Source organism: Aspergillus fischeri, genomic scaffold, assembly GCF_000149645.3.
Source record: "Aspergillus fischeri NRRL 181 1099437636265 genomic scaffold, whole genome shotgun sequence".
NCBI classification, from domain to species: domain Eukaryota; kingdom Fungi; phylum Ascomycota; class Eurotiomycetes; order Eurotiales; family Aspergillaceae; genus Aspergillus; species Aspergillus fischeri.
This window is the reverse complement of record NW_001509761.1, coordinates 12,516-499,941: the sequence shown is the minus strand read 5'-3', so window position 1 is coordinate 499,941 and position 487,426 is coordinate 12,516. Positions and strand designations below refer to the sequence as shown.

Sequence of the window (487,426 nt, the reverse complement as noted above, 5' to 3'; positions counted from 1 at the left end):
ATGCCGAAAAGAGCAAGTGACGCTGAGGATCAACATGGACTATCGATAGGTCAAGTTGCGCCACAGAAGCAAGCAGTGACTGCCCCATTGCAGCTTGATCGACAAATAGTTGATTCGGATCACGGACCCCCCATCGCCTATTCAGGGGAGAACCATACAGTGCCTTGCTTGAGAGCTCTGCTTCCGTCTATAGTTGAAAAATGTATACCACAAGAGACAAGAGGCCATTATGAGGCCCTACGCCTCTTCCGAGGTCAGAGAGCCAGGATCAAGACCCCCCACAAACCCAGGATTTCCTCATCAGCGCATCATAAGTACATGTGGTTTTGAAATGAGACACAGCTCTCTGTGCAGGCCACTTTGATTGTCAGCTTGAAACTTGACTGGCGAGGGATCACATGACCGACGCGGTACGCGTCGCACAATAACAAGTGTCAAGAATGATGATTTTGTCGGTTTTCATCAATGCTATCACCGTCAAAGCCGTGTCCTCATAACATTTTTCCTATTAATCGAGCCATGTCGATCGCATCAAGAACAGGCCAGACCATGGAAGAAGTCAATGAAAATTCGTGGTCTCTGAGAAAGACACTGGATACGTATAACAGTGGGACGGGGATTCAGTTACTCGTAGTTAGACACAATAACCCCACTTAGGTCGATCAGTGTCGCTGTTAGGTATTATTGGCCTCCTTCGAACCGCATTCTTTCTAGCCCAATTTGCATTTCAATGATCCAGTCAGATTTGTGGTCACTGCCGCCTCTTCCTCGCCCAAATTCATCGTGTTCTGATTCGCTGTTGCTTGGTGTTCATGCCGATGATGGTCAGTAGGGGATTAAGTGCTGCACCTCAGCGCCCAAAGCGCGCCATCCCCGTCGCTCGGACATTGTAAGCCTTCTTCCAGGTGTAACTCCTCGAAATGTATCTTTAGGGACCATGGATTTATCCTCGCTCCAGAACATCAAGACGGATTCCAACGCACCCATGGTTCTGGAAAAGCAGAATGGGTCTTCCCGACCGTCTTCGCCTATCCCAGGTCGGCGGAACAAGGCACGTCCCATTGCGCTGGCGTTGATGGGATTGGCAGCATTTTTGTGGTTGATGCTGCCTGACGGAGTTCCTCAGTCAACAGCAAAGGGAGAGACTAACGCACGACCGCCGGCGTTCAGTTGGGACCAGGTACGACAGGAGATCTATCTCGATTAGCATCCATCTAACAGCGTACGCAGATTACACCTTCCCAATCTCTGGAATACCATGACTGCTTCGATGGCTTCCAGTGCGCCCGACTCCAGGTGCCCATGGACTATCATCGGGAGAACGGTCAGGGCCGCCAGATGGCTATTGCCATTGCGCGCTTACCTGCAAAGGTCCCGGTGACGGACTCCCGGTATGGTGGTGCAATTCTAATCAATCCCGGTATTCTCGACTTTCCCTTTCTCTCCATATCAGACTCTGATGAACGCAGGGGGCCCTGGTGGTTCCGGAGTCGGACAGGCTCTGTTGTTCGGTCGGGACATGCAGATGATTGTTGATGGAGAAACTAATCCTGCATCGCCGACGAAAACTGCGAACTTGTTGGCTCGATACTTTGATATCATCGGCTTTGATCCACGTGGCGTTAACAACACAACTCCCGGGTTCAGCTGTTTCCCCGATTCATTTTCGCAGAGGAACTGGGAGCTCCAGGTGGAGGCGGATGGCATGCTGGGTAGCTCTAACGATTCCCTCATGCGCAATTGGCAGCGTGCCCTTGCTCTTGGTGGTGCTTGTTCCAAGGCACTACAGTACGCACCGGAGGGAACTGATGAAGCTCTTGGAGAGCATCTTAATACACCGCCAGTCGCGAGGGATATGCTCGAAATCATTGAGCGACACGGTGAATGGCGGGAAAGGCAAGGTCAGACCGAACAAAGGATGTACGATCGCATGTACGGCTATGACCAGCAACAGAGCATCGTGACACGAACCAAGTGGAAGAGAGGGCATGAAAAGCTCCTGTACTGGGGCCGTTCGTACGGAACTGTGCTCGGAAGCACCTTTGCGACGATGTTTCCTGATCGGGTCGAGCGTGTTTTACTGGACGCCGTTGTTGATGTCGACAAGTACTACACTGGGGAAGGACCTGACGTGATTGCTGATGCTGACGCGATCTTCGACCGTTTTGCATTCTACTGCGACACGGCTGGGTTAGATGGATGCCCCTTTTATAGGCACGGTGGCCCTGCAGCCATCAAAGCCGCATATCTGGAACTAGAAGCGGTCCTATACAACGCATCGGTGCCAGTAGCACCGTCAGCCACAAGGGGACCTGAAGTCGTCACATGGACCGATCTTAAATCTGTTCTTCGCTACTCGGTCTACCAACCTCTATTTGTCTTTCCTCTGCTAGCACACTACGCAAAGTCACTGACCGAGGGCGATGGGTCTCCGATGGCCGACTTCAAGCAACGATCTCGCTCGCCTTCGTGTCCCTCTGACCAATGCCTGCAAACAGGGCCGTGGTCTGGCGAGTGTCTTGAGAAGGGGTCGAATGAACTCTATGCTATGTCGGCAATATTATGCTCCGATGCCCCATATCTACGTGACATGGACCAAGCACGTTTCCAAGAAGCATGGGCGTCTCAGAAAGCCCAGAGTTTTACCTTGGGGGATTACTGGGCTGCTGTCACTGCACTAGGGTGTGTTGGACACAAGTCGAGGCCGAAATGGCAGTTGACAGGTATGCTGACCAACCCTCCAATACGCTCCGTTCTCACCAAAACTTGATAGGGCCGTACACAGGCAAAACATCTCATCCAATTCTTCTTGTGAGCAATACTCTGGATCCAGTCACTCCGTTGAGAAGGCAGGTCTCCAATCTCGTGTCCTCTCCGCAATTCCACCACAATGCTGACTGTGTCGATCATTTGCAGTGCGAAGAGGATGTCTGAAAATTTTCCTGGTTCAGTCGTACTACAACAAGACTCAGAAGGAGTAAGCATTATCCCTCCTACCATTCTATCACCTTACATTGTCAGCAAGAATATCGTCAATTCCGGGTCTAACCTCCAGTAGCACACCACCTTAGCCGCACCATCGCTGTGCGTAAGCAAGGCTATTCGCACTTACTTCCAGAGCGGCGTGTTGCCTGATCCGGAAACGGTCTGCGGTGCGGACTTGAAGCCCCTCTTGGGAGAGTCAGGCTCCGTTCACGCAATGAACGCTGCAGATAGAGCCATGTACGACTCGTTGATGAACATGGTTGCCCAAGCCAACAGTCTGAGCCGAAGGCTGCCGTTCGCCTAAACATCTTTGTCTGCAGGAGACAGCATTACTTTTTCTGAGATTGTTTGTCATCTACTCTCCTCTTGGTAGGTTGTATTCGGAATTTAGTGTTCGGAGTTTCAGCTACGTAGGTATACTTCGCCAGATCACCTTTTACGTACGTCATGTTCCTTGCAGCTATAGAAGAGATACTAAGGATTCCATCTCCTGAGGTATAGTCGCCTGCTGGCATATATTCTACGTTCAATCACTGGACGGATAGTCTCCACTACCTGTCGCTGAGGCACCATAAAAGGACACGACATCGCCACATGAATTGACTATCAACAACTATTTCGGAAGCAATCAAATCTTTTCAACCGAAAGATCGAGAGTTCCCATTCTCCTTATCCATTTTCTACAGCTCTATAAAAGATGAAGCTATCTTATCTGTCCATCTTCCTATCAGCCACTGCCATCGCGTCCGCAAGACCTGCAGTAGAAGCGCCGCAGGCTTATGCCTCTCGAGAGGCAGATGTTGCAGAGCCTAATGCTGTTCACCTTCGCGGTGACAAGAGCGATGCCAGCGATCCGAGTTATTATTTTGGTGTAAGTTGCAACCAAAGCGATCATCATAGAAGCATTCTAACTCACAGTATGGAGGTTAGTTTTGCTCCACTATCTATCAGGATTGCTCCATATGTGTAAACGGAGTATTACACCGTACCAACTGTTACCCACAGAACCAGGTATGTATATTCTATAATTGAGTCTTCTTCAGTGATTCCTCAATGGAAATTGACTTTGCTCTCATTAGTGCACACATATGAATAATGCTTGCAACTACTCACTCCGCACTGGCATTACCGTTTGTTCCTAGATTTGGGCCAGAAATGGTCGTCTATTGTGGGGTTTAATAAGGGACATGGATATTTTTTATTACATCATATAGTCCTCTAAATATAACTTTGCGAAAGCTAAGTGGTCATACTCCGTATGGTACAAATACTACCAGTAAATTACCGTAAGCGTTGTGCTAGTGCAAGGGTATCTAGCGGATAAATAAAGCAACCCCACCACCTCCATTCTCATACTATATCATTCCTTGTGTGGCACTTGATTACCGCTCATTATTTCGCCAGCCTATCCAACCCTGAGCCTAGTTCAGTCCAGTCTTCACAAGTTACAAAGAGGCCAAAATATGTCAGTTGACGCAGATGAGGAGACTCCTCTGGCTGGTACTAGTCTCCCAAACCCAAGCCAAACTCCCTCCGCTGCTCTCAACGCAATATCGATTCCAGATGAGCCTTATGTCGTCGACCCGTCGAGCCTGACTACCTCCGAGAAGAGGTTTTACGACTTCTTATGCTCCCAAGAATGGACTGATACACAGTGTTCTTTTTTTGTCACTCATATCAAGACAATGAAAGAAGCCATCTCACGCTATTTCTACTCGCACGGTTGGAACACTGTTCAAGTGCAGAGTCTCCATGAGCGTTGTGATATGGAATTTCCAGAGCATTTCCCAGCTCCAAGAGGCAATGCCGAGCAACAAGATCTGCAGATGCAGCTGAGACTAGTGGAAGAAATGAATCGTCGAAGGGCGATTGGCGAGCGCATGTACCCTTCAATAGGCACTATGGACAGGGGGATTGTTGAGGAGAGAAGGGCTTGAGTGGTCCACTTAGGGCGTTGTGATCCGTATGTCCATCTATCTTTGCTCGGTCCCCACGTATGTGGTTCTTTTGCTGACTTCGTCAAGCCAGAAATGCAGAGTACTTGAGGCACAATATGCCACAGTTCTCGCCCCATTTGAAGCTGAGGGTTTTGTCATGGCAGGGCATTTTCCAGAGATACGTCGCTCGGTCGAACTTTGGAGCTGGGTGGGCTTTATCCAAGGCCAAGTACAGGAAAGAACTACTCGCTTTGTTTGGAAGAGCTTTGGGGTGGTCCTTTGTCTTGAATAATCACTGGTAAGATTGTCTTTAAAGTCCATAAAAGCACTGCATTATCCCTGCCATCTGTATCACCTTAGATACTACCAAAGTATTTCATTACACTCCTCATTTTCATATATGCTTGTCTTCCACCAGATTGGACGTAAGGCTTCTACAGCACCGTTGATGTTGTAATAAAAATATAGTAGTGCCGCGACAGATTCAAGGAAGATGTGAAATGTAATTCTTGCCCAGACATTGGTACCCCTGCATGCTCTGGTGTCGCCAGGAAAATCCTCTTGGAGTAGTTAGATCCCCAGTCAGGTTTGGAGCAAGAACCAGCACAGGCACTTATGAAAGACACTGAGGGTCCTAGGAGCTTGGGATGTCCAGAGACTGGGCTGGCGACGCACAAGAGCCCATGTTTGCTTTGAAAATTGCTATCTATCACTTCATATGACATGTATTTTCTCTCAAAAATCTATAATATGTCTTCGTTCTCTGCCGGCGTAGACTAAACCTTTTTTTCTAAACAGCTGTTAGGTATCTACCCATGTGTGAGTTTCTTCACTCCATCCTCTCCATTCTCTTCATCTTCTCCACGCTCAACCCAGATTGTTCGACCACGCCACCTCTATTTACCGCTGTGGAAAAATGGCAGGATTATGGTTTTGGATGATACTCTCATACAAAGAATATTAAGGGGTTGCCACCATTAACCTGAACTGCTTCAAGTTCAGTGAGGGCCAGATTCGATTTTAGCCGTTCAGTTATGCAACTCTACAGAGTAGGTGTTGGGGCCTTGGTTATGTCTGCCTTAATTTTAGGCCATGTATGCTTAGTATTGACCAGTGAGCTCTGGAAAGGGCTGGGGCTTCAGAGTAGCTCAGTTGACCTGTGTACTCACGGTCCTTTTGCGCCCTTTTGTCATTTCTGCTTACATAACACTCTACCCCTCTTCTCTTTTGAAGCAGCTCTTTGCTTCTGACACACCCAATATTTATTCAGCCTTCGCATTGGGTGAATAGTTTCCAAAATATTAATTGGACGGAAACCGAAACGATTGGAATCTATATCTCGTCAACATGTCTCAGAAGTCTTATACAGGCACCTGCCTTTGCAATGCCGTGACCTACCGGATCGATCTCCCCGACTCCACAACGCCCAAGGTCCTTATACACCCTGCAGTCTTCAAGCTCTCACCAATCATTTACTGACTCGCAACTCGTCTCATAGGTTATTCTCTGCCATTGCATTAACTGCAAACGCTACACTGGCTCCGGCTTCTCCGCCAACATTGCCGTGCCGAAGACGAGCCTCCACTGGACCAAGGGCCAGCCGAAACTTTACGTCGATAAGAGCGAGCGCGGCGCTGGTGTTCCCCGGATGTTCTGCGCGGACTGCGGGACGCCCTTCACGTCCGAGCCGAGTGGTCAGGATGAAGTCATTATCATCAAAACGGGGACACTGGATGATCCGTACAGGGATGAATGTGGGGAGCTGGCGATGGAGATCTGGTGTGTTCGCAAGGATAAGTGGGTTGACCAGATGAAGGATGAGAGCATCACGCGACTGGACAAATCTATGGGCTAGTCGACGGTCATTTCCTGAGTGATTTTTGTGATAAACTTGTAGACCTGTTGACCGACAGATATATATATTGCGACCTTGCAGTTCCAGGATTGAGCTCCTGAGAAGCGTAAAAGAATGAAAAATACACGGTCGCCCCTGGGATCAAAGCTATATCATAGCCACGAGTAGAAATCACGGCGTCGTAATGATAACCATGGCCCGATGATTCGGTTGACGGGTACTGGACCTCGGATGCTGATCGGCAACGCAGGAGTTCGGACCCAGCGAATTTACCCCGCTTGCAACGATGAACTCCGCATAATCTGGGGTCGATGTCATGGTGTCACCACCTGATTACGAACCTACTTCTCACCTTTCGCCGATATATAATATAATACAATACAAGGACGACTAACACTCGCAAATCCAAAAGACATATATTGATATACTGATATATAAAATAGCACCGTCGAAATGGCCCCTCCAACCGCCACAGAAACCGTCTCCTCCAATGTCACCCTCCAATCTCCAGAGTCTTCCCAGGCGGCCGGTGCCGAAAAAGCCAAGGTCAAGATGACAATGCCAAAGCAACCAGTATTCGAGAACAAAATGGAGGAGCGCGAGTACCTCAAGGGGCGTCTAGCAGCCGCGTTTCGCATTTTTGGCAAATATGGATACGACGAGGGTACGATTATCATGATCCCCGGACTTGATCCTCTGCTGACATTGATAGGGGTGGCCGGCCACATCACGCTGCGCGACCCCGTCGAACCGGACACTTTCTGGGTTAATCCATTCGGCGTAGCATTCTCACAGATCAAGGCGTCTGATTTGATTCGTGTCAATCACGAAGGAAAAGTCATCGACGGAGGCGAGGTTCGCTTGCTCAACGCCGCGGCGTACATGATTCATTCCGCGATCCACGCTGCTAGACCTGATGTCGTATGTGCGGCGCACAGCCATAGCCTCCACGGCCGAGCCTTCTGCACGCTAGGACGACCGCTAGATATTATTACTCAGGATTCGTGCGCGTTCTACAATGTACGCTTATCCTCATGGGCTATGTATAAAAGCTAACGGCTACAGGACCACATTGTCTACAAGCAATTCAACGGCGTCGTTCTCGCCGAGGAGGAAGGCAAGAATATTGCCCAAGCGCTTGGGAATAAGAAAGCGGCGTTGTTGCAGAACCATGGTCTTCTGACTGTTGGTCGGACGGTTGAGGAGACTGTCTTTTGGTTTGTGTCGCTGGAAAAGTGCTGCTATGCACAACTTTTAGCGGACGCTGCGGCTGCTGGACGGGGCGGGGAGACTATTAAGATTGATGATGCGGATGCTGCGTTTACTTACAAGACGGTTGGAACTCCGATGGCTGGGTGGTTCAGCGCGAAGCCCATGTTCGATGTGATTCATCAGGAGACGAATGGTGATTATTTGAAGTAGATAGGTATCCCGTTCTGCTGACGCGGGGGCGGAGTCCTCGATTTTCAATATGATGCCTGATCTGGTCAGACTATGTACATTCCAGTAGAGTAAGCTATATGCAATCCGTGCGACGGTCGACCCAAGAACTATTTGATGCACCGCTTAGCGATAGCCTCAAGGTGCTCTTCATCGGTACCGCAACAACCCCCAATAACCTTGACATTAGGAACCAACGGCAACACGCCCTCGAATCCATCCGTAAAGGCCGAAATATCCCCCCGATCAAGAGTCCCACTATTATCCAGCTCATCATGACTCTTCAGACTCGCATTCCCCTTGATCAACCCAATCCTCCCGCGCACATCCTCCGGAACATCGCGCAACGCCGCAGAAATCCGCACCGGATGCGCACAGTTAACACCATAGTACACCACATAACCCCCCGTCTTCTCATCCACCGTCCGAATAGCACTCTCCAAACTCCTCCCACCAAGCAACCGCCCATCAGACTCAATACTAAACGACACCACGACCGGCAACCGCACCTCTTTCGCCAACTCCACCACAGCAATCGCCTCGTTCAAATTCGTCACCGTCATAATCGCCAGCATATCCACCCCCGCATCCGCAAGCACCTCCACCTGCTCCCTGTATCCCTCCCGCGCATCCTCCAGCGTGATCGACTCACTCGTATCCTCGTACGCGTCCCGCAGAGGACCCATCGTCCCGCTAATCACGACGGGGATATTGTTCTCCCCGCCCACGGCTTTATTCCTGGCTTCCTTGGCTAGTCGTACCGCAGCATGATTAAGCTCGAGGAGCTTGTCGGCGGAGAGACCCATGGGTTGCGCCCAGGGTGTGGCGCCGCGCCAGGTGCGGGTGTCTAAGACGATACCGGTGCCGTTGGTGGCAGCGACGGAGATGTATGAGTCGTAGTAGTGGGAGATGAGTTTGCGGCTGGAGTCGGAGTCGACTAGAGGCAAGGAGGAGAAGCATGGGAGGTGGACTTTGTCTTTGTAGACGAGGCATGTTTCCATGCCGCATTCTGTGAGGAAGGGTTTGGGGGAGAGGAGTTGTGGGAGAGCCATGTTGAGTGAGGTGGTTTAGATTGAGTTACCTGGGATGATAGAGGTACATGTAAGAGCAGGGACGTGGAATGCTTGAACGAAAAGGATGGAATGAGTGTGGTGGAAATAAAGCCTCGACTGTCTGGCCCGCCTGGCGGATATTGATGGATCCCCGCAAAGTGGGGATTGCCTCAAGTGTGGAGACTGAGATCTTGAACACAAATTACGAGACGCCGAAAATCCACACTGTACAGAGTATACACCACATAAACCGCGTCCTCTCGTCAACTATCCGAAATTAACTCTCTAAACCCCCTCACCAAGCAACCTCCCACTAACTCAATACTAACGCAACCGGCAACCGCACCTGTTGAAGGTGGAAAGGGCAGAGGGAGAAGATGGTTTAGCTCGCCATCTCCTCAGCAGCTGACAGAAATGCCACTGGTGCCAGGCAGAGGCCTTGGAGGTGCGTCTCATTGTCAATCAGCCAAGGTCCAAACGTGTCCATGTTCAGAAATTCCTCAGGGTCGACAGTGGTTGTCGGCTTTGTCCTCTCCAGGTACTCAACGTAACGAGTACCTGGAGACATGAGTGTAAGATACACCTCTCTGTACCCCTGATAGATGATAAGGCGGCTGATCCGTTAGCTATGTATTTATAAAAATCACGTTAATAGTGAGGTATATGTACCTTTTTGCCCGGAGCTACTGGGCCTGGGCCGCCTCCTCAGCTGCCAACAGAAAGGAAATCAATGTCAGGCATAGGTCCTCGAGGTCAGGCCGCTGGTTGATATCCCAGGGCCCAAAAGTCTTCATCTTCATGAACGTTTCCGGCTCTGGGGTCGTCGGGATGGTGGTCTCCAGGTACTCAACGTAACGGGTCCCTGGTGTCATGAGAGTAAGGAATACCTCGTGGCGGCCTTGATAAATTATGAGCCGACTGATTGGTTAGCCACGGAGACGAAGAAAATCGTGCTTGTAGTGATTTGTAAATACCTCTCATCCTTGAGCTGCGGAAGACCCCCGGTCTGCTGCTTGAGCCATCCAATGGCCTCAGCAGTTTCCTGCATCTGGACAGCTGCCGGTTTAGCGTAGCGAACCATTGGCTTCACTTCCAAAATGGATAAAACCTTTTTTGTTCTTTGTGACTGCACCACCCCGTCAACAACGGCCGTGAACGAGTTGGTCCCAAATTTGGGGTTAAATCGCACACGGGTGATGATCGAACACCTTGACAGCATTTACAGGAAGGCTTATGACTTGGGCAAACCCTTCTTTGATCCAAGAATTTATGACAAGCTGAAGATTCGCTGTGAAACTCTGGACCTCAAGGACGACGGGGAGTATGCCAATGGAATTCCCGCTCCGAGCTTTTTTGACCCACTTCCTCTTGAGACCCTCAAAAATCATCGAATTATCACACCAGATGAGGAAGCCAAAAGGGACTATCTATCCTATGAAAATATATTCGATAGGACTGAGGACGGGGACACCTCGCAGGTGGTGTCCTACCGTATTATGCGGCACTTTGACTGGTATCGCAGGAACGGGATCTCTAGTCTCCGAGCACGATTGATGGACATCACAGTATGGAGAGAAGCGTACGTGCCTCACTTCGTCTCGGTTACCAAGAATGTTCTTGCTGATGTATCTCATTTCTCGCAGCGAATTTTATGATTTTATACAGGAATATTTCATGCCTGGCGTCAACGGTCAGCGCGGTTACGCGCCCGCCGGTTGGTGGGAGGAAAAATCCCTCTCTCTTCCTCATATTATGTGTATGCTTGAATTTTACTCCTTCAGAGGTACAGAGGAACTCCTCAGGGGTGAGATCCTCGGCATCCTTGCCACTACGATTACTCGTCTTGAACTCGAGTGTTTTCAGGATGAGGTAGTCATACCGGTAAGTACAATTTGATCCAGCGTGATTCTGTTTGGAGAGCGTCAGTCGCTGATTCACAATTTCTCTTGGTGTCAGGTTCTCATGTTCTCGGTCATGTCAGACTTCAAAGCAAGGATCATACAAGCGTATTTTAATGGCGACAAACTGGTGATTCGCAAGTCAAGGCTGTACGACTTCTCTACGCCTGAGACCTTGAGCTCCTCGACGATTCTCTTCATACAGTGGATGGCTAGCAAGCCAGTAGGCAACACTAGTGGCTTTGCTCTGGAGGACTTTGAGCCATTTGAGGAGGAGGATGATACCGAATCATCTATCAAGAAGGAGGCCGAAATTGAAAAGATCTCTGATGCGCCTTGAACATGTTCTTTTTGATCTTTCGGGGTTTTGTCCACTGTATGTTTTGGGTAACAAATGGTTCCAACATGGCTTCTGATCTTATGGCTATCCAGTGATTGTACTTCTCATCTTTCTTTACAAAATGGCTATTTACGGTTGATGCCTGTCCAACAGGCATGTGCATCTGTAACCTTCTAAATATCTCTTCTTACTATGTAATGCTCAGCGACCCAGTACGTTCCATCGACATTGATTAGCTTAAAAAGAATGCAAGTCTACAACAAGGACTGGAAACCCAAGCGAAGGGCTGTCACCTTCGTCACAAACGGAAGGGTGTTCCCGTACGTATCTGGTCTGCTCCTCATGTGGTTGTCTTTGGGCCCTCCTGGCGTCGGGCCATCGCGTGAGATTTTGATTTTAGCAGAATTTTGCAATGTTTGACATAGGTGCCTGCTAGCCATGTCCTCTCAGGTCAATTCTGGGGTTTGGTGTAAGGGAGACAAGAGCGGCATAGGAATAATAGACTTGCTGGCGACTGAGGCCAAGCTGCAGGGCGATGCCACGAACGGCATACACCAGTGCTGTATATTCGCCATAATAGAAGGGCATGACGACCTCGCCGGCGGAGATGTTCATTGTCTTAGATGTTTGCTGAAATGGTAACGTCTAGTTTTCCGATTACTACGTGAAATTGGGCTTAACTTCCAGAATTGCCCGAAACTGCTTTTTGGACCTGGACCTTACGACCCCCTCGGTTATAGCGGTGTATGAGGCCTCGCTGCAGGTAGGCGTGAACCGGAGACGTTCGATGATGCACACAGTCAAGGACGATGCACCCACCACAGAAATGAGCTCCTGTATCAAGAGGGCGAGATAGACGTTCACTGTCATCTCGTACCATGGCCTGTGATACAATTTTGTGTGGATGGAAGTGGCAAGCGTGTCCGACCCACTAAAGTCGGAGGTGGATCCTTTGGCGTGTCTGTACGCCTCTCTGTCAAGTCAAGGAACCTAGGTAAGACAAGGTAGCTACCAAACCTGGTCTGCCTTGCCAAGTCCACTACAGGGTGCCTTACAGCCCATCGGCACCAACAATTTCCGCTCCCAGGCCGGTCCAGGCACTCGAACTTGCGCGTCATTCTGAGCACTACACTAATTCTTACTCCTGCTTGATTTCCTCCTTTACTACGCTGATCTTGTCAGCTACCAACAAAGGGCGGTCTCGTGGTTCTGTCTTCAACCTACTCAGTCACGGAGACAGGATGAAGGAAGGGAGCAGTTGATACGCAGTCTTACGCCTGTCAGTACCCAAGCATTGTTAGAAATATTGACATACATAGGCACCAACATTGTCACTGTGAGATTATGTGACGCTATTGAGTTGGATTGGAGTTGGTGGTATGTATTTTTTGCATATCAGCTTGATGAGCCATGCTCAAGTTAAATGGGAAGGTTCAGTACCAATGATTGCAACCCCGGTCTCCAGCATGGCTGTTCTATATACTTTGTGTTAACAATGGCTATTTGAGTATGGAGAAGTTTACTGGGCCTAGTTATTCACCTGATAACCACTAATCTATATCAAAGCAAAGAACGCCTAATTCTCGAGCAATGGAATCTTGAGTCATCAAACTTCCAGGGGAATATCAAACTGCTCTTTGAAGGGACATCGGATTCGGTTACAGATAGATGAATCAGCAGCATGAGGCTAAAGTCAACCAGCCTGGCATTAACTTGCCCCAATGAACGAAGGCGCCTTGGGGACGAAAAAGTCCTTTCCCTTGATCGCCTTAACCATGAAACTCCACGGCGTCATACCGAATAGCTGCCCCGTTCCACCCGACGCCCCAACGGGGACCATCATCATGATGCTATCTCCTTGATCATACACCCGCCTCTTGTACTTTGAGCCAAGGATGTCGTTCTTTATGTTTGCACCAACAACCGCAGCCTGCTCAGTAGCCTTGAACGAGAGGCGCATCGAATTGTTGGTTATATCGCCTGCCGCATAGACGGGTAAGGGCGCATTCTGTCCGCCTTGTACGCGAAGCTCTTGGTTCACTTTCACCCAGCCGTCAGTGTCCAGCCATTGCTGAGGAACAAAGCTGCTGTTGGGTAGGACACCCGTTGTGGGGATGTACAAATCGGCGCTGAGCTGCTTTCCGTTACTGAGAGATATGTTCCACGTTCCGTTGGTGGACAGAACCGCATCTGTGACTGCGTGCGGCGAGATGATCGTCACATTTTTCTGGGTAAGTAGGATTTCCGCAGCTTTACTGCCTGACGTCTTGAGCATCGGTAATACGCGATCCGAAGCAGAGACGAGAGTAATCTTGACTGATTTTCCCTGTTCTTGCGCGGCTTCGGCGATTTCCCCGGCGAGTTCGACACCGATGGGACCTGCACCAGCTATGACAATCTGCGAGGCGGCTGAGATAGCCTGTTGCGCGTTCTTGATGAGTGTTGCCATATTATCGGCGTTGGATTGCTTGAAGGGGAATGGGATGTCACTGCGGGTCGTTGACGATGTGGTACTCCCCGCGGCAATGACCAAGTAGTCGAATTGGATGGTCGTTTGACCGTCAACCATGACGGATTTATCTTCCGGATTAATGGCCGTTACGCGTCCCTGAATGAACTCGAAAGATTCTGAGGGATACTTTTTGAATGCTGACTCAATTGGGATCAAGTATTGCTCTGGTCGGAAGGCTGTGGGTTTGGCCATGATTCGGGGGCCGGCAATGCAAAAGTAAAATGTCCGAGAGGGGTTGATCAGAATAACCCTGACTGTTTTGACATCCTTGAGGAGAGAATGCGCAATTGGTGCCCCGGCAAAAGAAGCACCAATTATCACAACAGTTGTTTTGGTTGATGTCATGGCGGTCAAGTCTTCTCTTCGATATTCTTGGTGGTTCACTGATTTCTGGTCGGTGATCTCACCTTGTATTAATACCCCCTATGTTGTTCTGAGTAATCGCAAAGGATGTTCGCCAAGTGTTCTATTATTAATTACTAATGCTTAGAAACCGAACAAGGATCTTAGCTGATCCTTCAAGGCTGCCTAACCTTATCTCGCAAGAGGTGCAGCTCACCCATTGGCTGGTTCATGAACCCTTCAGGTCAGCGCGTATTCAAGCACAACCGGCAGGCATATCTTGTTTTGACTCAACACCAGAGAGCGAAGGAATTATTGAGCACCACCCAAAACCACTAGTTGTCTACCTGGCGGATTATTGGGATGATATAAGAAGGTAATGTACTTTCAAGGAGTCGCTTAGTATTTGGTTCCGGGACCGACTTTACAATCATTCATTGCCGGTCTGAGATGGACAAGGGATCCATGTAAATGTCGTCAGCTGAGGTGAGGTATCTGTGTGACAATCACCTATCCATTTTATCGTGTAACCAAACTATGTTTAGACAAGTTGATGCATAGAATGGCCTGAAGGTTTACTGTATCATAAATGGTCTTACAGATTCATCTCATAAAGGCGGAATATATATTCCCTTGGTCACATGATGGAAAAGATGGCCAAATAAGACATCTCATTGCTCTCCCATCCATGGATAGTTCCGATAAAGGGCCCTGATATAATGCTGACCACCAATAACTCTGTTTATGCGTGATCCTTGTCCAAGTGGAAATGTGGGGTTGTGCCTTGAGGGCTACATTTACCCCCAAGCCGCCCAAAATGATGACCCAAATCTTGCTGTCAGATAATAACGTCTTAAAGAGAACAGTGCCTTCACCAAAGGCCACTACACTAGTTCTACTCAACTGCATAGTAATATTGATCAAATCAAAGCCCGGTACGCATGGAAGCTTGAGGTAGAGATTTTAATTGAGTCAGATGGTTCTTGTATTGATCGACACGACGAGTTTAAAGATAGGGATATCAGAGCCTGTGAAGACCTTCAGTAGGTCTGCAATGTTCTATCGGTACTACGCAGCATTCCACAAGACCGAGTGCAAGATTTAGGAGGCCGTGGAACTAGTAGCCAAGGAATGATTATCCTGTGCTTGCTCGGTTTCATCGCAATAGGTATACATACCTAACACTGGTAATTCGTAGAGACTGTTTCTAAGTTTTAGGGGAGAATGTTGCAAGTAAGCGGAGATATGCAGTCACGTACTTAGATCAAAACCGACATCAGGTCGGTTCAAGAATGTAATGTCCCGCCGAGTATATGACAGCGCAGATTGTGAAAATTAATTTTTAGTTTGGTAGACTACAAGAAAATTTGTTCCTGTCTTCAGCATATGCTTTCCCAGGGGCAAGGGGGTCACCGGAAGGCCAATCAACATTGGTGGTTCAGGTCACAAACGATAGGTACAGACGTACAGTGCGTGGTACATCAGATTCCATCCCTCTCCCAGATGGGCGCGGAACGCATGGGAAATAGGGTGCATTCCTGTACAGTTCAACTAATGAACCCTTGCTCATGGAGAATGTCAACTAGGGTTCTTGATACTCAGTTGAAGGTGTTTGGCTTCAGTATAAGAGCGCAGTATACTACTCTGCTGATGAGCAGACGCAGCAGAGGCTCGAGTCTAAATACTTGAAGTTCCAAAGGATACACGCTTTGTGGGATATCTATCCAAATGCTTTTACCATTATACTGCATATTTGCCCAATGTGGACTTGCTACAACAATACTGGCTGGCACCAGAGCCAGATACTCACTTTATCAAGGCTTTGGTGTGCTTTTCTTGTGCCTCCTGTTGTACATTGAAATAACCAGCCTGCCGAGCCTGTACAGCAGTCCAGTCCTACGCATGCCGCACACGTTCTTCTCCGCAATCAGAACCGCCCATCTGATGAACCTGTTATGCTTCGTCGGCCTCGAAGATAATTCTTTGACAACCAAGCACGAACCTGGGAAACGCCCCGGTAAGCCCTCTCGGCTTCGCCTCGCTCTCAGACTTGCTACAAGTACCCGCGGAGTGGGAACCAAATGGCAAGTAAAGAATATCCCGCCATTTCCAGCGTGGGTCACTTCGGCGGACGGTAGTGTTGATCGGATGAGGTTTCTGATCCGCCAGACTGCTATCTTGATGTGGCAATATTTAGCTCTGGATCTCCTCTACTTTGGCTACTTTGCGCGATTTTACCAGTTGCAATCCTTCACACATGCTCCAGGCACAGAGTTCTTGGGCTATTACAACCCGACAGCAATACAACAAGGCGCGCGTCTTGCTATTGCCATCGTGTTTATGGTGGCTCTAAGACTATTATTAGATTGGGCTTATCGATGCTTTTCTGTCATATCCGTGGGTATCAAGTTGACGCCTCCCGAGGATTGGCCGCCGCTCTTTGGGAGTATAGCAAATGCATACACGCTTCGAAATTTCTGGGGGTAAGTTATCACTATTATAAAGAATTAGTGCAACCAATTGAGGCTTTGTTAGACAACTCTGGCATCAATTTCTGCGCTGGCCGCTGTGCAGTATCTGCCGAGGGATATCTATGAATCTCCTCGGGCTTCCTGCGAATAGTGCAGGAAAGCGCTACACTGAGCTAATCCTCATGTTCACTCTCTCCGCAGGGTTCCATTATATGAGCGCCATATGGTGCGACTTTCCTGGCCACACAGGATTCCTGCTCATCATGACTCTCCATCCGTTTATTATCATGCTTGAAGACGGGATACAGTCTTACGTAAGACGGTATGTTCGTGAAGGAAATGGGCTGTTACGTTATGTGTTGGGGAAAGAGGCATTTCGCAGGTTGATCGGGTACGGCTGGGTCGCATTCGCAGGTTTATATGTGACTGTTCCCTGGTGTGCGTTCCCGATTATGCGGTTGCCTGTCTACAAGACAGTTCTGGTGCCCCATAGTTTGGTTGAGAGGCTGGGATTGACTATGGGAACGTTGACTGTGGGGAGTTTAGGAGTGGCTTTGCACTACATTTTCAAGATGGAGGTTTGAGTAAGAATGGTCGATGTTTATTAAGGAACTGGTACCCCTCTAGTACCTCAGTGTATATCTCCCTGCACCTCTGTATTGCTCGTCATAGCTCACTTACACCAACAGGCTGTGTTATCTATTTCCGTTTCCGTATCAGAGGACCGAAGGCCGGTGGAGAGACTGGACTCTTGCAGCCTAAGCTTCAATAGACCTACGAACTTGAGCTAGATGTAGGTACGATCTGAAACCTGGCGGTTAGGAGGTGGAGCTCTTTCGCCTGTGGAGAGTCAATGACGTTATGAATGCACTGACGAAAGGGAGATTCAAGCCGAATAGTTCGAGGGTTTTGATCGATTTCTTCATACGCCACAGAATTTTGACCGCAGAAAACGCGCCGCGCTATGTAGATTCTCTCTCGACTAAATCGCCTGCTGGAATTTCCAACGGCGGTGTTCTCTTAGAAGCAAGATAAACGACATGGAGGGTGCGCTGCACCACATGGTGATGAAAGTGGTTCAAAGATCGGCTCCTCTCTCCTGGGTGGGAGGCTGCTATCCGTACTAGCCATAGTTTACTTACTAAGCCTTCTTCATATGTTAACTAGTTATAGGATGATGTCGCAAACCAGCGAAGGAGTTGAGCCCGAATTTCAATTAGCAAATATAAGTCAAGTAATATTTTTAGGTCGGTCAGAACTTCCCAACCATATCCCTAGCTCAAGCTTCACCGGTGCATTGCTGGTGATGTGAAGCCAAAGTTTGCACGAAAAGTGCTGTCAAAATTGAAAACTACATTATGCTGGTGTAGTCAAGCTGGGCAAACGACTAGGGATCCTACGATCCACCGTGGTAAGCCGGAAGACATGGAACACAAACATTCATTTCAGTTTTGAGGAATGCTTGGTAGGCATTGACAATGGCATTCCTGTCATAAGCCAAGAAACACAAGACCGTTTTACCACAGGAAATCAGGCAAGGAGATAACAATCGCATTCCAGAAGGCGCCAAGTACGTATCCAAGGGAAATAGCCGGCCACGCATCGAACGACAGTCCATGGACAGTTTGAATTTAGCAAGACTAAAGGAGCCTTTGAGTCCCAAAAGGAACATATAAGAACGAAGACCCCCTCGAACAAGGACAACGCCGTGTCAGGACTGGTTCGTTAGCTGTTTCCCATCCATCGCCCTCTCTGCCATGATGTGGGTCAAGCACGCGACTCTCATCATTTTGGAGGGGCTTCGGTAAAGGCAAAAATGCATATGCTGCACGGGTCGACGGAGACGGACATAGGGTGACGCGCGTAGTTTTATGGGTTCCTGCTGTACCTCTTTGGCAGTTGATGCATCCTTTTGTTCCAGAACCTGTGGTGGGCCTTTCCATATACCACAAAGTCAGAGAGACGAGTCCTCAGTATGAGTAGATCCTGAGTGTTCTATCAGCTTGGTAATCAGCGGCTGGGCACACGCCAAGTCGACACCACTCAGTCAAGCTGCAATCAATATAGGAAGCCGGGATCCCTCCGAAGGACACAAGAAATCAAAGATTTTGCTGCTCCTGATAGGACTATGTAAAGAGAGGTCGCCTAAAAGCAGGCAATAATGCGTTCCGGCAACGATGCATAAGATCAAAGAGCAGATTCTATCGTCTGACCTAGAACCTGCTCTCTTACCCATCGAATCTCGTCCGCAACAACTTCCGGTCGAATCAAATGCACATTATGCCCACAGTCCGGCAAATGAACCATGCGACTCCGTCTAGACAATCTCAACTGCTCTTCCTGCATCTCACGATCCATCCCAGCCCACTTTTCCAGCAGCTCATGGAACGCCGCTCGCTGTGCGTCCGTCCCATTCCCAGCCTCGACAGCCTTCTCATAGAGTCTCCGGTAGTCCATCAACCCATTACACCGAATCACGCTCAACGGCCGATCCCCCAGCGCCTGCTTCTTAAACTGCTCTTTCTCAGCAAGCCCACGACAAACCTCCTTCCGCGCCATCGCTTCTGCCTGAGAAGTAGCCACTCCCCGCGCAGTGTCCATCGCTCTCACCCTCCATTCTTCCCTTGAGAGCTGAGCTGCAGCACGCAGACCCGTGACCTCGGCGAACTTCAGATTACCAACCAGGGCATTAAGATTCAAATCTGGGTTCTGGAATAACTCGATATTTCGTTCGGTCGAGGCATCCATGAGGACCATGCCCGCAACATCGCTCGAGTAGGAATGGAGGTATTCTCGGGCGATGATGGCTCCATAAGAATGAGCGGCTAGAATAAGTGGTGGAGTGATGTTTGCAGTTTTGAGTAGGGTGTGTAACTCTGCGGCTGCTGACGTCGCCGTTGGGCTGGGGGCGTTGGGATTACTTTCGCTGCGACCGAGGCCGGAGCGGTCGTAAAGAACAAGCGGGGAGAAAGGCGCGACAAGGCGTTGAACAGCGCAGTACGACGATGCGACGTCGCCTGCGCCGGCGATGAAAACTACGATAGGATCTGGGGGGTTGCGGCGGGGTGGGCCGCTGATGGAGAGGTAGAGGCGATGGGTGCCGATGGAGATCATCGTATCCGTACTCTTAGAGGATGAAAACTGGGTTCATTCGAAATTGCAAGTCGGCCTGATGGATAATACACCACTGGACAAGTGACTTGTAAGCTTACCAGTATCTAGACCCGATCTGTTTAGCCGATAATGTCACTGTGATATTGGCTCGGTCTCAGCCTCAGCCAAGGCGCCGGGTGTGCACTCTTTATGCAGGAACTCGATAGGTCATAATTTTTAGATGTTTCGTCTCACGCCCCCTATCCATCGTGTCAGCAATATGAGATCCGATTGGTAGTACAGGTACCAGACTAGCAGATAGTCGCATCATTTGGTGCATATTAATGGCTGTGGAGAATCTAACAACGGATTCATTCTTTGCGTCGCCTTGTTGGCCACGTTCATGTCACGTACACCTGCCTCTATATCTCCATGGCCATCAACAAGAGAGTGCATTATCAATGAACACAGCTGAATATCATGAACATGGGATGCCGGCTGAACAGGAGGTACAGTCTCAGCGCTGGTCGACTTAATTATTACTTCTCGAGGTATATGTCCCAAATTACCCTAAGCTCGCCGCGGCCAGAGATCTATAGTTATATGCTCATGCTTGTTTCTTGTCTGATCCATTTCCCGCGAAGACCGACTGAGCGGCCCACGGAGCAGGCCAGGCCAGGGATCCGGGGATATCTCTGTGATCGTCCCCTGATACAAGATGATCAATCACCGCGATGAAGATATAGGCGCCAATTCCCGTGCATATGTGCCACCTGCCGATTCGGTGTGAGTATTGTTATTCAAGAAAGGCAATGGGGACTGAAATAGCTATTGAACTGGTACATACCACCCATGAAGCTCCAACAAAAACGCCCAGGGAAGACCCACTGTCTGCCTGATGCTTTTCAAGTAGGAGCACATCCACCCATCAACCAGCCAGAGCCAGTAACCCAGATTGAATATACCTTCGCAATGAAATTAGCAAATTTCACTATCGGAATAAGGTGAGTATATTACCAGCGCCAAACCGTACCATCCCCCAGATCTGCCTTCGAGCCTTTGAGCCCGCCCGTGTGCGAGCGTTTATCATTCGCATGGTAGAGATTCCGATAGCGGTTACGGAGCCAACGAAGAACAGAGAGTGCAGGAGCAGTTCATCCGTCTTTACGTGGTAAATTACTAGGGCGAGAAGGGTTGCCCCTAGGACCATGCCCACGATGATCGTGACCCTTGGGCTGGCATTGGCGGTCATGACGCGGTGGAGCACGGGTGTTGTTGTGAACATCATGGAGAGGTCGTCCACTGATGAATAGAGTAAGCCAGGGAAAATCATCAGAGGTAGCAAAAAGACATGATAATGGAGACATACACATCTGGGTGTGGTACTTGAGGCTGATGTGAAACAGAGCGGAACAGATTCCCACTGCCATTAAACCCAAGTAGGGTACGGTGCGAAGGAAACCAGCATTTGGTTTATGCCGCAGGTGGTAGAGTCCATAGATGGCGTAGATTACTGGACATGTTTTTCAGTAGAATTCTCATCTCAACCAACACAGAAGAAAGCGCTTACTGTATACTACGTTAGTCAAGGTGTTGATGAATTCCGCAGCGTATCTGGTAACCATGTAGTCCTAAGTCATCAAGAAAACAATCAGCTGTGAGATAGAATTTGATGTATAAGTGCTGTGATCCATAGCTACCTCTTCACAAAAGCTGTATGATACTAGTTAGCTGACAATATCTGCAAGGAAGCCGTCGGCACAGGAGGTTGAGTGCTAACTTGGAGTTTGCAGTAATCGGACCCCAGAAAGGGGTCTCTGAGCCACCCGAAGTCATCTCGGCCGCTGATAGGGTTTAGCGTAGTTGTTGTACAGGAAGATAGAAGAAACAAATGTCATGAAGGCGAGAGACAAACACAAGAAGAGCGGAGGGGCGGTGGACAGGCAACCACAATAATCCACTAGGGCTTACAGGGGACGAAGCGGGTCAGACACCAGAACCAAATGATGACCACAGTTGATGTAGAATTAGTAGGCAAGGGTATCGAAATAAATGAACCGTCATGTCTCACAAAACGATCTGATGCAGTCTCCCTTTCCTCTCAATCTCCGCCTGCGCCATCTCAGTCGCGTTGACAGACAAGCATCTTCCGGTCGCTTTTGCGGTAGGAATGGTGTATAATAATATCGTTATTGCTCTAATACAAATTGAATAGAAATAAATTGAAGGTTGCAAGAATCAGATGCGCCTATAGCTGGCAAGCTTCCATAGGTATCGTCCATATTAGGACTTGGCCAAACATGATCCAGCGATAATGACGCTTTGCGCTCGGCAGGGAGCCGATCTTGTTCGTGGCAACTTGTAATGTTCAGAAGTTGCCATGCATTTACTCCAAGCAGTTGGCCGGTGGTATAAACATACGCCCCTTCGACCGGTTGAACGACCTCGGTCTTGCTTAAGTATGGCCCATGTTTTGACCATCGGGGCTCGATTCGCACTCTATTGCATTCCTTTCCAGTCTAATATCATCCCGACTGTCTGTTGTCCACCCAATGCCACTTCCTCGTTGGACTCCTGAAACCCGCATCTTTCGTAGAGTTTCCTTGCAGGTTCGTTGTCTGCTTCGACCAGTAGGACCAGTAGGGTTCGCTCTGTAGCTGGAGAAGCGCCTCGGGTATATCTGGCCGCCTCTTCAACAAGTCGACGACCATTGCCCCTTCCTCTTGACGCTGGAAGCACAAACATGCCGGCAATCATATACACGGCGACGACGTTTCTGTCATCCGCTTGTGGCGTCGTATACCGATCGCCTTCCGTAAATACCCTCCACGGCGCGTTGAGATCAATTTCACTGCTGAACGCAAGTCTCGGTCCTACGATAGTCACAGTTCCCAGCCATTCCCTCGACAAAAGGGCCGTCAACGCATCGCCCGATAAAGGGGCGGCTTCACCCTCGTCCAGGGCGATAAAGGTTCGTGCCTGCGGGTTCTGAATCCGGGCCAGCCACTTTTCGTAGGGAAACTCTGCTTCTGTCTCGTACGTCGCTGAAAAGGCCTTTGGATCTTGTTTGAGGCCTGCTAAGCGGAGATGTTTGTACAGGTCGACGATTTTGTCCCTTTCTTTTAGTGTGGGAAATGCCTGGGGGATAAGGACGATGTTACTCATTGCTGCGGTGGGCTCCAAATAGCAGGATTTTCGCATCGTCTGCTGAGGAGTTGTGTATGACTTATATACTTCGTATGAGTCATAAGGTCGGAATGAGGTTGCATTAGACACAGGCTATACGAGGACCGATTATCCTAGCTGGCGATCGGACATTATTACTGGTGGCGCCATCGGCATGACATGGACACAACCCATCCTTCACGAGTCTCATAAGTTCAAAGAAGCAAATTGGAGACTTGGTAGATGGTTAGTTGTAGCCATGTCGCCGAGGCTACACAGCACTCGACGCAACAAGTTAGCCATACCTATCCTCACTCCGGTTTCCTCGGAGGCAGCGTCAATTTAAGACAAGCCCTGTGACTCTCTGGACGACAAGACACATGAAATTTCAGGAGTCGTGCGTAAGGTTAAAGGACACGCCTCTGGTGATTAGCTCCGTTAACTCCGACAGCTCAATCTCACCAGGACAGAAAATCACCAAATCATCATTCGATCTCTTACCACTCCTTCTTCGTTGCTCAAAGTACGCTGTATTGCTATATTGTATCCTAGACGATCGGGATGTCCTTTCAGTTTATTGACAACAAACTCAGCATCGATCAAGCCGCTCGAAAGCAGATCCGTCGCCATGCGGCCACGGGAAAGAATACAGGCAAAACAATCGTGCGATCATCGAGAAAACACGCGTCAACAACGACTATATCTTCATTTGGCCTCCCTGGCATAATAAGGAAGGGGCCTGGTCCGGTGAAAGAAAGTCCCCAGATTGAACGGCCGATAGACGATGGACTGGTCTTTCCAGTGCAGCTGTCTGGGAAATCGAAGGCGCTTGTCAAAAGAGGTATGGTCATCTCCTTCACTCAATATTGCCATAGCCTCTGCTGCTGACCTGTTTTTTCACATGCAGTCGTTGGATTCCTATGCGCCACACGATACGCGCCTCAACTGAGCAAAGCAATTGACTCTACGAGTCTGGCCTCGTCGATGTTTGTGCGGTATATATTTATCGATCAAGCTTGTGAGTTCAGAAGGTCGAATGACACCACATAGTAAGAACTCAAGCTCACTGCTCCTCGGCAGGCTTTCATTGCGCCGTGGCAACCTCCATACTCTGCCTTAACGACCTCGTCACCAGGCAAGAGGGTATCCTGCAAGCCATGAGTCACATATCCCACACGTTTCGTTTGATTAATCAACGACTATCCTGCCAGGAAGCGATCAGCGATACGACCATGGCAGTTATAGTAAGCATGGCTCAATACGAGCGCCATCAGAGCGAATATCAACGAGGAGTTGTACATGTTCAAGCTTTACGCAGAATGGTCCAGCTACAAGGCGGGCTGTTGCAGATTTCGAAGAGCCATCATATACTTGTTCAAAAAATACTGCGGTATGCCCTTCAGCGGCACTGCACATCTGCCGACCATGCTGACTATTGTAGTGTTGATCTTGAGTATGCTCTGCAGCTGGGCTCATCGACGCTATTTAGCCTGGAGGACGCCATCAAGGAAAACAGGATAATAAATGAAATCTACGGGGACAAGCGACAGAATCATGCGGGTTCCAGCAAATCCTACCGGTCTCCTTTGCTAGGAAGTCTGCGCCGCGATATTCAAGATATCTTCATTGAAGTGGCATCCCTTGCTTCAATGCTCAATGACGCAACTAATGGAGTGGGTCCCAAGCTGAAGTCCTGCGTTTTCCACAGCGACCTGCTCGTCCTTGGCTATCGCTTGGGGAATATGTACACCCTCGGTGGGTGTCGTCCCAAATGCCCAATTGAGAACGCAATCCATCTAGGTCTCACTGCGTTTCTGGTTACATTCTTGCCGGGACTAGATTATCGTACTGCTCATAACGCTCTTCTTTCTAACTTACTGCTCAATGTCGCTCAAGATCTTGCAGATGACGGACTAGATGTCCGGGAAATATTACTCTGGACGCTTTACATTGGAGCAGCGTCATCCTCCCAGCTGGGGACTCATCCTACGTGGATTTCGAAATCAAAGGAGACTATCGATACTCTGAAATTGAGAACATGGGAACAAGTCCAGAACATGCTTGCGAAATACCCGTGGGTCAACGCAGTTCACGATACTGCTGGGAAGACCCTCTGGCATCAATCTCACACAAACTAATCACCGACAAACTGACTTTCAAATTTCAGGCACAGCCACCTTGCAGACGGGTTCCTCAATTTAAGATCCTTTCTACACATCCAGGCTCAATGGACTCCAACACTTCGGCAATACTTTCCCAGCTATGTTGTTGCCATTTCTTTCCTTCGTCGTCTGTTACCCAACTTGGCACTACATTCCTGAACACAGATCTTTATCAGCACCGGCCATCCCAGGTCATGAGGGAATACTCGACTTACTCGACTTACTCTCCAATTTCACAGGAATGGAGCAAGCACCCATGACTCTCCTTTCCTACCACAGCCCCGTGAAGAAGCGTGCGACTGCCGTCCTCAGCAGACCGTCCATATTCTGCGTGACGCTTGGCGAGGTCATCCCGAAATTGTGCTGGTGCGTTGCGGCTCAGGTCAGTCTTGCAAAGTCCCGGACAGACCAGATTCAACACAACTCCGGTGCGATCCACCGGTAACAGAGTTGCAAGATGACGTAGTGCCATGGTTGTCAAGACCTTGGAAAGTGGATATCTGATTCATGACTTCAGCACCAGCTAAAGAAGTTTATACGCGTCTGCTGAAGACTTACGTGCGCATCGGTGGAATGTCATCTCCATCCGTCTTGTTCACCGGATCATCTTTGATCTTATCCCAGAGGTCCTTAGCATCGAATCCAACCCGACTGGTCACGAGGGTCAGATGGGGTACAATTCCATATCGCTCCGCAGTTTCCCTCATCTTGGGCAAGATAAGCACCGCAAGAAGGAACGTACTGAGCACATTGACAGTGACAGACAGGCTGTGACCTTCAGCGAGGACGCGCACTGAGACTGCAACAGCCGCATTTTCGATCACAGCATCAATCCTATTGAGCTCTGCAGTCGCCTTCCGTGCAAATGCCTTGACAGAGTCATAGCTTGCCAGATCGAGCGGCCAGACGTCGGCGACACCAATCCTTCCTGTTAACTCTTCGATATCCTTCTTAGCCTTCTCACCTGCGCTGATGTTACGTACGGCGAGGATGACCTTTGCAGCTTCGAGCCTGACCAGGTGCTTGGCTGCCTCGAAGCCTAGGCCCGTGTTGGCGCCAGTAACGATGTAGGTACCACCGGAGCAGATTTCCGTGGTAGCTAGAAGAGGGAGATTCCGGCGTTGAGTTTGAGCTGCAGAAGCCATGATGTGTAGGCCTGGTAGTGATAAGTGATGATGGTCAGTATATAAATGAAGTTGTTGTTTGCTCTCATCTCTGCACAAGGAAACGGCTGGATTATATGTCTCTGTCCCTGAGTTATCTGCACCCATACCATCGGGGTTTACGGACTCAACGACGATGCTACGAGCGGAGTTTCGATCTAAATCCGAGTCAATTGTCATGTTGAATTGACATGACCTACCTCAGTATCCTCAAATTGGCAATCCAACCAATAGGAGACTGGCTTCCTAATCGGGAAGGCCTTGGCGCCATGCCCATTTCTGGCGCCTTTTGCACATGCGGAGGCTTGCGTCTGTGAAGATCGAATAACTGTATAGACTATTACCTGCGAAAGAGCAGAGATATATAATCATGGTCGTGAATCGGAGCGGCATGAGACTATCTCTCCTCATTAGCATGGTCCCCTCCGCCTGGTGTGGCGTGTGTTGAATCGTCAATATCACCGAATAGGCCTCGTCCCCTATTGTGATCGAGATTCATGGTACGGCTTTGAACAGGAAGACGCGTTATGTCGGTCATATCCTGCTGAGATGTATAGAGTGGTCTGTACGGGACGCTGCGGAGGTGCGTCCCATCAAGTGACAATGTCACCTACTTATCCCGATCCTCGTATTCCTTTCTGACTCACGCAGTTCAATCTGCATATAAACACACGACAAACTCGCTCAGCACCTCCGATGACCATCTTGCATAGATAACCTGATAATTGTGGCTGTTTTTACAACCATCATCTCAATGTTCACTTTCCGCCCAGTCAACCTCCCACCCCACGTGCTACTTACAAGCACCACCGTCCTCGGCCTGGGCCTCTACGTCTCGCTGTTTCGGACCTCGCCCTTTAAACACCTCACTGGACGCGAAGTCTTCGTATCAGCCCCTTCTACCGGTCGAATCGCAGACACCAATGCCCTCTTCGGTGTTGTAGCATGTGCCTTGCAGCTACCGTATTTCCTGAGCTCGTACATGCCCATTGAAGAAAATCAGTGGCTGCACGTCACTGTGCCGATTCGACTGTTTGTCACCACTGCTTTAGGTGTGAATGTCCTCTTGCGCGGGCGCCGCATGAGTGAGGAGGGATTTTGGGAATTCTTGGCGCTGGGGGTTACGGATTTTGTGGGTGCTGTGATGCTTGGGTGGGAGTTGGGCAGGTTTGATGGGATGGTGTCGGGATTTGAGTAAAAGGATTTAGAGCAGGCTTATTAGCGGGCTATTTAATGATTGTATTCCCAACGTCAATGCTTGTAAACTAGAGGTTCAACCAGTTCAAAACATGTTCATCGTCCAAACAACTTCCAAGGAGCATTATCAATCACCTGCGTACGATAGCTGAGATCTCAGTAAATCGCACAACTAACATGACGCATGCTCTCAGCAGACCGCTGGAGTTATTCCGACTACCACACAGTATTGTACTCCGTTGGATATGGAATTCAGGCTGAAGTGAGATCCGGATCTGTCACTTCACCTTCCGGATCCGGCAACACCAGGGTGATCTCCGGCGGGGAACCTGGAGAAGGGAATTCTGGGGTTCCCCGCATGTCGGGCTTATTCCGAAGGACAGAAACTGGATATTCCCTTGATGGAGATGTTGTCTACGAGTAATAATATCGGGTTAGCTCACGGTATTTGAGTTATAGTTAATGGCAACCACAGGGTGGTTGAATCCTTCTCAAAAGGTTTGATCAGCGCCGGTAGTGTCACCTCGGCAAGTCATATCAAACTGTTACGCAATCCGGGTAGAGGCAAGAAGCTCTATAGTTAGTATATTTCGACCTTTCACTATGGACGACCTGAGATTGGTGTACGCATTATGGCTACTTATAGTCCCCTGTAAACTGTAATTGTGCCGCAGTATTGTCTTGTGAAGGGTTAGACCATTTCAAAGCAGTCCTCCTAATGAGAGATATTTACCATGACCATGTTCGGCTAAGATGCTGACACAGGATGTTACCCCAACCCACACTGCGAAACCTGCCCTGTGGGTCTCGGTCGTGCAGATCGCCTGTCTTTGTCCTTTCTGTGGTAGTATATAAGAGTGCCATATCCATCAGCCAACATGATCATCGAGGTTATCAAGCGTACTCTCCCGCAGTTCAACGCAGCGAAATATGTTAACTCCGAAGCACGACAAGAAGCCCTACTTTGGGCTCACTGGGGGATGGCTGACCCTCTGGATCACAGTAAGTACCGAGAATTTGAAATCAATTCAATAATAAGACTTGAGCAGATTGCCTGTGCTACGGACATGACATTGTTCGGCTATGACCAGGGAGTGTTTAGTATGTACACAGGCCCGTTCATACTATCACTGGGCTAATAAGTCTCTTAGGCGGGGTTGTCGTCACAGAGGACTTCCTAGTCGTTCATGACCTCGTCGGGCCAACCAAGACGAAAACACTATCGACCGTCACAGCCATCTACGACGTCGGCTGCTTTCTCGGCTCGATTCTAGCTTTCATCGTCTCCGAAAGGCTCGGTCGGAAGAAGTCTATTCTCCTGGGAACAACCATAATGGCAGTCGGGACCATCCTTCAAGCCAGCTCCTACAGCTTGGCGCAGATGTTCGTCGGCCGGGTTATTCTGGGGTGAGTAGACTATTCTCGACCTACATACAATCGCAAAGCGCTGACATGCGTAGTATTGGCAACGGAATCAACACATCCACGGCCCCCGTATGGCAAACCGAGACTGCCACCCTCAAATGGCGAGGAAAGCTGGTCATTCTGGAAATGGCACTGAATGTCTCTGGCTTTGCGCTGGTCAATTGGATCAACTACGGGCTTTCTTTCAAAGGTGGTGCGCTCGCATGGAGGCTGCCCATCGCACTGCAATTTTTCTTCATCTTCATCCTCTACGCGACTGTACCATGGCTTCCTGAGTCCCCAAGGTTGGCTGTTCCCAATTCACCCCACGGCCCACGGCTAATGCATTTTAGATGGCTTCTCTCGCACGGTCACAATGAGCAAGCTCTAGATGTAATCTCCCGCATCGAGGCCAAGCCAGTCGATGATCCGTACATCATCACCCAGTACAACGAAATCGAATACAGTATCAACTACGAGCGCGAAAATGCCGTCTCCTGGACAGATCTATTACTACGCCGCCAAAAGACAAATGACACCAAGACATTGCGGCGGATACTTCTTGGTGCGGGAACGCAGGCTCTCCAGCAATTCCAAGGTATGTCTCCCTACAACTAGATAAACACAGGCTAACAATGCACAGGAATCAATATCATGTCCTACTACCTTCCTCTGGTGCTGATCAACTCTGTCGGCCTGTCAAACAGCATGTCACGACTCCTCAGTGCCTGCAACGCGACATCCTACTTCGTGTTCGCCTGTGTAGCAGTCATCATGGTGGAGCGGTTCGGTCGAAGGGGCCTAATGCTGATGTCGACCTTTGGCCAGTTTGCTTGTTTCCTGATCATCACTATCCTCCTTCGATTTGCGGAGAACGACCCAAAGTATGGTACCGCTTCAGTGGCATTCTTCTTTCTGTATTACATTGCGTTTGGAATCGGCATGCTGGGTGTTCCTTGGCTGTATCCGACAGAGATCAATTCTCTTCCTATGCGGACGAAGGGTGCGGCTGTCTCGTCTGCGACGAACTGGTATGTTACTATCCTCTTTCTGGTCCATATGTTTATATATTCACGGTGCACAGGATTACAAATTTTGTCATTGTCGAAATCACACCTATTGGGATACAGAACATCGGCTGGAAATTCTGGATCGTGTGGACAATCACCAACGCGGCTTCTCTTCCGATTATATACTATCTGTACCCGGAGACCGGTGAGTGGAATTCAAAGTAGCCTATTCGAAAGAAGCTGACAATCGCTAGCAAATCGAAGTCTGGAGGACCTCGACGCATACTACCGTTCCAACCCGCCGCTGATCGTAACGGGAGACCCGGATGCAATCTCAACAGGTCGGCCATTGAAGTATATTCAGCATGAGGATGAGGAACTACAGCGACAGATCAAGCAGAGGCAATCGACGGGCGAGGAGATTAAAATTGGCTCGGCTACCGTGCAGCATGTGGGATGAGATCCATATATCTCTGTTCGTGCCAGACCGATTGAAGCGATAGGTATAAGGGAAGCCTCATCAGGCCATTACATGAGGCGTTGTTGAACAATATATCACACTAAGCAGATTATAAACAGTCTATATCTATAATTATATATGCACTTCTTCCAAGATTATGCACTCGCCGCAAACCGCATTTCTGCAGCCCCGACATCGAACACTGCCACCACATTTCTCAAAAACGTTCCCCCCAGGACAAATATACCCTGACCGACATCTCCCCCAGCATTGACCCCGCTAATGCAGGTTTTGTTTCCCGAATTATCCGTTCCGCCTGGCAATATCATATCCGTTGAATTGATGTAGAATGTCGAGCCCCCAATCGTGACACCATGAACTGGCGCTGTCGCGTTACAATCCACCACATATGCCCCATCGTAATCATTGTACACCGCTGGGGGAATGAAAGCCGCGTTGATAGCGTCCGCCACGGAGTTCGGGTAGTAATTGAGCGTCGTGCCTGAGTCGATCTGTGATTATTAGCCTCGCCCATCCAGGAACTACCCGGTACATCCTTACAAGATACTGAATGCCGCCGCCAGCCTCTGGCAAGCTCCTGTTGCCTAGCGCCACTCCATCAATATTGACAGTGTAAAAATCATAATCCTTCGGATAACCCTTGATATTCGTGATCAGGATAGGCGTGGTACTGAAATTTCCGTTGATGTCGATAGGCGGCAATCCACCCAGAGTCAGGTACCCGGCTGCTGTGCCATTGGAAGCATTGCGGTTCATTACCATGCTGAAGACGGGATCGATGAGGCCCTGCTCGTACATGGTTGCGAAAATGGGGTTGTAGAGGCTTGGTTGCTTGTAATCCGTCGTGTAGGCGTTCGCGCTGTACACACCATCAGTAGACAATTATAACGATAGGACCGATAAACCCACAGAGAAGAATACGCGAGACCCATCAAGCCCGACGTGACACCGTCGCCATACCAACCCGCGTAATCCATTACCCCGATCGTCTGGTTGACCGTGATGCCGGCTAATGTTACGTTCTCGGTACCGATGACGCCGGAGAGGATCTCCCCGTCTGCGTACTTAATATCCAGGAACTCGCCGACGATTTCGTGGAATGTGGTATTAGGTGCGTATGCCGGCCCGAATTCGCACTCTGACTGTGCGACCTCCCTCCTGCTCTCAGGGTCGATGCATATGAACCCGTCTCGCACGACCCATAAGTCGCTGGAACCTGTGTCAATGACCACCTCGAATGTCTGGTTGCCGATTGTGATTGATGTTGCGAACCCGACTCCTTCAGCGAAGGAGACTAGATTTGCAGACCCAGTTCTAACTTGGCTGTTGAGCTCGACTGCGCTGCGGGCGTTGCCCTTGTTGTTGATCTTGGTAAGTTCAAGGACATGTGGTGTTGTGGCCTTGTCGGTAGGTGGATCTGTGAATGCTGACGGTTTCCAAGTGCTTGTGGTGAGGGGTGTTCTTCGGGAACGCTGAATATATAGAGGAGACGCTGCTGTGCATGATGCCGAAGCGATCAGGCATAGAAACAAGCTGCCTATCGAGAAATGCATTGTGACTTTCTTCGATACCAAACTCCGTCTTCAAGAAATCGAATAGCAGGTTGCATGTTTTCTCTTCTCTCTCAACAACAGGAAAATCCATGTTTAAATGTACTTTAAGAGTTCGATATTGAAGTGGTTGAGTGCGATATCTGCATGACCTGCCAAGTGAACAGCAGCATTCTTCCGCATTCGTTCCCGTCCGTCAGCCTAGAACAGAAATATACAGCCTTCATGATTGAAACCAGAGACAGCATATCTTCAAATTGTAAGTCATTAATTTTACCTAAAGATAGCAGCTAATTCAATAATTATATGACGTCTAGGTCATGCAGCACCGATCTACGATGTAAAAGACACTGCTGTAACGCCAAAAGAGGAAACATGTTTGGCGTCCGAAAATGGCTTATCGTTAAGCAGATGATACGATAATATATGGATAAGATAAGGAGTGACCAAAATGGAAACAGGGATGGCCACGTTCCGATGCATGTCTGCTTCCAAGATATTCAAAGCCACATTCCGATGCATGTCTGCTCCCAAGATATTCAAAGCTAGGGGCTATCACGGTTTCGGCATTGAATTGAAACACTCAGCCCCCGACCGGGACGTACACGTGCACACACTCAATGAACACTAAGCATCTTCAAAAACTGATCCCCTAACGCATTCGCCGCCAGAGGATTGCCCCCCGTCACCAACTCACGGTCAACAGTGATACTCCCAACCTTCTCCCGGGGCCCTTCGACCATCTCAGCACCTTCATTGCGCAGAGATGACTCCACCTTCTTGACCTCCCCACCCAACATAGTCTCCATGACCTTCTCCTCCGCATCGCTCCAGCACGTGATCTTATACCCCTTGTAGATAAACGACCCATCCCCCGCCTGCTTCGTACTCAGAAACGCAATCGGACCATGACAAATCGACGCGGTGGGCTTTTTCTTCGCGTGGAAATGCCGCAGCACCCGACCCACCTCCTTATCGCCACCTAAATCCGACAGCGGCGCATGGCCCCCGGGGATGAACACCCCCGCGAAGGAATCCAGCTCCGCGTCGCTAATGGTGCCGAGCGGTCTGGGGCGACTAAACCCGTTCTCGCGCTTCATGCGGTCGATGAGGTCGTTCTCGCGCCGGCGTTCGTAGAAGTTGCCTGCGAAGGCGGGGAGGGATTCGCTGAGCGGGTCCGGAGCGGGTTCGAGGCCCTTGGGTGAGGCGAAGGTTACTTCGTAGCCGGCGGCGAGGATTTTCTCGAGAGGTTTGGCGAGCTCCATGAGGAAGAAGCCGGATGGTTGTTCGACTGTTTTGCCGGCGTCGGGGCCGGAGGTTTTCTTCAGGGGGAAGGATTTGGCGTCGGTGAGGATGATGAGGATCTTTTTTCCGGTCATGGTGATTCGATTCTGGGTTTGTTTTACTTGCAATATTGATAGAGATGGAGGAAGGTCAAAATTGCTGTTGTCCTCTGGCATATATAGGACGATATAGGAAGGGCCGGAGGTGACATCGGGATGACGTAGGCCTTGGAACATGGATAGGACTGATATGCATGTTTTCATGAGTAGGTCATAATATGACGAAGGGTGATAGAGCTATATCAGCACAACTCATTCAAGCAAAAAGTAGAGGGGGGGATTCTCGGGTACTGTTTAAAGTGCTTGTTTGGAGTTGATATTGGCATGCCGGGTATCCTGCCGTGGGCCACCCACCCTTCGAATTGATAAGCATTCCTTTGTTTTTATGTGTATAATATTTGAAATTCAACTGTATTTATCAAACAGCCACTTGGTATAGTTTGTACATGATGATTGGGAAAGTATATATCAATGAAGAGAAGGGGAGTGAACGAAAGGCGAGTATGGCTTTTCTCGGCAATGAAATAAACCGTGATGGAAAGACGAAAATGGACAAAGACAGGAACACTAAAGACTATGCTTTAGTGCATTCAGTGTGATGACTGTACTGAGTCTGCGTGGCATAAGCGTAAAGAGTGGTGGATTCGGACAGCCCGTGGGATCTTCTGGATTTCTCCTCCTTGGACGGCGATCCGATCCGAGACCAGAATTGACGGTGGGCAACTTTGAATAGAGGCTTCAGGTTGGGAAGACACGCCGCTGTGATGCCTACTGCCGCTTCAATGCACGTCCAGACAACAACAGGAATTTGGTTGTCTGCGGAACGAATGGTTAGATGTAAGAGCAAGACAGCGGGCAGATTACTACTCACAGGTGATATCGGGCCCAGCTTTCGTGAACTCGATCATAGCGACCAATCGTACAATATCGAAAATCAATGTCCTGGTGTGCGGTTAGTGACCGCGGCACAATATGGCTGGACACGCCACTTACAGTCCGCCAACCATGAACACTCCGGAAAGCAAAAGTCTCTGCGTCTTTGAGATTGGTAGAGCCCAAACAACCTTCAATGGCATAATGAGAATGATCAGGTCCGTCAAAATATTTGGAATCTGCTGTCCGTAATAGAAACTGTTCGAGTCGATGCACGATCCCTCGATCGAAGGCTTCCAGAACTTCTCGACCGGCAAGCACATCAAGGCACCGACCAGAAATATACCTAGAGCCCAGAGGATGACAAAAGCCGCGATAGCATTGGCGAAGATTATCATGCGAGGAACGGAGAAGAGCCGTTTGTATAAGGCGAGAATCGAGAGCTTGATGAAGAGGATACATCCGGTGTACACGAAGGAGTTGGACCATCCGATCTGCCCGGTCATGTCAGCACTTGTCCTTGTTCAAATTCGACTCGCGTACTTACCTGATAGTACACTTCCAGGTTCTTCTCAGGAATCATGTCTATATGCGAGCCTAAGCCATTGAACAGGACTGCAATTGTCAGTAGTTGAGCTCGCAGAAGAGCGCGGACAACTCACGAATGGTCACCCCTATTGAGCATCCATATTTGAACAACTTGGCGATAATCAGCATGTGGTGACAATTTCTAGGATAAACGATAATACCAAGGCCACGAGAATCAGATAATCATCGAGGTACAATCTCGTCCCATTGATCTTTCTCGCCACTAGGCGCAAGACAACAGCAGCCGTGGACAAGATGAAGGCAAAGTACAGCGCAATGATAATAGACCGACGCAGATTCTGGTTTGGATGTTGAAAGTCGCCTGGAGTGCCATTGCCGGACACCTGATCGAGTGACATGGCGGGCAGTCTGTCCGAAGGTTCTGCAAAAACGTCAAGAAACGAGGGTCAGACTGAATCAACCGTTGAAGAACGAGCAAGGTGGCTGCAATTATTTGAAATCACCAGAGCCATCTCGACGATGGCAACGGTGCTGCATATTAAATGTTTCCCAGGACCGATAGATACTCGGCAGTCATCGCTGCCAGATCGGTCACATTCTTCCTCTTTCTCTATCAAGCTTTGCAGGGCCCGAAAGTTTCAATATTCGGTCGCTCACACATCACATTATTGACACGCTAGCATCATCTTTGTCCCATAGACCTGTCCGCCGAGTTTGCGGGTGGCCGATCTGGCACCAGAATTGCGCCGTTTTCACAATCTGGAGGGGTTAGAAACTCTGGCAATAACTTGGGGGAATGATCTGATGCTGATCACTACGAGAATCGAACGACTGAGCGCAAAGCATAAATAGTAAGCGGTTCTTTATCGATGCGTGTCATGGTTGACAGGTACTAAATGATGCAAGTGTTGGTGTGTTTGCCCGAAAGTGGATCGAAATCCCTGTCAATCTGCAATTTACTTCTTTCTACCGGCTTGCCCTTGCTGGACCTCACAGCCTTGTCTGAACAAATCAAGGAGGCCTGAGCCTTCTCCGATAAGGTTGAAGCAAGGTTCAAATGCCGTGGGTGGATCAATCATTTGTCGAATGTGATACATCATACTTCCCATCCTATTCCGTCCACGTATCTATCCGGATACAACGCCATATTGCTCAGTCAATGTTTGCTAAGCTTACATGAAATTTCTTTGTCTGTTCAGTTAATCGACGAATCTCGCAGTTTCCAAAAGCTGAATGTCCAAGCAAGTCCTTTTCTTGCAAAACTGTCAGAAGTTAAGGCTTACATGCTAATGAAGTTAAGCTTGACATGTCATACACGATTTCTTAACGGACGATCAAGCCGACCAATCTCCCTTGCTTGTCAATAATTTCCTATTATTCTAGAAAACCTATCCCTGCGTTCCTTTCTCTTACCCATTGCGATGAAATACCCCCCAGTTCTTTGTTGGTGCTGCTAGTTTTGATTCTATGGCCTGCCACCATATCAAGTAATGCCTGTAGGTTGATTGTCCCCAGAATAGTTATCAAAATAAGTAGTAAATAGGTCGGAGGTTGTCCGAAATGGTAGAATGCTCAACATTTCTGCAATCAGCTTTGGCTGAATCTTCTGGACGCGTTTGTAGAAGACTGAACCACACGGCGACGGGATTCGGCTGCCTGCACATGTGACACATGGCTGTTCCTCAGCAGTCTACATGTAGATGACGCTGAAGCCAGATCAAGGTATCAATGAGCTAATGTCAATTGATTAATTCCTGACGAGATGAATGTGTCTTCTGAATGTTGATTTGTCGACTCGATGCTGGGTGGACTGACCTTTCAACAACAAGTAGATAGGTGGAGGCTATTGATATCTAGGCCCAGCAAAAGGCTGGCTGCATGTAGAATAACCTAGGTTCATAATCTGTTGTCCCAAACTCAAACTCAACATTACAATTTCTATCCACACAGCCTACAATGCGGCCATTTCTCCTCCGCTTCAATGCAGGTGTACAAGAGGTGTGTGATCCGAAGTGCGTCTCTGTCGAGGTCACATGCTGTTCTGAAGAGACAGAGCTCATTAACTAACTATTGGTTGTAAACTACGGACAAATTCGTGCTGCAAAATGGTGATATATGCGGTCCAGTTTTGAATACGGCTGGTCGACGTAAGGCTGCACCACCTCATGTCCAGGACCTTAGAACCAGTATTTGATCCAGGCTTGATTTACATGGATACTTCATTGAGGCATGCAGGGATGATCGTGGTTGTTCACTTGGCAAACTTTTCCCATGCATTAGCGCAAAGATTAATGAATACTTGGACCCTTTTCCGTAAGTTACATTCATGAATATGAAGCAATGTGACGACATTGACGTCTTGCGTATCCCATTCCTAATCAAACAGAAAGGCAATTGTGGTATTCTATCTATATGTTTATGGTGCAGTTGAGATGTTAACAATGTCCTAACTTGCCTACCTGGAGAGAAAATGATCGTCGCTGGAGACGCTTGGATTGAACTGGGGTTTGCTTTCTTCAGCTGCGTCCTATCACAGCGTCGCATAGCATAAGCAAGTAAGTTCGAGTCCGAATAATACGAAGCGGTTGAAAGATGAAATTGCCCAAATCCTTGCTCAACATTGTTCGGGGTCTTCAGCTTTGCGGATCCTTATGTGATGAAGACTTTCAGGACAATTGCCTCATCTAGGAAGTCAAGATTCAATCGGCCCTCATCTATGCAGCTCATTTTCCCACGATATGAGCGTAAGTGTTCTAGAGAACGATATCCGAAAGATGACAAGTTAGTGCTCGATGGTTGACTTTTTTGGATAACCTAGCTGCCCTCGAAGGGCCGTGTTGTAGCGATTGATGGTTTCGTCAAGTTCTAATATCAATGCTCCGTCAACCTGTTTAAAGTCATAACTGATCAGAAGGTCTCCTAACCCTTATAATATCAAAGCAAAGAGGATACCTTCCGGGTCGGAATTCTTTGCATAAACTTGAAGGAGTTTCGGAAATATATCAATGAGCTTTGGGGTGCATTATTGCTTGTCAGGGATATATATATATCTTTAAGGCGCGGTCAATATACGATAGAATGGCATCCTTCCCTAAATCCAGACACCGCACGTTTTGGTGATTAGGAAGGCCTTAAATCAAACACTGTCTCCCTATGAGCCGGAGAATCCAATAATTAAACATCTCAAAAAAACAAAACTATGGGCATTTCCGTTCTCTGACATGGCAGGCGCCGAGTACCTACAGTGGGGGTTCAAAAGTATTTGGACACCGCTTTCCATTTTGGTCTATTCTGCCCCTATAGAAACTTGTATTTCGTTGGCTCTCCCTTTTAATATCATGCCGCTCATAGATCTGAGCATTAATAGTAGGTATATGCTCCTTAGATTACGCATCTGGATGGATGTTGGATTACATTCAAATTGTGTTGTGTATGCACCCATGGGTGGGCAGGATAGTTAGAAATGGAAAGCGGTGATTACAGCGGGAAAATGGGGGGTCCGAATACTTTTGAACCCCCACTGTACTGAAGACGCTCCGGTTGACCAATCATAGACCTTCAGCTGTCGGATCCGACAGATACGAACCATCTCCGGGCTCCACCATCTTGAAGGCTTTCACAACATCCCTGGCCGTCACAGGTAGTTATTCTGGAACTAACAGAGCGGGCAGTAAATACAATGAGCATATTTACACCGTTTAAACAGGTGAGGAGCGTGGTCGATGTTACGTTCTTTGAAAACAAGTCCAAGAACCAAAGGACAAAATAGTTAGCAGCCTGTTTACCACGAGTAACTCTCAAGTAGAGCCACGAAAAATGTCGGCCTGCTTTTTCGCCTCGGATAAGTACTAACCGTCGGGCTGTGGCAGGCATCCTCAAAGCCACCAAATTTACCCACAAACAGTGGGGACAGGACATCCACACGTGAAAGGGGCGGACCCGGATGTCCCATTGACCCGGATTATAAAGACACTGCCTTCCTCTTCCTATTCATCGACCCATACCTACCATTATGAAGCTTATCGGTTTATGTGACCTCGTCCTCGTGTAAGTATCTCACATATGCCAGATATCCTCCCATCTGTTCGACTCAAGTCTGATCACCAGTTAGCAAAACATGATCATCACACGCGGAATCTCCCTTGTCAACTTCGCAGTCGCCTCCTCGGCGCTCGCGTTCCAGGTCTTCGTTCTCTATCCGTGGCATAATCAGTTAGATGCCGAGTTCAAGGCGCTGAAGGAGGAACATATTCGAGTGCTGAACCGCATGAGTCAGAGGACAATGTCTCAGTGACGAAGCGTGGAGATGGTCAATTGATGGCCAGGGCCCAATCCAGACACGACGGCGGTACGATAGACGGAGGATAAAAACGGTATAGACCTGGTATTCTTCAATTCAGGTTGGCGTTACGAAAGTGGGGAAGAGGGATGATACAAAGAATTCGAAGGTGGTGTCTGCGAGGTGAGGTCGCTCTGAGAGTACCGATGTCCAGTCTACCTCTTGACAGTATGGCTCTGGAATGAGACTATGCTATTGGAGTATTGTGGCACTAGGATTGTTCAAGCACGCTAGTGTATCGGCTTTGATCAGTATCGATACCTCTGGAAGAACGTCCCAAACATAGCAGCTGAAGCCAAACATATCTTCAAACTCAATCATATTTGGCTCTATAGGCTGTAGTGTGGGCTGTGGTTTCGGGCAGGGTGGTTGGTTCAAGGCTAGCGGTGCTCGTCCCGATGCAAACGGCGCGGGTTGCGCTCTCCTCTAGATTGGCATAAAGCGCTGTACCACAATTCCCCATAAGCCAAGAGTTCCATGCAAGGAGCTCAGATATAGTAATCTCGTAGGCTGAGGCAAAATCATCACATCCAAATTCTGTCCAGAAGGTATGAGCAACGAAGTCCAATGTACTAACCATACACTTTGGCAGGTCAACAAGATTGGGTAGTGCGCGGACGGCCTACCTTATAAGCGTCATCTAACATGACATAGCTGAAACAGTTGCAGTTCGAGGCTGTTCCGGCGTTCATTCCCGGATAACAGTAGGTCGTGATATCGTCCGAGGGTGCTATATCTATTAGACATGGTGTCTCATGGTCCAAGCTCCTTTGTTCAAAGCTCACCTGTACTATTTTCGTACTGCAGAACGCAGTAACTGTTGCGATGACAAAGTACAAGTGCTGATGTTTCTATCGCGGCTCGGGTTGCAGGCGAATAGTTGGTCGGTTGAGATCCTGTATTGGTTGGCAAAATGACGGCAGAGCTCGGTATACTTGCCGGGGTTTTTGTACAGGTAGCATCCCAGAATCGTGCCCGGGGCAGTTGGTAGCAGCGGCGGAGCGGTGTATATGTAGCCAGGGTCACGAGTCCTTGTGGGATTCAGAAGCTAGTATTCATAAATTCTTAGTACGTAGCACGAAAGGAGATTATGTCGAGACTTACCACAGACCATGGGGTACAGTTGGGACTGCCTGCTTTCATCCGTAACATTAGTCCCAGCAGGCATGACACCTGTGTCTCCAGTTCCTGCTTTGACGGAAGCGGTGCCGGTTGGGGTGTCTAGGAAATCACCAAGAGGGCTGACAACAAAGAGTCAGCATTCCAGCATGGAATTTCTGCTCCAGATCGTAAATGAGATAGCAAATTACTCAATTGAGGATTGGCTTACTTTGAAGACACAATGGGTAGAACAGGCGGACAAGTGACATTGGTGGCAACTAAGAGCAACACTTGCGAGAATGGGGTTATTATATCCGGCCCCAACTTCTCAGGCAGCAAAAATCGAGAACGAAAATTCGGACGATTAACCGTCCAACTCTAGGCGCGAATTAACTATTTCAGATTCACAGTCTTCATAGGGACAGATTTTTGACCAATCCCGATGGCAGAGTCAAGATACTTGCGGCGCAGTACCAGGTTTGGATATCTGGTTTTGAGACTAGGGCTGGGTAGATGAACTTAAGCATGCATTCTCGAACTGTCTTCATCTGCCTTCATTAAATGCAAGTATTCTGGCACAAACTTTGCTCACACAAGGGAGGACGAAGTCTAGCTGTTGATTACCATGATGTGTCTGATTCTGGCCCTCATTACGCATGGCAAAAGAAAAAGGAGAACGTTAAGCATAGGTGTGTATCATTTAGAACCTTTTCCAGGCACAGAGGCTATTTGTACTTCAACAATAAGATAATGAGCACGCACAACTGTGCAATAACTGCCATCAGATAAGCATATGAAAACCAGCTGCCCTAGCGCACAACTATGTTATTATGTATGGGTAGTGCTTGGATTCAGTTGCGTCAGTGTGAAATATAATCCTTCGATTGAGGCCCAAGTCATGTTCTGGTGGCCGCTCGGTGTCGGGTACATAATTTGATTTGCTGCTAATCGAGTTACTTCAACTCCATCGATGATTGAAAGATTGCCTGAGAACAATAGGCTAGTTCCGCAGACGGTAAATACAAGACGACGATCTCCACATGCAGCGTCAAGAAGGACTCAGTACTCATATTCTATATGAGGTCGCCAGAGTCCCACTGCTGCCTACCTTGGGACAGAATACGCGTATAAGCGGGCATATCACGGAGCTAGTACAAGATGGATGAAATCATCTCTCACGGCAGAACGACTTACTCTTCAGTATAAAACCTAGTTAAGCTCTTTGCCAGCCATATTTATGAAGTTACACCCTTCTTGACTGCATTGTCTTCGATCACCCATACAATTCACTGGCGTATAGCCTCCGAAGGAGCAGTACTCAACCTATCAAGAACCCAGTTCAGAGAGATACAATGACTGAACTGCAATCATATAAAGGCTACTACCTTTGGCATTACGTTCCCTCTAAGGCCGCTGCAGTAATATTTGCCCTTCTCTTCTTGGCCGCTACTCTCTACCACGTCTGGAAGATATGGAGAATGAAGACCTACTTCTGCATTTGTTTCGCCCTCGGAGGTTTCTGTAAGTATTATCAGTTATGCTTATGTTATCCTAGTCGCTCGATCCTAATCTAACTCTCTCAGTTGAATTCGTTGGTTACTGCGCGCGAGCATCCGCCCACGACAAGACCGGCCGAATGATGCCGTACTGCATCCAAAGCGTATTCATCTTACTGGGACCTGCGCTTTTTGCCGCAACAATCTACATGGTCCTGGGTCGTATCATTCGCGCAGTCAGAGGAGAGCAATACTCGCTTATCCGCATCAACTGGCTCACAAAGGTGTTTGTTACCGGAGATGTGTTGTCTTTCGTGGTGCAAGGAGGAGCTTCTGGGATGATGGTGCAAAGCTCTCTGGCCGATCTAGGGAACAAGATTGTCGTCGGTGGTCTTCTCATTCAGGTTATCATGTTCGGCTTTTTCCTTATCACAGCGATCGTCTTCCAGACTCGGATGCGGCGACACCCAAGAGGCCTGTCCACCTCTGTTGATATCCCCTGGAAGTCTCACTTGCGTACCCTGCACGTTGTGGGTCTCCTCATCATGATTCGGTCAGTGTTCCGCGTGGCTGAATTCGTTATGGGAAACGATGGTTACCTATTGAAACACGAGTGGACGTTGTATGTGTTTGATGCAGCCTTGATGTGGATTGTAATGGTCGTGTTCGGGTACAACTATCCCGGAGATATTAGCGCTTTCCTACAATCTCTGGAAAGCGTCGGTCTTTGCGATATAGATCCGAAGCCCTAATTTTCTCTATCATTTTCTTGTCTTTTCTTCGAAGTTTATCTCCTCAACCGGTGCAGGCTGGCCCTAGTCTGTGGGGTCTCAGATAGTCATAGATAACAAATTTGTAGAATTGTTCAGGCGTTGCTGCCTTGATCAACATCTGCTTACTGCGTCAATCGCCATAACTAGGCTTGCACGCTGATCTGCGAAGATGAAGATATAGAGGTACATTAGAGGGACGAAATCCCTGAAAGGCAGCAAAGATTTCAGAAACTGACAGCTTAATGTAATGTATGAAATTGGCCGTAAGGTAGGTGGATATGCAGTCATTCATAATAGAAACAGATTCTCTTGGGCGGGAGTGGAATACATCTTGCCCATCTCCATCAGGCTAGGCTGTGCAATAACCCACACTTGGTCAGTGCATACGCGGGTCCAGTCTGGGTCATCCGGGTAGTATACTGTATACTATACATAGGAGCCTGAACTTGAGGACTAGATATGAGCGGACAGGATGGCCCAGAGAATGGACGATGTTCTCTATCACTGCCGTGCATAGGTGCCCTGGGAATTTAGCCTTGCAGCGAAATCGCCCATGGTAAGTCCGCATTGGCAATGATCGCCATCCGCTAACTGACTGGCTTCTGTCTGATCTCGTTAGGTCCGATCGTAACTTGCAGGAATCAGTTTTAGGCCACCTGCATGGGATTAGTTGTCGAAAAGTATAGCCATCAATACAGAGTCGAATTTAGCGCCTGAAAGCACATCATACGCTTGTCATCCTGCTAGAGAGAATGATCTGTGCATAATTGGAACCGCCCTCTATGTGCCGGCGTAGCAATCCACAGTGGTTTGGGAAATACATCCAATCTTACCTTTTGCCAAACCTATCTCTGGCCGACTGTATGGATAGTTATGGATGATTGCTCAATCAAGTGCATCTCAGCGAGTCAGCAGGTGGCCGCATAGGCTTGTTGTCTCACATCCCAAAGGCTTGACAGGGCTATGCTATAGCGCCACAAACCTTATGTAGACTATTTATAACCAGTAATGGCCGCGCTATTTGCTAGCCCCTGACTGCAGTTGCAGTAAGACTGCCTAATTTTCTGGGATACTACCCTGCAATTTCCCTCATTGCCGAGGTCCTTTATTGACTCACGTAACGTTGCAAGGCTTCTTGAATGGATATAGGTTGTGGAGCGTCTCTAACTCCCCTTGCGTAGTTTTGGGCAGCCCAGGGAGGGTATGCATCTACCCTCATCAGCCTACTGGACGCAGGGGTTGATCTTTATGCACCCTCGAGATGATGTCCAGAGCAAAAACACACACTTACTCACCATCCGCTCATAACTGCCATATGGTACGGTCACTTACACATTGTCGAGCTCCTTTTGGACCTAGGTGGCATGAGTGAGAGGATAAAGGAGGAAGATTACGAGTTGCCGCTGAATCGGGCCATATGGCACGGTCATATCGCGATATTACAATTTTTTCTGCAGAGAGGGGTGAACCCTGGAAGACCCGTAGAATGGACCCAGCTCTGGTTGCCGCGGTGCGTCGTGGCTATCCAGACGTTATTAAGCTCCTGCTGAGGGATGCTGAACGTCGACAACTTCTCGACGCTGCTCAGCGGCTTCAGGAGCTCGGGAACGCACTCTGGGTCGCTGCCCACCATGGCAACGACGAGCTAATTCACTTGCTGTTGGCGGAAGGTGCTGATGTGAATTTCCGGTGGGATGGCACAACCTCGCTAGATAGCGCAGTGATCAATGATCATTACTCCATGGCCAAGATTCTCCTTCAAGCTGGCGCCGATCCGAAGATGGCAGATTGCAATGGCATAGGACCCCTCTCGCGGGCTGCGAAGCCAAGTGAAGCCATCTGGTTGGGACAGAGCACTGGGCGGTACCCAAGCCCTCGGAACCCCAGCCACCTAGTGGTTCCATATCCGCAAGTTGTTAGAGATAAATTGGTGGCTATGACTCGTCTTCTTCTTGATTATGGTGCAGATGCTGCTGGGCTTGATGGTGCTACAGCACTGAAATTCTCAAGCACTATCCAAAACTAGGATAGACAATATATTTTGATGGTTGCCTGTGTGCAGAGCACTGTTAGCTTCGCTTAGTCCGGTGATACATTTCTTACATCACCTGTTGGCAGGATAACACCATTTAAATATGTTGCAAACTTTTCCTATTATCTCTTTCTTTTTTATACAGAGCCTATATGGACGAACATCGGGTGAGACTTATATAATTAGCTAGCTTATGTAGCAAAGAACGCCAATCGTATTTCAACAACTGGGCTTGTGGTTTAGTGGTATAATACCCCCTTAGCATGGGGGTGGTCCGGGGTTCGATTCCCCGCGAGTCCATTTTTTGAAATTTTTTCTCTACTACAACACCACGATATCCCCGCTCGGGTTAGGATGTTCCTAAGTCCTGTTCCCCTCCCTATCTTTCCGACTTTTGGTCTTCCTTATTTCAGTGCGACAAGCACTTTCCAAAGCAGACATGACAGAGGAGCGAAGACACATATCGTGATTCAAGGAGAAGTAGGACCAGTGGAGGGACACGGAGTTGAAGAGATTTGGTTCACGGCTTGTAGATCTGAGTGTTTATCAACACTTTAGGAAGATCAGGCTGATAGTCTTGTTTCAGGCGCCCGGGATCATAGGTACCCTTGTCATGCATTTTGCGGTAAGGGCAATGATGACTTTCATACTCATTACATTTCAAGTTGAGAAGAGAAATCCAGGATACTGGACAATTTTATTGACTCTGGCTCATAGACATTATGAGACAGAGTATCTACTGGCTTTCCATGACGTAGTTTGTAGTAACTGCGCCACTCCAGCTGCACGATATTAATGTGTTCAGTGGGCCAAGGAGATAAGTATCGAGTCAGATCATTGATTGGTCTTGTCTAACGTCTGCGCGACATGTAGATTGCTGTTCCTTAGGCCAGATGCACACGGCAACCTTTGTTGGCACTGATGATTCATCAGATAGAAAGCCTTGAGAAAATCATCCGGTGGAACATTGTCCAAGGCAATTCTATCCGCATCCCCGCAACAACACTCGTCTGGCCTTTGGCCCTGACGTATCTATGCCTCCGTGGATGTCGTGGCCGTGGGTTGAAGCAGGTGTCTAATGGGCCAAGCAATGCATTGCCCCAAATCGCATTATGACCTGCATAAGGGTCTAGATCGGAAAATGGGGCTCTTATTATCAGGCCGAAGAGCGCTCTACTTTATGTATCTGGCATGTGTAAGAGTTTTTTTGGCCATAGCGGGTGAGGCGGTTCTTGAATGGTAACATGGCCGCGTGAGCGAGACAGTGCCATCAACAGCGACTGTCTCGCAAGTACAATAATAAGTATGAAACTAAGAAGAACGAGGCAAATAGCACAGGAACAATCAATAAATACCGTTTCGGTGCACAAATACTAATGTAACAGTACATCGAATGCATAAGCTAGCGGCAAGACCCTACATAAGCTGACGTCCCCGTCGTAGACAGATGAGCAGCTATAGGAGTTCCAAGCTTCTAAAGGAGCTGAATATGTAGTCGCAGTCACGGTTACTACCTAACTAATCTCACATGATTATGCACTGCCTCGGAACATATGGCTTCATGCTTTCCCGATACGCTTCTGGTGATGTCATGCTTTCAAAGACTGGAAAGAAAAGTTAGCCAAGCCAAAAGACAGGGCCCTAGTAACTGCCGCGAAGATTCGATATAACTCACATTGCCTTTTCGCTTGTTTACTCTCAGCCGTGTCGTGCCACAGTCTCAATAGCCATGCAGCAACCAATGCATCCCTCAACTCCTGCGGCATACTCCTCGTAATGGATAATTTATATCTGTCATTCTCTTTTTCTTCAATAGCGACCTGTCTGCCATTGGAGTCGCTCCACTTATAGCAATTGCGACCGACCTTCCAATCTGAGTAGATATCAAACAATAGGACTTGTTGGGTGCCCTCGTCGAACAATGGCTTATCCGAAGCGGTTTTGTGGGGGCTTAACATCGCTTTGAAGGATGTCCTTTGCAACCGTGCTTCGGATGTCTCGAGGCGAATATTGCCCACCATCTCGGGTGCTGCAGAAGTGATGTAATACTTAGCAGGTATGTCGGACCGGTATTGCGCATTCACAGGGTGTGCGAGGTAGAAAAGATGCCGCTTTTGCCGCGTGCCAGCAGTGACGCCATCGATCTCAGATACATCGTGCTCGACTCTTTCGAGTGTCACGGACGAGTCCTTATTTGAGATTGACGTGATGTCACTGTTCAGTTGGTAAAGCGGGGTTGGAGTTGCAGCCTCAGTGAGGACAGATTGACCTGATAAGAAGAGGACGGCGGGCTCAACGAGTTTTCCGCCAGGTTTCTCGTATGAGTCAGAGTCCGAATCCATTGTTAACAACCCGGTATGTGATTGTTCGACGATAAATGTGCAATGTATGTCCAGCAATAGATATGGAGAGTTGTAAGTGGTAGGTATGGTCTGTAGTTTCAAGTTCTCTTAGACTCATTGAGTGGACGGGGGATAGACCGCTCGTGGTCAAGAATGGGGCCCTGGGGCTCAGGGCCCCACCAGGCTGCCTCGATAACTTTAGTTACATCAGCGGTTGTTTTGGCCCCGCCCGTACCTGTTCCGTTATCGTCGCATCCTGCATAATGGCAGGCCACCTGTGACCTGCCTTAACAGTCTATAGGTATAAAGTAAATTGTATGAGGCATTTTCCCTTTTCCTTTTTCTTTTTCTTGTTTTTATCGCTCCTCGTATGAGGATTTACTGAGACACTGAAACAGGGAGACTGCGAAACATGAGTAGATTAGGCCAAGCTGGCAATACCTAATCTCATTCTTCAGTGGAGCTGTTCGGCGGGTGTGGCTGTGAGCCCCGGGGCCCGGGCGCTCGCCAAGTAGATGCAAATCAAGGTTCTGCCGCCCCCAGGACGCCCCAATCCTTGGCTCGGACGTCCCCAGCCGCCAGGCCCATAGAATCGGATTATCATTAGGATGTAATTCCAAATAGCCGGAAGTCTAATATCGCCATTTAGCTAATACGTATCCTTCCTATCTTACGATTCAACAGGATCTATTCCCAAGCGTCATCAAGCCATCAATACCAATGTAGATACAATTAGCGCATTGATAAAGCCCATAGCTAGAATTCAGACAGTGGAGCAACAGGATGAATTGTTACATCATTAGTACTGGACAGACCAATAATTTGCATGCTAGGAGGAAGCTAGACCGTTCCATACTGGATGTTCCAGAGCTGGCCGTCTCTCGCTACTATAGAGATGTTTGCCACGTCGCAATACCCCGCTGGGTCACAACGTAGGATATGACCAAATGTGGTTCCCCTTCATTAGGATTTTGATTAACTTCTTTAGGTTAAAGGGGTCTGGTCCTTTAGAGAGGTAGGCTGACCCGTAATACATCCTCTTCTGCATTGCCACCCTATAGTATATTAGATTGCCCATGCTGTTTGCAGGAAGCATTCAGCCTAGTGTCAAACCCTAGGATCCGCCTAAGCTGCGCGACCTGCTAGTTGTTACGACACCAACACAGCCGCATTAGTGTAAGGCAGATGTGACGGGCACAATTGAGAGAATCATCGACTACCAATCGATCCTGAAGGGTTCACTGAGCGATCCCGGGAAGCGCTTATCTCGAACGGACCTTTTACAGAAAAACCACACAGTAGGCGTTATCATAACAGTATTGTTCTATGGATCAATTATGCGTCTTTCAGCTTCCCGAGCCGCTTTTCCCACAGGAGCTCATTCCAACACGCTCGCCTGCTGCGATTAGCGTATCACTCCGCAGTTTAAGACATCCTGCGTTCCTTGAGCTAGGGTATGGGGCTGTTAATCCATATATGTCTATCCCCCTTTGCAATGATTAAAGTATATGCACGTCTGGGCATCCCGCAGGAGGAACGTGTTGGATCATGGCGCGATTCAGCAGTAGAGTTAGTTTAGTTATATCGGGGACGCTGTAAGACAGTAGACCTACGCTAACAAAGAGCGAGCAAGAACCAACACCATTTCCGATCTAGACCTTTACATAGGATCATACAGCAACCTCTTTAGGGCAATGCCTTACTTGGCTCCTATCGAGTACCTGCTTCAGAATCTGTCAGCTCATGCTTCAGCTGCTATACTCATGAGCACCAACATTGACACTATCAGCTTCATGCTCTGGTTGGACTATGAGCATTCCTTGATCAGAAGACTATGCGGTATATAAAACGTATGGCCCTGTTGTAGGTTTCTCTGAAATGGATATCAAAGCACCTGTCTACCCTCACCTCTGTCTGCTTCTTCTCCTCTCGTCATCACAACAAGACGCAAAACTCACAACGAATTCCCAAACTAAATCTCAAGCTCTTCCATTCAAACTTATGTCTCCCTTGTCCCTCAAGGCCATCGGCGGCGCCGCAGCCATCTACCTGGTGGGCCGGCAGGTCCAGTGCCCGTTCGTTGCCATTCCTCTTATGGTGACGCAATTGCCATGACCGTCGCCCAAGTCGGTTCCGCTGCAACCAGTTTTACTGGTGCCAAACTTGCCAGGCATTTCGGCAACAGGTTCGACGAGTGTGACGCCATCGTTGCCGCCCCAGCACCCCCCTGGAGTGCCTCAGTACAACTTCGACATGTGCGTTGGGGCCTTGATGAACCCAGCCGTCACGATTACGATTACCGGTCCTGTTGAGAACAATGGTGAGCGGATAGCAATAACAATAACACCAACTTTGAATCTAGTTGACCCTTCTCAGGTGCTCGAATTCACGGCCTGCCTTCTGTCTACATGGTTCTTGGAACCGTCATCGACGGCGAACCGGCCGGTGGTCCAGTGCCGACTCCCTGTGGCTCTGCGTGCCTTCTGTACAACAACCTCAACGCGGGTGATTATGGAAAGATGCAGGATATTCTCACCAGAGTGAAGAATCTGTAGAGATTCAAGGCACCTTTTGCGGAGGTTGTGCTCGTCAAGCTGAGATGTTGGGGTCTTTTGTCATTTTTAAGCTTGATTTTGTGTTGTTAATGGTTTCACTGGAGGAGGTTGAGGGCTTGGAGGCTGAATCAAGGTTTCTCTGATTACAAACAGAATAAAAACTGGCCCTCCACACAGACACATGACCTGCTGGTCCCCATTAGGATAGGATATGTCTCTTTACTTGCCGAAGAGAATGCTCGGGGTTACTACTGTTGCGTATACATGCCTAAGGATGAAACCGTAAGATTGCTAGTGATTGGTCGCGATCAACCCAGTTGTCCATTTAGTAACGTACAGGGCGCTCTGAAGTGGATTCATCATTGATGCATAACATTTCCTGAGGCTTAGTGCCAAAAATGATCAGTCCATAAGTTATATAAGCCTAATTCTTTCCTGAGCGAACCATACAGCTGAGCTTTCAGCCCCAGGCTAACAAGCCAGGCGGGATTCAACAATGTAAGCAATAGGCCTTCAAAATTATTTGTCTGAAACAATGGAATGCAATATCGAGCTCCAGCGTAGCTGATTCCTCCCTCAACCAAGCGATAGCATGATAATCAGTAATTACTCAGGTATTCCTTCAAAGCTTTCCGTTTCGAGTAGCGCTTTTCGGAATGCCCCACTGCGAAATATCCTCATCCGTCCGGCCATCGACTGCCAGCTCCGCTAGCACACGACCAAAAGCAGGGGCGAACTTGAATGCATGGGCAGCACCCAAGCCAACAATGATATCGGGGTAATTTTCCAACGGGCTGATGATGAAACGTCGATCAGGCGTGATCGTATACTGACAAGTAATCGTGCGCAGCGGTTGGCGATCCTTGTCGGGGATGAAGCCATTCATAAAGGAGGTCAGCTGCTCAAGCAGTTGCGGCGAGTGGACAAACGTGCGTTGCTCCGGCGTCATGAGATTGTTGGAATAATCTCGGCCAGCCTTGATCGTCGGCTCGCCGTAGCACGGGAATCCGTAGAAGCAGCTGGCCCCGTGCCAGATCCAGACGGGGAATCGGTTTGGCTCGAATGTACCTGCGTCGGTGGGCTTGAAGTATGTTACTTGTTCCTGCATCACGGAAACGGGGATGTGTACGCAAAGCGGAGCGAGGAGTTTATTGATCCATGCGTCTGTTGCAAGGATCACCTTGCCTGCGTGGAATCGTCCCTTGGGGGTCTCGATTATGACACCGCCGGAGGCCTGGGGAGTAAGGCGTTCCACTGGGGTGTTGTCCTTCAGAATGGCGCCGTGGGAACGCGCCAGAGACTGCAGGGTGCTGACGGTCTTCGCAGCATGGGCGATACCCGAGTCGGCTGTGTACACTGTAGACACGCTGTGGGGAATATTGAACTGAGGCCATCGCCTCTTCACCTCCTGGGCGTCGAGCAGCTCATACGGAACGTTGTGAGTATCCAGACTTCTTGCAAAGTCGCTCGCTGATGTCGGTGAATCCGGAGCGAAGAAGACCACACCGCCGGTGGTCGTCAACATCTCGTAGCCGGTAATCTTCTCAAGCTCGGCCCAGTCCTTGTAGGCTGATTTGGCCAGGGCCACATATTCGGGTGCAAAATTCGAGGTGCGTACAATACGCGAAGTATCATGGGAAGCGCCGCGCACATGGCCCAGCTCGAACTGCTCGAATGCAATCACTTTGGCGCCTTTTTTGGCAGCATAGTACGCCGCTCCGCTTCCAAGGACGCCGAGTCCGACAACTGCGACGTCAAAATGTTCCATTTTTTGTGTCTCTGTTACGAAGATAAGTAATGACACCTGTGCATCGTGACTTGCCGTGACTTTATGGGCTACATGATCCCCTCTTTACCACAAATGCCTGCATATCGGCCCGTCCACGTGACTCAGCTACTGCAGAGATGGATTAAATCCTCTTTGATTATTAGATGAAGTAACCGATGATAGGAATAAACGAATTAGATGCACAGCGGAAGTGAATGGGTACAGATCTTGGTTACTTGCAGTGGGCGTTGAACCCGTTCCCCGTCATAGATACGATCAGATGATCGGGCAGTTCTCCGCTACCCGCTCTCCCCCCGATCACTTGATCGGATATCAAAATGACTTCCAATGCGAGCCAAAGGGCTATGGTGTTGAGTTAACTGCTCTTTAGTCCTGGAAGTCTGAAGTAAATAGTACGGAGATCTTAAGAACCGAGTGGCTATCTATTTGTCTGGCTTGTCTCTCAGCTACATAGTTCGTATAACAGCAACCAAATCGATTCAGATGAATAGAGATAATCTATCTTAGGGAAAGTCCCGCAATAGCGACTGCAGTCCTTGCAGAAAATCAGCCTTTAAATCATCAAACTCTTCAATCCCGCAACTGATCCGTAACAATCTGTGGTCGCAGCGCGCATCACTCATCGCCCGCCACTCCATCAGACTTTCAACCCCTCCAAGACTAGTTGCGTGCTGAAAGATGAACATTCTGCTGGGCAGTCGGCGCGCATGCTCCGGGTTCTTCGTCCAAACAGCAAAAACAGGCCCAAACCCTCCCGGCATCTGCTTCTGCAGCCAGCCGTTCTTCAAGTCATCTTCCTGGAGCGAAACGTGTTGGACATGGCTCAGAACCTTTGCAATAGGAGACGTTTCGTCCTGCAGCTGCTCATGTAACCACCTAGCCAGCCTTTCTGCCGTTTGAGCTTGTCTCGTCACGCGGAGCTGCATGGTGCGAGCAGACCGGATCCCCAACCAGCCCTCGAAGCTCCCCATGACACTACCATGTATTGGTGATCCGTACGGAGCGTTTTCAACCATCCCTCCTTAACTCGGTTGGGGTGGATAACCAAGATCCCGCAAAGCATATCGGAATGGCCGCCCACGTACTTCGTTCCACTGTGCATCACAATGTCAGTTCCAAACTCCAAGGGGTTCTGCAGCGGGGGCGGAGCAAAGGTCGAGTCCACAGTCAAGTAGGCCCCCTTCTCGCTCGCTTTGGCACGGTAGTAGGCTAGATTGCGCGCCTCGCCGGTAGGGTTGAGTGGCATTTCGACGTGGATGATATCCCCCGGGCCGGCTTGATCGATCTGCGTCAGATCCAGTTTTTGGATGCCTGTCAGTCTGTGGATAATGTCCACAACACTATGGCATCCATGGTATCCGTCTCCAATGAAGATCCGCTTTGGGTTGAGGAGGATGAGCATGGCGTGAAAAGCTGAGAGTTCCGTCGAGTACGTGATTACTTCACCGCCTATGAGGCTGCGCAGCAAGACCTCCAGGCGATTGGAATTGGGTGCTGTGTAGCGGGAATATATGTGGGAATCAAAAGGCGCATTTGGCTGCCGGTCTCGTTAGGGTGGAAAAACAGATGAAAATAGACAAAGCTCTTACATCCTTATTCTCCTCGGGCACCAGCTCATCTGGATCGCGTGCATAGCGGAAGTTCACCGCGGTATGCATGCCAGGGGCAATGGCACGGTGAGGACTGACGAAGTCATCGGCATGAATGGCTCTTGTGGCCATGTGAAAACCGGGCAGTGCATTGTTCAGAGCCTCTGCTGTCAGAATAAATTTTGAGGGATTCTCGGACACGTTGATGGATCCCATGGTGTAGTGGGCTGTGAACAGGACACGGCAGTAGGGTCTTTGTTGAAGGAAAGTCTGCCGTGTGGGTTTCAAGTAATTTAACTGCTTAAGTGACACACTAACTTTTAGGTACACCTGATCGGAGGGCTCCGTGTTATACGGTCATTAGCAAGCTCAATCGCTGAAGGCTCGAGCCGTAGCAAGTCCCGAGCAGAGAGCTCTCCGCAGGGTTACTGTCCAAAATAGTATCCACTAGCTGTACATATAGATCCAGCACTGCACGACCCCGTAGCTCCAAACATCTTTGGACTTTGCACCAGCCAAGGGGAGGGTCGGCAGCTGACGAACACGCACAGGCCTTTTGGGAGATCAAGAGCTAATTACGCAGCTCGATTGGAGCTCAAAAGCAGGCTGGAGCCTATCGTGTATTGTCGTAGAGAAGTGTACTCCAGGAATCTAAACGATCTGCAACCGAGATGTCCCCCTTATCTCAGGAAGCATTCTTTGAAGGCCAACGGGTACTGCAGGATGGTTTCAATGCATCATACCGTTTATACACACTAACTCTTAACCTTCTCTCCTAGAAGATATGCAGGGAAGCCTAACTCCTAGCCCCGATCCCGTGACCGGAGTCAACGCCGACGGATGAGCTGAACCCATGACCACTATCAGTCTGTAGTCCCATCGAATGCAATGCCTTGTTGACGGATAGTCTGATTTGCGAACACGGCGCACTCTCCGTTGGTTCAATGCCGAGTCAGAGCTACCATTCCGTTTCCATTATTTGGCCGCGTGACCGGGGACCTTGACTGGATTCACGGCACGACATGTGGAAGACATATATATTATGTCATGACTGAGTATGAGAGACCATTTAGTATTGAATTGCCTGCAAAACGTCAGACTATCACCATGGCTGCTACAGTTGCGTCTTGGTTTGGGTATACACCCTCCGTTGCAAGAGACAAAAAGCTCCCAGATGAGCCACCCAAAGCCCTCCCAGCTTCGTGGTACTACTCCCCAGAGATATATCAGTTGGAGCGAAGAGCTATTTTTTCCAAGAAATGGATCTTAGTTACCCACAAGTTGCGCTTCACAAAACCCGGTGACTTCCTTCGGTTTGAGGAAGCTGGATTCTCCTTTGTGTTATGCCTTGACCGAGAAGGTAACTTGAACGGCTTTCACAATATCTGCCGCCATCGTGCATATCCCCTCATCTCCGAACACGAGGGCAACGTCAAGATTCTGTCGTGCAAATATCATGGGTGGTCGTACAGCCTCAATGGAAAGCTAGCCAAAGCTCCCAAGTTTGATGTCGTCCCGGGATTCCAGAAAGAGAATCAGAGCTTGTTCCCCGTGCATGTCCATACTGATGCACTGGGCTTCATTTGGGTCAATCTTGACTCTTCACCGAATCCAGTCCCCTGGGAAGAAGATTTCGACGGTGTCGACCGGCAAGAACGATTCCAGAGGTTCGATTTCACCCAGTACAAGTTTGACCATACATGGCAGATGGCCGGCGACTATAACTGGAAAACACTGGCGGATAACTATAATGAATGCTATCATTGCACTGTTGCGCATCCTGACGTGGCGAAGCTGGCCGATCTTTCATATTACTATACCGTTTCCACACCCGGGCATATTCAGCATTTCTCCCGACCGAAGCCGGATAAGGTGGATGAAGACATACAGAATGCCAGCACTTACTACTTTCCCAATGCCTGCATGACAGTCTCGTGAGTTGCTTCTTTCTTTTACTTTTGGATTCTCAGCAACCTCCTTCGTTGACATCAACTCACCCTAGGCCTCATTTCTTCTACATGATGCGATGCGTCCCGACATCTGCAACATCTTGCTCCATGGAGTACGAGGTCTACCGACACATAGAAGCTTCGGATGAGGACTTTGAATACATTGACTCCTTCTTCAAGAGAGTCCTGGACGAGGACAAACACCTTTGTAACGCTGCACAGAGGAACCTGAATGCTGGTGTGTTTGTAAATGGTCAACTCCACCCTGACCTGGAGAGTGCGCCACTGTTCTTCCAGAATACTGTCAGAACCTTGCTCAGAAGTCACCGAGACGAGGAGGGAAAGATAAACAGGGAGATCTGGCCGGCGCGGCAGCATTCAGCCGGCCAGGCGACCGCAGAAGATGTCGCTTTTTGCTTAGGGGTAGCGTGCTCGGTGGCAGGATCTGCTGATTTGGAATGGTAGCTTCGATTTGTCTAATGTGATCTGATTCGATAGTCTTGGATAACTTGCCTTTGATGGAATGCTTCCAGTGGTGTAAGTCCTATATCCACAGCTCCTTTTGACTATATAGCGACTATATAGCGACCGAGTATATTTCAGAAGCATGCCGTATTTATCTCAGGTGATGCTGCTCTGAAGGATAACCCTCTTCTTTCTTGTACATTACTTTGATCTAAAAAGAGACAACAAATAAGATAATATATATTAAGGCGACCGTATAACATCTACAGAATAGGGGCAGGTCTCACTGTGCTAATAAAATTACGGGGGTCAACTGGAGTACATAGTAGACCTGTTCCACTAATTGGGAGTGCACAAATCATGATGTATCCATACTAGGCCAAACATTGGACATTTCAGTTGTCTACGAAGTTATCCTCCGCGAAGATTTGTCAGAACCAACAAGGACTTCCAACTAGCGAAACACAATCGAGCTTCACCATTTCTCACGGTTCTTAGCGACAAAGTCCTTCCACTGAGTAGGTTTCTCATCAAGTAGAGCGATGGACAGTTCTAAGGATTGACCACTATAGTAGCCTAGATCTTTGGTCCTTACTAATGCTATTTCATCACGGCCATGCCTATAGAGACTTTAGATATCTTCTGGATGCTTTATAGTAATAGCAGCAGCACTATTAGTATTATTATCTTATTAACCATCAGGGCATTCCCTAAGCTACTAATAATAATGATAACCTTTAATTTCACTATTAAAGACGCTCCTAATGCTGATATAGATGGATATCCTGCATATATTACCTCTGATTTAGGCTCCTATATAAGTAAGGAAGACTTACTCAAGCTAAACTTGCAGTAGGTGTTCTATAGCTCTAACTACAACCACCTCTATAGCCTTAAGCAGTGATATAATTCATAGGGATTGTTTCTTGCGCTGACAGCTATTGGCATGGAGGATTGGGAGGTCCAGTGCCTTACTCGTGGAATAATAGTGGGCAGTTGTGTCCTGTTTCTTAGATTGCTTCTATAGATACAATTTTAGTCGTAGAGTGAAAATGTACATTAGAGACAGACCACTGTTTCAGATTGCGTCTTCCCTACAGTGATCCGTCCCAGGCCCACTTGGATGTGAGAAGTAGATTAGCCCTCTCTCCGTAAGGGGCAAAATGCATGGTTTATAAGATTTTGACACCTTTCAAACAATTCACTCTGCTGGTTTAAAACATTACAACTTCAACATGATTCCCTTCAGACAGTGTCTTGCCATAGCGGCCCTGCCGTTGGCTCATACGGCATTGGCACTGAACGATATATCCTCTCGGGCTCAGTCCGCGACCGATCTCTGCGGAGACAATGATTACATCATTCTCGAGAATTCACCATGGATTGTGTACAATATGTTGTACAATGCCGCTCAGATGGTTGGCACGCAATGTACGAATTACGACGGGATGACCACCAGCGACAGCGGCACCAAGGAGGTTCTATGGAGCAGCGTGACAGACATCGACTACGTCGCGAGCACGTAAGGATTTGAACTCCGTGTTGATACAGCGATTAACAAGGCCATGTTATAGGAATAATGTCCCCAAAGGGTACTCCTTTGTCGGTCTGACCCAGAATCTTGAGACGAAACTGTCCGCCATCAGCTCCATCCCCGCCGTCTACAACTGGACGCGTACCAACACCACTGAGTTCAAGGGTGCGATAACATCACTACGGCGTAAATGCGTCTCAGCTGATCATCTGTAGGAAACATTTGCTTCGACTTCATGACCAACGATGTCAAAGGTGACTCGACTTCATCTTCGTCGCGTGAGCTCATGCTATGGCTGCAGTATGAAGGCGGCCAACTGCCCATCGGCTGGACCAATGGGCCAGCTGCCACTATTGACAACCTCTTCGGGACCTCGTGGACGCTGTACGAAGATATCAATACCGACACGGGGATAACAGTCAGCACCCTGATGCCTACTAAGCAATTTGAAGGCTCTTTCTCTGGCGATCTGAAGGACTGGCTGCTCGCTATGGCCGATCTGGGAAGGTTTACCGAGTCGACATATGTCAACGTCGGCAATGCTGGGTATTTATGGCTGTCCTTGTTGTCGCTATATTCACTGACAGATCTTAGGACGGAGTTCTTCTACGGAAATGCCGTGATGAACGCGACCCTCGGGTTGCAGATTAACCTTGCATGAAACATCGGGGCAGGTAGCATTGATACTCCATTTCTGCACTCTGGCCTCGATCTATTGCTATAGTATCCGATCTCTGATACGGATGAGGTAGCAAGAATGACAGCCAAGCCATATCTGGTGACTACAGCTCCTCCTTCACATAGATAAATGCAACAAGATGGCGATAAGGATTCACAAGGTACTGTTCACATATAGAACTTTTAATTGATAAAAAGGTTTCCATTATGCCATGGTCTGCTAGTCATAATGGGCAGGTCCCGGGGTATTTGACATAGAAAAAGACATCCATGGCCAAACACCGCACCATCCAAGCCGAAGTGATTTAATCTTTTCAAATAAGAAGAACAAGTAAGAATAGAAATTCACATCCTTGGCTTACCGCCGGAGAGGGGGTCTATTTCCACTTCTCACAACCTCTTTGTGTTGGCATACCCGATCGTATTATATTCTTGAAGTGATAAAGAGGAGTACACTGCACTACTTTTGGGAAAAGGATTAGCTGCACAGTGATTCCTTCTGTTCCCGGACATTTGACAACAGATCCGACGCTTTCTGTCCTTCCCATATCTTGGCCTCTGCACTAGACAGGACGTCTACCAATTGCCGCGAAAACAGCAAATGGACACGTTAGCGCGACTGCTGACAGGGTGTTTCACTCCGGCGTCATCATATGCAGATGATCGCACATCCAGCCGTGTCAGAGTGCTGGGGTGCTCGGGTCCTAGGACTTTTTTCGACCTTTCAGAGCTCGCCAATGCATGGCTTCAGGCTCTCTATACTTGCCCTGACGTGTAAGTACTGAGTCAAGATAGCTGACACTCGTGAGAGGTCTGGATGCTCTAGTTCTAGTACCTTCTCCCTGCCTACTAGAGCTCGCCGATACATGGCTTCACCCTCTTCATACTTGCCTTGATCCTCAAGCACTGAACTAAGGTTGCGCCTGAGGTCATCCTTGGGGTGAGTTGGACGTGGAAAGTTGACATTTAGATTGTTAGAAACTTGATACATGAAGAACAATCATTCCTTTTTACTGCTCTGTATGCCGTGAGATAACTACTAACAACTAATAGATTTGGGACCTGTTTAAACATCATCATTTGTTCGATGGTGGAGGACCCAACAGGGACCATTCGGACGCACATCTTCCACAACGTTACCCACTAGTCGGTGGGTCGCCACATTAGATAATCTGTCGCCATACGCACCGAAGCCTTTGGTGCGTGATGAGTCGGACAAGTCTGATGGCTAGTTGGTGAGGGCTTTTCGCGCTATCACTTGTATTCGTCTCCCTTGTTGCCCCGGGTGCAGGGAATACGCTAGATAACGAGTCATCCTAGTTCTAAAGTAGATAAGTTAATCCAGAGCCAATTTTATAGCTTAGCCATTGTAGCGCACGGTACTATACTAAGCAGTAGGTATACTACCTAGGGAAGCACAAAGTGGAGACCAGCTAAGGGAGATTGCGTGGTATTTCGCGCAACTACATACCCTCAGGAGGGACGCGCGGCTAAGGTGAACTAAGTAGTCTGATTATTCTAAGATTCATGACAAGTAAATAGGTCTCTTTAGTATTAAAGTTGGGTTGGGAGCCTAGAAAAGGAATATAGCTAGATATATTTTGCATAATGTTGGCCTCTATATATACTTAGGATCAACAGATTTGCCCTAGTTATTATTACCAAGATAACCATAGAGAAAGACTGCTGAAGAACTCAAGATGCTCTCAGATAACGAAGATAATGATAATTAAAGGTGATTATTAAACCCTAAACAGCTGGAATCTGCAAGCAAAGATTCTCTAAGGACTGGCGTAAGAAGCAGATTTCCAACACTATTTTACAATACCCACAGAGAGCTTAGACTCTGTAAGGCTCTTAAAAGCATTCCTTAATGATTATGCTGATGCAGATGATGCTACTGCTCAAGAAATATTCTCAACATCTTTCCTTAGCCATGTTCGTGCACACCTCTATGATGATGATGATGATGATGATGATGATTCATCCCTTCCGGAGGAGGTCAGTGTGGATCAGGCCTTGTCAGACCTTGAGTCCCTGCCCAGTTAGAGCATATCAAAAATCTAAAGGCTTAAGGATGTGTTACAGAGTTTTATTAAGAGTATTACAGGCGGAGTTGCACCATTATTGTATGTGGCAGAGTATGGTTTAGAGACTATTATTTAGCTGATCCTTGTAACAGAAACCAGTAATACTAATAAGACCACTGCTAAAATATATAATCTGGAAGAGATATAGCCACTCGATGTGACGCAAAAGGAATGCTTCAAGCCGCAGCATATCTTTCTACTTAGCTGCAATAGCACGAAATATAAAAGAAGGAAAGCATCCTACCTTCTGCAGCATGCAAAGAGGGAAGTTTTACCCTCATTCTACCTGCATCCTAGATAGAGCCACAACATGATGAGTGCTGCTGGAACAAGACGACGTTCAAAACCAGGTAGACCAAGAAAAGTCGACCAAAGACAATCAACCAGATTATCTCCGTCATTAAGGGCGCGAATCTGTGCTCAGGAAGGGAATTTGCCATCAGCTCCGCTGCGAGTCAAGTACATCCTCAAACAATACAGAACCAGTTAGTGAAGGAAGGGTATTGCAAGAGTGCCAGGTGCCACAAGGTGTGGCTCATAAAGGAGGCACAACGCTCACGTCTAGCATTTTCTACGCATCTCACAAACTTCAAATTAGACTGGCGCTCCGTTATTTTTGTCTATGATATACGATTCTCATTATATGCCGACCGGGAGGTCAAGGCTGCGGTCCAAAGAGACCAACGTTATTGTAGTGAATGCCATAGAAAGAGAGAGCAAATTGTGAACGTATGATATTATGCTAGGCACCTGTTAGATACAACCATGAAAAGCTACTCATTTGCTTTCAACGGAAAGAGGATCTGCTTGACTTTACAAAACCAGATGTGCTTGCATTCTGCCGGCCTTTGGAGGCGACAGGTGCTGCTCCCAGCTCGCAGGCCCTCCTTGAAGATGAGAATCGGTCAAAAAACCTTTGCTAGAAGAGGCTCACTGAGCATCTGCAGAGGACTGGATTTTCCTTGATTCTGTGCCCGCCACCCGCTTCCGATTACAACCTGGCTGAGGACGTCTTGTCCTATATGAGCAAAAGTATCCGGAGGCGAACCTATAACAGTTTGGATGATTTGAAAAGCCGTATTGAAGTCGAGTGGGCGAGTATTTCTGTGGGAAAAATAAACAAATTGGTCCTTTCAATGCCTTCGAGGATATGTGATATAATTGTTAGGGGAGGGAGGCCTATGTGAGCTTATTGAACACTAACGGCTGTATCACTGAACATAACGCTCTAGAATGGACGGATCTGGGGAGAGGGCGACGCTATACGCTCAGGCCAGTCGAAATGATAACGAGACAACAGTGATCCGACTGGGGTTCTTGTCAGATACAGTCGTGTTCAACCCGGTCAGGGTAACCCACGCTCGGAGTTGACGATAATAACTGCGTAGCTCATATTCACAATATCTGGTGTGTCACACGCATTGGCTGGATGGTCAATGGGAGATGCGGCACTATTGCGAGACGTCTTACTCTTTGAGCTGTGTTTCCTTGCTGCCGCGGGGGAGACTGCAATATCCAAATGAAAATCTCGAGCGTCTTGAGAGGAATCTTTTCATCGCTAGCGAGAAAGCGTGTGGTCTATCGTCTTTCCTGTCCAGACCATGGTGCTTTTACCCAAGTATTAAATAGTAACCAGTAAATTCCGGGTGCGACCATCGCTGGGGCCAGGATGGGTGATGATAGAACGAGTCGCCATCAATTTCGTCCACTAGTTCCTTTATTGAAGCTGGGTCTAGAGATGGCGCGGAAGAAGAAGAAGATGGGATAGAAGTTATATATTTAAAAAGTAAAAGACCATAAAATATCCGAAGAGCAGCAGGAGAAAGAGATAGTAGATGATGATCAAGTAGGAATCTAACTACCGTGGTGCCAAGGATGACCCTACTTAGTACGAAGGACTCAGTGGTCCCGATCTCAAAACACGCCGCGATTGTATGTATCCTAGGTAGGTAGTAATATCGTGCAAAATTCTATGAGGGCACTTTTCCTTTCCTCTTTCAGCCATTGCCGCTTTAAGAGGGTGAGCCGGGTGAGTCAGGTAATTCACTCACCTCCAAAGGTGATTCGCTCACGCCTTCAAGGTGATTCCCTCACCCATCCATGGTGATTCACTCACCAGATCAACCACTAACACTCACCCTTGACCCCTTATCCTCCATGCCAGTTTTCTAGCTGCTTCACTTAGGCATTAATGATGCATTAACTAGGACACAGGGAGCATGGGGCTCTTGAGAAATCAGGGTCCCTGTGGGCCCCCTAATAAAAGGCGCGAAGTAGTCCTGCCATGCCCTCCTAGACCTTCTCTGTTACTCTTTCATCCTAAGTGACATCTCACACTGCTTTGAAATCTGCTACCTACTCCTTCTCTTAGTTCTGCTGTGAATACTGTATACCCCCATTGTGTTATACTGTATCTCTCTGCTGCAGAAAATGCCTAAAGGAAGATAAAAGGTTAATAGACTGGCTGTTGCCCAAGCCAATAGCTATATTTAAGGAGTAAATTAAGAAAAGGACTAATAATATTATAAGACTTTCTATTCAGATAGATCTAAGGTTCTCTAGGAATGAGTTCTATTAGATTATATTAAGTTAGTGCTGTCTATACTCCTTAAATATATACTTATTCATCTTTCTAAATCTTTATCTCTTAAACACGTAGATGGGCGTCCTAAGAGGATGAAAAGTCCTAAGAAGAGGGCCTTCATGAAGGACAGCCTGTCCTAGATCTAGTGATGATCAAGGATTTTATATAATTTTATATTTTCTTCTTATATGGAATTATCTCTCTGCACCCTATAAAGTCATCTATACTAAATTCTGCTGAGTGGTTCTTTACAGGGTTTATATATCTTACTAAGTCTAGTTTTAATAAGAAGGATACTCAGAATGTTTATAGGGTCTGTGGATTTGCTATTGAAGGACTTCTGTAGATACTGTGATATTGACCAGTATGTATATGACTTCGAAGAAGTCTATTAGGGATGCAGCAACATTCAGTAGTTGTCAGTATTTATACATAGTTAGTTAAGACCTTACATTCCTTCTTAGCTTAGGTTGAAATATAAAAGGAGACTGGAACCTCGAAGTTGGTGGGACATGTATGGGGCGGCCGCTGGCCTACCCCTACCCTCGCATGATTCGAAGGCTCCACGTCCACCGCGAATACGAATATCCCAATACTAACTGTAAAAAAATGGATTTAAAATTACTTATTAAAGAGGACATTATTGAGGATATCAGAAGAGTAAAATATATGTTTATGTACTGTAATCTTATAAATATTCTTATCTTTATATAGACTGATAATAATCCTGTTTTCATCCATCCAAGATACAGGGTTTAGTTAATATTTATGATCCTGATCTACTGCTACTCTGGAGCTTAGATTAATATATTTATACCTAATATATTAAAGAAAGATAAGTGTGGGCTCCAATATAAAGTACTCTAAGAGACCTAAAAGCTAAGTTTTGTCTGTTCTAATATACCATAGGACATTGAACTTTATATATATTGTAGAATGGATGGTGAGATTGAACTCTTCTTCTATCTGTCACACCCTGGGATCCGTCTCTGCTGTTCTCTGCTAGTCAACTACTTTGGGAACAGGGTGATATAGTCCCTGGACTATATCTAATACTTGCCTGAGGCCTATCAACCAGATAGCCTGATGATGTAATGATACAATGATCCAACTGAGGAAAGTGAGGATCAAAGACAACCAAAGGTAACACAAGAATAATAATAGTAGAGATAGAAGCAAGGCCTATTAAGTATATATACTTAATAGTAGAGAGTAACTAATAAATTAGACTAGTGAACTTATACTTAAGTAAGATATCTTTATTAAACATGAGGAACTAAAAGTAAGTATGCTAGATATATAGTAATAAGTATCCTTATATATCTATAGTTCCTCTAGGTAATAGTGGTGATATATGGTATAATAGTAGAATAGTAGATGATTATAATACCCTCCTATCATTAATCCTATATACCTATCTACCACATCACATGATAATGGTTTGTAGGAAAATATGTTCAGTCATGCCCTACTATATGGTTTTTCTATGAAAGTCTGTCTAGATTAAGCATTTATCTAGATTACTCAGTGATTATTTTAGGATTGATTAGTGACTGATAATGTTAGACGCGAAGAACATGTACGTAGCAAACTGCAGGTGGTCACGTGGGTAGCACGTGACCCACGGAGATATCATCTCTGCTGAGGTGCGAGAGATGCTCGCACCTCAGCGATTAGTTCAACTACAAAGGCATTGCTACTACCACGCTATCTACCACTCAATAGAGAGCATCTCATAGATGCTCTCACAGATAATCCCTGTCAATTCTGCCTGTCACATCCACCTTGCACTAGCACGGCTGTGTTGGTGTTGTAACACTATCTTAGTGAGAGATGGGTTAAAAATAATGATAATCCTAAGAATACAGTATATATTACTAGTAACTATTATGACACCAACACAGCCGCGCTAGTGCAAGGCAGATGTGACAGGTAGAATTAACAGGGATCATTAGTCACTAATTAATCCCTGGGAGAAGCATCAATCGCTTCAAGATATCACGTGGAACGCCCTGGTATGTTGAGATCCATTGTGTCCGCTCCAGCCATGGGCGAGTTCCTTCATAGATGTCTCGCCCCGTATACGTGGCGCTGTCCTGCTGTTGCTGGACTTTATGAAACTGTGCCTCTCGTTGTCGGAGATTGTGTAAAAATGTAACATTAGCGGCGCATGGTGGTTCTTTCAGAGGCCCATTTACAGTATCTCTGTCTAGGCCACTTGAGTCGCCAACGACTATCCAATATGATTGGGTCACAGTTGACTGGGTCCAGGACTGTATGGAGACGGGCCTGTACAGCAGATCCAGATCTAGGCGTGCAGAGGGTCTATCCAGTGTATGAGATCCCCTCAGGTGCCGGCCCATGAGATCCAGACTGGTACTTATATAGGGGCATCGTACACACTGAAATCCAGCACAGACCTGAAGGGCAGGATGAGATGGGGACCCGTTCGGCCGTGGTTTGGCTAAGCTGCCGCTTTTAAAACGGTGATTATGAAGATATTGATCTAGACCATTTCGTTGAGTCTTTGGGATTTGATGTTTCTTCCGGAAATGACTGCTGGCCTGCACGCCTTCAGTAGAGAGATCGCGTACTGGCAAAGGGTGCAAATTGCAACATCTTCACCCCAGTCTAAGTATAAGGGAAGAGAAGGCCATTCCCGCGTGAACACTGGATAGGCTGGAGAAGACTGCATGATAAGACAAAGGCTTGAAATACGTTAACTGAATCAGAATACTGAGATTGAAAGTGTTTTCGCATCTCTCTACTTGCGTTGTGAGCATCTCTACGCGTCGCGTCTAAAGACACGCATTGCTTTTTCTTCGCGACTTCGAATCATAATCTCAATTAGATTTGGCGACTTCCGCTGGCGCAGGCTATGGTCTTAAGGTAGTTAACTTCTCTGCAAGATCTATATCTGAAGCATACAGGAAACATGCTCTCCTAATTACAAAGATTAAAACAGAAAGAGGGGGAGACGGGGAGAGTCGTACATGCGCAAGAGCCGTGGAATGGCGGGACAGGTTGCTGTGGTCCAGCGCATTTTTTACTAAGGGCGCACGGTCAAAAAGCGTGGAATGGGGCCCACTCCCGCGCAACCTTAGACATTAGTTAAGTATTGCAAGAGAAACAGAGCGTACAACGCGATCATATTTACTTTTTATTTTTATTTTTTTTTTTCTTCTCAATAATAGACAATAATATGGCGACGCACCGGGGCCGGGGGACACGGACGAATGAAGGAGGGCAAAAAGCGAATGCGGGTCGGTTCGCGGACGGCCTATTAGGTCCAGGGCAGCCGATGCGACTCTGGTGGCGTCTTCGGGGGGGCGGATCAGGGCCGTGCACAGTGGCAGGTGGCGGAAGCGGTATATCCTTGTAACCGCTGACCTAGTTCTAACATCTGCTGCAGAAGGTCCGCCTGGGCTTCGGTCAGGATATGGGCTAGCCGGATGGGCTGATTTGGCTGGGCCGTGCGATACACAAAGCAGAGAAGGCGTTTCCAGATCCGCCGATATCGCTGGTTGGTGGAGGGCTGGAGATGATAGAAGATCGGCCGATGACTTGGTCGTCGGTAGGCATCGTCAATAAAGCTATTAATACGGGCGAGGTCAAACGCATTGACCCGGTGGTCGGACACCGACCGAATAGCCTGGTCGACAACGGCGTCTAGGCTCTCTGTCCATAGCTGTAATACGGGTTCTTGCACGGGATCGGGCATATATGCGAGTGCGGCTAATTCCGTGAAGGTGTAGCCCTGGGTATAGTCACGCCATCGAGTCTTGTCTAACCAAGGGTTGGCCTCACTATAGTCATGAAGGGTGGTGATGACCTGGCTCGACCAAAGGGAGCTCCCTTAGCTCCTTTTCCAGAGCGGATATAGCTCCGGCGCTGTTGAGGCCGGGGATTTGGTTTTGGTGGCCTTTCAAATGTGTGCGTAGATAGGTGGGTGGGACCGCATAAGTGCATAGCTTGCAGATCAATACCCTGTGTTCTGGAAGATATATAAATCGATCCATCTTGGAAACTAATAATGGGACTAAACGTGGTATGTGAGATTCCCTGGCTAGTCAAACTAGTTAGAAGAATGAAGGGCGCGTCTGGGGCTCGCGTGTTTACCCCCCCCCCCTCTAATGGCAGGGTGCGTGGTTGTAAGAAAGTGGAGACGCTGCGGGCCAATAGGGCCGCTAAAAATTCAAGAAGGCCCCCAACTTTTCCGAGGCATTATTGATCAGGGTTCGAGGATTATGAATTTATCAAACCATAGTCACATAGCCTAATAGAAGACTTGCAAGTAGTATCTCCTTTTCTGCAATTTGTCCTATAGTCTTTACTGCGACTCTATACCTTGATACTTGGATTTCGAAAGGTGACTTTTCTATACACCCCTAGAATGATAAATTACAAACAAAACATGCATAAATTATGTAGTAATGGATTTAGCCATGTTTATATTGTTTGCCTATCCGCAAAATATCCAAATCCACATTGCGGATACCATTTACTATCCATATCGTATCGTTGCGGATATGTAGATATCAGATTACATCCATGTCCACGGATATGCGGATTTGGATACGTCGCGGATGTTGCCGCAGCCTAGGTACATGGTACAGAGAAACGAAGTCAATATATCTGTCACACTGAAATCGACCTTTTTATTGAAAAGTACCAGCTAGTCATCGCAGACGCGTGGCTGAGACAACAGGCATGTACTATATATCTCAATGGACGCTTCTCGCACGTAATTTGTCCAGGCAGGAAAACGGGCCATCGGAATGATTGAAACCCTGTCACCGGCTTGGAGTCTTGCTATCCAGCCAACGTTTTGTCTAGATCCTGCACGGCCATATATTTTCGAATGGCGCTGGAACTCCATGCATGCGTGTAAATTTGTCGCCAAGCAATCCTCCTGGCTGTCAAGGACTAGTTTCTTTGGTGGCCTTTCAATCTCAAGTTCAAACCATGTCCAAGAGTTTTCAAAGGTGCCGTGATTCTCGGGATAGGAACTGAATCCTTGGTCGTGGCTCCAAATGATGAATTTGATCTCACGAACGGGGGAATCATGACCCCGGATAGGCTCAGAGGTTAAATATGGTGTCCTTTCTTGACAGTCCTCTTCGGCAAGACTTACAAGGTCCTTCCTGCAAACTCTGGAAAGCAGCCAATATCTGGCAAAATCCAGAATCTGCAAGATAATAGGGCGGGGTAATTCCCCACGCCCACAGCGTTGAAGAATACTGAAAACCTCGAAGATATCTCGTGGCTGCCCTGGTTGATAAAGCTGGTTGTATCGCTGCTCTGCGGTGCCCCAATTCCTATCGGTGGCGCTTCGAGGAGGTAAGGCTTCCTTCTCTAGGAGCAACTGCACTATCTTCTCATGGCCTCGATTGGAAGCAGCCTGGAGAGCATTGCCATATTCACCACCTTGGGCATTGATGTCAGCTCCCTTCTCCAGGAGCAACTGCACTATCTTCTCATCACCATGATAGGAAGCAGCCTGGAGAGCATTACCATAGTAGCCACCTTGGGCATTGACATCGGCTCCCTTGTCCAGGAGCACCTGCACTATCTTCTCATCGCCGTGATAGGAAGCAGCCTGGAGAGGATTGCCATAGTAGCCACCTTGGGCATTGACATCAGCTTCCTTCTCTAGGAGGAACTTCACTATCTTCTCATAGCCTTGAGAGGAAGCAGCATAGAGAGCATTGCCATCTCTACCACCTTGGGCATTGACATTGGCTCCCTTCTCCAGGAGCATCTGCACTATCTTCTCATGCCGTCGATAGGAAGCAGCCTGGAGAGCATTGCCAAAGTAGCCACCTTGGGTATTGACATCAGCTCCCTTCTCCAGTAGCATCTGCACTATCCTCTCATCGCCCTGAAAGGAAGCAGCCTGGAGAGCATTGCCAAAGTAGCCACCTTGGGCATTGACATCGGCTCCCTTCTCCAGTAGCATCTGCACTATCTTCCCATGGCCTCCCCAGGAAGCAGCCTGGAGAGCATTGCCACGGTAGCCACCTTGTGCATTGACATCAGCCCCCTTCTCCAGGAGCATCTGCACTATCTTCTCATGGCCTCGATTGGAAGCAGCCTGGAGAGCATTGCCATATTCACCACCTTGGGCATTGATGTCAGCTCCCTTCTCCAGGAGCAACTGCACTATCTTCTCATCACCATGATAGGAAGCAGCCTGGAGAGCATTACCATAGTAGCCACCTTGGGCATTGACATCGGCTCCCTTGTCCAGGAGCACCTGCACTATCTTCTCATCGCCGTGATAGGAAGCAGCCTGGAGAGGATTGCCATAGTAGCCACCTTGGGCATTGACATCAGCTCCCTTCTCCTGGAGCAACTGCACTATCTTCCCATGGCCTCCCCAGGAAGCAGCATAGAGAGCATTGCCATAGTAGCCACCTTGGGCATTGACAACAGCTCCCTTCTCCAGGAGCAACTGCACTATCTTCTCATTGCCTATCCGGGAAGCAGCCTGGAGAGCATTGCCATAGAACCCACCTTGGGCATTGACATCAGCTTCCTTCTCCAGCAATAACCGTACTGTATATGTGAGACCTCCTGATGACGCGTAGTACAATGGACTTGCCATGTGAAAACGTCGTGGATCTTGGGCCTGTGGTTTATCTGGGTCAAAGAGGTAGCCCCAGGCTGCGTACGCCTCACTTTCATTCAGCAGGAACTGTAAGATGCTTTCCTGAACGTCCTTTCTAGATTCAGCATGTCTTGCATGATCTATCCAATATCGTGCAGAGTATTGCGCCAGAGGAAATCGTACTCTGATTTCCTCCGCAGGGCATTTCCCTCCAAAGTAGAACATATACGCCAGGCAGACTCTTGTAATACATGCCCGTGCACTTATTTCGGTCATGCTGGCTTGAAATACCTTTTCCACGCGCCCGGACGAGAGATATTCTTTGACGGAGAAATGGGCTAATTGAAGCAGCATCACGGCCTCTTCCCTATTGTCATCGTTTTCTCTAGTTGTCAGAGACACCAGACTGGAACAAATCCTAACGATCTCTCCAGGAACAGGCAGTCTTTCCTCGGGGTTGAACTGACAATCCGCGGTAAGGTCGACCACTATTGCATCTACGGCTTCTCCAACCGTCAAGGGTCGTTCCGAGAAAGTTAAAAACTGCAAGATTTTGATCGCGTCTTTTCTGTGTTCCTTCTTTATATTGGTCATGATTCGAGCATATGTTTCGTCTAGTGTCTCAGGAAGTGAAGCGAGCGCTTCGCGAACCTCTCGAAGATGCAGACACTTTTCTAAAACGTCGAGCTGGCATGCAGCCCACCTAAACCTGCAAACGGTGAGCTTTTATCATCCCGATTACGCCAGGACCATGATGCAGTGATTTATCTTACATTCCGTCCGCCTTCTTCCTCAGTTCTGTCTCGATCTCTTCTAGCACGGCAGGCTTCGACCGCCATCTTCGGAATTCGTTATCAGCACGAAGAGTGCCATGTATGTATGCCCCAATATCAGCATCCACAGGACCTTGTTGAATGGGAATGAAGCTTTCTTCGGAAAGCCAGGATTTGAGCTCCGATTCTAGTTCGTCTTCCCTCCGACTTGTGGCAAGGAGATAAATGTTTCTGTGATCGGAAGTCGCCAGCTCTCGCATCCAAGACAGCAAGTCTTTTCTTGTTTGACACTCATCCAGGGCATCTATAACAATTTGAACATTCTGGACATGCTGCACCATTGCCTCCAGTGTTGCACGGAGGGAGTCAGTTGTTGGCTGTTGATCGCCTCCTTCACAGTTTGTGAACAAGGCGTCGAGCTCCCCTCGCGAATCTTTGCACCTGGAGTAAAGCTGCGCAACTAGTGAGCGAACCAGTTGATCAAGTGACTGCTTACGAGTATCACTGAAATCGAAGAAGAAATCCAGGACAAGAGTTGAAGAACAACTTTGGTTCTGGCGGAGGTGATCGATGATTGTCGAGGTGAGAACAGTCTTTCCACAGCCTGGAATTCCGTAGAGCCAGAGGTGCTGACGTGATCCAGACTTCCACTGCTGAAAGAGTTCACTCTCAAGAAACCATAAACCCGTTCCTTCATAATGCATTTTCAGTGCTTTCACGAAGTTCGTTGATGGATCCGGCGGGGACAGCCAGTCTTTGATCTTTCTGAATTGGCTGTCAAGATGTATGCTTTCCACCACAGTCCTCGTGGCTGCTGCTATAGATCGGATTTCGGCCACATTCTCTGCAACTCGTCACTCTTTTGATACCTATTGATGGACCAACACTACTCACCCTTTATGGGTTCCAAGTTGTCCATGACAGCTTGCGGAGTGACTATAAGCAGAAGTTTCTTAGCAAATGCCGCAGCGACAGCAGCTGCATAAGGCTGCCACTTCTTATTCTTGTGCGAGTCCGCATAGTCACAGACGCCCCGGATGACCAGACATGGGAAATCATCCATCAAACCAGCAGCTTCCATCTCGAAGCAAATGACATTATCCCTCTCTGCAAGACGATCACGTTCAAGACCGTCCTTCATCACTGCATTGCCGGAAGCGATGTTGCCGTAATGGATTTTAGGATTTGTGCTCCGCCGTGGAGGCCGGTCAACAATGTCGTCCTTCTTCGCGGCGACAACACACCCCTCACAGGTGCGGTTCTTGTCGATGTGTTTGTAATTTGCACTGAACAAGATGTCCTTGGCCGTCATGGGATAACTCCATTCTTCGTCCGACTCTTCGTCTGACTCTTGATCACGTTGATCACGTTGATCACCTTTGAACGCTTCATTGACTAGCCTGGATATTTCTCGCCCCAGATTGCGTGTTGCTCGTAGGGTAGTTATGGCAGTCCTCAACAATACTGGAGGCTTGTTTAAAGTTCCAAGACGACGAAACCCGTCAATTTCCATCCTGCCCAGGTCGTATTGTATCACGCCCCCCCCTTGTGCAGATGGTAGAGACACAACAAGGTCACCAAGTCGAATGTCGTTCTCTGAACTGGGAACACCGCCTCCGACACCCACCAACACACCGAATCGGAGACTGGGAAACGTAGATTGCATTGATTTAGCAGCAATCGCTGCTCGGTTGGTACCATATTCTGGTAGGCAGGCAATGGTGACGTTATGCCCTCCAATACATCCCAAAATATAGCTGTTTTCATCATGTTTGGGCTGGGTTTTCAGCTGCGCATGTTCATCATCGAGCATTGCACGCGCAGCTATCAGCTCAGAGGGGACTGCACAGATCCAGCCGACTGTGTACTTTTCTGGAGGCAGGCTTACAGCTTCGCTTCGCTTGCTAGCCTTACTCTGCACTTGGGAAGCAGTGTCTGGCTTTGTCGAGGCCATTGCAGTATCTGAAAAATTCTTTGCGAAGGACCGGTGCTGATCTTCGTGCGAGTCGAGTCTCGTCGTAGGAAATGCTGCGAACAATGCTGGAGGCTGGACAACAGCTGGAAAATGTCAGGATTATTTAATTCACATCTTTTGAGTCAGCCTTGCGCTAGCAGTGGGGATAGAGGGCAAAGGCGTTTGTACGGGAATTGTTAGTGGCTGCGAATTGCGGGGATCCCCTGACATGTTGATATTTATTTGCCTGATGTTGCCTAAGAAATGGTCTATCTCCATCCCTCTCTGTATATGATTTTGATTAATTACCTTTACTTTATACTGATCCAAGCATATCGCCGGGAATTCAATGATGTAGGCTGACCGTGGGATGGGATAAGGATGGGATAAGGATGGGATTTCCCTATTCCCTAAAAATCATATATCTTAGTCCCTAATTTAACGCACTTTATATATTCCTGCCCTTATTTCCCGTTCATGTTCTTGCCTCACTAACTGTAACTTCCAGAAATTATAGATGATAACCTATTGAAATAAGATACGGCTAGTAAGATTCTCCGGGAATCTGAAACTAGTTCCAGCGCGAAGGATCAATGGCGCCTTGGCTCACCAATCGCGCGTGAAAAGGTGAGCATCGCGCGAGGGTCACCCCTGCTTGCTCACCTCGCTCAGCCCCCACCACGCACCCACTCACCCAAGTCGCGCGACCTCAGGGCGGCACTGCTCACCTACTAAAACAAGAAGGGCAATGGCCTTGGCGACCGTAGTTTTTTGCTCGGTAGGTACGGAGTACCGCGAGTATGTCTTTTCCACTTCTGGGTATCGTTTCCTGGGTGGGTCACAAGGGTGCCAACTGGCGATCGGCTAGTCCGCGTGTTATCATGCAGAAGCCAATACCCCGCGCCCCCTCGGCTTTAAAGCACCTTTACGCCATAACATACCTTATCAGCGTGTTTATATCCTCCGTCTCTTTGCCCTTCTGCAGGTACTCCTGATGAATAATCGTGTTAGCAAGAGATCACATCAAGCCTGTGAGAACTGTAGGTGAGTACGAGTCAGAAGCAAATGGTATTTGTAAGAAGCTTTGATTGCCGACTGTCGGTAGGCGGAAGAAGACAAGATGTCCGGGCGAGAGACCGGCATGTTCGAGCTGCACGCGACTTCAACAAACATGCCAGTATAGCAGGAGCTATGACTCGTCGCAGAGATCCCCAGGCAGCGACCGGGTCTTGGTATGGCTGGCTGGCTGGCCTGCAGAGCGGAGAGTGAGCAGACTAATTCGAAGCAGGAGAGCCGATTGCAGCAGCTTGAAGAGAAGATGGAATCAATATTGGAAGGATCAATGTGCGGATAGCTGTCATTCCTCCCTGTATAAGAGTGAGTGCTGATCGATGCAGACCCAGTCGCCATGCCGAAACCCCCAAGGCGTATTCTCGCGGCCTCCATAGTCACGGGAATACATCGGAATCAAGCAGGACGCGGGAAATGTCTCTGACATCAGGGAATCCTAGTGATGAGACAGCCCTCGACAGTGCAGATACGTTGCCCTTTGCGATGCCGCCAAAAGAGGTCGTTGCGGAGGGTATTGCTCTTTATTTCCAATACTGCCACAAGCAACCTCTATGGCTCTTCCTTCCAGATAGTCTTTCCATTCCAGAACAATGTCGCAGCGAGGTGTTATTTGGCATACTCAGTCTCGCGTTGCGCTACTCGAACGATCCGTTTCTGGACGGACGAACAGACCAGATGTGTCGGCAATACGCCGAGGCCGCTCGCAGCTATGTCATGTTCCGAATAGTCCAGGGGACCGTGGACCTCTCAACCTTACAATGTCTCTGTTTGATTGCATTAGCTGAATACATTGGTGAGATCCATCCTGGACTGACAAAGTCACACGTCATTAATGTGCCCTTAGCTAATGACACCCATCTCGCTTGGCTACACATTGGTCTTGCCACAAACCTCGCCAAATGTGCAGGTCTCGACATTGAGCAGCACGAAGGCGAATCCACGCCTGCATTGGAGGAGCGGCGAAGGGTGTTCTGGAGCATCCATCTTCTTAATCAGCAATACGCTCCCCACAGCATGCAGTTGAATATGCTGCGGGACATTCACAACCCGAAGTACATGGCTGTCAACATCGACTCTCCACGGGAGATGGGGATGAAGCCACCTCAGAATCCTCAGAAAAACGATGCCTTAGGAGGAATCTGGGTGTACATGGTGCAGTTATCCACTCTTTGGAGCGAAGTGCAGCATTACGTTTCGCACTGTGCCAGCGGAGACCCCATGCCACCTTGGTCTGTGGACTCTGGTTACTGTATCATCGGGGCTCACCTGATGGACATTGAAACAAAGTTTCCCACCTCCCATCGATACGATTCTGTACGGTTTCAGGAGCGTTCGCCAGAAGAATTAAATCGTGCCCGTGAGTACTGGAGTCCCTGGCTGTACCTCCAGTTCACCTACCATGCAGTGCACAGCGTCTTGAATCACCCTTTCCTCTACTCGTGGCGACCTCAGCAGTCTGCTCAGCTTGCAGTACCAAACACCTTCTGGAAGACATCATCGGAGCTGGCACTCATCCACACAACGTGGACGGCTCGCCTCATTGACATGATCACCGAGAAGGAATACCAACTGTCTGACCCTTTCCTTGGCCATGTCGTGGCGATCGCCGCCACGATCCTTATTTACTACTGTCGTGCCGCGGATCCCACTGTGAGGGACTCTGCTCAAAGGAAGCTGGAGACGTGCACGAGATTCTTGAGTGACTTGGCCACCAAATGGCCCCGAGTCCAGGCAATTGTGAGTCCTCATCCCTCCCCTGGGCCGATCTTCTAACATAAACATAGCATCAAAAAATCCAGGGCCTCATACAATCAGCATTTGCCGTCAGTCCACATTCGGGCGATCATCGTCAACCACGCAGGACACTTTCAATAGATACGGCACTGATGTGGGACATTCTCTGCTATAATTCTACCAAGACTCCATTCGCCTCTCCAGGTGGCGGTCTCTTCGATGCGTCCTTCTTACAGCCTCCCGGGCAGAAGCATCCAGACCAGACGACAGTCGAGACCGAGATCTTCCATCATTCCGCAAGGACGGTAGATACTTCTGATGGAGGTCAAGCGTTGCCGCCGTGCTCGAGTACAGTGCACCATCGGGCGGCTTCTGAGAACGCGCAGTCCGAGTCTTGGAGCAGTACGAACTCGATTGCAGCTGACAATGGCCCAAGTCAAGGACAATTACCACGGGAAGCATTGTCGTGGTCGGGCTTGGGGTTTCCAGGCGATGTTTCCTTTATGGACGTTACGCGTGATCCTTTTTTCCAATTTCAGGACCATGAAAATCCCTACCAAGGGATTTGGGAAATTGGAAATCTCTGATATTGATTACTACTATCCCGGAGCATCTATTACTATTAATAACACCAAGCATAAAGTCGAGTCTCTGAAATTGTACCTATAGAATAATCACCCACGTACTATTCGAAAAACAGTATCTCTAGCCTAGTTATTCGCATCATAATCCTTAATATGCAACATAGCCTTTTGTGAACTTCCAGTACGCGCTTCTTTCCATCCAAGGGGGACCGACATGATAATGATGCAGGCTCTGTAATTGAGCTTCGAGGAAATGTTGTTAAAACCTGTGGATTACAGGAGGCTGATATGGATGCTTAACCTTCTAGATAAGGGGGGAGGCTATGCTTAGCATTTTGGTGGCTGTGCTTAGATGCCTCGCAAGGCGGACTGTTTCTACAAAATGGATTTTGGATTATTTCACTATGTTATTGACCGCATATACTACATATTGCTATGAAATTCGAATCCATATAGTCAGGATATCGAAACACAAAATCCTCATTTAGTACCACAGGGGGTAGTAAACTCCCCTGTGCTCAGCCAGACTTAAGCCTTATAGCGAACTCAGTCAATTCTTGAAGAGTGACTTTGCCTCCAAAGGAATCTTGTAATGTTTTGAGCATGAGTGTCAGTGATGTAGCTGAGATCCTGACGATGAGCTCTCTAGGGGGCGGTATCGGGGGTGAAGAACTCAGTAGCCCGCAATGAAAGTAAATAATGGTCTATCTGTTATAGGTTTAAGCGCCGTCCTTCCGGATCGCTTATACTTGAATGGGTTCGATCATCTAAGATTCTAAAAGGTTGTGTTATTCTGATCCCCCTACTCCGCGGTATTCTGATTCGGCCATGCTATATGTAATCACTACAAATCACACATAATCGTTTTCATACCTCTATATCTGACTTCCAGATGGAGATTGAAGTTTCTTTAGATCTGTGAGATGCCTTTCTGAAGAGCAGTTTTGTTACGACTGTGAACATTCATGGGAGGGGGGTAAGGCTCTTACTCTTAAACTGGCCAAATCAGTCGATCTTTGTCTGAGTTCCACGGAGGTCCTATGACAAGACTGGCAGACCGTTGGAATAAGATAGCCCTCACTATGGTCACGCTAATGCATACAAGTGTCTCCAGCCCTGCAGTAATAACGCATGGTTAACCGCCCACACAGACGTCTAGCAAGGCTGAGGTACCTACTTGGGAGGCATGCTGCATAAACGGATTAATTGGCGTCCAATAAAGGAGCGCTAGACTCCGAAAATCCTTGAAAGTACACCCTCCATCTCAAATGTAAACTAGACAGGTGTGGTTTAGTTGGCAGGGCGTGGTCCACTTGGCCAGACGTATATATTGACACCGTTCCCTAAACTTGAACCCTTCCTCCCGTCAGATACCAGACGTCCTTCTCTGAGTCGAGCAAAATGGCTAGTATCCATCCCCCACCACGGGCTTTGCTGGGGCCTAGGCGTGTTGACGCGGATGAACAAAACACTTCAAGAGATCGCTCCAACGGACATAGACGTGTTGAACGTTGGCAACATAATTACCTTGATAGATTGTGGATGAGTAGACTGTTATCAGTCTTCTTCGCACCAGAATTACCTACATTACCCGTCTCCAACGCGAATTACATACAAAGTTCTTCATTTGCAGGGATTGAGCTGAATCTTCTGACCCCATCAGGAGCGGGCACTTATTGCAGTGGTCGCAATATATCAACAACATCAGCGGGTAACAGAAATAGGGGACGTATTGATCGTGAAAGCGCCGAGCGAATGAGTGCAGGTTCTCAGCCATCCATCATTACCAAAGGATCACACGAGTGTCGCAAAAGTGACCTCGGAGAAGCCTTGGAGCCGATGCTCGGAGATGGCATAAGTGCTGCGGTCCTTCTCTGCTGGGGTGAAAAGCACCATTGCCACATTATCCCAGTGAATATTGTAAATTCAACTGATGAGGTGGCCGTTTGGCGAGAAATCCACCGGGCATGGTACTCTTATAGAGGGCACTGGAGAAGATATTTGCCTTTCTTTGGCGTTAGGCAGGTGGATATTGTCAAGGTTTGTCAGGTCACAGTACAGCGTGCAGTTTATCTGCTAGTGATACTGACGGATCTTTCAAGATGTCAATCGCCGGCCTGAAGTCAGGAGGCAAAATGAAGCCGATCTATACGGCAATGTATACAACAGAGGATTTGGATGGCGAAAGAAGACGATTGGAAGAAATCATTACAAATTACCGGCCACAGGAACCCCCTTGCCAATACAATCTATCGACAGGCAGAGTAGAATGTTTCCTGGACTGTGTCTCATACATAATCGACGACGCAGAATGCCCTGAGCAGAAGTATCATGACGCGCAACGGGAACTCTCGCGTCTCGATACGCGGTCCTTATTGACAATGTTCTTTTCAGACCCTCGTCTTGCTGCATTAAACGGTTTCCTTAACAGAGAAGGGCTAGTATATAGCCACCTGTAAGTGTTGACCTGTGCTCTACAATTACCAGAAGACTCATTCAGAAAACGCAGTGATATCTTGAGGAGATTTGACGAATGGCATTGCCCTGAATTAAGCGAGCTACGGTTCCACGGTGTGAGAATCCGAGAAGATTGGGAATTTGGCTCGCAGCACATCGTATTACCTTTAGCCGTGACTTTGCTTTTTGTTCTGGTCGTCGCGGCTAAGCTCACTTTCGGAGACTGGGCAACGGCATGGAACGTTGGCTGCTTCTTTGTCGCGTTGGCAACGCTGGTATGGATGTGGGCTGACTATTCTGTCAGATAGTCTGCTTAAGGCTATTTCATCTAACCACAAGGCTCCTGAGTCCTCGGCATAGAAGCTCCCCGAGAGGGCCACCGTATGGGGTATGAATACTACTACTACTACTACTACTACTACTACTACTACTACTACTACTACTACTACTACTAGGCTCCTGAACATAAGAAAGGACAGGAGTAGAATACGATGAAATATGTTGCCATTATAAAGATGGCGCTAAGAACTTTACTAAGGTGCTTTTGACTGGACACTATCAGCATAACGACTTACCGACAGAGCGTGCGGAAGTTCAGAGGCAAAGCAACCAAAATGTACTCCAGAGTGTATGTAGTTTAACCCCTTGAAGCAGCTACCAAAACCTAATTGCAGCGGCAGCGACAGCCACAACAGCAGCCTGACCGAGCCCCATATTCCCCGGCGCAGCATTTACAGCAACAGAACCATCATTTCCAGCCGTCTGCGTTGCTGTAGACCCTGTCTGCGTTGTTTCAGACACTGTCTGCGTCGCTCGAGAAGCCGTCAACTTCTCCGCGCCAGCGGTCACCAAAACAGGCGTATACCAGATATCGCCAGAGTGAAAGGTAACCGTCGCCGAGGACGAGGTGACGGTCTTTCTTCCGAGTGCCGAGACTTCCACTTTGGCGGACAGTGTGCATGTGGCCGACTCAGTGGATGAGGTGATGTCGCAGTCTTGTACTACAGTGTGCGTTTCCTCGACTCCACCCGCCGAGGCTGAGTAGACTGCGCTGACGCTGTAGGTGGACGGGCCCTGGGTGATGGTGAAAGGGCTGCAGAGGGCGCAGTGATCACCGGGGGGGCATATGTTTCCCTCGCACTTGATGGCGAGAGTGGTGGCGGCAGCATTGGCATCGACGACGCTAGCCTCAACGGCGTGCAAAGGAAGGGTCGTGGGGCCTGGTTGGAACACTTGGACATCGGCTCCCTCCACGGAAACGGTGGCAGCCAGAGCCGCGAGGAGGATAAAAGCGGAGTGCATCTTTTGGAGATCGATTGAGTAGATGGTCGCTGAATTTCTGGGGCAGGCAGGAATGAATGCCGAACTCTGCTGCCCGATGCTCTCATCTTATATGTGAGATGTGAGATATCAGAAATTGTTCTGCCTTGCAATGACAGGGGCAATCCCTGAAGACAGCACATTGTGTAACATTGCGGTCCGCCGCGATCCCCCATATCGATTGGACTTTTCCCTCACTTGTCACGTCTGGCTTCGATATCTAGCATGCTATGATCCACAGATTCTATGTCGCTTAGCTTTTTTTTATCCCCGTCAAGAACTAACTGCGCCACTGCGAGGCTCGCACGATAGAGTACGCCGTCAGTGGCCGATTGGTGGGCGTTGGTCCGATCTGCAGACGCTGAGAATATCGTCTGTCTGTGGTACAGGGATGACGAGACTCTGGAGGCAAAATCCAGATGAGGGGCTTGAAGGACAATGATGGTAAATAAATACGAAACAATCAATCATTAGGGTCAGTCATTCTACCAACCAAGTTGTACATATCGACAGCACACTGTAATCCTTGTCGTTGAGTGGCATTCCGGGTCGAAACTAACGTGCTCGTATTTCAGCGCGCCACCTCGGAGTCCGCAATTTTGTATATTTTGTTCGCAACCGTGATACGCAAGCTGGGACGTCAGATCCCTACTATGTTGTTCCCATATATAATTTCCAAATTAGTGACCATGCTGGCCTGCACTGACGTCACCGTGGGTTCTTCAATGCTTGGCATTGGTGCCAGGGTATTGCCTATGTAATTGATAGTCTTGAGTCCACAGCTGTCCGGAATTTCTCAGGTAGGAACCGGATGAATGAGTAGGGTTTTTGCTGGAAGTAGGTACGCAGCCCATACATCAACATGTGGTGGACTGGAGGGAATAGGGAGCTTACCATGGTGCCAACACCACCATGTCTAAGTCTCAGAGGTAAGGGTTATCATGTGAGCCACACTCGGTTAGCAGGCTAGCAGGCTGGCAATCGGCACTGTCAGACACCCCAGGAAGTTTATTAGTGCGGCGTTGACCGCTGCTGCCTTTGTCCTCGGGGAGTTTTTGAGCCTTTGTATTCTGGAATCTGCCCTTCTGTGTCAGACGCCTGATGACAACCGCGGCCCTTGTGCTGAGCTATTTTTTCTCTTAATTAAACGGGCTTTTTGCTGTCGAGAGCCAGTTGCTAAACATCAATTGGACGAGTAGCGAATGGAAGCCTTAGGGGGACGTCTCGAAGAGAGCCTCGCTGCTTGTCCAGTGGTTAATGAAACGAACAATTGCGCTTTGCCGCGAGCTTGTCTTCGGGGAGCAATCGATATCTGCTATCCTACTGTAACATAAATCTCACTTATTGCTCCAACCGAATCGCGCTGATCACCCCGGAGATGAATGTTGAGGCCTAATCTGTGGACGAGGAAATCCACAAGCTGGTCCTTGGCGCAGCCATGAAGGGTAGAATGCAAGATGGGATGTATCGTGTAGTAGAGAATATAAAATGAAGCTGTCAGTACTCTGAGAGTATACAGGATGTGTCAGTTGTCTTTATTATAATGCTTCTAAACTCCCTTGCTGATCCGAACATAATGAAAGAATCTGGTAGAAGGCGTTGAATGCTTTGCTGTATGCCACCAGTTGCTTTATTCTCCACCACCAGGCTGATGCTTCCTTTGGCCATCTTAAGTACGAATAACGCTGCCTGCTTGATGACCATAACTGAGCGGTGCGAATGGTACCGTTGCATATTGATGACCAGGTTGTAGCGTAGGGCTCAGGGTCAAATTGGCCCCTCGAACCGAGGTCTCCTAGTTCGACGGGAGTAAGCGGAAGTCCGAGTTTCACGAATTGTTCTAAACCCTAAACCCCAAGGACGCAATCGAAGTTGCTCATCTGGCGAGGGCACGGCCGCACGGTTGCTTGGACTGCGACCCTTGAACAATGCAATGCATATCCACCTCATGTTCTTCTCCCATATGGATGCTGTCTTACCCTCTCTTTTCTTTCATTCTCCAATTTGGGTTTCCCCACCTAGAGAGCAATCCGGGCCGCCGTTACAGTCCCCAGGCCCCTCCCGTCCATGCCAAGTAAGAATGTCTCACTCCAGTGCACCACACATTTTGGTACAGATTAAATTGCCGTCGAGGACAGATTTAGAATTCAGTCTGCTTCAAGTGGATAAATGCGCGCAATAGTCCATACCAGGACTGCCTTTAAGTAATTCATAATGCGCGGAGTTTCAGCGGACTGCGTGTTCGTAAGGGCTTAATGGCACCAAACACAACAAGGCGTGTCTGTCTCACTCTCACTGCGATGAGAAAACATTTCTCAGGGTGCATAGCTCGAGCCGAACAAGGGCGCCTTTGTCCCACGGTGTCGCAATTGGCACCGGGGACTTTCCCATTGCATCGAATAATGCATGAAGGCACATGCCAAGCCAGACTCAATTACATTCGGTCAAGGCTGATGCCGGTGACCCGCTGCGATATATTGCTGAGCCAACCAACACCCATGTATAGTGTGGATTAGAGTGGCAATGCCTCTAATCAGTAAATGCGCAATCCAATCGCAGATTAATCTTCCGAGTAGAAGCAAACTGGTATTTGCCAAATTGCCAGTGCGCAATCGTGCATCGTGCCGCGGGAATCGCAATTCACGTGTCTCTATATGCAAAGATAAGGCACTGGAAGTATACTGACTAGCCAAAGTCAACTCTTGCCCGTCATACCGCTGGCGGAGGATGGAATCTCTTACCTCATCACCCATGTCAGTTATGTCCTCAAACATAGTGCCAGGGCCTTGTGCTTGGGGCTTATATTCTGTGCTCACATCAGCAAGGTCTAGTGCCATGCATAAAGGGAAGAAGGCTCTAGATCTCACGTATAGCAATAGCCCATGTGTCGCCTCGTTTGCGTAGCATCTCGTCGTTACAGTTCTCTCAGCCTGCAGTAATTTCCAGGAATGTGGATTCAAGCAGCAAGGCCAACCGGTCCCGCTGTTGAAGCTCAGGTATCTCGAACAATCGGGCGTTCCGAGCCGCCAGTGGGAGAAGGCACGACAGCGAAAGAGGGGATGTTTTAGCGTGGCCTGATCATGGATATTTATAACTGGCTTGACCATTCAAAGGGTCCATATTCATATTAGTATACAGTGTAAATATTCACGCTTTGTAGAGAGAGCGGGTGGAAGGGGAGTCTTGATAATTAGGTCCTGCTTAACTATACGGTCATGGCCAGGCTGTCATCTAGGGAGTGACGGTTTACTTTAATCCGGAGTATTGCGTGAATATCATAAGTGATCCACTATCTTTTTGTCTTGATATTAAGGTCATAAAAATGCCACGAATTATCTTACTCCACCGTCCAGGAATATTCCACGCATATCATGGATCCACTATTGACATTATCACCTCATCTTTGATTTCCCATATTCACCTTTCTCTCTAAGCGAGCATTTAGCCTCATCTGCCTCACATGCATAAGATATAAATACTCCCTTTTCACCTCACCTTCTCTGTCCTCCTCCTCTATCCATCCACCTGCATTCTCCTCACTGTCAAGCTTCTCTAAGCCAATCTACATCCTTCGCTTCCCAAACAACAAACCTGGTCTACAACAACAACCAAGATGGTTGCTATCAAGAGTCTCTTCAGCGCCCTCGTGGCCACCACCCTCATAAGCAGCACCAGTGCCCTTCCAGTCCCTAACACTGTCAAAGACGTTGTGCACAATCTCAACGCCGCCGCAAACAAGTACACCAACCTGGACAACGCAATCAAGGCCTTCGATGGACACCCTGCCCAGTACACCGCCATCACCAAGAAGGAGGCTGCCGTTGAAGTATCTCTTCATCGCGCCATCGACGCCGCTCATGCCACCGCTCCTCTTTCCGACGAAGACAGCAAGTTTGTGATGCAGGCTCTTGCGAAGCCTTACCCCACTTTCATGGGTGATCTGCTTGCTGATATCGTCGCCAAGGTGAGTCATCCTTTTGCGCTAGATAATATACATGACGGGAGAGACTAATGTTTGAGTAGGAATCTCAGGTCAAAGAGATTGGCAAGAGCGACGATATGCTGCGTATTCTCAACAATCTGAGTGTTCTCTCTTCCGAGCTTCCTAATGCTCTTGAGAAGATCGTGGATGCTAAGGATGCGGAGGAGATTGACGGTGGAGAGAAGTGGGTTCAGGGATTGTTTGCTGATGCTATCAAGGCTTACTCTCAGTGAGGGGTTTACCGGACATGCTTTGATGTGACATGATAATTTACTCTGGACTTTGAATGATTGGAGATACGGCCATGATTGTTATGACCAGCTGCAGTTTAGATCGAGACTGCGCTGAACGAAATACATTTGTGTATGACAATTGAATCCCGTTGATAATGCATATTCCTTGAATACACTAGTCCCGCACTCCATAAATAAAAGCTAAAAAGTCACTTTGAATATCGGATACGTTCGAATCCTCTTCCCATAGTAGTAAAACACCACAGGGAGCGGCAGCATCGCCAACGAAATGAACCCCAGCATCGAATTCCCCCATCCCAGCCCTAGCCTCGCATACATGGCGGGCCCTGCCAGCGGCAAAAACGCCCCTATCAACGATCGAACCACCGTCATCGAAGCCGTCACAGACGCAGCATGCTCACTGAATGCATCGACCAGGTATGTCTGGATAGGCAGGAAGGACGCTAGCATGCCGAATCCCACCAATCCGGTCCCCACGATAGGCATCATCCAGTGTAGTTGTTTCTCGGCGGACCAGCCGTACCAGAACAGTCCGATCGGGATAAAAAGGCTTCCTGGGATGAGCGGGGGCATGCGAAATTCAGGCTCGCGTACGCCGTTGTTTCGTTTCGTCAGGTAGATGAGGATTTTGTCGGAGATGGTGCCGAAGATGAGGAGCCCGATGAGGGAGCCGACGCCGATCCCGAGATAAGTCAGGCCGGCGGCACCCTGGGAAAATTGGTAGGTGGTTTGGTAGACGGAGGTGATTGTCGTGAAGAGGAGGTAGAGATAGCCGTAGACGATTCCTGGTTCGGTCAGTGAGCGAGTGTGGCAGTGATCGTGTGTACGTACCGAGGTAGACAGAGAAGATCGCCACTATGGGAGAGAGAAAAAGCATTTTTGTGGGTCGGACAATTGACCGGATGAAATTGTCTCTGGCGCTGATGTTCGGGGCGAGTTTAGATCGCAGGATCATGTCACCCGTCTCTTTTCTGAGCTGGTCAGCGCGTCGTTGTAGAAGGACCGGTTCGTAGGTTTCTGTTTGAAAGAGGAGCGAAAATGCAAATACCGCACCGCCCTTGACAAGGTTAGAGGATCGTTTCTTCTATATCAGAAAGGATACTGACTGCCATGGAAATGACCCAGAATATCCACCTCCACCCGGCGGCTTCGGCCAGATATCCTCCAGCAATAGGACCAACCACCGGTCCCATCAACGGACCCATCGAATAGATCGACATGGCTGCACCTCGTTCCTCTGGCACAAATAGGTCTGCAATTGAGCCAGCACCCAGTGTAAGCGGACAACTTCCCGCTATTCCAGCGAAAAGCCGGAAGGCTAGTAAGGAACCGATGTTTGGTGAAACCGCACAAGCTATATTCCAAACAATGAAGACGGCATTGCAAGCTTGATAGACCCGAAGACGACCATAGATCTCGGATAAGGGTCCAAGTACCAGAGGCCCAACAGCGAACCCCACGAGGTAGATCGATACAACAAAACTGGCCAGCGACTCACTGGTGATGTTGAAGCTCTCGATTACCAATCCCCCGGCGGGTGCTACCATTGAGGAAGCCAACGGGGTAAGGAAAGTGAGGAAAGCAACGCTGGTCACATTCAGCCATTTCCGCTTCTTGTGCCAGTTGACTGGCCTGGCAAGGTCATCGGGCCCGTCCCAATCGACTACATGCGAGGCTACATAGTCTGTTACAAAGCAATCTGATGTTGGATTCTCGAGTTGCACAACCAAATTCTTTTCCAGGTCCGAAGGACTGATTGACTTTTCACAGCTCATTGCCACAGCTCCTGATGATCGTGACGTTCTGCGGTCGGCCAGCGCATTGCGCACTGTATTTATTTGTATACACAGCCGAGGTCTTTTCGGATAAGTGACAAGATGAGGGAGCGTCAATCTGCGGGAAATAGCACAAAAGGTCCACAATAAAGAGAATTCCGGAATGTCATACAAGGGTGTTCTTTAGATTGTAGCGAACAAATAAGTCAAGACGAACAGCTCATCGATCCCATGACGACGACTGCGAATCTTCCCATTGTTGACAATCCCCTCCCCCGCCTTTTCCCCAGTGCGGAATCAACCGACACTCAGCTCGATCAGAGGCACTACTGGCCTTAGTATCCCATCTAGACAAGGCCATTGGTCCAAGGTCAAATCTTGTGCAGGATTAAAATGCGCACACTTTATTACCAGGCTTGTGCACACTTTCCCCCAATAATATGGGCGGGGGTTGTCCGATGCATCAATGCCGGTTATCCGGTCGGCGTCGGCAGTCAATGCAAGATCATTGCCGAATAGCAAATAAAAGAGAAATGTCTAAGGGCTAGATAGAGTAGTCCATTGGAGGTTATATCCAAATACGTTGGTCTGACGAGGTGGAATTCTCACCCTTCGCATCTCCCCTGCTACGAAGAATACCTTTCATCAATATGTATACGCCCTATGAAACCACCTTCACAGGGTGAGGTTCTAGTGGAAACACCATTGGCATCCCATATCTCCGGATAGGTGGTGATTTGGCTTCAGTTCAGCACCGATATGGGTTTGAAGCCGTCACGCTAAACACATGTTTGGAGTCCGATCGGACCCCGCAGACGACAGACCATGTGTTAGAACTTAGAACGCTCTGCTGAAGTTGATGATTGTGCAGTGTCCTAGAGAGACAGATAAGTAGGTCGTCTGTATGCATGGGATGTCCTTGGCTCACAGTTCCACTAGTTGATGTATCTTGGATGACCCATACAAGTGATGAATTGGGACTCTGGTTAAGAAAAGCGTGTCCTCCGTAAGTACTCTATAAATGACAAGAGAAAAGTGACATCTGAGCTATACTATTTAAGGTTAGGGCGGGTTTGCTTATCTGAGGATGATGATTGGTTCATGACTGATAACCCAAAATAGAAGAATTTTCTGCCGAATATTGCTCAACCCCGCGTGTTTCACCGCCCCGCATAGAGAAAAATTTCCCCTCGAGTCACCGCGTTGCAACCTTCTCGCTGCTGGGTACCAGCAGTCATCGGCTGTGCTCCAGGCAATTGATCTAAGAGACTAGTCATTACAACTTTCCCTTGCATCTGACATCTCATCATCGTTCACTGTTGACAGTCTCATTCTGTCAAACCCTGTCACAATGGCTGAAGAACAGATTCCGTCGGCTACGTTCGACACGATCCTTACTCTGGATTTCGGATCGCAATATGTGAGTTAAGACTTGCGGCATACATGACGGCCTGTGCTGACTGATTAGACCCATCTCATTACCAGAAGACTGCGTGAGATCGGAGTGTACAGTGAGATGCTGCCATGCACTCAGAAGCTGGCCGACCTTCCATTCAAGCCCAAGGGAATTGTGAGTCATATCTCGGTCCGCTGCGCTAGACAGACGATCACTAACAAGGCTTTTCAAGATCCTTTCTGGCGGCCCCTACAGTGTATACGAGGACGGTATGCGACACCCTGCGAACTACATGACGAATTTAACCTAACGACCATCAGGTGCCCCCCACGCTGACCCTGCGGTCTTCGAACTCGGTGTTCCCGTTCTCGGAATCTGCTACGGTCTTCAGGAAATTGCCTACCGACTCGGAAAGGACAACGTTGTCGCCGGTACTGCTCGCGAATACGGCCATGCCGACCTGAACGCCAAGAGACTCGACAACCAGGGACATGTCGACAAGCTGTTCGCTGGTCTGGAGGAGCACGTCAAGGTATGGATGAGTCACGGTGACAAGCTTGTCAAACTGCCCGATGGCTTCCACACCATTGCGACTACCGCAAACTCCGAGTATGCCGGTATCGCACACGAGACCAAGCCTGTTTATGGTAATTCCCCTATCGGCGCGCAACCCTTCAACAAGATATTAATGAAGTCATAGGCATTCAGTTCCACCCCGAAGTTACAGTATGATCCTTTCGCTCGATAGTCGCCAAGGTGAATGAATGTCTAACAAAGCGCAGCACACCCCCGATGGAGCCAAGCTCCTCCGCAATTTCGCCGTCGACATCTGTGGTGCCAACCCCAACTGGACCATGTCGAAGTTCGTTGACCAGGAAATCCTTCGCATTCGGAAGCTGGTTGGTGAGACCGATCACGTTCTCGGTGCCGTGAGTGGTGGTGTGGACTCCACCGTTGCCGCCAAGCTCATGAAGGAGGCTATCGGTGACCGTTTCCACGCCGTTCTTGTCAACAACGGATGCATGCGTTTGAACGAGTGCGAGACCGTGGCTGAGACCCTGAACAAGCACCTTGGTATCAACCTGACTGTCGTTGATGCCTGCAAGCGCTTTTTGGATGGCCTCAAGGGTGTCACTGATCCTGAGAAGAAGCGCATGTTCATCGGTGCCACCTTCATTGACGTCTTTGAGGAGGAGGCGGAGAAGATTGAGGCCTTGGCCGAGCACTCTGGTGCTAAGGTCAAGTGGTTCCTCCAGGGTACTCTGTACCCCGATGTGATTGAGAGTATCTCGTTCAAGGGTCCTTCCGCCACCATCAAGGTTTGCTTCCCCCGTTTATTTTGGGGAGTCTGTTACTCATACATTTCTTTAGACACATCACAATGTCGGTGCACTGCCTAGTAAGTTCTACTACCATTTTAATCGTTACGACACCAGTTACTAATTTGTTACAGAGCGTATGATTGAGGGACAAGGAATGAAGCTCATTGAGCCACTCCGCGAGCTCTTCAAGGACGAGGTTCGCCAGCTTGGAAGAGAGCTGGGCATTGCCCACGAGCTTGTTATGAGAGTGAGTACTCCACCGTGGGCATGGTCTTCGAGTTGCTGACGACGTCAAAGCATCCTTTCCCGGGCCCTGGTATTGCCATTCGGTAGGTTTCCCCGTTGGTTCAGTAGCCAACAAAGTTTCTCCGGGTCTAATGCAACGGCAGGGTCCTCGGTGAAGTCACCCCCGAGCGTGTCGACATCGCCAGAAAGGCCGATCACATTTTCATCTCCATGATCCGCGAGGCCGGTCTGTATGACAAGATCTCTCAGGCTTACGCTGCCCTGGATCCCAGCAAGGCCGTCGGTGTGATGGTGCGTTTAGTTGCGTTCTTAAATCGTTTCCAGTCTAACCCGTCTTACAGGGTGACAAGCGCGTCTACGCTGAGATCATCATTCTTCGTGCTGTTGAGACCACCGACTGTAAGTTGACATTGGAAATCGATGAAGACTTTGTACTAAGCCATATCAGTCATGACCGCTCGTGCCTTCCCCTTCGACAACGAGTTCTTGAGCAAGTGCGCTACCCGCATCATCAACGAGGTCCACGGTGGTAAGTTCCAGTCTTGATCAAATTGCCGGATGAGTGCTGACGCGTTGTAGTCTCCCGTGTCCTCTACGACATTTCTAGCAAGCCTCCTGCCACCATTGAAATGGAGTAATTTTTTCATGATATATAGAGCGATACAATCGGATTGGAGTTAGATGGGTTACAAAATTACAAGATTCTCAGACACAATGGATTATCTAGACCACGAGAGAACGAAACGCGATTACAGCGACTAAGCTGCTTTACTACCTCATCTTTAGCCACTGTTCAGAAGGGCTGAGTATTGCCTGGTTCTGAGTATGACATTGAAACTGCGTCTTCAATCTTCAATGCACCGAATCACCACAATTCCGACTCCTTGGATAAATATTCCAGTTTATCCCACTTTTCCCAACCCTCTTTGTGCCCGCTGCGCATGATCCAGTTAAACACCCAGTACAAAGTAAAGCGATCCTACTCACCAAGAGACCGGAATCCTCGCCATAGTGCCCAATCCCAGGTAAAATTGCGCCATCATATGCCCACCTTCACCCAGTGAACTCATAACCATTGCTCAGCGCCTGTGGAGAATCTAATACGCGATGATCTGTGAGCCCCACGATCCCGAGGATCTGGAACTGCTGTAGAGAATCGCTGGAGAGCGAATACTGCATCTCATGCATTGCCAGCGGGAAGGCCGAATGGAGCGGTACACCCATTTGTGTCGTCGCGTAGCTCACGGGAAGGTCATGCTGCATGGAGAACGCCGGTTCCAAGATCCCGCTCGTCGCCAGCGGCAATATACTCTGATACAGGGACGGCGATTCCGTAAAAGCTGCGTCTTCACAGGTATGCGTATGCGTATGCGATTGCGGATGCGCCAGGCCCATGATGGCCGGATGATGGCGGTGGAGATGGTTCGCTAGCGTTTCTCTGCGGGTGAAGCTAAACGCACATCCAAGTGGGTATCATTTAGTCTTCTGTCTTGCATCCTGCCGTACGGGAGGTGAGTCGTACCTCTTGTGACATGTTCTCTCTGGGCAATTGTACAGCTTTGTGCCGGTGTGGGTGCGCCGGTGGCGGGCTAGACTTGAGGACTGCGAGGTAGCCGTTAGTACGTGGGCGTGGGTGTGGTGTGGTTGAGTAGGAACTAGGACCTACGTCCGAGAAGGCCTTCTCGCAGCCGGCAATGTCGCAGACGTGTGGGCGTTCGCCGGTATGCGTGCGGAAGTGGACGGTTAGCGCGCTGCGCTGGACGAAGCTCTTGTTGCAGCCTTTGACGGTGCAGTGGTATGGTCGTTCCTTGGTGTGGATGCGGTGATGTCGGCAAAGGTCGGACTTGCGATTGAAGGACTGTGACACTTTTATGAGTTTTGATATGTGCGGTCAAAGAGAGGGTGATGTTGACCTTTTCACAGTGCGCCCAGGGGCACTTGAACTTCCGTAAGCTAGGCAGGAGCATCACCGGGGTCATTTCCATGGTCGTATTTTGATTTATCGGAAAAGAAATCCTGAGGGGGAGGGGAGAATCAATGGTTATTAAGGATTCGAGCACAGAGGACATCTGCCAGTGGGACGCCCTTGGTACTTTTGCGTGCCAACGGGACGATCGGCGGAAGGATCTGGTCAACAGCCACCACTACTCCGTATCTGGAGCATGCACGATCACGCCAAGGTATTTTGCAGTGTGCAAGGCAAGGCTACAGGAATATAGGTGTATTCCCGAAATTCCCTCTGAAGCGTGCCGGTATCTTATGTCAAGAATGGTCTGGCTGGAGTCACACCGGTATGGTGGCGACTGAAACAGGGGCCAATGGACGCCAATGCAATTGCAGCCGAAAACAGTATCTCGTTGATCCTTCTACAGGTGCAGGTGCTTTATCCAATGGCGGCTGTAGACGCGTCATTGCCTATGTGTTTACAAGAGATTGCGCTTGAGCGAGAGCAATGGACCATGTATACGGGGTCTTTGGTGAGACATAAGGAACCATGTCTATATCCTGTTAATTCGGCCCCTGATAATTCACGGGACAGACAAACCTGGAGAACGACACTCTAATGCATCTCTACTCTATCATGGATCTCCTTTGGGTCTGTCCACCAAGCCGGACAAAGAACAATACTCAATCTTGAACAGGTAGTCAAATCGACTCATGCAAGGTCATGCGTCTCGACCTATCTGGGTATCCGGAGACATTAAGCGGCCGAGCTGTCGGACTGGTTCATAATGAGGCGGAAGACGATGCATTATGACTGGGGGCCCTGGATGAACTTGCGAATGTCGATCTTGGAATCTGTCAGGTCTAGCCCAATCCTCTTCCCCATCATGGTATTCGTATGTTCGACCCAATATACCTGACGAAGCTTGATGGATCCTTCAAAGCAAGAGGATCTCCCGATATTAAGTTATCGAGAGGGGTGTCTCAGTCCGACTGTTCCTCCCTCGGTAGTAAGTTCTCGAAGTTGTTTGGATTTGTGGACTTGCAGTTTGACATTCTCGTTATTTGTGGACTTGAGGGAATCACTACTATTCGTCATCAGAGAGTATCGACGGGGATACCTATCCATGTTTCGGGATGTTACCACGTCCTTTACCCCAAGCAGGAATCAGTTATTCATTCAAAGAATTGGCCACTGTCGTCATTGCAGCGCTGTCGACTTCAGGAAAGGATTGCGAGACTAATGCATTGTAGGTAGTCGTATCTGGAGAATGAGATACATACAACAGAGCCCGGACTGGCCACTGGACAGATACATGATCATAGAATCTGAGATTACCTCCAGCAAGCTCATCGAGGGAGATCCACAAATAGTCCACCAATGGAACCGTGGACTAACACTAGGTATACTTTTCGAATGGCTGTAGATCCCAAGTTCGCAGCCCTATCTCACATTAGCCAGATATGAAGCAACACCATTACTTGTAGGGAAGCAGGTCGGCTAAAGGACTTGCTTAGTGTCTGGCAGTTCATCCAAATCAGACTTTCTAATCCACCTAAAGCTTACTGCCGTGTGAAACATACATGTCTCATGCATCCCCTTTTACCTTTCTGTTCTGGCGCTAAATCTATGGAGTAGCCGCGAACCTTTACCTGTCTAGCCTTCAAATTGGGTTAGAAACCTACGATCCCGTGTCCTTCTGCCCAGTAGTACCTTAAGTTTAGGGTGCCAAGTACCTATTCAAGTAGGGGTCCTCACCTCATCATTTGCACCTCAAGCAGTAGGGGGGCCCTAGGGTTAGTTGACGCTGGCGAGTATTATTGCCAGCCATTATCTAGTGCCACCAGCCACAATTTGTCCAGGATTGCACGACGGAGTACGTCGGAACAAAGCAACAGATCAGATTGACAGTCGATCACTCCTTGCATATTTGGAATTCCACAAAGAGTGTGGCTGAGCAGCATATTGTGGCTAATTCCCCAAGCCACAAAACACAATCATGGCTGCAAGGCTGCAAAGCCGACGACCCGGATACGGCTTCTAGCAGTTGAAAGGCAAGAAATACGATGAGACTATTGAACCTAACCGAGTCATCAGAAGGGCAGGAATGAGCGACTATCTTTATGGTTCTACCAGTTTCCATGCGTGAGATCTGCTCGGCCGAGTCGGATCCGACGTGGATAACGCGTTCGTTTCGCTAACCAAGATGCAGATTCTCGATACACTATAGGCTACAGCATTCTCGGACAGACGGAAATCGATGTGCCGTAGGTTCGGCCCCGTATAAGATTAGGTTGGATCTACGATCGCTTGCGCCAATTGCAAGGTCTTTGCTCTTGTCAGCTGCGTTTCTTTCCTGGAAATGACTGTGGGGTCGATGTGAGGAATGTGGACCAGACAATGCTGGTAGCTAGGAGTCTAGGACTAGTCATTTCAAGTCTACGCCTAGGAACTAGGAGGTGTGCCCCGAGCCAAGAGGGAGTCATTTCCCATGCTTGCTGTGGGACTCTCTTAGACGAGGCAGAAGGAAGAAGTAAAGATTACTTGTTGGATTGATATCTTTGGACTCAGCTGACGCATGACAGGCTGTGGAGGACGGATGTCGACGGTGAGCCTTATGATCCTGGCTCCTGAGACAACATCCTTCTTGTTGACTCGCATGGCTCGTCTGGCATAGTTGCCTGCTCTAGGCATTCAGTAAATCGGTGATTATCCCTCAACGCCCTCATAACATGCAACGAGGGATAATTCACAGCAATAGTAGCTTGTCCACTCATAGATCACTTGACAACTCCTTGCATGATACACTCTAGTCACTCCACATGCCTTCATCTTGGAGTTCGGCGTCTTCGTCTACCTCCTCCATCGCTCTTTGATGCGCCTCAAGCAGAAACCAAGTCTTCTCAGCCGGTGTATCCAGCGCTATATTCGCGTCCTCCAATTCCGCAACACTCACACACACCGCTGCAGTAAATGGAGGCGCCGGCTGGTGGAAATCTCGCGGTAGCTCGACCGTCGGACACGGCGTGGGTAACGGCGCCTCCGCTAATTCAGGGGATACCTTCCATACGACCGTGACAACATAATAATCCAATTGACCCGGTCGAACCTCATCCCTCATCCATCTCTCTCCCTTTAAAATAGAACTCCCCGTCCACTGCGACACCGACATATCAGCCTTATCAGCCGTCAGGAACTTCCCGTCCTTCCGCCGGAAGAACCACTTCTCAGCCGCCTCGTTGGCAATATACTCGACCTCGTCCCTGCGACGCTCAATACTCTCAAAATCCATGCTGAAGCGCGTCACACTTTCCGGGAAACAGATCCTATTCACCCACTCCGCATTAATATAGAGAGGCTGGTTGTCCTCCCACATCCAGAAATCCGTGTACCGGATCGTCAGCGTGATGCTCCGGGGATAGAAATGCGTCATGTCCAGCAACGCCTTCATCGCATGTCCTTTTTCGAGCATGAAAAGCTGCGCGAAGATCCTGATCCTGCCAGCCTCGACCTTGCCGTGCATCTGATAGATTAAGTCCAGGCACTGCTGGAATGCCGTTGGCAAGAGCTGTTCCGGTGCTCGGTCGTGCCATGTTAGGTAGAAGGCGTGCTCGGCGTATGTGAACGGCATGAACCAGGCTTCCTGGTAGACGCGTTTACAGCTCCGGAGGAGCTCTGTGTGGGTGCGGTGCGGGGCGTCATAGCCCGGTCGTGTCCAGTATGTGTCTTTGCTGTATGGATTGTTGGTGTCCTCAAATGCGGCAAGAGCGTAGGCGAAGATTTCCCGGCGGACTTCTGGGGGTATTATCGAGAAGAGTGGGCTTTGGGTTTGGTCCAAGCACGATGTGAAATTGGGAGGGTGGATATCTGGTTCTGTCATATTGATGGTAGTAATCTATGGCTAGGTGAAGAAATCCAAGGATTAAACAACGTTTTCAAGCTTCGGGGTAATGTGGGGAACAGCATGGCAGCCTGGTGGCGACGTGCGGGTGCCTAATCTCACTCACCTGGCATCATTGACGGGATAAAACCATTCATTATATAGGGAATCGCGTCAAGTACAGGCTAATGACTCTCCCAAAACTGCGCATCAATAGCAATCAACCGATTAAAAAACTGATCTCTCGCTTTCATCCCAGTCAAATGATACGCCTGCTCGCTTTCGCTCCCGGAGATAACCAATCCATCCGCAGCCTCTTTGCTCCCCGCGGTCAACTCAACAATCAACTTGCCCTTCCATCCCAGCCCTTCCGTCTTTTTGAGCTCCGTAATATCACTAACAGGAATCTGAAACAAAACTGATCCCTTCTTCTGGCTCTCCAGCTTCAAATCACCAATCGATGCAGACTGCGTAGTCGTGAAGTACATCACCGGCGGTTCCTGAGCTGAGTCTATCACGGCCGTCCCACGCTTCCGCTGAAACTTTGCTTCAAATTTGAGGGGCCCCGACGACGCCGCAAACCAATCCTTCTTGGCTAGGAGTTCCAGCAGGGTTCGCGTGTGTGCTGAGTTGGCGATGCGCATGGCGCGGTCGAATGCGCCGTGGCTTTTGATTGCGGTCGCGATTGTACGACGGACGAATCGGAGGACTTTGAGAAACCACTTCTTTCGCTGTTTTGGCGCTGGGTCGGTCTGGTGGTCTGTAGATGAGTCTGTCGAGTCGGTGGCTTCTTGGGCAGTTGGGGTTGCGTTGGGAGCGATGAGGGCGCGTGCTTTGCTGCGGATGAGCGACGAGGATTCCTTGTCTTCGGTGTCCGGTGGGGGAGGAAGAGGAGAGGAGTTGATCTCGCCAATGCGTAGCAGAGTTAGTGTCAATTGTGCATTGGTCGGGATGCCTTTGAGGAGCGTCCTATGCTTTGTTAGTACGGGGTCGTCTCTAGGAACATTGATTATACTTTTGCAGGTCGAGGTGTTCCCTCCAGTTGGGAATCTTGCGATTGAGGTAATCTGTGCTGTAATTGATGATTGGATCTCCGAAGAAGCCCAGACCAAGTGTAAAGGCAGTAGCCTTGATGATGAAACTGCTCGACACAGCGAGCGATAGCAGGCATACGGTGGCCATGATTCCCACGAGACGTAGACGAGGGGTGTATGTGATAAATGGAGGTGTCGGTGAAAGGAGACTGCTCACTTCTGTCAGTACTGTTCTATACTATCCATCAAGAAAACATACTTGCAGAACTTCTCATAAGTATCCGTAAGGTCATTTATCATCCGCAGTATCTCGTCGGTAGCCTTGGCTACCTTTCTCTTCATCGGCTTCTGCGTCTCCGCTGTAACGCTCTCATCCAGTCCTTCTGCCGCATCAACAACATCTTCCAGACTCTCCGGCTCGGCAACCTTTTCAGCATCTTCAGACACAGCCTGTCCGTATTTACCAGTAGCACTCTTCATGGCAATGGTCGCAACATTGTTGACTAGGTTGTGAGCCTCCCGCTCGGCAGCCTCCCCTTTGTGCCTTTCCGAGGTCCCAGTAACACTAACCTGCTTCCGAGGATCTCCAGGTGCCAAATTCTCCAAGTCAGTGGACGCTGGAGATGCGCCAGGGAAAAGCGCCCGACGGAGTGGCGGACACAGAATCAAGGCAATCAACAGCCCCGACAGTGTAAAAATAACCACATCAAATAACCAGGCAATAAAGTAACCCTGCACGCATTAGATTCGATTTCATCAATGAGGAACTCTGTATCATAGCTTACTGCACAGAAAATCGCCGTCCGCCGTGGCTCTTTCCACGACCGTAGCCGGGCGATATGTCTGCAGAAGCCCACCACCCCAATCACGACCGACGTATAGAAACGCTCGATCGTGATCCGAAGCTTCTCTGGTGGAAACTGCTCATCCTGCGCCCTGTTCAGATCGAGATCCTCCGAGGCGGTATTGGCTGCTGCCTTGACATGGTATATTTGCTTTCGGGGTCAACACATCGCGACCGAACAGACTGTCAGTAATCACTTACTTTGTTAAATCGCCGGATGAGCATCCACAGGTCTTCATCTGAAAGCCCTTGTGTTAAAGTTTCTGTGGTAGCTTTAGGCGCTGGTTTGGTGCGATTTCTGCCAGCATCGAGCCTCAGGACTGGGCCTGCTGGGCCTGGATCGGAAGGTGGGGTATCGTCATGTTTATCTTCGTCTCTTACTTCATCTTTGAAATTGCCTGGAATATCTATCTGGGACATACTGGGATGTGGTTGTGTGAAGCAGGGATATGTCTGTGTAACCGTCAACGTTCAGATAAGATCTGGGGCGAGCCTTGACCCAGACAATCACGGAGCCTGAAGGGCGGGGCATCCACACGTCATTGGCCTGATATCAGGGATCGATCACTTATAAAAAGTGTTGAGTTTATGGTACTTTAATCGTTTTCCATTAGAACGTTACTCAATCGATGCTATTGCTTTTCTGTCTAAGAGGTGAAGTTCAGTACTCGACTCTGTTCTGCATTGTTCCCCCCTCTGTGTGTATATATATATATAACCGCGGTGGTTGTCGGTATGCGGAACCAAGGAGGTACACAACACTACTAATTATGGCCCAAAGAAATATACTGTGAAGGGACTTCCAAAGTCGCTACTCTGCAGGATATTTATGTTTCATTCTTTCTTCTTCCAGATGATCGGAAAATCTTCAAGCGGTCCCCGCTATCAGCAACACCAGTACATGCATATCTTTCTGCATTACAATATCTGATATATTATATAAACGGTATATAGCTCGCTTATTACAATAAGTTTTCTTCTCTAATTCTCACCCCAAGATTAATCACAGATAAACATAGCAGAATGGCCCACCAGTCGTATCCAACAGCTGCCGGATAGTCTGCGGCGGAGCCAGCGCACTGCTCATATCGACGATATCATCCAGAGTAGCATTGGGCGCGTCCGGCACCAGAGTGGGAAGGATAGTCTGTCCTGCCACGACATACGTCCGCGACTTGGGGTCCTGATTCTGCCACGTCCAGAAGACACGGTCGATGGCGGCATGGTGGAGGTAGAAAGCAGGGTCACCGGGGGAAACGAAGAAATCCTATTGCATACGCCTATTAGCTTGTGTTGTACCTCGACAAAAGAATGATGAGTACGTACACCACCCGGATCACCGCCAATGGTATAGTGGCCGCCGCTGTGGATACCCAGGTAGCCATTAGGGTAATCACCCTGCATCCTATTCTGGAAGTCAAGGATGTTGTTCTGCTTATCGATCAGATCAACCACGTGCTTGGTTGTTGTCCAGCTCGCTGCGTCCTCGGAGATATCACGGCGGAGACAGCGGGGGTTGTAGTTCAGTCCGGAGCCGTTCTGAGCGACGATCCCTGGGACCTTGAGACTGGGGAAGACAGGGCCGAGGTTGACGGTGAAGCTGCAACCCCTGTTAGCTAGTCAATCGTCACTAGATATCTGCACGACTTACTTCTTGAACGGGCCTGAGAAGACACAGCCACCTCCGTTTCCAGGAGTTAGAACGATACCGGGAGCAGCCTCGGAACCATTGTGCGGGATGTATGATCCGTCTCCGGACATACTGTAGTCAGAGCCATCGAACATGGGAGAGTTGCGCGGGTCATCGGTGTATTTGTTCCAGGCCCAGTATGGCTGGTAGCCAGTGTAACCGCATTCGTTGCGGAGGGCTTGTTCGTAGGCCCAGGTGAAGTAACGGTGCCATGTCAGAAAGTTGCCCTGGACGTCGACATTAGACTCAAGCATTTTCTCTAGACAACGGAAACATACAGTGCCGTGGATAAACCATGTCTGGTTGATATGGACAGCAACAAAGTCATCGTAGCGAGAGCGCGCGCCAGGAGCAAATGTCGGATCCAGTTTCGAAGGCTTAGAAGCGAGACACAGCACTGCGTCAGTGTACTCTTTGCGCTCGTGTTTCGAGAGGGAGCCCCTGCGAATCCAGCGTCAGTGGGTCCTCTCCTACTGCTGCGACACGGGGCTGATTCACCATTCTCGGCGAACCGTTGCGGTAAGAGGGGTGCATGACTTGCTGGCATCCGGGTTGGAGAAGTGGTAGAGGACCTGATTGATAAGAGCCTTCCCAGCAAGGACATCCCACTGGTCAATGCTAAAAGCTGCAGTGGGCGCAACTGCAGCCAAAGCAGTAACTGTTGAGAGGATTGTGAACCGCATACCGAAAGCTTCTCTGATCGACAAGGACAATTTGAAAAAGTAAAAGAGGATGATCAGGAACGAGTGAAAAAAAAAAGAAAAGCTTCGCTTGATTTCAGGCTATTTAAACATATCGCTGGGAGAAAACAATGCCTGAACAACGTGGATTATTCGGCACCGAAGCATATGAATAACTGTCCGCTTAGATGCAAGCTAAGGGCAAATTAGTATAATATTAGTTGAACGGGCCCAAGACTAGACAGAGCTCTTGAACTATTGGCAAGCACACATGTTTAGCTTATGGTAATTCAGTGAACTTGGGAAACTGAACTGGTATATCCTGTGGAGCGAGATATGCATGGAAGGCTTGATAGTCTGCCTTGATTATTACCTGTCTATATTACTGGGTCTAAAGTCCGACCATTTTTTGACCATACAATGCCGGAAGATCATATGCAGTGACAGCAGTCAAGGCAGATAATTTGCGACTCCTGAGGTCGAAGAGAACGGACTCCCCTGTTCCGTTAGGGTTACGGCCAGCCTGCCACTGTCAGCAACAGATTGAATTGAGTCAAGGGAATCCACAATTTACGGGGGTCCATCTTCCAATTCCGGACTTTTACTAAAATGTTTCGGACAATCGTAATGTTTAATTGCACTGACTCGTTCTCGAGCCTAGACCCGGCCAATGACGGGAAGAGAGAGCTCAAGGATAGGACACTATCCCACAGTGGCACAATATCTGCAGGACAAGTCATTATTGCAGAGAGACAAATTGAGCTAAACTCCTGCGCCGCACAAGGTAATTACCAGGTAAACCAGGGAAATTCTTTTCACTTTCTCCGGTGAAGGCAAGGGACGGCACACTAGCGTCCGGGACTACTGTAGTGGCATTGCGTGGCACATTTCCATAATACCCATTTGACTAGGACATATTTAGCCCTCGCCTATGGATCAACGGACCCTGATTGACAGAACGCTATATTGGCACTAAGTGGGGATATCTCGACGCCATTCATGACTTTCCAATCTCTGACCGACGCTATTCTCCTCTTAGGTGAATCGCCCGCTGCTGGTGGAGAATACCCCGTACTACTATCTCCAGATCGAGTACTTAGACCACATCTTGTTGACAGGGTTTGTGAAACCTGTCCTATAATAATCATTGACTTTAAATGAAGTGAAACCGACATCGGCTCATCCAATTCTGTATTGGAGAATGGAGACACTTCTTGTTAAAGATTCTTTGGCATTTTCCCGAACCGGTCAACGGCGCTGTCGACTGCTCTAGCTGAGTTAAGGAAAAGCGAGGGCTCCCGGGTCCCCGGCTTAGCGTTGGTATTATCTAGTATAACCCGGATAAAATCGGCCTGGCTGGGTTTGATTGTATTCAGCCTATGCTTCTATCTCAAACCGGGCTACTGCAACTAGTCGGCTAGGGGCAAATGAGTACGGACACAATGCCGTTACTATTATTACTATGGGTTCGAGCCAGCTGGTTGCAGCGGAGGAGATTACTCTCTTAATCACCTTGTCCCGTGCGACCTGATCTGCCTTTGACTCCACCGGAAAAAGCGACATTTCTCGGTCATATAAGTGGTAAAAGCGCCTTTCCATCTGCCAATTCACTCTTGTGGTGACAATTGGCGTTCCTTGATACAGTGGCACGAGTTATGCCGGGATCCAGGAAATACTTTCGCACTCCAAGGGGTACCACTTGTTTCTCGCTCAGCTGTCCTCCCGCTGGGGGTGGCAAGTAAGTCACAAGCAAGAATTTTCCTGTCTGGTCGAGGGAAGCTAGAGCACGGCTGGCACTTGGTCCCCTGTCTAGTCTGCATCTCACGTACGCACTATATTGGCCATAACACTAGTCTGATTATGCCAACATGCCGAGAAGCAGTGTATTCATCTGAGTCGGGATTCCGACGACCCCTGCTCTTCTTGTTTCCTCAGTAGTAGAATTTCCAAGGAAAGGGAAGATGAAGGACCGAACTCCGCTGCTATCTGAGCGAGATTGGAAGCACCGCGTTCTCGAGAGAGTAGGCCGACTATTCTGAATATCCATTAGTGAAGTGTATCCTTGCCCCTGTCCGGGACCATGCCGTGTCTCTGTGGCAATACGGGGCAGCATCTGTATTCCACTAGAAAGCTAGCAGAAGAACCCCTTGTGTTCTCAAACGCTGGGATGCTGTGTTGGTCTTACAGAACTGCAAAACTTTAATTATGATACCTCTTGTGCGCTTTGCAGCTGCCGAGGCTTTAGTGCCGGGGGGAAGCCATGTATTTGTCGATTGTTCCTGCATATCGACTAGAGCAACCGAAATCTCATTTTCTCCATAAGAGGGCAGAAGTGTCCCAGACTCTTATGTCCCGAGACGCATCGTACTGTCTTGCACGGTTGCACAGATCTTCACACGATTGCCTTCCCGACGCGGCATATAGGTGGATCTCGACCCCCGTTGCCATGAACGGCTCCCGATAAAGATCGACAAGACCCAAGAACTGAAAGGAGGGCGATCGTGAACGGACGGACTCGAGATGACGAGTCCAATTCACCAGACGTTCGAGGCCTTGGTTCCCCGGCAATCGACGCCTACATTCGAATTCCCCCTCCACACAAGAGGCCCAACCAATGCGCCTCGAATTCTCGCCATTGTGGGCTTTTTGACGGGTTTATCGGCCTTGTTGGTTGTGCTGCGCTACTACGTGCGATTATTCATTCTGCGAAGATTTGACATTGAGGATGGGATCATCCTTATAGCCCAGGTAGGTTGTGGTCTCCAGACAGTCTTTGACGGGCGGTACTAATTGTATCCGTTGCTGACAGGCATGCGCTTTTGGTGTCCTTGCATGTTTCATTGGAGAGACACACCGTGGACTGGGTCATTACAACCGCGATATTGGCTTGGAGGATTTGGGCCCCCTGTCCAAGTGGACATTTTTCCATGCTATTGTCATTGTGTTGGGGATAAGCTCGGTCAAGATATCGCTTGCTTTCTTTTTGCTGCGATTCGCGTCGCAGAATAAGTTTATCAAAAGGTTTATCATCGGGGCGCTGGGTAAGTTCGGAATGGCATGCTGAAGATACTTGACTGACTGCTGACTATCCAAAGTCTTTCTCATACTCTTCACGATCGCCTGCATTCTAACACTGATATTCCAATGTATACCTGTCAGTGCAGCGTGGGATTATACCCAAAAGGCTACAGCAACGTGTTATTCAAGCAAAACCTACCTAGCTATTGGCGAATTCAACAGTGGTAAGTTCCTCTTTCTGTTCTAAAAAAACAGTTTACTGACAGTGCCTCCAATAGCTATCAATATCGCCACTGACTTTGTTTTCGCAACTCTGCCGGTTTTCATGTTCTATAATATCCAGGTCAATAAGCGCACTAGAGCCTCCTTAATGGGAATTCTCAGTCTTGGGTACTTGTGAGTTGTTTCGTCCCAAAGTGCTAGTTGGAAGCTCATGTAATGCCAGTGCCTGTGCCGCAGCTATCGCCAAAACAGTTTACCAAAGCCGAGTGTTCGAGGAGCAAGACGCATGGCGGTAGGTGCACTATCCAGTTCAGTTTCAGTCCCTTGCAGAGCTAACTCAGGTTCCGTGGCCCAGAGACCCTAAATTCCTCATATGGAACTGGTATGTTGACCTCTTTTCTTCGACACCCAGCACGGAATTGACATGTTCTACAGTGTTGAGCTCAACGTTGGCATCGTCGCCGCCTGTTTCCCCACAATCAAGCCACTTGTCAAGTCTGTCATCGGAAGCACTTGGAGTTTAGCCAGCAACTCCCGCTCACGAAAGCGAACGAACAACGCTTACTACGGACAGTCATCGAGCCATGCATTGGGCTCCATAAGACGCAGCCGGTTAGAGCATGAAGCTCAGAAGTACAATGTGCATATCGACGCTGTCCGAACATCCTTGTCAGCGTCTGAGGGGGGGAGTGAGGAGAACTTGGCGTCTCATCCGCGTCTTCAGCGTCTGTCATCCTCGAGAATACTGCGCACGACAGAAGTGATCGTGCACACTGACGGGGGAAGCGATGCGATTGGGCCGGGTCTAGGGCCCAAACGGTCAGTGGATGATCGAGTATAGCCACGATGTACGACTGAGCTCCCAGGCATGAGCATGACTTTGTTTCCAAATTATATCTAAAAATAATATGCTAGTCTTCTTTCATGAGTCATTTGGCGATAGGCTCGTACCTTGCCCTGTACTTTGGGTGCTGAAACTGATTGTAGTCTTTTCAGCTGAGGGTTTTTCCAGGCTCATATTGATGTTGACGCAAGTCGCAAGGAGCTATCATTATCCCCATGGGCCCTTCAAGTCGTATCTCCTCCAGGTTTATATTACAGCCTTAGGCATACAATGAGCGACGTGACCCTACCTCTCCGTCGTCTTCATCGCTTCCTTCCAGTTTCCACTGTTCCAACCTCAAGTAGCTCTGCACCTTCTGGTCATCCTTAGATTTGTTCCTGAACTCTCCAGACTTCAGTCCAGGTTGAATGACATCCTGTCTCCATCGGAATGTAAATCCGAGTCTGAGTTGTCTCGCGAATCACAACAAGGGATTTTCTCACTTTTTAAAAGCCGCGCGAACAGCGGTGCCTTGGCGTTACTAAGCGAGCCAATGGTAGTGTGCGCTAAAAAAGCACGTGCCTTCGGCTCGCTTGGCAACAACTTTGATCTCTCCATCTCGAGTTCGATCCAAATTGCTTCATATCGAAAGTTCTTGCAACCACCTCACGCCACTTGGACGCACATCAAGATCTTCGCACCAGACGCACTGGGTCAGATGGAGACAATACGCGCGGAGTTGCTTTGTCCCTATCTGATGTCTTCATACTTGGCACCCAACTGCTCATATCACGCCGCCTTCAGTGCAGCACCGGCGCCATGGGAGACGAAGCAAGGTTGCCGGTGCTCGCTCCAGCTTTCGCTGGCACGCCGCGCGCTGCGAAGGTGTCGAATATCGAACGTCGCCGTCACATCGCTGTGACTGCTTGCGCGGAGTGTCGTGCCAAGAAACGTAAAGTAGGTTGTGACACGATGTACCCAACCCCCTAGCGGTGTTGACTTTCTTTCCGCCATCAGTGTAGCGGAAAAAGTCCGTGCACGGCATGTGCGTCGCTGGGCATAGAATGCCTGCTTGACGCGGAGAGCAGTCACCGCCGCCTAGTCGGTACCAAGCGCCGAGGCGCTGAAATGGAGAGTAAGAACTCGACTTTGAAGAAAAAGGTGCAACCGCTGGAGAAAGAGGCCCAGTTGTCAAGTCGGCATCCACCGGATGTGTCAAGGGTGCATGTCAAAGCCCGCAAGATGGCCATGATTAGGTCCAAATCTAGCGAGACACGCGCGTGTGATGTTCAAGGCACGGCCTCGACAGAAGACTGGAACAGCATCTGGGCTATATATGAGAGAGTTCGCAACTGTGCACCGGCAGACCTCTCCAAGGTAGTCAATGCCATCCGCAGTAGCTCGGATCCGACATTAGCAGCGCAATATCTGCACCAAGTCTCCCTGGGTCGACTCGCTGACGCCCACGTCGGCTTGTCGAACTTAGCAGCAGAGTATAAGTTGATTAGCTCACCGAGGCTGCAGGCCCTGTGCGAAGAGCCCATCCTTTTCGCTCCTGCAAAGCCATGGACGACCATCACAGACAGTGACCGACTGGTGTCACATCTGCTCTCTCTATATTTCACCTGGGATTATCCCTGCTACACCTGGTTTGATCAGCATTTGTTCTTAGCTGATATGATAGCTGGGCAGTCGAGGTTCTGTTCACCACTTCTTGTAAACGCTGTATTAGCTCATGCCTGTGTAAGATGAGCCTTTCTGTCCCTCGATCTTTGATTTCCTGACGGACTTCGCAGCTATACTCCTATAGTCTCCGAAGACCGTGGGATCGTTTTAAGGAGATGGATATGTGTATCCGCTTCCTGTCGGAAGCCCGGCAGCTCTGGATATCACAATCACGGCCCACCTTGACCTCAATCCAGGCACTGCTTGTCATGAACCTGACCTATAACTGCCTGGGTAAGGACAAGATCGGCTGGTCCTGCCTGGCGGCAGCGATCCACATGGCAAATGAGCTCAGATTGTATGAGCCGTTGTCTGGTGTCCGCAGCGCAGGGCTGGTTGAACCCGCCTGGAATAGAGCGCATGCAGTCACGGCCTGGGGCCTTTTTGAGTGGCAAGCGTAATAACAGCCCCTGTTGAACTTCGTTTCGACCATATCTGACCTCGTTACAGACTCGCTGCAAGTGTAGTTGATGATGCTCCCCGTCTGGAGCACCCGCCCTTTTACGAAATCCCATATTCAGACGCCGAGTTTCTCGACCATAGTCAACGCTGGCACCCCTATCCTTTTAGTGGTCCCCTTTACCCGTCACGTCTCTTCTCAACGGTCAGAGCTAGGTTTGAGTTGAGCGTAGTTATCAATGACGTGACCGAATTCATTTTGGATTCCCATCATGTCGCCCCTACTGTCGAGGCCTTTATGTTAATCCATGAAAGACTGGCAAACTGGTTTGTCGAACTAAGTCCCGCGCTCCATCCTTCAAAAGACGCACCGCCACACATCTTCATCATGCAGTAAGTCATATTAACCCCTGCCATATTCCTCACACTGTCGCTCACAACCATAGCCTCCACTTCCACCTTGGCGTAATCGCCCTCTGCAAACCCATCCTCACCTCAGGAGGAGACCCCAGCCCCTCCGTCCTCAGAATCTGCAGCAAAGCCAAGCTCGCCACGCGCGAGATCATCTTCCTTTTCAAACAAACCTTTGGCTGGAAATCCGCCTCCAACTTCCTCAACCATGCCCTCACCTACGGCGCCTTCAACGCCATGCCCTTCGCCAAGGACGGCGATCCCCGCTGGCGCCAGTCCCTCGAGACATGCATCAGCGGCCTCTGGTACATTTCCTTTTCCTTTCCCGTGTGCAGGTACCTGCTGCGCGCGATCCAACATGCGCTTGATGCGGCGGGGTTCGCGGATACGGATCTTTGTCCCGAGGTTACACGTATCCTACGATATTTTGCGCGTAATGTGTGGAAGAAGTCTCTGCTTGATACGTTGCAGAGTCGGTATCCGGCCTTTGATCCGCAGAATAGCTTACGGACGGTGGAGGATTTGCTTCTGTCGGTTGAGAGTTTGGCTTTGAGTGATGAACATGGCTGATTACGTGATTGTGTCTGGTGAATCCTCATAGGCTTATGTATTCTATTTTCATTGATCCCGAATGAATGCCGTTATTTTACGTGAGATGACTTATTGCGATCTGCGTTATTCTGAATTGTCTCCTGTTTCCTTGCCAGACGGACACGTGACCCTTGCGGGGTGCTCAGCCACTCCCAGGCATCAACAACCCTTGCAGAGCTCGAAATAATCAAACGGTCTGACTCTAACTGGAAAGCATATAAAAGCACCAAAGTATATGAGAGCTATACTATGTAACTGCAGCAAAACCATCAAACATTATGCCTACCATAGAGCCGGGCGATGTCCCGCCAACCTACAGGATCGACCTCTCCCGCCCCCCAGCAGAGCGATACGTTGAAGTTGCCAAGAAGTATCGCAACGAGCTCAGATCTCTCACCGCTCTCTTCGATAGCCTGGTTGAGAGCGTCGCACCCAATCTCTCGCTGCAATGGGTCAAACGCCTCGCGCGCTTATTCTTGCGCCGGGTAAATTCCGACGAGGAAACGGAGGAGATCCGCGGTATCAGCCAGGCAACCGGGATCGAGATGTATCTGATCGTCTCGCTGAATGTGCTCCTCGATGTGCTGATGGGCTGCACGAGCGGCGCGGCCCGGGCACAGGACCAAGAAACGTCGCCCCGCATGCTCCATTTCCGGACCCTGGATTGGGGGATGGATGCGTTGCGGCGCGTGCTTGTGCAGTTTGAGTATGTCCGCGGGCCGGACTATGAGGCCGTGCTGGCGACGAATATCACCTACATTGGGTTTGTGGGTGTGCTGACCGGTGTCCGGAAGGGGCTGAGCGTGTCGTTGAATTTTCGACCGAACCATGATTTGGGTGGGTGGTTGGGTGATTTGCGGTTCTATGGGAGTCATCTTCTTGTTATTCTGGGCTTGAGGAGATCGATTTCGTCGATGCTGAGGCAGTATATCATTGTGGCGGAGGACCCACGGGGGACTTGGTTTGGTCGCATGCTGGGCGTATTGGTCAGGAGACGTCGGAGGGTTGAGAGACCGACGCTGCGCAGTATCTGTCAGAACGTAATGCGCACGCCATCTACAGCGGCGTATCTGGTTCTATGTGACGGCGCTGAAGCCGCTGTGATCGAAAAGGATCATCGGACTGCAAGGATGGACTCCAGTTCGTCGTTCATCGTTGCGACGAATAACGATTTCCTGGGCTCAGAGCTTCCGTCGAAGGACAGGGACACCGATATAACTTTTGGCGCAGCGCTGACCAGTGGAGAGCCCATCTCGATGACCGACTTCATCCAAGATAGTAAAGAGCGAAGAGCATGTATGCAAGCACACTGGGACAAAAAGGTCGCTCAAGCTGGAAGGTCGGCCCACAATGTGAAACCACGTCATGATCCTTTGCGTCGCACACGCTCCTCTAGAAGTCGAATGGCAGATCCCCCGGCCGGTTCGGCATCTGCCGCTGTGGGCAAAGAGAGTGCAGAAACTTCTGAGAACCATGAGGTCGCTGCAACACCTGCAGAAATAATCCAGTGGACGGCGGCATATCCCACAACCAACGACATGACGCATTTCTCGGCGGTCATGGATCCAACAAGTGGAAGGGTCATCTGGATTCGGAGGTTCCGTGATCCTCTCGATTTCGAGATATGGTAATCTCCTGGAGAGATACCATAAATTTGATAGCATGAGCAAGAATGTGAGAAGGCATAGTTCCGCTCCAGTAGACAGCCAGGCCGTTGCCGTCACCTGAATTCCTGTAGCAACGGCTCGATAGGACTATCCAGAGCTTTGATCGGCCATTCCAACCAATCAGTCCAATCCGGACCCAGGAAATCACGAATAGACTCGATAAGGAATCGGCCCCCATCGCCAAACATCCACGAATCCCGGCACGAATGAAGTAAAATGGCATAATGAGCCAGGATCACAAGCGCCTCTGGCCGCCGCTGCAGTAATAGGTCAATGTACTCCGGGGGAACAAGTACAGGCCATCCAGTGCTGCCATGACTTCTTCCGGCAAAAGATCCAGCAGCTATCAACGCATTCGTCGAGGTCTGTAGGTCCTCTATGGCTTGTTTGTAGATGTCTGTCAAGGTAGCTCCGAGTTTTGCCGCTTGAACAAGGTGAAGGAGTTTCTCGCACCCCGCCCCCAGCCGACCATCGAATTGATAAAGGGACTGACCGTCCGTTATCAGCGGCTTGAGGACTGACTGGTGTAGCAAAGCCCAGGCTTTTCCACAGATTGCTCTGACACCCCGTTGGAGTCGAAAACAGTGCACGAACTTGTCCACAAACTGGTCGAAATCGTTGTCCCTGTATACGAGCACATCGCAGAGGGTATGAAGCCCAAGAATAGCCGAGAAGAAGAACAATGGCACACACGTTTCTTGATTCACTTCCAAGTCTGTTTCCTTGAAGATTGCCAGAGCATGCGTCTGGAGCTGGGCGGCATGAGTCCGGTAGTACCCTTGTCGCTCCGGATGCTTGGTGCTGAGGTGTAAGGCGCTGAAGGCGAGCAGCTCATTCACCACATAGGGTGCTTTTAAGAGGTGCGGCATAATACTGTGGAAATGATCGGCATATTTCCTGCGGTCCAACTCCGGCAACGTCTCTGTATATAAATGGTGAAAAAGCTCCATGTGAAGCATGTTCACTGGTGCATCTTGGGGAGTCCCCGGATTCGGGCTGAGACTGGAGCGGCCCGACGGGAGATTGGTCGCTGGTGAGAGAGACGCCGAAGCCGCAGAGTGATATGGCGAGTCTACAGGCCGTGTGACCTTGAACACATTGATCCCATACTCACACACCCGCTCTGAGACGGTGCAATTGGAACATATGGGACGGTTTTCATTGCACTGTAAGAGGATTAGCCATGCTCGGTTCGCGACACGTGGGGAGTCGGGACGGAATACTTTGATATGGCGGCGCTTGCACTCCAGACAACCATTCCGGGACTTCTTATGAGCCCTGCGTGGCATTGCGAATGACAAGTCAAGTACTGTGCTTCAAGCCTATCAAGACCCAATAAGATGACGAAATCTCATTCGAGAGACGACTGTCGTGTTCGGTTCGGCTCTGGCTCGCAGGAAGGCGGACAAAGCCCTCCAAATACGCGGAAGCCCAAAAGCGACACTCAGGGGTCAGGAAGACACATTCCGCAGTACCGCTGCAGTTCAGAAGAAAAAGTGCGCTGTCCCTGGCCCGAAAAGTCAAACGACGGATACGCCGATACGAAACCGCAGACACTGCTCGAAATAGGCGACGCGCGACGAATCGGAAGAACGCAAATCCGCGTATGCACAGACCATGTGCAGTTTTTTACCCACCCTTCGGCTCTATACGTGTATAGCTTCGGCTCTGCAGCAACAGAACTTATATAGAAGAGTATGATTGTGGGTTCTATTCTATTCTTGAAATGGAGGATGCCTAGTTGACTTGACTGCAATTGTATCCACTGTGTTCAATTTATAAACGATTCATATCCACCATCGCCATGTCTTTCTACTCATCATCCCAAGTCCTATCGAGCCGCTGTGCCGAAACCGTATTCCTGCAATGGCAAAGTTAGAGCCATACAGGGGCGACTACTACCTTTGGAAATATGTCCCATCGATTCCAGCAGCTGTCATCTTCCTCCTGTTGTTCGTATGCATGACAGCCTTTCATTCCTGGAAGATATGGAAGACGCGGGCGCGGTTCTGCATCCCTTTTGCCATTGGAGGATTGTGTAAGTGATGTGTATCCCTTTGCTGTGCGTCTGCCGATTGACACTAACTGACCCCCGATCTCAGTCGAAATCATCGGCTATATAGGTCGAATCGACTCGCACGGGAAGACCGGACAGCTTGGCCCTTATATCATTCAGAGCGTCTTTATTCTGCTTGGGCCAGTCCTCTTCGCGGCTTCCGTATACATGGTCCTCGGACGCCTTATCCGCAGCATTCAAGCCGAGAAGCACTCGGTGATTCGCGTCAACTGGCTCACAAAGATATTTGTCGCGAGCGACATCCTCTCTTTCCTCGTCCAGGGCTCAGGAGCGGGTCTTATGGCGAACGGGTCGAGTGCGGACATGGGCAACAACATCATCATCGCGGGGCTTGTGCTTCAAGTGCTCATGTTCGGACTGTTCATGGTCACGTCGTTTGAATTCGAGCGGCGAATGAACCGCGCTCCGAGCGGCCATATCTTTGATGCCGACGTGCCGTGGAAGACTCACTTGCATGTTTTGGATGCCATCAGTGCTTTGATATTGATACGGTCGGTATTTAGGGTAATCGAGTACGCTGCGGGTCAGGACGGGTATTTACTTGGTCATGAGTGGACCATGTACATATTTGACTCGGTGCCAATGATCACTGCAATGGCGTTGTGGGCAGTGTGGCATCCAAGTGTTATTCAGAGCTCTGCCTCGCGTACGCACAGCCAGGCATTGGAGATGAGGATGGGTTGATCGAATCATATCGGTTGAGGGAACGTTTCTAACGGATCTGCTGTTCATGAATGATATGAAGATTAGTGTACATGTCTCCAATTATTAGCCGTCGAAGAAATAGACAGGTCATTTGAGCAAATAGTAATGAACTCGATTGATAGTATATCTTTGGTGAGCCATTTATTTGCGACCATGGTGTATCAGAGTCTTAGGATTGGGGACATTGGTCATATCGATTAGGAGCAACATTGTCGTTGCTACTGCAGAATCTGGGATTCAAAAGGGAACCATATCCATCCCTTGTTGCTCAAGGCGTGGTTGATCATGTAATCACATCCATAGCCCTCATCGCCGGTTAGGTCGTAGGTCTCTCAGTGGCAGCTCCAAGTGGAACTGAGTGGGTCAAAGAAAGAATGCGACTACTTTAGTACTGTGTGGGGAGCAATGGCAAAGTGGACCGGACAACCAGCAAGGCTTGGAATCGCTTCCTCTTATCCTCGAATGCCCACCATAAAGGCAGAAATACTGGTCGTAACGAATGCGGAAGACACAGCCATCAAGGTTTCTGGCAAGGTTTCAGAATCGACAGAATGGGGGGGGGGCAAGTGGATCTGACTGGTTAGCGTAGTGCGGGGTTAGTCGACCAAGGATCTGGGGAATGCTACAGAGGTGCATTATTGGCTGGCTGTCGGGCGGGGTTGCATCGAACCGGCCAATAGCCATGGTCCACCATATTTGGGCACAGAATTAACACATGATGAGATTGAGTGGACTCAAGAGGTACATGTCACTACTCACTAAGTCCGGGAGATCCGGTAGAAGCTATGGTGGATCTGGGGTGGTGGCCCGCCTCGACCGCTGGAGACTGAGAGCTGATAGGGGCTCACTAGTAGATAGCGAGACCGTCGAGAATTCTACATAACTCTACGATTATTGCAGGACAACCAAAATCCTCCGGCTTGTACCTTGTATGTACTGGCCGTGTGGTGTGATGATTATGTGGCTTGCTGTAAGTTGCACCTCCTTGCCCAAAATTACTAGTGCTGCCCCTTTCTTCCCCTCCCTCAGGAATCCTAAAACGCATTGTACTTTTACCAGTTGACGACCATGCAACTTGCGATGTCAGACCAACCAAGGCAACAGCTGGTCATTCAACCCCTCATGGCGGGCGAATAATATTTGTTATGTAGATAATGTAAGACGACAAGTCACATACATGAAACTCCATCCCTGCCAACTGGTGGCGCAATAATCAGGCCATCCAGACCATGCTACCCAAACAAAGGAAAGTGATCGTAAGTAGAAGCAAGACACTGTCTAGCTGCAGGTCGTAATAGGTAATGTCGAATGCAATAATTCCATCTCTCCAGGAGTACGGATCATCACGAAGGAACGCTCGATCATCTAAGTCGGCTCATGTAACGCAGTGTGAGGTAGACGGCGCCCATGGTTGTGTACATGGCGCCCCCGCCTGCTACCCAGACCGGCCTGTGCAGTGCAAAGGATGTCTGCGCGAGGCCTGCTGTTGTCTTGGATCTCTCTGTAAAGTTCACCTTTTAGTCGTCTGCCCACAGACCTCGGTCTCACCTCTGGTTGAAAATGAAAGGTCAATACATACCTTTCTGGAAGAGTCTGTTTCGTAGAGTACCAAGTTGCTGTCTGGAATAGTTCGCGACGGAGGAGCTCAGGGCGGACAGATTCTGGATGATTGGAGCTGACATTTTGGATGATAGGTTGGGATAAATGGGATCACTTTGCAGGTATGTATTGGTGTATTGGTAGAAGGATGTCACAAGTTTAGCAAACACGGGATACCTTGTACTTGAGAGGAGTACGAGCATCCTCCAGCCTATATATACTCTTTTCTCGCCATCCTGATGCGGGGTAGTCACACGACAGGGGCTTTCAGGTAATACAAGAATCGACGTCGACGATTCTGGCTGGTGGCGTTGGCTCGTAGGCATCGACCATGGTTATCAGCATATCCCTGGCCTCTCACGACGGCTACGCCTCGCTTGTGCTGGCAATGATTGGGCATCGCTCTTGATCGCTGGTGGCAATCTGGGGTAGGTCGAAGGGTGTGTGATGCAGAGACGCCCATCCGTAAACCTAATGTACGTATGAGACACTAACATGCCAATAGGATAACGGTGACTAGGGCATGGTATCTTATTGCCACCGTTTAAGCACTGCCCTGACCACAGCCTCCCAATGGAATCGAGTGAGCCTGGTGTTGAGAAGAGCTATGGTCAAGTCATTAAGTGGTGATCTTCAACGCATCATTACACCATAATAGGACATGAGAGTGGCGTGGCCCTATCTTCTATCTCATTGCCAAAAGAAGCGAAGGTGTACAGCCACGGGGTAGAGCCATAATCAGTCTTCCGTTGATAATGAGTGGCTATATGACCACTGTCACCTGAGGTTAAGAGCACGATTTACAGTCCCAGAATATGCCAAATCATGGACGCAGTGCAGGTCTTGTTAGTGGAAATAATGAACGTATGCTGTGTGTCTTCGGAATGAATGCTGCAAGAGCACCAGGCTCGACAATTGCTTAACACCTTATGTTCGGAGATGCAGCGACAGCTCTGCCCAGAGGTTTTGCATAAATCTAGCATCAATAGGTGAGAGCATCTCCACCTTCGTGCCCCAGAAAAGGCGCTCAGGCTCGATATGAACTCTTGTGGAATGTCACTATTGCCTACATTCCAGTCAAGATGTCATCGATTAGTCAAGCAGATTTCAGTGGTCTACCAGCCCTTCGGACTGACCAGCTTCAGGAAAATACCCACTAGGTTAAGCTCTGTTAGTAGTGAAAAGTATCGGCATTATTTGGTCGTACCGTTTGGGTGAGCCCACCCTTGCATGGCCTAGTACAATAATAAGGTCCGTAATATCATAACGATGGAATGGATATACCTTCGCAAGCACCCTATCAATCTCCTGCCGACTGGGTAATCTATCAAGAACTCGTAGATCATCGTCCAACAGACTCAAGCCTACTGTAGCTTTAGGCGCGACGGGAACGGTACCTGTCTTCTCCAGGAGCAGCTGCAGGTCTCAGAACACGTCTGACTAGTCGCCCGTCTCGGAGTAAATTGTCCTTGACGACTCTCTCAAGCTCATAGAGAGTAGAGAGCAAAGTCAGAAGATATGGAGAGACATCTATCGAGATAGCCTCTCAAACAGAGAGGGCCATCTCTTTGGAGAAGCGTTCTAGCTCGTTATGAAGTCATGGCGAATGCTTTGATCTGCGCGATCCATCGGTAATCATAACATAAAGGTTCAAGGTTGCTTTGAATAAGTCACCAGCTAGACGAAGCAGTAAAATATCGGACAGTTCACCCAGCCTAGTTTGATCGTCCATAGCGACCTGGCCAACGTTGGATAGGACGGCCTGTAATCATGAACCTATTGGTGCTCAGAAATATATCTCCCTCGGAGAAAGCTCAGTACTTCTACAGCATTTTTTCAATTCAGATGTGGAAAGAGAGCAAGGTTTTAGGAAAACGTTCAAATATGGATTAAAATGAATCCACATAGATCCAAGTCCTCTTGAAGTCATTGGCTTTTTCTGGAGCAGCATTATGAACTGAAAGTTTCGGCTTTGGGAGCCTGGGGACACTGATAGTCACGTGACCGGTTCCTCTTGGCAACATCTTTTTCAGCAACGCACACGCGACTGTGTTTCTTGTTCCCGTCAGAGAATGACGACGCTGTCGACACGAAGAGAGCACCCGAAAGTTAAAGGCGCTCCCGACTATGACGATCCCACATACTGGGACGTCAAATTTGCGACTGGAAAAGATGTCGGGGAATGGCTGAATTCGGGTGAAATCCTGATCGAGACTACCCTGTCCGAATTGGACCATCGTCCTCAATCCGATGTTATCCCGCGTGCTTTGCACCTCGGTCCAGGAATCTCCAGACTGGGGGTCAAACTATCTGAGGCCTTTCGTAAGCAGAATTGGCCGGGAAGCTGCATTGTGGTGCGTCCTCTTGTCTACAGACTTTTGGAGCTTATTCTAATAGTCCATCGTCTCTGAATAGAATGTGGATTTCTCAGCAGAAGCCGTCCGCATCGGCCGGGAGCTCGAGAGTGGCAAGGACGCAAACCAGGCAATGCATTGGCTTCAGATTGACCTGAGATCGTGGAGCGACGTTGCCAAGTTGGCACGCTATGCGCCGTTTGATGTGGTCGTCGATAAAAGCACGAGCGATGCCATTGCTACGTCGCCATCCGTCACCCTCTCAACTGAATTCGATACATCATCGATTTGTCCGATCATAAGCGAGGCGTTGGAAGAAACTGGAGAACTCATGCTGTCTCCAGTGGAGCTGTTGGCATTGCACCTTGTCCCGCTGACGCAGAAGGGCAGCACCTGGGTTGCGCTGTCATATTCAACCATTCGCTTTGACAACCTTGGATACGCTGGGAAGTATTGGACCGTCGTGTCACGCACCTCTATAAAAGCACCACAAGGCCAGACGTCCACTTTTGCACACACTCCTGAAGTCTTTCATTGGGCCTATGTCCTCCGGCGGGAATAAGTCATGAAACCGCCTGTGCTGACTGTGTCCAACGACAGACGGTTCTGACCACCCAGTACACGCAACTAGCATTTGCTACGGCTACGCAAAATCAACACAGACAGAACGCTCAGTAGGACTCAATAAATTCACGCGCAAGGTGATTTACATCAGCTACAGTGGGTTCAGCCTCAAATGTTTCGAGGCGTCGCAACCGCAAGAGGCGTCAGAAATTCGTATAAGCATTGAAGTAAGTTTTGCTGCGCTACTGTCTGGCCAACTGATTGGCCAATTCTTCGATCTCGTCCGGTCCCAGAAGACCCAACTTCTCTCGTCTTGTTGGTGCCTTTGGATCAAAGAAAGGCTTCTCTGCCAGGGCGGTCACCCTTGTGCCATGCCGCGGCTCGATTCCCTCGTAATCCCAGCTGGCGTTGTGGATGGTGATCCTTGTACAATCAGTTATCGAACGCAGTACATGGCAGGAAGCATATTCGTAACTTACCTGTTATCCCACAAAGCGCTTGTCCTTGGTGTCCACTTGAAGCGAACTTGAATGTCAATGTTCTTCTCATAGACATCGCACAGATATCCAAGGATGACATCACTCTCTGCTTTGTCGAGGCCTACAATACGATCTGTCATGGCTCGGTTCACCCAAAGAGTCTTCCACCCTGTTGCAGGGTGAACTCGGACAAGAGGATGCTCTCGCTCAACATATATGGGCCCCTTTTCCGGATGCTTGCGGTCCAAATAAGCATGGGCCGAGCGATAAATGGCTGTCTTGCCGTCGATAAATTGACGGAACGATGGTGATAACTTCTCGTAAGCAGCGTAACCGCTTGCCCATAGTGTGTCCCCTCCAGTGCTGGGCACCGTATCATTGTGAAGATGGGTGACACCCGCTGGCTGTCGCTCATGTACAAGATCTGTATGCCAGCGGGAAGCGCCTCCAGGCCGGCGGAACGCAGCCGGGGTTTCTGCTGCCTGCAGGGCCGGCCACAATACAGTAACACCGGGGACTCCAGGAACCTGTGGTACTTGCGGCTGAGCAAGGATTAGTCCAGTGTCCTAGCAACTTGGCAGAGATGATGCAACGACGTACATGGATCTCGACCTCACCAAACCATTCACCTAGCTCCTTCTGCTGCTGTGGGGAGATGTCTTGGTCTCGGAAGAAGACAACGCTCCTTTCCGCAATCAAGAGCCCCAACTCGTCTTTTTGCTTGTCGTTAAGATCCTTGAGTTGCAACCCCACGATCTCGGTCCCGATGTGCTTGGTGAGGTGGATGACCTCCTTCGCTGCTGACAGCAAAGCCTTCTTCTCGGGATCGGCGCGGGATCCCGGGTCGATGTGAGGGCGATCATAGTTCCGGATGTTGTAGACATCATCCACGTAGAGAGGACGTGCAGGCCGGTATGGATACCCGGCTGAGAGATCGATGCCGGCCTTTTCGAGTCTTTCCCGAGCGTTGGGAGGGAGAGGAAGAGTCTCTTTTCTAGGCTCTGCGACGTCGACAATGCGGGGATCAATGGCAGCAGGAGCCATGGTGCTAGTCTTTGATGAGCGTAACAACCTTGAGAATGGACAGTTTTTGGTGCAAGACAGTGCCGATTCTAGTTTAATTATACGGCACGGAATCATCCCCGCTTGAGTTGGTTAGCAAGTACATGTTTGGGAAATTCTGTGTATGCGATCACATCATCGCCATCACCCATTACGCCTTCTGCACCATGTATCATATGGGGTCAACTGCGATATTTGACACGCTCCTGGCCCTGTCTTCCCCTCACTTGTCTTATCATCCTGCTTTATCTTCCCCGAGCCCCTCAGATTGCATGAGTCTTGACCGTCATGCGGACAAAATCTGAATATCCTCATTCAGGGATATGATTGCGTTGAGATGAGTGGATTTCAAAGCAACACGACTATCAGCCATGGATCGAATAGGCTTGACTTGCATGGAATATGCTTTCCGGAGTAGGAATTGCGCGTTTCTGTGGAGTCTTACGCACGATCGTTATTCGTATCCCCAATGGTGCAATTTGGGAAAGAATAACCTGCCATGGCTTCGAGGGCACTCATAAGGAATTCCTGTCGAGACCTGGCCGTCGGAGCAATATCGAAGCACGATCGCTACAATGACTCGTCAAATCCATCACGTGGCCGTGATTGGCGCAGGAATCAGCGGTGTTGTCTCAGCCGGGCATCTGCTCGTTGCTGGAATTGAGGTTACGGTGTTTGAGAGGAATCATGCTGCAGGGGGAGTCTGGTACGCCTTGTTGTAAACTTCCTGTTCCTGCCTTTCTGATAGGAGACTACAGGTTGTACGACGAGCGCAAGCCCCTTGAACCCGTCTATCCGTCCGTTCAACCATCCCGCGCTGAACAATATGCGGAAGCATTAGATGTTAGGGATAAGCATGTCCTGGAACATGCACCTCCTGGGTAGGCTTAACTCATATTATCAGAGAATATTGGCTAACATGAGTAGTCCATGCTACGAAGGGCTCAGGAACAATGTCCCGACACCCTTGATGCGCACAAAGCTTAATGCCTGGCCAAGTGACACACCTGACTTTGTGAGTCACGTTGTCATGAAGGAATACATTCAAGATACATCCAGGAAGGCCGGCGTTGACGGTGTTACTATCTATGGCGCGAGGGTGAAGAAGCTGCGCAAGCAGGACGGCGGATGGAAGGTTACTTGGTCCACTCTTCGTGAAGATGAGCGAAGTGGAGTCGTGCAAGAGGAGGGGCACAGCGAAGTAAGAGCTATCATGTCAGACCGCAGTGTAGACTTGACTGACTGTTGTAGACATTTGACGCAGTCGTCGTCGCCTCTGGCCACTACCACGCGCCACGAATTCCCGACATTCCTGGCTTACCGGAAGCGAAGGCACTCTGGCCGTCTCGAATCCTTCACTCAAAGGGATACAGAAGGCCCGACGGATTTGAAAACAAGGTGAGTCAGTCGGGTTGCGGTTATGTGGAAATCCCCAAGATACTAAGATTTTATAGAACATCCTCCTTATTGGCGGGGGTGTATCCTCGACAGACATTGCTCGCGAGATAGGCCCAATCGCCAAAGCCGTATACCAAAGCACCCGCAACGGTGAATTTGACCTGACTGCTTCAGTACTTCCTGAAAACGGAGTAAGAATCAGCGAAATTGCCAGATTTGAGTTGCAAAGCGACAAGACATTACCGGACGATGCGCATTTGCCGTTGATTGTCCACCTTAAGTCAGGTCAGAAGCTATGCGGTATTGATGGCATAATTATCTGCACGGGATACCACATTACTCTGCCCTTTCTTCCAGACTATCACGACGACGTGGCCTCTCCCGCGGATGCGAATGAAACAGTTCTTGTGACGGACGGTACGCAGGTGCATAACCTTCACAAGGACATCTTCTACATTCCCGACCCGACATTGGTGTTCGTAGGCGTCCCGTACTACACAGCAACATTCACGTTGTTTGAGTTTCAAGCCGTCGCTGTGGCAGCCTTCTTCTCTGGGATTGCCCAGCTGCCTCCCACCGAAGAGATGAGGGCAGAATATCTTGCTCGCATCAAGGCGAAGGGGAGCGGACGGGGATTCCACTCACTCAGGAATGTGGAGGAGCACTACGTAGCGGATATCTTGGAGTGGGTGAATAAGGCTCGGGCTTCTCACGGATTACCAGCCGTTGAAGGACATACTAAGACATGGTTGGAGGCGAAGGAAGCTCAGAAGGAGCGACTGAAAGAGCTTTTTGGCAGCGGAGCGAGGAGGGATAGTGGGGTGGGTGAGTTCCCGGTGTTGGAGACGTGTAGCTGAGTCGCGAGATGGTATGATTTTAGACTGTATCTAGACAATTGACGCCGGCCGCTTCCCTGAGACTGGGGCTTTCTCGGAAGTCTGCCGTAAACTATCTATTGGCGGAGGACATACATCAAGAGCGATATAAACCAAACCCCCACCTTGTGCCTCCTTTCCTGTACCCCACATGTACCTAGTTCGACTTAAGGAGCGCTTTGCATTTGTGGTTGGCACATCATCCAACAATCCTATGGCGAGCTTTGAACCGGTTACTCGCCATTACCACGAGTCAGTCAGCGGCAGCCGCGGGGACTTCTCCTTGACATGGCCACTCTTGACGTATCTATCCTTATCGCAACTCAAATGGCGCAAGCCTTACCGGCAATGAGGAATCCCCCTAGCTACAAAGTCCCACCATGGTGACCCAGTAATATCAAGATAGAAACAAGCTCAGCGGCAGCCGACTCGGTTTAAGGAAACGTTGATCCTCAACAAGTGCCAGAGCCTGTTTAGTGTCAGAGCCCGTTAAAATGCGCTGATTCCTTAAAGGCAGATAGAAGAACCATATCTCCTCCTAGCAGGAGTCACACAGACTGCTCTACAGGCATTTACATTATGGCCCCCTCACCGGTCGTCATCGACGAAAGAGCCATTGTCGACAACCTACAGAAAACCCCCAAGCGGAAATGGCTCAGTTACATCTGGGACACATTGGACAAGTCCCCCGAAGAGCGCAAGCTGCTGTTCAAGCTGGACACGGCGATATTAACTTTTGCCTCCCTTGGTAATACATCAACCGTGAATATTGTAGCCAAGCTGACAGTGATGCAAGGGTATTTTATCAAGTACCTCGATCAGGTCAACATCAATAATGCGTTTGTCTCCGGGATGTACGTCTGCCTTACCGACATTAATATCGATCCGCTGACCGGGTACAGGAAAGAAGACCTCAGTCTCTATGGCAACCAGCTCAATTACATGCAGACATGCTGGACGGTGGGCTATGTAATTGGCGAGATACCAAGCAACCTGCTCCTGACGCGCATCCGGCCGCGGTATTGGATTCCGGCGATGGAGGTATCAGCAATTTTCTTCTAGACTTGGACTGCTAGATGCTAACGTTGGCAGCTGCTATGGACCGTTCTGACGTTCGCAATGGCGCGCTGCAATACCCCGGCTCAGTTCTATGTCCTGCGCTTTTTTGTCGGTACGTGATCTCCCGTGGTTGGCAGGGGTGGGTAGTAACAGCCACAGGCCTCGCAGAAAGCACTTTCTACCCCGGCATGCAGTACATCATCGGCTCATGGTACCGCAAGGACGAGCTGGCAAAGCGGTCATGTATCTTCCATACGAGTAGTGGGATCGCGAGTATGTTTTCTGGGTACTTGATGGCGGGCGTATATCATCTTGGTGGAAGGGGTGGGTTCAAGGGGTGGCAGTGGTATGTTACGACTGCAACTCATTTTGCAGAGCTAAAGCTAACGATCTAGGTTGTTTATAATCGACGGTGTTATATCGCTTCCGGTTGCGCTGAGCGGGTTCTTCATTCTGCCTGATGTGCCGGAGATTTCGAACCCGTGGTACCTGACCAAGGAGGTAGGTCGAGTTTCTGTCGCAGGAGCTGAACATGCTGATGTGTGCAGGAAATCGCGCTGTCACAGAAACGGATGCAGCTTGAAGGACGGAAGAATAGAGGGCCGCTGACGAGGAGGAAGTTGAAGAAGATATTCTCGTCGTGGCATATCTATTTGCTGACTCTGCTGTATTTGTACGTTTAATCTTCACTGAGTCCGATAACACTGAGAGCTGATACGGCCAGGTGTTTCAACAATGGTTCTGCAGGGTCGCAGCCTGTATTTCAACAGTGAGTGCTGTATATATCAGTTATCCCCCTCATTGTATACATGCTGATCAAACAGATACCTCAAACACTCAAACGACCCCAAGTACTCCGTCGGCCAGATCAACGCCTACCCGACTACCACTGGGGCAGTTCAAGTAGTGACCACTCTGATCTACGCTTGTAAGCAGTTTCCTCTCCGTTTTTGATACCTTCTGACAAGATAGGGACATCCGACTCCATCCTCGGCGGCAAACGCTGGCCACCCGTCATCTTCGGCGCTGTAAGCCCCGCTCACCCACCCCAACTCCCCTCAATCTAACGATCCAGATTATCAACATTATCTCATACACCTCCCTGGCTATCTGGAATATACCCACCGGGTGGAAATGGACCTGCTACATCATCGCCGGAGCAGGACACGGCCTAAGCGGGCTTCTAATGGCGTATGTCGTCCCCTTTTTGATAGACGCATCACAAACTGAAGACAATAACAGATGGGCCCATGAGATCTGTTCCGAGGATAACGAGGAACGTGCACTGGTGGTAGGTAGCATGAATGAAATGGCGTATGTGTTTCAGGCGTGGTTGCCGCAGGTTGTTTGGCGGCAGGTTGAGGCGCCGGGGTATAGGAAAGGGTTCGTTACGGTGACGGTTTTGTCCGGGCTACTCATTCTAGCGACGTTTGTGACGGTCGGGTTGGAGAAGAGGGAGAGGTAAGTGGTTCTTGGGATAGGGAGGAATTGGCTAATCGTTGTAGGGCTGGGAAGTTATCTGGGACTACGGAGGGAGAGAGTGAGGACAGTTTACCGGGGGTAGATTCGGATGGAGGTGTGGGGAAGGTGTAGCGGATGTGCGCACAGCATCTGGAGCGGATTCGGAGTATGGCCAAGTATATAGAATGAATGATGGCTATCACTGTCGTATAATATTCATGCTAAAGGAAACATTTTACAGATGCCAGTAGATGCAGAGTGCGGATAGCCCACCACGAGTAGAGTCAATATTTTACAACACCATCTGCCAGGTGACCCTCTTCCCCTTGACCATCGCCAACGCTCCAACAGGCAAGAACCGCTTGTCCACCAGACTCAAACCCCCAAGCAGTCTCAGCGGCTCTTGAGCATACAGTTGCAGAATCCATTTAAGTTCGTTATCCTCCACGGGATAATCGATCCGAGACTCCACCTTTTCCAGAGCATTAGAGACCTCTTCCGTAAGTTTGATATCAGTTTCACCTCCATCAACTTCGTGGTCCCAGTTCTTCAAGTCTGCGTATCGCATATTCAGGACATCTGCAATCTCGGTCATAGCGACCTCGTTGTCCAGGAAGTCTTTGAGCATGGCTCGCTTCCCGTCACTCAGCAGCTCCTGAGTCAGCAGGCCATTAATGAAATTGGACAATGAAATCCGGTTGAATGGTTCCTCAGCTGTCCAAATTGTTTTGCATCTGTCCTTAACAGAGCTACGTAGTTTGCTCAGCGCACGCTTCCCCTCATCCTCAAGGAAGAGATCTTCAAGAAAGGCATGGATCTCCTGTTCGTTAGTCTCACGTGGCTCAAAGACGACCGCTTCGGACTGGTCGCATAATTGCTGAAGACGTTGCTTTTGGCGTTCTTCCACAACCAGAAAATCTTCGTCGTCAGAATCATCCTTGGCTTTGGGGGTTGCTTGTACCGTTTGAAGGATTCATCCACTCGGTTAGTACGCGCGCATAGAGATCGGCAAGACTCAATTTGCGACTGTGGGCGTCCAATTTTGAGATCAATGTCTTTTCAAACCCTCTATCATCTTCGATGGAATTGACGAGTCGTATCTAGCTTTATCAAGCCATCGTTCGATATGACCGACGGTGACATCCTTAGAGGCGCCGGGATGCAGCTCCTTGGTGCCAGCCAGGAGATATGTCAATCTGTCAAACCAATCGTCACAGGCTGCAATTGACCTGAGGATCACAGATTTACGCGACTGACAAGTGTTGCGCAGATTCTCCAACTCGCGGATCTTGCTGAGAGTCAGCGATTGAATTGTCTGCGAGAGGGCGGAGTTGGACGCCATGATGGTGAGCGAGGAGATGATGATAAAGCTGAAACCATTGTGAACAGAGATTTCAGTGGCCTTAGATAGAGTCTAGAGAGAGCTTAGAGAGATTCTAAATAGCGGCTGACAAGTGACAGTCTGGGACAAGGTACTCCACCTGGCAAGGCGTCCGTCATGTGACTCACCGACATGTATCAAAAATCAAAACAACTGAACTGACACAACTAACATGTTGAAAACAATAATACTGTAACGATTTATGTGGCACTAGCAATTTCTATGGCCAATCGAAAATCAATGAAGGTCTGATTCTTCTAAACAAATGACTATCTAGCTCCTATTTATGCCTTTAATTTGACGCTGTAATTAGAGTGAATATTCGCCAATTATTGAGCAAAGAAACGGCTCAGGGAAACGGCTTTGACGGCTCGGCGAAATCACATCACTTCCAAATCGGGCAAGCGGTCATATAATTCAATATAACACAACTGACACGACTGTCACTTTGACGTCTCAGCCTCAATTAGCGCTCTGTCATGCTCAGCCTCCCTCAACTGCCGAGGGGCACACTAACCAATTGACTTACTGATACTGATAGGTCAAGGTGGCCCGTTGCTGCATCCAATCAATTGATCGCTGCATTGTCAGTGACGGCATCTTTGTCGATCACTGTGACACTCGCCACCTCCACGGTTCATCATCATCGACAATAACTGATAATCGCCTCTGCTGCTTTTATCAGGCTATTAAACACATACAGTCTCCTTGCGTCGACTTCGTCATTGATTGGTGTCACGAAGTGTGCACTTCTTGTGTATAAAACCTGGCCGTTGTTTAGAAAGAGGACAAGGCCAAGAATGATGTCAGGCAGAAAAGCAAAAAACTACGATCGAGCGATGAAAGGACCAACAAGGAAGACTTGTTGAGAAGATGACCGCCGTCAAATCAACGAAGCGCATATATAGTGCGCCGCGCTCATAGTGACCAGGGCGGCACACCACCATACATACCTGGATGATGATGGTGGCTGTTATGCGATCATCGTTTGACGTCACATCCCATGCAGATTGTCTATATAGTTATCGCAGAATCTGTCATCGCGAAATGAAGTTCTCATTCTTGCCTATCACCAAGTCATCAAAAACAATCATATCCGATCAAGCCCCCTATCTCATCCAGTAAGAACAATATGCCTCTCTTCCACCGCAACTCAGTATCCAGCTCCTCCTCGGCTCGTAGCATCGAGGAGCCCAACCAACGCAGCCACGGGTTATTCGGTGGTCGTAACTCACATTCCAGCCACTCCTCTCGCCGTTCCTCGGGTAGCTACTCGAGCGGACACACCCAACGTCGCAGTTTGCTCGGCCGACACCATGAAGACCCGTCCATCGCAGCAGCCAAGGAGCAGGTCCTCCGCGCCGAGTCGGCAGAGAAAGCGGCCGATCACGCTCTGAGGGAATCCCGGATGGCGGTGCGCGAAGCCAGGGACCATGTGAAACGACTGGAGCACGAGGCGGCTGAAGAGTAAGTTCTGCTGGCTTGTGTATTCCGTACGCGAGCACTGATTGGCTTGGTAGGGCGCGACTGGCCAAGCATAAGCAGCATCAGGCCAAGTCCATCTCCAAGAGAGCTAAGCCTCTTGGACGTAAGTCTGACTCTGACCTGTCGTCCATGTCAGTGCCACTAACGATGATAGGCCATGTTTGACCAAAGCCGGTCATCTACGATGGGAGGATATAGTGGTCATTTTATTCTGTTCAAGCAATGTACCATACCATATTTGTCTCATAATCTGTATTTGTAGCATAATGTATAACGACTCATGATTCGTCTTGCCTATTCCACTCGCTCACTTGCAAACACCAGGAGATCAAGCATTAAAATACTTGAGATAATCAAGCTTCCCAAGAGGCACCCCCTTACTTCTCAAGATCGCATACGCAATGTTCAAATGAAAGAAGAAATTCGGCAGCCCGAACCGATTCACGTACGACTCGCCGGTAAAGGTCGACTCATACGAGCCCAACTTCACATGGAACTCCGTGTGCTCTTTGCCCTCGAAGAGCTTGGGATCAACGGCCTTGATCACCTCGACGGTCCGGTTGATGCGATCGTAGAATTCCTCAAAAGTTTTCTCGTTGTCTTCCATAGACACGTTTTCGGTGCCGGCGAGTCGGGCGACGGAGTTCTTGGATGTGTTGCTGACGGTTTGCACTTGGAAGCTCAAAGGGAGCATGTCTGGGTAGAGACGGGCCTCGGCGAACTCGGAGAGGGGGATGTTGTTTTCTTTGGCGTATTCTTCGGCCTTTTTGAGGATGAGAGTAAGGGTTTCCAGGCCCTTGAGGTAGGTGGGGACGGTGTAGGTGTAGAGAGTGGAGGTCATTTTGATTGAGTCTTTAATGGAAGAAGTGGTAATTGTTGTTTTTATGATCTTGGTTGCTGTTGTTCTTTCGCTATCTAAATGATGGACTTCCTGCTCATTTATACTTATCCTGGATGCTCACCAAACTGATTAACTCCAAAGCCCCGCCTCGATACGAGTCGAATGTTCTCAATCCATCTGAATTACAAAGCAATAGAATTTCCACTGCAGCCTAAAATAAGATGATTTGTAATAGTAATTGCCAGATGTAGAAATGCGTAGACGTCTCAACGGCCGTATTGCTGACCAAAACAACCTACACGTGTCTTGTTCAGCTGGATCGGCGAAAAGGACACGTTGAAGAAAGGACGGCCCCGTGCTTGCCGAAGGTCAAGTTTATAGTTGTAAGCTTCATATCTAATGCATATATTATGGTCATTTCCTGTCTGAAACGTTATTATGACATTGTGAGTATCAGATATGCTTTTATTTGGACATTTCACCGGCTCCACCATGTTGGATAGCAGATTCCAGTACCCCAGGAGCCCCTGACTATCAAGGATCAGCCAGGGTCCCCTGGCATGCAAAGACACTAGCGGCCGCTAACTATATAGCTTACGGCCTTGCCATATTCCTTGATGCCCTTCGAGGTGACAGAAACCTAGGACGTTCATAAATCATCGTACTTCTAGCCTGTTCAGCCCAAAACCAAGCCAGATATACTACTAGTTTTAAAAGTTGTAAACTTGGGATACTCGCTCGTCAACCACAGACGCGAGAGTCACTACTAAGTAGGTAGATGATAGCCCAATAACCAATGCTTAGCCAGAGCATAATAGATTAATGTGGTTCAAGCCTCACAGCCATCAGATCACTAGGACAAAAAGTCCAGGCGACCATTTCCAGCATAGTAGGAATGATAGTGCATATTCTGCTTGACAAGCCCCCTACTACGACATCAGAGAGGCTGACAGCTGAGGCCCTCTCCCCGGAAGATGTACATGAGCCTATCACCCTCCGAAGTGTTTGCTTGTCTCCCGCACCACTGTCAACTTTTAGTTGAAAACCGGGCCACCACGAGAAGTAACTGATCGGTTTAGCCAGGCCACACCCTAGTCAGGCAGAGTACTGCACGCTGTCCATGCTTATATGAAATAGCGCTCATGTAGTTGCCTGAGGCCCCGAGTATCTGATATAGGGTAAATGATATCACATGACGGTGTCATCAATCTGTCACCATTATACGTCACTGTGAGTCGCACATCCCCAGGAAGAGAGGACTGAGAACGTCCCCCGTCGTTCTCTTCTCTCTTTTCTCTTCTCAATATTCTCAACTGCTCGTTCGCCATCATACGCCCCATCAACCAGGTGATAACCCAACGCAATATCCATCGCAAAGACCTTCTCAAACAATCACCATGCAGTCCAGATTCAAGGAAAGACTCTCCTACCAAACCAACCCACAAGAGCTTGAGAAGTTTATGAAGCAGAAGCTCGACCGCAGCACCAGCGCTCAGGAGTCCTCAAAGCCCGAGGACCCTGAGAAGCAGATTGGCCAAGAGCGAACTGCTCTCCACGACGCAGCAGAGTTCGGATATCCCAACTTTGCTCTGACATTCATCGAACACGGCGATGATATCAACGCTGTAGATGCAAAAGGACGCACTCCCCTCCATGTTGCTGTACAAGCAGGACAAGAGGAGATGGTCCGCCTCCTCATAGAGAGAGGTGCAGATGTGAACATCAAAGACAACGATGGACTGACTCCCCTCCATTTTGCTGTGGTGCTGCGCTCAGTGGCTTTGGCTCGCCTGCTTGTGCAGGCTGGAGCAAACCCACGCGCTGAGAATGCGCATGGGCACACCCCGTTCCTCTTTGCTTACTTGTTTGAGGAAAATGAGATTTTCGAGTGCTTCGCCGAGACGAGCCGTCCGAAAGTCGAAGTAGTGCCCTCGAGCACGCTTCGTGGATATCTGGTCAACATGCGGCCTTGGGCTAAGATGAGATCTGTGTTGTGATGAGAGAACATGAGGAGCTGCAGTTATCGTTAGACGAAGGCTCCGACGAGTTGAAACATGTGTTGATTATGGAGTTATTGTATAGATTTTGTGTTGATGATTTGAAGATGTTTGTTGCTTCTTAACTCGATTTGATACCCTTGGTCCTGTCTGTTATCTTTGTGAATGTCTGGCTCAGTTGCCCCTCTGTGAAGAATATTATGGATATGGAGCTTGATCAATTGCTTAAGAGACATGGCTCATTTGTGTTGTGATACCCTTTGAAGAGCTGATTGATTGTGACCTATGTCAGATGTGTTCTATTGTCTCGATTATGAGAATGACTTACATCAATGCCGAAGATTTTACAAGAATTTGAAGACAAATTGCAACCTTCATGGTTCTAACCCGCAGTTCAATTATCGCTTCAAATTAGTAACCTCAGAAAGGCGATGATACGGGTAGGGCATATAGACTCAATGATCATCCAACACAGCTTCCAGAATCACTAATTCGTTCTGGAGGAAGCCGGGATGGTCACGCAGGAGATTCTCTATCGGGGAAATCAGCTGCTGCTTCATCTGCTCATGCTTTTCCTCGCCAGGAAACCAAACATCGCACAACATCTCGGCGAGTTCGTTGCTCCGATCGGATGGACTATTCTCGTCGAAGGAATACGAAGTACTGAGAGGATGGAAGGAAGTCCTTCCGAATCCGATATCGGCCAGTATCTTCATGGCAGAGTAGAGCAGCATGCCCTGATGGGCTGGTCCCATGTTCTTGCCGCTCAATGGAGTACAAACGGTGTTCACTAATCTCTGGACTTCATTATATGGTGCACCCTGGATCAGAATGACCCGCGCATTCGAGGAGGACTTGTCAACCACGCGGACGACTTCTAGCAAGAAACCGCGGAGATCGTCAATATAGTCGAGAATCATGGTTGCAACGACGCAATCAAACTGGGCATCTGCGTATGGGAGATTGTTGAAAAGGGTAGCCAAAGTCTCCACCGACTTGTTTCTTGTTGATGCCGTGTCAAGGATGTCTGCGAGGGTCAGAATGTGGCATACATGGAGGAAGAATGCGTCCATGGCTCACCTTCCAGCCCACCCCCAATATCCAGTATCGTTTGATGGCCCTCCAGCACAGAGGACATCTTCTCGTCATCTTTCAAGAATAGGTGGCCCTGCAGCCGTCTCCAAGCTGGCTCGTTACGCATTGACTTTCCGGGAAGGCCTTCAGGCAAAGGATACGGTCCCAGCAACGGGTGTGGCTTCAATTTCCTCCCAACGATCAAATAATGAGTTTCGGTCCGCTTATGCTTGGGGTCCTTAGGTATGTAGTCGAACATCTTCTCAACCTCAATTGCGAAACCAGCTTCGCGCAGTAAATTCAACCAAGCTGTCTGGGAAAAGTACAGCTCAGACACCGGCCTCTCCATCCACGTCCTTTTCAACCTCATGCAATCCCAGACGGGGTCATGTACGCCCTTTCCTCCCACAATGGCCGAGGAAGGCGTCACACCAAGCACCAAGATCCCATCCTCCTTCAACCACTCAGCGAACCGATACACCACTTTATTAATATCGCTTGGTTGGATCTGAAAGAGCGAGTAGACTGCAAACACGGCGTCCATTTTGACCGGAGGAGTGTAGGTTCGCATATCCGCCGTCGAGAATGTCCCTGGAACTTGGCTGGCTGCAATTCTCACCATATTCTCGGCAACATCAATGCCGTAGACGGTATGACCGGCGGCTGCGAGCGCTGCAGCGACCGGTTTGCCGGTTCCGCAACCCACGTCGAGGACATGGCTGCTGTGTGGAAGCTTGCTCACCACATATTCGGTGACTTGGAGCAGCCCGGGACTGTCGGCATAGGCGTCTTCATAACGCTCTCCAAGTGCGTTGAAAAGGGTTGCAGCGTCGACTTCCATGGCGGGATTAATATTGCGCGGTTGGTAATTTAATTGCTATGACCGAGGGATATGTCGATATTTAGTACTGGCAGTGTGTTGACGTGGCATCTGCAGGGTGATGGCATACGGTGAGGTGGCAATGAGAAATACGAAAGCTCAAAGGATCGATAATCCTAGTGTCGACTCTGGCAATGGCTGGGCAACCTTGAAATGGCCTCCTGCATGCTTGTTCTTATACATTATTCATGGTCCAACCCCACATCCTGATTTGCTTGTGTGAGTGTGCTTTCGGATGACCAGTCTTGATATATCACAAAACACCTTGCATTTCACATAACAACCCCACTTCCACAACCTGCAATGCCTCTGTTCAGAGCATATGGTATCATATTCGAACCTTTCCAGTGACCAAAGTTTGAAGCATAAAAAATTAGAAACTATTCCTGTCTAAGCGAAGGAAACAGTTAGCAGTCTTGTCCTCCGAACTCACAGATCCACCATCTGTAAGCCTTCAACGGTGAGGAATCCCGAGATAAGGGCGGCTGTGACTCTAATGCAATTCGCTCAACCGACAGATAGGGAGGATTATGGCGCTTTCTGGTTCGAAGTGACGAAGGCGTTGGGTACCGTGGCAGGCCATGCTTGCAGGCATCCTCTACACCCTATCGGTAAACGTCCCGGTGGCCGCGACAACGTGTATCAAATGTGTTGGAAGGAAGCCTGTAGCGGCCAGTGTTGACATGTGGCAGAGGCCTTGTGTTCCCCCCCCCCCGTCAAATGAACCAATCGTGCCCTGCCTTTCATTGAGGGTGTCACCGTGTTGCCCCTAAAGACAACGCCAACGTCTCTGCCTCCTGTCAAGTACCATACGTCCGCCAGACTGATTTTTTGCAGGCCCGGCCCGAATATGTCTCAGAGGCCCGAGATGGAGACTTCAGACTCGTCGTCGAACGTCTGGGCTATGGAGCACCCCAGGCGTGAAAACGGGACACATCTATGGGTGAGGCACAATTCCGCGGACACGGTGCGGCCAGCACCTCGTCAGTAGTGCTATTGCTGGTAGTATCACCCGGACTGCTGCTGTCGCCGTGCTGCGTTGGCGGCGGGCCACTTGGTCAATGTCTATATGGTACATAATTGAAGCAATGCGCCGGCAAGGAAGTAATAGGCGTGATAGATTGCATAGTTCCGTAGACTGTCCTCTTTTGACCATTGCATATCGGATATCCTGGATGCAATTGTGTGGACTTACAAAGAGCAAGGAGCAGACTGACGGCGCAAAAGACTTGATACGCTTATATCGCAATAGCTTTGTCAATGCTAGCTACTCGCTTTGCAATCAACAAAGCCATGAATTAAGTGGGTTTTTGGCGAATGGATTGATAGGATGCTCCCTCAGATATCCATTCTTCGCCAGACTGAACCATACATAGGCGATGGCCACATTAGATCTCTCATCCGTCCCCCCAACATATTCTCCTTCAGGAGTGAGGACTCTACGTAACTGTTGGAACAGCTCCATTTGATACAATCGCCACTCATCCCAAAAAATAATACCGAGGCGCCTAAAAGCCCGGGTATCGCATCGCCAAAGAGGACTTCTCGGATTATTATAGGAACCGCCAAATCGACCATAAAACATCATTCCGACACCATGGTTTCGCCCACGCCCTATCGTGTTTCCCCAGGTGTGCGTTTCTGGAGAAATTATTCTTCGGTCCTGGGGGACACGAGGCAAAGCCCAGCATGACTTTACAGCCAGATTTTCCGGAGAGGGTAGTCGAGACAGTGCCGGAAATTTGGCGTGGACTGGTGATAAGGGGGTCGGAGATAAATCGTTCAAGCACTCGGTAATTGCCGGAACTTCGTCCTCGCGCAGAGGAACTGAAAGGGCTGTTGTTACATCCTCGTCGAATAGTCGATCTATATCATCTTGCGACCAGGACCAGCGCGTCTCTGCTGCGGCACAAAGTTCACTGTAGATTTGGATTGCCCACAAGACACGATGTACCCTGTATTGCTCCACCCAGCGTGGGTGATGGGTGCCTTTGGATTGGAATGGCTCAGCTGGAGGGTCCGGCGCTTGCTCCCATAGCCAACTGTAAAGTTTTCCGTCAGACACAGTTGCGCGGGATGGCGTCGTTGTCTTGATGTGGTGGATAAATGTGTCAAGACAGGCACAAGCTAGACGGTGGATCTTAGCCGCTGTTGACACGGTTTGCCTGAGTGCTGCATCTGAGCCTAGTGATCGGAATGATTGGAACGCCTTCAATGCAGGAGGAAACGGATCTCCTGGCGTACGGTGAAGAAAGTCGAGAATTGTCGAGGGTGTAAAGCTCGTTGTTGAGTATATAGCGACTAGGAGCTTGAAATCCTCCTCAATCCCATTCCCGGTCATTGGACAAGACAGCAAGACTGCCTCTGTGATCTCCGCATAGAAATAGGTGAACACGTCATCGACCACAGGGGACATTTGCAGGAGACCGTCGAGGCTGGTGAAATCACAGCATGACTTTAGGATCTGAATGATGATCTCGGTTGGGAGTTTCTGAAATGGATCCATATCTTGTATGTTGAGTAGGCAGGATGGTAAAGGTGACGGATGTCATTGAAACAGCCTTTTGAAGCCTTTTGAAAGATGCACGTAGCGGATTGCCAAGATAGACCGTCGATTTGTCCCACTTTTGGTCCCTCAGGCCTACAGTCCTAACGGCATCGCTGCCATGATGGCTGCGAATAAAACACAAATACATATCCTATACCTCCATTGTGCTCTTAGACTTCATCAGCCAGTACCTGAGCCCGGCTATGTACTGAGATACCACCAAGGGCAAGCTCGCGGTCAATACTCAGCCTGCCGTGGGTCTCGTCATCATCTTCGAGCCGACGGGTATACGACAGGAACCCTCCGATTCTATTATGGTCGCTTCCGAGATGCGTCCATCACAGAAGCAAACGAGTTCACAGCCCGTTGTCTGGATAATACCGAGCCACCGATGAAGGTCGAGGGAGCGGCTTCGATGGTCAGGATAGGGACCGCATGGCAGGAGAATCTCAAGGAAATTCAATTTAACCAACAGGGGCAACAAATTTAGTGGATAGATCAGACCGAATTTGGTTAGAGCTGGACCGAGTGAGCAAGCTGTCTTCACCGTGGCATCGGAAAAGCCAAAAAAGACGGCCCCGATGAGTCAAAAGGAGTGAAAGCTGCTTATTCATTGTTATCCATTAACTTAAGTTAATATTGGTGGGAGGCCGAGGAAGCTCGTATTCACCCAATTCGGTTGCTGCCTGGATTACGTCAACGATCTTCTTCAACAAATAGTTATGCTTATCTGGACGCTTCCATCAATATTCCATCGGTATCATCTTCTTCACTTCAGCAAAAGACTTTGCTTTGATCCTAGTATACGCTCAACGGATATGCAAGTGCAAGCGAGGTCCAGAACTTCGCCCTTGGCTCCCGACCTTGAGGCTTCAAATAACGCCGAGTTGCAAGATCGGCAGAAGTTACAATCGGGGGAACAAGCAAAAACCATGACTAATCAGAGACAGAAACGACCGCATACTAAGTCCCGCTGGGGTTGCTACAACTGCAGAGCAAGGAGGGTAAAGGTACGTTTGATCCACTATGTCGGGAACGACGTTGACGACTGCAGTGTCAAGAAACCAAGCCGGCATGCGAGAACTGCATGTACCGAGACATGGAATGTGTCTATCCTTCCAAAGTCCGGGATTGGGTTGGTGCAGGGAAGCAGACAGCGTCGCGAGGCGATACTTTGGTAGCATCATCATCGCCGAGTGGCAAGCAGGTCTCACCGTCACAAGGACTTGCTGTCAGTCCGTTCAGTCGCGATGACTTGCGATTCTTCCATCATTTCCTCATCGCTGCGCGTCCGCATCTGCCCTTTGGGAGCGAGGAGACATGGGCGACCGAAGTACCCAGATATGCACATGAGGTGATTATCTTGCCGAAATCCCATGGGCTATAGCTGATGCTTCCACCGTAGTATCCCCATCTGATGCACGCAATCCTCGCGCTAGGAGCTACTCACTACTCCCTCGTCTCGCCTAATGGATCAGAATACTCCTCCACGGCGATTATCCACAGAGGCAAGGCACTGAAAGCGTTATCGGCAGCGATAGGAAAAGGCCCAGAATGCACAACAACCGACATGGACATCATCCTGGCCACATGCTATGCTCTTGTGTTCCAGGCATACCACATGCACGATGGCCTCGTCGATTTCGCAGTCATGGTCCGCGGCTGCGGAGTCATCACCAACTGCATCATGGACAAATACAAAACAAGCCAGCTATTCGACCTGCGGACAGAGGAAGAGGCGGCCGAGATAGCCTTGGCACTTGCCGACGAACCCGTCAGCAGTCCTCTCCTAATCGACAGTCTTCTCGCGGCAATAGATAGATTACAGCCGCTCTTTCAAAGCACCATACATCACCGCTTCTTTCGAGCGCTACGGGAGACACTCGCCGCCCTCGCAATCTCCCAGCGCGCAGCGTTTGTCAGGCTCACCAGGATCTATGCCGTGTGGTACGAAGCCGAGAATCGAGAGTTTCTCATGTTCATCGCGCCGGCGAACCACGTTTCGCGCGCTTTGTTCATGTATTTCCTTGTCATCGAGCTCGTTATGCTGCCGGTTTATATCAGGCTGCGCGAGCTAAGTGGCACTACGTTCGTAACAACAGATTTAATCGTACATCAGTGGGCGGATGCCATATACCGCGAGCTACCATCTTCGATACGGGAGTTGATAGAGTTACCGATGCAAATCATAGCTGCAGACGAGATTACTACGAGAAGCACTGGCGGTACGCGGTCTGACGGTGTATTCCCCAATCTGCATGCTCAGTTCTTTGACATGGAGACGACAGCGTGGTTAGGGTGCGCGGAGCCTGGAGGGGTTCAAGTATTAGAATAAACTTGGTGATGCAATAGTATAAAACCAGACGTGCATGTCATCTAGTACAGCTTTGTGAGACAATAACGCAATAATCAAGTCACATTCATAGACATCATCCCGTAGAAATGTTTGCATTGCCAGGTCCCTCCGTATAACCCAAGCAAGGACATCCGCAATTCCCTATCCGGTCAGAATTCGGTCCCATATATTCAAGCTAGAGACTGCTCTTCGGTGTTTCCTCGTCCGGACGACTTGCGCAGAGAATAGACCTGCTCTCCCTCCAGCCCAGACATCGCCAACCACCGCGCCGGATGAAACCAGCCGAGCACCAACAAGGCAACAAGCATGGGAACAGCCTCCAGCACATACAACGGCCATTCATGCGTAAACGTGTACGAATCAATGCCGAACGCAAATTCAAACACACGATAGATAGAGCGGAGCTTTACGGTCAGCAGTAGCCTTCTCCCCAAGGTTCACACCCAGACTCACCATGATAAAGAACCCAGCAATATAAACCCCCCTCATGACCATCCGAACCCCATGCGGCAACTGGTGACCCTCCACCCTCGCCCTCCAATGAAACCAAACCATAATGACCAGGTACGTCGCAAACGTAACAACCTGCAAGACCAAACCCCCAATCAACACCCCAATCCCCGCGTCCTTGGTCGACCCCTCCCAGTTCCCCGAGGACGCAATCCCGCTCCCAGACCCCTGCGTCAGCACCGCCAGAATATCCAACGTCACAAATACCCACGGCAGCCATCGACCCGAACCCCCACGCAGAAAAGCTGCGGGTTTTCTTGCACCCCCGTCGGAGCTAGTCTCCAACTTCCCTAGAAGCATGTAGAGACTCGCGCAGACGAAGACCGGGGCGATGACGATGATTGTGCTGGAGACGGCGTACAGGGCGATATCCGCTGGTTTCTGGACGCTGGCGCAGCGGATTGCGTAGCCAGCTACTTCGAGGGCGGCGCCAATCACCGTCGGGATGAAGTAGTTGGTTCGAGGGGTTTGGGCTTTCCGGAGGAAGATGAAGGTCACGTAGGACTGGTAGATGAGGGGGATGATGTAGATGATGGTGAAGAGGATGGAGGCCCCGAGGGAGGGGTTGTAGAAGTAGATGCTGTCATCTTTGTCTGAGGTCATGGTGTATGAGTCGAGGACTGAGAAGAGAGGCAAGAAAAGTTTGAATATTGGCAATTGTAGGAGCCTGCACTGAGTGTTGATGTTCTTCCTAGGAGCGTCAAGGGCACCTGGATAGGGAGCTATATAGTCGACGTCTGGCACATTTTCCCTGAACAAACGCCATAGTAAATGCTGCTGCCTTGAAACCTCCAATTCAGTGGTTCAATACCCGTACTCGCACTCGCATTCAGTCTCATTCATCTCCATCCAGATGATTCCGCTCCCTGGGCGCTGGATTTGATGCTGGACCACCAGGAAATACGAGAGATGCGAGAAACTGTAATATACCAGCCAAGTTTGGCCTAGCTGTATTAAGTAGCCATTGTTGATTGGCCACTAAGTAATAAGCTCGTCCAGCTATCCTAAATCGAGTTTGCGGTATCTCTTGGCATACTGTCAGGGTTCTCCTTATTTTTACCTCCTCTTGGCACAAGTCCACTGACTGACAGTACTTAGTGATTTGGGCTGGGTCGTGTTAGGCAGTAGGAATTCTTGCCTACCGAGCAGAAAACTACGGTCACCAAGGCCATTGCCCTTCTTGTTTTAGTAGGTGAGCAGTGCCGCCCTGAGCTCGCGCGACTTGGGTGAGCGGGTCCCTGTTGGGGCTGAGTGAGGTGAGCATGCAGGGATGACCCTCGCGCCATGCTCACCTGCTCAACCGCGATTGGTGAGTGGCCAACGCGCCATCCATCCTTCGCGCTGGAACTAGTTTCAGATTCCCAAAGGCATGCCGAACATAGCCATTTTTATTGGATTGAGCCAAGACAGTATCTTATTGGCCAGTAATGAGGTGAGCTTTTCTTGCTCGCTGTTTTAATGCCAGGTATCACGTGAGCATTAAGTGTTCTGAAAACCAGGCTGAGGATCGCTAGAAGCCATTACAACGATTAGATATGAAAGTATCTTTCCTTTTATTGCCCTGATGACAGCACAGGCGACATCACGTTCGATTTGACCCAGAGGGATATTTCGGTGATCCTGCACAGAAATCCTCCGCGCAAAGCCAATCGGTGACGGCTTGACCTGGATTCGCGATGCTTGGACTCGGCATACTTCAAGTCACATTGTCTCTTTGGTTAGAAGGGTGAACAACAATACACCGAATGCAAGTCCTCGTTTGGCCTCGCTAATGGCAAGCAACGTTGAAGGATATAACCTTTGGCTTTGTTGCAGTGTTGCAGCTCTTTTGCCTCCTGTACCTTCGTTAGCGTCAGTAGGACCGTCTTACATACGACCCCCTCCGTCTCGGAGCTCCACACACTGGGCGATTCATACAATGATCGGGCCAACACTTCGTCGCCGACACTTCAGTTGGGAGAGATACCGCGAGTTTATGTACTTGAACTGCAGAAGGTCGTGATGGAATCTACACCTGCCGGTCCTGTGCATGAATTAAAACTCTTCCCGGGTCAAACGGCCAGCCCTTCCGACGCCATCGTTAAAGAAACCCTCCACTGGAACCCCACCTCATCACATTCCGAAACGAGCTTCAATATCACCCTCCCTGTGCAATAGTATCCACAAGTTACGCCGAGTCACTATCCCTTTGTCGATTATTCGAAATGTGGAGCGGAAACTCCGCTTTCTTCCTGAACAGGATGGAATGGGAGCAGAAGGCGGAACGAAAGGAGCGACAGGATAACGGTAGCGAAAGGATGATTCTGTAGGGTGTTGGAAAAGATTTCGCTTATACCGGCGCCGTTACTCAATTTCGAAATGATCATACTGGATAAGGAACCCGTCCTATACGATACGGTGTATAACTCTTTGGCATTCCACTACATCCATGACTTTGCAAGAGTGCTCCAGCAGATCCGGTCTTGTATCAAGAAGGGCGGGAAACTGGTCTTTTCTATTGGACATCCCGTCTCGACTGCACCAGTGGATCCACGACCTGCGTTCCGTCGTTTGCCTGGGAATGAAAGGGATGGCGCATAGGGCATGTTTGGCCTCTCAGTTCGTACGAGGAGGAGGGACCTCGGTATATCTAAGACTGTTGCGTGAGCATGGCTTTGCATTGGTTGACTTGAGAGAGTGGACAACTTCAAGGGAGGATGCGGTCAAGCAGCCAGAATATGGCGCGGGGAGACAAAACCGTACTTACTGTTGGTTTCTTCCGAAGCCATTTAAGTGGAATCTTTCACAAAGCCAAAAGCAGTCCTTCAAAGAGCAGGCGCAAGCGATACTACGGCAGCTGCATACAATTAAACCTCATAATGGACGCGGTTGATCTCATTGTCGAATTTGGTACATGACAGCTGTCCTAGAATGTATGCCTCTCGATGAGTAGTTTCTTACTCATCGAATACCTCTTGTGTGACTCTCCCTTATAATGGGAATCTCACGTGGGTTCGCCTCGGTGCGAGAGTGTCCGCTTTTGCTTGAGCTTTTGATCCTCTACTTACCATGGACACCATAACCTTTCCTATTGGATTTGTGTATGTCAGCAAACCACTGTGAATTCCGAAGACACTTTCCTATTGGATACTGCATATATGTGGCACATACTCCTTAGACATACGTATGGCGGCAAGCCACTACTTAAGTACTTGTGCAGCCCACTTGTAAACAAGTGGATACTCACTCAATTGCCAAGCAGGCTTCTTGATTCTTCTGTGGCTTGCAACTGTTGAGGCTTACATCATTAGATTCTATACTTAAGCACAATCGTACATCGTCGCAGCTAAAGTTAGCACATTGCTGAGCCTGAGGGAAAAGTGGTTCGCGGCATAACGGGATTAGATTTGCAGAGAACGACCAGAAGATGAACATTCTAGCAAATTGTAAAGCTTCCATGTGTGAGAAAACATTAAGAGCAGGAATTGGAAATAGGAGACACGGTTCCCCATAGAGATGTAACTTTGGGAGGTTAAACTGTTGCTGTCATCCTGAACGTGTGTCGCATCAAAAGCCTCGACTGGCGTCGACACTCAGCGCCCTTAGGTGCTTCTCCAGTAAGATCTATCGGAAACATGTGAGGGGGTGCACCCTATCGCAGTGGTGCTCGAGTTCGAGTAGGTTACCCCCTTGCCATTCTACAACTAAGCAACTGCAACACGAGCATCGAATCTCTCAGTGCGTTTCCAGTGACAATGTCCTCTTCTAGAATGCCCATTGATTCCCTCTTGAATCCTACTAGGGGTCATTGCAAGCGTTCCTCTTGTGACTGCCCTTGCTACCACGCTTCAGGAATTGGGGCTTTCCATTCGAAGTACAAATCATTTGGATCTGACGCTCCTCCGAAAAACCAACCAGACTGCGTTGACGGTCTACGCGTCGCTGGGAAATGTCTCATCTGGCCCATGGTCAGGACTGACAGGACCATAGACAACCCCCTCAAGGAAATCGTATTACTGTACTCCGTATACCCGCCATCATGGCTTTATTGCGCCTCATCCACTCATCTTCCAACAAGTCTGAAGTTGGCTGAGTAAAAATGGGCTTCACAAGGCGGATCTGCTCTGGTGGTATGGTAAACTCCTTTCGTAACACCTCTCGGGCAGGCTCGTGAGTAACGCCACCGCCTGTCAATTGCCTCGCAATATCAATGACTGCTTGTTTCCGGCTAAAATCCTGGCGGATCTCTTTCCGCCGCTTCTCCTGTAGACCGCGATGCGTACTGTCAATATTGTGCTTCTGTTGTTCCAACAAGGCCCACAACGTTGGATCGTTGGATTGAGCACAACGGTCCTCTAGCTCAACTTGCCATTGTATGGCGGATTGCAACTTAGGATCCTTCTCCACCGATGCTTTTTCAGCGTCGGTCAGGCCGTCTCCTGCAAACCAGCATGCCGTCACGGTCGATAGTGCGCGGTGGAAATGGAACAGTTGGCAATCAGTGGATTGGGAGAATGGTAATATAATTGAAATATCAGGAGCGCGCAGCTTCAATTGAAGGGCGACTGTTCGTGGGTCGGAATAGGGATAAGTTATCAGCTTGGAGAGGCGCGAAATAGCAATTCACAAATCCAGTTGGGATCTATCCATAGACATCTTCGGGCCGGCTCCCGTTGGATGCGGCGAGAGGATTTCACAAGGAGCGTCTCCCCAACGACGCCCGACTTTCCTCTAATTGATGCATTGGGGAAAAGGAGTCAGTCTTCTGAGCCCCGGACCAAATCGACCACGAACGAGAGCGAGTAAAGTACGACGTCGTTATAGAGTGGTGTTGATCGCCCGCGCGCTTCGTAACTACACCGCGAAGCTGCCCCTTAGGGGTAGGAGAGACTGGAACCCCCTGCACACGGTCTTCTTTCTTGACGAAGGTCCAAACTGCCGATTGAGACATGCAACATTGAGGCATTTTGTCAAACAGCGTCGGCAGGGCTCTACAGATCGTGGTAACAACCATATAATGCTGAGCTCATCCTTTTACCTCCACATAGTGTCCACGTCAGCACAGTTCGAATCGGTAATTGTGGTAACTCACGTACTAGCAAGCGAGAGGCCTTGCATTCACATTATGATGGGGAAAAACTGACGATACAGGAAACCTATGGCAAGACACCATATATTCCCCAGATTGAATTTCCACACCTTCAAAATCACTAAAAACAGACCGCAAGATGATGTCGAAATGATTGCGGTGATTGGTCTGGCAAATGCGGGGGTTGCTAGCTTGGACTTGGTCGAGCTCATCTAACATTACTCCCTCATCTGATCAGGGCTCTAAACTTCTTTCACATAACTGCCAGCATTATGGGTCTCGCAGAGAGTCGAATTATTATGATGAAACTGAACACTGCTTGCTATGAGGCAGATTCTCAGGGTCGTGGTGAAGTCAAGGATCTCCTCTCCGACGGTGAAGTAAGGCGAGAACCCCTTGCAGTTGAAGATAACTAACATGAACAGTTTATGACTCAGTTAAGCGCTGTCTGGAAACAAATACCTTTGGCATCGAGGAAAGAGATACAGAAAGCGGAGAAAAGAAGATCGCGAAAGGCTCCATTACAGTCCACGTCGCCAACGGTTTCGAACGCGCTACTGGGTTCCATTCCAGAATGGAGAGCTGACATCAAGGGCTTTTTCGATGCGGAGAATAGTCTTCAACTTGACCAACGTCATCCGATAGCGGGATCCTATGAGTTTCTTTTGCAGTTGGAAAATCGTGGGGAGAGAGACACTTGGCGAATCCGGTTACTGAAGGTTGTGTTTTATCGTCTCATAAAAAGGTTTTGCATTCATTATAAGCGATCAAATCACGTCGAAAGAGCCATAGCGATTACGAGGAAGTCAGGGATTGTCCAGGACGACCCTGCGCTAGTTGGTACACGTATTACCACCTGGAGCGATATTGGGCGGAGGCTTGATCTCCTCTGTCGAGAAATCAGTGATGCAGGGGAGTCAGGCACCGATGACTTTAGACATCTCGGCTTGTTATTCTGCCTGCCTGAGTATTTGACGGACAACTAGTAAGTTCTCTCGTTAGACTCTTCACTTCCTATGTCTGATGCCAAAGTAAAGCTTGCGGAAGCTCCCTTTACAGGGTCCGAAACGAGCTCAGGAGATCACGTGCCTGAAAGAAAGGTGCCTGGCAACAAATCCCCATTCTGCTGCCATTGGCGATTTTGCCTGTGAAGCGTTCAACTACCTGTGGAGACCGATTGAATTGTGCATAGTGCAAGAAGACTTCATACTGCAAGACGGACGAACGAACAACCGTCAACCATCACCCGAACCTGCCAATCAAAGTGGTACAAGCGAGAGGCTTGGAAGTCTCGGTGGATTATCAACTTCTACAAGGGAGGCCGAAACGGTAATCACACTCCCTAGCGACGGATCGGCGCTGGATATACATCCACAAACTGTTACGCGAGCTTCTGAGAATCTCGCCTCATGCCAAGTTTTGGGCTCTACCATAGAACAGGAAAGTACCGGCGAGAGTCAAACTTTCGAGCAGATACCACCAACTCAGGATGCACTTGACCAACAACCTTATATTGCACAATCACTCCGAGTACAGGCAAGTCAATTTCAGAATCTTGTCGATCTGCGACATTGTGGCCAGCGAGCAGGTCAGACTGAACCAACTTCGCAGATTGAAGGAGAGCAGATGGACACCAGTCCGGACATTTTTAACCCCGGACCTTACATGCTACCGCAGTCCAACCTAGAGACGAGTCAGGGTATCGCATGCAACCAGTTTTCAGGACAAAACCCGGAGCTTCATCACATGGACATCTTCAATCAAATTCCCTATATGTTGCCGCCTTCTTACTTAGGTGGAACTCAAAACATCCCCAACCAAGAATGCCACGCTCAACGTACAGTACGACTTGGTCCAGATACATTCGACGCAGAGCGCTATGTGACACAATCATGCAGCGCGGACACCAACATGAACGCTAATCGAGAAACACGTGACCTCTGCAACATGCCAGAACACCGAGAGATCCTGCTTGATCAGGCACGCGTGGCTGGAATACAACCTGCCGGATTTCATTATGAAAGCGCTGAGGAAGTCGACCCTCAGGCGCGGATAAATGATTTTTACAGGCAATATCAGGGTTCACAACTATTGTCTCCGCCAGTAAATTGCTAGACGTTCTCGAAAACTTAACATCGAGGTTTGGTGACGTGCTGACGTCAACTGAAGACAATATGTAAATATTATTGACTTGGACCGAGGCAAGACCAGCTAATAGACGCATGTGTGATTCTAGGATGTTCTTTCTCCGAAAATGATGACCGTTGATCCCGGACTAAGCATAGGCTCTGCCTCAGTGATATGTATAAGAAAGCCTTCGGTCAAGGGTCCGCCTGGCGATGCGGTAGAGTTTTCCGATAACGAAATGAGCTGCATATCTTTGTGCTCGTTAAGAATGCATCTCGCCACAGGAAAATGCCAAAGGGTCCATCCCCAGCCCTATCCGTATATTAGATCCACCATGAAGCAATTAAAGTGAGGAAGCAGACCGATTTAATTTTCAGAATTTGCATTAGAGCGCTAATCTTGCGTCCGAGCAAATCTCCCATATATACCACCCTTCCATCCCGAGCCTCGAGGCGATCCACGCCGTATATGTTGTCCCCTTTTTCCGCGCTCGCAATCAGCTGTTTGATTTCTTGTCGAAGCGTTTCGGCGTCTTTTGTCAGTGCACGACTCATGGCGATATTGCTGGCTCAATTTGTGCAGACTAAGCGTGAGTCTTCGGATTAATGGAGAACATAGGATTTCAAAAAAGCTGGTTTACGCTGAGCGCGTTAACAATGTTTAAGCTGTGTCATGGAGGGGCTGAAGAAAATGAGGGGGAGAATGTTAGGCAGAAAGTCACGTGCGGATGGTGACTCCAGTCGGTCATGACTCCTGAAGGAGGCGTAAAGCTCCACGCCAAGACATGGCCCTCCCTAATGATAATGTCAACCCTGCAAAAGCCGGTCATACCATCTAGGGAGTATGGTAGCCTAAAACTGTTCACAGTGATGCTTCTGAACCTTGGGCGGCAGAAGAAGTGGGAAATAGCTGTATTTTCGAGCTTCTAATTGGTGAGAAACGGTCAAGGCGGCGAATGCTGCCACTACGTGGATAAGACGAGCTAGGTTTGGGTAAGCATCCCTTGTTGGGTGCTATACCCGAGCGGGAAAACCAGATACTCCCAACCTTCGAGATATTGCTTCGCGTTCATCTTTCGACACCGCGCTTACACGATTTGTAGATCTTCCCACGGTGTTGGACAACGTCCCTATGGTTATAAATTCTTGGCCCAGAGAGAATAAGCCAGCCAGTTTCTGGCAGTCTGTAGCATCCGATCTTGGGATTATCAACCATGACCATCCAGCAATCTACGCAGACAAAAGAATGGAGCTGCGAGCGATCTACCAGATCACTCTGGACTTGATTATTGCCCTTAAAAACGTACGGTACTATTTCCAGGTAAATACAGGGCCCATACACCAACTGGAAATGTTAGAGGAATCTCAAAAGCGGAGCGGCTTCCACCTGCTGGTACTGTTTGAAGAAACATGTGGAACCACATTCGCATTGCATAGGCATACGAGCTTCTTATTCACCGGACGTAATTGCGCGATGCATCGCCTGTCAGCCAAGGGTCCTGCAAGAGTTCTTTGGCTGTTGCTCTTTCCCCAGGAGTCCAAGTTAGAGCCCTTCTGATAAATCGAAGGAAGCTGAATTTATTTTCCAGGCGAGATTCCAATGCTTCCATGGTCCTACCATGTGGAATGGGCGCAAGGCCCAGCCAATTCCCTATAAGTATGGTCAATAAATAGTCTCCAGACACTAATAATGTCCAGAACGCTCCTTCCACGCGCATACTTCGTTCGGATGTCGACATACCATGTTCATCCCAAAAGTCAGCTCTCCTTTCTGGATTCTTAGCTAGATAATCGGGAGGGGGAGGGCCCAATGCCGCAATTAGTTGAGCGAGGTGCGCAGCATCATACAGGTCGCCGTCATCATCGCGTGCTGTAAAAAGTTTTCTAGGTTCCATGAGATCCCACGCCTTTACCGATCAAGTTAGAAGCTCGCCAGAAACTGTTGGGTACTTCAGGGACATACCGTAAGGCCAACACTCCAGATATCAACTGGGTAGCTCCAACCTATATAAAGCAATGTTTCCGGGGCTCGATATTCCAAGGGCATTATATCCCCCCCGTGTGGGCCGGGGCCAATCCTGGCCTCACCGAAATCAGATAGTAGCATTGGGCCTTCTTGGGGGTGCATCAAGCGGGAGAGATAGATTGTTCGAGCAGATGAAATCGGCTTGCGGGCAACTGGTGATGCGAATTCCTTTTCCTCAAACTTTGAGAAGGCTTGGTTATTGTAGGTACCCAGGAGCATATTGCCAGGGTGGATATCTGCAGTATATTAGCCGTGGAATTCACACCGATGTTCCAAGAGAGAACAGGAAGACAAAGGCAGTACCAGTGTGGACGACATTCCCATGCGTATGCAGAAAGTCCAAAGCCTCAAGAAGCTCAGTTATAGCACCCCGAACAAAGTCTTCTTCAAATCCCTCCTGACGGAACACCATCTTCATGTCGCGCAGACTCATTTGAGCAGCATCAAAGACAAGCACAAGGTGTCTGCCATATGCGCCAGCAATTTCAAACGAATCCAACAGTCTCCGAATATTTCCTTGTCCACGGTGTGAGGTACCTACCATACAGCTGGCAATATGACGATAAAACGGAAGCTCCCGGTGGACCAACGAGGTATGAACATACACCTTCAGGGTGACATATTGATGGCCTCTACACCTTTTTAGCACAGCATAATAAACCCTCGAGCACACTCACCTAAGATCGCGGGCTAGCCATGATGTTGATGAAGTACCAAAACCGAGCTTGGCTACCGTTTGGTAACGATCCTGGAACACCTCACCAAGTCGAACAGGGTAGAATCGATCAGCTTGATAATCTGGCAACTCCTCCTCTTCGATTAACCGATCAGCTTCGATTATTTCGAATCCACTGCTAGGGAACGACCTGGCGTTCTCTAAAGTTTCTGGTACTCGTATTCCTCCCAGCACCCTTGTCGAAAACGATTTGAACGAAGAGGTGATTGCTGTCCATGGTGGCATCCTTACTCTGTAGCGTGAGCAGAGAACACCTTCCGTCCGCGCGTTGATAATGATGGTGCCAATAAACAGGCGAGGCGGCCAATTTCTTCTGAGATGGAATATCATCTTGAATGCTCTTAAGAGACTGGACGCGCCTTTGATATAAGTACCCGTGTAGAGTTAGAAACACGGTGACCGCCTAATGTTGCGTCATTCATGGTCGCCGAAAGGATAGCCCGCTGCACGACGCGGACCAATCAGATCGTGAAATCCGTCGTTGATTTGCGGCAACCCCAATTCCCGAAACCAGGAAATTGAATGCAAATAGAGCCTCAGGAAGGCTTTGCGATCTTTCGGCCACTAATGAGATCCTCATACAGCTTACCGCGCTAGATTGAAAGCATGATTGCTGATTCTTACCCAGGATAGTGCCCAATTCCAGTAGCATATATTCTCGTTATTCCAGAAGTCTACTGCGATTTTTATCGAATGCGAGAGTCTAGCAAACTAGAGACCAAGTGGAGAACCTTCAAAGAGGTGTCGAAATCAAGCTTATAGCTACACATTGAGCAAAGCCTGGAATAAAGGCTATCGATAAGTACGTAAACCTAGTCCAGAAAACACTTATTTCCCTTCTTGCTTTTTCCCTTTGCCCTTTCCTGCGCGACTCTCGGCAAGTTTATATGTGCCGTCAGCATGCACGTGTCCGCTAAGCAGTCGGGTGCCGTTCTGGCTATAAAAACCAATGGTAATCACATCATCTGTGTCTGTTGGATCCTTGGAAGATGTATGGGCCTTAGCGCCCCTGAGATCATCTATTAGCTCTAGCATGTTAAAGTCGGCGTAGTAAGAGAGAGAGAAAAACGCACTGAATTTCAAATCCGGTCACATCGCGGTACTAGTCAATATTAGACTTCCCAGTTTAGAGATGGGGGAAAGTCTATGTCACCTGAGTCTCCACATCGTCTCTTATCTTCTGCACTGATTTGACCCATTGCTCCCCATTAGGGTCATTCTCTTTGCGGACATCATCAATGGTCACCTTGCCAAGCAAACTGAGGATGTTGCGTTGGCAGTGGAGGAGATGTTGCGAATTGACTGCAGAGACATTATGGGACAAAGGATTTATTGAGGCGAGTTTTACGACAAGGACACACTTGAGGTATGAAGGCTGAGTGTGTTCAGGAGCTCAGAGATCTTGCCATGTATGGCTATGGAACAGCCTTATATGCTCTCCTAATTCTGGTTCGAGGAAAACAGATAACTGTGTACACTGATTAGAGGGTGTAGGTAAATACCTAAAACTCTTTCTTCTGCAAGGTCCATCATTAATGCCTGCCATTTGCAATCGTGTCAGGAATCTCATTTGCAATAACAAATGTTCCTTCAGTTGGCATCAACGACCGGCCTAGAACGTAGCGGGGCGGCTAAGGTCATCTGTGGCGTCTAACGCCTTTCCTAATACGGCCGAAACTTGTACGGCCGTTCAGCTTTGAACCATTTCAAGAAATTCGAGCATTGCACAAACGTACCTGTTCTACTCCCTTGAACTGATATTTGCTATTATTAGTAGTATAGAACGATGAAGTATGACTACGTTCTTGAGTACGCATGCTCGATTGGCGATCGAAGTTATTCACCAGAATCAGACCTCCGGCTTGAATACAACCGTATCAGACTCACCTACTGGTCAAAATCTCGTACTAGGTCAGCCAACTTCTGCTGTAATCAGAAGCAACCCTTAATCCAGTTTGTAATGGGTGGCACCTGTACTTTGTTTAGACGCGTTTATCTCGGCACTAGGTTCATTGATCTATGTACGTCAAGTCCTTTTTAAGCCATCGCGATGAGGGAAGGCTTGTTAGCTATTAACATGCTATGGTTATCGTAACGCTCCCAATCCATATATGAAGCCTTACAAGGCAAGCAAAGACTTGGAACCGTCCATGACCTCTCAATTCGCTGCATACCTGCACGGCAAGTAATCTTCAACTTCGCATTACTACCTCACTGTCTTGATGCCCGGGTCAGAATCGAGATGGCGCGAGGATATGACACGACAGGGGCTAAAAGCCCTGGAGCACCACTTTCACCACCCTCTGACTCATTAAAGACGCATCCGTTCGCTTGGCTAAGATGCAAGCGAGATGAATGCCGTTAGCTGGGCAGGAATGGGACAGGAGGGCGAGGAAAAAACAATACGTTTATTGGTCGTCTTCTAAAGAGCGAAAATGTATCGGTGGTTGAATTTTGATTGTGGTCCATACGGCGAAACTGATTTATTGTTGCAAAGACTAAACAGAGAAGAAAAGAGGGAAGGGGTTGAACAGTATCTCAAGGGAAAAATGCCTGAGATGTGACATAAATGACCTGATCCCTCTGTGGTTATACTGAAGGCTCTGTATACTTCCAAGGATCATTTTAGTCATAGCTCCTATTACCTAAGCTGAAGCTCCAGGTAGCCCCACCGCGGCGATGGACGCCCCGTTGTTTTCAGAGCTGCTTAAAGAAGAATCGGTAACGGATATGATAAATATGGAAGAATACGGATATTGTCTTTATACCGCTGCCCAAAGTCCCGAAGAGTCCCTTCTTCGGGATGTCGAAGATTCAGTGGGATCTCACGTTCAACCTAGAACAACACCAACCACGTACTTTGACTCCGCTGACCGTCCAAAGAATGTGAAAGAACTGTGGAAAAGGTTTATCAACTACGGCATTAATGTAAGCAACTCTTTTGGAAGTAAACCTTGACTCTGCAGTTCGGACTAATAAGCGAAGTTGCCTGTCATTCTCTTGTCTCTGTTCGAAGACACCTCCGCTTTGCAACATCAGGGGCCAATCATTGTGTCCGAGATAGTTTCGCCTCTAAGAACGACAACAGCACTGCGGCGATCCCACCCCTGTCGTGACGGTGTCTCCGTGTGGCGGCCCATTCGAAAGGGTGTTGGCCCAGAGGACGGGCTGTTCAAAGTTTATCCCAAGTCCCATAGGATTGAATCTGAGCAAAAGTTAAGGGAGAGCGGTATCTGTGCGGATGTCATCCGCATCCGCGCCGACCAGGTACTTATTACACATGGAGGTCTTTTGATAGAAGAGCGAAGTGGGGCTGGCCTACTGATGTGGATGGGGTTTTCAGAGGAGAGCATTGGCTTGCATATCGATATGCACAGTTTGCGTTTTATTGCACTGGCCTGTGGCGCCTCCCATTTCCTGTCACGACACCGAGCACTCAGCAAAATGGAATGGGAAACTGCGGAGTTCGCCCAAGTGGATTTCTCGTTTACTCCACAAGAGAGACATACAGGGTTAGGCCACAGTCGCACCCGCACCGAAACCGCCGAAGGCGTCCTTATCCGTGCCCAGGAAGGTTTGGAAGAGCTTCAGAGGTTCATTACAGAACTTGGCGATCCAACTAGGTTAATTCTTTCCGCTGATTATAGTTCTGTTGAGGATCCCAGGACTGCATTCCTTAACGTGGGAAGAGATATAGATCCACGGAAATGGTATCTCCGTGCTGTGAGCATACGATACCTCGCCAAGCGCTCCTGGGGGGCGCAAAGGTCAATTTCTGATTTCATCCACGAAGAGGGATTACCAAACACCACACAAGTGCGTGACGCCATTAAATGCGGCCATAAAGTTTATTTGGGGGAACTGGCTCTCAAAATGCCAGGGATCTGGCTTGTTCTCATGAGCTTGCTTTCTAGATTCCCCCACATGCCTTTGTCAGAGGTGTATCTAATCCCTTCCCTGTTACAAAACGGATACCCAGAAATCATAAATGCTGCGTTGCGATGGTCTAGGCTCATGGCCAACTCGGGGCGGTTGTACATCGGTAAATACGATCCTTCTAGCCCTTGTGCTTGTCGCTAACTGGAGAATTAGATCAGGTCTCGGCGGGACTAAGACACGCATAGTATTGTTACGGGTGACCCATGCGTTCCGATGATCAAAAGAGAGTTCAGCCGCGTTGGGGAGGTTACTGGGCTGGCCCCACTTGTAAACAAGTGGACAATTAGTAACCACGGTTTTTGGACATGATATTTTTTTACTTCCCCCTGGAGCAATGTATGGCTAGCGTAGATCCAGAGGACTAATAGTTCTATTGTTTGACCTAGCAATGTCTACCCGTTCGTATTGCGTAGTCAATGCAGCCCCCTTTCGGCGGCGTCAGGGTTCTCAGCCCCTTGGACTTGGAAGTATCCATCCAGCAAGCAGTGTCTTCTTAATCAATGAAGATAGGACCATTCCATTGAGCGGACGAGGGCCGTCGCATGACGGCCCTCCGCGAACGCAATTGTTACCTTGATAGGAATAATTAGTGTGGCTTCTTCCCGACAATGCTTGATGACGCTACTGGCAGTGCAGGCCTGGTGCTCCATGAGACAATGTGACGTTGACCCCATGCACGAAGGCAAGCGCGGATCTTGAGATAAACCTGCTGAAATGAAGCCAACCAAAAATCCGAAGCATGTGATATAATTGACATATAAGGAGGCCATGTTGCGCCCTTAGATCCGGACACTTCTCTACCGTGAGACTCGCCAAAGACGTGACTGCTATGGTCTTCTCCAGCTGGTCGAGTTCCGTCCCTTTTCTGAAGTGGCCAGCTGAGCTGTTTTCAAACGTGCTGCAGTGCTTTCCTACGACACGGACTTCACGCCGCGAGTCCGGTTGGTTTGGGGCAGACTTGGGTGATGCTAAGCGAGAGAATAGCATTATGGATGACCTGGAAGTATGTATACAACCAATTCTTTTCTGGAAATTGCTAATGGTACAGTTTGTCCGAGTTTGGTTCACTGATACCAAGTTATCCCCAGAGGCTGCCGTTTGGCACCACGCCTTAGACGATGTCGTCAAACTCATCGTGCCTCTCCCGTGCCAAGGTGGATACATAAAATACAAAAAGCTAGCAGACATTGCTGTGGACAAGGATGGTGTCGAAAGGGTTCGCCGTCGATACGAAGCTGTGAGGTCTCTGCCGCTAGGCAGCGAAGACCCAATGGTGGTCGCTCAGAAACCAAGAGACTTAACTCTCAAAAGAGTCGAGGCTTGCAAGCAGCTACTTGACGCCTACCATGGTCGTCTAGCGGAAAACGACTTCGACGACCAAGGCCGCACCTGGCTTGAACGACGGCTCCAGTGGATAGTCAAAGAACTGGATACCCTTCAAAATAGCGTCCAGGTATGTCACTTCTCCTGCCCATGCGCAGAGTACTAATATTAAAGACCGTGCGAATATGGTATCCCATTTGCCGGCGACCCCTGATGCGAGATGCCGAAATCAAGGGCATAGGAGACGTGATCCTAGCAGAGGTTCACCTGGAAGATCCTAGCAACGTGTATGCTCCAGTGTATTCAAATCGTCGCCCAGCTGGGGCTATGTTAGTCGACTTGGCCGTTCTGCCGGAACACGCTGCGACTGTTCGCTCCAAATATTTGCCAGTGAAAAACTTTGCTCCCTTTAGCGGCGACGATCCTTTGGTCTACTTAGATCCAGGTGACGATACCGACCTGAAGAGAGCTCTAGCTTTCAGAAAAATCATTTCACGATATGATAGAGCACGGAGAATCCGACAGTCCCGTGGTCAAATACCGGGACCTGAGAATGAGCTTATCAGCAACTGGTTCAGTAAGTGCATGACGGAGCTTGAAGGCCGTATTAAAGCAATCCATGGTTACGAGGTAAGGTTGTGTTAACCTCTATTCAAATAAACACTAACGATACAGACCATACGTGTATGGTGTTCCAGTCACCAAAAGCATCCCATGGCCAGTGTTCGATCGAAAGGCCTTCACGATGTGGTCAGAGCAGCAGTGCCTCTTCAAGATCCCAACTACCGACGGGTCGCCGATGATAAGACAGTCCATCCAGAAGGCGCCATCCTCGTAGAACTAGCTGTCCATGAGGAAGGTGTCCGCAGGGTTGTCCGCCAGTACGGACCTCCCGGCTTTTTCCCCATGAGCGATGATGATCCTGTGGTTCTCTCCCAACCCGGCAAAACAATGGAAGACAAGCGGATTGCCGCCTATGCGGATTTATTGGGGAGGTATTCTCGTTATCTTCGTGAAGAACGCCTTGGCCCTATGGCCAAAGTCTGGGTTGCTGAAAGGCTAGCTGGAATTGAGAATGAACTGTCGGTCATTCATCCGAATCGCCTAGAGGTGGGTAGCCTCCCTGTTTCTCATATATATGCTTACTCTGCAGACCATACGAATTCGCTGTCCGAGATACCAAAGCCACCCTTGGGAGATTATTCAAAAGCTAGACCTTGGAGATGTTGTCAGAGAAGTAGTCCCTCTCGAAGACCGATTAATCTCTCAAGAGTCGATTCAAGTCGACCTTGCCGTTGAGCCCAGCGGTATCTCAAGGGTTGGCCAGCTCTGTGAGTTGGTTAAATTCCAGAGATTGAGTGAAGACGACCCGATAATCCAGATGCAACCGGATGGTGACCCCCACATGAGAAAATTCAACGGATACAATCACGTTCTTCGGCAGTTTAAAGAGGCACGTGCATTGAGACAGATTGACGGGGCTTTGATGTTTTGGTATGAGAAAGAAATTATGGACCTTGAGAGTCGCATCAGAAGACTTGGGTATGTCTAGTTTCTAGGGGTTCAGACATAGTATCTCGCTTCGTATGCGGTAGGAATTGTGCTAATTTGAGCTTTGTCGATAAATCATTCTTGGCCTCTGCGAGCTGTGTTTAGGTTCAGCTAATCTGTGTCTGTATGTCCCTGTCAGCAACGGCCTCCAGGGTCTGCGTCGTAGAAGTGAGATAGTATGAGCGAGAGTGGCGAGCCTTGTGGGATTCTGACGGCCACCACGTACGTCTCGGACCCTATGTCCCCAATCTGTATAGTCGTTGTTCTTCCGTGGAGTTTGACCATTCTTCTCTGGTGCTCTTCGGTGTGTCCGCCTCTGCCGTGGTGCAGTATTAAGTACTACGTCGCCTTTTTTTCAACTGCACTGCTCGTAGGGATTTCCAAAATGAATATGGTGGAGATCGCAGCTTTGCTAGCTTAGAAGGGTGGCAGAAGGGTCGGGAGAAGCAACTACAATGCTACCCCTGGCCGACAACTGAGAGAATGTCAATACTTGAGGCAGTTCACCAGCTCACCAATCCGTGCGAGCACACCAGATCCTACAGAGTACCGCGCTAATATCGGTAGACGTTGGGTAAGGCGAAGGCTCATTGCGGCCGACTGGATGTCAAAAAGAATCAAAGTGTAAAAGATCATTGAGAGTCCGAATAGTTGCTTTCTACTTGCCCATCGTGCGTAACGTGCTATGTATGCTGCCTGGAGATCAACAATTGAGCAAGGATATCAGAGAACCCGTGGGAGAAACGCAAACTTTCGGAAATAATGCCCTCTCCGCCAACATGGATTGTCTGCAACCAAGAGTATAGGGGCAGGTTTACCAGCGTCAAGGGAGCAGAATCCTTGTCACAATGGGGAAAAGGTTCAGAAAACGGAAAAAAAGTAAACATAAAAAGAAAAATCGGGGGATAAGGCTGAGCAACAATGGAGTTTTGGGCTAGGCAAGTATAAATATACCCATCCTGGTCCCAAAGTCCTTGATAAATTTCATTTCCACCTTGGGTTGAGGATTCTGAATCACTTTTATTACAGCTTCACTTCGCTACGCTCTCTTCGCAAATGCAGGAACAAGCCCAAACCTTCCCACATCGCGTCGACGGGTCACAAAGCAACAGCTCAAGCATGCCGTGCGAAGCAAAGGTACTTACCTCAGGTTAGCCATAAATCAAACTAACTATTCTGAACACCATCACTACAGTCCATGATTAATTCATATTCTGCCTCTCCTCCACGCACCCCGTATTATACTCAGGAGCATGAAAAACCTAATACCGAGAACAATTTACGTCCACTCCCTCAGATGCCAAGCGAGTCTACTACTGCAGTCCGGTACGGCGAGTTCGCTTCTTCTACGTTCATAGACTGAGGGGCCGTACTTAGACACGTTGCCTTTGATCATGCCGGTCACGAACATGGTCAAACAGGGACTTTCCGGGAGTCCCCAGCTGTCAATCAGTCGAGATGGCCTACGCTCGATCTTCTTTTAAATCCTACTGACGACCAGCCGAGCAACACATGCGACGTACCGAACAAGAGCCATCTATGAACGATAGTATTACCTATCTAGCATACTATTTGTTGATTAGTAGTTGTTTGAACCAAGACTCGGCCAGGCCTTGGTTTACTGCCATGTCTTACGATCTGCAAGAATGGTAAACATGGAAAACACTGGGGGAGAACAGAATCAACAAGTCATTTACATTGACTTAGAGAGTACAAGGAGGTAATGAGGCTAGGACAAAGCAAACCATAGAGGGCCTACGGCATACTACTGCATCTGGAAAAACGCAATTAAGTATTATGTAACTTTCTATAAACACATGGTCATACCCTCGTTGAACTCCGGACATCAAGCCACAGCGGAAAGACCCAGCGAGGTAGTCATGACACATCTATATATGCAAAATGTCGTATCTATACAGGAAGTATGTATATGCAAAATATGCCAATAACAAGGAAATCAAATCGTTAAGGAGCGATGGTAGTGCCTGTGCCTTAGGGCTTGGAGAGCTGTTCTCTGCGGAAGAAGAGAAGGAACCCAGCACTGCAATGTATTAGCTATGTTCGATGTAGATAGATAGAGGGCAAAAGAACTTACCAGATGAGCAGCTGGAAGATCAAGGCGATCCAGAACCACGCGTTCGCCACGGCACTCGCACCAAAGGTGGGATCGGGAGAGATAGGGCCCGGGCCGACGTTGTTGGGCGCAAAGGCTCGGGCGCAGATCGTGGCGATGGATCCCAGCACTTGGCACACGATGAGGGTGAAGCACATGTGCATGCGGGTCAGGGTCTGCAGCAGGATCATACCGAAGCCCAGGCCCTGGATTGCGTCGAGAACGCCCAGCCACAGCCAGACGCTGCGGGATGCCAGGGCGCCGCCCGTGAGCCCGCCTGCGACCCAGGGCATGTAGTACCCGATTCCGGAGACACCCCACCAGATCTGGGCCCAGCGGGGGGCGCCGAGACCGCAGGCGAACACGGGGAGGATCCAGCTGTGTTTTTTGGAGAGGTGGCTGAGGATGAAGAGGAAGCCGGCCCAGACGAAACCGAAGAAGACAACGCAGAGAATGACGATTTGCCAGGTTGTTGCGTGGACCGAACTCCAGAGGACTGTAACAGGGGTCAGTATCTCGATTCACTTGACAGATTGAAGTTGACTTACAATTCCAGTTGCGGCCGTAAGGAGCACTGAGGAAGAAATTTTGGATGATGACGACGGCAAAGTTCCAGATGACGATCTTGCGGCGGAACACCGAGCGATAGAAGGACGGAACCTTACCAGGGCTCTGGCGGTAGTAGGTGGGAAGGCCAAAGAACATGAGAAGACCGACACCCCACAGGAGTACGGTAATCGGAACACAGATGGCGGTCATCTTCCAGGTATTGGCGATGTTGGTCTCGCTGGTCAGGAGGCCCTGGCTCGAGGCCTTGGTGAGTGTCGAACCCCAGTACCACAGCGCAATGACATAGGCCTGCTGCGTGCCCTGGATGACACAGGCACGGAAGACCCATTCTTTAACCGGCGCACCGCTTTCGTCACCAAAGTTGAGGGCGAAGAAAATCGACCCGCTGGAGGAAGCGGTCGCGTAGAAGCCACTGGCGACGTTCTGGATCCATCCTCGGGTGAACTCGTTGTGCTCGAAATGGGCGAGACCAATGAGAAGGAACGCCAGACCGTAGAAGAACCAGGGGACGGAAAGACAGACAATTGACTTGAAGTAACGGAAGACAAACCACCACAGGATCGAGGTAATCAGGTACGTGGTCGCGATTCCGTACAGCTTCTCCGCGGTTTGACCAACCTCGCCGGTCAGCAAGGTGATCTGGTATGAATTGGCAGCGATGATCTGGCCCAAGCCCAGCAAGAGGGAATATACTGGCCAGTCTCCGATGCGCAGCTGCATCCACTTGCGCAGACCGGTCGGAGGGACATAGTCCTTGCCTAGGAGAAATTCGTCATCTTCCTGGGACTGCTCATCATCCGGGCTCATACGCGACGAGGCGTCATCCCCGTAGTAGGAATCCACAGGCGAAGGACCACGCTTACCACGGAAGACAGATGGAGCGGGCGAATTCAGACGACCCAGCTTGGCATCGCGGAACTTGTCGAACCATTCTTTTTCACTCTTGACGAGGAACTCTTCAATGCAGAGCTGTGACTCCGAGTTGGCCGCGTTCAGGCTCTCCAGACTCTTTTCGAACAAGCGAGCGTAGTCACCATGGCTATCCGTGAAGAAAGGATCCACCTTTTGCAGCTTGAAGTCCTTCTTGTCACCAACGACGGAATCGACGGACAGCACCGAGGCACTGCTCAGACGATTGCCAGGTTCCAGGAATGGCCGGGTGGGGGGAGCAAGACCCATATCAGAATGAACGGACGGGCTCGAGGGGAACTGGGCGGAGCGGGTAAGTTCTCTCGGGGTGGCACGTCCACTTTGGGACTGGGGGTTGTTCTGGAGTCGTCGACCTTCCTCGGCCTGCTCGGGCGTGAGGGTATATTCCTCGTCGCCATAGTAGTGATCAATGAAGTCATCGTCACTCTCCTCCTCGATATCGGAAACATCACCGCCATCTCTGCGATCGGGCAGAGCCAGGTCCTGCTGTCCCTGTCCACGCCGACCAGGACGGTTAATATGACCAGGGCCGGAACGGACACCAAGCGACAGTTTACGGCTCAATCCCGGAGCAGGCTTCTCCGTCATCTCCCGGCCAGCGTTGTTGTTGCTGTAGGAAATGATGGTGTCGCGCTGCTGCGGGCCAATTTCAGACAATTGCCTCAGGTTCACGTAGCTGGCTTCGCGAGAGTGCGCGCCAACAGGGGTCTGGGTTCCGCTAGCGGGGAAAGTTGGGCTCATAGCACCCAGTCCGCGGGGTGTCATGGGGCCGGTAGGGGTCACGGGACGATTGTTGGACTTGGAGGATTCCTTGTTGTGGATTCGGATGGATGTAGACTGCAAGATCTCGAGATCCTCGATCCATTGAGCGACGGGGAACCGCTGCTTGGCTGAACGAGCACGCATCTTAGCACGGACCTCGGGCTTCGAGTTCAAAGCACCGTCAATCGCCAGCTTGAACTGATGGAGCAGATGGGCAGTGGTCATTGACTCGACGTTATACCACCAACCAGGCATCTGACCGAGACCACCGACGCGAGCACCGATACCGAGAGCACCCTTACGACCGAATTCTACGGCCACCAGACCGAACGGCTCGTCACGAGAGGGAATGAGCGCGAATTCAGCACCAGAGAAGATGTAGGGGGGCAGAGCAGTGAACTGAGGACGAGAGAAGACACGGCCAGGATAGACCTTCATCATACGGTCCAGCTTCAGGGCAGCGAACTTGCCGTACAGATCGATGACAGGGCCGACACAGATCAGCTGGACATTAGGACGCGCCTCAAGAACAGCAGGCATGACATCCGCAATCAGATCCACACCCTTTTGCATGGACCACCGACCAACGAACACGAGGAGATCAGCGTCCGGGTTCTGCTCCAGGCCAGCCCATTCTTGAGCCTGGCGTTTGAGCTCCGCGCGACCAGCTTCGAATTCCTGATCGACAGGCGGGTCCTCACCCTTGGCGAGGGCTTTTTCCTTGTTCCACTCGCCAACATCCGATGGATCGGGGTTGGGCAGATTGCCGACCTTCTTGAGACCCCAGAAGATGGGATACCGAGCGTACGACCGTTTACCGTATTTCTTGGACACACCGACAGCACCAAATCCTTGTTGGTGGACACGCAAATAACTGGCACCGGCATGCAGCAGATTGAAAACCTCACCGAACTGAACGTAGCGGCGGGTGATTTCCTTATCCAGGTTGAAGACGGAGCAAACCTCTTCCTTTTCCTTCTCTGTCCGCATGGGCCAGAGACCCTGGAACTCGGCGTTGTGGAGAGACAGACAGGCGGGGATTGTTTGCGGCAGGAGGTAGAGGGGTGCCAGGGATCCGTGGTAATCGTTGATATGGTAAAGGTCAATGGGGAACCGCTTGATAGTCTGCGCAATGCACTGATTCCACGCGGAATAGTAAATGGCACTGTCGAGGTCATCCATACGCGGTGGGTAGGGTTCTGACTTGGACTGTTGACGGAAAACCGGCGCATCCAGCAAGACGTAGGTGATATTCTGCAAGGTGTGGTACTGCACCTGGACCTCATACGGCTTGCCCAGAATGGTGACAATCATGGGTTCCGCTGGCCGGTCAACAGGGTAGTCCACTCCGCCGACGCACGGAACGACCCAAATGAGATCCTGATGGCCGAGAGTCTTGCCCATCAGTTGAGCCATGACACCGAGACCACCGATCTTGATCTTGATAGCCCAGTCCTCAATATCATATTCCATGGTGGCAATGAGCACCATGCGGCGTTTGGAAGCCGCAGGGGCGGCCGTGAGATCCGTCGCGCTCTGGAGGAAACCGGACTTGTTGGCCAGACGCATCAGGGGGTTCATCGCCTCACCCTCGCCATTGCGAGCACGCCTCAGCTTCCGCCGAAGGGCCAGGGGAATGAGCGTACGCTTTTCGCTGACACCGACCTGGTTGAACTTGACCTGGTAGAAGGATTTCATGAAGACGTAGACGCACACCGTGCCTGTGAGCAAGGGCACAATCCAGAAGAGGATGTACATGGCCATCTGCGTGGTTTGATCTCCGGTAGGTTCTAGTGTATACCGCATGGTCCCGTCGTTGATCGAGATAATCCACGCGAGGTGAGGTGACGGCGGAAGGTCAGTGATATTGATCATGGTCGCCGACAGAGACGACGGGGGCATCCGGTCCAAGACGTGGTCACCGTCGATGTCGCCCAGAACCCAACTCTGGTCCGGCCGGCCATCGGGGTTCATGCCCCAGACGTTGATCTGTGCTTGTGCGGGCCACTCGGAGGTGAAGTGGTACTTCCATCGCCCACTGGTGGTGTCTAGCTTGAGCTTGTTGGGGAGACCGCCATCGTAACCAAACTGGTTGTAAGGACCGTTGAAATGGATATGAGGGAATCGACGGGGCACTTTGTGGGGCCAGCCCACATCGCCTTCTTGGTAGTAGTCGCTGCTACCGGTCAAGCCGCTCCAATATTCCACGCGGACGTGTTTGCCTTCCCACTGCTGTTCTTTGGTGCCGTGCCACGGCAGCTCCTCAATGGTGTCGTTACCGCCATGGTACTTGGTCCAGCTCGACCAGGTCGTTCCCCAGTTGGTCGAGTAGCGGTATTTATCCGCGCCTGCAGCGTGGTGCTGGATGAACAGAGTCCCGTTGTCATACTCATGAAGCAAACTAGTCGAGTAGTTGGCTTTGGTGAAGACCATCGGATTATCGATCTGGCCAATGCGGAAAAGGAAGTGATCGGTGGCGTTGGTGGAGGCGTTGCCACTGCTAGTCTTAGGTTCTTTCACAGTGATTTGGTGGATACCGTTGTAGACATTGGTCAAAGTAGCCTGCCACTTCCACATGCTAGGAATCTGAGCAGTCCACGAGGTGTTGAAGTTGGTAATGGGTTCGCAATGTACAGAGCCAGCGTCGATGGACGGGATTTGGAGTGACTCGGTGGAGGAGGTCAGGGAAATAGACTTGGTGACCCCATCGCAATCCATCTCCTCGGAGAAATGCAGCTCAATGGGCACATTCTCAGAAGCATCAGGCGCAACAGTGGAAGCAATGGGAACGTCGTGGCCAGGGCTGAATTTGGTGATCATCGGGCGAGGCTTCCGATGTAACTTCTTCGGCACGTAGGCCCGGAACTCGAACGCATTGAGGGTCAGATTGCCATGACAGCCAACAGGCAATGTCGCATTTCCAAAGGTCCGTTCGGACGGGCCGGCGGTCAAGGTGAACTCATCCCAGGGGTAAAACAAGTTCTTGACGACGGTGTCGGCAGGGTAGGGAGCGATCAAAGCCTTGTCAGCGTCGCTGCAATTGAACTTGTAATCGACCGTATGGTTGTCATTCTGGTAGACCATCCAGACAGGCGAGTTCAGGTCTTCGGAACCGAACTCCTGCACTTCAAGATCGAGCTCGCGACTGACAGACCACATTCCCGTCTCGGTGGAGGTTCCGTTGGAACCCGGGTAGTCCACGGGAGTGGTCGACTTGGACAAGTTGTTGAGGGTGTAACCGTCATTAAGAACGGGAAATTGCTCACGCAACTGGTACATGTGCTTGAGGATGTTGCGCACCGGGTGGGAAGGATCCCGATGATCATAGGCGACCGTATCATCATGGCAACCTTCCCGGCCAGCTTGGATCGGCCATTTGTAGTACTGTGAGGAGTCCAGACTGAAGCAGCCATGGTCTCTCCAGGCGGTTGCAGGCGACATGGCCTGACGACCGTAAATATAATTGGTAGCAGTGGCATCAAGCACATAGAAGGCCTGCTCCTCACCCCAGAGCAATAGAGGGATACCGGGTAGGAGCAATGTTGTGATATAACTACCCAACAATTGCCGTTCAACGCCCCATTGCACAGTTGGCCACCGGAAGACATCCTGGTTGGTCGCACCGTACATGTGCCGGGGGTCGAACTTGCCCGTGTTCGCATTGACAAGGTCGTTCGACCGGAGCATCTGTCGCCACATGTCGACCCAATCCAGAGGGACATCGTAACCGGCAGCGAGATTACCGTCCATCCCCAGGAAACGGGTCAAGGTTCGGTAAACGGAATAGTGAAACGCAGCACTATCGAGGGCTTCATGACCCGCCTCACGCAGGAAATACTGGGCGCTGGACTCATTCGTCATCTTGGGGCCCTGGGAAGGGTCAGGAAGCCACTGGTTCTGCTGCCTGCCCCGTCCGAGGTAGATCGAACCGAAGTAATCACCACCGGTAATTTCTCCAGATATGAAGAAGTTGTTCTTGCCCACGGCGCGGGCACACTCCCGGTATGCCATGGACATTTCGCCGAGAGCGTCAACCGTCGCCTGGGTGGCTTTATCGTACCGGAAACCATCAATATCCAAGGAGGCGATGATTATGCAAGAGTGACGGATCAGTCGCTCTCGCACGCTCGGAACCCATTCTCGCAGACGATCCTGCACGGACGCGAACTTGGCCAACTGACGCTTCCAATCGGGGAACACACCGAACGCTTCAATGTCACCGTACTGATCGAAATCGCTGTTGTAGCAGCCCACCAGCTGATCGGCCTGGTCCGGGGGAAGCGGGAGACCGTCTTCATACCAGAAACGGGGGTAATCGCACGTTGAGTTGTAGTCATTGCCGATGTCAAAGTCCACGTAGCGACGATCGGTTTTCCACAGCGCCTTGTGCTCCCCGACCGAGAAGGGGGTTGTGGTGTTGAGATAGCCTTCGAAGCCAATGAGATCACCCATGCTTGTATTGCGTCAGTCCGCACGCAGAGAATGGGGTCTGGGAAGACTTACGTAGCAATAGTATTATCAAATATCACATACATCCCCCGCTTGTGGATCTCCGTGATCGCGTTGCGCCAGGTGTCAAGGTTACCAAAATGCTGATCCAAAAGCGTTGTATCCAATGCAGAGTAACCGTCTGCGCCCCAGGGCTGGTTCATGAGGACCGTTCCGGCCAGATAAATGCCCTGTCAGAGTCAGCATCTCATTTCCGCCAGATATCAGTCAGGTCAGAAAAACTTACTTTGATCCCCATTCCCTGTAAATAGTCCAAAGTAGCGACCAAACCCGCGACATCACCACCATGACGCATCTGGTTGGAGCTGATATCATGCTCGAACTGCGTCCCGTTGATATTATCATTCTCCGGGTCTCCGTTCACGAATCGATCCAAAAACAGGGTATAGAACGGAAACCGCCAGTTCTCCGGGGAGGGGAAGTATTTGCCCTTATGGTCCGGCCATTCTCCCCAGTACTCCGCCGGGTTTGTGGCCTCTTTATTCTCGTTGAGGTTGTACCCGACCAGGCTCTCGTCATACGGCCAGCATGATGCGGTTGTCGCATACCAGGCCAGCAACGCCCCGGTCCATCCCCACTTCATCGTGGGTGGTGGATTTCTGTTCGCTGCTTCTGAGCAATGCGGTGGATAAGAATATGTGGGAATCGACCCATGCACTGGAGGGGGGGGTTATCACAATATGAATCTCGTTATGTGTGTAATGTGCCTTTTTTTTCTATTAGCGACTTTCAGTCCTGATTATGCCGAATTTCTCCTGCGATTTTTCTCTTCGTTTTTCCGTTTCGAATCGTAAGGTGTCCGATGAGCTGCTTGTTTGTACTGATAACGAGCGATCGACAAAGGCGATAACGGCGGGTTGAGAAAATATAGGGAAAATTGCACAACCGACGAAACGAAAGGCTGGAGGGGAAGCGAATGAGTATTCCTCTCCAAAAAAGCTGAAACGACAGAAACGACAGACAACGAGAGACAGAAAGGGGATGAGGACGAGGAGGAGAGGAGAGGAGTTGAAGAGGATTGGGGATCGGAATAAGAGAGGAAACGAGGAGGATCAAAGTTTCTAAAAAAGAAAAGAGATCAAACAAATAATCGGGGTTTCAATGGGGAAATAATAATAATACTCAGACAAGACCGACAAGACAAGACAGACTGGCACACTGACCAAGCGAAATTGCTATCAATAGACTATTAATATCATGACGAGCTAAGATGGTGATGGGATTAGTGCAGGCAGAAGTAGTATCTCGTCGTTCTGCTCTGCTCCTACACGATCCTCTCTCCTATTATTATTATGCGGATCCTCCCAGAGGTTACGACTTTGTCTCTGCGGCGGACTGGATATTGGAGCCGTTATCAAATTGGAAGCAGAAGTACGGAGTAGCAAAGAAGGATTCAGGCAGAAGAGGGGATTATTATTTCAGCACATGGTGATGATGTTTGTCGTATCTTACTTGTAACTTAAGAGCTGTTCTACTTCCATGGACCTCCTCTTTGCCTCTGCAGTCTTCATCTCTTGAGCTTTCAGCCTCGTTCGGTCCCTCTTTTTCCCATTCCCACGTTTTTTTTTTTTTTTTTTTTTTTTTTACTTCTTTCCCTTTTTTCTTCTTTACTTTCTTTTTTTACTCGATGGGATCCTGTAGCGTGGAAGTAAGCGGCTCGAACCGTGTATCGGTCTAACTACAAAGTTGCTAACCAGTCGTGGACCATCAAAGCCACAAGGCAGAGCCCCAGCTGACAACCAATCCGACTGCTCCGACTTGTGGACAGTATCTTACAAGAGGAGATAGTGGCTGAGAGCTGAATGCTCACTCCGAAGAAACAGAGTTGCCAAGAAATAAACCCAAGCAGAAAAACAAATCCGGTGAGCTCGGCATATATCAGCCAATACAGAGGCCATTCCATCTCGTAAAGCTTACTCTGTAATCAGCGTGAAAAAACCCATCCACAGACCCTTCGATGGAGTGTTCCATGGGCCAGAGTGGGTATGAAGTGGAGCCTAACGGTGATTTCCTCGAGTCTGGTCCGAGATTTGGACTAGGGCTCTGCCTTGTGCCCAATGAGCTCAAGCCACTTATAAGGCGTTGAATCGCTTCTCAATACTGGATCGGGACCACAATACGGATACTATAAATACTTTTTTTTTTTTCAGCTAAGATAGGTACTAAATGGGTAGTCGACCGTGCTGTCTGTCCTCCGTCTCCATTTCCTTTTGTGATGGGAATGAGTGATCGCTAAATCTTCGGTAATGGCTATTCCGGGCGATCCGTTTTGTGTAACTTTTTCCGCCAAGAATGAGAGAAGTTTTTTGCTTTAGCTGAGGGTCTATATTCTAGATACCCAGTCATTATTGATTCTATCCAGCAACTGTGGGTTTTTTCCTCGGTTCGTTGAAGTTGATGGGTTGAGAGTTGAGACGGTAGGAAATAGTGTCTCTACTATGTCCACTACCATGGATAAAAGAGGATCAAAAATTGAAACAAATGTCTTACTGTAATGTCCCGGAAGGGAAATAGGCTTTCCTATTGGACTTGAGGGTACAAATCTGCAATGACAGCGCACATATCTTGGAGGATGGATGTCCGCTTGTCTCATTATCATGTCAACAACAACGAATCGCGACGAGCGACGGGGTCGAACAGCATCCTCGGGTTTCAATCAGGGGTATTCCTGGTCGGGCAGTCCAATGAGAATGGTGAGAACAGGTCTGCCAAGGCTGTTATCTTGCTATGGTTGCATCCTTCGACGTATCGGGCCAGACGTCCGTATCATATTCCTGTGTCTACTCAGAAGATGCCTCCAAGGGTACCTCAGTTTTGCAAGAGATGAGTTTTAAGTCGAAATTTTTCCTGGGAATACCATGGGAAAGACCTCCATTTGTAGAGGCATGGCTTCATGAACCATCTGGAGAAAAATTGATTAACAACCGGATCTCCCAGACTGTCAATCTACAGGGTACAATATAATTGTTGTCAGGGGCCCCAGTGACTAATTCACTAGTGCGTCGTGGCGTGACGGTGGCGTCGCAGTCGGTCAAAGTGTCAACTCCAGACCCTGGTCTTTACACTAGCAGCTCTCAGTCTGTTCGTATCTTGACTTCGAGGATAGGTGCCACAGACTCAATTCTCACCAATACTCTATAAGAATTCCCAGCTGAAAGCAATCTTTTCAGTACTTAATTTCCCATCATTCTCGACAGGTACAATCTTACAAACTTACAGCGGACGTACCATGGATATCACAGATAGAAATACGAGATCTTTGTTAAGAACCGAAGAAGCCGAGCATCGGTCCGAAGCGGATCTAGTAAATCCATCTCTCAGACATTTGCTAATAATTGCCCAGAATTTTTCCCTTAGACTCGGTTAGACTATCAGGAGCTAAGGGTCTGGAACCGAATCTCTTAGAACAGAAGTGGAAAAGGGGCAGCTGTAAGTTACCATACAACTACTGAGAGGGTTACAGACGGTACGTTACCCCATGATTACCTGTAGGAGCGGAGTGGACGAATCATCAGTGTCATATTTTTAGTATTGTATTGTATTGGAGTTCCAACTTAGTATTCATACAGTATCTATCAGGAACAACAGGATTAACTGTCTTGACTGAGCTTAGCCTGGTAATTTAGTCTTGTGAAGTTTATCCTGGGGACAAATTTCTGAACTTGGCAGTCATTGTGCGAGTCCTTTGATGACAGGTGATAGAAATGATGCATCATCATGTCAAGTACTCTAGATATGAATAAATTATGAACCTTCATACGGAGTAGTTAACTGCATTCATTTCAATTAGCTCATAAGAACTATGCCTGATCAAGAGTGCGTATGACTGATCATCTGAGACATACTCCGAGTATTTCTTGCCTTAATGTGTGATGGTGAGATCACATCCAAGTACTCAACGGTCTCCTTCCAAGTTATTATTACTCCTTATTAATACTCCTCTTTCCTCCTTTCCAGCCAATATTTTCGTGCGCGAACGTCGCAGCCCACAAATGTGACGATGTGATGACTTATGTGACACAAATGTAAAGCTTCTCCCTGGTTGACTGCCATAGATGGTCAGACGTTAAGGCTCCGACGCAGCTAAACACTCAGGTCAATTCAGGTACCAAGTCCTTCCTTGCCACTGTGGACATCAACTACCTCCAGCCAGTGAGAAGCTCTATATAGGGATGTAGTATCAACGTAGTAGACTATAATTTGACGGCTGTGTGAGAATAATGACTTGGATGTGTCGAATAAGGCGGCGTCGCGGGATTGCTAGCTAGAAGAGGAAATGTGGGCGCGGGACTTGAGCCGGACCGACGACTGAGAACTTGCCTTGAATTCAGACTTGGAAGGTCACTATGATCTCCTGATGTGGATAGGATCTGCCATGGGACCATCACTGGTTCATGAACACTGCAAGGGACTCAAGACGGAGGAACCCCTCACGAGGACAATCAACAAGAATCATCAGGTCATCCTATATTGTTAAATACTTTCTGTCCATTGTTTCTATCATGAATTTAAAGATTCATGCCAATGCTGCGGAGGTGGTCCGAGGCAATATAGCTTAAGACTATATTAAGAAATCAGAGGACTGGTCGAGTGGTCATTCATGGTCTGGTCCGGCTATGTGCGGGTTGCACCCGGAAGACCCAAGACATGTCTTCACAAACGCAGGTACCAGGCACCGCAGTGTGCTTTTGGTTGTCTTGTCTTGTCTAGGGAGTAAATTCGGTAGAGATCAATTTGAACACACCCGAGTACTATGTTATATGTAAAAGAACGACTGAAGAGGCAATACATCAACAACCCCAAGTCTAACAAACTGATCACATGTCCATCATCGGCCATTTACCAAGGAAAATCCTGGAGAAAAATGGATAGACTAGAATCACTAGAGAGATGGTTCTGATGGTTTCCCCCACAATTCCACTCTTTTAATCTAAAGTTTCTGCAGCAAAGCAGGAAATCCTTACCCGCCTGACTTCTCCTTTCTGTTTGCTCCCCCTCTCTTTCGCTAACTCCCTTCAATCTTGAGTTCGAGGCCCTTTCTTGCTGCTTCTCTCGTTGGCCCTGTTTAATCTCTGTCTCTTCCTTCTCCTACCTTCAGTCATTCGTTCCATATCCTGCCTGCCATCAGGCCCGTCGTTCTTTACCCTGTCGTCCCTCGTTAATTTTGAGTTTATTTCTACAAACTTCCTTCTTTCGTCGTTTTCTCTCCAATATTCTAGCCGTCATCGCCAATTCCCGCCGGCTCCGGTGGTTCTGGGGATATTCGACGAAAATTATTCCCTATCTTGTCAACACATTGCATCAACGTATCTGGAACTTGCCAAATCGCCGATCATTTAACTCTGTTGTGGGACTCTAGAATTCCAATCGAAACGAGACAACCGTTGTGCCAAGGATCAGCACATCGCTCATTTGTTGCATCATACCCCATTCACTGAGTTCCGACCTTCAGATCAATGTTCCGACCATGAGTTCGCTTTCGATATCACGGCGATGCTTGCACATCGTCTCTCTTTCCCTCCTGGTCGCCTCGTCGCTCGCAGCAAACACAGCACAATGGAAACCCAGAGCCATATATCAGACCATGACCGATCGGTTCGGCCGCACCGACGGGTCGACCACAGCGCGATGCGTTTCGTCCGAGAACATTCGTTGCGGAGGGACATGGCGAGGAACGATTGACCATCTGGATTACATCCAGGGGATGGGGTTCGACGCGGTCATGATCTCCCCGGTCGTGAAGAACGTGGAGGGCCGGGTGAAGTACGGCGAAGCTTACCATGGATATTGGCCCGAAGACATCTACAGCCTCAACCCGCATTTCGGCACGAAACAGGATCTGCTGGATCTGAGTGCAGAAGTGCATAAGCGGGGCATGTTCCTCATGATGGACACGGTCATCAACAACATGGCCTACGTCACCAACGGCAGCGACCCGGCCACGCATATCGAATACTCGACGCTCAAGCCCTTCGACAGTTCTAGCTACTACCACCCCTACTGTGATATCGAAAACTGGGATAATTTCACCGAAGCGCAACGGTGTCAAACTGGTGATGACGTGGTGGCACTACCCGATCTTTTCACCGAACATCCCGACGTCCAGAGCACGCTGGAGAAATGGGCGCAAGACATGATCTCAACCTACTCGATTGACGGGCTGCGTATCGATGCGGCCAAGCACGTCGACACGGGCTTCCTGGCCAACTTCGGCAAGGCGCTCAGCGACACCTTCATGACCGGGGAGGTGTACCAGCGCGAAGTTGACATCATCTGCGACTACAAGAACAACTATATCACCAGTGTTCCCAACTTCCCCGTCTACTTTTCCGTCATCGAAGCCTTCACCAAGGGCAACACGAGTTCCCTGTCAAACATTGTAGAAGTGATGAAGAACAACTGTCACGACGTCACATCCATGACCATCTTCACGGAGAGCCACGACGTGAACCGTTTTGGCAACATGACCTCAGACATGGCGGTAGGGACCCGACCCCTTCCCCCCAAGGCTAACCCCCGCTCCCAGCTGATGAATTGAACCCCTGTTTAGCTCGCAAAGAATGTACTCACATTCAACATCCTCTTCGACGGCATCCCGATCATGTACCAGGGGCAGGAGCAGCACTTTAGCGGGGCATATACCGCCAACAACAGTAACCGAGAAGCCGTCTGGCTGTCCGGCTACAACACCGACGCCGAGCTGTACAAGCTGGTTGCCAAGCTCAACCGCCTCCGCAAACACGTATACAGCCTCGACAACAACTATCTCGACATCGAGACATACCCGGTCTACCAGGGCTCCAGCGAGCTCGCCTTCCGCAAAGGCGTCGAGGGCCGCCAGACCATCATGCTCCTCTCGACGCAGGGCACCAACCAGAAAGAGCCGTACGACCTGTACATGCCCGTAAGCTTTAACCCCGGTGTAGTGGCGATGGACGTCCTCAACTGCGTCAACTATACCGTCAACCGGGCCGGTCAGCTCATCGTCCCCATGGACAAGGGCGAGCCCCGCGTTTTCTTCCCCGCGAACCTCATGCCTGGCAGTGGGCTGTGCGGCTTTAGCGACACAGACATCAGCTATGTCGAGCTGAAGACAGGGAAGCCGGCATCGTCAGGGTCTGCGGGGGTGTTGTCGATGACGCCGGCGGGGATACCGCTGACGATTCTGTTCTCTGTTTTGGTGTCAATCGTCTCCGGGTTGGGGTTTGGGTTGGGGTGTTGATTTAAGCATTTTCCTTGTGCATACCCTATTTATTTATACCTTTTTTTCTCACGTCAGTTCCATGCGATGGCGATATCTCGGTAATGTTCTGTAAATGCATGTTTATATATTTTTTTATCCGAATGTACATACATATACATAAGTTGAGAGATGCGACCTTTCAGCCGCACTGTCGTTGCCCAGGCACCTAAGGTATTTATTGGACCAGATCCTCACCGAGGCTCGTATAGATCCTTTCACTCGCTTAAAGAACCCGTATTCGAATCTCACCACCCGCAGCCTCGTGTTGCCCATCACTGTGATGAGAATCCAATCCTGCTCCCACCAGCCGATTTGACTTCCGCTAGTTTCCCGATCAGGCCGTCGAATCACAGCAGAGTGATACAGTCCTGCATATCAGCCAATCAAATTTACGAATTGCCTGTCAGGATCGGTGTCTGAGTTTGGTACCTGATACCATACCTATTCCGTCACGTAATATACTCTGGCAACTCTCGTGTTCTGCCATGAAAATATCCGACCTAACCGCACAAATTCCATTCTATTGGTTCTATGGACAGGTTTCAAATAATTACGTAGACTGAATCTGGTGACAGACGAGCTAAGGTACCTACATCCCTGCAAAGGTAACGCCTTGCATAAGCCTCGAAACAAGTCGTACCTAAGGTACGGAGTACCTACCTACAGTATGTGCCGTAAGGTACAGCTTACAAATACATATAATACAAACACCAAAATGATTGTCAATGTGATCTATCAGCTAAGTTGCATAATGAAACACGCAAGGCAAAAGCAAAAGCAAAGGATTGCATTAATTATGTGGATAGGATAGATAGTGATAAGGACAGACAGTCTAATAATGCGAATGGCAGATCCTCATATACATAAAAGCAGTACGGAGTACACGTCCAGTACACGGTGGGTTGTTATCTATCTACCTACCTGAGTAGATTTCCGGGTGCGCGAACCGGATCATTCGTTTCTGAGATGACGAAGGTTCACGTTTACAGAGCCAGGGCGACCAGACCGAGCAGGAGGGAGCCGGCAGGAATGGCGAGCGAGCCGGCACCGTTGGGGGAGGTGGTGGGGGAGGTGGTGCTGGAAGCGGAGGCGCTGGTGCCGCTGCCGGTGGGGGAGGAGGTGCTGGAAGCTGCAGAGGGAGAAATATTAGCACAAATCTTGAAGACGCCAGGACAGGCGACTAACCAGTGCCGGAGGCGGAGGTGCTCAAGGTGGAAGCAGAGGCAGAGGCCTTGGTAGAGGCAGATGCAGAGGCAGAGGCAGAGGCAGTGCTAGAGACCGTACCGGTGCTAGAAGAGGAGGTGGACGCGGATCCAGTAGCAGAGGCGCTAGAAGCAGAGCCGGAGGTGGTCGAGGAGCCGGAGGACTCGACCTTGAACTGCTGCGACTGGGCGAGGATGCCGCTGTTCTGGGGATCCTTGGAGACAAAGTTGACCTGGTAGCCGGATCTAATACAGATCAGTATATGAAGAGTCTGCTGCGAAGTGAATAGGCGTACCCGCTGTCGGCGGAGAGACCATCAATGGTGTAGGAGCCGTCGCTGGTCTTGACGTTCTCGGCGACAAGCTTGTTGACGGGAGGGTAGGAGTTCATCTTGACGAGGTAGATGTCGAAGGAGGAGGGGTCAGAGCTATGCTTGTCAGTATGCAACACATGATGACGGTATACAAGTTGAGTACCTGACAGAGCTCCATTCGACGGTGGTCTTCTCGCTGAGGTCGACATCCTGGTCCTTCTTGGGAGAGGTGATGGACAGAGCGGCGACAGAGCCGACGAAGGCAGTGAGAGTGAGAGCGAAACGCATTTTGATAGTGAGTGATCGAAAGTAAAAGTCTATCCGAATGTATTAAAATTAAATATGGCTGTGGAAGTCAGACAAACGAGTGACTGGTAGTGAAGTGATTGATGAATGAAGATGAAACAGAGATGCGCCGAGGACAAAGGGAATTGATATTTTATATCTACCTTAGTATCAAGTCTTACGTGTAGCAGTATCCAAATTTATAAATAGCAGAGACACCCATGTCTTACTCTTGCAGAGCCCTATCACAGCATCAGGAACCAAGGGTGAGTCAACTATGAACCACTTCTCCTATCGGTCAGGTATCCATCCGCCGTGTTTGTTGAGATACAATGGATGGATCTAATCGAAATCAACCAGATCAATGCCAGTCTGTTCTCAGTACATTTAATTTGATTTACATAGTAGCCTTACTCGGGTTAATGCAGCTTGAGCTTCTATTCCAGAATGCGCTCATGCACTACAGGACCTCCATCGGACCCTGATCGTATCCACAAGGCCAAGATCCTTGTTTGATGCCCCTCGGCCCCTTCAATCTCCTTCAATTGCATCATAATCGCAAGCAATCAAACTCTTTGCGCGCGTACAAAACCCCCCTGTTGAAGCCGGACAAATTTCCGACCCTTCGCCGCCAAGTAGCAAAGCTGCAGGATTTCGTGTAGCTGTAGCAAAGGGTCGGGCCACTGCGCCTTGACCTCTCCAATCAAGTGCAGTGACAACAAAACATGTCTTAGGGTGACTACCTTACTATCAACAAGGGAAAGTAATCGATGCTCCACAGTATCCTGCGCCCTGTTTGTGTCCACCTGGATCCTGATTGAAGGATTTGCCTCTGGTTAAGTCCCAGGCGGATTACCGGATTGGTGTACTGCACTAGGGCTCCAGGATCTGTGGGATTTGCAACAATAATACAGGGCAAGAATAAAGCAATAATCATTTTGGTTGGTTTTTCCGGAGACCATTAAAAGATCCTTTGACCAGTGAGACAATACCAATCAGGTTCTGTCTCCTGCTCGGTTTTTGAGCTGCCAAGTGTCCGCTATTGCCCGACCCAGACTTTCTTGTTGCAGAGATTTCTTCGACCATACGCGGTATTGTACCATACCAACTCTTTCAGAATACTTACGCTGTACTCTGTATCGTTTCTTGTCCATAATCATAAGTAGTCCTAACTTAACAGGAAGCAGTCTTGTCATGCGTATGCAGAGTAAAAATCTGTTGGCCTATGATTGTGTCGTAGTTAACTCAGTCACTGGGCTATTGAAGCCTATTATTCCGTAGTGACTAATGGTTTATGATTCTTACGTTGAGATACCTCTTAGCAGTCGGGTGGATATACAGAAATCAATGTAATGGTCTCGCATAGGGCACAACGGACATAACGTGGTCTAACTATTTATGGAGTAGATCTTCTGGTTTCCCAGAATCGAAGCCCTTCAGACCCAAGGCACGCCGCACATCAAGTGGCTCAGTACTATTAATGGGTCCCCGGATCTGATGTGCTGTTCGGTGCTCTCCGAACCTGAACTCCCAGGTACATCCACAGTTCTTCGGGCCAACCGGGTGGCAACTGCAAATGGTGGATTTTAACCATTTTCTGTGCTGGTTCCGTCGGCTTATGCCGCCTTTCAGTGGTAGTCCGTACTCATCTCTTCGCAGTAGACTCGGCAGCGTATTTGCTTAGAAATGGTACCAAAATAGCTCAACAAGCAACTAGAGGAGCATTATTATTCCCCAGCCACACTGGTGATACTGGTGAACTGAAGGACCCTCCGAGTATGCAAGTTGAGACACACGCAGGGAGTTGACGGATTGAGGACTACCAAGCATGGCCAAGCCTGTCATGGAACTGCAGAAAAAGTCTTCTAGAAACTGATATCTGCGTGTTTGACTATGCTTTGACGCCATCTCGAAGCTCACTTCATCAGGCCAGTTGCATTGGATGTCAGTATAGTATTAGATTATGCTAGGTGCTGTAAAAACAAAAGAAATCAAGAACGAAGACATTGCAACTTATTCCAGAAGCAAAATCGTGCCTATGTTGAGCAGTGTTCTGCTATGTGAAGCCAATGGCGAGAAATATATTTTGATGCATTGTCCAGGACGCTATCTAGGCATCCTGAAAGTTTTTGCATCCACAACCCCTGGAGAGAACGCTGACATGATAAATTAAATGCCTATACTGGTAACCATGTCTGTATACAACGGATAATGTAATTCTTCATGTATCTGACGCACTTGAGGTATTCCAGGTGTTGATGTTAACGGTCCATAATGAGACTGTCTTGGCACTGATTGGCGGCATCGTTGCCTACTGTTGCCTGCTGCCGTCGCAGTATTAATATTCAAGCAACACTCATGAACAATACAGAGTATATGATTCAGACCAATCCATTCTGATATAGGAATCAAATTTAAATATGTCTTCCTCCATTTCACCACTCCCTCCCAACTACCGTCTTCATGATGGCTACCCCGCAGTGTCAGATTATCTCCACCTCCGCGCCGCTTCAGGTCTCACCCCCAAGACCAAGGCACAGGCAACTGCCGTGGCCCAGGGCAGCTGGTACGGCTGCTACGTGACATTCGAAGACGAATCATCAGGAACATCGACTCCCGTGGGGATGGGCCGCATTATCGGCGATGGGGGTTGGTATTTCCATATCGCCGACATGGCCGTCCTGCCTGATCATCAGCGGAAAGGATTGGGAGATATCATTCTCAAGACGCTTCTGGCGAAGATTCGCAGTGAAGCACCAGAGGGGAAGCCGTATGTGAATCTGCTTGCTGATCCACCCGGGAGAAAGCTGTATGCGAAGAATGGGTTTGTGGAATCGGCACCGAAGGAGCTTGGGATGATGATGGTGATGGACAGGGGTGAACCGTCGAAGTGATTCAGAGTTCTTGATGTGGGTATGCCTATGGATGAGAAAAGTGATGTTGCTCGGCCCCAAAGGCTTCTTTGATGGCTATCCACTCGAGCTTCAAGGTCCGCGTGGAGAGTGGCAATATCACTATTCTCGGTATGTCCGGGTGTGAATGTGCCTTGTTTCTAAATCGTTAGATTAAGGCAATGGAGTGTCAGTACTAAGCTGATATATCATTATCCTCTATCCCGGTTCTGGGGAAATATGGATGGCTTGCTGTCAAATTGGCCAGTGATGAATGATACGAGAATCCACAATCGGCACCGTCAACACCAAAGGGAAATAACAAGACTCTGACATTGATATGACCAATCAAATTGCTCAGTTTGAGCCAGTTTTTACTTGTGTATATAACCTCAAAACAAGAGCATCGGGATAAAAATCGATGCTCACCATTCTTGTTCAATTCCTCCAACAGCCATTCAATTGCTCGTTTGACTGCCTGCACAACATTATGGGACATTCGGTCATCTCGCCTGCCATCTTCTACTGGGGCACCCCGGTCGTTCTTGTGACCACGGTCAACGAAGACGGAACGCCGAACATCGCGCCTATATCATCCGCCTGGTGGTTGGGAAATCGTGCCGTCCTAGGGCTGGGACGGAGTTCACAGACAATCGCCAACATCATCCGCACGCGACAGTGCGTGCTCAATCTTCCGGGCGATGATATGGTCCAATGTGTTAATGCTCTGGCGCGAATAACTGGCACCAAAGACGTGCCGGCAAGCAAGGCCCAGCGAGGCTATCGATACGAGAAAGACAAGTTCGGCATCGCGGGATTGACACCAGAATCTTCGCATCTTGTACAGCCTCCGCGGATCCAGGAGTGTCCCGTTCAAATGGAAGCTGAGGTCGTTGATATCCATGAGCTTTTCCAAGACGGACCGGTCGAGTTGCAGGGGTGCGTCATGGCCATTGAGGTTAAGATCGTAAGGACCTATGTTATGGACGAACTGCGACTTGCTGGATATGCGAACAGAATCGATCCCGATAAATGGAAACCGATGATCATGTCGTTTCAGAATCTCTACGGATTGAAGGATGGGAAGCTGGCTGAGTCGACACTTGCAAAGATTGACGAGGAGAGTTACCGTGTATAGATTAGAACCTCTGAATGTTGTGTATTCCAGTTGTCCGTCTCATAGAACCATGCTGTCCACTTCATCTGTTTCTATAATCAAATCTCTTTACCTCATGCTACATAGCGTATCCCCTTTTCATCCTATGAGGATCCGGCTGACTGTTGGGCGTCCTCGTCGGCACTCCACCCCCTTTCCAATCATTGTGCCAACCACTACGTCGTCCCGGCGGCAGCGAGTGCCAATTACCCAAACATCAAGCATTCTATTCAATTTACGGAGGGCTGGATTGCAGTTTCTGAGACGAGTAGTTCTCAGTAACATACTCAGACATAATGAGAGGCTTCTCGCAAGGGTACCACGTCCGGCAATAAAGGGGTGCATGGCCAAGAACCGAAAGGAGGAAGGAAGTGTCACAGCATGAGATAGAACAGACGGTGGAGGAATCACTGCTTGAGACAACGGGGCCATCGGATGCGGCAAGAACTTTCTTCACTGCTGGTTCTATAAAGACTGCGAACTAGATATTCATAAAGACTGATTGGTAGACAGACCTGATTTCTGAATGAAGTATACCTATAGAAGGTCAAGTGTTGCTCCACAACAGATGGCATTTCGACAGATGGGGCTGGCTGAAACATGAGCCTTTGATCAGATGCGTGGTTACGAATGAATCCTCGGCTGCAACTCATCAAGCTCGTCTACAATTGTGTTTGATGCGCTTCCGTCTTGAACAGTCTACAATCCGTGAGACCCCGAGGCAACCATTTGGTTATTGGCCGGGATTGACACATAGACACTCTGGTTCACCGATCCAAGAGGAATCCAGCTCCTATATCCTGGAAGCTGAAGTTACATAGGCTCCCAAGGCACGCCAAGTGACGGGCGTAGTATCTCTTGGGGATGCCCTGTGAATTCTCATGCACTCAATCATGAGCAGCCTGGAGCCAACCTGCCACACCATGATCATTGGTCCTAGCTGGCTTGTGCTGCGGGCTACATTGGGAAAGAGAAGCAGTAAAGGCAACTACTACTATCACATACCGCCAAACTGCAGATGAATCAGTGCAAGATGCTGTCCAAGCAGGCGAGACTTCTCAACTGGGAAACTGCACTATAGCTACCTCCAGTCTGTTTTGAACCATTGTATATCGCACTCTTAATCAGACTTGGTACTTGCAAACTCTCTAACAGAGACTTCTCCAATACTCTCTTATTTCCTCGCAGCAGTCGACTCTGATCCACTGCAATTCCGACGAGTTACTAGTTCACTAAGGACTGATTCATCACAACTTAGAGCTCCTCGCATCATCAAACGAAGCCCAGGCAGCATTCATGGCATCAACAGCATCGAAATCGTCTCTCCCGATGCCTGGCTCCCACGCCTTCCATATCTTGTGCGACCGATATTTTTTCCCGATTCTCCTACACAGTGCTATCGCTCTCACAGCCATCCAGTACTACGTTTTTCAAGAAGACTGTGCTCCGAGTAACCTGCTTCGTACCAATGTCGACGTCTGCGTCATGCTTGCCCTAGACTGGCATCAAAGGCGAGCTCCTGACAAGCGCACCCTTATCAATGTGTGTCACGGCATACTCGTCGTACTACTCTTCGTGCTATTATGTCTGGGCATTTTGGATATTCTCGGCTATTTCCTGGGACTTCCAACCCTGATCAGGGGCCTTTCGGACCAACAGAGTTGTCGACATTTGACTGGTACTTTCGATAATGTCAACTGGTCGTTCTATGCTACTGGCCAGCAGTGTGATGCGACGGTGCAGGAATCTACTATTCAAGGTGCTATCGCCGAGTACATCCGCAACGCGGCGCATGGGAAAATCTGCGGCACCCAGTGCTTGCGTCTGGATCATGGCGGCACCTGGAATGGGTGGTTGAAGTTGGGCTTGGTCAGCAGCTTTAACGAGGATGCTTACTGTGGTGTCGGCCTGCCGTTTGATATATGTATCTCGGATGGAAACGACAATATCTAATCTGTCGCGAAGAATGTATTGCTGCTGAGGTGTTGAAGTCGCCGGCGGGCTCTATGTGTCTCAGGTGATGCTCCTTTGGTGACTGGTGGAAGAGTAAACAATGCCAGCACGGTTGATATCTATACTTACACCTGTGTTGGCTTTGAGGCATGAAGATTGCCCGGGATGGGTGGTAAAGTAATTGTTAAATCGTTAAACAAATGGAACTGCTATGACTTCGATCATCCGGCTTTTCCATTGTATGAGTATAAACCTTTAGACTATCACGCATGTGCTCTTTTCCTTTGCAGTAGTCATTGGCACTTGTGAAACACAGATTGCCTGATCTCAGGAAAATGTCATCAGTTCATGAATGTCTTCGGTACTTTTGAAAGAGTCACAAGTTCAAGATCCGCCACCTCTTGAAAGACCTCCTCCAACATTGAATTGATTCCGAGCAGAGCACTCAGTATATCTAGCAGCGTCCGGTTTTCTAGCCATTCCCTCATTCTCTCGACCTGGTACAGGTCCTATACAGTCTTTGTTGATATGTAGGCCAGTATTGCTGTTCCTTGTGTCGATCTGGGGTCACAACTAGCAGCCATGGCACCCCAGAACAGCAACTCCGTAGTTCATCGCACCAATAGTATTCCACGCTGGAGAAGAATTTGTCGGTTGATAACAGAGAAGCAAATGAGAAGATGTCCGTATCGGGATAGGAAAGTCGGCGAATCCAGTTCCTTTCTTCATCGTTCCAGGTGTCCCCAAGTGTCAGGCTGTAGGCCGGCCATTAACACTAAATGGATCAGCGAAGGCAACGATTGATATCCCAGATGCTTCCTACCTGACGTCCACTGCGCAATTGTCAGATGCATGGGAGTTGGGAGTACAGAATTGATCGGTTATGTATTGCATCCAAATTGTTGTCTTGCGACCCGTTGTCACTAGAAGCGCGCATCTGTCTATCATTAGTTACGTGCAGCGTGTTAGATACGGCTATTTGAGATTCAATATTATTGCACTTCACGTCTTGGCAGCTCCTGACATTCTCTTCTGGTGTGCCCCTTGGGAAACGTCCTCATCCCGATGCGGACCTTCGGAGGTCGAAGGACACTGTCGCTCAGATTCTGACGATAAGCCTAATACGATCTCTGGGTCTTCCACTGCCAGTTACAACTGTCAATTCGAGATTGAGACTACGTTGAATAAAATTGCATGGTTGTAGAATATATCGTTTCATGACTGTTGGTCTATTAATCTCACTTCTATATTTGATCACCAATTCCCCCCACGAGGCTGATCACTCCCACCAAGATGGCTGTTTCTATTCTCATGGGTGATCTCAATTTGATTAGACACTACAATGCCACCGGGAGGATGGTCACGACCAGTGCCGGGTGTACCAAGCGCCTCCAAGTTATTCATCTTCACATCGTCAACTATCCGCTCCTCACTCTCGCTGAAGGTCAAGTTGGCGCTGATAGGATGAACCGTGGGCGGACCCCGACGATTCCGGCTAAAGGACTCACCAGCACCGCCACCGATAGTCTGAAACCCGCTGGGAAATTTGTATGTCTTCTGGGAGCTGCCGAACGCGGTGCCAAAGAGTCGCGAGAGCCAGGATCGAAAGAGATGGAAGATCATGGGAAGATTGGTAGTAACCACTGCGACAAAGGCCTCCCTGTTTCCCCATTCGCCGGCCAGCTGTGCGCCATCTACGGGGTCCTGCGGGTATGCGTGTTAGCTTTCGGCTGGGGGTGGCAAATGTGACATCACGACTTACCACCAAGACAAACACGCTCTTTAGGATAGCGCACACGAGCACGAACAGTCCAGCGCCGAAGACAACGGTCGCGGCGATCTTTTTCATGAGTTTTAGGCGGGATCTCCAGAGCATGGGGATGGGGATTAAGATGAGGTAGATATCGGTGGACACGTTGGATGCAAAGGAGGCCCAGATGATCGGTCTGGATATGGCGGCCTGGCAGGCATCTAGGAGAGGAGTTGTCAGCGAACAATTGATCGAATGAGGTCGCAATCAAAGTGAACTTACTCCCAGGATCTGGGTTGATCTGCCAGTACTTGTGGAATGGCCGGCAAGCCGCGAAGATGGTGATCACGCTGACGAGGAATGTTCCGATGACAAGACCGAACCCAACATAGATGGGATTGCGATACCGCTGACCAAGACCATCCTGTCGAGCGCATGAGTACCAATTGCAATTAAAAAAAAGTCCTGGAAGACTTACTGTAAGTCGAAGGTAGAATGCCAGCATGGACAACTTGAGCGACCACATCAACACCGAATATGTAGTCCACCCAGCGACTTGAATTTTCGAGCCAATTACCCTGTATACGTGTGAGCTCGGTCGCATCCTCTGTACTCTTCGAGACTAGACATACGCCGCTCGGTATTCTGGATCATCAGGGGACAGTGCAGCCCGTTGAGCGTCGGTCAAGCCATTATTCGCGAGGCCATGTGCGACATGGCCCACGCTGTACGCAAGCGCTGTCTGTGCCGTGTAGAATACCTGCTCAGAATAGGCATTAGCAAATGATTGACATATATCGAAGAGCGTATCACGAACAATTCCAACCCACACAAGCAAGTCTTCGGCTTGTAAGTGTCTGAATCCCACGGCTCTCACCCGGGCGTACGTCCGGAGTAGGGTCACCGTAACCCCAATTGCATACAGCGTCCAGTGCTCAACCGTGGACTTGTACAAGGCTGCCTGAGCAGCTTCGTCTGCGGCAGAATCGGTCGACATTTAGAGAAACGAAGCGTCCGGCCCAGCATGGCCAACTGGCGGGTTGACGAGAACGTAGAGTAACAACATCGGACTTAGCTTTCCTATGTACGACAAGAATAAAAATAAGCGAAAGAATATTATCGAACAAGAAGACCAGAAAATTAGAAAAAGTATATTTTTGGCCCCTTCGTATGCCGGTCGTGGTCATTGCCGAGTTCATCTAATGCTGGCAGGGCGTCGGAGCTATGCGGATCAGTGTCCAGGATTCGGTCTATGACGATACCCGATCTCGTTAGGTTCTCCAGCGCCTAGAAGCAGCCTAGCAGGGATGCGACAGGGTTTAGGATGGATTCACCAATCCCTTGCGCCCATTAAATGAACTCTGATTAATTGGTACCTGCACCCTCATGCCACCTGCAATAGCCAAGGATGTACTCTATCCCGAACGAGGGGTTAAAATGCGACATGCCCCTGTACTTAATGTAACCCTAGGCGCTCGGTCGAGACCAATCAATCGTGCATTTCTCTTTATCTGAAATCCTTCTCATTTTTCCTCCCTCTGTTTCGAGTCAAACTTTCTTCTTGCTGCCCGTCCAATGCGTTGGCTTAGAATTGAGGCTGTTGCAGCCCTCGCTGCCTCGGCTGTACCCGCATCCTGCTTATCAGTGCCCGTCGCCTGTGATCTCGGAGGCATCTGTCCACGCGGAGATGCTGACTTGAAGGAGCTGGGAGAGAAGCTGTCGAGTACTGGCAAGATCTATTTCCCAGGGTCGACTGAGTTCGAGCAGGCGTCCACACGGTGGTCTGTTCTGGATGCCCCCAAAGTGAATGTTGTCGTGGTTCCGGGGACGGAGAACGATGTTGTTGAGACGGTGTGTTGTCCTTGCCTCTACTATTCTCTCTCATTTTTCTCCATTGATAATGGGTATGGATCGCTAACTGGTGATAGGTGAAATACGCCAACAAAAAAAACTTGCCCTTCCTGGCGTACAATGGCGTGCATGGAGCCATTACCACCCTTGGCAAGATGGACCATGGCATCGAGATCTACCTCAACCAGTTGAGCAGCGTGGAAATCTCCAAGGATGGGAAAACCGCCAAGATCGGGGGAGGTACCATCTCCAAAACCGTCACCGACCAGCTTTGGTCGGCGGGAAAGCAAACTGTGACAGGTACATGCGAATGCGTCAGCTACCTGGGACCTGCCCTTGGAGGTGGACATGGATGGCTTCAGGGACACCATGGGCTGGTCGCAGATCAGTTCGTCTCAGCCAATATCGTCCTGGCCAACGGCAGCTTGAAGACGGTTGACGCACGGTCCGACCTCTGGTGGGCTCTGAACGGAGCAGGTCACAACTTTGGCATTGTGACCTCTGTGACCACCAAGATCTACGATATCCAGCACGCCGACTGGGCAATCGACACGCTCATCTTCAGCGGTGATAAAGTTGAGGCCGTCTACCAGGCCGCCAACGAGCACCTCCTTAAGAACGGCACTCAGCCCGTGGATCTCATCAACTGGTCATACTGGCTCAACATCCCCACCGCTGACCCGAACAATGTAAGTATTATAGACCCTATCCACGAGTTGTCGCTTGTTTCTGACAGCCCTAGCCCGTCATCCTATTCTACATCATCCAGGAAGGCGTCAAGACAGTCGACCCAGCCTACACTAAGCCCTTCCACGACATCGGCCCGCTATCCGCTGAATCCATCGGAGGAAGCTACACTGACCTCGCCGGATGGACCGGCATCGCCACGACCTCGCCCCCATGCCAAAAGGCCGGGCTGGTCAACCCTCGCTTCCCCATCTATCTCGAAGGGTACAACGTCCCCGCCCAGAAGAAGGCATACGACATCTTCGCCGCCGCCACCCGCGGGTCCTCGGCGTTCAACAACTCCATCTTCATGTTCGAGGGCTACTCCATGCAAGGTGTCCGGGCTGTCAACAGCAAGTCCAGTGCCTTTGCCTTCCGAAATGAGAACCTCCTTGCCGCGCCGCTGATCACCTACGCGCCTGCCGGCCCGGAGCGCGACAATGACGCTGCGCAGCTGGGAAATCAGCTTCGTCAGGTCCTTTTCCAGGCTAGTGGGCTCAAGGAGATTGGCGCGTATGTCAACTATGCCTATGGCGATGAGACGCCGCGGCAGTGGTACGGCAGTGAGCAGTGGCGCCAGGACCGTCTGCGGGCTTTGAAGAAGAAGTATGACCCCGCAGGCAAGTTTAGCTTTTTTGGCCCGATTGCTTAGGGAGGTCATGGGGAGGTTGTCAGGAATCATTGTACAGAGTTTATTGCGGACGCTTTAGTATAATAATAGATGAAGTGTTGCTTCAGTGGATAGGTACGAACAATGCAAGTAGAGTATCCCAATTCTCCTCGAGATCGTACATCGTAACTAACTGTAAAAGACAGGTACATATTGCCTTTCCATGACCAACTCAGACATAATTAGATTCTTCAGCACCGAATAGAGTAAGTGCAATTCCTTGGCGATGCCGACTTCATATTTTCTGTCGCTTAACCAACCGGTTTGTTTCATCCGAGCATGCTGTGCCACTAATTCTGCACTCTTTGCAGATGTCAGATTCATCACCATCTTCGGAAGAATCACAGGCGAGATTGTCCCCATGGTCTTGTGATAGAAGCTTTGCCGTGTGAGGTTCATTTCTTGCAGTGGCTTTCATTTTTGCATCCCAATGCAAAACCATGGACGATACTTGTGAAGTCGCAGTTGATGGATCGACTAAGTCGTCGAGCAACAGCTCGGCGACAAGTGTGTTTCCGGATTCAACAGCTTCTATGAAAATATCTGTGCGACTCTTGTCTTGGATCTCTATGCTCACTCCAGCCCTGAGAAGCCTCGTAACTAGGTCAATGTGGCGTCCCCTTACAGCCCAAAGGAACGGGGTTGCTTTCCCTTTTCTCCATAAATTTTGGAAATGTGTGCTGCCTTGGTATATCAGACGCTCCAGAAAGATAAGGATTTGCTCATCATCATATTCCTGAACACGAGACTTCCATATGTGGCGCGCAGCCTCGCAACAGGCATTCTGCAAACGAGGTGGCATGCGAAGACGATGAATTGGAGAAGACCATAGAACCTCCCACGACTCAAATTGTGACTTTGATTGGAAAGTTGGGTTGTATCGAGGATTGGGATCAGCTCCGTTTCGAGGAGAAGGGTCACCACAGAACTGTAATCCAGTGTTCTTTTGCTGGGGCAGGAAGGGATATGGAGAAGGCAGCCGGCTACGTATATCAAAGGTGACTCCATGATGAGGTTTCTCGGATCTGGGGTGGCACCGGCCTCTATTAAAAGGTTGGCAACTGCTGTCCGCCCATATCGGGCTGCGAAGAAAAGCGCTGTCTCCTGCAATGCATTTCGATGATCAATTTGTGCGCCCTTCTCCAGCAGCAATCTTACGACCTCTTCACTCCCACTTGACGCAGCATAGAAAAGCGGAGTGTTCCCAGCAATATCTTGAGCGTGGACATCCGATCCCGCATCAAGTAGAAGATTGACAACAGAGACATGTCCTTTTCTCACAGCACAAAACAATGCAGTCTGAAAGGCCTCGTTGCAGATATGCGGATCTGCTTTACTGTGCAGAAGAGTGTTGATTAGGTCTCCATGCCCCTCTTCTGCTGCCCCGAATAATGCTGTCTCCCCACGCTTACCTCGGATATTTGGGTCGGCTCCCTTATCAAATAAGAGTTTCACCACACCCAGAGATCCATGTTTAGTGGATATTGAGAGAGGGGTCTCCAAAGAACTGTCCTGCATGTTTGGATTGGCGCCATGGTGAAGTAACTCATGGATGATTTCCTCATTGCTTTCTGCCGACTCGCATGCCACCATAAGCACGCTCTGTCCGTGATGATTTTGCATGTTGACATCAGCACCAGCCTTGATAAGCTTCTCTGTTATTCCAAGAAACCCCTTTTCTACAGCGTATGCAAGGGGTGTGGCGCCAAAATGGTCTTTGGGGTCAACCTGGACTCCCATTTCAAGAAGTAGCTTTACTACCTCTTCATCATTATTGCGTGATACTTCTGATAGAATCGTGACCCCGCCACCATTATGGAAGTCGAGATCTGCTCCCCTTTCCAGGAGAAATATAACAGCATCCGTATTTCCCGAACGCCAGGCGTTCATTAGAGGAGTACCGTCATATTCATGATAATATGGATACCGCTGATTGATTTGAGCGCCGTGATCAAGTAGAAGCCGCATTGTCTCAATATCCCCAGACGCAGCAGCAGCACCTAATGCATTGTAACCAAATCTATCCTTATGATTTGGGCATGCCCCGTATTGGATGAGAACGTGGACTACCTCTTTATATTCCCCAGAAGCTGCAAGTAATAGAGGTGTCCGGCCGTCCTTATCCTTCGAGTCAGGATCGACACGCTTTGATTCGAGAAGAACTCTGGTAATGTCAAGATGGCCGGCTTTAGCAGCATAGGCAAGCGGCTTTCTGCCATCGGGGTCTCGAATGTCCACCTCCTCATTTCGACGTATATACTCGGTAATGATGCTTGTTAAACCGCCACTAGCTGCGATATGTACCTTTGTCAATGGATGCGGAATAAACTGTAGCCAATCGCCAGCCAAATCCAGTCCATTACCTAGGACAGAACGGACCAGCATAACTTGCCCAGCCGCATGCAAATTTGATCCTTTCTCCAAAAATGTAACGATATGCGTCATTAATTCTTTCGATGTACCTAGAGCCGCTGAGGCATGTACTGCCCAATACTTTGCACAGTAATGATGAAGAGGATAGAGCTGTTGCCGGCGCTTATAATCAATACGGCTTGTAGAGCATCCGCTGGAGAAAGACGCGAAGGAAAGATATGTGATGGATGTCTGGGCAATGTCTGCTTCTGAATTGCATAAAGCAGGATGCCCCAAGAGATACTCCTTCGTTGTGTAGTGAACCAAGCGAATTAGTCCGGTGTTTTGATCGAGAACAACCAAGCCCGCGCACACTGAATCAATAATGTCAATATCCGGCAAGAGGTTCCGGTCCAAATCGCTCTTGCCAGACCGAGTCCCAAGCGCATGTTGAAGCTCTTTGGCAAAGAGCGCTCGCTTGCAGTACGTCAACCAATACAGAACTTTGACTGCCATTTGATAACACGGTTCAGATTGGGATTTAATTCTGTCAATTGCGTGATCATGGCTTTCCCCAGTCCGGCCCTCCCACGGGGCAAGTGACCGAGAGCTTCTTGGAGGTCACCCACAGTAAGATACCCCTTCAAATGGTCCATGTGTAATGTGGCGAGTAAGAACCTTGATCAAAGTTCGGTTGCGGTCAGATAAATAATCTATGGGGCAGGGCTTTAGTAGCTTACATTCCATCTGCGCTCTTCACCACCTCACGACGAACCTCGTCTTGAACACTGGGATACCGCGAGATCTTTGACCGGAGTAAGGTAGGTAGCGTTGTGTTTACATATCTTAAGATATCGTCGTCTTGCGCGCGGATTTCCCTTTGGATGCATCCCTCGAACTGTGACATAATCTCCGAGTTAGGACGAGAGGTTGCGAAGATATTTACCGGCCCGTCTTTCTGAAAGGTGAATAAGGCCGAGAGTAAGTCCTGCAGCTCGTTTGGGTTTGAAGAACAGTATTCATCCAAGGCATCGATCACAATGAAAATTCTCCGAAATGACCGCGCGGTTCGTGATAGCTCGGGCAGAATATCCTTGACACTCGGGCGTGTTTTATTGCCTGTGTGGCTTTTGTACATCTGTTTCGGGAGGACGGTTGAGCCTTTGATCGCAAGTTGTCTGAGAAGACTCAGTAAGAAATCTAGTGTAGCTTGTTGGAAGCTTGGTTGATAACTGCAAAACAAGCACGCAATGCGTACTTTGGATCATCCAGAAACTTTGTTCTTAGGTGTTCCACTACAATTGAGGACAGGATCGTCTTTCCAGCTCCTGGGATTCCGGGGCAGAACAGTGTTTGTTGAGGTCGGCTGATCCACTGTTTGAATTCCTCCGACTGTAGGAGCCAGAGACCTGTCCCTTCAAGCCTTGATTTTAAGTTGTCGTTATGCTGACGGTCAAAGTCTAACTCGGTGATCCAATCGAGAATACGTCGAGAATGTTCGGTCATGACAAGTTCTCTGATTTCGGCCACATCGTCATGGACTAGATTTATCGTCATCTTACAGGTCAGATATAAGGACTCATCCGTGCAATTCATGCTTTACCTTGATACAGGATATCTTTAGCTGCAGGCTCGGCCTCAATAGCCTTGGGCTGTACATGTTCCAGAAACTCCTTTGCGCAAGCAGCGGCTGTAGCAGCGGCAAATGGCTGCCAGCGGTCATTCTTATGGGAATCGGCGTAATCTGAGATGCCACGGATGACGATACAAGGGAAATTATTCATTAACCCTGCTGCCTCCATCTCTAGGCATATCGCACCATGTCTGTCTCGAATCGAGTCTCGTGTAAGTGCGTCTTTGACGACCGTATTACCGGATGCGATGGTTCCATAATGGATCACAGGGCTATCGTCTAGTCGTGGTTCGCGGCTAATCTCCGCTGAGGAATCACATTTGGCGCAGGATTTGCCAGTAGCATGCAGATAGCTGGGTTGAAACAAGCGATCAGCCGAATGGCCAGGGTGAGAGTATCCCTTGCTGCGCATAAGCGGAAATCTCTCCAGCATTTGCTCGATATAGTACGCTATCTTGTTCTCTTGCATCAGGTGCTCTGTTTGGAGCTTTCCAAAGGCAGAGCCCAAGGACCTTGGAGGGCGTATTGCAGGACTTTTGTATCTAGTTTATGAGACTTTAAAACATTCATTGTGGGATTAAGACTTAGCTTAAAGCTATGTTAAAAACACAGGAATATGCCTCACTCCCTAGAGAAGCCTGTTGCCAGTGCCGGAAATCAAATCAAGAATATCTGTCAGAAGTTGCGTCTTAAGTTCTTCCCGCCTAAGTGAAATGAAGGGACCAAGGTCAAGATTACAATCCAATACTATAATTGGCGCCCTGACAACATCCCTATGTTCATCACTTCATGGGATGTCCTGTGAAATCCAGAGAGTGAGTTTAGGGTGACCTTTGTCCAGAGACCTTAGCTGATAATTAGAATTTGCATGTTAATATTAAACCCAATTATCAAAGTCTTCATCGATGGTACACAGGAAACGATGACGGATACATAGAATGTATATCTCAGGCCTCAATATTATAGAAGCTATGCCACAATAGACCATATTCATAGCACTATTACTATTCTTATTCTCTGTTTCAACGGCTACACCTTACAAGCTCTCCTAGTCACTCTTCATTCCAGGTTTCTTCCCTGCCCGACCCCTTGGGACCAAGAGACTGCTTCTATGCCGCTCAGTGGTGGTAGCAGGGGAAAATATCCATCCCCATCTCCGCTTGGCAGCCTAATAATCATCATTCTCTCGCAGTCGCATGAGGAACTGCAAGGACTAGTGAGCAGAGCCGCGTCAAAGGCCATCTGAAGGGATCGAATCAACTCCCCATAATGCCAATCAGACAACAGAAGACTCCTGATTAATTCTTCCTGCCTCTGGAGGTCAGAGCATATCTAAGGAAGTTTTTGACATATCATCTCCATGGCCATGGTGCCAAATGTTGTCTTCAACAAGGCCTCATTAAGGAATCCATTCAGCATATGCTCAACAATGGCTGGCCGCAAAGCACTTACTCAGTTTCTTGCCTACGCCCCACATCATGATCAAGGGGGCTATCTCATCTTGTCAGAGCAGGACTGCTTTTGTGTAAGTAGTTAGGCTTACATAGACGCCATTATCTCTTCTCTCTGCACAGGCTCAAGTCATGACACATTTCCCCTGTTTTGCATGGAGGAAGCCAACTGTGGTCTAACCTGGGCTCCATGGGATGTAGTGTTGTCTCTGTCCGAGATAACATTAGGCTGGTCAAGGGACAGCTCATCAGAAGCAAAATTAGTATTAAAGGCAACAGAGTCACTGTCAGAACCCTGGAGTTAGTATAAATCATGGAAGTTAGTTAACCAGCTGAACATGTTGTGGGAAAAAGAAAGTCAATTTTTATTTTTCGAGGCAATCGATGTTGTTTCTGTCTATTTATAGCACGGGTCGTCCACGCATCATTTTGCGACCCTACACATGGCACTCTCAATTGTGCATGCAGGGATTAACATTGCATCTATGCGGTGCAGCTGTCAGTTACATAAGTTAGCCATAAATAATAGACACTTAATGAAGCAAAAGTACGATACAGACACTGTCAAAGCCTAGTCGCGAGGTATTTGTCATGGTTATGATCAAAGGGTTCCGCTAAGTTTATCCAAAATAAGATAAGGCTTGCTGGACTTTGAATGGTCAGAGTCACTACAACTTAGTCTTATTCCATATCAATAATGTGAGGAACACGGTCCAGACCGAACAAAGGAAAAATACTAAAGAAAACCAATCACTAGTCATTATAAACTAGATAGGGTGAAACTCCTGCTCTGTTATTAGGGATGAAGCAAATAATATGGTGAGTGACTATAAAATTAAATGGTTGTGCTCGAGGAAGGATACATCCTAACAAAAAGGACTTATCCATGAGAGACAGAGCAGAAGTCTGGAGAATGTCCCGGAAGATTAATAGTAGCTGGCTGGAGATCCATGCTGGCCAGAAAGGTGTGTTCATGCGGGATCATGGATGCCTGGCCAGGTTGATCTCAGAGCTCCCCTAGCCGGAGCAGCAATATCCAGCCCTCTCCATTTTTCTTGGAGGTAAAATGAAAGACAATGCCCTTCAAGCCATCTTCCCCCACAATAACATCTGAAGAACGGCTTCTCGTGCTAGTATTGGTTTGCATTGTGAGACGCTTTCTGCTGAGACCAATGAGCTGTTATTGTTTGCTGATGGAGATGTTGGTGAACCCACCTTAGGCCAGCCACTGCACGTCCTGCCTGGTGATCACCTCGTTCCTGGCAGTCCTATGTCCACACTATCCACTGTACAAACAGTCTATTCTCATCTTGTTGTTCCGTTTGCTGATCTCATCTATATCTTTGTCATTAATTTCCAGGATCTAGCCGCAGTGGCACAATATTTGGTGGGTGTCATGAGAACAGGATCGCCGACCGGCGTTCCCCTAGCGGTTCGGCCCAAGGTCATTGTGGTATTGGAGGAGGCCAGTCCCGACACAACAGTATCTAATAAAATCACGCAGTTTTACCAACAACTGAACAGAATGGATCGACGACAGCTGCATGAGTCCTTTTCCTCCCTAAATATTATTCACTTAGATGGCAAACTGCCCGAAACAATCCAGTATAAGAGGCTCTGTCTTTTCATTAAGGACCAGCAGAGCTCCATGCAAGCTCTTCATTGTATGAACTAGTGTCAATTCACCACCCAGCATCTGGGGGCACTATTTCAGGCAGCCCTCAGGGCATTTGCAATGGAATCGCATTTTGACCTGGTTAAGGTGATGAGACTAGCCTTCCCTGTGGCGCCTGGACTGCATCACCATCTCGCACATTTCTAGGAAATCGGCCTTCAGGGAGGATGCTCATTCAATACACTAGCCCAGGTTGTAGCATCCGCCCTCCTTATGGACCATTATGTTCCTGGAATGATGTGTATGTTGCCCATTCTCTTCTAATCGCGTTGAATGAAAAAAAAGAAAAAAAGGAAAACCAATAATAAAAACTCTTCCCTCCTGCCAATTACTTGCTAGTGCTGGAGCCACGGGTTGTGTTTAGAACCCTATATCGCGCCCCTCTTATGAAAAGTTGCCAGGCCTATAAGAGGGTAGCCACAGGTGGTGAGCAAAAGTCCTTTAACAAAGAGACCGGCATTTCCGGAAACTTCCAGCTCCCTGGCCTGCCAATCAAAGGCCTAATAGGTCTAGTGGAGCGAGAATTTATCTAGGGGTTCCATGTCATATCTACCTTAACTAAAGCTTCTCTGGATCTCAGACAGGAAACGCTTATGTCATTGTGTCACGAGCTCAGGCAGATCAAGTCTCAATGGATCTGTCTCTATTGCCTTGTCTGGTGTGCACAGCACTGCCAGCGATGCCATCATGCAATTTGTGATACCTACGCGCAGTTATTTGGTAACCTGGCTGCGGACATGGAATATCAGTTTACTCTATCCATGTGCTTGCTGTGCCTCTCACAAGAGGAACTAGTGGTCGATGTATTGCCTCCGACTATGTACCCGACCATCTTGGCGGTTGATGGTGGTGGCGTGCGTGGGGTTATTCCTCTGGAGTATCTAATTCTGATTCAGGAGAGACTGGGTCGAGAATGCAAGTTGTGTGACCTTATGGACTTAGTAGTTGGCCCCAGCTCGGGTATATTGGCCTGTCTCTTTTAAAACCATTCTGGGCGAACCACCACCTGTCTACACCTGTCTAGCGCCTGAAGTGGCGAGGCGCTCCACTTTTGATTCTTTGTTATGGTAGATGATCATAAACTAACCTGGTCTAGGTGGATTGATCACCCTTAGCATGATAGGAATGGAGTGGGACATCGCCATTTGCTCCCAGATGTTCGATCGTCTCGCCCGCCGGATTTTCTATGAATGTAGATGATCTGCACTCTCCTGGCTGCCCCGATTACTCTTTGGACCGGATTCCATGCTAGGAGTGATCACCCAGTGGCTATCGTGGTTCTTTCATGATGGGTGCTACGATGCTCGTATTTTTGACGAGGATCATCGCATTTTTGGGGCAGTGGGGCTCCATTCCCGAACACATTCTAGGTTGAAATTTGGGGTAGTTGCAACCAGCATTGCGGAGGAGACGAGATCCTATTAGGGGAAAGGCAGGGTAAGCGTAAACCTTCATCCACAGGGTTGCCTCCAAGCAAACAAGTGTGTATTCTAGGACAGGTTCGGGCCGAGACCGGCCCACGGACCTAAAGATCGTACTTTATGACTCCTACTGGATGTATACTAGCGAGGTCCTTGTAGGAAATTGAAATATCAAGATGTTATTGGATAATGTATAGAAAAAGAAATTTAAGTCTAGTGGAACATAAACCACTGTTCCTACCAGTAATAGAATATCCATCCAAGGTCTTGACGTCCTCTTGCCACCCAGGGCTGCATAAAAGGGCCTGCGTCGAGCCCTATTGAGATCTCCTTGCAAGGAACAAACATATCTGAAAATGGCCGGCTACAATCGTCACCAACCTTCTTCCCTAGAGGAGAAGATTGACTGTCTTATCAATGACGCCTTCAACTTGTCTCTCTTCCACACGTGCAAGGTCTACATTCTCATGGAACACGAGAATACTGTCTGTATGTTCAAATCCTGCGAACAACGCTCCTGGCTGCCGCCCAATCAACGCCTGGTGAGTCTAGAATCACATTATCTCCTTTTTTCTAAGCTAAATGGAAAGCAGGAAGGACTCTACCCCTGTCTTGAGTATCTGTATGCGTACCATGTAATTCGTACTCGAATGACGGAGGACGAACGCAAGGATCTGATTCAGCTGTTACTTTATTTCCTCCACTTGCTTGAGTGTTTGCAAAACCCGGCGCGACTAGGCCTCCTAGAACTCGATGAGGAAGTCTGGACCGACATAGGACAGATGGGCGAAGATAATGGTGCTCCTCAGGGTACGGGTGCCAGTGCGATGGATGGCGGCAATGATGATGGCAGTGACCATACTCTGGTGGAATAGTGGTCATATTCTGTATGGATCTCGTCTGAAACGAGCCAACCCCTGGTGTATCTTAAATACCTACTAATAGCCTTTGCACGCTGTCCACAGCAATCACTATAAATACACCCTACTTCCCAGTCCTGCTGCTGGTACTGAACTTCATCAGACCTGTATTGTCACCTGTAAGGGACTATGGGAGCTGTGGAAACCATCTATTTCTTAGCCCTTGGGGCTGCCCTGGCAAGCCTGGTTCTTCATTGTCTAGTCTGTGTCTGTATTGTCCCTTCGTGCATGACCAACATGATTTCTTGCTTGGGCAATCGCAGCATCCATCACATACTCCTGAGTTACTTTATCTACCCTAGGCTTCCAGTGAGGCTCCTGGGAATCGACTCCCTCTCTCCACTGCAGATTATTTTCTTGATCCTATTTCTGGCTGGTACCACTTTCTGTAACTTATTCTAAATTGATACTCTCTCACAAGCTTCTAATTGTGCTGCACAGATCTCCTTGAGCCTCCTCTTTCCCCTCTTTCTCTCTGGGGTTCATGAGTATCCAGCAAGACTGCTGGGTGTAATGCTTAAGACATATAGATTTGTCCACTGAATCACCAGTCTGCTGTCTGTGGTTGAGGCTACTGTATATGTCGCGATTGCCAGCCAGAGTATCAGATTTAATACTTCCAACCATACTCACTTTAGTGGCCTCGTGGTGTGTCAAGCTTGCCAGAAGTTTACTCCCTTCCATTCCGTCCAGTTTGCTGATCCAACCTAGGGAGGTTGCATGCTATTGTCCCTATTGTTTATACTGATGGTGAAGCGCCGGATCTACAAGGCATTCCTATACACTCATCTTGTCTTTGCCCTCGTTGGCCTCTACGCTATTTGGAAACACCTCCCACTGAATTCCACGAAGCTGCAGTGGTTCGTAGCCACATGCCTCACCGCCTTTTCCACCACCACACTTTTTCAGGTGGTTCGCATTATATATCGCAATTTTGTGATGAGATGGAAATCAGTACGGATGACAATGAGTCCGCATGCAGAGGACATCATGCACATCACACTTACTCTGCTGAGGGCGTGGAGGGTAAGTACTGGAGAGCAGATCTGTCTTACAGTTCCATCTGTTGGTCTGTTCTATTTCTTTCAGACTCATCCTTTCACCATCACCTAGTGGGAAGAGGGCGAGGATGAAAACGCTACTTCTATTTCCCTCATATTTTAAGCACAGACGGGCTTCACTAGGAAGCTTTAAGACCGCCTGAAGGCGAATCAAGAGTACTGGGCCCTGATCGATGGGCCATACAGTCCCTTCCTTGGCGGAAAATATGGGATTTCGCAAGACGTGGGGGAGTATGGTCACATTTTAATGATGATGAGTGGAATCAGTATCACTGCTTAGCTTCCCTATGCAAAGGAACTGCTACAGAGGCGCCGCGCAGCCGAGGTGCAGACGCAGAGGATCTCCCTGGTCTGGAGACTGGATCAAGTTAGGGACTGGGAAAGCACCTGCAAATGATTACAGCAACTGGTTTTACAAGACAATGGCTACGTTAGTATTCTAAGGGCGGGACTGCCTGTTCATCTAGTGGACACTAACTACACATACAGATACTAAATGTTACTGTCTACGATCCACTTAGAGATGATTCCCAGCAAATAACTCACAAGGTTAGTGAGCATGAGTTAATCACCATCACTAGCAGCGAGGTGGACTGGGCCCATGTACTTTCGTCCAAGATGGAAAAGCAGAGGGGAAAGCTCCTTATCACAGGTTCTATCCCTTCCACTTCCTCCTGAAGGGTAGGTAATCTAACAGAGAAGATAGTTTCTACTCAACACCAGTACCACAGGACCATGCAACAGCTGGTAAGTAAAAATGTGCAGCATAATATGGAGTTGTTTAAACTGGAGTTCCAGCCTTAGCGCAAGAGTAGGGACTATTGGTCGTTCTTTACACCATGAAATAGTTCTATGTTCCTCCATCCAGATTATTAGTCCGTGAGAGTCATTTACCATCTTTGGCCAGAGAGATTCTTGGAAAGTCACCAAACCCTCAACAATGGGGTCCCACACCCTCGTAAGCTCCCACACCCTCGTAAGCATCGAGCATGTGCTCAGCCTTAATAATATTATATTTTATTTCTGGCAGATAACGGGTACTGCAATTCCTTGCCAATGAAAAATTTTTCTATTCTTAGATGTTCTTTCTCCATTAGAGGAAATAGACATAGGATATTCCTAGTGAAGAGACTACTGCATCATTGGCCAGGATAGTCTCTATAGAACACCTAACGTAATCGGACACCGAGCGAGACACCCTTCAACCCCTGAAACACTGCAACCACCAAATCACCATCGGATCCAGGTTTCCATCCAATATGGCATTAAAACAAACTGATTCAACAGTCAAATTAGAAGATCGCATATTACTTGCTGTCAAAGCATATCAAAATGGCCAGTTTAAAAGTATACGAGCAGCAGCAGCAGCATATGATGTTCTACATTCCACTCTAGCCCATCGAATCAAGGGTCGAAAAGCAAGGACCGACATACCAGCAAACTGCCAGAAGCTTAGCAGTCTAGAAGAAGCTTCCCTAAAGAAATGGATTCTGGATATGGATGAGCGAGGACTACCACCAACACATGCTGCAGTTCGCAAAATGGCAGATTTACTACTCCATGAGCGAAAGGGGGAAGCAGTCAGTGAGAGATGGATCACTAGATTCATCAAACGGCATGATGAACTTATATCCAAATACACTCGCAAATATGATTACCAGCGTGCAAAATGCGAAGATCCGGAAGTCATCAACCAATGGTTTAATCTTGTTCAGAATACTATAGTAAAATATGGTATTCTTGAACAGGATATCTACAACTTTGATGAAACTGGCTTTCAAATGGGTGTGGCCTCTACAGCAAAGGTTATTACTGCATCTCGTCACCGAACAAGCCGTGTACGAGCAGTACAGCCAGGGAATCGCGAATGGGTGACTGTCATTGAATCTATCAATGCTTCTGGATGGTCTCTCCCCCCTATGATCATCTTCTCTGGCAAGGTCCATCAATCTCAATGGTATCAAGACATCAACCCTGATTGGGTGATTGGTCTAAGTGATAATGGATGGACCAATAATGAGCTTGGTTTATTCTGGTTAGAAAAGATCTTTGAGAAGCATACTGCAACACGCACCCTAGGAAGATATCGGCTTCTGATTCTTGATGGCCATGCTAGCCATGAATCTGCGGAGTTTGATCTTTTCTGCAAGAACCATCAAATTGTCCCTCTTTATATGCCTTCTCATTCATCTGATAAACTGCAGCCTCTTGATGTTGCCTGCTTTGCACCACTAAAAGAGGCATATGGTGCCGCGGTGATGAGCAGCATCCAGAATGGCATTCATCACATTGATAAGGAAAACTTCCTTAATCTTTATAAAGAATCACGGAAGGCCTTATCATCCAAGAATATCCGCAGTGGATTTGAAGCTTCTGGTTTAGTTCCTTTGAATCCCCAAAGGGTGCTGGATAAGCTTACTATCAAGAATATCACCCCCCCAAATACTGCTTATGGACCTCCAGAGGGTGAATGGATTGCAAAGACCCCTTATACCTCTACTAAGGTGCAAAAGCAGATGGAGCTTATCAAGCAGCTTGTGAATCGCAACTCCCAAAGTCCCCCAACTAAGGCTATCCGTCAGCTAGCGAAAGCAGCTGAAACTACCATGCATGAAGTTGTTCTATTACGGCACCAGGTAATTAAGCTTCGTGCAGCAAACAAAAGGCAAAAGCGAAAGCGCGCGGCCCCTAGATCTTATATTGCTACTGGGGGTGTCTTGACAGGGTCTGAAGGTCAGCAACTTGCTCAAGAAGCTCTACAGGCTATGGACTTGGTGGAACCAGTTTGTAAAAAGCGTGCGCCACCACGATGCAGTAACTGTCATCACATTGGTCATATTAGAACAAGCTGTCCCAGTAGAACTAGGTAATTCGAAAACTTTTGCTTTAATTTGACTGCGTGGTAGTAAGATATCTCATGGTTTTCGGCCTCGGTTAAAATCACGTTCAGGTGTCTCGCTCGGTGTCCGATTACGTTATGGTGGATCTAGTGGAGAAGTAATAAAAATAAGCTTCAAGATGAGACCAGCTTAAGCCTAGTGTCTAGAAAAGGTTAGGGCGTAAGCAAGGTCAAAGCATCACATGTAAATTTTACAGACAGCTAGTATGTAAAGAAGAAAAGCCAAATACAATAGAACATCCATTCCAAACAGAACATTACTACCACATGTGACCAGTTCTCTTGATTACCACTGTCTGGTAATATCAGTGCCTTAGCATCTTTGTAAGTTATAGCCAGACCCTGGCTCTCAGCACGAAAGTTACTACCTAAGATACCGGTATCTGATTTCTGTGGTATTTATTACCAGGGGCATATGGTTACTAGCATGTCTCAACAGTGGCGCGCCCACTTAGTAAGTGTCGGATTCTTGGTAATCTGGTAATACGATTACGCTTGGAATCAGAGCATGTTCTTGTCAAATTGGACGATGTTTTTTCATCTATCGGTTGTCGTCTGTTGTTCTATGTCCTTCCCCCTATAATGAGCGACACGACCAGAAAACTCTGAGAGCTGGTCGGAATAGTCTAACCGAAAAGGGTAATCTGAGTGAGTGTAAAATATACCATCTGATACCAAAGATACAGTGCTTCGACAATTAATTAGTATGATGTCGTCTGACTGATTGCTAGTGTCTGGTTTAGATCGTGACTTCGTAGAGTCACGTATATTGGCCAGAGCCAAAAGTGCCTGAGGCAGGCCGCGAGGGCCAAATGTACGACGTTATCTGTAAAGCTCCTGAGGCAACCTGACTGGAATATACCTGGTTCGTTGCCTTTTGGTGGGCTGATATAGACTCCGAGCTCACTGGAAAGACTTAGGAGTTGAGGAGTATATATGGACTCACCACTGATGCACCGCGGCGCAATCTCGTCTCTGCACGGCCCTATCGCCTTATATATACATACTGTTATCCCAGTGTAACAAGAAAACAAAGCATTTACTTGCGCTCCACACTGCATTTGACTTTGCTTTTTGATGTGGTCACTTCTCCTATGGCTCCCCAAGCTCCCTGTCAGGTGCCGGCCGCTGTCCATTTTTTTTTTTTTTTTTTTTTTTTTTTTTTTTTTTTTTCACCAACTTCTTGTTATACCTATCAGATATGAGCTTGATATCCAACAACCCCTAGGTAATGGGTTCTTGGAACAAGAGTGGGTGGAGATGGCAGAATATCTAGTGAGCAGACAAGGGCTTACCTTAAGACGAGATGCAAGACTGGTGGCTGGATTACAGCAGTAAACTAAGCGCAGGTGAAGCAGTGTCTACTAAATGTATTTGCTGTAATTGCTGGCCGCCTTGGCGGCAGTATATCACATCCATCCGTACATAATGATGTCCGTCTTGAGCTAGGCATCATCCCTAGCTAGAAAATAATGCCTGAAGTGCCATAGCCCTGTTGTACCTCTGGGTATAACCTGCCTCATCCATAGTATATTGATCACGAGCGCTGTGCGCTAGCTCAACAAGTAAGCTAACTGCATCGCAAGTACCACGCCCAGTTCTAGATGAGAACTTGAAAAAGTAACAGTTCCGCTGGGTTGCAAATACCTCAGCTTCTGCGTGTGATATGGCGGCTTCACCTTCACCTTTATCCATGGCGGCGATCATTGTGGCAAGAAAGGGAAGGACCCCCTCTTTGCAGCGGTTGCGCATCCTCTCGCAGGCGGTGACTACTTCATCCCACGATTCCCTTGATGAAGCGTCATATGTGAAGATGAGGCAGACATGCTGCATAATGCAGGAGAGAGCTACACTAGACTGTGGGGTGCTAGGCGTGAAAAAGCGGATAGTGTAGATGTAACCATCGCAATAGTAATCTGTCTCAAAGTCGTCTGTAGGGTCAAACTCGCTGCAATCCTTCTTCTCTCTTTGGAGTAGCTAATGAAACCGCGCGGGGTGAGCTCAGCCCAGGGGTACTCAGAGCTAGGAATGTTACACGAGGTACATACCCTGTAAAACTTCAAGTAGTCCGTGGCGCCTTTAGCATTCATGACAATAATTGACACGGACTGTGCATCGGCACCAGGCTTGCGGGGTAGCTTAGTGGGTGACCGCCTCACATCACTCATATGGATGGCGCGAGGGGATGGGTCAGTAATTCTGGTCTCTGCTGTTGTCGCCAGTGCTGATGGCGCGGGCTCGCTGCCACGACTGCGACTACCACAGAGCTTACGGACGATGATCCTGGCTTGAGACAACATGGGTGACAGGTGGATGAGGTGGGCGAGTTGAGTGGATATGGGTAATGCTTAGAAGATACCTGGAACTGAGGCACTCCTGGCTATGAATTGTGTAGAAATAGACTTGCTGTGTTTCTGCGGGGGGGAAAATATCAGAATTGAATGACTGAGATGCTCTGTGATAGTTAATGGATGAAGGAGTCAGACAATGCTTTGGAGGTCATAGGGGAACGGCGGACCAGACCGGCGACTCCGCCACATCAATTTGAACGACTGCTTGCTAGTTTAATTACTTTAAGCGTGCATAAGAAGCTTAGTGTGTGTATAGAAGACTCATGTGCTTATAAGCTAATAGAGAGTGCGTAATATACATATCCCTCTATTACCACACAATCGTTTTACGGCACACGACCCCCCCCGCACTCCAGGCTGGTCGTTCCGCCAACCACTTCCACTTTAATTGCTCTACTTTAATATCACTTTGATCACACCACTTTAATATCGCTTTGGTTTGTGGGCATTAGGCGCTTTGCGGGGAGCGTAGCATCGCTTGTCCCTAGCGGCTCAGGGCTGGCCGTCGGGGCGTTCAGATATAGGCCTGAGTACTAGTATGTAAAGCCAGGGGACTGGTGCTTCTACGTAGACTTGCTTATAATTATTTATAATCTAAAGCTACTTTATTTTGTATGGTAAGTAAAATAACTCTAGAATATTTTAAGAATAACTGGCCCAACCAATAAATTAAACGGTTTGGCTGCAGCCTGTAACCATAACCTTCCAAAGTTAGGGCTGTACGTAAGAGGAAGGAGACTCTATTAGCCCAATATAAAGCAATTAAAGCGGTTAAAGTAGATTAAATTAAAGTAATATTAAAGCAGAGCGCAATCATTAACATGTGCCTTGCGGGGCATCCCCTGAAGCAGCTCAACGAAGGGCTCCGGCGGATGCTTCCGCACGAGCCCGACTGAGTATGGTCTTTGGTGGCGCTAGTTAGCACTAAGGGAGCTTAGCGTTGAATGACTGTTAACAAGGGAGCGAGCCGAGGGGAGGATCCGGCTTAGCCTGCCTCAATCCAAAAAGTCTCGAAGACCAGGACTACGGAGTAAAGGCGCCCCCAACACAAGGGTATGATTCTAATTCGCCCTTTCGTGTAGGCTAAACTCCCGCCGCACCTGGTGCCTGATCAGCTGAGCCTCTCGGGGTTCTTGATTTCAGGGCTCACTTGCGCTAACCATCTTGAAGCTAAATCATGCATTGTTTAATGTCAAGTGCCGCTGCTCATTGGCCCGCTGAGCCTCCCAGGAACATCGCAGTTTAGAGGGTTCCAACTAATGAGCCTGAAACTACCGCGCAGCGTCCAGGCCGTACAATGTTGCACCAGGGACGACTTTTGCAGTAGCCTCGTAGGCACTAGCGCGCACTGGTCCGAAGACCCAGCCGCCCTTGTCGCTAACGCGTCCGGAGTGTGCATCAGGTTGCATCCACAGCGATAAGCGAAGTTTGATGAATTTCTAAGTGTCCTTGCCGCCGACAGTGTGGAGCGTGGTGCCCACGAGTTCCCAATCTCGACATAGCAATGAGGCTAGGGCATACGAGCCGGACGCGAAGCAGATCAGGTTGTACCTGGTCTGGTCAGTCGGAAAACAACCGGAATCGATAACGTGGGATCATGGGATGGAAGGCAAGTCATGCGTGAACTAGGGGTGGAAGACCCACCACAATAGAACATGGAAAGTTGGAAAGATTCATCGGTAAAATGGCTCGAGGCCACTCGTGTGTGGAATGAACCGTATGATGCACGAGCATTAGATTAGGACAGGGGTCCAAAGAAGACTGCTCGGTGCCCCTGCCATGGGGACTTATCCTTGGGTCTAGAGGATTCGCTTGCTCCGCTGCCCACCCCTGCGCCGTGGGCTTTCGGGCGTTTGTCAGGTAGCTTGCAGGTATAAGAGGCCGTTCGTTCCCGCTGGCTTGGTTCATGTCCTCACACATCCTTCCAGCTTCCTTCAGTCAGACCAAATCGCCATGAAGTTGCTGGCTGCCCTCGCTTCGGCGTTGGCATGGGGCGTGAGCCTTGCCGAAGCCAAGGCCGTGTTTGCTCACTTCATGGTAAGTCATATCTCACTCCCAGTCCGGCCCCAGGGTTGACTAACAACACCGGACGCTGCGCAGGTGGGTAATACCAAGTCCCTTGGCTTGGTCGACTGGAGACATGAGATCATGACCGCACAAGCTGCAGGCATAGATGCCTTTGTGCTGAACATGGCCAGCAAGGACCCCACCAACAACATTGCCCTGCCCATGGCCTTCACCGCGGCCGATGACATGGGCTTTCAGCTCCTCTTTTCATTCGACTACGCCGGCAATGGTCCCTGGGACAAGTCTGTCGTCATCGACATGATCAAGGAATACGGCGCCAAAGACACCTACTTCAAGACGGCCGGGAAGCCATTCGTCTCAACCTTCGAGGGCCCCAATAATGCTGACGACTGGAAGGATATCAAGAAGGAGACTAACTGTTTCTTCATGCCCGACTGGTCATCTGTCGGTGCTCAGCCTGCCGTCCACCTGGGCGACGGCATTGCCGACGGTCTCTTCAGCTGGGACGCCTGGCCGAAGGGGCCGGCCAACATGACAACCTATCCCGACGCCTCGTACTACGACTTTTTGGGCTCGAAGCCGTACATGATGCCTATCTCTCCGTGGTTCTACACCAACCTGCCCGGCTACGAGAAGAATTGGCTGTGGCGCGGCGACGACATGTGGTTCTAGCGCTGGCAGCAGGCCATCTCTCTTGACCGCCAGCCTGACTTCATTGAGATCATTTCGTGGAATGACTACGGCGAGTCGCACTATATCGGCCCCCTGGACGACCGCTAGTATGAGGCTTTCGACATCGGTCGTGCTCCTTTCAACTACGTCAAGGACATGCCCCACGACGGCTGGCGCGAGATGCTCCCGTACTACATCTCCATGTACAAGTCCGGAACTGCCACCGTCACGGAAGAGCGCCTCGTGGCATGGTACCGAGTCAACAAGAATGGGGCCTGTTCTGACGGCGGCACCACTGGCAACACGGCAAATCAGCTGCAGTTCGAGTACTCGCCCAACGTCATGATGGAGGACAGGGTCTTTTACGACGTGCTTCTCACGAGCAACGCCCAGGTCCAAGTCAGCATCGGTGGCGTGACTCAGGCTGGCAGATGGGACCAGGAACCCCACGGGGGCGTTGGTGTATACCACGGCAGCGTTCCGATTGGGACGGCAAGCGGTCAAGTCGTGGTGACGGTGAAGAGAGGGGGCACGACCATTGCCACCATCGCGGGGGCATCCATCACCAGCAGCTGCAATGGAGGCCTCAATAACTACAACCCTTGGGTGGGGAGTGCCAGGGGTCCCTCCATCACCCCCGTGAAGACCACTGGCGACCTTTCCAAGTTGGATTGCGTCAAGGGCTTCGGTGTGTTTGACTTCATTGGCGTCTGCGACTTCGCCTGTGCGAATGGCTAGTAAGTACATTCCCGGCCCGTTTGTGTATCAATCAATATCACTGACATTGTGACCCTACCCACCCTATCTAGCTGCCCCAGCGCCGCCTGTACTTGCCTCAAGAAGGGCGTCGCCAATGCCCCCAATGACACGGGACTGGCGGGCTATCCGCTCCCTGGGAAGAGCGGCTCCTTCGCGGGGCTCTGTAGTTTCGACTGCAACCACGGCTACTGCCCGGACTCGGTTTGCGGCCAGACTCCCAACGATGGCGTCGTCCTGGGCTACTCGCCTTTCCTGCCGCCCGCATGCACAGGGGGCACCGGCGCCGGCGACTTCCAGGGCCTCTGCGACTTTGGATGCCATCTTGGCTTCTGCCCCATCCACGCTTGCACCTGTACCTCGACTGGCATCTTGGTTCAGACACCGCCCAAGATGAACGTCACAGGATACTACCTCAACTCATCCAAGAACGACTACGGCCTCTGCAAGTTTGCCTGCGAACACAGCTACTGCCCCGATGTCTGTGGCAGCCGACCCATTAACGACGACGGGCATCAGAGCAAGTATCCCACCGTCACCCTGGATCCCGCCGTCTGGACCGCGCCGACGGCCCAGTGTGCGCCCCCTTATGTCCTTGTCCTCCCCCCCTCTTCCCTTGCCACTCCAACCACCATCTCCTTCAACCCCTGGCCAACATCTCTCGAGTTCGGGTGGATAGCAACGGACACGGTTGACAGCACCAGGACGACCCGCTACACTGCTGTCACCATCACCACTGAGATTTCCATCCCGCCGGTGACCACAGACCTCATCAGCTTCTCAGAGGTGGTCCTAACCACGACAGTCGACGGTGGCGTCCCATCCATCATCATCCCAACGGCGAGTATCAGCCCGCCCCCCTTTGTCATCACGCTGATTACTATCCCCGACATCACAGCGACGCCCGTACCCCGGACCATCCGTCCACCTCCATGGCCATGGAGTGGCGCTAGTGCGATGCCAGATCCAAGCAGAACTTCCGCGACAACCTCTACTAGTGGCCCTATCGTCGTTGTTCCCATTGTTACCGGGCCGTTCCCTACCACAGTTTTCCCCACGGAAACTGTAAGTTGGGTCAGGGACTGGGTCCCAGAGCCCACTGCAACTTAAGTGGATGGTGGCGATCCTGTTCCTGTCGTTCCCTGCTGGGCCTGGTTCGTATGGTCATGCCCCCCCAATGTTGGTGGTATCGTCTTGTCCGGCTTCAGGAATCCGGGCATCTACCCCGAGTATGTCAACCCCCCCCCACCCCCCGGCACAAGTTAATACTTTCCTTCTCTCGGCCGCCGCCGTGCTAAAATAAACTCTTTCATATAGGGGAGGCCCGCCGCCCATCGGCCCCAACCCGCCTCCGGGTCTGACACTGAAAATCCCCTGGCCCCAAATCACGTAAGTCGGCCGGCAACATCCCCGAGCCATGCATGGTCTTGGACTCACCTCCACCGCCGCTCCGCTGAGTTGTTGCTGACGCTTTTGTTTGATCTTCCCTCTAGCATCGGCCCCGACCGCAAGCCTACGTATCCGGACAAGCCAGACCCGGAGGAGGACATCTGCGAGACGGCGACAGCCAGCGTGTGCACCACGACCCTCTCATATGGCATTGTGGCCAAGCGGGCCGCCGAAGGGGCCGCCCCGACAGTGGCGCCTCGGATCCCCTCTGAAGGGTTCCAGAAGCTCAACGAGCGTGCCGTCACCACGACGACATCCACCATCTCCTTCTGCACCTAGGTGACGGGGTGCGGCGCCAGCGACATCACGTCGACGACCAGCATCCAAGGCACCGCCACGACCAACCCTCGCGTGGTTATTCCTCGCGACCCGGGGAGCGTCAATGGCATCAGGACCACTCTACAGCAGCAGCTTGGGGGCTCTGCGTTGGATCTCTTTGAGTCCAGGACGGACCAGCTGGGCACCATGTTCTTCTTTGTCCCAGCTTTCACTGACGACCAGACCGCCGCCATCTGGGGCCACGCGCAGGTCGCGGACGCCTATATCCCCTGGGGCCCCCTGACGGCCGCCTATTGGGGCTTGGCTAGTGACCCGACCTCGGGTGGAGGACCACCTGCTGGAGATGATGATTGGTTTATGGAGACGCAGAACAGTACCAAAAGTGAATTACAAGAGCGGTCCATTCTTGCTAAGCGCAGTGAGATTGTCCAGTCGAATATGCCCAACGTCATGGCCCTGCTTTCCTGGCCTCCTGGGATGAGTCCCGTGCCATACGAGGGAGATTACAGGTGTGCGGTTTTTCTTATTTTCTCCCGCTGTGTTCCTCTCCTCTAGTGTGACTGTGTGTATATGTGTATGTGTGTGTATGACTGTGACTAATACAGACTGTGACAGGTTCGACTCGTCAGCGGGCGAGGGCACTTATGTGTACGACCTCAACTATGGCGCCCAGCCTTCGCACCCAGAATTTAGTGACGTGTTGTTCCACCTCCCATTGCTCCCGGGGCCGTACCCTGTGAGCGGCTGGATGGAAAACGACCCCAAGCGGCACAGAACCATGTGTCTCTCCAAAGTGGTGGGGAAGACGGTTGGTATCGCGCGCAAGGCGACCGTGGTGGCAACCGTGTGGGACTTTAAAAAGTCCATTTTCGACCACTGGCTCGACGGGCTCACCAAGGTGCACGCCGACATCTCCAACGGGGCAAGGGGCGCCAAGAGCGTCATCAATATCTCTGTCTCGATGCCCCAAAACCGGGTGTCGGCGGCGTTTGTGGACAAGATGGGTACGTCTCTTTTTGTCCCTCCTCAAGTAGGACGCCGTGCTTCTTTGACTGACCATTCTTACCTCTTTGCCTAGCCTTGCTGATTCGAGAGATCATCAAACTCGGCGCCGCGGTTATCACAGGCTCCGGAAATTCCGAAGGCAATCCAAATGGCTATCCGGCGCTTTTCGGAGACCCCGCCAACCGCAACTATATCCCAGAGCTCGTCGTCGTCGGGGCGGTTCTCGGATCAGGCATATTAAGCGACTACTCTAATGCGCCCTGGGTTACCTGCTACGCGCCTGGTATCAGCGTGGAGATGGCCACCTCTGAACCCAGTTTGTACCGCACTGCCCACGGGACCTCGTACGCCTCCGCAGCGGTCGCCGGTCTGGCAGCGTATTTCCGCGGTCTCGATCCCACCTTGACCACCGCGGCCAGGGTGAAGCAGAGAATTGTGGACCTTGCATACCGCCGGCCGGCGATCCCCAACTATCCCAACGAGAGGTATCCCGACAAGGTGGTCTGGAACGGACAGATGAACGGCCGATCCGTTGCCGGCGACTGCAGCGGCAGCTCCAAAACAAAGCGGCAGAGCAGAGGCGGGTCCTGCCCCGTCGCGTTCCCGCCCCAGGCGTCGCCCCTGACCTTCCGCACCGGCCCGGCCCAGCCAACTTGCGCAGGCACCGGCTGCGGCAGCAGCTGCGCAGGCTTCTTCTGCCCCGGCGCCCTGCTCAAGCAGAATCCGGACTTCCTGGACCCGCGCAACCCGGACAGCGTGCAGAACCCGGACAGCCCCTACTACAAGGACTGGGAAGGCACCATCACTCGCACCACCACCACGACCAGCACCACCAAAACCACCCCCACCCCCACCCCCACCCCCACTCCAACGCCTACCGAAATTCCGGGCGTCCCAATCGGAGGCACATGCACGTCTAATGCCGTCTGTGAGGGTGACTGCCCCAAGGGCCGGCTCCTTGGGTGCCTAAATGGGGTGTGCAATTGCTACATTGACCAGAATATCCCGCCATATGGGACGCTCTGCTTTGAGGTCCAGGGTTGCTTGAATGTTTATTACTGTGCACTTGGGGACACGATGGTGTGCGAGGAACGGGACTATTCCAACGGGGAAAAGGTCTGTCTTTGTATAAAAGGGAGTAGCAGTTGAGATAGGCAACGCCGTATGGCAGAGTGCCCACACTCCGCGAAGCATTCAAAGACATTGAGTATGTTTCGCTAACACTAATGGGCTTGCTATAGGAGAGAAGGCTGGGATATTGGGGCATTCGCCTGTATGAGATTTGTTGAGAATTTGGCGTTACGCATTTTATTTATGCAAGTCTTGAGTATGGTTGGAAAAACTTTGACCCTAAATACTGGTGTGGTTTTCCGGATGGAGAAGCCAAAGTTGCGGCCTATATCTCTGCACATCTAAAAACTCCAATGACGTGGTCCATTTTGACCTCTTCCCAGTATATTGAAACACTATCAGAAAACTACGACCTCTCCCTGATCCTAAAAACCTAGATATCCTCATCTTTACAGCTCCACTTGGAGAAGGGAAATGTCCTCTTCTTAATCTATCTTGAGGACTATGAAGCTTATGCCTGATGGATGCTTGATACTCCAGCTCGGAGCAGTCGTCTGGAAGTGCATGTTGCTACTGAGGATATTGCTTGGAGAGATCTTGCTTCTGCATTTATGGAGTTTACTGGCGAAATGGCAGTATACAAGGACGTCACATTGGATGAATATTTTCGATCTGGGATTTTTCCAAATTCTGATGCCAAAGTTGGCTATTCAGGTAACCCTGATGATAGGACCCTGTTGACCTACTGTGAGGACTTCTCGGGCTTCTGGAATGTTTGGAAACAGAATTTGACGAAGAGGATAGATTTAGTTCAGTTTGGTTTTGATTTTACGAGTTGATAACATAAATCTATGCATAAATAGCGCCTTGACAGTAGGCTTTGGAAATAAGCTTTGCTTTTTGGGGGCGAATGAGGTTTCGAACTTGACTGTAAGATCCGAGCCCTTGAGGCTGAGATATGCATAGATGTGACTCAGGTCATTCGGCCGTAGACCAGGTCCAAGCGCATCCAACCAGATACCGTAGGACGAGCAGTCGTGCCGTTCGCAGAGGCATTGTAGATAGGTACTCTGCGGTGAAAGCTCAGCTCTTCTCAAACCAGGATGTGATATACTCCAGGTGCCGTAACAGAAGGCCAGAAGGTGTAGATAGACAATATGAGGCTCGCCGATTAGGAAAACAAGTCACAGTGGAATTACCGCTGTGGGGCCTCCATAAGCATGGAACTGTTGGTGGCTGTGACATCGGGCTCGGTTCTCGGCCTCGGGGTCGGACTTGCTCAGTAACACCGAAGCTAGCATAGATATATTGCTCACTCTCCTCTTCTCACTACTCCTGCACTCCTCTACTCGAGAAAAATCCTTTCCAACAACATCTCAAGAAGATTTCAAATGCATTCCCCTTACACCTACTACGACCCAGCCCCATCTTTCGCCGGTCGAGGCCGTCGGTTTTATCGCCAGAACTACATGCGCGGCCTCAACCCTCGCGTTGGTGGCATAGGAGGTCTGGTCAAAGTCGCCCTTGTCGGAACGGCCACTTACTTTGTCTGCAAAAAGATCTACCAGTAAGCCACCACTTGCTTTCCTCAGTGACGACCATCTTGTTGAACTTGGCTCTGACTGCTGTTTGCTTTAAAATAGTGCCGGCGCCCAAAGCAAGAATAATGGACAGACTTCGCAATAACCGCCAACCAATCCAATTACCGGGCAGGAGGGTGTGAACTTGTGAATCCAAATGATGCATTTGCAGAGATAAGGTGTCTGAATGTTTGCGGGCTTTGTTTTCTTCAACGGCGTTGCGTATGTTAATAATAATCTATGGGGGGCTCATTGATAGTCTCTCGCTATCATGGGGCTTAGAAACTCATTGTGGATACTAAGACAAAATTACATTCTTACCCCTCAAAGTGCTTTAGGCTCGCAGTAGTAAGATTGCATTGAAATGGACGGACTACCCAGAGAACTATACAGAATTCTCGAACTAAGAGCCTTGACATCTATGACGGTCAGGCCTCACGCATATTTCATTCCTTCTGATTCATATATCTCAGTTCAATTTCTGGCCCATCCTGCCCCGAATGGAGACTATACCGTTCAAGGACAGCCATCAAGGTCAACTTGAACACCGTATCCGCCAAATGCTTCCCGAGACATCGTCCACTCGCCGCCCCGACACCAAATCGCATAAACCCGTATCGCACTTCGAGGACGGAATATCCCGGAATCGTTCGGGGCGATACGTATCCCCGTCTTTGCCCCAGGTGGCTGGGTCCGCGTTCAGGCGTTTGGCGTCTATCACGACAGGACATCGTGCGGGAACTCGATACCCCCCAATCTCTTTAGGGACAGCCGTGCATTCGGGGAGAGAGAATGCTGCGACAAGAGGATTAGATTAGAGAGCTGGAGTTATTGACAGTGAAAGGAAAGGAAATAGACTGACCAAAGGCCGGCGACAAGCGCATAGCCTCCATCACGGCGTAGTTTAAAAGTGTATCTTGTTTTGATAGATATTTTCCGGTGTGGGTATTAGTATCCGTTTCAGTATCGGTGTCCGGGGTGTGGGTGCGACTCTGAATATGCGCTTCAACCTCCCCTCGAAGCTTCTGTTGAAAAGCCGCGTTCGCAGCTAGATGCTCAAATAGAGTGTTGAGGACCGCGGAGCTGACGTCGACGTTGGCGAAGAGAATCTCGTCTAGGGTGTGCAGGAACTGGATACATCAGCGCCACCGTATATCCTGAGGGTGGACCGTACGTACCTCCTCAAGTTTCAAATCGCCCTCTTCGACACCGCGATATATCCTCTCGGCAGGGCACACCTGCGATGCCTCCCGAGCAGACTGAATGATCCTAAGATTGAACTCCCTCCACTTAGCACGGAATTCTTCCATCCGTTTGGCGGCTTTATGGTCCAACCAACAGCCTAGCCTTGTCGCCAGCCGTTTGTTGGCGATCACGTCATGCAGGATGACTTCGTGGAGCACATTTAGTTCCAATAAGGCAGAGAAACGCTATTGGCAGCCAAGCCAGCCATCAGCCAATGGCCCATAGAATGTAAAGATGACAATAAAGCAAAAGAGAGGGAGGATGTAGGGTTAGCTACGCTACCTCATCATCAAAAACCTCCCCATACACAAACTCCGCCGCAAGCCGGAGCGGCGAAAACCGACAGGGCTTCTTGATCTCCAGTGCAAACTCTTTCTCCGTTCCTGCTCCTTGCAGTGGCAGATCATCAAGCCATCGGTTGATGCTCGCGGTGAGTTGCGGGATCGCTTGTCGAGCGGATTGGAACGAGAACTCGGGGTCGAAGTAGCGACGGATCATCGACCATCTTTCTCCCGCTATTGCTCCGACTGCATGGCCAAGAATGCTGGAGACTTGCGTTAAGATTTCGCCCGGACTGATAAGCGTAAGGTGCGAAGGAGACTGACTGACCCGCTAAAGTACTTTCCCATGTTCAGATATGGTGGCTTAGGATGATCTGCGGGTCCTGTATCAGTACCCTACGGAGCCGTTTATGGTTTCAAGGTGCCAGGAGGCGTACGCTTAGTATCGCCCTTGTAGAAGTCATAGATGTGTTCTGGCTTGGTCACCACCAGCTCTCTTGCCCGGCCATTGCGGATGATGAACGGCTTCCCTCCGGCGAGAGCCTTGCCCTGATCGGAGAGCTGCTGGCTAATGAACATTCATTAGCTGGTTCCTCCCGCTTGTTGGGCGAGGTCGACCGCCAGATCGGAGACGTTCGTACCTGAAAGCGAACTTGGACACGCGGGCATCTCCAGGAAGCTCGCAGATTTTCCTGCCATGTTGGTTCGTGATTCTGTCTGCTCGGTGCCTGGCGCGGATTTTGAGTACGAGCACGGCAAATAATATCAGGGCAAACAACTTGAGGACTTGAGGACTGGTCCTCAGCCTCTGCTTGTCTAGATCGGATGCCTGTGTCAGAGTATCGACGAAACCCATTTTTTGCAAATGACTGCGCAAAGATAGGTACGTGTCATCGATTGGAGCTCCACGCCGGAATGCTTATACCCAAAGGTGCTCAGACAGCAGGCTTGATCTTGAATGCCATTGCGAATCCCCGCAATAAACCGAATCGTCGACCATTTTTCCGGTCATGGTGGATATGTACAGGGAATGGTGAGAGGGACTCGGAAAATTGAAATCCTGGTGTTGGGGGCGATGGGCAATTCTCCGAGATTCCCGTCACGAGAAGCACAGAGACCGACTAGGTGTTGGTATACTAAGGCAAGCTGGAGGCAGCTCATCAACCTCCTGTACACTTGTAACTTTTGCTTACCTTTAGTCCAGATTTGGGCCACAATGATTCCTCCAAAGCAACAAACCGCCCTAAAAATCACACCGGAAGGACGCATCGCCGCAGTCCCATGCTCACTCCCGTCCCCCCAGAATGACGAACTGCTCGTCCGCGTCAGGAGCATCGCGTTGAACCCCTTCGACGCCAAGTCAGCCGAAATGTCACCTACCGTCGGCGCAACTCTGGGCTGCGATTTCGCAGGGGACGTCGTCGCAACAGGCTCCGATACCAACAATCTGGAGTTCAGCATTGGCGACAGAGTCTGTGGCTGCGTCTTCGGCAATAATCCAAATAGGCTGGACAATGGCGCATTCGCAGAGTACGTTGCTGTCCCCGCGGATCTACTGTTTAGGATTCCGGAGAATATGGACTACAATGAGGCTGCGAAGTTGGGTGTGGGGTTGGCGACTGTAGGGATGTCGCTATATCACTGTTTAAAACTGCCCATGGAGCCTGAGCCGGCTGGCAAGTCGCCATATGTTCTAGTTTACGGCGGTTCAACGGCGACTGGGACGCTTGCGATCCAGATCCTTAGGCGGTAGGCAACCCCATATAATAATCGTGATATCGGCAGGCAAGTCGAACGTTACTAACCCATCTCCATTGCAGCTCTGGCTACACCCCGATAACAACCTGTTCGCCCCATAATTTCAACCTGGTCAAATCCCTCGGCGCCATCGCGGCGTTCGATTACCACTCCCCTACATGCGGGCGTCAAATCCGAGATTACTATTCCGGCACCCTCTGCTACGCCCTCGACTGCATCACGGACACACGGTCGATGGCCATCTGCTACGAGGCCATCGGGCCATCCGGCGGTCAGTACCTCAGTCTCGACCCGTTCCCCATCCGGGGGCATACGCGGCGAAGCGTCAAGCCGAACTGGGTGCTTAGCCTGACGATGTACGACCAGCCGATTCCGTGGAAGAGGCCGTTTAAGAGGGATGCGCGTCCACAGGACTGGGAGTTTGCGAAGAGCTGGTTCCAGATCGCTCAGAAAATCATTGATGCGGGTGAGATTAGGCCGCCTATGTCGGAGGTGAGGGCTTGCGGATGGGATGGTATACCGGAGGGTCTGGGCCTGCTACAGAGGGGAGAGGTTTCGGGAAGAAAGCTTGTGTATGAGGTGGCGAGACATTAGCTTCTTTGATGATTTATGCTCTTCATGGATGTGTGAATGTTTAGGTGGATATTCTACGAGATCAACTTTACGAGCGGAGGTATACCATCGTGTACGTCTCGGTACACATGATATGCAGTATCTACGAAGAAGAACAACATCTAGGATCAGCCATAATGTACCTGAAGTCCAATAAGTGTATTTTCCGAGCATAGTGGATCGATCTCAAAACCCGAGGGTAAACGGGGCAGTGCGCGTGAATATTCCGAGGCGGAAAATAGCAGACAGACACCAGCCGTCCTCTAGGCACTCAATCGACAAGAAGAATGCACAGAACCATTTAAGTCAGTCATAGCAGGGTAGGTTCTCTAATACAGCATTTCCCCAGTACCCACTCCATCCACCGGAAAGAAACATGCCTACCGAAACCCTCGATCCAGGAACCGTCCTCATCGTGGGCGGCGGCCCCGTCGGCCTCATCACGGCCACGACACTAGCCAAGTACGGCGTGCGCAGTGTGATTCTCGAGCGCAACCTGACGACAACCAAGTGGCCGAAGATTGGACCTCACGAATGCACGCTCGATGGAAATATATCAGAGTCTAGGGATTGCAGAGGCACTCCGAAAGGTCGCCGTGCCCTCGCACTATCCGTTTACATGTCTCTTTTCGAGCGGGCTACATGCCGAGAAAGCAATCACCGCATGGGACCTGCCGAGTCCGGACGAGTACCAGAGACGGATTAAGGAGCAGAACGATGGGAGTATGCCGTCGGAACCGTGGTTGCGTGTTTCCCAGGAGATCTTTGTGGCGTGGCTTAAAGGGCTTGGGATGGAGAATCCGCTTATTGACTTCCGTGCTGGGTGGAAGGTTACCGAGGCGAGTGAACTTGACAATGGAGCGCAAGTGGACGCCATCCATCCGGAGACAGGTGAAGACTGGAAATTCAGTGCTGACTTTGTAGTCGGATGCGATGGCGCCCACAGTGCTATACGCAAGAGTCTGGATATTCCCTTGGACGGGGGCCCGATGTAAGTACTGACCTGGCTACCAGGTTGACACGCAAGTTTGCAAGACAGATCATTGACAACATGTTAGCCACGGGTACGCGGTCCTCGTGCATTTCAAATCAAGAGATCTCTCACGCATCCAAAAGCAAGGCCAATTCTGGCACTTGTTTTTCCCCAATGCTGCGAGTGATGGCGGGTCCATCAAGGGGGCCGTCATCGCACAGGACGAAATCGACACCAGGACCGTTCATCGTTTCATGCGGCCCGACGTGGATCATACACAGCTCTCGTCGGAGGAGATCGTCTATGACCTTCTGGGTGGGATGAGTGGCCGACCGTTCCCGATCAAGATTGACGAGGTCCTTGTTCGCTCGACGTGGACACCTAGCGTCGCACTGGCGCGTTCTTACGCAGGGCCTAAGCATCATATATTCATCGCGGGAGACGCATGCCACCAGACTGTGCCGACGGGCGGCTACGGAATGAACACTGGTATTGCAGATGGTTACGATATCGGCTGGAAGCTGGCGGCCGTGATACAAGGGTGGGCTGGTCCCGCGACACTGCTCTCCTATGAGCAAGAGCGCCGGCCTGTGGGAGAACTGGCACTGCAATGGTCAAAGGTCCACATGGGCAACTTGATGAAGATGTCGGCCGAACTGGGTCTCGACGCCGACGTGATCGAGTCCAACAGTGAGGCGGGCGCTCAAATGCGATCAGCCATGCATTCCTATCTCCAAACATACGACGGCCATAACCAGAGTATCGGGGTGGAGATGGGATACCGCTATGTGTCTGGTCTTTGTGTTCCTAGTCCTCTTGACGTCGAGCTTTCTCCGCCAGAGTTTCATCCCAGAAAGTACACACCAAGCACCATGCCGGGTTACCGACCTCCTCATGTGTATCTGACGACCGGGACGCCTGTGTCCCATCTTTTCGGTGACGGCTTCACGCTTGTTGCGTTCCCAGAGAGGGAAGAATTGGCCACGTCCATTGGGCTGCTGAGAGAGTCGGCGCGGAAGAGAGCCGTGCCCCTTGACACTGTTGAGTTACCAGGGGAAGTGCATGCTCATGTGGTTTGGGGGGCTTCTCTAGTTCTCGTTCGACCAGACGGATTCGTTTCATGGCACGGTGACAACATTCGCAGCCGCGAAGAAGCTGATCGCATTATAGCCCAGGCCAGTGGTTTTGATCCTGGTTCCTTTGGGTGGCCATGAACAGGTACTAGAGAGGAGCACCTTGTAGCTCAGTTATTGAGTCTAATTCTCTTAGTACGTAATTATATATATGAAAGGCATTCACATTCATTGCCACGAACCAAGCATAAGACCTCATTTAGAAGTCCAAGATCAATTTGCAGCCCCAATAAACGCACAGATTACTGTCCCACCCTCGGCTTATGCCAGGTAGGGAAAACATTATCTGCTTTTCTAGCTACGAAGAATAAGTTGTTGCCCCTGGGGTATTGTAAGTAAACAGCAGGGCAAATACCTGTGTGAACGATATTCTGATTATGCAGCACAACAAGCCCAGTAAGGGTGCTCTTGAAGATTATCTTGACACCACAAGAGGCAAGTCATTCTGGGCAGGACTCGAAAAGCATACACTCGTTAGGGATAATGTCCACGACAAGGCGGACATGGCCTGCATTGCCCCGTAGGCGATTCTCGATTTGGTGAAAATCGTCAAAGTTGAACTTATAAATAATTTAGTGGCCCTCAGAATAACAGGAGGTTCTGTGGATTCAAACCTCGTTACTTAGTCAAGGTCCATCCAGCCAGGCCATCACTGGTGACCCAGTTATCGTAGGTACTTCTGCTCTTCGTATATTTTCATGAACATCAACTCGTTAAAGGCATCGTGTTGCTGCAAGGTTTCGACTACTTAGAACCTATCTACAACACAGGATCTTGAGATCTTCGCTTCTCTCAGTCCTTGAACAGCGCGATTTGCACGCCAGTCTTGTTTGAAGGTCCGACGCGCATCACTCCGACATAGGGATTTGAGTCTCTGGCTTCAATCCGCTTATAGACGCGCATCAGTCGGGCCAGGAAGTAGCTGGCTTCTGCTGTCACCAGCATCTGAGCCGGACAACGACGGGGCCCTCCACCAAAGGGAACAAAGTTCCAGTAGGGCCGCAGATTCTCCCATCGTTCGGGCCGGAATTCCTCTGCATCGGGGCCCCAGATATCGCGATCTCGTGGATGACATTTTTGTTGACCTGGACGACATCGCCCTTACGGACAAAAATCGGTTGCTTGCCATCAGGGCCCCCGCCCACGGGCAATGTCGTATCTCGGATGCATTTCCGCACCTGGGTCACCCCGTTGGGGAAGAGGCGGTGCGCTTTCCTGTATGTCAGTCCCTGGGTCACGAATACAGAAAAAAAAAGGAAGGGAAATCAGCTACGCACTCTCATTGAGGATGGCGATGAGATATTTCATATTTCGCAGTACCGAGAATGTCAACTCCGCGTCGCCCACCGCGAGTACCTCCTGGCGACATTTCTCGTATATCTCTGGATGACGAGCAAGATTCCATAAGATATGGCTAATGAAGATGGAGGTCGTGTCGTTATTAGGCACGAAGATCAAGCAGAGCTGGGATCGGAGGGCATCCTTGTCCTGCAGATTGCTCGCTATATACCATAGCAGGTCCTTGCGATCAGCCGTCTCCGGGTCTTTTCCTTGGCGTTTATATTCGTCAAGCTCTTTGTACGTTCGGTCAATATGCGCATTCAGGTATTTATGGACCACATCCACGGCATCGAGCCATGCCTGGTGGCGGAAGAGCCAGATGTACTTGTACCATTGAAGCCGCAGTCGAAGACCTCGGAGAACGTCCACCATGGCCCAGCATATTGGGGCTCTCTCAGGATACACCAGAGACTCGATTGACTCACCAAAAAGAGACTCGGTGGTCACGTCAAGGAACTTTAGATCCCGAGGTCAGACGGAGGTCCTCGCAGCAGCAGAGAGGAAGGGGCTTACCCAACGTTGAATGAGTGGCTGAATATTGACTGTTTCACCGTCCGCTGGCAGTAGTCCAAAAATTCGATCAACATGGATGGCCAGACGAGTGGTATCTGTGAAGGTTTCGCGCTTGAAGAATGGTTTAATCAGAAATCGGCTGAATTCCCACTCATGGCCGTCAACAGTGTTGACGCCTTTGTCCGCAAATGGTGCAGTCGCCTTGTTATTGCGCCGCATTGGACCGACAGCAAAGTCCTGCCAGTTGATGGCGGACATACTCTTCATATTCTCAGGTTCGATAGTGTAGATGAACCGGGTGCCAACAAAGTTCACCAAGAAGGTCTTTGGCAAATTCTCATGGACTTTGTTGAGCCAGACAAGGAAGTAGTCATTGCGCAGTGCCTTGGCCATACCAAGCACAACATCGAAGCCGAAGAACGGATCGCGATGAGGGTACCGAGGGATCTTGCCACACCCATGTGCCTTGCGTTTCCACTCATAGACGATCCAGTCTACTGCAATGATGCAGCAGGAATAAATCACGAATGCAGAGAAAACAAACTTTATTCCATCCAGAAAGGTGGCGTGCTGGAGGAGAGTTTGCAAACTCTCCTTCGAAAGCGTGGTGGCGAGACTCATCATTGCGGGAGATAATGGTGACAGGCAAGGGGATACGGAAAGCTACTACCAAGCGAGCTGCTCGTTTCTCTGCACTCAAGGGCAGCCCGGTTCTTTTCCATTTCAAAATCACTTGATGGCTCTCTGAGCATCTCGGAGTATCGTTGTGGAAATCCCGTGGATTTCCCGTAATCCCGCTGAATATCCCGCTGTCCCGCGATTTCGCGATATCCATCGCAGCAATTAGGGCTTCAATAGAGGACCCACTATATTCCTTAGCAATACATGGCTTATGTATACCTTGGTGATTTAGATAGATACATACCAGCCCTATGTATAACCTCTCAAGAAACATACACTAGGGGACTACGGGGCAGAGCAATACTTGTCCGCCTTCTTCTTTTTTACTCTTCACAATCACACATCACTCTCTCAGCATGCAAGACTTGATTGCCATTGTTGGATCTGCTTGTCGATTTCCTGGGCAATCAGATAGCCCTTCAAAGCTATGGACCCGGTTAAAAGAGCCCGTCGACCTTCGCAAGACCTTTCCTCCCGAAAGACTGAACCTCGCTCGGTTCTATCATCCAGACGGAGAACACCACGGCAGCACAGATGTACGTGGGATGTCATACCTGTTATCAGAGGATCCTCGTCAGTTTGATGCCTCTTTCTTCAATATCAACCCTCGCGAGGCAGAAGGGATGGATCCTCAACAGAGGCTGCTGTTGGAGACTACCTATGAGGCCCTTGAGGCGGCCGGCTACTCACTGGAGGCCATGAATGGTTCAAAAACATCTGTTCACGTCGGTGTGATGAACACAGATTTTAGCAACATTCAGCTGCGAGATTCAGAAGTGCTACCTACATACAATGCCACCGGCACCTCCATTAGCATTCTTTCAAATCGACTGTCATACTTTTTCAATCTAAAGGGCCCGTCAGTGACTGTTGACACGGCCTGCTCTAGCTCACTGGTAGCCCTGCATCAGGCCGTCCAGGGCCTTCGCGCTGGTGATGCAACCTCCGCCATTGTTGCCGGTGCAAACTTGATTTTTGATCCCGCTATGTACATCGCTGAATCGAGCCTGCATATGCTGTCCCCTGACTCATGCTCGAGGATGTGGGATAAGGCTGCCAATGGATATGCTCGGGGAGAAGGGTTCGGTGTATTGCTCCTCAAGCCGCTGAGTCGAGCCATTATGGATGGCGACCACATCGAGGCAGTCATCCGCAGCACGGGTGTCAACTCCGATGGCCGTACCAAGGGTATCACCATGCCTAACGCAGCGTCCCAAACGGAGCTTATTCGGCAAACATACCGGGATGCAGGCCTTGACCCTGTCCGGGATCGATGCCAGTACTTCGAGTGCCACGGAACAGGCACTGCTGCTGGAGACCCCATAGAAGCGCGGGCTGTGCACGATGCATTTTTCCCCACTGAAACAGGCACAGCCTCGAACCTGCTTATCCCCGACGGCAAGCTGTACGTCGGATCCGTGAAGACAATCATTGGCCATCTAGAAGGTTGTGCGGGCATTGCTGGAGTTCTCAAGGCTGTTCTCGCCATCAAGAACCGCACCATCCCTCCAAACATGCACTTCCACGAGCCAAATCCTGAGGTTATCCCCTTTTGCGACCGTCTTCAAATCCCAACAGCCCCGATACCTTGGCCGGATACTGGCCGATCTCCCATGCGTGCCAGTGTCAACAGCTTTGGGTTCGGCGGGACAAACGCCCATGCTATCATTGAAGGATACGACGCGCTGAGCAGTCCAGTACAGGAGAAGACCGTAACACCCGAAGATCTCTTCATCGGACCTCTGTTATTCTCCGCCAGCTCTAGCACGTCCCTGGTTGCCAATGTCAAAAACATGGCGGAGCGGATCAGGTCCGACGCCTCCATCGATCTTGAAAGTCTGGTGTGGACATTACATGCTCGGCGGAGCGTCTTGCCGATCAAAGCCTTCTTCACAGGTGGTACCGTGCAGCGATTGCTCAACTTCATGGATCGGTTCGTTGCGGAGTCCGAGGAAACCACGAGCTCGACAGCCGGGATCAAATACCAGCCGCTGAATCCCGCCGAAGCCCCCGGAGTCCTTGGTATCTTCACTGGCCAAGGTGCGCAATGGGCTTCAATGGGTTCCGCGCTCCTCCAGCAGAATCTTGTCTTTCGTGCAGCTATTGAGCGGTGCCAGGCTGCTTTGGCCGCACTGCACGACGGCCCTGCATGGTCTTTGGTGGACGAGCTCGTGAGAGGAGCGACCGAGTCTCGCATCGGGGAAGCAGCCTTATCACAGCCGCTCTGTACCGCTCTACAGATAGGGCTAGTGGACATGGTGCGGTCCGCGGGCATCAAACTGGATGCGGTAGTGGGCCATTCCTCCGGCGAGATTGCTGCTGTATACGCTGCTGGGATTATCGATGCAGAGGACGCGATCAAGATTGCATACTACCGTGGCTACTACGCCAAATTAGCTTCTGGGACACGAGGTCAAGCCGGACGCATGCTGGCCACCGCCATGTCCTTTGACGAAGCGGAGGAATTCTGTGCCCGGCCGCAATGGCACTGTCGTCTTGTGGCTGCCGCAAGCAACTCCCCACAGAGCGTTACCCTTTCCGGCGACATCGACGCCATCGAGGAAGCAATGCAGATTTTCGAGTCCGAGAAGAAATTTGCACGGATCTTGCGGACCGATACTGCTTACCATTCGCATCATATGCAGCCATGCGCGGAGCCATACCTAAGGTCATTGCGAGCCTGCCAGATTAAGGTGAATCCGCCCCGGAAGGACTGCGTGTTGATATCCAGCGTCCGTGGCGATACCCAATTGCTAGAGGCGGGCCTATCGACCCTGGCCGACCAGTACTGGGTGGACAACATGTGCAACCCGGTTTTGTTCTCGCAAGCAGTTGAGACCTCGATCTGGAACGGAGGCCCCTTTGATGTGGCTGTCGAACTGGGCCCACATCCTGCCCTAAAAGGCCCCGTGGAGCAAACAATCAAGGCAGTCTATGGGCCTATCCCGGCCTACGCCGGACTCATGCGGCGCGGCGACAATGAGATCGAGGCCTTCTCTGGCGGCGGTCGGTTTCGTTTGGTCGCGACTCGGACCGGACTTCGTCGACATGAGTGGATACCGCAAGGGTTTCAAGGGAGCCGATCGTTTGCGGCCACAGGTGCTGAAAGACCTGCCACCCTACTCTTGGGATCACAGCAAGCAGTACTGGAGGGAATCTCGTATCTCCCGTCAATATCGGCTGCGGCAGGATACTCCGCACGAATTACTAGGCCGTCGAGTTCCCGATGACACTGATGACAGCCGGAGATGGCGAAACGTACTGCGACTCAGCGAATTGCCTTGGATCAAGGGCCACGTCTTTCAAGGACAGGTTCTGTTTCCCGGAGCTGGCTATGTGGCTATGGCTCTGGAGGCAGCAAGGGCGCTGACAGATGGCCGCCCGGCCACTTTGTTCGAGATTGAGGATGTTTCTCTGCGCCGCGCATTGGTTATTCCAGAGCAAGGAAGTGTCGAAACCGTCTTCACTGCCCGGGTCATCGACGCGGAAGATGGGAGAAAAGCCACCGATCGACTGGAAGCAGAGTTTGCGTGTTATTTCTGCTCCACCGAGGGCACCGAGCCCTTGGCCAAAGCATGCACAGGCCGTCTCATCATCAACTATGGCGATCCGGCACCAGATGCCCTGCCACAAAGAACCCGGCTACCAGCAAACAATGTACCAGTAGACATGGGGAGGTTCTACGACGCCATGAACAACGTTGGTCTGGATTATCAGGGAATTTTCCGTGGTCTAGTTTCTGGCAAGCGATCTCTCGGCTGTTCATCCGTCAAGGCTGCTTGGGCGCCAGATATGCAGATTGGACGACTATGTTGTCAACCCTGGCTTCTTGGATGTTGCATTCCAGTCACTCTATACAGCTTTTTCATCCCCCGCCAGTGGAGAGATCTGGGCCCCTTATCTGCCGATTCACATTGAGAGACTTGCCGTGAACCCCAATGTGACTTACCGAATCGGAAAAGACGAGACTCAAATGGAGGCGGACGCGTTCGTTACCGCAGCGGACTCTACACTTCTTAAAGGTGATATCCAGCTTTACCAATGCGAATCTCAGCATGCTACCCTCCAGGTCGAAGGGATCTCCATGAAATCCATGTCCGAACCTCAGCCGGAGAACGATAGATGCTTATTCTCTGAGACCGTCTGGGGCCCTGATGTCTCGTTAGGCGTCACCGAAGTGGCCAGCTGTGCAGCCAAGGACGACAATCATCTAGTAGAGGCTTTGGACCGAGTATCCCTGTTCTACTGGCAAAAGCTTCTTGAAGAGGTCGGTGCGGAGACCGCCCAATTCCAATGGTACCACCAACGAATGTTTGACGCCGTCAATTTCCAGGTCGCCTCCGTGCGCAGCGGGCAACATCCCATTGCGAAGTCAGCATGGCTTGAAGATGATTGGAATACCATCCTTGCTGTAAGCGAGCCATATGCGTCTCGTGTGGATATGCGACTCATCCACGCGGTTGGAGAGAATCTGGCCTCCGTTGTGCGTGGTGACACCCAGCTACTAGAAGTCATGGTTCAGGATGACATGCTCAACCGCTTTTACATGGAAGGATATGGCTTCTCTGCCATTAATAACGCGGTCTCGGACGCTCTGGAGCAGATCACGTTCAAGTATCCCCACGCAAACACCCTGGAAATCGGCGCCGGCACTGGTGGAACGACCCGGAGTATCCTTGACCGGATTGGCAGCCGGTATGGATCTTACACATACACCGATATTTCCCCCGCCTTCTTCAAAGCCGCGGCTGAAAAGTTCGAGGACGCACGAGGAAAAATACAGTTCAGGGTCTTGGATGTGGAAAAGGAGGTTGGCGCTCAGGGCTTCAACGAGTGCAGTTACGACGTCATCGTCGCCGCGAATGTCCTCCATGCCACGCACAAGCTGGAAGAGACCATGAACCATGTTCGGGCTCTGCTCAAACCCGGTGGGTATCTTGTTCTGATGGAGATTACTGGCCCACATGTCTTGCGGACGCAGTTCATCATGGGTGGCCTTCCAGGGTGGTGGTACGGTGTGGATGACGGACGTGTCCTGTCGCCCGCCATATCGGTTGAGCAGTGGAGTCGGCTGCTTCTCGATACTGGCTTCTCCGGCTTGGACTGTTTGAGGCCGGACATGTTGGATGAAGACAAGCACTCTTTCTCACTCATGGTGAGCCAGGCCATTGATGAGAAGATACAAATGCTCAGGTATCCGGCATTGTCGACGAGCCTTGTCCCAGCGGGGGATATTCTGATCATCGGAGGCCGAACCAATCCAACTGTGCAGGTAGTTCAGGATATTCGTCACTACCTCGCCTCCTGGACGAGCCGTGTTCAGGTTTGGAACAGTATCCAAACCAAGCAGCTGGATCAGCTGGCTCAATTCGAAAACATCATTTGCCTCGAAGAGCTGGATCAGCCTTTGTTCTCCACTGCCATGACCGGCGAGACGCTGGTGGCTCTGCAAAGGGTTTTGAGTGGGACAAGGAATGTTGTCTGGGCCATCAACAGCGCCAATGGTGAGAACGCCCATGTGAACATGACAGTCGGTATTGGGCGAGCATTGCGAACAGAGGTCCCTGGTTTGAACCTCCTTTTCGTCGACGTCGATGCTATTGATAATGCCCCTGCATGTGCACAACAGCTCTCGCAGATGTTACTGCAGCTGGTGATTGGATCTCTGTGCTCGGCTGAGAACATGCTGTGGGCAATGGAGCCGGAAATCCGAGTCCGAGACGGGCGACGCCTTGTTCCTCGGGTTCTTCCCATAACACCAATGAACGAGACGTACAATGCCAGTCGGCGAGTCATTACCAAGGCAGTCGATATCGAGACCACGTGCGTGACTTTAGAAGACTCTGGAGGTTTACTGCGCCTGGTGCAGGGAGCGTCCATGGTAGATAGCCCCGTCCAGCGCGGCCATGATCGGCTCCGAGTCCATTTTTCTCTCCTTCTCGCGGTCTCTGGGGGCTCTCCATGCTACTTGTGCAGTGGTGTTCTGAGAGAGAGCGGACACCCGGCCCTGGCACTCTCCACCTCGAACGCGAACTTTGTGGACGTCCCCAACCACATGGTCTTGACCGTGGATCACGATCAGCCTTGTGATGCCGCGGTACTTGAAGCGACAGCCCGCCATCTCCTGGCGAGAAACATCTGCAGCCGCCTTCCGGCCTCGAATATAACACTTGTCTATCAACCCAGCCACGACTTTGCTCAAGCACTGCTGTCAACGGGACGCCACTTTTCATTCGCCGCTACCGACAAGGCCAGCTGCTTCAGAGACTGGATCTACTTCCACCCTAGAGCCTCGCGCCGCGCTATTCAGTCTCATCTACCCGAGAACTTGGACGCCCTCATCGACTGTACTGGTGAGGTACCCGAAAACCTCACAGCCTGTCTCCCGACACACTGCAAAATATTCAACATGACGCTCCATCAGCTCGACGCCAGCCTCCTGGGTCCCGCATATTCTGCCGCTCTCACATATGCCAGCTCCTCGCGTAACAGACCGAGCATCCAAATCAGAGACCTTCCCCTGGCCACGCCCTCCAAACTGCAGACGGTTGATTGGACCGGTGTCGAACCTGTGGAATTGATGCTTCAACCACTTAGCACGAGCAACCTATTTTCGCCAAACGCCACTTACCTCCTTGCTGGAATGACAGGCGACCTTGGTCTTTCACTCTGCCGCTGGATGATTAACAATGGCGCCCGAATTATTGCTCTGACGAGCCGGAATCCAAATGTCGACGAGGAATTGTTGCAAGACATGCGCCGGGGTGCTGTCGATATCCGAGTCTTCCGGACCGACATCACCGACCGAGACGCTGTTTGTCGGCTGGTTGAAGAGATCAGAAAGTCAATGCCGCGCATTGCTGGTGTTTTCAACGCATGCATGGTCCTCCAAGATGGACTCTTCTCCGAGATGGATGCTGACACCCTCAATAATACCCTCGCGCCCAAGGTTGACGGGTCCAAGATCCTAGATGAAATCTTCCAAAATGACTCTCTCGACTTTTTCGTCCTCTTCTCGTCCCTGGCGAGTATCATTGGGAATGCTGGCCAATCCAACTACCACGCTGCAAACATGTTTCTCTCCGGTCTTGCCGCCAACCGTCGCAAGAAGGGGCTTGCAGCGTCCGTCTTGCACATTGGTCTGGTCACCGATGTAGGATATGTTGCTCGCAAGGGTCAAGCAATGGAGGAACGACTCCGTAGACTTTTTTTCCTGCCGTTGTCGGAATCGGACATCCACCATGCGATGGCGCAAACCATTCTAACCAGTCCGCCTCACAGCACGCGTCAGCACGAGATTATTTTGGGGCTAGAGCCTTTCGTTGATTCACTCAACGCAACTAAACGGCCCCCCTGGGAACACAATCCAAAGTTCTCGCATTACGTTTCGCGGCCATTGGTAGACGGAAGCCCGGCGGCCACGACATCGGAAGCTGCAGCAGACGTGAAACAACTGTTGAGGTCGGCGGTTTCCGCAGAGACAGTCACCCCTATTGTCCAAGAGGCATTCGCTAGGAAGCTCGAATCGATGATGCAGCTCCCTGCCAATAGTGTCAACCTGAATGTTCCCCTGATTGACTTGGGATGTGACTCCTTGCTGGCCATTGAAATACGACGCTGGTTCATCAAAGAGGTTGGCATTGACGTTCCGGTCCTCAAGGTGTTGTCCGGCGATACCACGGCTCAGATCTGCGAGGATGCGGTCTCGCAATTTCTGGCTTTACAGCTGGAGAAGAAAGACGCAGTGCCATCCAACGCCACGGAAAAGCCCAAGACAGAGCCTCAAGGACCCAGTGATGCTCTTGAAAAAGTCGATAGTGCCAATGGGGACTCCGAAACAAGTAGCCAAGGCGATGATTCGCGAGGAAATTTCTCGTCGTCGAGCAGCCACACCAGTCCAAGTCTCCAAGCTACTACTCCTGGCGTCAAACCGAGTACACCAGCGCCACTGGATGATGACGCGGGACCTCTCGATGGTGCTTTTAAGCGAGTCATGATTCGCGCCGAACGTGCCTCCTTTGCCCAGTCAAGACTGTGGTTCTTGACGCAGTATCTTCATGACCCAACAACGTACAATGTCACCGTCCGTTACGATGTTAGAGGGAAGCTGCCAGCTTCACGAATCGTCAATGCGCTGGACACAACCATCCGCCATCATCAGTCTCTGCAAACGTGCTTTTTCATGGACTCGGACAAGGGAACACTGATGCAAGGAGCCCTGTCGCCGCCGAGCAGTTCCATCAAAACTATTCTTCCTGGAAACGAGCAGACAGTCATAGAGGAATACGAGCGTTTGCGCCGTCGAGTTTGGGATCTCGAGAAGGCGGAAACCTTCGCGGTCTCTGTCGTTTCTTTGTCGCCGGAACAGCATACGATTATCTTCGGGTACCATCATATCGTCATGGACGGGGTGAGCTGGCACCTTTTCTTGCGAGACCTGGACCTCGCATATCGCCTGAGACTGCTCCCTTCAATTGAAAGGGAATACATCGATTGGACGGAGAAGCAATTTCAGTCCGCTCAGCGAGGAGATTTCACCAGACAACTCGATTACTGGCGCAAGCAGTACTCGCCTCCACTCTCCGTCATGCCACTGCTGCCAATGGCTCGGACGACTTCTCGCAAGCCGCTCACCACGTATGACAGCCATGTCGTCAGTGCCGAAATTGATCGGGAGCTCGTGTCGCACATCCGGAAAGTCAGCCAGTCCTTGCGCGTCACTTCCTTTCACTTCCATCTAGCCGTGATCCAAAGCATCCTCTGCCGCTTGTTAAAGATAGAGGATCTTTGCATTGGCGTGGCGGATGCGAACCGAACTAGTGAAGCTCACTCGGGGACTGTAGGATTCTTCCTGAATCTTCTTCCGGTCCGCTTCAATGCGAAGGAGCACAGCACATTCCAAGATCTGGTTTCATCAACCAAACGCACGATTCTTGAAGCCCTGTCCAACTCGGAGACCCCGTTCGATCTCATTCTCGACGATCTGAAAGTCGTGCGAAGTGCAGAACACAGCCCCTTGTTTCAGGTCGCTGTCAATTATCGCATGGGCGCAATGCTTCAGGTTCCCCTTGGAGACGGCACAATGGAGATGGCGTCTGCCGACGACGCAAAGAACCCGTACGACCTCAGTTTCGGGATCACAGAGACTGCGACGGGGGCTTGCTTGCTGGAACTGACTAGCCAAAAACAACTGTACACGGAGCACGTTACGGAGCTCTTGCTACAGATGTACGTGGACGTCCTTCGCGCTGCGTCCGACAATCCTTCACTTCCTGTCAATCAGCTACCAGTCACGTTGGAATCGCGAAGCGGGAAAACACTTGCCGTCGCCAAAGGCCCCAGAGTTGAGTATTCCTGGCCCAGCACACTATGGGAACGATTCGACGCGATCCAGAAGTCGTTCCCGGAGGAAACTGCCATCAAAGACGGGAATTCAGACATGAGCTACTCGCAGCTGGCCAGAAGGGTTGAGCAACTCGCCGCGACGCTAATCAGCCAAGGTGTTGCTGCGGGAGATACCGTCGGTGTTCTTCTTCATCCGTCCATCGACGCCATTGCTTGTATGCTGGCCTCGCTGCGCGTGGGATGCATCTATACACCCCTTGACACGCGACTGCCCCGGGCCCGATTGAGTACCATCGTCGATGGCTGCAAAGCCTCCTTGGTCTTGTACCACGCTGCGACCCATGACGTTGCTCTGGAACTTGGAAAGTTCGCCAGACTGGCCAATGTCGACGATATACGGGGGACGGTTCAAGCTCACGTAGCGGCAATTGCGCCTCCATCAAATCCGACGTCTTTCCTGTTCTACACCAGCGGCAGTACCGGGGCGCCCAAAGGCATTCTGCTTACCCAGCAAAATTTTGTGAATCATCTGGCTGCGAAGACCGACAAACTGGCTCTCGGCAGGGAGGTTGTTTTACAACAGAGCTCATTGGGTTTCGACATGTCCGTCGTGCAGACTTTCTGCGCTTTGGGCAACGGTGGAACTTTGGTTATCGCACCGGAGGAAGCGCGGGGAGACCCCGTTGCACTGTCCACACTCATGGCAAAGGAACGAGTGACGCTGACGATTACCACGCCCTCGGAATACTCCTTGTTGCTGCGCTTCGGTCTTGAGCAACTCCAGAAGCCCTACGTATGGAGGCATGCCTGCATGGGCGGCGAAGTCGTGTCGCGGCAGTTGGTTCAGCAGTTTTGCCAGCTGGATCATCCTGATCTGCAGCTGACCAACTGCTATGGTCCGACGGAAATCACTGCTGCTGCGACGTTCCAAGACATCCCTCTCCAATTGGAAGGCCAGAGCACCACCGATGGATCTCTGGTGGGAAAGCCCTTGCCCAACTACTCGGTCTACATCATGGACGCTTCCGGATCTCCGGTGCCCATCGGTATCGCAGGCGAGATCTGCATCGGAGGCGCTGGTGTTTCACTAGGCTATTTGAATTTTCCGGAGCAGACTGACGTGAAATTCGTCCAGGACCCCTTCGCTAGCCCAGAGGACATTGCCAGCGGTTGGACGAAGATGTACAGAACCGGAGATATGGGGCGGCTCCTCGAGGATGGCACTTTAGTTTTTATGGGCCGCATGGACGGCGATAATCAGGTCAAATTGAATGGTGTGCGGATTGAGCTCGATGGAATTGCCAACAGCATTCTCGCCAGTGGACATGATCTGGTGTCCGAAGCCGTTGTAACCGTTCGTGCTGGCTTGGGTTCCGGTTCGCCATTCCTCGTGGCTCATGTTGTCCCTCTCGGAGATCATGTCGACGACTCCAGACTTCAGCAGCTCGCCAGAGATCTTCCACTGCCACCGTACATGCTTCCGTCCGTGGTCATTGCCCTGGACCGCCTGCCTACCCACGCCAACGGGAAGGTTGACAGGAAGGCCGTCATGGCACTGCCTCTGCCAACTCACTGCGCTGAGAGCGCGGCGGGTACCGGCATCGGTAACGCAAGACATCTCAGCCTCGCAGAAGGCGAGCTATGCCTGTTGTGGGAGAAGGTCCTTCCGGTCTCCAGTGGCCCGTCACGACTAGATGCCAATTCCGATTTCTTCATGTGAGGAGGAACCTCCATGCTGCTTGTCGGACTCCAGGGAGCTATCAAGCAGTCGATTGGGGTTTCGATCCCCATCGCGGAACTGTACCAGTTTCCGACTCTCGGTCAAATGGCGCGGCGAATCAGTCGCCGTAAGGAAGAACATCAAGCATCCCACACATCAGTAATCGACTGGGATTCCGAGACCTCACTGACCCAAGACCTCATCTCTGCGGCTCAAAGCCAATACTCGACACATCAAGCAAAATCCCATGACCGTCAGGAGATCTTGCTTACCGGTTCCACCACTTTCCTCGGCAAAACAATCCTGCAGTCCCTCCTCCACAACCCGCTCGTTGAACGAGTGCACTGCGTCGCCGTTACCCCGGAGGATGCCTCACTCCTCCCGTCGTCAGACAAGATCATCATCTACACCGGCAACCTCCTCACACCCAATCTGGGGCTGTCCCAAACCGAGATGGCGGTCCTTCAATCCTCCCTAGACGTAATCATTCACGCCGGTAGCACGGGGCACTGCCTGAACAACTACTCTTCCCTACGCACTGCGAACCTCGGCTCAACGAGGTTCTTGGCGGGCCTTGCTCTTTCACACAGAATCCCCATCCATTTCATCTCGTCCAACCGCGTCACCTTGCTCACCGGCAACACCATTCTCCCCCCGGTCTCGGTTTCATCCTCCCTACCCAACCCGGATGGCTCTGAGGGCTTCACCGCCAGCAAATGGGCCTGTGAACGGTTCCTTGAATCAGCTGCCGCACTCGAAGCCGGACTCCCTGTTACAATCCATCGTCCGTGCGCGGTCATCGGAGACGAGGCGCCCAACGAGGATGCTCTGAATGCCCTTCTGAAACACTCCAAGCTCACGCGCTGTGTTCCGCGTTTCGAAAACTTCGAAGGCTATCTTGATTTCGACGACGTACACAGGGTAGCTGGGGCGATCGCTGCGGACGCTCTGTCTACTGCTGAATCGAAGGAGAGCAAGCCTGCCACACGATTCGTGCACCACTCCAGCGGGCACAAAGTGTCCATGAAGGACTTTAGGGGCCGAATGGAGACATTGTTCGCGTGTCCGTTTGAGGAGGTTTCTATGGCTGAGTGGATCGAGCGCGCATTGCAGGCTGGCATCGATCCATTGATCACGGGGTACTTGGAGGCGATGACGATGAAGGGGGAGACGATTCGGTTTCCTTTTATGGGAGAGGCGGGGTCGCCTTGAGGATTTGTGCTTTTGTATCAATTGATTTCTGTTTCGTCTATCTCGGTTCATTTTTGATACATCTTGCTTGTATACTCAGTGTCCCGAATACAATCAGATGAATACCCAATCTGATCTACATAGGCATCTCTCTCTGAATACAAGTACAGAATGGCTACTCTCTTCCATGAAACACGAGTCTATGGAGTGGACATTCCCACGAATGACATCTCCCTTAAAAATAAGCCACCAAGCCGACGGCAGCCAAAGCCGATGAGCCGATGACCGCCCATGCGATCTTGATAAACTGAGACCTGCTATTCAGCGTGTATCCAGTGGAGGAGACAACATATCGGATGCCATTAAAGAGATGGAAGGTGAAGGGCCAGGCGACGGACAACTTTAGGAGGAACTTGGCGGCCACCGGCAAAGAGCCAAAGGCCGCGACGAGGGCGGCCGATGACAGATCCCAGCCGAGCCAGGGAGCCACCAGGTAGGAGGTGCCGAAGAGATACAGGCTGCCGGCGAGGAGAAGTCCCGTGTTTCGTTCTAGGGCGGAGCTGACCGAGTGAACCTGCCATTTGTAGATGGACAAATGGGGCGCCACGGGCCGCCGGAGACGTTGGCGAGCGAGTTCTTCCTGGGCGGTTTCCGGCTTGATCACTCTCAGTGGTGTCGCGACGGGCTTCGTGGTCTGCATCCTGGAGGGAGAATTAGGTTGATTAATACATATCTCCGCTAAATCTACCGCATGTCATACCGAACGTGTTGTTGCCGCGCAAGACCCATGATAGGCGTAAATGTAATGGATGGGAATGCTACTGCGACGCGGCGTACAGCGGACATAGGCGACGCTGGGGACTGTTACATAATGAAGAAGGGAGCGAACGATACAACGGAAGGCTCACTCTTCTGCATCAACATCATATTTTTTCGGATGGAACCTGCCATGGCGAATGGAATGTGAAATCTTTACAAGGAACCCAGAGAGAGAGAGAGAGAGAGAGAGAGAGAGAGTTGGGAAAGGAAGAAAGGAAAGGGGAAAAAAAGAAAGAGAGAGAGCATTGCAGGGATAGGCAGCCTAGCGTTGCGCCATTGTTTGACCAAGCCAACATGAGTTGTCTGGTCTTGTCATAGTCTAACGAAGACCTTACATTACAGTTAGGCTGGTGTGGACTGGATATGGACTGATCCGCACTATATTTAATCCCACCTATGCAGATTATGGGATGATCCATGGCCTATTAACTCACCCCCATATCTATGCGGATTAGATTGTGGATAATACAAACATATATCCATACTACCTAGTTAGGTGATATCTCACTATCTAAGCATTATATATAACTAGGTTTGATTATTTCCGATCTATAGATATAAAATATACCCCTTATACGTAGATAAGCCCATTCTTTCTAACAGGCCTTAGATCGCATGTACCTAATGGGTTAACCCATATCTACATGGGTTGGATCTAGGTCAGCCTGATCCCATCCAAAGTGCAGATTAGGTGGATTGGATATGGACTTGCCAATTGGGCCAACCAGTCTAATTACAAGCATGTAGCTACTAGGTAATGTATATATGCCTAAATGTGATACACAAGTTTAACCCCAGTCACTTTGCCTTTAACTTGATTAGACAAGAAACAATCATTAATTAATTAATCCAGCCTATCCTTATCCTTTAGCCAAAGCCTCCTTCCCACCCACCATCTTCGCCACAAAGGCCAGAACACCCCCAAACATCATCACAGTCGCACTAAAGATCTGGACCTGGAGAAAGCCACCGTAGTCATTAAGCAGCGCGCCGTTGATAGGTGGGCCGATAAGAGTGGCAACCGACATAACAGCCATCCCCATTCCAATGTAAGTGCCGATTTCCTGAGGATGCCCGGCACAGTTGGCAATCGCGGCGGGGGTGATACCGATGATACCGCCGGAAAAGAAGCCGTAGAGCACAGAAAAGACGATGATGCTCGCGTTGGTGGTCATGCGGATCCAGCAGAAGGTGATGATGGCGGTGATAATGCTCACCGTTGAGAGCATGTTATACGGCCCGATTTTGTCTGCGATGACGCCCGGAACTAAGCGCCCGAAGAAGGAGGATGCGTTTTGGATCGCGATGAGGTAGAAGGCTAGGCTGGTGCTCATGCCATGGGACTCGCCGTATAACGGGAGGTAAAAGAAGGGGGTGAAGATGCCGACGTTGAGGAAGAAGACCGCGGTCAGAGTCGCGACGTACTTGGGTTTTTTGAAGGCCTCGAGCTTGAGGAATCTTTGTCTCTTTGGTGGGAGGCGCGCGCGGATCCCCAAGACTGCCAAGGACATGACGCCGAGGATGACGAAGCCGACGATGCGGACGGCCCATGCAAAGCCTAATGAGGAGTAGAGCATGTGGTCTAGGGCGATGGGGAAGATCACGCCGCCGAGGGATGAGCCGGCGATGGTGATGCCCATTGCAGCGGCGCGCTTTTTCTGAAAATACTGCGCTGTGGAGGAGAGTGCGGGGGCGAGCGACATGCCCATGCTAATACCACCGAGGATTCCTTGCGCTAGGAAGAATTCGTAGTATTTCGTACAGAGGCTGGTCATCATGACGCTGAAGATGACCAGCACGGCGGGGGCCCAGATGACCTGTCGTCGGTTAGCAGGAGCCAACTGGATCATGTATCTCGTAGATGGCTCACTTTGGCTCCATAGCGATCAAATAGCGGACCGCCGACAAGGCCGGATCCGAAGAGGAAAAAGGTCTGAACAGACCCAATCCAGGCGATGTCTGAAGCACTGTAGTTGCTCAGTTGATGGGTGATGTAGTAATCCTGATAAACGCTATACTCGTCGTTAGCATATCAAATACACGCTCCAGGGAGAACGAACCCGAAAGCATTGACATATCCAAATGTACAAAAGAGAACACCTCCAGCTCCCAGAGCCACCATCCAAGCTCGTGCTCCGCCGTCCGGAAAGGGCGCGGGCTCGGGGGCCTTTGGAGGCTGAACGATGGACCCTTCCTTGGAACTCTCACGTACAGAGGACATGATGTTGGCTTAGGCTCTGTGTATGGATAGAGTGCCAATATAAGTCTCCTGTTACTCATTTCAATCTCCTCTCAAAGGTCTGGGATTTATACCAAGCCTACCCATGGGGTGCAAACCCGAGCCAAACTCGGCTTCGGCCTCGGCCCCGAGGATGGAGACCGAGATAGAGCTCCGGCTCGGTCAGGCAAAGACCTTGCCCCCATGGCCCCTCAATTTTCCGAAGCCCTAGGCAAATTGAGGGGCCATGGGGTGTCGATCCCGCCCCCAGGCTAAAAGCGCTAAGGCTCCACTAAGCACCCAGGCGGGCAGAGGCGTCACCTCGTTACGAATCCGAAGTGGGTTGTGCTCATGGAGGTCGATGATTCGTCCAGCAGCCTAGTTGAACTCTAGGAATGCGTAAGGCTGCATATCTGCCTTTTCATTAGTTATTTGTAGCTTCGTTGAGTAGGCTGGCAACCTGTATGTATCGCCAAGTGCGGTCAGCCGGTCACGAAATATGTTGGTGGCCGGGAGGTGTGTAGTAAGATGCGCATGTTGTGCCGTGGGCAAATGTTAAGGAGTAGTTTTTTTAATATAGCTTGCCCTAATGAGCTGACGACCAGGAGCATGTAATTACTGGTATTCCAAGCTTGAGGAAGCACAGCTATTCAGACTCCGGTCCGTGAGTAGAGTATATATGTGGCAAACTTCCTGGATAGCCTGACTCCAGTTCCTGAGGGGACGACAATATCTGCTCATAGAGAGGTAGTTTCGACGTTGGCATACAACAGGGGGAGAGGTCAGATGGGTCGTCTGACTGGTCAACCAAGAGATCTTCTGATTGAAGGCGCATTTTGAGGGAAAAGTAGGGTGGAAAAATTGTAATCAGGTAATTTCAAGATCTTACCAGTAGGGGTCCAATCGCATGAGGATTTCTCTTATTCACATTCGAAACCACTCAGGAGCATTGAGACAAGTTATAGTAAAGTTGATTCTTGTTAGTTAACTAAAGGTTATCGTTACAGGGGCGGGATGCCTCGTATGTATATCTATTCCCAGTTTGCCTGGGATACATAGCCAATGAAGTGTCACTCAGTACCAAGCGCTCTCTGAATCCTTAAAGCCTTTCTCGCTCAAGAGGTTTGGTGACCCCATCAGCAATTTGCTCTGTAGTTGGGATATACTCCTCCACTGTTCCAGGGTCTCAGCCGTCTCCTTACCACTTGCATTGGATTTCTGTATGCTTTGTGTGGGAATGGTATTGCGGGTTTGCGGACAGAGTAATGGCTCCTTGGTTGTCACCACAAATGATCGTTGCTGCTTCTCCTTGGCTCATGTTAACTCATTAAGAAGGGTTCTCAACCAGATTGCTTCTGTGGTTGCTTGTGCCTGGCCTAGACATTCAGCTCCACAAGTCGAGAGGGCAATGACGCTTTTGTGATTTAATCACCAGCTGATTGCTCCTGCGGATGTTGAAGAGATATCTGGCTGTTAATCATCTTGTGTCGTAACATCCAGCCCAGTCTGCGTCTCTGAAGCCTTTCAGCATCTGGGGCTGGCCCTTAAACGTGAGCCTTAGATCAAAGCCCTCATCCACAATCTGCAGACATCCGTCTGACGAGGTTCCGACTATCATCAACTCATAGAGCACAGGTACCTTCACGAGCCTCTCAACGACAGGTGGAGAAACGGATCAGGATTGTTCAGATAACACTATAGGACCAGTCGAGGATTCAGTTACCGTATTCGATCCTCGATCCTTTCATATCCTGAGGTATTGATTCGCAGACCAAAGGTTTATAGTTTCCGATGCACCTGAATTCAGTTACTGAAGTTCTGAAGAGGAATTTGTTCCCTGTAGACTGGCAATGGCTGGATGTCCACTCGTGTCCTAATCTGGATGTCGGACCGAGATATTCCGCAGATCGGAGACCGATTTCTCCACCAAATCAAGCTGAAGACCGAGGTCCTCCTCGGTGATCATCTCTGACCATGAATCTCAACACGATCCGTCTTGGCTGATGCTTCTGTTCTGTCTGCATTATTGAGAACGATTTGCCATGGCCGACGAGGACGGTTCCCGGAAACGCAGACGGCCAGCCCAGTCCTGCGAGCAATGCCGCCATCGAAAGGTGCGCTGCGACCGCAACGTTCCGTGTGGCCCTTGTACACGTGCACGATCTGTTCTTCGCTGTTCTTATCGTGATAAAAGTCCATCGCCAAGCTCAGCTGACGTAGAAAGTATCAATACCTCGGTCACTGCCCAGCGTCCAGTCACAGAGACCTTCAATCAGACACCACCGGACCGCCCGATCCCGACAGACCTTGGGGGTACGAATCTTCAATCCAAAGTGGAACTGCCTCTCCGGGAAATCCGGCATCGACTACAGTCACTTGAAGATCGATTGACTGCTCTAGAGAAGAGCTCTCAGTTGCCCCGAGGTGATCGGCGGCTGGAACAGGCATTGCATGACCTCACCGAGAAAACACGCAACATCGAACAACAGCTTACCGCAACGCCACAGCACTTCCGCACAACACAGAAAGATGGTGATTTGACCGTCAGCGATATCCCGCGGCGCCTTAATGTGGCGGCCGGCAAGACGAAGCTCCTCGGCCCTACTCATTGGATTCATAAGGTGGACAAAGTATGGCACCACCCACTTTTCTACTTTGCGGTGCGAGAAACTAAACAAGTTACAGCTTCAAGTTGTTGAGTCTTTCAATCCTAAAGAATCCGAAGCTCCTTTCAGAGAGCTGAAATCGGATCTGACAAATGTGGTCAAAGAATGTAGGGCCCTTCGGAAGTCCATCAAGTCCCACAGGGCTGTGACACTCGATGACCCTGTTCCTGATCTCCGTACCACTATTCCGCCACAGCCGGTGTGCGATGAGCTTGTTCAAGGCTATCTACGCACCTTCGAGCCAATCTATCGTGTGCTACATGTCCCGTCTTTCTGGGAAAGTTACAGAATTTTCTGGACAGAGCCCCAAAGCTCCCCAATGTCCTTTTTGATGAAGCTAGTATTGATTCTTGCCATTGGTACTGCTTTTTATCCGGATCATACTAGCGCACTTGATAATCGGTTCACGCGCCTCAAACCGAAATGGGTCTACGCAGCTCAGTGGTGGCTTACAGGGCCGTCGGAAGAGACAACAGCCAGTCTAGATGGATTGCAAGTATTCTGCCTGCTACTAACGGCGCGCAAAGTCTGCCGCATGGGTCCGTCATATATGCTTTCCACGAATTCGCTTATCGAGATGGCAATGCGATTGGGACTTCACATTGATCCTTCCGAATTGCCTATTTTATCTGCATTTGAGTCTGAGATGCGCGCCCGCCTCTGGGCTACTGTTCGTGAGCTGGCCCTACCCTCAGCTTTGGAGTCAGGCCTGCTTTGTCGGCTTCCCCCGGGATCTAATCCGAGACCACCATTCAACCTTGACGACGGGGATATCGGCCCTGACATAAACCAACTTCCTTCCCCAAAGCCGCATACGCAGTGGACAGATACGTCTTTTCTGTCATTGCTTCAATGTTCGGTCGACCTTCGTATGGAAGTTGTTCAGTTCGTGGCCACTCCTGGTGAGAAGTCCTATCAAGAGGCTTTGCGGCTCACCGCAGAGATGAGACAAGCTTGTCGTAAATTGGCCGATTTTGCCCAGCCTTGTATAGCATCACCATCAGTTCACGGCTTACGGCCCACAGAGTTCCACAAACAGTTTCTGGATATGGAGTTCCGCAGATACATTATGGCTCTGCATGCGCCATTCATGGTGCAAGCTCGAAAGGACCCCCGCTTCTACTACTCTCGCAAAGTCTCTCTCGAGTCTGCAATGGTCATTGCATCCTATGCTAATAGCTTGGATCTACCAACAATTCCGGCGGATGACTTTTCCAAGATGATTCTCGCTGGTACCGGCAGCTTCAAGGGTCCCTTAGGGCTGGACATTCTCTCAGTCCTTGGCGTTGAAATCGTCACTCAATTAGAAGAGGAATCCTCTGAGCAGTCTTTGTTAGGTCCCGAGGAGGAAATGGCCAAGGCTACTCGTGCTCCTATTGTTCGGATTCTGCAGCATATTCTCCGCCAGCTCCGTCAGATCATCTCATTTGGAAGTCCCAGCTTGAAACGATATATTTATCTGTCGGCGGTATTGGCTCAGATTCGTGCCATGGAGTCGAACCAATGCATAAAGCGAGTAGTATACGAGACCGTAAAGCATGGTTTACAAGAGTGCTATGCGTTGTTGCAGTCAAGTATGGCTAGCATGCCTGGCAGTGCAATGGCGGGAGTGCCCGCTGGCACAGCTGTTGAAACTACCCTTGGTTTGCCTGATCCCGCTCTCTCTCAGTTTGCTTTACAACCAGACGTAAGCTTTTTGCTCCGGGAGATGAGTTCATGAGAAGAACAACTGTTTCTAAATTCTCAAGTAGGACCCTGCGTTCGATCTCGACCTCGCCAGCCTTTTGTGTCTCGAAAATATTGGTGATCCCACCAATCCATACTTATGACACGAGACAGGGCCTAAAACCCGGATTCATGCTGCAGTGGATTGGATTCTACAATTCTATCTTTCTACCTTTCATTACCCACGACACGTCTACTGTGATGAGCTCCCTAGGGGACTGTGTGTCTGAGTCCATGCTCCAAAAAAGGAAGACGATGAAGGAGGTGAAGGAGGCGAAACGCCTGGGGCTGACAATAGGTCGGCCTGGAAGTTCATACCTTGATCAATATCCAGCACATGCATTGTTTCCGCCCAATTCTTTTCAGGGCTGTTGGACCATTGCGCTGACTCAAGGATATGGTGGCATTGCCCCAGAGCCTTTTTTGCCGTTGGAAAAATATCATATTTCCCATGCCATCCCGAGCGTAATGCCTCAATCTGCGCAGATGCGCATAAAAATGCCACATACTCCCGCATACAAGGTTGGTTCTGCTCCATACGTGTCCGGTAGATACTGATCGAGTCTTTTATAATTTGGCAGAGCTTGGTATGGGGATCTCGATCCGTGATTGGGAACGCATCCTCCACCAGCTCCTGGATCAGATCCTGGCAAATTGCTTCAGTGGCCTGTCGCAGGACGTTCTTGAAGATGCCCTGGCCGGAGATCTGCAATTGGGGGTAGTAACTGCCGATTGGCGAAGAATGGCCAGTGGCGGTGTTGTGGGACAGAGGATAGGACAGCAGAAGCAAGGACGCATCGATGCGGCCCTTGCGAGTGTAGTATAAGGAATAGTTCGAGCACGATTCGTCGGCATATGGAAGCTAGAAGAAACCTTCGGGTCCAGAGGTCGAGAATCTTGATCTGGAACTCGGTGGGCATAACAGCGCCCGGTGCTTGAGGGGTAAAGGATTGCAACAATCGTAAGTTGGCATTGCAGACCCGCCTAAGCTCGGATGCTAGCTTCAGTGCCTCCTCATACGGTATTCTTGTGGTGGGGGAGTACAACAGATTCAAAATACGAATCCGGATTCTCTGTGTCTCGGCGAGAAGAATCTGCATGGTGGAATGGGTGAAAAAGGAGCGGGGCTTGGGATCGCACAGCGTAGCCACCGAACCGAGATCGGTATCGGACAAATTCGAGGGGAGTTCGGTGTCAAACCCACCATCGCTGGGCAGTGGGGCAGGAAGTTCGGCGTCCAGACAAGCCTGGAGCGAAAGCTCGAGCAGGGTCACCCAGAGCCGTCTTCGGACTTCAACCTCGGTGCCGAGCATTGCGGGATTACGGACGTGGGGGTCCCGATGGAGGCCGAGTTTCATGGCCATCCGGACCAAACAGTCCTCCGATAGCCAGAAATGCCGATCACCGATGGCAGTAGGACTGGTATGGCGACATAAAAGCAGGAGACACCCGACCTGCAGGATATCGAGGTTGAGCTGAGCGTCGAGCACGATCTTTTGAAACAGCCATTGATGGCCGTAGTGCATCCACGCCAATGCCCGAGACCGCATGTCTGCCAACTGGCCTGCTGATGGCGAGGCGGGGACGAACAACGTTCTGATTGCCATGGCCAGCAGCAACTTGCACAGAAAGACATCGCTGGTGCTGTCCGGGCTCTCCCAATACTGTCTATACTCTTGATAGAACGACGGTATGTGCAGTATGCGAATCGAAGACTCGAAAGTATTGACGTGCAACTCCAGTAGCACATCACAAGTGGCTCGTTGGGGGATTAGGCTTGACACTTCGGGTATTGTAGAGCCTGGAGACCAATAGAGCCATTCCGAAGGCATCTTGGACGTGGCTAGCGAGAGCTCGAGATCGCGGATCTTCCTCTGCATCCGTCGTAGATCTTCGGAATCGAACCAGAACGTGTCAGGGTCACAGTGGAGTATTTCCTTCCACGGCGCGGTATGTTGGTCCCGCAACTCCCCGATCTGGCCCTGCAGGTTAGCCACGGAGTCGGACTCGGCCAGGAATTCAACGCCGGTCTCCGGAGGCACGATATCCCAGGCTAGTGGTTGCGTCACGGAGGAGAGGACCGAATTGGGCTCGGCGAAGATGGACGGGCTTGTCGGCAGGGCTGGAGGCACGTAGTCTAATGAGAGGTCGCTATCCAGGGAGCCACTCCCAAACCCGTGAAACTTGTTGTCCTTACTTAGCGTCAATTGCGGAGAATCGTTCGCGCTGGACTGCGAGCCTGGGATTATCACCCGCGCTGTTGCAGGTGGAGTGATGTTGGATTGGCTGATATTGGGACGCAAATGGTTATAGATACACCGCAGAGCCGCCTTCTCACAGTGACGGCAAGGTATCGCCTGGTCACATCGAATCTTCCGTCGTCGGCATTCGGTGCAGGCCACAGCTGGTCTGCGGCGTCTGACTGAAGGGTTCCCCCTGCTGTCCACATGCATGAGGACGAGGGTTCGGGGCCAATGCGATCAAAGGGAATAATGCTAGGACTATGAGGCTGCTGACAGTCGACGTTTGGATAAAGCAGGCTGAAATAAGACTTTTTAAATGATGCCAAGTAGACGCCCAACACTGGGCGACCATAGCTTGTTAAATAACGCTGTTCATAAGGCAGCTCTATGGTCATCGCCCTCGGCTAGAGTGCGAGATGACCTATACGGTGCGCCTCGTGGGATCCTCATGTTGGAAGGATTCTCCGTGGCCCCTTCTACCTTGCTGCAAGTAAGCACTAACAGGGGCCGGGGAGATCCATCCATAATGATGGCAGTCCTGCCAGCTGCATGCTTGACTAATGGCCATTGTGTAGTTGGTCCAATAGAGACCGCAAGTCCCTCACTAACTACTGTGGTCAGTTTTCTTAAGGAGGTATTAGTGTGGTGGTTGTAACTAGTCATAATTTGTCCTATTGGACGAAGGAGCTATCCCATCAAGGGTAGCTATCCAGAGTGAGATAAACCTTGCTGGACTTGAGAGGAATGACAAGGATTGTTACTTCTAGTCCAATTCCATATCCTTGACGTGAGAGACATACATCAGGTTCCAGATAGAACCAAGAAAAAATAACAGATAAAAACTAGTTACCAATTATCACACTCTGGCTAACTTAAGACTTGAAATCTAATATGGGGGAAGTGCTCAGATTTCATAGCCAGTAACTGCAAGATAAACTGGCTGTGCATGAGGAATAGAAAGGTGGAGCAAAAAATATTTCCAGGGGAAGTGAAAATCAAGGAAATGTCCCATAAGCTTGATACTACATAGCTAGCTCAAGATCCATCCTGGTCCAGAAAGGTCTCTTCATATGGGATCACGGACCACTGGGCAAGTTGTCCTTCCCCCACCTAGAGCAGCAATATCCGGAATCTATCCATGTTACTTAGAGGAAAAAGAAAAAGCATGGCTCTTCAAGCTATCTTCCGCCCGAGGTAGTATCCAAACGTACGTCCTCTCACGCTAGTAATGGTTTGTATTTCTAGACGCCTTCGGCTAAGACTAGTGAGCCGTTCTTATTTGCTAACAAAGATGTTGGTCAATCCACTTTTCGCTGCCCACCACCCGTCCTTTTAGGCAAACCTACTCCATACTTCGAGACTATCTGCCCAGCATACAGTCTACGCCCATCTAATCTGATCTGTGTCTTTGGCATTGATGTGCAGGATCTAGCCTCTATGGCATGGTTCAGTGCATGAGAACAGGATGGCTGTTGGCTGCTATCTAGCCTCCCGCTGGGGTTCAGCCCAGCATCATAGTAGTACCAGTGGAGACAGTTGGCAGGAGGGTATTGAATTACATTACAAGGCTACCTACCAACAGGTGAACAAAATGGATCAACATCAGCTTGCGTAAGTCCTTATCTCTGATTCATTTGGACAGCAAATTGTGTGATGGTCGCTAACGTTCTACCATAGTGGGCTGGGACCCCGCTCAGCCTTATTATTAACTAATTAGAAAGGAAAGTGATATTAACATCTATCAATTAGCCTCTTATCTGTGTCGCCTTTTCCTTCTGTCCTTCACTGACTCCTTTATTTACATATTCTGATAATGCTCTCCTTGTCTAAATGTAACCCTAATTCAGCCAGGGCTTAAGGTGGTCACCCCTCTCTTCCAAGTCTATGGAGACACCATCGCTAACTACTTTAGGCCAGGTGAGATTAACTGCCCCATGTATGGCATCTAAGATCCTTAGTTTGGGATGGCTAAACAGTGACGAGGCCGACCGGAGGAGAAGGCTTATTGTACATCACCTTTATTTACTCTAGGCTCATTCTGCTCGGGGGCTGGTTGCTGGGTAGCCTGCCCTTGTTAGAGATCACGCAATCCTGTCTATGGAAATTGGCCCCTTCCAGCTAAAGGTTAAGGGGGTGGTCCAGATTGTCAGCCTGAATATCCTCGACATCAAGACTGAATCACCAACGTGGACTTATCAGTCAATAGGACTACATCAGGCAAGACCAAGCAGGCGGCCGATTAGCAGATGGATGAATGTGATCATATACTAGGTGTCTAGAAAGCCCTACAGTTCGCTGTAATGCATAAATACAGCTAGGAAACCCTAACCATCACCATCCCATGCCAGTCAGTGAAGAGAGCCATTCAAAAACTGCCTGTTACCAAGCACCTAATAAGCCTGTGATTGTGGGTGTGTATAGACTAGAAGCTAGACACAGCCCGTTGACGAATCCGCCCCCGAAGATCCCCGAAATACTCCGAACTTGGAAGTCGCCGCAAGAGGTAACCAACGCCGAACTCGGAGTATGACAAAATCCCGTCTACTCAAGTCTGAAGGCGCTGAAAATTAATACCCACTAAATACTTGTCTATCTCTATGATCTTGAACACCTGCCATCAGCACTCAATGAGTATAGACCACTACTGTCTATCTCTTGTAATATGACAATACATCTTATACTCCTGCATTTGTAGTGGTTGATACTATAAACAATCCATATTCCATGTTACAACCTACTAAAAAGACAATATCACGCTCGCAAGGATATTTGTAGGGCCTTATCTGAGTGACCCTGGCCCAGCAGCCAGTACTGTCTTGCCACGTTCGAGTTGCTCTGTGCTATCAAACGATCCGAACACAAAAGCAGATGGGGATTATTCCCTGGTGAACATTAATGACCTGTCGGCGTTTGCCTGGCACTGTCAGGGTGGCACTTACCTCTCAGCCGCATAGGTAGATCTGCCATAGATCATAATTAGCCTCCACTCTGTCGGGCTGTTGCATTGATCCTTCACTAGCTTGCTTGGCTCTCTGACGGCATGACAGGTGTGGCCTGTAATTCTGAGTTCTTGTGCTACTGGCCCTTCTCTACTAAAGATCATCTTACAGACCTATTTAAGGTACTTAGAAAGTTAATTACTTAATTCTACCAAAGGTTACTAATTATAGATCTAAGAACACTTAACTATTGGGATGATATCTGAGAGCTCCATGCCCAAGCCCAAGGGGGATGCCAGTTACGAATCCCGTCTCAACATATAGTGAACCTGTAAGACAGACTGGGAGATATTCGCTGTCGCTATCTGTCCCCTTTAGATTTTATTGCTATACGATCGTCGCTCGCCCGTATTCAATAAGTCCAAATGTTAAACGAACGGTTCACTTGATTACCAGCCTCTTTAGCGAAGAACTCAGGCAAACGTTCGAAAGATTCGATCATCTGGTACATGTTTCTATTGCTTCGAAGCCAAGCGAGGCAGCTTGGAAGGACGTCATCCGCGGCATATCGTGGAAATGTATCCTGATAAACACCCTTTGAAGTTCCCTTTCGCAATTGACTGCAACATATAACCCTTCGTTGACTGACTGATGATTGTTCAGGGTACAGATTGCTGCCGCAGCCCAACCGCTACTTCAACGAGCCACGTAATGTTTCCTCCCGGCATCTCGAAGAATCGCGTCTCGCTGTGCTCCACGGTGGGCCAGAAGAGCCAGAAAACAGAAACAGAGAAAATACAAAAACAAGGCCTGTAGATAGCACGTATCCGCTGCACATGCAAGTTGACAGGTGCGGTAGTACCCAAAGAGGAACGCGAAGAGATAGACGAGGAATCTACGGGATAGTCAATCGGCGAGAGCAGTAACTCATGGGACTGGACTTACAGAAATGGATACTTGTAGCATCCCGCTTTTTGCATCAGCCGCTCGGGAAAGCCCACATACGAGGAGACCGCTGCAGCCAGTTCCTTCTGTTTAGACGATAGTAGCTGAGACTCGACAGAGGCTTCGTCCGGCTTAGACGCCGGTATTGTAGGGGTCGTTTCTTCTTCCTTCATAGTTAAATAAATGCGCACTAATCAAAACTGGAAGGTACAAGTTACGGTAGAAAAAGCTTGGTGTAGATCTGATCGGTCAGCTAAGTATCTGGCCGCTGGCCTATGATATAACCAATTAATCTGAGCTTGTGGTCCTCTGGAAAAGGAGGCTTCCGGGCCGGGGCCGTGGGTCCTGCCCGCCCTAAACTAGGGGGTGGTAGGACTAGGCTATGATGGGAAAACGTACATAATGAGACCACGGTACTTACAACATCTGCAGAAGTACGGAGTTCGTACCATGGTCCGGAGTGACAGAGACTAAAACGGTCCTGAGCTAGAGAATGTTGTCTCAGTCCATGTTTTGCAGAGATACCATGGCTGCTCTGGTGATCGGAGAGAGGAAATATTGACCACAACGAATCATTGCCGTGGGGGATTATCTTGTAAGAGCCTGGTTCTCATTCATTCTGGAGAATGCTACATAAGTGCCCCTTTGTCGAATATTGACGGACGTGCACCGCTGTTATGATCTAGAAGGAGATTTCGCTGTCTATTGAGTACGATGAGACTCGTGGAAATGATGGTCAGCCGCAGGTACACTGAAATAACTGCATGTCTAAACGGCGTTTCCCGTGTCATTTTACTGGGTTATAAATTAGACTGTACACCGAACAACTCGTAAGGTACAAGTCAAGATAGCATGATCTAGTAGCGAATCTTAGGATCGGCCGAAATAGGGAGTTCCAAATGCGGCGAAAATAGTGGCTTAGGAGGTAGGGGCTTGTGGATATAGTTTAGATAGATTCTCTAGTCCGAGAGGCTCTCCGCCAAATCCCTGATATCGTATGATTTGGATACATAGCTTCAGGCTGGATCCACACGGCAGTATACAGAGCCCTCTTTCATTGCTTTATCATTGTGAAATACGAGTGATTTCCAAACCCAAACGAGCCCCGAACGGTAAAGCGGTCTCCAGCAGAGCTTTAGGGCCTTAGAGAGGTGACAGAGGCATAGAGAACAAAGGCCTAAAGGAAGAGACGTCGAGATAGTTTTGGCTTTATACTTGTAGCACATATTCAGCAATCACCGCAATTAACTAACTAGGCAGCAGTCCCCACCATTAGCTCCTTATGACAGAGTTGATGTCATGTCCATAATCCTAGAACCACTCGACAACGAGGTGTTCAGACGATGTACTCCTTAGATCAGTGATAGAATACCTGGCATATCATGCATTCCTACCGTCTATGAAGGACAAAGAGAGTGAAGGTCATCCTGTCCAGAACAACACAAAAAAGGGCATCCGCAGAGTTGAAGGCTCCCCCGACAAGGCGATTGCTGAAACCATCAGAGACAACATTCTCAACCATGCAGACGATACTACATACGACGCTCTCTTCCTCACTGCCGGCATTGACAGGTATGACTACCATGTCACCTGTGAAGACTTCGCCACTGTGTGCAAAGACCCAGCCTACATCAGCCAGTGCATCATCCAGGCTAAGTTCGAGGACAAGCACGCATCCACAGCCATTCAAAGCCATTCGAGTTCCAAAAGAAGACCAGCCTGTATCGTAAGCTCTCATTGGTACTTGTGCATTTTATCTGCCCGCTTCTCAGATGTATGATAATATACAGCGTGTCTGAATCCACATTCAGAATGCGGCATCCAATTGAGATACTCCGTACTGTAATATGATAAACAGGTATTATGCGAGGTGGAGGAATTGAAGGTGTTGGAGAGTATTTCCAATGAAGCTTAACCCAGACTGCCGGAGTAGAGAAAGCTTAAACATTCTAACAAGTGACAAGCGACAACTAAGGCAAGTCAATCTAGGACCCTACAGTGAAATTTGGTCTGACAATCTTTGATAACATGATATCAATGAAAGGTTATCAATCAGAGGATTCGTGCTCGTCTTGTTTATGGCCGCTATCCACTCTTTTTGGGACGTCTGAGCGCTTGTCCGTTTCACTTAAACCATATCTCCTTCTTACCCGGCGCTCATTCGGCCATGTTATCCACTTACTTATCGTCAAGTTTTGGAAATACTTTATGCGCCTGGACGGTGGCCTGTGTTGCATCTCTGATCCTCTCCTTATGCATCAACAGCAAAACAATAGTCGCAACCTCTTAAGATCAGTATGCTAACTGCAATCCCAGAACATGACTTGTGAGCGGCTTTTGCAACGACTCAATGAGTGTGTCCCAGAAGCATCAATTTTTCTGAGCCAATCAGTACAGTTCAAACCAGCATTGAACCAAAGTCCGGTAGTAGGGAATCAAGTCGAACAGTTCTTAATAGTCCTTCTGAGTCCTCACTCATCACGGTATATTAACCTTCCACTAGTTTTTGATTCCTAAAATATTCGCATTCTTAGGGAAGCTGCTGGCTGGGTACACTGATAATCAGAAAGGGCTCATCTACTTACCTCTAAGCCACATAGGTAGATCTGCTATAGATTATAATTAGCCTCTACTCTGTTGGGCTGTTATATTAATCTCTAACTAGCTTACTTAGCTCTCTAATAGCATAGTGGGTATAGCTTATAATTCTTATGTGTTATACTACTCCCTCTTCTCTACCAAAGATTATCTTATAGACCTATTTAAGGTGCTTAGAAAGGTATTTCCTTAATCCTACTAAAGGTTACTAGATTATAGATCTAAGATTACTTAGTTATTATAATTTATATTCTATAGCTGCTTAAGATAAGAGTAAACACCTATCTAGGAGGTAGTATATAACTCTTTACAATACCTTTTATATACTACTAGGGAAATGTCTGAGTGTAAATCCATGCTATGGGTGCTAAATTTAGATTATATATTATAATTATATAGCCTTTAGCTATAAACTGCTGTTTAGTTTAAGTCTTCTAACTTAATAAAAAGGTTATAGTATGAGCGCTGCTTCCTTAGCACCACTATATAGACTATCCCTAACACTGCCATGATTGCCATCTCTAATCAATAATCCCACATATCTCATCCAGCTCATGGTCCTCTTCCTTCAAGTAGCGGCTGTCGTAATCAAGCAGCCATCGTTCTTCACCATCAGGGCATAAAGACAGACCAAAAGTGTATTTGTGGCTCCTTTGCATGAGATTATCCCGCTGCTCGCTGTCCGTCATCCGCGATGCTCCCCGGAAGTCAGGCGCAATCCTGCTCCGTGCGACCCACGGAATCAGCGACCCAACTGATTTCGGGATACGCGGCCCATCAAAATTGTTACGACGGAGGGCGAATACGAGGATCAGCACTGAGATATCTATGGACAAGAGGACGATGACGATGACCATCGACGGGGTTGAGGGCATCATGCCCCAGAGTTTCGTGATGATGGTTCCGTCCACCGCGGGCCTTTCAGAGGACCGGTAACGGTCGAAGTATGTATTCCTGGCGAGTGTGAGGTAGCTACTGAAGATTTCCCGGTAGGTGGACTGGGCGGCACGGATGAGGAACTCCGGCTGAAGGGAGTCCAAGGTTGGGTTCGATGGCTCGTATGCAAAGGCCGTCAGGAGCCCCGGCCAGTCATACTGATAGAAGGACGAGTCGCGGTGTGTAGGGAACTTCTTCTGTCCGATGCTGGCTAGTGCCTGGTTGAAATGTCCCAGGCAGACGCATTGCGCAACATTTGCCCGCGTGGGTCAGTCGTAGCAGTTGCGTGCTTGTAGGAAGCGATTGTTCCCTGGTCATCGAACAGGACTTCAAATTCATTGATCTGGATGGACGGCGTACAGTACAGCGCCAGCGAGTTCTGACTGGTTATTGGGGCGGGATTCTCTGTTGCCCACCGGGCCAGGATGAAGATTGACGTCTGGCAGGGAGTGACCGGAGAGTCCACAGTGGGTAGAAGATATGCAATGGATCTCCGGATTAGATCACCATCGGTGCCACTGTTGCGGACTTCTGCCGTGCAGTTGACGCCTGATGAGGTTGTATGATTCCAGAACACCTTACCAGCCTCGCTGTCAGTCCATGAATTGTTGATCGGAATATGGTGACATTCCAGACTAGCCCCCACGCCTAGCGTGATGGCACTGTAACTGACGCCTCCGAAAGAATTGTAGTCCGATTCATTGACCGTAAGCGGGAGGAAGGAATAGTCTGGAGTGGTCCAAGGGAGTAGGGGAGCGCCAGTGGTTAGGCTGCTCAAGGTCAATCCGTAACCGTCAAATTCCACCTCAAAGGCTGGCGCGTGAAAGACGGTATCATTATACTGGGCAGAGAGAAGTCCGGAGGCCGGTGTCCTGTGCTCCTTCAGCCGGGGTTCGAAAATCCCACCGCTCAGGACGTTTAGCAATAGGTCCAGGACACAGGTAACGGAGAGGATAGTCAGAAGCAGAGGTGCACCGCGACCGCTCTTACGCAGCACGGCGATTGGAGTCTGCGAGCCATAGTTCAGTGCTAGTGAGTCCGTCGCAGAGGCCATGCCCCTCTGCAGGCGCACCCATGGTTCCAATACGCTGAGGTGGCGGAGGACGGATTCGAGCAGCGAGCTGATCACAGAGGACACGACTGTTGGACCATAGATCAAAAGGATCGTGAGGGCCAGCTCCCGTGGCGAGACGTCGTTAATATCATTCACTCTCAGAGAGCTGAGCGCGAGGCCAAAGGACACCAAGATTCCAGTCAGCAACGCGCACTCAACCAGGAACCAGTGCGGGACCAAGAAATGCGGCCTGGGGTCTTTTCCTCTTCGGGTTGCTGGGAGGGCCAAAACTTCTGAATCAAGAGGTCGACCCAAGGGAACGATATTGACCTTTCTCTCGGACGGCTTGCCCGCCCACTCGCACCGGAAATTCTTGGACCACCGGCGGAGCTGCCTTGTCGTGGCCCTATGAAACTGCGCATCAAACCGAGCAAGAACCGTATCAGATGGGAAGAGGTCAGCAATAATCCCGCATTGTGCGGCTATCGACCCTGGATCGCCTCGAAGGAAGTTCAGACGTCTTGGATAGAGAACTGCCAACAACAAGAGCAGCACAACTGCCGCAAGGAGGATACTCTCAGCCATCAGAGCTGTTCTGGAGATGATCGCGAGAGCCACAACGCGTGTAGCCTGCCTTGCATCTACCTTCGTCGGGGTTGCAGTTGGGTTGAAAAGTTTGCTCATTGTGGTGATGAATTTCTGTTTCCAAAGCTGAGTGATTGCATCCTGGTATTGGGCGACGTGGATACCGGCTGTAGAATTTGACGCTCTTGGCGGGTCTATACCATCCGCCGCTACGGCATTCGGGGTCCCAACCTTTGCAAGGGGGTTCGAGTGATATCCCGAAAAGAGAAGGTCCTGAAACTCTTCATGGGCAAAGCCCGTGCTTGTCAGACTGCGCTCAGTGGAAGGGTGGACCTTGACTTCAGCTATGGAGCCGTTGACGCTGATCAAGAGCTCGGCCTCAGCAGACGTGTAAGTAGCGGTGCATGCAAATGCAGTGGCATTGGAGGGTCCAGGGTCAGACGTGCCGTGCACATCCATATCTAGGTCAAGGAGGATCCCAAACAGGGCGACCGATCGGCAACCGCGGGTACGAAAAGCGACCGGGGCGTGGAATCGAGCCTTGGAATGGGCAGGTTCCCAGTACCGCACCTGAGAAGAAGCGCCCCGGTTTGCGGTGATGTTGCCGAGGGAAACGTCAACGTAGCATGTGGATGCTGCATTGCCGTCGCCCAGTGACGGGAACTCCATCCCGCTTATGTTCCGGAAGACGCCACGATCTGGGGGTTCAAGGTCCCTGAGGGCCACATCCTGGCAGGCGAGCTCGGCCCAATACACGGTCTGATTGAGCGACAGCAACGACGTGTCGTTCTCATCAAGGGGCATTGACACAGCGGCCGTGGCATAGTCAGACGATCGCAGTAGGAAAACGTCGTCAACAGTGATCTTCACGGAGGCATTTGCGTGAGGCCGAAAGGTCTCGCTGGATAACCAGGCTTTCTGGGTATCCACGTCAAGCAGATCTGGCCATGTCAGAACCGAGATCGACTCGGTGGTGGTCACTTCGGTTAGAACCACCACGCCAGAGAGAAGAGAGGGGAGGAAGATCCGCATGAGGATCGACAGACTGGAGGTGAAGAATACAAGCCAATGACGATTGCGAGCCGCCACCAGGGGGGCCATGAGGCCGTAGCAGAAGCTGTAGCTGGTGAAGAGCACTGTTGCAGCAACGCCTTCAGCTTTGGCTAACTGGAAATATGGCTCTAATCGCAGAACGTCGGATGCGCTAAAGTTCCACAGTGTGACGGCCAGCACTGCCACAGCCGTTGGTATGTAGATATAAGCCACCGAGACGCTCTTCGGCAGTTCGGCAGCCGTTTTGAAGATAACGAGGCCCTGATTGCGGTCCGAGTATTGGCGAAGGCACTCAAGGGCAATAGACAGGAGGAAGAAAAGCGCAGCCTGCGAGCAGAGGAAGGGAGCCTGCAACGATGAGGGCATCCAGCCCCGGTCTTGAGCTGCGGTGCCGTCATTTTGGTCCTGTTTCTGGCCCTCTGCGGACCTATGGTTGCTGTCTTTTGCGACCATACTTTCTCACCTTGGAGAAATGGGTTTCTCAATCGACCTGATGAGTAATAGCCTGCCTTGTTTCCCTGGACATCTGTTCCGTGACTCCTGCCGCATCGCTATCATCAAGAAAGGGTCTAGCATAAGTAAAGATCATACGTCCGGATTCATTACTAGGCTATACGGCAGACCCTCCGAATTCATTGAAATCTGCTGTGACCAAAGATTATTTTTCTAATCAAGGAAAACCCCGGTCACGTTAGGACACAGTAGAAGAAACTGGGAGATATGTGGTGGCTTGGAAGTACTAAGCTGAAGGAAAGTCCGTCTAGCATGATTTACTCGAAATTTTAAGAAAAGATAAATTTTCAGGAGTCTGAAGGTTCCAGCAATACAGTGAAACATGGCCATAGACAGCATAATAACATGGATAGAAGCAAGCGCTAAGTGGACTTGTTTCAGCCAATTAAAAGTCCTATTTAACGGGTTATCAGCCATTTTCGGCCAGATATTTTCCTCACCAGTCATAACGGTAAGCTTATAAGCCTATGGCAAAATGGCAGGCTATCCTCCAGGTGCAAAGTCAGTTCTTGAGACCTTTTTGTTCGATTTAGTTGACTAGGTGTCGACTCTACGGTCCCTTACCGATCCCCTAAATGTGGGTTTTCTCCACTCATGCCTCTCGATTGTGAAAGACTAGACTTTGCCTAGATAAAGGGAGCTGATGATAGTATGTGGAGTCCGGGACTCTGCTTAGGCTTCCAGTTCCACCTAGCGGGTTTAATCTCTTCGTATCCTTAGCTTAACATTCAAAGAAAGAAAACCGCATAGGATTCGGCAAGTATTAGCTGTAAGACATCACTATTAACCTCTATATCTATTGGAGAGGCACCTTAGTAGACTGTTAGATAAGTATTACCAACCCATAGCAAATGTGTCGCAATACCTATACCAGAGCACGTAGGGCTATCTATTAGAGGGCTGTTGCCTAGAACACTTGTAATTTGTGATATTAGGTAGGCCTAGACCTTACTCCACCGCTGAAACTCATTAGCTTAAATGCAATGTCCAACTCCAAAACCGCGGGGTGTTGTAGGTGCACATGTCAGCTCCTACAATAGATTATAGGTATAGATAGTTCGGTCTACGGCAAAGAAAGGATATATGATTCTCTTGGCCTCTTATCCCTGGCTACTAGCCTACTGCTCTATCTGGTGCTGCCAATTCAGCTACCTTAGGTATGGGTAATAAAGATGTGCCTTGGCTGAACAAAAGCTTGAATGACCATGAAACATATTCTCTTATACTGACATACATGGACGTATGATGTTTTTTGAGGAGTTCATAGCTGCAAAGACTGTAATGCATTTCAACGCAAAATGAAGACCCCCTTGACAGGTCGCAGTAGACCTGAACCAACTTCAGACGATGGGATGAAGGACAGTCTTCGTCCGTTGCGCCGAAATAAGTTTCCCAGGCAACCCTGGTTGTCGAAATGAGAAGCTCAACTATTGCTAACATCGACGCTCTAGTGAGAAACACGGATTGCAAAGAAGTGAACCTCCGTGGGACCATTTCCCTGGTTATAGTTGCCAGCCTTGAAGTAGCTATCGGGGTTATCGAGGTCAAAGGTGTCGAGTGTCTGGAAAGCCTGGCCATTGAGGCTAACGGATAGAATACCCTTCTCGTACCGGATTTCGTAGGTGAATCTCTGGCCTACAGGGACGTGGCCGACAGTGAAGGTATCCTGTCCGCAGGTGCGGCATCGGTTGACACCCATGGTCAGATCACCCTTGGAACTATAGTAAAGCTCGCAAACGGGCTTCGTGGAGATGGAGCCATCGATGTGGATCTGGCCAACCACAACTCGGTCGTCCGTGATTTGCTTCACGAGCAAGTCGCCAAACAGCCGGTTCTTAGAAGCAGAAGGACTCCACTTGGAAGGGCTATTCTCACGCAGCTCTGTGCGGCAGTGTTTGCTGTTGGGGGTCGTAACACAATCGGTGGTTGATGTAGAGCCCGGGACCGTCATGACGAGGGAGCCATCGTCGGGGCTGGTAAAGAAGTATTCGGACTTGTAACCATTGCAGCCCTTGAGCTCAGAAGCAGAAACCTCGTCTGGTGACCCAGCCTTGCCAGTTGGAAGCTGTAGTTTCCACTTGGATAGGTCAAAAGTACCACCAGGAGCGCAGGCTGAGCCTTGTGCCATGGTCATAGGTGGGAAGTGGACAAGGGCCAAGAGAGCGATAGGTATGAGGTTCTTAATCGTCATGGTGTTTATTTTGAATGATTACTGAAAGAAGACAAGCAGTAAGGATGGATCTCAGAGAATTGTTGGAAGAAGACAACTGGTGAGTGTAGTGCTGGATAGAATTTCTTCTCAAAAGGTCGAGTTATTCTGAGGTCTCAAATATCAATACCTAGCCAGTATATCTGTATGCTCGAGACTCGTCCCAGCAGTTTCAGGGTCCTAATGTCGACATCATACAACCCTACTTTAATTAAAGCAGCTTTCCTGGCGCACTACCATTCTGGAAGGGATCATCGTTCCTCAGCGGCTCTGAAGCCCGACACGGGAGATATGTGACAGGTGGGACAATACCTCGCAGACGGATTATCTCGTTTACGTCAATAAGAAAGAGCGTACGGATCTGTTTACTCTATGACACCTCTCATAACACAAATGATCTGCAATTTTCTTGCCCGCAAGATGATTTTCCACCAACTGAGTAATCTGAATCAACAAAGCTTCTGCTAGCCGCGCATAAAGAAAATATTGGCTCGGGGGTGCCGACGATCTTGGGACTAGCGGCAATTGAATCACTTAGCTAAGTCTAAGGTTACATTTGGGTCGATTAGTCGTATAAGAAGGTATGATAGCTCCTGCGCCATGTCCGGGCATCAACCCGTCAAAAGGGTCATGGCTCCCTGTCACCCAAGTGTGCGGCAGAGGACTTGCCCTTTCCGGTAAGCACTTCTTCCCCCGCTTCCCCACGGTCCAGAACCCCGGTTTCTCCGCACATGCCGGCAGCTACAAGCCTACAGTAGCCTCTAAGAATAGCCCTAAGTGCCGATGCGGATCTGGCACCTCAATTGCCGTTTTCCCTGTCCTCCTTTTCCCTGATCGAGGATGAGTTGCCTACCCACGTTTATGTCTAGTTGTAGTTTCTCTGCCGTAATTCAAGTAGTGGAAAAATGTATCATTTCATTGTCAGTCAGTCTATCAGCTTCCACCAACCATAAGCATGTACACTACGAGCTGGAAAAGGACATAGAGCTATATTTATGGAGCTAGACGCAAGGTTGGCTCAAATGGAAACCAACTCATTGATTCTTCAGATACACCTGTTGACTCGTCTACTCCGTGCCATCGTTCAAGATGAAGCTCTTTCAGATCTCCTGTCTCAGCCTCTTCGTATCACTCTCTAGCTCCCTCAGTCTTCCCAATGGCCACGGTCGTCACGACATCATCCCAAAGACTGTTGTGATTGACGGCGCCCGTCTCGTTGAGAATAAACTGCGCCTCCGAGCTGGCGATGCGTCACTCACAGCCGCTCTTGGTCATCTCACCACTGAAGCTGATAGCTGGCTGAGCCAGGGCCCGTGGACTGTGACCTCCAAAACGCAGGCACCACCTAACGGCACGATCCACGACTACGCATCCCAAGCACCGTACTGGTGGCCCAGTAATACCACTGATGGCTGTCCCTACGTAGACCGGGATGGCGAGCGCAACCCCGAAGTCGAAAAATACCCTGATCACAGCGGACGTGATTCGATGTTTAGATCCAGCTACATACTATCTCTCGCATGGTACTACACCGGCCAGGCGAAATATGCTAAACATGCCTCGCTTATTCTGCAGACCTGGTTCATCGACCCCGCTACGGCAATGACGCCTAACCTGCGCCACGCACAGATCATCCCTTGCCGCAATGACGGCCGCTCAATCGGCATTATCGACTTCAGCATGGAGTACACCAACGTTCTGGATGCAGCTGCCATCCTTGCCTCGACCAATGCTCCCGGCTGGACAAGAGCAAATCAACGAGCGTTCATGAACTGGAACCGTCAGTTTCTCGACTGGCTAGTCAACTCGCCTTTTGGCAAGGAAGAGGCAGGCCAAGAGAATAACCACGGCACTTTCGCCAACATGCAGATCGCGGCGCTTGCTCTCTTCACCGGAAACACATCTCTCTCGAAAAAGACATCCCAAGGAGCAAAGTCTCTCATCGACGTCCAGATCCGGCCTAATGGCTCCCAACCGATGGAGCTCGCGAGGACGCGTAGCTGGCACTACTCCAATTTCAACCTCGGAGCACACCTGCGCTTTGCGCTTGTCGCCAAGAAGGTCGGCGTAGACCTGTTCGGTTATAAGGGTCCCGATGGACAGAGTCTGTTTGGAGCGACGAATTTCCTGTTGAGGGCGGCTGTGGAAGGGAGGAGCGCATGGGGATTCGAAGAATTGGAGTTTAAGCCGTACGCGGCAACTGATAATGTACACGCAGCAGCTGATGCAGGAGACAGTCAAGCCAAGGCAGTTGTGCCTCAGCTTCCTCCGCCGCCGACTGGGGACATTTACCTGCTTAGACCGGCCGCCGAGCAGTTGGATAATATTGCTGGCTAGACCACCATGAGAGGTGAACAGACATCTAGTGATTTTATTTGGACTCGAGAAGCAAAGCGCCTTGGAAAATAAAATTGAGGGACCGATATTAGCTATCGAGTCGTAGCTCTTGGGTCTATAGTTAATAGAGCCGTGTTGGTAAATTGAACTGATCCAAAGGCACTCCCCGCAAAATCCGCCATTTAAGCATTAGTGGTAAAAGGAGCACACTATTATTAACCAGATAAACCATCTCCCTGCCGGGCCAAGCTTTTTCTTGCCCCTGCTTCAGTGGTCTGATCTGGCAAGTTCGGCATCCGAGCCGAAGACTCGGGCTCCGCGGACTGCGGTTGAAGATGAGGTCCAAGTTCGATAAACCGGTTTAGTTATTTAAACAAATCGCAGATGTTGTTTTGACAGTAGTCGTACGATCAATTGAAGTACTTGCAATAGGTCCCAGTCCTGTTCCAACATTGTACTAGGTTGAGACGCCGCATAACCAGTCGAATATGACAAACATGATTCCCCATCATTATTACCCACCTACTATTCGTCTGCCGCATTATTCAGCCAACGAGACTTCGGTCTTGTCATTGATTACTCAATTTGGATTTCTCTGGGCCGCTGTACTGGGGATAGCCTTCATTGTCATTCAGCGAATGCGACCTGCTGTCAGTCGGTCAGATCAACTGTCTTTTATATGGATGTGCTTGAGTACGTTGCCCTAATTGGATAGATATTGAATCGGTGCTGACGAATATGGAAATAAATAGCGGGCTTCATCCATCTATTCTTTGAAGCATACTTTGTTATCCATCATGAATCCCTCGCCGGCGCCCAGGAATTATTCGGCCAGTTATGGAAGGAATACTCCCTCTCTGACTCGCGTTACTTGACCTCAGACGCATTCCTTGTCTCCATGGAGGCAGTCACGGCGGTATGTTCTGAGATCACTAAAGTCAGCCAGCTTAAACTAAGTTGCCCATAGTTCTGCTGGGGACCCCTCGCATTTTTCATTGCATATTGCATCGCAGTCCAACATCCCCTCCGTCATGCCCTCCAGCTCATTATGTCAACGGGACAGGTCTACGGGGATGTTCTTTACTACGCCACGAGCTTGTTCGACCTCTATTTCCATGGAGTGACGTTCTGTCGGCCAGAAGGCTACTACTTTTGGTTCTACTACTTTTTCATGAACTTTATTTGGATTGCGTTTGGCTCCTGTTCGTCAGCCCTGAACTATGTCCCTGCAGTATCTTGTTGATTACTGATGTTTCACAGATCATGTGTACCAAAGTGTTGTCGAGATCGCTCGTGCTTTTCGAAGGCTCGGAGAGCTTGATCAGAGACAGAAAGGGAAATGATGCGACCGGATGAGCAGCAACTTGATTGTTGGTCAGTGGTAGATATCCGGTTGAATGACTATCTAAAGAAACATAACGTTGCACAATATTCCACCCTGGTATAAGTTTAACGCTTTCAGGGAACCGGAATCGTGCTAGGCAACGGTAGCCATAGCGGCCATTACTAGATAGCCTACTATATATATTTAAAGAGAACCCAATTAATGTCTAGTTCTCGCTGAGTTATTTTGGACTAATCAGATTTGTCATAGGTTGGTATAACGTAGCTAGTTTGCACGGCACTGATACATAGATACACACATGCATGATGCAGTCAGGACTGTCAGCATTTCGAGCTTAAGGACTGATTGCAACGTATATTTAACTACTCTGGTTAATTCTAACGGAAATCGTCTTCATTCAAAAATTTATTTGCAAAATATGCGAAACCAAAGGCTCTCAGTTCGTCATCGACAGTGTACGAACCTATGCCAGGCATGTGTGTCAAGCAAAGTCTCGCCGCTGACGTCGAGTTCGGGCGCTGAAGTGAAGTATGTCTCGCATCGAGTGCTAGTCAAACCCGAGTATTCTCTTCTTAAAATCTGAAACAGTAATCCAAGTATGGGATGACAGGACGGACAAGTAGAGGATAGAGATATAGTCCACCCGTATGAACTGAGATGGTTTTCAAGTTCTTTCTGACTTAGTCGACCTTTCGACAGTAAATAACAGGCATTTCATGCCTCGAAGGATCTTCGCACCTGGCATGGGCATGAACAGCAGAGACAAGGTGAGGAATAGGGTGTATGGTACTAGTAACCTTCAAATGCCTTAGACAAGGATACGAGTAAATATTTGTTCCAGATCTGACTGCTAAATATGTCTAATGCCGCTCCCACATCAACCGGTTCTAATGAATATTTGCTCAATCTTTCCAGTCATCGCCCGGAAACAGCTGTTGTATGTCTATCCCGATGATATTTTCCCTTTATCTTTACAAAGTTCTGTTTGGGACCAAAATGAGTTGATAACATTTCGTACGAAGTACCGGCTATGGTATAGAAATCAAACAGATAGCTGTTCATTCAACAAACAGGTCTCCGTGGCGCAATTGGTTAGCGCGTCTGACTGTTAATCAGGAGGTTGGAAGTTCGAGCCTTCCCGGGGACGAATTTTTTGTTTTCTTTTTTCCCCTCCTCCACCGGCCTCATCCGGGCGCCTTTAAGCATCCACTTTTAGTTTCCCCCCTCTTCTCGACCTCTGAAACATTTAGATAAAGTCGGAATCTAGCCTCGATAGTCCGCCAACACTATACTTACGATGTCTAGAATTATTGATTTAGCCGAGTTTGAGGCTGCTGATGACTTGGTCAATTTTATGGTCCAGAGAGATAGTGTACCTTGACCCATTGCACTTCATGGATGAGATAGATTACTCGATCGGTCGGTCGGCAAAGAAGGGGATGATCTGGAGGAGGGAGGGGTGGGCGGTCATTGATCAGGAAGATACTCTCTATGGGTGTCATGCATGTGATGTCAATGCTATTTGCAAATATAAAACCCGACACGCTGCCTTAGCGATCCATGTCAAGCCACGCACGGAGATATCTGATGTGACAAGATGGCCACTCAGACAACGCAGCTGAACTTCCCTCTGACTGCCTCGACCGAACCTCTGGAGCAATATGTTCATCCTCCAGAGACAAAGCAGGACAGTGAGTGCTGTCTCATACAAAGATACTTAGATATGCATCTGAATGTATTACAGTCAAGTATGCAGATCTGGTTACAATTGATCTGTCGGAGTTCGATCAGCCAGGGGGAAAGGAGAAGCTCGCCGCACAGCTAAAGGATGCGGTTCATGAAGTTGGTAATCTTTCCTTTCCTCAGTGTCTCTTACCTGACTACTGACTCGCCAGGCTTCTTCTACGTGACCAACTTTGGGCTCACCCAAGAACAAGTGGACCGGCAGTTCGCCATCGCCAAAGAGTTCTTCTCTCTTTCCGAGGAAGAAAGGCGCAGTTTCCGCGCTCCGCTGGAAGAAGGCATCTATAACGGCTACCGGCCTCTAGGCTCGATCGAAATTCTCCCAGGCCTACGCGATAATATCGAGTTCTACAACATCATGAAGTTCCTCCCACAATATGAGCGAACACACCCCGATGTAATGCGGCGACACTGGGCGGAGATCGAGAAGTTCCATCGCCATGTGCACGAACACATCGCGTACAGACTATTCCGCCTGCTAGCAATTATCCTGGAGATTCCCGAAGACGAACTCGAAAAAGGCCACATGTATGATTCTAACTGCGACAGCGGCCTGCGATACATGTGTTACCGTGCGCGCTCCGCTGAGGAGAACGAGAAGTACAAGAGCCTCTATTCACGAGGCCATACGGATAACGGCACCATCACCTTTGTCTTCCAGCAGCCTGTGGCGGGGTTACAGGTCAAGAAGTATGATGACTCGGAGTGGGAGTATCTGCGCATTCCTTCGGGTACGATAGCGGTCAATATTGCCGATCTACTATCCATTCTCTCGAATGGATATCTGAAGAGCGGGGTGCACCGCGTCATTACCCCTCCTGAGGATCAGCAACACTTGGATCGGTTGGGAGTGTTGTACTTTGTTCGTCCGAGTGATCGGCTGACTCTAAGGACGGTGGACAGCCCACTTCTGCGGAGGCTGGGTTATTACAAGGAGGGGATCAATGAGATCAACATCCCTGCTCCTGAGTGGACTAGGGCACGCATCAAGAAGAATTGGACCAGATCCCCGACAGATCCAAACGAGGGGACCTCTATGGCTGGGTTTAGTGTGAAGCATTTCCATGATTGACCCGGCTGGTCTTTCAAGTACTTGCGAGCACGAGGACCAAAGCAATGACTTGATTGGCGACGGAAGTTGCGTAGATTGGTTAACATTAAGCTATTTCTGTTACCATCTGAATATGGCATTCCATCCAATGTAAGTTCTAAGACTAATGCATAGAGGCTGGCTGAGTTGGCAGCTCGACAAAGTTGAGGATAGAGTACGGAGTACTGCTGAGCATACATAATGCGCTGGACTGAAGGCGTGTGTCAAATCTAAAAACTGACCGTCCATTGGTCCTCTTTTCAAGTGTGGATCGCAGCCATACAAGCTGAACGAGAACCAGTGGGACGTGGGTCAAGTAGGATCAGACCTTATTCAAGAGGGGTAATTGCATTAGTTTAGCTGCATGTCCCGCCACACTATTACACTCACCAATACCATCGCATGTTGAATAGCTCAAGTCCATCACTCTACAACTTACAATGCGCTCTCTTTGCCAATGCAATCCCCCGCAGCATCTCATTGGTAAGGATCATCAACCCCTCATCAGCTCCGATCCCCGGTTTCGACAGCAAGAAATCCGGCCTCGTCGCCAACGCCACATGCGCCGTGATGCGAGCAGACACATCCGTCTCATTCGCAGATCCTCCCAAACAGCACCCGATCCCCTTGCCGTGGCAATACAGCACCGCATCAATGCTCTGATCGACCCCGCCCAGATCGGGCATTTTGATCTGCACGTAGTCGACCGCGTCTGCATCCGCGAAATCCCGAATGTCCTGCAGCGTATTGCACCATTCGTCCGCGACGATCCTGACATCAATGCTCTTCCGCTTTAGACAAGCATGGAGGTCCGCTAATCGCTGGATCTGCGCCTGTTTGGATGACGCAATGATCGGAGATTCGATGAGGAGGGCGTAGGGTCGTGCACGCTGACGTAGCTGGCCTAGAAAATCAGCCAGCCTCGTCGTCTCCGGGAAGACGTCTCCTAGTGTACCGTAGACATCGAAATGAAGACGGGGGTGATAGCCTGGGGGAGCGCGATCCTGGATCCTACGAGCGACGGTGTCCACGTAGTCCATTAGCACTGTACCCTGGGGACCTATATCGGAGACATGCACAAACGAGGCGTGGGGGAGCATCGGGGCCTTCTTCATGATCATTCGGTCCAGCTGGAGCGTGTCATTGCGATGGCAGGAGGCGAGAATAGCAACAGGACGATCTGCGATTGAGCCGAGACTCCACTCGTGACATATCACCTCGGCGATGGTACGGCGCTGAGCCAGTGCGGTGGCTGCAAGGAGCGCTTGCGTGAGACCATACCGAATTGCGGAGTGAAGCCTGCGACCGTGTAATTCCTTCCAGGGCAAGTCAACCCGTTTTGCATTATGCCGGAAATGCGAGATATCGCAGCTGAGCAGCCACGGCTTCACCCCGGACTCGAGGATAGGGAGGTGTTCTTCAGCAATGAAGAGGGAGTCTCGGGATGCAGCGCCTGAAAAAATGACATCAACGCTGTCTCCAACTGCGGTCCCGCCGCAAGGTAGATGCAGAATAATCGAAATAACTTGCCCGGCTTGTACGACCCTTCGGAAACCAGGTGTGCGTGGGAGGATGTTGTCACTTAAAGGATCATACGCTGGACTCCGGCGAACTGCCTCGAGATCCTTGACAAAGTAGCCGGATAGGCCAATGACGAATTGAACGTCTGTAGGCTTCATTCTGCTTGATCAAGTAGATGATGTGAATTAGTTACGGGCTACGGCAGGAGTGTACATACAGGACGCTTATATAGTGCTTCGCGCTAATTCGTGATGGATTCTGATAGATTGATGAACAGAGTCAACTCTTCACTGCGCTTGATCCCCACAACAGCAATATTCCTGGTGCGGTTGATCAGAGTCTAAGATCTAATCTGGTTTTGGAGAATACTTCCATCCACAGGAGGCGGTCTAACATCATGCCCTAATCATGCAGGGTGCTTATATTACTGAGTTTTCGGCTACTGCTCTTTTTCGATTTCTGGATTTAAAAAACTAATGATCCGGAAATAACACAGGATACCACTTAGATTGGGTCTCTAACATATCTTGACTGACTGAGTCAATAGTCAATCCCCTTCTGCATCACTAGCTATCAGAGCGCTCCAACTAGTGAGAAGAATTGAGGATTAAGAATATGCTTCTCAAGAGCTTGCAGTAGAGTATGATCGTGTTTTCAATCAGCCGGGAAGTGGAAATCTGCTTAATGTGTTTGTGGTTGGAACTATATTATACGATATATACAGTATGAACTCGGTATAGGTACATTAGAACCGCCTGTCCCCGACAAAGTCAAGCTTCAACCAACCTCAGCTTCATCTCTCGCTTCCAGCCCTTCATCCCCAGTGTGATAAAGACCACCCCGTTCCAGAACCCTCTCAGCGATCCCATTGCCCCGACAGCCAGCAGCAACGGATAGGAAACATGGCTCGGGTCTACAAGGGCGGATAATCGATTGATCGTCGGGGCAACCCATGTGGCCAGCAGGACGAGGAAGAAGACCATTGGCATGAGGATGTATTGTCTGAAAGATACGTTGGAATGCTTGAATCGTTTCTGCCCTGGGGTGACGTTGTGGGAGGAGGGGTCGTTGCGCGATGGTTGGGGCTTTGGCTCGCTCGGGGAGGGATAATCATGGGCGGCGGGCTGGGATTGAATGTCGATTTGGACGGTGACAGCGACGGTGTTTTTGGGCTGGTCAAAGGCCTGATTGTTGCTGGAAATGTTGGAAGAGAGAGCGATGTGGTCCGTATGGGAGATATTGAACTGGTGCCGCAGTTTGATTACTTTGATGCCGACGAGGATGTAGAAAAGTAACACGGTTAGGATTAGGAACCTGGAAGAAGGGCCGAGTCAGCAAGCTCAAGTAGGAGCTATAGGTCCATTAGAAGAGAAGGATATATACCATATCGGTCCGTAGTAGAACACGATTCGGAAGACAACCCAGTTGGGAGATATCGAACACCAGAGCTAGAATAGTTAATATCAGCGGAATAGAAGGAGAAACAGACGCTAACTTACAGTTACGCCACCGTACATGGGCCCCTTCTCCGGTGTATGAATAAAGAAAAAGATAATCGCAGGAGTAGATACAAGGGATGTAATGATAGCAATATACCATATCTCAAGCTTGCGCAAGGCCCGCACGTCGAACTGATAGTAGACTACCAGGAAAACGTCGCAGGCCATCGCAAGAGTCCAGAGGACATCTGCCATAGGAAACCTGTTATAAAGTTAGAGCAGTTCTCCGTCCATCAGCTATCCATCGAATGGTAGAATAGCTTATCGGGACATACATCTGGAGACAAAAGCCCTGAAACTGGCACAAGGGCGAGCTGTTGCCTGCCGCGGGCCCACTTGTCGCGATCATCGTTGCAATAAAGTCAAACAAGTTATAAAATGCATTGATAAAGATCAGCCGGTGCATTGGATTGCGAAAATGCTGCGAAAAGGCAAATGTGCCGATGATCGTGATGACTCCCAGGATGGAGAGAATCGAAGCGACACGTTCGACAGTAGTCAAGGTGCGAAGTTGCGCTTCAGTGAGGGCCATGGCGGATGTGACGAGGTCATATGGAACTTGATCTCTTGGAGGAAGTGGTCCTACAAAATCATTGATCACATATCTGCTCAGCAGATTGCATGTGGCATGCAAAATCAAAGATGAAGCAGGTTAATATCAGTTCCACATGTTGGGAATAATCTAGCGCATGCTACTAGACCCTCGTCCTGTTTCTAACAGCACAACGATGCTGAGGAGGAGGGAAAGTGCAGAATATACCATTCTCTCTATCTACTGGACAAGATGAAATGGTAAATCGCACCACGCTATGGCGTCATTTGTACCCGATTTGATGTATATACGACTTGTCCCGCTCTAGCCTTTTGTTTGCTTTTTTGGTTGTCCTCGTTGGTTTTCTGTTCAGAAGCGAGTCAATCAAATAATCATCGGTTGGAGAATCATTTGGACTCCACGTAGTTCTGCTCGCCTAAGACTCGAAAACCCGTGCGTGATCTCAATTATTTACCCGCCATGAAATCGTGCCGAAAAGCTTATCAAGACCGCATCGCAGCAGCGGGAGGAGTCTGCTTGAAACACTGCACGCCGTGACAATTACAGAGCTTAGAGGCGAGATTTGGACAGAGACGCGAGAAGCGAAACTTGCGTAGGAACCATCAACATGATTTGAGATCCGTTACCTGTACGCTGATCCATGGCAGGTTTCTTCACTATGGTTGGATAACAAGGCTTAGTCTAACATGAACCCTGTTCTAACGTCATTCATGGCGCTGCTTCTGTCATACTTCTGACCGAATCTGATTCAAAAGTCGATCTTGGCAACCCCTGACATGATGCGTCATCTTGATCAACAAGCATTCAATGGCCTCTCTGTTCCGGCTGCCGCGGAACCCCAAAATTGTCGGAATCCATGGCAGCTCCAACGGTTATAGCCTCACAGTTTATGTGGGTCATATTGACCATCCAGGGCCAAGTAAACGCGACTGAAGAAAAACAGACTGACGCGCTATCATTTAGCCTTGAATTCAGGGTTACTGCTTGGTTTTGATTCTGTCAAAATGACCAGAATGGTGCATCCGCACAAGTCGGCCAAGATGAATCCAGGGTCTTGTTCCTCCAGTTCGTGACGATTTCCGCCTGAGAATAGACTTTTTATCTATCATTAGCTGTCTGGAACATTGACATGTTCTAATGTACGTATATAGGTGGTATCAAGAGGTATGCAACTTTGAAGCGACTCATGACACCCTGTCAGCAGAGGTGGCGCTGCAGTCACCAGGATTTCTGTCACCTTCCAGAAGGAACCCCTCTATACACTATAGAATGTATTTCTCTGTATGCTCGCATTTGATGTTCATCGTACTGCCCATAGATCTCTGTTTTGATTTAGGGTTGGGAATGTGGAGATTTCTGTGGCTCATACAAAGTGCCGTCTTGGCGCGGGGCCGCGAAGAAATTTTTCCCCTGGATTTGATGAAATCTCCACTGCAAGACCACCAAAATAGGTTCAGCTAAGCATCAGTTCAGCTCTTCCTAAATACTCGAATACCCTATAGAGGAAATTTACCAAAATTAACGGATCGAGCTGGATCATACAGGTCATAGCAGTACGAAATGAACCCCCTGCGATATCTGGCCCCTCCCCGCCCCTTTGGGGACATCTCAAACTCCACCCAGGAGGAGATCGAGGGGAGAGAGTTATTTGCGAGTTGTCTCTTAAGTAATTCACACATGAGCATGTCAGATTCAGACAGAGATGCCATCCGCGCATACAGAGATGCATGCCGCCGTCTTGATATCGGGGACAGCCAGACGCGCGAAAACGACATGCAAGCTGTGAGAGAATACGAGCAATCGCTCCAAACCAACGGACCAGCGAATCTTTGTTTTGATCTGGCTACCAGGACCAAGATGGGTGAAGAACTCGATAATCTCCATGATATGTGGAGCTATGTCCGTTATGAAAAGTACCTCCCCGCCACGGTCAAGGAGGATGCGGAAAAGCATCCCTCGTCTAAAGTCTTGGACCCCTGGCACAAGGCCTTCTGGAAGCCATTCTATGGGCGCCTCGAAGCCGAGGCAGACGCGTGGGCTCAAATCATGTCGGGCAAAAACCACCTCAACGAATGCCCGACATACCTCCTGCTGGCCCTGTTGTGTGAACAGCAAACCATGGACTGGGATGAGGCCGTCGCGCTGATCAGATACTGCGCCGTGGAGGGTGTCGAACTCCCGAAAGCGGATTTTGTGGATTACTTGAAAGCCAAAGATGTGACTGGTCTCGCGAAGAGGCTGGAACTCGATATGAACACTATCGCCTTGTCTACGGAGTATGTCATGGGCGTTGGCACGATGCTCCTCGCCTACTTCAGGATGCATCTTCCTGAAGCGCTGTATGAGTGTGAAGATGATCTTGAACCGGAAAGATGGGTCCCTAAGAAGCGATTGCACGATTTGATGGCGCTCCAGGACGGACACGAGCAAGCGGTCCAGGAGTTAATCCGGGAGATCTTCTATGAGATGGTCCTCGGCGGATCTGATGATGACGACGAGGAGGGTTGGGACGATGACGATGATGATACAGATGAGGACGAAATCATGGATGAGGCTGATTGATGGTGATGTTGGCGGTCGTGCCTTGATGTCCTCCCTGCGTGGTTGTTATGGTCCTGATGGTTACATCGACAACCTACAGGGGCAATAGAGAGGCTGCGGAATATCAATGGGGTCTGTTGGACTCGGAGTGATTATGGGCGGTTCATTTTTTTCAAAAAAATTTCTTATTTTCATGATCCCATGTCGTCTTCTAAGACCCTACGCAAGATGAAGCCATGTCTGATACCCTCTGTTTAAAAAGTCTTCAGTTGCGCAGTCCCAAAACACCAATATTCTATGTGACACTTCCTGTGCATCTTCAGCTTTCAAGTTCTTCGCTGTAGGTCAAACCCGCTACCACTGAGAATCGTCTTATATTGGCGGGGAACAGATTAGGTCTGGTGCCCCGCTAAATATTTCGACCCTTTTCCTATCAATTGTCAGACTGCGATTTGAATCTACTCAAAGCAACCCCTACTCTATTCATTAGTCCTTCACAGAAGACAGTCTCTTTCTTTTATAAAATGGCTCTCCTACCTCAGCAGAGCATCCGAGTGTCTATCCCAGAACCCCTCCCACCAATAATTACCCCTAGACTGTATCTTCGGCCCCTGGCCGACTCTGATGCAGAGGGCTTATTCGCTATCCGGTCAAGACCTGAAGTTGCCAGAACAAAGTAAGTACCCACTAATCTCCTTCCATGATCAAAAATGATCAAGAGACTGACAATGATCGTAAGCGACCCCAAAATCCCTCATCGAACGGTCCAAGAAACGAGGGAATGGATGGCCACGAAGATCTTTACTGCTGGGCCTGAGAGTGTCCTCGGTCGTCACTTTACGTACGTTCTCATTGAACGCGGACTATCAGAAAATGAGACTCAGCCACCTGCCGACAAACAGGTCATTGGCTACATGAGTATCAATCAAGTATATCCCAGCCCTGAGATTGGGTATTCGATCCATCCTGATTACTGGGGCAAGGGGTATGCGACGGAAGCTTTGGATGGACTACTGAAGAAATGGTGGAACTTACCTCGTCAGCCTCAGTTGAACTCTGCAGAAGACGGGAGTGAACCGACTGAAAAAGTCTTTGCCATCTGCGAGAAGAGTAACGCGGGCTCGAGCAAGGTATTGAGCAAATGTGGATTCAGGGTGATTAAGCAGGAGGTGTATGACGAGGATGAATTGTTGCTGTGGGAGTTAGAAAGGTCGGTACTTAAGCACACGTGTCCGTGAAGTGTAGCGGTCAAGGATCTCAAATGCTCACGCTGTTAAAGCTATTCAACATAGTTTCAATGTCAGAAACATGTTATCATCACTACTCTTATATTCCCCAAAAGGCCCGCAGACCTCAAACCCCATCCCCAGATACAACCGCCGAGCGCTTTCAAACCTCCCGTCCGTCCCCGTCTCCAGACTCAACGAGTGGTACTTCCTCTCCCTCGCTTCGGCAATGATATGCTTCAAAGTAGCCTTGGCAACGCCTTTCCGCAGGTGTCCCTGCGCTGTCCGCATCGATTTGATCTCTCCATGAGTCGGACTCAGCTGCTTTAACGCGCCGCAGCCTAATAGACTGTCGCCCTCCCAGGCGGTATACAGAGTAATTGACGGGTTCCGGAAAGCGGTTAGGTCTAGCGCAAACGATGTCTCAGGGCGACCTTGGCTTCGAAGCTCAGTGAAGTGGTGCTGGAGCAGATGCTGGACCTCTGGATAGTCAAGAGTATCGGATTTGATGAGCATCGTTGTCATTTCAACCCGTGCTATGTAATCTTTAGAAGCGATATGCTGCTATGATGGATGTAGATGGTAGTCAATGGTTCTAGCTGTGGCAAATTGTCATGATCTAGAGAGGTGTGTGCAGAAATCAGGTTAAACCAGGGTGATCTATAGAATTAGCAGAGTGGACAATTTTGGAGTGTCAGGAGATACTGACATGTCTTCAATCTTTGGCCCTTTCTTCGGGTCCTTATCTATGAGTCACCAAATTGACAAATACGAGCACCCGTTGAATTCAATGATTGCTGCCCCAAAGAAGCCAAAGCTCCTGAGCTGCCTACGGGGACTAACCTGACGAAAGATTCTAGCATTCAAGACGTTCCTCGAAGAAATAGACGGATGCTGTCTGATAGCAGTTGATAAGGATCTAAGTTGAGGAAGGCATGAAGATACACTCTATGTCCATCGTCATAATCAGATATCAAGAACTCGAAAGCCTAATTCACACAATAAAATGGCCTGAGCATACGGGAGATATTCAAGGCGATCATTGGATAGTAAAGCCGCCATCAACTCTGATATCCGCGCCATTAACCATACCGCTCGAATTCTATACCTCAGTCAGCATCACGTCACTTCGAATTCCTCTTTGACAGACCTACCTGACAAAGAAAGACAGCAGCATCCGCAACCTCCTCAGGAAGCGCAAACCTGCCGGTGGGAATAGTCTTCAAAAAGGCCTCCCGCACCGAGTCCTCCCCCCAAGCCTTCTTCCCGAGAGCCGTCCACGCCACTGTGGGTGACACAGAGTTGGCGGTGATACCTCGTCGACCCCATTCCGACGCCATACTGCGAGTCAATCCTAGCAAGGCAGCCTTGGAAGCGCAATACGCCCCATGTCGCGGCAGTGCCACATGCGCAGCTTGCGATGCAATGTTGACAATTCGGCCGGGCGGGGACGGATTCGCGGATGATTCTGCAGTCTTAGAGGCGGCAAAGTAAAGTCGCGCAAAGGCCTGCGAGCACAGCATTGGCCCAAGGACATTGGTGGTCAAATGTTTCATGGTTTCCTCTGGCGGAGTCATCTCCATGTCACTAAGCGAGACATATCCGGCAGTGTTGATGAGTATGCTTGGAAAGACCACGTCGCTCTGGGTTGATGAAGACGGTCTGATAATTTCCCGCTCTAGAGTACTAAAGGCCGACTCGACTGATGATGGCGAAGTAATATCGCACTCATAGGTACGAATTGCGTCGCTGCGTCCTCCATAGCCGGATTCGAGAAGCTCCTCTCGACGGGCAGCTTCAAAAGGGGCATAGAGGATGGCGAGGTGAGCGCCCTGTTCTCTGAGCTTCTTGCCTATGGTAGAGCCTAGCCCGCCTATATGGGATATTGTGTCAATATGCATTGATTTCTGGTATCGAAGTGTCCATCGGTGTACCTAGACCTCCGGGGAGGATAGCTAATCTGCGAGCGAAAGCCATTGCGGCCAGGATGTGTTGCAAACTTGTCAATTCTGTTACGCGTTACGCGTGACCTAAAAGAATCAATTGAATTAGTTTATTAATCTTCCATCGAAGCCTTAACTCCTCCTCAGCCACGGGACTGTGACTCTTTAGGCAATGAGCACCATGATGGATCGGCGCATCCCCGATATGACGTCAGGCCGCGGGGAAGCCCTAATAGCAACTAGAATACGAGAGGAATATGTGTGCCAAAAATAAGAAGAAAAAAGCTCGAAAAGCGCGGAAGCTGGGATCGCTATCCGATAGCTTAATTGATAACCACCCCACCACCGAGGCTTTTTCTAGTTGTAGCTACTGCTGACTCACAAGCGGGGTAAAACACTAGTTATCATCTCGGGAGAAAGGCGGCCAGCGTACACTCAAGGATACTCCAGATACAAAACTTGGTATCAGTGACTACCTCAAGCTTGTGACAGGAAGTCACTAAATAGCATCTGGCAATGCCACCAAAGGCCCGCGTGCTCTTAGTTGGAGCTGGAGGAATTGGGACCATTGCCGCACTCAATCTTGAGCGCGGAGGATTAGCCGAAGTCACCTGTGTCTTGCGGTCTAACTATGAAGCCGTCAGAAGCCAGGGAATTGAAATTATCTCGTGCGAGCACGGTCATATAAAAAACTGGCGGCCGACTGCAGGTTTGCAATCTTGCTTTTACGGAATGGCATGGCGTGGCTAACGGAGCACTCCAGTTCTCAATGTGATTCCTCGCGTCCGTAAGGAGGACAGTAGCACCCTCTTCGACTATATTATCTGCACCACCAAGAACATCCCAGAAGTCACACCCTCTATATGCGAGATTATCGCCCCCGCAGTGACTCCGGGCCATACAGTGATTGTCCTCATTCAAAATGGACTAAACATCGAAAAGCCATTCCTGTCTCATTTCCCGCAGAATGTCATTCTCTCAGGTGTGAGCCGATGCGACGCTCATGAAATCGCCCACGGAGTGATCGAACAGAAAGAGGAAGATGACCTGCACATTGCCGCCTTTCGCAACCCGCTTCTCGAGCCAGATACCCAGCAAAAGACTGCAGAGCAATTTGTGCGTATCTATGGTGCAGGAGGCAAGACTAACGTGCGTCATGAGCCAAACTGGGAGCGAGATCGCTGGAGCAAGCTGGTGTATAATGCCACCTTGAATCCCATCTGCGCGCTGACAGGGGTCAATACGGGAGATTTACAGATTGCGGGGAGTGCTCTTGATCGCCTGGTTATTCCGGCTATGCAGGAGGTGGTGAAAGTATCTAAGGCTGTGGGGGTTGAACTACCTGACGATATCATTGAGACGACGATTCGTAAGAATCCTATGGAGAGGAAGATTGCTCCAAGCATGCAAAAAGACATGGAAAAGGTATGTGCACACTTATTTCTCCATAACTTTGGGGACTCACAATAGCAGGGCAATCTACTTGAGCATGAAAATCTCATTGGTGAGGTGGTTCGCGAAGCACAGAAACAAGGTGTTGCCACACCTGTCTTGTCTGTTCTGTACGAGCTCTGCTCCGCTATTCAGTGGAGGGTGGCCAAGGAGAAAGGCATTCGAATATCATAACATTCAATCTTCGTGTGCATGAGACTAGGGCAGCAGCCAAATCAAATGGAGGGGCATCAGACGGGAGTCTAGCTGCTTTAGGGTAGCACACCTAAAATGCCAAGCATGACTCATTTTGGCTCATTATGATCCTTTATGATCCATTATGATCCATGCAAGTTATGCTGTTCACAAATTAATCAAAAATGGAGAAAAGAAGGTCGAAGTATTCTATATAAATATTGTAGACTCTGCAGACTTGCATCATCATCAACCCAAATCACACCATCTCATCTCCTCTTGATCATTGAAGCTGGTTCTTCTAGTTCAACCCGTCAAAATACATCTTCTACCTAGTACACGGTCCACATCTTACCAGATCGCCATAATGGAGTCCAATTCCAAGCCTACCATCCTCTTCTATGATATCGCCTCCGCCCCACCCGTCACTTGCTATGCGCCGAACCCCTGGAAGACAAGGTTCGTCACATTCATTATCTACCAAGCACATAAGCTAAGATGCAACAGATACGCCCTCAACTTCAAACAAGCCCACTATAAAACACAATGGGTAGAACTGCCCGACGTTCCCACTGTGCGCATGAGATTTGGCATCCCAGCCAACAGAGTCCTCCCCGACGGCAGTCCCTTCTACACCCTTCCCATCATCAAAAACGAATCGACTGGCGAACTTGTGGGCGATTCGTTCGAGATTGCCCAGTACCTTGACAGACTCTACCCCGAGGGGCCGAGATTACTCCCTCCTTTGACTGTGGGCCTGATCTCCGCATTCAATTCCCAGGTCGATGCTGTCTTCACCCAGCATTGCGTGCTCTGTGTTCAGGGGATGCCTTTCAATCCTGCGACAGCGGAGGAGTCGAAAGCGGCGTTTGCCAAGCGAGCGGGCAAGGAGCGCTATGAGGATCTGATGATCACCGGAGAGGCGAGGGCTGGCATGCTCAAGAGCTTCCAGAATGCGCTGGGAGAGCTGGCAAAGGCGTACCGCCGGACGGAGGGCCCGTTTCTTGACGGTGATACGCCTACGTATGCCGATTTCATTGTAGGTAGCTGGTTGAAGTTTTACAAGAAGACGATAGAGGAGTGGGAGCAGTTGTTTGGTTGGCATGATGGGTTATGGGGAGAGTTACATCGTGCGCTGGAAAAGTATGCAGAGGTCAAATAGGTATGAAAATGTCTATATCAGATTCATCGCTTCATCATAAATTAGACGGCATTAGTGACGTCTCGGGGGAAGAGGAGGAGCTGGAAGCTCGGGATGAACTGGCGCGGGACCAACGGCCGGCTGTTGCTGTTGCTCAGGATGCTCATCATCGGGAAACCCCTGGAAAATCAATCAGAGTTAGTCAATAAAATGCATGAGGCTCGGTCAGCTCACATTCAGCAGATACTCCACGGCGCGATCGGGGTTGAACGACGCCGCTCTCATGGCTCGATCGATATCGATTCTAGCAAAGCCCATGCTCTCCATCTGCGCCACGACGGCCTCTTCGTTCTGGACGCCATCTAAGTGTACTGAACGGTCGTTGAAGGTAGCAGGAGTTTCAGTAGCCGTCTGAGCCGGGGCGGCCAATGCCCCGTGTGCCATGAGATTCGAATTTGCCAGATCCTCGGGCGCGATATCACTCGGACTCGGTCCCGTCGGTACAGCAACTCCAGAGGGAGTCTGATCAAACTGCTTGTCACCCTGGGCTGAATGGAGAGTATGCGTCAACATCCTGACAGACGCGTTCTCCGTCCGGACGTGAGCAGCCATGATCTCCTTGACAGTCACCTTGCGCCCATAAAACCGCTCATTCTCGTCATTGCGCTCAATGAGAATCGTCCCGTCAATCTGTGCCCCCGCGTAGAAGCCGCGACTCTTGACGTACGACCAAATGGGAGCCTGTCGTTTGTGCACTTCCGACTCCAGCACCCCTCCCATGCCAACCGGCCCAGCCGCGACGGAGATCTCGCTTCCCAGCGTCACTCGCACTTTGGTGAACGCCTCCAGCGCCTCGTACGTATTGATGACCATGACGCAGTCGTAGATGTCTATGCCAGCCAGGAAGCCGAGACCAGCGGTATGCAGCAATATCCCTGACGGTGCACTCCATTCCCCCGTCTCGGGCACGCGAGCGATGAGGATCCCACTCCCACCAGCGCCGCTGAACCACAGTCCCGTTCGCATGGCCGTGAAGATGGCAATCCCCTTCGCCTGGCGGATCACCTCCGCAGGAATCTTCTGCAGAACCTTGGGTTTACCCCGTGGTTTGTCAATCTTCCCGTCGGGTGTCTGTTCCCGGCTTGCCACGGTCGCATCGTCGGCAACGTATACTCCTTCCTTACAGAAACTGCGCAGGATCCGAGCGGCCTTTTCGCTTTCTTTGTCCAGCGTCATGGGCCAGAAGGCTTCGGAGCCAAGTTTGTTGCTTAGCCGGTTGACCGGGGCGCCGACTTTGTCAAGGGCGTCCCAGGCTTTGTCGAAGCCTTTTTTGCCGTAGATCCATGCTTTGTTTTGTGTTAGGGACTTTTTGGTCCCGGCGCTTGGAGGAGATGGGGATGTAGTTTTGGTATTATTTGCTGTTGAGGACATTTTGAGCTGAGTTGGTTTTTTGTATGGTGTTGATATTTCTTTGTCCGAGGAACGGACAATTATATAGAGTGATGCCGATCAGTAGCACCAGGCAGAAAGATAAAGCCATCGACATCATCAGCAGCTGCGGGACAGACATAGATTTGATAGCAGACAAGCAATAATAAGCGTGGCGAGCCAACCCACTTGCTCCAATGATGCGTGATGATTCGGTGCGCGATGCTATGGCTGTGCTGGCATCAAGGCAACGACATAAATTTCCTTGGTTGCTGATGGTTGATGCTGCGTTGGTGCTATAGATGAATAAGCTACACCTTAACTAAAAACCGACTGCTTTTGAATTAGGTTGAGCGACTTTAGTCTAAGTTATATAGAGTAGTCTTATAACTATCAGTGATAAAATGTTTTATTGCCAAAAATGAAAAGTATGGTGCTCGCACTTGGATTCGAACGAGGTCTCATCATAGATACACAAAAAGAAAAAGAAATGCTCACAAGCGGATTTGAACCGCTGACCTCATGATTACTAGTCATGCGCTCTACCAACTGAGCTATGCGAGCTCGTTGAGGAAAACAGTCAGCACTTTTGCTTTATCAACCAAAACCAGCAGAAGCCAAAGATGTTCCTGTGGGTACCATGAAGACCATGATGAGTCCATGTCGAAACATGGGGCATGCCATGATCCTCGTATTCGTATGTTTATCTGAAACGGGCTATACTCTCCGTATATCAAAAGTCAAGAACTCGGCTTTTCTCCGTACTGGCTATATATGGTATATACCGTTATACCCTCCCCAATTCTGGACTCCACCTCGTTATTCGAATATGCTAGCTATGTGTGATCGTAATGAGTGATATCCTGCCAACTCTTGTCACGGTATCGTGTGCTCGATATTCAGTGCATGACCGTTTTTCGATAAGCAGAGTATGTCCGGCAGGTCCGTCAGAAAACGCAGACTTCACCTGAGACTGTAGCGTAATAGTTCCCGCAGGAATAACTGTCCACAAGCGCTGAGAAGAAGGACCGTAAGACTGGAATACCAATCGGCATTGGTGTGACAATGAATATGAACCGAAGAATTTCCGTGTCTCACTTTGTCGTTAAACAGCCAAGTTAGCAAGCCAAGTTAGTGGTGGAGAATCTACATAGATGGCTCGTTTCAGGATAATTTGCCGGAGCATAACTCGCTCTCGCATAGATTGCGAATATGGATTCTCTGCCCCCTGAAGCAGTCGTAGAACATTTAAAGTCCAATCTCTGCACGTCAAAGGAATGCCACCAAGAACAAAATTTTCAGTGCTTAAGTTGAGTCTCTTTGTACCATCAAAATGAAGCTTGTTCTTAGTTTCCTCCTCCCTACCCTGGGCCTATCTTCCTCCGTCATCAAACGTGAAGACACCTGGGGCGGCAGCGTCTCTCTCGGTCCTACCAAATCCACCATCGTCAACGCCGTCACCACCCTCATCCCCGGCGCGGCGCCTGCAACTCAAAGCGGCGAGCTCTTCCTCTGGCCCGGGATGAGCAACGGCACCGGCGATCTCGTCCAGACGACGCTGGAGAGCTGGCCCAGCAATGACTGGTGCGGTGCGAAGACAGGCCAGTGGTGTGTAAGGGCCAGTCTGTTCGGCAGCTTTGGACAGTTGGATGGGGACGCCAGCCCGGTGAGCGGGACGGATCAGGTTCGCATCGAGTATACTTTGTTGGATGATCAGGAAACCTGGGTGCAGTATGTATATCGCACTAACGGTAAGGATGTTGGCTAATTGGGACAGGAATGTGACCAATGCGCAGACGGGCAAGGTTCTCTCGACCTTCTCGCACAAGTCTGGGCCTTATATGACTGGGTGAGTTTTCGTTCCCGAAGTTGTAGGAGTAATGCTGATCGAGTAGATATGGCACTGGAACTGAGTGTAACGGTGGCTGCACAGGCACTGTTGCAGAGCAAAAGTACCTCAATACCAAGATCACTCTGGCCTCGGCTGATACTACCTTTGGCAACACCATTGCTTCAGCTGCCGGTGCGACGTACTCTGGCTTGAGCTCGAGCGAGGGAGGAAAGGTGTGGACAATCGAGAGCATCACCATTCCCGCCATGTCGAGCTCGTAGAGTGAAGGTTATAGCTCACCTATCTCGCCTAGTGCACCTCATTCAGCACAGAATCTTTTCTTTTCCTTCCTAGATAGTATCAATATCATCAGTTATTAACTCTTCCCTTTCAGAGTAGACAGCTCCGCGCGGGCAAATGAAGGGCTATCCAGGAGCAAGATATATCAATGTATACATTCGAAAACCTATTTACCCATCGAATATCCATATACAGTCGAGACCGAACAACTCAACCACTGTAATCCACCTCCACCACCAATCTCACCGCGCCAGCACTCACACTACCCCCGATACCATCAACAGACGCCTCTGCCGCCGTGTACGCATTCACCACCTTGGCCGCATTAGTCGTGATATACGAGCAATCACCCCCTTTATGATCACAGATCCTCATTCCCTGCACCGTCAGACCCGCATTCTGCGCCTGGATAGCAGACACATCCCACCCTGACCACTGAGCGTTATCGGTATTCCCAAAATCAAACTCGCCCCAGGTACAGGCGTACCCGCCGTACTCATCCGTCGGCAGCGAATCGCCCGCAGCGGCGCCCCATCCGCCCTGCGAGTTCTCATCAAAGGCAACGTACTTGGTCTGGCCAGCCGCAAGGCTGAAATTGAGCGCCGAGTGGCCGTACCACCCGTCCAGCTTGCCGTCGGGGCCAACCTTGTTCCAGAACGAGACGAACCAGTTGTTGGTGTTGCTGCCTGTGAATTTCGCAACGTACTTGTACTGTGAGGCTGTGGAGGCGGTCACCTCGATGATGTTGCTGCCCCAGGGGCTGCCGACGTTGCCGATGTACTCGATCCCTGAGCCGGAGGAGCTGGTGCGTTGGCCAAAACCAGAGGTGGAGTACACGCCATTTGAAGGGGTGGACGTCCAGCTGACGCTGTTGCCGGAGCTGCTGGTCGCCGCAGACACTGTGGCGCTGCTGGTGCTAGTGCTAAACGTAGTCGCTGTGCTGGTAGTGGCCGAAAGAACATCCAGAAGGTTCACAGCGACGTCGAGGTTGACGCTTGCGAGAGGCTGGCTGTCAGCAGTGGAAGTCTCTGCGGCTGCCGCGGTGGTAGTTGGCTTGTGGGCGTGAGGGCGTCGCGTGATAGTGGTGTACAAGGTGACAACCTCGAGGTTGACGATAGTTTTGGTGACCGCCGGGTTGGCTTGAGCGTCAACCTCTCTGGCCTTCAATTCTGCATTATGAGCAAGATGGCGACGACGATGAGCATGCTCGTGTGCATGGTGTGCTCCAGCCATGGCCGAGCCAGCGGTGATGGCTGTCAAAAGGAACGACTCCCATTTCATGACGAATGGGCCAATCTAGCTCTGCTTATATCAAAGGAGTGACTAATAATCAATGGATTCGGGGCAAACAATGAAGGAGTGGCAGTGATGGTGATCCCGTGGAAAAGAGTGTTGAGTGCGATATATGAATGAATGACTGTCGGATGAAGACTCCTGAATCTCGTCAAGTGGGACCAGCGCCAACGAACAAAGACGTGAACGCCTATAGGCAAGACGTATGGCCAAGACAGTTATCGTCAGCGCTCGACAAAGCGGACATATTGGACAAACGCTTGTCTAGTCAATTGGTATTCATCAAGAGCCCACTCGGGTCAAGCCCTAGGATGGTTGATCCGTCGAGCGTACAGAATTACAGAATATGAAACGGACTGCCCCACCCCATCAGGAGCCTAACGGTGTCGAGACGACTAACTAGCTGAATAGATATAGTCTGCGCTGTTCTAGATCTAGGCTTTGTTGATTGTTGATAGTCATGGAACCAACATACCATCCCTACTTAAGCGGGGCCCCTCCTTGCGTCGTCAACATTCTCAGCCACTCAGAACCAGGGCATGCACAATGCCATAATGAAAAGATCTTGAATCTTCCATGTGGTTATGCAGGAGGATTGACCTGATTCGTGGCTGGTATCTGTTCAACAGCGTTACCATGTTTGTCTTGCAGTGGCATCTCCGGGCGTAACCTTATGGCAGGGCGGTGGGATTTCCAAGTCTTCAAAAATTCGACCAGTGGCCTAGATGCTATGAATTATATTAGTTTGGCACTGAGCAGAATAACAATCGATGTGTTGCCCTCGTAGTTCTCTTACTCCCTCTACTTATCACGCCCTTAATATGCTGATGCTCCCACCTCATAGCAACTTTTAACCCACACGGGTATTTTTCCACTGGACCTATACTTTTCCAAACGCACAAAGTATCGGTTGCCATGTCTTGACCATACAATAATGAGGGATGTGAAATTGTGCCGTTTCTTCAAAAAGAAAATGGGAGTGGATCCGTCACTTACGTATACAACGGCTCTAATGAACGCCCTCGACCCGCTAACAGCAGCCACTGGCTTGAGGCAAAACTTTAGATCGGGATGACGAATGCTTGGTACTATTGACTAGTCTAGCCCATGTCTAGGCAAACACGTTGTTGATGATGCGGAAAATAAATCAGTTTGAGAAGGGCTGCTCTCAAGATACGTAGGCTCAGTACGCTGGTGAATGAAGCTGATTTCGAACATAGCCATAGCGTCGCATCATGGGGTTGCTTTTATGAAGTGGCAATCCCTATGGCTAAATAAGTGGCATTTCATACCCACAGATCAATTGAATCGGCACATTAGTCCAGGAATAGCCGCTGTGAGGGTGAAGTTCCGGGCCAGTGTCCGAAGCCGCGTATCTGCATACGTAGGTCTTTCAATTGCGGATTTACTCAGACGACTAGATAACTTACTATGCTGATTTCAGTATCTCATGTTTGAGGCTTTCGTGCCCGGCACCACATGCATCAAATTCTCATACACTCCGTGCTACTAGAACGTTTAAAATAATCAAATGGCAGCATGGCGTGATTTAAGTATGGACAGTCAAGTGAATATCTCGTGCCGGATGTTTGATATTCATAAGGAAGGCCGTGCTAAGACATTTAGGATGCGTTCGTTCGGCAGACTATGTTGCTGTAGCTGACAAGGAGCAAATAACGCCATTAATGAGTCAATCTATCTGGAAGATCAGCACAACAATAACTCATAAAGCTACGAGTGCGGTACCGGAATGCCAAATTCTTGATTCTAGTCGGGAGAAGGATAAACCAGGCTAGCCATCACCCCACAGCCATATGTCAGCCGGTAGCTCCTCGTCCTCTGCCCCAGGAACCAAGCTGTTCGCGTTCAGCTCATCCGTTGCCGAGAGCATATGGTTCAAAGATAGTCCGAAATCCCGCCAGTCGAACAGAAGCTCCTCCTCTTGTACCACTGTCACTGTGGCTGCAGGAGTCGGACCGAGGCCTTCTGCATCCGGACCCAGTCCGCGGTGCTGCTCTTGAGCCACAAAACCTCTTTCGTTAGTCGTCCCAATAAGAGGAAGTCCCGGATCCTCTTCGGGGCGAGTGGTCTCTGGCCGTATAAGTGGTTGCACCAACTCTTCGAGAAGCTCAATCTCCGATCTGCGAAGTTGAGCGACTCGGTTTCCCCGGGCGATCATCTCGTCTAACAGACTGAAGGCCATATCTCGGAAGCTCTGGTCTGGTAGTGTGCCCGGCAAGACGGCGGAGATCAATGAGAGGATAAAAAAGGACGAGAAGAGGTTCTCGAGGTCGAAGGGGAGAAAACTTTCTGTCTTGCTGTTAGGCCACGGACCAGTCGGGGGCATTGAGACTAACCAAGGAGATTCTGGTCTCGCAGGGCCGTTAGTATCTTCAGTGATCTGAGTGCTGAATCGATACACGCTTGGATCAGGGTTCGAACGGGGGAGGAGAGACTTCGGAAGACGTCGCCGTCTTCGAAGCAGCTTAGTCGTTCCCAGAGCAAACTTAGGATGAGTGGACGAGCGGTGACAATGATGCACTGTTTCCATAAGCCACCTAGGCATGATTAAAGGAATAACACGCACCGAATGACATGAAAGTGTCAACCGAGTGGTCACGCCAGAAAGAGTATCCACCGAACTCGAGAATCGATGAGCAAAAACCTCCTCCAATTCCCGCGACAGTTCGGTCATCTCATGCAGTATGGAGCGTATTCCGTGAAGGAAGGCACCGCCCAACTTCCCGTTTGCGCTGTACACCGCTGTGGCAACGTCAGCCTGTTCTTACCAGCCGGCAGGTCACTTACTATTCAACACCCGCGTGATAACCTGTGTGATCCTGACATGAAGGCTCAAGGCTGCTGTCTCTTCAGAGGAGCTCTTCGGGTCCCACAGGACGGTGGTCACATCCTCATCATTCACCGAGGCCGGCGACCCGATCAATGAAGAGAACTTGCGGTCGAGAATGTATACCGTCCACCAGATCTTAGTACACCGTTGGACGCGCTTCTCTCCAAGTTGCTCGACTGGAAGAGCACGGTGCAAACCTTCCACCAGAGCCACACGCATGGCATGACCGATCTGCGCTCGTCAGTTGTCGCCTATGGATCGTGAAGTAGGCAATGCATACATAGCAATAGGCCGAGTCCCGCATGTCCACCGAGTGAAGGTACAGCGCAATTAGCGCCAGAACCTCAATTGCTAGAAGAGGATCCTGCCAGAGCGCCGTGGTATCTGGTAACAGTGACATCGCTCGGGAGAAGTACTTTGTCCATGAAGCAGTGTTTGATGCCCTTCGCACAGGCGCCAACAGTGCTTCTCCGAAGGCCAGCACGACGAGAAACTGCACGTACCACAGCCGAGATTCCTGGACTTTTGCGGATGCATTATGATAGAACTCGTCCAAATTACGGGTAAAGTCCTCCTCGTCAAAGAGCTGATACAGATGGCCGAAATGGAAACGGACCGTGTTCAGCATGTAGATTGCTTGATCGCGGGAAGGGAGTCCGCTTATATCGGGGATCTCCTCCGAGCTGGCCTGGCGCCAATGGATCTGATATGCATCGCCGTCGACGGCTAGAGGGATTGGTTTGGTGCTTATAGGGTTAAGACGGGCCTGTATCGTGCTGAGGACCCGACGACTGAACGACCATGTCGAGGTTGGACCGAGAAGTACTGATCGCCACCATTAGCAAGATACTTACATCAAGAGGTTAATAGCATACACCAAGCCCGTTGCGTGCGCCCGCTGTTCTTCACGTAGGTGGATGGTGATACCAAGGGATTGGCGGCGAATCGCTCATCATGTCGATTCAACTCCTGTTGCTCAGGCGTAGCGAGTCTGCATGACCCCGACACTGACTGTGGTGCTTCTTTTGAACAGCTAGACTCCGAATTACTGGCATGACTCTGCAAGACGCGAGGCCGCTTTGACGGGGCCGATGTAAGCGGGCCTTCTAGTTCTCTCACTTTTCTCTTGAGCGAAAGGAACAACCTCAATGTTCGTTAGAACAACAACATCTTATGGCAGTCTTCCTCGACATACTCTTCAGAAACTACAATCTTCCGATCTTCCTCAAATACACAGTCCTGCTGCCGATTGCGACACTTGTCACACGGCTGGGTTCCGGAACATTTGACCTTGCGAGCTCGACATCGCTGACACCTGTGGCAGTCAGTCGGGAACTCGGCTGGGAGCCAGGTCGACGTACGCGTTGGAAGTTCGCTTGGAACGAGCTGAGTGGTCCATCCGTTTTCATGCAGTCAGAACCATTGTACAATTGGCCTTTACTATTGCCATGGCATATTCTTGATGCTGTTGTTGGCATTTAGTCACCAACCCCGCAGATAGAGAGGGACAGACGAGATCTGATTGGCCAGTAACAGTATGCTAAGTGTCTCTTCGACTATTATCAAGTCGATCATCTTGGATATCATTGTGACGATATATAGGAGTTGAGAAGATATCGTAAGAAAATACATTGAAACGGACATAGAGGACTGCAATAGGATACAGTGTCGAGTATGAATCCTCACAGTATTATCGCAATGAGTTCCCTAGTTACTCCGCTGGTCTGACATAGAATGTCCAATTCCAGGCTGAAACAGCTGTTGCTCCATCAAGCTCACCAAGTCCCGTTCAGATCCGCCTTGGTGTATCAGGTAGTTGGCATTGCGTAGTAGCTGTTTCTCCATTATTGGTTGTAAGTGCTGCTTCGCGCTTCGTACTGACCCAGCGGTTATTGCCCAGATTGATCGGGATGGCGCGACTGACGTTACTACTTCATACTTGCCCATTTTTGAGCCTGTTTGTTCTTACTTTAGACCTGGTTAGTCACTGCAGACGAGCTGGTAAAGAGACTCTAGGTCTCAACCTCAGGAACGGTCTTTACCGTCGCATCGCTTAAGCATGGGTGTCGCATTGTCCGCCACAGTCTAAGGCATGGACGAGGTTTCTGCAGTCATCGAGGGCTAAGTATTTTTTCAAGAGTCGCTCATTTCATTGAGATGATTACTCTAGAGTAATCAGTCTCGTTACGTTCCTTGTGAGAAACTATTATTGGGACGTCCACGATGGGACGTCAATGCCAGTGTCACTGGCTTTTATCTTTACGTTTGAGCCTATTATTATCGTTATTACTACTCCCCCTCCGAGCGACCGCACTCGATCTCAACGTTACAGATCCAGGTGAGCTCTACAAAGGCACGATTCACTCCGAACGGACCTAATCGCCCGCAGAAAATATCAAAGAAGTAGCCAGTCAACTAGCCTGGGACCTCGTCAGCTTCTACACTGGCAACAACACCGGCGACGTCCCGGGTAACCTCCCTGCCCCCTACTACTGGTGGGAAGCCGGCGCTTTTTTCGGCACCCTTGTCAACTACTGGCGATATACCGGCGACGACACCTACAATAACATCACCATGCAGGCTATCTTGCACCAGGCCGGAACAGGTGACTTTATGCCTTCCAACCAGACCCACACCGAGGGCAACGATGACCAGGCCTTCTGGACCTTTACCGCACTCATGGCGGCCGAACATAATTTCCCCAACCCACCCGAGGACTCGCCGTCGTGGCTGGCCATGGCGCAAGCGGTCTTCAATGAGCAGATCGCGCGCTGGGACGATCGGACCTGTGGAGGTGGACTGAAATGGCAGATCTTTCCCTTCAACAACGGCTACACGTATCGCAACTCCATCTCCAACGGAGGGCTCTTCGATATCGCTGCCCGGCTCGCACGGTATACAGGGGATGCCACGTATGTCGACTGGGCGAACAAGGTCTGGGACTGGGTCACAGAGACTGGACTGATCGGTCCGGAATATTACGTCCTCGATGGGACGTACGAGAGCGACAATTGCTCCGAGCTCAATCGAGTCGAATGGACGTATAACAATGGTGTCTTTCTGCATGGAGCCGCCCATATGTGGAATTATGTATGTCTCCTAGTCAGTTCTCCAAGAGTGAAGAAACAGCTGACCCTGTCAGACCAAAGGGGACTCCACATGGAAAAGGCGCATCGACGGTCTCCTCAACGCGCAGAGGACCTTCCTCTCGCCGAACAAGTCATCCGAGAATGTACTTTATGAATACGCCTGCGAGACGATCAACACGTGTCGAACCGACCAGTTCTCCTTCAAAGCGTATCTGGCGCGCTGGATGGGAGATGTTGCGCAGTTGGCTCCCTGGACCCGCGATACGATTGCGACTCGACTGCGGGCTTCGGCCACGGCAGCAGCAGCGCAATGTGTCGGCGGCAAGACGGGGACGTATTGTGGAATGCGATGGACGACGGGTGAGTACGACGGCACGACGGGGGTGGGACAACAGATGTCGGCGTTGGAGGTGGTTCAGGCAAATCTGTTCGATACGGTCGCGGGGCCACTGACGAATAGCATCGGGGGAACGAGCAAGGGGAACAGTGCGGCGGGGAGGGGATCCTCGGAAGGAACTGCGGTGCCCGGTGATTCCAGTACGGTCACCATGGCTGATCGAGTAGTCGCGTGGGTCGCAACGGGGGGATTGGGGGTGCTGCTGGGGGGATATCTTTATCTTGTTGTGACATGACGCTGGCCGTCGACAACAGCGATGATAACCTAATGGATAACGAATGTCAAATGAAACGAAGCGCCTCGTGGAGTTGTCTTTTCTTCTGTCAATCTGGACAAAAGAGGAAATGATAACACTCGTGATGTGCTAACCCTTTTGGGCAAGAGATACGCCGGGTCAGAGATGGCCAATAAGAAACTGCACGTGACTCTCTGCCTGAGGGGCAAGGCATCCGCCCACCAATCATATTGTCTTTGGTCTTTGGTCCATTGCGTACAACACGAACTACGTAGGTAGATATGTCGTACAAAAGGGTATATAAAGACCCCATGACTCTGGTCAAAAACATGGCAAATTATTCTGTTCTTTTCCTCCCATTTGACAGACAATCATGACGGCCCTTCATCCCTTTGACCCCATCACTCCGGCGGAAATCCAGTTGGCTGTCAAGATTCTGGAAGCGGCTTTCCCGGGTGTCTCCCTGAGATACAAGAAAATCGACGTCAATGAACCTCTGAAAAAGGAGGTTGTACCGTACATTGAAGCTGAGAGGTTAGGGAAGCCTTTGCCAACGGCACCAACCCGGTTGTTGCAGGTTCTGTTCCATCGTCTAGACAATGGAGCATTCTACAAAGCGTTGCTCAATGCGGGGACAAGGTCTGTGGTGTATGCCAAGCAGTTGCCCAAAGAGGTTCAGGTATGTGCTCTATGTCATGGATGAACCTTCAGGAAAAGGCTCTAACTCAACCAGGGCCCAGTCGATGCAGACGAACTGATTGAAATTGAGCAACTCTGCCTGAGCCACCCCGCCGTGCAGGCAGAGATTGCCAAAATGCAACTGCCGCAGGGGGTGACTGTTTGTAACGATCCCTGGATCTATGGGACGGACGACCCCAAGGAAACCCGGCGTCTGTTCCAGTGCTACATGTACGTGGTGACCACGGACCATCCGCAAAATAACCACTATTCTGCGCCCTGTAAATTCTCGCCCGTGTTCGATGCGCTTACTCGCGAACTTGTCCGTATGGACTATCTCCCGGGTGGCGTGGACGCCCAGGTCACCGAGACTCAGCCGTGGAAGGTGGTGGAGACCATTCAGTACGCGCATGATCTGCTCACAGAACCGTTGCGGACGGATCTGAAGCCTTATATCGTGCAGCAGCCCGAGGGTCCGTCCTTCCATGTACAGGGAAACCTGGTCTCGTGGCAAAAGTGGAAGTTTCGTGTGGGTTTCAACACCCGCGAAGGGTTGGTCATCTACAACACCACTTATGACGGACGCAATGTGTTTTACCGGCTGTCAGTGTCTGAGATGACCGTACCATATGGAGGTATGCATTGGCCATCCATGATTGTGGACAAGAGAAGTCGCTAATAGGATAGATCCGCGCGCTCCGTACCACCGCAAGCAGGCGTTTGACGTTGGGGACGTTGGATTCGGCATCACTGCGAACCAGCTCTCCCTTGGCTGCGACTGTCTGGGTCACATCAAGTACTTCGACGGGTACCGTTCCGACTCCAAGGGCAACCCGGTGCAACTGAAGAACGTCATCTGTTTGCACGAGCAAGATAATGGTCTTCAGCACAAGCACACCAATTACCGCACCGGGGCTGCCACGGTGGTCCGCAACCGCCAGCTAGTGGTCCAGATGATCTGCACAGTCTCCAACTACGAGTACATCTTTGCCTTTATCTTCGACCAAGCTGCGAACATCGAGCTGGAGGTGCGCGCGACTGGCATCCTGTCTACTGTGCCGTTTGACAACGAAAAGTTCGGGACGACAGTACCCTGGGGAACGAACGTCGGGCCTGGTGTTATGGCGCCTTTCCACCAGCACATGTTCTCCTTCCGTATTGACCCTGCCCTTGATGGGTTCAAAAACACGGTCTACTACGAAGATAGCGTTCCGATGCCCGAGGACGAGAATAACCCATATCTGGTGGGTTACACCACAGAACAAACCGTCCTGCGGACCAGCGGCAGCGCCAACACCAGCGTGGAGCGCCACCGGGTGTTTAAGATCCGCAACGACGCCTGCATCAACCCTATCACTTATAAACCGGTGGCATATAAGCTGCAGACCTCGCCGAGCCAGATGCTGCTGGCTGGGAACAGGTCGTTTGGCTACAAGCGGGCCGAGTTCGCTACCAAGCCGATCTGGGTGACGAGGTATCAGGATGACGAGCTGTATGCGGCTGGCGAGTTTACCAACCAGAGCAAGCAGAGTGAGGGTGTGGAAAAGTGGGTGAAGCGCAATGATCCTGTTGAGAATGAGGATCTTGTCCTGTGGCATAGTAAGTCTGATCGACTCCTTGTTGAGACTTCACTGACAGTCCTAGCTTTTGGGCTTACGCACAATCCCCGGGTAGAGGATTTTCCTGTGATGCCGATCGAACGTGTCAGTGTCATGCTCAAGCCGGATGGCTTCTTTACCAAGAACCCGGCGCTGGATGTTCCCGCGTCGACTCAGTCATTCAACCGGTCAACGCTGCATCCGGAGCCGTCTGCTTGCTGCGCTCCTGGCAAGGTGAAGTTGTAGTTTGGTGATTGACATGAATACGCTTGATGATGTCTATCTTATTATTTACTATACGCAAAGACACCGTGTCTTCATGAATCAATCTGTTATGGATCCAACGAGCGACGAGGCCGCATGTAAGTCACCGTAACAACAATGTCCATTAACGATGAACTTAATCTGAAAAGAGGACGCTCCGAGTTTTGCTTCCATTCGCGAGTCAATCACCGGCCATCGGGGATTGAGGGCAAGATGTTTTATTTCGACCCTTAAATATCTATTACCTTCCGGTCACTAGTTATTACAGTCATTCGCCGTTCAAAATCATCCACAGTAGAAAAGAAGACGGGATCAGATATAATTATCCTCTATATCAAAAGATTTTATCCCCGAGTCCCCGAACTCGGCCGACAAGTCTATACAGAGGCACATACACAGAAAGCTATAAACAGAATGATTGCCATCACAAGCGCACGCCATTTCAATTGGCAAACTCCGAATCATGGCACCCCTCTCTAGAATCTGGTCGTACCTGAACGAGGACATCGGCGAAGACCTCCTCCTCGAATCACAACTTCTCCTCCTCTCCTTCGCAACAGGCATCCAAGACGCCGCAACATGGCCCGACTACAGCTGCTTCGCCTCGAACCAAACAGGCAACACCCTCTTCCTCGCGATCGGGGTCGCCGGCCTCGCCAACAACGCCTACAGCTTCCCCAACATCGGCATGAGCCTGGGGATGTTCATCGCGGGGGGACTACTCGTCGGCCAGCTGGGGAACCTGTTCGGGGTGCGCCGCCGGCTGTGGCTGCTGCTGAGTAGCGTTATTCAGACGGTGCTGGTCGTGGTCGGGTTGATTGTGCAGTATGCGCTGCCGGTGAAGCAGGAGGGACCGGCGGCGTTGGGGGTCATTGCGTGTTTGGCGTTCTCGTCGGGGGCGCAGGTGGCGATGAGCCGGTCGTTGAAGATCACGGAGATCACGACGGCCATGGCGACGGCGGCGTATGTGGATGTAGTGGTGGATCCGGGGCTGCTGAGGGTGCAGAACCGGCCGCGCAATCGACGGGTGCTGTTCCTGGTGATGCTGACGGCGGGATGTTTTGTCGGGGCGTTTGCGCAGCGGGCGGTTAATTCATCCTTTGCGCTATTGTGGTGTGCGGTTGGGAAGGCTGTGGTGACGGTATCGTTGCTGTGGAATAAACGGCTGGAGAAGAGATGTTCATGACTCCATGTATTTAGGAAAATAGAGTCGGAATGGCTGCATAATATTCGCTTGGCTTGTTGCTTATTGTACTGGATAGAGTGATGTAAATATCACCCCAGATCTAATCCTCAAGGTCCTCAGATCAGCATGGCAAGCTTTACTTTATTTTAACCTCTTCTCTATCATATAGTTATCTTCTATATCGCATCCAAGTCAATCTATAGAACTGATTACCACTTGTCGCAATAGAAATGCACAGAATGCGGTATCGGGGTCTCGGGAACCATCAATCGGCGAACTCGCTCTGTTCTCTTCTGGCTCTTTCTGTCTCTCTAAAATGATTCGATTATGACTAATGTCACCCACTTATGCCGAGTGGAGAGTAAAGTATTTAATATTGGAATTGTGCCCCTCCACGCGTCGACATCCACCAGAGTTACCAGACCTCGATCTAAACACGTCAGCCACTCTATACCTCCTCTAGAAAATGTGCATGCCATCCAAGTGCAACAACTGCCGTACGTCGCCATTGCAACTATCACACACTCTTACTAACAAAAACAGAGAAAAAAACCTGGTGGGGTTGCGGAAGCCATATCCCCTCCGTCATGGACCAGGTGCCCGAATCCGATCGCTGCACCTGCACTCCCAAGGTCAACGCCGACGGCAAGGAGTATCCTCCCAAGGGGGCCGGTCCTGCCTGACTAGCCGGTGCAAAGTGCGTGCTACAGTAGGAAAGAGATTAAGGGGTTATGAATGATGAATGATATTGTTATATGGATGTTTTGTTTGTATCTACATCATAGAGCATGTGACATTCCCTTTTTTAGGGTCTGCTTCAAAAGGACTACTGCTCAACCCGGTCCTTGTAGCATCCTGTTCCACCGGTGTGCGTGTGAGGAGTGCTCTTCTTGGCTTGCTCCAGCTGCGATCGCTTGACCACGGTGGACATATTGCGCGACGGGATCGAGTCGAGGCTGTTGGCGTACGTCGCCACTGCAAAGGCCGTCGCCTTGGAATTGATCAGGAAGGCCTCGCGGTTGAGGTTGGTCATGTTGTCGCCCTTGGCGTGGTAGTTGGCGTCCAGAGCCACGCCTGCCTGGCCGCCAAACAGCTTGGCCTGTTCCTCTGTCTTGATCGCCTCCGCGCCGGTGAAGATGCCTCCCGCGGGGATGCCGTTGAGAATAAAGGCCTCGTAGTCGGAGCGGCCGTTGAACTCGGTGGGCACGAACGGCTTGCGGATCGACTTGTAGTAGTCCTCGAACAGACGCTCGATCTGCGCCGAGCCGGCAGGCCCGGTCAGGTTGAAGGCAGATCCGTCGCCGTCATAGATCATCAGGGCGTAGTTGGGGGAGGCGATCATGTCGAAGTTGAGATACAGACGGATCTTGGCCTTCTCGGTGGCATTGAGGCTGTTGACGTAGTAGCTGCTGCCCAGCAGGCCGAACTCCTCGGCCGTCCAGAAGCAGAAGCGCACCGCGTTCTTGACCGAGAAGCGGGTCAGCGCCTTGGCGACGACGAGGTTGCTGATGATGCCGGAGCCGTCGTCGTTGATGCCGGGCCCGGCCTCGACCGAGTCCGTGTGGCCGCCCAGCGCGACGACGTTGTTGGGATCGCCGCCCTTGGTCTGCGCGATCACGTTGTAGGTGGTCCGGTTCTCGACCTTGCTGTCGATCCACAGGTTGGCTGTGACCGTACCCGCCTGGATCATCTGGATCAGCGCCTGTCCGTCCGCGAGGCTGATGCCGGCGATGGGAGCGTAGGGACCCAGCTCGCTGGTCGGGCCGCCCAGAGTTCCCGCCATAGAGCCCTCGATATTGTTGTACACGAGCGCAGCCGCCGCACCGGCCTTGGCGCTCAATACGGATTTGGTCGCAAAGGGGCACTCGCCCCGTGAGACCAGAGCAATCTTGCCCTTCAGATCGGCGGGATAGTCAGACTCAACGCAGCCCAGGTTGTTCACCACTGCCAGCGGAGCAGTGACGTTCACGCTGGGGCTGTAAGTCATGGTGGTGGCGACATAGGACTTGCCGTCAACGGTGAGGGCCTGGTCGGCTCTGGTCCATTGGTGAACCTGAGGCTGCTTGTATACGTCGTAGTAGCCGGTTTTCTTCAACTCGCGGTAGAGGTAGTTGACGGTGTCCTCATGGGCCGGTCCGCCAAAGACACGGTTGCGCTCGGGGTAGGCATAGGCGAAGTCTTCCAGCTTTTGAGCGCCATGCATAAGATCCCACAAATGGATCATTTGAGGCAGGACTTTCTATAATAGACAGGATGCTTTAGCATTCAGCAGGAAGACAGGCGAGAGGAACACTAACCGGATGGACTGGGGGCTTCCAGTCCCATCCTGGACCATTGGCCACGGCCAGAGAGGCAAACGATGTGAGGTAGAGCAGCTTCATGGTGACGCTGTAAGAATAATCGCCGACTATCTCTCAGCTCGGAGCTGTAAGAGATTAAAATGCTACAGCTGGAGAGAAAAGTGATAATGATCAACATTCCGATCGTCACCTGCCTTTTATACATTCCCAGCATACCATCGCTACTGCCCTCACTACTGCCAATCAGGGCTGTAATCCCGCCATTGTCAATGATTCCCCGCATCGCCATCGCAGCAATTATTCACGGAATGGCACCTCATCCCGCCTGGAGTTGCATTCAAGCAGGAAAAGACGTCTTGGCACAAGGACTGAGTCGAGGGCCAAGAGGATAGTATGCCTTGGCAGAGATAAGAGTCGGGGTAAGCGAACGGAGGAATAGCACACTTTGGCAACTGCGGCTTCAGTCCGATGATAAACGGCATTATCCAGGCTTGATCTGTTTGTGACTGCAATTGCCAAGAGGAGGATGAGGCCATATATTGCATTCCTCGTGTTAATCAATCAAGGCCATGTGCTGTCTTACCTGCATAGACCACATTCTAGAGCCCAACAGTACTTTAGGACTGTATACCTAACCAGCGCTATTCCAGAATCTGCTTAGATGCATATACTACGCCCATTTTACTCCGTCTGCAGAGTCCACCACCCCAGCCAGCCGGCGCTCTCCGTTGGAATTCCGGTTCCCAAGACCTGGAAGCTTGGCATATTCTACAATCCTACTGAAGAGTCAGAAGGAGCTGGAGAATATGTGTATTCATACTTCTTGCTCCTTCATCGCGTTGCCAGGCTGCCCTCCACGTCAGTCCAGTAGGCATAGATGATATTTACATAGCCACGATAACTGAACTGATTTAATCTATATATTCTGCCACATTAGTAAATTACTGACAATCCTCTACTCTATCGCCAACAGGGCTATCTACCGGGGTTTCTCAGGAATATTGTATATGTCTTGACGATACCTCGCACTAAACCGCAATATTACATAAGAGATTCTGTCAGCCGCGTACTATGCTAGAAATGGTCGTCCAGAGTGCGTAGTGGATCTGATGGCTGACAGATTCCGACAAGGAATGAGAGTCTACTATGATTTATGTAAAACCTTTGACCCTGCTTGCATTACTTGCATTACCTTGAAATAGCAAAACCCAATGAGATACAGTGAAACTGTGGACGAGGGAAGAATAGCCGAGGCTGCGGTGAGTGGCAGAAGCTGAAGATATTAGGCATTTAGGCATCCCCGGCGAATTGCTGATTGTGACTGCTCAACGCCAGGAACAAGAGTCATAATCAATGTTGTGTCATCGCTGCTGTGTTGACCCTACTGTGCTATCATCCCTACTAGCTAGAGATGGTTTTCTGGACACCTTTTTGGCTGACTGGGAGATGTATGGCAATTAATCTTCCTCAGTGACATGCACAGTCCGAATGCGACCCTTCATATACTTTTCCATCTGCAACGCAGGAACTTCGGAGATCTGCTTGCCAGACGTCAGATTCCAGCTCTTCTCATCGTGACGTCCCTTGAGCGCGGCGCATGGCCACTTGGCGAGATTGCGATCCCGGACAGATTCATGAATGAATTCGTTCGTGATATCGGACTCCTGACCCGCCGGGTTATACCCCATCGGCTTGCGAGTTGATCTTCCTCCCAGCTTACCCTGTAAGGTTCGTACTATACTGCTGTGGTCGAGTTTCCCCAGGCTCGTCGCCCAAGGAGACATCTCGCTTTCCTCTGGTTGCGGGGGATCGTCGAACAGATACTCTTCGATGTCAAAGCTCAGCTGCCTATGCTTCATGCACTGCGCAATCATCCATGCCAGAGTGATGTTCGACAGCCGGGGATTCTCGTCTCCACCGCCGACATCCGTATGCACACCGGAAAACCACACCTGGAGCATCTCCTGTCCCTCGTTCTTGTGCGGGATATGCCACACGATCGGCTGAAACGCCGTGCGCTCCTCGTCCAGTGACAGCGCATGGTACGCACAGCGCACATTATCCTGCAGTATTGTATTCCGCAGCTCCAGCTTCTCGCCCGAGTCCCGGCCCAGCCACGCCTTCTGGAACCCAACCGTATCCCACACCCCGATGATCTCGACTGTGAACCGCGGCAAAGGGTCGCGGAACCCCATCCGTTTGCGTTGCTCCGCATTGTATCCCTCGACTTTGTGGTTGTAGAAATCATCATACACAAGCGCAAAGTTATCCATGCCGCGCGGGGTCAGCAGACCCCATTGGCAGACGAGCCCGGCGACGGCACGGGCAGTGTACGCGCCGCGCGAAAAGCCAAAAAAATAGATCTTGTCGCCGTCGTTGTAGTTGTCGGCCAGGAAGCCGTACGCAGCTCGCACGTTGGCGCTGACGCCCAGCCCGGCCACGCCTGGTCAGGTCAGTAGCAATTCACCTGTAGGGGGAGGCTGCGGACCGCCCCAGTATTTGTCTCCGAGACTAGTTCCCACGCCCTTCTGGTAGTAGACGATCTGAGGGATCTCGTGTTGTTGGCCGTCCTCGCCATCGACAATGGCGAGGCGGCTCAACGCTCTGCTGAAGCGAGTGAGGTTTGACGGCGGTTGGGCCTCGTCGGCGAGCGAATCCTGCCAGGTGCCTGGTCGGTTAGCATGCGTGTTAAGAGGAGAATTTGGAGATATCTACCATCACAGCAGACAATGAGTCGTTTTGGAGGGTAGCGCTTGACACCAGACATGGTAGGGATGGATGTGTTACAATGAATTAGTGGAAGAGGTCATAGACCGAAATATAACAAAACAGCGATAGATCATTCATTGCTATTACTGCAGCAGAGCTTATATCATAATTCAACCGGTGGAAGCAGCGCATTGCCATCTTTGTCGGAGTCTGCTGAGCCATCAGCTGAAGACGTCATCCAATGGCAATGACAGAAGGATGTCGTTTGCGGCATAGACTTTGTGATTCCTCCGATTTGACTCCAGATCATCACCTCAGACTGGCTAAACAGGAGGCCAATGCTGGGGCTGACGTCTGGCGAGGACAATCTGACAGAATCATTGGGTGTGGTTTTGCTTTTTTCTTGGGGAATGCGCTATTGACATTGGTCTGGTGAATGATTGGAGGAAGCAGCAGACACGCTGAAATAGTTTGGATCATTGCAGCGTTCGCGATGGGCCCAGAGCCGTTCGTCTCGCCAGTTCAATCAGCCTCGTCATGTTCGTTTCAGCTGTGAGCAGTTTGCCGAAGACGCAGTCAGCATTTAGCGATTATATTCAGCGGGGAGAACATCTTCAGCTTCCGCCACTCAACGTCAGCCTCGGCTATTCTTCGTCCAAAGCCTCACAGGAATATCTTGAGTTGAATCTATTTCAAAGTAATGCAGGTAATGCAAGCAGTATCAATCGTTCAATGTGAATTATGATAAACTATCATTGTCGGAACCTCTCTTATTTAATATTGCCGTTTAATGGTGGAGGTTGTCATAAACATACATAGACATCTCTCTGTATATATACTCCCGTAATGATCATGACAAACCCGTGTAGATAGCCCTGTTGGCGATAGAACAGAGGATATTCACAGAATTGTACTACTGTAGTAGAATATATAGATTAAATCAAGTTGAGTTATCATGGTTCAGTCAACATCGTCTATGGCTACTGAGTCTGCCCTCTATTTCGGTACTGGATGGCTTCTAGTGTCTTGTGGACAGCTTATAATGTTATATAATGGTCGATAATGACATGCTTGATAGTTGTCCCTTGCAGAAATCTCACAGAAGTAGTATGCGCATTCCGTTGATGTCGCAAATCTGACCAGCCGACTCTTCATCCCTTGCATACTATTCCTGCCAGAGCACGGAACAAAAGGATAACAAAACGCGACACCCGTGCTCTGGACCTGCATCTTCCAGCGTATAACAAAACCTATCACGCTCAGTGAGAGAAAACTCATTTTTACCTTACAAAATGGACTACACGCGCCTCAGAAAAGACGATGACGAGGAGTTCGTCTACTCCAAAACAACACCACCAACCCAACCACCACAAGGCCGTCCCTATCGCTCCAACGCGACCCTTCTCTCCAGCCTGGCCCTCACTATCTCCATAATAACCGGCATCTTCACGTTGATAGCGTACATAAACGGTCCACGCAATCTCAAACCCCAATCACCAGACTCCCTCTTCCGCTGCGGCACATCCGCCGCCCAAGCCAAAGCAGCAGGATGCCATTTCGACCTAATGTCCTTCTCCTGGTTGCCGTCCGCCTGCTACAACGAAGACCTGACAAACGACTTCCTCAACTACACGGACTGGAAATGGTCGCTCGACATCGAGGGGCGCCACCTCGTCCCAAAGGAGTATGTCCAGCAGGGGGACTTTGAGTACCTCTTCACGAGCTACGAGTATCATGTTGTGCACTGCGTGTTTATGTGGAAGAAGACGCACCAGGCGATTCTGGATGGCAGCTTTGATCACCTTGATGGGTATATCGCCGGACTGGGACATACAGGGCATTGCGGGGAGATGTTGCTCGATCGGGGAACCGACTTGAAGACCTGGGGGACACCGGGGTGGACGAAGTTCCCGGCTTGTGGGAGGGGAGTGCTTAACTTGGAACAGGGGTGGTATCGCATGCATAATGGGGAGAAGGCGTGGGGGATGCCGGGTGCTGGGGGGCATCATCATAACTGATCTTAGACAATAGTTGGGAAAATATGATTGCTTAGGATAGTCAGGGATATGTAAGTAAGGGTGGTTATGTCTGCAATAAAACGAGGAGAGAAGACTATGCAAAACCATTCGTAGTAGGCTCAGGCATGGTGACAACCACCTTTAGCGCGCCATGTTTGGAGGATGCCTCGAACGCGTCGTAGGCGTCGTGAATATCATCAAACGTGAATTCTGGGACGGTGATTAGTGGGATCAAGGTAACGGAAGGCCAAACGTACTGTGCGAGACCAGGAAATGAGGATCGATGCCACCGGCCTCCACCATTTTCAGTACATCAGGGGTACTGACAGCGTCAACCAGCCGAGTCCTCAAGCCTAGGAGAAAGTCAGCGATGATCGTCGCAGGTTGGGCGTATGAGCATACAAATATTGCGATGCCACAACTTCTCCAGGTGAAGCTCGCACGACTCCCCAAAAACACCCAGACTGGCGATGGTCCCTCCAGCGCCGACCAGCGCCTGCGCAATCGCGAACGATTCAACCGTCCCCACTGCTTCAATCACCACATCGAACCCTCGCTCCTTGGTCACCGCTAGAGCCGAAGAAATCACCTCTTCCTGCCCGCCGAGAACACTCAGCGTATGATCCGCACCCATGGCCTTGGCTGTCTCGAGCCGGGGCTGGCCCCTCCCCACGACGACCGTCATCGCCGGACCGAACAGATTCTTCGCCATCTGCAGAATCATCAGTCCGATCGGGCCGGTTCCGATGACGGCGACGGTAGCCCCGGGCTGGATATCCCCGTTCAGAATCCCACATTCATACGAAGTCGGGACCGTATCCGACAGCGTAACCGCGACTTTGGGGTCGATGCTCTCGGGCAGCGCATGCAACGAAAACGACGCATGAGGGATGCGCACGTACTCGGCTTGAGTGCCATCGATCTTGTTCCCGAGAATCCACCCGCCGGATTCGCATTGAGATGGCATCTTCCTGTGGCAGTAATGGCAGGTCCCGCAGGAGGTAATGCAGGAGATGAGCACGGTCTGCCCGGCCTTGAAGTTTGTGACGGCGGCGCCGAGAGAGTCAATCACCCCGACGCCTTCGTGGCCGAGAATGCGGCCTGGAGTGCATGTCGCGACGTGCCCTTGGAGGATGTGTAGGTCGGTTCCGCAAATAGTGGTGTGGAGGATCTTGACGATCGCGTCGGTGGGTTCTTGGATGGTTGGTTTCGGGCGGTCTTCGACCGAGAACTTGTTGTCGCCAGTGTAGATAACTGCTTTCATCTTGCGGGCTGAGTAGCTGGACCAGAACGCCTAGGAGATGTTGAGGAATTAGATACTGGATAGAGTTCAGCACCTCACTGGCCCTTTTATAGACGCTTCGCAGCCAGAAAAACAAAGCACTGTGAACTCGACCATGAAAGCTCCGCGGGGTACAGCAGCTGAGCAGACTGTATAGCATACTAGTCTTTGCTTCTGCTGGCGCTGCAACCATATGCAAACGAACATGGGTTGGATGTAATGTTGCAGGGATATTGATTGGTGGAGTATAGTACCATGCATGAAGCCCCAGACATGCAGATATAGCGCTTATCGAGTCAGAAAAACGGCAGCGATAGCCGACGGAATCTATGGATAACATTACGAGATTTTGCCATATAGGAAACTGAGTGGTCGAACGGTGATTGTACATTGCCATTCAGGTTGCCATTTAATCACAGCATCGCCGAAGGAAGTGTTGTTCGATAAACGTAATATTCATAAGATATCTTAGTGTATTGAAAATTGATACCGATTCTGACCCTCGTGCTAGTACGTCAAGTCTGCCAAACAGCATGGACCTGAGGCGCCACAGGACATCCCGTAGGAACTGTATACACCCTGTTCTTCCCCCCCTCAAAAGTCACGGAGTTATCCGGCTCGATCTTGTAGAACTTGTACTCAATGGTAACACCCGGCTCGAATCCCTTGACAGTTGCGAACCAAAGATTCTCATTCGAGGTGTAGAGACCGGCGTTCAGACTGTAGCCAGCGCTCGCGTTCCAGTCGCCGAGAGCGCTGACATTACCGGTCATGTACACATTCTCGCCATAGTAGGTGTCCTCGATCAACCAAAAGGTAACAGGAACGGTCACAGCGGCAACGCAATGAGCGGTGGAGGTCGGAAAGGGAGGCGCCACAGCGCTGTATGTGCCCATCATGGTGGTCGTGCTGCAGGTAGTGGGAACAGTATTCGCAGACGAGAAGCCCCAGGAGCCAGGCATGATGTTGAGGCGGCGCTGAAGGGTGGAGAGGAAGGCTGCATAGGACCAGGTGAGATCGTTGGCCGACAGAGGGACGCCGGTGTTGCGGTCATACTGCTCAGCTAAGGAGCCGTTGCTTGGGGTGTATTGCTCAACAAGGAAGAAGAAGTTATCAGCGTAGGTGCGGATATACTCAGTCAGGGATTTGTAGGTTGGGGTATTCGACTTGTAAGTTCCTGGCTCGACGGTGGATGAGAAGTCACGGAAGAAGGCGAGCGAGGTTTGCGTGATGGTCAGATAACCTTGCTTTTTCCACTGATAGAGGGCATCATACAACTGCTCTGCTGCCGCAAGGGTTGCAAGGTACCTTTAATCCGTCAGAAGTCTGACAGGTAATAAGTGAGAAGAGTGGTTTGACCTACCATGGGTTTCCTCCCTGGTAAACATCCTCAGGGTAACGGCCTACATTTGCAGCCTTTCCAGGACCAAGACCAGCGTTGATACCGTAGATAGAACGGAAAGAATCGACATAGACCTTATGATTTGCCAAAGCTTTAGACGAACAGGGTTGGAAGGTCGAATCATCGCAACCAGCCGCAGGGTCAAAGGTATGAATGCTGGTCAGGACTGAGTTGAGATCGATGCCCGACCGGCCATTATTGACATTAATGTTCGAGACAATGGCGCTTCCGTTCCAGTAGCTCTGCAGGAAACAAAGGATCTCTGGAGCAACCGCGTCGTACGCAGCATGGGGCTTCCCAAGAGCTTTAGCTATCACACTGCCTTCAACCATCGCTCGGTGCTGAACGGCAGTCGTAAAGAAGGAAGAGCCATCGACTTCTTCCCAGAGATCGAATCCGGTGTGATTCCAGTACTGAGCGACATAGGTGAGATCGTTGGCAACAACGGGCCAGATCAGGTTGGAAGCCACAGACTGCTTTCCTTGCTGGATTAGGTGGCGCATATAGGTCAACATGGCAATGGCGCGAAGAGCAGGACCATCGCGCTGGGGACGGCCCCATCCGCCGGAGTATGGGTTGAAATTGACCTCGAATTTGGGCTCGCCGAGTCCAGACCCGTCAGAAAGTCTGCCAGATGGGTTGGACACGTTCTGCAAAACTGCCTGGGAAGAGATGTAGTCCTGGATGTGGGTTTCAAGGGCGTCGAAATTGACACCGATGAATGTGTTGCCCGCAATGAAGATATCGACAAGTCCCTTGAAAGTCAATGCCGCATCACGAGTCCACGTAAAAAAGTCTAGAGAACGGAGTAGATCGAGTCAGCTTGATCCTCCTAACGGGGCTTTTTTCCACCTACAATCAGGGTTCTGTGTAGTAGGGCTTGCAATGAGTAATCCGGCCGCTGTGCCAGGAGCATTGCTGCCAGTGTTCCCAAGAGCTGCGAGAATGCTCTCGTAGGCGAACAGTCCCTCTTTGACCAGGTAGGAATTCGCTGCTGCAGGGGAGCGTGCGGCAAGTTCTTTGGCAGGCGAAGGAGTGGCCAGGTGTCCCAGGACACTGGCTATGCCTACAACAATGCTGGCAAATCGCATGGTGCTTGATGTGCGAGATGGGTAGCACAGTAAATTTCTCGTGAAATAAGAGAACTGTGCAGGGAGGTTCCCTTTTATTTTATGGGGGTGATTTAAAATTCTAGCGCCATCGCTAGGTCCAAATGTCGATCTCAGTGAATTACTCAATAAAAAGTGGATGATCGCCTTGTCTGGATATACACTAAAAGAAGGCTGGTGTTCTAACCACACAATGGATTCACTTTGCACCAAGAAATTAAAGACGGTGGCTAGAAGAGTTATTAGTCGTCAGGGGGATGCCTGTATGCTAGCCATACAGAATGAGATTTGATACTGCGCACTGACAATACGCGGAGAAGCTGGAGTTTATTCAACTACATTCTGTGGGGAACTGGAGAACCTATTCTCTTGACAGCTGATTTGTCTGTATGGCCGAGGTTCTGCTACTAGTACAGGGGCCGGAGATTTATCACTGATTATACTCACCTACTGTGAGTCTGTGATGTTATTTGTTAAGACTTAAGAGCCTTGTCGGGCCTCTCTTCAGAGGTTTGCTCCTTGCCTGATTAGATATAGCGGCAGTATGTACCCCACTATATAGATACGTATCTTTACTCCTTCTATTCCTCCTTTTGTAGATAGTTATCTAATATAATTATTCCTTCAAATATAGCACTATAGTAAGCGACTAAGCGTAAGAGGTTATAAGCCCTTATTCTACTAAATAGGCACAAAGAGCATGCCCAATGTGATCAGGACTATTGCCTAAAACTCAGCATTCACAGCTGCCAGTCATTAAGCTCAGAAGCAAGGGCATTAATGCAAGACACTCAAAGGGCCAGTCACATTCAGACTGTATAAATTATCATACAGTCTTCCGCGGAGGCTAGTAAAACCAATCCAGCCAGGCATCTGATTATAGACCAGAGAGACCACTTTCAGTTTATGAGCCGTCGCGGCACTGTGATATCCTGGCCACTTGTGATGCTGCTGCATAACCCAAGAAGAGTCTGGCTCATAAATGATCACCCAGCCTCCATATGTCAGATTCTCATTAGTAATCTCCCGTAAATAGCTCAGTGAGGAAGGCAGCCCATTACTGAGTATAGTGCAGATTTTATTGTGAAGTTCAAACAAAACGGTAGGTATGCTGCTCCCTGCCTTCTAGCATGATTCCGTGGAATGGCATATCCTTATTTTTGGAAATATTCGGAATTGCATCACAAGGAATTTCGCGGTGCTGGACGAACGTCCAGTAAAACCAGGGAACAAAAATAGAGAGTGTCAGTGAAATAGCTGTAACCCAGTAAGTATACAGTGGCGCCCCAGCAAAATGAGGAAGGGCAAATAGGGTCTATAAACACTAGTAATTAGTATACACAGTATTGTTAAATTGCAATGTATTAACGGAAGGAAGCTTACAGCTATGTATGTTGGGGGGAAAAATAGAAATGCAAGTATGTTGAGTGACTTCAATGCAGAGCTGTCACGCTTTGCCCCTTCGGCAATTTCTTGTGATCGTCTAGCAACCGATAAAGCCAGCATGCCATCCTTTTGAAATAAAAGGGTGTGAATCTATGACAGATGATCAGGAGCAAAGCGACTCCACCTTGTCTTTGCATAACTTACCACAGTTATCTGATTCTCGGCCCGCCGCTCATAGTAGGCCAGATCAGCTTCGCGCTGCGCCAGTAACAACACGATATTATGAAGCCATTGCTCGTACTGGTTGATAGAGCGGGCAGCCTGGGTGAAAGAGCTGCTGATTGTATGTCCCAATTGGTCATGTGTCTCCTGAATGGATTTGAGGTAGCACTGAAGGAAACTCAGGCGACGAAGGGAAATTGACACTTGTTGTTTCGTCGCGTGTGCCATTTTTGAAAGCTCGTTATTGAGTGTAAGGGCTTCTGTTCCAGGAATCTCTAGCCATCCATGGTACCCTGTTGCTCTTTCAATCGTTCCCAATTCGCGGCGAACCTTTTCAACGTAGCGTCGGTTCGCAGCTAGGCTTGCTTCGAGTAAGACAGTAGGAACGAAAAGAGGTTGTCCGATCATATCTTTGTAAGACTCCTGGACCTTCTGAATAATGTCTCGATCGCCAGGACTAGTTCGCAATCCGAGGATCGAAGTAGTCTTGCTGTTGAATTCATGGTTGATGGCGAAAACAGAGGCGAAGCTAGTTGAGAGTCGAATAGAAACGATTAAAGCTGCAAGTATAGACAAGGTGTGGATCTGAGCACTAGCTTTTACGTTCTTGGAGTATTTAACTCACTGATGAATTTGACTTCTCCAGTAGCTTCATCATATTCGATGTGACGTGTCTCAAATCCAGCCGAGGCGCGATATTCCCAGGCATCTATCACGCCAGCAAACCTATAGCGTTGTTTAAGTATGGTGAAGATTTCCTCGCTGATGGCGAGTTCTAGTACTTCATCCGAAGACAGAAGATTACCATGGGTATCGGGAGCGGTTGAAATTGTACTCGCGAAGCTAGAGTGGTTGGTGTTATTAAGTGCTGAATGAGCTGGTATGTGAGGTTCTGGATAATTGGGTCATACATCCACCTCACTGTACCCATGACGTCTGGCAGACGCGCACGGTCACCCTGCTCAAGCGAGGGCGAAGGCAAATTAGAATGAGACGCATATTAGTGGCAATAAAAAACATACCCTTTGGTCAATCCAACTGTTGACAAGTTCTTCACCCGTGATAGTGCCTTCATGAAATTCGCTCCGTCCGGACTGTGAACCGTCTTTTAACGAAAATTGAGAATAATACCTTGATTGGATTATTAACATACCTGGAAACGTCGAAGCTCTGTAAATGTACAAGGCATTGGATCGTAGCGAATACTTTGCAGTGGGCCGGACTGGACCGTCGACTCCATTTCCGTGGGATGTTAATCAGTGGAGGTGGGAAAAGTCCACAAGTGTTGTCATCAGCTAGAACCTATACCTATGATCTTCTCCACTGGACTCTTCCTTGAAGCGAGTATCCCTGTCCTTATACCTGCATCCGGCAGAAATGGGCTCCGGGCCAATCAATAAGTGACGCGTCCTCCTGGCAAGGCTGAGATAAAGCCAAGACGAAGAGAGCAACATTTGGCATGGGCTTGCAGTTATTGTCCAGTAAGATTGGTCCGGGGTAGTCGGATTCGACAAAAGGCCAGATACTACCAGTAAGACACCAGGCAAGAAAAAGCAAAAGTATATACACATGACAAACTATTACTTTTCTAAGCCATTCAAATCTTTGAGAAGGCGCCAAAGGTTGCCTTGCTTAGGATACGGACTGACGAAAAGCATATCAGCAAAATCCAAAATGGCGGTTGGATATCAAGCTTGGATGAAACGAAGAAAAGCGGAAGAGAAATCACACGACTATGTCTGCATCTTGTCACTAATTGGTAGGGAAAGCTTTGTCTTATGGAAGGCAAGCCAATCCACATGCAAAAGACCCTCTGAGCGTGGGAGACAACCTGTACGGCCGACTATTTGTATGAAAGAAACTCTTGGATTTTTCTTACTGTTCAATGTATTACCTATTGCCACTACCTCCATGAATCTCCTACCTAAGTATAGTAAACCATAGTTGCTATGGCTGCACTAGTTAGATGATATTTAATTTCCCTACTAGTCAGCATCTGATATCGATACTAGATGATATTCGATACAGAAGATGTAGAAAAAGTAAAAATCTGCGGTCGCGTTGGCGCTGTCCCTGGACAATATCAACTAATGAAGTGCGAGAAATAGACCACTGCGCATACTGCGGGAGAATCTGAAAACGGGACCTGAAGTATATATAGTTAGGCTCCCTCAAAGACAGCTCATTGAGAGAATATACGGTAGGGTTACGCACCCTTGAGATACCGTGGGAGACTATACCAGCCTTCTTACAGCAGTTTAGAGGCTGTGCACTCAACTGTGGTGGCTGTGCATGCATGGTCAGCCTGATGCGCATTGGACATCTCTCAACTCTTCTTCCTACCAAGTGCAGATAAGGCTCCTCTGAAAATCCTTGCGATAATTGCCTTTTTGATAGACAAGTTTCTAGCATCCAGCAACATCTACTCATACCGTGTTTACCCGCCGAATGAAATCGTGCCTGTTAATCATACCCCGACGAAAATCTCGCCGAGATGGATGAGAGCAGTGTTTGGAATGAAGACGATACTGAGACAAGATTGTATCAACCTCCAAAGCGCCAAAAGACTGCCCACTACGACAGGTCATCCATCCAACGGCACGATAGTTATACCATCGCCTGGATCTGTGCGCTGCACATAGAGATGGCAGCAGCTCGGGCCATGCTGGATGAGGTCCATGAAGCTCTACCCAGGCATGTAGAGGACAGCAACGCCTATGTACTGGGAAGCATCAAGCAGCACAATGTCGTCATTGCGTGCTTGCCAGCAGCCCAATATGGAACGAACAACGCGGCGAACATCATGACGAATATGAAGCGAACCTTCTCCGCTATCCGCGTGGGCTTTCTGGTCGGGATTGGTGGCGGCGTGCCGAGCAAGGCCGATGTGCGCTTAGGGGATGTTGTTGTTGGAACAAGGGTGATGCAATATGATCTTGGGAAAGTCGTTGGAAATGGAGAGCTCCGACAAACGGCAATCCCTAGGATTCCTCACCATTTGCTTGGGACAGCTGTGTCCGCCCTCCGTTCGAGACATGAGCTGAACCCCAGTCGAGTCCCATCCATCCTACAGCTGAAGCTTGAAGGACACCCTGAATACGGTCACCCAAGCTCACCGGACCGACTGTTCCACGCGACGTATGAGCATGAATCTACAACGGCCAGCTGCGATGGGTGCGACCAGTTGAAGCTGGTTCCTCAAAGCAGACGGATGTCGGACAATATAATGATTCATTATGGCGCAATCGCCTCAGGGAACCAAGTCATGAGAAGCGGCACTACCCAGGACAACATTGCTCGAGAATTGGATGTCATATGTTTTGAGATGGAGGCTGCTGGTCTGATGGACATTCTCCCTTGCCCCCCAATTCAGGGAATATGTGATTACTCAGATTCTCACAAGAGCAACGAATGGCAGAGGTATGCTGCAGCAACCGCGGCAGCATACGCTAGGGAATTACTCGAGGACCTACCCGTGGCCAAAGGGCATGCAAAGGTTACCTGTATGCCAAATCCTCGTAAGTTAACTTAGGTAGATCTGCAAAGAGTCATTGCTGCTCACATCTGACGTGCAGACGAATGTTCATTGCACGAACACCGGCAGCGCTTGCTGGATTCCCTCAGGTTCGAGCAAATGGATTCTCGGAAATCAACTATCAGAACCGCCCTCACCAAAACATGCTGATGGTTTCTCAGCCACCCTGACTACCAAGCATGGCTTAATCCTGAAAACCTAACGCAACATCATGGCTTTTTATGGATCAGTGGCAAGCCTGGCGCGGGCAAGTCGACAATCATGAAGTTCGCGTACTCAAGTATGAAGAGCAAATCCCACAACAAGCATGCTATCACTGCTTCCTTTTTCTTCAACGCTCGAGGCGAACGTCTGGAAAAGTCGATCTCAGGGATGTACCGATCATTGCTGCTCCAGCTGCTTAAAGGGTACCCTGATCTCCAGGCGGTTTTAGATGACCCTGACATTAATTCTCAGAGTCAGGATGGATGCCCTTCCTTGGACATTCTTAAAGACCTCTTTCGCAGCGCAGTTTCTGCCCTCGGTCAACGTTCCTTTACGTGCTTCGTCGATGCTCTTGATGAGTGTGACGAACAACAAGTTGTGGACATGGTTCAATACTTTGAAGAGCTGGCAGAACAATGCACCAATAAAGGTGTCCCACTCCGGATCTGTCTCTCCAGTCGACATTATCCCTACATAGTTATTCAACGGGGAGTCCGACTTACACTGGAGGACCAGTCAGGTCATGGCGAAGACCTGGCAACCTACGTCGCTAGCCGCCTCCAAATCGAAGACCCTGGACTTCTCGAAGACCTGCAAACTCAACTTCTCAGGAAAGCTGCGGGTGTTTTCATGTGGGTTGTGCTAGTCGTTAGTATCCTGAACAAGGAATATCGGCATAATGGGCTGGCTTTGAGAAAGAGACTCGCAGAAATACCTAGTGATTTGAGCGAGCTGTTCAAGGACATTCTGAGACGCGACAAGGAGAATATGGCGGGTCTCCGTCTTTGCATCCTTTGGATTCTCCTTGCAAAGCGGCCATTGCAGCCGCAGGAGTTCTACCATGCTCTCTGGTCTGGATTGGCACTAGAAGATCAGGCTGATGAGCAAATTCCTGATGTCGGCGTCCCAGGTGCTTCAGACAGCCTTAACAGATTTAACAGATGTGTTATCAGCAACTCAAAAGGTCTTGCTGAGGTCACAAAATCTAAGCAGCCAACAGTTCAATTCATCCATGAATCCGTCCGAGACTTCCTCATCAAAGAAAGGGGTCTACATGAATTGTGGCCTGACCTTGGATTTGATTGGGAGAGCTCAAGCCATGAGACACTCAAAAAATGTTGCGACTCATACTTGAATCATACCTCAGTGCGTGCGTCTGTGAGTAGGGTGCTGTCACACAGACATGAGCCGCAATCGGGCATTTCAAATAAGTACCCATTTTTGGAGTATGCAAGTCAGCATGTTCTCTATCACGCCAACGCTGCGGCCAGAGCAGTTCCTCAAGACAAGTTCTTATCTTCTTTTCCCATATCCCACTGGATCAATGTCAACAATCTTTTCGAAAAGTTCAAAATTCGTGGATACAGCTCAGGCGCGAGTCTCTTCTACATTCTCGCAGACAAAGGATTCCCGGAGCTCATCCGCACAAGACTCAAAAAGGATCCGCATATTCATGTTCCCGGAGAGAGATACGGATACCCGCTGTTTGCCGCTTTGGCCAGCGGCAACAAAGACGTTGTTGCTGCTGTTCTGAAATCGCCGTCAAGTGCGTGCAGTGAAGTTGATACAGATGGGCTGAACTACAGGAAAGACTTGAAAGAATACGCGAAACGAACACCACTATCCTGGGCTGCGCAGGAGGGTCGAATAAACATTATCAAGCTGCTTCTCCAGACGGAGACATCCGTTGATGAGATGGATGCGAAGGGCAAAACACCACTTGAACGGGCCTCAGAGAACGGGCATGCGGCGGTGGCAGAGCTACTTATCAGCAAGGGAGCAGATGTCAATGCTAGCATTGATAGAAGGACCCCACTCTTAATCGCCGTAGAGAAGGGACATGAGGAGGTGGCAGAGCTACTTATCAGCAAGGGAGCAGATGTCAATGCTAGCATTGATAGAAGGACCCCACTCTTAATCGCCGTAGAGAAGGGCCATGAGGAGGAGGCAAAGCTGTTCGTTAACAAGGGAGCAGATGTTGATGATGGCAAATATATTAGTTGGACTCGGCTCTACTGCGCCATACGGAAGGGTTATCGGAACATAGCAAAGCTACTTATTAACATGGGAGCAGATATCAATGTCCGTGATAATAATGGACGGACTCCACTCTTACAAGCCTCAATGTATGGCCACACGGAGGTAGCAAAGCTGCTTATTGACAAGGGAGCAGATATCAATGTCTGTGATAATGATGGAATGACTCCACTCTTACAAGCCTCAATACGTGGCCATGAGGAGGTGGCAAAGCAGCTTATTGCTAAAGGTGCAGATGTTAATTGCAACAACAATAATGGATTGACTGGGATGCTTTCCTTAACAGCTCCGGGAGTACAAAAACGTCGTCGATCTGAAACTCCTAATGGGATCAGCTCTGAGGCGGAAGCAGACCCAGAGGATAATGTCAGAAAGCGAACTCGTTAAGAGTGATTACGTTCCAAGTTTCCCCTCTGTGGGCTCGAACAGTTGAGCTCGGAACTTTCAGAGCTCCTTAAATTAGGTGGGTGACAAAGCACTGAGCATATATCCTTGTAGCGGATTATTTATGCATTAAATACGCAGCAGTCGACCTCGTCAGGCGTCCCTTGCCAAGTTCAGCCCTCTGAGCATTGCACAGCCAGGCCGGTACCGAGTTCGAGTGATGTCTGTGCTGCCTCACACAGCGGAGTCACCACAAAGGAGTATGTCGACTCGGGGGCCTTCCATGCCCATGCAGAAGCGAAAGCCGTTCAGCGTCCAAGTACGTATTACCCCAGTATTTGCATCGCAACAGCGCTTGGATATCGTGACCACGGACTGACCGATTCTAGCTCCTTTGCGGGTATCTAAGCTCCAGGCTATGACAGGGGAAAATATGATATAACGCCGGATGATATCGCCGCGTGGCAGAGACCATCTCTCGAGCCTCACTCAATAGTGGGACTTGTTTCACATCACTCTTCATAGATTTGGCGTTATCACAATTAAAGGACCGGACGCTTCTAGCCACAAACCTCATAGGGACTTATTATTGTCTATGGGTCATGAAGCACAGCTGGAGAATTGGAGTTCTGTGTTGTTCGGCTCCGGTGTTCTGCGTTTTGATTTTGCAATCAATTTCCCTTCTGAGTCGATACTAATAAGGTGTTTACTGGGCCTAAAAAGCCGTGCGTTCATTGCCAACGGTTAATGTCTACAAGTGACAACTATCCAACTCGTTCACTCTTGGGTATGCCTATTTGACAGATTTACAAATCTGAAGACTTGGGCCATTTTTCATGACATGTAAAACCAGACTTGGGATTCTTCTCTAATTTAATTACACTAGACATGTCCGGTGACAGATACGTCCAGTAGTAGAGCCCAATTCAGCTCGTATAGTTGCTATAGTTTAGTTTGTACATGCAGGGCCAAGTCTTCATGAGGAATATCCAAGTAATCCCACATGTAGTGAAACCGATAACTGCCGAAAAAGGGCTCCGCATTGCCTTTGCCATCATAGACCCAGAACTAAGGACGTCCATACGCGCCTAAATCTTTGGCCACCTTCTCTGTGACCCTAGTTAGGGTCTCTTTGATCTTCGGATCATTAGCCCCTTTTATTATCTCTTGAACTTCTGCCTCATTAAAGGCTTTGCTAAGGGCGATCGAAAGTTTGTCCGGTCTGGGATGTCAGTCTGTTCCTTCCACATCGCCTCGAAACGTCGCAGAAATGTCTTTTCAAAGGTCTCGTTGTCATAGCGTTGCTTGACGAAGGCTAGAGCCCGTTGTGGTTAAGGAAACGGTTGGTTTTTGGTTCTACTCTTCATCGAGAGGGTAATGGAGTGAAGTACCAAAAGTGAGAGTATTGGAACGAAGGATGGGATTAGTGATTCACTTTCAGTCTCACGCAGGTGTGTCACGAATGACAAACGAACCGCAGTCGATGGAGAATTCGATTTTCTTTTTCCCGTCCATATCATAAAGGTTGGAGCTAGAGTAAGCAGTTCGGGATAGAAAAAGGAGACCAATCCTCAGTGCGAGCTTGTCCTGCATCATATGTATTCTCCAGCAAGAGTTGTAATCGGGCACGTACGAGGCGAGCCTAAACTGAGGGTATCTGGGAATGGCATCCCCCGAATCTGGGTCAGCTCCATCTGCATTGACTTCTACTCTGCGAAATATGTTTTCTCCCAGCTGATGTGACCAGAGATGCATCATTTGGGAATTGCCATCACACTAAACGCGAATGTCTTCCCTGCTCGATGGCGTGAAAAGAATAAACTTGAGCTGTTCAGGACTTCCCGCCATGCATTGGCTGTCTAACCCAGAACCGTGGCATATCAGAACAGTGTGACCCGGTTCTATCAGGGAACCTAGATCCTTGGTGAACCTTTTCTTCATGTAATATTCCAGCATTGTCCTGCAGTATCCTCGACCGTACGCCATTTGAAAAACATTCAACTGGTGGATGTTGCCCACCCAGCGGATAGTAGATCATTGATTTTTAATACGCCTCTACAAGTAAGGAGCTGTATATAGCTTTATTGAACTTCAAGGATAATCGTAGTTCTCAAGCATTCGCTAACATATCGACCTTGAAAATACCATTATATATAAAGAGAATATGAACTATGAGTCTACAGGGGAGATTTCCAGTGATTTCAGTGTGCTGGGGCGGCATGGACGACGATCATCAGAGCCAGAAACCACGCAAGCAGGATAGTAGAGGAAATTACAAAGTACATGACCGCTTGGCTCATGGGTGATCTGGATCCACCAGAGGATCGGATCACATGTGGAAGCCACCTTCTAGACCCGTAAATCTAAGCCGAACTCGGCTCGGCTACAACGTCGTGGCAGACCGCAAGCTTGATATGGAGCATGCAACGCGCTGAGGAGCCTAACGGTCTTCGGCAAACCGTATAACCTATCACCATGGTTAACACATACCCTTGGCTTTGGTCCTTTCCCTTGCCATACTTTTTGTTACCGTACTCAAGTGAAAGGCATCTTTCCAAAACTCAACATCTATCGTCCTATCTCTCACTCGATGCACGGCGAGACGCACCAAGTCATGATGGGCTTGTTTGATACCTCCCTCCGCGAAATTCTAGCGTCAATCAATTTATGGAAAGTCGCGACTATCGTTTTGCTGGCGATGAATGTGAAATGCCTGCCTTTCGTGTGGCATGTAGGTCGCCTTCCCTAGGACACTGAGAATCGCAGCTATTGACTGCGGACTAGTATCGCATCTTTAACCCCCTGTTGAGAGCCGCGTGGCGAAGATTTCGCTCTGGCCCTCAGTCAACGGTGATCTCTGACTCCAAGACGCCGACCGTGTTCCTGCCTTCTATCACAAGCACCTACGCTCCCTTATTTGAATGCGACTACAACCTGCACAAGTCAAACAGTACATACTTCACTGATTTAGATGCAAGCCGCTCATATCTTCTCTCCGCCCTCTGTTATGACGGGTTGGTCACGGTTGACCGCGAACTAGCCGCCGAGGGAAAGAAGGGCATTTTGGCTGCTATTATCGGGTCAGTCACCACTAGCTTCAAGAAAGAGATCCGGATTTTCCAGGAGTACGAGGTGTGGTCCAGGATTCTTACGTGGGATCGAAAATGGCTCTATATTGTGACCCATTTCGTCCAGAAAGGCTCAGCGAAACCGGCAGGTTATCTAACCGGGAAATCCACGCGCCTTGACTCGAGGAGTTCGACCGAAGAATCCAAATGCCACTCTAGCCAACCGGTTATTTTTGCTACATCGATTTCCAAATATGTGTTTAAAAAAGGGAGGCTCACTATCCCTCCGGCACGGCTTTTGAGAGCTTCCGGCCTTCTGGGACAGGATAAGAAGGGAGAAGAGAAACACGGGGCTCGACCTACCGAAGTTCAAGAACACACAAGCGACTCGGGCGTTCCTGAAGATATAGAGTCGGAACGCCTCAAGGGTATGAAATACGCTGAATCCTGGAACCAATTGGACTCCCTCCACGAAGAACTACTCAAGCGAGATGAGTTAATCAATGGCGTGCTAGCTATAAATCATGTTGGAGACATCACGCTCCCATGGAAACGATTTCCAACTGCCTAGGAGTAAGGGTCTTAAAGAAGTTATGATTACCAATGTCTGCCAACTATGCGGATGCCGCCAGCTTTGTGTGTTGCATGACGAGGATAAGGTCTTGACGGGGATTTCATGAAACATTTTCCGTCTTAGTATGCGGAATAGAAGCAAATACAATCCATAAACTAATGCTTCGTATTATTTGGCAGCGACAAAGAAGAATGAACCGACGGTCAGGCTCGCCACTCAAAGTTGGAACTGAGGAGATATCGGTGCAGTATCCACGCTTGTGGGGCTCAGCCCGTGTGTTGAAAAGTATAAGACCCTAGACTGATAGGACTATGTAATGTCCGGACACCTTTTTAGCCTAGTGGTATTAAATTTCGATACCGTGTCTCTCAATCATTTCCGCCGCCCCCCCATCGTACAAAAGGTGGTGATCATCACTGCTCATTGTAGAACGTTTGATCCCCGTTTATCATAACCAAGTAACCCAACTACCAGTAACTGCATGGCGGCTAGCGATGTTCCTCCTCAGCTTGGCGAGGGTCCAGTCGACCACACTGATGGTTCTTCCGAGGGCATCCATGGCCTATCATTACGAGTAGGTAGTTAGCTGTATGCGAGCAATACTGCGGAATGGTTATAGAGGGATGATAGTTACCTTTGCTTTGGCCTCGCAAGCTTCCGCCTCTTCAGCAGGCGTCGTGACGACATGACCGTTTTCGACTGCGTTGTTGATGAGATGATTAACTGCATCAACAGCAGTGATGGCGTTGTCGAGGGAATGCGTCCCGATGAATATGAGCAAGGCTGTCTGGTGATACAGGTGAAGAATAAGAAGGCACGATTTGGGTTTCTGGCTCCAGCAAAACCTGCTCTTGTGATCGTGTCTGTACACCATTTGCTCTGGGAGCTTGCACTGGCCTGTAACGAGCTGGAGACTTCTTGCTCCTCTTTGTCGCTTCTGTATTCCTTGAATGACCATGCTGTCTGCGTGTTCGAAATCTGTGGCGAGCTGAAAAGTGCGAATGCGCTGCTTGTCGCCTCTCTCTGCTCGCTTCAGGATACCTCGAGATGAAAGATATCTGGCCTGGGGAACGACTATCTCAGTCGATTGTGACAAGTCTTGTGTCTTCACTGCACATGGCACCCAAACCTTGGGAAAGTGGCAAGGTCGGAACAGGCCCATAGCCTCATACAAAACGTTCCAATCAACAGAAACGAAGAGGCGTTGTCAAAGTACCGCAGTCCACATCGTGTCGGCTATCAAAGCCAGTTTTATTCTGAGTAATAGAATTATCTCTGATCTAGACCAAGCCAGGGACCCACATTCTTCAGCCGTTCAGCTATCAGATTAGGAATTGTCGCAAGTATGATATTGGGAATAGCCGGCAAAGAGAGTATGAATCTCAGTCGTGCGAATGCATGATTCTGATATATGACACGGGGGGTTCAAAGCAGAGAACAGGACGTCACCCATTCCAGAATTGATATCAAATTCAAGAAATAATTTGGCTTCTCAGCTGAGCTTTCCACCCAGGTAATCTGAGACCGGAGCCGTCCAATTTTCAAGAGGACGACAGGTCGGCACGCAAGTCGGTCAAGTATTCTTTAATTTCAGGTCCACTTGTTCTTCTTCCTTTTCATAAAATTGTCTAGGAAGACATGGGAGAGCAGCTCAGTGTAGTCGAGCGGATAGATTCCTGTTCGAAAAGGAGAATACCTCACACATTTCGACTTAAGTTGTAGAGTAGCATCCAGGCTTAGATTAAACAGTAGCCTTGCATCAAACAACATCTAACGGAATATGCTGGGGAGGGTTGTCAATAATCAGCCTCATTCCAGGCTGCACAACTCCTCCCTTCTTCACTGTAGCCATAACACCCGCCAACCGCCTGACAATGTGACGCTCTTCATCACGAACCAAGAACCGGTCTTTCAATCCAGCCTGGAACTTGTCAATCTGAGGACAGGGATTTCTCAACCCTGTAAGGGCAATAACAGCCTCCTCGCCCGCAGCCTCGCCATCTCCAACGAAACGAATCTCCGTCCCGGTACCGAGACTCAAGAGATCGACTCCCTCGGTGGTGATATTCTGTCCCAGAACACCAGGCGCCAGTAGCTGTGTCTTCATCTCATCGGTTGGCAACGTTGCGCATATACCCCGCAGAACTTCCATCGGCATAAGGTGCACTTGGCGAAGGTTTGCTGGCGGAGGCTTAATGTGCAGGCGTGAACGATGCTGAACAGTCTCCCCGGCATGACAGTCGCCTTCCACGCCGAGATTGGCGATGAGTTTGATGGAAGGGACGGCGTTTTTGGAGAAGTTATGCGAGGCCGAGGTCGTCACTGAGAGAACGCGGGGTGGCCTGGATTGAGGGGCTGCCATCATTGAGGTATGGAAAGCCGACGAGGTGCTCGGAACAGACCTTCTGAAGCCACTTGATCGTTCGTTGATTGTGAATTTCAATCCTCTGGCATGAAACTATCTTCCTCAGATCTTTCATGAAGCGAGGAAGAGAGTAGATAAGGGCGGCACGATGGCATGACTCACATGAGAACACGGAATGATGGCTCTTGCTATTGGCTGGCCGCCTCGTGTTTCCGCTGTTTGTGCTTATATACCTTCAACAGCCATGAGGATATGGTTCCTCGACCGTTTCACAAAATTCCGACTTTTTTCATGGTTTTGATACTGATGACCCGGTGTGCTGAACCATGGTTGACCTGGATAATTGCCAAATGCTTAAATAGTAGCGTTGTCGCAGGGTCCTGGTGATCCCGGTCGAGGATAAGGTACCTGTAGCAATGGGCTCCGATGCTTGGATTTCTGGCTTGATTGCATTCGTCACATAGCTCGCGTTCCTTTACTGTACGGAGATGTTTTCTTTCGGTGCTACTTCAGTGCATCGCCCGTGCGACCTCTCCTACGAAGATGATGTAGGAGTTGCTCCAATTGCCACCGGCTTGTTACCGTTGGGGTTCTAATATGAAGTTGACTGATCGTCTTGTGCCTTGTGCCAATCGGCTTTCCTAAATAAGTAGCGACGGCTCATAGCCTGAAGCTGTGTCTATCTGGACGACTAATGCTATTGCCAGGTGGTTCAACCACGTTCGATTAGGTAAATTCGATTTGGCATTTCACCAACTCACGTTCCAGGCGTGAAGAGATGCGAGCGTAAGGCTTTCTGCGAACCGGCCTTGGACAAACTCAAACATGACTGTTCCCGGGGGAAAGAGACTCTAGAGCCCTAACTCTCCATGAACAGAAGAATCGATCGGCTTCTTGTCGTCTGGTTGTCGCCACCGGATCTCCGCCCCGGAGCTGATTACGTCGGTTGAAGACTCCAACGATGCGGACTCTTGTCGGTCATGCTCTCTCTAAAACCATAGATTGCTTGTCGAATAAGATTCAGATGTACTGTGAGTGACTCTCGTCTGGCAGGACCTCGCGCCGGGGCATGTAAACGGAGACCGCGAGGGAGTACTCACTCTTCAGGAGGACCATGTCGGGCCCGCATCAGCTGCTTCTTGCTATTGCAGCTGGGGATATGACACCTGACTCGCCAGTATCGATATACCCATTATCCGCATACCAACCTGCAGGGATATTAACCAAGATAGATCAGATATGGTGCGGATTAACTCAAACCCATTCCAGAACCAGTCTATGTCCAACTTAGCGGTTTCACTCTGGTTACGGTTTGTCGAGCAATAGTCGACGATGCTATCCATATCATTCCGGTCTTAATGTCTATGTTTAGTCCTGAAGCATTTCAAATACTGATTCGGGCTTGGATCATCATTCACAAACCCCTCCGGATTATAATTAGATAGACAGCATAATTGGACACCTGAACAAGCCATCGACTAAGACTCGCAGGAGCCTAGCTAGTTTGCATTGGATTGGCGACGCAGCCATGAGCTCCATTGATCTGGTATTTGGGAGGCCTGAAAGAGGTCCGACATCCAACCATAGCAAAAAGATTTCGGTTCGCCGCATACTTTGTACTGATCAAGTAGGCTGAACTCCCTGAGTCGTATTCAACCATTGCTTTGAAAATCAATCAAGAAGTATAAAAGCACGTTAATCTCCAGAGTTGAACACCATTATTATCAAATGACGCAACGCAACAGTTTATCAACCGATCCTTTCTCACTTTACAAACCCTTTCTTATCATACGAAATGAAAGTCTCGACCATCTGCTCTCTTCTCTTGGCTGCTGGCTCTACTATAGCTGCCCCGGCCAAACGGACAGAGCAAGCCATTAGCATCAGCGGCCTCTCTGCCTCTCAGACCGACCAGCAGGGATATATCGCCTTCACCTTGAAAGATCCCAACTACGACGACTCCACCGGTGCGAATGTGATCTGGTATAGTTATTTCCCTTTTTTATCCAATACGTGATCTAACAGACATGACAGGCATCGTCCCGGAAGCCCCGTTTCTGGCGCTCGCACTAGCGACGGTGCCTACTATGTCAATTTCCCGGGGGGTGTGAACGACATTGCGGTCTTTACCTTGGAGGTCCAGCGAGTCAAAAGCACCGAGACAGTCTCTGTTACTCTCAACGGCAATGGAAACGGCAGTGCTTCAGGCACTAAGTGGTCGTGCACCTCGGCCAATGACTCTGTTGGGGGGCCAGTGGAGAAGTGTGCCTATGATGGCGACATCACCTTGACCCCTTTCAATTCCTAGGGTTCACTGGCTTGTGATAGAGTCTTTCATTCTGTTTGCGTAGTATAAGTGCAATAGACATTGCCATATACAATGTTAATTTCCTTTGGATTTAGAAATTTCTGTTATTCATGAGAGGGGTCCTTTATCTCTATGCTATTAGACTGCAGGGGCGATTACTATAGCTCCCTTCTATTATTAGGTTTTCTTTTCTCCAGGCGTCCCGTCAATTTCTTCCAAACTATTCCGTAATGTCCTTTACTCAGGCCCGTGTTCATCTTAAGCTTTCTGTAGCAATTGGCCCAATTACCTTCAAGATCAGGCGTGCCACTGAACCGATCTTCGCAGGACGACCCAGTGAAAGTCCACTAACTAGCAAATTATTTATAGGGTAACTCCGCCAAAATCAGATTTGATGACTGGGTCATGAACTAGGCATCAGAGCTTGGGCACATAGTCCATGTGGGAGAAATAGACGGAGAGCAAGCATGAATACAAGCATCGCCCCCAGCTTTGAAGCACATTTTAAAGGTCTTTCATAGAAAGCACTTGGCTCTTTATTCTCATGATGAAGTCTTTAAGGCTTTACTCTGCTTTCTTTGTTTACTCTTCTCAGTTCGTCTTATGGACTACCTTCCCATACGACACGCTCTATGGTAAATGACTGGGCGTCTGTGAGCAACCTGCCACTGCATGCACTACTGGGATTGTTCAACTCATGCGGAATCTAGATTGAACCATCTCAGTATCTTCAGTGAACTCCTTGCTTTGACAACTTCACATGCGTGCCTTGGATTACAGGATCCATCACAGGGAACCACTGCGATTGCCTTTATTAGGCTCGCAGCTACAAATGTGACACAAAACACAGAGAATCTGCTAACTAACCAGGGCCGTCCTGGAGGGCCTGGCGTCGATATCGTACTCCAGGGAGGATCCAGTCTGGCTGAGGCTCTGGGATGGCAGCATAACATTGTCGGCTTCGATCCTGAAGGAGTCGGGCAAAGCGGTCGAATCACCGGAGAAACGCGCCCAGTTTGAGAACCTCTTCTACCCGGAAGTCTCTCATGCTTCATCTACGGCCCTGGGTACTCGGTATTACGCCGCTGAATTTTGCAAGGCTTGAACGGAAAATGTGGGAGGGCCCGATGGAAATGCCTCGTTCATCAGCACCCCTGCCGTTGCTCATGACCTGTCCACTTACATCAATGCAGAGCAGGCGTTATCTGGAAAGCCGTTGAACGAGTACAAGATCTCGTACCTTGCCGTGAGCTAGGGCGCCGTGTTGAGTGCCACATTTGCGTCTCTCTCTTCCCTAATCATGTAGGCAAGATGGTTCTCGATGGGTGGCTGACGCAGCGGACTACTATAATCTAGGCTGGAGAACCGATCTCTACAACGCGGATAAAGCCCACGACTCGTTCAGCAAATACTGCTTCCAGGGCGGTGCTACGAATTGTTCGTTCTGGGGTCCATCTGTTTGAAACATTACCAGCCGCTTGCACGGGCTACTGGCCGAGCTGAAATACCATCCCGTGCCTATTCCGAGCTCAGAGGCTTGCGATATCCCTTTGATAGCAATTTATTCGGGTTTGAAAGAGTACATCCTTATCGCGATGTATACTCTGCTATCGACTATTGCAGTCCTAGCCGACGTCCTTTCAGGTTTGGAGCGAGGCAATACTTCGGCATATGTCAGCGCAGTGACGGATGGCTCCATACCTGCAAAGCCGTGCAATAACGGCAGTGGAAGGACCGAGACAACTCATGTAAACACGCTGATCAGATGCGTGGACGGTTATGCTGGGCACAAGTTCGAGAATCTGACTGATTATCGAAACAATGTCCGCACATTAATCTCGCAATGCCGTTTCTTCGGCGAGGTGTGGCCCAACAATGCGAATGGGGTCCTATGCAGATCTGTTGATGCAAATCCGCTGAAGTCAGGACGGCTTCCAGGTATGTGAGCTGCGAGAGATTTGGAGTATGGGGTCGGTTCTAACCTCGACTAGGCTCTATTTTGGAAACCCGAAAGACCTCGTTTCCCGTCTTATTCGTCACAGCCGAGACTGATCCCGTCGCTCTAAAGAGAGGGTGAGTATCTAGCTATTAGATCGTCCAGTAGCCGAAGCTGATCATGTTACAGCGCGTACAAAATGACGTCGGTCTTTCCTGGATCTGTTCTTTTGACACAAGCATCAGTTGGCGTAAGTGAATCCGAATCGATTAGTCAAGCAGGGCCAGGACACTAATGAAGTCTTAACCAGCATACCGCCATTGCCAGTCTCTCTCCGTGCTATCCGAACCATGTTCGGATGTACCTTAGTGGCCAGCTTCTTGCAGCGAAGACAACCTGTTGACCGGATGTGATGCCATTTCGAAGTTCAGCTTCATTGTCTTTTGAAAGATAAACTTGTACTTTAGCTAAGCCAAATTTAAATTGAGGATTCTTGCAAAACCACGTTCTTCCCTTTTCCCCTTTTGCGCCCACTTCTTATTCTTCCAGCGGCGGCGTATCTGAGCAGAGAGTCGCCATCACCCTATACGACTAGTCAGCACTCTCTGGAGTCAAGAATAGGAAGAGAGGAATAATTACTTACGCAGCAGGGTACCGGGTGCCTTCAATCTCTACCTTCTCCGCCAGAGTCCTAATCTCCTGCACTTCTTGGTCGCTCAACTGCAGCAGTGCAGCCGCGGCATTTTCGTCCATCCTGGCAGCCGACTTCGTACCAGGAATAGGGACGATATCCGGTTCGGTCGCCAGCAGCCACGCAAGGGCAACCTGTGCTGGGGTGCTCCCATGACCATTAGCCACATCTTTCAATTTGTCCACCAGTTTCAGAATTTCCGGGAAGTTTTCCTCCGCGTACTTGGGGTACATGCGGCGCAAGTCACCCTCGGGAATATCTGCGCGAGATTGGAATTGGCCTGTCAGTATACCCCGTCCAATCGGGCTAAAAGCAACGATAGCCACGCCGAGTTCGCGGCAGGTCTTGAGGATCTCTGATGCTGGTGATTCGATGTCTAGTGTAAACAGGCTATATTCCACCTGTAAGGCGGTAATAGGGTGCACGGCATGCGCGCGCCGTAATGTGGTTGCTGAGACGTCCGATAGACCCAAATAGCGAATTTTGCCTTGGCTATATAATGGAACAGTTAAACTTCGGTTGCTCTATATTAGGTGAAGGTTCAGGCTGGATGACCTACTTCTTCAGCTCCACCATGGCTCTAATCGTCTTTTCAATCGGCGTGACTCCGTCCACCCTATGACAGTAGTAGAGATCGATGGTGTCGACCCCGAGTCTCTGAAGACTTCGTCCACATGCAGCCTTGACATACTCGGGATCGGACCGGAAAGTATGGCTTCCATTAGGGTGTCGCTGGAGCCCGAACTTGGTGGCCAGGAAGACGTCGTTGCGCTTGCCGGATTGTTTGATCCATTCCCTCACAACGTCCTCGCTGTCCCCGTAGATGTCGGCCATGTCCCAAAAGCGCAATCCGGCGGCATGTGCGTGCTCCAAAAGGGCCACTCTCTCGTCAAGGGTACCAGCTGGTCCGTAGAATCCGCCAATGCTCCCAAAACCAAGACCGATGGCAGAGACGGAGGGCCCATCTCGGCCCAGCGTACGTAGGGGAAGAGACATTTGGAGGTTAAAGAGGCTTGGAAAGGAGATGAGGGGAGGATAGACCTGTCAAGTCCAAAGCAATTCCTGAGTGATTCCTTCCTGATTATCATATCTTTGGTAGTCCTTCACGAGCCTTACCCGTTTGGGTTCCCGACTCTCCTTAATTGACACAGCAGTCCACCGCGGGGGGCCGGAGTATATGTAATAAGGCGACGAGCGTGATGATATTTGAGATTCTGCGCATCCCACTAGTAGCTATTGAATGACTCCAATTTAATAGTAGTAGAAGTAGTAGAAGTAGTAGAAGTAGTAGAAGTAGTAGAAGTAGTAGAAGTAGTAGAAGTAGTAGAAGTAGTAGAAGTAGTAGAAGTAGTAGAAGTAGTAGAAGTAGTAGAAGTAGTAGTAGTAGTAGTATTTAGTAATGTCCGGAACAGGGGCACTTTGTGCTCTGGCCTCCCATGGGGGATAGGGACGGGCTAATCTATGGAATTACATAAAGTGTGAGACGACTAGAAAGCAATCAAGAAGTTACAGGTTACAGGTCAGGTGGACCTTGAAAAAGATGAGGTGGACGCCCCACCTGTCTTGGCACTCCCAACCTCCCAGGTCAACATTTAAATACTGTAATGGATACCATGAAATTCGTTTTCAATTTCTCCTCTGCAATTATCTGCACATTGATTTAAACTCAAAACCACTTATTAACTGATTAGTTACTGCGTCTGTATTGATAATATGGATTCAGAGGCTCTCTCAATGAACTGTGGTGAAATAGATGATGTCTCCTTGAACGAAGAGGAGAATGAAGAGGTAAGAATCAGAACTGCTTTTCAAGTACTTACTAACTGATTTTTGACAACCTAGGCCCAGCCAAGCTGCTTTACTCAGTTAACAGACACAAAAACTCATCCACTTCAAACACTGTATATTGAATACACAAATGATTTGCCAGAGTATCCAAGGACAGATCCAAATGGATATACCTATGTTATTCCAGTGAATAACTACTCTCAAGAAGAAGCAGAGCAATTAGTCAAAGATGTAAGTACTTATCAAGTGCTTGCGAATCTCTCTTACTAACCAATTCAAAGATTCAATATTCTCGAGCGAGTGTCCAAGGTGCAAGAAAGAATATTAAATCATCCTTTTTGAACTGCCCAGTTAAGAAATGGATATGGAAATGTTCTGGAGCTCTAGTATGTGAATATCTGAAACCAGATCTACGCCTGCTGCACCATACTTTTTTAGATAAGGCAACATGGCAGGAAATCAAAGATATATGAGAGAATATCGACCCAATTGAACAAGATATTCGCAAGCGGAATGCGTATAGGTAAGCACTTATTGAGTACTTACTAGCTACTTACTAACTTTCTAAAACCTATAGTCTGTATCGTTCAAAAAAAATTTTCTTCGAGAGACAAAAGGCATGCCTTGAACAACTTCCAACCTGCGTCACCCGACGGTGGATAGTGCCAAAGTTACGAATGAACGATTCGTTGACCATTAAAACCGAACTACCGAGCAAAATCCTGGCTGACGTGTTGGAGGCATTGATCGGGGCTTCATTTGTGAATGGCGGATATCCATCTGCATGGACAACCATGCATCAATTTCTGAAACCGATTCCAACTGCGATGCCGTCTTTTTCAGGACGCCCGACGTCAAAGGCTGGGTTGGTTATTCCACCTGAATTAGACAAGAAAATAGGCGTTCTGGTAGGCCACAACTTTAGCGACCGTTATGTTATATGGGAAGCCCTCACGCATCCTTCATGGAGGAGAGACACAAGCACAGGCTCCTACCAAAGGCTAGAGTTTCTCGGAGACGCAATTCTCGACATGATCATAGCAAGACGGCTATACCAGAACAAACCGCAGCTGACTGAAAGTCAGATGACGCAGATCAAGGCTGCCATGGTCAATGGAAATTTTCTTGCATTCCTTTGTCGCAACCTTGGGCTTGAAGAGGAAATTGTACAGATCTACGAACCACGCACGGGGGTCTTTGACCGAGTCCTGCAGAAAGATCGCCTGGAGCTTTGGAGATTCATGCGACATGACAGTCCGGACGTCCCCGCGGCCCAACAATCCTGCGTGAGGAGGTATATTCGACTACGCGAGCAAATTCGACATCATCTCTCCTGGAATGACCCTCTTCCAAGAGATGCAGCAAAAGCGCCGAGCCTGGACCCGTACTATTGAAAAAGTCAAAGCGTCACACTGGAAACAGTTCCTAGACAGAGCTGGGGAAGGAACACTATGGAAAGCTGCTACCTATATGAAACCGCGAGAGACCTGGGGTTGCGTCTCGGCCTTGCACGTTGGTTCTAACGAACTGGTGGAGAACGAGGACAAAGCACAAGCGTTTCTGGACACTTTCTTCCCCAAAATGGACCAACCCCTCGAAGACCCACCAATCCAGGCCCCGTTGGAGCTGCCCTGGCCACCAATCACGGAACTAGAAGTCCAGCGATCTCTTAAAGCAGCCAAAAGCTCCACGGCACCGGGCGAAGACGGTCTACCGACGCTTGTGTGGAAATGCCTGTGGAAGTATGTAGGAAAGTCATCACCAAAATTTTCACAACATTAATCGAACTAGGGCACCACCCGAAACGATGGCGGAGAGCAAAGATCGTGGTGTTGCGGAAACCTGGGAAGCCGGACTACTCGATCCCTGGGGCCTATCGCCCGATCTCACTCCTCAACACACTCGGTAAACTTCTTGAGGCAGTGATGGCTCGACGACTATCGTACCTTGCCGAGCAGCACGGCTTACTACCCGACACACAATTTGGAGGGCGACCGGGCAGGACCACTGAACAAGCCCTGCTAGTCCTTTCTAACGCAATCGACCAAGCTTGGTATAAACATGCAGTAATGACACTCGTCGCGTTCGATCTGAAAGGGGCCTTTAACGATGTCAACAAAATCAGCCTTGACGCCCGCCTCCGAGCAAAGGGAATCCCAGCCATCGCTAGAAAGTGGATTGCAAGCTTTATGAGCGACCGCTTCGCTAATATAGGATTTGATGACTTCCGTACCGAGGTCGCCCCGCTAGTCAATGCAGGACTAGCGCAGGGCTTACCCCTCTCACCCATTCTGTTCACATTCTTCAACTCCGACCTGGTCGACCAACCTGTCACGTTTCATGGTGGCGCATCAGCCTTCATTGATGACTACTTCCGCTGGCGAGTAGGCCGCTCAGCCGAAGAGAACTAAGCCAAAATCCAGTCAGAGGATATCCCTCGCATCGAAGCGTGGGCGCAACAGATTGGCTCCTGCTTCGCAGCTGAGAAGACCGAGCTTATCCATATCACCAGGAAAAGAAGTGAGCAACTACAAGGGCAAATAGTCATAAACGGGAAAACTATCGAACCATCACCCACGGCGAAGCTACTGGGTGTGATCTTCGACCATGAGCCGAGGTGGAAAGAGCACGTCCAGCAAGCCATCAAACGGGCCACCAAGGTGACCATCGCTCTGGCTGGACTACGACATCTACGCCTAGAACAGATGCGACAAATTTACCAAGCGTGCGTCACACCAGTGGTAGACTATGCGTTCGGTCTGGCATGACCCTCTACGTGACAAAACCCACCTACGCCACCTAAAAACAGTACAAAGGGCCCCTCTGATCCGTCTCCTGTCGGCGTTCAAGACAGTAGCGTCCACCACTCTAGAAGTGGAAGCATATGTTCTTCCAACACACCTCCGCCTCCGCCGCTGAGCACAATATACTATCACGAGACTCCACACTCTACCTCGCAATCACCCTATCTGGAGTGCGCTCCTCCGAGCTCAGAGACGAAGGAACAACATTGGAAACTACGCTCGGTTCCCACTGGCGGAAGCTCTAAAGTCTATGGACCTACAAAGATTGGATGAACTAGAAACGATCGACCCAAGTCCCCTGCCACCGTGGCGAGTTGAACCCTTCGCGGAGATTGAGGTCGGGTCAGACCGAGAGACAGCCGTGGAGCGCGCTGAAACCACGCGGTTCACATCGGACATTGTCGTCTACTCAGATGTCTCGGGACGCGAGGGTCACCTAGGCGCTGCCGTTGTGGCACTCAACAGCAACTTGGAGACCGTTGAATCTCAGCAAATTCAAGTGGGACCAATGGACCGCTGGTCTGTTCATGTAGCGGAGCTTATTGGTATATTCTACGCTATCAGCATGGTGTTTAAAGTTGCCCATCAGCTCTCGAGAGGCTTAGAAAGGGGACGGAAAACAGCGACAATACTGTGTGACAGCCGATCAGCCTTGCAGGCAACTCAAAATCCGAGGAACAAATCTGGACAGCAGATCATCCACGCGATCCTCCAAGCTGCCACAGAAGTCCAAACAGAGGGAATCTCGCTGCACCTTCAATGGGTGCCAGGGCACTGTGATAACCCTGGAAACGACGCTGCGGATCGACTGGCCAAGGATGCCGCGCGCCCAGGCAAAACACAACCATTCTGCCCACTACCTTCGATGGAAAGCGCGCGCCTCCGCGGCAATATCCTCAATCAGTGGGAACAGGAATGGAGGTCATCCAACAAAGGTGGTCACCTACGAAAGATCGACAGCACCCTGCCAGCAACCTACACAAGGAGGCTATATGGGAGCCTGCCCAGGAACCGACTGTACCTGTTAACACAGCTACGCACAGGCCACAATTGGTTATCCACCTACGCTAAAGCCTTTCGCTTCCGCGACGACGACCTGTGCGTGTGCGGCGCACAAGAGACTGTCACCCATGTGATAGTGGACTGCCCGGATCTGAGGGACATTCGAAGGGAGTTACGGAGGGAAGTAGGGGACGCGTTCAGTAGCGTCTCGAGTCTGCTGGGAGGCTCGACCGAAGGTAAGAAAGGTAAACCGGACACCGTCTCAAGGGCGAAGACGGTCAAGGCCGTTTTTGGACTTCGCCGAGGCGTCACAGCGGTTTTGGAGTCGCGCGCCACGAGGGCAGCCTAACAATGGGAACGGCAGTTAGGCCACGGCAGGCCTTGACGAGGCTCTAAGTTCGTTTCAGGAAGTGGTACGCTCTACATGTACGTACGCATATATAGTTGTGGTAGGCTGCATATCGCTTTCATGGCGAGGGGTCAGGTAAATGACATCAACCAACCAACCAACCAACCAACCACTGTAATATGTATAATCAGTTTACTAGTAGTTCCATCACAAGTTGATTTCGAGCTCCCCTATTTATTTCAACAAGCACATTCTGCACCTCACTGAATCACCAGGATTGACCTGCTCCCTGAAGTATGACTCTCTATGTGTCAACCGCAATAACAGGGGCAACCCTTGCCTTTTAGATCCTAGTTGCAGCCACCGACAGCTTTTGTGGTCTATCGGGCCAGGACTCCATTGTGTGAGCGACCCTCGCACCACGAGACTTGGTGTCTGGGCTGCTTCTGATCTTAGCCCTTCTCCACTATTTTGAGTTTATCTAGAATGGCTTCTTCCATCTTGCGCTGGACCCTGCTGCACACTCTAGATATCATGGGAGCGGTTCCACATCTTGAGTTCCTAATCGAGACGGACTGGAGGCAGATCGAGAAGCCGACGAGGATAGCGCAGATATGGTGGAGGAGGACTCCTAACAAGGTTTGTATCACAGTTTTAGACTAGATGAGGGTCTTGCATGCTGACTTGTAGGTGTTTAGGAGCTGACCGACCATGAAGTCATTCCTAATATGAGCCTGTTCATTGTTCTGTGTATGAGGGCTTGGGTTTCCCTGTGAACCTCTGCTGCAAACCTGCCACAACACAAGGTCATGATAAGTAGGGCAAGCGTAGGTGAAGCAGCAGCTCAATCTTTCGCCTGGTTTCTAACTGTCATAACATAGAGCTTGATCATGTTTGCTATACATAATGTCGTCCTCCGCTTCTATATCGACAATTGGAAGATTGCCAGGCCAACCATGAGGAAGGTAGACCGGCTCATGATTATAATCAAAATCGACTGTATCCTTGATCTCGCAAGCGACAACGCGACAGAACTCTGCCGTTACTGAAGCCGGCATTCCTGTAATTATCTGCACTACCGTGGTTTGAGAGAGTAGGTGTCGGAAAGACAAACGGCTATATAAACCAGGGTACTTCGTTTGTCGATTTTCGTGAACGCTGAGAAATGGAGAGAAATCTAGTCTTCTTGGTGCCCTAATTACACAACCACTGCACCTCCCAAACATGGCAGAGAGAAAGCTTCTGTCTAGACAAATAGCCTCAGAATACACAGCCAGCCTCATATAGGGGCCACTTTGTGGTAGCATCTACAAAGGATCGCTCCGCAAATTCCGTCGTCCAGGAACGGCTGAGGCTCATCGTCAATCACGTTTCACTACGTTGTACCCTGGTTGGTTGCCTCTCATCAAAACACTATCGGTCTGTCGCCGCTGCCAATGTGCGGGCAAATTTATCTGTACGCGTGCAGCCAGATAGAGTCTGATTTACACACTACAACGTTGTGACCCCGCCACATTTGCGATCCGTCACAGCTTCATTCTGTTACCCGGCTGCACTAGGGATATACTACACACTAGTCCATGCCGCGGCACAGGTTGGTCTGCTGTTTAAGGGATTCCAACTGCGGAAAAAGTCGTAACATGGAGGTAGACAACGTGGTCGCTCCGCTTTGAGAATTTTGCTGGTACAGCTGGTTGCAATACCGGTGCAAATGTTTATACTTCTGGGCTCTTTCCTGAAACCTCATTCAAAACAGAGCTAAACCGTAAATAGCAAGCCCATGGAATATCTATCTTCCGTGTATTTTAACGGTAAAAAAAAGGTGTAATCTGATATAATGACATACGGACATACGTATGGATCCCGTACGGGCGATCCATGGGGGATTGACTTCGCGAGCAGAAGAACAACCTCCCTCTTGATAGGGTATCACTCCTAATCGGTGATCCCTACGACGGAGGAGCACGACAAAAGGGCGAAGATGATCATTTCAGAGGTGGGAGAAAAACTTTTTAAAAACAATTTTTTGCTTCTTCTTCGTGCGCAAGGTTTCAGTGAATGAACAATTTTGATCCCAGTCGACTGTCGGGAAGTTGAATAAGCTATGCTCCCAAAGCGACCAACTTTGCATGATTTGCAAGAGATCCACGATAAATTTCCGCGGGATAAAACAGAACTCAGTGCGCTGTGTAATATCAGCAGATTTGGTACTGTTACTACAAGCCTATAATGAACGGCTTATCTGCATGCCCGAGTTTAACACATTGTAATTTCTTCACTTCATTTAACCTGACGGATAGCCCCTCCAGAAGCGGCACCGAGGGAGAGAAAAGTTTCTGCCTCAGGCCTGTCTCACCGTACCGTCCATCTCTCCTTCGTTCGTCCTAGCAATAAACTGCCGTAATATCTGTTTGTTCCGCCCACTGGGTCCACCGAATAGCTCCATGGCTGTCCGCTCCGTATTTGCTCAGCCCATAGCGTAGCATCTGGTCCAACTCTCTCCATGCCATGACCTTCCGAGCCACATGCCCCAGTCATAGTAAAGGGCGGTCCAAATCATGTTCCCCAGTCTTTCTCGACAACTGCCCAATACGTCATCAATCGTCTGCTTCAACATCAAGGTCATGGTTGCCTGCCCACATGATTTCGCAACTCCCGCGAATACGTTGGAGTTGGCGTGGAAGACATGAGCAGAGGTTTTTTTCAGGCTTGCTGAGGCAAGAAATGTTGTAAGGGTCGGTGCTTTCAATTCAGTGATGGCAAGCTCAGTTGCGAAAGAATACAGGCGCTTGCAGGTTCGGCTTCCACATTTCTGCACTTTAGTCCGTAGTAACTTTGGGCAATTCTTCTCATATTTTACGGAGCGTACTAGGTGATATAGTACCGTAAAGAATCCCTGGAGCTTGGTCTTGGCGAAGTCAATGCCTGTGGGAAAAGAGTAAATCCAGGTCCGATTCGTCGATGGGAGACCACGTCAAGTGGAACAGGATCAGTCCCTATGTTCCGATATTAGCTGCTGGTCACGTGCTTGTCAAGAGGGGCCGTAGCAAGTTTACGTTAGTGCCTCAGTCGTTGGGCGGCGGTCGGAACTTTCAGTTCCGGGTCACTAAGTCAGGTGACTAAATTGCCCAGCTAACCCGAAAGGGCTAAGCACAGGAACGGAGAAGCCTGGGTTCCGAGGTGAGTGGCAAGTCACGGAAAGGTCTTCTGCACGAATCCTCTCCCCCTGCCTGCAAGTGTTCCGCATTTTCCAGCTCAGGGAACCCGACCTTGAATTACCCCGCGCCACCTATTCCCGGAAACTGAGTGATATTCCTGCCTCCATTCAATTTACTCTCACTAGATTGAGTAAAGAAAGATCTTTGCCACAAAAGCATCCATCACTTGGGTACCAACGTGCTCATTACACAGCTTGCAATCTAGAATCTGCTGGAGGCTTCGTGCGGGAATATAGTGAAGTATAAAGGGAATACTTTCCCCAGGCCATTCTTCTACAAAGAGACTAAGGAGAGTAGGTAAGAGGGAAGATAGGGACAAAGCACCAACTATAATTGTGGTAATTACAAAAACGTTTACCATGTTAGGTCAACCAGAGGAATGTCAAGGCACCTGATCGATGGCCAAGGATCACTGTTTTCTCTCTGGTAAGCACACATGTCGCCCGATACTGTGGTGGAAGCCAAATCAAGTGCTGCCCGTTGCGGCTTATCCATCTCTCATGCACGATTATCATGTTGCCGAAAGAATTGGAGGCTTTATAATTCAAGGAGAGCGAACTACGATCAGAGTTCAGACAACGGCCATCCGCCGAGAATGAGAGGGTTTTCACTATTGTATCAGAATGATATATCTGCCTCGCACTACCCGTGGCTGCGTCCCAGAGCCGGATGGTCTTATCAGCAGCAGCGGACGCGATTGTCTGCCCATCAGGTGAGAAGGCCACTGCCGTGACAGAGTCCGTGTGGCCCTGCAGGGTCTTCCTTACAGCACCTGTTGCTGCGTCCCAGAGCCAGATGGTCTTATCAACAGCAGTGGACGCGATTGTCTGCCCATCAGATGAGAAGGCCACTGCCGTGACAGAGTCCGTGTGGCCCTGCAGGGTCTTCCTCACAGCACCTGTGGCTGCGTCCCAGAGCCAGATGGTCTTATCATCAGCAGCAGACGCGATTGTCTGCCCGTCAGGTGAGAAGGCTACTGCCTCAACTGAGGCTGTGTGGCCCTGCAGGGTCTGCCTCACACTACCTGTGGCTGTGTCCCAGAGCCGGATGGTCCTATCATAGGAAGCAGACGCGATTGTCTGCCCTTCAGGTGAGAAGGCGACTGCTGTGACCCAGCCTGTGTGGCCCTGCAGGGTCTGCCTCGCACTGCCCGTGGCTGCATCCCAGAGTCGGATGGTCTTATCATCAGCAGCAGACGCGATTTTCTGCCCGTCAGGTGAGAAGGCCACTGCGATGACTGAGTCTGTATGGCCCTGCAGGGGCTGTCCCACACTACCCGAGGCTGCATCCCAGAGCCGGATGGTCTTATCATCGGCAGCAGACGCGATTGTCTGCCCGTTAGGTGAGAAGGCCACTGCCATGGCTGAGTCTGTGTGGCCCTGCAGGGTCTGCCTCACAGCACCTGTGGCTGCATCCCAGAGCCAAATGGTCCCATCTTTAGCAGCAGACGCGATTATCTGCCCGTCAGGTGAGAAGGCTACTGCCTCAACTGAGGCTGTATGGCCCTGCAGGGTCTGCCTCGTACTACCCGTGGCTGCGTCCCAGAGCCGGATGGTCCCATCTTTGGCTGCGGACGCGATTATCTGCCCGTCAGGTGAGAAGGCCACTGCTGTGACCCAGTCCATGTGGCCATGCAAAGTCTGCCTTGCACTACACATGGCTGTGTCCCAGAGCTGGATGGTCCCATCTGTGGCAGCAGACGCGATTATCTGCCCGTCAGGCGAGAAGGCCACTGCTGTGACCCAGCCTGTGTGGCCCTGCAGGGTCTGCCTCACAGCACCTGTGGCTGCATCCCAGAGCCAGATGGTCCCATCTGTGGCAGCAGACGCGATTGTCTGCCCGCCAGGTGAGAAGGCTACTGCCTCAACTGAGGTTATGTGGCCCTGCAGGGTCTGCCTTGCAGTACCTGTGGCTGCATCCCAGAGCCGGATTGTCCCATCTTTGGCAGCAGACGCGATTATTTGCCCGTCAGGTGAGAAGGCCACTGCGATGACCCAGCCTGTGTGGCCCTGCAGGGTCTGCCTCGCACTGCCCGTGGCTGCATCCCAGAGCCGGATGGTCTCATCAGCGGCGGCAGACACGATTGTCTGCCCCCCAGGTGAGAAGGCCACTGCTGTGACCCAGCCCGTGTGGCCCTCCAGAACTTGCATACATGGATCCCAGGATTCCTGCGTTACATATGCCCGCTCTATAAACTCGAACCGCTCATCCCAATAGAGTTTCTTGCTCAAACTATTTTGAGGACAGAAGACAAGTGTGGCACTATAGGTTTGTAGAGGTGCCTCTTGTATTATTATAGCATTGCCACTCGCAAACCTCTCGGCTTCCTTGAAGATAGCCTGATGCTGGGTATGACAAGCGGAAAGCTTTTTGAGACTTAATATCCCATGCCGGAGCTCGCCAATGAGGCCAAGGCTTTCTAACCAGTGGAGGAGATGCTGTTTGAAAAATTCGGATATTTGACCTTCTGATGATTCAACCTTCGTCAGGGACCCAGAATCAATGAAATGGTCCAACCAGTACGTGCAACTATATCGCAGGTCGAACAGCGGGTCAGGATGTGGTCGGAGAGCCGCTATCTCAGATACTAGAAGACCTGGATTATCAAGATTATAGAGGTTGCGTCGCAGCTTAATCGAGAGAATCTCTATGGATCGGCTCCACAATATGTGATGGGTCACTGACTTTTCTTGTAGGATGGCAGTATCGGCATAAATTTTGTCAAGATGGTCCTTGGCTGATTGGTGGATGAGATAGACATATTCATCGCGGATTGTAAGGAATGATCCACACAGCCCGACTGTCCTCTCTATCTCCCCTTTTTTCTGCTTCGCGGTTAGGTGGCGCATCTCAGATAAGTGCAGCGGGCGATAGGCAAGAACCGCCATGGACAAGACCTTTATACAGACGTCACGACGCCGACCCTTGAGTTGATCTATCTGCTCTATCATTTGATTATAGAGTCCGAAGAGATCTGTTGGAATGTTCTCAAGGGCGTCAAGGACTTCTTCTTCAAGCTCGCATTTGCGAAGTTCTTCAATCACCAGTGCCACCCATAAGAACGTCCCATCGGCCTTTTTGCTGAGTTGATCTCTGACATGTCCCTGGAGTTCTTGATCACTCTCAAGGATTCTGAGGCGCAGAACTTTGTAGTTGATATATGTCTCAATTGCATGAGAAATGCAACCCGTGTTGAGCTCAAGGCTGAGCTTATTGGCTTCATGATCAGGGTTTAGGATCTTCTCAATATAGCCCATATTGCGACTGGAGACAATCCATTTGACCCGGACGGATGACATGGACATTGTTTTCGCAATCAGTTTAAGCAAGTTTTCCAAGTCCACTTTACACTCATCAAGGGCGTCAATAAGTAGGTGTACCGGGGCTTGCTGTAGATGTTCAATCATGTTTTCAAAAACAGTGGACAGGCTGTAAAAAGCATTTGAACCCTCAAACAGTCTTTGACCTTCTGTGTCGTATCTTTGTCGCAGGCGTGAAATCAAGTGCGGCTGCTTGGTAATCAGCATATAAATCAAGCCTCGCAAGACAGCGGTAGCATTGTTCAGATTGCGATCTGTTCCTTGGCATAAGAAATAGGCAAGCAATTTAGATGATTTTGGTTTCAACAGCTCCTTGATGATCCCAATCATAAGCATGGTCTTACCCTTCCCAGCATCTCCCTTAATCCAAAGAAGTTGGCTCTCTGAGCTGTTCCACCATGCCTGATATTCGGAACTAGCCAAGATCCATCGGAATGAGTCGTCCAGCAATCCACCCTTAGTGCCTTCAATGCGTCTTCGATCATCATCTGGATGGCTCAAGAGCAAGTCTTGCAGGCAGCGTTGGTCTTCACTACTATAACCTTGAAACAACTTAGCACATTTCACGGCCCATCATATGAGCGAGGATAGTTAGCTTGTACTAACGTTGTCTTGACCGTGCAGCCGTGGCAGCTTCAACGGGCACGATCGATAACAATAATTTTGCATAGGCTGCTGCTGCCAAGGCTGCATACCCCTGCCACTGTTTCTGCTTGTGGGAATCGCAGTAGTCGCATATCCCTCGGATCACAAGAGTTGGAAGCTTGTCCATAAGACCTGCTGCCTCCATCTCAAAACAAAGTATCCCATGTTCTTGAGCTAGACGATCTCGTGTTTTTGCGTCCTTCATCACCTGGTCTGCGGACGCGATCAATCCATAGTGAATGTGAGGCGCTTTGGTATCACGCGGTTGTCGTTCGACTAATTGCTGTTTGTCGCACTTTCCGCAGTCATTGTCTCTGCTGGCATGGTGATAGGAGGGTTGGAAAAGATAGTCAGTGTCATATCCTGGGGGGCAGAAGCTCTTTTTCATGTTGGGATATCGTTCTAGTACTTGCTGCACTATTTGTGAAACATCCTCACCGCCAGTCATGTGTTTCGCCTGAAGTTGATTCATATGCGTCAGAAGGATCTGTGGCGGTTTATTCAACGTCCCCGTTTGTTCGAACTGCCCACTTTGAACTGCCTTACCATAGGCATACTGCATTACCCCACTATGCTTTACACCGGGCTTGCTGACTACCACGTCCCCTAATCGCATGTTATTTTGTTTTCCGGGGACCCCGCCTCCAATTCCCACCATTAATCCAAACCGAAGCCCAGGAAAGGTCGAGAGCATATCTGATACGACGGTCGCGGCAGCCACTGTTCCATACACTCCCGCTGGTAGGAGAACGATGACGATATAATGGCCGTTTAGTTCGCCAAGTTCGTAGGCGTTGGGATCAGTAGACCATTGAGGTGGGGTGTGGATCTTGTCGAGCATGGCGCGAGCCGCTGCCGCTTCTAGCGGTAAGGCACAGATCCACGCGATCGTATAATCATCAGGCGTGAAGGAAGGCATCGTCGGCACAGCACAAATCAAAAGAAAATGATACAAGGTTGCTCTGATTCCCACGACTCCAGGTATATAGTGATTTGGTACGGGCCGTGATTGAAGAAATCGAGTTTGGGAAGTACGAGGGGTAATCAGCTACGTGGCCTGCGTGGCGGAGGGCTTAACCATAATTGGTGTGAGTCTCCGGAGGCGTCCGCCCTTATTTAAGGGTGCCTTGACACTCCCAAAAAGGCTCATGTTGATGACATGCCTAGTGATAGTACTTGGATGGCAGCCAGCCGCTTCGGCAATCTGGGAGTGAGTAAGTTCATTTCTCAAAATCATATCACGGATAAACTCCAGAGTCGATGGAGCTAGATTGGGGGCCATCGTTTGCCTTACGAGGATGATCGACGTGATCTTTCGGGAGGGATCCTTGGTAGGTTCATTGGGGAAACATCCACGTGGCCTGACGGATACGTGGCGAATACAGATTATGTAAAGTATTATGCGTCACAGAACGGCCAGTACCATGCAATACAAGAACCTGTAACGAAGGCTTTCGGAAGGGTTTACAAAAGTGGCTTAGCGCGTTTCATATGAGGGTACCAGAAAGTATACAAGAGTATAAACATTTGCACCGGTATTGCATCCAGCTGTACCCGGTGCAGGTGCCTCCTCGAAATCTGCACATGTCGTGACCTGGTGATCACCCTTTCTAGTATTAGACCTTGTCTGGAGCGCACGTAATGTATGCTTGAGAATTGGATTGCAACGGAAATTATCTAGTCAGTTTGTTTGGTCATATTTTTGAGTAGAAGGGGACGCGGTCGCTCCCCACACTCAAGTATACTAAGGGTCGCCTTGTTGACAAATATTTACCTTTCATACTTGAGAATGGTAATCGATACAAATCATTGCCCCAGAGATAAGATGGCACCGTTAGGAGCGTCTCAGGTTGATTCGATGCAGAAAGTCCCTTAATTAGATTTTTATTTCGTCTCTTTGATTGTATGCCAAACCAGGATTTTGAGGTCAATTGCGTCGAATTCCCACAATGCACCGAGTCCCGAGAATAACGTTGAGGTGAGCCCTTGGACAACTTCCTGAAACAGGGTAGTCACGGCGCCTAGCCCATACATAGCAGCTGGGTCAGTTGGCCAAAGTCAGACATTTAAATATGAGGGGGTTTATCTTAACCTCTCGCCACTCCTCAGGCTCTAAGCAATCGACCAAATCGGTCAATCTTGCAGACCAACGTTGCTTTTACAGCCACATCAGACATCTCCACAAATGTTTTGCATGGTGGATAAATCTACAGTAATTTGAGACCGTCGCCATTTTCCAGTATTATTCTGACTGGTTGATTGGTCTTCAGTTTCACATGGCTTTCTACCTTTCAGCTCCCCGTCTTTAGATTAAATACAACCGTGGGGTATATCTTTCGCAATACTTTTGTATAGTAGTCTATCAAACAGAGGATCTTTGTTTTCACCTGTCCCTCCAGGGAAACAGTGGATGGTGGGGTTGATAATTCACTCGGTCAGAGTGTGGATTGTTTCCCGAGTGACTTTAGCTCTGGCAACCATGTACATCGGATTCGTCCTTGCTTCCCCCCTGGTCGACCAATCGATCAGCGCTTGGTCAAAATACAGCGCAGTTCATAAGGTCTATACCCCTGCGAAAGATCTGTGGAGCTTTGAGGTCTGAATATGACAGGGTGATATTCAGTGTTTCCGGGGGCTATTTTGGGCAGGTTCGGGTCATTTTGCTATCCCATTTGCTCTACTCGAACCTGGCTAAACACGGTCCATGATACATTTTGACCCAGTCAACTGGACAGAAAATACGGATCCACAGTTTGTTGACTCCCTACGACACAAATACCCACCTTCCTTGACGAACCCCACATATCCACTCCCTACGAAACCGCATACACTCATTACTGAATACACTCGACAAGGTGGTCAAAGAAAACCAACGCAGGATCCGATTTGGCCAGTCATCACCGCTCTGGAGAAAGAGTAAAAGACCTGGGATTTTGTTATTGGTCGCGCTGGTGAGCACCCAACAAAGGAATCAGAAAAAGTCTGCATGACCGGCGTGACCAGGCCTTGACTATACTTGCCTCTCTCCTGTTTTATGGCGGCCCAGCCACACAGCATCCTGCATTTGGAATTGGCCAAGAAATTAAAAGATTTTTTCTTGCTTTACTCCTGGTTAACAAGCCAAACGACCAGGTGCTAAGTCTGCTCAGTACGGTTCATACTCATGGCGGACCCGTGGGAAAGGGGAGCATGTGGCAGGTTAATATTAGCTATTCCAGAGTGCTCAAATTTTGGGGATTTTTCTTTGGCTCCCTTGCCCAGGTTATACTTTAGATGCTCATTTCACCAACTCGTCGGGCATCTCGACCCGGTCAACTAGGAAATGGATCACTGAAGTGTACTTGTTGGTTATGGACGAACAATCATCCGACCACCCCTTGACCAACGTTAACTTACTTGCGAACTTTATTACCCTTCTAACAGTGAGTCGACTTTGACACTGGTCAAAGAACATCCACGCCATATCGTGGTGGCCAGGCAGTCGGCGCTCCGACAGAACCGGAGAGGCTTGACCGTTACTGATCACTCTGGTGAATGGACCTTATACCGAAAGCTCCTAGCGGAGGAAAGAGTATAGTCTACACGACCGGTTCGGCCACACCTGGACATCACCTGGTTATTTCTGGTCATTTCACACTGACTAACGGGAGCGTCATGTCCCTCCACTCTGGATGGATTTCCAGTTCCTAGCTGCACTGGATGGTACCTGACTTACAATCCGTTGCCCAGCATTCGTCTCCCTCAGACCTGTTGTCAACCAGCAGCTCGCAGATCGCCTCATTTGCAACAGTTTTTGGGTAATCTTCAGTTTTTCCGCCCGTTTTCGTGTTCTACACCGCCTTCACCAGCTTTCAATGGCAGAATGCCCTCAGTTTCTGTTCACATTTTCATTCGATTGATCCCGTTTTATCAACAATCGTGTAATATGGGTAAATGATATTAATCCCACATCTCTTTCCTGCAGTGTTCCTCACCAGACCCGCAATTTTTACATCACTGCTCGAGTACGTCAAGATATGGAATATAACTCTGGCACGTCTCGGGTTATTATGGTGATATATTGAAGAGTCTATAAGAGGGGCCTCTGACCCGAGCCTGTCTAAGATCGGAATGGAATGTGGGCGCATCTTCGGAGACGATAGAGACTCTCGCCAAACAGAGGAGCATGTTAAGCCCTCTGCCACTAGAAATCACCGGCGCCATGGCTGACTTGGTGTAATCTTTTTAAGTCTAAATGATTTGTATTCCACACCAATTGCTACTGTACACCATAGCTTCCAGTCCTTGGCTCTTGTTTCTGCCGCACACTGTGCAGCTCTTTCGCTTCGACTCATTGTACCATAACCTTCCCTGATAGCGTGTGTGGGCTTTGTACATCCTCCATATTGGTCGGTTACCCGGGACCACTCCGGTCCCAACACTGCAGAAGTCCTGAACCACACCAGACATGCGTCAGTCAAGGCGCCGATGCATTGTTATGCTTAACCGTTGCGTGTACCGCAGCAATTCCTCCTCGCCAGTGATGCCGGGGAGCGCGATGAGCGAGTTCACCGCAGAGGCGGTACAAGCCAACGGACCGCCAGGTTTTCCAAACGACATCTGTCCACCCACACGGATCGGACTTTTACGCACGTTTGGACTGGCACTTTCCGCTTTGTAGTATGTGTTGAAGTCGTTGCCGCGAGAATTGAAGCTAATCTGTCGCATATTGCACGCAAGGAATCTGCATTCATGCGGAAATCCTGGGTGCAGACGGCACCTGCTCCTGCGCCGGTCATCGACTAGTGGGCATATGGCGTATGACACCGCTCGGTGAAATGGAGTAGAAGGCATGCAGCATCCGTGGGAGGTTTACGCATCACAAAAATTCATTCAACAGATCTCACTGCCGCTCACTGTTTTCTGTTTGATACGGATGCTGTAGATCCCTAACGGCGGCGCGTTCTCGATTCCGAGCTCTGTCGGTCATCAGCAGTATCAATCAACCGCAAGCGGGCAGAGTGAGCCCCCTTGGATCTCGGTTGATTAGGAGAAAGTCGGAATAGAAAGCATCGAGAACCTGACTTCAATTAGCTTCCAAGACACGGAGAAAATCACATCGACGGCTTCCCTACAGACGAGCCGTTTAAACGGTGGATAATTGTGTCCACAATACGAAGCGTGACCATCAGCAAACTTGAACGGCCGGGGAGCGGTAACCCTGGGAATAGAACGCAAAGGCCAGTGGCAACGGTCGTCACAAACAAGAACTCAGAACGTGCCGGTGATAGGGCTCCGGTGGAATGTCACCAATATGGCACTGTCAATCAGAAGCCAGTGACCGCATGGCGATATTGGAGGGCTTCGCAACAGGAACCGGCTCAGTGGAGGTTAGCTGTAGAGATAGACTGTCTACCTGCTATCCAAAAATCAGCTTGTCTGTCTAGATGAAGAGACCTAATGGACCGGGTCCACGCCATCCTTTTATTACCTCCTTGTGTCGTCCGCTCGGGAGAGCCGGTAGAAGTTTCGCACTGCGCATGAGCTTGTAGTCCGTCCTGATCGATTAGGTTGGTTGGGCTTTCTGAGTGTGATCTGGCCCATTTTCAAGTTGCTCGAGAGCCTCAGACATTTCCCCCAAAATTAACAGTCCATCATTGTTCATGCCAATGACTGCATTTTGGACCGGAGAAGAACATATCAGCCATTACACGAGATCCGAAATACCACAGGAAGAGGGAATACTGACTTTGAGATGCCACCTTATTCGAGAATGCTAGCTCCTGCTCTACCAGTTCCATCGTTTCCCTCTCAGCCAGCACATCACTCTCGTACGTGCGTGGGTTGAGTAGCTGTTGTGGAATGCCCGTCTTGATCAAGCCGTGGTCGGATGTTGACATCTTGATCAACCCTTTACGCCACCAAGGCGCAAATGTAACGATCCATCTTCCTGAGGTGTCGGCTGGTAAGTAGGCGCAAGGAGAACGTCGACCCAGCGGATATCATTGTCGAGCTCCCCATTTTCGTTTTTCAATATGCGAAGTTCGCCGAATAAATTCTCAACTCTCTCTGCAATTGAGTCACTGGCAAATGGAACACGGAAATGCCGCGCAAGGCTTTACCCGCCTTTGAGAACTTGTGCACGTGACGACTCAAGTGCCCACAGTAACCATTGACCCGCGGGGGTAAAATAGGCACGAATACCTTTTTCGCAAGTCCGCACTGCCGAACTGAAGCTGCTCTCCAAGGCCCCTGGGCCTTGGAAGTTGGTATCGATTTCTCGGGGGCACATGTCCAAGCATGATCTCAGATTAGTCCAAATGCGAGAATTTAAAGTCGACCCACAAACTTGCTTTTAGCTTGAACGCCAGCGCCTAGGAGAGCATGCGGAGTGAGCAAGGTTCGTTCAATCGCACATCTTTGAGTGTCAAAGGCAAACATGTGCAGCACCTTTGGCATTACCCGCTCCTCCTTTTTCACCGGGACCACAGCTAGATAGATTGCAGAGAGCAAGGCCCCTATAGTCGTTGATATGAGGATATACCGAAATACCCATTCCTCATTGGCTTCCAGTAAGAGAACTGAAATGGATGTCGCCCAGATATGCGCTATTATTCCGGCGTGGTCTAATCGAAATAAGAGGTTCGGTCGTCTCTTCTCGGAATCGAGCATTGAGTGGCACAATGCGGATATCATAAAACAAATCAAGTTGAAGTCCAAGGCAAAGATAGCAGTGTGAACTTGACCCCTGACCGAGTCATATTGCCAAAGATCGAGGATAATAACTAAAAGCATTCCATTTCCAGGAGGGAAGTAGGGGACGCGTTTAGTAGCGTCTCGAGTCTGTTGGGAGGCTCGACCGAAGGTAAGAAAGGTAAACCAGACACCGTCTCAAGGACGAAGACGGTCAAGGCCGTTTTTGGACTTCGCCGAGGCGTCACAGCGGTTTTGGAGTCGCGCGCCACGAGGGCAGCCTAACAACGGGAACGGCAGTTAGGCCACGGCAGGCCTTGACGAGGCTCTAAGTTCGTTTTCAGGAAGTGGTACGCTCTACATGTACGTACGCATATATAGTTGTGGTAGGCTGCATATCGCTTTCATGGCGAGGGGTCAGCGTAAATGACATCAACCAACCAACCAACCAACCAACCAACCAACCAACCAACCACTGTAATATGTATAATCAGTTTACTAGTAGTTCCATCACAAGTTGATTTCGAGCTCCCCTATTTATTTCAACAAGCACATTCTGCACCTCACTGAATCACCAGGCTTGACCTGCTCCCTGAAGTATGACACTCTATGTGTCAACTGCAATAACAGGGGCAACCCTTGCCTTTTAGATCCTAGTTGCAGCCACCGACAGCTTTTGTGGTCTATCGGGCCAGGACTCTATTGTGTGAGCGATCGTCGCACCACTAGACTTGGTGTCTGGGCTGCTTCTGATCTTAGCCCTTCTCCACTATTTTGAGTTTATCTAGAATGGCTTCTTCCATCTTCTGCGCTGGACCCTGCTGCACACTCTAGATATCATGGGAGCGGTTCCGCATCTTGAGCTCCTAATCCGGACGGACTGGAGGCAGATCGAGAAGCCGACGAGGATAGCGAAGATATGGTGGAGGAGGACTCCTAACAAGGTTTGTATCACAGTTTTAGACTAGATGAGGGTCTTGCATGCTGACTTGTAGGTGTTTAGGAGCTGACCGACCATGAGGCCATTCCTAATATGAGCCTGTTCATTGTTCTGTGTATGAGGGCTTGGGTTTCCCTGTGAACCTCTGCTGCAAACCTGCCACAGCACAAGGTCATGATGAGTAGGGTAAGCGTAGGTGAAGCAGCAGCTCAATATTTCGCCTGGTTTCTAACTGTCATAACATAGAGCTTGATCATGTTTGCTATACATAATGTCGTCCTTCGCTTCTATATCGACAACTGGAAAATCCATTTCCCTCTTGCTTTTGCAGGCCTCGGGCGCCTTCTGCTCACAATCTTCCAAGCCTCAAGCATCTTTACCTACTCGTGCCACTACAAGGGCGTCTGCACCTAGGCCTTGCCGCCATTCTTCCGCTCAGATCTTGTTCCAAGCCTGGACATGGGACCAGGCGAGACAAGATGCGTTCGCGGCATCAGTCTGCACAAGCCTCTGTTGCTGGGACTATCCCACCATAGCCTTCCACCGCCTAGTGGAGTTTCTATGGAGCCCTATTATCTCATATATTGTCCCATGCCATCTCCCTAGCGCCCCGATGTACTCGATGTTCCGCAGCCCGCCGGAAGAAGAATTCGCGATGAGCGGCCGTCTCGAAGTCAGGATCTCAGAGCGGACATCTAGCTCCGGCTGGGATGTGTTCAACATCCGATTTATTAATGTGCTGGAGGCCATTATACTACTCCTCCAGAGGCCGCTGATTCCTTCTTATGAGGAGAAGATCCTGTTTGGCGGCTTGACTGCCTTGCCTGCTCTTGTGGGGATCGCGGAGCCCGTGCTTGTTGGGGTGGTGGAGGTGAGTGCTGTTCCCAAGGCCTTATACCTGCTGGAGCAGGCTGTTGTTGCGCTGTTCTGGTATTACGATTTCTGTGGTAGTTCAATCAATACCGAAATTGGACCTAGTGTGCTGGTGCTGGGACAGCAGGGGCCGGATCCCGAGGTTGGGAGCCCAGGGCCTAGTACTAATCTGCAGGCGTTAGGGCATCTGATTGATGGAGAGGAGAACGAACAGGACCTAGGTGTCCGTGAGGTGGAGTAGGCATGAGACAAAATGCATCTTGCTACTCAGTTTCTCAGACTATCAGCCTAACCATGTTTTTATTTTTTTTTGGGCTCTGGAAACAAATGTTTCGAAGCCAGCGCCAAGGTGTCTCTATCAGGGTACACGAGAGGCTGACCAATACACTTTCTTTCTTTTCTTTCTTTTCTTTCTACTATATCTTATACACCGCTCTTGCTGAGTTCTATCAAATAAAGTCACCATGCAGTACTTAGGAATCATCAGGTATATCCATACCACACGCTTGTTTTATATTTTAGAGAACCCTTCCATGCATCTCTATATGTGCCTATCTACAGATCCAATCCGGAATGTTGGAGCGAAGCCGTCTAATTGTACGCTTATTGCAGCCAGCTGCCTCTGCCATCTGTGGGATAGCAAGTTCATTGCTGACAATCATATCATAGAAATCCTAAGGTCGATGCGGCAAGGTTAGGCGCCATCTCCGTCGCCACACAAGGATGATCGACCGGGTTCTGCGGGAAGGCTTGGGAAGTAGGTTGGAGATACATTGCCCTGAAATGAACGTAGTCAGAGGAAGGGAAAAAGTAAACCCGCCTGCGACAGGTGTACCCACAACAGAGAGGGATTTCTATGTTGAAAGGTATTTCCACGCGCGTTTCTCCTTCATCTGTGCCCCATCTGCTTTCGTCTCTTGTACCTTGGCATTTAGTTGCTGCAGTTTCTATGCAGGACTCTCATCCTTCATTAGGGCCTGGCCCACGAGAGCTCCACCTTCTTATTGCAATCACCCCATATACAATTGCCTTTCAACCAGATCCATGCAATCACGTATAAGAACGTGCCATTGAGATAAACCATGCATGGAAGATTCGACTGTGAAGGGAATTTCCTGCTATACCACTATAAGTTTTCTAACATATTAGATGTTGCTCATCATCATCTGACTACTTCAACCCAGAAGTGCTTTCTCAGATGGCTTCCTGTCATTTCTCTTTATACTAAATATAACTCGCCTGTTCCCAATAGTGTAATCACTTCCGGACACCAGCCAAGTAAGATCCTTTTTAATTGTAGGTCCTCCAACCTTGTCTTCTTCATCCAAATTCCCTTTATTCCACAGAGTTCAGTGATTTTGAGTTGGGAGCCATGTTTTGCCGTTTCCAAGTGCCAGAGGACCGTCTGACCATCAACCTGTTTTATAGGAACAAGAGCAGTTGAATATCCCATGAGCACCAGACCATGGCGAACCATTACCGGATACTCTACTGCTGCAAGTTGGAGCATCAAATGGAACTCTGTATCCAAAAGCACTTCTGGGCTGGTTTGAATGCGAGGATCCATTGCAATTACCGCAGTCTCAAAGAGACTGGACCAACAGTACGTGTTTCCTGGTTTTGGTACTGAGGCTAATGCTTGTAGGGTCGCTTTCTCTCCGTTAATCATGCAGGTCGATAGACTGACTTTTCCTAGCTCTGATCGATGGAATGTCAGGCAAAGCCACAGCAACAGGTCCCAAAGGTGGCTAAGTGACAAGGATAATGACACATGGAGCATCTGAGTTTGCGCCTTGATAATCATGCCATCGTCCTCTACACCTCTGTCAGAACTGATAATGACGTGTTCTATTAAGCTGTTACTTACCGTGTTTTCCATCCTCTTGCTCTAGGGCTCGTATAATGCCTCTAAGAAGGCCAATGCCTGCATTTCCATACGTTTCTCAAATATATTGCTCACAGGTCGATACTCTGATGGTGTTCTCAGACCTTGTTAAGGTGAGCGTATCCAGCAGAAGCTTCTCTCTGTCGAGTGCACCAGCAACAATCAATGGGAGTTCCTAGTTTAATTCAAAAACTCTTCGGTCCTGATTCTGTTTGTTCTCTATTTCTTGATGTAAGCTACTCTGTTATGGTTTATAGCCATCACCATGGAAGGCTTACCTTGATTATCTGGATTCGCTCGCAGTATGTGCTGTCCGAGATTAGCCTTCCTGTTAACTGACTTGCCGCATCCAGTTGCACCAAACAGGTGACAAGTCCTGATATGCCGTGTCAGGTCGGCTTTTCGGTTAAAACCATCCCTGCGCATACAGCCTTTCCTTCCACACACAGAAGAACAGGCCAAATTCCTTATCTGCTTGCCCCAAAGCTCTTTTTTGGGTGGCTATGGTGGTACCAGTTTCTCCATGGTGTGTTTTCGATTTTTTGGAAACAAAAGGCTCTGGGAAAGGCTCTGGACAATGCTGTCTGTTGGTGCACGTTAGTTTTCACCGTCATGGGATGGGTGAAATTAAGAGAAGCCCGAGAGAATTCACCGTTGAAGAGGTCCTGCCGCGATTGAAGGTGGCTCCAAGGTAAGGCCCAACAGATCATTTGTGGCATGGGGCTGCCATGCTGCAACTGGAGAAGAGACAGCAATTGTATTTTGCGACGCTGTGGAGGAACTCGCAGCCCAAGAACTCTCAGTCAAAGAACTAATAAATGGACCGACTCTACCTTGCACCAGAGGACTGGGAACAGGAAGTCCGGGGATAAGCTCGTCTTGTCTTGAAGACACAACTCCAGGGTCACTGGGAGGCCCGAATACGAGTCGGGTGGGTTCCATTTCACAGTTAAGGATATCCGAACAGAGAGGACCTCTAGTCGCCGAACCGTCGAGCAAGCCAGGCTGAGTTATAACCTCACAGAATAGATGTATGATGGTGTTGAAAGGGTTGGGTGATTCTGTAGGCTGCTGGCAAGGCTCAGCTTTATACTGGTGGTGACGGACATCGTGTTGAAGGTACTCAGGGCTATGGCAGGGACAAGGCAACTTGTGGTTGAAAGGAGTACACATGCGGTTCTTAAGAGCACCTGGGTAGTGTCTAGGGAACCAACTGTTTCTAAGAGAAGAGGCCCGGTTCTCAGGAGAGGGACCTTCCCTCCTAGGGGCGGCCCCGTCGCTCTCAAGCGCTTAGTCCTTCCTATGAACCAGCTAGGCACTCGCAGGAACTCGGCATCGGCTCACTGGAGACCCTGTACCCTGGAAGAGTAATGACCGTTCTTCGCCAATTCCAGTGTCACAATGTTTCATACAATGGGAGCCGTCGGGAAATGACAGATATAACAGCTGTCGGTGCCAGGGACTGCCGACACAACTCAACATCGGCTCAACTATGAAGTCTTCAGCCCACAGAGATCGTCTCCCAAAGAATCAGAGGATCAAAGGTAAATACTACATCCAGTATACACGGATTTTCTTACGTTTATGGGCTAACCATCCGTAGATGAACCTACTGGCTCTTCCCAGCGAGTTGCTCTTGTACATCGCCGCGAGCCTACCCCGCGCGAAAGACATCTTGTCGTTCGTCCTGGTCAGCCGGACTACGTCTGCCCTATTGCTTTCGTCTCTCTACAAATTCAATATTCAGCGTCAAAACAGCTCGGCATTGCACTGGGCCGCACGGTATGGTAAACTACATGTCGCGGAGGTGATGCTCCACCACCACCGGCACCACCGGCCTGATGTCAACGCTGTCTATCATACCTATACGCCTCTTGTGTACGCGGCAATCCACGGATCAGAGTCGATTGTTAAGATCCTTCTCACCATGCCTCAGATCTCAGTCAACTTCCAAAACGAACAAGGGCGATGCGCCTTGTGGTGCGCAGCACTGCAGGGATTCACAAAAATCGTTAAGGACCTGTTGCAGCATCCCGACATCCAAGTAGACCTCCCTGAGAGAGAATATGGCCTCACCCCACTGGCCGCAGCCGTGGTGAAGGGGCATGCACCCATCGTCGAGCGGCTTATCCACATTGGCCGAGCAAATGTCAACGCACCAGACCGATGGCGCCGCACACCGATTTTCCACGCCATCCGCCGCCAGGATTCGGCCATCCTCGAAGTCTTACTTGCCGATGACAGACTCGACCTGTCCTGGCGGGATGGCCTTGGCCGCACACCCCTCATCTACAGCGTGTTGAAGGGTCAGACAGTCCTGACCAAGATGCTCTTGGGCCACCCACAGCCCTGTGTGGACATTCGAGATCCAGACAATCGGACGGCACTGTGGCACGCCGTGCACCAAGGCGACGAAGAGCTCGTCCAATTGCTCCTCGACAGCGGCTCGGATATCAACGCCAGGGATATAGAGGGCGCGACCCCGCTCCACTTATCAATTAGGCAGGAAAACATGTCCCTGGTGCAGAAGATGTTGAGCCATTTACGTCGCGATCATTCGACAGCAACGCCCGGCGTGAACCATGGCGTCAGCAGCGAGCCACCGCCATTGTGCCTGGCCACGAGTCAGGGGAGTGAGGATATCGTGCGGCTGTTGCTCGACCATGACTGGAACGTGAACGAAGTGGATGCAGAAGGCCGAACACCATTGCACTTGGCGGCCGAGAATGGCGATCGGCCAGTCGTTCGAGCTCTTTTGAATCACACAGATGTCGATTTGCACGCCCGGGACCAGTGGGAATCCACGGCCTTGCACGAAGCCGCCAAGCGAGGGCACTTGGCTGTAGTCAAGCTACTTCTGGCCGAGCCGAGCATCGACGTCAACGCCAAGGACAGAAATGGCGCGACTCCGCTCTGGTGGGCCACTCGGCGCAACCACAACAGTGTGGCCGCGCGGCTGCTGGCCAAACCGAATGTGGACATCAACGCCGTTGGCCAGTTCGAAAGACCCCTCGCGGATCGATCCACGTCCCTTCATCATGCTGTCGAAGGGCGAGCAACTTTAGTCATCCGGCTGCTTTTGCTGGAGAAGAGCCTCGATCCCAATATCCTCGACCATCAGGGCCGGACTCCGCTGGGCTGGGCAGCCTGCCAGGGCGATGTCGAGACGGTGGGATGGCTGCTCACCCGGCGGGATATCCAAGTGAATGCAGCCAATCAAAACGAACAACCACCGCTGTGGTTAGCTGCGTGGCACGGCCATATCCAAGTCGTTCGACTCCTGCTACAGTGCCGAGATATTGACATTAACCAAGGTTGGGGAGGGTATGTGCCACCACTTCTGGCAGCCATCATTGCAGGCCACCCGGATGTGGCAATGACACTACTTGCGTGCGGGGAGCGACTGGAAATCAACGCGCAAACCTACCAAAGGGAATGTGCACTGTCTCTGGCGGCCCGCTACGGGCACCTGCAGGTGGTCGACACCATCCTGCAAGACCATCGGGCAGACCGCAATAGCGTTGACGACGAAGGGCGCACCGCTCTGTGGTGGGCGGCTCATGAAGGGCACATAATTGTTGTGATACGGTTGCTCGAAGATGTTGATGTTCGAGTAGATATCAAGGATCACCAGGGGGCGGATGCTCTTAAGGCCGCGCGGAGGCAAGATCATTTTGGTGTCATAGATCTCCTACGGGCTCACCAAGTGGGTCATCGCCGCGACGACAATCTCCAAAAATGACCTGTCTAGCCAATGGTCTTCGTACGGATCTGGGCTCTCAAGCTACTTTTATTGGAAACGTTGAGTTCTTCGGGACTACCGTCAGAATCAAGATAAGACCAGCTCCCGAGATGGATAGTTTTGCGTTAGCCGTCAAGCGTTGGGAATCATGAAGCATATGATGCAGGAGAGTATTTTCAGAACAGGCAGTGCGAACAATATGCTATCGCTTTGGCATAGGGATACTGTATGACACGCGCTAACGTGGCGTGAAAGGCCGCCCCTGATGAGGACAAGGTTTTCCCCCTAGTTCACGCGAGGAAGGAACAATAATCAGCTAGACTTGGATCACCGTGTTCTGTTTTGGTGAGTAAGAAATCGTGTCTTCTAGTCTGGGCGTGGAAGTCACGAATGTTTGACATTCGACGATTTTTCCGTGGGCCGAAATCTCTGACTGTAGGCATGCGGAGCGCCGGCGTTACTTTTAGAAAGCGGATACGACCCTGATCGCGGCGGTGAACTAATTGTCATGAACATAAGCAAGCATCAAGAAGCTGCATATATCCAATGCCCGTCAAGCGAAGACAAGCATACCCACCATTCCGTTTCTCCGAACTTGATCTGACGACAATACTGGCCTAGCCCAGTGGTGCCTCAATCGCAGTTTCGTTTTGCGAGCACTACTCAACCTCCCATAATCTTCCAGACCGAGATCCTCATCGTGAATGTCCGCTGAATCTTTGTACCGGCTCCGACGAACAAGGTCCACGGTCGACACGTCCGTGCTTTTCCCAGCGTCGAGGCCCTATGAACCTTGGAGTCCGCCTGCCGTCTTGCCGCAGCAGTATTCCGCTCCGTTTCCATATATTCTAGCTTTCCTAGTAGGCGGAGACGGGAGTTTCAGATCCGTCAAATTTGTCTCGAAGTTGAGGTAGGAGGATTTATCGCCATCGGTGTGTTCAGGAGACGTTGATACAAGTAGCAGCAGGAGCTGGCACTGGCATTCTCGCCGATGACGCGTGGTTAAATATATCGGCAGGCCGCACGGGGTAGAATCCAGGGATAGTAAAAGAAATCTCAGAGCCTGATATTCAGCTCAGCACAGCGAGCGATAGTGATAAAGTCGAGCACTTGGAGACATAGTTATTGACAAAATTTGACAAATGTGGATAGACGAAAGGCACGCACGGCTGGTCTTAGGCCATGTTGGTCGGGTACTGGCCAGAGATCAGCCGGTGCGACGCTAAGGCCGCAATTTTCCGCACCCTTATGGAATTGTACGATGAAGCGGAGGCTGAGCCCTCAGGACCAGCCCTGATGAAAGCAGATATGACAAGGCAGCCTCAAGCAGAAATAATGACTTGTACGGCGCCTTGACGAAGAGTACGGGAGTCTGGTGGAGGAGAGTTGTTGAAAGGCTACTATTTTCCGCATCAGCTGCTGCCCAAAACACGGCGAGATACCAAACCCCTATTCTCGTGAGGTTCATGAGGTTCACTGTGGGGAGGTGGCCTTCCTGTTGACGTTGCAGGGCTGATTTTTAATTCCATCTGTGCTTAGCGATAAGATATTTTTACTGGGACTCTTAATGGTAGTAGAAGGACCTTGTTGCCCAAACCATTGGCAGTGCCATATTGGTGATGCTCCAACGGAGCCATATCACCGGCCAGTTCTGGTTTCTTGTTTGTGACGTCGCGATGCGTGGAACCTCCCACAGATTCTGGATGCCTACCGCTTCAGTTCACCGAGCCGTGCCGTACGCGATATGCCCATAAGTCGATGACCGGGTGTGAGAGCAGGTGCCGGCTGCAGCCAACCAGAGGCGCCGGAGCTTTTTCCGGCTCCGAACAAAACGCCGACGGCATCCAGGATCCCCGCATAAGTGCAGGTTCCTTCAAATCCTCGCAGCACGACTTCAACACCCACTCAAAAAGCGGAAAATGCCTGTCTCAGGGTGCGCAAAGTCTGATCCGTTCGGATGAACAGACGTCGTTCAGGAAAAGCCTGACGGTCCGTTAGCTTGTACTGCCCGCTGTGAATTCCCTCATCGCGCTCCCTTGCATGGCCAGCCAGGAGGAGTCGCTACGGTACAAGCAACGGTTAAGCCTAAGAATGCACATCGGGGCCTCGACTGTCACGTGTTAGGCGTGCTTGAGGATTTCTGCAGCACGGGGATCAAGAGGCATTTCTATCCTGTAAGTAATATGCAACTACTTAGTAACTAATTCAAAATTCTTTTCTAACTACTTCAAATAGGATGTGAACAATGAATACCATCCGTACATTGGATGTGTAAATGAATCACCAAACTTTCTTTCAAAGCATTATCATAGCTCTGTTAAAGGTCATACTACTATTGATCTTGACTTTCTGGAACGATTATTTAATGATTCAATTCTACCATCTCGAGAGGATTGTGGTGTGATTGAGCCACTAACATCAAGACGAAAGTATTGCGGTAAGTGATTCTAAACTGATTGTTTACTGGTTAATAACCAGTTACTAACTAGTTATAGATTATGATCATATACAAGGCCCTGGTAAACTACAACATCTAAAGTGCGGTGTTATTTTTACTGCACTAGTGCCAGTTAATATCCAGGCAGCTCCTTATATTTTATTTACTTCGCATGGTATTCATCAACATCCTCCACCTCCACCTCATAAGCCACCAGAGCTTATACTACGAGGCATTCAAGACATAATCAGGAGAATGAGAAACCCAAGCTTGACACTGGGTAAGACTAAACTGATTCTAAGCCAATTATCAATCGCTTTGAAAATGCTTTCTAACTGATGTTAAGCTCAATTTCTTCGCAGTCCTGAGCTAGAAGCCTTTTGTCAAGAATATAGTGTACTCACACCAGCTGAAGTACATTCAGCTTTCACAAATACAGACCGCATTTCTGCAATTATTCAAAAGCAGCGTCTTCTTTCATATCCAGCAGGACAAAACTTCAACGGGGTTATTTACTTATATAATACCCATCCTTTCATAAAGGTAAGTGGTTTCGAACCACTTGGCAACTACTTATTAACTGGTTCTAGGACTACATCCAGGAAAAGTATCATGATCCTCATGGGATAATGATTCTGTGTGCTTTCAAAGAGCAGATACAGGTCTTGAGGAAGTTGACTTCTTTTGAAGTTGACATGTCGTACAAGCGGATTCGAGAAAAAGGAATGAATGAAGTTGTCTTTGCAACATATCTTCATTCACATGGGAAGAGTAAGTCTTCATAATTTCCCATGTACTTTACAGGTAGTTATAAAATATTTATTAAGTACTCGCTAACTGGTTTGTAACTGATCCTAGTTATCTCACTCCTTCGAGTTTTTACCAACCAAGAAACGACAGAAGGTTATTACCTTCTATTTAAAAGAGCCTTTACTCTAATTCAGAAGGTAACTGGTCAGTCTGTTGAATTCCATTCTCTTCATTCCTCTGGGATCTATGGGATTGTTGTTGATATAGATTCAAAACAATATACTGGTAGGTGATTATTCATTAACTGCTTGAGAAGTACTTCATAACTAACTAGTTAAGGTCTTGGGACAGTACCTTCAAGAGATCGACCCTCAACATCGTCCAATACTATGGCAACTCAAAGGGATTATTGTATTCTGCCGAGTTCACTTTTTCCGGACAATTACTGAAGCTGTTGGGAGTGTTGCTCGAGGTACAGGAGTTTGGAGCCGTATGGCTAATTTAATTGATTGCAGGTCTGAAGAGGACTATGACCAACTATGCAATCTTCTAGCTGGTAAGTGGTTGATAACTGGTTTTAAAATACTTTCTAACTAGTTGTTAGAACATGAAGACTCAAAAGTCAAGGCCTGGGCTGATCACAAAAAGCAACCGATCATTAAAGCTAGGCTAAATAAAAATTGCTCTAACATTCCGGCTTTCATTTATGATTCTATTCAAAATAATACTAATTCTGCTGAACAATCTCACCATAAAGCAAATGCCACAGGGAAACGCCTGACACTGACTGGAGCAATCCAAAAGTAAGTGCTTACTGGTCTTTTAACTGGTTAACAAGCAATTGAAAACCAGTTGATCCAAAACAAGTCCTAACCACCTTATAGTTCTGCGAAACTTGATAAGCAGGATATCAGTCAATACATTAATCATATTGATTTCGGTATTCACCATTCATATCGCACAGCTAATATGGAGACCAATTACTTGAGGCATATGTCTCGTGAAGGTATATATCTCTATATGTACATTCCCTGATTATATATAAGTAGTTACTAACCACTTATAAACCGAGCAGAATCTCGAAAACGCCGCTGCTCATCCTCAACACGCTTATCTTCACCTCAGTTAGAAGTTCCTCAACAATCTCAATCACAGTCTCGCCAGTATGTGCACTCGTAATCACTTTATAACTGATTACTGACTACTTAGCTCTGTTTCTTCTTCCCAAAGCCTGCATCGTGTTGCGTCAAGGAATGCGCTATCTTTTGAGCAACAACGGCAAGCTCTCGAAATAAGGGAGATTGAACTTCGGCTCAAAAGAGAAGAGAATGAGCTTAAAAAGGTAGAAATCGAAATTAAAAAAGGTGAGGAAGAAGTCCGGGATATGCAGCTAAAGAATGAAGAGAAGGAGTTAGAACTTATGGAAAGACGGGAAAGACTCCGGCAAATGACAAGTGAGATATAGGAATTGCTTCTTAACTACTCTATAACTGCTTATAGCCCTTGCTGTTGTATGTCTTATTCTTGTATAATATAAACTGGTTAAGAACTGGTTTAAAATCGATTGCGGGTATATTATAAGTGTATGGAGTATGAAAGGAAATTTTGGTTCGTAATAAAAACAGGTGTGGTATGGGTAAGGTATGCTGTTACTTTGATACATGGTTAGTTACAGTCCACCTTGGCAACGGGACGCGTCCAGGTGACCTGTGTACTCCGTAATCAGCCTACGCAGTTAACTAACAAATTGAAGGCTGATTACGGCAGCCAGGCGGCAAAAAAGAAAAAGAAAAAGAAATGGGGTGAGCCGGGATTGAACCGGCGACCTTACGATTAAATGACTGAGTAACTTCAGTCGCACGCTCTCCCAACTGAGCTATCACCCCATTTGATGATTAAATTAGATCAAATTTTATAATAGGAGGGACGATTATGCGGCGACCCCATTAATCCAAGTCGATGACAATCTCCCCCTCTCCAACCGGCCGTTCAAATCCATTAATGTACCGTTCCAACAAATCTTCTGTTAGGTAGAATGCCGAGTCTCCATCTTTCTCGATCAGTGCGTTCCTAGCTGCTACTCTTCGCCGAATCTCTGTTGGATCCGCGTTCAGATAAACCAGCACCCAGCGCCCACCCGATTCCGAGATGAGCGCTTTCCACACCTCACGGTCTTCACGGAATGCGAAAGAGAAGTCAAGGACGACGTTTGCATTGTCATGTTGGAGAATATGGACAAGTTGCTGTCTCAGAGCTGCTTCCGCCTCTTCTTGATACTTCTCGTAGTGTTCCTTGGGGTAGTCCACGTTCCAAAGGCCATGATGAGAGTAGACATACGCGTCAATGGAGAGACGAGTGAAAGATGGATAGGCGGAGCAGATTGATTTGGCGAAAGTGGTCTTCCCAGATCCTATTAAGTCAGCAGATGCATCTATGATGATGGATTGACATAGTTACCTGCCACTGCGCAGGTCATCAAGACAACCGGGCGAGGATCCGAGGAAGTGCGCTGAATGGTAGGACCAAGGCGAGCTATAGCATCCAACAGACGACTCATAATGCGAATGTGTATTTGGCAGGGAACCCTGTAGAAGATGCTTGATAAATAGTTGGAGATCAGTACATGTTTAAAAAGTTCAGTGTATGACTCATTTATACGACGGAACCAGTAAGACCATTTCATATCCACATCCATGCATGTAGATCACATCGACCAAATAGCTTGGGCTTATCAAAAAGAAAAGCAAAATACTAAACTATCTGCTTTTATTTAGGACATCGGCAAACTTATTTTGCAGATGGTTCTCCAACATCCGTTTATGCCCATCAGAAATCTTCCTGGCGTCCGTCAACGTTTTCGCGTACTTGTCAATCAGCTCGTTCAGACTCTCTTCCTCTCCCCAATCCTCCTGTGCTGCTTCTTTGGCCGCGATGGCCTCCTTCCACAGTGATTCCATCTCCTCAGTCCAACCAAGGGCATCCACTAGTTTGCGCACCCCATCGTCGCATTCACCCAAGATGGACACATCTTCCGCCCGCTTTCCAAAGTCTCCTACCTTCTCGCGATTGACAAGCACCCGGGGAACGCCTTCGCGAGCCAAAGGCGGCAGTCTCGAGCATGGAGCAACCTTTAGACTCGTCCCCATCACGAGCATCATATCCGCCTCGGATACTTCCTTCTCCTTTTCATCAAATTCCGCTGGGAGAGACTGTCCGAAGAACACAACATCAGGCTTTACTGCTCCCCCACAGTCAGGGACTTGACAATAAGGGACAGTGCCTGTGCTGATTGCTTGCTTCATCAAGTCATCAGGATACAGAGTCTCGCACTTCCAGCAGCGCTGGGTCCGCCAGCTGCCGTGCGCATTAAGGATCTTATCCTCTGGAATACCGACATCCCGCTCTAAGCCGTCTATGTTCTGAGTAAACACAAAATGGAGAAGGTTCTTCTTCTCTAGAAGAGCGAGAAAAGCGTGGGTGATAGTCGGTTTGACGGTGCGAGGATGCCTGGCACGCGCGATGGCGTAGAAGGGCTCGGGGGTATGGCGGAAGTAGTTAATGTGGAAGATGGCTTCTGGATAGGGCAGTTTTAGGGGTTTGAGTCGGTCATAAATGCCTGTCTCGGGCGATCTGAAGTCGGGGATGCCGGCCGCGGTGGAGATGCCTGCGCCGACAAGTACAACGATCTTGTGCACCTGGCCGCTTTTGATCAGGTTGGCGATGTTTTCGATATCAGTCATTTTGTCACTGTGAAATGCCTTAGCATATTGATGATGGTTGTTATTCAACGTTGGCGGGGGGCTGCGTTTTTATGCTTTGAAACGCAGACAGCTGTCAGCCTTGCATGATAATAAATCACCACGGCAACCCTGTCTAGGCATCTGACAATCCGACATTATCCAACAGATCATCATCCCTAGCGGGCTACAGGAGGGGTTTGACCTTCTTATAACGTCATCATACGTCTCATATCTCATATGATTGACTGGTCGATGAAGATTCATTGCAGAAGGCTCTGTAGCCACCCAGCGTCAAGATCTTGTAACAGCCTCTTCCACCCCATTGCCCGGCGCCTATTTCAACCCTTATACCGAGATACTACTATAGACCGCCCTAACTGATTGGAGGGTCTACTTAACAATGAACATTGATACAAGGAAACCAAATTCTTCCCATGAAACTCTGCCGTCCCATCCAGATATAACTCTGTCTCCAGGAAGCGTTACACTTTGTTCTCCTTAACGACTGTTTATAGTTTGCCAATTTTAGATACTAAAAGCCGTTTAAGCGCTGGTGCTATCACTGCAATATACACCTCATAGCTAAAGGTCCGGTAGTTAGTACAGCCAGTGATAACGCAGCATTCCTATTCGGAACATAACAGCTTATGTTCCTATCATTATAGGGAGATAAGTGCTTGAATATATGGCTCAACGCAGTGCTACATCTGATATATTACTTTAAAGCATCGCATGCCCTACGCATAATCTAGCCTGCCATTTTCAAGATGCTACTACCCCCAACTATCTCGACAGAAAGTCCTCCTTAGCCTCATAACCCAAAAGGCACTCCTTCCGCTTGTCATCGCAACACAGTGCTACTTTACAGACAGCAGTCCCGGCTTAGCAGAGCTATAACCCTGCTTTCGAGAAACCGGCCTTTGCTCTGCCATCAATAAATCAAACGGAGACCTAATGATATCTGCCTGGCTAACGGGCTTTGCCTGGCCCAGGTCTCACCGTATACAGCTCTCATCCGGTTAAATAGGTGCACGGATCCGACACGGGAAGATAATAGTTGTCAAGCATCTGTCCTAAATGTGCGCAGTTCAAAGGTCTCTCGATATCCTGTCTGGGGACGGACTGCTAAACCAATTTCTTACCAACACCAATCCAAGGCAGTTACGGGATACACGTCCTCCCGTGTCCTGAGATGAGCAATGACCACTGGTGCTGCAGTGCCAATGGCTCGAACTGCTGTGACATGCATTCAGTTGCAAATGGGCAAGCTGATGCTCTCGAATATCGTCGACTGTCCCTACTCATACCGGTGCTGCAAACACCGCCACCACTACCACATGCTTTATGACAGAACATGCAACCGCCAAGGCAGATGCTTCAAGTGATTCAGGGTGCACAAATTCCGAATCAACGATCGTTGGCGTTAGCGTTGCTGTTGGGTTAAGTGCGTGTCTCGTGACGTTACTGGGAGCCGTGTGGTCCCAAAGACGGAGGTACCGGCGGGACTACATGAGAATCAACAATTCGCAGTAAACTGCATCTCAAACGATCAAGTATATGCTGCTCCGGCTGATGCTGTTGTACCTGTGGCAGAGCCTCCCTTGACCAAAGCTCCGAGAGTGTTTGATGGGGCAGGAGGTTGATCTTAATCTCTCCACATCAAGAAGCATATCCAACAGGCTTTCTGTATATTAAACCATAGGAGATATTACCTAGATGTATCCGTATTAGCCAAGCTAACGTAAACTCAGTATAGTTAAGTGACTCCTGAGCGTGTCCTCGCTGGAGCATTCGTCCAACTTGGATGTACCAGGTCGGAGGATCTGAAGCACTGCCATCCTAGATGATACCAAGGCTGGTCATTGGGACTGCGTCAATGTTCTGGTAGTCTAAGCGTGCAGATTGATATGCTGATCGTTCCTTTACTGCTCCCCGCCGGCATTGACCATGTGAGTCTTCCTGCCTTCCTGTTACCCAGACCTTCGCTTTGAAGATCGGCGAGATGCCTGTGCCAACGAACGAGAGGGGAACGAGGTGAATGATATCGCCAAGCAGTTTATCATACGTCCACGCTGCAGGTAAGACCCACATCTCCCTTCCGCAGGGCATCTCTAGCGAACTCGTCTAGTCACAAGAGACAGAGGATCTGCAGGGATAGCCATCCACTAGAAAAGGTTAGAGCTGTGAGACATAAAGTGCAACCCCACGAAGGCGGACGGCTGATCCTCAAACCATCGTATCAGCGAATTATCCACCAGTCCTGGTCTCACATTTCCATTGTCTCGGATGCCGACGGTGTCATGCGATCCTCTGCAATTCGCAGAGATCCTTATCGACGCCGCAATCAAGGGGTAAATGAGACTATTGAGCCTGTTCCATCCGGTTCTTGGATACTAGCCTACTCCCTACATGGCATTTTATCCGTAAGCCTAATCCAAAAGTGGAAAACGATGTTTTATCTGAAGAGTATCACGGACTCGCTTTCGGTTTCAAGTGGATTCCGTTCCATTAAATGTGGAGTCCCGACCTGGCTGGCTAAGATATTCAAGCTTTACCCCACAGGAGCCTGATTCTGTTTCTCCATAGAGCCATTTCTTCAGACGGCGGTCTCGGGAAATCGGGGCACCGTCCGTGACAAGTCCAGCGGGATCTACGGGTTCTACACATATATAAGAATCTATAACTCCCTCTTTCTTTCATAGATGAACAGGACAACAAGTCAACGGCAGAATGACTCTCCTTCTTCTGGCTGGCCTGTTTGTTGCAGCTAACGCCCTGACGGCCACCGTCAACACAGGGCAAACCTTCCAGACCATGGATGGGTTCGGCTTCTCACAGGCCTTTGGCCGCGCCAACGACCTGATCAACCTCGATGCAGACCAGCGCCAGTACGCCCTGGATCTTCTCTGTAGCCCTACTAAGGGAGCAGGCATGACCATCCTGCGCAACCGCATCGGCTCTGGTAGCGGCCACAGCATCTTGCCAACTTCGCCTGGCTCTCCGAATGCCACGCCGCAGTATAAGGATCTCGGCACAGACTCGAACCAGGTGTGAGTGACGCAACAGGCCGTCAAATACGGGGTGAAGACAATCTACGCCGATGCGTGGAGTGCCCCGGGGTTCATGAAGACCAACAACGACCAGGCAAACGGGGCAATCTGTGTAGTGTCACTGGAGCGAAGTGCGCGAGCGGTGACTGGAGACAGGCATAGGCAAATTATCTGGTCAAGTATATCCAGGACTATGCGGCGTTGGGACGGCAAATCACGTACGTTGGCTTCTTGAATGAGCCAGATCTCAAGTATGTCTCTCTTGCCCTTGCTCAGCAGCGGTGTCAATACTGACGATATGTAGGACTGCATACTCCTCCATGCTCTCTGACGGTATCCAGGTCGCAGACTTTATCAAGGTGCTGCAGCCCACCATAAAAAAAGCGGGCCTGAGCCACGTGGGCATCAACTGCTGCGACGCGATGGGCTGGAAAGCGCAACAAACTCGCACGGCACAGCTCTCTCGGCCGGGGTCGAGAAGCTTCTCTCGCGGATCACCTCGCACTCGTACTCGTCTGATCCAACCAGCACCATGGGCGCCTCCATCCCCGTCTAGCAGACCGAGAACGCAGACCTCTCCGATAAGGGCACGTGGGAGACAACCTGGTACTCCAACGGGGGGCAAGGTGAGGGTTTCACCTGGGCGCAGAAGATCTACACGGCCATCACGCAGGGCGGGGTGAGTGCATACCTGTACTGGGAGGGCTTCGAGAAAGATACCACTAACTTGTGCCTGGTGATTACTGATGGAAAGAATATCATCCCATCCGGGCGGTTGTGGGCGTTTGCGCAGTGGAGTCGATTTGTGCGACCTGGGGCGGTGCGCGTGGCAGTCTCCGGGTCCACGTCGACGCTCAAGATGACTGCGTTCAAGAATAGGGATGGCACTGTTACGGTGCAGATGGACTTGTCTTCAACGACACCGGTCAGCGTCAAGGGGTTCTCGGCTCGCTCGGCCAAGGCATACCTCACGAATAACAGCCACAATGACGTTAGCGGAACCACCGTGTCACTCAGTGGAGGAGCGGCTACTGTCAATATTCCCGGACATGCAATGGTGACTGTGGTTCTCTCATAGGCGACACCTCCACCACAAGACAAGGACTACGACTGCTGCTTCGACTACCGTTGCGGCGCATTGTGCTCAAAGTAGAGGATTAAGGACGGACGAACATACCCGGCAGGCGCAGAACGTGCGATATTCTGAGTGTCTATGATCACTTTAGCTATTTCCAACGATTTGCTTTTCAGACGGCTATGTGGTAAATTAGATCTAAAAAGAGTACAGACACTGATGTGACATATCGCAACCGTACTTTGATCCTTGCAGTGAGACATATCAGGTAGACCCTCGCTTAATCTTGGAGGTCTCACAGCAGTCTATGGAAGGTTTAAACTGCTGAAGATCAGTTTTGATTCATTTTGAATGTGTCTATTCTACAACGTAATGATTGAACAATAAAACAGAAATCCACCGTCTAGGTACACCTCCTATACCCGTAAAGCATTTCATTCTAATCGAGCAAGTCCAGCTTACTCTTCTCTATCCCCTACTTGATGAACACTTTCCATCGAAGAAATGAACGTCACCAATACAGACCAGCACGCAAGATTCCATCAGCCCAACGTAACCGTAATTCCCGCAGTAGCCGAGCAACTCTGCGTCGCAACATCATCCCACTCTTGATACACCTCGCTGCAGTCACTGTCCCCAGCCGCACAGGTCACAGATGAGCAACTTGAGTCACTAGGTGTAGCCGAGAATCCCGCCGTGATGAACTCCGAGTCCGAATCCATGTCAATTGCGGACAAGTCCCAGTAGAGCGCGTCGCTGGCCTTGGTATATTCGAACTGGAGGACGCTGGCCTGACTCTCGGTGGTGGCCATCTTGATGGAGATTCCGCCGCCGTTGGAGTTGGTCTGATAGGTCTCGGTGTACGTCTCACCGGAGGCGATGGTTTGCATAGCGCTGGAGGTATCGGAGGTCGACCACAGGTAGACGGTGGTGTCGAGGTTGTTTACGATCTGGACGCTGCCGCTGCTGCTGGTTGTGGCACTGGGGCTGGCACTGGTGCTGGCGAAAGTGGAGGTAGTGCTGATGCTTGTGCTGGAGGTGGTAGTTGCATCATGCCTAGTCATGCTGCCACCAGGATAGAATTGCGGGAGGGCTGAGACAGCCAGCGCAAAGGCCGCTTGGAAAAGGATTTTGGAAAAGAACATGGTGATTGACCGATTTAAAGGAGTGTTGTGTTTAAGGAGAGACTGTGGCACAATGGCAATTGATAGTAAAAGGAGAGTGTGAGGATCAACCTCGTCTAGGGAAGATTTTATAAAGAGAATGAAACTGTAAGGACTGCTTGCTTTGCGTGAGGATGTCAACAGGGTCGTCTCATGCCCCTGCTATATTTATATCCCATGGTGGAGTATGGGCGTCGCGAACACTTGATCAAAACGGTCAGCGCATACACGTGGATAGCATGTTTCAGCCCCGTTCTCATCGATCAGATCCATTGGATCGTGACTGGAGGCTTATTCGACGTTCTGTAGCTGCATCTATATCTGTCGAGGCTGACGCTGTCCAGGACATGATACGAGAACTCGTACTGTGTTTCCTCATAAACACAGGCCAATTGAATGGGAAACTGACAAAGCATTGGAGCGGTTCTTAAGCGATTGGACCAATAATACAGCGTGATTCATCTTCATTATCCACTGTGGTCTCGACTCTTGAATCCAGACTTTTTTGCGGGTCTCCACTTGGTCAATTTGCGTGACTAAAATCGTAAGCGCATTACGCACTCAGGGGAGTGCTCAGACGGTCACCCTCAGGACTCGGACATATGGTATATAGTTCCCTGTAAGGTACTCATGGCACAAGAAAAGAACCAGTATGGCTCATCCATGGTAGGCGCTTTGGTCAGCAATTTCATCGTCTAGAGAACTTCGTTGTCAAAGTGAAACTCATTTTTCCACGCAGGTCAACCGTCTTGGACAACTGGTCATCTAGACTTGCTGTATTTATTTTGAAATTCCCTGATACGTTCGGTTCAAGTCAATGGGATACTGGATACCAATGTTGATCCGATTTCTGATCTCTCATAACTACTCATACATTACGGTAGACTCTAGACCAGCAAGCCCTCAGTATCAAACGATGAATACTAGAAGAATCAACCTGTTTCAATAATACTGGGTAGTCAAATTAAGTATTAATGAGCGTTATCCTAGCAGACGAACACCATCACTGTTCGTGCTTGACCTAGGATTAAAATCTCGGGAGTATCAGCGCAATCAATCAATGCGGACATTACATATGTCGAGTTCAAAGCATCGAGTCCACATTTCAGAGCTTTCAAGTACAGCAGTACGGTGAGGGAAGACCAATCCTGAATGTCAATAATTAAGCTGTCATTTAAGCAGCCGGTTGGGCAACATCTGCTGGCGCATCCGCAGGAGCACGGCCCGCGTCGGGATGGGGATGTTTCTCGGCATGTGGGTGCATTCCCACTGGTCCCTCTCTTCCACTATAGTAGAAATTGAAGATCTCGAAGCACATGGCGCAGAGAGTCCAGAAGCTACACACGTGAGTTAGCACGCTTGACTGCGCTCCACACATCAGCTATCAACTCACAAAGCCAGGAAAGAGAAGGCTTCAGCAGTTCTCTTGCGGGTGCATGAGCTTGAGACACCGAAAGAGAACCATCGACAGTTCTCCTGCCCAATGTGCTGGGCCAGGAAGATGAATGCGGCAAGCCACCTGTTCATCACTCATTAGTACTCACGTCTCAAGAAACAGGGAAGCATATAAGCGTACAAGTAGGAAAAGACAATGTCCAAGGGCAGCATATATCCGCGGTTACGTTTCATAGCTGATACTACCATCGCAGGAATATAAAACGCTGTTGTTAGAACAGCCTGCCAAAGTCAGAACCATATTTCCCGTCATATAGGCACGATAGACCTACAATCACCAGCGGATAGACCACTCGGTAGCCATCCCTCTTGGTCACGGCCCAAGCCGTGATACCCATGACGATGACAGCACTCAGCCATGCGAATAGACGGGCGACGAGGAGAAAAGGGCGGAGCGCATCTCTTGGAGTCCAGGCCATTTTGGACGTTGTTACTGTGTGCAGTCAGCTCGATGACAATGGAAAATGAGGTGTCTGCAGCTCGTGTATATAATCACATTCAACACTTCCAGAGCTCCTTTTAACCATTTTGGCTGTCCTTGTGGTGTGACTCGAGGTCCGAATGTCATGAAATCATCGGCCGGGATGGCTGAGAACCATTGGCCGAACCACGGATATGAGACAGCAGCTGGAGTCTAGCATCACATCTGTCACACGATCAGCACATTACAATCAAATTGATAATCAATGATGTCTGAGCCCGGATCAATGATTACATCAGACATTGTTCCATGACATACTATATGTATTGTGCAGCGCCCCGGATACGGTACCTTGGATGGTGCTCCTGCCCAGCGGACAGATGAACTGGGAGTGATGCCGAATGGGCAGATGACAAATATTCAAGGGTTTAGTATATCCATACAGTGATACAGCCTCTGTAGATCTGTAGATGATCCATGACCGGCCCGCGTTGAGCCTTAATTGTCGAACATCCTCGTTGATCCACCGAGTCTGAGCGGGAATACCACGGCTTTTAAGTACCTACACTGCGGGCCTCCAGCATTTACGTCCAGTGACGGACAAAATGGACTTCGGCTCTCATTTCTGCCTGCATGTATCCTGACGTACAATAAGCAAGGTAAGATTGACAAAATTGCAACTGATGACTAGCAATCTTCGGAAGAGTCACAAAAAATTAAAAGTTAAAAAAAATGGTCACTACGAGGGTCGAACTCGCGACCTTGGCGTTATTAGCACCACGCTCTAACCGACTGAGCTAAGCGACCAGTTGTTGAAAGTACCGTTCTTATTATTGATGACAAGGCAAGAAGGAATTTCACGGCCGCTTCCTTTCGTCTTTTCGCATATCTGTATGGACAAGATGATCATGCTAACACAGACTTGATCTGACTCAGGCCCTCGGTGTGTCTTCAGCACGATGTCTCTTGCACTGGCCCCATTTACCTCGCTCCGTAATAGTTGAATATGCGTTGTTCAAGCTTGCTCTACCTCTCAGAAGCTATAATATATATAGTTCGATCATCCCGCGTAGTGTGTCCAATCACTATTGACGTTCACTCGTCAATGTAGATGTCAAAAATAATGGGAGAAAAAATTTGTATGGGATCGTCATGGACTATCGATGTCGATTCTCAACAGCGAAATTAAATAAGTATAGTCGATTACTCGTTCTACAGGACTTCCATTCTTCTATCCACGAAGTGAGGTGGCTAAGAACTACACCTGAAAAGTTCTAGATGCACACCTCTGTACAATCCGTAGCCTAATTGCTCGCTGGTATTAGTTGCCAAGCTGAAATACATTTCCTGCATCAAAAGACTTCCGAGGAAACATCTGATAGCCCTTCTGGTTGGCCAGGACGACCTTGCCTTTCTCATCCGTGAATTGACAGTTATGATGCGTATGGCCAAAGGCCCAAGCTTTGACAGCCGTGGACGTCCAGCATTCCTCCGAGGACAAATCTGTCATGAAAGCCGAGGTCACATCGCTATGCTTATGCCTGTGACTCATACAGCGCGAATCCATGGATGGGCAGTGATGAGTGAAAATGAAGATCTGTCTCTGTGGCTCCTCCTTTGCAATCTTGGATACCTCGGCATTCAGCCATTTGACGTCCGACTCATGAGCGAGGTTATGGTCCTCCACGGTCCAGTGAAGGATATCTTTAAAATCCACCGCTCGGGACTCGACGGAAAACTCCTGCTCCGGAGTGATATGAGAGAAGAGGGTACATCCAAGCACGGTATGGGTATCCGAGATGTCGTAGCGAGTCTGGTCCAGAAAGACGAAGCGTCCAACTCTGGAGGAAGAGACCCGCGTCCGTTCCATTTTTGCTTCAAAGGCTCGCATCGTCTTCTTTGCAGTCTGCAGCGACATATGGTATGGTTCATGATTTCCAAGAACGAAGAAGACAATCAGATACCGCTGGATCTGATGTTCGAGGAACTTGAATAATTGCTCATTTGCTACATGGTCAATGTCCCCGAGGAGTGCAGATACGATGCTCTGTTCTGGAATTGGAAATCATCATATGAGGAATGGGTCTCGAGATGAAGATCAGACATGATCTGGAACGACAAAGGAGCCATGTTAATGCCCCTGCAAGCCAATGTAATCAGTCCACATTGATATGCTGAGCGGGAGTGCGAGCTGTTATTTCAATGGTTCAAGCGCATTCCACGTCATCAGCAAAGCAGCATACCGTAACCATGGATTGTTTGCGGATATCAGCCGGGTTAGTAACAAATGCATATACCACTTCCAAGTGAGTATACGGACGACTCCTGTCTGTTCTACAAGAGGAAGTTGACGAACAGTGACGTTATGTAGGATCACGTGGTGTCAGCAATTGTTTCTGTTACTGTTCCTTTGTAGTAAGCTTGGTGATTCCGCATGTGACCTGTGAGACCTGGTACCAGATCACGGGCAAGCTTGGCTACGGAGCATACTCGACCAGTTGGCTATGCCGGGATCTTCAGTAGGCGTCTTCTCCACACGCAACGCAGGAAGCTTAGTTCCTGATTAATATCTCGGAAATACGATAGTCAGTCTGTAGCGACGTACATGGTACAACTGAGCTGCTCTACTAGTCCAATAGGCTGAGGTCCACCGCAATCTGCGTCACCACGGTGTACGGTTTGTCAAAGCAAGCGTCCCAACACGTCTCGCCTGAAGCCCAGAATTTCTCCAGCAGGGCTTTGGCCGTCAGCGGGACATATGAGCCAATGTGGCGACTCATCTCCGGGAGGTGTTCTCGAACAAAAGCTCGCATCCCTGCGCCGCCGATCACAGCTTGCACCCCGAGCACGACCAACGGCCATAGTATGGATCTTTTTACTCTTGGGGATGACAGGGCCTCATTGAGCAGGTCCTGCAGAAGCCGCCCATGGCTGGCACAGCTGGCTCTCAGTAAGGGGTTCAAAGGCAGAACAGACAGACTCTGCAGCGACAGGATGCAGTATAATGACACGGCGGCCTGGTACGATTTTCCCACAATCCTCCAGTCCTCTTTTGATGACGGTTTGGAATCGGCCCATCGTTCAGAGGAGAAAATATGGATACGGTTAAGGACTCCGTACGCCTCTTGGGCGAGGTCCCCCAGCCGTGTGGGATCTTGTTTCCAGGCTTGCACGCGAAGATGATTGATCCTGATAATCTCGGCGAACAGGGGCTTGGGACACATCTGGAAGTCAAAGACTCCGTTGCCAAAGTTCTCTAATATGAAGTCACTTTCTTCAAGGCGCAATCTACTGGTTGCCAAGTGGGAAGCGGGCGACGAAGTGTCCCCAATGACTGCAATGCTGTTTGGCTGTCAGCTGTATGCTACTCCAAACTGAACAGTTTGCGCGCAATAACGTACAACACAAAGCAATGGAGCAGTGGTGCTAAGCTGGCCGACCTGGCCAGAGAACGAATGCCGCCGCGCAGCATGATTAGTTTCTGGAGCCCTTCGATGTGGTATCGCCAGTGGGGAGAGGCACCTTGCTGAGCCTTGCGTGGCAGAACATGGTTTAGTACGGTGGATGGTCCTCATACTAAAATTTCGACTCACATCAATGAGTAGAAGCGTGATGATTCCAGCAAGGACGACATCGCTTGCACGCTTATGTCCTTGATTAATATCGTTTCTGAGGGAACGAATGACAAGTCCCCGGTAGCGATAAAAGGTCACCGCTAGGGATTTAGACTGAGGGTCATTCCGCATTTGGTTCATTCGATGACTGAGGGTCATACAGACTATACCGAGTTGTAAGTACTCAGGGTGCGCAGCCCCTCGCTGGAGAAGCGCGGATGAGATCCTGTAAACGCCATGGTGCGGCCCAAGGTCATTGACGGGGAGCAAGTCGGGGTATATACAGGCGTTAACTGTCCAGGGGTTAGTCCATTTTCTGGCCATGGCGCTACATATGTATTTCACTTGCAGTATTCGGCTGCCTGGGCCAAGACCGGGGCATTAGAGATGGTCTCGAAGCGGGGAACGACGGAGCGCTCTGCTGTGGTCCTCGCCCGGTTCATTTCCTGATTGTTCACCTGTTTCCGATTCCGAAATTTTACCCTCCCAGGAGGAAGCCACTTTAACCTGAAAGGTTCCTTATCTTCGTATCCGGGGCAGACGATCCCGGAGGTAGAGCACCGCTTACATTGGGGCCGGATAAAGTCACAGACTAAAGACCGCCGGAGACATTCCCAACAGTGGCGCTGTCGATCCTCCATTGTCTATATACCTGATCAGAGATGATCAAGCGAGGGACTGATAAAAGGCTTCAGGGGTGGGGAAGTGAAAGGGTTGTCTCTCTCCCCTGGAGCAAGCACGCGAGTAGTACAATAAGATGAGCGACAGTTCTTTCAAGTCTTCAATAGGCAACCGCCTCAGAATGATCGTCACCGGTTGAATTTAGCGTCTTGGCGTCTCTATTTTCCTAATTCGGCAAAGCGTCTCCCAACTATGATGCTCTCTTTGAAGAGCAACTGGAGAGCCATATAAGCCAGCATGGTCCACTGTCAGATAAATAACAAGGGAGAGGATCCTATTTGGTTCAACTCGAGAATTTTCTCTTCCAGGTCCAATACATGATGGCAAGCGGGCAAGTCGGTAGGCTAGCATCGATTTTTTCTCCACCAGAGTATTATACGATGTATGTGATAGCGATCCTGACAAGCCCTAGTTCCAGGGAGCCTTTACGTCTACGCTCCTAATAAGGCAGCCCCAATCTTCTTCACAATTGCATTTGCTGTCTCAGCAGTTGGCCATATTTGGCAATGCCTGTGGGTGTCCTGAGTTCCTGCGATATGGCTTCGTTCAATCAGACTTCCTAATTCCCATATTAGCCGCTACAGATGCATCAGAATGATCGGGCTGCACCCATTGTGTGCAGTGCTGTTTACAGTTGGATATGCAATGCGGGCATATGGAGCCGACGGGCACTATATTTACAACCCTGACAGCTCACAGAACCTGCTCGTCTATATTCTCAGCCAGGTTTTGATCTATATATGCCCGTGAGTTATATATGAGGTCAATGCTGTCTTCGCACTGACTGAAGGTCTGGCCCTATAGTCCGCTCCTCGAACTCGCCAACTACCACGTTCTCGGCCGGATGTTCTACTACGTCCCAAATCTCGCACCCCTTCCCCCCGGCAAAGTCCTGGCCATCTTCGGCGCCCTAATGGCACTTGTGGAGGCACTGAATGCTCTGGGGGTAGCCTTCAACGCTAACCCAACCGGCAGCCAGCAAGGATTGGGAAAAGCTTTGATCCTCGTCGCGCTCGCCCTTCAACTGTGCGTGGTTCTTTCGTTCGTTTTAATAGCGGCCTCTTTCCAGTGGCGGTGCGCAAAAGCCAATATTCGTCGCAGGTCTCTGCCGACCCTTCTGGTCACGCTAGACATCAGCATGGGGTTAATCCTGGTCCGTTGCATCTACCGCCTGGTTGAACATGTCGGCAACACGTCGGTGGATCTCGGCGATCCAGAAGAACTTAGATCCCTGAGCCCCCTTTTGCGATACGAGTGGTTCTTCTATGTCTTTGAGGCGTCGCTCATGCTCCTCAACTCTTTCTTATGGAATGTGTTCAATCCGGGCCGGTATCTGCCCAGACACCACACGGTTTATTTGGCAGCGGATGGCACGACGGAAATCGAAGAGGAGGAAGTCCGCAATGACCAACATGTTCTGGTTAAAGCTGCGTATGCGGCCGTCAATGCGCTGACATTTGGGCTGTTTCGCCTCTTTGTCCGCCAGAAGGATGAAGAGAACCATCCACTAACAGAGCGAAATAAATAGATATCTGTTATGGCGTGTCAGATTTGAACGGCGGCTGGAATACTGCAAGCAGTTCTCTGGAGCCATCAACATCCCTATCTAGATCTAGTAGAATGGACTCTAAGGGGTCACACCGGTTTCGGCATCAGATGCAGCCAGTGAAAAGAAGGGAATGGATTGCATGGATTACATGGCAATGAAACGGATTCGTCAAATTTAGACTTGTCCATATATTTTGCAATATTTTGCACAGAAGCTCTTCTTGCAGTCGAATGCAACCAGTGAACCTGGTAAGGCTGTACATGTTCGGGTACTTATCTTTTGGGGGTTAAAAGTCGAGATGCTGGAAATGAAAGATAGAAAGCAAAAGCTTGGATTGAGGGAAAGTACAAATCATCCTACTTAATAATGATAATGCTACCATTCTTCTATTATTTCCACTATCTGGCCAACCGCTGGGGTTTTCTGGCTCGGTCTTATGCCACTAGGGGTTTATGAAACGTCCGGCAAAAGCCTTTTATAGTGGGTTTCACTCTCTGACACAGGCTATTAAAAATTGATTAATATTGACTCAGTACTACGTGGCCATAATGCTCAACTAACGACAGATAATAATAGAAGGTTAAGTGATTCATACTATCATCTCCTCTCCTTTCCAGGCTGTTATGCTCCACTAGATGCAACTATCCTTTTCATATTTCCCGGCAAAATAAATAAACTCATAGTGACACTGATAATAATTCTTCTGGCAGATAACGTATTATCATGATCACCATTTGGGATGGAATATACTTGGACCAAACAGAGAGTAGTTACTGGCAAGAACTAAGCTTCGGCCGCCGAGGCTAGGCATTTCTTGGAGCCAACATGTTTCATCAACGAAGCAGTTCCCCTGTACTCTCTAAACTAATTTGGAAAGTGGAATGATTAGAGGGACAAGTGGATCCATCAAAAATGATATCCATTAACTCCTAGTCGGCCAGAATAGCCTTAGGCTGGGTACTGCTCGTCATCGGTCCTAGATTGTAAGTTTGTAGCGAGCATTGAGACCTTCTGTCCTTCTGGGTCCTTCCATCTGGATTATCAGAAGACCGTCACTTTAGGCTGTTGGTAAAAGTGCCGTCTCGTCGGGCCTGATTCCGTGAAGATTGTTGACTGCCGAAGTTGGGGTGCATGTGCACTTCTGCAGCAGAGGGGAAGCAACCGCTAAGCTTTTAGCCGCTGGGACAATCTGGGGAAAGCATTACTGCCGAGAAGCAAAGATCATCCAAGCAAAGCTTACCCTCTAGGGTGGCGTGATCATTCAGCTAGGCTGTTCGAAAATACATAAATTTAGCCGAAAAGAACATATAAGGAGGGTCTGTCCCCTCCCGGCAGAGCACTGTGACAATCATCACTTTATTCATTAGAGCCTACAGTTGAGTCTCAAAATGATCTCCTTTTCCTCGCTTAGCTTTGGACTCGCCGCTATCGCCAGCGCATATGCTCTTCCGGGTGACAAGTCTGTCAACTTAGCGGAACGTCAGACCATCACGTCCAGCCAGACAGGCACTAACAACGGCTACTATTATTCCTTCTGGACCAACGGTGCCGGAACAGTGCAATACACGAACGGCGCTGGCGGCGAATATAGCGTGACCTGGGCGAATCAGAACGGTGGTGACTTTACCTGTGGGAAGGGCTGGAATCCTGGCAGTGACCAGTAGGTAACGCCAGAGAACTATAAGAAGAAACGAAGAAAGCACTAAACTCTCTACTAGTGACATTACCTTCTCTGGCAACTTTAATCCTTCCGGAAATGCTTATCTCTCCGTGTATGGATGGACTACCAGCCCCCTAGTCGAATACTACATCCTCGAGAACTATGGCAGCTACAATCCAGGCTCGAGCATGACGCACAAGGGCACTGTCACCAGCGACGGATCCACCTACGACATCTATGAGCACCAACAGGTCAACCAGCCTTCGATCGTCGGCACGGCCACCTTCAACCAGTACTGGTCCATCCGCCAAAACAAGCGGTCCAGTGGCACGGTCACCACCGCGAATCACTTCAAGGCCTGGGCTAGTCTGGGGATGAACCTGGGTACCCATAACTATCAGATCGTTTCCACTGAGGGATATGAGAGCAGCGGTACCTCGACCATCACTGTCTCGTCTGGTGGTTCTTCTTCCGGCGGAAGCGGCGGTAGCTCGTCTACTACTTCCTCGGGCAGCTCCCCTACTGGTGGCTCCGGCAGTGTAAGTCTTCTTCCACATGGCTGTGACTTCATGTGTATTCTGACTGTGATAGTGTTCTGCTTTGTGGGGCCAATGCGGTGGAATCGGCTGGTCTGGCCCTACTTGCTGCTCTTCGGGCACTTGCAAGGCTTCAAACTCGTACTACTCCCAGTGCTTGTAGCACCTTCTTGCAGGGTTATATCCAAGTTATGGACACATCTGAATATATGCGATGGATTTCAAGATTGGAGATCCTGGCGTTCCCACTGTCTCAGATATAGCACTTATTCCTGAATTGGCATAGTAGTAATCAACAGTCTCACATTTACTTTGAGCTCCTAGGTTCTATATTACGACGTTAGTAAAGATAGTGTCGAAGCTGGAATGACCGGATCATCCCTCCTCTCCACGTCCGTCGCGCTCCTTGACTATTATACACTTGTATCAGGATTGCTATATATCTTCGCAGAAAAGCAAGGAAAAAGTAAATAAGGCGAGTTGCTGTACATGCATCCCTTTCTTCACAATTGCTTATTATACGCGTCCCTCAGTTTGCTATCAGCCAGCTTCGTACGCAGAAACATCAAGGCAACCCGTCAGAATGCGCCTAAGCGCTCCTATCGCCAATTATAGAAGTGACCAAGCTGACGATCGGCAGCAGGGTCATGAAGACGGGGAGTAATTGACCAAAATCCCAAGATGATGTGAGGCCGTTCTGGAGTAGACTGTAGATTAGAGCACCTAAGCTGAAAGCCCACAACAGTGCCAGCCAGACACCCGCCATTCTCCATGGAAAGATAACCTCCGCAATCAAGGATAGTATCCACCTTGTCAGTTTGGAATCCGTCTCCACATACCTTTCGCTGAAAGCTACCGCAGTTTTGAACAGACACGGCTTTGCTATGACATACGGGTTATACCGATGCCATATAGAGTCCGAAGCACCGCTGTGCGACAGAGGCTTCACCAGAGCCAACCATTCCCGGATAAAGACAATGTCCTGGGCCGAGGGCGAGACACGGCCGACGATGGTTCTGACCTCCATTGCCTGCTCGGAAAGAAAGACCGGTAGATATGTGAGCAGATATATCCACATAATGCTAATGGCCTCAATCACAGTTGCCGCATGCCAGAATTTGCTGGCCAACGAAGACAATTTCTCGGAATCCTTTGGTTTATTAGGCGACAGAATGCGCACCGCAACGACCAGCCACAAGCCGTAAATGATATACATGATGACTACACGGAGCGTAGCAAGCTTCCGATGACGCTGGAAGTAGGGACGGAGGGAGAGTAGCGTCGCTGCATGTGTGAAACTGGAGTAGCAAACCACATCGGTCACTGTCCATAGATTGTTGGCGCCGTGGTGGACGGACGACCGCCAGTACTGAGCATAGCCGCACACGAGCAGCAAGAGTCCGGTCACCAGTTGTTGGTCACTCAACTGAAGCACAAAAGCGGTCAAGACGCGTATCCAGAATTTGTCTGAATGGTTGAGTGTTCTGTGTTTCCCGTATTGCTCCTCGTGGATCGTGGACGCTGAAGGGGACGGACCGCGTCTTCGGAGGTAAAGAACCGCATACGAGGCGACAAAGGTCAATGTCCCGGTCAATATAAAACCGCTGATTACCTGGTCCTCTTAGCACATACCATATCAAACTCGCTTGGGAAACGCACCCCTGCTCCGGCAATATTGGGGTCTGGTTCATATGGATTTACTACTGTACAGTCACCCATGGACTCCACTAGACAAACGATTTGACAAAATATATGCTATAAAATTGAAGAAGATATTCTGGAAACCGGAAGTAGTCTGTGTTCAGTCGAAAAGTAGTCATGCTCGATGCCTGCTATGCAATGTATCATGGGAGATAGAAGGTCTACACTCGAATGTCTACGGAGGACAAGTAGGTCGTGATTTATGCAAAGACATTCTCCCTCAACGCAGGTTCTGATGTCTTCTGATGTTTAATTATCAACTAGGCAGTGCCCGACAAATATCAAATCGCATCGCAACTTCTGAGCTCGTGCTAGAGAATGCCAAGTCATCTTTTGCTGTGTAAGTGCCCGTATGTTTGCCCGGGCGTAAGTAGGCTTTGCACAGCCACCTCATTGCGTGGCAACTGGCAACTACAAGCGCAGACTTGTGATTGATCAAGATAAATACTATCATCTACCGGAAAATATCCTCGATTGTTACCCTTAGAAATGATGCTTAGATCTCTTAGAGCTCTCCAACGTCGGTGTGAGCGGTGATATTAGAAGGGACAGTTGCAACGCCAACTTGTCTATCGACGTCCTTTTGGAACTTGTCAACATAGCACTTTATTCAGAGATACTAAGATAGTAAACGCAGTGATGGTGCTTTCGAATTAATATCATACTGGCCGGTGATTTCAATCTCGTAGTACACCACTTAAGCCAGAGCCTTGGCCGCCACTTGCTCCGGACTCTCCTCTGCAATTCCCAGTAAATCAGCATCTGATTGCTCTCGCGACCGAGCAAGAAGACATCGAGATTGACCCTCATCGAACAATTGTGCCACCACCAGGTCCAGAATCCAACCACTAACACCCTCCTGGAATTTGCGTTTCCCGTTCTCCATGAGTGTCTGGGTGGACGCTCGTTGTACCTCCCACTGTTTCCCCGTCGCAGATTGAAACGCTTCCAACAGCTCGTTTTGACAGGTTATGATGGACTGCGCCTTGACAAAGCGGTTGGCAGTCTCGGCCGGATGCTGCAAGACGCCGACCACCGACTGTCCGATACCCTCGAGCGTGGTTCCGGTGAACCGTTCGGTGCCAGAGTCATAGATGATGGCCGAGCAGTGCGCTACATCGAAGCCCATCGCGGGGAAGCGTTTCAACGCCTTGAGAGCTGGTTAGCTTTGAGGCGAGAGTATGAGATAAATTGCTATCACTTACCCAATCAATTGGATTCCCAATGCTGATTCCGGTGTATGTAAAATTGGGATTGCTGTCTGCTTTGGCTTTCGCATGATCCCATCCCGCACGACGTTGCGCATGAATGGCTTTGAACTCGGGGAATGACTTGGGATTGCCACCCCAGCCAAAGTCATCAAGGATGAAGCGCTTCACGCCCGCAGCCTCGGCGGCATCGATCATGGTGACTTGTGCCCCGATCCCGCCGGGACCCACCACGCAGACGGCTGCATCCTGTCCCGCCAGGGCTGATGTGAGGTTCTCCAGGGTGTAAGTGGTTCTGATTACTGGAATGTCCGGAGGGAATGTCGCCGTCGATTCGGACCGGGTGATAATGGTTACTGTGAAGCCTGCACGTTGTAAGGCTGCTGCGATTGGGGTGCCAAAGTTGCCAGAGGCCGGTAGGGAGGTCAGTAGGGGTGTTTCCTGTCATATTGAACGCTAGACAGTCGGTCTTACACCGAAAATAGCGACTCTTTGGAGGACGGCCATGGTGCTCAAATGTGCTCTTGTTTCTGATTCGACTTATTGCTGGCTCATATTGATGCTTGAGGTCGAAACTAGGGCCTTTTATAAACAAAGAGACGGAAGACAGAGGTCCATTAATTCGCAGGCAACCATCTCACATCATCAGATGTCTCACTTCGTCTAAGCGCTGACCCCGCAGCTAGATGTACCAGTGACTAGTGCTTTAGTAGTCAAGCAGCATTGGGACAAGCTTGGAGGCTCATTTTGTCTCTGGCGTTCATGAGTCTAGACCTCTCGGAACAGATGGAAGGCACATTTTGTTCCAAATAGACTTGTAATCAGAGACTTGCAAGTAGTTCCTATGACAGCATGAGATGCGTAGTCTATAGACATCGTCCACATATTACACCTTCCGAGCTTTATAGTATCACGAATACATCATAGAGAACGAATGGAATATATTCTTCATTAATAATTAATGGTAAAGTAAGTCTAATTTATCATCTGTCCGTCTATCCAAAACTCCAGGTATTGATCTATGTTCTTCCTTTATGGTATAGGACGACCTATTTCGGCCCTCTTGCGCCCTTACACGGCATCCATATGAGTCAATGATTTGTCTCAGTTATCCCACGACTTGGACCATTGTATAGTAGGCAATCGTATGATCCAAAGCGGTGCGACCAAGCAGGGAGACTCGTCCTGTGATTTGCGTCGGGGAATTGAATTATACTGGAAGAGCTGCCTCACTTCGATTGGAGCAATTCGATTTCCTCATCAGGGGCATCCATCGCGGCTTCAACCGAATCATGATCGGCTATAAATGATGGTTTTGAATTCATTCGAGCATCGGATATTCCCTGCACCTTCGCGACCGCAACATTGCTCTATATTTTTTGGCTGAATCATCTCATTCGGATGAGAAGTGCGATTCTTGAATCTTCCGAGCTTTATTCCCTCTTTGTGCCTGGAATCCGAGGAATATCGGATAAAGGTGGCCGGTCTTGCTTCAGCCGACCGGCCTTATTCATTATGTTGGTTTCGACAGGTCAAATCACCTAGTCATCCCCTTAGGCTGCTGCTACAGCCTTGTGGTACTGAATGGCCAGTTCTTCACATACGCCCCAGATGCGTCGACGGTTCGCCACTCCAATAAGCGCCAGGTCGTCCATGCCGTAGCGAGCAGCGGTCATCTTGTCGAGCCACATGTACAAGCGCTTATAGTTGACGTCGGCCGGCAAATCCCTGGGGTTCTGCGAGGAGTAATATTCCCAGAACCATGGCATATCCCACTGGATGAATCGCTTCCAGAACCAGTTGTCCTGAGTGACAACCTGAATGCTCAGTGATGCCTGAGTCAGTGCCTTCAGCGAATCCCCGGGCAGGTATGAGCAGATCTGATACACGAGTTCGAGTGGGAGCTTGCCGAAGGGGCTGGCGGGCGAGCGGCCCTTGAGATCAAATTGTAAGAATGACTTTTTGAATTTGCTGTCGGTGGTCATGTCGGTTTTGAGAAAGTCGTCCAAACCAGATGTCTCGGTTGGATGAGTCGCGCAGTACTGTAACTGGTCAGTATGAGAACGATGCGACTTGGTCGTTGCTGCTTGCCTCTGCGCCGGGGATGCACTCCCAGTACCGGCCTTGCGCCCGCCGAATGTCGTCGCCATAGTTCAGTCGCAGAGCGGAGGAGGATTCGTTGCTCAACTCCGTCATAACATTGTACAGGAGTTTCATATCAATTGTTGAGCTATCGGTGGAGCCGGTGAGAACGCGAGTCAGGATCTCAAAGCAGCATCCGTGAAAGGGGATGACTGGTCCAGGAGTATCGTCAGTCCCGGAGCCATAGCTGCATCACATTAGACTAAATCCTTTCCAGTTCGATGGATAGGGTGGTCAAACCAGGTATAGACGTTCCGGTCTTGGCCCGGTACAGCGTCAGTTCCCGACTTGATGGCAATCTCTCCCTGCAATGATCTGTAAGCCTGCTGAATTGTGGATATACCATTGGCTGGAGAAGCATACAACGTCTGCATAATACCCTGGTCCGGAGACAAATGTTCTTAAAAAGAGTCAGATAACCTGCCTTGATCGATGCAAAAGCCGACCATCAGCACTCACTTTCCCTTTCCCGAGGCAGCTTGAGGGTTGAATCCGAGACAGTATGCCTTATAGAGCCATGCTACGTTCTCCCAGCCAACAATCTTGGGATCGTAACTGCGAACGGGCTCTTCACCTTCCTGTGGAACCTGGTCGATAGACTGACCCGCTTGGAGGGCCCGAGATCTCTTTTCAATCCACCGTCTTCGACGCTCAGTTGCTGTTTCTGAGGGAGTTTCGATGAGCATTCCACAAAAGCCGACGCCGCAGATGGCGCAGTAGCAGTCGTAGGCCATGGTGACTACTGGATGGAGTTCCCGTGTATCCACGGGAAGAGTATCAAGTGGAGATGCAATTGAGGATGGGTTGAGAGTTTGACGGGGGATGAGTGATCTATCTCTGCTCTCTGAACAGGGTGGAATGCATTTATTACTATCAGGCCAAATGGAGCCATCTGGACTCGGTGGTCACGCACGCACACATGGAAAATTCGAAAAGTTTTCGGTAGACGATCCGTTCCATCGACCAAATCCAACAATACTTGGATCGATACCCACAAGCCGAAGCAATTGACACGCAGGAAGCAATGGCGTCCTGCCAGTTTGCCCCTGATCTGAATCCATTATCCACCTGGATGAGTTGTCATTCGTTGCTTGATGAACTGCTATCTGTTAGCTGTTGTTTAGTGTCTCAGCTGACCTGACAAGTTTTCTGGCTAAGACCATCTATCCCCGTACACCGCTAAGTGATTGAATATCCCTAAGGGGAGCCAAGTTGATATCGCCGCCCCTTTGAGGCAATCCCGAGTCCCGAGGAACTTTCTTTTGCCCCTTTTTCTTTTACCTAACACCTCCATACCACAGCTGCAAAGGCGATAACTTGATGACTTGGCCTCCCGCTGTTTCTGACTATTTGATGCTTGATCTAAAAATAGTTGTTTTTACGGAGTACGAGGTCTCGATTCCCCCGGTTCAGCTACTCTCGATATTATTTAGGATGGCGTGTTGGGTCACTTGATCAGCAGAAAAGGACTAAATTAGTATCGTGGCCAGCCGTCGTTTAATTAAGGAGAAACGTGTCTAGACCGACACAACAGTACTTTCGTCGTCCTCCTCGCTTTCTAACTCCCTTCTAGCCTGGAGCGAAAATCCTTCCTTCCGTCTCCCCGACACCGGGCACCTGGGAAGCGGTACGGATTACTAATCAACTAAGTGGCTGAAAGGGTTTGTACGGAGTAACACGGGAGCTTTGCATGCAGCGGATAAAAAGCCGAGATTATATTAGTAGATTATTGTGCTTCTGACTCCAGTAGCAATTGCTCTTATGAATTCTCTTCAAGTGAGTTCAGGCACCACGGAGACTTGTAGCCATCCAGAGTGGAGAGCTCTTTGACCTGCTATAGCGATCTGCAGCTGCATCCCCGTCTCAAAATTGCGGTCAGACCGGAAATCAAACTTTTCTCGTCCACCTCCAGATTGTGTGAGATCAAATCGATGTGATTGGTGCAATTTGTGGGTGTGTGGGCTGTTCCTGTCAGGGATTATATTACGATTGGCTGGATTTCTTCCAGAATTGTTCCTTCGGACCCATCCATCCAATAAAATTCAAGCAAAGTCCAAGGGCACTCATAATGCTCCACTCTCAATGAAGAACCCATGAATAATGAGATTAAAGATGAGACAAAAAAGAGCTCAAAGATCAATCCAAAATCCATGCAAAATCCCCAGCTAATTCAACACTGCTAACACACAGTAACCTGAAGTATGATGCGATATATAGGTCCTCTCACTGCAGTCAGCTTGGAGAGCCCTAATGCAAGTGATCTACAGCTGATCTCCACATGCTGCTTCGTCTCATCATCTCGGATTCCCTAGACTAGTAATCCATCCTGGGTAGACGTGTCATCGGAATTGCCCTTAGAAGGTACAACAGGATTTCTCCGCAGCAAGGGATCAACTCCATGCGGAACCACACAGTCGACAGCAAGCAAGGCTAGAAGCTCCCAGCTGGGAAAACTTAAGAATCAGTTCACCCTGGGCTCATAGCTTCCAATCATTCTTTTATCTAAAGCGAATATGTGCGCAGTTTCTTTCTGTTGGCCGTCACTCCAACATCTGTTAAGTGAACCAAGCGCTGGGGCTTGACATATCAGTTATTATATGGGTTAGCACTTGTAAACTCCTATAACATGTCTTGGAGCCCAGTATAGCGGGATCTCAGATAGCACAGTCATGGTGAATGTGAGGGACGAGATGCATGGTCACCCATGTGCAAGCTAAAGGATTCTTTGGGCACGTCGGATATATTAAATCAAGGACGACAGCTTTTGGATTCTCTCAACAAGAGGAATTTTATATTTTCTTCTTCTTCTAGGCATTGGAGTGCATCTTCACCACGGTACTTACCCATACTGACAACAATCATCATACATCATATAGGTTTCATGTGGATATTTGCTGGTATACTCTCGTACTCACACTGTACAGTTCTTACTAATCATGTACTAAATGCTACTGCAAGCTCTCATGAAAGGAGGGCTTTGGGTCTTATCTAAGCTCCCTACACAGCGCTCATAATCAATCTCGTAGATTGCTAATGTAGTAAACAGGTATGTACTGTGTTGTCGCGCATTCAAGAGGTGCCAACTCAGGGCTGAGGGGAGAGAGTGAGGAGTGTAGCACAGCATCTGCCATAGGTCACTCTGACAGGTTTAAGGCTCCGACTGTGGAGTCCTCTTTTCGGTTGACCGTCGAATGAAAATTAAATTCAAGCTTTGTGGACCTAAAGACAACTGGACTGCTTATTGTGGAGAGAAGCTTGTTGACCATCCTTCAAGGACATTGAGGCCTCTATCCTCATCTTTGCCAGTAAAGAGAGACTGTTATCTCTGTGTCATCCCGATTGACGAGAACTGTTTTGTGAGCCATTTGAAGGTTTGTCTCACGCGCGCAATTAGCCTGCGCGGTCCGTAGTCTTCTGCCACTGGATTATACACAAAGTCATCGTTTTCTCATCATCCCAGGAACTTCACCAGTTGATTCTCGAGAAGGTGATATAGACCAGGCCTCATATCAGGCGAAGCACTATGACACCGAAATGATGCATTTATTCGTTAAGACCACTATGGCTCATGTACGGTCATACCGTCGGGGACAATGGGTTGGGCCTGGCTTACGTCAACCAGCACGCCTGATCTCGTTCTACCCTATAGCATCTAGGAAATATTACAGACAGAAGTCACAATCATCAGACGACCTTGTGCTCCAGTTCCTGTTTTTCAGAGCCTGCGCATACCTTGAGTTTTCCCCCCTGATTTGGACATCCGCATCATCGCATCATGCCTCTAGGATTTCCTAATTTTCGCAGCATCTCAGACGGTGCTCAAATGCAGATGGCATATAAACCAAGACGGGAAAGGAGCGGGGGAGAGCCTCTCTCCTGCAAAACGAGACTGCCTCCATAACCAGTGGCAAGACGCTCTGCCAGCCCGATCAGCAAAAGCGATCAGTGTTCTCCTCAATCAAGACAGGTGAGAGCCCCAGCGGCCTGCCAGGGAGAGTTAATGGACTGGATTGATACTAGTTATGATGCATATCGCGCCAAAACAGGAGCCTTGAGCTCAACTCACCTAAAGAATCCATCGTAGCTTGGTCCTAAAGAGAGCACCACTAAATTCCCCTCCCGGTATATATCCGTTGAATCCAGAAACGGAAGGACAATAGTCAAAGTCGAAATGATGAAGGCAATAGTGAATCTGATTCCTGAAACAGAGTCGGGGAGCAGAGTGCAAGAAATGGGAAGCGAAATGGAGAGAAGAGATAAAGTTATGCATGCTTGGTGCACGCTTACTTATTTGTGGATGGCCAGATCCAGAGATAATGCAATTTATTTCCTTCAGGTTCCAGCATAAGACAGTACTAAACTACCTAACCATCCTATTTCCATAACAGTATAAAATTGATGATACAGTTAGTTACCACAGGTAAAACAACAGCCTACCTATTTGGTACTCCCAGTCATGATTGCTTCTTGAGCAAGTTCCCACTCTTCCCTCGCACCGGAATCGCCAAATAGCTCGTCGATCTCTTCGAGTGACTTCCCACCCGTTTCAGGAACTAGGAAAAAGGCCCAGACACCTGCCAGCGAGCACATCACGGCAAAGAAGATGTAGGTTCGGTAGCCAATATCAGCCAGCATGGACGGTGTGACAACGCCAACAATGAAATCTGACAGCCAGATGGTGCATGTGGCGAGAGCGACACCTTTAGACCGAGACGTAGTCGAGAAAACCTCCGAGGGAAGGGCCCAACCCAGCGGGGAATAGGTGACTCCGTAGATGAGGATAAAGATGAAAGCCATGGCGACGCAGCCCCAGCCAGCGGCCTCGTGCGAAGCCCAGGAGGTTGAGTAAAGACCCGAAAGGACCGCGATGATGATATACGCCACTGCAGTACCAAAGCCACCGAAGATAGCGAGGGGACGTCGGCCTACTTTCTCGATGACCAGGAAACAGACAATGGCTGCGATAAGTTGGAGAACGTTGAAGACGCCGGAGAGAATGAGCGACGTCTCCGCTGTCTGGCCGAGGGATTCGAACAGCGTTGGTGCGTAGTAGATAAAAGCGTTGATGCCCGAGAACTGCTGGAAGAAAGCGACACCCGTGCCGACAGCGGTGCGTTTCCACATTTTCCGGGTGAAGAGGTCCATCCAGGAGAGAACTTCGAGCTTGATACCGGACGCACCAGGATGCTTCTTGGCCAGGACGGCTTTTTGGAAGTTGATCTCGGCCATAATTTGCTGATACTCCAATTGAACTCGTTCGTCGCTGCTTGGGAGACCTCTCAATTTACACAGGCTAGACATGCAGTCATCCTGGCGGTTGACCAAAGCAAGCCACCGAGGAGAGTACGGGAAGAAGTGAATGCCAGCACCAAGTATAGTTGCGGTAACCATCTGCAGACCAAAGGGGAGGCGGAAACAGGCTTCGGTGGCCATGTGTCTGGTGCCGTAAGTGATGTAAAACGCAATGACGACTCCCAGGGTGATGGAGATGGATTCAAGGACGAGAAGTGTGCCTCGCATGTGGGGTGGAGAGACTTCGGAGATATAGAGAGGTGCGCCCTAAGATTCACCCATTAATCTTGGTGGAAACACTGCCGATTGAGTAGACGTATACCATTGCCAATGTACCAACCCCGATCCCTCCGATAAAGCGACCCGCGACAAGCATGTCGTAGTTGGTGGCGGCCGTCTGAAGAATGGCTCCGACGTTGAAGACGATGACCATAGCCGTGAGCGCCCATTTACGAGAGATCCGATCCGCCAGGTATGGCATGAAGATACAGCCAACAAATGCACCCAACAGCAACATCCCCGTCATGAATCCCTTGCCAAAGGCACTTTCGGCCCGCGGATACACCGCGTGAAACTTGTCCATTGAGTTGATAATGGAGATGACTCCCATGTCGTATCCCATGGAGAAGCCACCCATGGAGGCCAGGAAAGCTGCGCCACAGACATACTTGGAGCCGAAGATGCCCTTGAATCCGGTCGGACCATAAGGCAGGGATTCGAGTTGGTGAGGGTCTACCGCACGAACGATACCGACGGTAGTTCCTTCGACATGTTCCGCAGATGGGAACTCTTTCCGATCCAGGGAGGATTTGCTAGCCTCGAGGTCATCACCCATGATTAAGAGGTGGAGATGGCAAGTGGAGTGCAGAAGACGGAAAGGTTTCTCGCTTCAGTCCCTTCTATCTGGGAGATATATATAGCGACAGTCGGTTATTGAAAACGACGAGACAGAGGCCGGTGCCTTTAGTGGTGATGTAATTCGGTTCAATCCTGAAACCCTCTAGACGTATCTGGAGCGGGCACAAATTCCACTCCAGGACCCCCAAGTTCCATGTGGTCGGCAGGACCTGTCAGTTCCTTGAAGATATTTGGACCGGGATAATCTTAACAATGAAGCAAAACGTTGGTCATTGGACAATGGCAGGACTAGAGAAGCCATCCTCCCCCAGGATTCTACCCCGGACGACCCAGCCACCTGAGCAGTCTCCGCACTCCGCAGAAAAGGACTATGTCCTTCTTTGGCCAAATTTCCCGCAAATCCCCCGCATTTCAGTGGCCTAGGTATGAATTGTGGATATGCTGTGAAAGTCCTGACGAATAATACGGCGAATATGCAGCCATGGCAGTCCCAGAAGGTAAAAGAATGAATGGATTGGCTCACATTCATGAAGATCCATGATTAAAGGTGCGGGAAATCCAACCAAATCCAGAGGCATGCCTACCACAACAACAGCGGACAAAACTTCCCCCTTTGCTCTCCTCGGCAGTCGGAAAGCGTAACAAAATGCCATTCTTGAGTATCTCTCCTGTGAATTTCGACCGGAAAATGGGCGACAGCAACATGTACGCAAGCTACCGCGTATTACTATGCCTTGTCGACGTCAGAGTCATCAATGTCCATTGTCAAAGACGCTGTGATAGCCACCTAGTTCATTGTACGGGTATACGCATCAGATACCGAGGAGTTCAATACTTGGTTCGATATCTGTCCTTGGATTTGTCCGCTTTGTACATGATTGATATTTGTCCTCCGCCCAACATTCGGTCCTGGGAAAAAGACGCACAACACAAAGAAGCAAGTAGAAGAAGAAAGATACCTCCTAAAACTACCCAAGCAGCAATATTCTTCAAACACTACCTTGCTCAATCGGTCAAGCTCACAGGCACTGAGAGTACCACTGACTGACTACTTTACAGGTATAGGGACTCTGGCATGAGGTGGCGCCAGTCCATCCTTGACCTCCACACTGACCGTAATGGGCAACGGTTCCACCGGAGCCACCCGAACCTCCAGAGCCTCCAGAACCACCTCCCGAACCCCCTCCCGAGCCGCTCGAGCTCAGCTTGCTCTTGACAAATGTAAGAGCTGCCTGTCCGTACTCCGTGCCGTAGCCTTGATGAGTGTTGGCATCGTTTCCATTGCAACAGTATGGATCGGCAGCATCGCAGTACGACTGAATCTTGCTTGCAGATGGGCAGCTGAAGCCAGCAGGACGAGGATCAAACTAGATGACGGGGAGTGGTTAGATCCAACATTACAAGTCAAGGAAAACTGAAGGTCACACTTACGCCACCCGCTCTGCAGGTGCCGACATTGTACGGCAAACCCGCGATATAGCGGGGATCGCCCATAAAGATAGCCGCTTTAATCATGTTGACGGCCGATGAGGACAACGGAACGGCCGTGTTGGGGTAGCCCTGGTTGGGATCTCCACCTCCGCAGAGAGCGTTATCCATGATTTGACCGCCCTGTAACGGGATTAGACGTGACTGGATGTTTCAATATGGAGAAGGTACCTGAGAGTATCCAACAAGGACCAGTTGAGTGCTTGGACATCTCTGATTGAATGAGTTCACGGCGCTCGCGACAGCGTTGATTCCGGCAACCACCGAATTGCCATAGCTGACTCCGCCGCAGGAGGACTGACCTCCACAAGCAGGGTAGTTGATTGCCTCGGAGGTGGAGCCTGGGTAGGCGTTGAGGATCAGATTGACAACGGTCGACGACGAACCATAGCCAGGGGGGGCGGTGGTTTCACGAGCACCAAAGACATGGATATTGGGACAGCTGTTCTGGCGTTCTTCAAGATCAACTGGGCCAGCCAAAGCTTGGCCTAAAAGAGCAAGAGTCACTGCTGTGAACAACATGCTTGACAAGGATATTGAGAAACGGGCGAAACAATCTGATCTGAAAGAGCCTGTGCAATCTGTACCCTAAGCCTCTAGTATCCCAATGATGGTCCTGACGATCTTTTTATAGACCTGGCGCCCCCAGACGAGTCCTCACGTTATGCGAATATACAATGCCACTTGTCTATCCTGTCGTCCGATTTCCTATTTAGAACCTGTTCCTTTGCCCCGAGAGGGCGAGCTGAGATCAATAGCTTCCAAAGACGAACTGGCTCAAAAGACGTCCCAAGACCTGGAGTCGAAAGTGATTTTAGCCGTGGAGCAAAAGAGCGCACGAAATGTCAGGATGCTTATAGCCCGCACCCCTGCAACAGAGCTGGACGGATACATCAAAGCACTTGCATTTATGGGGTAAATAGTCCGGGCCGGCTGTAGGATTGGTCATGTTCCGGTGTTGAGCACTAGATAGTGCGGAGAAATGCCCTGTTCTGCCGAATTGTCTTGATCTGCAACGCTGAAGAAACAGCCTGCGTTTCATCTGTCGAAAGTGATGTAAATCAATGCAGCTTGTGTGGGGAAAATAGGCTAATTTGGGTCCCCTTGGTATATGTAGCCTGAATTGAGGGTCACAAGCGAGGACTGGGTAGCTTCAGAGGGCTGTTTTGGCATTAGGCATTAGTATCCGGCCGATCTGTCTCAGCAGCTCGTATCGGCGATACTAGAATCAAAGGGCCAGATTCTTCCATTCGATTCTTCAATTATGCTCGATCCGCTCAAATCGAGGCACTTTAGAGACTTTTACCAGCTCATTAGACGAGTTGTAAAACACAGATTCATTTAGCCATAGCAGTCGTCAGAGATATATTTTGGTGTGTGACTGACTAGAAATGACATGACATGCAGAGCAGGAGTTCTTGTTACCTTTTATCAACTTGATACCTTACTCATTTATGACTCCTTAGTAAACCGGCAATCAGTTCTCAGTGTCAGTTCCTCGAAGCAAGACTACCTAGGTACTGCCATCTTGCCATGCAGCCATATATATTTCTGCATACTGTATTACCACGTGATATATGGAAGTTAGTCCCAATATGGAAAGTGTCAGGTACCAGCCGCGCTAACCCGATCAGGAATTACATCTCAACGCGTCAACGCGACATTGGGGACTGTTTGCTTTTTGTTGTATGGCCTCAACCAAGCGCACGCATGTATCTACGGAGTAGATAGCTGTCACCTCACTCTTCATGCAATCAATCCATTAATACTTTCACTTGTACTCCTGCTGCTTTATTATGAGTATACACTCAACTGTGTACAGTCTTAATTCTTCTCTTTAATAAGTAGATGCTATCCTTCCCGCCATTCAGGGGCATGGAGGCCCATACAATGTGAGTGTCGTACCGATCAGTTTCCGTCATGGTACCCACCTAACCAGGCATTGAACCATGGCAGCGCCTTTCATCACAACGTCAAGTCCCAGACACCAGATGAACTATCGAATCCCAATGTCTTCTGGGTTGGTGTCCTCCGCGACGACAAGACCCCGGCAATGCCGATTACGAGACAGATGTCCTGTGGATCAGATGTCGCGGCGTGAGTGAGCCACATGATCTCTCAGCTGTAGCGGACCAGATACTGACGTGCTCTCCGATCGACTGCAGCATACCAAATTCGAAGATATAAGAAAACAATACTTACGAGCTTCCCACATTGAACCTGTCGTGTTCCGGCACAATGGCATTATCGTGTCCTCGAGGAACACTATTGCGGAATTGGACACCTTTGCTGACCGTGTCATTGCCGTCGAAGCGATCAAGGATTCGGACCTGAGTTCTCGTGCAAGCCCGGCGCGACGGGATCCCCTTGAGCCACTTTCCAATCTGGCCCCGGCGAATGGAGGATCGGTGAGGTCGGATACGAGGATTAAACCTGAACCTCGAGACTGGTCCTTTAATAATGAAAATCGAGTGCCCTCACCCAAACCGCCCCACGCCTGTGGTATGAGCGGATTGGAGTCGCCTGCACGTCTCCTTGGAGCGAAAGAGGCCACTCAAGGACATAATAACTTGCCCGCAGGCTCTCAGGATTACCTCACAGAGTGTGCCATGCGTGGCTTTGTCCATGAGCGCCTCACAGAAACTCTCGCTAGCGGCATAGATGCGGAATATTCTCCCGGTGAGGGAGCTACCATTTCGTAACTCAGGTACGACGCAACTTGCTGACTGGCTACAGAACGCGAGTTTGTTCAGGAGTGGAATATCCTGCCTCCAGATGCCCGCGAACGGTATAAAAACCGAGCCCTATTGTTTACTCGCGCCCACAGTGCATCCACTTCTCAATTGCCGCCGGAACTGCGTGAGTTTACAAGTCACAACGCTGGGTTCTACCAGTATTTCTTCTCGCATAAAGACGGTTTCGATGCCTATGTGAAGCATTTTGATTCAGAGATAGCGTTTAAATTGATGAAGCAAGACTGGGACAGATTGGACAAATGGAGCCAGAACATGTGGATTGAACTAGGACGAGTACTAGGACACCCTTTTTCTACAACTGCTTCCTCTACTCTCAATGAAGATCCTTCGACAGCAAGTCCGTTGTCCCAAATCACTCCAGTCAAAGCCAGTGCGACAACAGATCGTCCCGCGCCCAAGGTCCTGCAGCAGCTCTCCTTACAGAACCTGTTTGCTAAAAGCACCCCCGAGCTTCTTGAGGCTGCCGTGCAACAAGGAGTGAAGTTACTTGAAGATTTGAAAGAGCCGCTCGGTCGCGTGGCGGGCGAAGATGCGTCCCAGTGGCTCCAGGCTATAGAGAAAGTCCAAAGCCAGGCTGCGCAGCCCAAGACGATTGTCGGTGTTGTCGGTAACACGGGGGCCGGAAAGTCATCCATCATCAATGCCATGCTCGATGAGGAGAGATTGGTGCCGACAAATTGTATGCGCGCCTGCACGGCGGTGGTGACCGAGATTTCCTACAACTCCAGCGATGATCCTTATCAGGCCGAAATCGAGTTCATCGCGCGGGAAGATTGGGAGAAGGAACTCAGGGTTCTTTTTCATGATCTGTTCGATGGCAGTGGCAACGTCTCTCGCGAAGCGTCGAGTGAGGAAAGCGAAGCGGGCGTCGCATATGCCAAAATCAAGGCTGTATACCCTAAACTTACGAGAGAGATGTTGCAGAATAGCTCAGTCGAGCAGTTGATGAGGCATCCCAATGTTCAAAATGTACTGGGCAGCAAGCGAGAAATTGCCGAGTCCGATTCTCTTCGCTTCTACAAGAAGCTCCAATTCTTCGTTGATAGCAAGGAGAAGACGACGGGCGAGAAGGATAAAGACAAGAAGCCTGCCAGAGATTTGGAATTTTGGCCTTTGATCAAGGTTGTCCGTCTTTACGTCAAAGCTGAGGCACTATCGACCGGCGCCGTCATTGTCGATTTGCCAGGTGTTCACGATTCAAATGCTGCCCGGTCTGCTGTTGCTCAGGGCTACATGAAACAGTGTACGGGTCTATGGATTGTGGCTCCGATTACTCGAGCAGTCGATGACAAAGCCGCCAAATCGCTGCTTGGTGACACCTTCAAGCGACAGCTGAAGATGGATGGTGGCTTCAATACCGTCACCTTCATCTGTAGCAAGACCGACGACATCAGCCTCATCGAGTGTCAGGAGTCATTAGGTCTCGAGGAGGAGATGGGCGCACATTGGGCTCAATCTGACGAACTTGCCAAGGAAAGGCGAGTACTGAAGCAGCGGCTGGAGGAATTGAAAGAATCCAAAGCTGTGTATACAGCTTCCGCGATGAGGTGGACGAAGTCCTCGACGTCTGGGAGGCCTTAAAAGATGACATTGAGGATGGGAAGACTGTTTTTGCTCCCCGAGAGAATTCGGTCTCCAAGAAACGGAAACGATGCTCGAGCAATGAGAAATCTGGAAGGCCAAAAAAGGCTCGAACTCCAAACAGTGACGCTGATAGCGACTATGTTGATAGTGACCAAGACAGCAACGACTCTGACCACGAAACTGATGACAAGGAGGAGCAGGCTGAAGAGTCTCGTGTTCCCCTAACTAAAGAAGAAATCACGGAGAAGATCTCGAAACTCAAGATGACGAAGAAGGAAAGCCGCCGCCGGAAACAAGATCTCGAGACTCAGATCAAGGAAGTTCGGAAAATGATTTCAAACATTGACGAAGCTGACGCGAAGATTGAAGCTAAGATGAGCGCGATAGCTATCTCCGGCCGCAACGAATATTCTCGAGGTGCAATACAGCAGGATTTCGCCGCCGGAGTCAAAGAGCTTGACCAGGAGCTCGCCGAAGAAGAGGACGCTGCCGACTTCAATCCAGATGTTGATGCTCGCGATTACGATGAAGTTGCGAAATCTCTTCCTGTGTTCTGTGTTTCATCCCGGGGCTACCAGAAGCTGCGAGGACGACTGCGCAAAGAAGCCGATGTACCCGGGTTCCAGTCGGTTGAAGAGACCGAGGTTCCTCAACTTCAGGCCCACTGCAAGAAACTCACGGAAGTGAGCCGAGAAGCCAACTCTCGGAAATTTTTGAACAGTCTCAGTCAACTTTTGAACTCTCTTCGCTTGTGGTCCTGCCCAGACGGAGATGGTAGCCATCTCACTGACGGCGAAAAGACCAGACAGAATAGCATGGTGCAGGACAAATTTCAGAAGCTCGACTGTGTAAGTGCGAATGGTCCTTATCAACACTCTCTGTATGGCTCTTCTCTCTTTGACCCATCCCCTACCGTTCTTCTTGTAATCGTTCAATCATGCCTTTTACAGGTTGCTGACAATGACGTGTCCGAGTAGGTGCTCGAAAAGCAAGTCCGAAGCGTCCACCAGCAGATACGAGAAGAGTTCGAGGACAATGTACTCGACGCATGTGGTAAGTAGCCTATGTGCATCGTCAGTAACCAGTTCTGATCTATTAACGTGCGAACAGAGAACGCCCTCACGCCAGCCGCGGTTGAAGCAAACAAGACTGTGCTTCGATGGGGAGCGCCGGTTGACCGTAGCGATCGCACCGCTGGAGGTTATTACTGGTCCACGTACAAAGCTATATGCCGCCGTAATGGACTCTATTCGAACTCTCAAGGGCATCACGACTGGAACGCCGAGCTGATCGAACCTATCATCAAGGCCATCGCCTCGGGCTGGGAGAAGACATTCTCGCGGCGCATCAACTCTCTTCTGCAGGGCGCTGCATCTGATGCTGGACGCTTACTGAAATCTTTCCACGACGACATTGAGCACGAAACTAGCCAGAACGGTCCAGTAGCAAGTCTCCATTTGTTATCTCATCAGCTACGCAATTACCAGGCGCTTCTCAAAGATGTATGTAACGAGAATCTGGCAACAACGGTGGCTCACGCAAAGGAAATCAACCGCATGTTTCAACCTGTGATTGCTACTGCTCTGGAACCTGCCTACGAAACCTGTGTTGCGGAACGCGGTATGACCACTCCGATCCGAGGCTTGTTTTGACACTAATTCTTCTAGGTACGGGAAGTTTCACGCGAATGAAAGCAGCCATGGTGGCGCATGTGGACCAGGCTCGCTGGACTATGTTCCGTGCAAGTGCGGAGACGGTCAAACAAGCATTTGAAGAGATGATCAAGGCAGTTGAGGACAAGACGCTATCGAAAATCCAAGAAATTCTGTCATTTGTGAAACGAGAGTATATGTCAGCACTTGGTGGCAGCGTCTTGGTTTCGAGCAGAGTCCTGCCTTCGGGTCATCGTGTCGCGCGTGATGATGTCTTTCAGGAGATCAACACCGGGGAAGTTGCCTTCAAGCGGTTGGCGGATCCCCATTTCGGAGAAGACGATTTTGAACCCCGAACAAGATGAGGGAAAATTCGGGGATGAGGATAAGCCTGCTGTTCCAGAATGCGCGTCCACCGAACCTTCAGAAGAGCCTACGAAAGACGCCAATATTGGAGCAACCCAACTTCCCGACACTGCTGTCATTGATCTGCCTATCGAAGAGGCGTCCCAGGAAATCTTTGTCTCGCCACCAGATGGTTAGGAAAAGGCCCCGTTATGATTGACTTATGGACCAGTCTTGCTAACGTACATAAGATTTGTTCAGATACGACTCCCCTTGAGAAGACCTCTGTCTTTTCAGAATTAAAGAAATATGTAAATGATGCACAAAACAATTGCATAAGTGCATGACATGCTTTCGGAGTTGACCAAAACCCACTACCTCTTCCATGTGCACTTGTTGACCGCGCAACCCTAGCTGTGGCCGGGCAGGGGCATTATTTTCAGGCCAGACTTACTGTACATATCTCATTCAAGGGAACAGAGACTATCTGAGGCTGGATTTCGAGTGTTTGCCTGTAAATACGAACATCAGCTGAGCGATCTACGGATTAACGTACAATAATTCGTGATTTGGTCCACTCAGCTGCTGCATCGATTGTATTTGCGTAAGGACTGGAAGGGCATGACAATTATGGAAGATCAATCTGTCACCACAGGGATCCATGAAGAAACCTGATAAAATAAGAACGTCGTTGTTCCCGCGAACATCATCCACAGCTATGACTAGTTCCCATACTTCGCCATCTTGTTCCTCACTGGCAACGCGACGAGATATATCCGCTAATATTCCGGCACATAGACCGAGAGCCAGTCGCTCTTGATCTCCTCTAGATGCTGAGCGATAAAACAATGGTCATGAAGGACATGCAAGCTGTCTCTCCCATCCCAGAGGCAACAGCCAAAGATACCGTTCGCCATCAACCGGTAGAACCGGATGTGTGGGCCGAAAGTAATCGCACCATGGATTTCAAGCCCATCGTGAATTGGAATGGCTGTCAGCGCCTCGGTCAGCTGCAATCTCAGACGATCTTCGCCCCGGCGCGAGGGCGGTCCTTGTGTCTGTCTCGGAGAGCTTCTGCAGTGGAGAAACAGGAACCGGGTGGTTTCAAACGTACCTAGTCGTGTGGTGACGGACAATTGAACGAAGGGGAAGACGGTGCTGGGCGTGGCCTGGATGACGTACTCGTTGTTGCCAGGCCTGTCAGTTTGCGAGATGGGGAAGTGGAATTTGAGGATCTCAGTCCAGACCTCATATACCTCATTTTTGTCCATGGGGTAGTTGGCGAGGTCACGGATCCTTTGCTGCAGCTCCGGGCTGTAGCTATCCTGGGGATTGTTAGTGGGTTGTATGGGTGAACTGGGGATTGAACTTACCATGATGACCTTCGGGATCGTGTAGTAAACGAAAGGCGGCAGGTATAGGGAAGAAAAAGAGTTGGGAATAATCTGAGAAGGATGAAGTCTTGATTGAAGACTTGGTTGAGAGTCATTCGAGAATAATATATTCGTCCTAGGGAGAGAGGTCTCGCTTCTTAGACACCAGGTATAAGACAATATCGGAATGAGCCAGACAAAGAAGAACAGGTCAGAAGAGCTGTCCCATTGTTTTTGTTGCTTGTTTGTTGCTTGCCATTAACAATGCATTGTCTCTCAAATGTGCTGCTTAGCACAAAGGATTGAGTTCAAATGGACTGGAACATGGTATATAGTAGTAGTAGTAGTAGTAGTAGTAGTAGTAGTAGTAGTAGTAGTAGTAGTAGTAGTAGTAGTAGTAGTAGTAGTAGTAGTAGTAGTAGTAGTAGTAGTAGTAGTAGTAGTAGTAGTAGGGTATAACTAAATAGTTATTTTATAAATTAGGGAGCACATAACCAAAGTAGTATATAAGTAATATATGGTATATTGTTAGGCTACCTAGTTGGTAGGCCTTAGGTAAGGATTGGATATAGTCCAGGGACTATATCACCCTGTTCCTAAAGTAAGTTGACTAGCACTCTAGCAGAGAACAGCAGAGAAGGATCCTAGGGTGTGACACCTGCCTATCACTAGCTTCTATACTATCTATAACTACTTCAGCTTACTTAGCTATACTAATATTATCTTCTATAACATAGAGTCACTCCATTCTGGATTATTTTACCCTATGTGGCACATGTATGCTCTCATGACCTTTTACCTAACTATCCTAGGTAGGCTAACTGTATATTAGCTATTAGTATATAGGCCTATATATATACATCATACTCTGTCTACTCTTTAGTAAAACATAGTCTTGCCTTAAAGATTAATACTTTAAGGCACACTCTAGTTATAATAATAATATAAGATTATTCTAAAGTCTATTCTATGATTAAATTATATACTTACCCCTATTATAGTCTAGTATATCTATCTCTTACTCCTGGGTTGCTATGGGCTCTATTAGATTCCTGTAATACTTAGATGATAAGAAATAAGCATATTTTTAAAATTCTAGACTTATATCTTAGAGATTACACAAGCTCCTTTTTCTATCCCTACTATATATTAGTCTAGCAGGGAAAAAGAGGTCAAAGGCTAATTATTAATAATTAAATCTAAGTACTATAGTCTACTAGTAATAAATTACAGAGCCTAACCTGCTGCTAAGGCGCCCATAGTCTATATACAGTGATTTAATGTTTTCTATAGTCTTTTAGAAAGGTGATATATTATTTTCTAGTTATTCTGATGACTTACATAGTTAATAGTTATACTTAGTAGGGACTAGTTAGCTTCAGTTTCCATCTAAATATATGGAATTGGTTACTCCATATCACAGCTATCTATCAGCTATTTAGCATCCTATTAATAGGGTATGACTAAGAGTATTAAATAAATAATATAAAGTAATTATCTAGTAGTAGTTAGAGCTTCTTGGTGATAAGCTTAAGGTTCAGAAATATAGGAGCCATAATTATATAGGACTAAAGTAGATCCAAGTAACCCTAACTGAACCCTTATTATAGAATAGAATTCATTAGTACTAGATGCACCAGTGCCAGCTAAACAAAGCTCAGCCAGCTAAGAGGACAAATTATATTCCTGTTAAGGACAGTAGTAAGGCGCATAAAGAGTTCTGTTAATTAGTTTTAGCCCTCCAATATTGCTTGCTCTCAATTAATATTACATTGCAGATGAGTACGGATGGTTTAATTAGAGATGGACTCGTTCAACGATGTTGATGATACTTGAATTTTCATTAAATTGATTTTGCTCCTTGGCAACTGGAGGTGCCAGGAATGCAGCGAGGCTGAGGCCCAGGCAGTAAGCAGGAGTGTAGGACAAGGCTTTTCTCTGTTCCCAGAGCCGTTGCTCGACGTAAACTGCGAGCATTCGGGGTAGAACCCGATCTTGAGGAGCGGGATTCCTGTGCACGTTTATGGGGTCGATCTGCCTATGCTTTTCCTCATCATGTATGCCAGATTGTTACATATCCAAGTCAAGGGACACGGAACATGGCGCTGTGGCCCCTTCAGCCTCACACACTAACGTCCATGTCCCCCGTGGATGAAGCGACCAATAAACCTGACGGTCGATCAGTTAGCGTGCAAACCATACATACATACATATTACAGCAGTGACAGCCTTTCTTTCCCCTTTATTCCCCAAAGCCGTCGAAAAGCACCGCATATGACTGGGCAATAGTTGTGTTCCACCACTCTCTCTTCATCTAAATCAGATCTTTATGTGGATGGAGCTGCTGGAACTATCCGCGCTTTTCACTTTTCCTATCAGAGAACTTATTCATAAGAGAGCTTGAATAGTCAGCTTCTCCCCGGAACAGAGTGCACGCTTCATACCCTCGGTCTTACAGTATTCCCCGCACAATATGCCTTCACCAAGTCTTCAACCGAGATATGCGTCATGGGAAAGGATCACGCTCATTGTGGTTGTTACTTTTAATATGATGACTGGTATTGCATTGCTTGCATTTCTCGTCAGTGCATGTCTACAGAAGACCAAGGCACCATCCGAACGCGATTCCATTCAAATCTCTTTTCTTCTGTCTTCTAAGTTATATAATGTGAGTATCTCCATGATCATGACATTCGCGTACCGGCCAAGGACCTTCTTCATTAATGAATGAGCACAATATACGTCGATTATTCTATCTAAGGCATTGCATGTTCTTTTCCCCGAGAGAGAACTGCCGGGAAACGTTCTCGCCACGGGAATAGTTGGAAATTTTTGCTGGTATGTTCACGTTTTTCTTACTGCGAATGTATTATGTCGGCTTATACGCGCATACAATGCCGTCAGTTCACCACGCCACAATAGGGCCACCAAGTCTGTCCTTGCGTTGAATGTGCAAGGAGGCATCTTGGTAATCTTATTCATCGTTTCTGTTGTGTCGATCGTTATCCCCTATGTGAAAAGAGACAGTGACCTCCGTAACTTCCATATCGCAAGAGTCGTTCTCTTTTCGACCGCCTCCCTGGAGATCATGTTCGAGATATCCATGATTGTCTGGAAACAAAAAGATCTAAGTCTCTCTTGCAAGGTAGGCCGCCTCATGTTTTTGCTATTTTCGATGGGTCTCTCTCGGCTTTCTCCTTGAAAATGGCCTGCTCCCTAGGTTTCTACATAGAGCCGTTGCTATATGTGCAATCGGGCTATACACAGGGATTATCCACTTTTGTATGCAGTGGCATAAATTAGGCCCCCACTGCCCAAGCAAACCGTCGTCTACGGAAGATGAGAGGGCGCAGATGTTTGGGGCTTCTAACGAGGGACTTCATTGAGCATCAACTGTCCAGCTTCTTTGTTAACAGCGTAAGTTCGAATACAGTGACATCATGGCCTTGTTTCGAGAATCCCTTTCCTTGAATGGCCGTTTACTATCATCCCAAATGCTTCTCGTTCCATTTTAAGACCAGTCCGGTCAAATATACGTATTACCGTCCCCACCTCCGCATGCGTAGCAATCTTGCAAGGACGGCATTCGCTTGATGGATATACGTGACCAAGTAAAAAACCCCCAAAGTCAGCACAAAAGAGAATAACGGGAAGATCCAGAAGCTCTGCGATATGCGGATTGTAGAAGGGTCGAAATCGAAGAACTGACTCCCAAATACGGCCTAGATGGTCAGCAATGAAGTTCCATAGTCACCGGAAACATAGGACTCACGGATACGGTCGTCGTTGGCAGGAAGGAGAGTGTTACGATCGCAATGGTTGCCATGGAATTGCTATCAGCGTGCATGATTCGATTGCCGTCTTGCGTGATGAGGTGGAAGGACTTGATCAATACGATAACTATTAGTGTTTCTTGGCCTTGTCCTGGATCACAATCAGTGAAAGGAATGAGGCATACTAATGCGATAATATTGTCCATTCGTTTTTCAAGACTCTTCAGGCGCAAACTGGTGGACTGGAACTGCGTCTCGGCGTGTGCCAGCATTTCCTGTGCCGTTTCAGTTGCATGGCGGTCCGGGTCAGGAACTGTTTCGAGGATACGGCCGTGATGCCAGGACAGATTTCTCAAAGTGAGCAGCGTGGCCTCAGCGCTCTCCTGCAGAAACAGGATATGCTTGGAGACATCGTGCAGCCAGGTGAATGATTCCCTATACCTTGCAGTGGTCAGGGTGTTCTGCGAAGGTCAGCACGATCCAGGTGCACTAAGCTTGGAGGTCCAAAATACCCATTCAATGTGTTGAAAGACGTTCAGGACATCCCCGACCGTGTTGTCCATCTGCAGGGACAGTTCCTCCAGGACGATGGCAAAGAGACTATATGGGTCACGGACGACGCTGTTTGATATTGACGACGATGGAATTTGTTGAAGACGTTCTTTGAGAGAAATTGACGGCTCGAAACAGATCAGCGTTACTTCTGGATCTCGATTCGAGCCCACTGCCCAGCGCAGAAAATACCCAGACCGTATCCACGTCAAGTCTCCGTGCTTGAGCTGCGGCGCTCCTGGTCCAGGATCGGATATCGACGCCTTACCATGGGCATCGCGAGTGACGGTGATATTCTTACACAGATAGTGAAACCAGGCGCCTTGGGATAAGTAACGGTTATCAATAAGTATCCACATCAAAGATATTTATGTCACGTACAATTATAGCCGTTCATATCATTCAGAGCACCGAAAGAGTGTGTGACCGACCGCAATCTTCCCGCAAGAAATGCAGACGGCGCAGCATAGTGATCAAAGAGCCAGAGAAAGCCTTCTGCGGAGACACTGGTTGGCAGGTCCAGGGGCGAGAAGCTCAATGCTATGTTAGTCGAGATCTCTATATACTGGAGGAACCAACATGATCCGTAGTACAGGTACAGGCAACTGAGCTAGTTCAGGCACAGGAGCCTGTCGCGCGATTAAATGATACCCGCCTATCCATCCAGTAAGCCCCAATTTCGTGATAGTGCACATTTCAGATGGCCATAACTTACCATTAGGCTCCAGGCACCAATCTAGGACATTCAGCTTAAGAGCATCTGGAGAACACGCAGGATCGTTGGAAGCTGCACGTTTGAATGCGTCCAAAAGCGATTGGTCGTGGAAGATGGAGGACATATTGCCTACTCGCCTGCTCGATGTTGTTGAATTTCTTTCACGGAGCTCAATATCTAGTTATAAGCAACGAGGCGCTCAGCCTTGCAGCCTTGCTCTCACCTAGAGTTTGCCTTGCAAAGGCCTGAGCGCCAATATACGAACAGCAGTCGGATCGACACCATGGGGCAAGGTTACCCCATGTAGGTACTGAAAGGCTGATGTAGTACGACCATGCACCCAGTCAGATGATTGCAATTCCTGCATAATAGAGGCCATTTAACGTAATTCCCGGGTCAGCCGCCACCCCCCCATTCAAATTTGACGCGTTCAACATATTCAAATTTGAAGCTATCCAAATAGCTACTATACCACTAAAACCGCGTTAAACCACTAAAAATTTAGTGGAATAAGAGGGGAGGATCCAACTAGCAATATCTGCTTTGAGAAAGAAGGAAATCTCTAGCGTTCAACATGCTGCAGAGATATTTGATGTGCCTAGAATAGATAATCCACAGGCTTAATAAATAGTAAATATCATATATATATATTGTCTTCTGGCTCTGTTCAAAGTTTAAGATCTGTTCTACTATACTATTCTAGCTCTCTACCTACTATTTTAGCTCTCTACCTACTATTCTATGCTACTGTGCATGGGCTCCTATACCTTATTAAATTCTTAAGTCTCTATTACTTTCTGCTATCTCTTACTACCTTTCTTTTTAGTATCTATATCTTATCTTAATCTATAATAACTACTAATCTCTACCTCCTTCTCTACCTCTACTACTACTACTATAATATATACTAATTATTATAATCTTCTTTATCTATATACTTAATTATTATATCTATATAGCAGACCTTTATTAATACTATTGTCAAGGTGCAGGCTCGCAGGCAAGCAGGGGTGGGTTAAAGAGGTAGTTGATTTCAAGCCTACTGTGGAGCCGAATCGTAGGGAAATGATTGTATTAGATCACTATCTAGAAAGGGGCAGCGGAAGAAGCGAAGGTATCTACGCAGCGGGTCACGTGACTTGAAGCTATATCTAATCGGGCAGGGAGCGAGCCTCTGAAGAGAGGCCCCATTAGGCTCTCGACACACCCCCCTGAGCGACCTGACACTCTACTACGTAGAATATGAGGCTATTCGCAATCATTCCGGCTTTCCTTTCCCTCCTTAGCTTTTGATTTGACGTAGACCAATCAGCGAGCGGAATTCGTTGAAACTGGATAGGTTGAGCGGCTTGGTGAGGCCGTCGGCGGGGTTCTTGGTGCCATCGATGTATTTGAACGAGATATCGCCTTTCTGGATGTAATCTTTGACGAAGAAGTAGCGATTATTGATCCATTTAAGGCTTGAAGCGTATCCGTTCTTCTTAAGCGCATCCAGGCCGTTGTTGCTGTCTGTATGGATCCAGGTAGGCGTGTCGACTGGCAGGTCCAGGGCGATAGCGAGCTTCCTGATCCAAAGTGTTTCCTTGACGGCCTCGCTATAGGCGCAGAATTCGGCGATAGTAGTCGATGTGGCGACGAATGATTGTTTCTTGGATGCCCAGCTAATCGGGGCGCCAGCGTACATGATGATATACGCTTCAGTTGATTTCCCGTCTTCATGGTCTTGGAATGAGGCGTCGACGTAGGCTTCCAATCCACGGTCTTTCTCGGCTCCTAGGACGATTCCCCAGTCAGTGGAACCCCTAAGAAAACGCATAACGTTCTTGACAGCTTTGAGGTCCTCAATAGTCGGAGAGGAATTACGTCTAAGGACGCGGAAAACGGTGTAGTTGATATCTGGACGTGTCTTGCGGCTGATCCAATTGAGTTTTCCGGTGAAACCTTGGTATCCATTGACATCTCCATATGGTTCCAGATTCTTCAGGTGTTCGGGGTTCGATACGAGCGTTCGATATCCCGGATTCATCGGTGTCGTCTGGCTACGACACTGTGACATGTTGACACTAGCTAGGAAGGCTTCGGTGTATGCATCTTGAGCGAGAGTGATTGTACCTTTGTCGTAGTCCCTCGCTAGACGGCATCCTAGGAAGCGCGATGGTTCGCCCATCTCTTTCAGTTTGAAGCGACGAGATAGGTCTTCCTTAATTTGTTTGATGTCATGCTTCGTTGGCGCCGCGATTATCGTATCATCGACGTAAAGCATGAGGTAGAAGTCGCGTGCTGGAATTCTGTAGATGCAGGCGTCTTCGATGATTGGTTTGAATCCGATCTTCACAAGTTCCTCATTGAGTGTTTCATTCCAGAGCATGCCAGCTTGCTTAAGGCCATATAAAGCTTGCTGTAGCTGGCAAACCTGGTTAGTATCTTGCACAAATCCAGTCGGCTGGTCCATGAAGATTTGATATTTCTGGAGCATCGCGAATAGATACGCGGTGACGAAGTCACATTGCTCCCATTCGAGAGATTTACAAGCTATAGCAGTCAAAGTCATCTTAATTGATGTTTCGGCTGCAACTGGGGCGTACGTGTCGTCAAAATCAATTCCCGGCTTCTGTCGATTGCCGCAGATGACCCAGCGGGCACGGAATCGATCGATGTATCCATCCGAGTCGATTTTCAAATCGTAAACCCATTTTCCCGGTAGGATATTGCCTTTCTGGGGTCTTGGGACAAGTTTGTAAGTGTTCATCGCAGTAAGCTGTCTGATTTGATCATCCATTGCGGCCCACCAGTCGTCCTTCTGGGCCGATGCCATTGCTTGCTTGAAATTCGATGGAATTTTGACCTTATACGCCTTGATTTTCTCAGTGCCGGCGGCGGCTAGGCCCCAGCCCTTATCAGCTTGCTCGTTGCCATACCAGGGTGCCGCTATTCCCTTATTTGTTCTCTGTGAGATACGGCGTTTAATTCCAGCTGATGCCTGTCGTCCAATTTGAGTTGAAGCATGTCGTTCATTTCGAGTTGTTAGATCAGATTGATGTTGGATTTCCTGCGCTCTGATTGGCTGGTTGGGGGCTGGCTCGCTTAGAGTTTGGGAGCGAGGTGCCGGCGTTGGGGTGCCTGGTGAATGATTGATATGCGTAAGTGCGTCGTAGAATCTTCGGTTAGCAGGTTCAATATCGTCGGTATCTTGGGGATATTCGATAGATTCGATTGGGACATCTGCCATGCCGATATCATTAGGTTCTGGCACCCTTTTGGTGTGTTCCCTAGCGTCGGCAAAGGGAGATTGATGGATTTGAGGCCGTTGGATATACGCGGTTGCATTCAGCACATCTGTCATGTTGATTTCAGGGACTTCTGGGGCATCCCGGATTTGTCTAATGTCTCTTGCTGCTTCGGGGCTATCCGAAATCGTTTGGACGCGGCCTCGGATCGGTGATTCGATTCGTTCAGGTGCAGGAGCTGGTGGTTCGGCTTGTTTGGTTTCCTGGAATACGGCCTTCTTCGGCTTTGAGGCCGGTGCCATGGTAATCTGTATGGGAGGTAGCTTCATTGCTGCCCCCGGTGTATCGCCGGACGGCGGGCCTGTTTTTGGACCAGTTCCTGGGGCCGTAGGAAGGCCTCCTTGCTGGTCATCTCGGTATGTTTTCTCTTCGTAGAAGGTGACATCCCGCGTGCGTATGACCTTGTTCTTTGAGGGGATCCAAATCTTGTAGATATGACCATTTTCTCCTTCGTAGCCCATGAGATATCCAATGTCGGCTCGGGGGTCTATTTTCCGTGATTTAACGCGGTCTTCCTTCGGAATGTGTACGTACGCACGGCATCCAAATATCTTGATATGCTTGAGCGTCACATCAGCATTTGGTAGGTTGAAATATTCCCTCCATTGGGAGATGGGAGGTTTCGTTTCGTCTTGACGATTCATCCGATTGGATATGTACGCTGCGGTTTCAATGGCAAATGGCCACATCTCCGCGGGTAGGCCAGAATCAATTAGCATGACGCGGGCGATTTGGTTTAGATAGCCTCCCCATCTTTCAGATATACCGTTCGGTTCGGGTGCTCGGGGAGGTGTAAATTCAATTCGGATGCCTTCCTTTTTCGCGTGCTTAGCGAATTTGGCCCATTCTCCTCCATTATCCAGCCTCCAGCGCTGTATCTGGCGGCCGGTTGTAATGAGGTGATTCTTGCACATGTTAATCATTTCGTCTGATGCCTTTTTCTCTTTGAGCGGCCTTGTCAGGACCATACGGGTCGTCGCATTGACCATGATCAGATAGTGTTTGTATCCGCCGAAACCAATAGGTGTCAATGTCTGGATATCGGCGTACCAGAGTTCCGTTGGGTCTTTTGGACGAGGCTGTGGATCGCGGGATATTAGTCGTTTGGCCTTCCCGATATGGCAAGATTCGCAGTGGAAGTCAGTTTTAGTGATGTTGGCGTTGCTCTTTAGTCTAGGGATGCCTGCGTGAGCTAGGCGGCGGTGGATTTTGTATGCTTCGTCGACTGCTGCAAGAGATATGGCTTTCCCAGCGTCTGCATTTGTATGGTGTTTGGCTGGCAAGTCAGACGGCAGGATAATCTTGATGAATGGGACACTGAGTTCTTTGTATGTGTAGCCGCAGATTCGATCATTTGATAGTTCCCGAAGTGTGTGATCTTTGTTGGACCAATAGATGCCCAGCTCTTTACGCGCCATTTCGGATGAGAAGATGCCGAATGGCATATCTGGATTATAGTATGCTTTGGTCCGAATCGTAGCATGCTTGCCATTGCCTAGTTCCATGGTGATTGTAGCAATTCCATGCCCTCTTGCGGCTACTTTGCCTCCTCCAGCTGTATCATATGTATACGGCTCTTCTCCGGGGCCGTATTCATGATAGTTGGCTAGATTTGATCGGTCCGGGGTGAGCATCTTGCTGGTGCCGGAATCATACAGCCATTGCCGTCTCTGGTCCGGCAGGGCAGCTGCCGCGATTTCCATAGTGGTAAGGCTCATGGCTGAGTATTCGATGGTGAAGTCATTGATATTCGTAGATATTGCTTGCGCGGAGGTCTCCTGCGGCTTCTGGCTAGGCAAACGGCGCCATGCAAAGCACCAGAGATCTGGGATAGGTCTCCAGCCGTTAGGCCTACCTGTTTCTGTGAGGTGATAGCACGTATCGCAGCCATGGCCTGGCATCCTGCAATAGGCGCATTTGTTATCTACTTTTGTGGGCGTGTGGTTTCTCCAATTCTGCGCGTGGATTGCCCCATGTGTGTTCTTTGGGGGCATATTTCTTCGTTGGATACGTCCCTGCGGGTTCGATTGAGGCTTTATAGCTGTATTTTGGTTGGATGGCTGCATTCGATTAGGTCTGTATGCTACAGCAGCGTAATCGTAGGTGGCTTCCCGCGACTTACCAATCGCGTTCTGGCATAATCGTTGGAACCATTGAACGGTGACTTCCTTTGGTTTCATTTCATCAAGTCTAGATTCCATGATTGCCACCCAATTCGGCAATTCCTTATTGAGCTCTCGGAATATCTTGATGCAGGCGTTGAACGGTGAGATCTCAGCGCCTAGATCATTGGATAGTTGCCATTGCTTGATGTATTCATTGACAAACTCTTCCGTAGTCCCGAAATCATCTCTTTTCATGGTCATGGTTCGATCGTACGTTAGGCGTGTGTTGGATACGCCGTATCCGCGTACTACGTTGATGATGGCTTGATAAGCGTCGTCTGCGTACGTCTTCGGGTCTGGTGACGAGATCAGGCTTGGAACGATGTTGGATTTGATCTGGCTGAGCAGCCATGAGCGTATGGTCTTGGAGAGTTTATTCCAATCCGAATAGCGTTGGTGGTTTGGCGTTGGCTTGGGAATGTTGTTTCGTATGAGGCATTCGATATCATTCGCTTCTAGCTGGTTCTTTATGTAGAATTGCCATAATTGTAGGTTATCTTGGCCATTCAGGCGTTCTTGAATGCCGTCGATTCTATCCGGCAGCGTTGCAGGCAGTAGATCGGCTTGCGTTATAATCAATTCAGTTTCTTCTGACGCAGGGGTGGCTGGTTGAGAATTTGGGATAGTTGTTGCACCCCTCTCAGGTCTTGCCACGTTGGGTCTCCCTATCTCGGAGGGCCCGGTTCGGTCCCCCATGTCTTGCGGATTCGTGTTTTGTATGGCTATCCCGTATGTATTCGCGGTTCTCTTTGGACGTTCGGCGTATGATGGGATGCGTTCGATATCTGGTTCGAATCGTTTGGGAAGACGATCGAATGGATTGGTGGAATCTGGCGGCTTCTGCCTGCGGATTCTACGTTATATTGATCTGTCCTGGCCTTTGTAGGTCCCTGGCACAGTCTTTCAGGTTTGTATGGCTTCACAATAGGATTTTCGAATTTTCGTGCGATTGCCGCGCGAAACGGAGGAATTGGTAGCTCAGACCTTAGGAGATGGTGTTAAGCATCTCTCTGAAGACAGAACAAGGGCTCATAACCTTTCAAGCCTACTGTGGAGCCGAATCGTAGGGAAATGATTGTATTAGATCACTATCTAGAAAGGGGCAGCGGAAGAAGCGAAGGTATCTACGCAGCGGGTCACGTGACTTGAAGCTATATCTAATCGGGCAGGGAGCGAGCCTCTGAAGAGAGGCCCCATTAGGCTCTCGACAGTTGACACTCAGGCTGGCTACACTAATCCTTATCTAACAGTCCCAGGCTGCAGGGAGGCTGGTACAGGCAGACTCTATAGACAGGACATAGCTCAAAGAGCTTTAAACAGGTTTCAGAATTGTGCAGTGAAGATATTCCCAAGGTCACATGATTCCTCCTTAGTAATGCCAACTCCTATTCACAGCAGCACCGTGACAACTATCTACTATAGGTTTCTATAGTCTCTGTATTACTATATTATCTTTATTATATATAAGATTAGTTACTAATATTATTACTACTCTCTAAATCTCCTAGTCTAACTTAGCTTTATTAAAATATAATCTCTCCTATTATATATCTATATATAATCTACCTCTTTATACTTAGTATCTAGTCTACCACTACTACTATTACTAATGGTATATCTTTATCTTTATCTAATTCTTCTCTCCTAAGTCCTATTAATATTACTAATTAGGTACTATAGTTATTATAGTAACCTGATTAAGGGTTTAGTGCCTTATTAGCATGTGCTTTATCTAGGCTATTAGATGGCTATTTAGGAAGAGGAGCTATAGTATATTAGGGAGTATAAGTACTATATCTACTATACCTCCTATATATCTACTATAGTTAGTTATAATAAATACTCCTCTTATAGCCTACTATAGATAATCTATTCCTAAGTTAGTTAAATAATGATTATCAGCCACCCCTGAGGCTTATGAATGGCAAAGCTAAATATATAGTTAAAGAGATCCTAGATAAGTATAAGAAGTAAATTAGGTAAGACTGCTATACAGAATACTTAGTTAAATAGGTGGGTTATAAACACCCTATATAGGAGCCTGCTATTAATCTTGCTGATATAGCAGTACTTCATGTCATGGTGCTGCTGTGAATAGGAGTTGGCATTGCTGAGGAGGAATCACATGACCTTGGGAATATCTTCACTGCACAATTCCAAAACCTGTTTAAAGCTCTTTGAGCTACATCCTGTCTATAGAGCCTGCATGTACCAGCCTACCTGCAGCCTGGGACTGTTAGATAAGGATTAGTATAGCCAGCCTGAGTGTCAACTACCTCTTTAACCCACCCCTGCTTGCCTGCGAGCCTGCACCTTGACACTTCATACTTAGGAGAACTACCACCCCTAAGAGGGAGGAGGAGGGTAGTATAGTAGGCAGGGCCTGCTAGGTGCTTAGGCTATTTAGCCCTTATAAAGTTATATCTAGACTAGATAACGTAATTCCCGGCCAAGCGAGACACCCGGCCAAGCGAGACACCCGGCCAAGCGAGACACCCCATCCAAAATCGCGTCTTCCTACCTACATAACAACTTCAACCACCTACCATGCCACCAATTCGCTCTGAATCTCAACAGAAATCGGCCAATCAGGAGGGCAGGATCTTATTAGCTCTTGATGATATTAAAAATGGCCGCATCAAATCTCTCCGTGCAGCAGCGAAGTTATATGAGATACCGCCTGCTACACTACACCACCACGCCCAGGGACGCCTTCCACGCGTTGATCAACGCCCCCCTGGTCATAAATTGACTAAATTAGAAGAGGATTCGCTTACTGAGTGGATTATCTCTATGGATACGCGTGGAGCAGCGCCTAGACCTGCTACTGTAGCAGAAATGGCTAATATCCTTCTTGCTGCGCGCGGAACCAACCCTTCGCCTACTGTAGGCAAGAATTGGCCATCAGCCTTTATTAAGCGACGTGATGAGCTTCGTACACGCTTTTCAAGACGTTATGATTACCGGCGTGCCCTAAATGAAGACCCAAAATCACTATGAGAGTGGTTTGCAACTGTACAATGCATTATTAATGAGAACGGTATCCAACCAGAGGATATTTACAACTTTGATGAGACAGGATTTGCAATGGGTCTTATTTCAGCGCAGAAGGTGGTTACTCGAGCTGAATACTATGGTCGGCGCTCAATATTACAGCCAGGAAATCGTGAATGGGTTACTGCTATCGAGGCAATCTGCGCAGATGGCTATTCACTACCGCCATGTGTGATATTCAAGGGCAAAGTTGCTATTGCGGGTTGGTTTGATAACCTACCAAAAGACTGGCGGTTTGAGGTCTCAAATAATGGCTGGACTACTGATGAGATAGGCCTTCGCTGGCTACAAAAGCACTTTATCCCACACACAAATTTGCGTGTACGAGGCCGGTTTCAGCTGTTGATTCTTGACGGCCATGGGAGTCATCTTACACCCAAATTCGACCGGATCTGCGCAGAAAACAATATTATTCCTCTTTGTATGCCTTCACATTCATCGCACCTACTACAACCGCTTGATGTTGGGTGCTTTGCAGTGCTTAAGCGCGCGTACGGTCGCTTTATAAGTGATCTTGCGCGGAGAGGATATAACCATATTGACAAGTTGGATTTCTTGGATAACTACCAATGTGCGCGGCTAGAGGCCTTCCAACAGCCAGCTATTATTCAGAATAGCTTTGCAGCTAGTGGCCTAGTACCAGTTGATGCAGAAAGAGTGCTTTCAAAGCTTAATATCTCTCTACAAACGCCTACACCACCAAGCAGCCGGCCAAATAGCAGGTCTAGCCAATTCACACCAAAAACACCCAGAACTGTGATTCAGCTAGAGAAGCAAGCTTCTATGCTCAAAAACCTACTGAAACAGCGGTCAAATAGCCCTCCGAGCCCATCAAAAACCATACTAGATCAGATTATCAAGGGCCACTGTATAGCGCTACATAACACCGCGCTACTAGCGCAAGAAAATGCGAATCTACGCGCAGCAAATGAGAAGGTGGTGAAGAAGCGCAGTCGGTCAACTAGGCAGATACCCTGCGAAGAGGGTTTAACCGTTGAAGAGGGTCTACAGCTAGTTTTACAGCCAGATTTGCCAGCAGAAGCACCTGCGGTAGAATCGCATGGGCAGGGTGAATTGCCTATTCAGGCAGATCAACCAGCGAAGAGGGCTCCGCCTAGGTGTAGTGGGTGTAGGGAGATTGGCCACAGGATCAATTCATGTAAAAATCGCTATATTTAGCTAAATTCATAGGTGTTGGTTGAGATAATCGATTTTGAAATTTTCTAATGGGTTTGGGTGTCTCGCTTGGCCGGGTGTCTCGCTTGGCCGGGAATTACGTTACTAGCTGTAGGTCACATAACTTCATATTAATTAATATAGTAATCTATTTTATTATGTAACTCATAAACTACTTATATACTTCTTTTTATATTTAGCCACCACAGCCCTAGCTAGATTTCTCCTTTAGTGATTTCTTACCATCCAAACCTAGGTCATAGGTTTCTAAGGCTTCTAGCCCGTGACAGTAGTCCTTAAATAATCTCTTAAACTTAGAATATTTAAGTATAGAGAGAATATGCCTAATCTAAGCAAGCTTAATACTAAGTATTTATATAAGCTATTACTTTAGTTTACTTAGAGTTGCATTTGGTGCGGGTTTGGGCGGGTTCCAGCCTAGTTGGCCCCGAACCGCTGCGGTTTCGGGTTCAAATTTTAGAACTCGCAACCCCCCCGGACCCGGTGCGATTTGGTTGCGGTTTCACCGCAAAAACCCACCACTATGCCTAGCTAGGTATAGCTAGGCCCCTACTAACCTATCTAGGCCAGCGGTATGCCTAGGCAATAACCAAAATTTCAATGGTTTTCAGAATTCAATTTCTCCTACCTTAGGCCTATTCTCTCAGCCTATCAAGCATGCTTATATAAAATTATAATTTTTATATGAAATATATAGTAATTATCATCATACTAAGCTATATTTAAAATATCAATTCAATATCTATAGGTCTGAATGGGTGGTGGTTAAAAATATATCTAAACCATGGTGGTTATCAGACCTTGGTGCCCTTATATATATATATCCACACCACTTTCATACCAACTCATGACAAAAGTGATCATTCCTTAATATCTTAGCAACCACTAGGTATTTTGATTTGAATCGATCATTATATTCACCAGATAGCCCTGAATCTAGGCTATCTAGTAATATAAAAGTTATTAGCTAAATCCTAGGAATTAGGTATTAGTAAGCAAGAAATAACCGTACGGTTTTAACCGAACCCGAAACGGTTCCGGGGTATAGAAACCGAACCCGAAGCGATTCCCTAGGCTTACCCCCGAACCCGCACCGCTGCGAGTTCGGTGAGGGTTGGGTTCGATTTTTGCGGTTCGGTTATGCAACTCTACACCATTATATGTAGAATAGTTATAATGTTTATATATATATACATGTATTTTATCATGTTTTAAGATATAAACTATAAACTATAAAGTTACCTAATATAGCTTAAATCTATTACTTATTAAGTTAGGATGAATCCTTGATATATATATTCTTATATAAATAATATTTTAAATTAAAATAATTAATATATAAGGAGATATTATAGCATCTTTTCATTGCAAAATATTAGTTTTAAATAGTAGTTTATCTAAACTAAAACCTTACTAAATCTAACTATGGTTAGTTAGTAAGTAATATAACTTAGCTAGAAATAGTTTAGCTATGCCAAGCTTCAAGTTTTATAGTTAAACTTATACTAAATTAGAATAGATTAGGTTTAGTTCTGATTTCTAGAATTTAGACTTGAAATTACAGCAGTTTAGCTCTAACTATGGTTCAGGATTCCAACATCCAATCCCACGAACTTGCTTTCACAATGGATGATAATCAGAAAAAGATAATCACCCTCATCACGGATGGAAATCTCACTGAATTAATTCCTACCATTGAAATCGCTCTACAACACCACCAGATCCCACCAACAGCCATACTCCTCCAAACTGCAATTCAAGCAATGCAGCTAAATGTGCTACAATATCTGCTTACTCAACTATTTCCAAAGGACAAAGATGAAGACAACAACGGAAAAGGGAAAAATAAGCCACTAGGAACTTTAGACCGAGCAGTCATCCTCGAAACACTGACCTCCGAACGAGTCCCAGCGTTTGAGCTGCTCTGTCGTCACGATCCCTCGCTTCCAACCATGCAACTAGGCCATCTGGGAGCGCCGCTGGCATGGGCCATTCTGAGTGACAATATCCGACTGGCCTCGTTTTTACTCGCTAAAGGAGTTGACCCCAACGAATGCCAGATCAACTATCGCAGCGCAGTAGTGGCAGTGGCGGGTAAAGGATCATGCGCCATGATGGAGCTCCTATTGGATCATGGAGCTACCATCGCAGGAACCGATGCCCTGTTTGCTGCTGTGTGCAACCAACGTATCGATATGCTGGCTCTCCTGGAGAAGAGAAGGAAGGTGGCAAATACTAACGATATCAACCCGCAGACGGTGAGAGGAACCTGACTCCGTGACCAGTGCTTCATTTGGCTATCCGAAGGAAATACCGGCAGATGGTTCGCGTGTTGAGTGATCGATTTTCACGCGGATCCCTTGGCACAGGATTTAGAGGGTAAGACTGCGGTTGCATGGGCTGTAGATGTCAATGGTCTAGAGGGCATTCGTACACCACCTGCCTTCTCTCCCTGAGTGTTATCAAGATGCTCCGTATCTCATACAGGTGCCTCAGTCCCCATCACCGCCAGCCCTTATAAGAGTCAACGGTCTCGTCACAGACTGCGTGATGACCAGATTGACGCTGAGCAGGTGCAAGCACACTCATGGCACTCTCTGTGGTGTTAGCATAACCCCTGCCAGGTGTCCGTAAATAGGCGTCAAAAAATGCCGTTGTCCCAGCTGGCCAAGCGAAGGCTATCCTAGGCAGAGAAACACTTTTGACTGCAGCCATCAAAGTGAAAAGAATGAACGGTCAGAAACATGTTTTGCCTCGATTGGATCCTAGGAAAACATCGGGCTCTCTCCGCGCTCAATGTTGAAAGCATTCAGGCTAAATAGCTAAATCCATGCCTCTCGAGTCCCCCGCACGTTGATCGTTTCTCCACCAATCTGGGGCAAGGACCTGTGTTGAGGTTCCCCAATGGTTACGGACTTGTCCCCTGATAAGATCTACATCATCATAGGAGATCGAAAATAATACATAATGCGAAGGGGGAATCGGTGGGATTCCGTTTCCTTCCAATAGATATTCTCCGCACCCGCCGGAGCACGCTGCGGGGGGTACAGAGCGTATATAATTCTGCGATAAGTTCCCGCAGGAGTGATCGTTGTTCTTTTGGCGGAATAAATAGAAGAAAATACATTGCTGGTGCGAAGGGCAGGATGAAGTTCCTTTTAAGGAGATTCATCGCATTGGCCGCCGCTTCTTCGGTAGTAGCTGCACCATCCGTCAGCCACCTTTCATTGCAAGATGCTGCGAATAGGCGAGAGCTTCTTCAAGACCTAGTGACATGGGACCAACACTCCTTGTTTGTTCGGGGCGAGCGGCTCATGATCTTTTCTGGAGAGTTTCACCCCTTTCGACTGCCAGTTCCTGGACTCTGGTTTGATGTCTTTCAAAAGATTACGAGTCTGGGATTCAATGCTGTCTCCTTCTATACTGACTGGGGTCTCATGGAGGGTAATCCTGGCCACGTTGTGACTGACGGTATCTGGAGCCTTGACGAGTTTTTCACTGCTGCAAGTGAAGCTGGTATCTACCTGATCGCTCGGCCTGGGCCGTATATCAATGCGGAAACCTCGGCTGGTGGTATTCCCGGATGGGTTCTCCGTCTAAAAGGCATCATCCGCTCAAACAGCGAGGATTACCTCCGTGCGACAGATACGTACATGGCCACTCTAGGGAAGATAATTGCCAAGGCACAAATTACCAATGGAGGGCCGGTGATCTTAGTTCAGCCAGAAAACGAGTACACGACTTGGCCCAACGTTTCAGAGTCCGAGTTTCCGACAACTATGAATAAGGAAGTCATGGCCTATGCGGAGAAGCAGCTTCGAGACGCTGGAGTAGTCGTTCCAACAGTTGTAAATGACAATAAGAACCTGGGATACTTTGCCCCTGGGACTGGACTGGGCGAGACGGATCTCTACGGGATTGACGCTTATCCTATGAGATATGACTGTGAGACCCTTCTTTTCAGGAGCCGACGATTGTATCTGATGCAGAATCAGGTGGCAACCCCTACGTATGGCCAACATATCGATTCCCGCGAGATTGGCAGCACACACACCGCAATCACAGCCCTACGACGCCATTCGCTATTATGGAATTCCAAGGGGGTTCAGGAGATGGGTGGTAAGAGATACCATGGATACTGATCCCATCAACGCAATGACTAACATAATCACCAGGGGAGGAGTCACCGAAGACGGGTGTGCCATTCTCGTCAACAATGAAGCTGTGCGAGTGGTGTACAAGAACAATTACGGCTTCGGCGTCGGAGTTTTCAACATCTACATGGTGTGATATGCTCCCTCCCCTCCTTACCTCCGCTCCTAACTGACTGCGTAGACGTACGGAGGCACCAATTGGGGCAATCTCGGTTACCATGGAGGATACACCTCGTATGACTATGGGGCTGCCATCACCGAGGATCGTCAGATCTGGCGAGAAAAGTATAGCGAAGAGAAGCTACAGGCCAACTTTCTGAAAGTGTCTCCTGCGTACCTCACCGCAACGCCTGGAAACGGGGTTAATGGATCATACACAGGGAACAAGGATATAGCAGTCACTCCGTTGTTTGGCAATGGAACGACCACCAATTTCTATCTAGTCCGGCATGCCGACTTTACTTCGACTGGAAGTGTCCAATACCAACTCAGTGTTTCCACGAGCGTTGGAAATGTGACAATTCCTCAACTGGGAGGCAGTCTGTCCTTGAACGGCCGAGACTCCAAATTCCACGTCACGGACTACGATGTGGGCGAATTCAATCTCATCTACTCTTCTGCAGAGATCTTCACTTGGGCGAAGGGAGACAACAAGAAGCGTGTTCTCGTGCTGTATGGAGGAGCAGGGGAACTACATGAGTTCGCGCTGCCAAAACATCTTCCCCGACCAACCGTTGTTGACGGGTCCGACGTCAAGATGGCCAAAAAGGGAAGCGCCTGGGTTGTACAATGGGAGGTAACTGCTCAAAGACGGGTTTTACGTGCAGGAAAGCTTGAGATTCACCTCCTCTGGCGTAACGACGCCTACCAGCACTGGGTCTTGGAACTACCTGCAAAACAACCAATTGCTAACTATAGCTCGCCATCCAAGGAGACGGTGTTAGTGAAGGGAGGATATTTGCTTCGAAGTGCATGTATTACTAACAATAAGCTGCATTTGACTGGTGATGTGAACGCAACGACTCCCTTGGAGGTAATTTCAGCGCCGAAGCGATTTGATGGGATTGTCTTCAACGGCCAGTCCTTGAAGTCGACACGATCTAAGATTGGCAATCTCGCTGCAACAGTTCGCTATCAACCACCAGCTATCTCTCTGCCAGATCTGAAGCGTCTCGACTGGAAATACCTCGATTCTCTCCCCGAAATCTCCCCGGATTATAGCGACGAGGGCTGGATGTCACTGACAAACACATACACCAATAACACGCGGAAGTTCACTGGCCCTACATGTCTGTACGCCGACGACTACGGCTATCACGGGGGCTCACTGATCTACCGGGGCCACTTCAAGGCCAACGGAGACGAGTCATGGGTTTTCCTCAACACCTCTGGCGGCGTGGGCTTCGCCAATTCGGTATGGCTGAACCAAACATTCCTGGGTTCATGGACAGGCAGTGGAAACAACATGACCTACCCCAGAAACATCTCTCTCCCCCACGAGCTGTCTCCTGGGAAACCATACGTTTTCACCGTGGTGATCGACCACATGGGCCAGGACGAAGAGGCACCGGGGACAGACGCAATCAAGTTCCCTCGAGGAATTCTCGACTACGCGCTCTCCGGCCATGAAGTTTCCGATCTTAAATGGAAGATGACTGGCAACCTCGGCGGCGAGCAGTACCAGGACTCGACGCGAGGTCCGCTCAACGAGGGAGCCATGTATGCCGAGCGCCGGGGATATCATCTTCCAAATCCGCCTACCTCCAGCTGGAAATCATCCAGCCCGATCAATGATGGGCTCACTGGCGCTGGTATTGGATTCTATGCTACTTCGTTCTCCTTGGATCTACCCGAGGGATACGATATCCCGTTGAGCTTCCTGTTCAACAACTCGGCATCAGACGCGAGGTCAGGGACGAGCTATCGCTGTCAGCTGTTTGTTAATGGATACCAGTTTGGAAAATACGGTATGATAAGAAGATGAATAAATCTGTCCTATGTGTCTAACTGGATGTAGTAAATGATCTCGGCCCACAAACCAATTTCCCCGTTCCGGAAGGTATTCTCAACTACAACGGGGTCAACTATGTCGCCGTATCACTTTGGGCGCTCGAGCCTCAAGGAGCTTTGGTCGGTGGTTTGGAGCTTGTCGCTTCTACTCCTATCCTGTCTGCATACCGCAAGCCGGTACCGGCACCTCAGCCTGGGTGGAAGCCTCGGCGGGGCGCCTACTGATGGGTGATAGAGTAACTACAGTTTGGGGTTTTAGTAAGAATAGATGACGCAGCATGGAAAGTCAAGGGCCTAGAACACAAATATCAGGTTGTCATTGAGAGATAAGAGATCGTTGTAACTCAATATTCGTCATTGCAGCATATTAATTATCTCGTCTTCAACATGGTAGTATCAAATAGAAAAGATCGCCACAATACCCCTTGGCCTCAACATTTCTTCCGCGGGTAATCCCAGGTCCAGTTGCGAATATAATCCGGGTCGATGCCGTCGTCAAACGCCTTGTTCTTCGCGGCCAGCTGGAGATTGATCAGACGCTCCCGCACTCCCGAGGCGGTATTGCCAAGGGACGGGATACGGTCGATGGCGTCGATCGCTAAGCTGTACCGGTCGGTCTGATTCCGTACAGCCAGCTCAAATGGCGTATCGATGTTGCCCTTTTCCTTGTAGCCCCGCACGTGGAGGTTGTGCTGACCCGGCCGCTTGTAGGTGAGACGGTGGATGAGCCAGGGGTACGAGTGAAAGTTGAAGATGATGGGTTTGTCAGTGGTGAAGATGGCCCCCCATTGGCGGTCCGGCATACCGTGCGGATGATTGATGTCGGAGATGAGACGGAACAGGTCCACAACGTTGACAAAACGGACCTTGAGCTGGGGTAGGTGCTCGCGCAGCAGAGCCGTCGCGGCCAGCGCTTCGTGCGTAGCGACATCGCCGCAAGACGCCATGACCACATCGGGCTCACAGCCCTGATCGTTGCTAGCCCAGTCCCAGATGCCGACTCCCTTGGTACAGTGTTCAATCGCCTCCTCCATGTTGAGGAACTGCACGTGCTCCTGCTTGTCGGCCACGATGACATTGACATAGTTGACGCTGCGGAAGCAGTGGTTCATGGTCGACAGGAGGGTGTTACCGTCGGGAGGGAGGTAGATCCTCACAACCTCGGGGCTCTTGTTAGCGACTACATCGAGGAATCCGGGGTCCTGGTGCGTGAATCCATTGTGATCCTGACGCCACACGGTCGCGGTCAGGAGAATGTTGAGTGAGGAAACCTTGGCACGCCATTCAACAGCGAGACACTTTTCAATCCACTTGCAATGTTGGTTGACCATCGAGTCGATCACATGAATGAAGGGCTCGTAACTGTTGAGCATCCCATGTCGACCAGACAAGATGTAGCCCTCTAGCCATCCTTCGCAGGTGTGCTCGCTGAGAATCTCCATCACACGGCCCTGCATGTCCAGGTTGCCGCCGTCCTCATCTTCTTTGAAGTATTCGGCCATCCACACCTTCTTACCCGCCTTGTAGATCTCGGCGAGCTTGTTGGACTCGGTCTCATCGGGTCCAAAGACTCGGAAGGTGGTCATGTTCCGGGCCACCACGTCACGCAGATACTTCGACATATTGGACATGCTGGGACGGATGGTGACGCCTGGCTCGATATCGGTCAGGGCGTAGTCGCGGAAATCAGGCAGATCCATCGGTCGTCGCAGGAGACCACCGTTGCCGACGGGATTGGCGCTCATGCGTGAGGTGCCTGTCGGAGCCAACTCCTTCAATTCGGGGATCAGTGTACCGTTCTTGTCGAAGACCTCCTCTGGTTTGTACGCCTTCATCCAGTTTTCCAACACCTTCAAGTGCTCCGGCTTGCTCTGCACATCGGTGATAGGGATCTGGTGGGCACGCCAAAAGCCCTCGAGGTATTTGCCGTCAATTTCTCTGGGCGCCGACCATCCCTTGGGCGACCGAAGGACGATCATAGGCCAGAGAGGGCGAAAGGCCTTGTTGGACTCGCGTGCTTGTTTTTGGATTTTCTTGATCTCCAACACGCAATGCTCGAGGGTGGCCGCCATGGCCTGGTGCATGCTCTCACGGTCGCTTCCTTCGACAAAGTACGGGGTCCATCCGTATCCCTTGAGGAGCATTTCCAACTCCTCGTGACTAATGCGGGCCAGGATAGTGGGGTTGTTGATCTTGTAACCGTTGAGATGGAGCACCGGAAGAACTGCGCCGTCGGTGATCGGGTTGAGGAACTTGTTGCTGTGCCAACTGGTGGCCAGAGGGCCAGTCTCGGCCTCGCCATCACCCACCATGGTCAACGTGATGAGATTCGGGTGATCAAAGACGGTTCCGAAGGCATGGGAGATTGAGTATCCCAGCTCGCCTCCTTCGTGAATACTTCCGGGGGTCTCTGGAGTTGCATGGCTACCGATTCCGCCGGGGAAGGAGAACTGCTTGAAGAATCGCTGCAAGCCCTTTTCATCCTGCGTCTTCTCCGGATAGACCTCGGTGTATACACCCTCGAGGTATGACTGCGAGAGGATGCCAGGAGCACCATGTCCGGGGCCGGAGATGAACAATACATCCAAGTCATATTTCTTGATCAAGCGGTTCATGTGGATCCATGTGAAGGATTGACCAGCGTCGGAACCCCAGTGGCCCAGTAATCGAGCCTTGAGGTGTTCCACCTTGAGAGGCTCTTTTAGAAGAGGATTGTCGCGCAGATAAAGCATGCCGAGACAAAGATACATGCTCGCACGGAAATAAGCATCCATCTTGCGGAGCTCGTCCTGGCTCAACGGGGTCCCCTGGATGGTGGACCGAGCGACTCCATACGCGGAGAGGCTCTCGATTTCACCTTTTGACGTCATTCTGGGTAATTGCTGTCAAGCAGTTGAGTTCAATTAATTCATCGATGGCTTTCTCCTCAAGCGTAAGGAAAAGTAAGTGTGGGAGTAGAATGAGGATACATAGATGTGGAAGAGAACGAGGGAAATGGAGGGATACTGGGAAAGCCGGCACGATTATATATAGAGACATCGAATTGATATATATGGCCTGACAACGATTGACGACCTCAGGATCTCCTGGCGGTGCGCTCATGCTGACCGGACGGAGGACGTTGACCAAGTTTGATGACGTAGAATGCTCCGAAGAACCCGTCACCGCGTCTGGAGGCGCTGAGCTTCCGTTTGACGGTCGATTGGACGCACCATGATGGTGGTAAGATCTCTTGAGTGAGCGATATGAACTGCCGTGATGTCCCAGCCACAAATAATCTGATGATCCTGGATGTGCCATGTGTAGAGACGCAGCTATCGCCAATATCAGGAGATTATCTATCCTGATGGATGAGGATTATGGGCCCATATGCGGCATTTCCCGTGTCTGATTGGGTAAATCGTCCTGAGATCACGTGCAGTTATTGCCTTGGAAGTCAGGCTTGAAGCATCCTGACTCCTGAGGCAGCGACATTCAAAAGTCTCATGTTGCACAGCTTTTCCCATGAGCCTATCGCACATCGGGTCCCGTTCTCTAAAACGATCATCTCATGATAAGGAGAGACTGGCCATTTGAGATGGCTTGCGATGGCAGTACCGGCAAGAGCAAACCATCTAGTCAGTCCCACTCGACAGAGATGCGCATTAGTTATATCATTGGACAAAGGGTGCAATATGAAGAGAAGGTCGCGATTTCTGTACAGACAGCCATTTAATGGCAGGAATGCAAATTATGTAGGCATAAAAATCTATGACCGACGCATCCCGGCCGGAAGAGATGCAGATTCAGGACTTTATCCTCCCGCAAAGCACAACGTCCTCTCCGAAAGGATACCATTTCACATCTGTCAACCGCGATGCAGGAATGGCCACGCCTTGCTCATTGAATCGTCGCTTAGGCGAAACAACCACTCCTCCTTGTCCGAGCCAGGTTGGAGCGATCGTGACAATGACCGAGTCAATGAGATTTTGGTAGGAAGGCTCCAGAAGAGAGTTGATGATGGTCGCGCCCCCCTCAATCATGACACTCTTCAGCCCTTCCTTGCTGAGAGCCTTAAGCAGCGTGGTCCAGTCCATGCGATGCTCCCCTGTTTCAGAGGTCACCACATCGAGAGAGATGAACTTGCCGCCGTGTCTCTCCAACAGAGCTTTCTTCTCTGCGGGGACGGCCTGCGCCCCTGTGATGATGAAGGGTGCTCGACCGCGACCTTCCCAGGCCAGCGTGAGGATCTTGGAACTCTCTGTAAAGTCCCATCGGGCGCTGGGATCGATGACGATCGGTCGGGGTTGACCTTCTAGACCTTGACCCCCGTAACCGCCGACGCCGGCGATGCGGCAGTTCAATCCAGGGTCATCTGCAACCGCAGTGCCAACTCCGATGAGGATAGCATCATGACGCGACCGGAGATAGTGGGTCATCGCTTTCGATTGGGGCCCTGAAAGTACGGTTTTTGCGCCTGGTGACAGGGCCAGAGCAGAGTCGAGTGAAGTAGCAAAGGTGAGTGTGGTGAAGGGAAGACCAGAATCTGGTGATTGTAGTATGTTATTTTTTGGCGGGAGATGGGGCTCTAAAAATGCCCTACTTGAATTGGGGAATGTGAGAGCATCGCTGGACTGATTATTCGACATTCTGGAAGTAATTGACACGAGTGTTGATGTTTTCATGAGATGGGAATCGCAGGGAGAGCAGTGATAAAAACAGTGGGGATGCGAGATGCAAATTGATGCCTTGTTCCTCAGGCAGGGACCCACCAGCATCCGCGTCAAGAAACACAGCGATTCAACTCTCTGAAATTCATCGATTCTGCGCTTTATTTACGCTTTAGAGATCAGTCTGTCTACTGCTTTTCTCCCTCCGGAACCAACTCCTCGAACCGTCTCAAATCCATGGGCTTCTCCAACAGCGGGATGACATAGGGATCAAAGGTCTTCCAGTACGGGTTCTCCAGGTGGTACTTCTGGGAGCCCTCGTTCAAATAACGCTCCACAATGCAAAAGTCCTGCTTGTCATGAACAGACTGCATCACGAACCAGGACAGGGTCTCCTTGTCCTTGGAGTAGACGGCCGAGGCCTCGAGGAGTTTTGCATGAAGCTTCGAGATGCACTCAAGATCAGGCTTTGCGCGGAGATCTGCAACGATGAGTTTGAGCTGGGCAGGATCGATTATGGAGAGTGTAACATACGGACGACGATAGTGTACACCATGTTGGGTAGACGCGATCAGGATGTGATGGGTTGCTCGACTGATCATCACAGGATCGTGTGTTGTTTTATAAGTGCAGGTGGGGTTATCGGTGAAGCTTAAGTGGAGCGATGAGGTCGGTTCATTGGACACTCGGATGGAGTCCGATGCAGCGATATAAATATTGTTGGAAGATGTCGACTCTATGTGGGAAACTAATACAAGAAATGATCACACAGCGGGAATGAGCCCCGAATATGACAGAATGTGCAAATCCAAACCCTCACCAAATCACGCCGAATAACAGACAAACAAGCAACTGTTGTCTCCAAAGAAACTGAGCAAGTAAATATCCCAGAAAATCAAGTCTTGATCAACCACCCAACGGATCCTCCGACGGCAACTACGATGATTACAGTGAGAATCCAGGCCCCTGCGCGATCGCCTGTGTTGATGGGATCGAGTGCATCTGGCGCCGCATCTTCATGGGTGTCGATCTGATGCTCCTTGCCTTCCGGGTTCGTCTGAATGGTGTTCGGGGCGGTCGACTTATAGTACATCAGATTGGCCGTGATGCCTGCTAGCGCCGCCATCTGCGACTCCAGACCGGGAGTGAAGCCGTCCCAGGTGGGCTGCCACCAGCGAATGCCGCAGGTATTGTCAGGTGCCTTAGAGCACTGCTTGGAGATGGCCAGAGCAGATCCTTGCAGGACGGGGAAGATACGGGCCGCGGTCGAGGGGACCAGGATAGCGGTATGAGCCAGCCACATGGCCGTGTACCCTTTAAAGCCGATTTGATTGCGATCGCAGGTCATGATAGGTTCACAGGCAACCTCGGACAAGATGTTGCCGCCCTTGTCCTTGGGGCAGAAGGTGCCGATCAGGGAGTCTAGCAGGCCGTTGACTCTTTTCAGCCACTTGTCTTCACCGTTGGTCTTTTCCACCATAGAAAATCAGTGTGTCGGTCAAGCAAGTCTACAGGATATGGAGTGACTTACGTAGTTATACATAAATGAGGCCCCCGACAGATAGGTGCCGTAGTTGTATGACCACTGAGTGTTTCCGGCATCCTTGCAGTTGGCTTCATTAGAGGTGGAATCAGCAATATACCAGCGATCCATCTGCAGCAGCGGAGTGCTGGCCGACCAGTCCCAGATCTTGTCAGCCCATTGCGCATAGGTGTCATTCTTAGTGAAGCGCGCGAGTCGGGCTGATAGCTCAAAGAGACCACCGTTGGAGATGGAATTTTTCATGGTGTACCCGGCCTGATAGGGCCAGATCTGCCATCGCATGCCGCCATCGCAGGCCACCTTATCCCACCGGGCCACTTGCATGTTGAAGACAACGCGAGCCAAAGAGGTCCAGGTGGGTTTGTCTGAGATTTCCGGGAATCCCGTCTCCGAAGCCGTGATGGAGGCGAGACCCCAGAACATCTGATCATCATTACCCTCGGAGATGTTAGCAGAAGCAGACCCTAAACACAGTTACGACTTACCAGCCATTGGCTGTAATTGCCAGAGAAGAAGTCATAATTCTCGCCCGACTGAAACATCAGGTCATGTGACACGACGGAATTGTAGGTGTCATCGCCCGAAGCCTGCCAGTACTGGATAAGGGTCATGAACATGGCACCGGCCACATACCAGGTGCCAGTCAGCTTGCCCGGAATGCCTTCAGTCTGGTTCTTATCATAGAACTCCATCATAGGAGCAGCGACGGTCTTGGCCGCCGACTTGAGAGAATCTGACCATCATAGCATGTGTTACAAATGGACATTCTAAAGAAGTCAAAGAGGAAGTTTTTTTAGAAGACATACCAACATTATCGGCCTGGATCCCGAGATCTGCTAGGGCCACCTGCCCAGAGAGGAGCAGAGTGGTGGCCCCGCAGAGTTGGCGCAAACTCAGCATGCGCATCCCGAAAGCGATGGTTGACCGAAGAAGGGGGAAACGGGGGGAGAGGCTCGAAGAAATGGGAATGGGAGGTAACAACGGGGATGGCAGAAATCAGGTTCGACAAATCACCAGGATCATCGTACCAAAACAGAATGATCTGGCTCTGATAGACAGGGACAAACAATAATCAGGATAATAGGAACAATAGGGATGGAAAGTTGACGATAACAACGTTAGGAGCCAGGCAGCTGAGGCAGGGTGGTCTGTCTGGGAAGACTAATCATAAAATTAATGATGATGATAATAATAATAATAATAATAATAGTGCTGGTCCGCCTCATTAAGTTTTAAGGGGGTAAGGCAGTGCTGAACTGCCAAGGGTGCCAATGCCACCGTGACCAGGACAGCTGCCAGCATATTATATTTTTGGTCCAATATTATTCAGTTGCGAAACTCCGGATCCACCACTAAGACGAAAGCAGCCAAGACTCAGGTGTCTCAGGGACCGCTCTTAACCAATGAGAACCCACCGCGGTAATCAAGGTCTTCCCACTTTCATTCCTCCGCCCCAAAGACGGTTCAATCAGGGCACGGCATTTCCTCCTGCCAAGAGAAGAACCCACTCTGACCGAAGGCTAATGGTCACAATCTGGTTGCCTAATGCCAAAACAGGTTAGCATCCCCTTACCGCGTCAGGAATAGTTTAGAGAAATGAGATCCCTTTGGACGGTTCCTGTCAGATGTCACCACCTCATACGGCATTTATCTACGGAGTACGGAGTACTTGACCCTTTAGACCCTTTAAAGTACAGAGTATAGTACATATCAAGTTCCAAGTTCATGTCGACCGACTTGACCTTGATGATCATCATCAAGAATGTCCCTCTTTACTTCATAGGTTGAGTTGCTGACTATGTCCACCAGCTGCCCTGTTGCACAGATACACAGATATATCCCTGCAGTGTCATTGTCAGAGTTGTACAACCACTGACAACTAAATCAATTGTAGACTTTGAAACAGTATGTATATAGGATGATCATCTTCATCAGGCTAACCCCATATTTCCATTTGTCGCTTCGACTGTCTTTGATAGCGCTTGACGATCATTAATAAGCAATGCAAATTTTTTCCTCAGAACTCTTGACGAACTAAGGTAAACATTGGCATCAGACCAATAAAAAAGAAGCTTCGCGAAATAGCTTCAACTTGCCTGATTGAGATAGATCTGAGGAAGGTCCAAGCAGCGATTTCTAATCCGGAGAGTTTTGATCTACGACGTCACCCCTCGGCGGAATTACTAATGGACGTCGGTCGCTGTAACTCTGCGACAGGATATAAAATGGGTGTCATGAAGTAGACAAAAGAGACGAATTAACAAACAGATTCATCTGAATCTGAAGCCTGCACATTCCGATAGTAGCCATGGCGTCTCCCACTACAGCAAAGAGCGTTCTTGTTGTCGGTGCGACTGGATACATGTGAGTGGCAACTAACTGGAACACTCGCAGTATGGTACTGACGGCATGCAGTGGAGGTTCAATCCTCACTGAACTCTCGCAATCCCCAGAGGCGTCCGAACTGAGCATCTCAGCCTTGATCCGTCGACCTGAACAGGCAGCCCGGCTCCAGTCTCTCGGGGTGAAGCCTCTGTCATTCAAAGGCCTGGATGACCTTGACGCATGTAGAGACGCTGCCTCCCAGCATGATGGTATTGACTCGTTCTCATGGATGCTTTGACTTGTACTCACACATCGCTCTAGTGGTGATCAATGCCGCATCTGCCTCCCACGATAGCTCTGCCAAAGCCTTGATAGAAGGGTTGAGCCAGAGGCAGAAAGCTACTGGCAAAGCTACGTACATGATCCATGTAAGGTTTTGTTCTTTCGAATCCAAATTGCGAAGCTAACGACGATGTAGACCTCTGGCACGTCAATCCTGGGAGACCATCCCTACACCGGTACGCCGCAGAACCAGAAAATCTGGTCGGACGAGAAGGACGACGTCTACGCAATGGAGAAGAACCACCCCGAGCGCTACGGGCAACGGGTCACCGATGTCACGGTGGTTGAGACGGGATTGAGTCTTGGTGTCAAGACGTATATCGTCGTCCCTCCCACTATCTGTATGCTATTCATCCCGGTAAAACGGTACCAAGGCGAATTGAACTGACAAACGACAGATGGCAAAGGATCTGGTCCATTCGCGACACTAAGTCAACAGGTGCCAAATCTTGCGCGCCTTGCCCGAAAGCGAGGCCATGCTGCTGTCATCGAAACTGGAGCTGGGGTAGGTTTGATATACTGTATATGATAGATTAGATTTGGCTGACATTTCTCGTCATAGATCTGGAACCATGTCCATATCCTGGACCTGGCAAACTTCTATCTCCTTCTCTTCCGGGCTGTGCGAGAGCAACCGGACTGGCTTCCATCGGGCCCCAAGGCCATCTTCTTCGTCGAGAGTGGAGAGCATACATGGTTGCAGGTTAGCCAGGGTATTGCTGATGCTCTGCACAAGCAGGGGCTCTTAGACGATAACAAAGTCGAGTCGATCAGTATGAAGGAAGCAGCAGCCGAAATCACTAGGGGCAATGAGAGTCTCGTGGAAATTACTCTTGCATCCAAGTATGTACAACGAGATCTCCATAAACGTACCAATACTAAACGCGGAAATAGTTCCCGAGCGAGAGCCGATTTCGCTCGCAATCGGCTTGGGTGGAAGACATCCAGGGGCGATGAAGATTTTCTGAATCACTTTGATGGGGAGATCGAAGCTATGAGGGAAGAGCTCCAGGCGTCCAAGTAGTGATCGGATTGTCTACAGCAATTCAATTTTATTCTCCCGAACTGGGTGTATAAACGAAGCCTTAATCCTACGATGCCTGCCAGGGATTGACAAGTATACAGATAGAGGTCTTTCACTGTTCAAAACATTGGATCACTCGGTCCTTATACTTCCAAAAATGAAGCATGATCGAAGATGACTCCAATATAGTGGCTCAATTCCAAAGACAGGTTTCCAGAAGGGAGATATAAGCAGAAATACATTTCATATCCAGCAAACATCACAGCCCGCTTAGCTGTCACCTCTTACTACTGAAGCCATACGCTGTCAACCATCTCTCCTTCAATCAAGTCTTCGCGTAGTAATCCTAGTAGACAGTGATGGAAGAAGATCCACTGCTCTGGTAGCCCTCAGTGGCGACAATCTGGTAGTTGTGAGTTCCAAGGTTCATGCCCAGCCTGCTCCAGGCGTTGAAGTGGTTGGCCATGGTGACAGTGCCTCCGGCACGCTTGGAGGTGCGCACAGACCAGTACTGGGTGAAAGTCTTGGTGCCTTCGATGGAGGGAGCATTGTAGCGAACGGCCGTGTAGATGTTGTAAGTGCCACCGTCGGTGTTGACAGTGCCCTTGAAGGTACCGCCGCTGCTAGGGTTGTATGTGCCATACGACTCCACAACGTAGTACTCAATCAAGGGGTTGGTGGTCCAGCCGTAGACAGCCAGGTAGCCATTGCCGCTGGGGTTGAAGCTACCTCCATAATTGATGGTTCTGTTTCTATCAGCCACAGGTCTTCAAGCCAGACGTTGAAGGTTCTCTGTACCTAGCACTTCCAGGGTTCCAGCCCTTTCCACCGACAAAGTTGCCCACGTTCCTCCAGTTGACGGAGTACGAGCCACCGGCTCCATTGGTGTAGGTCACGTCACCGCCGCCATCAGTCCAGAAGGAGTAGTAGTAGCCATTGTTCCAGCCGGTGGAGCTTGGGGTGCCGCCGCGTTCAGCGAACTCATGAAGAGCAGTCTCATTGAACGAGGTGTCCTCGGATTCGACGGGGGCAGCCAGAGCTCCGATGGCGGAGCACGCCAGCAGCAGGTATGAGAAAGAAACCATGATGTTCGAAGAAGATTGTTGCTTGACTGTAAATATGATTGTCCGATGAAGTCCTTGGTGGATTCTGTACTCGAGGATGTCTCTGCTCTTTATACCTTTGCGTCACCGGGAGAAGAGGAGTGAGCAATTACCGGCCAACCCCACATCGCGACATCCTGACACAGACGCTACTCTAGCGGCTATATTGGAATTACCGTGTTTGGATCTCGATTGACTGTCTCATCCATCAGGGATTGGCCAGTTAATCCGGGGTACCGCGAAGGGGCATGTGGCCCTGAGTCCAGAATTCGGCAGGCAAATCCGGCTGAATTGGAAGATATATGATCATGGGGTTGGAAATATCAGTGCAGAATGACAAACAGGCTGAAGCTCTCGGCTGAGGAGGGATAGGCAGGATTGGTTGCGTTCGGATAAATGCCATCGTGAAGCCATTCGCGATGAAGCACTACCAGCCATTTTAGCCTTAACACCACCAATACACACCAACTAGCGGTTTTTACACGCAGAGATTCAGGGACCAAGCCATCCTGCATGTCTCGTTTTAGCCTCTGCCTATCAGCCCATTTCGGCCAAAGCGGGTTCTCTGTTTCAGGCCCAAACAGTGGAGTGCTTAGCGTATTCTGGACCCTGAAGAGCCTAGACTTAGGACTGTCAAGAGTCTAAGACATTGTCAAACGCCAAGACTATACTCAGTGCGATGTGATGTTCTCGTGCTCTACGAATGGCTCTTCAACTCATACAGGCAGAAGAATTATAATAAAGGATGACTGAGCACAGGATACAATCATACACTACAGCACCCCTGTCACACGGTGTCGTGGATAAATGAAACTCAAGATTCTGGAGCGCCATTACCCACCTGGCTTCCAGTCGGATAATGTCCGAAGCAGGCCTTTTGATATTCTGCCTCTTTCTTCAGCGTCGGAACACCACTCAGAAATCCTTCGACTGGGCAGAACCCATGGCGAGCCTGCTCACAGCCTACCAGCCCGTCCAGCGGCAAGGGAGCTCCATTCAGAACGAAGCGGATGAACCTGGTCGTGTCTACAGTGTGCTCGACATGGGGGTTACGATATAGCACCGGGGCAAGGGAGTCAAATGACGCATTACGAGGACAGGTCCAAACCTCCGACATGAGGCGCGCTCCGAATGGCGTCATCTGGCTCATGGCAAAAGTCCGGTTGAGTGCGTGGTCAACATTCCCGGGCAAGCCGTGCGGTCCATATCTGAAATAGCGCAGTCCCAACGCGGTGATGACGGACAGGAGGATATCGTCATGCGACATGTCGAGGTAGAAGGGTTGGTCGAGGGGAAATTGTGCCAGATTATTGTCGTAGGTAAAATTAATGCTCGTGTCGCTGGAGTAGATCAACTTGCCCTGCAGTCGAGCCGCCAGTTCAAGGACATAGCCGATACCCTGCGCACGGCCTGTGGGAGACCCGTACGCATAGTCCCCATAGTACTGCACGTCGACATTATAGGCAAAATCCCTCCACTCCTGTTCGGTAAAGAGTGAACAGAAGGAGGAACCTCCAAGGCTGGTGTATTCGTAGACGCAGATATTCTGCATCGCTAGCACATCAAAAGCCGTCAGGTTAAAGTCCTTGGGCAGGTGTCGGGAGAGACGGGAGATGGCCTGCCGAGTATAGCGGGGAATGAATTCTTGCGCGGAATCATCCCTAATCATCTTAGCCTCATTATCATCAAGAGGCTCAAAGAGTTCCTTGGCTATCACTCACCCTTCGGTCATATCCCCGGGACACGAGTCGTAAGAGGCCAGAGTGTTGTTGAAGTTGGATACCTCTGGAATCACAACCAGGTCATATTGGTCACTAGAACTGTTGGCAGCGGTATTGCCAAAGAATCCACCTTGAACACCTGTTAGCTATGCATTACTACTGGTCTAAGGAATCCATACTCAGCCACCATCGAGCACTCTCCAGGATCCGCGGCTGTGAGGTTGTGCGGAAGACCGGCTTTGGACGCGCCGTGCCGTTTGGATACACATTTAACGAGGCATTCCAGGCCGCTCCATTCTCCCGGCCGGCACGGTACAGTAGCCGTCCGTACTTGGCCCAGAAGCTGGCCCCTGCGGTAGCCTCGGTCGCTGCGCCGGTTTCCAGGAGCGTGTCCTCTGCCAGAATGTATTCCCAGTCGTTCAAAAAGCTCAATGGACCCGTGGCTGAGGCTTTGAGATGAAGTCTCTTAGTGTAATTGCTCCATTTAGCGGCAAAATCCTCCATCCCCTGCCCGTCCAAGGGATACGGCGTCGGGTAGCGTTCGGCATGGCGATGCAGCACATGAACTTGGGACAGCTCACAGCCGTGCGGCATTCCTTTCGGCACGCCAAAGCTATCCGCCTCCTGATATGGACTCAAATTCGCCCAACTCCGGGTCATGTCAAAGCCCGAGGGGTAGCTGCTCCCCGTGGGGGCTGGTGGAGCTTGCTTGGCGGCATCAGAGACTACAGCCAGGCTGCTGACAGCAATGACCAGTACTCCAGCCACAGTCTTCATGTTCGGTCTGGTCTGGCAACGTGCGAATGACAAGAAGACCTGGTCTGATCGAGTTGTTGGTTGCCTGTGGCTCTTGAAAGCAGAAGTGAGATTTTTACGGGAGAAGACTAAGACATCTGCCTAGAGGATCCACATCTCGTGAACGTCCTATGCGGAACATCCTTGTCGATCGTCGTTTATCCTGCCTACCCTGGATGATCATTTCTGATTGGCCCAGGAGAGCACAATGGTTCTTATGCCCCCGTTCACATCTTATCTGCGACTCTCTGGAGTACAGGCTGTATGGGTTTCGGCTAGACCGTTAAAAAAGCTTGACATGTGAGGCTATTTCTAACTACAACGTATAGCTTCGAGATTATCCTCTCCTCAGATTCATCAGTACCAGAAATATGGTGATTGCCCCAGGTCGGAGACGACCGATCAAACATTTTGGCTGACGCTCACGCTATCGCCCAAGGTGAAGGAGCTTTACGGTGAAGGAGCTTTACTCTGTATAGCTCGCTGCCGCCAATGAGAGATCCTTTGGAGATTAAAGGCTTGCTACCGTGATGCAATTGGCCTTTATTATCACTAGTCTGGCCCCTGAATTAATTCGCTGGAGGGAGCAACCAAATTAACACACCACTATCTAACTAGCACATTTCTCGGTAGCTCTAAAATGTCTTACATGGTTAACTGTTCTGGAGAACATCTTAAGGGAACGTTACTCATTACTGGTTGGATCACAGGAGTATCAAGTGATGCTGCTGGTCAAAAGGATGGCCTGGGAGTTCCCTTTGTGGTCAATTTGTGTTTGGTGTGATTGAGACCAATAGAACTCGTAGAACGAGTTTCAGAATCCCTCCATTTTTGATTATTTGATTGAGTCTCTGTAGGATGAATTTCGCGACTTTGAGGCAATGAATCAATCAGTCAGTCAATCATCGCCGAGATTCACCCAATGTCTCAGTATGGCTAAGGCGCCACTAGAATGGCGTCCAGAGACTGTCCGTATTTCCTGTCATTGACGCATTGGCAGGCAATAGAGAGGTACCCGAGCGAGAGTCCCGACCTAGCTGCCCGTCCATTGCACCTTGAAGATAGGACGTCCGTCCTGCTGATTTTTACTGCGGCCGTCATCGCAGTCGCGGCGCAAGACGGCTCCGAGAACGATGTTCTAAGAGAATACATCGTCGCAGACAAGAGCAAGATCGGTCATTATAAGTACTTTGACGGGACGTCGTCTTCCTTTCATCAATTCCGAAGAGCAGGTGGTAAAGTTGTGATTGTAATAGTCTGCGCATTTCAGTTGCAATACTGTGAGCCACTCAAACAAGTAACGATTACTTGCATACTCATTGATCATGTCAAGCCTTCCACCTCCCAACCTCGCCCAGAGTTGCCTCAATTCTCACCCAAAAGCAGGCCAGCGTGGCTGCGAAGAGGAGAACACCGCAGACGATCCCTGCCCGTTCGTAGACAATTGAAGAGACCAATGCGGTAGACTGAGGGATCAGCATTCCAGTCAACGGCGTCCCGATCAACGCTCCCATTCCCCGAGTGAGGTACAAGACCCCGTTCACGCTGGTAAAGTGCTGCACGCCGAACAGTTCAATCACAGACGCAGGGAAAAGCGAGATGTATGCGCTGGCGAAAGATCCATAGAGAATGGTAAAGACGATAAATAAGGCGTCGGCGCTTGACGGCGACACGGTCGACTGCTGAAACATGGAGGGCAGCCAGAAGGCGAAGACGGCGATGGTACTGAACAGAGTAGTCAATGCCAACGCGTTGAGTCGTCCGAGCTTGTCGGCCCCATATCCGATCAAGATCCTGGAGACAAAGTTCGAGGCGTTGCTGACTGTGATAAAGTTGTCAGCAGTCGCAGCACTATAGCCCAACGTCCGCGCATAGGCAGCATAGAAGAACAAGGGGGTCGAATAACCGGCAGACTGAAGAAAGCAGCCCAAGGCTTGCGCGATAAAGCGTCGAGAACCTGCCACCCGCCAGTTGACCAACGGCACTTTGATCCAGCCGGATCGCCTGCTGAGGCTCTGGTTTTGTACCCGGAGCTGCTTCTGGAACTTCGGCTCCCAGCGTAGGATATACCCTGCCGCCGACACCAGAGTAAGCGAGATGCATCCCGAAATTCTCAATGCATTTCGGAAGCCCAAGTGGGTGATCATGGCACGTAAAGCAGGTGGCCACACCATGCCTCCGACGCCACTACCGGCGATGATGATCCCCATGGCCAACCCACGACGCTGATCGAACCATGTCGGGGCAACCGACAAGGTGGGTACATATGCCATGCAAGTTCCGATGCCCAGCAGTACGCCCTGGGTCAATGCAAAGTGCCAGAGACGTTGGCTGAAGCTTGCCAAAATGTACGCAATACCAAAGACCCAGCCTCCAGCAACGATGACTGCCTGGGGGGACCAGAGTTTGGCCCAGGACATTGCCAGAGGGCCTCCCATAGACATGAGAGCGATGGCTAGCGTTCCAATCAAGCCAATCCGAGCAGTGGATTGACCGACGAAAGGAGAATGCGCTTCCTGGGCCATCTCTTCATATAGAGCTTGGTAGACACCAAAAGCAAATATAAAAGCGCAAGTGGTGAACATGACGGCGAAACCGGCGCAGACAATCATGACATGGTTCCTGGGTGATTGTTTTGCTTTAGAAACGGATATAAGGTAGAGCGATCAAGAGGCAGCTCACTCACCACATGGTGCCGCCATGCGCAGGGATAGGATCTCCTTGATGGCCACCATCTCCAGAATTGGTATTGTCCAGCTGTTGCAAATCAACACCAGAATGTGGGTTATCCAGAGTAGGTAAGGGGTCGTCGGGTGGCTTTTGATGCATGACAGGTGTCTTGGTATACGAGTTTATGTGGGGAACCACAGAGGATGACGACTTTCAACTGAGAGAAAGCAAAATAGAGAGGAGCATGCACGTAAGAATACTTCCTAGAGAGGAGTCCAATCGTCCGGAGCAAATTCATGTTGACCGGCTAAACTCATATCCATTGCCGATCATCCGGGTACGATGACTGCATGGGATGTTTCTTCCAGTTGCATAACAAACGTCACATTGTCTAACTAAATACAATTAAATTTCTATTGAGCCCAATCCATGCCACTGCCGAGCACTGCCTGTCCCTGCGCCAGAGACCGCGACGGTTCTTCACCCAACCACTGGGGTTCCAATCGATCAAGGTTCGCCTCAATCTCCCATCCTCTCCCTCCTTCGACGTACATGGACTTGCCATTAAGCGATGAATCTGCCAGGACGCCGGCGATGATGTGGGCAACGTCGGCGGGGGTGTTGCAAGGTAATTTTGCCTTCATCCAAGCTTCTTGCACACCCTTGACCATGGCCGTGGTGGTCATCCATGGGCAGATGGCGTTGACTCGGATGCGATGGGTTGGAGAAGATAGGTACAAACGCAGTGAACGCATCAGACCGAGCACTCCATGTTTGGAAGCTTGGTAAACAAACATTCCGGGAGATTCCTTGAATCCAGCGACCGAGGAGATGAGAGTAATAGACCGATCTGCATTTTCCGGGCGGTCCTGGCGCAAGTACACGCTGGCGATGCGAGCAACATAGAGACAGCCCGTCAGATTGACATCGAGGACTTTGGTCGTAGGCGCCTTTCACGGTCAATATCTTAAAAGCTCAATACGTAGAGCAGTAACGCACCTCACGAACTGTCTCCAGCGTCAAGGCGGGGTCGAACAAGTTGCCAATCTCCATGATACCTGCACAGGCAACAGCATGATCAATGCGACCATATGTCTTGAGCGCCAGGTCAAAAAGACCGAGTACGGATTGGTAGCTAGTGACATCGGTGTGCTGGAAGATGGCTCGTGGTGATGATGACGATGAGGCGGATGAGCACAGCGACTGAGCGATCTGATTTCCCGCATCCTCAGCGACATCGCCGAAGCAAACATACGCTCCTTGCTGACAGCAGTATTCTACCAGACTCGCTCCGATTCCGTTGGCGCCTCCTAATGCTGAGTGAGCCACGGACGTTGGGGATAGTAGATACATGACTGACCCGTCACAACAATAACTTTGTCCTTCAAAGACTCTGGGGTAATAGTGGGATGAAATTGAGCCATAATGGATGCTACTACGGTATCCAACGATTATAAAAGGTAAAGTTGGTGGATATATATGCGATGGAGCATCCAGATGTCCTTATCAGGAAGATTCAATAAATACGAGGCCATTATCTCAGATCCAACCTAGGCAAACGGGAATCCCCCCGGATTCCATTGATGATCCACTTGATCGACTACGATCACCCCGCAAAAGACTACATGACATCGTATAAGAAAGACATGGTAAAATAACTTTGACCATCCTCATTGGGGGATTGCCGGCGATGTCCTCGTCACAGACAGGAGGAATTGATCCTCCCCGATCTAGAGCTGAGATTTGATGATTCCACATGGCACGTACTGGGAGATTTCCGATGATGCCGGAAGATAATGGTCGGCATAAGCGGGGCTAAAATGAGGGGAACACGCACAGGCTACCAGATATACGAGCCAGCAGGATGGATGATGACAGTCAGAAAGGGCTTGATCGAGGTACATTAACTCCTCTTTCCATTCACGCATGAACATCTTCGCAAGTTCATCTACTAGACTCTTGTTCGACTCATCATGCCTCTACAAACTTATCATCATACCTCGTCTATCAAAGGCCTGTCAAGCATCAGTACCTTGATCGTTGGAGCCTCAGAGTCTATCCTCGTAGACCCGCCCTTCCTGATTCCTGATGCTTTATCCGTCGTACGCTGGATCAAAGAAACCACTGGAAATCCCCTTAAAGCCGTCTTTGTCACGCATCACCACCCTGACCATTTCTTTTCTGCAAATCCTATTCTGGATGCGTTCCCCTCGGCGAAATTCTATGCCGCCTCTTATGTCCTGGAGGGTATCAACCGCGAATATGACGACAAGGTCAAGTATTGGCCTACTATCTTTGGACAGGAAAATGTTCCCGAAGCGCCCAGGAAGCCGGAAGTATTCAATTTCGGTTTCTTCTTGCTGAATGGCAACCCCGAAAGCCCAGTGGTGCTGCTGGGGCCCCTGCAAGGAGATAGTGTTGACCACACCATCTTCTGGCTGCCGATCGAGAAGACGGTCATCTGTGGGGATACGATCTATGGTCGAAGCACACATGTTTGGTGAGGCTGTAATACCTCGACCTGCCAACAACTACTGACTTTCCTCTTTGATATAGGGTGGAAGAGGTGGAAACGCCTGCTTTGCTGGACGCATGGAAGAAGACCATCGCACTCATTTCTGCTCTACAGCCCGTCAAGGTCATTCCAGGACATTTGGAGCCTGGTTGGGAACTGGATGCCAAAGCAGACATTGCGCACACGCAGAAATACTTGGATCTTTTTGCAGCAAAGGTCACCTATGCGCCGACTAAACCGCAGGTCCAGGAACTCTATGACTTCTTTAAGAGTGCCTTTCCTCAGTGCCAACAGAATTTGGACTTTTTCTTGGGCCATTTGTCCAATCAATTTGGAGAGGGTGGCAAGGTCTGGGAGGAGAACCGGCACCACGATGTCGGCAAGAGGACGATTGAGGGACTGACTGGGTATTGGTTCAAGTGACAGTCGCTGATTGCCATTGTTTGATTTTCTGGCATCGTCATTCATTCACTTTGTGTAGGTAGATAGGTCGGAGTTTGATATAGTTATAGTATGTCAACAGGTAAATATCACGTCCTGTCTATCATGCCTTCCTGGGGAAAAGCCAAGTTGAACAGCGAAATAAAATGCTTGCTTTGTTGATCTGGACTTCCCCTGCAGTGAGGGGAACAACTAGTAACCCCCGTCCATCAAGACTAAGCGCTTTATTTCACCGGAGTTGCGAACTGGGTACAAGAGACTCTATAGAATACATCTACGCCATGTACAGGAGAAAGCATCCCGGCATGTGATTTCGTGACTGATTGTGCCATTCAGGTCACGTGATTACAGCACAAGGCAAGTTGAGGCACAGAGCACAGAATCATAGTAAAACTACCATACAGAAAAGGTTGAAACCCATTTCACAGTCGAATACATAGTATTAAGTTCACATGTTGGGTTATCCCTCTGAGATTGTTGTCTTGTTGGCTGACACGCTACCAACCTACGTTTGCGGAAGAATATACAGTATCGTCGCCTGAAACGGAAATACCCATAATCTAACGGGAACAGCAACATAAGACTTGTCCAGTAGACAATGGCCAATGTGTCTTCATTAGACCAGAAAAATGGAGTAGCATACGGCATCAGGATACTTCCACGTTTAACTTAAGCTTAATGCAGGCATGCTGCAGAGCAAACTGTGAAAGACTCAACATGGAATGTGACTAATGAGAAGGTTGCAATGTAGGGTTTCTTTCGTCCAGAAAGGGATTCAGTACCACAAAGGGGACGAAAGCATTTTTTCTCCAGATGCATTGAGAATATACTCGGTGGTACGGAGTAAGACAGGAGAAACCTGCTTTCGGCTGACCGCAAGAGATAATATGGAGTAGATAGATACTTTGGCGTAATATGACTGGACAATGCTACTGTCGGTTATTCAGGTACCCGTGCAGGATAATCAGGGGCTTCCATGGCATGTACATAGTAATCCTAATTCTAAATCTGATGCCAAAGTCCATAATGACATATCATCCTACTCATATTGCTATTTTTAAATGTCGTCATTTGGACTATTGACTTGGCTTAGGAGTAGGGTCGAAGGCAGGACAGGGAAGAGTGCAAGACAATCGAGTCCAATTTCATTTGCAGGACCATTTAAATGCCCCGCTGGTGGCTACAATATCCACTGCATTAAGCCATTTGCATAACATCTCCCATTTGCCACATGTTTGCTGATTGGTGGTCCTCTCAGCCACTGCCTCCTCCCATCCATTATTGGACTGAGGGAATTAGGGCCCTCCTCTCAGGATTTTGTCCCCTTTCCATGGTTCCTCTCTGATTTTTTAATGCCTATCCACCAGGCAGTGAAGACATTATTGTATTCGGAGCAATCAAATCCATGCAATTCCGATCCGGCAATGCTATCTTTAGTGCTAATAACTTAATAGTGTTGTTCTAGTTCCGGGACAAGCCCTGACTGATGGGAGCCAACGTGTCCCCGGCCCACTTGGACCAGATGCTACCAGATGGACAGGTCAACCCGGCCCAGAGTCTAGACCTGCTTTGTTATTTATGGAGTCTTCTTCTGCTGTCCATTTCCCTCTGTCATCTCTCTTCTTCTCATCTGCTTTGTTGTATTCACCTCGAACTTGGTCTTTGTCTTTGACATCCAATGTTCAATTCAGTCGTTCTCTCCCTCTAAGTTCGTTCTTCATTCTTGACTTTGACATAAACTACGTTCTTTAATCAACGCCCGCACCTTCTTTTCTACACACTTTCGTTTCCAGAACCTCAGAACCTTCCAAGATGCAATTCACACAGCTCGTTGCGCTTGCTCTGGCGCTCGCTACCTCCGAGGCCGCTCACCAAGGCTTCAACTATGGCAATACCAAGTCCGATGGCAGCGCCAAGTCCCAGTCTGACTTCCAGGCCGAATTCTCGACGGCCAAGAACCTGGTGGGCACTTCCGGCTTCACCAGTGCCCGCTTGTACACCATGATTGTGAGTTGCCATGCATTTTCTATGGTCATGACCTTTTAGAGACTGACCCTCCAACCAGCAAGGAGGCACCGCCAACACCCCCATTTCGGCTATCCCTGCCGCCGTCGCCGAGGAAACCTCCCTTCTGCTCGGCCTGTGGGCTTCCGGTGGAAACTTCGCCAACGAAATCGCTGCCCTCAAGACCGCCATTGCCGATTACGGAGATGATTTGGCCAAGCTGGTTGTCGGTATTTCTGTCGGCAGTGAGGATCTGTACCGTAACTCGGTCGACGGTGTCAAGGCCAAGGCTGGCCTCGGCACCAACCCTGATGAGATCGTCTCGTACATCAACCAGGTCCGTTCCACCATTGCTGGCACCAAACTGAGCGGTGCCCCCATCGGCCACGTCGATACCTGGACTGCCTGGGTCAACGGTTCCAACTCGGCTGTCATTGATGCCTGCGACTGGCTGGGTTTCGATGGCTACCCGTACTTCCAGAACACCATGGCCAACTCCATCTCCGATGCCAAGGCTCTGTTCGACGAATCTGTGGCTAAGACCGAGGCTGTCGCCAAGGGCAAGGAGGTCTGGATTACCGAGACTGGCTGGCCCGTCAGCGGCAATACCGAGAACCTTGCCGTTGCCAACCTGGCCAACGCCAAGACCTACTGGGACGAGGTGGGATGCCCCCTGTTCGGCAAGACCAACACCTGGTGGTACATCCTGCAGGATGCCAACCCGGTGACCCCCAACCCCAGCTTCGGTATCGTCGGCAGCACTCTGAGCACCACTCCTCTCTTTGACCTGTCCTGCTCCGCTTCTTCCTCCGCTGCTGCTTCCTCCACTGCTGTCCCCTCGGCCTCCTCCGTTGCCGGCGCCAAGGCCTCTGGTTTCGCTACCGCTGCCGCTTCCTCCGGCGCCGCTGGCTCTGCTAAGCCCACCTTCACCGTTGGCAAAGGACCCGGTGGCTCCTACAACGGCACCGGCTTTTGGAACTCTACCTCGTCGGCTCGTCCCTCTAGCACCGCCATCTCCGGCTCCTCTTCTGGCTCCGCTTCTGGCTCTTCCGGCTCTTCCGGCTCCGGTGCCTCCGGTGCCTCCGGCCAGTCCTCTTCCTCCACCGGCAGCTCCTCCGCTCCTTCGTCTTCTAACATCCTGAGCAACGCTGCTAGCGGTCTTTCGGGCTCCATCTTCGGCGCTGTCGTTGCCGTCTGCCTCGCTCTGGCTGCCCTGTAAGCGTGAGGTTCAATGACGGTTAAGGCAACCAATTGTCCAGATTTTTTCTCTTGATGAAGCACGTTTTACTGCGGCGCTAGTCTTTTCATTCATTTTTGTTGTATACTAAGGCTCTCGTTCAGCCAAATAGACCAAGATAATAGACCAACTATATTCAGTCTTGGACTGGTAACGGCAGCTTGTCAGCCCTATTGATCCAACAAGGCCCAGGAAGTAGGGCATCTGGATGGTAGTTCATCAATGACTCGCCTCCATCTTAGCTACGTATATAGCATTGTAGTCTGCATGATCTTTAGATTTTGTGATTTATTATCTCCTTAGGTTTAGGTGAAATACAAACTGTACTCTACCGCATCTAGAACGTGTCATACTAATGGCCCCGATAGTCCAAAGTCGAACTCCGCTCCATCCACAAGTCCACATGAAATCTCGCTCAAGCGACTCGGAATGATACTTTCCGGGATTCTGGGGATGGCGGAGCTGTGTCCCATGACTGCCTGCTGGTATTCCAATCCCCCAGAAGTGCGGATCTAAATCAGCTGTGATGTTCTCGGCTACAAGGCTCACAGTCAACCTAGAGGCATCCCACCCTTAAGAGTATTCTTTCCTAATACTTAGTATACGACCTATTAGCCTCAAATATCAACCTCCACCTGTATCTTGGTCTCACAAGCGCCACCCGCACTCGATCATACCCAGGGCTCAATCGAAGTTGAATTTAGAGCAGCACACACTCGGCCTATTCGGGTGGGTGGTGTTGTCGGTGAAAACCGTGGGAGTTCCCACGCAATACTGCCCAGGAAGGCTGAAGGTCTTTCCGCTCAGCTCATACACGCCAATGGCTCCCTCGGGTGAGCATTTACCGGCGATGTAGACTGAACCTTCCCATTCCGTCGCGGTGATGCCGGACGAGATGCTAGTAATCCCCAGGCTTTCCCACTTGGCCGGCCAGGAAGTGTCCCTTTTCCTCCAGGCGCGATACACCATGCCGTTCGAAAAGCCCACGTGGAAGCAATATCATTTGTCCCCTTGAACAACAAGAGCAGGGGCGTAGCCGGTTCTTTGGACACCGAAATCCACCCACGGTTCCGACTGCTCTCGTTGTGCGAGGTAGAGTAGTAAAGGTCATAAGACGGCATTGTCTTCCCCGATATATGCCGCGTGTGCGCGGCCATTGTGCTCAGCCACGTCAGGACGCATTGGGAGCATGTAATAGAATCCAGAAACTATGTTGGGCTTACCCGTGAGTGTAGCGACCGCCAGCATATAAGCGGTATCCCCGTCGGATTATCGTATGAAGGCTGGAAAGACGGCTACTTGACCATAACTGTGAAACGGTGCCATGGCCGCACCCAACAGGGCTCCGTATTCCTACACCTGCGGCTGCCTATAGCTGGAGCCATTGAAGGTACTGTGAGACAGTGGGCTTATGTAGCGGTCATCCAGGTACCTCTGAATAAACAGCTCGTGCTTCCCCACCCTGCTGCCATTGAAAATAAGGGAGATCACTCGAGAGGGTGTATGCGGGGACTAATTCTGCCCGGCGGTCGTCCGTCCGACCGTCCTTCGGGCCACAAAGTCGTCGTCGTTGGCGATCAGCCCGATGAGCCATCTCATTGCCCCCATGGCGATAGCAGCGAGAGCCAGAATGGCAGCAGCGTTGCCGGTTGCCCCATACTCGTCCCCAAGGTCGTCACCAAGCTTGGCGGCCTCGGCGGCAGCGTCAATGCAATAATTGGCTACAATTCCTCAAGACACGCTGCATCTCATTGTAAAAGCCACTGGCTGCTGTCGTCCGCCTCCCAGACTTTGATATGGGCCGCCACATCCACCAGCACTCTCCCGTCGAACAAGGTGGTACCACCGTCAAATGTCACTCCAGAGCCGTCTTCCACGCTTCCATACTCTCGGGTTTAGCGTTCATTCGACGACTTGCCATCAGCAACGGCTGCGTAACACCAGTATATCTCGTCTCGCCGAAAACCCCATTGGTCGCCAGAGGACCGTTGACAATGAAATCGGCTCAAGTCCAAGCGATAACGGTTCCCTTCTGGGGCCGCCATGCCGCACCCGCCTCGTCTGCCGATGGCTTAGGATCATGGTGCCCACCTGGCCATGGATACTAGACTCATCAGTACAGATGCGAATCACCTCTGGGTACACAGTGCAGTGAATACCTCAGTGGAGTAGTGATTGTTCCTTAAGACCCCTCAATCATGAACTCTGGGGCTTCCCACCAAAGACTGCTGATACCAGGTAATGTGGGATATAATGCAGCGGGTATTGATTACCCGTCGATACTATATGATTCATGGTTGGAGATCCTTTTCGAACATCGTTGTCAGTGGGAGGTATGCCTGGAGAGCCACGCGTCCACCATTTCCACGAAGTCCGGCTTATACAATGATTCCAAGTCGAGGGGCGCGTTCTCGGCTTCCTTTTCTTCTCCCAAACTTGGCATCCTCCGTCTCTCCATATACGTGTTTAGTGCAAGCACCTTATCTATCCGCTCCTGTCGTCTTTCCTGCCAAACCTTTAGTGACCGCTCAAGTGAATCCTTGTCAGACCGTCCAAGCATCAACGAAAACGTAAACACATCCTCAAACGCCTGATTGACACCCTGACCAGCAGCCGGGGGAATTGCATGCGCGGCATCACCCACAATTACCACGCGGCAATGTTTTGATGTCCACGTTTCAAGCTTAGGAACAATAGAGAGCGGCCATAGAAAGATCGTCTCTTGTGCTATATTCGATACAGCCCGTTGGACGATCTCAGGGAAGTCATCTGCACCCTGGCGGAGGAAATCCATGCACCATTTCTTATTATTCAGAAGCTCATCCCACTCTTCTCGGGTCAGCTGCTCTGAGCGCTTCTGCCGGCCGACCATCACCTCTGAGCCATCTCCCAACTGCGGCGCGATGAAGACTGCCCCATGCTGTTTATTCATTATTGTCACTGGGAGGTTGTAGCTGCTCGGGACCTGTAGCTGGCTTGTTGGTACTGCGGCCGCCACGATGACCATCTTCGTAAAGGATGGCTCGAGGCCTGGATAGAGGTATTTGCGGACTCTGGAGTGGATGCCATCAGCGCCCACAACGCAGGTTGCTGTTGCTGTGGAGCCGTCACTGAATTCCCAGGTGATATCCTTCTCTGTCTCTGCAAGCACCCGGACGAATTTCTTATGATACTCAATGGGGATGCCGGCTTCGCGAACCATAGCAGACAGTTCCCGAATAAGAACACGCCGGTAAATGCGCATGGCGCGGTAGCCGTATTGTTCAACCCCACCAAACTCATATGTGTCCATGGGCTGGTCGTCCGTGGAGCGGAAGTAGAGCTTATCAAACCCATAGCCTTCTGGTTGGATGCGGTTGTACACGCCCAGATAGTCGAGGATCCTCAGTCCGTTGGGACACAGCATAATGGCGCCACCAATGTCGAGTGCGGACGCGCGAGCCTCGTAGAGAGTGCAGGCAATGGATTGCTTGTGCAAAGCCAGAGCAAGAGTTAGGCCTGAAAGACCGGCGCCGATAATCGCCACTCTGTCAATCCTGGGCATGACGGTGCAGAGGTAATGATATGCCGGGAGTTACAGCTATGGGGTGAGATATCTTGTAATGAGGAATAATTTGTGTCTTAATAAAGGCTGAGGCAGAATTGTGCACTCAGCGTCCTCCAACGGGACAGTCAGCTTACATATAGATGCTCCCCTCAGCCTCATCCCGAAATGATTCAGTGAGGCTTTGCTTTCACCCTAATTATGCTGAAAAATTCTTATGGCAAACACAATGAATAAAACAACCTCAAGGACCAAGAAAGACAAGTTCATTCAGGTTAACTTGCAGGGATCGACTCCCATGCTTTCACCAGTGGGAGTGGTTACATCATAACAAGGTCAGACGCTACATCAAGTCTAATTTTAAAATGCTTTGCTAGAGAGTTACTATTAATCTATATTCTAGAGCAGACGCCATCATAACTTAAAAAGATTAATGGAGTTTCTAATAGGTGCAAAAAGTATTCGACCACCATACCCAGAAATCGTACAGCCATCGCTCTCAAACAGCCAATTCCATGCAATTAGACCCCAATCCTCTGTGCATTCTCGAGATTAGTGCTTATCTTGATAGTGATTCCAAACAAAGTTTTCGGTTACGTTTCTTTCCTCTGGCTTTGCCCGATGACTGGCTATGAACAATTATCATTGTTGCCAACTCCGAGGAAGGATCGCGGGTACTTGCTTGACGTAATTGATTTAGAAACGGGTCGAAGACCAACCCCAAGTCTCCCTCTCTGGCTGTCAAGGCCAAGGGGCAATATACTTCCTAGACTAGAATATATGCAGGCAAGCCTGATAAAAATTCATTACAATAGCCACATATTAAATTCATTCATGTATGAGTACAGCTCATCAGTATACCTATTAGCCCCTGTAGGGTTCTTCCCTCTTTGAGTCCAAGTATGTTGGTGTCGACTTTCATCTTATGCCTTTACATGTATTCCGCAGCTGAGGTCAATCAATGATAGCTGATCACAACGGTATGCTCGCAGTGTCACTGTAGGTGTTTCGACGGGTGATGGAGCTGTGCCCATGGCGGCTCCATGATTGATGATGATATTGGGGTCTTGTAAACCACCAAGTGATGAGTTAATTCCAATGATGTTGTGTAAAACTGGACCTACGATGAACAGTAAGCTAAGAGAATTGATGATAGCTTCAGGAAGAAAACTTCGCTTACTGTTGATATCAGTGGTCTCGGAGGAAAGGGGGGACAGATACGCTCCATTATCAATGCTATGTACGTATGGGGGGACGACGGGGGCTTGTTTGTGCACGAGAGTTTCAGCTGCTTTGAATCCTCTTCGGGCCCCACCGCGTCGACTGGAGCGGTAATGACATTCCCGTCGATTGTTAAGACACTGGGAAGGGATCAATCAGCAGGGAATGGGAAACGATAGGAGGGTACGAGGCAGGTTAAAGCCCACATTCCCACAAGAGCTTTGCCCATCACACCGAGTTTTGGATGCGTGGCTATCAGACGTCAGCAGTCGGCCTCGGATTTAATTCTTTCTATACTCAGGAAAGAGATTTTGCAGTGACGAGCAACCAGCAAGGCCCAGGCCAAATCTATGCAAAGCTGATGATTAGGATAGGATATAGTACCCACCTTGCGAGACATGCCAACTTCACGTGTGGCTGAGCTGATCTTGGGGTAGTCGACGTACTATTGCTCTACAATTGTGGTTTCTTTGCGAGAAATTGGGCTTCTTCATCCCTTGAAACCATCTGAGACTAAGATTGTGCCTTGAGAGAACGGATTTATCAAATGATTCTGGATCTCATATGTCTGAGAGTGACTGATGACGTATTAGTCATCCCCCGCTACGGTCGGCGTTTGATGGCCTTAGGCCCCCGCAAGTATCTGAAGGCCTCCAGAAAGAAAGATGACCACGAAGGGCGAAAAAGTAGATACGGACAGTGGTCGATATCAGACGACAGAGGTCAGACTAGTTGACCCATCGGTACCATCGATCCGATGCTATCGCTGTGTATGAGTATCAGTGGATGAATGGACTGAAGCCTACAATCAAAGGCCGATGTCTCGGTGTCATATGTTGCTCACGACCCCGCTCCTACATATATATCCAGCTCAGTCTTTCACGAAGAGAACTTCGCTCACACCATCACCTCTCCTTCTTCCTCGCTGAGCTTTTCACACTTGGTGTAGCTCGTTCCAATCATGACTCATGAGTCAGGCGTCATGCCACCCGTGGCGGCTAGTGACGAATACTACGATCTCGGCTCGTTCGGTCGGAAGATCACCACCTCCAATCCCGACACTCAGACCTGGTTCGATCGGGGCCTCAGTTGGGTTTACGCCTTCAATCATGTCGAGGGCGCCTACTGTTTTGAACAAGCCATCGCTCACGATCCGTCGTGCGCCATAGCTTACTGGGGGCTGGCGTACGCAGTTGGTCCCAACTACAACAAGCCATGGGACCGTTTTGATAGGGAAGACTTGAAGACCTGCATGAAACGGGCATATGAGGCGTCGCGCAAGGCCAAAGAACATGCAAATATTGCGACCCCAATTGAGCAAGGGTTGATCGAAGCCATCCAATCCCGATTCCAGAGCGCCTCGCCACCCAATACTGCGGAGCAGTCGGCACTGAACCATGCGTATGCGACGGCCATGAAGCCTGTTTATCGAGCCTTTGGCGATGATCTGGATGTCGCAGTTCTCTACGCGGACGCGTTGATGAATCAGACTCCTTGGGCGCTCTGGGATCTGTTTACTGGCGAACCCAATCCCAAAGCAGCCACAATGGAGGTCGAGGAGGTACTGGAACGCGCTCTGACTCAAAAAGGGTCTGATAAGCACCCAGGGCTACTGCACCTCTACATCCACTACATTGAAATGTCGCCGAATCCCGAGTTAGGTGTCAATGTCGCCGACCATCTGCGTGACTTGATGCCTGATGCAGGCCACATCCACCACATGCCAACTCATCTCGACATTCTGATCGGGGATTGGCGGCGCTCGATTGCGTCCAATTACAAGGCTACTCTAGCCGATGACAAGTATGTGCGCCGCGCAGGCCCATACAACTTCTACACGTTCTATCGACTCCACGACTATCATTCCCTCATCTACGCCGCTATGCTTTCTGGAAAACTGAATACGGCCCTGGATGCGGTCGATCGGATGGAGGCTTCAGTCCCTGAAGATGTGCTACGAATCGAGTCCCCGCCCATGGCTGATTGGTTAGAGAACTTCATGTCCATTCGCTTACATGTCATGGTGCGCTTTGGGATGTGGGAGGCGCTGAAACAAATGGAATTACCAAAAGACTCCGAACTATACAGAGTCACGACGGCAACTACACATTACGCCAAGGGAGTCGCCTATGCGGCTACTGGGGATGTAGATGGAGCCTTAGAGCAGCGGGAGCTCTTTCAGCAGACATGTGCACTTGTCCCAGAGACCCGCCGTGTCTATAATGGCAAGTGTACGCAGACCTTGGCCGTGGCCGCGGCCATGCTGGATGGAGAAATCGAGTATCGCCGTCAAAACTACGACAAGGCCTTTGAGCATCTGCGCAAATCCATCGAACTGGATGACAAGCTCCCGTATAGTGAACCATGGTCGTGGATGCAACCCAGTCGACATGCCTACGCGGCCCTTCTCCTGGAACAGGGCCATCTCGAGGAAGCGGCCAATGTGTACCGCGCTGACCTTGGACTCGATAACACGCTGATTCGTCCCCGCCGCCACCCGAACAATGTTTGGTCGCTCCAGGGGTATCATGAGTGCTTGACGCGGTTGGGAAGAACGGAGGAAGCGGCTGTCATCGAGCCTGCAGTAAAGCTGGCGCTCGCTATAGCAGACATTCCCATCAAATCCTCGTGCTTTTGCCGATCGGATACATCTCAAGCGCCGCGTGTCATCAAGGGTTGTAGTTCCAACGGGAATTGCCACTAAATGGATATTTTGAACGTCAGTATATGCTTCAGCAGAAATGGAGAATTAGCTGATTTCCTTGTCCAATTTCCTCTTAGAAAGCTTCTCGTTACCCCAGGAGACTGGCGAGGTACTACTTGAAGAGGTCTCATAGTTGGTACAGCCCTTTGTGGCATAGGTGAAGTACCCTGTATCGCATGTTCGGGATATTGTAATAACTCTGGCCAACACCAGGTCAGACTGTACCATCGATAGCAAGAAGCATGTGTTGTCGTAAGCCTCACAACTGCACAGCCCTATCTATGCATGGTCGAGACGACTATTATGTTTTACAATGCACATCCAGAGCCATTTACTTTTGCAGACAAATATACAAAAAACCCTACCTGCTTGAGAATACAGTACTACCTGACTGGAAGATTGCACGTTGTACTGTTTATACTTCAATGGTCTTTAAGAGAGCTTTATATCTCGAACACCAACATATCACTGTCGACGATCCAGATATGTTACGAAAGAGTTTTGTCCTTGCTTCATCCGCATTTACATTTACAGTCACTATAAAAGACAAAGAGGGTGCATCTTATCGAGAGTCGGTAGGTACCTTTTTCTGGCACCAATGAATACGGGGAAAAGAAGGAAAGCAACACATATATGTAGGCCTCATCATCTGTACTAATTACCCTTCTGGTTCCACGGAGTATTTCTCAAGGACAAGAAGTAGTGCAAGACCTGACTACTCCCAGAGCTTTATGGACTGTCATCGTGGTACGGATGTTGGCATATCGCTATGAGCTGTAGCCAAGAACCCGTGGCGTATCTGACATACACAGTCAACCAGGCTGACTGCTTTTAAGGTGAGCTTTGGGCCAGGTGAGTCCTTCAGCTCATTTAGCCTTTGTGATTTGCAATCCCATTCCTGACGGCCCCATTTCTTTTCTCTTTTCTTTGAAGAATTGGACTTTCTGGCCCTCTCCCTTTTCACTATCCCAACCAAGACGTACTTTGGTGATGTTGCATGGGACCAGAGCGACCCGATGGCAGATGCCTCGGTGGCAGAGCGATTCAAGACATATACTTTGAGACAAATCAGCGATTCATTGTGAAGCATCGAAGAGGTGTCCCTACAGAGTTGCGCGACCCCAACGCGGGGTCATTCACTGTATCCTTTCGGATGAAATTCACTAGAGCATTATCCTTGCAGTACTACACTCGCACATTTAATGACTACTGTTCCCTTTCTCCCGCTCCTAGCCCAAGAAAGGTAACGCGGCCAGACTCATGGCCTATAAGTAGCGTGTTATCGACGGCAGGAATCACTTTACATAGGGGTATAATTCAATAGTCTTCATAAGATAAACTGTGCCTAGTCGGAATTTGGGTGAATGATCAATCTCTCGCCGCTAGTCTTCCCCTGTCTGAGGAGATCCCAAGCATCCTGCGTATTGCTCAACCCACCCATAACCCTGGTCGGGAGTGCCTGTATTTGGTTCTTTGCGACGGCCTCCTCCAGATCCTCCCACCATTCCCAGCTAGTGAAGTCAGCATTTTTTAGATCGAGGTAGTCGTCCAGAAACTGGGCAAAGACGCCCTTGACCCCGTCAGGCAGCTTTACGCCTTCTCTCACGCCCATTGTGGATAAAAACGTGCCCCCGCCTTGAGCAGCCAAGACCGTTCCGATCACCTCCTGGTCCTTCGCCGAGTCCGCAGCGGCGAGGACGGCATGGAAGGGACCAATTGCAATTAGATCCTCAGCCGCCGAAGCGTGCCTTCTGTCCACAAACTCAGTAGCCCCTAGAGAATTGACCAAACCGGCGTTCGAAGCAGATGCAACACCTACAACCGTGTACCCTGCACTTGCTGCAATTTGGACGGCATTTGCACCAAAGGAAGAGGATGCACCCCAGATTAGAACTTTCTTGGCCTTATTGGATAGGTCAGGCGTGGTGGAAGGTTTGTCCAGGTGCAAGTGCAAGACAAGCGCACTCATCGCACCATACAAGTTGGAGGCGAGAGCAGCGGCTTGTTCGAAAGATGCCTCACCAATCTGGTCCAGAAATGATTAAATCACCAATTGCCAATCACACAGGGGATCTGGGTAAGAAGGAGAGCAAAACCTTCGCCGTAAGTTGCTGCGTAGTCAAAGCGAAGCGCTGCAGGGCCCCGAATCGAGCATCATTGCGCAGAGTTCCTGCGCTATTGGTGACAACTCGGTCCCCGACGTGGAAACGCGTCACACCAGGGTCCATTTGGACAACTGTTCCAGAAAAGCACACTGCTACATGATCAGCTGGTTGAACTGTTGAAGATGTATTAGGTCAGACAAGGAGTCCTTGATTCACGAACATCCTATAATTGTAGGGTATGACAAGGGAAACGGAAGGACACCATCCTGGATTTTGTATTCCGCTGGTTGAATGGCCACAGCTTTGGTCTATAATATGTTAAACATGAAGACTGTGTTCAGATTTACATATGCGTATCATCCCCTACCTGAATGAGTAACTCGTCGTTGCCATGCTCAGGAATTGGGGCTGGGCCAAGCTCTAGCTTTGCCCCAACACGAGAAAGCCATGCTGCGATGTTCTGCTTATCTGGCATGATTGATATAAAAGGTATGAAAATGGTTCAGGCAAGGAGTCCAAAATAATTGACATAAAGTGAGGGGTGAGGGTCACCCGATGGTCACGCGACTAGCGGGCTAGGTAGTGTCCAGATGGCTACATCCTTTGGCCCTTGGCTGCTCTACCTTACTTCCCAGGTCTCACTATGCTGATTCTATCCCTGAGAGGATCACTATTCTATTCTATTAAGTCTCGACTTATCCATTTCCATGCGCACAAGCAAGTTAACATCAGTTCCCTACTGTGCCGCAAGTGCTGACATAGTTCACCGTCATCTTGCATCCATTGTCGAAAAAGACATGGCCGCAAGCGCCACAGCCTCCCTGGTCTGGGTTTTCGAGGTGGTCGTATGCCCTGTCAAAGTTAGAAATGTGATACGCAAACGCAGCGAGCTATGGGGTACACACGCTTGCATCGTGGTTCCACGGAGCCGACAACCGTCACCCTCGACAAAGACACCACAGCCACCGCCGAGATGTCTGCCATCAGTGTAGCAAGCTCCAGTGTCTGAGTCCTGCGATGTAGTCCTATCCATACTCTTGTCAGTTTTTGCCTGTTAGGATCGGAGTCAGTGATGTACGAACCCGTAGATCTCGTTCCCGCGCAGGTAGCTCTTCGCGACATCGCAGAACGCCCGGAAATTACCACCCGTGAAGTGACCGCACATCCATGAGTTGTCCTGACAGGAAAGCTCGGTTTCCGCGGGGCTAAACGCGTCCGTTGTGGTTGAAGCCGTGGTCGAGGTGGGTTTGGTGGTGGTCCTCGACGTGGTGGTGGTAGTTGTGGTGGTCGCGTGCAGAGAAGAAAAGTCCTTCTCGATGGAGCTGGCCACGCTGCTGGCTACCACCGGGTCAAGGGTCCAGTGATAATACTTGTGCGGCGTCGCAACAGCGACATGGTCGGAGATGGTCGTGGTCGTGGTCGAGGGTTCGGCATCGCAAGCAGTGATGGTCTGGCAAGCAGTCGAGGTAGTCGTAGTGTAGGTAGAAGCGACAGGCTCAAGGCTGGATGAGATGTACTCGGTGCATATATCAGCCTCGCTGGTCTCGCAGTCCGATTCACCGGGCCCGAACACTCGCCTGTCACCTTATCGCAGAGGGGACCGATGCAGCCCAAAGAAATACATCCGGGGCTCAGACAGAGGCCCGTCCCCCCAATGCAGCGGGTGCCGTAACAGCCGACCTTTTGGCAGTCCGAGCCGCTGCACCCGCCGTCTGGGCAGACTTTGACCGTATGGGATGGTGGGGGCCGCAGCAAGTACTACGTACCTTTATAAGTCTCGGCTTCCCCTTCTGTCACGTACCCCGTCCGTACTCTCCCCCCGGTTTGAACCTCCACGTTTGTCCTCCACCATGCCGATTCTCTTACTCCCACATGAGCTGCTTATGCTCATCGCGGCTCAACTCGACTGTCGAGACTTGAACGCGCTCCTACGGACTCATTCGTCTCTCTACAATCAGCTTATCGGCTGCCTCTATCGATGGAATCTGCGAAGCCGTGGGTTCGCCGCATTGATCTGGGCAGCGAAAAGAGGCTCTACCAGCACACTGCAGCGATTTCTCGATATAGGAGTGGACCTTTCCTGGAAATCACGGTATCGAGCTCAAATGAGTCACAAGCTACACCGGGTCTCATCAATGGCCGATACGAAACGCGACCACCCGATCTGCCATGCAGTAACCAGCGGACAAGCAGACTTCGTGCGGAAACTCATTGAAAATGGCGCCGACATCAATTTCAAAGATGTTTATGGACGAAGCCCTCTAGCCTTGGCCGCTCGCCAGGGCAACTTCACCTTAGTTCAGATGCTTATCTCACTTGGCGCGAACCCACTTTCATACGACCGTCTTTTTCACCGTCCAGCAGCAAATGCTGCTTCTCAAGGCCACTATGACATCGCCGACTATCTGCTTCAGGAGCTAGGAAAATACAAACATTCCCCTATCAGACTGGATCATACTATTATGGCTGAGATACAGTGGATGCTTCTTTACGCGGCAAAAGAAGGGAACGAAAAACAGATTCGTTTGTGTCTATCCAAAGGGGCTGATATTAATTTTCAGCCAAGAGGAGAGCGGTGCACACCACTATGTGGCGCTCTATTATCGGCGCCGGCGCCTCAAGCATTAAGAGTTGTCAAGCTTCTGCTCGGCCACGGTGCAGATCCAAACATTGCCCTACCGGCTAAGAGGTCCAGTCCAGGCTGGAAACTACCGCCAAATTTACCACTTGGCCTAGCTATGCTCCGCGACGAAAGCTTGCAGCTTATAAAGGCCCTATTAAGGGCAGGAGCGGATGTCAGGCAGTGCGGGCTAGCATTATTTGATGCTATCCGACTTGAGAAAGCGACCGAGTTCCGGCTGTTGGTGGATCACCATGCGGACCTTAATATACGTCTAAAGGGCAAGTCTCTTGCTGAATATGCGCTGCAGAGCGGCTGCCAGAGTATCCAAAAAGCTTGTCTTAGTCTTGATGATACGGCTCCTACACGGCAGTTGGCTACACGCACAATATCTTGTCGCCGGACTTGTCACCGGCCTGCTGGTCGCCGGCTCAGAAACGACCACGTTTCGTCTGAGACCATTCTGCCTATTCGCCCTCCTGTTCCAGGATGACATCATGAATAACATTAGACGATCAAATTCTTAATGCTTCAGCAGGACGATATCAATGGCATCCGCTTCAGATGAAAGCTGGGAATCCGCCGCGGTAGTCGTAATATCTTACTTATAGACCGAATATTTGGGGTGCAGCCCCCAAATATAGGCTTAAAAGAAGACTATAGAAGTTGGTGTTTGACCTATTAGTTTAGATGAATTCAAGTCCCTGCTACGGTCCAACAATTATCGGTAAATCTCGCAGTAAGACACACTATGGCCAGGTCTGCTGCGAAAGAACTGGATGAGAAGTTTCTGGCCGAGATTTGCGACAAACGCATGTACGATACGCGGCCGATAAATGAAATGGATTGTAAAACCGTTTGGGAGACCTTTGGACTCACTTCCTGGCCAGCTATAGGGGACTTTGTTCCATCGTTAAAGAGCGTTACGACCTCCCTTCCAGGCTTCGTAAGAGTCATTCTCCAACTCACCGGTGTACTTCTAACAAAGGATACACAGTTCAGCCAATGAGATGGATTGAGGAAGCTCTCGGTGCAGTTTTTGGAAACTGGACCGCACGTCGCATGAGGCTGGACGCTCCCATGTTCTGCTGCCTCATGGCCGAGCGTCAGGACATAAAGGCTCCGAACCAACTGAAGCTTACCCTTGACACGACCATAAGTGTGGTGATGAAGCAATCTGCCATACTCTTCATCGCTACCGGCAACGTTGACTACGCGTCGTGGTATAATTTTGAAGAGCTACGATCAAACCTTGTCGTTGTGGCGGGATCCAAGCGTATATCAGTCATCCTTGGGACAGTTTCGGTGTTTAGCCTATATGTGGGAGTTATTGTGGCAAGCGGAATATCGACTAAGATATTAATTAAGAAAAGCCATGGTCCAGGCTATCTGCAAAGCAGCAGGTCATACAGACGCCATCATTTCCGGAGTTGCATCCGACGGGTCTAGCTTTATTTTCCCCTGTCTCGACAACAACCACTAGGTAATATTCATACCTACCATGACTCTCTGAGCATTGGCTAACTAGGCAGCGGCTGAAATGAATGCCCCATCTAGTATGGACTGATCTTGACCATACAATAGGCAAAGGAGTCTACACCTTAATCACACTGATAATCCGGAACAGTCCTAGTATGCGTCCTCACTGTTCACTGTCGAGAAAGGTCGAGGGCACCAAGCAATCTATCCTACTCTCTAACCCCCTCAAATACCAAATCCGTTGTGAAGGTTCAAGGATACAAGATCCAGAGATGGAATCTGATAGTGACTATGATTGGGGCATTTTCCGTGTAGCTAGTTATTCATGTTGCCCCTAGTTGCTTTGCTTCCCACTCTATAGACTCTATGTTGTCTTGAATCTAATTTCAGATCTCTTAACTTTTGTTTTCAAACTTTAATGTCAGATTTTCTTCTCATAGCTGCTATTCTTATGGAAAGTGTGTAAGGTAAGCTCTGTATACTGTTATTTACAATCCACTAATTCACTACTAAGATAGAGTCTGTTCACAAATCCTTACTTTAGACTAGATACAGCTTTTATTTATGTTGACGAGAGGTTATTTACTAAAGTAGAAAGAGACAAGGCTCTACTCACAGAGCTATGAAGTAGCATTTGCTACATGCCACCTGGACTTATATCTATCGTTATTCTGTGATGTGTTTACAAAAGAACCTACATCCAACCACACAGTCCGAACAATGCAACTCGATTCCACTGTTTCCCACGTAATAGCCCTGATGTCGTAGATATTAAATTTGCCGCCTGGTTGACCTAGTACAATCGTCGCTGACCAGTATCACCAGGCGATGAGATGTCATTCGTCTTGCAGTACCCTCTGCTTGCGCCACAAGATATCTCATTTATTTTATATATCGCCTTTGCAGAACATGATACGCCGAAACTATAACCCGTGCCACTTAAAGCCTGGAGAGACGTTGAACGGAGCTTCAATGCACATGGTTTGTGCATCCCTTCCTATCTTGACGTGCCATTGCCCGGGCTCGGCTTGCCATGTCGATGTCAGTTCATCCCAGTGGGAGATAGCGACTGCTCTAATGGTTAGCGAGTAACAAAGCCGTCAGGTCTCAGTATACTTACATTTGTCCATCTCCACGGTGACTGTCTCGGACTGACCGGGTAGAAGTACAGCGGTCTTTGCGAACGCTTGCAGAGTGACATCCGGATGCGTGAGGGAAGTCATTGTTGGTGGGGGCGGGCTAGTGTAGAAGTGGACGGAATGAGCACCAGGTACTGTGCCAGTATTGGTGACTCTGGCAGAAACAGAGATGCGCCATGAGTCAGGGGAAGATGATGCGGACGGCGCAACGGTGAGGTCAGAATAATCAAAGGTAGTATATGATAGGCCGTGACCGAACGGATACATGGGTTCGATGCCCCGGGCGTTGAAGTGACGGTAGCCGACCCAGATCCCTTCCTCGTAGTAGGTCTTGGTTCGTGCCGACTTAAAGTTGAGGTTTGCCGCAATGTCGAGCTCCCGTTTCGGCAAGGTGATGGGCAATCGTCCGGAAGGGTTGACCGTTCCGTATACGATATCAGCGATGGCATTTCCAGCCTCGTTCCCGCCGTACCAGGGCCACAAGACGGCGTCGACATGTTCCAGCCATGGCATGGATACGGCGGAACCTGTCTGCAAGATGACGACCTTTTTGGTGTCTGGTGCTTCGGTCGCGACGCGACGGATGAGGTCGTTCATACGGAGAGGGAGAGATAAGTCTGGTCGATCATAGCTCTCCGACTCCCAATCCTGGTCTAACCCAACCACCAACAAGGCGATGTCAGACTCTTTGGCGAGCTCTACGGCCTCATCTATCGTTTGGTCCTCATTGATAGCGGGGAAGGAGCCAAGTTTCATGCCAATGAGCTGCAATGGCTGGCTGTCCTGACCTGGAGCTAGTGGCGGTTTTCTGGAGTCGTGCAAGAGACGGAATTTGTAGACCTGATTGAACGTGAGTGACTCGTACGATAGACGGGGAACGATTCATTACAGACCTTGCCTTTAGTAACCGAAAACGTAATAACAGTACCATTGCCGCCGTTTCCAAAGAATGATGAGGTCCGCTTCTGCTCTTTCGATAAATCGGCCAATAGTCTGTCGTCGATATAAACCCAAGCTTGACCAGTGACGCTGATCTCGAATTGCCAATCACCGGTGATCGGTGCGGTGAACAAGGCTCGGATCTCGGTGAAGTAATCATCGCCCAGGTCTGGGTGGCTAAAGTCAGCGAGCATGATGTCTGAGTTGGTCCAGACCTCAGAGACGGCTGGCTGGCTGGCCTGCTTGCCGTCGACAAGAGCGTAGTGAAGCATATCAAAACCGCGGGTGGTACCATCCATGCTGGTAAACTCCTCACCAAAGACGGGCAGGAATTTGGAGCCCTTGCAGCCCAGGGTGTATCGTAAATCCACTTCGTCAGGTCTGTTGTCAACTAATCCCTGCCATGGTGTGACACACCAGGCTGGTCGAAGCCTCGCACTGCCGCCGCCTGTAATGACAGCATTCTTGGCGTTGGGACCAATGACTGCTACTTTGCCACGTCGGATAGGGAGCACTGACGATTCGTTCTTCAGCATTACGGTAGCCTCGTTGCCGATACGCCGTATCAGCGCCGCGTCTGTCGCCTGGTCTTCCGTTCGCGTCCATTCTACCGAGTCATCGCGCCCGTAAACAGTGTCAGGGTTGAGCACGACAAGCTTTTGGACCCATTTCAAGATGGCTATCACCCGCTCGTCGATTGTCGCCGGCGAGATTTTGTGAGCATTAACCAACTGCCGGACTAGCGGCAGTTGACGCCATCGGGGCTTCCCAGGCATCTCCAAATCAAGCCCAGCGTTGATCGCCTCGGCGACAGAATATGTTCCCATCCAGTCGGACATGACGAGTCCGTCAAACCCCCATTCGGTTCGGAGAAGTCCTCTCAACAGCCAGTCATGCTCGGAGCAATGGGTGCCGTTGAGCTTGTTGTACGAGGTCATGTATGACCAAGGCTTGGCCAAAGCTTGAGCAATGTGAAATGGCCGAAGATAAATCTCGCGAAGCGCTCTGGGAGCAATGATGGAGTCTTGACCCATTCGTTCATGCTCCTGGTCATTGGCGACGAAGTGCTTGATCGCTGCGCTGATCCCTTCCTCCTGGAGGGCATTGACATACTTGGCAGCCATGATACCGCTGAGGGTCGGATCTTCCCCAAATGACTCAAAGGTCCTCCCTCCAAGAGGACTTCGGCAGATATTAATGGTCGGGGCCAATAGGCAGACAGCGCCTCGTGCTTTGGTCTCGGCGGCCAGTAGGCGAGCGGCTTCGGCGGGGAGGGTGGGAGAGAATGTAGCGGCCAAGCCGGTAGCATTAGGAAGAACGACGGCGGGGGCTCACAGTAAGATTAGTTTCAGCAATCTTCCCAGCGTTTCGCCACTTACTCATTTTGAAGAAAGATTGCCCTCGGGCGCCGTTGGGTCCATCGGTGAGCTTAATGCTGGAGGGACACTTGTCAGTAAAGCCGCTCCGGACACGTCCGTCGTGAAAGAAACTTACGAAGGGATGTTGAGTCTGGGCACGGCCGTGGTCCTGCGATGTTTGTCAGTTGAATCAGCACCGTATACTCTTGAATGATGGGACGTAATCCCCCTTACCTCCACCAATCTTCGCCGGAAAGAAGCGACACCTTCTCCGTCAGGGACATACTTTGGACCAGATCTTCAGCAGAAGCGGTCATGAATGACCTATCCATTCCCTTGTTCGCCATTGCGATATCTCCCCCGCTTTGGAACAAGATGCGATTGGTAGTCAGGAAAGCCTCGCACTATAGCAGACGAGCATTCAGAATGAGGCGCTTATCGATATGTATTCGACTGTTGTAATGAGGCGCTGCTCCATTAATACCACGAATTTAACTACCTGGCCACTGCGCGCCAAGCCCAGTGACCATGCATTAGTTTTCATTTTTACCCCGGCCGGAGACTCCCCGGGGTGGGGATTCTGTCTGGCGTATAGTTGGCTGACATTCTCTCGGATCTTCCCCGGTCCCAAGAAACTGGTAAGTCGTGATCTACTCCAGCCAAATTTTCTTTTCAATTAATCCATCTACATGGCTCCCCATTTTTCCCCAGAATTTTTTAAAGTCCCGGCAATTTACCCCGGATTTCGTCCCCTTCTCGCCCTCCTTAATCCTAGTCTACTTTAAGATCTCCCATCAGACATCTCAATCTCGCAACTGCCCAGGCTGATGTAACCGTCCCTCGCGGCCCTGTTATGATGCAGCAAACACACATGCTTCAAAACATACCCAGTAAGGACCTTCGCCAGCAAGCTGCTCCATGCGCTACTCACTGATACCCTCTACTAGACAATACCAATGAACACTGGTACAAGGACCCTGCTCTCAAGGCGAACATTGCACACTGGTAAGTCCAGTACAGCTGGTGACAACAACTCAACTCTGGCATGCTCGCTGACACTGCTTCCTAAGTCTTGGGCTGTGTGTTGTAATTTACTACCTGGTGGGTATCGATTCTCTGTCTCTGATATATACACAAGCTAAGACATGTACATAGGGCTGTGAGTAGATTGTCGAATAGTGTTGTGCGTCACCCGCTTACTCAAATGATGCTAGATGATGCTGGCCTCCTCAACGGGTTACAGGCTGTTACCTCCTGGAACGAGTTTTTTGACCACCCGAAAGGCACAATCTTGGGACTTTATGCTGCATCTTTGTACCTCCCATCAATTGTGACGGCTTACCTTGGTGATTTCCTATCTCAGCGCTTCGGGCGCAGAATCACCCTGGCTCTGGGATCTTTCATTGTCCTTGCCGGTGGTTTCATTAACGCCTTTGCTAATAGTGCCGGGATGTGGGTTGCTGGTAATTATCCGTCCCCCCCTTTGGTGCCTTTGGGATTATGTTCTGAAACTCGAAACTCGTTCAGGTCGCGCCATCATTGGCGGAGGTGGTGGTCTCGCCAAGGTGGCCGCTCCAGCGCTCATTCAGGAGATCGCCCACCCTCGATTACGACCGATGTTGGCTTCCTGCTACTATCCTTTCTTCTACTTTGGCGCTCTGCTATCAGCGTTGCTTTGTTGTGGGTGACCTCGTTTTAGCCCTGCCTCATCAACGACCCTGTGCTGAATTAGAGCTCTTCCCACAGTCGCGGCTCTCTATATCCCAGGCGACTGGTCATGGCGGACACCTTCGATTGTCCAAGTCGTAGGACCTTTATTTGTCCTGGTTACATTGATAAGCTGCCCGGAATCTCCAAGAGTGAGTCACGACTCCCACATTGTGTGACAGTTTCTTGGCTAATCCACCTGGACTTCAGTGGCTCGTGTCCAAGGACCGAATCGCGGAAGCCTCGGCGATATTGAGCAAGTATCACGCCAATGGTGTTCTCGACGACCCTCTCGTCCAATGGGAATTGGCTGAGATCCAAATGGTACTGGAGAAAGAACGAGTTGGGCACCATGCGTCCTATCGAGACTTCTTCATGACAGCGGGGAATCGACGGCGTCTTGTTGTACTCTTGTCTCTTTGTGTAGGTACCAACTGGGTCGGCAATGGCATTGTCTCCTAGTAAGTCTGTCTGCTGGCACTTGTCATGTCTGTGTTGACCTTTTGCACTGCAGCTATCTGACCCCTGTACTCCACTCTATCGGGATAACGTCTCCAGTCCAAATAACGCTTCTCACATCGGGGCTCGGTAAGTGCGAGGCTGAACAACAGGATTAGCGGGCGCATATAGACTGATATGGGCTGGCCTAGCGATCTGGAACCTCATCCTGGCATTCGGCGCCGCGTTGAATGTTGAACGTTTCGGTCGTCGTCCACTTTTCCTCGTCTCCATTATCGGTATGCTCGTTTCTTACGCCCTCATCATGGGCTTCTCCGCTGGTTTCGCTACAACAGGGAGCCACGCTATGAGCATTGCCGTAGTTCCGTCCATTTTCCTGTGAGTCATGCCCGCATCCAACGCCGTCGAAGGGACCAAGGAAAGCTGACCTGGTTTCCGAGATACTATGGCTTTTACGACATCGCCTGGACACCGCTACCGGTTCCATACACAGCCGAGATCCTGCCTTTCGGACTACGCACCAAGGGCCTTGCCTTGTTCACGTCTGTGGGAACCATGGCGAACTCGTTCAATCAATTTGTGAATCCCATTGCTCTGCAGGCCCTCGAATGGAAATAGTAAGTATATCCCATTATCTATAATAGAAGAAGACAAGGGAAGCTTACTCTGGGCAGTTACGCTGTGTATATCGCCATTCTGTTGTTCTACCTGGTCTTCGCGTATTTCATGTATCCTGAGACCAAGCATCATACCATAGAAGAAGTCTCCATGATATTTGATAAGCGTGATGACGAGATAGAGAAGCTAAATGAGCTCGCACTGCGCGAAGTGGAGAAGCGCGCTGCCGATGGGTATGCGCACCGCGGGGAAGACGAGGCTTCTAAATTGAAGGGGAGCTGCTCTCATAGAGAGAACGTCTAGGAATGCAAAGTCGATGCAATTGCAAACTATAGTCATGGGTAAACAAATACAATCTGAATCGAATGGAACATTAGTATTAAAATATCTGTTCTGACATCCACTCCATCAACAATGTACAAGACGGCACCTTCCTTTCACCCTTCAGAGGATACGGTACAGAGTTTGCTTTATAGACCCCCCGGATCCGTGGGTGGAGGAAAGAAAGATTGGGCAAAATCGAAGCAATGGCCGAGGTCGAGACCTGTCTCTCCGGCCGGGATGTTCTGGCCCAGTAAGGCGCAGATATCAAAGTCCCATTGGATTTCTGGAAGGCTAGGATCTAGCCCAGTCAAGCTGTTCAAATGCCGCGTCAGAAGGCAACTGCCAGAAACTCATCAAGCCGTGAGAAGTGGGGACGTACTTGGCATCTGTCGGATCACCTTCACCAGAGTCAAACGCAAGTCCCGCGTAGCGAGCCAGCTCGCGACTCAGCTGGGCCACCCAGCCACAAATACCGGTTGTGGACATGTCATTAGACTCCAAGAGCTCGATGGCGGTCTTGAGATGATGCGCCAAGACACGTCGGTCTACTGGCAAGGGCTGCTCGAGTCGAGCGACAAGTACTCGGACGAGGAACATTGCAGCTTGGCCAAGTATCAGAACCAGATACTATAGATGGATGAGAACACTCCATTAGCGATGACACACAAACAGCAGCTAGCAGAAACTCACATCTCCACCATATCGAACGATTGGCTCTGAATCGGAAGACTTGACGTAGTACTGCACCAGGGCTACAGCTGCCTCACAAGCGTTTTCCAAACAGGAGATCGTTACATGGTTCTCCGAGTTCGCAGTAGCATTAGCGGTAATGAGGTTAAGCGAAAGAGAGTTCAAGCATAAGCGCGTATGTTCACCGTAGATCTTGACCAGGTCGCTGTACCTGCCAAGCATGACGGCATCATAGGAACCTAGATAGCATGTAAGCATCAATGCAGCGCATGGAAATACTCGCAAGGCTCACCGGCCCAGGTCCATTGACGTTGCCATTCGTCCAACCGCGGGTTTAGGTCGGATAGAAGAGATGAGATTTTAGACCATGCTGTGGCAGCGGGCTGGCGTATATTTTGGCGCGGCGTCGGGGGTAAGCGAGCTGTGCGCAGACCAGAAACCAGATCCGCTGCGACCTTAGCAACACGGTTTAGCTCTTTGTTAAGTGGATGTAACAGGAGTCAAGAATGGATAGCTTACGGCGGAAAGTTCTGCCAGGCTAGTGACGTATGTCGCAGCTTCCGAATCGACCTGGGCTGAGGGCCCCAGCTTGCGTACAACGGCGAGATACTGTCGGGGAGAGGGTTGGACAACTGGCATTGGGTGGGGACGACCAAATCCAAGGCTGAGCCATATGTCATACCTAGGAACAGGGGTTAATCAGGGGTCAAACATCAGTAGAGAGATCGGATTACTGGTTAATGATCAACCAGGTGTGCCACTGGGGCAAGACACTGTTCGCCTCGCCGATATCGTTAGGGTCGAGGTCAGATGAACTCAAGAGACGGATAATTGCCGGGCAGCCAAACGAATCGGGTACACCGATACGGTACGCCAGGCGAGTACACAGCCCTGTCAACATCCACTGGTCCGCGAATTGGCCTCCGCCTCGCGGAATCCACACAGCAAGTAGTAATGTAGCCTGCACGTCAGACAACTGGTGTTGTTTACGCAAGAGGACAAATCCGAGGTGCGCACAGGCGAGGTCTGCGAGGGCTGCGAGGGCGCTACCGGCAATGGGTAGCAGACTTGACCTGCTGGATTGCTTGTCCCCATAAGCGGTATAGTAACGACCCGCAATTGCCAGGATTGCGGTGAAGAGGAATGGCGCTGATGATCGGATATGATCGAAATGTCTGTCAAGGTCCTTGCATGGCTCAAGTAGCGGAAATAACGGGTGACATTTCTGGAAGAACCTGGGTTATCTCTCGGTGAGTCCGCTGCGACCTGATGAATTGAATTGAGCAACCCAGGACTTACAAGGAGAAGAGCGCTCTTGCCACCCGCTTATCGACAATTCCCCCCGAAACTGGTTCACTCTGTAAGTCGACCTTGGCTTCATAGTGTGTCATGCCGAGAGCGAACTGAGCATTCGAATCTCCAGCTGGAATGGTCTTTGCTGGCTCCCCTGACCACACAGTTGGGTGGGCCATCAACGGGGGGAACGGAGCTGAGTTGTTCTGCAGGGCGGCCCAGCGTGAATCGAGTCCCTCTGAGTCTCCGGGGTGGACCGGCGAGGTGCATATACGTTCTGGTGTCGCACTTATCCCTTGGCTTTGAGTGGGTTCCGCGAAGTTGGTCCGCGCAGGGAACGAATCTGGAGGCCCCACAGTTCGTGTAATCTGGGGAGAAGGGCTGTTGTTGACTTCATGCACATTAAGTGCCCGCCCGGATGCAGAGGCATGGTGAAAGGAATCTGCCGAATTAGCTGATGTGACTGAGATGATTTGCCCTGCATGTGGAAAAGGTGATTGCGGGAGTGCTGCTTGCTGTGGATGGGTCAGATGGCTCAGACTGGACACCAACTCCATGACAGTCTTCTCGAGTTGCAAGAGTCGCTGGTTTGTAAGGGAGATACTCTGCTGCCAATCCAATCCCCGATCGCCAAAGTCGCACTCGATCTCAGCTCGGCGACAGGCGCCGCAAGGGTGGCCACCCGTACATCGAAGCTTTTTGAGACGACATCGCTCACAGGCGTATGTGGCGCGCTGCGTTCGCTGTTTCTGATACTGCCTCTTGTGGACAGCTGCCGTCGAGTTGCGACGATCTACACGATCAAGACTGTTGTGGCCCCGCGAGGGTGAACCTGCAGAGACTGCACGTGGACTTGGCGTCATGATGCTGTGCGGTTGAGTTGGGAGATCTTTGCAGAGTCAACTTATGGGAGGGCTTTCATCAACCTAATAACCTAGTCAAACGAAGGATAAACTTTACAGACGAATGGCACTGGTGTTCATTGGCTACTGAGCCTACTGTTAGTAATGGAACCCCGCTGAAATCAGCTGAATTTGCGGGGGATACTGGTTGATTATGTAATTCCAAGACATAACTACCAACATGCTGGAGTAGTAGCTACTAACTATAAGATCCTTGTATATTCATGCTTCCTGTTGTCTGTTTGTTGTTCTCTTGAGACTATGATATGTGTGAATAATGAAAGTACCATACATCAGACAACATCATCAGTAACATCTAAAAAGATACTTTGCAGTGCGTTTGGAAGAATAGTACATTGTGAATGTAAATTCAAGGAAGCCACAGTACGCGTGGTTTCCTTGATAATGGACGAGTATGATATGGTACCCTTATCTCACCATGACCACATCCTTGTGATGCATCACTCTCTCAAATCCTGTCCTTGACTTCAATGACGGACTCAGATTCTTGCTTCTCGTTGTCGGGACTGACAGCGCCATGCTCAACATCATCACTTGTCTTGTCCAGGGCAGCGCCCTTCCTGTTGTAGTCGAAAACCCTTGCTGCATCTTCAGCTGAGAGACGTTTAGTCTCGGGGAACATGAAGAAGATGAAACAAAAGTAGAACACCAAAATGGCAATATACACCGCGTAACTAAGCATACAAGAGTCAGTGTATGGGCAGCAATCAACTCGGATGGAACTAAGCCACTCACTATCGCCATGAGATGGCTTTGAGCGCAATCGGATTGACGAATTGGTTGAACGCGTTGCCCAACGTAGCGGTACTCGTGAAGAGCGCCATTCCTTTGGACCGGATGGTAAAGGGCAGAATCTCAACAGTGTATGCGATTGGAAGAGGAGTAAATGCCATGTCATAAAACCCGAAATAGCTGTGTTGGAACGGTCAGCGGGTTCTTCACTCTTGGAGTTAAGGACAGCTCACATAAATAGAAAAGGGATCACAGCAATACCCAGTGAGGACTGTTTGGTGTTGGCGAAGCCGGCAGATAAACCCATAACAACAACATAGGAGCATAACATCCCCGCAACTGATGTCAGGAACAGAGGTCGACGTCCAGCCTTGTCACAGTACACTGCAGCGCTGCCAGCAAGGATTAGATTCCAAAGGGCTGTAGGGTAGTCAGCTATTTGTACCCAGTCTGTCTTTTGATGATTGAGGTTGCAGGGGAAAAAAAGAGACCGTCGAGCCTTACCAAGCCCAGAGTTGATCAATGTGATTTGGACTGCAGAGGTGATGCCAACCGATTTGAGAATTGGCGATAAGAAACTATCGCAGCATTAGCTAAACTGTCCGTGCACGCGGTGAAGTATCCAGCTTACTAGCTGATGATACCATTACCCATCCAGTTCAGAGAGCATGCCAAAGCTACAATCACGGCCAGACGTCTCCTGTTTCCACGTGTCCGCAGGAAGTCTAAGAAACTCGCTTTCCGCTGGACGACCTCACGTTCGATAGCGGTCCGAATTTCCTTCATCTCGAGTTGGACCAGGGCGTCCTCCTTGTCACCGTTGGCATGCAGACTGGCAAGAACACCGACGGCCTCCTCCTCGCGACCGTTCTTTATGAGCCACTGGACAACCATGTAAGTAGATGGGGATTTCAACTTTGTCTTAGAGGGTAAGCTCACCCGTGGGGATTCAGGGCAAAGTATAGTCACAATGATAACCGCAACTGGACCGATTACCTGGAGAAGAGAAGGGAATCGCCAACCCCAGTCACCGGGGACATACAGGCCAACAACTAGCATCATGGGTTAGCTGAGAACGTGGTTCAGGTAGGTTTGGGTGAGTCACAAGTTATGATAGCGGCGAAGAAGCTTCCGATGTATGCGAACGTTTGGTAGCAGGAGCCAAGAATAGGTCGAAGCCGAGGATGGGAAATCTCTTGGATCAATACAGGAGCCGCAACCTTCACTATACCAACGCCAGCTCCAATAATAGCACGACCTGAAGACACTGGTCAACCGGGAGACCGATGCAACGAGGGGAAGAGAACAAAATACCGCCGCACCACATGCCGATAGAGCTGGCAAATGTATTGACAAGGCAGCCGATGGTAATGATGATATTTGCAATAATGATACACCATCGACGGCCCATTTTGGTGGAAATGACGTCGCCAATGAATGCAGTAAAGATCGAGGGTAAAAAATAAGAGGCAGCATAGATACCCAGCAGAGCGCCAGTAGGGCTCTTGAAGTATCTGGCAAAGTCAAACTCGAGGCCACAACGAATCAGCAAGGGTGAACATACTTTTGCCATGAAGGCATTGCCTGGAATCCAGTGAGAAGGCTCGCTTGGTCTAATACAGATCGATCAGTTCAGTACTTGGCAATCACCTAAGTAATCCTGCCATTACTAACATCCCTGCAACGATTATCAGCGTCAACTTTCAAACAGCAGACGAGATGACTCACATTTGTAGCAATTACAAGGCAAAGACCAAGCCCCAAGGCTACGTTACGACGCAAGCCCGCATCTTTGTACCAGATGGGGTGGGTGTTATCTGGAGCGAAGAGTCAATAGTCAATATTGCCGCCGCTGTGGCCACTCGCTCATGCAGCACTCACTTGCCACATCAGTCCATTTGACGTTGGGAGACATATTTGGAGGATGACTATTGTCGACAATTGAGATGACTCGAACCCCCCAAACGTCCTACATCTTGGGGATTTATCAATCACCATTCATCGCCGGAACGTCTGTGTATTCAATCCGAACAGTCAATCTGGGGAAACTTGCGGGGAGACAACCTCGTAATTTCGGGGAAATGCCGAACGCGCCTTATACTCTGTATCCTTCGAGCATAGTGACATGCAGCATTCTCGGGGAACGTACCGAACAAAACCCTCTCCTATGTCGGCTATCCGGATGTTCCCCGTACAATGCGGAGGATGCCAAGAAAGGTCAGCCATCAATCCACTCCGCCAAAAAGGTGTCTAGACGACCATTTCTAGCATAGTGAGAATGATAGGCATATTCTGGTTAACAGAAAGCTGGACAGTCCACTTAAAATCGAAGCCAAAGCAGTTGAGGACTCGGTCTCTTTGACGGGACACTGCGGTCCCCGAATCCGCAGGGCCCCAAAGCAGCATCACCGATATAAACCAATTCTGCGGGATGCGAACAATAAATGATTGTCATTGACGTCAGCACCTCCGGACAAGCCATCAAACATTGTGGGTGGAACCGTACACACCACCCAAGCAGAGCTAGCTAGCCTTTCACTCAATATCAGAACAGTTGTCTACCTAGTGGACGCCATGAGAAAAGTGCACCAACATCTTCATATATTCAACCATCGCAAACAGAACTCATTTTGCTATGAGTTGACCATGACGAGTTGCCCGGGGTCCTATAGAGGGGAGAATCGAGTAGCATGACTGGATCCATAACAGGGGTGACAGCATGAGACCGATATTACACACAATATTATATAATACCAGATTCAACTAATAAACCAGCCTCCCGGTGATAGACTCTTTAATGGATCTTAGCGACTGTCAACAGAGTGTGGATATATAGTGTGTAAATATATGCAGATGTTTGCGTCTCCCTTGAGGAACTGCAACCTTCCATCACACAAAGCCACAAGCAACTCTAGGAAACAGGTACCGAAGCGGTTTTTACTCACTCCTGCTTCCGCTTTGCAGGCTGCTTGAGCCGTTTGCGAATGAACAACAGGGCCGTGACCGGTATCGCTCAAGTATCAACAGGTCAGTCGAAGCTGGTGCTGCCCCTGCTTCTTTTGATTATACAGGTCGCCAGGTCACCAGGTCACCAGGTCGCCAGGTACAGGATTAGTAATTACCAGTAGGTTAACGTAATCCACGGCCGAGTGACGAATACGACTGAGTGACGAATTTTCGTCGCAACCATCAAAATACTCAAACCAACATTCAACAACGCGTCAGATTTTCATTATGCTCATACAAAATGCTCTTATCCCAAGAAAATTGCATGCAAATGGCTATCTCTGCCTATAAAATGCAAAAAATTAAATCAAAATTGAAAGCTGCTGAAGTATTTGGCGTATCTGAGGCTACCCTTTGCCGTCGCCTTAAAGGAACAAAACCACGCATAGAAACATGCGCTAATGGCCATAAATTAACAGCTATTGAAGAGGAGGTCCTTGTGAAGAGAGTGCTAGATGCAGATAAGTGAGGCTTTTTAATTTAGCCAGAGTTTCTGCGTGGAATGGCGCAGATTTTACTTTGTGAATGCTCCTAAGATTCTACCGCAGTGCTTGGAGTCAACTGGGCCTATTCCTTTGTTAAACACTGTCCTGAATTACGTGCAAGATATAATTAGAGAATTACATACTAGCGTGCAAAGCAGGAGGATCCAAAGGTTATAAAATAGTGGTTTGAAACTGTACATGGAGCTATTCAGGAACATAGCATCCATGAAGATGATATCTGGAACTTTGATGAAACTAGCTTTGTAATGGGACTCTGTATAACATCTAAGGTTATTACTGCAGTGGATCGCAGTGAGAGACCCTGTATAGTTATTCAAGGGAATTGTGAATGGGTTATAATTATTGAATGTGTAAGCTCAAAGGGGGTTTCTATACCACTAGTGGTTATCTTAAAGAGGAAAGAGCAACAGGCTACCTAGTATCAAGAATTAGTAGTTCCTTAAACCTAGTTAATTGCAAAGAGTGACAATGGCTGGATAACTGATATAATAGGCCTTCGCTGGCTTAAGGAGGTGTTTAAGCCATACTCACGGCAGAGTTTAACTGGTGCAAAGAGATTACTTATTCTTGATGGCTATTCTAGCCACTAGACTGTAGAATTTAATGCTTTCTGCAAGGAAAATATAATTATTTGCCTTTGCATGCCACCTTATACTTCCCACCTTCTACAGCCACTGGATGTTGGTGTTTTTGGCCTGCTAAAACGCGCATATGGGAAGTTAGTTGAAGGAATGATGGTTATGGGAAACAACCATATTAATAAAGAAGACTTTCTGCACCTATATCCGCCTGCGCATGAAAAAGTCTTTAATTAAAAGAATATATGCAGTGGCTTTGCAGGTGCTGGTCTTAAATCATTTGATCAGGACTAAGTGCTTAAAAAGATCACTTTTCAACTTCATACACCAACACCACCACTTCTTGTTAAAGGCTTAATCTCTTCTACTTTCCAAACACCTCAGAATCCTTGGCAGCTAGATCACAAGGTCTGCAGCCTGCAGAGAAGTCTTTAGAAAAGGAAGCTTTCTAGCAGCCCAGTATCACATATTCAACATCTGGAAAAGGCAGCTCAAATGGTGATGAATATGAACCTTCTTCTGCAACAAGAAATTAAGGTTCTATGGGCTAAAAATGAGCGGAAGATTAGAAAGAAGGCAAGGAGGCATGCTAATCTAGGTGATGATATCCTTTCATCTGTACAGGAAGGTCAAAATCGCGTTCAGCAGCTTGATATACCACGGAATGAGCAGGTTAATGAGTCTGCACCTGCCCCTCGCTAGCGAGCTCCACCGCGCTATAGTGGCTGTTGGTCTATTGGACATACAATAAGAACTTGTCCTAATAAATAGCTTTTTAATTAATTACTATATAATCTAATTTAATTATATTTTGCTGTTGAAAAGCTTCAGAAACAGCATGGGTGTGATGAAAATTCATCACTCAGTCGTATTCGTCACTCGGCCGTGGATTATGTTACCAGTAATTACTAGGATTATGCTTGCCAGGTTGATTACTAAGATTTATGCTAAGCTCACCAGGCTAAAAACCTGGCAACCTACTATATTAGATTACATACTAACTAGTAGTACTAGTAACGTAATCCGACACCGAACGGCACACGACACCAAACGGCACAGTCAACCGCGGAACCCTGAATATTTACTGATTATGAAGCTTTTTACCAAACGTACAAATGAAATACATTGCAAAATGAAAACTACTAACTAGTGATAGAAGGAGAAGGACATTTCAATCTATTATGGCCTTCATTACCGCAATTACTGCATCGTATTGGCCTCCGTGGTCTTGATAATGAAGCCTGTTCTTGTTCTTCTCTCTCCTCAATCTTTTTCAGTGCTTCTTCAACCGTCAAGCTGCCTCCATCTTGAATAAAGCGTCGAGGCACCTCTTTCTTCTTTTTCTGACGTTGATTTTCTGTACGTAGTCGATGATTCTCTTGTTCTAAGAAAATCGATCTTTGCATTGCTGCCTCAGCTCCTTTTATCACTTTTTCAAGTGCCTGCTCTGCAATCAATGAATAAAAAGCTTGATTCTGAAGCTCTTGAAGCTGTTGCTTTTGTCGATTCAATTGATAAAGATCAGAGGGGGTCTTCCCTAAGTGAAACGATCGATTGCTGTTTGATGAAGTAGGTGGTGTTGGTGTCTTCATCTTAATCTGAAGCTTTGATAAAACCTTCATGGGTTCATAAGGAAGAAGGCCAGTTGCTCTGAATCCACTTAAAATATTGGCTGATGAAAATGCACGTTCATGAATCAATGAGTAAATTGAAAGAAATTCAGTTTTATCGATATGATGTACGCCCGTTTCCATCAACCTCGAGGTCTTCTGCCCATAGAAGTGTTTTAAAGGTCGAAAACAAGTGACATCGAGAGGTTGAAGTAGATGAGAGGAATGTGGAGGCATATATAGAGGAATAATCCTTCTGTCTGTACAGAATTGATCAAAACCAGGAGTAGCATGACTGCTGTGACCATCAAGAATTAAAAGGCGATATTGACCGATTGTTCGTGAGGTAGTATTTGGTTCAAATACATCAGTAAGCCATTCAAGACCTAGGTCGTTGTTGGTCCAACCATTGTCACTAAGACTTAATCGATAGCCTTTGTTCTTTGGTATAGCTCGATACCACTCTTCTTGATGCTTTTTCCCAGTCAAAATAATTTGTGGTGGAAGAACCCATCCTGATGCATTTACTGCAATAATGGCAGTAATCCATTCACGATTTCCAGGCTGGACTGATTTGGCATTAGGATTTCGAGTTTCTGAGCCACAGATAACTTTGGCAGTCGATATAATACCCATTTGGAATCCTGTCTCATCCATATTGTAGATATCATGGTCAAGAATACCATATTTTTGTATAGTATTTTGAACCAATCGATACCACCCCTGAATAACCTCTGGATCCTCACATTTTGCACGTTGGTAATCATATTTTTTATTATATTTTGATCGAATATCATGATGACGTTTAACAAATCGTTCAACCCATCTCTCGCCAACATGGGCTGGTGATGTCGATGAGGCTTTTGAGCGTGCAGAAAATAAACGCTCTGCAAGATATCGAACCCTCGATACCTGGGGAGGTAAGCCACGTTCAGCCATATCAAGGATCCAATCTTTAAGAGTTTGCTCTTCAAGATCGGTCAGTTTTCGAGAATTTGCAAGGATATCTTTGCGGGAGGGTCTTCCTTTGCATCGAGCACAAAAGGTAGTTGGAGGCACGCCAAAAGCTTTAGCGCAGGCAGTTTTTGATGTGAAATGGCCCTTATTCCAAGCATCAAGGGCCATTTTCATTCGCTCATCCTTCGATACTGAAGCCATATCGAATATGTTGAAAAAATCCCCAAAAAGTAGGAAAGATGTGAAGTACTCGGGGGTTCCACAGCTGACCGTACCGCTCGGTGTCGTGTGCCGTTCGGTGTCGGATTACGTTAGCTACTAATAGCTAATGTAATCAACCACTGAGCGACGAATTTCTCCCTACGCCACCCACTTCCTTTCTTCAACGCGTTGTTTTATCACCACTACTATTAAAAATGCCTTTATCTCAAGAAAATCGGATACAAATGGCAATTGCAGCTATTAAGAATAAAAAAATTAAATCAGTACTGAGCACTGCAGAGACCTTTAGCATGCCTAAGCCTACCCTTCGCGCTCACCTTAATGGAAGAAAACCACGCTCAGAAACACGTGCTAATGGCCATAAATTGACAGCCCTGGAAGAAGAAGTTCTTACCAAGCGTCTGCTAGATGCAGATAAACAGGGCTTTTTAATTTGACCAGAGTACCTGCATGGAATGGCGCAGATCTTACTCTATGAGCGTACACGGGATCCTACTGCAACCATTGGTGTCAACTGGGCATATAAGTTTATTAAACGCCATCCAGCCCTTTGCACATGATATAACTGGAGGATTACATACCAGCGTGCAAAGCAGGAGGATCTAAAGGTGATAAAATAGTGGTTTGTAATTATGCATGAGGCTATTCAAGAATATGGCATCTATAAGGATGATATCTAGAACTTTAATGAGACTGGCTTTGCAATGGGACTCTGTATAACTTTGAAGGTTATCACTGCAGTGGATTACAGTGAGAGACCCCATACTATCATTTAGGGGAACTATGAATGGGTTATAATAATTAAATATATAAGCTTAAAGGGGGTTTATATACCACTAGTGGTTATCTTAAAGGGGAAAGAGCAACAGGCTACCTGGTATTAAGAACCAGCAGTTCCTCAAAGCTGGTTAATTATAAAGAGTGATAATGGCTGGATAACTGATATAATAGGCCTTCGCTGGCTTAAGGAGGTATTTAAGCCATACTTAAGGCGGCATTCAACTGGTGCAAAGAGATTACTTATTCTTGATAGCCATTCTAGCCATCAGACTGCAGAATTTGATGCTTTCTGCAAGGAGAATGCAATTATCTGCCTTTGTATGCCACCACATACTTCTCACCTTCTCAACCACTGGATGTTGGCGTTTTTGGTCCACTAAAGCGCGCATATGGGAAGTTAGTTAAAGGAATGATGGTTGCTGGGAACAACCATATTAATAAGGAAGACTTCCTACACCTATATCCATCTACACATGAGAGGGTCTTTATCCAGAAGAATATACACAGTGGCTTCGCAGGTGCTGGTCTTAAACCACTTAATGAAGACCAGGTGCTTGAAAAGATTACTTTTCAACTCTGTACACCAACACCACTACTTCTTGAAGGCTCTATATCATCTGCTTTTCAAACTCCTCAGAATCCTCAGCAACTATATTAAAAGGTCCGCAGCCTGCAGAGAAGTCTTCAGAAAAGAAAGCTTTCTAGCAGTCCAGTATCCTATATTCAACATCTTGAAAAGGCTGCATAAATGGCAATGAATATGAACCTTCTTCTTCAAGAAGAAATCAAGGTTCTACGGGCTGAGAATGAGCGAAAGATGAGAAATAAGGCAAGGAGGCGTGCTAACCTAGGTAATGATATCCTTTTATCAGTACAGGAAGGTCAAAGTCGCATTCAGCAGCTTGATATGCCTCTTGTTGAGCAGGTCAGTGAGCCTACACCTATACCTCATCAGCGGGCTCCACCACGCTGCAGTGGCTGTTGGACTATTGGACATACTAGAAGGAATTATCCTAATATATAGCTATATATTCAGCTACTAGATAGTCAAGTCTAATGATGTTGGTGGTTGAAAAGCTTCAAAATAGTATTAGAAGCGGCAAAAATTCATCGCTCGGTGGTATTCGTCACTTAGTGGTTGATTATGTTACTAGTAGCTAGAATAAATTACCTATCTAGTGAGCTTTGGTAATGCATGTTATGGCACAACTGCAGCCGATGCGAGATGGTTGGATGAGACTCACGAAAGAGACCAAGGAGCCTGACAGACAGCCTGACTCAAGGAACTGAGGGCGGTAAAGTCACGTGATCCACAGTCCCAAACGCCAAGAAGAGCAACGGTCCATAACAGGACTGTGAATGAAGGTCCATAAAAGGACCTCACAATAGGTTTAAAGTAGGGACCGGAAGGAAGGAACTATATAAGGACGCTCATTACCATTGTATCTAGCACTCTTAGTTTAGTTCCTTGCGTTCAATATCAATAACTTACTTGAGTACAAGTTCACTAGTCCAATTCGTCAGCTACTCTCTTACTATTAAGGATACGTCCTTAATAGGCCTTGCTTCTATCTTTACTGTTCATTGACCTTGTGTTACCTTTGGATTATCCTTGACCCTGTTTAGGTCATTGTATCATTGCATCATTAGGCTACCTGGTCGGTAGGCCTTAGGCAAGTGTTGGATATAGTCCAGGGACTATATCACCCCGTTCCCAAAGTAGTTGACTAGCAGAAGAACAGCAGAGACGGATCCCAGGGTGTGACAATGCATTAGTATTATATTATAAGAGTTATGCAAAGACATGTGTATTTATTACTACTAATTACTAGATAGATAGGCTTTATCTTATAAAAAATAAAGTTATCTAATTGTTAAGGTGTCTACTGTGCAGGGTAGAAGGCCTGTCAGTCAGGTAAGGAAGAAGGTACCAAGTTAAATTATGGCAAGACTGTTTCTTGAGGAACCCTCAAGAATCCTTCATGAAGCATTCTATTTAATATATAGCCTCCCTAAGAAACTTCTAAGTCCTTGTTGAGTGTAATCAATGATTTGAAATTGAATACAAGGACAACTCATCAGCTGAAGGACCCATGCAAGAGATATGCATCTCATGCTGCCTAAAAGAGGGGAATACCAAGCTGTGCAACTAATCAAGTCACGCCACTGATTTCATAGCGGAAAGAAACCACTTCTCTTAGGGGAATATGTCAGGTGGGTATAACCTCAAGGAAACTAGAAAGGGAAGTGCATGGAAGAAAAGACCATAACACTAATATTCTAACTATTCTAACCTCTCTTACTAGTATTACTAGTATTACTAGTAAGGGGTGGTTATAATAAATATAAAATAGATAAGAATTATAAACTATTATTCTTTATGCAAGCTTCCTTACTAGTATTACTAGTAAGAGGTGGTTATAATATATATTAAATAGATAAGAATTATAAAGTATTATTCTTTATATAAGCTTCCTTACTAGTAATGTAATCAACCACCGAGCGACAAATTTCTCCCTACGCCACCCACTTCCTTTCTTCAACGCGTTGTTTTATCACCACTACTATTAAAAATACCTTTATCTCAAGAAAATCGGATACAAATGGCAATTGCAGCCATTAAGAATAAAAAAATTAAATTAGTACTAAGCACTACAGGGACCTTTAGCATGCCTGAGCCTACCATTCGCGCTCGCCTTAATGGAAGAAAACCACGCTCAGAAACATGTGCTAATGGCCATAAATTGATAGCCCTGGAAGAAGAAGTTCTTACCAAGCATCTACTAGATGCAGATAAACAGGGCTTTTTAATTTGACCAAAGTACCTGCATGGAATGGCGCAGATCTTACTCTATGAGCGTACACAGGATCCTACTGCAACCATTGGTGTTAACTGGGCATATAAGTTTATTAAACACCATCCAGCCCTTTGCACATGATATAACTGGAGGATTACATACCAGTGTGCAAAGCAGGAGGATCCAAAGGTAATAAAACAGTAGTTTGTAATTATGCATGAGGCTATTTAAGAATATAGCATCTATGAGGATGATATCTAGAACTTTAATGAGACTAGCTTTATAATGGGACTCTATATAACTTTAAAGGTTATTACTGCAGTGGATTACAGTGAGAGACCCCATACTATCATTTAGGGGAACTATGAATGGGTTATAATAATTAAATATATAAGCTTAAAGGGGGTTTATATACTACTAGTGGTTATCTTAAAGGGGAAAGAGCAACAGGCTACCTAGTATTAAGAACCAGCAGTTCCTCAAAGCTGGTTAATTATAAAGAGTGATAATGGCTGGATAACTGATATAATAGGCCTTCGCTGGCTTAAGGAGGTATTTAAGCTATACTTAAGGCAGCATTCAACTGGTGCAAAGAGATTACTTATTCTTGATAGCCATTCTAGCCATCAGACTGCAGAATTTGATGCTTTCTGTAAGGAGAATGCAATTATCTACCTTTGCATGCCACCACATACTTCTCACCTTCTGCAACCACTGGATGTTGGCGTTTTTAGTCCACTAAAGCACGCATATGGGAAGTTAGTTGAAGGAATGATGGTTGCTAGGAACAACCATATTAATAAGGAAGACTTCCTACACCTATATCCATCTGCATGTGAGAGGGTCTTTATCTAGAAGAATATACACAGTGGCTTCACAGGTGCTGGTCTTAAACTACTTAATGAAGACCAGGTGCTTGAAAAGATTACTTTTCAACTCTGTACACCAACACCACTACTTCTTGAAGGCTCTATATCATCTGCTTTTTAAACTCCTCAGAATCCTCAGCAACTAGATCAAAAGGTCCGCAGCCTGCAGAGAAGTCTTTAGAAAAGAAAGCTTTCTAGCAGTCCAGTATCCCATATTCAACATCTTGAAAAGGCTGCATAAATGGCAATGAATATAAACCTTCTTCTTCAAGAAGAAATCAAGGTTCTACGGGCTGAGAATGAGCGAAAGATGAGAAAGAAGGCAAGGAGGCATGCTAACCTAGGTAATGATATCCTTTTATCTGTATAGGAAGGTCAAAGTCGCATTCAGCAGCTTGATATACCTCTTATTAAGCAGGTCAGTAAGCCTACACCTATACCTTGTCAGCGGGCTCCACCACGCTGCAGTGGCTGTTGGTCTATTGGATATACTAGAAGGAATTGTCCTAATATATAGCTATATATTCAGCTACTAGATAGTCAAGTCTAATGATGTTAGTGGTTGAAAAGCTTCAAAATAGTATTAGAAGCGGCAAAAATTCGTTGCTCAGTGGTATTCGTCGCTCAGTGGTTGATTACGTTATTACTAGAAGAAGATAGTTATAACTAAGATTATGCTTATCTACATAACTCTTATAATACATTACCAAAGCTCACCAGGTAGGTAATTTATTATAGCTACTAGTAGCTACTAGTAGTTACTACTACTATTACTAATCAATATGTAATCCAATACAGGTAGGTCATCAGGTTTTTAGCCTGGCAACCTATGCAAAAATCTTAGTAAGCAAACTAGTAAGCATAAACCTAGTATTTACTAGTACCTTACTGGTAATTACTAGTCATCTACCTGGTGACCTGGTGACCTGGCGACCTGGCGAGCCGATCTCTCGCTTCTTTTTAGTCCCGCTACATTCAATAAAGCTCGTAGTCCAAGTATGTCGTATCATAACCGATACAGATAGTAGACCTAGACGTATCAAGCCAGTCATTCTCGTCCTCGGGGCCCGTTTAAATCCCTTCCGGATCAGAGGAGGCTTTTCTATGCTCTCCAAGTCATAGACCCAACTCCAACGCATGGTTACAGTCCTTCACCTTCCACCAAGGTCGCACCAAATCCACTTCGGCCTGAGAGGCCGCTCCGACTCTGAGATACGTCTCTTCCTATCTGTCATCTAGTGTCAGTGAGTTCTTCCTGTCAAGATGGTCGTCTTGCAACCACTCGCAACTGCGTATTTCGAGATATTGTGCTTACGCAAAACTGGTCAGTGAACCAACAGACCCACCATCCTTGCGGTGGTATTCCACTGTGTCCTACATAGCGCGCCCTGTTGTTGTCTTCGGAGGACATGTGGTTACACTGTGCAGGGCCATCCTGACTGAAAGTGATTTCAAAAGCAAGTCTACCTTCTCACCTCACTGTAGTAGTGCATGGTGACCTAGCTTGGGTTGGTATTCAGAGACTAATAGCGGGCAGGGTGGGGAAACGAATATATAGGGAAAGGCCCTTCTCCCCAGGGTGCAGAGGCAAGCAATGGCATACGCGCGTCCTCGTAGCTGGCTGAGATTCTGGTAGCATTCTTTTGGGATAATATCATGCAATTGGCATGGTGCTGCCCTACGAAATGTCTAGGTCCGGGAAACCGTGCTGTTCAGTGAACATGTCCATGTTCATGTTCATGTTCATTATTCCATTGGCATATCACATTCAGCACACAGGTCTACTACTACTACAAATGGCTTCCTTGCTGCCTTGCTTACAAATCGGTCTAATTTAACTAGAGTCAGTGGTTCTGACCTAGTGTCCCTGGCCAAGTCTGCCCGAGGCCATTCTACTCTACTGTATGGATAACAAATGCTGCATGTCTTATGTCAAAGGAGATTAGAGGCAAGCCCCTAGCGATGCATATATACACAAGCCTGCATGGTGAGATAAGAACACCAAGCCTAACAATCAATAAGGCTCCCATCCAGTGTCGTCGCCGCCCTTCCATCCCATTCTATTATTAATCGAGCTGCATTTATAAGCACCTGGCATATGATATGGCCCTTGTTTGAGCATCTTCTTTCTATCAAACCAAATGAACTATAACATCTACCGTAACCATATTGCATCCCCCCCGCACACAGTTCATCCAACTTAGAATTATTACCCATCCAATCAATATGTCCGTTTACGTTATCACTGGAGTGTCCAAGGGGATTGGGGTGAGTCTTCCTTCTACCGTGCGATGCACTGTCTTTACCTAATGCAGCCTAGTTCGAGTTCCTCAGGCAAATCTCGGAAGACCAGAAGAACCTGGTCATCGGTCTGGTCCGCGACAAAGCTGCGACTGAGAAGAAGATAGCTGCAGAGCTGGGCGACCGTTCAAATGTCCACATTCTCTATGCGGACCTCACTAAGTATGCCACACTGAAGCAAGCTGCTGCCGACACGGCCGAGATCGTCGGCGAGCGTGGCATCGACTACCTTGTGGCCAACGCAGCGTTGGTGCCCTACTTGGACGCCTATGGACCCATCGGTGCATTGTAGGTCTACTTCCCTCTGGCTACTGTGTGGGGTGGTCTGTGGTTGACTGTGTTCAACAGGAGCAACAAGGTCGAGGAAGTCGAGGCTATTTCATCGCAGCTATGGCAGACTAATGTCGTCGGAAATATCCACCTCTTCCACCTCTTCCTCCCTCTTGTCCTGAAGGGCAAGGTCAAGAAGGTCATTACTATATCCACCGGTGTGGCCGACCTCGACTTGACCAACGATTGCGAGATTGATGTTGGTGCTTTATACGCTGCCTCCAAGGCCGCCATGAACATCATTGTGGCCAAGTTCAACGCGCAGTACAAGAAAGATGGTGTGCTGTTCATGAGTATCAGCCCAGGCTTGGTGGAGGTGGGCCGCTACGCGGATGGTACGTATTCCTGCCTGCCTGCAAGGTTACAATATCCGGACATTTTGATTGATGCATACCCGCAGCCACTCCAGAAGAGATCCAAGGCTTGATGGGATTGGTGGGCAAGCTCGCAACATATGCGCCTCATTTCAAGGGCCCAATCACTCCGGAAGAATCCGTCCGACATGTCAGATCGGCCTGGGAAAAGGCAAGCATCGAGGGCGGATCTGGTGGTGCATTTGTCTCGCATTTTGGAAACAAGCAGTGGGTGTAAACTTGGGGCCCCGCTATATTAATTACACCAGATACACCTAGGTATTGGTGTATGTGTAACACGTGCATCTAGATACACTCCATGAGATAGAAGTATCCATCAATACACCCGATTCTAGATGCTCATTGACATGTGTAACCTTAAATCCGCATGGCATGGCCACCTTAGTGCCATGCAGTGTTTCTGTACACCATGAGTCTATCTCGGAGAGATGCCTCTCCTGGTCATAGGGCTACGAATATGATATTCAGTACATGAGAAATTGAATAGCCGGCGGCCCCTGGCGACGAGTATATAGGTTCTTTTTCCTCATTCCAGGCAGATTTCGTCGGCGCTGCGGTCGCTCAGCGACCTCGCTTGGATGCCTTTGGCGAGCACGGGCAAAGTACGGGTCTTAATTCTAGCTTCAGGGCCAAAACCATCCATGAACCAGTGGTTGTTGATCCGCCACCAGTCCGCGGACTTGGTGAAGGTGATAGCATAGCCGCCGCTGCGCAGCCGCCGTCCGTTCGTTGGGTAGTTTGTTGGATCGGTTGGACGGTCTCAGCGTGGGTTCGCTTCCGTGACCTGTAGTAGTGCATTAGGTCGTAACCAATGACCTCCCGAGCATGCCGTTTAGAGAAGATATGCGGTGCTGGCGCTGCGGATGAGCCGCCACCTGGTGGGTTTTGAGCCGCTACTTGGGACCAGGTTCCTCTTCGTTGTCTGTTGCGGTGGTTCTGCGGTGTGGATGACTTTTGTAATCAGTTCCTTGATGGCTGCGGGATACTTTCTTGGAGTAGCAACTTCGCAGCGTCGCCACGTTCATCGAAATCGGCGCGTGCAAAATGCAGGGTTGTTCAAGCCCTCCGCCGTCAGCGAGCGCTCGTATAAATTGCTTTCCAGCCTCAGTCCGTTCGAGGCGGGCGCTGCGTTTCCGGACCGCCTAGACTGCTTGGTGGTCTCGCCTTTCTGGTCGCATTTTGATTCAGGGGGACCGGAGCTGTCTGAATAACGTCTGCCGTCCCCTGGCGGGTGTCAGCCTTGCGCTGTTGATGCGACATCGCTGCTAGGGTACACCGAATGCATAGGATTTACTTCAGGTACCAGAATCGATCTTAGTAATGGTTTCTAGAGCAATCCAAAAAGGCAGAAAGAGCTCTTGGTGTAACCTATATTACAAGATATCTTTGAGCGAGTCCAATTAACCCTAATCCTCTCAATCTAAAGCCATTCCCTCCGGGTTCCCCTACACTAAAGTTATCTAAGCTATGGTAGCACCCCTACTATACTACTACCATTCTTAGTATAATACTATCCTCTACTAGGCATGCGAGGTGGTAGTCTTGGGCTGCACGATGTAGTGTCATTATCAGGGAGGAGTAATATTATCAACTAGGTAAAGAGATGACTAAAGAAGAATACTAACTACAGGAACAAGTAAATGAAATTACCATTCTAGAACATTGCTATGAATTTATTGGTTTATCACAAAGCTCCTGCAGGTTTCTGTCATCAGCCATACTCCATATGGATTCTGGTCTATGATTGAAGGCGAAAGTCCTTGCAGTTGTGCAAACTAGAACTTAGTCACGGTGTGTCCCAGAAACAATAACTTCAACTTAAATATGTCAAATACTTTCTGAAGTTGAATGTAATGATGACCAGGATGGTGAATTTAGATCGCGATCAGCCAACAGTGCCTAACACCAAACGAAGAGAGAACAGACTGTCAGCTTGGAAGAGCCCAGTCCACTTCAGGACAACTCAGCGGTTCAACTCAACAGCCTCCACGAGCGCCGCGTTCCAAGCATCGCAGACGCTTTTCGGCATCTGGCTATCTTGTATAATGTCAAATCCCCAGTTGCTCATATTGAACACATTTCCTGGCATATCCTCTTCCAGCCCGGTAACCTCGGGCCAGTATTCCAGCTCATGCTTCTTGCTGCGGGGTGTATTTGGATTTCCCGTCCGTGCATGGTTAGTTATATACCGTTGGAACTGCCCAAATAGTGGTTTCATACCACTCTGGAGCTTCGTGTTATACCATGTCGCGGGGATATCGCTTGCATGCTTTCCATTTACCACGCCATCGAGGAAACTGAACTGAAACGCCCAAGCGGGGCTCGGGTAGGCCTTTAGAACAGCCCGTAAGTTGCAAGTGTAGAGAATGTCGTTATATAACGCAGACAGCATTTCCTTCTGAGTTGAATTGGCGTAGAGTGATTCAAAGAGGTTGGCTATTGTCTTAGTTTGCTCGGTAGCGTTCGGGGGTAAGTTATTAGAAATAAAAGCCTCTACCTGGCCCTCCGGAATAGGGTTGGGGAGGCCGAGGCTTGCTTCGTCTATAACATGGCTAACAATTACTGACTCGATATGTTTCCAGGTGTTTCCTGAGGCTATGGTTAGTTTTCTTTTCCATAGCTTGTCTGTAGCTTGACTGTTTTTGTTTATGTTGAAAGGGTTCAAGGCATTTAACTTGCCTCTGGCGTACTCGAACAGAGCAGGATTCCGGATATATTCGCCATCTGGCACCGGCGCACCGAAATACACCTCCTCATTTGCCCTGGTTAGAATAGTGCTATTTGCTAAGCGCAAGCAGCGGAGCGCATCCTCCCCTTCAGTTGGGCATTGTGCAGCCGCTGCAAAGTCTCTGAATAGCTCGTAATTCACTTGGAGGTTTGCGTTGACTGCAAAGGAAGGACTCTGGAGTAGTGCCCTCCGGAATAAGGGATCAAGCTTCCCACCTTCTGCAATCAAATGATACATCAGAGACCCACCACCAGCAGACTGACCCCAGGCAGATACACTGCCAGGATCGCCTCCAAGAAGATGAATGTATGCTTGTACCCAAGCAAGGGCAGCTCGCTGATCATGCAGACCAGCGTTGAAGACTCCTTGGGTGCGCAGAGGCTCTCCGACAAGGAAGCCGAAAGCTCCCAGGCGGTAATTAATAGTTACAACAATCAGATTGTTATCTGCCTGCTGGATAAGGCTTGTGCCATCATAGTATCCCGTCCCTATTGCCTGGTCCTTGGAGCCGCTAACGTACCTATAGAAAAGCCCGAGTTTGAGTAAGTCTAATATGGAGGTAGATCGAACGACTTACCCTCCGCCATGAATCCAAACAACCACTGGAATCAATCTCTGGCGTTTTCTTACCACTTTTCCGGGCACGTAAACGTCGAGAAAGAGACAGTCTAAGAGAGTGAGTTGATTTGTACCCAGTCGGGGCCCAAAATCTTACCCTCAGCTGAATTCTTCGTGAGGTCTTTGACGCCTGGCATAAAAAACTGGTCTGGGATTGGAGCAGGAATGCAATTATGACCGTACGATCCGTCTTGGATGCCAGGAATGAATTCGGGGGGTGCCGGTTTGGACCAGCGTAGTTCGCCAAGTGGAGGAGCAGCGTAGCGGATGTTGCGAAATACGTAAACCTGAACGATTAGTGCCCGAAGGGTAGCAAGCTTGTCGAAAGGCTTACATCTGCTTCGGCATTGTATTGATGGGCCTGCCATGTCCCGTATGGAAGCTTCAGCAGGGGGAGTTTATGGCCCCGTTCGAAGGTGCCGCCAACGTTCGCAGAAGAAGCAAGCTCTGACACAATGGCCAATACAATGAGAGTAAGGAATGAGCAGGGGATCAACATTTTGAACAGTTTCGGTGAGGATAGTCGATTTGAGAGTCACTGAGAAGAACATGTTTTCGACCTTTATATAGGGCAAGAGCCCGGTATGACAAGAAAGCTGCTACCTAGTGTTCGCATATCTGCCAGACAATACGGGGCGGATCCGGGACCCATACCACCTAGTACACCCAGTTGCTCTTTATGTTCGGTTCGCATTCGTCGTCGTCCTGATTGGTCAACTAAACGAGGCTGCTCCCCTAGCCTGTCATCGGTCAGCTCTGCTACGAGCCACTCCAGGTGGGGTTTCAGTTCTTATCCGTCTGATTTGATATTTCTCATGACTTTGAAAGGGGAGAGCTTATGGACATTTATCAATTATGCAATATACACCTAGGCTGCGCTCGCATTATCTCGCATAGATTGACTCACAGGTTCAGAGTCCAGTGTCCATTGGTTTGCTCCATGCGTATTCACTGGAACCTATTGGTATCAGCCACGCAGGTGCAATATGGTGATGAATAGATGACGGTCTACGAGCAAAGGCCGTGTCCACATCAATGTTTAGATCTCTGCAGTAGTCTCACCAAATTCTTGCAAGTGTTTAATTCTGAGTCAGGTGCATTTCAACTGCAAGAGGGCGGTGTTCAGAATAGGATTATTAGCCATTTGATAATTCACTCTTCTTCATTCCTAATGAATATCATGCCAATCTAATACATCACTTGGTATACGCTTGCGCAGCAACGCAATGAACCTGCCAAGTTCATGATTCCACTGCGGAAAATATGCTCTGTTAAGAGCAATATCCGAGATCAAGTCTAGAAGAAAGCATTGGTACAGGTCATAGACCAAACCCTGTATTGGCTCTGGGAGCCCCTCATAAATATTCTCTGCCCACCGATAGAGTAGGAAATGCCCCCCGTTAGACTGGAGATTCCTTGTGAGGCTAAGCCTGGCATATAGCGGGCGCATGAATGAATCGATGGTGATATAATGCATAAATAGTGCCCGTGATATATAATTTTGAGGTGCAATCAACGTATGAAACTCTGAATTATCCATGCATGACCATGTGACATAGATCATTGTAAGCCGAATAAATGCATGTCGGTATGAGATAAGTAACGACTCATAACACAGCCGTAGTGCATTATAGAATGTATGATGCTCACTTGTGCGCAGAAGCGGTTGTAGCCTCTCCAGAGCTGCTATACACCTGGTTATGGTATGCTGGTCCGTCAGGGCCTGTGGCTCCCATGGTAGGGTCGTCGTTTGCATCGTCTGTTCCGGAGTCTGTAGACAACTGAAGATATTGCTCTTTCGGCCGTGGCGGAAATACCAGTTTATCATAATACTGCAGCCGCGCACCATGACCGCGAAGTCAGTAACACCATCACTCATATGGCGGGCTTGGAAGGTTAGTGCATAGCATGTCGCTAGAGCGCTGTCCACTTCAGTAATGGTGCAGTTGTCGCCCTTAGCAAGGATGGTGCCGAGGGCTTGGAGAGCCTTGCCACGATGCGCAATAACAAGGGGAGCGTATTGGTATCCTTGTGGACTGGCCAGGGCGCAGTATGATGCGCCGAGTGATAGCAATGCATGGAGGAGGTGGGGGCACTACGCATACATCATCATCACCATCAGTTACATACGTTTATGGATTTGGGGGCAGGATGTGGTGGCCAAACTGACGCACATCGTGGGCAAAGATGGGTATCTGCGAGGACCAGGTGCCCTCATCTCCAATGGGGAGACCTGGTCGCGCATCAACAAGGTAATGATGCCAAAAGCGCAGGTCGTCAACGGTGACAGTGGAGGTGGAAATTCGAGGAGATGGTGAGGGGATGGGCGATTCCCTGGGTATCTGTGTCTGAGCTGAATCCGCTATCAATAGTCGCCATCTAGTGTCTCCTTTAGTTGGGTAGACGCAGCCTAGATCTCTTCGTATACAGTTCATGCACGCTGGTTTTGTTTCTTGACACTGTTATACCATGCTCAGTTTCAGTGATGCAGAGTCTCTCACGCAAGTTATGTACCTTGATTCTCCGACTCTTGCAGTTGAAACATCCCTGACGAGATTTTCTATGGGGTCGTTTCAGACGATTCGCTGGAGGTCGTAGGCATAAAGCCTTCGATATGCTATGTTCCGGGGGGCTCGGTGTCGTACCAGCGGAGAGCAAGTCTTCCCCGGGGAGATGGAGTGGGGAGCAGCCGCAGGAGGGATGCTGGGTGTATTCCATCTCCATGGCAGCGATGATCAGAGAATTTTTCTTTCCTCGCATCGGCTCCAACTCTAGCTCCTGAGTTCTGGCAGGCAGCACTTTATACGAGACCACGTGATCCCTACTCCTGTCACTGGTGAAACTGCTTAGTAAGCTCTTCGCAGTCATGTGACTCTAACCATGTACACAGGCCAACTGAGCTCTCAAGTCTTACATAGAGTTGCAAACTCGCAGCAGTGCAGATAATCAGGTTCGGTCCCTAACCTACGGAATCGCACTGGTTTCAGTTTCCCTTAGGTGACACAAATTCGAGTTTAGTTAAATAACAGCTTTGAATTAAACGCTTTGGAATTGACTGGGAAAGTGGCCGCTCAGTTGCAATGGCTACTTGCTTACTGATTACGTTACTCAACACCAGGAAGCAGGGTGGGAGCACCTGGCACGGCTACCTGAGTACGATAGTGGATATTTGTTGAAATCAATAGTACTAGTTCAATTCGCCAACTACTAGTAATTTATATGGCCAATTGAAAACCAATGAAGGTCTGATTCTTCTAAACGAATGACTATCTAGCTACTATTTATGCCTCCCACTAGAGGCAGGGGTTCGGCTTATTAATGAACGAATATATGCCGAATATTGGGCGAATACCGCCGAATATTATCGCCAAGGGACGGCTCGGTGGAATCAAATCACTTCCAAATCGGGCAAGCGGTCATATAATTCAATAATATTTCAGTGTGTTGTTTCCAAGCTTTTGGATGAGCAATCTGCGCTATCTTGGCAATTAGAGGAACCGTACAGGAAGTCTGACTGCTTATCAAGCATTTACTGACTGACTACTAACTGAAGATAGTCAACCTAATTATAACTAACTAGTTAGTTACGGAGCGCTCATCAGTCCAAAGACTTTAGATCGTCGATGCCGATGCTAACTATAATCTCAAACTGGCTTAGCCTCCGCCGGGGCAACTTTTTGTTTGGGTTTAGTCCCCGCACAGCACTGTGTAGACTGAACCAACCATTGCTAATGGACTTGGAAAGTCTGACTGTCTGAACAGGAGCATAGAAGATAAATAGATCTGCTGTTACTCCATGAGAGGAAAATACTTCCATGTCTACTTGCAGAGGTCAACCCAGAAATGGCGTTCCCATACAAAAACGTTCTCATCATTGGAGCCACCTCAGGCATTGGCAAGGCATTAGCCAACAAGCTGGTGCAGAATGGTATTCCAACCATCATTGCCGGACGCAGGCAGGAAAACTTGGATGAATTCGTCCAGCAACACGGCACCGACAAGGTCAAATCAAAGGTGATCGACGTCTTGCAACCTGACAAGGTATGTCTTTCCACGGGGTCCCATAATGTATGTAGCTGACCCCCAGTAGATTCCCCAGTTCGTGGCGGATGTGACTGCTGAAAATCCCGACCTTGACTGCGTGTTTGTCAACTCCGGCATTCAGCGCCCGTTTGATTTTAGCAAGCCGGAGTCTGTGGATATGGATGTTTTCGACCAAGAGCTAATCACGAATTATTCCTCGGCCGTGCACCTCGCCAAGGCATTCATCCCCCACCTGCAGAAGCAATCGACTGCCGCCATCGCCTTCACCACCTCCCAGATGGCCCTGGTTCCCATGATGCGTTGTCCAACCTATGGTGCCTCCAAGGCCGCGCTGCACCATTTTATTCTCGCCCTCCGAACGCAGCTTCAGGATGGGCTGGGGAATGTCAAAGTGATCGAAATCTATCCCCCTGCTGTGCAGACGGAGTTGCACGACGCCAAGCACCAGCCTGATCTCAAAGACGGCCATCTCATAGGTATGCCACTGTGCGAGTTTATCGATGATGTTTGGAGCCAGTTGTGCCGCGGCAAGGAGCAGGTGGCGGTCGGTTCGGCACGAGAGATCTTCGAGGCGTTTGAGATCAAGAGACAGGAGGTTTATTATCAAATGACGGCGATGTTATCCAAGGTATTGAGGCAGTTTTTGCGGTAGCCTCTCAATGACACATGGATTCAGGTGTTGTTACTGAGGACGGAGCGCTGCAGAAAATGGAATCTCTGAAATAGCTACTCCCCTACAAGCGGCTAATATCAGACTTCCAAATGGGGTGATATCATGGATCTGCCCTGACTCTAGCATACCGGAGTATTCGTGCAGAGACACCATTTCGGCTTTAGAAGGACCGTCTGCCCACGCCTCTCCTGGAGTATCCCACAGCGATGTGCGAACGTCAAATGGCAATGAATCGATAAACGGCGTACGCACCGAGTAGTTTCTTCTTTGCAAAGAGTATACACTTCGTAACATAAAACTCACGATGATGGTGCGCCGAACACTCTCTGCGTATATCCAGGCGCGTCGCGGACTGAGCGTATGTGGAAGTTGGAAGGGGGCCTGTTGCCAGAGACGCTGGCCGACATCCGCCAGGCTGCAGCTGACCCTATCGGAATACATGTTCTGATCGTCGCGTAGCAGGACAATACACTGAAGAAGAATCAATGCCTGTGCGCAGGCGAGGAGCTCCTCAAAGCTTTTTGCGTGCATGAATTGGTGGAGGAGATTGATCAGTTGCTGCCGAAGCCGGGGGCCTAGCGTGGCCATCCCAGTGCCCTTTCCTTGTCCAATCTGTGTATGCAGCTTACACAAGTCGTAAGCTGCTATAATCTGTGTCGGCGTTTTGCTTGTCTATAAATCCGGGTGGATGAAATGTGTCTTTCTGCTATGCGCAAATGCTATGGGAAACTCGCGCATGCCATGCACAAGAAATCGGACGATCTGCTGGGGGTAGCTTTTTGTAATCTCCAGCCGGAGAGGCCGATGGAGTTGGGCTGTAGGCGAAGAAGCTACTGCGTTGGGCCGCTTCCATACCAGGCCTGATCCCACCCCAGTCGTGAATGGTCTCATTTACATATCGGCAATCGAGTCCTCGGGCCAAACACCGACTGCAACAGGGAAATCCTCGATCACAACGACGCTTGCTGTTTGCACAGGCTCGGCATGATCTACAAAGAGTGAGGGGCTTGGGTGCGTTGCCGACCATGTCTGCAGTTGGATTGCGGATAAACGAGGAGAGCTGCCGTCAGAACGCAGGTCAGGCCACCACTCCCCAGCCGATTTTCCGGTGGTCATGTGATACCTTCCCACTGCCAGTTAGAGTTGCATTCAGTCCGAGTTCGGGTGAGTTCAACCCAGGTTGGAACCAAACTGCTGTGAAGCCTGTGACTTCAAGTCTAAATCTTAGAATTCAGAAATTCAGAATCAACCCTGACCCATTCTGGTTTTGTGAGTTAAACTGTAAAACCCACCACTAAGCCTAGATAAGTAGTCACTAGCCTATCTAAGTAGGCGGTATGCCTAGACAATATCAACAATTCTAATGGTTCTCTTACCTTAGGTAGAACCTCAGGCCTATCTAATATCTATATAGAAAATTATTATTTTTACATGACATATATTGATTATAGTTATTTTAATCTATATATAAATTATTAATATAATATCTATAAGTTTAAAATGGTGGTGGTTAAAAAAAATATCCTTAGACTATAGTAATATGAAAGGGTGATGCGTGTATATATATAAACCAGCACTAGGTGGATTGAGTCGATTGACCACCGCTCCTGATCATTTCCATTTCAGCCTCAACAGCTGCCGGAGATATCGCCCAGAGTCATTCATTGGAGGATTTCCACATAGAATCTGCTGTCATTGTATGACGCTGCGGCTGTCCGTCAAGGATCAGGCTTTCTCGGTGCCATTGTTGATTACTGAATGCTTGCTACCACCTATCCACCCCTTCTGGGGATATTGACTGAAAAAGAGGAAACTGGCGTGCATATCCCTGATCTGACTATTGCCCCTTGAGGCAAATGAGCAGTCATAATTGGGACGATGGCGTCTTTCAAGTAATTGCAAATTGGAGAAATGTGACACTAGAGTTCTGATCCCAGGGCATGCTTTTTACTGATGCAAATTCTATCCATTAGGACCATTACTGATTCTGTCTTTCAGCTCGCTCGATTATTCTCAGCTACACAGTACAATCCTCAAAATGTAATTTCCACTGCCTACCCCTTGATTGCCTGGATTAATGTCTGCGTGCAGATCACTCCACCTTCAGGCATGATAAAGTCCCAATAGAAAAACACGATCCGGCGATTCCGGCGCTCTTTCCCCAAGTATACCAGACATGGCTACACATCCAATGGGACTCAATGGACTGTGCGTGGTGTTTTGGTATCGGATCATGGACAGTACACTCACATTGTCGATTAGCTCTAATATTGCCCGGATAATCCTGTCCGCGATCAACCAAAAAAGGAGCCACGTAGAGCAACTGCATACTCAGACCTTGAACTACTGGGCTGTATTGAGATACGTTTTTCGAAATGCAGCCCAGCCAGACCATCGTGTGCAAGGACTATCAACTACTTTGCGCGGTTGAGGGTGACTGCTGAAAGGGCTGTTGCTAATGCACTCGGTCAATGTGTCATGACTGCAGGCCAGCGCTGCCGAACAGTGTGATGGGTTCTTGCTCAATGCGGCCAAGATCCTGTTATGCTTGCATGATCAAATTCTAGACCACGATCGGCGTTATTCGACTTAAAGTAGGTTCCGAGTTTTGGAAATTACTATACGTGAGGGTGATTGGAATCGCAATATATTTAAATACGTTATCATACAGTGCGTTGGTATCTTTGAAATCATATTACTCGGAGCGGGGGGGAATTGCTTTGTTGTTTGTGGTTTAGTTGGAGTTCGCCAGATAATACAGCATCCAATGCTTTATTTCGCACAGGATCTCATAGCCAAATAGAAATAGTATGTAAGCAAAACGCCTTTGCTTTCTCTGCATTTGCGTGCCAGCCTGTTGGTCCTTCAACGAGGATATGTGGTGCATGGAACTGGCGATGGTTGGGGAGGACTCCAGCGTTCTCGTAAGACTGCAAAGTCCGGATCCAGGCATCGTAAGAATCATCAACACGGTTCCACCCAAGCTTCCGCGCCTTGTGCACAGTGCATGTGAAGGGAGTGGTGGCATTTAGAGGGAGATTGAGGAACCAGTTCACCAATTCAAATGCGTCGACCGACTTGAAAAGTTCCCAGATTTGCGCCGTACTTGGCAACACTACGTTCCCATACTGGGGCTTTATCTCGGGCTAAATTTTTCAGACTCATCTGGACTCGGCTTCATCGGGCAGGGTGGAATAACTGGGAACTTGAGGACTATGGCATCGCCATTAACGTGGAGACTGGCGGCAGGCTCACCAGAACCCAACCAGCAGCCATCATATCAGCTTTATCCAGTCTGGCAGGCTGCTCTTATCAACAGTAGTCAGGTCAGCGTCATCGTCAGTCTGATCAGTAATGGATTGCTTGTGGACTACTTTGACTACAACCACACCCTGACTACAGTGCTATCTATGCTGAGCACTTTTGTCTTTCTGGCAGTCTTCACTAGGAATATTGAGAAGGCTGTTAGCTACACAGATACTATATGGCACGTCTTATATGGCTATTGATGACTATATATGTAACTCTCAGCAAAGGGATTCCATGGCCCGTTTCCCAAACCTTGTTAGTGTTGTAAGCACCGAGCTAATGCTGGTTGTGCTCCAAGGCCATCTTCTTAGAAGTTACTGCGAATGGCAGAAACTGACCCTATGTTCAGGTCCTATTGAAAGTCACGTCAAGCGCTCTATGGGTTATGACACGGCAAACTTCGATTTTGCCCTGAGTTTGGAGCCGTATTAGTGTAGCAGGAAGATACCAATGATGCCGAGCGTGCTTAACCCACCCAAAAGGCTTATCCCTCGCCCGATGCCAAGCTCATCGAACATGGGCCGTGCGTATGGGATCGAATTCCGCTCTCTCCTACGGAAGAAGTGACCGCAACTATGAAAGTATGAAAGGAAAGCGTGAAGTACGCTAGCCAGGACTTCATCCCATTTAGTTTAGGTAATAAGTCCTGTGCAGGCTAGAGGTTGGCTTAGATGGAGGTAAGGATAACCTTGGCAAGGGTATTGTTTCTGTATCACTTCAGGATGGCTACAGGATCAATGAATCACTACAACAGATCTACATAGAAAGGCAAGTAATGCTCATATAAAATACAAAGGTATAGCCTTCCAACGCCGACCTCGAATTTCGCTAGATTATAAAAACCCATAAAAAAATGGATGTAAAGCAATATTTGAAATATCACCCCTCGATCTGCAAGTTCTTCCTAACCTCAATCCGCAACAACCTCCTAACAGGCCGACTCTCCACCCGATTCGATCGATCCTTCACCAACTCCAGAATAACGCTCTTGAAATTCACCGCCAAATCTTCCCAAATAAACTCTGGATTCAATGCCTTGATGAAAACACGCATCGCGGAGACAGGAACATTTATAATGTCGCAGACTTCTTCGGCCGAGAGGTTCTTCTGCATGGTCTTAATGAATTCCGCCCGCAACGACGACTCGAATTCCGCGAATTCATCTTCCGTTTCAATCATGGCCCTTTCCTCTTCCCCTTTAAAATCATCTATGGTAGCAGGGGGTGCCGGCTCTGACTTCTCCCCCGTCATAATCTCATGAAGAAAGACCTCATCGAGAGGCTCGATGCTACTCCCGAATTGACCCTTCTTCCCAACCTGCCACGGAACACGCTTATTCTCCGCATCGCCGAGGACTTGTCTCGTAAGTTCAATGTTCTTAATCTGAGTGTTCTGGTCAATATCGTCGAAGTCCGCGGCTAACAGCGCTTTGTACAGCTTCATGTTTTGGATTTTCAGCGATTCAGGCTTGACGCGCCACAGCGCCGCGATTTCGACATGTTTGGTCATTATCTCCTGGCAGGCTTCTTTCATCCGTGCCCAATCGCTCCTCTTGCATGCTTCGCAGACTTGTTTCTTTAGTTCCGCGAAGGTTGCGGAGCGCGAGGTGTAGACGTTCGCGGCGGTGAGGTCGTCGTTGACGCGCCGTTCGCCTCCCCGGGCGAGATGGTTCAGGTACATGATCATCCTAGTGTAACTCTGCGACTGTCTCTCCAGTTTATGCGGCAGCTGCGCGAGCAGACGAGCCGCGACGGGCTGGAGATCAATATCCTCCGCTGTAAGCATGCGCATGAAGACGGTAATGATAGTGCGCGAATGCTCGAGCTGGATATTCCTCAGCTTGCAGAACTTAACCATCTCAGCCGTGCGACTTGCTTTGATCCTGGCTAGATTTTCGTTCTTAGTCACGACCCTGATGACGGCTTTGTCGAGGAGCTTTTCTAGATTTCCGTGGAATTGTCGGAGTGGCCAGCCCGTATACGGGTATAGTGCGACGACGTTTTCATACCAGATCCACTCAGCGGAGCTTGTGGGGAGGTCGTACTGGGGATTTAGACCGAAGAGTTGCCAGACCATGCTGAGGGGACGGATTCCTGAGCCGGCGATTGTCAAGAGATTACCGAAGAGTCCGCGCATTAACCTTGTGACGGTATCCTCGGCTTTCTCTAGTTCCACGGGCTTAGATGTCCTCATCGCCGCGAGTTTCGACATGGCGGCCATTAACAGTGCGCTCATTAAATGGCCGGTCTCTGGGCTGCTGGGTTGAATATCATGTTCTCTGGACGCGACTGCTTGACCAAGCGTGCTTCTCATGATAATTCGGAGCGCGGCGATGTGCGGTTCATTGCATTTCTCCATCCATCGCACTGTATAGGGGCTTTTCAGGTTGACGAATTCATCCCAACAGACCCAGGCTAGCATTGATCCGGTTCCTGATGACTGGCTTAGGTAGGGTAACGCCAGGATGGGCTGAGAGGGTCCTATGGTGCTTTTGAGCGGGCCGTTGTGCTTGGTTTGCGACTGTTCCATGATGATGCCTGCATCGAATCCTTCCAGGTGCAGGATTCTCGAGTCGAGGGCGCAACATTGGCTAGAAAAGTTAGTGTCATTCGAAGTATACTTTAGGAGGCTTGATGGGGAGAATTGCCCAGAAAAGGACTGACTTCAAGCTGGTTGCACATACCTGGCATCAATGGCGCTGTTTTTCAAGTTACCCAAAAGCTCACGATAGGGCGTCGTCTCAATATTCAAAAGCATAACACCCATATCTCCCGCGTATTCCTCAAGGTATCCCGAGAGAGTCTCAAAGGTCATGGACTTCACTGCCTCGACGTTATTCTGAATGGTGGTTTGGCGAACAAGGCGCTTCAGATCGTGCGTTCGCTTCGAAGTCGTTTGAGACGATATCATGTTAGCCAGGCATGAGATCACCGGCTCAAGGGCCTTTTGCATGTCCTTTGTAATCTTCCTCAATTCGCCAAGCATTTTATTCTTCTTCTGCACGGATTTTGGATCTTCCATACGGTAATCCTGTGTTAGGAATTTGGTGTAGCTGTCTCTTAATGGGGTTGCAGCGTTGCTGATCTTGGTGGAGAGTGCAGTCACCAGGGCTCTGGAGAGTTCTTGTAGGTCTTTCTGGTTCAGAAGCACCTGGAGCTGTGGAACTACCGCAGATATGTCTTCTTCCAGGTTTTGGATCTGGTCGACTGAAATTTCTTCGAACAACTTCTGTAGATCTTGGGGTTGGACTAACTGGCCGGTAGTTGGGAGGACGATCGAATTGGCGTCGCCGAGGTTAATGACTCGCTCTATCCTCGGATCGAGAATGGAGCCGATACCTACAGACTCGAGTACACTGGTTACATCTGCGCCAAATGCCAGTCCCGACGTATTGAGGTGTGCCCGATTGGCAATGCCTCTGTAGAAGTAATACTTCTCAGAGATCTGAACCAGAATCAAGGACTGTGGTCCTGCGAGTGCCGTCACTGCATTGATATTCGCCAAATCCATCAACGAAATGACACCATTGGTATCCTTGGGCTCTGTTTCTGGAGTGAGTTGAACGATGAAGAGTGCATTGATTCGGTAGGCAGATGCGAGATTCCGGGCATTATCTGTCATTCGTTCGTCGACGATCACCACGGCATTCTTGAGTTGCTTGTAGTAGTCCCGGAGGGCATTTTCATTGGGAAATGGGACATTCGAAGGGACTGTTCCGGTCGCAAGTAGAACTGGGCCTTGAAGCTCGGTACCGAAGATGCATGGCAGAACAATAGCGGAGGGCTCCTCTCTCATCGGTACCTCTTCATCTGGTAGTTTGAATTCAAGACCAGTGCCGAACCGTATGATTTGTGTTTTCTCCAGATCAATGAACGAAGGAAGAGCGGCTGAATCGGTGGTAAAGATGGCATTTTCTTTGGTGATGATCTTACGCAGGTTTTCTGAATTCGACGCTGTGTCCTCTACAACTGAATCATTCGCTGGGGCTGTTTCTGTATACATATTAGCTTTGCTCATAGCTTCGTTCGTTGATACTTACTTCGTGTAGTTAGGTCAGGAGTACACATAGTGAAGTCGGCGCGTTTTATCGCTTCTGGGAAGGCAGGGCTGACCAACTTGTTACTGTCGCACATCATGCCCCGGTCCGTGGTTGCGGTTGGCAATATCGAATAAATTAACGAATCTCCATCGCGTTTTATTACCAAAGGGCAACAGATGGTTGCGTCTCCAATTGTCGCTGCGTCCAAGGGCACCGGGATGATGTAAAGAACCTGTCAACGACAAGTCAATCGATGCTAGGGAAAAGGCTAGTTTCTGAACATACCTTATCCACATGATCGGCGACTAGCAAAGCAGGGTGTGTTCCCAAGAACCTTGTGATAAGTGTAGACTGGTAGCCGGAGATGAACACGCAGATTTCTTTCTCTATTAGAGAGTCCTTGTTGATCTTCACATAATCGAGGAGATCCTGTCCATTGAGAATATCTCCGCTGTGGGTGATACCCGGGAAGGTATTTCTTGCAAGCCAGCAGCATGCATTACACGATTCATCCGCGAAGCAGAAGTCGTAGTAAGTGGGTGTTCGTTCAGAAACTGCTAGAATCGTAATTTGGTCTGAGACGATAGGGATCTTAAATGTTGATGATGGTGCTTGTGTAATTTGGAAGTCCTCAAATACCTCTGCGTGTTGTTAATATTCACATCTCCATCCATGTACTCATTGGCAGAAAGACATACTCAGATGGGACTGGAAGCCGGCCATTCGCCTTAAAAGGATCTCACCCATCTCGCCCAAGTCCATGGCATTAAAAAAGAAGTTCTCCGGGTAGGAAGAGATATCGATTTCCTCAATGCCATTTTCTGTTCGACAAAGAAGGATTTGCTCCAGGCTGAAAGGGTGTGCAGAGCCGACGGGGAGGCCTTCCAGGATCTTTTCAACCTGGGCCTTCGAGGTTGCGAGAGGGTTGAAGAAGGTTTTCCTTACTCGCTCCATGGCAGCTGGAATGAAGCCGACCGCGAATTGTGAGAGTAAATGCGAATGTTCAAATAAAATACTGGCCAAATGAGCAGGGTATTTGTATCCCCAGCTGGTCGCTTTATCCCAGTGTCTCCCCTCGTGAGTCAGAGGCTCAGAGCGGGCTCCCAAAGTCGACTAGCATGAATTAAGGTGAGGTGTGATTGACTACCTAGGGCTCTGGTGGCCGAGCGCCGATCGCTTGTGAGCCTCAGGTTGACCCTTAATAAATGGTGTTGAGTAAAGTGGGGTAATAAAATGCACCTGAAATAGTTTAGTTCGATCTGTGTCCTGATCTCTTTATTTGTACTTGGGGGTGCTTGACACTCTGAGGATTGGGAGCTTCAACACCTTCCCTACTCATGTGAGCCAGCACCTTAACTTCCCCCAACCCTTGCGTGGCTTCCGCCGTGGTGGCTTTTCAGCTCGGGCCCAGCCTATGGTCAACTGTGTCTTTGGCCGCATTCACATTCAATGTCCTCCCCGGAAGGAAGCAGTTTGCCAAGAGGAGCGAGCCGTGAGTGGCCCATTGACAGGGCGGCAATCCCAGCCACTAACCATAGATCTAGTGCATTCCGGATTGCCGACTCAAGGAAAGTGATAAAGGCTGGTCGAAGAAGCATCAGAAATTTTGCAGTAAAGGCATATTTCTGCCTTAATGCCAGAAATTGCCGCGAAATTTGCGTGAAGAAGTGCAGCAACGCAGAGGCCGCCGCAACTATATCACAGGTGACGCCTATACCGGCCTGCATGTATAGAATAATTGCGAAATCCAAATTTACGTTCGTAAGAACTTAATAGAGCTGACTATAAAGGAAATATCAGGGTTATTCAAGCCCTGTATTCGGCCTGTCACACCAGAGACAGAGCACGCCTGGCAGCTGGTGACGAATATGTATGACCAGTGGCTGCGCCAGGGTCTGCAAACGGACGCGATGCTCCAAAATCCCCTGGCACGACTGATGGAGCACGCGGCTCTCTCGCGAGAGAAGAAGCTAGCTGAAGTTAGACCATGGTGTATCTAAGAAGATAGTACCCAGGTTCACGTCTTCTCGACATTCCGCCCATATGTTAAGTAGTTAGACCGTCGTAGCGCAATGCAAAACACGCACGGGGGATTTTAGCTAAAGCTCAATGTGTGGGATGAGCGAGGCCGAACTAAGGCGCTACCTGAGAAATATGAAGCTTGCACGGAGTACATCCAGATTGGATGAGAAAAGATCTGAGCGATGACTGTATCATATTAGTGCTCAGGGAAGGGGCTCGCTCTCAATTGATAAAGGCGAGATAGAGGGCCCTATTATATTTGGTAAGGAGCAGATGATGAGGGGCATGCTTGGTGAGTAACAGTTATGGTATCTGTTGAGGATGATCATGCTAAGCAAGATAATTAAGAAGTGATTCTGTTTAGTTGTCCACTGAAACCACGCACACCTTGAGGTTTAATAATTTTGATATGAGAAACATAGCATTAAGAGGAACTTGACTGTGGCTTGTATCTTGCTGTCCTAGTATATAACATTGATAATCTGATCTCTCTAATAAAGTCCTAAGTTGGTTAGAGAGTTTGAGATAAGACTGCTACCGTATAAATATACAGTCATCCTAAACGAGTGCATTTTTCGTGCTCTGTCATAAAGCTAAGTGCTGATTGTTTAAAAGCTACTTAGCTTAGTATTTAGCTTCCTCTGGTACAATCACAGGCCAGGAAGACAGACAGAGAAACAGAGAAGTTGCATCAGCCTTACCAGTTTCACCCTTCCAATGGATACTAGTCGAACGTAGACCAGTCGGCTTGATCCAGGTCAAGATCCATGGCAGGAGGTCCACGTGTGCCCGGATAGGTCGTACTAGAAAAGCCTGATTCTTCAAGCCCGTACCAGACACCATAACCACTAACGTCCACGAAGGTGGGCATTAAGCTGTCATTAATATTCACCATTAATGAACTAGTAGGCTGCTCAGGATTCCCTGCCAACCTGATTGACCCCTGACTAATTTTAAATCTAGTAGGAACTCAACGAATGAATCTGCCAACACTATGATATTGATGATCACTTGGTTGGGCCGAAGACCCCGGAATTGCCACGAGTAGACATTTTGGTCGATAATCCATTTGCGTCGTCTATAATTATAAGATAGTTTGCGGATTTTTGCCCGTCTTGACAATGGTGGCTTGAGAACTTCGACACTGTAATGGATTGAGGAAAGGTCAAATGCATGAGGGTCACATGAGTCAGCCCTTTCTTTAGTCTTCCTGGCTGGGGCTGCAGTGTCAGATGTGGTAGCAGTATTAGCCAGATTAGCTGAGTCCAGGTAGCCAGATGTATTGCATAAGATAGTTTGACAGAATGAGCTGAATTCCCCTTTCTGCATCCAATCCACCGCGGAGGCAGGAGAGGAAAAACTGAGGACATCAGTACTCATGTCAAGCACATTACATTTGACTAGCGGGCCCCTTCACCGTGCACAGATGCTGATGTTGTCAAACATGGCATTCGTGGGGTTAGTATTCTCTTATTCAGAAATTGAGACTTTGTGGAGTTCACATGCTTGTCTTTGGTTACATTAGAAAAAGTGGTAAGCAGTGTAATGATGCTGAGTGGACTTCTCAGAACTCTAAGAACAGGGGCTTATGGCCTGTGCATTCTGTGTTATTCCTGCCACAAAATGGAGGCAGAAAGAAAAGGAGGGGCTCGCATATGAAAAACTTGCATTGGTCATAAGCAGCCACTTGGGAGTCATCCGATGGGTTCATGTTCTCCTGTTGATGGAAATTGAGTTGTTTGCTATCCTCATGCTTGAATATAATCTGTTGTGTCTTGGGTTACGTCAGAGAAATTCCCCATGCGGGGTTATGATAGGATACTACCAGAGATGTTGATTGGTCTGTACAGATATCAGGCCATGAATGAGGGGTCTTGAAAAGATTGGTTGTGACAATATATCATTCATAGCTGTTGTATTCACAGACTTGTACACCCTTATATAACTATATAATGTCCCAACTTTTCCAGTACGTGCCACTTGAAAGGACATCGCCGGTCCTTCTGACTTACAATCTTCACTGTTTTACCCATCTGTGCAATATCTTCGAATATGAAGGTAATGCTAACCTGACTACACGGTGCTGTGTCAACTGTTACTCATCCTAAAGTAGTATACTGCCCTTCTTGCTTTTATTGCCTTGATCCGTGCTTCGGCTGCAGGACCAATGGAACCTGGTCCAGCTGCTGAGCCATTGGAGGGACGCATGGCAGTTGCGGCCCCAATAGAAGGATTCCTCGAGAGCGTCGTATGTGAACACTCCCCACAGGTCCAACGTGGATATCTTGTTATCTAATACATGAGCTAGTTTGAGAAGAGGGCCTGCACTGCGACCAAATGTGTCTGCAACAAAGTCCAGGGACAATTTTGCGGTAATACAGCGATTAACCCAGCCTGTCGTAATGACCATGTTTATGAATGCAATGCTTCGACTGGAAAGGCGTGTGACTATGGATACAGGTCCTCCTGTGCTAAGTGTGGAAAGTTGAGTTGCTGAAGTAGCGAGGAGATAGGCAAATCATTAATGAGATCAGTCACTTTTATCTTCTGTCAATATAAATTAGTATTTCATATATAATTGAGCGCAGCAGCCATCCAATGAATGTATGATGTCCGCTTTACTGTACTATCTGCTTATTCTGGTTGTCTAAATATCTGAAACTGGTCCCTTTCAAACATGTAACCGCCTCGTCGAATCAGCAATCTCCCATCTTAAAATCAGAATCATTAGGGCGATGGCTGAATGAATAATAACTTCGTACGTTGGAAAGAGCAGGCCGACTGTGAAAAGACATTGAATGGAGACGGATATCCAACAAATCCGCGCTATGTGCTGGTGTGTATTGTCAAAAGATATACTAGGATTTGATCATGTCAACGAACTATTTCATGGATGAGACCAGTCGACCGACTGATATCACTGTCAATGTTCTCCTTATGCCACCTGGCTATCATTGATTGCCTCCAGCCTGGCTGCGGCCCTGTGCCTTCTTCACTTGGTACTAGATGCGATTGTGCGGCCCGGAAAGATGAACTTGCACCACTGAATCATTTGAAGTATTGTATCCGTACGGTTCCCCAGCCGTCCGATGTCCAATCTGCAGAGCTTGATTCCTGTCTCAGTTAGCGAAGTAGAGGGAGCCTTAGATTAATCCATTTTCCTACCTTATTCCGTTGATTTTGAGATCTTCGGTCCGATAACAGCTGCTCAATAGATTTAATTTCACGTCCTGGTCGTGTATACAGGTCAAGGTCGGCCTAAGCATTGTACATAGTGAGATTCCAATACAGTATATGCACCTTCAGGGAGGAATAGTGGAGGAAATTCTCTTGGTCCAAGTTGGTTCACATGGAGGGAAAATAGCCATATAGTGTGGTGAAATGAAGGCAACTAAATTGGTCACTGTAACAAGGGCAATAGAGTAGAGATTTTAAGGCGTGAGATAAGTTCTTACCTACTGGGCTTTAGGATTCCGACCTGCATGAGATTATGAGTTTTCACCTTGTCATATTTAATTTTTAAGAACTATATTCTGATATTCATGCTCCTATGAGCATATTGTTAACTATACTGGCCGATGTTGATAAATCCTAGAACGATACTGTCTACTGAATCTGGGTTCGACCACTGAGATTGCTTGAATCTACCGCCGTTTTTAACACAAGGGATAACAGAAAAATTAGCGAGGTTTATACTCTCCATACTGAGGTCGGATTTCCTGTTATATATACTAGCTTAGCTAGATTAAAAGAATTAGAGCATCATTCCTGAGGCATTGCTGTGAGAATTCCAGAAACATCCGCTATATATAATCCTTTTGCTGAAGGTATGCCTATTATTGCGTTCGCAAGCAATGTTTTCTGACACTAGCCCTAACAACAAGTCCCTCACTGTTTCACATTCTTATAACTCTGGGTATACTCTGTATGCATTTACCATGTAAATACTAATTTAGCGCGGAATGGCTGACTAATTATGAGACTTAGAAAGGAGTGTCGGTTTGTTAAGCATGCTAAGGGCTTGAATAAGTTGTCTCTCCGTCAGTTGTATAGTATTTAAGCCTAGAAGGAGGTTGAAATGTCTATTAAGATGTCCTAGAAGCTGTAAGCTTTGGAGCGAAGTGATAGCTCTATACTTCAGCCTAGATGCTGGAATTGTTGCCACCCTTCACCTTAGGCCCAATGCTGAGAATGTTGATGTTTATGTTCAGATGGCACATTTTGCAGCGACGGATTGGATGGAACCCGTGAAAATGGAAGAAAGGGGTTAAGATCGCCCCTCTTTCTCCACCAGCGGAGGCGAGGTCAAATCAGGACAAGCTCAAAGCTCCTTTTTCAGCAGGGGATGGAGTGTGAACGCCGCGAGCCCTAAAAGGAGGAAAGTCCGTCAGATGGAGATCCACTAGCCAATGAGATGATCAGAAGCAGGATCCTAAATGGTTTCAAAATGCTGGGGTTGGAGAAGGAGGCTAAATCCGTGAGCAAGAGGGCACATGAGGAGAGCCAAGGAGAACATAGAATCATAGATGACGATATTCCTACAGTGGTACTATCTAGAAAGAATGAGGCTCCTGAATATGAGAGAAGCTCAATGTGCTTGCCACCTACCTTAATCAGGAAGTTTAGGCGAGAAACACTCTTACAGTGGGTGAGAATGAAGATCATTCAAGTTACAAAATACACTGCGCTGATTCTAGCATATGTGGATCCGCTGACTTATCCCATTTTGTCTGCTGAGTTATAGCGCCTTCAGCACATTCCAATTTTAAGCTCTGTCGTCCCCGAGACCGCCCTTGTCTGCCTTCTAATGGATCGACTGCTTCGTGAGTCGCCAGCAACCGACGTTCGAAATGGCACTCGCTGTGACTGAGCGTGTAAAGTATATCAGGAGATGTTGGCCGACAGTTCATGTTGAGAATGGCACACGCAGCATCATTATGAGGAGCAAATCGTCTCAGGCTGACTCTGCGTGGGCGAGCATGGTATCCCTGCGTGATTACGCCATGATGGCTATTGATAGGCCCTGTACTGCTGCGTAGATGCCCTCGGCTGGCTCTTGACTGTGTTTCAGTATCTCCTGCTTCGGGCCTGGCACCGGTTAAACAAACCTGGATTAGGTGGCAAGCAGGACCTCAAGCACCCCGAGAAGTTGTTGATACTCAATCACCGTTAGACCGAAGTTCGAGGACCTCCGACCGGTTGGCCGGCAGGGTTTCGTATGGATGCAGAGTATTTACATTATCAGGACAAGGTACAGTTTCCATGCTTTGGTGCGCGGTGTATCAAGTAGCGATGTTTCGCCTGATGTACACTTAACCTGATTCGTGCGTATATAGCGATTGACCTAGCCAGTCTGGCATCATTGGGACCAGCACTTGATTCACCTGAGGCAGATTGAATGTGAAATTTCTTCTGGCCTTGCGCGAAATTGGGGGTTCGAGGTATTCGCCCGATACCTCACATATTGTTATCACAGCCGTATAGTTATATAACTAAGTGCTATCCTTGCAGCTATGACCCTTCTGTCCATCCCAACTTCTTCCTCTTCCTCCTCCTAAATGCGTCCTCCTATAGTCCGCACACACCCGATCCGTGAACCATCGCCTCATTTATCCTGAAGGGACGGCCGCCTTTCTTCCGTTCGAGAATTGCGGCTGCGCACCCCTCCGTTTGTTTAGAGTATGTCTCTGGATAATTATTATTCCGTCGCCGTAACTTGGCTGGCCCTTCACGGCACCCACATCGGTTATGATTGGCTGGGACGGGGTATGTGTTAATCCGTAATCCGCAATCTTCACGGCGAGTACACATGTCAGGTGCCGGGTCAGAAACGCCGGAAGCCGGCCCCACAGGTCTTGGCACAAGCCGCGCGGCACCTCACCTTTTAAATACAGTGGGTGATCACCTGACGCCCGGTCCTACCTGCCGCCTGATTCCCCTCACCAACTTTCAAAATGACCAAACTTCAACTGCTCATAACTCCACCAATATGACTCTAATTAAAGCGGCTTTAGAAGCAATTGAATTGTTGGAACCAGGCGAATTGATTAATTATACTTTCTTTGCAAACAAGTATGGCGTTAGCTAGTCAACGCTCTCGAGGCGCCACCGCGGGGTTTAACGCTCGAGGGACCATCAGTATGAGGAGCAGCGAATTCTCACCAACCAACAAGATAAGGAACTCATAAAGTACATCAACAAGCTCACTGAGAGAGGCCTCTTTGCCTTGCATGAAATGCTGTGGAATTTTGCTAAAGAGCTTACTGGAAAGAAGCCTGGAAAGCACTGGCCTAGGTGCTTTTTAAAGTGCCACTAAGATGACCTTATTTCAACTTATATAACTGCTATTGATGCCACAAGAAAACAAGCTAATTCTGCATACAAATACACTTTATATTTTAAGTTACTGAGCCAGAAACTACAGGAATATAAGCTACGGCCAGAGGATATCTACAATATGGATGAGAAAGGCTTTATGATTGGAATGCTGGTTAAAGGCCTCAGGATCTTTTCCAAGCAGAAATATCAGAATAGTGGCCTCAAGCAGCGCCTGCAGGATGGGAATCGCGAGTAGATAACCTCAATTGCTTATATTTGCGCTGATGGAACCTCTCTTCCTCCAGGTCTTATTTACCAGGCCATCAGCGGTGACATACAGGATTCCTGGCTTTAAGATTTTGATCCTGAGCTACATGGTTGCTTCTTTGCCTCCTCACTAAGCGGTTGGATGAATGATAAGCTAGGATTGGCCTGGTTAAAGGACATTTTTGACCGGTATACTAAGGAGAAAGCGCGGAGGCGCTGGAGGCTTTTAATCCTTGATAGCCACGGATCTCACCTTACTATGGAGTTCATTAATTACTGTGACGATAATAAGATCCTCTTAATGACATATCTGCCTCATTTAACTCATTCGCTGCAGCTGCTTGATATTAGGATCTTTAGTCCTCTTGCCACTGCTTATAGCAAGTAACTGGAGGAATTTTTGCACAAATTAATAGGCCTAAGTTATATTACTAAACAAGACTTCTTCTGCCTTTTTTGGCCAGCCTAGCAGCAAGCCTTGTCATTAAGAAATATCCTTTCTTCATGGAAAACTGTCGGTATATCACCTCTGGATCCTGAGATTATTCTGCAGTGATTCACTAAGAAGAAGGACTCAAGGCCCTCTACTAGTGAGTCTTCTCGCTTGATACTACAAGCGGAAGATTAGAGGAAGATTAAAAGGCTTCTGAACCACATGGTGGCTGATATATATGACAAAAACACCAAGAAGTTAAGTTCAACGATGCACCACCTCTCTACGGAGAATATTCTTCTAAAACTACGTTGCCAAGGCCTCGAATCAGCCCTCCAGAATGAGAAGAAGAAGCGCTAGCGAGGTAAAGCCTTGCAGTTTGATATTCCACCTCCTGAGAATGGTGGTGCAGTATTTTATTCTCCGCGGAAGGTCTAACAAGCTTATGATCTTCAAAAGCAGAAGGATGAGGCTATACAGCTTGCTAAAGCTTCAAAAGAGGAAGAAAAGGTCCGCTGGCAGCAAGCAAAGGAAGAGAAATAATGCTTGCTTGAAGAGCGCAAGAGAATTTAAGCATCTTAACAAGAATTGCGCCGCTTGGAGGCAGAGTAGAAGAAATAACAAAAGGAGGAGGAGCGCCTGGCAAAGGAGGCAAATTAACAGCTTTAAGATGACTTCCAGCAGGCCAAGAAGGCTCTAAAGAAGCCCTCTAAAGCTTCACGCCAGTAAAATCTCCATACAAATAAGCTAATAAGTGCTGAAGTTGTTGCAGAGGCCCCTCCAACAGTAAATTGTTGAGGCTGGCAGATATGGCTACCCCACCGCTTCCGGAGCGATTAAAAATCATGTATAGACTGTATCTAATGACGACTTTAAGCCACCAAGAAATCGAGAGATAATATTAATTGGATGTGGTTGAATTGCTTCATGTTTGATATCATACTTGGTGGTGATTTCGGGCGGCAGGTGGGACCGGGCGTCAGGTGATCACCTACTGTACTGGCCGACTTAGCTATGCTCAATTGGTCCAGAGGATCAAGCTATTGGTAGTGTGGAGCGGGGCTCAAGCCATTTATGGAATAAAAGCTCCCACTAACGTAATTTACCACCGAGCTGCGTGGACCCCACCGAACTGCCCAAGAAGTTAACAACCACGGCGATACTATACAGATTATCATTAATCTCCAACCACAGCTTCATGACAGATAATTCAAAGGAAGATCGTCTACAGCTTGCAGTCAATGCCTTTAAAAAAGGCCTTTTTACATCCAAAACTGCTGCAGCTAAAGCATTTGATGTCCCTCCAAGAACTTTGATGACGCGTCTAAATGGCACCAGTTCTCGCAAGGAATCAGTTGCTAATGGTCGCAAATTATCAGATACAGAAGAATCAACACTTACTTCATGGATTCTTGATATGGACCATCGTGGTCTGCCCCCACAAATATCAACTGTACGCTATCTTGCGCAGCTACTACTCTCTGCTTGAATCCCATCCCCTCCTCAATATGTCGGGAAGCACTGGGTGTCGCGATTTGTTGAACGCCATCCAGAACTGAGCTCAAAATACACCCGGAAGTATGACTATCAACGAGCAAAGTGTGAGGATCCAGTACTTATTCAGGAATGGTTTCAAAGATTCCATGCCACTATCCAA

At 49.4% G+C, this 487,426-nt stretch overlaps 161 protein-coding genes, 5 non-coding genes and 1 pseudogene across 166 annotated transcripts, besides 70 other annotated features; 75 read left to right on the top strand and 92 right to left on the bottom strand.

Annotated features, from left to right (window-relative positions):
• Nucleotides 1-937: 937 nt before the first annotated feature.
• Nucleotides 938-3,289, top strand: NFIA_002320 (putative proteinase; the record flags this gene model as incomplete). Its single annotated transcript, XM_001258778.1, has 5 exons — nucleotides 938-1,180; nucleotides 1,231-1,420; nucleotides 1,470-2,723; nucleotides 2,917-2,977; nucleotides 3,094-3,289. The coding sequence occupies 5 exons, from the start codon at nucleotides 938-940 to the stop codon at nucleotides 3,287-3,289; spliced, it is 1,944 nt and encodes a 647-aa protein (XP_001258779.1).
• A 1,159-nt stretch (nucleotides 3,290-4,448) lies between these two features.
• On the top strand, nucleotides 4,449-4,922 carry NFIA_002310 (uncharacterized protein; the record flags this gene model as incomplete). The annotated part of the gene is made up of 1 exon (XM_001258777.1): nucleotides 4,449-4,922. The coding sequence occupies one exon, from the start codon at nucleotides 4,449-4,451 to the stop codon at nucleotides 4,920-4,922; it is 474 nt and encodes a 157-aa protein (XP_001258778.1).
• Nucleotides 4,923-6,269: 1,347 nt separating this feature from the next.
• On the top strand, nucleotides 6,270-6,777 carry NFIA_002300 (GFA family protein; the record flags this gene model as incomplete). The annotated part of the gene is made up of 2 exons (XM_001258776.1): nucleotides 6,270-6,353; nucleotides 6,421-6,777. 2 exons carry the CDS (start codon nucleotides 6,270-6,272, stop codon nucleotides 6,775-6,777), a joined length of 441 nt encoding a protein of 146 aa, XP_001258777.1.
• Nucleotides 6,778-7,230: 453 nt separating this feature from the next.
• Nucleotides 7,231-8,199, top strand: NFIA_002290 (class II aldolase/adducin family protein; the record flags this gene model as incomplete). The annotated part of the gene is made up of 3 exons (XM_001258775.1): nucleotides 7,231-7,441; nucleotides 7,490-7,797; nucleotides 7,843-8,199. 3 exons carry the CDS (start codon nucleotides 7,231-7,233, stop codon nucleotides 8,197-8,199), a joined length of 876 nt encoding a protein of 291 aa, XP_001258776.1.
• Nucleotides 8,200-8,327: 128 nt separating this feature from the next.
• NFIA_002280 (homocysteine S-methyltransferase family protein) lies at nucleotides 8,328-9,269 on the bottom strand (the record flags this gene model as incomplete). The annotated part of the gene is made up of 1 exon (XM_001258774.1): nucleotides 8,328-9,269. The coding sequence occupies one exon, from the start codon at nucleotides 9,267-9,269 to the stop codon at nucleotides 8,328-8,330; it is 942 nt and encodes a 313-aa protein (XP_001258775.1).
• Nucleotides 9,270-9,952: 683 nt separating this feature from the next.
• Nucleotides 9,953-10,350, bottom strand: NFIA_002270 (uncharacterized protein; the record flags this gene model as incomplete). The annotated part of the gene is made up of 2 exons (XM_001258773.1): nucleotides 9,953-10,187; nucleotides 10,244-10,350. 2 exons carry the CDS (start codon nucleotides 10,348-10,350, stop codon nucleotides 9,953-9,955), a joined length of 342 nt encoding a protein of 113 aa, XP_001258774.1.
• Nucleotides 10,351-10,366: 16 nt separating this feature from the next.
• Nucleotides 10,367-11,507, top strand: NFIA_002260 (uncharacterized protein; the record flags this gene model as incomplete). The annotated part of the gene is made up of 3 exons (XM_001258772.1): nucleotides 10,367-10,894; nucleotides 10,935-11,150; nucleotides 11,226-11,507. The coding sequence occupies 3 exons, from the start codon at nucleotides 10,367-10,369 to the stop codon at nucleotides 11,505-11,507; spliced, it is 1,026 nt and encodes a 341-aa protein (XP_001258773.1).
• Nucleotides 11,508-13,215: 1,708 nt separating this feature from the next.
• On the bottom strand, nucleotides 13,216-14,364 carry NFIA_002250 (NAD(P)/FAD-dependent oxidoreductase; the record flags this gene model as incomplete). The annotated part of the gene is made up of 1 exon (XM_001258771.1): nucleotides 13,216-14,364. One exon carries the CDS (start codon nucleotides 14,362-14,364, stop codon nucleotides 13,216-13,218), a length of 1,149 nt encoding a protein of 382 aa, XP_001258772.1.
• A 1,899-nt stretch (nucleotides 14,365-16,263) lies between these two features.
• On the top strand, nucleotides 16,264-17,416 carry NFIA_002240 (uncharacterized protein; the record flags this gene model as incomplete). Its single annotated transcript, XM_001258770.1, has 2 exons — nucleotides 16,264-16,844; nucleotides 16,984-17,416. 2 exons carry the CDS (start codon nucleotides 16,264-16,266, stop codon nucleotides 17,414-17,416), a joined length of 1,014 nt encoding a protein of 337 aa, XP_001258771.1.
• Nucleotides 17,417-19,019: 1,603 nt separating this feature from the next.
• Nucleotides 19,020-19,946, bottom strand: NFIA_002230 (alpha/beta fold hydrolase; the record flags this gene model as incomplete). The annotated part of the gene is made up of 1 exon (XM_001258769.1): nucleotides 19,020-19,946. One exon carries the CDS (start codon nucleotides 19,944-19,946, stop codon nucleotides 19,020-19,022), a length of 927 nt encoding a protein of 308 aa, XP_001258770.1.
• Nucleotides 19,947-20,532: 586 nt separating this feature from the next.
• On the bottom strand, nucleotides 20,533-21,550 carry NFIA_002220 (ceramidase; the record flags this gene model as incomplete). The annotated part of the gene is made up of 5 exons (XM_001258768.1): nucleotides 20,533-20,698; nucleotides 20,773-20,890; nucleotides 20,943-21,227; nucleotides 21,295-21,438; nucleotides 21,496-21,550. 5 exons carry the CDS (start codon nucleotides 21,548-21,550, stop codon nucleotides 20,533-20,535), a joined length of 768 nt encoding a protein of 255 aa, XP_001258769.1.
• An 874-nt stretch (nucleotides 21,551-22,424) lies between these two features.
• On the bottom strand, nucleotides 22,425-23,090 carry NFIA_002210 (GNAT family N-acetyltransferase; the record flags this gene model as incomplete). The annotated part of the gene is made up of 1 exon (XM_001258767.1): nucleotides 22,425-23,090. The coding sequence occupies one exon, from the start codon at nucleotides 23,088-23,090 to the stop codon at nucleotides 22,425-22,427; it is 666 nt and encodes a 221-aa protein (XP_001258768.1).
• A 1,250-nt stretch (nucleotides 23,091-24,340) lies between these two features.
• NFIA_002200 (uncharacterized protein) lies at nucleotides 24,341-25,228 on the top strand (the record flags this gene model as incomplete). The annotated part of the gene is made up of 2 exons (XM_001258766.1): nucleotides 24,341-24,480; nucleotides 24,532-25,228. The coding sequence occupies 2 exons, from the start codon at nucleotides 24,341-24,343 to the stop codon at nucleotides 25,226-25,228; spliced, it is 837 nt and encodes a 278-aa protein (XP_001258767.1).
• A 244-nt stretch (nucleotides 25,229-25,472) lies between these two features.
• Nucleotides 25,473-26,397, bottom strand: NFIA_002190 (putative short-chain dehydrogenase/reductase family protein; the record flags this gene model as incomplete). Its single annotated transcript, XM_001258765.1, has 2 exons — nucleotides 25,473-25,752; nucleotides 25,811-26,397. 2 exons carry the CDS (start codon nucleotides 26,395-26,397, stop codon nucleotides 25,473-25,475), a joined length of 867 nt encoding a protein of 288 aa, XP_001258766.1.
• Nucleotides 26,398-27,018: 621 nt separating this feature from the next.
• Nucleotides 27,019-27,613, top strand: NFIA_002180 (uncharacterized protein; the record flags this gene model as incomplete). Its single annotated transcript, XM_001258764.1, has 2 exons — nucleotides 27,019-27,043; nucleotides 27,189-27,613. The coding sequence occupies 2 exons, from the start codon at nucleotides 27,019-27,021 to the stop codon at nucleotides 27,611-27,613; spliced, it is 450 nt and encodes a 149-aa protein (XP_001258765.1).
• A 929-nt stretch (nucleotides 27,614-28,542) lies between these two features.
• On the top strand, nucleotides 28,543-30,486 carry NFIA_002170 (putative MFS sugar transporte; the record flags this gene model as incomplete). Its single annotated transcript, XM_001258763.1, has 8 exons — nucleotides 28,543-28,614; nucleotides 28,662-28,713; nucleotides 28,764-29,019; nucleotides 29,073-29,321; nucleotides 29,370-29,614; nucleotides 29,660-30,047; nucleotides 30,101-30,231; nucleotides 30,281-30,486. The coding sequence occupies 8 exons, from the start codon at nucleotides 28,543-28,545 to the stop codon at nucleotides 30,484-30,486; spliced, it is 1,599 nt and encodes a 532-aa protein (XP_001258764.1).
• A 155-nt stretch (nucleotides 30,487-30,641) lies between these two features.
• NFIA_002160 (pepsin-like aspartic protease) lies at nucleotides 30,642-32,060 on the bottom strand (the record flags this gene model as incomplete). Its single annotated transcript, XM_001258762.1, has 3 exons — nucleotides 30,642-30,998; nucleotides 31,048-31,366; nucleotides 31,429-32,060. The coding sequence occupies 3 exons, from the start codon at nucleotides 32,058-32,060 to the stop codon at nucleotides 30,642-30,644; spliced, it is 1,308 nt and encodes a 435-aa protein (XP_001258763.1).
• Nucleotides 32,061-32,524: 464 nt separating this feature from the next.
• Nucleotides 32,525-32,603: a microsatellite.
• A 71-nt stretch (nucleotides 32,604-32,674) lies between these two features.
• Nucleotides 32,675-33,436, bottom strand: NFIA_002150 (type 1 glutamine amidotransferase domain-containing protein; the record flags this gene model as incomplete). Its single annotated transcript, XM_001258761.1, has 1 exon — nucleotides 32,675-33,436. One exon carries the CDS (start codon nucleotides 33,434-33,436, stop codon nucleotides 32,675-32,677), a length of 762 nt encoding a protein of 253 aa, XP_001258762.1.
• Nucleotides 33,437-33,974: 538 nt separating this feature from the next.
• Nucleotides 33,975-35,220, bottom strand: NFIA_002140 (putative integral membrane protein Pth11-like; the record flags this gene model as incomplete). Its single annotated transcript, XM_001258760.1, has 6 exons — nucleotides 33,975-34,216; nucleotides 34,272-34,342; nucleotides 34,394-34,767; nucleotides 34,821-34,888; nucleotides 34,936-34,972; nucleotides 35,023-35,220. 6 exons carry the CDS (start codon nucleotides 35,218-35,220, stop codon nucleotides 33,975-33,977), a joined length of 990 nt encoding a protein of 329 aa, XP_001258761.1.
• Nucleotides 35,221-38,939: 3,719 nt separating this feature from the next.
• Nucleotides 38,940-39,591, top strand: NFIA_002130 (uncharacterized protein; the record flags this gene model as incomplete). The annotated part of the gene is made up of 2 exons (XM_001258759.1): nucleotides 38,940-39,093; nucleotides 39,497-39,591. The coding sequence occupies 2 exons, from the start codon at nucleotides 38,940-38,942 to the stop codon at nucleotides 39,589-39,591; spliced, it is 249 nt and encodes an 82-aa protein (XP_001258760.1).
• A 2,023-nt stretch (nucleotides 39,592-41,614) lies between these two features.
• NFIA_002120 (RTA1 domain-containing protein) lies at nucleotides 41,615-42,510 on the top strand (the record flags this gene model as incomplete). The annotated part of the gene is made up of 2 exons (XM_001258758.1): nucleotides 41,615-41,783; nucleotides 41,846-42,510. The coding sequence occupies 2 exons, from the start codon at nucleotides 41,615-41,617 to the stop codon at nucleotides 42,508-42,510; spliced, it is 834 nt and encodes a 277-aa protein (XP_001258759.1).
• Nucleotides 42,511-44,017: 1,507 nt separating this feature from the next.
• Nucleotides 44,018-44,734, top strand: NFIA_002110 (Ankyrin repeat protein; the record flags this gene model as incomplete). The annotated part of the gene is made up of 2 exons (XM_001258757.1): nucleotides 44,018-44,516; nucleotides 44,709-44,734. 2 exons carry the CDS (start codon nucleotides 44,018-44,020, stop codon nucleotides 44,732-44,734), a joined length of 525 nt encoding a protein of 174 aa, XP_001258758.1.
• A 57-nt stretch (nucleotides 44,735-44,791) lies between these two features.
• Nucleotides 44,792-44,863, top strand: NFIA_002100. Its single transcript has one exon. It is a non-coding gene; the product is annotated as a tRNA-Ala (tRNA).
• A 1,224-nt stretch (nucleotides 44,864-46,087) lies between these two features.
• NFIA_002090 (uncharacterized protein) lies at nucleotides 46,088-46,905 on the bottom strand (the record flags this gene model as incomplete). The annotated part of the gene is made up of 2 exons (XM_001258756.1): nucleotides 46,088-46,167; nucleotides 46,239-46,905. The coding sequence occupies 2 exons, from the start codon at nucleotides 46,903-46,905 to the stop codon at nucleotides 46,088-46,090; spliced, it is 747 nt and encodes a 248-aa protein (XP_001258757.1).
• A 2,001-nt stretch (nucleotides 46,906-48,906) lies between these two features.
• Nucleotides 48,907-49,460, top strand: NFIA_002080 (uncharacterized protein; the record flags this gene model as incomplete). Its single annotated transcript, XM_001258755.1, has 3 exons — nucleotides 48,907-49,002; nucleotides 49,033-49,225; nucleotides 49,282-49,460. 3 exons carry the CDS (start codon nucleotides 48,907-48,909, stop codon nucleotides 49,458-49,460), a joined length of 468 nt encoding a protein of 155 aa, XP_001258756.1.
• A 622-nt stretch (nucleotides 49,461-50,082) lies between these two features.
• Nucleotides 50,083-51,228, bottom strand: NFIA_002070 (putative sarcosine oxidase; the record flags this gene model as incomplete). The annotated part of the gene is made up of 1 exon (XM_001258754.1): nucleotides 50,083-51,228. One exon carries the CDS (start codon nucleotides 51,226-51,228, stop codon nucleotides 50,083-50,085), a length of 1,146 nt encoding a protein of 381 aa, XP_001258755.1.
• Nucleotides 51,229-51,752: 524 nt separating this feature from the next.
• NFIA_002060 (cystathionine beta-lyase) lies at nucleotides 51,753-53,054 on the bottom strand (the record flags this gene model as incomplete). The annotated part of the gene is made up of 3 exons (XM_001258753.1): nucleotides 51,753-52,169; nucleotides 52,229-52,786; nucleotides 52,839-53,054. The coding sequence occupies 3 exons, from the start codon at nucleotides 53,052-53,054 to the stop codon at nucleotides 51,753-51,755; spliced, it is 1,191 nt and encodes a 396-aa protein (XP_001258754.1).
• Nucleotides 53,055-53,945: 891 nt separating this feature from the next.
• NFIA_002050 (aromatic ring-hydroxylating oxygenase subunit alpha) lies at nucleotides 53,946-55,252 on the top strand (the record flags this gene model as incomplete). The annotated part of the gene is made up of 2 exons (XM_001258752.1): nucleotides 53,946-54,772; nucleotides 54,841-55,252. The coding sequence occupies 2 exons, from the start codon at nucleotides 53,946-53,948 to the stop codon at nucleotides 55,250-55,252; spliced, it is 1,239 nt and encodes a 412-aa protein (XP_001258753.1).
• Nucleotides 55,253-55,352: 100 nt separating this feature from the next.
• Nucleotides 55,353-55,376: a microsatellite.
• A 1,111-nt stretch (nucleotides 55,377-56,487) lies between these two features.
• NFIA_002040 (uncharacterized protein) lies at nucleotides 56,488-57,447 on the top strand (the record flags this gene model as incomplete). The annotated part of the gene is made up of 4 exons (XM_001258751.1): nucleotides 56,488-56,774; nucleotides 56,827-56,951; nucleotides 57,002-57,332; nucleotides 57,381-57,447. The coding sequence occupies 4 exons, from the start codon at nucleotides 56,488-56,490 to the stop codon at nucleotides 57,445-57,447; spliced, it is 810 nt and encodes a 269-aa protein (XP_001258752.1).
• Nucleotides 57,448-59,418: 1,971 nt separating this feature from the next.
• Nucleotides 59,419-59,447: a microsatellite.
• Nucleotides 59,420-59,447: a microsatellite.
• An 895-nt stretch (nucleotides 59,448-60,342) lies between these two features.
• Nucleotides 60,343-60,729: a mobile genetic element.
• An 883-nt stretch (nucleotides 60,730-61,612) lies between these two features.
• Nucleotides 61,613-61,671: a microsatellite.
• A 3,310-nt stretch (nucleotides 61,672-64,981) lies between these two features.
• On the bottom strand, nucleotides 64,982-65,859 carry NFIA_002030 (uncharacterized protein; the record flags this gene model as incomplete). Its single annotated transcript, XM_001258750.1, has 4 exons — nucleotides 64,982-65,014; nucleotides 65,132-65,237; nucleotides 65,373-65,418; nucleotides 65,529-65,859. 4 exons carry the CDS (start codon nucleotides 65,857-65,859, stop codon nucleotides 64,982-64,984), a joined length of 516 nt encoding a protein of 171 aa, XP_001258751.1.
• A 954-nt stretch (nucleotides 65,860-66,813) lies between these two features.
• On the bottom strand, nucleotides 66,814-71,475 carry NFIA_002020 (Ankyrin repeat protein; the record flags this gene model as incomplete). Its single annotated transcript, XM_001258749.1, has 3 exons — nucleotides 66,814-69,457; nucleotides 69,522-70,365; nucleotides 70,416-71,475. 3 exons carry the CDS (start codon nucleotides 71,473-71,475, stop codon nucleotides 66,814-66,816), a joined length of 4,548 nt encoding a protein of 1,515 aa, XP_001258750.1.
• Nucleotides 67,489-68,685: a microsatellite.
• Nucleotides 70,874-70,898: a microsatellite.
• A 369-nt stretch (nucleotides 71,476-71,844) lies between the features above and the next one.
• Nucleotides 71,845-71,874: a microsatellite.
• Nucleotides 71,875-73,029: 1,155 nt separating this feature from the next.
• NFIA_002010 (fungal specific transcription factor domain-containing protein) lies at nucleotides 73,030-74,319 on the top strand (the record flags this gene model as incomplete). The annotated part of the gene is made up of 1 exon (XM_001258748.1): nucleotides 73,030-74,319. The coding sequence occupies one exon, from the start codon at nucleotides 73,030-73,032 to the stop codon at nucleotides 74,317-74,319; it is 1,290 nt and encodes a 429-aa protein (XP_001258749.1).
• A 3,397-nt stretch (nucleotides 74,320-77,716) lies between these two features.
• Nucleotides 77,717-77,775: a microsatellite.
• Nucleotides 77,718-77,775: a microsatellite.
• Nucleotides 77,776-77,975: 200 nt separating this feature from the next.
• On the bottom strand, nucleotides 77,976-78,623 carry NFIA_002000 (putative GPI anchored cell wall protein; the record flags this gene model as incomplete). Its single annotated transcript, XM_001258747.1, has 1 exon — nucleotides 77,976-78,623. One exon carries the CDS (start codon nucleotides 78,621-78,623, stop codon nucleotides 77,976-77,978), a length of 648 nt encoding a protein of 215 aa, XP_001258748.1.
• Nucleotides 78,083-78,131: a microsatellite.
• Nucleotides 78,624-82,254: 3,631 nt separating the features above from the next.
• NFIA_001990 (cell wall mannoprotein 1 family protein) lies at nucleotides 82,255-82,856 on the top strand (the record flags this gene model as incomplete). The annotated part of the gene is made up of 2 exons (XM_001258746.1): nucleotides 82,255-82,605; nucleotides 82,665-82,856. 2 exons carry the CDS (start codon nucleotides 82,255-82,257, stop codon nucleotides 82,854-82,856), a joined length of 543 nt encoding a protein of 180 aa, XP_001258747.1.
• A 201-nt stretch (nucleotides 82,857-83,057) lies between these two features.
• Nucleotides 83,058-84,652, bottom strand: NFIA_001980 (MFS transporter; the record flags this gene model as incomplete). Its single annotated transcript, XM_001258745.1, has 3 exons — nucleotides 83,058-83,662; nucleotides 83,709-83,934; nucleotides 83,984-84,652. 3 exons carry the CDS (start codon nucleotides 84,650-84,652, stop codon nucleotides 83,058-83,060), a joined length of 1,500 nt encoding a protein of 499 aa, XP_001258746.1.
• Nucleotides 84,653-86,003: 1,351 nt separating this feature from the next.
• On the top strand, nucleotides 86,004-88,254 carry gua1 (GMP synthase (glutamine-hydrolyzing); the record flags this gene model as incomplete). The annotated part of the gene is made up of 13 exons (XM_001258744.1): nucleotides 86,004-86,072; nucleotides 86,121-86,222; nucleotides 86,281-86,317; nucleotides 86,369-86,695; nucleotides 86,749-86,774; nucleotides 86,831-87,367; nucleotides 87,420-87,447; nucleotides 87,502-87,617; nucleotides 87,668-87,699; nucleotides 87,760-87,907; nucleotides 87,958-88,015; nucleotides 88,065-88,145; nucleotides 88,196-88,254. The coding sequence occupies 13 exons, from the start codon at nucleotides 86,004-86,006 to the stop codon at nucleotides 88,252-88,254; spliced, it is 1,620 nt and encodes a 539-aa protein (XP_001258745.1).
• A 415-nt stretch (nucleotides 88,255-88,669) lies between these two features.
• On the bottom strand, nucleotides 88,670-89,601 carry NFIA_001960 (C2H2-type zinc finger protein; the record flags this gene model as incomplete). The annotated part of the gene is made up of 4 exons (XM_001258743.1): nucleotides 88,670-89,066; nucleotides 89,139-89,218; nucleotides 89,283-89,474; nucleotides 89,530-89,601. 4 exons carry the CDS (start codon nucleotides 89,599-89,601, stop codon nucleotides 88,670-88,672), a joined length of 741 nt encoding a protein of 246 aa, XP_001258744.1.
• A 2,769-nt stretch (nucleotides 89,602-92,370) lies between these two features.
• Nucleotides 92,371-93,441, bottom strand: NFIA_001950 (uncharacterized protein; the record flags this gene model as incomplete). The annotated part of the gene is made up of 1 exon (XM_001258742.1): nucleotides 92,371-93,441. The coding sequence occupies one exon, from the start codon at nucleotides 93,439-93,441 to the stop codon at nucleotides 92,371-92,373; it is 1,071 nt and encodes a 356-aa protein (XP_001258743.1).
• A 185-nt stretch (nucleotides 93,442-93,626) lies between these two features.
• NFIA_001940 (uncharacterized protein) lies at nucleotides 93,627-95,739 on the bottom strand (the record flags this gene model as incomplete). Its single annotated transcript, XM_001258741.1, has 5 exons — nucleotides 93,627-94,410; nucleotides 94,457-94,684; nucleotides 94,735-95,207; nucleotides 95,261-95,470; nucleotides 95,521-95,739. 5 exons carry the CDS (start codon nucleotides 95,737-95,739, stop codon nucleotides 93,627-93,629), a joined length of 1,914 nt encoding a protein of 637 aa, XP_001258742.1.
• A 583-nt stretch (nucleotides 95,740-96,322) lies between these two features.
• NFIA_001930 (tyrosinase family protein) lies at nucleotides 96,323-97,692 on the bottom strand (the record flags this gene model as incomplete). Its single annotated transcript, XM_001258740.1, has 5 exons — nucleotides 96,323-96,586; nucleotides 96,646-96,919; nucleotides 96,971-97,236; nucleotides 97,288-97,450; nucleotides 97,508-97,692. 5 exons carry the CDS (start codon nucleotides 97,690-97,692, stop codon nucleotides 96,323-96,325), a joined length of 1,152 nt encoding a protein of 383 aa, XP_001258741.1.
• Nucleotides 97,693-100,209: 2,517 nt separating this feature from the next.
• NFIA_001920 (uncharacterized protein) lies at nucleotides 100,210-101,770 on the top strand (the record flags this gene model as incomplete). The annotated part of the gene is made up of 6 exons (XM_001258739.1): nucleotides 100,210-100,437; nucleotides 100,499-100,730; nucleotides 100,785-100,931; nucleotides 100,986-101,103; nucleotides 101,153-101,221; nucleotides 101,365-101,770. The coding sequence occupies 6 exons, from the start codon at nucleotides 100,210-100,212 to the stop codon at nucleotides 101,768-101,770; spliced, it is 1,200 nt and encodes a 399-aa protein (XP_001258740.1).
• An 801-nt stretch (nucleotides 101,771-102,571) lies between these two features.
• Nucleotides 102,572-104,857, top strand: NFIA_001910 (putative zinc finger protein; the record flags this gene model as incomplete). Its single annotated transcript, XM_001258738.1, has 5 exons — nucleotides 102,572-102,709; nucleotides 102,770-103,401; nucleotides 103,563-103,874; nucleotides 103,928-104,269; nucleotides 104,323-104,857. 5 exons carry the CDS (start codon nucleotides 102,572-102,574, stop codon nucleotides 104,855-104,857), a joined length of 1,959 nt encoding a protein of 652 aa, XP_001258739.1.
• Nucleotides 104,858-105,156: 299 nt separating this feature from the next.
• Nucleotides 105,157-106,509, top strand: NFIA_001900 (uncharacterized protein; the record flags this gene model as incomplete). Its single annotated transcript, XM_001258737.1, has 1 exon — nucleotides 105,157-106,509. One exon carries the CDS (start codon nucleotides 105,157-105,159, stop codon nucleotides 106,507-106,509), a length of 1,353 nt encoding a protein of 450 aa, XP_001258738.1.
• An 89-nt stretch (nucleotides 106,510-106,598) lies between these two features.
• NFIA_001890 (uncharacterized protein) lies at nucleotides 106,599-107,834 on the bottom strand (the record flags this gene model as incomplete). Its single annotated transcript, XM_001258736.1, has 1 exon — nucleotides 106,599-107,834. One exon carries the CDS (start codon nucleotides 107,832-107,834, stop codon nucleotides 106,599-106,601), a length of 1,236 nt encoding a protein of 411 aa, XP_001258737.1.
• A 577-nt stretch (nucleotides 107,835-108,411) lies between these two features.
• NFIA_001880 (RTA1 domain-containing protein) lies at nucleotides 108,412-109,306 on the top strand (the record flags this gene model as incomplete). The annotated part of the gene is made up of 2 exons (XM_001258735.1): nucleotides 108,412-108,583; nucleotides 108,648-109,306. The coding sequence occupies 2 exons, from the start codon at nucleotides 108,412-108,414 to the stop codon at nucleotides 109,304-109,306; spliced, it is 831 nt and encodes a 276-aa protein (XP_001258736.1).
• A 1,382-nt stretch (nucleotides 109,307-110,688) lies between these two features.
• On the bottom strand, nucleotides 110,689-111,009 carry NFIA_001870 (uncharacterized protein; the record flags this gene model as incomplete). The annotated part of the gene is made up of 2 exons (XM_001258734.1): nucleotides 110,689-110,828; nucleotides 110,907-111,009. The coding sequence occupies 2 exons, from the start codon at nucleotides 111,007-111,009 to the stop codon at nucleotides 110,689-110,691; spliced, it is 243 nt and encodes an 80-aa protein (XP_001258735.1).
• A 1,989-nt stretch (nucleotides 111,010-112,998) lies between these two features.
• On the top strand, nucleotides 112,999-113,842 carry NFIA_001860 (uncharacterized protein; the record flags this gene model as incomplete). Its single annotated transcript, XM_001258733.1, has 2 exons — nucleotides 112,999-113,280; nucleotides 113,342-113,842. The coding sequence occupies 2 exons, from the start codon at nucleotides 112,999-113,001 to the stop codon at nucleotides 113,840-113,842; spliced, it is 783 nt and encodes a 260-aa protein (XP_001258734.1).
• A 244-nt stretch (nucleotides 113,843-114,086) lies between these two features.
• Nucleotides 114,087-115,367, bottom strand: NFIA_001850 (TauD/TfdA dioxygenase family protein; the record flags this gene model as incomplete). The annotated part of the gene is made up of 3 exons (XM_001258732.1): nucleotides 114,087-114,267; nucleotides 114,324-114,865; nucleotides 114,924-115,367. The coding sequence occupies 3 exons, from the start codon at nucleotides 115,365-115,367 to the stop codon at nucleotides 114,087-114,089; spliced, it is 1,167 nt and encodes a 388-aa protein (XP_001258733.1).
• A 593-nt stretch (nucleotides 115,368-115,960) lies between these two features.
• Nucleotides 115,961-117,640, top strand: NFIA_001840 (putative FAD dependent oxidoreductase; the record flags this gene model as incomplete). Its single annotated transcript, XM_001258731.1, has 5 exons — nucleotides 115,961-116,091; nucleotides 116,144-116,266; nucleotides 116,313-116,586; nucleotides 116,637-116,783; nucleotides 116,840-117,640. The coding sequence occupies 5 exons, from the start codon at nucleotides 115,961-115,963 to the stop codon at nucleotides 117,638-117,640; spliced, it is 1,476 nt and encodes a 491-aa protein (XP_001258732.1).
• A 597-nt stretch (nucleotides 117,641-118,237) lies between these two features.
• Nucleotides 118,238-120,182, top strand: NFIA_001830 (putative MFS transporter Liz1/Seo1; the record flags this gene model as incomplete). The annotated part of the gene is made up of 11 exons (XM_001258730.1): nucleotides 118,238-118,512; nucleotides 118,561-118,699; nucleotides 118,751-118,829; nucleotides 118,877-119,063; nucleotides 119,113-119,218; nucleotides 119,266-119,390; nucleotides 119,442-119,486; nucleotides 119,542-119,645; nucleotides 119,690-119,745; nucleotides 119,793-119,908; nucleotides 119,960-120,182. 11 exons carry the CDS (start codon nucleotides 118,238-118,240, stop codon nucleotides 120,180-120,182), a joined length of 1,455 nt encoding a protein of 484 aa, XP_001258731.1.
• A 288-nt stretch (nucleotides 120,183-120,470) lies between these two features.
• Nucleotides 120,471-121,520, bottom strand: NFIA_001820 (uncharacterized protein; the record flags this gene model as incomplete). The annotated part of the gene is made up of 2 exons (XM_001258729.1): nucleotides 120,471-121,132; nucleotides 121,244-121,520. The coding sequence occupies 2 exons, from the start codon at nucleotides 121,518-121,520 to the stop codon at nucleotides 120,471-120,473; spliced, it is 939 nt and encodes a 312-aa protein (XP_001258730.1).
• Nucleotides 121,521-122,691: 1,171 nt separating this feature from the next.
• Nucleotides 122,692-123,209, top strand: NFIA_001810 (uncharacterized protein; the record flags this gene model as incomplete). The annotated part of the gene is made up of 2 exons (XM_001258728.1): nucleotides 122,692-123,026; nucleotides 123,080-123,209. The coding sequence occupies 2 exons, from the start codon at nucleotides 122,692-122,694 to the stop codon at nucleotides 123,207-123,209; spliced, it is 465 nt and encodes a 154-aa protein (XP_001258729.1).
• A 163-nt stretch (nucleotides 123,210-123,372) lies between these two features.
• NFIA_001800 (DUF1993 domain-containing protein) lies at nucleotides 123,373-123,885 on the bottom strand (the record flags this gene model as incomplete). Its single annotated transcript, XM_001258727.1, has 1 exon — nucleotides 123,373-123,885. One exon carries the CDS (start codon nucleotides 123,883-123,885, stop codon nucleotides 123,373-123,375), a length of 513 nt encoding a protein of 170 aa, XP_001258728.1.
• Nucleotides 123,886-125,282: 1,397 nt separating this feature from the next.
• Nucleotides 125,283-125,882, top strand: NFIA_001790 (ankyrin repeat domain-containing protein; the record flags this gene model as incomplete). The annotated part of the gene is made up of 1 exon (XM_001258726.1): nucleotides 125,283-125,882. One exon carries the CDS (start codon nucleotides 125,283-125,285, stop codon nucleotides 125,880-125,882), a length of 600 nt encoding a protein of 199 aa, XP_001258727.1.
• A 455-nt stretch (nucleotides 125,883-126,337) lies between these two features.
• Nucleotides 126,338-127,797, bottom strand: NFIA_001780 (uncharacterized protein; the record flags this gene model as incomplete). Its single annotated transcript, XM_001258725.1, has 2 exons — nucleotides 126,338-126,909; nucleotides 126,963-127,797. 2 exons carry the CDS (start codon nucleotides 127,795-127,797, stop codon nucleotides 126,338-126,340), a joined length of 1,407 nt encoding a protein of 468 aa, XP_001258726.1.
• Nucleotides 127,798-129,118: 1,321 nt separating this feature from the next.
• On the bottom strand, nucleotides 129,119-130,342 carry NFIA_001770 (uncharacterized protein; the record flags this gene model as incomplete). Its single annotated transcript, XM_001258724.1, has 1 exon — nucleotides 129,119-130,342. The coding sequence occupies one exon, from the start codon at nucleotides 130,340-130,342 to the stop codon at nucleotides 129,119-129,121; it is 1,224 nt and encodes a 407-aa protein (XP_001258725.1).
• Nucleotides 130,343-131,483: 1,141 nt separating this feature from the next.
• NFIA_001760 (uncharacterized protein) lies at nucleotides 131,484-132,719 on the top strand (the record flags this gene model as incomplete). Its single annotated transcript, XM_001258723.1, has 2 exons — nucleotides 131,484-131,738; nucleotides 131,790-132,719. The coding sequence occupies 2 exons, from the start codon at nucleotides 131,484-131,486 to the stop codon at nucleotides 132,717-132,719; spliced, it is 1,185 nt and encodes a 394-aa protein (XP_001258724.1).
• Nucleotides 132,720-132,910: 191 nt separating this feature from the next.
• On the bottom strand, nucleotides 132,911-133,853 carry NFIA_001750 (RTA1 domain-containing protein; the record flags this gene model as incomplete). Its single annotated transcript, XM_001258722.1, has 2 exons — nucleotides 132,911-133,144; nucleotides 133,194-133,853. 2 exons carry the CDS (start codon nucleotides 133,851-133,853, stop codon nucleotides 132,911-132,913), a joined length of 894 nt encoding a protein of 297 aa, XP_001258723.1.
• Nucleotides 133,854-141,898: 8,045 nt separating this feature from the next.
• NFIA_001740 (putative protein kinase) lies at nucleotides 141,899-143,431 on the bottom strand (the record flags this gene model as incomplete). Its single annotated transcript, XM_001258721.1, has 5 exons — nucleotides 141,899-142,095; nucleotides 142,186-142,351; nucleotides 142,408-142,706; nucleotides 142,774-143,102; nucleotides 143,148-143,431. 5 exons carry the CDS (start codon nucleotides 143,429-143,431, stop codon nucleotides 141,899-141,901), a joined length of 1,275 nt encoding a protein of 424 aa, XP_001258722.1.
• Nucleotides 143,432-147,974: 4,543 nt separating this feature from the next.
• On the top strand, nucleotides 147,975-150,020 carry NFIA_001730 (uncharacterized protein; the record flags this gene model as incomplete). Its single annotated transcript, XM_001258720.1, has 5 exons — nucleotides 147,975-148,148; nucleotides 148,194-148,598; nucleotides 148,643-149,098; nucleotides 149,144-149,578; nucleotides 149,622-150,020. The coding sequence occupies 5 exons, from the start codon at nucleotides 147,975-147,977 to the stop codon at nucleotides 150,018-150,020; spliced, it is 1,869 nt and encodes a 622-aa protein (XP_001258721.1).
• A 1,991-nt stretch (nucleotides 150,021-152,011) lies between these two features.
• On the bottom strand, nucleotides 152,012-159,486 carry ags1 (alpha-1,3-glucan synthase Ags1; the record flags this gene model as incomplete). The annotated part of the gene is made up of 5 exons (XM_001258719.1): nucleotides 152,012-152,060; nucleotides 152,115-152,628; nucleotides 152,681-158,847; nucleotides 158,898-159,073; nucleotides 159,130-159,486. The coding sequence occupies 5 exons, from the start codon at nucleotides 159,484-159,486 to the stop codon at nucleotides 152,012-152,014; spliced, it is 7,263 nt and encodes a 2,420-aa protein (XP_001258720.1).
• A 977-nt stretch (nucleotides 159,487-160,463) lies between these two features.
• Nucleotides 160,464-160,488: a microsatellite.
• Nucleotides 160,489-164,370: 3,882 nt separating this feature from the next.
• Nucleotides 164,371-166,125, top strand: NFIA_001710 (alpha-amylase; the record flags this gene model as incomplete). Its single annotated transcript, XM_001258718.1, has 2 exons — nucleotides 164,371-165,384; nucleotides 165,454-166,125. The coding sequence occupies 2 exons, from the start codon at nucleotides 164,371-164,373 to the stop codon at nucleotides 166,123-166,125; spliced, it is 1,686 nt and encodes a 561-aa protein (XP_001258719.1).
• A 1,004-nt stretch (nucleotides 166,126-167,129) lies between these two features.
• Nucleotides 167,130-167,950, bottom strand: NFIA_001700 (GPI anchored serine-threonine rich family protein; the record flags this gene model as incomplete). Its single annotated transcript, XM_001258717.1, has 4 exons — nucleotides 167,130-167,275; nucleotides 167,332-167,594; nucleotides 167,645-167,776; nucleotides 167,826-167,950. 4 exons carry the CDS (start codon nucleotides 167,948-167,950, stop codon nucleotides 167,130-167,132), a joined length of 666 nt encoding a protein of 221 aa, XP_001258718.1.
• Nucleotides 167,198-167,272: a microsatellite.
• Nucleotides 167,199-167,223: a microsatellite.
• Nucleotides 167,365-167,415: a microsatellite.
• Nucleotides 167,951-170,367: 2,417 nt separating the features above from the next.
• On the top strand, nucleotides 170,368-170,841 carry NFIA_001690 (GNAT family N-acetyltransferase; the record flags this gene model as incomplete). Its single annotated transcript, XM_001258716.1, has 1 exon — nucleotides 170,368-170,841. The coding sequence occupies one exon, from the start codon at nucleotides 170,368-170,370 to the stop codon at nucleotides 170,839-170,841; it is 474 nt and encodes a 157-aa protein (XP_001258717.1).
• Nucleotides 170,842-171,328: 487 nt separating this feature from the next.
• NFIA_001680 (flavin reductase family protein) lies at nucleotides 171,329-171,976 on the top strand (the record flags this gene model as incomplete). Its single annotated transcript, XM_001258715.1, has 1 exon — nucleotides 171,329-171,976. The coding sequence occupies one exon, from the start codon at nucleotides 171,329-171,331 to the stop codon at nucleotides 171,974-171,976; it is 648 nt and encodes a 215-aa protein (XP_001258716.1).
• A 1,314-nt stretch (nucleotides 171,977-173,290) lies between these two features.
• NFIA_001670 (uncharacterized protein) lies at nucleotides 173,291-173,947 on the top strand (the record flags this gene model as incomplete). Its single annotated transcript, XM_001258714.1, has 1 exon — nucleotides 173,291-173,947. The coding sequence occupies one exon, from the start codon at nucleotides 173,291-173,293 to the stop codon at nucleotides 173,945-173,947; it is 657 nt and encodes a 218-aa protein (XP_001258715.1).
• A 1,254-nt stretch (nucleotides 173,948-175,201) lies between these two features.
• Nucleotides 175,202-176,694, bottom strand: NFIA_001660 (uncharacterized protein; the record flags this gene model as incomplete). The annotated part of the gene is made up of 6 exons (XM_001258713.1): nucleotides 175,202-175,651; nucleotides 175,710-175,918; nucleotides 175,980-176,121; nucleotides 176,176-176,275; nucleotides 176,330-176,457; nucleotides 176,515-176,694. The coding sequence occupies 6 exons, from the start codon at nucleotides 176,692-176,694 to the stop codon at nucleotides 175,202-175,204; spliced, it is 1,209 nt and encodes a 402-aa protein (XP_001258714.1).
• A 578-nt stretch (nucleotides 176,695-177,272) lies between these two features.
• On the top strand, nucleotides 177,273-178,926 carry NFIA_001650 (putative FAD-dependent oxygenase; the record flags this gene model as incomplete). The annotated part of the gene is made up of 3 exons (XM_001258712.1): nucleotides 177,273-177,548; nucleotides 177,626-178,237; nucleotides 178,291-178,926. The coding sequence occupies 3 exons, from the start codon at nucleotides 177,273-177,275 to the stop codon at nucleotides 178,924-178,926; spliced, it is 1,524 nt and encodes a 507-aa protein (XP_001258713.1).
• Nucleotides 178,927-179,637: 711 nt separating this feature from the next.
• Nucleotides 179,638-181,812, bottom strand: NFIA_001640 (ankyrin repeat domain-containing protein; the record flags this gene model as incomplete). Its single annotated transcript, XM_001258711.1, has 1 exon — nucleotides 179,638-181,812. One exon carries the CDS (start codon nucleotides 181,810-181,812, stop codon nucleotides 179,638-179,640), a length of 2,175 nt encoding a protein of 724 aa, XP_001258712.1.
• Nucleotides 181,813-182,032: 220 nt separating this feature from the next.
• Nucleotides 182,033-183,398, bottom strand: NFIA_001630 (uncharacterized protein; the record flags this gene model as incomplete). The annotated part of the gene is made up of 3 exons (XM_001258710.1): nucleotides 182,033-182,474; nucleotides 182,555-182,837; nucleotides 182,900-183,398. The coding sequence occupies 3 exons, from the start codon at nucleotides 183,396-183,398 to the stop codon at nucleotides 182,033-182,035; spliced, it is 1,224 nt and encodes a 407-aa protein (XP_001258711.1).
• A 4,434-nt stretch (nucleotides 183,399-187,832) lies between these two features.
• Nucleotides 187,833-188,351, top strand: NFIA_001620 (uncharacterized protein; the record flags this gene model as incomplete). Its single annotated transcript, XM_001258709.1, has 2 exons — nucleotides 187,833-188,018; nucleotides 188,070-188,351. The coding sequence occupies 2 exons, from the start codon at nucleotides 187,833-187,835 to the stop codon at nucleotides 188,349-188,351; spliced, it is 468 nt and encodes a 155-aa protein (XP_001258710.1).
• Nucleotides 188,352-190,404: 2,053 nt separating this feature from the next.
• Nucleotides 190,405-190,439: a microsatellite.
• A 313-nt stretch (nucleotides 190,440-190,752) lies between these two features.
• Nucleotides 190,753-192,243: a mobile genetic element.
• A 1,248-nt stretch (nucleotides 192,244-193,491) lies between these two features.
• Nucleotides 193,492-193,529: a microsatellite.
• Nucleotides 193,493-193,529: a microsatellite.
• Nucleotides 193,530-193,814: 285 nt separating this feature from the next.
• On the bottom strand, nucleotides 193,815-194,656 carry NFIA_001610 (uncharacterized protein; the record flags this gene model as incomplete). Its single annotated transcript, XM_001258708.1, has 2 exons — nucleotides 193,815-194,333; nucleotides 194,405-194,656. 2 exons carry the CDS (start codon nucleotides 194,654-194,656, stop codon nucleotides 193,815-193,817), a joined length of 771 nt encoding a protein of 256 aa, XP_001258709.1.
• Nucleotides 194,657-196,660: 2,004 nt separating this feature from the next.
• NFIA_001600 (glycoside hydrolase family 71 protein) lies at nucleotides 196,661-197,407 on the top strand (the record flags this gene model as incomplete). The annotated part of the gene is made up of 2 exons (XM_001258707.1): nucleotides 196,661-196,744; nucleotides 196,808-197,407. 2 exons carry the CDS (start codon nucleotides 196,661-196,663, stop codon nucleotides 197,405-197,407), a joined length of 684 nt encoding a protein of 227 aa, XP_001258708.1.
• A 156-nt stretch (nucleotides 197,408-197,563) lies between these two features.
• Nucleotides 197,564-199,273, top strand: NFIA_001590 (uncharacterized protein; the record flags this gene model as incomplete). Its single annotated transcript, XM_001258706.1, has 2 exons — nucleotides 197,564-198,144; nucleotides 198,217-199,273. The coding sequence occupies 2 exons, from the start codon at nucleotides 197,564-197,566 to the stop codon at nucleotides 199,271-199,273; spliced, it is 1,638 nt and encodes a 545-aa protein (XP_001258707.1).
• Nucleotides 199,274-199,277: 4 nt separating this feature from the next.
• Nucleotides 199,278-202,045, top strand: NFIA_001580 (putative subtilisin-like alkaline protease; the record flags this gene model as incomplete). Its single annotated transcript, XM_001258705.1, has 7 exons — nucleotides 199,278-199,321; nucleotides 199,372-199,392; nucleotides 199,481-199,552; nucleotides 199,657-199,852; nucleotides 199,892-200,400; nucleotides 200,507-200,895; nucleotides 200,970-202,045. The coding sequence occupies 7 exons, from the start codon at nucleotides 199,278-199,280 to the stop codon at nucleotides 202,043-202,045; spliced, it is 2,307 nt and encodes a 768-aa protein (XP_001258706.1).
• Nucleotides 200,446-200,486: a microsatellite.
• Nucleotides 201,694-201,731: a microsatellite.
• Nucleotides 201,735-201,775: a microsatellite.
• Nucleotides 201,736-201,762: a microsatellite.
• Nucleotides 202,046-204,082: 2,037 nt separating the features above from the next.
• NFIA_001570 (uncharacterized protein) lies at nucleotides 204,083-205,929 on the bottom strand (the record flags this gene model as incomplete). Its single annotated transcript, XM_001258704.1, has 7 exons — nucleotides 204,083-204,342; nucleotides 204,410-204,677; nucleotides 204,726-204,977; nucleotides 205,075-205,336; nucleotides 205,402-205,447; nucleotides 205,511-205,641; nucleotides 205,715-205,929. The coding sequence occupies 7 exons, from the start codon at nucleotides 205,927-205,929 to the stop codon at nucleotides 204,083-204,085; spliced, it is 1,434 nt and encodes a 477-aa protein (XP_001258705.1).
• A 360-nt stretch (nucleotides 205,930-206,289) lies between these two features.
• NFIA_001560 (zinc-binding alcohol dehydrogenase family protein) lies at nucleotides 206,290-207,425 on the top strand (the record flags this gene model as incomplete). The annotated part of the gene is made up of 2 exons (XM_001258703.1): nucleotides 206,290-206,822; nucleotides 206,894-207,425. 2 exons carry the CDS (start codon nucleotides 206,290-206,292, stop codon nucleotides 207,423-207,425), a joined length of 1,065 nt encoding a protein of 354 aa, XP_001258704.1.
• Nucleotides 207,426-207,819: 394 nt separating this feature from the next.
• Nucleotides 207,820-209,630, top strand: NFIA_001550 (FAD binding domain protein; the record flags this gene model as incomplete). The annotated part of the gene is made up of 3 exons (XM_001258702.1): nucleotides 207,820-207,919; nucleotides 208,011-208,434; nucleotides 208,502-209,630. 3 exons carry the CDS (start codon nucleotides 207,820-207,822, stop codon nucleotides 209,628-209,630), a joined length of 1,653 nt encoding a protein of 550 aa, XP_001258703.1.
• A 711-nt stretch (nucleotides 209,631-210,341) lies between these two features.
• Nucleotides 210,342-212,027, bottom strand: NFIA_001540 (cytochrome P450; the record flags this gene model as incomplete). Its single annotated transcript, XM_001258701.1, has 4 exons — nucleotides 210,342-210,610; nucleotides 210,655-210,759; nucleotides 210,827-211,346; nucleotides 211,404-212,027. 4 exons carry the CDS (start codon nucleotides 212,025-212,027, stop codon nucleotides 210,342-210,344), a joined length of 1,518 nt encoding a protein of 505 aa, XP_001258702.1.
• A 680-nt stretch (nucleotides 212,028-212,707) lies between these two features.
• Nucleotides 212,708-224,361, top strand: NFIA_001530 (putative hybrid NRPS/PKS enzyme; the record flags this gene model as incomplete). The annotated part of the gene is made up of 6 exons (XM_001258700.1): nucleotides 212,708-214,255; nucleotides 214,325-215,094; nucleotides 215,138-215,783; nucleotides 215,875-218,442; nucleotides 218,509-223,089; nucleotides 223,183-224,361. The coding sequence occupies 6 exons, from the start codon at nucleotides 212,708-212,710 to the stop codon at nucleotides 224,359-224,361; spliced, it is 11,292 nt and encodes a 3,763-aa protein (XP_001258701.1).
• A 214-nt stretch (nucleotides 224,362-224,575) lies between these two features.
• NFIA_001520 (succinate:quinone oxidoreductase subunit C) lies at nucleotides 224,576-225,186 on the bottom strand (the record flags this gene model as incomplete). Its single annotated transcript, XM_001258699.1, has 2 exons — nucleotides 224,576-225,041; nucleotides 225,101-225,186. 2 exons carry the CDS (start codon nucleotides 225,184-225,186, stop codon nucleotides 224,576-224,578), a joined length of 552 nt encoding a protein of 183 aa, XP_001258700.1.
• A 140-nt stretch (nucleotides 225,187-225,326) lies between these two features.
• Nucleotides 225,327-225,357: a microsatellite.
• Nucleotides 225,358-226,019: 662 nt separating this feature from the next.
• Nucleotides 226,020-227,380, bottom strand: NFIA_001510 (MCT family MFS transporter; the record flags this gene model as incomplete). The annotated part of the gene is made up of 3 exons (XM_001258698.1): nucleotides 226,020-226,976; nucleotides 227,030-227,171; nucleotides 227,220-227,380. The coding sequence occupies 3 exons, from the start codon at nucleotides 227,378-227,380 to the stop codon at nucleotides 226,020-226,022; spliced, it is 1,260 nt and encodes a 419-aa protein (XP_001258699.1).
• A 1,066-nt stretch (nucleotides 227,381-228,446) lies between these two features.
• Nucleotides 228,447-228,926: a mobile genetic element.
• Nucleotides 228,927-229,419: 493 nt separating this feature from the next.
• On the top strand, nucleotides 229,420-231,872 carry NFIA_001500 (C6 zinc finger domain protein; the record flags this gene model as incomplete). The annotated part of the gene is made up of 3 exons (XM_001258697.1): nucleotides 229,420-230,007; nucleotides 230,063-231,730; nucleotides 231,795-231,872. 3 exons carry the CDS (start codon nucleotides 229,420-229,422, stop codon nucleotides 231,870-231,872), a joined length of 2,334 nt encoding a protein of 777 aa, XP_001258698.1.
• An 89-nt stretch (nucleotides 231,873-231,961) lies between these two features.
• NFIA_001490 (C6 zinc finger domain protein) lies at nucleotides 231,962-234,221 on the bottom strand (the record flags this gene model as incomplete). Its single annotated transcript, XM_001258696.1, has 2 exons — nucleotides 231,962-232,576; nucleotides 232,611-234,221. The coding sequence occupies 2 exons, from the start codon at nucleotides 234,219-234,221 to the stop codon at nucleotides 231,962-231,964; spliced, it is 2,226 nt and encodes a 741-aa protein (XP_001258697.1).
• A 3,425-nt stretch (nucleotides 234,222-237,646) lies between these two features.
• On the bottom strand, nucleotides 237,647-238,068 carry NFIA_001480 (uncharacterized protein; the record flags this gene model as incomplete). The annotated part of the gene is made up of 2 exons (XM_001258695.1): nucleotides 237,647-237,845; nucleotides 237,896-238,068. The coding sequence occupies 2 exons, from the start codon at nucleotides 238,066-238,068 to the stop codon at nucleotides 237,647-237,649; spliced, it is 372 nt and encodes a 123-aa protein (XP_001258696.1).
• A 2,946-nt stretch (nucleotides 238,069-241,014) lies between these two features.
• On the bottom strand, nucleotides 241,015-244,574 carry NFIA_001470 (DUF3433 domain-containing protein; the record flags this gene model as incomplete). Its single annotated transcript, XM_001258694.1, has 2 exons — nucleotides 241,015-241,647; nucleotides 241,758-244,574. 2 exons carry the CDS (start codon nucleotides 244,572-244,574, stop codon nucleotides 241,015-241,017), a joined length of 3,450 nt encoding a protein of 1,149 aa, XP_001258695.1.
• Nucleotides 244,575-246,081: 1,507 nt separating this feature from the next.
• NFIA_001460 (polysaccharide lyase family 7 protein) lies at nucleotides 246,082-246,825 on the bottom strand (the record flags this gene model as incomplete). Its single annotated transcript, XM_001258693.1, has 1 exon — nucleotides 246,082-246,825. The coding sequence occupies one exon, from the start codon at nucleotides 246,823-246,825 to the stop codon at nucleotides 246,082-246,084; it is 744 nt and encodes a 247-aa protein (XP_001258694.1).
• A 1,107-nt stretch (nucleotides 246,826-247,932) lies between these two features.
• Nucleotides 247,933-249,180, top strand: NFIA_001450 (alginate lyase family protein; the record flags this gene model as incomplete). Its single annotated transcript, XM_001258692.1, has 1 exon — nucleotides 247,933-249,180. The coding sequence occupies one exon, from the start codon at nucleotides 247,933-247,935 to the stop codon at nucleotides 249,178-249,180; it is 1,248 nt and encodes a 415-aa protein (XP_001258693.1).
• Nucleotides 249,181-249,668: 488 nt separating this feature from the next.
• On the top strand, nucleotides 249,669-250,523 carry NFIA_001440 (EXPERA domain-containing protein; the record flags this gene model as incomplete). The annotated part of the gene is made up of 4 exons (XM_001258691.1): nucleotides 249,669-249,873; nucleotides 249,933-250,096; nucleotides 250,148-250,382; nucleotides 250,441-250,523. The coding sequence occupies 4 exons, from the start codon at nucleotides 249,669-249,671 to the stop codon at nucleotides 250,521-250,523; spliced, it is 687 nt and encodes a 228-aa protein (XP_001258692.1).
• A 1,075-nt stretch (nucleotides 250,524-251,598) lies between these two features.
• NFIA_001430 lies at nucleotides 251,599-251,672 on the top strand. The gene has a single exon. It is a non-coding gene; the product is annotated as a tRNA-Asn (tRNA).
• A 450-nt stretch (nucleotides 251,673-252,122) lies between these two features.
• Nucleotides 252,123-253,340, top strand: NFIA_001420 (putative oxidoreductase, 2OG-Fe(II) oxygenase family; the record flags this gene model as incomplete). The annotated part of the gene is made up of 3 exons (XM_001258690.1): nucleotides 252,123-252,216; nucleotides 252,270-252,371; nucleotides 252,421-253,340. The coding sequence occupies 3 exons, from the start codon at nucleotides 252,123-252,125 to the stop codon at nucleotides 253,338-253,340; spliced, it is 1,116 nt and encodes a 371-aa protein (XP_001258691.1).
• Nucleotides 253,341-253,786: 446 nt separating this feature from the next.
• On the bottom strand, nucleotides 253,787-255,037 carry NFIA_001410 (putative methylaspartate ammonia-lyase; the record flags this gene model as incomplete). Its single annotated transcript, XM_001258689.1, has 1 exon — nucleotides 253,787-255,037. One exon carries the CDS (start codon nucleotides 255,035-255,037, stop codon nucleotides 253,787-253,789), a length of 1,251 nt encoding a protein of 416 aa, XP_001258690.1.
• A 612-nt stretch (nucleotides 255,038-255,649) lies between these two features.
• gprI (putative cAMP receptor (Car4)) lies at nucleotides 255,650-256,910 on the bottom strand (the record flags this gene model as incomplete). Its single annotated transcript, XM_001258688.1, has 4 exons — nucleotides 255,650-256,193; nucleotides 256,263-256,327; nucleotides 256,379-256,580; nucleotides 256,654-256,910. The coding sequence occupies 4 exons, from the start codon at nucleotides 256,908-256,910 to the stop codon at nucleotides 255,650-255,652; spliced, it is 1,068 nt and encodes a 355-aa protein (XP_001258689.1).
• A 1,581-nt stretch (nucleotides 256,911-258,491) lies between these two features.
• NFIA_001390 (uncharacterized protein) lies at nucleotides 258,492-259,493 on the top strand (the record flags this gene model as incomplete). Its single annotated transcript, XM_001258687.1, has 2 exons — nucleotides 258,492-258,585; nucleotides 258,628-259,493. 2 exons carry the CDS (start codon nucleotides 258,492-258,494, stop codon nucleotides 259,491-259,493), a joined length of 960 nt encoding a protein of 319 aa, XP_001258688.1.
• Nucleotides 259,415-259,504: a microsatellite.
• A 492-nt stretch (nucleotides 259,505-259,996) lies between these two features.
• NFIA_001380 (GNAT family N-acetyltransferase) lies at nucleotides 259,997-260,710 on the top strand (the record flags this gene model as incomplete). Its single annotated transcript, XM_001258686.1, has 2 exons — nucleotides 259,997-260,148; nucleotides 260,212-260,710. 2 exons carry the CDS (start codon nucleotides 259,997-259,999, stop codon nucleotides 260,708-260,710), a joined length of 651 nt encoding a protein of 216 aa, XP_001258687.1.
• A 45-nt stretch (nucleotides 260,711-260,755) lies between these two features.
• Nucleotides 260,756-261,223, bottom strand: NFIA_001370 (GNAT family N-acetyltransferase; the record flags this gene model as incomplete). The annotated part of the gene is made up of 1 exon (XM_001258685.1): nucleotides 260,756-261,223. The coding sequence occupies one exon, from the start codon at nucleotides 261,221-261,223 to the stop codon at nucleotides 260,756-260,758; it is 468 nt and encodes a 155-aa protein (XP_001258686.1).
• A 514-nt stretch (nucleotides 261,224-261,737) lies between these two features.
• On the bottom strand, nucleotides 261,738-262,675 carry NFIA_001360 (putative short-chain dehydrogenase/reductase; the record flags this gene model as incomplete). The annotated part of the gene is made up of 3 exons (XM_001258684.1): nucleotides 261,738-261,800; nucleotides 261,853-262,571; nucleotides 262,633-262,675. The coding sequence occupies 3 exons, from the start codon at nucleotides 262,673-262,675 to the stop codon at nucleotides 261,738-261,740; spliced, it is 825 nt and encodes a 274-aa protein (XP_001258685.1).
• A 482-nt stretch (nucleotides 262,676-263,157) lies between these two features.
• NFIA_001350 (ketopantoate reductase family protein) lies at nucleotides 263,158-264,267 on the top strand (the record flags this gene model as incomplete). Its single annotated transcript, XM_001258683.1, has 3 exons — nucleotides 263,158-263,350; nucleotides 263,405-264,066; nucleotides 264,115-264,267. 3 exons carry the CDS (start codon nucleotides 263,158-263,160, stop codon nucleotides 264,265-264,267), a joined length of 1,008 nt encoding a protein of 335 aa, XP_001258684.1.
• A 122-nt stretch (nucleotides 264,268-264,389) lies between these two features.
• Nucleotides 264,390-264,421: a microsatellite.
• Nucleotides 264,422-264,634: 213 nt separating this feature from the next.
• On the top strand, nucleotides 264,635-265,429 carry NFIA_001340 (uncharacterized protein; the record flags this gene model as incomplete). Its single annotated transcript, XM_001258682.1, has 2 exons — nucleotides 264,635-264,726; nucleotides 264,775-265,429. The coding sequence occupies 2 exons, from the start codon at nucleotides 264,635-264,637 to the stop codon at nucleotides 265,427-265,429; spliced, it is 747 nt and encodes a 248-aa protein (XP_001258683.1).
• A 51-nt stretch (nucleotides 265,430-265,480) lies between these two features.
• On the bottom strand, nucleotides 265,481-266,839 carry NFIA_001330 (DUF500 and UBA/TS-N domain protein; the record flags this gene model as incomplete). Its single annotated transcript, XM_001258681.1, has 2 exons — nucleotides 265,481-265,588; nucleotides 265,643-266,839. 2 exons carry the CDS (start codon nucleotides 266,837-266,839, stop codon nucleotides 265,481-265,483), a joined length of 1,305 nt encoding a protein of 434 aa, XP_001258682.1.
• A 488-nt stretch (nucleotides 266,840-267,327) lies between these two features.
• NFIA_001320 lies at nucleotides 267,328-267,400 on the bottom strand. Its single transcript has one exon. It is a non-coding gene; the product is annotated as a tRNA-Thr (tRNA).
• Nucleotides 267,401-268,169: 769 nt separating this feature from the next.
• Nucleotides 268,170-268,948, top strand: NFIA_001310 (uncharacterized protein; the record flags this gene model as incomplete). Its single annotated transcript, XM_001258680.1, has 3 exons — nucleotides 268,170-268,567; nucleotides 268,614-268,685; nucleotides 268,732-268,948. 3 exons carry the CDS (start codon nucleotides 268,170-268,172, stop codon nucleotides 268,946-268,948), a joined length of 687 nt encoding a protein of 228 aa, XP_001258681.1.
• Nucleotides 268,949-269,177: 229 nt separating this feature from the next.
• On the bottom strand, nucleotides 269,178-270,248 carry NFIA_001300 (putative allergen Asp F4-like; the record flags this gene model as incomplete). The annotated part of the gene is made up of 1 exon (XM_001258679.1): nucleotides 269,178-270,248. The coding sequence occupies one exon, from the start codon at nucleotides 270,246-270,248 to the stop codon at nucleotides 269,178-269,180; it is 1,071 nt and encodes a 356-aa protein (XP_001258680.1).
• Nucleotides 270,249-272,052: 1,804 nt separating this feature from the next.
• Nucleotides 272,053-273,739, bottom strand: NFIA_001290 (putative C6 transcription factor; the record flags this gene model as incomplete). The annotated part of the gene is made up of 5 exons (XM_001258678.1): nucleotides 272,053-272,570; nucleotides 272,618-272,801; nucleotides 272,848-273,023; nucleotides 273,069-273,342; nucleotides 273,392-273,739. The coding sequence occupies 5 exons, from the start codon at nucleotides 273,737-273,739 to the stop codon at nucleotides 272,053-272,055; spliced, it is 1,500 nt and encodes a 499-aa protein (XP_001258679.1).
• Nucleotides 273,740-275,334: 1,595 nt separating this feature from the next.
• Nucleotides 275,335-276,832, top strand: NFIA_001280 (glycoside hydrolase family 76 protein; the record flags this gene model as incomplete). The annotated part of the gene is made up of 3 exons (XM_001258677.1): nucleotides 275,335-275,374; nucleotides 275,501-276,201; nucleotides 276,254-276,832. 3 exons carry the CDS (start codon nucleotides 275,335-275,337, stop codon nucleotides 276,830-276,832), a joined length of 1,320 nt encoding a protein of 439 aa, XP_001258678.1.
• Nucleotides 276,833-277,205: 373 nt separating this feature from the next.
• NFIA_001270 (copper amine oxidase) lies at nucleotides 277,206-279,354 on the top strand (the record flags this gene model as incomplete). Its single annotated transcript, XM_001258676.1, has 4 exons — nucleotides 277,206-277,511; nucleotides 277,566-278,145; nucleotides 278,198-279,109; nucleotides 279,155-279,354. 4 exons carry the CDS (start codon nucleotides 277,206-277,208, stop codon nucleotides 279,352-279,354), a joined length of 1,998 nt encoding a protein of 665 aa, XP_001258677.1.
• Nucleotides 279,355-279,835: 481 nt separating this feature from the next.
• On the top strand, nucleotides 279,836-280,558 carry NFIA_001260 (YoaK family protein; the record flags this gene model as incomplete). The annotated part of the gene is made up of 1 exon (XM_001258675.1): nucleotides 279,836-280,558. The coding sequence occupies one exon, from the start codon at nucleotides 279,836-279,838 to the stop codon at nucleotides 280,556-280,558; it is 723 nt and encodes a 240-aa protein (XP_001258676.1).
• An 826-nt stretch (nucleotides 280,559-281,384) lies between these two features.
• On the bottom strand, nucleotides 281,385-282,939 carry NFIA_001250 (M28 family metallopeptidase; the record flags this gene model as incomplete). Its single annotated transcript, XM_001258674.1, has 2 exons — nucleotides 281,385-282,797; nucleotides 282,856-282,939. The coding sequence occupies 2 exons, from the start codon at nucleotides 282,937-282,939 to the stop codon at nucleotides 281,385-281,387; spliced, it is 1,497 nt and encodes a 498-aa protein (XP_001258675.1).
• Nucleotides 282,940-284,315: 1,376 nt separating this feature from the next.
• Nucleotides 284,316-285,625, bottom strand: NFIA_001240 (T6SS phospholipase effector Tle1-like catalytic domain-containing protein; the record flags this gene model as incomplete). The annotated part of the gene is made up of 3 exons (XM_001258673.1): nucleotides 284,316-285,301; nucleotides 285,347-285,526; nucleotides 285,574-285,625. The coding sequence occupies 3 exons, from the start codon at nucleotides 285,623-285,625 to the stop codon at nucleotides 284,316-284,318; spliced, it is 1,218 nt and encodes a 405-aa protein (XP_001258674.1).
• A 1,234-nt stretch (nucleotides 285,626-286,859) lies between these two features.
• Nucleotides 286,860-287,585, top strand: NFIA_001230 (uncharacterized protein; the record flags this gene model as incomplete). The annotated part of the gene is made up of 1 exon (XM_001258672.1): nucleotides 286,860-287,585. The coding sequence occupies one exon, from the start codon at nucleotides 286,860-286,862 to the stop codon at nucleotides 287,583-287,585; it is 726 nt and encodes a 241-aa protein (XP_001258673.1).
• Nucleotides 287,586-287,679: 94 nt separating this feature from the next.
• Nucleotides 287,680-288,849, bottom strand: NFIA_001220 (putative zinc-containing alcohol dehydrogenase; the record flags this gene model as incomplete). The annotated part of the gene is made up of 3 exons (XM_001258671.1): nucleotides 287,680-287,795; nucleotides 287,843-287,938; nucleotides 287,988-288,849. 3 exons carry the CDS (start codon nucleotides 288,847-288,849, stop codon nucleotides 287,680-287,682), a joined length of 1,074 nt encoding a protein of 357 aa, XP_001258672.1.
• Nucleotides 288,850-289,382: 533 nt separating this feature from the next.
• Nucleotides 289,383-291,360, bottom strand: NFIA_001210 (putative glucan 1,4-alpha-glucosidase; the record flags this gene model as incomplete). The annotated part of the gene is made up of 3 exons (XM_001258670.1): nucleotides 289,383-290,175; nucleotides 290,231-291,065; nucleotides 291,126-291,360. The coding sequence occupies 3 exons, from the start codon at nucleotides 291,358-291,360 to the stop codon at nucleotides 289,383-289,385; spliced, it is 1,863 nt and encodes a 620-aa protein (XP_001258671.1).
• A 1,108-nt stretch (nucleotides 291,361-292,468) lies between these two features.
• Nucleotides 292,469-294,061, bottom strand: NFIA_001200 (uncharacterized protein; the record flags this gene model as incomplete). Its single annotated transcript, XM_001258669.1, has 5 exons — nucleotides 292,469-292,693; nucleotides 292,762-292,914; nucleotides 292,969-293,546; nucleotides 293,612-293,829; nucleotides 294,009-294,061. The coding sequence occupies 5 exons, from the start codon at nucleotides 294,059-294,061 to the stop codon at nucleotides 292,469-292,471; spliced, it is 1,227 nt and encodes a 408-aa protein (XP_001258670.1).
• A 1,419-nt stretch (nucleotides 294,062-295,480) lies between these two features.
• Nucleotides 295,481-299,149, top strand: NFIA_001190 (Pfs, NACHT and Ankyrin domain protein; the record flags this gene model as incomplete). Its single annotated transcript, XM_001258668.1, has 3 exons — nucleotides 295,481-296,489; nucleotides 296,562-296,610; nucleotides 296,683-299,149. 3 exons carry the CDS (start codon nucleotides 295,481-295,483, stop codon nucleotides 299,147-299,149), a joined length of 3,525 nt encoding a protein of 1,174 aa, XP_001258669.1.
• Nucleotides 298,460-298,680: a microsatellite.
• Nucleotides 298,771-298,985: a microsatellite.
• A 2,587-nt stretch (nucleotides 299,150-301,736) lies between the features above and the next one.
• On the top strand, nucleotides 301,737-302,785 carry NFIA_001180 (acyl-CoA thioesterase; the record flags this gene model as incomplete). The annotated part of the gene is made up of 2 exons (XM_001258667.1): nucleotides 301,737-301,877; nucleotides 301,931-302,785. The coding sequence occupies 2 exons, from the start codon at nucleotides 301,737-301,739 to the stop codon at nucleotides 302,783-302,785; spliced, it is 996 nt and encodes a 331-aa protein (XP_001258668.1).
• Nucleotides 302,786-304,547: 1,762 nt separating this feature from the next.
• On the bottom strand, nucleotides 304,548-305,150 carry NFIA_001170 (MOSC domain-containing protein; the record flags this gene model as incomplete). The annotated part of the gene is made up of 1 exon (XM_001258666.1): nucleotides 304,548-305,150. One exon carries the CDS (start codon nucleotides 305,148-305,150, stop codon nucleotides 304,548-304,550), a length of 603 nt encoding a protein of 200 aa, XP_001258667.1.
• Nucleotides 305,151-306,948: 1,798 nt separating this feature from the next.
• On the top strand, nucleotides 306,949-307,461 carry NFIA_001160 (uncharacterized protein; the record flags this gene model as incomplete). The annotated part of the gene is made up of 2 exons (XM_001258665.1): nucleotides 306,949-307,136; nucleotides 307,188-307,461. 2 exons carry the CDS (start codon nucleotides 306,949-306,951, stop codon nucleotides 307,459-307,461), a joined length of 462 nt encoding a protein of 153 aa, XP_001258666.1.
• Nucleotides 307,462-309,934: 2,473 nt separating this feature from the next.
• On the bottom strand, nucleotides 309,935-311,084 carry NFIA_001150 (aldo/keto reductase; the record flags this gene model as incomplete). The annotated part of the gene is made up of 3 exons (XM_001258664.1): nucleotides 309,935-309,980; nucleotides 310,041-310,580; nucleotides 310,648-311,084. 3 exons carry the CDS (start codon nucleotides 311,082-311,084, stop codon nucleotides 309,935-309,937), a joined length of 1,023 nt encoding a protein of 340 aa, XP_001258665.1.
• Nucleotides 311,085-311,340: 256 nt separating this feature from the next.
• Nucleotides 311,341-311,480: a microsatellite.
• Nucleotides 311,345-311,480: a microsatellite.
• Nucleotides 311,346-311,478: a microsatellite.
• A 1,746-nt stretch (nucleotides 311,481-313,226) lies between the features above and the next one.
• Nucleotides 313,227-313,628: a mobile genetic element.
• A 2-nt stretch (nucleotides 313,629-313,630) lies between these two features.
• Nucleotides 313,631-314,629: a mobile genetic element.
• A 1-nt stretch (nucleotide 314,630) lies between these two features.
• Nucleotides 314,631-315,857: a mobile genetic element.
• A 320-nt stretch (nucleotides 315,858-316,177) lies between these two features.
• Nucleotides 316,178-316,203: a microsatellite.
• Nucleotides 316,179-316,203: a microsatellite.
• A 3,583-nt stretch (nucleotides 316,204-319,786) lies between these two features.
• Nucleotides 319,787-324,133, bottom strand: NFIA_001140 (Pfs, NACHT and WD domain protein; the record flags this gene model as incomplete). Its single annotated transcript, XM_001258663.1, has 3 exons — nucleotides 319,787-319,807; nucleotides 319,861-323,111; nucleotides 323,176-324,133. 3 exons carry the CDS (start codon nucleotides 324,131-324,133, stop codon nucleotides 319,787-319,789), a joined length of 4,230 nt encoding a protein of 1,409 aa, XP_001258664.1.
• Nucleotides 319,882-321,386: a microsatellite.
• A 153-nt stretch (nucleotides 324,134-324,286) lies between the features above and the next one.
• Nucleotides 324,287-324,496: a mobile genetic element.
• A 5,823-nt stretch (nucleotides 324,497-330,319) lies between these two features.
• Nucleotides 330,320-330,361: a microsatellite.
• Nucleotides 330,321-330,361: a microsatellite.
• Nucleotides 330,362-331,439: 1,078 nt separating this feature from the next.
• On the top strand, nucleotides 331,440-331,940 carry NFIA_001130 (uncharacterized protein; the record flags this gene model as incomplete). Its single annotated transcript, XM_001258662.1, has 1 exon — nucleotides 331,440-331,940. The coding sequence occupies one exon, from the start codon at nucleotides 331,440-331,442 to the stop codon at nucleotides 331,938-331,940; it is 501 nt and encodes a 166-aa protein (XP_001258663.1).
• A 148-nt stretch (nucleotides 331,941-332,088) lies between these two features.
• Nucleotides 332,089-332,114: a microsatellite.
• Nucleotides 332,115-335,187: 3,073 nt separating this feature from the next.
• Nucleotides 335,188-337,326, top strand: NFIA_001120 (ankyrin repeat domain-containing protein; the record flags this gene model as incomplete). Its single annotated transcript, XM_001258661.1, has 1 exon — nucleotides 335,188-337,326. The coding sequence occupies one exon, from the start codon at nucleotides 335,188-335,190 to the stop codon at nucleotides 337,324-337,326; it is 2,139 nt and encodes a 712-aa protein (XP_001258662.1).
• A 4,985-nt stretch (nucleotides 337,327-342,311) lies between these two features.
• On the bottom strand, nucleotides 342,312-342,399 carry NFIA_001110. Its single transcript has one exon. It is a non-coding gene; the product is annotated as a tRNA-Phe (tRNA).
• Nucleotides 342,400-342,459: 60 nt separating this feature from the next.
• Nucleotides 342,460-343,070, bottom strand: NFIA_001100 (AAA family ATPase; the record flags this gene model as incomplete). Its single annotated transcript, XM_001258660.1, has 2 exons — nucleotides 342,460-342,923; nucleotides 342,971-343,070. 2 exons carry the CDS (start codon nucleotides 343,068-343,070, stop codon nucleotides 342,460-342,462), a joined length of 564 nt encoding a protein of 187 aa, XP_001258661.1.
• A 199-nt stretch (nucleotides 343,071-343,269) lies between these two features.
• NFIA_001090 (SIR2 family NAD-dependent protein deacylase) lies at nucleotides 343,270-344,253 on the bottom strand (the record flags this gene model as incomplete). The annotated part of the gene is made up of 1 exon (XM_001258659.1): nucleotides 343,270-344,253. One exon carries the CDS (start codon nucleotides 344,251-344,253, stop codon nucleotides 343,270-343,272), a length of 984 nt encoding a protein of 327 aa, XP_001258660.1.
• Nucleotides 344,254-346,983: 2,730 nt separating this feature from the next.
• On the top strand, nucleotides 346,984-348,381 carry NFIA_001080 (annotated as a pseudogene).
• A 539-nt stretch (nucleotides 348,382-348,920) lies between these two features.
• Nucleotides 348,921-349,523, bottom strand: NFIA_001070 (putative GPI anchored cell wall protein; the record flags this gene model as incomplete). The annotated part of the gene is made up of 1 exon (XM_001258658.1): nucleotides 348,921-349,523. One exon carries the CDS (start codon nucleotides 349,521-349,523, stop codon nucleotides 348,921-348,923), a length of 603 nt encoding a protein of 200 aa, XP_001258659.1.
• Nucleotides 349,524-350,715: 1,192 nt separating this feature from the next.
• Nucleotides 350,716-351,415, bottom strand: NFIA_001060 (MARVEL domain-containing protein; the record flags this gene model as incomplete). Its single annotated transcript, XM_001258657.1, has 4 exons — nucleotides 350,716-350,878; nucleotides 350,935-351,060; nucleotides 351,118-351,218; nucleotides 351,269-351,415. 4 exons carry the CDS (start codon nucleotides 351,413-351,415, stop codon nucleotides 350,716-350,718), a joined length of 537 nt encoding a protein of 178 aa, XP_001258658.1.
• A 735-nt stretch (nucleotides 351,416-352,150) lies between these two features.
• Nucleotides 352,151-352,224, bottom strand: NFIA_001050. The gene has a single exon. It is a non-coding gene; the product is annotated as a tRNA-Ile (tRNA).
• Nucleotides 352,225-352,738: 514 nt separating this feature from the next.
• NFIA_001040 (uncharacterized protein) lies at nucleotides 352,739-353,335 on the bottom strand (the record flags this gene model as incomplete). Its single annotated transcript, XM_001258656.1, has 1 exon — nucleotides 352,739-353,335. A coding segment is annotated over one exon (597 nt), but the record flags the coding sequence as incomplete, so codon positions are not given.
• Nucleotides 353,336-354,044: 709 nt separating this feature from the next.
• Nucleotides 354,045-355,672, bottom strand: NFIA_001030 (Zn(II)2Cys6 transcription factor; the record flags this gene model as incomplete). The annotated part of the gene is made up of 3 exons (XM_001258655.1): nucleotides 354,045-354,767; nucleotides 354,819-355,145; nucleotides 355,514-355,672. The coding sequence occupies 3 exons, from the start codon at nucleotides 355,670-355,672 to the stop codon at nucleotides 354,045-354,047; spliced, it is 1,209 nt and encodes a 402-aa protein (XP_001258656.1).
• A 634-nt stretch (nucleotides 355,673-356,306) lies between these two features.
• Nucleotides 356,307-357,240, top strand: NFIA_001020 (putative RTA1 domain protein; the record flags this gene model as incomplete). The annotated part of the gene is made up of 2 exons (XM_001258654.1): nucleotides 356,307-356,458; nucleotides 356,517-357,240. The coding sequence occupies 2 exons, from the start codon at nucleotides 356,307-356,309 to the stop codon at nucleotides 357,238-357,240; spliced, it is 876 nt and encodes a 291-aa protein (XP_001258655.1).
• Nucleotides 357,241-358,649: 1,409 nt separating this feature from the next.
• NFIA_001010 (glycoside hydrolase family 11 protein) lies at nucleotides 358,650-359,720 on the top strand (the record flags this gene model as incomplete). Its single annotated transcript, XM_001258653.1, has 3 exons — nucleotides 358,650-358,921; nucleotides 358,980-359,492; nucleotides 359,513-359,720. 3 exons carry the CDS (start codon nucleotides 358,650-358,652, stop codon nucleotides 359,718-359,720), a joined length of 993 nt encoding a protein of 330 aa, XP_001258654.1.
• Nucleotides 359,721-360,046: 326 nt separating this feature from the next.
• On the bottom strand, nucleotides 360,047-361,148 carry NFIA_001000 (uncharacterized protein; the record flags this gene model as incomplete). The annotated part of the gene is made up of 2 exons (XM_001258652.1): nucleotides 360,047-361,061; nucleotides 361,117-361,148. 2 exons carry the CDS (start codon nucleotides 361,146-361,148, stop codon nucleotides 360,047-360,049), a joined length of 1,047 nt encoding a protein of 348 aa, XP_001258653.1.
• A 707-nt stretch (nucleotides 361,149-361,855) lies between these two features.
• NFIA_000990 (aromatic alcohol reductase) lies at nucleotides 361,856-362,873 on the bottom strand (the record flags this gene model as incomplete). The annotated part of the gene is made up of 3 exons (XM_001258651.1): nucleotides 361,856-362,308; nucleotides 362,364-362,807; nucleotides 362,841-362,873. The coding sequence occupies 3 exons, from the start codon at nucleotides 362,871-362,873 to the stop codon at nucleotides 361,856-361,858; spliced, it is 930 nt and encodes a 309-aa protein (XP_001258652.1).
• Nucleotides 362,874-363,919: 1,046 nt separating this feature from the next.
• On the bottom strand, nucleotides 363,920-365,242 carry NFIA_000980 (F-box protein; the record flags this gene model as incomplete). Its single annotated transcript, XM_001258650.1, has 3 exons — nucleotides 363,920-364,408; nucleotides 364,440-364,695; nucleotides 364,968-365,242. The coding sequence occupies 3 exons, from the start codon at nucleotides 365,240-365,242 to the stop codon at nucleotides 363,920-363,922; spliced, it is 1,020 nt and encodes a 339-aa protein (XP_001258651.1).
• Nucleotides 365,243-368,945: 3,703 nt separating this feature from the next.
• On the bottom strand, nucleotides 368,946-370,635 carry NFIA_000970 (sugar porter family MFS transporter; the record flags this gene model as incomplete). Its single annotated transcript, XM_001258649.1, has 2 exons — nucleotides 368,946-370,067; nucleotides 370,123-370,635. The coding sequence occupies 2 exons, from the start codon at nucleotides 370,633-370,635 to the stop codon at nucleotides 368,946-368,948; spliced, it is 1,635 nt and encodes a 544-aa protein (XP_001258650.1).
• A 1,042-nt stretch (nucleotides 370,636-371,677) lies between these two features.
• Nucleotides 371,678-372,668, bottom strand: NFIA_000960 (putative acetyl xylan esterase (Axe1); the record flags this gene model as incomplete). Its single annotated transcript, XM_001258648.1, has 3 exons — nucleotides 371,678-372,025; nucleotides 372,090-372,269; nucleotides 372,318-372,668. The coding sequence occupies 3 exons, from the start codon at nucleotides 372,666-372,668 to the stop codon at nucleotides 371,678-371,680; spliced, it is 879 nt and encodes a 292-aa protein (XP_001258649.1).
• Nucleotides 372,669-374,199: 1,531 nt separating this feature from the next.
• On the top strand, nucleotides 374,200-378,503 carry NFIA_000950 (uncharacterized protein; the record flags this gene model as incomplete). The annotated part of the gene is given in 7 exon segments (XM_001258647.1): nucleotides 374,200-374,243; nucleotides 374,335-374,825; nucleotides 374,883-376,428; nucleotides 376,437-377,334; nucleotides 377,464-377,539; nucleotides 377,597-378,106; nucleotides 378,154-378,503. Coding segments are annotated over 7 exon segments (3,915 nt in total).
• A 759-nt stretch (nucleotides 378,504-379,262) lies between these two features.
• On the bottom strand, nucleotides 379,263-379,859 carry NFIA_000940 (uncharacterized protein; the record flags this gene model as incomplete). Its single annotated transcript, XM_001258646.1, has 2 exons — nucleotides 379,263-379,808; nucleotides 379,857-379,859. 2 exons carry the CDS (start codon nucleotides 379,857-379,859, stop codon nucleotides 379,263-379,265), a joined length of 549 nt encoding a protein of 182 aa, XP_001258647.1.
• A 329-nt stretch (nucleotides 379,860-380,188) lies between these two features.
• Nucleotides 380,189-380,308: a microsatellite.
• Nucleotides 380,190-380,308: a microsatellite.
• Nucleotides 380,309-383,578: 3,270 nt separating this feature from the next.
• Nucleotides 383,579-385,020, bottom strand: NFIA_000930 (uncharacterized protein; the record flags this gene model as incomplete). The annotated part of the gene is made up of 5 exons (XM_001258645.1): nucleotides 383,579-383,689; nucleotides 383,815-384,090; nucleotides 384,142-384,503; nucleotides 384,563-384,721; nucleotides 384,897-385,020. 5 exons carry the CDS (start codon nucleotides 385,018-385,020, stop codon nucleotides 383,579-383,581), a joined length of 1,032 nt encoding a protein of 343 aa, XP_001258646.1.
• A 569-nt stretch (nucleotides 385,021-385,589) lies between these two features.
• Nucleotides 385,590-385,635: a microsatellite.
• A 552-nt stretch (nucleotides 385,636-386,187) lies between these two features.
• Nucleotides 386,188-388,251: a mobile genetic element.
• Nucleotides 388,252-390,216: a mobile genetic element.
• Nucleotides 388,828-389,604: a mobile genetic element.
• Nucleotides 390,217-392,793: 2,577 nt separating the features above from the next.
• Nucleotides 392,794-392,846: a microsatellite.
• A 94-nt stretch (nucleotides 392,847-392,940) lies between these two features.
• Nucleotides 392,941-394,425: a mobile genetic element.
• A 212-nt stretch (nucleotides 394,426-394,637) lies between these two features.
• Nucleotides 394,638-394,673: a microsatellite.
• Nucleotides 394,674-396,179: 1,506 nt separating this feature from the next.
• Nucleotides 396,180-396,872, top strand: NFIA_000920 (uncharacterized protein; the record flags this gene model as incomplete). The annotated part of the gene is made up of 1 exon (XM_001258644.1): nucleotides 396,180-396,872. One exon carries the CDS (start codon nucleotides 396,180-396,182, stop codon nucleotides 396,870-396,872), a length of 693 nt encoding a protein of 230 aa, XP_001258645.1.
• Nucleotides 396,873-397,745: 873 nt separating this feature from the next.
• NFIA_000910 (glycoside hydrolase family 35 protein) lies at nucleotides 397,746-400,988 on the top strand (the record flags this gene model as incomplete). The annotated part of the gene is made up of 5 exons (XM_001258643.1): nucleotides 397,746-398,544; nucleotides 398,595-398,718; nucleotides 398,775-398,883; nucleotides 398,935-400,720; nucleotides 400,771-400,988. 5 exons carry the CDS (start codon nucleotides 397,746-397,748, stop codon nucleotides 400,986-400,988), a joined length of 3,036 nt encoding a protein of 1,011 aa, XP_001258644.1.
• A 206-nt stretch (nucleotides 400,989-401,194) lies between these two features.
• On the bottom strand, nucleotides 401,195-403,633 carry NFIA_000900 (phosphoketolase family protein; the record flags this gene model as incomplete). The annotated part of the gene is made up of 1 exon (XM_001258642.1): nucleotides 401,195-403,633. One exon carries the CDS (start codon nucleotides 403,631-403,633, stop codon nucleotides 401,195-401,197), a length of 2,439 nt encoding a protein of 812 aa, XP_001258643.1.
• A 915-nt stretch (nucleotides 403,634-404,548) lies between these two features.
• Nucleotides 404,549-405,391, bottom strand: NFIA_000890 (RibD family protein; the record flags this gene model as incomplete). Its single annotated transcript, XM_001258641.1, has 1 exon — nucleotides 404,549-405,391. One exon carries the CDS (start codon nucleotides 405,389-405,391, stop codon nucleotides 404,549-404,551), a length of 843 nt encoding a protein of 280 aa, XP_001258642.1.
• A 209-nt stretch (nucleotides 405,392-405,600) lies between these two features.
• NFIA_000880 (putative quinol monooxygenase) lies at nucleotides 405,601-405,968 on the bottom strand (the record flags this gene model as incomplete). The annotated part of the gene is made up of 2 exons (XM_001258640.1): nucleotides 405,601-405,893; nucleotides 405,947-405,968. 2 exons carry the CDS (start codon nucleotides 405,966-405,968, stop codon nucleotides 405,601-405,603), a joined length of 315 nt encoding a protein of 104 aa, XP_001258641.1.
• Nucleotides 405,969-406,307: 339 nt separating this feature from the next.
• Nucleotides 406,308-407,861, bottom strand: NFIA_000870 (glycoside hydrolase family 76 protein; the record flags this gene model as incomplete). The annotated part of the gene is made up of 4 exons (XM_001258639.1): nucleotides 406,308-406,880; nucleotides 406,944-407,393; nucleotides 407,441-407,688; nucleotides 407,762-407,861. The coding sequence occupies 4 exons, from the start codon at nucleotides 407,859-407,861 to the stop codon at nucleotides 406,308-406,310; spliced, it is 1,371 nt and encodes a 456-aa protein (XP_001258640.1).
• A 256-nt stretch (nucleotides 407,862-408,117) lies between these two features.
• Nucleotides 408,118-408,164: a microsatellite.
• Nucleotides 408,165-409,263: 1,099 nt separating this feature from the next.
• On the top strand, nucleotides 409,264-410,646 carry NFIA_000860 (NAD dependent epimerase/dehydratase family protein; the record flags this gene model as incomplete). Its single annotated transcript, XM_001258638.1, has 6 exons — nucleotides 409,264-409,319; nucleotides 409,371-409,549; nucleotides 409,602-409,708; nucleotides 409,759-409,963; nucleotides 410,021-410,127; nucleotides 410,185-410,646. The coding sequence occupies 6 exons, from the start codon at nucleotides 409,264-409,266 to the stop codon at nucleotides 410,644-410,646; spliced, it is 1,116 nt and encodes a 371-aa protein (XP_001258639.1).
• Nucleotides 410,647-410,992: 346 nt separating this feature from the next.
• On the bottom strand, nucleotides 410,993-411,731 carry NFIA_000850 (glycoside hydrolase family 11 protein; the record flags this gene model as incomplete). Its single annotated transcript, XM_001258637.1, has 2 exons — nucleotides 410,993-411,392; nucleotides 411,445-411,731. The coding sequence occupies 2 exons, from the start codon at nucleotides 411,729-411,731 to the stop codon at nucleotides 410,993-410,995; spliced, it is 687 nt and encodes a 228-aa protein (XP_001258638.1).
• Nucleotides 411,732-412,563: 832 nt separating this feature from the next.
• Nucleotides 412,564-414,247, bottom strand: NFIA_000840 (histidine phosphatase family protein; the record flags this gene model as incomplete). The annotated part of the gene is made up of 3 exons (XM_001258636.1): nucleotides 412,564-413,410; nucleotides 413,471-413,600; nucleotides 413,650-414,247. 3 exons carry the CDS (start codon nucleotides 414,245-414,247, stop codon nucleotides 412,564-412,566), a joined length of 1,575 nt encoding a protein of 524 aa, XP_001258637.1.
• A 457-nt stretch (nucleotides 414,248-414,704) lies between these two features.
• Nucleotides 414,705-414,735: a microsatellite.
• Nucleotides 414,736-415,593: 858 nt separating this feature from the next.
• On the bottom strand, nucleotides 415,594-417,094 carry NFIA_000830 (monocarboxylate transporter; the record flags this gene model as incomplete). Its single annotated transcript, XM_001258635.1, has 2 exons — nucleotides 415,594-416,887; nucleotides 416,952-417,094. The coding sequence occupies 2 exons, from the start codon at nucleotides 417,092-417,094 to the stop codon at nucleotides 415,594-415,596; spliced, it is 1,437 nt and encodes a 478-aa protein (XP_001258636.1).
• A 254-nt stretch (nucleotides 417,095-417,348) lies between these two features.
• On the bottom strand, nucleotides 417,349-418,288 carry NFIA_000820 (putative 3-hydroxyacyl-CoA dehydrogenase; the record flags this gene model as incomplete). Its single annotated transcript, XM_001258634.1, has 2 exons — nucleotides 417,349-417,885; nucleotides 417,935-418,288. 2 exons carry the CDS (start codon nucleotides 418,286-418,288, stop codon nucleotides 417,349-417,351), a joined length of 891 nt encoding a protein of 296 aa, XP_001258635.1.
• Nucleotides 418,289-418,908: 620 nt separating this feature from the next.
• NFIA_000810 (MBL fold metallo-hydrolase) lies at nucleotides 418,909-419,873 on the top strand (the record flags this gene model as incomplete). The annotated part of the gene is made up of 2 exons (XM_001258633.1): nucleotides 418,909-419,435; nucleotides 419,492-419,873. 2 exons carry the CDS (start codon nucleotides 418,909-418,911, stop codon nucleotides 419,871-419,873), a joined length of 909 nt encoding a protein of 302 aa, XP_001258634.1.
• A 1,830-nt stretch (nucleotides 419,874-421,703) lies between these two features.
• On the top strand, nucleotides 421,704-423,114 carry bgt2 (GPI-anchored beta-1,3-endoglucanase EglC; the record flags this gene model as incomplete). The annotated part of the gene is made up of 2 exons (XM_001258632.1): nucleotides 421,704-421,898; nucleotides 421,957-423,114. 2 exons carry the CDS (start codon nucleotides 421,704-421,706, stop codon nucleotides 423,112-423,114), a joined length of 1,353 nt encoding a protein of 450 aa, XP_001258633.1.
• Nucleotides 422,700-422,728: a microsatellite.
• A 2,023-nt stretch (nucleotides 423,115-425,137) lies between the features above and the next one.
• NFIA_000790 (FAD-dependent oxidoreductase) lies at nucleotides 425,138-426,676 on the bottom strand (the record flags this gene model as incomplete). The annotated part of the gene is made up of 2 exons (XM_001258631.1): nucleotides 425,138-425,236; nucleotides 425,492-426,676. 2 exons carry the CDS (start codon nucleotides 426,674-426,676, stop codon nucleotides 425,138-425,140), a joined length of 1,284 nt encoding a protein of 427 aa, XP_001258632.1.
• Nucleotides 426,677-428,858: 2,182 nt separating this feature from the next.
• Nucleotides 428,859-430,601, top strand: NFIA_000780 (tetratricopeptide repeat protein; the record flags this gene model as incomplete). The annotated part of the gene is made up of 1 exon (XM_001258630.1): nucleotides 428,859-430,601. The coding sequence occupies one exon, from the start codon at nucleotides 428,859-428,861 to the stop codon at nucleotides 430,599-430,601; it is 1,743 nt and encodes a 580-aa protein (XP_001258631.1).
• A 1,345-nt stretch (nucleotides 430,602-431,946) lies between these two features.
• Nucleotides 431,947-433,181, bottom strand: NFIA_000770 (zinc-binding alcohol dehydrogenase family protein; the record flags this gene model as incomplete). Its single annotated transcript, XM_001258629.1, has 4 exons — nucleotides 431,947-432,627; nucleotides 432,698-432,855; nucleotides 432,927-433,014; nucleotides 433,074-433,181. The coding sequence occupies 4 exons, from the start codon at nucleotides 433,179-433,181 to the stop codon at nucleotides 431,947-431,949; spliced, it is 1,035 nt and encodes a 344-aa protein (XP_001258630.1).
• Nucleotides 433,182-433,923: 742 nt separating this feature from the next.
• Nucleotides 433,924-433,994: a microsatellite.
• A 562-nt stretch (nucleotides 433,995-434,556) lies between these two features.
• Nucleotides 434,557-435,819, top strand: NFIA_000760 (Ankyrin repeat protein; the record flags this gene model as incomplete). Its single annotated transcript, XM_001258628.1, has 1 exon — nucleotides 434,557-435,819. One exon carries the CDS (start codon nucleotides 434,557-434,559, stop codon nucleotides 435,817-435,819), a length of 1,263 nt encoding a protein of 420 aa, XP_001258629.1.
• A 1,909-nt stretch (nucleotides 435,820-437,728) lies between these two features.
• NFIA_000750 (glycoside hydrolase family 3 protein) lies at nucleotides 437,729-440,588 on the bottom strand (the record flags this gene model as incomplete). Its single annotated transcript, XM_001258627.1, has 6 exons — nucleotides 437,729-437,874; nucleotides 437,926-438,784; nucleotides 438,838-440,213; nucleotides 440,263-440,318; nucleotides 440,378-440,410; nucleotides 440,476-440,588. The coding sequence occupies 6 exons, from the start codon at nucleotides 440,586-440,588 to the stop codon at nucleotides 437,729-437,731; spliced, it is 2,583 nt and encodes an 860-aa protein (XP_001258628.1).
• Nucleotides 440,589-441,445: 857 nt separating this feature from the next.
• Nucleotides 441,446-443,328, top strand: NFIA_000740 (putative MFS sugar transporter; the record flags this gene model as incomplete). Its single annotated transcript, XM_001258626.1, has 8 exons — nucleotides 441,446-441,704; nucleotides 441,769-441,921; nucleotides 441,988-442,100; nucleotides 442,159-442,409; nucleotides 442,463-442,536; nucleotides 442,599-442,785; nucleotides 442,848-443,024; nucleotides 443,082-443,328. 8 exons carry the CDS (start codon nucleotides 441,446-441,448, stop codon nucleotides 443,326-443,328), a joined length of 1,461 nt encoding a protein of 486 aa, XP_001258627.1.
• Nucleotides 443,329-443,495: 167 nt separating this feature from the next.
• NFIA_000730 (Zn(II)2Cys6 transcription factor) lies at nucleotides 443,496-446,195 on the bottom strand (the record flags this gene model as incomplete). The annotated part of the gene is made up of 7 exons (XM_001258625.1): nucleotides 443,496-443,661; nucleotides 443,729-443,976; nucleotides 444,040-444,278; nucleotides 444,332-444,494; nucleotides 444,559-444,721; nucleotides 444,774-445,274; nucleotides 445,339-446,195. 7 exons carry the CDS (start codon nucleotides 446,193-446,195, stop codon nucleotides 443,496-443,498), a joined length of 2,337 nt encoding a protein of 778 aa, XP_001258626.1.
• Nucleotides 446,196-446,703: 508 nt separating this feature from the next.
• On the bottom strand, nucleotides 446,704-448,568 carry NFIA_000720 (hexose transporter protein; the record flags this gene model as incomplete). The annotated part of the gene is made up of 9 exons (XM_001258624.1): nucleotides 446,704-446,929; nucleotides 446,991-447,167; nucleotides 447,221-447,407; nucleotides 447,492-447,565; nucleotides 447,619-447,869; nucleotides 447,927-448,039; nucleotides 448,093-448,245; nucleotides 448,302-448,501; nucleotides 448,552-448,568. The coding sequence occupies 9 exons, from the start codon at nucleotides 448,566-448,568 to the stop codon at nucleotides 446,704-446,706; spliced, it is 1,398 nt and encodes a 465-aa protein (XP_001258625.1).
• A 1,488-nt stretch (nucleotides 448,569-450,056) lies between these two features.
• Nucleotides 450,057-450,092: a microsatellite.
• A 157-nt stretch (nucleotides 450,093-450,249) lies between these two features.
• Nucleotides 450,250-451,761: a mobile genetic element.
• Nucleotides 451,762-452,102: 341 nt separating this feature from the next.
• Nucleotides 452,103-452,135: a microsatellite.
• Nucleotides 452,136-452,294: 159 nt separating this feature from the next.
• Nucleotides 452,295-453,824: a mobile genetic element.
• Nucleotides 453,825-454,060: 236 nt separating this feature from the next.
• Nucleotides 454,061-454,993: a mobile genetic element.
• Nucleotides 454,954-455,580: a mobile genetic element.
• A 1,366-nt stretch (nucleotides 455,581-456,946) lies between these two features.
• Nucleotides 456,947-456,972: a microsatellite.
• Nucleotides 456,956-457,131: a microsatellite.
• A 103-nt stretch (nucleotides 457,132-457,234) lies between these two features.
• Nucleotides 457,235-458,677: a mobile genetic element.
• A 235-nt stretch (nucleotides 458,678-458,912) lies between these two features.
• Nucleotides 458,913-458,945: a microsatellite.
• Nucleotides 458,946-459,222: 277 nt separating this feature from the next.
• Nucleotides 459,223-459,251: a microsatellite.
• Nucleotides 459,252-460,539: 1,288 nt separating this feature from the next.
• NFIA_000710 (SDR family oxidoreductase) lies at nucleotides 460,540-461,535 on the top strand (the record flags this gene model as incomplete). Its single annotated transcript, XM_001258623.1, has 4 exons — nucleotides 460,540-460,581; nucleotides 460,634-460,902; nucleotides 460,963-461,279; nucleotides 461,345-461,535. 4 exons carry the CDS (start codon nucleotides 460,540-460,542, stop codon nucleotides 461,533-461,535), a joined length of 819 nt encoding a protein of 272 aa, XP_001258624.1.
• Nucleotides 461,536-463,281: 1,746 nt separating this feature from the next.
• NFIA_000700 (carboxylesterase family protein) lies at nucleotides 463,282-465,163 on the bottom strand (the record flags this gene model as incomplete). Its single annotated transcript, XM_001258622.1, has 4 exons — nucleotides 463,282-464,566; nucleotides 464,624-464,714; nucleotides 464,762-464,951; nucleotides 464,999-465,163. The coding sequence occupies 4 exons, from the start codon at nucleotides 465,161-465,163 to the stop codon at nucleotides 463,282-463,284; spliced, it is 1,731 nt and encodes a 576-aa protein (XP_001258623.1).
• Nucleotides 465,164-465,800: 637 nt separating this feature from the next.
• Nucleotides 465,801-467,532, bottom strand: NFIA_000690 (Zn(II)2Cys6 transcription factor; the record flags this gene model as incomplete). Its single annotated transcript, XM_001258621.1, has 4 exons — nucleotides 465,801-465,819; nucleotides 465,981-466,759; nucleotides 466,839-467,123; nucleotides 467,179-467,532. The coding sequence occupies 4 exons, from the start codon at nucleotides 467,530-467,532 to the stop codon at nucleotides 465,801-465,803; spliced, it is 1,437 nt and encodes a 478-aa protein (XP_001258622.1).
• A 975-nt stretch (nucleotides 467,533-468,507) lies between these two features.
• On the top strand, nucleotides 468,508-469,360 carry NFIA_000680 (putative short-chain dehydrogenase/oxidoreductase; the record flags this gene model as incomplete). The annotated part of the gene is made up of 2 exons (XM_001258620.1): nucleotides 468,508-468,705; nucleotides 468,755-469,360. 2 exons carry the CDS (start codon nucleotides 468,508-468,510, stop codon nucleotides 469,358-469,360), a joined length of 804 nt encoding a protein of 267 aa, XP_001258621.1.
• A 30-nt stretch (nucleotides 469,361-469,390) lies between these two features.
• NFIA_000670 (uncharacterized protein) lies at nucleotides 469,391-470,408 on the bottom strand (the record flags this gene model as incomplete). The annotated part of the gene is made up of 3 exons (XM_001258619.1): nucleotides 469,391-470,048; nucleotides 470,112-470,241; nucleotides 470,306-470,408. 3 exons carry the CDS (start codon nucleotides 470,406-470,408, stop codon nucleotides 469,391-469,393), a joined length of 891 nt encoding a protein of 296 aa, XP_001258620.1.
• A 3,161-nt stretch (nucleotides 470,409-473,569) lies between these two features.
• On the bottom strand, nucleotides 473,570-477,683 carry NFIA_000660 (uncharacterized protein; the record flags this gene model as incomplete). The annotated part of the gene is made up of 6 exons (XM_001258618.1): nucleotides 473,570-475,056; nucleotides 475,096-475,280; nucleotides 475,374-476,682; nucleotides 476,730-476,961; nucleotides 477,015-477,370; nucleotides 477,428-477,683. 6 exons carry the CDS (start codon nucleotides 477,681-477,683, stop codon nucleotides 473,570-473,572), a joined length of 3,825 nt encoding a protein of 1,274 aa, XP_001258619.1.
• A 7,132-nt stretch (nucleotides 477,684-484,815) lies between these two features.
• Nucleotides 484,816-485,886: a mobile genetic element.
• Nucleotides 485,887-486,985: 1,099 nt separating this feature from the next.
• Nucleotides 486,986-487,426: part of a mobile genetic element that runs on past the window's edge.
• Nucleotides 487,295-487,426: part of a mobile genetic element that runs on past the window's edge.